Raw genomic sequence first — 576716 nt, 5'->3', positions numbered from 1 at the left:
CTCTGGTGTAGGCTGGTGGTTACAGCTCCGATTAGACCTGGGAACCTCCATATGCCGCTAGAGCGGCCCTAGAAAAGGCAAAAAGACAAAAAAAAAAAAAAAAGATCACAGAAGGACACAAATTCTCTTCCAATCCACAGAGCCATATGACTTTGGGGGGAAAAAAATGGTGCTTAGCCTTAAGGGGGATTAAGAAAATGTGTATGATTTCTGCTCTCAGAAAATTTACAAGTGAGATTAACTGTCCCTTAAGAGATCAGCTTTGAAGATCTGCCCTTTGGAGACTACACTTACTGTTGAACACTCAGTTACCCTAGCCCCTGTAACAAATAACCCCAACATTCCAGGGTTTGCGTAAGAGAATTTTATTCCCTGTTCACACGGCTGTCCTGTGCTGGGTTGCCAGATGATTGACAGCCCTCCATCATTGTCTGCATCCAGCGGAGGCAGGGGAAAGAGAATACAGAAAACACACATGGCCCCTGACTGCCGTGTGTCCTGAGCCAACATATATTACTTTTCTTTTTTTGTCTTTTTGCCTTTTTCTAGGGCCGCTTGCTGTGGCATATGGAGGTTCCCAGGCTGGGGGTCTAATCAGAGCTATAGCTGCCAGCCTGCGCCACAGCCACAGCAACATCAGATCCAAGCCACATCTGCGACCTACTCCACAGCTTACGGCAACGCCGGATCCTTAACCCACTGAGCGAGGCCAGGGATCGAACCCACAATCTCTTGGTTCCTAGTCGGATTCGTTTCCACTGCGCCACAATGGGAACTCCAACATACAGTACTTTTGCTCATTCTATTTGCAAGAATGAATCGAGTGGCTGTGTCCACACGCGAAAGGGGCTGGAGAATGTTCTGGCTGGGCAGCTTTTTTCCACTGACAATTGTATCTCAAGAGTAACTAGCTACTCTGCTACTGTAATAATAGCAAATATCTACTAGGATACAGAAATCCGTGGTCATATTTAAGCAATTTAAACCATATACCAAAATTTCTGTCTCAGTACCATTGACATGTGCGGCCAGATAATTCTCTGTAGTGGGGGCTGTGCATTGTAGGATGTTTAGTTGCATCTCTGGCCTCTACTCACCAGGTGCCAGTAGTACTTATCCTCTCTGCCAGTTGTGACAAGTGGCAATGTCTCCAGACATTGCCACATGTCCTCTGGGGCACAAAACATTTTCATCCCTCAGAAGGTTCCCTCCTGCCCCTCTCCAAACCCAGTGTCCCATTACTCCAACTTCGATCACCGTTAGTTTGGCCTGTTCTTGGACTTCATATGAACAGAATCAGGCAGAATGAACTCTTTTTTTTTTCTTGGAGGGGGGCAATATGGAAGTTCCCAGGCTAGGGGTTGAATCGGAGCTACAGCTGCCAACCTACGCCAGAGCCACAGCAACATGGGATCCGAGCCGGCTCTGTGACCTATACCACAGCTCGCAGCAGCACCGGATCCCTGACCCACTGAGCAAGGCCAGGGATCGAACCCACAACCTCATGGTCACTAGTCGGATTCCTTGCCACAGTGGGAACTCCTCATGCTCTGATCTTAATCACAACTCTACTTTAGCACCTGTTGGGCCAAAGTATGAGGTGGAAAAAAGCCTCCTTGCCCCCTTCCGTTCACCCTGCCTCCTGGCCCAGCCTCCACCCTCAGAGGCAACCACCGGGAGCTCTTTTTCTGCTATCTTTCTAGAACATTCTTTGTGTTCAGGCAGCTGGTTTATAGTGGTTAAGAGACTGAGGTTCAAAGGCAGCCCACGCTTAGCAGTGTGACCTTGGGCTCGTCTCTGAACTCTGCATTTTCCTCATCCCCCAGACGGTCTGCGTTCGCGTGCCCATCCCCCAGCATGGTTGCAAACACCAAAGCAGTTTTTAAGTATAAAGCCCTCAGCAGAGAGTCTAGCTCAGGGCAAAAACTCTAAAATGTTGTCTCTAAGCCCCTAGGAGGTAAAAAGAGATTTCTCTCTCCTAGTCACACCTCCTTCCCACCCCACCTCTGTCCAGAATGACAATGCAAGAAAATGGAGCCCAAGGAGGCACTCAACATTCGCAAGAGAAAGCAGTGTGTGTCTTTTAAAAACATCCCCCTCTGAGAACTTCAGAAAACTGTTGCCTCCTGCTAGGACAGTTCCAAATGCATCAAGAGTGTTCCAGTTCAAACCCCAAAATCGGGGAACCCCAAGACTGCAAGCCCCTACCAGACCTGAGCTGGAGTCTGGAGGGAGCAGAGTAATGGGGAACCCACCTACCCACCTCCCTCTGGGAGGTGTGTGTGAGAGAGAGAGAGAGAGAGAGTGCGAGCGAGCTTGCTTGGTACCCCTGCCTGCTCTTCCAAGCTCTGATGTTACCAATATGTGCTGGTAAAATACATTGCTTTTTAATACCAAAAATTTTTTTTTAAACTCCCTTTTCTTGGGCCTCTTTTCCATACCAGAACACCTTTCTCTTTTTAAAGTCTACGGTATGCCATTTTATAGACCGACCACCATATATTCGACTTGGTTAATTTCTCAAACCACCAGATTCTGGATACAGAGGTTGGTTATACTCTTCTCTCCTTTTGAATATGTTTGGAACTGTCCATAATAAGATAATAATATGAAAAAGGACCGCTCCGTGCTGTAATATAATTTGTCTGTTTTAAACTTGTAAAACTGACTTTCCTATCATAGGCATCCTTCATCTGGACAGAAAGCTACAGTTGAAAATCTGAGCACTATGTATGAAACAAGAAATTGGTGGATTAAAGCTACTCAACCATGAACTGGGCAAGATTGCTTTCATTCTTGTTCAGAGCTCATCTTGATGGCTTCCTGATTCTCTGAAGACGGTTGAATGAGGCAGAGAACAACAACTCTCAAAAGTCTATGTGGTATCTTAAGAAAGTGACTCACTGGAAACTTGAAGTCAGGCCCCGTAGGTTACTTAGAATAATAATTAACTCTTATGTAATGGTGACTGCCTGCCAGCCCCTCTTATAAATACTTTACACAACTATTAAGCCATGTGATTTTTTCATTGACCTCTAGACATATAGTCTAGTTTTATGCCTGTTTTATGGATGAGATAACAAAAGCACAGAGAGGAGTTCCCGTCGTGGCTCAGTGGTTAACGAATCCAGCGAGGAACCATGAGGTTGCGGGTTTGATCCCTGCCCTTACTCAGTGGGTTAAGGATCCGGCATTGCCGTGAGCTGTGGCGTGAGTCGCAGACGCGGCTCGGATCCCGTGTTGCTGTGGCTCTGGTGTAGGCTGGTGGCTAACGGCTCTGATTGGACCCCTAGCTTGGGAACCTCCATATGCCGCGGGAGCGGCCCAAGAAATAGCAAACAGACAAAAAAAAAAAAAAAAAAAAAAAAGAGTTTGAATGATTTGCCCAAGGACTCAGTGCTAGTAAAATGTGGGGCCGGGATTGGAACTCCATACTCTTTGTCCTTATTTTCCACTGCCTCTCTATTGATTTGGTGGTGCGTCTCTAACAATTTACTGAGTATCAGATAACAAGGAATTGGGGACAGGTTGGGGAGAACCATGAAGATCATTCTACGTCATTCGGTGGATATTGGAGGTGTCCCTATAGCAAGAGCAATCGTCTGCATTATTTATCTCCCCTGGGAAAGCTATAAAATAATAACAGCCACTTAGGGAACTTCTGCTATGTACAAGCCACAGTGCTAGGAGAAAAAGACACTGTGATAATCGTACTTACGTCAACAAACATTCTATACGCCAGCTCTGCTGTAGGCCCTGGGGAAAGAGCTGTGAAAAGACTGACATGGTTGAAGCCTATGTGCAGCTTACCAACTCAATGCAGAGAAGGGACACTGGACAAGTTCTAGAGCCTAGCCCTTCAAAGGACTTGCAGCTTCTGCTTTCACTTGGTTAGGATTCTGTCCTGAGTCTACCATGCCAGCAAAAGCCCTGAAAGAAGGACCAGAGGGTGAGGAAACCCAGCCATCTGGCTGTCCCAGCTGACTCTCCAGCTGAATGCAGCTGCACTTGCAAACCCGGCTGTAAAGAACAGAAGGACCACACACCAACCCAAAGACTCATAAGAAAAAAATGATTGATTTTTTGTGTGGGGGGGTTGTCCATGCCCGCACCATGTGGAAGTTCCCAGGCCAGGGATCGAACCCATGCCAGATCAGCGACACTATGCTCTACAGTGAAACACTGGATCCTTAACCCACTGGGCCAAAGGAAAACTCCCAAAAATGATTGTTTTAAGAAACTGTGGGGTTTTTAGTTTTTGTTTGTTTTTTGTCTTTTTAGGGCCACACCCGCAGCATATGGAGGTTCCCAGGCTAGGGGTCTTATCTGAGCTACAGTTGCTAGCCACAGCCACAGCCACAGCCACGTCAGATCTGAGCCGCGTCTGCGACCTACACCACAGCTCACAGTAATGCTGGATCCTTAACCCACTGAGTGAGGCCAGGGATCAAACCCGCAACCCCATGGTTCCTAGTTGGATTCGTTCGTTTCCACTGCGCCACGATTGGAACTCCTAAGCAACTGTGTTTTGGGGTAGTTTGTTACCCAGCAACCGGTAACAGTTACAATGTAATATAATTACAAAATTTAATAAGTACTAGGCAGCAAAGTTACTGGATGCTATCAAATCATGTAATAGAAGCATCTGACCTAATCAGGGAATGGAGGAGGGGCTCATAGTCAAAAGAACATGAGCGCCTAGGTGGACAGTCAAGCCCAATTTCATCATTTATGTGCTGTGTGATCTTAGGAACGTCACATAACCTCTCTGAGCCTCACCTGCAGTATGGGGATCCTCAAACTTACCCTGTTAAATGATTAGAAAATGAGATAATGTATACAGAAACGCTGGGACACAATGTATGCATTCAATAAATGGTGGTCATTTCTTTTATAAAACAAATCACAACACACCATTCAGTATCTACCAGGGGTGGGGGTGGGGGATCAGGAAAACCTGATTTATCTCAGATCTTAGAGATTCAAGCGAGGACCCAAAGAGCTGATGGGGAGGTGGGGGTTGGTTTATTTGTTTTGCTTTTGCTAATTCATAGCTAGAGCCTCAAAAGTTAATAGATGCATTAGGGTTTAAAAGCCAGCTTTGTTTTCCTTGGTGCATTAGGAAAGAAAACAAAGAAGGAAGAAATTGCATTTCATCACTTGTGTGGTTTAAGAAGAAAGAGAACAAACAAGTCAATTAACTTGAAAGCAAGTGCTCCAATCACTGGGCCGAGGGGCCCTCCCGCCAGGCACAATCACTTATCCTAGAACGGAGTCCAGACGGGGCGAAGGTTTCCCCGACCACTGTCAAAATGTTTAAATACACCATCCCAGGACTTTATCTCTTTGCCACTCATCAAGACCTCTGGTTTGATTCCAGCAGTTTAAGCTTCCAAAGGAATGTTGAGTGAAGTCAGGGAGGGCGGAGCTGGTATCTACACCTTCCCCCCAGGCAGGATAGGTCCTCAGCAAGCAATTTCCCTGGTGCAAAATCTAACACTCCCAGTGTCACAAACAGCAGACTCATTTTAGCGCCAGAGATGGATCCAGGGTGAGCGGGACCTTAAGTTTATACAACCTTGGGGAGCCTTCTTTTAGAACAAACGAATAAACAAAAAACAGAGTTCCCATGGTGGCTCAGCGGGTTATGAAACTGACTGGTATCCATGAGGATGAGGGTTTGATCCCTGGCCTCGATCAGTGGGTTAAGGGCCCGGTGTTGCCATGAGCTGCAGTGTAGGTGAGAGATGCGGCTCAGATCCTGTGTTGCCGTGGCTCTGGTGGAGGCCGGCAGCTGCAGCTCCGATTCTTCGACCCCTAGCCTGGGAACATCCATACGGGCAGGTGTGGCCCTAAAAAACAAAACAAACAAAATGATGCGTACAAAATTAAGTGTCCAAGTATTAAGAGAGTTCCCTGGTGGCACAGTGGGTTATGGGTCTAGTGTTGTCACTGCTGATGCTCAGGTCACTGCTGTGGCACTAGTTTGATTCCTAGCCTCATGGTTCCTAGTCAGATTCGTTTCCACTGTGCCACGATGGGAACTCCTCTCCCTCTTTCTTAGATCACTTGCTTGCTGGGGAAGCCAGCTGCCCTGTCAGGAACAATCTTACGAAGAAGGCTGTGTGGCAAGGGACCATACTTCCTGCCAACAATCACGTGAATTCCCATCCTGGCTCAGCGGGAACAAACTCAACTAGTAAATGCGAGGATGCGGGTTCCATCCCTGGCCTTGCTCAGTGGGTTAAAGTTCTGGCGTTGCCGTGAGCTGTGGTGTAGTTTGCAGATGGGGCTCGCGTCTGGCGTTGCTGTGGCTGTGGTGTAGGCTGGCAGCTGCAGCTCTGATTCGACCCCTAGCCTGGGAACTTCTGTATGTCTCTCGGGTGTGGCCCTAAAAAGACAAAAAAGACATATCAGGTGAGTAAGCTCAGACACCACCCTCCAGCCCTAGCTGAGCCTTCAGGTGACTGCACCCCGGATGGGAGACTCTGACACCCCCCCCAAGCCCTCTGGATTCCTGAGCCCCAGATATGGGGAGAGAAATGTTTATTGTTTTAAGGTGATAAATTTTGAGGCTGTTGGTTCCATGGCAACAGAAAACTAATAGAGTGGCCCTCAAGAGTCATATTATTTTCTTTTGAGGTCTCTGCAGGTAATTTACAGTAAATGTTCACATCTAAATGCTTCCTGTTTGTAGCCTGGCTTCCATCCCCACCAAAATTCCTTTACCACCCCCAGGGCTACTGGGTGTCCTTCCTTCTGGGAAGAGTCTGGGGGCATGGAACAGAAACTCAAACTCAAGAAACTGAGTAAACAAGAGTCTTGCAAGGAGAAATAGTCCATCCTTATTCTACTTTCAGGAAATGGAAGCTCAGAGATGTTAAGTAACCAGCTGAAGATCACACAGCTAAAGACTGAAGGAGTCTCAATTCCTTAATGGACAGACAGTAGGGTCCATTTCTTTGATATTTTCCACAGTACCAAGTCCGCACTAAAGTGCTTAATAAATGCAGATTGACTGAAAGAGTTAATGATGTGGCCCATCTTTCTCTCGTTTGGGTAAATGTCTCTTTAACAGAGAAAATGGACCGATTCTGGATGGGGGGGTGGGGGCAGAGGGGGCAGAAAAATCGACTCTAGTTTCTTTATCACAGAGAGTAATGGCACAGTGCAGGACTTAGTGAAGCAAAACCGAAAAAACTAGCAAAACCACTTCAAAAGTATCCAGAGACTAATATTCAGCATAAAAGGGGTTTGTGTTTCATTTCATGCATTATATTAAAAGTTGGACGGAAAGAAAAAAAGCTGGTTTTGTTGGCTTTTAAAAGCCTATGTAAACATGTTTTGAAGGCTATGTGAAAACAATTAATTCATTTATAGTTTGTGTTTCACTCTCTTGAATAATTGCAAAATCTCCAGATTGACGCACACAGTTAGGGGTCCAGCTCCTCAAGAGTAACCGTGGGCCACCCTTGGCCACACTTTCTTCCCTTTAAGTGGTCATTATCGTTGGTCAAGTTCAAAAGTTAGCCGTGTGTCCTGGGAGCCTGGCGGGGAGAGATTGTGGTGAGTCTTGGGACTGCTCTGGCCTCCGCTGAACCCTGGAATTCTCTGAAATTGCAATGATTTAAGAGGCTTATGGATATGCTAATTAGGCCATACGTAATTTAATTTTGGAGTGGTGAAACTGTCTCCTTCATGTTCACTGAATAATCACGAAGCCTTTGAAAATTAATGGACTTGTCCACTGAGTTATTATTCACAAAAGTCTCTGGCCCGTATTTGGTGCTCAATAAATTAATAAAGTTGTTGACGTGAATGGGAATTAATTAGACACCTCAGAAAGAATGCGTCACTCGGTCTGTCCACAGACCTCCCTCTCATTTATTACCTCCAGGCCACTGGACTCTCTGCTTTTCCTGATTATAGGATCAGATTCTCCTCTTTGCCAAAGATAGTCAAATGTCCACTGATTTAAGCTCCCGATATTCACTCCTCTTCTGGGGAATCCACTCCAGAGACAGGCATACACGGGGCCTCATCAACCAGCAGGTCAGTTTCCTACCACGCTTCGTTTTGTGTTTTTTGGTTTTTGGCATGTGGAAATTCCTGGCCCAGGGATCGAACCCACACCACAACAGTGATCCAGGCCACAGCAGTGACAATGCCAGATCTTTAACCCGATGTGCCATAGGAGAACCCCTGCCCAGGTTTTCATTGGGTTGCTAGTTGATGTTTGGTTCTCGTGGGGGGTTTTTTGGTCTTTTTTGGGGGGGGGGGGCTGCACCCGTGGCACATGGAAGTTCCCAGGCTAGGGGTCCAATTCTAAGCCACAGCCTATGCCACAGCCACAGCAATGCCGGATCCAAGCCGCGCCTGCAACCTGCACCGCAGCTCATGGCAACACCAGATCCTTGACCCACTGAGCGAGGCCAGGGATCGAACCCGCGTCGTCAGGGATACTAGCCGGATTCGTTAACCACTGAGCCACAACAGGTACTCCAGGGTTGCTAGTTTTTCTATTGTTGAGTTTGGAGAGTACTTTGTCTATTTTAGATAATGGTGTTTTATCAGATCGTGTCATTTGGGAATGGTTTCTCCCACTCCCTTGACAATCTCCCAGCTTTTCTCGGATCCCCCAGGAAAAACGGCATTCTCCCTGCTGAGGTTGCTGAGAAGATGGAACAGAAGCCAGGAGCCCCTGGCAGCCATTTAACCACCACAGGGAAGAGGCAACCTGAGATGAGAACTGAGAAAAAATGAAAGCAGACGGCTCACAGACAAAAAAAAGGACAAATGGCTCACAAACATATGAACATAGAAAAATAAGATCGCCTCTTCTGAGCAAAGTATTTACAGCTGAAAGGGGGCATTGTTTTTCACTTATCACACTGGTAGAATGAAAACATTTTTGATATTACAGTGTGTTGCTTTGAGTGTGTGGGGGGGAATATCACTGTAAATTGAACTTGGGTTTGGATACAGGTAACAGAGACAGGACAAACTGGTGCCTTAGGAGCAATACAAGTTGATTTCTTCTATCATGGAAGAGAAGTCTGCAGGTCAGCTGTCCAGGGCTGGTAGGGTGGGTCCGTTTTCCTAAGGGACCTGGTTTCTGTCTGTCTGCCTGCTTCATCTAGCACATCCTTCTTAAAGTCACAGGACTCGTGGGAGTGCCCATCGTCGTGACTCAGCAAGTTTAAAACCGGAAATAACGTCCATGAGGATTCAGGTTCAATCCCTGGCCTTGCTCAGCAGGTTAAGGATCTGTCATTGCCACAAGCTGTGGCACAAGTAGCAGATGCGGCTCAGATCTGGCATTGCCATGGCTTAGGCTGGCAGCGGCAGCTCTGATATGATCCCTAGCCTGCGAACTTCCATATACCACAGATGTGGCCCTAAAAAGAAAAAAAGGTCATAGGACTCATAATGGTGGCTGAAGCGCCATCTGTCACATCTGCATTCCTGGTGGAAGGAAGCAGGGAGAGAGAGACAAGTACGCCCTTTCGTTTCTGGAATCCCCACTCACTTCTACGTGCATCTCATTGGCTAGAACTTGGTCCTGTGACTATGAAATTGCAGGGTAAGCTGGAAAATTTAACCATTATCCTGGGTGGTAAAATGCTAGACTAAAAATTCGCATTCTGTTAATATGAAGAAACAGAAAAATGGATGTTGGGAAAGTAATTAGGCATTCTCATACATTAGTAGCAGTAGAAATTGATATAACCTTTATATTCTTCCCAATTGCTTTTCAACACATTGCTTCATTCGATTCTCTCCACATTATCAGTTTTTTTTTTTCCCAGATAAGGAAACTGAGGCAACAACAGATGAAATAACTCATCCAGGATTGTATTAATCAGGATTCTTGACAGCAAGTGGCAGAAACCCAAATCACATTGGCTTATGAAAAGAGAATTCAGAGGTTTACTGGATTGCAAAGATTACTGGCTTCAGGTATGGATGGATCCAGAGGGTCAAACAGTGAAATCAGGACTCTCTCATCTCTTTCTATTTCCTTTGTGTTGGCTTCATTTTCATCAGGCTTTCCTCATATGGCGGTCCTCCAAAGCCCACAGCTGATACAACCCTCTGTCCCATCATATCGTGGGAGAAAAAGAGCACTTTTTTTCCAGGATTTCTAGTAACCACCCAGAACTGACCTTCACTGGACTGCCTTGGGCCACATGCCCATCACTGAGCCAATCACCAGGGCAAGAGATGAGCTTTCAAGGGTCCAGGCAGACTTGAGGCACTTACTTATTCCTGGAGGTTGTCAGCCTCACCAGAAACTGAGACCATGTGGGGAGGGGACATTTCCCCTGAGGAACCCTGGAGTGAAGCTTCTAGAAGCAGGAGGAAGAGTTGTAGGTAGACTGAACTACAGACGCTTACAACAGTCATGTGGTGAACTGGGGGGAGGGCCAGGCCAGGAGCAGTTTCCCAGTTCCGAGTCCCCTGTGAACCGCAAGTGCCCCGGCTCTGTCTGTTGCCTAGGAACTCACTTTAAAAATCACAAAATGTAAACAGAGACTAAAGGAGAAGTAATCAGAAGAGAATCACACTCGGAGGGGAGAGACGCAGAAGGCCCCAGGAAAAACGCTCAACTATTGGACTCTATTACCGTATTCACCTTGTCAAAAAGTTTGGAAACCTGATGAATTACATTCCAAAGGACGGAAATAATTTGCAGATGCGATCGAGGAAACGCTGTCAGTTCTCTTGGAGAAAGCACGGAAAGTGGGACCGGCTGGAAGAGTGAACCTGGGCAAACGTACACAGGTTTTAAAGGCTGAATCCCAAACCCTACACACTGATTGGCTGGACTCTGATTCTTCCTCCTTGTCTCTCTCTCCTCCGGCTTCTTCTCTTGCTTTTTTTTTTTTCATTTTTTTGACAGTTTTATTTTGTTTGGTCTTGTTTTTGCTGCACGTGTCGTGTCAAAGTTCCTAGGCCAGGGATCGAACCCGCCCCACAGCAGCAACCCAAACCACTGAGGTGACCATCCCAGATCCTCAACCCACTGTGCCTTAGACAGGTTTTATTGTGGTTTAATTTACGTGTCATTGAAGTCACCCCTCTTATATGTTCCATTCAGTAATTTTTAGTGATGTCTCAATAGAATGCAGTTTTTTCAGCATCGTTCCTTCACCTACTTCCTTTTTTTCCCCCTTTTTCTGCTGCACACCCGGTATATGGACGTTCCCAGGCCAACGGTCAAATCCCACCTACGCCACAACTACAGTAATGCCAGATCCTTAGCCCACTGCACCAGGCCAGGGATCGAACCCGAGCCTCCACAGAGACAAGACTGAGCCACAGCGGGAACTCCTTTCACCTTCTTCAATTTAATCCCTATTCCCACCCCAGCCCCAGGCAATCACAAATCTTTCTGCCTTTATAGACTTGTCTTTTCTAGGCATTTCTCCTTCTTTTCTTTCTTTCTATTAGCTGTGCCCATGGCATAAGCAAGTTCCCAGGCCAGGAATCGAGCCCACACCACAGCAGTAATGAGAGCCACAGCAGTGACAATGCTAGATCCTGAACCCATTGAGTTACCAGGGAACCTCTTCTTTCTTTCTTTCTTTTTCTTTTTTTTTTTTTTTGTCTTTTTTCCTTTGAGGGCTGCATTCGCAGCATATGGATGACCCCAGGCTAGGGGCTGAATCAGAGCTATAGTTGCCAGCCACAGCCACAGCAACTCGGGATCCAAGCTTTATCTGAAACCTACACCACAACTCGCGGCAATGCCGGATCCTTAACCCACTGAGCGAGGCCAGGGATTGAACCTATGTCCTCATGGACACTAGTCAGATTCATTTCCACTGAGCCATGGTGGGAACCCCCACCTATATTATTTTAAACATCAGTTAGAGCGTGTGCATGTTCTGCATATTTATATTACACTTTGGGTAGCACTGGTTTCCCCTTTCTCTGGGTCGTAGCACCCATATTTTTCCTGTGTAAAGTGCTCTCTCCCCCACCTCTAATTCTTGTAGATTAACTCCAGGAGAAGGAGCTGTGAGTCAAGCAAGGCCAGTAATTGCCTTTTTGCCAAAGCCATAGAAAAGCGTGATATGAGTGTGTATATCTATTGCCACCTGCAACCAAAAGAGTTCTACCTGATACTTTGCTGTTTCAAACCATGCTTTAAATTTGCAAATATATTTGGGGGACAACTTTCTGCATTAGTACATAGACCTTAACCACATTGATTTTAATTGTTATGTAGTCACACTATACACTTGCATCATATCTCATTTAAACAATTTCCATACAGTGCCTGTGGCTAAAAAAAAAAAAATTTCCTCTCACTATTCTCCTTGACTGTGCTCCTCCAGAGCACAGACCAGTGCTCAATCCTCGCCTCAGAGTTTTTCAAACCTCCTGTCTCAATCCAAAGGTTTCACAGTCCATTAGTAGGTTGGGAAATTAATTTTCTGGGCTATGACTGATATTTCATTTATAAACAAACTAGACTAGACTGAAATGAAATCGACAATAATGGAATGAAGTATCAGAATCGGGAGTTCCCTAGCAGTTGGGACTCTGCACTTTCACTGCTGTGGCCCAGGTTCAATCCCTGGTCTGGGCACTGAGAACCCACATCAAGCTGCTGCTGCCGGCAAACAAACAAAACAAAACAAACAAACAGAAAAAACGAATACACTAAATGATGTATTGAAACCAATACTTTCATTTCAGTATATGGATACACTACATGTATACTAGGTCATAATAGAATATTTATATTTTACAATGGATTGGTGTTTAAAAGAGTGAAAAACATAGCCACTGACTGTCCTATTATTACCTAACTTTTTACACAGGTTCATTTTTTTCTCATAAGCCAAGCACTAAACTTTCAGAGTGCGTGTCCTTTTAGACTTGTTTTGTTGGTGGTAAAATGCTCTTCCTACCCTCAAACCAAAAAAAGCTTTGACTCAGTAAAAGGTAAAGGAAATTCTAGGTCGTCTCGGGGTTTTGTTAACAGGGAGCACTGAGGATTTTCGGTAACATAAGGGAAAGGGGGGGGGATAGTTTGAGATTCTGATAATCTCTTCGAGCTGAGCGAACAGGGAGCCCAGACAGGGGTGAAGGTCTTAAGAGGCCCTGGCTTTTCTAACAGTCTCTAAGAAGCAAAAAACCCCAATTTCCTTTTCGAGTGCCTCGTGAGCCATTTAATTTAAAAAAAAAAAAAGAAGGCCTCAAGTGGTGGTCATTCAATATTAAATTAAAACTGTCTATTCCTAAAAGTTTGTCAAAGATTGTTTTTTCCTTTCGTCTAGAACAGAGATCAACAAACTGTTTATGTCAAGGGCCAGATAGGGAGTTCTCTTGCAGCCCAGTGGGTTAAGGACCCTGCGCTGTCATTGCAGAGGCCAGGGTCACTGCTGTGGCGTGGGTTTTTTGCTCCCTGGCCCAGGCACTTCCACATGTTGTGGGCGTAGCCAAAAAAAAAAAAAAAAAGGGCCAGATAATAAATATTTTAAGCCTCTTCCTCAATGACTCAATTCTGCCATTGTAGGCCCAAAACAGCCATAGACGAAACATAAATCAATGAGTGTAGCTTTCTTTTTTTTTTTTTTGGTCTTTTTACAGCCACACCTGTGGTATATGGAAGTTCCCAGGCCAAGAGTTTAATGGGAGCTGCAGCTGAGGCTTACACCACAGCCACGGCAACACCAGATCCGAGCCGAATCTGGGAGCTTCACTGCAGCTTGTGGCGCTGCCAGATCCTCAACCCACTGAGCGAGGCCGGGGATCAAACCTGCATCTTCACAGAGACCATGTCAGGTCTTTAACCCACTGAGCCACAATGGGAACTCCAAACATAGCTGACTTTGAATTCACATTATTTGTACATATTGAAACTTGAATTTTATATCATTTTCATGTGTCAAAAAATTATTCTTCTTTTGATTTTTTTTTCAACCATTTAAAAATAAAAACCAGAGTTCCCATCATGGCACAGCAGAAATAAATCCGACTAGGAACCATGAGGTTGCGGGTTCAATTCCTGGCCTTGCTCAGTGGGTTAAGGATCTGGCATTGCCCTGAGCTGTGGTGTAGGTCACAGACGGGGCTCGGATCTCAAGTTGCTGTGGCTGTGGTGTAGGCTGGCAGCAACAGCTCCGATTAGACCCCTAGCCTGGGAACCTCCATATGCCACAGGTGAGGCCCTAAAAAGACAAAAGACAAAAAATAACTAAGTAAAAATAAAATAAAAAACTATTCTCATTTCAACCATTTAAAAACAAAAACCATTTTTAAAAGACATTCTCGGAGATCCCATCGTGGTGCAGAGGAAATGCATCTGACTAGGAACCATGAGGTTACAGGTTCAATCCCTGGCCTAGCTCAGTAGGTTAAGGATCCAGCATTGCCATGTAGGTTGCAGACGGGGCTCGGATCTGGCATTGCTATGGCTGTGGTTTAGGCCGGCCGCTGTAGCTCCGATTAGACTCCTAGTCTGGGAACCTCCATATGCAGCAGGTGTGGCCTTAAAAAAATAAGCAAAAATAATAGTAATAATAAATAATAAGAAAGACATTCTCCAAATATCTTTGTGGTAGTGAACAAAATTTGCTCATTTTTTAAATTTAAGATTTTTACTTTGTTTCCCAAATAGGTACTTTACCATGGTTCAGAATTCAAAAAGCTACAAAGAAAACTATCCTCCCCACCCCATCCTTGAGCCCCCCAAGTCCCTGTTCCAGAAACAAGCACTGGCGTCCACTTTCTTATGGATCCGTATACAGACTCTCCGTGAATATACCAAAAACTTGTTTTTATGCAGGTATATTTTTCCTTGAAAATCCACATTGTTCTGAACTTGGCTTTCTTCACTTACCCTTGGGAGTGATTGTATAGCAAGATATAGAACGCTGTCTCAATTTTCAGCTACTTTTTTTTTCCTTTTTCAGCTTTCTGCAGGTCAGAGGCTGGCAAACTAAGGCCCTTGGGCCAAATCTGGCCATCGCCTTTTTTTTTTCTAAATCAAGTTTTATTGGGAGTTCCTGTCATGGCTCAGTGGTTAATGAACCCAACTAGCATCCATGAGGACGCAGGTTCGATCCCTGGCCTTGCTCAGTGGGTAAGGATCCAGCATCGCCGTGAGCTATGGCGTAGGTTGCAGATGTGGCTCAGATCCTGCGTTGCTGTGGCTGTGGTGTAGGCCGGCGGCTGCAGCTCCAATTTGATCCCTAGCCTGGGAACCTCCATATGCTTCAGGTGCAGCCCTAAAAAGACAAATAAATAAAGTTTTATTGGAACACAGCCACATTCATTTTTTTATATATTACGTCAGACTGCTTTTGAGCTTCAGCAGCACCAGAGACCTCTTGGTGTGCAAAGCCTAGAATATTTACTACCTAGCCCTTTACAGAATTTGTGGACTCCGAGTGTAGATGTTCTATAGTTGTTCAAACATGACCTGACAACGAACACTTAGTGTATTTCCAACCTTGTGTGATTACGAATAACCCTGCAGTGCACAACCTGCCTTTGCGTGATTTTCCATGCACGCATTTCTCACATGTAGCATACATCCTAGAAGTGGAATTACTGGGTCAAAAGGCACGTGCATTTGTAATTTTGATAGAAATTGTCAAATTACCTCCAAAGAGATTGCATCCACTTACATATGCTCCCACAAGCAATAAATGAAAGCAATAAATTTCCCAATGCACTTGCCAACTTAGCATGTTATCAGACTTTTTGATCTTTATCAAACTGGCAGGTTAAAAATGGCAAGTCAGTGTAATTTTCATTTTCATTTCTCTCATTGTGAGCGTGAGTTTCCTAGGACCGCAAAGACAAATTACCACAAACTTAGTGGCTTTAAACAACAGGCATGTATTCTTGCACAGTTTTGAAGTCTAGAAGACCAAAATTAAGGTGTGGGCAGGGCTGTACTTCCTTCACAGACCCTAGGGAAGAATCCTTCCTTGCTGCTTCTAGCTTCTGGTTGGTGCTGCTGGCAATCCTTATTCCTTGGCTCATAGATCTTTTTTTTTTTTTTTTTTTTTGACTGCATCCACACCATGCGGAAATTCCCAGGCCAGGGAATGGACCCTTAACCCACTGAGCCATAAGGGAACTCCGCATCATTCCAATTTTTGCCACTGTCTTCGCATGTGTGTCTAGCCTTTATGTCCAAATTTCTCCCTTCCTATAAAACACACTGTCATATACAGTCACACTGGATTTAAGGCCCATCCTAATCTAGTGTGACCTCCTTTTAACTTGATGACACTTACAATAGACCCTATTTCCAAATAAGGTCACATTCACAGGTTCTGGGTGGATATGATTTCTTTTTCTTTTTTCTTTTTCTTTTTTGGCCACTTCGGCAACATATGGAAGTTCCCGGGCCAAGAATCGGATCCAAGCCATAGCTTCGAACAAAACCACAGCTCACGGCAACACCAGATCCCTAACCCACTGAGTGAGGCCAGGGATCAAACCCACATCTTCATAGGTACCAGTCAGGTTCTTAACCTGCTGAACCAAAGCGGGAACTCCCTGGATATGAATTTTTGAGGGACACTGTGCAACCCGGTCAGATTTGGAAGCTTCTCATGTTTTACACTGCAAATGAACCATATTTATCAGACTCGTCGCTATTTAGATACCATAGGCTCCTCTGACCATTAGAAGCTTTGAGTCCCCAAGTCTACTTTCTTTCCTAGCCCAACACACAACTCAAATAAAATTAAAATGGCAGCTCCAGCAGATTTGATTCCAAGCCTAAGTTTGGACACCCAGAAAGGACTGAACCAATTATTCCACAAACTGAATCGAACTGTGAGGGAAAGACGTTTCCTTCTAAAACAGTAAGAGCTAACATTATTATTTATTATAATCATACTATTATTGTGAAATATTTAGGAATGTTTACTAAGAGCCAGGCACTTTTCTAAGTCTTTTGCACGTACTAATTTCGCTAACCTGAGTTCCCATCGTGGCTCAGCAGAAACGAATCTGACTAGGATCCAGAGGATGCAGGTTGGATCCTTGGCTCGCTCAGTGGGTTAGGAATCCGGCGTTGCCATGAGCTGTGGTGTAGGTTGCAGATGTGGCTCGGATCCTGAGTTGCTCTGGCTGTGGTGGAGGCCAGCAGCGGTAGCTCTGATTCGACCCGTAGCCTGGGAACCTCCGTATGCCTCAGGTGCAGCCCTAAAAAGATGATAGATAGGTAGATAGATAGATAGATAGATAGATAGATAGATAGATAGATAGATAGATAGATAGTAGACAGACAGACAGACAGATAGAATAAAATAAAATAAAATTAGCTAAACCTTTAAAGATTAACTGAGGCACAAGGGTTTCCAACTAGGAAGAGGCAGAAGTAGGATCTGGACTCAAGTGATGTGGCTCCAAACCACTCTAAGTTTCTTTTTTTTCTTTTTTTGCCACATCTGTGGCATGTGGGGGGACAGGGATTGAGCCTCGGCCACAGCAGAGCAGAGACCTGAGCCGCAGTAATGACAACACTGGACCCTTAAGCCACTAGGCCACCAGGGAATTCTGGAAACTCCAGATTTTAACATATGAGACACAAATACATTATACCACTAGGCCCATGACTTCAGACAAGTTCTCCCTGTACAGGACATCTAGGCTGGTTATCATCCTGACCTTCTATTTCTTTCCTCTTCTTCCTTTTTTTTTTTTTTTTTTTTTTTTTTCTATGCTCCACTTCCTCAACACTCTTCCTTTACCCCAAGTTGCTATTTCAGATCAGGAAGATTACAAAGCCATAAATAACTGTTCTGTGAATTATTCCACAGGAAGTTCAATCTGATCAGAGCCTGCCTGCCAGGGGTAAAGCACAAACAAACCAATACAAAACCCGAGTCAGGGTTTCTGAGTAGGAAGATGTCCATTCCAATTCTCACTGCATTCCTTCCACAGAGCCTGGCCCGAAAGCAGCTGAACTGCTGAGCAACTCCCCTGCTTTTTGCATACCCTCCATGGGGTGGGGAGTGGAACACTTCAAGGATCAGAAGCTGAAGGAAGTACTTACTAGTTACAAGAGTTTCCAGTTTCAGTTTCCAGTTGTGATGCTTAAAAACATCACAAATCTATAATTATATTTTTCTTTAAAGATACAATGAATCACGACACATGGATATATTTGCAGCATTTATACATGTTCCTAGATTGAACCTGGTTGACCAGCTTTTAGACAAAGACCATCCAGTTTTTTGTTTGTTTGTTTTTTGTTTTTTAGGGCTGCACTCTGGGCATAGGGAGAGGTTCCCAGGCTAGGGGTAGAATCAGAGCCACAGCTGCTGGCCTACACCGCAGCCACAGCAACGCAGGATCCAAGCGGCCTCTGCAGCCTACACCACAGCTCATTAACCCACTTAACCCACTGAGTGAGGCCAGGGATCCAACCTGTAACCACGTGGTTCCTCGTCACATTTGTTTTCACTGCGCCACAATGGGAACTCCTGACTATCCAATGTTTTATGTTCAATTATTTTTTGAGCACCTACTATATCCTGGGAGGAAGGAAGGAGAATTGGCAGAGAAAAAGAGAGATCTTTCCTTCTTGTTGTAATAAATGTATTCAATTGAAGGAATGTGCTCCAAGTTGGATCTATAGCTCCTGGAAATCAAATGCAGTCATGGAGGCAACAAAAGCTCTGCCTGTAACCAGCTGTGTGACTTTGAGGAAGTTACTTAACTTCTCTGCGCCTGAGAGTCCTCATCAGTAAGTGGGCAAAATAATATCTCAAAATTCCCTGATGGTTCAGCGGGTTAAAGATTCAGTGTTGTCACTACTGTGGCTCGGGTCACCACTGTGGTTCAGATTCAGTCCCTGGCCTGGGAACTTCCACGTGCCTTGGACTCGGCCAAAATAATAATAATACCTCTTTAATAGATATATGAAATTGTAAATGAAAAATGTCACCTGCTATATCAGTAAACAAAGGATGTTGAGGCCATTAAGCCAGCAGCCACTGCGCCACTCCCAAGGGTGCACCCTGAGGGGATTCAAGATGGAAAAAAGCAGGAGAGTGGCCCTGGATAGGTCAGGTGCATATCAAAGGAATGATTTCCTGGGCCCAGACTCTTGCATCTTCCCATACAAAGAAAAGCGCTAAATTCATTAACTTGAGCCATCTGGCTTTCTTTAACAGTAATCTTTTGGGAGTTCCCATGGTGGCTCAGTAGTCAGCAAATCCGACTAGGAACCATGAGATGAGGTTGCAGGTTTGATCCCTGGCCTTGCTCAGTGGGTTAAGGATCCAGCATTGCTGTGAGTTGTAGTGTGGGTCGCAGACATGGCTCGGATCCCAAGTTGCTATGGCTGTGGTGCAGGCCGGCAGCTACAGCCCAATTAAACCCCTAGCCTGGGAAACACTGTGTGCCGTGGGTGTGGCCCTAGAAAAGGCAAAAAAAAAAAAAGAGTAATCTTTTGACGTTCTGGATTTTACAGCAAAATTCCTATATATCCTGGAGCAGTCCCTCAGCGCTGAGAGCTTCATCCCAGCTTAAGTCCTCAGTTTTGTCTACTCAGTAAAACACAATTCTTAGCCTTTAGGTTGTGCAATTTTTTTAGTGGGCAATTAGCAATATATCATATACTATATAAATATTATGGTATAGGTAAAATACATACTAATATAAGATAGTATATATTTAACAACATGTGATCTATAAATATATATTAAAAGTAAGGAGTTCCCTGGTGGCTGAGCAGGTTAAGGATCTGGTGTTCTCACCACTGTGGCTTGGTTACAGCTATGGTGTGTGTCTGATTCCTGGCCTGGGAACTTCCTTATGCTATGGGTGAGGCCAAAAAAAAAAAAAAAAAAAAAAGTATGTAGTGCTTGGCATATAGCAATGGTTCAATTAGTGCTTATTACTATTATTATTATTATTATTATTGGTATAGCAAGAGCTCTCATGCCAGACCACGGCACTCTAACCCTCTAACTGACCCATGTTATTGAAAACAACCATCACACAAAGCAATGACCTTGGTCCAATTATAATCTTTATATGAGCCTTTTACCTCACATTTATATTTTTACCCAAATTAAGAATATTTTCTGAACAGAAAGCCTTTATGCACTTGTCTCAAGTACTTGCAGTTGAAATGTCTACATGTTTGGACTTGCTGCCTGTCAACTAGTCAAAAGAGTTTGCAAACAGGCATGTCTATAAGGTGCATAGCTTAGGATAAAGAGGGGAATGGAATTCACGCCATTAGGTTTCACATTCTATGGATTTTTCTGCTCCTTCAATGAGAGAAACACATATAGGATAGGTGGGGGGTGGGCTCAAAGAAATGAAGTGGCAGCAGAGCCCAATAATATGGTCATGAAGCTTAATGCTTATAAGCACATTGGGGGAGCAAGGAGACACATTACAGTCTTAGCTCCGCATCTCACGTCTTAGCTCCTGCTGTGTGACCTCCTGCAAGTCACTTAATCCTTCTGAGCCATGATCTTGGTCTTGCGTTGGTTGCCCCACAGAACAGTCCCTGGGAGGGTGATTTGCAGGTACAGTGTTTGCTGGGGAGTGATCTTGAAAACAACAGCTCTGAAGAGGTGAGGAAGCAGTATAAGGCAGAGGGAGAGACTGAACTATGACTCAATTGCAAAGACCTCAGCCAACCCCTTGAGGAGCTCTAAAGCTAGGATGGCCCTCAGAGACGTTCTCAATTGAGGCTGGGGGCCAGGTCTTTGTATCCCTGCATCAACCAGCATTGGATGCAGCGGTGGCTCATTATGCAGGGAGGCAGACCAGTGACCTCTGGCACCCCTCCCCCCAGGGGACACTTGGCAATGTCTAGAGACATATTTGGTTGGTGCAGCTGGAGCAGGGGCATCTAGTGGGTAGAGACCGGGGATGCTGCTACACATCATACGATGCACAGAACAGTCCCTCGCACAAAGCAGTACCACTGAGGCTTCTCAAAGATGCAGGCTGGGAGTTCCCATCGTGGCACAGTGGAAACGAATCCGACTAGGAACTATGAGGTTGTGGGTTCGATCCCTGGCCTTGCTCAGTGGGTTAAAGATCCGGCGTTGCCGTGAGCTGTGGTGTAGGTCGCAGATGCAGCTCGGATCTGGTGTTGCTGTGGCTCTGGCGTAGGCTGGCAGCAACAGCTCCAATTGGACCCCTAGCCTGGGAACCTCCACATGATGCAGGAGTGGCCCTAGAAAAGGCAAAAAAAACAAAACAAAACAAAAAGATACAGGCTGCCCTCGGAGAGGACTCTCAGGCTTGGACAAGGCAGCTGCCTCCAGCTCAGGGCAAGTTCTAAAGAGGGACACAGCAGACCGGGAGTCATCCGCAGCCAACGATCCCGGCAGCTGGGAGAATAAGCACCTGGGTCCTGAACGGGGCTGTGGACAGGGTATCATAGCGTTGCCGTCAAAATTTTCTCGGTCCCTATCTCACCGTAACAAAGCACTGGAACAGCGGATGTTTTATGAATTTGTTTATTTTTAATCTTTTTATTTTTTGCTTTTTAGGGCCACACTTGTGGCATATGGAGATTCCCAGGCTAGGGGTCAAATCATAGGTGTAGCCGCCAGCCTACACCACAGCCACAGCAACACCAGATCCTTAACCCACTGAGCAAGGCCAGGGATCGATCCTGCAACCTCATGTTCCTAGTCAGATTCATTACCTCTGCGCCATGATGGGAGCTCCATGTTTTGTGAATTTATTAAAGTGAAAGTACATTTTCAGAGAAGGAGAGAGGACTCAAGCCTGCGCACAGGTTAAAAAAAGAAAGAAGGCCCGACTCATTCTGCAGTAGTCTTTATACCGCACAACGCGCGCTGAGTGGAGACCCAGTTTGATCTTCTGAGGATCCCTTACCTGCATGAGGAACAGGTTACATGGTGGCTGGTGAGGAATGGGCGACATTCCTTCTGCAGCAAGGAGTGAGCAGCCCAGGCTGGTCAAGGTGGGGAAGGGCATTACAGTGAGACATGGCCAGAGGATTTGGGGTTTAATCTTAAGCCTGTAACAATAGCATCCACTACAGCCTTTTCAAAAAATCAATTTTTAGCTATGCAAGTAGACTTGACTCTTATCTCCTTATAACGATTCAAGTGTTCTAAATGAGGGTTTCTCAACCTCAGCACTACTGGCGTTTTAGGCCAGATAACTCTCCTGTGCTGTGGGGCCTGTCCTATACACTGCAGTGACCCTGGCCGCCACCCGGTAGACGCCGGTAGCACCCCTCCCCGCATCATGACCCAACCAAAAATATCTGGAGACACTGTCTAATGTCGCCTGGAGGACAACATTGCTCCTGACTGAGGATCGGTCTTCTGAATAAATCCAAAGTAGACTTTGACTACAATCTGCAGTCTGAGGCCTCTCCCCAGAAGTAACTACAAGCACAGGTTTGCAGGGGACCCTTCCAGAATTCTTAGTATTGCCATAGGAATATATGCAACCATAGGAAATATATAGTATATTTTCACATAAATATAAAAATACAACCATAGAAGTGTAACTATAGAAAATAATCATATTTTCTTTGGAAAATGCTTGCATTTTTTTTTAATTCTTTTTTTTTTTTTTTTTTTTTTTGTCTTTTCTAGGGCTGCTCCTGCGGCATATAGAGGTTCCCAGGCTAGGGGTTGAATCGGAGCTGTAGCCGCCAGCCTACACCAGAGCCACAGCAACGCAGGATCCGAGCCGCATCTGCGACCCATACCACAGCTCACGGCAACACTGGATCCTTAACCCATTGAGCAAGGCCAGGGATCAAACCTGCAACCTCATGGTTCCTAGTCAGATCCGTTAACCACTGCGCCACAAAGGAACTCCTTGAATTTTCATTCTAATCACCAGGCTGCCCCTGTACAGCCCTTGTATCTTTTTTTTTTTTTTTTTTTGGTCTTTTGTCTTTTGTCTTTTCAGGGCTACATCCGTGGCATATGGAGTTTCCCAGGCTAGGGGTCTAATCGGAGCTGTAGCCACCAGCCTACACCACAGCCACAGCAACACCAGATCCAAGCCAAGTCTGTAACCTACACCACAGCTCACAACAATGCCAGATCCTTAACCCACTGAGCAAGGCCAGGGATCAAACCTGTAACCTCATGGTTCCTAGTCAGATTTGTTTCCACTGTGCCACAACAGGAACTCCTCTTGTTTATTTTTTCAGAGCCCTTGTATCTTAAGGAAAGCTGAGCATATATCCCCAGCTCTAGGAATAGGCATGTAGTGTAGACCCAAATTAATTCACAGAAGCCAAACTCCTATAATTGCTACAATTTTCAGATCAAAGGTGGGCAAATAGCTCAATTTAAGCCAATGAGAAGCTAGACTTCCCAGGGTATCTGGAAGAACAACTTTTATCTTTCCCTCCCTGAACATGACTGAAGAATCATGTAAATGCTGGAGCTGTGGCAGCCATCTTGTGATCATGGGGCTGGAAGTCAGCTTTTTTTGGGGGGGGGGGGGCTGTGCCCAAGGCATGTAGAAGTTCTGGGGCCAGGAACTGAATATGCACCACAGCATCGACCCAAGCTGCTGCAGTGACAACCCCAGATCTTTAACGCACTGTGCCACAAGAGAATTCTTGGAAGTCAGCTTTTGCTGACTGTTGTCACAAGAGAAGACCAGATAAATTGAAAAAAACCTTGTACTTGATAACGTCATCAAATCCGCTCGATTAACTGAACCAAACCCACCCCTTCCTATGGACTTTCAAGGTTTGTAAGCAACTGCCTCCAGTGATCCCCATATTCAGTCTGAATTAGATTTTCTGTTACATTCGACTGAATATATTCTAAATGACCCCATGGTCCACAACACGGATATGCTGTAACATATGTAACCATTCCCCTATGGTGGATATTTAAGTTGTCTGCAATTTTTCACTTTAACAATGTTCTTTTGAATTCAGACTTTTCTTTAAATTTCTTTGATTTGACAATAAACAGATCACTCACCTATTCATTCTAAAAACATATTATGAATACTGTACACTCAATAGATACCAAGCTACAGAGGTGAGTAATACTTAACCCCTGCCCTCAGGGATTTTAATTCCTTTTTTTTTCTTTTGTCTCTTTTTTTCTTCTTCTTTTCAGGGCTGCACCTGCGGCTTATGGAAGTTCCCAGGCTAGGGGTTGCATCAAAGCTGCAGCTGCCAGCCTATGACACAGGCACAGAAATGCCAGATCAGAGCTGCGTCTGCGATCTACACCACCACAGCTCACAGCAATGCCGGATCCCTAAGCCACTGAGTGAGGCCAGGGATCGAACCCACATCCTCATGGAGACTATGTTGGTTCTTAACCCGCTGAGCCACAATGGGAACTCCAGGGATTTTAATTCTTATGAGGTAGATAACACACTAATTTTTAAAATATATAGGAGCTCCTAGGAGTTCCCGTCATGGCACAGTGGTTAACGAATCCATGAGGTTGAGGTTGCGGGTTTGATCCCTGGCCTTGCTCAGTGGGTTAACGATCCGGCGTTGCTGTGAGCTGTGGTGTAGATGGCAGGTGTGGCTCGGATCCCGCATTGCTGTGGCTGTGGTGTAGGCTGGTGGCTACAGCTCCAATTAGATCCCTAGGCTGGGAGCCTCCATATGCCATGGATGCAGCCCTAGAAAAGGCAAAAAGACCAAAAAAAATAAAATAAATAAAAAATAAAAATATATAGGAGCCCCTGCTCTGGCACAATGGGAATGGTGGCATCTTGGGAACTCTGGAATGAGGGCTAGCTTCCCAGTCTGGTACAGCAGGTTAAGAATTCAGCATTGCCAAAGCTGCAGCTTAGGTCAAGACTGCAGTTTGGATCTGATCCCCATCCTGGGGAATTCCATATGCCAAGGGGCAGCCAAAAATGAAAAAAAAAATAAAATAAAAATAAAAAATAACACAGTGTAACATCACATAAGAACATAACAATACATATTACATGATAATGTAGCACCAAAGTCAATGGGGCAAACTGGTTGGATTTTGCCCAGTGTGGCTTAAACACTATTTTCTTCTTTTTTTTTTTTTTTTTACCTGTCTTTTTCTAGGGCCGCACCCAAGGCATATGGAGGTTCCCAGACTAGGGGTCAAATCAGAGCTGTAGCTGCCAGCCTCTGCCAGAGCCACAGTAATGCCAGATCCGAGCCACGTCTGTGACTTACACCACAGTTCACAGCAATGCCAGATCCATAACCCACTGAGTGAGGCCAGGGATCAAACCCACAACCTCACAGTTCCTGGTCGGATTTGTTAACCACTGTACCACGACAGGAACTCTTTATTTATTTATTTATTTATTAAACACTATTTTCTTGGAGAAATTCAGTAGAGAAATCAGAGTATGTATAGTCCACCTTACATGAGGAAGATCAAATACTCAGTTGCTTAGAGCAGTCTCTGGGGTGATGTTTCAGGATGTAACTGCGGGTCAAAAGCTGCCACGGAGGTGAACTCTCCGTGTTAAGCCATTAGCACTTGTTAGCACCTTCCTTTTTAGGAAAAGGGCTAGGGACTGGCTTACTAATTCCCTCTTTCATTAAGTCTGATCATCACCATTAATTAACACAGCTGCTCTAGAAATGGAACGGGAACATTTTTGTGAATTAAAGATCGAGACAAGTTTAAGGAAAGGCTTTCAATCAGAAGCCCCAGTGGCTAAGAATGAGCAGCAGCCTTGCTCTGTTTAAAACACCCAGCGAATGTTACCTCCAGGAGGCCACTGGTTGGAGGTGGGGCCTGTTAAGCCAGGACTCGTCACACGGTTAGGTTGAAAGACGTTGACATATGTCTAGGGCTGTTGCTTATTGCTTATAATATGTTACAGTTTTCTCCAGGCTACTTAGCTCTTGACATGAAAAAATAGTTCAATTTGCTCTTTTGTCTGGAAAACAATTGTGCCATCACATCAACATTCTTTGATGGATTTTGGAAACTGTTTCTCCCTTCTCTCCATCAAAACCACCAGCGGCATCATCTGGGCCTTAACTACTGTTGGGATTTTTCTGTGTCCTGAGAAGCAACACCTACGGCCCTCCCTCAAATTCAGAATAGATTGAACAGCAGATGCTAGTGCATCATACTGTAATTTACAGGGAAAATACAGACTTGCCATTCGCATGGCCATCACACATCCATAGTTCCTGGCTCACGGCCCCCCAAACTCTTGGAATTTTCGGAAAGCTAAAAACAATGGGATAATATTTGGTCTCCTGTCCTCAGTTCCCCACATAAGGGCAAGGGACGGGTTGCCAGAAGCACCAACCATGTGATGAGAGGGCTGGACTGTTCAGTCTCAGCCTCTGATTTCCAGGGAGCAGGGAAGGACCCATCGCCGTTGGCCAATGACTTAGTCAATCACGACTATGGAATAAAACCTTCATAAAAGCCCTTTTAGGTCCTTTTTCTGGGAGCTTCCATGTGGGGAACCAGGATGCTTCCACATGCCATCGTGCCAGACTCCACACTCCCTGAGGACAGAAGCTCCTTTGCAAGGGGCCTCGCCCATGTATCTCTTCATCTGGCTACTGACTATAACATTCAGAGCACCCCTAGAAAACAGAGATGGACTTGTACATGAGCCACCAAGTTTTGGGGGTGTCTAGTGCATGCACCTGGGATTCTCCACCTGAGACTGTCCCCTTCCATGTGTGGACCTCACTCGAGGCCGGCAGGCGTGCTGGGTCCCAGGAGCCTTTATCCCTCAAGCGGGATAAACATGAGACACGTTCAGAATTTTCCAGAAGCCCCCAGGGGTTCTGCATCCCACTGGCTCGTGGAGGTAACTCGCTCATTAACACACCTGCAGTGGCTTTCTCCCCTCCCCACACACAACTTCCCTCCTCATCCCTCCACTGGGGCCTCCTGGGACCACCTCCCAATCAGCTACTGCACCAGAATCTTTTTTTTTTTGCTTTTTTTGGGGGGCCACACCCATGGCATATGGAGGTTCCCAGGCTAGGGGGCAAACTGGAGCTGTAACTTTGGGCCTGTGCTGCAGCCACAGCAACATCGGGTCCAAGCCTCTTCTGCAACCGACACCATAGCTCATGGCAATGCCAGATCCTTAGACCACCGAGCAAGGCCAGGGATTGAACCTGCATCCTCATGGATACTAGATAGATTTGTAACCCGCTGAGCCACAACAGGAACTCCTTGCACCAGAATCTTCACCTCTGGCTGGATTTTCAAGGAATCCACCCAAGACACCACCCCTTCCAAAGGTCCCACCTGCGACCTCATCGGGGGTCTGAGAACAGGAGCTAGAAGGAGGTTGCGGATTGGGAGGAGGCCAGCCGTCCCCAGCTCAGAAACCAGGTGTTTGTGGCTCACGGGGCCTCTCAGAGGCTGAGAGGAGCCCAAGCCACTTCCATTTTCTGAGGCTCTCAATTTATGAAAAGAAAAGGAAAACAGAAGAAACACCAGCACAGGGTTACCAACGTGCTTGACTGTCACTTCTCTGCCCTATGCGGGGCCTCAGCGAGAGGCCTGGGCTGGAGCCCGAGCTAAGTGCTGAGAATTCCTATTTCTAGTGCCTGTGCAGAGGGTTTGGACTGGGTAGTGGGAGCTTCTGCAGTGGAGAGGGATGAGGGACAGGAAGGGTAAGCTGGGTGAGGCTGCCTGGACCCCGCTCCTTCTCCCCTCAGCATCCAGGCCCCTCCAGTTCAGCATTTTCACCAGATTTCTGCAGCCTAATGGCATTGGGGCGTCCCTCTCTTCCTGCCTCTGGCCTCCCACGTTCTTCTGTAGGAAGGAAGCAAAGCCTGGTCTGTGACACACAGCAGCCACACACAGTGCCGCTTCCATGCGTGAGCAAAACCAACTGTCTTGATTGGCCCCCTCCTGATATCTCATAATGGTGCAGGGACATTTAAGTCCCTTGAATGCACATTTGGGAGCCCAGCTTACCTCTGTGTCCAGCTGCCCCTGGAGGAGCTGGGTTTGGTGTTACGGCTCTGGTTGCGGAGCTGCCAAAGCAGGTGGTCTCATTCTCCCCCCACCCCTCCCCACCACCGCCACTACCTCCTTTCGAGCCCCTACTGCATGAGGACGATTCACACATTAAGAAAATGCTGCTAGGAGTTCCCTCGAGGCTCAGCGGATTAAGGATCCTGTGTTATCACTGCTGTGACTCAGGTCACTGCTGTGGCGCAGGTTCGATCCCTGGCCAGGAAATCTCTGCATGCCTCAAGCATGGACAAAGAAAAAAAAAGACAAGAAAATGCTGCTAGTATTGCCCAGTGCGGGCTGTTGGGGCCCTTGAAAAAGGAATATCCGAAGAAAGGAGAGAGGGATCCTTTGCCCTGTCTGGATGGCCTCAGGACTATAAGAGAAGGATGCAGGGAATCAGATGGAAAATCGCTGAGATCCCAGGAGAAAAGCACTTCTTAATTTAGAAATATTGTCTTCTAGATTTTCATGTCAAGTGCACATTACACAAAAATGTGGATGGGAGTTCCCTAGTGGCCTAACGGTGGTTAAGGATTTGGCGTTGTCACTGCTGTGGCGCAGGTTAGCTCCCTAGGCCAGAAATTTCTGCATGCTGCAGGCACAGCAAAAATAAATGCAGATAATCCCTGCTGTTAAAAGAACCAAGTTCAGGAGTTCCTGTTGTGGCTCAGTGCACTAAGAACCTGACGGTGTCTCTGTGAGCATGCAGGTTTGATCCCTGGCCTCGCTCCGTGGGTTAAGGACATGGCATTGCTACAAGCTGTGGCATAGGTCGCAGACACAGTTCCAATTCGAACCCTGGCCTGGGAACTTCCATATGCTGCAGGTGTGGGCATAAAAAGAAAAAAGAAAAGAAACAAGTTCAAAAATATAAAATAGACAAACAACAAGGTCCTACTGTATAGCACAGGGGGAAAATATTCAATATCCTGTGATTAAACCACAAGGGAAAAGAACATGAAAAAGAATGTGTGTGTGCGTGTATACCTGAATCACTTTGCTGAACAGAAGAAACTAATACAACATTGTAAACCAACTATACTTCAAAAATATATTCTTTTTTGGACTTCCCATCGTGGTGCCTCGGAAATGAATCCAACTAGGAACCATGAGGTTGCAGGTTCGATCTCTGGCCTTGCTCAGTGGGTTAAAGATCCCACGTTGCCGTGAGCTGCATTGCAGACACAGCTCAGATCCTGCGTTGCTGTGGCTGTGGTGTAGACTGGTGGCCACAGCTCCGATTAGACCCCTAGCCTGGGAACCTCCGTATATGCTGTCGGTGCAGCCCTGAAAAAAAAAAAAAAAAAAAAAGACAAAAAAATATACATATTCTTTTTTTATGGCTGTGCCCGTGGCATATGGAAGTTTCTGGGCCAGGGATTGAATCCAGGCTATAACTATGACCTACACCTCAGCTGCAGTGATGCCAGGTCCTTTTTATCTTGTTTTTCTTTTAGGGCCACCTGTAGCATATGGAATTTCCCAGGCTACGGGCTGAATCAGAGCTGCAGCTGACAGCCTCCGCCACAGCCAGAGCAATGCAGGATTCACAGGATCTGAGCCACATCTGCAACCTACAGCTGCAGCTTGTGGCAATGCCAGGTCCTTAACTCACTGAGCTAGGCCAACGATCCAACCCCTATCCTAATGGATACTAGTTGGGTTCTTAACCCACCGAGCCACAGTGGGAACTCCAAAGGTGGGATCCTTTAACCTACTGCAGACCAGGGATTGAACACTGAACCCACACCTCCAGAATGACCCAAGCACTACAGTAAGATTCTCAAGCTACTGCACCACAGCAGGAACTCCCAATAAATAAATAAATAAATATAATATATATATTTAGGGCCACATCCACAGCACATGGAAGTTCCCAGGCTAGGGTCTAATCGAGCTGTAGCTGCCAGCCTAAACCACAGCCACAGCAAGGCAGATCCAAGCCCCATCTGCAACCTACACCACAGCTCATGGCAACGCTGGATCCTTAACCCACTAAGCAAGGCCAGGGATCAAACCCACATCTTCATGGATACTAGTCAGATTCGTTTCCACTGCGCCTCCCTAAAATAATTAAAAAAAAAAAAAAAAAAAAAGCAGAGTTCACAATCAGGTGAGGCCAAACTCTGTCTAACCTCCACAAACACAACCATCAATAACTTTGGAACTTCTTGCTTTTTTTGCAATCCAATATCTTTCCGTGAAATGACGGTTGGGAAGGCAATGCAGGAATGAAGCACTGCACATCGCAAAGCTACTCTGCTACGACCATGAAGGATTCATTTTTTCCTTGGAAAGGTGGTAATTATTGTAGCAAAATCATCCTGTGGGGATTTTCTAACATTTACCAACATTTTGGGAGGCTGTTTTATGCTTTTCCAAATATTTGCATCCATTTTCCCATTTGAACCCCACCACAAACAGGGCATGATCTTTGACCTTGTGTAATAATCTTTTTTTTTTTTTTTTTTTTTTGCCATGCCCATGGCACATGGAATTTCCCCATGCCTTGGACTGAAACCTCGCCATAGCAGTGACAATGCCAGACCTTTAACCCACTAGGCCAGCAGGGAACTCCAATCATCTTTGACTTTTAACCACCATCCTAGTGACCAGGGCACTGGGTATGAAAGCAAAGTCAGTGAGCCCGTTCATGATGGAGGGTCACCATATTTTGAAATATACAAAAATACTGAATGACTGTGTTATACACGCAACTAACAGGCCTTCAGCACGGTCATTGTCTGTTCCCCCATCACAAGCTGTGGAGCCAGAAGCCTGGGCCTTCACCCTTCCTCTTCCCCTCTCTTAATTGTCTTCAGGCTTTCTGGTCACTTGTTCTCGCAAGGAATTTTCAAAAACTATGCAGATGCTTGGCATATTTTTTTTTTTAAATCAGTACATCTGAAACTAACATAATGTAAATCAATTATATTTCAATAGATGAATGGCTAAAATAGCTTTTAAAAGGATGCAATGGTGGCGTACCCTAAGTATTGACATCTTAAGTCTCATCACCCTGAAATTATCCTTAAAGCATATCAATACCATCATAATTTGATTTCCACCACCATCCATTAAAACGAAGCCACGGGAGTTCCAGCTACGATGCCACAGGATCAGCGGCAAATTGGGAGCCCTGGGACACGTGTTAGATCCCTGGCCCGGCACAATGGGTTAAGGATCTGTCGTTGCCACAGCTGCAGCTTAGGTCACAACTGCAGCTTGGATCTGAGCCCTGGCCCAGGAACTCTATATACCGGGGGAGTTCACAAAAGAAAAAAGACGATTAAAAAAGAAAAAGAAGAAGCAGCCACAACAACGTAATGGAAACTTTACTTCGCCTACTCTGGTTCTTTAATTTGCATTCCACTCCCCTCACAAAGAATTTTCCTAATGTATTTTATGTCTTTGTTTTAGCGTCTTTTATTGATCTCTCTATTGTCCTTCTTGGAAAGAAGGGGTTTTTTTTGTTGTTGTTTTTTTTTTGGCTGTACCTGTGGCATGCAAAAAAAAGTTCCTGGGCCAGGGATCACACTGGTGCCATAGCAGTGCACTGGGCTGCTGCAGTGACAAGGTCAGATACTTAACCCACTGCACCACAAGGGAAGGCCCAGGTATTTTTTTCTTTACATTTAAAAAAGTATTCTTGGAGTTCCCGTCATGGCTTAGTGGTTAACGAATCCGACTCAGAACCATGAGGTTGTGGGTTCAATCCCTGGCCTTGCTCAGTGGGTTGAGGATCCATTGTTGCCATCAGCTATGGCGTAGGTTGCAGATGCGGCTTGGATCCAGTGTTGCTGTGGCTGTGGTGTAGGCCAGGAGCTGTAGCTCTGATTAGACCCCTAGCCTGGGAACCTCCATATGCCATGGGTGCAGCCCTAGAAAAGGCAAAAAGACAAAAAAAAAAAAAGTATTTTTTTTATTTCCTTTCTCTCAACTTTGAGATATAACTCGTATACAGTAAAATTTTAAGTGTACAGTTATGTGAGTTTGGGCACCTGTACCCAACACATAACCACAATTATCCATTAAATATTTCATATATATACATATATATTATATATATACACATATATTATATATACATATATATTATATATATACACATATATATTATATATATAATATATATATACATATATATTATATATATATATGCGCCATGCCACAGCATGTGGAAGCTCCCAGACCAGGGATTGAAACTGAGCCACAGCAGCGACAACACTGGATCCTTAGCTGCTAGGCCACCAGGCAACTCTCATATGTATATATTCTTTTGTCCTTTTAGGGCCACACCCTCAGCATACGGAAGTTCCCAAGCGAGGGGTGGAATCAGAGCTGCAGCTGCCGCCTACACCACAGCCACAGCAACACCCAGTTCCTTAACCCACTAAAGGAGGCCAGGGATTATTGAACCCAAATCCTCATGGAGTCTAGTCAGATTCGTTACTACTGAGCCACAATGGGAACTCCCCATACGCATGCATATATTTTTAAAAATCAGATAGAGCTAAATATTGACTTTGATTCTTTTTTTTTTTTTTTTTTTTTTCTTTTTTGGCTGTGCCATCATTATATGGAAATTCCCGGGCTAGGGATTGAATCCAAGCCACAGCTGCAACCTACACCACAGCTGCAATAACGCTGGATCCTCAACCTCCTTTCCTGGGCTGGGGAGTCAAACCCATGCCTCAGAGACAATGCCAGATCCTTACCCAGCTGTGGCACAGAAGGAATGATTTTTTTTTTTTTTTGGCAATTAATTGGTGATTTTTTTTAAACTGTATCTTATTGCTTTTTATTAAAAGACAAATATCAAAATAAAAAGCCCATCCATTTTTTTCTTATATAAAATCAGGGGTCTACGTTGGAATAAGTATTGACTTCATTCTCTTGTAATTACTCACAAAATGGGAATGATGATTAAAAGGCTGTTTTAAATAAAAATATCTGCATCACAAATGTTACATGGCTTCAGAGAAGTACTCTGGCTCCAGAGAAGTACTAGTATAGTTTTGAAACATGTCTAAGCGTGGATACATTTTTAAATGTTTTCTTCTTATCACAATATTTTATCTTTTAAAAAAAACATTTTTTATACTTGATGTATGATGGTCAATTTTGCTATATAGTAAAATGACCTAGTTACATACATACTTTTTTTCTCACATTATCCTCCACCATGATCCATCACAAGTGATGAGATACAGTTCCCTGTGCTACCCAGCAGGATCTCCTTGCCTATCTACTCCAAATGCAATAATAGGAACAATTTTGATTCATTTTGACTACGAGTGACATGATTCAAACTAACAGAAGCCTGAGTTCCCTGGTGGCTCAGTGGGTTAAGGATCTGGCATTGTTACTGCTATGGTGAGGGTTTGATCCCTGGCCCAGGAACTTCCACATGCCAAGGGTGTGGCAAAAAAAAAAAAAAAATCTTTTAACAGTGGCCCAAACAACAGAGGAAGGAGTGTACAAATAGCTCAGGAAGTCGCACTGCCCACCCCAAAAGGTCAGTGTTTCAAAAAAAAGGTAATCGCTTAGTCTACTTGCTCCTCAAGTTCATTTTGGCACAGTTGTCTCATCTTAGGAGCTTGGATACTTAAATGATTAAAGTATATTCAATTTCGTAAAAGTCTAGAGAAGATGTCCTGTGATAATCCTGGATGTGACAATGAGCACGGCTATTTTAAGGACTCCTTACTTTGGGATGTTCCACCTCATGTCTTATAAGAGGTTTTCAAATGTACCCATATTTTGCACTAATTTGTTTTGCGGTAGAAAATGTTGACATTATTTTTGTAATTTAAATGACTAGCTTATTATTCATTGAAGTTGCTATGGGCTCTGGCTTCTTGGCAGTTACCACACATCACTTCGCATTCTTGCAAAGTGACATAATCTAACCAACACACTGCTTTCCGTATATAGGGGCAATTTTTTGAAGACTAGAGTTTCACAATTAATAATGCTGCTATAAAATGCTGTTTTATAGTCGTACTAATTCCTATTTTATGTTTTTCTTTTTTGGAGTTTGGAATCAATACATTTGCCTTCTTTTTTCTTTTTTTTTAAGATCTCAAACAGGATCAGACAAGACTAGCGGACATATATCAAGAATGCATTTGGTTGCAAGTAACGGGTAGCCAAATACACTGGCTTCAACAAAAGAGGGTTATTTTTCTCCCAAGACAAGAGAGGAGGAGACAGCAGTCCAAGGCAGGTGTGGTGACTCAAAGAGGGTCTCAGTGTCACATCTCGGGCTCCTGCTTTCCTGCTGCACCAGCTGTAGCGTGTTGGCTGTCACAGTCTGGCTGTAGGGCGGCCATGCTCCTCTCATCATCACATCCACAGATGACGGGGAAGGAAAAAGGCCTTGATCGTTGCATTTGTCCCTGTTTATGTTGGGCGAGGGGAGCAGCAATCTTCCCCAGGACCCCTCAGGAGGCTTCCTTTCATACAGACACCCCTAACTTCAAGGAGAGAAGGGGCTGGAAAACCTCATTCTCAGCCTTCTGGCTGAGGGACAAGAGGTTTTTGTTGTATTTTTTGTTTGTTTTTTGGGTTTGTTTTTTTTTTGCTTTTTAGGGCCACACGCACAGCACATGGAGGTTCCCAGGCTAGGGATCAAATCAGAGCTACAGCTGCCAGCCTACACTACAGCCACAGCAATGCAGGATCTGAGCCACAGGTGTGACCTACACCACCGTTCAGGGCAATGCCAGATCCTTAATCCACTGAGTGATCCTTAGCCCAGGGATCGAACCTGCAACCTCATGGTTTCTAGTTGGATTCGTTTCCACTGTGCCACAAGAGGAATTCCAAGAGGTTTTTGTTTTTTGTTTCTTTTTCTTTTTGGCTGTGCCCATGGCATACAAAAGTTGCCAGGCCAGGGACCAAACCTGTGCCACAGCAGTGACAACACGGGATCCTTAACCCACTGTGCTACCAGGGAACTCTGAGGGAGAAGAGTCATGAGCATGGGTGTTGAGAGAGAGCCCACCTAGAGTGGCTGCTACAGGAGCTATGGGAGAGATGACACAAAACGACCTGAATGGCTAATTTCAACGCCCAAAGAGTGACTGCAGCTTTTGTAATTAATGGGCAACTTGCTCTTATTCAAATTCTAAGCCTCAAAGAAAACGGATTCTAAAACTGAAATGCCCAACAGCTTTCTATTTTATGAGTCAAGATTAACATTTGAACTCCGCGGTTCTCAAACACCCCATCAGCATCACCTGGAGGCCTTGTCAAAACGCAGGCTGCTAGGCCCCCCCAGCAGACCGAGGGCGGGGGCGGCACCTGAGAATTTGCATTTCTCGTTTCCAGGTGCTGCTGCTGATCTTACACCCCCATTTTGAAAGCCACGATTTCTGCCAATGCCTTATTTTAGCAGATATGTGTGCCATTTTCAGTCTTTTGTCCCTTGTACCAAAGCTACAAAGAATCACCCTGTCATCATGATGGGAGGTGGGGGGAGGGCACTGCTGGAGAGAAGCGTCTGCGTAAAGAGCTGACCCTGGACGGCTGTTTCTGCCGGCCAACAGTCACTTTCCTTCTCTGGGTTATCAGCACCTCGGTTTCCACCTGGGGAACTCCCTGGCTGCTGCGCAGGAGTTTCAGGTGGAGCAGACTCCTCCTCCCGTGTTGGAGGGAGGGTGGGAGGTGCAGACCTAGGGTTGGCTGATCAATGTATCCTGATACATAGTCATCAGTGTATTGTCACAGTAATTGGTTCAGGGTCAGTCACTTGACTCCAACTGATCCCGGAAGTGTTATCCACAGGCTCTTTTTTAGAGAGCCTAGGAGGAAGTGAGAGTATGACTCTTTCCACTAGGGTAGCTACTTCGGATGCAAGCTGAGTCTTCACGCCCCTTTGGGAGAGACTGAGAATAGACCCAAACTACAGAGACTAGAGGCAAAGCCATGGGAATGACCTGTCCGCTCCCACTTCCAACCTCCTCTGGGGCTTTTCCGTCACATGAGTCAATATACAACTTTGGGCCTAAGCCAGTTTGAGTTAGGTTTCTGCCTCTTGTAACTGAAAGAATGACAACTAGCCCAGGACAAATCTGGAAAGGGTTTGGTGCAACTTGGAGGAAGTGAAAGACTAAAACCAAGGGGAGGGCAGCACCAGAGAGTAGCTAAGAACTGGGTCACCTCGGGGGCCTCGCAGGCTACAATAAGCGTTTTGCATTTTTTTCTTGGCCACCCCCGAGGCATGGGAAATTCCCCAGCCAGGGATCGAACCCGCACCGCAGCAGTGACCACTGCCAGATCCTTAACCCGCTGAGCCACCAGGGAGCTCCAAGCATTTTGCTTTTTTTTTTTTTTTTTTTTTGTCTTTTTGCCATTTCTAGAGCCGCTCCCGCGGCATATGGAGGTTCCCAGGCTAGGGGTCCAATCGGAGCTGTAGCCTCTGGCCTACGCCAGAGCCACAGCAACGAGGGATCCGAGCCGCGTCTGCAACCTACACCACAGCTCACAGCAACGCCGGATCGTCAACCCACTGAGCAAGGGCAGGGACCGAACCCGCAACTTCATGGTTCCTAGTCGGATTCGTTGACAACTGCGCCACGACGGGAACTCCGCATTTTGTATTTTTAATTCACTGAACTGGGAAGCCACCAGGTGATCTGAAGCACGAGAGTCATATAAACATGGCTTCTTCAGGGACAGAGAGCATTGAAAGCCATTGTTAGTATTTTCTCAGAGCCAACAAATACTCTAGGTTTCACCATGATGAACTGGAGTTCTACTTTTTTTTTTTTTTTTTTTGTCTTTTTTGTCTTTTGTTGTTGTTGTTGTTGCTATCTCTTGGGCCGCTTCCTCGGCATATGGAGGTTCCCAGGCCAGGGGTTGAATCGGAGCTGTAGCCACTGGCCTACACCAGAGCCACAGCAACGCGGGATCCGAGCCGCGTCTGCAACCTACACCACAGCTCACGGCAACGCCGGATCCTTAACCCACTGAGCAAGGGCAGGGACCGAACCCGCAACCTCATGGTTCCTAGTCGGATTCGTTAACCACTGCGCCACGACGGGAACTCCTGAAGTTCTACTTTTAAGGGCACTGGCTGCTGGGATTTTTGTGTCCAAACACCTGCAGTGATCTCTTTGGACAGGAGCCATTGGAAAGAAGGCGGAGCAATCCAGGAGTATTTCAGGGATAACAGCTACCAGAATAAACTGATCCCGTTCTTGTTGTTGTTGTTGTTGTTGTTTTAAAAAAGAAAGGGAGAAATAAATTGTAAAAGGAGGAAGGAAATGTGTGCATTGACTACATTGATCAGAACTATCACACTTAACCGATAACTCCTACAATGGAGAAGTGCGTTTTCTTCTGTATACACTTCCGTGTTTAATTTTATCTTTACAACAAGCAAGTATAACTTTAATTAAAGAAAGAATATTCTGGAGTTCCCCTTGTGGCTCAGCGGGTTAAAAACTTGGCACAGTGTCTGGGAGGACGCTGGTTCAATTCCTGGCCTTCCTCATTAGGTCAAGGATCCAGTGCTGCCACAAGCTTCAGCCAGGTTGTGGATGCAGCAGCTTGGATCTGGCATTGCTGTGGCTATAGCCAGCAGCTATAGTTCCAATTTGACCCCTAGCCTAAAAAGACCAAAAAAAAAAAAAAAAAAAAAAAGGCACTGGGCTGGATTTTGTCTGTGGAACTTGGTTTGCTGACCCCAGCTCCAGAAAAAGAACATACACAGATGCATGTACCAGAATGTTTAAAGCAAGAAGGGGAAAAAAGGCAAAATACCTGATATAACATAAACACGCACCAGTAGTTCCTTAGTGGAATGGTTGATAAATTGAGGTGTGTTTACAGCATGGAATTTTATGCAAATATTCGAAAGAACCGGTTAGATCTAGATCTCCTGACCTGGTCAATGTCCATAAGGCTTTAGTGACCAAAGAGATATGCAAAATAACACAAACGATATGTGCAGTAGCTTTTCACTCATGTGCTCACAGGTTAGTGAAAAGCTCACCGGTTAGTGAACTTGTAACTCTGTAGCGCCTCCCACTGTGGGTGGAGGGCCCTGCCCAGTCCCCTTGCTGAGGCTGGTCACGTGCTTCGGTCAGGGAATGTTAGCAAACGTCCTGTGAGCAGAGTTTTCCATGAGTTTGACTTGGCCTCGGGAGCTCCTATAGGTGCCTTAAAAAAAAAAGTCTCAAGCAGCCACTGGTCCAAAGAGGATGAGGACCATGTGGGGCCAGCTCCGATCAGCGCACCTGCAGCCTGAAGCAGACCTGGCCGGCGGAGCCCAGCCCATGAGCGTGAAGATAAAGGCTTCTTGGGAGGGAGAGGGATGGACTGGGAGTTTGGGGTTCGTAGATGCAAACTACTGCCTTTGGAGTGGATAAGCGATGAGATCCTTCTGTAGAGCACTGGGAACTCTATCCAATCACTTGTGATGGAACATGATGGAGGATAATGTGAGGAAAAAGTGTATATACACACACACACATATATATATATATAAACTGGGTCACTTTTCTGTACAGCATAAATTTACAGAACATTGTAAATCAACTATAATAATTAAAAAAAAAGAAAAAAGAAAAGTAAATAAAGGCTTCCTGATCTGAGATTTTGAGAACATTTCTTTTTTTTTTTTTTATGGCTGCACCAGTGGCATGCTGAAGTTACTGAGCCAGGGAGTCAATCTGAGCCATAGCTGAATCAATGCCTGATCTATTAAGCCACTGTGCAGGGCCGGGGATACAACACCACCTCCACAGCAACTCAGATTCTTAACCCACTGCACCACTGCGGGAACTCCCTGAGGGCGCTTCTTACTCAGCATTAACGCTGCAAATGTGAACTAATGCAGTATGAGGGATGGATGTCACTGGGCATTGGATAGACGTACGGGAGGAGGTTGGGGGTTTTTTTTTTTTTTTTTTTTTTTTTTGCCTTGCCCATGGCATATGGAAGCTCCCAGGCCAAGGATCAAACCCACACCAGAGCAGCAACCCAAGCCCCAACAAAGACAACACCAGATCCTTAACCTGCTGAGCCACACGGGAACTCCCTGGACATATGCTGTTTTTGCCTCCCCAGCATCTAGTCACTCTTACTCTTATAAACACACCCCGATTTTCCTCTCAGGAACCACCCCTCTCCCACACTCAGTCCACACAGAGGGATGGAATACCTCAATTGCCTGGGCTAAAGGGCAGACGTGAGCCAGCAGTGTGCTTGAGCTGAAGCCAACAGGCTCACAGAGCTGCTGATGAAATTACAAGAGTTTTGTAGGCTAGTTGATATGGCGTTGGTGGTAGCTTGAATTGACTATGGTAGGGATATTTACACCCTAAAACTTGGTAAGCACTACGAATCAAACCTTTTATTTCCCCCAAAGCCAGCTGTCAGACATTTGTCAGCTGGCCACTGCACGTGACTCCGGTCTGGATAATCAGAGGGCCGTGGCTTCCCGGCCAGGAGCACAGCTGGGTGTGGACCTCAAGTCAGGCCAGGAGGGTCAGCTCAGGGGTAGGAAAGAGGCATCTATCCTGGGGTTCCTGGGTGGTTAAGATTAAACCTGGAGCTGCCAGGAGCTCCCACAGAGAATAAAGCCCACATAGTGTGATAACAGCTAAAGAGAAGGAGAACCCAACTCTGCTGTCATTATTTGAGGGCCTCGATCCAGGGGTACCGGAAACTAGAATTCCCTGTGTATTCCCACTTCTGCAAGCCAACGTATGTATTCTCTTTACAGTCATTGCTTTAGTGCCCCCGGCCAAATCCCCTTAGCCCACCTTCAAGGTCACTTACACCTACGGCGGGTGGGCCGGCTTGCTCTCAGCCCCCCACTTCACACTCCTGGGTCTCTCAGCCTGAAGACTACCTCCAGCACAGGCTACAGGGCAGCCCAGAAAAAGAGCCAAGGATTTGATGCCACCAGGGGTCAGTAGATAAGCAGCTTCCCAGGCCCCTAGAAGGACAATTCCAAAGAGGCTCGCTCACTCTGGAGTTTCCGCTGGGGCTCAGCAGTTAATGAATCCGACTAGTACCCATGAGGGACTGGGGTTCAATCCCTGGCCTCACTCAGTGGGTTAAGGATCCGACTTTGCTGCGAGCTGTGGTGTAGGTCGCAGATGAAGCTTGGATCCTGGGTGGCTGAGGCTGTGGGGCAGGCTGGACACTACAGCTCTGATTTGACCCCTAGCCTGGCAACCACCATATGCTGCAGGTGCAGCACCAAAAAGACAAAAACAAGAAACGGAAAACAAAGAGGTTCAGTTTTTTTTTTCTCCTACTTGCATCAAAAAAAGGAATCTGGGAGTTCCCATTTCTGTATTTCCCCGCACAGTGGAAATGAATCCAACTAGTACCCATGAGAATTCAGGTTCAATCCTTGGCCTCACTCAGATGGGTCGGGAATCTGGCATTGCCGTGAGCTGTGGTGTAGGTCACAGATGCGGCTCAGATCCCACGTGGCTGTGGCTGTGGCGTAGGCCAGCAGCTGTAGCTCCAATTCAACCCTTAGCCTGGAAACTTCCATATGACGCGGGTGCAGCTCTAAAAAAGCAAAAAAAAAAAAAAAAAAAGGAATCTATGAAATACACCCAACCTGCCCTACCTTCCACCGTTCAGGCTTTTTTTAGACAGGATAAGATGCTCTAACCCAGATGAATACCAGGTTTTAAGACGCTGATCTTAGAGAAATGAAGCTTTCGAGTCCCACAAAAGCCTGGGGCATCGTGCAAGAAACGTCCAACCTGGGGAGGATACTCTGCCGGTGGTGGATTTGCCCAGGAACAAATTCAGGCTGAAAATAGCAAACTAAAGTTAGCCCGAGATGTTCTGCCTTGTGGCCTCCGTCAGGAACATCCTGTCCAGAGGAAAGGATATTTAAGGAGAAAGGAAGCAGCACAAGTGCAGCTCAGCCAAGTAACGGAGGAAGAACATCTCAGACGCAAAGTGTGGTTCTGGTCTCTGTTCCAAAGAGAGGGCGGATGGAACAAACAACTGCGAAGTACCTACTGGGTGCTTGTGTTTGGTAGCTCCCGCTCTTTAACCTTCTCCTTATGCTTTAAATTTTCCTTTTGCCTATTTTTCTCTCCTTTCATGGTCACTTTGAAGCTGCCCACAGCACTAAAACCAAGCCGCAGAGGCTTAAGCCATTGATTAAGGAGGGGCAGAGCTGGGATTTGAACCTGAGCCCTCTTTCCTCCAGGTTGACAAGCACGTAGTAGGTGATTAATAACACGGTACACAAATAAATGAAGAAAACGCCAACATGTAGAAGGGAAGTCTACATTCACAAGGATTCTGACCACATGGACTTCATTTTAACTCCCATTTACAGCAAAAAGATAGTAATATTTAATACAGAACATTGAGAATCATGCGCTATGTTTATATGCATTTCACAGGCGGGGAAACAGATTCGGAAAAGTCCATTCCTGGAGTTCCTGTTGTGGCCCAGCAAGTTACAAACCTGACTAGTATCCATGAGGATGTGGGCTCAATCCCTGGCCTCGCTCAGAGGGTTAAGGATCCAGCATTGCCATGAGCTGTGGTGTAGGTCGCAGATGCGGCTCAGAGCTCGGATCCCAAGTTGTGGCTGTGGTGTAGGCTGGCAGATGCAGCTCCACTTTGACCTGGGATCTTTCATATGCCACAGGTTCAGCCCTAAAAAAGCGAAACAAACAAAAAAAGTCCACAGGCATGGCAATATTTTACCTTGCTCACGACTCCATACCTTGAGCCTGGAAGCACTCAGTTAACAGTTTTGTATGCAGAATCAGATGTCCCAAGGTCATCCATCTTAATCTGAACCTAGTTCTTTCTGATTGCAAAGACTGACCCCAGGCTATGTGTTACTAAGCAATAACAAAATGATTACGGAATGAATCTAGGTAAACTGAGCAGATCTTAGAAACACAATTGGTCAGAGCACCTTGCTACAACGATTTGAGGGTTGCATGAGTCAGGAGTCTCACCTGGAAGAAATATAAACCCCGCCTAACCAAGCTTACACAAAAAGTTGGAGGGGATGGCAGGTGTAGTTGAATCCAGGGGCTCAGAGCTGTCAGCGTCCAGTTTCTCTGTTCTCTCCATGTTGGCTTCACTTTGCTGAAGCCTTCTCTACATGCTGGTTCCAGGATTACCACCCAACAGCAAAGCAGCCCCAGTGGAAGGAGAAAACCCTTTTGACAATAGTTCCAAGAAGAGTTCTGAGGAGGGGCTCTCATTGGCCCAGGCTGAATCATTCCAAGCCAATCACTGCGGCCAATAAGACGTGGTGCTTTCATCCAGCAGGCCTGGGTCACATGCTCACTCCTGAATCCTGCAGACAGGAGGAGTCTTTCCAAACCACGTAGACTAAGAGTGGAGAAGGGCTGGCTCCCCCACAGAAAACTGGTGTGCAGTTACCAGAGGCGGATGAAACAGATGCTGGGCAGGCAAAATGAACAAACAAGGATCTAACCCCTTGTCAGCTGGCTTGTGAACTGTTGTTACTGGTCATAAAAACGGCTGTAAGAAGGACCTGTCAATGAGATCAGTGTAGAGCTATTCTTTGTTTTTGTTTTGGGGCCGTGCCTGTGGCATGCAGAAGCTCCCAGGCCAGAGATCAAACCTGTACCACAGCAGTAACCCAAGCCACAGCTGTGACAACGCCAGATACTTAACCTGCTAGGCCATCCAGGAATTCCAAGCTAATCTCCCTTTGTTTTAATTGAGGTATAGCTGATCTACAATATTGTGGTTTTTTCTACTATATAGCAAAAGGATTCCGTTACATATGTATATAATTCCTTTTTTAATATCCTTTTCGTTATGGTTTATCACAGAACACTGAAGATACCCCGGGTGCTCTGCAGTAGGACCTTTTTATTTATGAGCTATGCTTTCAGTTGAAAGAATCAACACTGTAAATCCACTATACTTCAACACAACTTTTAAAAATGAATAAAAAGGAGTTCCCTTTCTGGCACAGGGGAAACAAATCCAACTAGTATCTGTGAGGGTATGGGTTTGATTCCTGGCCTCGATCCGTGGGTTAAAGATCCCGCGTTGCTGTGGCTGTGGTGTAGGCTGGCAGCTGTAGCTCCAATTTGACCCCTCGCCTGGGAATTTCCATATGCCATGGGTGTGGCTTGAAAAAGAAAGAAAAAAAAGAAAAAAAGGAGTTCCCTTGAAACACAGTGAGTTTAGGATCCAGTGTTGTCACTGCATCAGCTCGGGTCACTGCTTTGATACAAATTAGATCCCTGGCCCAAGAACTTCCACATGCCACAGATGTGGCCAAAAAAAGAAAGAAAAAAAGGGGATTCCAAAGAAAACCACAACTCGCAAAGACACATGTACTCCAATGTTCATTGCAGCACTATTTTAAATAGCCAAGACATGGAAACAACCTAAATGTCCATTGACAGAGGAGTGGATCAAGAAGAGATGGTACATATACACAAAGGAATATTACTCAGCCATTAAAAGGAATGAAATACCGACATTTTTAGCAACATGGATGGACCTAGAAACTATCATGCTAAGTGAAGTCAGTCATACGATGAGACACCAACATCAAATGCTTTCACTGACATGTGGAACCTGAAAAAAGGACAGACTGAACTTCTTTGCAGAACAGATGCTGACTCACAGACATTGAAAAACTTATGGTCACTGGAGGAGACAGATTGGGGGGTGGGGGCATGTGCTTGGGCTGTGGGATGGAAATCCTGTGAAATTGGATTGTGATGATCATTACACAACTACAGATGTGATAAATTCATTTGAGTAATAAAAAAAAGAAAAAAAGAAAAAAAGGGGAAAAAAAGAATCAAATAAACTCATTGAAGTTAAGTCCTGGAGAGGAGTTTCTGCTGTGGCTCAGTGATAATGAACCTGACTGGTATCCATGAGGATATGCGTTTGATCCCTGGCCTCACTCAGTGGGTTAAGGATCCAGTGGTGCCATGAGCTATGGTGTGGGTCGTGGACGCGGCTCGGATCCCGCCTTGCTGGGGCTGGGGCGTAGGCCAGCAGCTTCCATATGCAACACCTGTGCCACCCCCTCCCACCTCCGCAAGAAAAAGTCCTGGAGAGCCTAGGAGCATTTTACAGATGCTGACACCAGCCAACCAACATCCTTGTTTAAATGTCACCTTCTCAGAGAGGCGCTCTCCATCACCTTATCTAAAACAGCTCCCACACCCCAGTCCACACAGTCTGCCCCGCACCTGCTCTGTTCTTCCCCATTTCACTCTCCACTGTTGAAAAATAACTTTGAAAACGTAAAATCATGGCATTCATTCAAAAATACCATGCAATTACCTGTCAAAGACTCTACTGAACTCATGAGTTAATAAAAGAACCGGTAAGATGTTAAGACTGAATCAGAGGCGAACCCAAAGACATTATATTTAGGCAGTCAGGAATGCTGCAATGAAATTGCTAATAGATGCAAAACAGGCCAGTGTCCACAGGCAACATGTAATGTGTGGAGCCATCGCTTCTACAGAGTGGAAATCAATTGGATTTCATTGGGCAAAGTTCATTTGCATCTCCAGGGCAAGAATCATGTTCCTTACTGTCAGTTTCCCAAGCTAGAGCACTGCAAAGCAGCTGAAAGACAAAGAAAGGCACAGAACCATGTGGAAGCAGATAACCTGAAAGGGTCTCCTAAACAACATCCAGCATTCCAAGAGACATTCAGGGGTTTTTTTGTTTTGCTTTTGTTTTTTGCCTAGTTCAAAGTCTTTTACAATTTTTCCTGTTACTACTGTTATTTTATAGATTTATTTGTTTTCTATTCTTTTATTTTTACAATAAAAATATATTTATATTATATATATAATATGTACAATTATATATATCTAATATAACAACACAGGATCTGAGCTGAGTCTGCAACCTACACCACCGCTCATGGCAATGCTGGGTCCTTAACCCACTGAGCGAGGCCAGGGATTGAACTGGCATCCTCATGGATGCTAGTTGGGTTTGTTACCCTTTTTTTTTGTCTTTTTAGGGTCACACCCAAGGCATATGGAGGTTCCAGACTAGGGGTCGAATCAGAGCCATAGCTGCCAGCCTACATCACAGCCACAGCAATGCCAGATCTGAGCTGCATCTTTGACCTATGCCACAGCTCACGGCAACACCAGATCCTTAACCTACTGAGTGAGGCAAGAGATCGAACAGGTGTCCCTATGGATACTAGTTAGGTTTGTTACCACTGAACCACAACAGGAACTCCTGCTTGTTTTTCATCTAGAATGTGAGCTTCAGGAAGGTAAACACATTGTCTCACTGGTTCATCACTGATACCTAGAACAGTATTGGATAAATAAATAAAAAATAATAATAATAATAGTTCAAAGAACAAATGACTTGAAAACGAAGTATCTTTTGGCTTTTTAGGGCCACAACCGTGGCATATAGAGGTTCCCAGGCTAAGGGTTTGAATCAGAGATATAGCCACCAGCCTACACCACGGCCACAGAAATATCTGCGACCTATACCACAGGTCACGGCAACGCCGGATCCTTAACCCACTGAGCAAGGCCAGGGATCAAACCCGAAACCTCATGGTTCCTAGTCATATTTGTTTCCAATGTGCCACAACGGGAACCGAGAAAACTACGTCTCTTTAAAGTTCATGCAGGGGGGTGGGGGGATGTGCCTGGGCTGTGGATGGAAATCCTGTGAAATTGGATTCTTATGATCATTATACAACTACAGATGTGATAAATTCATTAGAGTAATAAAAAAAATAAAGTTCATGCAAACTTCCTTCCACTTCATTAATCTGTGTCTAGCTCTTTTTTAAGTAGAAGGAATTTCCTTCTTCAAATACCCTCTCTTCTCATCTACCTTCAAGACATAAACTGGAAATCCAAGGAAACTGAAGGAATGTTTAGTTGGCCAGGACTCTCAGTGGCAAATAATAGAAACTCAGTTCGAACTGGCTTAAGCATAAGAGTTCTTTGCTTATCCTTGGGTAGTCCAGACAAAGGGCTCAATTCAGGTGTATCTGGATCCGGGAGCTCAGATAATGTCATTAGGATTTTGTCTTCTCCATCTCTTATCCCTGATTTCCTTTGTTTGACTTCACACTCGGAGATACTCGCGGGCCCCTTGGAGCCCTGACTTTAAATTCGGTTTGGGGACTTCCCATTGTGGCACAGCAGAAACGAATCCAACTAGGAACCATGAGGTTGTAGGTTCGATCCCTGGCCTGGCTCAGTGGGTTAAGGATCCGGTGTAGCCTTGAGCTGTGGCGTAGGTCACAGACGTGGCTCGGATCCGGCATTGCTGTGGCTGTGGTGTAGGCCAGCAGCTATAGCTCTGATTAGACCCCTAGCCTGGGAACCTCCATATGCCGCAGGTGAGGCCCTAAAAAGACCAAAAAAAAAAAAAAAAAAAAAAATTTGGTTTGGTAACCCTTGCAAATGGAAGCTCAGTGCTAATGGCTCCAGCAAAAGTCCAAGACTGAACTTCAGTGCCTCTGATAGGCTCGGTTTGGTGATGGCTCATTTCCCGAGTCAATCACTGTGGTCAGAATGTCAGAATATCCTGACTGACCGGGTCTGGTCACATGTCCACTCCTAGAGCCAAAGCGTGGATTCAGCTCCTCCTACTTGCATGACTGACAGTGAAGAAGAGTTTCCCCAGAGGAAAATCAGGGTGCTGATTTGACATAAGTGCATTATGGATGCTGTTTGCTCAAATTTTAGAATGAAAAGCCATCACATAATCTTCTTGAGCACCCTGCTAGGTGCCACTATTTTTGGTGCCAGGAAAATGAACTGGATTTTCCAAATTCACCAGCATAACCCCTCAGCTCTGCCCCTCCATATACACACACATATGCATACACACATATCCCGTAGGGCAGAAGCTGAAATTTCAGGAAAATGAAATGCATATTAATGCTCTCACACCCTGCACAGGGTTGAATAGTATCCCCCCAACTTAATATCCACTTGGAACTTCAGAAAGTGACCATCTTTGGAAATAGGGTCTTTGCTGATGTAACCAACTTACCTTCTAAGTTTTCAGCTGGAGCCCCTACAGGGCAAAATACAGATTAACAGGAGAAAAGCATAGGCATTCCCGCTGTGGCTCAGTGGTTAATGAATCTGACTAGGAGCCATGAGGTTGATCCCCGGCCTCGCTCAGTGGGTTAAGGATCTGGCATTGCCTTGAGCTGTAGTGTAGGTCGCAGACACAGCTCGGATCTGGTGATGCTGTGGCTGTGGTGTAGGCCGGCGGCCACAGCTCTGATTAGGCCCCTAGCCTGGGAACCTCCATATGCCACTGGTGCAGCCCTCAAAAGACAAAAAGGCCAAAAAAAAGTTACTGAAGTTTTTTGGGACACCGAAGCCTTTGTAAGGAGACGAAGGCCAAAGAAACAGTTAAACAAGTGTTTTTTTGTTTGGGGCGGGGAATGGGGGTTTGGCCGTGCCCGTAGCATGCAGAAGTTCTGGGCCAGGGATCGAACCTGAACCACAGCAGTGACAACACCAAATCCTTAGCTGCTAGGCCACCAGGGAACTCCAGCTCGAGTGTGTTTTATGCTAGGTTTGATGATGAGTGGACAGTTGTCAGAAAATATGACAGGCCAAAAATGGATAGGAGCTAAGGGCAGAAAACTGAGGAAAACAGCTCAGACTGTTCAAATTCCTCCGTCTTTATTTTTCCCTTTCCTTATTTTTTTTTTTTTTTTTATGGTCGCATCCATGGCATACGGAGGTTCTCAGGTTAGGGGTCCGATCGGAGCTGTAGCTGCTGGCCTACATCACAACCACAGCCACACCAGATCTGAGCCCCGTCTGCAAACTATGCCACAGCTCACGGCAACGCAGGATCCTTAACCCACCAGGGCCAGGGATGGATACTAGTCAGATTCATTTCCACTGAGCCACGATGAGCACTCCAATTTTATTTTTTCTTTTTTGGCCACCCTGCGGCACATGGAGTTCCAGGGCCAGGGATCAGATCCCAGACACCTCATCTTCAGAGATAAAGATGCTCCTTTCCCCCAGGTAGAGGGAAGAAGCCTGTCCCATGAGGGTCTTATGACCTGTTTGGGGAAAGGTCAGAGAATCCTTCCTGCCTTCCTGCACCTGCTGTTTCTCAAACTCCTTCAGCTTAAAATGTTCAACACGCCTAAGTGCCATGTTTGGGGGGTATTGTATCATGAAGATGAAGTCATCCTGGACTCGACTGGGCCACATCCAATGACGACTGTCCTAACAAGAGGAGAGACACAGACCCACAGAGAAGAGGGCCCTGTAATGAGAGAGGCAGAGACTGGAGGGAAGCAGCTGCAAGCCAAGAAGCACCAAGGAGTGCTGAGCACCGCCAAAAAACCTGGAGAGAGGATAGGATAGCTTCTCCCTCAGAGCCTCCACAAGGAACCAAACCTGCAACACCTTAATTTTGGACTTCTGGCCTCCAAAGTGTGAGAGACCAAACTTGTCTGTCTGTATCTCTCCCTCTCTTTTTTTTTTTTTTTTTTTTTTTTTGGTCTTTTTAGGGCCACCCCTACCACATATGGAAATCCCTAGGCTAGGGCTCAAATTGGGGCTGCAGCTGCCAGCCTACACCACAGCCACAGCAACTCAAGGTCCCAGGAGCATCTGTGACCTACACCAGAGCTCATGGCAACACTGGATCCTTAACCCACTGAGCGAGGCCAGGGATCGAACCCGCAACCTCATGGATACTATTTGGGTTTGTTACTTTTGAACCATGATGGGAACTCCCAAAACTTCTGTAATTTTTTTTTTTTTCTTTTAGATCTTTTTTTTTTTTTTTTTTCATGTTTTTTTTTTTTTTTTTTTTTCCCACTGTACAGCAAGGGGGTCAGGTCATCCTTAGATGTATACATTGCAGTTACAGTTTTTTCCCCCAAACTTCTGTCATTTTAAGCAGCAAAGTTTATAGTGGATCTTTGTTACAGCAGCCACAGGAAACTGATATACACCTGTTACAGTTTGTAAAGAGGGAGCATCGAATTCAGTCATATTTTTTTTTTTTGTCTTTTTGTCTTTTTGTTGTTGTTGCTATTTCTTGGGCCGCTCCCGCAGCATATGGAGGTTCCCAAGCTAGGGGTTGAATCGGAGCCGTAGCCACCAGCCTACGCCAGAGCCACAGCAACGCGGGATCCGAGCCGCGTCTGCAACCTACACCACAGCTCACGGCAACGCCGGATCCTTAACCCACTGAGCAAGGGCAGGGACCGAACCCGCAACCTCATGGTTCCTAGTCGGATTCGTTAACCACTGCGCCACGACGGGAACTCCCAGTCATATTTTTGAGCTCATGAAAATATGTTTTCTTCCAAAAGCATAATTGAATTGGGAATTTGGGAGTTCGCATCGTGGCTCAGTGGTTAACAAACCTGACTAGTATCCATGAAGACTTGGGTTCGATCCCTGGCCGTGCTCAGTGGGTTAAGGATCTGGCGTTGCCGTGAGCTGTGGTGTAGGTTGCAGATGTGGCTCGGAACCCACGTTGCTATGGCTGTGGTATAGTCCAGTGGCTACAGCTCCGATTCGATTCAACCCCTAGCCTGGGAACCTCCATACGCCATGGGTGTGGCCCTAAAAATTCAAAAAAAAAAAAAAAAGAAAGAAAGAAAGAAAAATCAAATAAAGACGTCAAATTTCTAAAAGCAAAGAAATGCATGTCTTCTCTCGACAAGTTTAGTGCCTTGTTAGTGAAGGCAGAAATACAGGGGTGTGGGGAACTGCCACACAAGTGATGAAGATCTGAGAAACCAAAAGGAGACCGAGAGGCAGCCAGGGCTAAGGGACAGGAGCAAGCAGGGATGTGCTAGTAACCGGTCAACAACCGGCTTTTGGAAAGAAGCCCTGCCACATGTTGTTCAAGTCTGGGATGTAAACGCTCACACATGGCCGATTTCAAGCTGCCAACATGAGGTGACTAAGCACGGAGTTGGCATTGGGAAGAGGCGTGTACAAGCAGTTTCCATGCACTGGTACATGGCAGCCCTACCACACCATTGGCAGAAAGGTGCCGCCACACCTTGGGACAATGGGAGAAGATGATACTGGAGCCCTGGGACCAGGGCCACTTGGTAGGAGATGGTACAAAGAAGTTTCATTTTCCTTTATGTTTTTCCAATGACAGAATTGTTCTGCAGTGGAAAATATTTACATAATCATATTTATATAGATGCTGTTTATTCAAATTTTATTTTATTATTTTTTCCTTTTTCGGCCGCACCCTCAGCATCCTTCCTGGGCCAAGGATGGAATCCAAGCTGCATCTGTGACCTATGCCACAGCTTCGCCAATGCCAGATCCTTAACTCACTGCTCCAGGCTGGGGATTAGACTAACACCTCCACAGGGACAAGCCAGATCATTAACCCACCTGACCGCAGAAGGAACTCCTGCTTTCTCAAATCTTAGATTTTTTTTTTTTTTTTTTTGTCTTTTTGCCTTTTCTGGGGCTGCTCCCTCGGCATATGGAGGTTCCCAGGCTAGGGGCCTAATCAGAGCTGTAGCCGCCAGCCTATGCCGGAGCCACAGCAACGTGGGATCCCAGCCACCTCTGCGACCCACACCACAGCTCACGGCAACGCTGGATCCTTAACCCACTGAGCAAGGCCAGGGCGTTCCCGTCATGGCACAGTGGAAATGAACCCAACTAGGAACCATGAGGTTGCAGGTTCGATCCTTGGCCTCACTCAGCGGGGTTCAGGATCCTGCATTGCTGTGGCTGTGGTGAAGGCCAGCGGCTATCGCTCCAATTCGACCCCTAGCCTGGAAACTTCCATATGCCACAGGCGAGGCTCTAAAAAAGAAAAAAGGAAAAGGAAAAAAAAAATCACCAAAGTGTTTTAGAAAGTGGCTGTGTCATATCATGTATATCCCCATCACCATAAAGGAGAATTCTAGTCACTCTGCACTCTTACCATTTTTTGTTTTATTGATTATTTTCTGTTCATTCATTTGTTAGTTTGTTTTAAAGACATCAGGTTTTGGAAGTTCCTGTGTGGTATAATGGGTTAAGGATCCTGTGTTGCCGGAACTACAGCACAGCTTCAGTCCCTGGTCCAGGAACTTCCATACGCTGCGGGCATGGCCAAAAAAAATAATAATAAAATTAAGGCATACTGAGGTCTAATTTACATACAGTAAAACTATCCTGGTGTTCCCATCACAGCTCAGGGGAAACCAATCTGACTTGTATCCATGGGGATGCAGGTTCGATCCCTGGCCTCACTTGGTGGGTTAAGGATCTGGCACTGCCATGTGCTGTGGTGTAGGTCACAGATGCGGCTTAGATATGGCGTTGCTGTGGCCGTGGGGTAGGCTCCAGTTCAACCTCTAGCCTGGGAACCTCCATACACTGTGGGCGCGGCCCTGAGGGAAAAAAAAAAAAAAACTCATCCTAAATATTTACTGAGGTTTTTTTTTTGGGCCAAGCCCTCAGCATGTGAAAGTTCCCAGGCTAGAGATTAAACCTCATCCCACACCAGCAACCCAAGCACTGCAGTGACAACACTGGCCCCTTAACCCACTGCACTGCAAGAGAACTCCAGATTTTTCCTCTTGTTAGTAGTGCTTAAAGTGGCCTAAGAAATCTTTGTCCATCTCAAATAGATCCTACATTTTCTTCTGGGAGATTCTTTTTTTTTCCCCCTAATTTATTTTATTGCTGTATAGTTGATTTGCAATATTATGTTTACAGGAGCTTCTTTTTCTTTTTTTTTTTTTTTTTTTTTTTTGTTTCTTGGCCCTATGTGCAGCAGCTTGATCTCAGTTCCCAGACCAGAGATTAAACCCGTGCAGCAGCAGTAAAGCGCCAAATCCTAACCACTAGTCCGCCAGGGAGCTCCCAATAGGAGTTTCTTATTTTGGCTTTTTTTGGGTGGCCACGCCCACAGCATGCAGCATCTCCCAAGCCAGGGATCGAACCCAAGCCCCAGCAGTGACAACGCCAAATCCTTAATCACTAAGCCACTGGGAAACTCCTTATTTTATGTTTAGGCCTATGATCTACCTCAAATGTTTTTCATGTATGGTGTGAGGTAGGATCGAGTTTGGTTTTTTTTCCAGTATGAATGCCCTATTGTTCCAGGAACATTATTTTTCCTCTTTTGGCCACCCCACAGCATATGCAGCTTCTGGGGCCAGGGATCAGATCAGAGCCACAGTTGCGATCTACACCGCAGCTGCAACAATGCTGGATCCTTTAACCCACTGTGCCAGGCCGAGAATCAAACCTATACCCTGGCACTGTAGAGACACCACGGATCACACTGTGCCACAGTGGGAACTCCTCCAGCAACATTTATTGAAAAACAAAACACTTTTTCCCCCACTGAGCTACCTTGGTCTTTTGTTGAAAATAAGTTTGCCAGGTGTGTGTGTCTGACTGGCCTCTCCATCCTCTTCCAATGATCTCTTGGTCTATCCTGACTTCTGTTACCTTTTGAAACATGCAGAGTGGCTCAGCGCACTCTGTCACCCAAAGAAAACAGGTCTTGTTCTTACAACAAGTGACTTTCTGAGCCTAGTCTGCGCAGCCCCTGGGGATAAAATGGTGCTCAAGACACTACGCCTCCTCTTTCCTCCTGACACACAGTGAGCACCCTCTGCTTCTGCCTGCTCAGGGGCCTCTCCCCTCCTTCAAGCAACAGCTTCCCAGTTCTTCACTGGAGAGTCCTGCCCATCGACTCTCATCCCACGTGGTTCAGAGGCGTTGGACCCATCCTCTTCCTAAGGTGGACACACCACCCAGGCTTGGCCAATGGGCCTCAGCCCCGAGCCCCTTTTCTGGAACTCCTGGGCAGATAGAGCTGTCTTTCTGCTGTGGGTTTTGAAGTTGATCAGCTAAAGGGGGCCACTATGGCCGGAGGTTGATGCCCACGTGGAGGGCATCAGAGTTTAGAGCTTGAGACTGACGCATCTGAGCACCTGGTTCCAGCTGTGCCTGATGCTCATCAAACTCCTAGGCTTTCCCATTCTGTGAGTTTATAGATTTCTCTAATTTTTTTTTTTTTTTTTTTTTGTCTTTCGTCTTTTTGTTGTTGTTGCTGTTGTTGTTGTTGTTGCTATTTCTTGGGCCGCTCCCGCGGCATATGGAGGTTCCCGGGCTAGGGGTTGAATCGGAGCTGTAGCCACCGGCCTACACTAGAGCCACAGCAACGCGGGATCCGAGCCGCGTCTGCCACCTACACCACAGCTCACGGCAACGCCGGATCCTTAACCCACTGAGCAAGGGCAGGGACCGAACCCGCAACCTCATGGTTCCTAGTCGGATTCGTTAACCACTGCGCCACGACGGGAACCCCTCTAATTTTTTTTTTAACTTAAGATGGTTGATTGAGCCTCCTTCCCCCTAATAAACATAAAGGAATTCCTACAAGTAATAAAGTAAAAGGCCAGAGTCAACATGGGCATCTCGGGGACTTTCTCAGGTCAGTTTTGAGACAATTCATGTCTAATTCCCTCCTCTTAGATACCTCGGTCCAGCCCCTCTGTGCCATCAATCAACAAGGCCCTGGAGAGCCGGATTTTTCACACTGAGGATTATGACCCACGAGTGAGTCATGAAATGAATGCATGGGATATGGCCAGCACTTTTTTCACTGAAATAGAAGGAATTGCAAATATCAGAGTGTGTTTCATGTAGTAAGGCTAAAACTTATCTTACAAAACTGTCCTTTCTGTCGTCTGTGTGTAGCATACATAAAAGGTATTTCCTTCCATGGATCCAGTCGAAAGAGGTTGAAAACTGCCCTCAAGAGCAGTTTGTGACAAACACTGTGGGTTTCCTACCCAGTCGTCACTCACCTGCATCCGTGCTAAGAGAATTGTGATTTTGTTCAGGAATGGGAGAAACCACGTATTTACCGGGAGGTCAAGCTGTGTGGAGTGACCACTCAGCCCCTGGGCGTGAGTTTGATCTAAACCAGTGGTGTCCAAAGTGTGTTCCAGGAACCCCTGAGGGTCCCTGAGACCCTTCCAAGGAGTCCATGTGGCCAGACCCTCCTTTTTGCAACAAGATATCTGTGTGAGACCAGAATTTCTTCACATCCTTCAAGCAAAACAACACATCACAACAAATTGAATGCAGAAGCAGAAATTAGAATCCAGCTGCTTCTACTAAGCCAGAAATCAAAATATAAAATGATGCCACATTTTTAACTTTTTTTTTTTTTTGGTTTGAGAAAATATAGTATTTTTTAAATAAAAAACTTACTTATATTAACAGGTAAAAGGAAACTTTAAATGAGCTAATGAACATACATATTCAAATTTTTCAATTTTAACTTCTAATACAGCAAGTATCAATTGATATAACCATATAAAACTTTGGGGTCATTAACAGTTTTTTTTTCCTGCACTCATGGCACATGGAAGTTCCCAGGCCAAGGATTGAATCCCAGCCACAGCTGCAGCAATGCCAGATCCTTAACCCACTGAGTCAGGCAGGGGATCGAACCCAAGCCTCTGAAGCAACCCAAGCTGCTGCAGTCCGATCCTTAACCAACTGCACCATAGGAGGAATTCTGTTAACAATTTTTTTGTTTGTTTGTTTTTGCTTTTTAGGGCCACATTCACGGCATATGGAAGTTCCCAGGCTAGGGGTCAAATCAGAACCGCCAGTCTACACCACAGCCACAGAAACGTGAGACCCTGCGACCTACACCACAGCTCACGGCAACACTGGATCCTTAACCCACTGAGCAAGGCCAGGGATTGAACCCACGTCCTCAGGGATACCAGGTTACTGCTGAGCCACCACGGGAACTCCCTTAACACTTTTGAAGAGTTTGAGAACACTGACTTAAGAGCTCTTGGCTGTTTCCTTCGCTTTACCATTGCTTTTATCAGAAATGCGATGCCGTTCTAGAAAATAGGACTCGAAATCTGCTGAGAACATCTGAGAAAGTTTTCCTTCTAAATAATAAAAGAAGAGCTGCGAGGGAGGAAACAGTCCCTGTTCTACGCCACTGAGTTAATGTGCATATGATGTGATGCCTGAGGCAGCGGCAGCCATCTCACAGCCATGAGGTTACAGGACTGAGGACAAAGTCTACCTGCTGAGGATGTCAGCATGAAGAGAAAGAATATAGGTCCCTGAAGACAGGGTTGAACCTCCTCTCTATCCACCAGCCCAAGACCATCTATCTCTCTGTTTGTCTGTTCTGGGTTTTTTTGTTTTTTTGGCTGTGCCCATGGCATACACATGTTCCCAGGCCAGGGATCAAACCCAGAGCAGTGATCCAGGCAGCTGCAGTGACCACACTGGATCTTTAACTTCTGAATTTCCTGCTTTGCGAGATGATAAATCTCTTCCTACTAGATCATAAGATTCATGAGGGTAGAGGTTTTGTTTGGATTTGGGGGTTCCCACTGTTTGAATCACTGCCATATCATCAGCACCGGGAACATAGCAGGTGATAGGTAAATGTCTGTTGAATAAATGAATGACCTCTTAAAGCGAGTCCTTGTTGGATTTCATTGTTGTTGTTCCTTAAAGCCGAAGAATCCTAATTGAGTCAAGCGTCCACCCTCTACTCCAGTTTCCATCAGTGGGGACCCTCCTCAGCTAGACTTCCAGCAGCGGGCATCCCGGCCCACGCAGAGCACACCCTCAATCTATAGCCCAACAACACCATGGGGCTATCCCTATTTCAGCACTCATCACACCTTTTTTTGTAACTGCCTCCTTTTTTTTTTTTTTTTTTTTTTTTTTTGCAGACGTACCCATGGCATTCAAAAGTTCCCAGGCCAGGTTACAGTAGTGACATGAGCTGATGCAGTGACGATGCCAGATCCTTAACCTGCTGCACCACCAGGGAACTCCTATAACTACCTCTTTTGTCTCTTTCACTAGAGATGGAGATCAGAGATTTATTAGTTTGGGTACAACCTAGGTTGCCATCAGCTCAAACGAACCAAGTTTATTTCTCTCTCACTTAATCCAGACTGAAGTGGTCCTAGGGTAAAAACACTGACAACCTTGGAGTTCCCAGCGTGGCTCAGCGGAAACGAATCCAACTAGGAACCATGAGGTCGCGGGTTCGATCCCTGGCCTTGCTCAGTGGGTTAAGGATCCGGCGTTGCCATGAGCTGTGATGTAGGTGGCAGATGCGGCTCGGATCTGGTGTTGCTGTGGCTGCGGTGTGGGCCGGCAGCTCTAGCTCAGATTTGACCCCTAGCCTGGGAAACGCCGTATGCCGTGGGTGTGGCCCTAAAAAAGCAAAAAAGAAAGAAGGAAAGAAACATTGACAACCTCAGCACACAGCTTCAATTTCTGGGCCCAAGGTAGCTGCTCTAGCTCCTGCCACCCAATCTTCATCCCAGCCAGTGGTACAGGGCAGGAGAAAGGACAAAGAACATATCACATATCCATAGCCTAGAAGGAGCATGCATCATTTCTGCTCACATCTTAGATAAATTCGTATGAACATCTCAGAACTTAGTCACAGGAAGAGCTAGGTCCAAAAGCAGCTCAGAAATGTAGTCATCAACTGGACAACCAGGTGCCAGATAAAACTCATGAGTTCTATTATTAAAGAAAGAAGGGGGAGTTCCCATCATGGCTCAGCAGTTAAAGAATCCAACTAGGAATCATGAGGTTGCAGGTTCAATCCCTGGCCTCGCTCAGTGGATTGAGGATCCAGTGTTGCTGTGAGCTGTAGTGTAGGTCAAAGACATGGCTCAGATCGCATGTTGTGGCTGTGTCATAGGCCGGTGACTACAGCTCCAATTAGACCCCTAGCCTGGGAACATCCATAGGCTGTGGGTGCGGCCCTAGAAAAGACAAAAAGACAAAAAAAAAAGGGGGGGGAGAAAAGAAATTAAAAAGAAAGATGAGGAAAAGGGATATTAGTGGTCAACCAGCTGTCTCTGCAATAGTGCTTGGTTTGATTTGTATCTGCAGAGCCTCAAACAGGGCTTGGCACGCCCATGCTGATGAAATGTTTAATGAGCGCAACAACAACAACAACAAAAACCAAACAGAACTCAAGATTCCTGCCCATGATGGAGGTACCATCGATCTGGAGCCAAAAAGGGAACCCAGATGAGGCACTGATGTATCGCAAACCACACAAAACAATACCTCATGGGTGTTAAATCACTCAACGTCTCCACTGGGCTAAGTCTGGCTCTTTACTTACCTTCAAACTCATTTCCACAAGGGGCTCACTCTTTCAACTGTGATCCACGCCATCAGGAAAGATCTCCGCGGTCCACTCTTCACCTGTGTCCACTTTCTAATGGGCAAAAAAAAAAAAATTAGTGCCAACCATGGAGGGTCACTGGACAGTTGTAACCCTCATGAACTGAGAGCCATGCAGCTTTAGCCTTGGACAAGTGCTACGTGAGACACACAGTTCAACAGCTGAAAGTAATTCAAAAGAAATTCCCCACCCCCTGCTCCCCACACATCTCTCAAGAACAAAAAATGAAATTCACAGCCATGCTGATTAAAAATCCTGTCCCCGCCTATGCTCCTCAGCTGCTCTTGCCAGGGCCCTCACTCACTCCCCTAGTCTATTCTCTTCTCCTCCTGCTTCCCCTCAGCCCCTAGGTGAGAGGGTCTCAGATGTGGCCCGTGGAGCAGCAGGACTAGCATCATCTGAGAGCTTGCCTGAAATGTCGATTCTTGGGCTCACCCATACCTATTCAGTGCGAATCTCTGAAGTGGGGCACAAGTTTAAGTTTGAGAAGTTTAGAAGCGCCTTACCCGGGTCAGTGATTCTCAACCGTGGCTACACGGCTTGGGAGGTTAGAAAAATTAGGATGTCTGGTCCACATCGCAGGCGAAGTAAGTCAGAATCTGTGGTTAAGGCACCAAGCCGCCGCTATTACGAAGCCAGGTTTGAAAACTACAAGTCTAAGTCTTAGTCCTTCGTCCCCTGTCTTAGGACTCTTTCCCAGAACCATGGATAAATCAAACCCATATTGGTTAAGAAAAACAAACAGGAGTTCCTGCCTTGGCGCAGCGGAAATGAATCCGACTAGGAACCGTGAGGTTGCAGGTTCAATCCCTGGCCTCGCTCAGTGGGTTGAGGATCCAGTTTTGCTGTGAGCTGTGGTGTAGGTCGCAGACGCGGCTTGGATCTGGTGTGGCTGTGGCTGTGGCTGTGGCGTAGGCCAGTAGAAACAGCTCTGATTAGACCCCTAGCCTGGGAAACTCCAAGTACCGCAGGTGCAGTCTTCAAAAGACAAAAAAAAAACCAAGAGAAAGAAAGAAAGAAAGAAAAGGAGGTGAGGAGAAAAATTATGACTTGTAGAACGAAGTGTCCAAAGGAGTTCTATCTTCCATCACTGGCAGATCCAGTGCTCAAAGACGCTAACATGATATTTTAGGCCCTCCTGCTCTCAGCTTCTCTCTGCTTGAGCTTCACTCTCAAAAAGTGGTGGTAAAAACAGTTGTTTTCAGTTCCAAGAGGAGTTTCAGCATAGAGGGTAGAAAGTGAATCCCCTGATTGGTCCAGCTTGGGTCAGGTGTCCAGCCCTCAGCCAATCACAGTGGCCAGATGAATAGTCTCCTCTGATTGGCTAAGCCTGTGGCACTTGTTCACAGTTGAAGTTGAGCAACCCAGGTGTGGACTTAGAGCCTTCAGGTGGAACGACGATGAGGGTGGGATTGTCCTCGAACAGAATGATCAGCAGGTGAAAATATGGGCGTCTACTCCATAGCTCCCTCTCTATCTTCTGTTTTGTTCTCCACATCACAAAAGTCCCAGAAACTATTGGGCAAAGACAGGTCTCCTTTAAAGTCTTCAGTTGCTGGGCATCTAAAGACCGAATGCTATTTTCTTTGGGGGCAGGGGTGCTGTAATTATTATATTAATTATATGAATTGTTTACATAAATTACTGTGGAAGGTTCTGGATATATGTTGGAGATAATTCTGAATCATTCATATTTGAATCATAATGCATACATATTCTAATATCAAATAAGTGGAAAATTATACACCAGAAATACTATTCATGCAAATATGCGTCTTCACATTATACTGAAGCCAAAGTAACAGTAATGTTAATTCCATATTAATGGAGTTGCTGTTGTGGCTCAACGGTAACAAACCTGACTAGTATCCATGAGGATGAGGGTTTAGTTCCATCCCTGGCCCCGCTCAGGGGTTAAGGATCTCGCCTTGTGTGAGCTGTGGTGTAGGTTGCAGACGCGGCTCGGATCCCAAGTTGCACGTGGGCCAGCAGCTATAGCTCTGATTCAACCCCATATGCTGTTGGTGCGACCCAGAAAAGAAAAAAAAAGTTAATTCTGTATTAAGTTCTGCTTAATTGATTATAATGAATTAAAAGTAAGGATATGGGGAGTTCCCTGTTGGCCTAGCAGGTTAAGGATCCTGTGTTGTCACTGCTGTGGCACGGGTTCAGTCCCTGGCCCAGGAACTTCTGCATGCCAAGGGTACAGCCAAACAAACAAACAAACAAACAAACTTGTTTTCAATTATGTTGAGTGTACACTCCCCTCAGCCCCTCAGTATCCACAGAGGGTGGGTTCCAGGACCAACCCCCTCAGAAGCCAAAATCTGAAATGTTCAAGTCACAGTCCGCCCTCCATGTCCAGGGATGCAAACATCTCTGTACACCCAGGAGTGGAATTCCTTGCTCAGAGGTAATTTCATGTTTAACTTTTCGAGGAAGTGCCAAGCTGTTTTCCACCGTGGCTGCACCATTTCACATTCCCCCAAACAGGGCACAAGGTCTGTTTTCTCCTCTTATAAAGATTCCAGTCATGGGACCAGGACCCACCCTAACCCAGTATGACCTCGTCTTAATTTAATTACATCTGCAATGACCCCATTTCCAAATAAGGTCACCCTTACAAGGAGGAGGGTTAGGACTTCGACATACCTCTGTGGAAGACACAGTTCAACCACAATAGGGAATAATATCTTTTTGTATACAGGAAATAGAAGCAGCTATTGAGAACCTTAACGAATTCAAGATAACACCGATAACAAAGTGTCTTTTCCTTAAGTTGTAGGAATTTCAGCTATTTGTGCAAAGGCAAGGCCATCGAGCATTGAGTGGTAGCCAGATGGACTTGGCAGAACACTGGTGTGGATAAATTGGCTAATTTTAGTTCATGAATAGCACATTTTAATAACCCTTAATAACTCATGTAGTGAATTACTATTAAGTCTGCTACGGCTGTATACAGAAGTGAAAAATCATGTCAGTGTCCATCGCTTAGGAAAAGAACTGAAGGAAAGACAAGAGATTTCAATATTCTACAACACTATGGCTTCTTTCTGTTTCTTGTAGCAGAGGTAGCCAAATGGCTGAGCCAGCTACTGTTCCCAAGCTCTGACTTTCTTTTTCCTCCTATTTTAGAAGCTGGAAAGATCCTTTGTAGCTTTGTAGCTGTGGCTGCCAAATGCTCTTGGATTTCCAGGAATATGTTTGCTTTCCTGATAAAAGAGAGAGACGCAACTGGCTCCAGCCCTTCCCCTACCTCTTCCTGCCTTGACCACTGATGTGATGCCTGGCGCTGCAGCAGCCATCTTGTTGCATTCGGAGAGAAAGGCTGAGATGATCATAGAGTGGCTGGTTCTAGTATTATTCACCCAGGGGCAGCAGCTGCGTACTTCCAGATTCTTTGTTTTAGAAGAAAATATAGGCCACTCTTAACCAGACTTTCTGCTGTTTATAGTCCAAAACTTTCCTGATTCTTTTTCTTCTTTTTTTCCCCCCTTTTTGGCTGCAGTGTGCAGTGGCTTAATGTGGGATCTCAGGAGTTCCCATCATGGTGCAGCGGTAACAAACCTGACTAGTATCCATGAGGGCACAGGTTTGATCCCTGGCCTCACTCAGTGGGTTAAGGATCTGGCGTTGCTGTGAGCTGTGGTGTAGCTCGCAGACACAGCTCGGATCACACATTGCTGTGGCTGTGGCTGTGGCTGGCACCTACAGCTCTGATTAGACCCCAGCCGGGGAATTTCCACATGCCGCAGCTGCGGCCCTAAAAAACAAACAAAAAAAATGTGGGATCTTGGTTCCCAGACCAGGGATTAACCCCAGGCCACAGCAGTAAAAGTGCTGAATCCTAACCACTAGACCAACAGGGAACTCCCCAATTCATTTCTTTTTTTTTAACTCAATGAATTTTATTACATTTAGAGTTGGTTTTTGGAGTTCCCGTCGTGGAGCAGCAGAAATGAATCCAACTAGGAACCATGAGGTTGCAGGTTCAATCCCTGGCCTCACTCAGTGGGTTAAGGATCTGGCATTGCCCTGAGCTGTGGTGTAGGTCACAGACTCTGCTAGGATCTGGTGTTGCTGTGTTGTGGTGTAGGCCAGTGGCTACAGCTCCAATTCGACCCTTAGCCTGAGAACCTCCGTATGCCATGGGTGCGGCCCTCAAAAAAGACAAAAGACAAAAAACTAAAATAAAAATGCAGTTGCTTTTTTTATTGCTCAATGAATTTTATTATATTTATAATTGTACAACAATCATCACAACCCAATTTTATAGCATTTCCATTCCAAACCCCAAGGCCATCCCCCCAACCCCAGCCTCTCTCCTTTGGAAACCTTAAGTTGTTCATTTCTTATGCTACTTAGACACAGCAGTACAATGCCATAATTACATTGATGATTTCCTCTTCTTTGCCAGTTCAAAAACCCATTCTCTGAAGTCAAATTTTTTTTTTTTTGGCTGCGCCCACAGCATATGAAAGTTCCCGGGCCAGGGACCGAACCCAGGCCATAGTAGCAACCTGAACTGGTAGAGGGACAATGCCAGATCCTTAAACCACTGCACCCCAAGGGAACTCCCCCAAAGACAAATCTTAATGGGCTCCTTGAGAGTTGGTACCCCCAGGATTTCTTTTTTAATGAAGAAATTCAAGGCTTAAAAATAGAGTTAAAAACAAATGACATCCCACCCTCCATCACAGGGGCTGATGGTCAAAGGATCACCTAAGTGCCACACGGGGCCAATTACGCCTGTATTACCCAAGTGGCTTTTTTCTCTTCTTATTCGGGACTATACCGGGATCTCTGGAGTCTGTAGGGATTTGGACTAACAACTTTTAGTTGCATTTAATGCTTTTAATCTCTTTCATGATGCTGCAGAGTACGCAAAGTCATCCATGTTGGTTCCAAATCTTATTCCTTATGCTCTTTTGGCATCTTTGGGGCAAGATAAATTCTTCTGGACTGTTGTTAGAAGCATGGACTGAAACTATCTCTTGGAAGCTAATTTAGCAAGATTTCTCAAAATTACAAATAAAGAGCACTCTCCACCACCTGGCCTTGTAGGCATATAAGCTGGGCAATCAGACGTTCCTGCCCTGGAGTTTCAGTTCTTAAGACAAAGTAAGTGGACAGAGAGTTTAGGTTTACCTGCTAGTCAGGAACCAACAGCTGTGTGCCCAGGTAGGGTCCAGCTATAGATGTGTCCAGTGGTGGCAGCAGCACTGACCTGGGCAGATTTTTCCATGCTTAACTGCCTCATTTCCTGCCAGGTTTTGTTTGTTTGTTTGTGTTTCCTTTTTTGGCCCCTCCAAGGCATATGGAGTTCCCGGGTCTGGGACTAGATCCTAGCCTCAGTTGTGGCCTCTGCCACAGCTGCAGCAACGCTTGATCGTTAACCCACTGGGCCGGGCTGGGGATCGAACCTATGTCCCAGTGCTCCAGAGATGCCAGCGATCCTGCCCTACTTCAGTGGGAACGCCCCCTCCCAGTTTTTATCCCTCCTACTGAGCTAAACGCTCCCATAGCCCCCCAGTACATCCCTGTGCAGTTGAAGTCAGCCACTCCGTACCTCACAGTCCAAGCCTTGGCTGATAGAACATGCAGAGACGCTCTAGAAAGTGACAAGAGAAACAGGTGATGTAGCTGCCTCTGGAGAAGGCAGGTGGAGCCCGGGCCGGAGCTGGAAAGGGCACTGACCTTTCTGCTTGACCTTTGGTAATTCAAAAATCAAATACATGGGGAGTTCCCGCTGTGGCTCAGCAGGTTGGGAACTTGACAAATGTGCATGAGATGCGGGTTTGATCCCTGACCTCAGTCAGTGGGTTGGGGATCCCACATCGCCACAGCTGCATCATTGCAGATGTGGCTTGGATCTGGTGATCTGGTAGTGCTGTGGCTGTGGCCTAGGCCAACAGCTGCAGCTCTAATTCAGCTCCTAGCCTGGGAACTTCTATATGCTGCAGGTGCGAACCTGGGAGGAAGGAAAGAAGGAAGACTCTAGGTCAATCTTTAAAAAAAAATTAGGAGTTCCCGTCGTGGCACAGTGGAAACAAATCTGACCAGTATTCATGAGGATGTAGGTTTGATCCCTGGCCTGGCTCAGTGGGTTGGGGATCCGGATTCATGCTCCCCATTCAGGTTTGTTTGTTTTTTGTTTGTTTGTTTTGGTCTTTTTAGAACTGTCATTACTACAAAGATTTCTTGTTAAGCAAAATATAAAAATTAAAAAAAAAAAAAATCAGGGAGTTCCCGTTGTGGCTCAGTGGTTAGCAAATCCGACGAGGAACTATGGGGTTGCGGGTTCAATCCCTGGCCTTGCTCAGTGGGTTAAGGATCAGGCATTACCATGACCTGTGGTGTAGGTCGAAGATGTGGCTCGGATCCCACATTGCTGTGGCTGTGGTGTAGGCCAGTGGCAATAGCTCCAATTAGACCCCTAGCCTGGAGCCTTCATAGGCTGCGGGTGCGGCCCTAGAAAAGACAAAAAAAAAAGACAGGAGTTGCTGTTGTGGTGCAGCGGAGACGAATCCGGCTAGGAACCATGAGATTGCAGGTTTGATCCCTGGCCTCGTTCAGTGGATTAAGGATCGGGCGTTGCTGTGGCTGTGGGTAGGCTGGCAGCTGTAGCTCTGATTGGACCCCCTAGCCTGGGAACCTCCATATGCTATAGGTGTGGCCCTAAAGAGAAAAAACTTTAAAAGTAAGCACAAAAGAAACATCCCTGGAAAGCTACAGAGGAGAAAGTCTTGTGCCTGCTTGTCTGGTCTTTTTCTCTGGCCCTCCAGGAGGCATGTGGCTGGGTTTTAAGTTACCTTCCTAGTTTAATGGCGATTACTTGTCTAAGAGCAAAAAGAACAAAAATGAATGGTGGTAAATGTGCTTATGCCTTGTGTAGCTTTAGAATTTGAATTCAGCAAAAGGAATATTTTCTTTTTTTTTCTTTTAAAGGAATATTTTCAAAACCCCTTTTCTTATTTATGGGCCTTCCCAGGAGTGCTACTCCTCATCTGAATTCTTGGAGAGCTCATGGAGGCTGATTCTCATGTCTTATTTATTCCCGCGTGTGGATTCACTCATTCATTCAACAAACATTTGTTCTCCGAGTTCCCGTCGTGGCTCAGTGGTTAACGAATCTGACTAGGAACCATGAGGTTGCGGGTTCAATCCCTGGCCTTGCTCAATGGGTTAAGGATCCAGTGTTGCCGTGAGCTGTGGTGTGGGTCGCAGACGCGGCCCGGACCCCAAGTTGCTGCGGCTCTGGCGTAGGGCAGCAGCTGTAGCTCCGATTAGACCCCTAGCCTGGGAACCTCCATATGCTGCAGGATTGGCTCAAGAAAAGGCAAAAAGACAAAAAAGAAAATTTATTCTCTGACCCATTGTGTGTTTGGCAGCAAAATGGTGGCAAAGCAACTATAATGAGTAAGTAAAAATCATGAAATAAAAAAAAAAAAGGGTGGGACCAGAGCTTTGAATGAATTCCTTTGGCTGTGAGTAACCTAAGCCCAACTCATACTGGCTTCCACAGGGAAAGAACGTATTGGATTATGTAAGCCTCTGTGCAGTCAGCTTCAGGCATGGTTGGTTCCAGGATCCCACACAACAAGCTCAATATCTAGCCTTCATCTCTCAGCTATACTTTCTTCCATGAAGGCTTCACCCCTCAAATAGCTTCTCCCCTGAGATAGCAGCAAGGGCCTCCAGCAGCTCCAGACTTAGCTGTTTAGCCCACCCTGGGGAAAGCAAGAGCCTTTCCCTCAACCATTCCAATGAAAGTATTAAATTGGCTCTAATTTGGCCCAGATTGGGTCACTTGCCTTCACTTGATTGATTGAAAAATGCAGTATGCTGATTGGCCAGTGTGTTGTCACATGGTCAAACCAGGAAGTGAGAGAGCAAGGCCAGTCCCACCTCAATCTTATGGATTAAGATTGAAGGTAGTTCGGGAGGTCCCATCATGGCTCAGCGAAAACAAATCTGACTAGCGTCCATGAGGACACAGGTTCTACCCCTGGCCTGGTTCAGTGGGTTAAGGATCCGGCATTGCCATGAGCTGTGGTGTAGGTTGTAGACTCGGCTTGGATCTGCTGTTGCTGTGGCTGTGGCGTCAGCCAGCAGCTATGGGCTCCAAATCGACCCCTAACCTAGGAATTCTATGCCACGGGTGCAGTCCTAAAAAAAAAAAGACTAAATAAATAAATAAAATAAGATTGGAGGGAGGTAGTTCCCCAAAAGAAGACTGGGGTGCGGTGACCAGAAAAAGAATAGATATGGCCATGTAAAAACAACCCAAGCTGCTTCATTTGGCTTCTTAACCCACTGCTCTGTGGTGGGAACTCCCTCTACTGTTTAGTCTCTTCTGGTCTTTTTACAGCTACAGAAATTTTATATTAATCCAATCCTCAGTAAGTGTTATTAATTTCATAGTATTATTGCTCTCTCCTCAATTATCATTATTTTATTGACCTAAAGCATTTCTCAGGTATAGTTCAGTCAGTTCTCTTGGAACCCAAATAGGGGAGACTATAACCCTTTAGGAGTGGAATTCAGTCCGGAAACTGAATTCTTTTTTTTTTTTTTTTTTTGTCTTTTCTGGGGCTGCACCCGCGGCATATGGAAGTTCCCAGGCTAGGGCTCTAATCAGAGCTGTAGCCACCAGCCTACGCCAGAGCCACAGCAACGCTGGATCCGAGCCGCGTCTGTGACCTACACCACAGCTCATGGCAATGCTGGATCCTTAACCCACTGAGCGAGGCCAGGGATCGAACCCTCAACCTCATGGTTCCTAGTCGGATTCGCTAACCACTGAGCCACAACGGGAACTCCCTATAACCCTTAGGGATCTTTAGTTGCAAGGGACAGAAAGCACCTCTAACTAAATTAAGCAAAAAGAGAGAGAGACTCAAAACAAAGGCTAAAGAACGAGGCTTCCAGAAGATCAGGCCTGGGCCAGTCCTGGAAACCAGAGGAAGAAATTAAAAAGCACTAGGAGTGCCCGTCGTGGCTCAGTGGCTAACAAATCTGACCAGGAACCAGGAGGTTGTGGGTTCGGTCCCTGCCCTTGCTCAGTGGGTTAACGATCCGGCGTTGCCGTGAGCTGTGGTGTAGGTTGCAGGTGCAGCTCAGATCCCACATTGCTGTGGCTCTGGTGTAGGCCGGTGGCTACCGCTCCGATTAGACCCCTAGCCTGGGAACCTCCATATGCCGTGGGTGCAGCCCTAAAAAAGGCAAAAAAACAAAAACAAAAAAAAGAAATTAAAGAGCCCTAGACTAGTGGTGATTAACTGGTTTATGGGGCAGGGAGGGCATGTTTGCACAACAGCATCTGCTGGGGAGGCCACTTGGAATGGGCACCAGGGCCTCTCAAGGAGGGGACAGTCAAGCTGAGACTAGAGGACTTTGGTGGAAAGTCTCCCAAGGAAAATCCCCTTGGGAAGGGACTCTTTGAGACCACAAGGTGGGACGAGGCAGGCTGGAGTGTATGGGGAGGCAGAGAATGTGTGAGATGGTATCCGAGGCGGGCATGCGATCACATAGGCTCTGGAGGCCATGGAAGAGAGGTTTTATTCTGGTTGTGATGGAAAACCAATGGAGAATGTGAAGCAGGGTCCAGCATGGTTTGATGTACTTCCTGAGATCCACCTGTAGATGGACTGGCTACTGACTGTAGCGGAGCAAGAGTGGAGGCAGGGGGACAAGAAATGGGGAGGGTGGGGGGTTGAGGAAGAAGGGATGGGAGCTGGAGCCCACGGGGCGTGCCCCTCCCGGATGTGGAGGAGGAGGGAAGAGTGAACAAAGACTCGTGCTCACATTTGTGCAAATCAAAGCCAAATGCAAGGGGGCAGGTTCGGGTGGGGCAAGAGGCAGCCGAGCGTTCTGTTTTAGACAATTTGACAATGGCTGGAGATATTAGTCTCTAGATTCGGCTTAGGGGACACAAATTAGCGGACATAAACGGGGAATTATCAGCATTAAGATGCCACTTAAAATCTTGGGATTAGGGAATTTCTATTGTGGCGCAGCAGAAACAATCCAACTAGGAACCATGAGGATGCGGGTTCAATCCCTGGCCTCCCTCAGTGGGTTAAGCATCCATCGTTGCCCGGAGCTCTGGTGTCGGTCACAGATGAGGCTTGGATCTGGCGTGGCTGTGGCTGCGGCGTTGGCCGGCAGCTGCAGCTCCAATTCAACTCCTAGCCTGGAAATTTCCATATGTTACCGGTGCAGCCCTAAAGAAGCAAAAAATATATAAATTGGCACTAAACAAGATCCACAAGAAGGACTGGATCCAGGACCCAAATCCTGGGTCATCCAAGGTCAGCATCCACATGCGTCCTACTATCTCATCCATCTGGACCCCTTCCTGGATGTCAGTACCAGGGATGCCACAATTTCTCCAAGGCTTTTTTTTTTTTTTTTTTTTTTTTTGCTTTTTTTGTCTAATGCCTCACAGCATGTGGAGGTTTCCAGGCTAGGGGGTCTAATCAGAGCTGTAGCCGTCCGCCAGAGCCACAGCAATGCCAGATCTGAGCCTCGTCTTCGACCTACACCACAGCTCACGGCAATACTGTCTCCTTAACCCACTGAGCAGGGCCAGGGATCGAACCCGAAACCTCATGGTTCCTAGTCGGATTCATTAACCACTGAGCCATGAAGGGAACTCCCCTCCAAGGCTTTTCTTTAGCTCCTATCCCCCCTCCCACATTCTCACTTCATATTCTTAATTTGACCCACCCTGATCAGGTTGAATAAGTATTTACATTTTGGGAGTTCCCGTCATGGCTCAGTGGTTAATGAATCCAACTAGGAACCATGAGGTTGGGGGTTCGATCCCTGGCCTCAATCAGTAGGTTAAGGATCCGGCATTGCATGAGCTTCGATGTAAGGTTGCAAACGCGGCTCAGATCCCTCGTTGCTGTGGCTCTGGCATAAGCGGGTGGCTACAGCTCCAATTCAACCCCTAGCCTGGGACCCTTCATATGCCGCAGGAGCAGCCCAAGAAATGGCAAAAAGACAAAAAAAAAAAAATTTACATTTTGGAATTTAGTGAAAACTATTCCATTTATAACGGGGCAAGTGGTTCTTGGATAAGAAAAAATATACCTCAATCTACCATCAAGAACTTAGACCAAGTCCTCAAACACACATGCTGGCCCTGCCCCAGGGCCTTTGTTCTTACCATTCTTGCTTCCTGGAACATTCTTTCCCCTGATACCTGCCTCCCTCTTTCTCCTCCCTGATGTTCTTCCTCATATGCCATCTTCTCAGTGAGGTCTCCATTCCCCCTTTTTATTTCTCTGCACGTTTTAGTCATTCATTCATTCATCCACTCCTGATTATTCTCAGGCTTCCGTCTGTTTTGCACGTCTCTGTATCCCCAGCACCTAGAATAGTGCTGAAACATGGCAGGCATTCAAAAAATACCCATTGAGGAAGTTCCCTCCTGGCTCAGTGAGTTAAGGATCTGGCATTGTAACTGCTGTGGCTCTGGTTACAGCTGTGGTACGGGATTCAATCCCCAGCAGAGGTTGGATCCCAGCACAGAACCTCCTCAGGACATAGGCACGGGCCAAGAAAAAAAAAAAATCTACTGAATGAAGAGAGAAATGAACAAATGAACCAGATCAGGAAGCAGATCCTGGCCTTCAGGGAACACGCTGGACTTTGATAACGACCCTGTGAGATTTCAGTCCTGGAAATTCCTTAGCAGGAGTCTTGAGGAAGGTCAAAAGGTGAAAAATCCCAATTGTTCTCAGCTGTGCTTTCGCCCTCTTCACCATTTTACCCCCGGCCCCTGAGATCCCCAGGGCCCGGTCCACCGCCCTTCCTTCGCATTCCTCAGCTCTGAAGTCCCCACCCCCTTTCAGCACCCGGAGTTTTTCCTGAGGATGGAATGAACTGAATAATATTTTCCATGTTCCTAACGGGGGCCCAAGAATGCCAGTGACTCAGAAACCCAGAGCGCCCCGCCAGGGGAGCAGAACGCGGCTCTCCAGACAGACACCAGGGGGCGCCATTCCTCCACGGAGCTCAGCGCCCACCGCTCTGCTAACAGCTGAATCAAGTAAGAGGCTTTTACCTATTATAGCCTTGGGTGTGCTGGGCGGATTTCAGGGTGAGCTGCAGCAGCTGGAGGGAGAGCTTGTTTTGATGCCTCGAAAGAAATTGACCGCACAGGATTTCTCCTGCCTTTAATGACATGGGCCAGGGCTCAAACGCAGACCTTAGCAACTTTCTGGCTGTGTCACCCTGGCCAAGTCACTTCACATGTGGGAGCCTGGTTTATCTCCTCCATAAAATACTGATAATCATGGGACCCCATTGCTGTAAGGATGCAGTGCGATACAATTTGCAGGTGCTGATCTGCAGTGGGAGATGGTGACCTGATCAGGAGTTGTTCCTTATCCTGGTAATCGGCTCAGAGCAAGGATTCTCAAACTGCGTTCCCTGGATCAGCAGCAGCACCTGAGGGCTTGCTAGAAATGCAGATTCACAGTCCCAACCCAGATCTTTTGTTTCCTTTATGGGGTAGGTCTTTTGGTGTTTAATAAACCCTCTGGATGATTCTGATAGTACTCGAGTCAGCTCTGAAAGGTAAAGAGATTTCCCCTAAAATCACAGCTATTTGATTGCATTGGAAAAAAAAAAATTGTTTCATTGACTTTATTTTTTCTTTTTAGGGCCACACCTGCAGCATATGGCAATTCCCAGGCTAGGTATGGAATTGGAGCTGCAGCTGCCAGCTTAACATCACAGCCACAGCAACGCCAGATCAGAGCGACATCTGCGACCTACACCACAGCTCAGGGCGACACCGGATCCTTAACCTACGGACCAAGGCCAGGGATTGAACCCACATCCTCATGGATCCTAGTCAGGTTCATTAACCACTGAGCCACAAAGGGAACTCCATAACTTGCTATTTATAATAAAGCCTCCCTCTCTGGGTAGTGAAGAAAGTGCTGGGGTCAGAGGGAGACCTGGGTTCAGAGCCTGGTTTCCTCATCAGTAGAATCAGAATTGCGATACAGGCTTCCACGAATAAGGAAGAAACTAGAGAAACTCCAGGAAGCTCCTGGCCTGGCCTTGGCCCAGGGAAGAGTTGATTAAAGGGCGGCAAACAGTTAAGCACTTGCAGTTTGCAAAGCACCACCTCACCCAATCCTCACCATGCTCCCCACTTGACTGCTGAAGACGACTCTCGGGGACATTACATGTCATAGGGCCTGGCCACGTCCTGGTCAGTCTCAGAGCCAGGACTCAGTAGCCCTGGAAGAAAAGAGGGCCGGGCCTAGGGTGGAGCAAGGAGGCACCCAGCATGCAGCTTTTAAGGAGGCGCTGACACTCAGGGTTATGGGAGGGCTGAGCGGGCGCCTGAGAGCCGGTGCCTCCTTAAATCTGGGGCCTTGGGCCTCTCTGGCCTCCCCTGGGTCCCAGCCCTGCTCCAGAGGCTGCCTTCTCTGTCGCTAGGGTACCTCTCACTCAGAATGAAAGACTGAGGGGGGCAGGAGTGGGTGGCCAGGCCAGGGCGAAGGCAGCCTTGTTAAAACGCCTACATTTTGTTACAGCAACAGACTTTTCTTCCCCTTAAGCAGAGAACATATTAATATATGAAAATAGAAATGCATATCAGGAAGGTGAGTTAATGATTAATAAGCAATGTACGGTGGGCTCCCAGTGTAGTCACTGCTAGAAATTTCAATTTGGGGAGTTCCCATTGTGGCGCAGTGGTTAACGAATCCGACTAGGAGCCATGAGGTTGCAGGTTTGATCCCTGGCATCGCTCAGTGGGTTAAGGGTCCAGCGTTGCCGTGAGCTGTGGTGTAGGTTGCAGTCGCAGCTTGGATCCTACGTTGCTGTGGCTGTGGTGTAGGCAGGCAACTGTAGCTCCGATTAGACCCCTAGCCTGGGAACCTCCATATGCCATGGGTTCGGCCCTAGAAAAAAACAAAAGACAAAAAAAAAAAAAAAAAATGCAGATTAATTCGGAGAACTCACATGCAGGTTGAGTGGCCAAAAAAATAAAATAAAATAACAACAGAAACAAAACAAAATAAAACAACTGAACTGGTACAATCCCAGACAAACTGGGAGGAGCTGGTCACCCCAGGAGCTTTCTTATAGAAGGTGTGATTCTAGCAATTAAAGGTGCATATTTACATAGAATTTACCGATAAACAACTGCTTCTTCTAGAATACAAAGAAACAGTTTGTTTGTTCTAGTGGAGGAAGGGGAGCTGGCACGTTTGGACCAATGGACAGATAGCACAGACTGGCAATTTTACAGCATATGACCTATGGTGACTATGCTACATCAGCATCGCCTTGCCCATGGATGCTTTCTTCTCTATCAGGCAATGGATTCCTTAGTGTAAAAGGTAGATCTCTTTTATTTGTTTGTTTTCTTTCTCTTTTTTTTTTTTAGGGCCGCACCCACAGCGTATGGAAGTTCCCAGGCTAGGAGTCAAATTGGAGCTGCAGCTGCCAGCCTATACCACAGCCACAGCAATGTCAGACCCAAGCCGAGACTGCAATCTACGCTACAGCTCACAGCAATGCCAGATCCTTAACCCAGTGAGCGAGGCCAGGGATCAAACCTGTATCCTCATGGATACTAGTTGGGTTCATTACTGATGAGCCACGATGGGAACTCCTAAAATATAGATTTCTAATCAAAGGAATTCCAATGTTAGCTTTTGACTCCTCAAAATAATGACCAAAAGAGCCCTGTTGTTCGGAGTTCCCATTTTGTCTCTTTGGTTTAAGAACCTCACATAGTGTCTGTAAGGATGTGGGTTCCATCCCTGACATTGCTCAGTGGGTTAAGGATCTGGCATGGCCACAAGCTGTGGTGTAGGTCACAGATGCAGGCTCACATCCAGCATTGCTGGACCCCTAGCCCAAGGTCGTGTGGCCCTAAAAACAAACAAAAACATGTTGAGAGATCGGTTGTATCTCAGAAGGCAGAAGTCAGGGGAGGAGACACAGAGTTTTCATGCCTTGAACTAGGTGATTTCAAGACAGGTCTTGCCAGACAGGAAACTAGTTAGAACTGGCAGAGTTTGACACAAGAGCTTTGGACAGGTGGGCACAGCAAAGCAATGGTGAGTCTTGATGTTGATAAGTAAGCTAATATAGTGGGTTCTATCTTAGCGTTTCCTGGAGCCAGTAGCCCACCACCAGCTCCTAGATATGCTCAGCACAGACCAGGGAGGGATCCTGGATTCACGGTAGCTTGAGGAGCAGCTCGACTCCACATGGTCACTCAGGGCCCTCAGTTCTTCTGTCCTGTGGCTCCACCACCCACAGGGTTTGAGCTCAACTGTGTGATCAGTGCCAGGCCATCCCATCAGCATCATTCCAGATACACTCATACCAGAAAAGCATTTTTTTTTTTTTCCTTTTTAGGGCCGCACCCACAACATATGGAAGTTCCTGGGCTAGAAGTCAAATTGGAATTGGAACCACAGCTGGCAGCCTATGTCACAGCCACAGCCATAGCCGCTCAGGATCCAAGACTCATCTGCCACCTTCACTGAAGCTTGCGGCAATGCTGGATCTTTAACCCACTGAATGGCGCCAGTGATCAAACCCACCTCCTCATGGATACTATTTAGGTTCTTAACCCACTGAGCTACAACAGGAACTCCCAGGTGAGCATCTTAATGCTTTGCAAGGAGTCACACGAGTTCTGTCCAGCCTTGCTCAGCAAAGAACCACTAGCCCTGGATTCAAACCCAGCTCAGGCACATTCAGGTCCCTGTGACCTGATCACTCCCCTTCTGAGCCCACTGACTGACTCGAATTATCTTCTTTGCACTCCTAGGACAGCCACGTTTCCCACCCCTAGTCTTAATCAATGAAAACAACCCCTTACTAATTAACTCTATTAAACGTCTTTTAATCGGAAGCATTTTCCGATAGTCACATGGTCACACTTCGATGTGCGTGGACTATGTGAGGACTGCCCTGCAAGAAGATGTGAAAAGATGTGCAGAAAGATAAAGACATTTTAGGGAGTTCCCATCGTGGCTCAGCAGTAACACACCTGACTAGCATCCATGAGGATGTGTCTTCGATCCCTGGCCAAGCTCAGTGGGTTAAGGATCTGGCAATGCTGTGGCTGTGGTGTAGGCCTGCAGCTGCAGTTCCATTTCGACCCTGGCTTGGGAACTTCCCTATGCCACGGGTGCAGCCCTAAAAAGACAAAAAAAAAGGAGTTCCTGTCATGGCACATCGGAAACGAATCCGACTAGAAACCATAAGGTTGCGGGTTCAATTCCTGGCCCCACTCAGTGGATTAAGGATCTGGCGTTGCTTTGAGCTGTGGTGTAGGTCACAGATGAGGCTCGGATCTGGGGTTGCTGTGGCTGTGGTGTAGGCCGGTGGCCACAACTCCAATTTGACCCCTAGCCTGGGAACCTCCATATGCCGAGGGTGCAGCCCTAAAAAGAAAGAAAAAAAGATAGGGACGTTTCAGAAGTGAACCCACACGTGATCACCCCCAAACACTGCATTTTCTCCCCAGGACACAAGCACTAAGAGAGAAAAGAAAAGGAGTAAAGAGAGATTCAAACTGGGAAAAGGGGCTCGCTTCGCTGGGGGAAGCCAGAGAAGGGTACTCCTGGAAAGTTCTGTGGAAATTGAGGAGAAGATGAGTCAAAGGGAGGCAAAGCCGGGCCTTGCTCAGAGCAGGGGAAAGGGAAGTTCCCCAGAAGGAAGAAGCATGGACTTGGTTTTAGGAACTAAAACTAAGAGGAGCCCAAAAGAGAGGCCGAGAAAACTGAAACAGACCTGCAGGGCTCACAGCAGCAGCCCAGGTCCGAGAACCAAAGATTCGGGGCACAGAGACGCCCGTGGCGCCCTCACGTAAAATTTTGCCTGTTTCATGTTATTTAAAAGGGACTGAATTGCAGGTTGCTGTTTTTTAAGTAATTTTCCAAAAAAAAAAAAATATCTAGATCTCCAGATTTTCTTTAAAAATCTTACAAACTGGCCATATTGGACCCCACATTTCTTTTTCTTTTCTTTCTTTTCTTTTTTTTTTTTTTTTTTGTCTCTTTGCCATTTCTTGGGCCGCTCCCGCGGCATATGGAGGTTCCCAGGCTAGGGGTCTAATCGGAGCTGTAGCAGCCGGTCTACACCAGAGCCACAACAACGCGGGATCCGAGCCGCGTCTGTGACCTACACCACAGCTCACGGCAACGCCGGATCGTTAACCCACTGAGCGAGGCCAGGGACCGAACCGACAACCTCCTGGTTCCTAGTCGGATTCGTTAACCACTGCGCCATGACAGGAACTCCTCTTTTTCTTTTTTTCTTTTTTTATTTCTTCCTTTTTTCCTCTTTCTTCTTTCCTTCCTTCCTTCTTTCTTTCTTTCCTTCCTTTTGATTTTTAGAACCACTCTCATGGCATGTGGAGGTTCCCAGGCTAGGGGTTGAATTGGAGCTGCAGCCGCCAGCCTGCACCACAGCCACAGCAACTCGGGATCCAAGCCACGTCTGTGACCAACACCACAGTTCATGGCAACGCCGAATCCTTAACCCACTGAGCGAGGCCAGGGATTGAACCCTCGACCACCATGGTTCCTAGTCAGATTTGTTTCCACTGCACCACAACGGGAACTCCCTAGTCACGTCCTTAACTCGCTGAGCCACACAACAGGAACTCCAGGTTACTTTTGTTTTTCTTTGGCTGAAAACAACAAACTTCTCTCATGGTTCTGGAGTCAGAAGTTCAAAATTAGTGTCACTGGGTCACAATCAAAGTGACACCAGGGCTGAATCTGGTCCTTGTCTCTTCCTGCATTTTTTTTTTTTTCCTTTAAACCAGCAAACTGGGTTTATTCAGAAAGAGCAAAGAAGTGCCATTTGGGACATACCATCTATGGGCGAATCACAGAAAATCCAGAGAACCAAGGAGGGAAATATTCTTTTACAGAGAAGAAGGGCGAGTTGGGAGACGATGTTAGAGTCCCTTGGAGGAGAGCGGAGTCTGAAATGGGGTGGCTCTTCATTGGCTGGGCTGTTGCTGGGCCGGGAGAAGCTCTTCCTTCCTCCTGCTGGGAAAGCAGCGATGCATCCTCCTCCTGCCCGAGGCGCCAAGGTATGTCTCCTCCTGTCGGGTCTGCAGCTGATGCTGAACGGGGAGGCGGGAGCGCTCCCCCTCTGGCCTCCCGACTCCTCCACTTGACATGAGGTTTCTGTCGATTAATTTTCAAGGTAGCTACAACTGCCGGTCTTGGCAGTTGCCCTGGGAAAGCAGAGGGCGGCTGCGGCTTGCGGTGGGGGCACTGGAAGGAGCGGTGGGGCAAGTGGGTGGTGAATGACCATCAGTGCGAGCTCCCCTGGAGGCTGCCGCCCCCGAAAAGAATTTTTTTTAATGGCCACACTCCTGGCATATGGAAGTTTTCCAGGGCCAGGAATTAAATCTGAGCCACAGCTGCGACGCCCGCCAGATCTTTAACTCACTGCACGGGCCAGGATAGAAGCTGCACCTCGGCAGCCACCCGAGTCACTGCAGTCAGGTCCTGAACCCCTCCCCCACTGCGGGAACTCCTTGCCTCTTCCTGCTTGTGAGGGGCTGCTAGCTTTCCTTGGCTTGTAGCCGCATCACTCCAGTCTTTGGCTCCGTGCGCGGTCTCTCTGTCTTCACATCTTCCGCTGCCTTTTGCTCTTAGATGGATACAGGTGGTTGCATTCAGTGCCCACCTGGATAACCCCGGATAATCTCTCCCACTCAAAATCCTCCATGTAATCACATCTGCAGTCACCTCCTCTCTACCTAAAGTCACAGTTACAGGAGTTCCCCTCTCGGCTCAGCGGTGAATGAATCTGACTAGCATCCATGAGGGCTTAGGTTGGATCCCTGGCCTCACTCAGTGGCTTAAGGATCCGTCGTTGCTGTGGCTGTGATGTAGGCTGGCAGCTGGAGCTCTGATTCAACCCCTAGGCTGGGAACCTCCACATGCCGTGGATATGGCCCTAAAAAGCAAAAGCCGAAGAAAAGTAACATTTGCAAGTTCTGGTATTTTGGGGAGCCATTAATCAACCTAGTACACTTCTGCTCTCTGAACCTTGATTTTCTCATTTGTAAAACTTCATACAGACCTTTATGTGTTTGGAGAACAGCGACCAGATAAGACAAGACCACAAGGTTTTCTTATCCGCCTGCCCGCCCCTCAGCTCCCCACACAACCCTTCATCCCAATAGACTCACTCCCCTAGAAATGGAGTATGCACATGCATTCTTTTTAAAAAATTTTATTGCAGTATAGTTGATTTACACTGTTAATTTCTGCGGTACCACAGAATGATAGTTATATATGTTTATACATATTTCTTTTTCATATTCTTTTCCATTATGGTTTGTCACAGGATATTGAATATAGTTCCCTGTGCTATATAGAACCTTGTTGGGGTTTTTTGTTTGTTTGTTTGCTTTTTTTAGGGCTGTACCTGCGGCACGTGAGGTTCCCAGGCTAGGAGTCGAATTGGAGCTACAGCTGCCGGCCTACCCCACAGCGATGCCAGATCCAAGCTGCATCTGCAACCTACACCACAGTTCATGGCAACGCCAGATTCTTAACCCACTGAGTGAGGCCAGGGATCGAACCCACAACCTCATGGTTCCTAGTTGGTTTCATTTCCACTGCACCATGAGGGGAACTCCAGTAGAACCTTGTTTTTTATCCATCCTATATATAAAAGTTTGTATCTGCTAATCCTAAACTCCCAATCCTTCCCTCCCGCACCCACCTCCCCCTCAGCAACCACAAGTCTGTTCTCTCTATATGTGTGTTCCTTTTTCATAGATATGTTGATTTGTGTTGTATTTGGAGGGGGTGCTGTGCCTGCAGTATGTGGAAGTTCCCAGGGCAGGGACTGAACCCTCAGCACAGCAGCAACCCGAGGCACAGCAGTGACAATGCCAGATCTTTAACCTACTGAGCTACCAGGGAATTCCTTGTGTTGTAGTTTAGATTCCACATATAAGTGATATCATGTGGTACTTGTCTTTCTCTTTCTGACTTATTTTACTTAGTGTAATAAGGTCCATACATGTTTCTGCAAATGGCATTATTTCATTCTTCTTTATGGCTGAATAGTATTCCGTTGTATATATGTACCACTCCTTAATCCATTCATCCATGGCTGAACATTTAGGTTGTTTTCTTGTCTTGGCCATTGTGAATAGTGCTGCTATAAACATTGGGGTGTGTGTATCTTTTGAAATTAGAGTTTTTGTGTTTTCTGGATGTATGCCCTGAAGTGAGATTGGTGGATCACTTGGTAATTACTTTTCTTTCTTTCTTTTTTTTTTTTTTTGTAATTTTATTTTTAGTTTTCTGAGGAACATCCATGCTGTTCTCCACAGTGTCTGCAACAATTTATATTCCCACCAACAGTGTAAGAGGGCTCCTTTTCATTTATCTATTTATTTATTTATTATTTTTTGGCCATGCCCACAGACTGTGGAAGTTCCAGGGCCAGGGATCAAACCTGCACCACAGCAGCAACCTGAGCCACAGCAGTGACAAGGCCAGATCCTTAACCTGCTAAGCCACGGAGGAATTCAAAGAGTCCCCTTTTATCCACATCCTCTCTAGCATTTATTATTCTTAGACTTTTTTTGGGGGGAGGGTGCTCCACACCCATGGCATATGGAGGTTCCCAGGCTAGGGGTCGAATCGGAGCTACAGCTGCTGGCCTACACCACAGCCACAGCAACGTAGGATCCGAGTCATGTCTGCGACCTACACTGCAGCTCACGGCAACACCAGATCCTTAACCCACTGAGCAAGGCCAAGGATTGAACCCCCAACCTCTTGGTTACTAGTCGGATTTTTTCTGCTGCGCCACAACAGGAACTCCTATTTGTAGAGTTTTTAATGAAGACCATTTTGGCCAGTATGAAGTGGTACCTCATCATAGTTTTGATTTGTGTTTCTCTAATAATTATCAGTGATGAGCATCTTTTCACACACATGCCTTCTTCATGCCTGGCCGGAAGTGTAGCACCCTCTACAACTTGCCAATCCATCCTGGGCACTGGACATGCACAGGTGATCAAAAGAGAAATTCCTGATGCTCATGGAGCTGTCCTAGGAGTGGAGCAGGTGAAGACTTGGACAGGAAACAAACAGGTACAGACTCAGACAGGCCATGGGAAGTGGGTTCGATTTCTAGGGCTGCCAAAACGAAGTGCCACAGAATAGGTGGCTTAAACCCCAGAAATGCATTGTCTCGTGGCTCTACAGACGACAAGTCCAAAGTCAGTGTGAGGGCTGGGTGTTTCCTTCTGAGAGCTGTGAGGGAAGGATTTTTCCAGCCTCTCTCCTTGGCATGTAGATGCATCTTCTCCCTGCATCTTTTCTTTTTTTCTTTTTTTTAAAGGCTGCACTTGCAGCATAGGGAAGTTCCCAGGCCAGGGATCGAATGTGAGCCACACCTGCAGCAACACCAGATCCTTTAACCCACTGCACCAGGCTGGGAGAGAACCCACCCCTCCACAGCCAACTGAGCCACTGCTGTCGGGTTCTTAACCCACTGCACTGCAGCGCAAAATCCTCGCTACCTCTTCTTACGTGATTTTTCCTCTGTGCGAATCTGTCTCTGCGTCTAAATTTCCTCTTCTTACAAAACCAGTAGTCCAGGGCAGTTCCCATTGTGGCTCAGTGGGTTAAGAACCCAACATAGTGTTCATGAGGATTCGGGTTCAATCCCTGGCCTTGGTCAGTGGGTTAAGGATCCAGCATTGCCACAAGATGTGGCATAGGTCACAGATGTGGCTTGGATTCCACATGGCTGGGGCTGTGGTGTAGGCTGGCAGCTGCAGCTCCAATTTGACCACAGCCTGGGAACTTCCATATGCCGTGGGTGCGGCCCTAAAAAGCAGAAAAAGTAAAGAAGAAGAAAAAAAAGAGAGAGAAATTAAAACACCAGTTCTGTTGGATTAGGACCCATCCTAAAGACTTGATGTTAATTTGATCCTAGGTGAATCCAAGATCCTATCTCCAAGTAAGGCCAAGTTCACAGGGACTAGGGTTAGGACTCCAACATATGAATTGGGGGCAAGGGGACACAAACCAGTCAGTAACTGTAAGTATAGGAAGAGAAACAAATCGGGGTGAGAGAGTGGAATGACTTGGGTCGAGGGTGGGGGTACTATTTTAAACAGAGTGGCATGGGAGGTGATTCTTGACTTAAATAAAGTGAGAGAGGTGTTGCTAAGAAGTATGTGAGGGAAGCACCTTCCAAGGAGTTTGAATGGCAAGTGCAAAGGCCCTGAGGCCCGAGGGTTTCCATGTGGAAAAAGGCTAGAAGTGCATTGTGGGAGTGGGGAGAGCTAGGGCAGGATGGGAAGGAGGGAGAATAGAGAAAAGGGGCCTGGCGACCGATTGTGCGGGACCTGGGGCCCTTGTTTCTTGACTGGTACAAACTTCCTTCTCGAGCGGGTATGTTACTGTTTGGTTCTTTTTCGAATTACAGGCTCAGTGGCCCCACTTTTACACTCCTTCCCACACTGCCCTAACTCACCCCTGCTCCAGCATGACCCACTCCAGGAAGCTCTCCTTGGGTGTCTTTAAAAGCTCCTTGGGAGTTCCCTAGTGGCTCAGCGGGTTAAGGATCCAGCATTGTCAAGGCTGTTGCTTTGGTTACTACTGTGGTGTGGGTTTGATCCCTGGCCTTGGAATTTCCACAGGCCGTGGGTGCTGCCAAACAAACAAGAAAGGAGGCCTTCGTATCACAAAGAACAGTGTTCACTTGCTGATTCTGCTGTTTATTTCTGGGTGACACAGGATAAGCCTCTCTGAGCCTCAGTTTCCCCCACTCTAGCTGGAGATAAGAGTCACTCCAAGCTTAGGGGGTCGTTCTGACATGTACAGATGACACTGCTATTCTCAGGGCTAGAACAAATGTCACCTTTTACTCTAAGCTCGTACTTTCAAACTCATCCAATTTCTTGTCAAAAAAGCAGTATTCTGGGAGTTCCTTGCTGTGATGCAGTGGAAATAAATCCAACTGGTACACGTGAGGATTCGGGTTCAATTCCTGGCCTTGCTCAGTGGGTCAGGGATCCCACATTGCTGTGAGCTGTGGTGTAGGTCACAGACTAGGCTTGGATCCCATGTTGCTATGGCTGTGGGCTGTGGTGTAGGCCAGCTGCTACAGCTCCAATTTAACCCCTTGCCCGGGAAACTCCATGTGCTGAGGGTGCAGCCTTTAAAAAGCAAAAAAGAAAAAAGAAAAAAACAAAAAACAACCTGGGAGTTCCTGTCATGGCACAGCAGCAATGAATCCAACTAGGAACCATGAGGTTGCAGATTCAATCCCTGGCCTCGCTCAGTGGGTTAAGGATCTGGAGTTGCTGTGGCTGTGCCATAGGCCCGCAGCTGTATAGCTTCGATTCAACCCCTAGCCTGGGAACCTCCATATACCACACACAGGTGCGGCCCTAAAAAGCAAAAAGAAAAGAAAAGAAAAAAGTAGTATGGTGGGAGTTCCCTGGTGGTCTAATGATTAGGATTTGGCACTTTCACTGCTGGGGCGCAAGTTTGATCCCTGGTCTGGGAACTGAAATCTCATATCAAGCGACTGCACACTGCAGCCAATAAAAACTAAAATTAAAGCAGCGTTCTGTGTCTGCCGCTCACTGGGTGACAGATGTACATCTGATGTTCTTATTGTTCTCCAGCATTTCATTTCATTCCCATGTTAACTTTTGACTTCATCTCATCCTACCAGACTAGAGTTGTTTTTTTCCTTTTTTTTGAAGCATCTCTCTTTGCATGTCCTAAGGGCTGAACACTGAGCTAATACCCTGTGGATCTGAAAAATATCTCTTCTGCTAATGTCTCCTGCTGGGTCCCTGGCAGGCCCACTCCAGCCCTATCAGAAGTAGGAGCTTCTGTTTCTTGGAAAGTCCAGCCCCAGGCTGAAGAATTCCACCAGGAGTACCCGCTATCTCAGATCTCAGGCACCGTCACCCTAAATCTGCCTGCTCCCAACACACAACAAAAGGAAACACCTAAGACTTTGCCTTCATGTACCTTCTCTCATACAGTCCAGTAATGTGGCCGTAACATCCAATTTTAAAGACACACACACACACCCTTTATGTACACCAAAGCTGAACGACTGGGACCCTTTAACCCAGCACTTGCACTTCTGGGAATTTTTCCTAGGAATAACCCTCGCCCAAGACAAAGGAGTGAGAATCTTTATTGTTGCATCATTCCTAAGAGCCAGAGACTGGAAATAACCCAAATGCCCATTCATGGGAGACAGTTAAATAAATTATGATATAGCCACACAAGGGGTACTCTTCTTCAGCCATTTAAAAAGAATAAAACACGGAGTTCCTGTTATAGTGCAGTGGAAATGAATTCGACTAGGAGCCATGAGGTTGCAGGTTCGATCCCTGGCCTCACTCAGTAGGTTAAAGATCTGGCATTGCCGTGAGCTGTGGTGTAGTTCTCAGACTTGGCTCAGATTCCGTGTTGCTGTGGCTCTGGTGCAGGCTGGCAGCTGTAGCTCTGATTAGACTCCTGGCCTGGGAACCTCCATATGCCGAGGGTGTGGCCCTAAAAAGCAAAAATAAATAAATAGAATAAGACAGGCGTTCCTGGCATGGCGCAGGGGAAATGAAACCAACTAAGAACCATGAGGTTTCGGGTTTTGTTTTTTGTTTTTTTTTTTTTTTTTGTCTTTTTGCTATTTCATGGGCCGCTCTCGTGGCATATGGAGGTTCCCAGGCTAGGGGTCGAATCGGAGCTATAGCCACCAGCCTATGCCAGAGCCACAGCAACGCAGGATCCCAGCCGCGTCTGCAACCTACACCACAGCTCACGGCAACTCCGGATCGTTAACCCACTGAGCAAGGGCAGGGATCGAACCTGCAACCTCATGGTTCCTAGTCGGATTTGTTAACCACTGCGCCATGACGGGAACTCCAGGTTTCGGGTTTGATCCCTGGCCTCACTCAGTGGGTTAAGGATCTGGTATTGCCATGAGCTGTGGTGTAGGTCACAGACTTGGCTCAGATCCTATGTTGCTTCGGCTGTAGTGCAGGCCGGCAGCTGTAGCTCTAATTTGTCCCCTAGCCTGGGAACCACCATATGCTAAAGCTGAGGCCCTAAAAAGCAAAAAAAATAAATTAAACAGGTCTATGGCTATGGATAGGGAGCAATTCACCAAGATAGACTGATGAGTGCAAAAAGCAAGGCGTTCCCGTCATGGCTCAGCCATAATGAACCCAACTAATATCCATGAGGATGATGGTTCAATCCCTGGCCTTGCTCAGGAGGTTAAGGATCCGGTATTGCGTGAGCTGTGATGTAGCTCGCAGACATGGCTCAGATCTGGCGTTGCTGTGTCTGTGTCGTAGACCAGCTGCTGTAGCTCCGATTTGACCCTTAGTCTGGGAATCTCCATATGCCAAGGGTGTTTTCTCTCTCTTTTTTTTTTTTCCTGCTTTTTAGGGCCACACCCTCGGCATATGGAAGTTCCCTGGTTAGGGGTCAAATAAGTACAAGCACCAGACCTTCCCCCAACCTCTTTCTGTTGCTATAAATATAGGAATGTCACCAAAAAAAAAAAAAAAAAAAAAAAAAAAAAAAAGGAGCAGAGGGAGTTTCCCACTATGGTGCAACGGGATGGGCAGCATCTGTGCAGCACCAGGATGTAGGTTTGATCCCCAGTCCAACACAAGGGGTTAAAGAGGATCGGCATTGCTGAGGCTGCCACCTAGTTTGCTCTGATTCCTGGCTCAGGAACTCCATATGCCGAAGGGTGGCCAAAAATGAAGGGTGACATGCCTCTGTGCCAACAGAAAGAGGTTGGGGGGGAAGGTCTGGTGCTTGTAGATGCAGAAGCAAGAGGCATTGTCTCCGGGGAGGGCAACCAAGGATTAGGGATGGAAGGGAGATTAGTTTTCCCCTGGATAACGTTCTAGATTTTAATTCTTCCCCGTGTGCATTCATTCCTCTTCAAAATCATTTAGATTAATATAATATATGCATTACATCTCTGTCGGGCAACAAAAAGGTTTGGGACCTCATGCTAACAGCACGAGCCACGCTTGAAAGGTTGAGAATTCTCAATCTGTTTTCTGCTGAATGATGTCAGCAGAGGCTCAGCGACCTTGAGAGTCGATTTCAGCGCTGGTGTCTTCGCAGAAATGCTCAGTTGGCAACCCTCACTGGCCCATATAAGGCATTTCATAGTCTGCAAGCTCAGCCTCTTTGTTTGTCATGACCTCACCTACCCTGACGATGCTGGGGGTAGGGGGGGACTTCTCCAAGGTCACACAAGGTCAGGATATGCCTGAGCCAGGCTTGAGCTCCCATCTCTTCCTCTGCTGCTTTCGCATGGCTTGAAGGGGCCATCTTTTCTGAGACATTCATCAGCAAGGATTTATCAAGGGCATCTGTGCAATGGCCACCTGTGACCACCATGCTGCTAAGTCCAGTCAATGGTCAATTCTTGGCCAACTTGACTGGTCAGGGGCATTTGATGCGGTGGCTCAATCCTTCCTCCTTTGCATACTTTTTCTCTAAGGTTCTAGGAAGCCCCCTCTGTCCAGGTCACCTCACTGGAGAATTGTTGGCATCTTTGTGGGTTCGCTGTCAGGGCCAAGGGTTCTTTTTTTTTTTTTTTTTTTTTTGTCTTTTTGCTATTTCTTGGGCCGCTCCCATAGCATATGGAGGTTCCCAGGCTAGGGGTCTAATTGGAGCCGTAGCTGCCAGCCTGCACCAGAGCCACAGCAACGCAGGATCCGAGCTGGGTCTGCGACCTACACCACAGCTCACAGCAACGCCGGATCCTCAACCCACTGAGCAAGGGCAGGGATGGAACCCGCAACCCCATGGTTCCTGGTCGGATTCTTTAACCACTGAGCCACGACGGGAACTCCAGGGTCCAAGGGTTCTTTGTGGAGAGCCTCAGGGGTTGGCTCTTGGACCTGCGTCTTGTCCCTGGAACCCCCAGTTCTAGGAGATATCCCATATCATGGCTTTAAGTACCATCTATGCGCCGCTGCTTCCTCTCACATTTATGCTTCCAGCCCTCGCTGCCCCCCGCACCGGGCTATCCAGCTGCTTCCTTGATGTCACCTGGGTAACGGATAGTCCCTCATCTTCTCGCCCATCCTCCCCAAGCTGCCCCTCCCCCTGCGGTCCCCAGGTCTGCATCCCCATCTCAGCTGGCTCTGAATCCATCCTCCCAGCTGCTCAGGCCAAAAAAGCTTGAGGTCCTCCCTGGCTCGCCCACCCACGGGATGCACGCAGACCTAGGATCTTACGCCTCTCTACCTCCTCCGTCTCCACTCTGGTCAGAGCCACCTTCCCCTGGGGCCTGGAATATTCCCACAGCCGCTGCACTGGCCTCCCTCCTTTGGTCCTCGCCCTTGTCATCGGGTCTATTTTCAGCCCACAGCCAGAGGTAATCATCTAGAACAAGTCAGCCTGTGTCGCTGCCGAGACGCCGCCAGCGATGTCCCTTCTCATTTAGAGTCGAACCGGAGCTCCTTAAGCCGGCCCCAGAGGCCATCCTGTCCCTCTCTTTCTCGGTGCCCTCTGACCCATCCTCCCCCAGGTGTAAATCCGCCTCGGTGGTGAGCAGAGCTCCCTGCCCTTCCTTCGACACCCGACACCCCACACCCAGATCAGGGCTTCCCCGTCCCTGTGCCTCTGGGCCTCTCTGCCTCCTGCTATGGATGCCACGGGCTGGGCCAGCTACTTCTTTGTTGTGGGGGGCGGTCCTGGGCATCGTGGGAGGCTCAGCAGCGTTCCTGGCCTCTACCCACCAGCTGCCCACAGCATCGCCACATCTCCAGCAATTTCCAAGTGTCCTGGGATGGGGGGTGCAGAGTCACAGGGCTGGGAACTGTGCCCTACCTGTACGTACTCCCCAGACATCCCCAAGCTCCTCCCTCATCTCCTTTGTGTTTCCCACCTGCTGTCACCTCCTTATGGAGGCCCCGCCCCCCCCGCTCCGCATTTCCCTTCCTGCTGTATTTTCCTTCAGAGCACCTCTCAGCATTTCCTGCTTATTACCTGTCTCTTCTCACTAGACCAGGAGCTTCAAAAAGCCAAGGATTTTTGTCCGTTGCATGCAGGCTGTATACCCAGCACTTAACGGCAGAACCTGGCACACAGTAGGCACTCAATACATGCTTTCCGAAGGCACACACAAATGCTAGGCTTTGTCACAGAAGCATGAATGTTAGACTTTGGCCTCAAGAGACTTGCCTTCCGGGGGCGGATGCTGGGAGTACACGCAGGAATGAACACACCCAGTGGCAGGTGGGGATCAGTGCAGGAAGAGAAGGAAAGCCAGGTTCTTCGTTTCCTAAGCTTCGAAGCAAAGTGCCACAAACTGGGGTGCGTCAAACAACAGAGATTTATTGTCTGACTATTCTGGAGGCCAAAAGTCCGAAACCATGGTGTTGGTGGGGACGTGATCTGAATGCTTCCTTGCCTCCCCCGCTGCTGGTGGTCTGCAGGCTCTCTTGGGTGGTCCTGGGCCTGCAGATGCCTCACTCCCATCCTCCGTCTTCCCAAGGCCTTCTCCTTGCCTGTCTTCAGGTCGTCTTTCCCCTGTGCATGTCCTTCCAAATGTCCCTTTTTTTTCCTCTTCCTTTTGGCCATGCCTGCAGCATGCAGAAGATCCCAGGCCAGGGACTGAACTTGCACCACAGCAGCAACCCAAGCTTCAGAGTGACAATGCTGGGACCTTAACCCACTGAGTCAGCAAAGAATTCCATCAACAATTTAATATATGAAAAAGCTAATATGCTATCATTACTATAACTATTATTCATCCTTTTTTTTTTGTCTTTTTGGGGCCACACCCACTGCACATGGAAGTTCCCAGGCTAGGGGGGGAGCTGCAGCTGCCAGCCTATGCCACATCTGTAGCAACACTGGATCCAAGCTGTGTCTATGACCTACACCACAGCTTACAGCAATGCTGGATCCTTAACCCATCGAGTGAGGCTAGGGACTGAACCTGTGTCCTCATGGTTCGTTACTGCCGAAACAGATACTCCTATCTTTGTTTTGTTTTGTTTTTTGTTTTTTTGCTATTTCTTGGGCTGCTCCTGCAGCATATGGAGGTTCCCAGGCTAGGGGTCGAATTGGAGCTGTAGCCACCCGCCTATGCCAGAGCCACAGCAACACAGGTTCCGAGCCGCGTCTGCAACCTACACCACAGCTCACGGCAACGCTGGATCCTTAACCCAATGAGCAAGGCCAGGGATCGAACCCGAAACCTCGTGGTTCCTAGTCAGATTCGTTAATCACTGAGCCACAATGGGAACTCCTTTTTTTTTTTTTTTTTTTTTTTTAAGGGCCAAACCCATGCCATGTGGAAGTTCCCAGGCTAGGGGTCAAACAGAGCTACAGCTGGTGGCCTACACCACAGCCACAACGCCAGATCCAAGCCGCATCTGCGACCTACACCACAGCTCACGGACACGCTGGTTCCCTGACCCGCTGAGCAAGGCCAGGGATTGAAGCTTCATCCTCATGGATACTAGTCAGATTCGTTTCCTCTGAGCCCCAATAGGATCTCTCGGGAACTCCTATTATTTATCCTTTTAAGGAGGCTCTGACCCAGTGTTGACTCTGGGCCAAGTAGTCTTCTGAGCCGGGGATCCAGAATAACTAGCCAGGTAGTGCCCTGTCTTCATGGGGCTGACGGCCTAGCCAGAAGAGACCGAGAGAGCAAGTCAACAACGAACAGAACCTGGTGTGGCTGCTGGGAGCCACGGTCCTCAATGTAACACAGTGACGTCATAGAGGGTGACTGCTGGGCGGGGCTGGGGAAGCTCCAGGCAATCAAGGAAGCCGTCTTGGCAGAGGTGATCTTTTCTCCAGGGAAACTTTGCGGAGGAAAGTCCATTGGTGAGGCTGTGATCCATGATTAGGTTGCCATTGGCCATGGGGGCGATGACCCAAAGGTGAGAATTTAATGAACCTCGTCACACCTGGCAAGTCACTTCCGGTTCATTACAAACAGCCCGCGTCCTAATCAAATTGGTTTCAAACCCCAGACTTCCCTTATGATCCCCCACGGTTAGCCCATCCCTATGGCCAAATAAAGAAAACAGTGGTCAGAAATAGAGGATAATTCCCTAAGTCAGACCCCAGCGTTTAGGTCTGACTTCAGGTCCAAGCGGGAGCAATTAAGAGCGGGCGCCATGCATGTCCCTGTAACCTGTTGGGTCCAGTCTCAAAAGGATCAATCCACACGGCTATCAGGTGGTTCCATATTCTCAGTGGGTTCTCTGGGTTGGATTCAACACAGCTCTGCCAATATCCTCGAAAATCCTTTATCCCTCACTGTCTCAGGGCCAGCAGAGGAAAGCATGGGGTGTCTAATGAACGCAGAATGCAAGCGTGTTGAATCAAGTTCTCAGAAGCCCCTTCTTCCCGCTAGAAAGCAACCAAGGGGGCTGTTTTGACATTCCCATGTCACGTTTCTTTCCTTTCAAAGGTTCATTTTGTCATTTTGCTTTGTTTTAGGGGAAAAAAAAAAACCCACCAGAAATCTGCCTTAAGCATAATCTCCCCGCCCCCAACTCAGTGTAGTTGGGACTATGGAGAAAGGCAGAAAGGCAGACCTGGTTTCAAGCCCAGACCAAGGCGGGGGTGGGGGGGTCGGGGGAGGGGAAGGGGGCGCGTACCACACAAGTGTGTACTCTCTCTCATGTCACGGAGACTCTGGTGGCTGTGTATTCACTCATTCCGCAGATATTTATGGCACTGTGCTGGGCTCTGGGAGTCTCATTAAAACCCAAGCAGGTCCCTGCCCTCCTGTACCTCACAAGTTATTGCACATTCACATCTGATAAGAGAGTCAAGAAGAGCTTTAAGCATGAGAATCCTGAAGATCTATGACTTTGCTACTCAGCCCTCCCACTGAATTGCTGCCCTCAGTTTTCCTCCTCTATAAAATGGGTACAGCCATTCATGCCTCATCTCTCAGAAAGCTTTGTGGTAAGGCCCCAGGAGATGACATCAGGAGACGGGATTAGAAGGAGGGCACTACTGGTTGCTCTTTATGGCATTCTTACCAGGTGCCTAGGGTGGGTCGGTCATTTTTTCACTCCGCCCTGAGTGGCTGGTGCTGTTATCTCCTTTACCCAGAGACGGAAGCAGATAGAGGGGTTGAGTCACTCTTCCAAGGAGGCTCAGGACTCCAAAACCAAAAGGTAACTAACAGGAGAAACTGCTGGAGAGTTTGATGGGACCAGCGAGCTCGGGGTGCCCAGATGAAATATGGCATGTCCTTAGCTGAAAAGACTGTTTGCTGTTTATCTGAAGTTCAGCTTTCATGGGGTGTCTGGTATTTTTATTTGCCAAACAGGACCACTCTACAGGGTTCTGGTGTTAGGCTGGTGCAGGCCTGGGGTGCAGTGGAGACAAGACGCCTTGGGGCGAAGGTTCCAGGGGGGGTGAGCCCGGGAGGTGGGGGCTTGGGGGGTTAAGAACAGCGAGAAGGGGCCAGGGAGGGCAGACCCACAACTCAGGAGTCTCCCTGCCCCGGGGTTAGCAACACTTCTGCCTGGGGGCCTTCGGAGCCTCAGCGGCTCCTTTGTTTGAGCGGCTCTCGCGAGAGTTCTCAACAGTCGGCTTGGGCTGACCCGCCCCTGCACGCAGCTCCTCCCGCCCCCTCCCTCTTTTGCTTTACCTGCTCGTCACCGTAGCTTCTCTTGTAAACTGGTTAGCCCTGGCTGGCTTCAGTTTTCCTGCATCCTCTTTAAAACTGGGATTCTTTGACTTTCCTTAATTCTTTGACTTGAAAACTCATGGTCGATTCCTTCAGCTATTTCTTGTTCAAAATACGCCGAATTATTTTTGAGCACTGACTGTGTGTGAGGGAGGTACAGAATTGAACAAAGAGAGACACTAAATAAGAAATTGATCATGAGAATTTATACCTAGTTAATAAACTTGTATTAAGTATTAAATTATGATTGACATAGGCATCATGGGGGCAACAACTATAGCTTGGAGGTGGTCTGATTAATTGGGAAAGGAGTCCAGGAAGGGTACCCGGAAGAAATGAATTTTGTGTTGGGTTTTGAAGGATGAGTAGGAGTTACCTGGTAACAGTGAAAGCTAAGTGGTGCAGGATCCTATGCCAAATTAACACTAGTATTAAAGGAACTAATTTAATCCTGGCAACACTATGGGATGTCTTATTATCCACATTTTACAGGCCCGGAGAGGTTACTTGCACAAGGTCACACAGTGTGGGAAGGGAAGAGTCAGAATTTGAATCCAGCCAGAAGCCTGGCTGGCTTCAGAGCCTCTCAAGCTGTCTGGGGTTGGGCTAGAGAGACCCAAGCTGAAGTTGGGGAAGGGAGTGCTGCACCCCTACCCCCACCTCCCAAGGCTGGGTTAAGAATGAAAGACTTTGGCTTGAGAACAATGGGAGACCTTTGGAGGGTTTTCACTGGTAGGGGGCGGGAGATGGGGATGTATCCTGGTCCAAATTGAAATTTCAAAAGATTCCTTGGGCTGCTGAGGGTGGGGGATGGGAGGGGCCTGGGGCCTGGGGGCTGGTGGAAGGCTGTTCCCTTCCTGCCCAGATAGCGGCTAATGGTGGATCTGGAGCCGGCCACTAGCTCTGCAGAATGGAGTTACGCGGGCGGAATCGGCAGTGCAAGACACTCAGAAGGTAAATCCCGCAGGGCTCCAGGGTGGAAGGTGGAGAGGAGAGGTCAAGGGTAATGCCGGATTTGGGGCTCGCAGAACTGGATGGGAAACACTGGGAGGGGGCGAGGTTTGGTGGCCTGCGAGCATCTGAGTATTGACTAAGTCGCCCAAGCCTAGGATTTCTTTTTGGGCTTTGTTTCTTGAGGGTTGTGAAATTGATTCCGAATCGCCTTGGAGTGTTTTCTGTCTACGCTGGTTCCCTTTCTCTGTGGTATTTGTTTCTTGGAATTTTAGAGGCTCGGAGGGTTTCAACTCCATTTTTCTTTTGAAGGTCTCTTTCAGTGGAGTATGTGGCTTTAAACTCTCCGTGCCTCGGTTTTCTCATCTGTCAGATGAGGGTAATAATAGTGCCTGATTTCATGGAGTTACTGGGAGGATTCATTGATGGATACATAAATTGCGTTAGCACAGTGCCTGGACGTGGTAAACTCAGTAGGTGCGAGCCATTCTTAAGGGTGGAGATGATGCTTCTGACACCGCTGGTATCTGATGACAAGGAGGGAGGTGGAGGCCAGGGTGGCTGCAGAAGGAGGCTAAAGCCCATAGAAGTCACTAGCTACTAACCTAGCAAGTCACTAGCAAGTCACTTAGCAAGTACATATTAAGCATCTTTCTGTACCTATTGACAAGCAAGCTATTTAAAAAGTGTTCACAGAAGCTCAAGGAAATTATAGTCACTCAGATGAACATTGACAGAGTCCTGAATGTCAGACCTACTATAGACTCTGGGATGACAACTGTGTCTGTATGAAAACAGCAAGCTTCCTGCCTCGAAAAGCAGATGCAACGTTTAGTTTTAGGGAGTTCCCGTTGTGGCTCAGCAGTAATGAACAGAGTAGCATCCATGAGAACGAGGGTTCAATCCGTGGCCTCCCTCGGTGGATTAAGGATCCAGCGTTGCCGTGAGCTGTGGTGTAGGTTGCAGACATGGCTTGGATCCTGCATTGTGTTGCTGTGGCTGTTGCTCCAGGCCAGCAGCTGAAGCTCCGGTTCAACCCCTAGCCTGGGAACTTCCATATGTCTTTTAGGTGCAGCCCTAAAAAAAAAAAAAAAAATTTAGTTTTGGAATGTGCTCAATTTTGGGAAGACAAACCACTGTTTGATGTGATCCCAGAGAGCTTCCTGGAGGAGGTGACATTTGGTCCTAGATCTGAAGTTTAAGGAGCTGGGGCAAAGGTCCTGAAGGGGTAGGAACTAGTCGTGCAGGAGATAATCCAGCAGTTTCCAGGGCCCCAAAATAGGCTAGGTGGCTGGAGAGCAATCAACAATTGAAGGGGAGAACTATTTTATTTACATATCTATATATGCCTTAGATGAAATGACTGGTGGTCAACTTTTTAAATTTGTATGCAAATTATAACCCTATGGTGCAGGAAGTTACCGTATCCAAAATCAGGGCTATGGTCCATCTCCTGGAGATCTTGAAGAGAAACTCCTTCCTGTAAGAAGAAAATGCCAGTTACTGGACAAATATTTATGAGCAACTGCCAAGCCCCAGGCCTCTGGGAGCCTGGGGAACACAAGTGAACAGATTCACCCCGTTCCTGCCTTTGTACACAGACAAAAAGTAAGGAAACAAAGAAATGAGGTGCTTATAGGTTGTGCTGAGTCCTAGGAAGGAAATAACAGGTGATGTTCCAGACGGGTAGTTAGCAAAGGCCTCTCGAACCTCAGGCAGTGAGGACCAGCCCCGAGAGGGCTCTCAGGCCCGGCTCAGAGACAGGACTTTCTTCTGAAAGGGGATTTGCAGAGGTTTTCTAAAAAGGACCAGATAGTGAATATTTTAGGCTTTGAGGGTCGTGACCTCTATGGCAACTTCTTGACTTTATCATTATAGCATTAAAGCAGGCCTGGCTCATGTCAGTGCCCAAGGCTGTGTTCCAGTAAAACTTTAGTTACAGACATTGAGGAGTTCCATCTGGCACTGCAGTTAACGAATCTGGCCAGGAACCATGAGGTTGCGGGTTTGATCCCTAGCCTTGCTCCGTGGTTAAGGATCCAGTGTTGCCGTGAGCTGTGGTGGAGGTCGCAGATGTGGCTCGGATCCCGCGTTGCTGTGGCTCTGGCGAAGGCTGGTGGCTACGGGTCCAGTTGGGAATCTCCATATGCTGCAGGAGCAGCCCTAGAAAAGGCACAAAGACAAAAAAAAAAAACCAAAACCAAAAAACTTTACTTTCGGACATTGAAATTTAAATTTCATATAATTCCATGCATGCTACAAGTTACTTTCATTTTTTTTTCCCCCGACCATTTTAAAATGTAAAAAACCATTTTTAGCTCGAGGGCCAGACAAAACCAGGTGGTGGGCTGAATTTGGCCCGTGGGCTATACTTTGTAGACTCCTGTTCTACATTTTCTTTATTTTATTCAACAATACATGTTGAGGCAAGTCGCAATCCTTCTTCCTCTTCTTTATAACAATTTATAAAGATTGTTTTTATAAAATGAGCCTAGCACAATGTTCTCCTTGATGAACTTTTTGGTCATTTCCAATCTGTTTATTTAATTCTCTTTCCTTCTTTCTTTCTTTGTCTTTTTGTCTTTTCTAGGGCCGCACCCGCAGCATATGGAGGTTCCCAGGCTAGGGATTGAACCCTAGTTCCAGCCGCTGGTCTACACCGCAGCCACAGCAACGTGGGATCCAAGCTGCATCTGGGACCACAGGTCACGGCAACCTGCTGAGTGAGGCCAGGGATCGAACCTGAGTCCTCGTGGATGCCAGTCAGATTTGTTTCCCCTGAGCTACAGCGAGAACTCCGAGATCCTGTTCTAAGGTCTTAAGAATCCATTAGAAGGTTTTAAGCCTGGGAGTGAAAGGATAGGATTTAAGATGGGAAAGTATGAAGACATGGCATGATGCCAGAAACTGGGTGCAAGGAATCCATTCCAGTGGAGCAAGCAGTTAGTCATTCAACAAACACTGACTTCACATTAGGTCATGGTGTCACTAGAGGGGACCCATGATCTATAAGATACACTTCTATATTTGTGGACTTCATAACAGCAGGAAAGAGTCATAGAAATATGACAAACTTTAAGGTCAAGAGGAAGTCACAAAAAAAGCAAAGGTTGCATTGAAAAAGAGATAGGTAACTGCAGTGGAGTGAGCCACTGGGAAATTAGTAGGCGCTGAGGGGAGGGCATGTGGAAGGGGGGCGGGTTTTAATCCTAAATGAGATTAAAAAGGCTGTGGAAGGTTTTTTGTTTGTCCCTTTCTTTGGTTTTTAGGGCCACACCTGCAGCATATGGAGGTTCCCAGGCTAGGGTCTAATTGGAGCTACAGCTGCCGCCAACGCCACAGCCACGGCAACAAGGGATTGTCTCCTGCAAGACTAGTTCCCACCCCTCCAGGACCTTTGCCTTGGCTCCTTCAATTTCAGATCCAGGACCAAATGTCACCTCCTCCAGGAAGCTCTCTGGGATCACATCAAATAGCGGTTTGTCTTCCCAACACTGAGCACATTCTAAAACTAAATTTTTGTTAATTTTTAGGGCCGCACATAAAAGGCATATGGAAGTTCCTAGACTAGGGGTTGAACCAGAGCTTCAGCTGCCTACCTGAAGCAACAGCAACAGCCACAGCAACGCAGCACAGGATCCAAGCCATGCCTGCAACTTACACCACATTGGATCCTTAACCCACTGAGCAAGGCCAGGGATCGAACCCGCAACCTTACGGTTCCTAGTCGGATTCGTTTTTGCTGCACCACGGTGGGAACTCCCGAAGGTTTTTTTTAATTGTGATAAAACACACATAATGTAGAGTTTACAATTTACCCACTTTAGTGGCATTAAGTATATTCATAATGTACAATCACCACTATCTAGTTCCAGAGCGTCTTCAGCGCCCCCAAAGGCAAAACTCTGTACCCATTAACAGTCACTTCTCGTCCCCTCCTCCTCTCCCCTGGCAACTGTCAGTCTACTTCCTGTCTCTGGGGATTTGCCTCTTTGGGATATTTCATATAAATGAAATCATACCATCTGTGGCTTTTAAGATTCTCTCACATTGTATATATCAGTACTTCATTCCTTTTTGTGAATAGGAAGCTGAATATATTCCATTAGGAGGATTCATTGAATTTGTTTATCCATTCATCCATTAATGGACAGTTAGATTGCTTCCACCTTTTGGCTATTGTGTTTTTTTTGTTTTTGCTTTTTAGGGCCACACCCTTGGCATATGGAAGTTCCCACACTAGGGGTCAAATTGGAGCTACAGCTGCTGGCCTATGCCACCGCCACAGCAACGTGGGATCTGAGCCATGTCTTTGACCTATACTGCAGGTCATGGCAAGAACGCTGGATCCCTGACCCACTGAGCGAGGCCAGGGATTGAACCCTCATGGATACTAGTTAGATTTGTTTCTGGTGCACAGCAACAGAACTCCCAGTTTTGTTTTGTTTTGCTTTGTTTGACTGCACCTGCAGCATATGAAAGCCCCGGGGTCACGGCTTGAACTCTCGCCACAGCAGTGACCTGAACCACAGCAGGGACAAGGCCAGATCCTCAACCTGCTAAGCCACCAGGGAACGCCCATCTATTGTGGATAGTGCTGCCCACAAAAAAGTTTTGAGCAGGCAGGTGATATCCTTGATAACAGGGTCCCTCTGGCTGCTGTGTGGGGAGGAGCCCAGAGGGGGCAGAAGGGGAGGCCGGAGGCCTCTTGGCCTTGACTGCATGGGGTGAACCCCTGGGAGGTAACACGTGCGCTCTCCAAGAACTGGAGCAGAATCCCCAGGTGACTGGGAAGTGAAGGATGGAGGATTGGGAACCACTGGGGGGGAGGTTCTAGTGGTCCTATGGGTGAGCAGGACCGGGGTGCTGATTGAGGGGATCAGGTGACAAAGCAGAAGAGCCAGGTTCAGAACACGCTCAAGTTGCCCAGGCTTGCTGATGGTTTGGAGGAGGGCGTGTGTGGAAGCAGGGAGGCGAGGATAGACTTTTGGTCAAAGGCTGATTCTCTTAACTAGGATGGGGAGCCTTTTGGAGGAGCTGGTTGGGGTGAATCTTGAAGTTGGATTTGCCTTCCGCACTGGGTCCCAGGAGCCACCAGGCTGAGAGGTCACACAGGCAGGGGTGGTGTGCAGTGCTGCTGGAGGAGTCTGGGGAGCTGAGAAGCCTCCCAGGTGAGAAGGTCCTTCTGGACGTGAGGTGGCACCTCGGATTTGAAAGGTGGTTATGCCACCAAGGGAAACATGGAAAATGAACCCTGGTGAGACATACTTGGGACATGGTTCCCAGCGTCACTGAAAAATAGAGGGAGATGAGGCTGGAAAGTCAGATATAGAGTCAGATAGGGGGGTTTAATGGGGAGAGTCAGGGTTGCATTCAATTAGTGGAGAGTTGCTGGCAGTGTTTGAAAACAGCAGTGAAAGTGACTGTAGCCAAAGTTTATTCTGAATGTTTTGTTTAATAGCAGGTGTTTTCATGCCCTTTATTTTTATTTTTTTGATTAAAAAAAATTTTTAGTTTTGGCTGTGTGGCATTACAGAAATTCCTAGGCCAGGGATCAAACCCAAACCACAGCAGTGACAATACTGGATCCTTAACCCAACGAACCACCAGGGAATTCTTGGGTAGTTAGATTTGGAATCTGCTATGGCAGTGGATGAAATTATTGCATAAAAAGCTTTCAAGGAGGCGTTCCCATTGTGGCTTAGCAGAAATAAGCCCTACTAGGATCCGTGAGATTCAGGTTTGATCCCTGGCCTCACTTAGTGGGTTGGGGATCTGATCTGGCTTTGCCGTGAGCTGTGGCGTAGACTACAGAAGAGACTTGATCCCATGTTGCTGCGGCTGTGGCACAGCCAGCAGCTGCAGCTCTGTTCGACCCCTAGCCTGGGAACTTCCATATGCTATGGGTGTGGCCATAAAAACCAAAAAAAAAAAAAAAAAAAGATTTCAAGGAAAGAAAAAACATCTAACATATCTTTGTTTTTGTCTTTTCTAGGGCCGCACCCGGGGTGTATGGCAGTTCCCAGGCTAGGGGTCTAATCAGAGCTGTAGTCACTGGTCTACGCCAGAGCCACAGTACACAGTAATGTGGGATCCAAGCCGAATCTGTGACCTACACCACAGCTCATGGCAATGCCAGATCCTTAACCCACTGAGCGAGGCCAGGGATCAAACTTGCAACCTCATGGTTCCTAGTCGGATTCATTAACCACTGAGCCACGACGGGAACTCCCAAAACATCTAACATTTCTTGGGCCTGTACTCTGTGCCTGTGTTAAATAATCCTCACAATGTCTCCAAGGCGAGGACTATAATCCCCAATTCACAGGCTTGGAAACCCAGGCGCAGAAAGGTGAAATAACGCGCTCCAATTCTGTAGGAAGGAATGGAGGAAGCTCAGAATGGACCCCTTTCCCCAACAGGCTCATCTGGCCCCAGAGCCCAGATAAGGAGCCCCCTTGGCCAGAAAGACAGAGTCTGGAGAGAGGTGTCAGCGCAGCTGGAGAGAGAGCTGGACTTGCTGGGTGGGCAGTGGTCTGGAAACTCAGAATGTCCAGCATCAGATGTTAGAAGAGTTCAAGGACCAGTGGACCCAATGCTGATGAAACCTGTTTTGTGTTTTTTTTAATCCTTTTTTTAAAACATGTTTTAAAATTGAAGTATAGTCAATTTACAATATTGCGTTAGTTTCAGGTGTACAGCAAAGTGACTCGGTTATACATATCTATATAGAGATATATATCCTTTTTTTTTTGTCTTTTTGCCTTTTCTAGGGCTGCTCCCGAGGCATATGGAGGTTCCCAGGCTAGGGGTCAAAACGGACCTGTAGCCACTGGCCTACGCCACAGCCACAGCAACACGGGATCCGAGCTGCGTCTGCAACCAGCACCACAGCTCACGGCAATGCCAGATCCTTAACCCACTGAGCAAGGCCAGGGATCGAACCCACAACCTCATGGTTCCTAGTCGGATTCATTAACCACTGCGACACGACAGGAACTCCAAGATATATACCCTTTTTCAGATTCTTTTCCAATATAGGTTATTACAAGATATTGACGATAGTTCCCTGTGCTGTACAGTAAGTCCTTGTTTATCTCTTTTATATATACTACTGTGTATCTGTAAATCCCTAACTAAGCCTGTTCAAGTAGCTTCTTGAAGGTCAACGATGACATTTTAAAAAATTACTGTTCAGGAGTTTCCTTTGTGCCTCAGTGATAATGAATCCAACTGGGAACCATGAGGTTGCAGGTTCGATCCCTGGCCTTGCTCCGTGGGTTAAGGATCTGGTGTTGCTGTGAGCTGTAGTGTAGGTCGCAGACACAGCTCTGCTCGGATCCCACATTGCTAAGGCTCTGGTGTAGGCCCAAGGCAAGAGCTCCGATTAGACCCCTAGCCTGGGAACCTCCCTATGCCATGGGTGCAGACCTAGAAAAGCAGCAAAAAAAAAGAAAAAAAAATTACTGTTCAAAAATAATTTCAAACAGCTACATACACATAGATATATCATTTTTAGAGGACACCTGTAAGGTTAAGGTGTTAGGATTGATTCAGAGTTGGATTCAGAGCACTGCGCATATTAAGGAAGGAATGCTGACCCCAATTTACAAATAGATGCCAAAGCCGGTGAAAACTCAATGTCCACTAGGCCAGAATCAATTGCATTCCAGGGGATTACATTTGCATATCTATGGACAAGATTCATTTGCATTACTATCCGTCTTCTACACTTTACAGAGTTGTAAAGTAGCTCCCAAACAATGACAGGTGCAGGTCACCCAATGCAGAAGCTAGACAGGCTCCACGTTCATCTTTCCCAGTCTTTGACAATTTTCTTGATATTACATTTTTAAATTTTTTTCATTTTTTAAAGTTTTATTGAAGTATAATTGATGTACAATGTTGTGCCATTTTCTGCTCTACAGCGAAGTGACCTCGTCATAAATATATATACATTGCCTTTCGTACGTTATCTTCCACCATGGTCTGTTCCAAGTGACTGGGTAGAGTTCCCTGTGCTACACAGTAGGACCTCATTTATTAATTTATTTTCGAAGAAGGAATACATTCGCATGGTTGAAATTCAAAAGGTGTGATCGTGAGGTCTCCTCCCACTTCTGACCTCCTCCCCTCAGGAGCTCTTGGATGCAGCCATTTCGAGCAATTTCTTTTCTCTTTTTTTTTTTGTCTTTTTGCCTTTTCTGGGACTGCTCCCTCCCCCGGCACATGGAGGTTCCCAGGCTGGGGGTCTAATCGGAGCTGTAGTTGCCGGCCTACGCCAGAGCCACAGCAATGCGGGATCCTTAATCCACTGAGCAAGGTCAGGGATCGAACTCGCAACTTTATGGTTCCTAGTCGGATTCGTTAACCACTGAGCTACGATGGGAACTCCGTGAGCAATTTCTTTTACATTCTTTTTTTTTTTTTTTAATTTTTATGGGTGTAGCTGCAGCAGATGGAGGTTCCCAGGCCAGGGGTCGAATTGGAGCTGCAGCGGTTGGCCTACGCACAGCCACAGCAATGCCAGATGTCTGCAACCTACACTGCAGCTTGTGGCAACGTCAGATGCTTAACCCACTGAGCGAGTCCAGGGATGGAGTCCAAATCCTCATGGATACTAGTGGGGTTCACAGGCCTTTTCCACTGGGTCACAATGGGAACTCCTGCTAGCAATTTCTTTCTTTCTTTCATTTTTTTTTTTTTTTTTGTCTTTTTAGGGCCACACCTGCAGCATATGGTGGTCCCACGCTAGGGGTTTAATTGGAGCTGCAGCTCCCAGCCTACATCATAGCCACAGCAATGCCAGATCTGAGCTGCATCTGTGACGTATATCACAGCTCATGGCAATGCCAGATCCTTAACCCACTGAGTGAGGCCAGGTATCAAACCTGTGTCTACATGGATCCTAGTCAGATTTGTTTCAGCTGAGCCACGACGGGACCTTCCCTGCTAGGAATTACTTAAGTTGCTTCCAAGAGATGCTATACATAAGAAGCAAACATGTTAAGAAGAGGACATACACAGGTTTGCCTATTAAAAGGCATTATATTCCATGCACTATTCTTGTGTTTTTATTTTTTTTTATTTTTGGCTGCACCTGTGGCATACAGGAGTTCTTGGGCCAGGAACCTGAGTTCCACTGCCAGGGATCGAACCCAAGCCATGGCAGCAACCCAAGCAACAGCAATGACAATGCTAGACCCTCAACCTACTGAGCCAGAAGGGAACTCCTGTTCTTGTGTCCTTTAAATTCAACGATATGTCTTAGAGATTACTCTATAAACGCATCCCCAAAATTCCTTTAAGATTTCTTCAGATCCGAGCCGTGTCTGTGACCTACACCACAGCTCAAGGCAACGCTGGATCCTTAACAGGCCAGGGATCGAACCTGCATCCTCATGGATGCTAGTCAGATTCATTTCCGTTGAGCCATGATGAGAACTCCTTATTGATAGCAGGGTGCTTTCTGAGTAAATAGGTAATTAAAAGTTATTAAGGGGTGGATGAGTATGAAGGCAGAAGAGACTGTAAGAGAAAGATTTTTTTAGTAGAATGGTAGTGTTAGTAGTTCCTACCTCAGTTTCTTCATCTAGGAAATGGGACCGATGCTTCTAACGGTCCCTCCCTTACAGAGTTGTGAAGGTAAAATGGGTTAATTCCTGTAAATTGCTTACAGCAGGACTTGATCTAGTACTTGGAAGCGGGAGCTCTCAGTATTTACCATTATCTTCCTTTGGAAAGTTTGATGGTGAAAGAAGGAAGAAAACTGAGTGGGAAGCATCCAGAAAATCATTTTTTTAGAGTAAGCAGGGAGGGAAGTAGTAACAGCACCTAAATGAGCTGACTGTGTGCCACGTTGCTACAAAGTGTGCATTGTGGTTGTGCCCATTGGATGGATGAGGAAATCAAGGCACAGAGAATTTTGTTCCTTGGGGCAAAGCTGCCCAGCTGGCTAGTAAGGCAGCTGGATTCACATGCAGACAGTCTGATGTCAGCAGCCACACCCTCAGCCTCTGTACAGTTCTGCCTTGTGATCTGGGGAAGAAAGGAACAGGGGAAAGGGATAGAAGAAGAGAAAGGGCGTTGTGGAGCCAGAGCTCAGATGGGAAGGCTTCTGGGAGAGGGAGCAGCGGAGGAGATGCGGCGATGGGGGTGGGACATCCAGCCTCCTTTGGAAGCTGACGAGAAGGCAGGAGAGCAGCCGCAGACAGGTAGAGGCAGAGGAAGATGGCCCAGTTGGCTAGTTTGGGGAAGTGGGAGGTGGGCTGGCTCAGGAGCTTGAGAAGATCAAGTGCAAAGGCCCAGAGGAGGGAGGGGAGGAATTAGGCCCTGGAAGGAACAGATGGACAGTGGCTAGAGCAGCGTGAGCCAAGGGACGCGGAGGGAGATGAAGGGAGCAGGGATGGAGGGCACAGATCCTCCAGGGAAGCCCTCTGGCCATTTTACCTTTGCGTGAGTTATTGATGCATTTTGAACAGAGAGGGGATAAGGTCTGGCTTGCTTTTTAAAGGATCCCCGGTTGCCTGTGTGTGTGTGCGTGTATGTGTGTGTACTTGCACACGTTTCCAACGGCAGTAGCAGGGGGCTCAGGAGACAGGTGCAACGGCCCAGGTGGCAGATGATGTTTTACTGAGCTCTAAGCCTCGTGCAGCACAAAGGTAGCCTCTGAGGCCACAGTGCCGAAGGATCCAGGCCAGGTCTTTGCCTTGCTGAAGCTCTCAGTATAATGCAGTCTTTCTCAACCCTAGTGACTTGGGGGGCTGGCTCGTTCCCGGGTGTGGGGGCCTGTTCTGGGCATTTTAGGGTATTATAGCAGTATCCCTGCTCTCTCCCTCCTTGATGCCAGCAGCACCCTCGCCGCCCCCCTCCAGATGGGACAACCTGAAATGTCTTCAGACATCGCCACTGGTCTGGTGGGGGAGACAGACAAACAGCAAATAAATGCTTGCTCTTGTTTCTGGGATGGTGACTGCTAGGAAGTGAAGCGAGCAGGTCAGCGGGGATCCTGAATCCTCTGCCCTCCGATTGTCATTTCCCTGCGTCCCTTACGTCTCTCCCCATCGCCACCCACTCGGTGGCCATCTGCCTGACGGTCAAGGACCATCCCCCTCCCCTTCCCACTTGCCCTTCCCCCTCCCTCCATTAATCCTGCCAGTCCCTCTGAGAAAAAGGATGAAACAAAACAAGCCGTCTAGAGAACACCTCTTCTCCGAGGTGGGGGCAAGGCCTAATTGCCTCTTTGTGGCTTGTAACATGACTCGGTCAGTGCCGTGCTCCAAAGGTGAGCCCTGCTGTCACCGATCCCGAAGTTGGCCTCGGTTCCCTCGGGCCAAAAGGGAACAAAACAAAACGAGACATTTAAGACACAGCTCTACCTCTGTCCGTTTTTCACGTAAGGAACAGAGAGGCCTGCTGTGTGCACGCTGGAGGCAGAGAGCTCCAAGGGTGCTTGTTTTCACAGCCGAATAGACTATCTCGGGGTGCAGCTTGCCGAGGCTGCCGGCCTGGCTACAGGCCATTTGAGTGGGGCCCCGCCTGGGCCAGTAAGGTGCCTGGGGAAGGGGGCTGGGGTCAGCCCTTAGCTCTCCTTGGAGGCCAGCTCCATCACAAAGACACTCGGTCTGGCTTCTTTTAGCCTGATTCTATCCCCTGATTCTATTTCCTGAAATATTAAGAGAGACACGTTTTAATCTATTTTTATTAGCTCATGGCTTATTCATACCACCACAGAAGCTGCTTGTTTAGGCCTGTGCTGGCTTTGCGAACCAGAGCCACAATGGTCGAACTTCTTTCTTGCTCTTCATTTAAGCTAAGGTTTCCCCCCTCTCAGCACAGTGGATGTTTGGGTCACAGTATTCCTTGTGTGGCTTTCCTGTTCGCAGAAGGAAAGCATCCTGGGTCTCCACCCACTAGATGCCAATAGCATCTGCCACGCCACCCCCCGCCCCCAAGTTGTGACCACCCAGAAGTCTCCAGACATTGCCACATGCCCCTTGCGGGGGTGGAGGGAGGTTGGGGTGGGGACAAAGCACTCCTGGTGGAGAACCACTGAATCGAGGAATTGCTATATTCCTGATTGTCGAGATGGCGACGTGTCCCCCTTGACATCTAGCTGGTGGTTTGTGGGGAGAGAGGAGCTTTCTCTGGGCCTTTGAAAGAGCGTGATCTCAAGATTGCCCAGCTTCATCATGTACTACTTTTTTTTTTTTTTTTTTTTTTTTGGTCTTTTTGCCATTTCTTGGGCCGCTCCAGCGGCATATGGAGGTTCCCAGGCTAGGGGTCGAATCGGAGCTGTAGCCGCCGGCCTATGCCAGAGCCACAGCAACGCGGGATCCGAGCCGTGTCTGCAACCTACACCACAGCTCACGGCAATGCCGATCATTAACCCACTGAGCAAGGGCAGGGATTGAACCCGCAACCTCATGGTTCCTAGTCGGATTCGTTAACCACTGCGCCACGGTGGGAACTCCCCATCATGTACTACTTAAAGCTCATGTGCAAAGGAGTCAAACTCCCGAAAGAAAACACAGATCCTGCAGTTGCTGTTGGTAGATTTTAGCCTTGTATCTGCTCTGCTTGGTTCGGCTTCTCTTTTGTTTCTTTAGAGAAAGGCGAAGGCACAGGGTTCAGGAATGTGGAGTCATCCCTGGGGTGGAAGTCTGACCTCTGGCACCGGCCTGCTGTGTGACCTTGAGCAGCTGGCTTCACCTCTCTGGGCTCTGTTCCAGCTCCCTAACAATGCTCCCTACCTCCGGGAGTCAGGCTGCGTAAAGTGCTGACTGAGCCAGTGCCAGGCCCAGGGCGAGCCTGTAGACGCTGTTGAGACCACTCTGTGCACTGGGGGTTTGAGAGGCCTCACTGGATAATCTCTCGATTGAGGCCGGCAGCATTTGCTTTTCTTTATTCTCTGCTTATCAGCAACATTCCATCAGACCCAGTATTGGCCCTTAGTAGGCCTGGCCTGGGCTTCCTTTTTCAATCCCTGGCCCTCCCAGGATTCCATCTGCCACCATACCTTTGTCTCTGTCCCCAGCCGAATTGCTGTTTTCCAGATAACCTCAGACCTACCCGAATGCCAACAGCATTCCTCAAACAGAGCAGAGCTGCCAGAATAAGCCGGCAGCTTCCTGCTCTTTGCCCCAGAAAACATTTCAAGTGATCAAGTGATTGGGGTGGTGGGGGGAGGATGCTGCAGCTGCTTATGCAACAAGCTTTAATCCCAGGGTAAAATCCACCACGCGAAACGGCCATGTATTTTATTTCTTCAAGTGGGGTCGGGAAGTTAGATCGGCCAGAAACTCCTCATTCTATTTGTTTTCCCCAAAGCAGCACCCACACACAGACACATGGAGTATTCTTATGGGATGGCTGTGGATGGCCGCTGCCCACACAGCCAGGCGGGAGCACAGAGGCTGATGAGCTCTGGCCTCCTGTCCCCGGTCTGGTCTCCCTGGGCTCAGTTCCACCCCCAGGAAGAGGAGGCCCCTCCCTTCTGGTGAGGCCCAGGCCTGTTGTCCTTTGTCAGATCTGGTGGTGGTGGCGGCAGTGCCCCCCCCCTCCCCCGCATCTTGGCCTCTTTAGCCTAAAATATAGCAACGAAATCCCCTCCCTCTTCATAAAGCCGGGGCCCTGCCCCTGCGGTACCGTGTCCTTGGGTTCTTGGCTTGTTCCTATTTGACATAAGATTCCCAGCCAGGAAGAATTTATGTGTGCTCGGTGGGCATCTGTCGTCCGTGGGGGTGGGGGTGGGGGTGGGGGAACGGGGGCAGGGCGAGCAGGCCATCAGCGCCACCGTTTTCTTTGTGGCAGCGGACTGTGTGGGATGAGAAAGCCCACAAGCCCTAATTTTAGAAGGAGAAGGGGAGGCTTTATTGGTCCATACTTTTACCTCCTGGCATATGGCTGCGTCACCTCGGGATGCTTTCTCCAGCCTCTCAAGAATGGGGTTTATTTAGCCTTTGGGGTTCCAGCTTGCTGGGGTGTTTTGTTTTGTTTTGTGTTTTTAAACCTTGTTAATCAAGCACCTTGTCTTTTTTAAAGAAAGAAGCCAGTGCGTGTGGACTTTTAAAGATCCTTTTGGATTTGCCTTTTCTTTCTCGGGCTGCCCACCAGTTACAAAGGAGGAACCAGGCAAAGACCTCCGAATACTATTGAAATGGGTGGAATTATAAGCAGTTCTGAAACACGAGTTAATGTTTTACTGGGGAGCAGTGCCAGAGATATGGGGGTGGGGGGATTGCCAAGGGGTAGGGCTGTGTGTGAAATAGCTGTTCCATCTGCCTGTGGGGACCCAGAGAAGCCGTGGAAGTAAATTTCAGCAAAAATCCTTATAAAGCTCATGGGATTTGTCTGCCCGCTGAGGGCCCAGCTCCCCCAGAAGACCCATGCAGGGATGACTGTGGCAGGAAGGGCGAAGCAGTGGGTGTAGGCCTGACTAATAATGGGGGTTCTTGTTCCCTGGCTGGGTTTGACATCTTTCTTTCTCCCTCTGGATTTAAATGGCTTCTCAGCCCGAGAGGCACTGCCTGTGCCCTGGATTCAGAAGGTACACGCCTCCTTGGGAAGCCAAGGCGAGAGACAGCGGCTCACTCACTCTCTCTCTCTCTCTCTCTTTCTGCATCTGCCGGGAGAGCTGCCGCTGGTATTTTTCCACAGGCCTTTTCTGCGCTCTCAGGGCCTAGCTTTTCCCGGCCAGGCCCAGAGTCCGAGAGAGGGTTAATAGGCAGGAAGCTGAAGCCATCGCAGACTAATACGGAAGTCAGATTTTTGTTTAACTGACAGGTTTAGCAGGCCTCCGCCGTGGGGGAGGGGGCCGGGAGGGGAAGGGAAGTCTGTAGCTCTAGGCATGTGGCCTGCTAGGAGCGCATTTGGCCTTTCTTAGGGTAAGGACCGAAGCTGCTGGGGGTGCGGGGCTGGCATCCCGGCCAGGAGGCAGGAGCCGGATTTGGTTTTCGTTGGAGCTCTGGATGGGGGTGGGGGGCGGTGAGAGGTGAGATTCTGGGCCGAGGCGAAGGGCTCTCTGGCCTGCTTTGTCCAGGAGGCAGTCTGACAATGACTATGCAAACTTGACCACTGGGTGCCCCTCCTCCCTGCCAGCCCGAGTCCTCTGTCCTCTGAGAAGCCAGGGCTGCTCTGGAACCATCTGGGGGGCTCGCCTGCCCGGTCTCTTCGGCCTCAGAGGCCTGCCTCCAGCCTCTTTTTTTTCTTGTTCCCTGGGCTGTTTTCCTGGGGCTCCCCACGCTTCGGCCTCAGTCCGCCCCTCACCTCGCCGGGGGCGGGGGTGGGGGAAGAACGTTCTGCTGGATTGTTCTAGAAAAAGGACCAGCCTTCCTCCCAGCGAGAGAGCCGTTTCCGTGGGGGCAGATGAGGGTGAGCCCTTCCAGCTCACCCCCAAATCGCTCTTGCTTGGGGCCTCCGGGCCTCAGGCTTTGCTGGAGCAGGTCAGGCTGGCTGCACTGGCTTGCCCGTGCCGGGAACTCTAGCCAGGGTGTGGGAGAAGGGCGTCTGGGGGCCCCTTCCCTAAGTTTTTCTTGCTGCAAAAGGCCTAGCTTAGCCTGTCTTTTTCTATGCACAGGATGGCTCTTGCTCACCAGAGCCTCACAAAGATAATCGCTCAGGAAGTGTTTCCGCCAATCCGAGGCCGCCTTACACTCCGATTTGCCGGGGCAGCCAATCGGGGATGAGCTTTTATTAGGCGGCCAGATCATCAAGCCGAAGTGCCAAACCCTTTTTCTGTGAGAACTAGGAGCCTGTCCTCCATGTTTTATAAGTATTGACATTACACAGTGTTAACAATGCATCCACAGAGGTAAGCTCGACTTTTTAACCATCTTTTCTCCCCCTCCCTCTGAGACATCCGCATTGTGGGCGAGCAGTGTGATTTCTCTGTGGCTGGCCGTGCCACACTCACCCCCACAGCACTTAGGTTAACTTGGAACTGTTTAGAGAGAATTTTTTTGCTTTCTTGGGTCACATGGCTAAGTAGCCATTAGCCAGAGCTTGATTCTGCAAACTGGCAAGGGCCTGGCACACCTTTTCTTCCACCAGGACATGGTGTTTCTAGAAGAGTGTGAAGCTAGATCCTGGTATTGCCAAAAAAGAAAGCTTTTTTTTTTTTTTTTTCCCCTCCCCTTCCCTCCTCTCTCTTTTTCTCTCTCTCTCTCCCTCTCTCTGAGCAGTACCCCCCTCCCCCCCCTGCACTATTGTCTTCTCTTGTGTCACATGCCTGCTGGGGGAAGAAAATGGAAGGTAAGCAAGCAGGCTCCCCTCCAAGGAGAGCTCATGGCAGAGAGCAAAAGCAGGCAAGTTTACCTCTCCAAAGAGGTGCTGGGAAGGCTGGACTCAGTTCTGACCAGCGTGGACGTGTGTTTGAGAAAGAACCAAGCCCTGAGCAGAGCAGTGCTAAGGCGAGAGCCTGGCTCCTGGGGCCTAGGTGGGAGGTGGTGGCTCCCCAAGGTCTTTTCTCTTCCTGCAGGGTTGCTTCACTTGAAACTACATTGTTCAGCCTTTTTTCCTGACTTCTGTTGATACAGAGTGTTCTTCTGCAAGCCAGCCTACAGCCAGCAAATGTTTCTGAAAGTGTTTTCTAGGCTTTGGAGGAAGTTTTTGGAGCAGGGATGGGGAGTGGGGGGCGGGGGGAGTGTAGGAGGTGTGTGTGGGGGGGTGTTGGACATCCTCTTGCAATAAATCTGAGGACTCTTTTTTTGAATCCCTTAGCTTTTCTCTCCTCTTGCATGGTTTTCAATGAACTCATGTATTTCTCCTTGTTTGCATTTTCTTTTCCCTCTTTTACATTGTATCCTCCTCTGTCCTGTGTGAGGAAATAAAAAAAAAATCCTGTCTGTGGCTTATGATAGCATTCCATATTCAGTGGTTGGGTTGTGGTGGTGGTGGTGGTGGTGGTGTTGTGTGTGTGTGTGTTTTTAATAATCCCGTGTAACTGTTTGAAAAAATTTCCTTTTTGATCAAGTCCCAAATCTGCCAGCCTGTTCTCTCTTCTTAACTGTGGAAAAATGAGACGGTTGCTTGACCATTTGTTGGGTAAGTAAAGCAATCCATTGCCTCTGTGACCATGTATAGAGTGTGGCGAACCTTTGGGGTCTGTTTGTAACAGGGGGGTCTTGGCTGCAGCCGTTGGGGGCTTTTGATGACCAGGAACCCAGGCAGGGCTTTTGGAATAGGGTCTTGATTCTAGGGGACTGTTTGAATCCACTGTTTTTTTTCCTAATAACCTGCAGCTAGGATTGAAGATTAGACTTCCTGTTTACGCTCAGCCAGGGAACAAATGTTCAGTTCATTGTGACTTGACTGGAGACCTTGAATGGGGTTTGTTTGGATATTAGCTAGAAAACTCTGGGTAGGTGAACTGCTTGTGAAATGTAAGCAAGTGCTTGTTCTTAAGCGTCTCAGAGCCTTGAACATGGGGGGGGAGGGGAGGGAGGAGCTGGGGGGGGTGTGTGTGTGGGGGGTGTCAGTACTTATGTGTTAGGAGGCGTACATGTCTGTCAAATCCCACCCACCACCAGACTTGGTCCGCCTGGGGACTCAGTACACAACAGACCCGGCCTTTTTCCACGCCTGACCCCCACACACATCTGTATGCACGCTCCCCTTTACTTCTGATTTATTTCTCACTTTTTTTTTTTTTTTAACATTTCCCCTGATCTCTTAATGCTGGAGAGTGGGGAAAAAAAAAAAAAAAAAGAGACTCTTGTTGAGCGTTCGCCTCAGAATTTCCCTAGAAGTTCACTCCTTAAATTTCCAGCCTGGAGACCAATCCAGCAGGACTGTTCAGTGCTGGAAATATATTCCGTTGCTCTGTTTTGCCAACTTTATGGAATCCATCATCTTCCTTCTTTTAAAGTGCTGTCCAGCAACCCACCTTGTAGGACCAAGTGGAAAAAGGCTCATTTAATAAGGAGAGATGTACCCAGTTCTAAGGTGAGAGGAGTCGGTGTTAAGACACGCCAGCTCTTAGAGGAAAAGTCCAGGCCGTTCTTGATGTTACATACTTAACCCTGAACTGCTTGTGTGCTGCTTCCCCACACAGGAAAGTTCAGACACTTGGCTATTTTCTTTGTTCTTATCTCCTGGAGGTAAATGGAAATTGCACCTTGAGGTTCTTGAGGCCCCCTCAGGAGCAATGTCTCATCACAAGACTCTTGGATTTTGGTGGCTTCAGTGTTTGCATAATGGTGTATTTGTTGGGCTAAGGGCCAGGCGTCTGTCCTCCAGTAGCTCGTGTTAAAATGGCTCCCCCAGGTTTGCAAAGCCAAGGTCTGTTTTCAAGGATGCAGCCCCAGCCAGTTCCGAGCCCTGGACCAGGTCAGCCACTTGCCTCTGGTACTGTGGCCACCAGCAAACATGAGTCTGTAAAAAGTTAATTGCTTTCAAAGTAGCCTTATTTTCCAGTTTCACTGGGGGGGGGGGTGGAAGGGCCAACACCAAATGTCTGCATTGCAGCAGGACTAGGTAGGGACAGCAGTGCTGGCTCACAGTGCAGCCCAATGGGCTTCCTCTTTCCAGCTTTTGAACCAATAGACTTGAAGGAAAGGTTACAGATTGACAATGGCTGTGGCCAGACTAAGAGTGGGCCTTCTGGAATTTTCTACCGTCTTGGTTCCTTTTAGGAAAAGCAGATCTGTGGAGCTGAGTCCTCGCCTACATTTCATGCCTTAGGGCATTTCCCCTCCCCCCCTTCTTTTTAACTTCAAGGTAGATATCACGTTTGTAAATTGCAGAGGGAGGAACAGACTCTTGGGCTGTTTTTCTTTTTCCTTCTGCCTCCTCAGTCTCCAAAGAGGATGCAAGGAACAAACACAGACACACTGGAGCTTTTGATTCCTCCCCCCCACCCCCCCTTCACGACCCTCCAGGATGGATTCACTTTCTGCTTTGGGAAATTAAGTGGCATTCACGTGGGGGAGGGGGAGTAGCTGCTTTTATTAGCTCCAGAAAATGGTCAGTGTTCCGTCTGTAACTAGGAATTAATTATATATAATCACTCAGTAAACTTTTCTGCGGAGTTTTTCTAATTGCTGTGCATGAACGATGGTTAGCCTGTGGGAGCTGAGTCCAGGTACTTTTATAATTAACAGCTCAAAGATTGGAGTCCGAAAGAAAGAAACAATGGGGCCTCTTGGATTATAAAGGAGGGATGAAAACAATAGCTTTTTTTTCCTTCTTCTTTCTTTCTTGTTACCCCTTTTCTTTTCGACTAAACATGCCCCCTTTCCTTTCCCCTGGAGAACAGTGGGCAAATGGCTTCAGGTCTTAAATAGGAGAAGGGGGAAAATGAGTCCCCCTTTCAAAAGCAGGGTGACGGGAGCCCAGAAAACCCCGCAGGCAAAGGTAGGTTTTTAAAAAAGTCCAGCCACTTCAAACGTGTGGTCTCTGCTTCTTGTGTCTCTTTCCCCCTGTGCTCTCCTGTGGCAGAGGCCACAAGCATTTGTCAGCTGGGGAGCCCCAGATCTGGCTTTGCCTCTGGTTTGACCCTGGAAAGAAAGATACTTGCCAAAGGGCCTTCACCAGCCCACAGCAGAGAGTTAGGAGAGGGGGTGGGGGGCGGGGGAGAAGCCCTTCCCTGCTCTCAAAGGCAGAACCCAGCCAGGATTCACCCCTGGCTTCAGGTTGCTAAGGCTCTGGCGGCCCTTCCCCCTCCGCCCCACGCGGCTTGCTGATAAACAAGCAGGCAGGAGCCATGTCAGCCCTGCAGCCAGCTACGCTGCCAGGCTGGCCCTCCTCGTCCAGATCACCTACCTACCGGCCGGCCGGGAGCCAGCCGCCCGTCCTCGCCCTGGCACAGCCGTGGGCACTCTGCCCTCCTTTCTCTCCTGAAGCTCAGAAACAGTCACCTTGAAAACTCCCCGCACGCAGCTCCAGGAGGGCTCTGAGGCCATGCTCAGACCTGTAACAGTCAATTACATTATCCACCATGAGGCTATTGGTTCGGCCTGGGAAAGCAGGTTTTGCAAAACCCATTGTTAATTTCGAGGGCTCTGGTGGGGGTGGACACAAATCTAATTTGTGAGTATCCTGCGCCTGGGCTAAGGGAATGTTTTCCTGTTGTTTTCTCCTCTGCAGACTCGGATTGTCTTTCCTTGATGTTAGCTGTCTTCGGACTGGCTGGGTATTTGGTGGCGGTTCTCAGGCTTATTAAACAGCCTTTTTATTTTACTTTGGCCTCAGACTGGGGTGCAGCCCTGCAGCTTGGCTTTTCAGATGCCTGCTGCCCAGGAAGCACTTTTCATGTGACCTGGCTCCTCTGGGGGAGGGCTGCAAAGCTGGTTTCTAATCCCCCAAGAAGGGGAAATGGGCTTCTGCCCCCTCCCCAGCCTGCTCCCCTTTCACATTTTTGTTGTGTGCACAGACACCTGTCTGTCTGCCCTGTGTGCCACGGGGCTGCCTAGTTCCTAACCTCCCACCCACCTCATTCGAGGGCAAGGGGGCCTCATTTTAGAGCCTGGCGTGGAAGGCTCAGGATCTGAAAGGGAAGGGTTTTTTTTTCCTTAGGAACCTGTGACTTCACAAACTCCCCCTGTCATTGCAGGTTTTTTTTTTTTTTTCCCCCTTTTTTTTTTTTTTTTAAGCTTCTAAACGTTGGGTTGTTGGTGTCCTTTGGTTGAAGCTTTTCCTAGTTCTGATATTTAGGAAGGTGGCTTTGAAACTAGCAGGGCTGCTTAAGCAAGAGCTACAGCTATTGAACAAACTGCTACCATTTTAGCTTCAATACAGGAATGAGGCAGTGTTGCCAGACGCCATTTTAAGAATCCTGCATAAATAGCTTAGCCACCGGTGACTCTGCCTGTTTTAGGTGAGTGCTTATATAAAGCTGCTAACCATTCCCTCCCCTCCCCCCATTTTTAAAGAAATTAATTGCAGATTTAGGAAAGCATGGTCTTTGATGTCGGTGTTTTCACTCTTTCGTGATCTGGAAGAGGAAGATGTGTCTTGGGGAATTCAGTATTTCCTAACAGCCTGGACCAGTTTGGGATTTTGAATGAAAGTAGAAAGCTGGAGGAAAAGTCCTTCCGAATGATTGCATGATTCTTGAATCGCTGTGTGAGAATCCTCAGCTGTAGACCCAGAGTCTTGTGCATGCTGGTTATATATTCTAGATGGGTGAGATATTCCTGGTTAAGAGTCTAATGCTAGGGGCACTTGAGGAAGAGAAATATCCGGGCATTGTGTATCCAGGCTTTTTTTTTTTTTTTTCTTTTTTTTTTTCCCCTGTCCAAACTAGATCTTTTCTCTTTTTCTCTCTCTCTTCTGGAAGTGTTGAGGGGATGGGTTTCCTGGGGATTACGGACCAGCCTCGAGTCTTCGGAATTAATAATCAGAAGGCTTAAAACATCCTGGAGGTGCAGTTTATCTGCAACTTTTAATTGCTCTTTTCCAGTGCATGCAGGTTAAGAAGTAAGCAGAGGTTTTCTTGCTCAGGCATTGGGGGAGAAAGCTTTTATTCTTTCCTGGGGCTGGGTATGGCATGGTCTTGGCTGTCTGTGCAGGCGCTGGGTATTTCTTCTTTAATTGCCAGAAGTGTATCAGTTTGTGTAATCCAGAGGCAAGTGATTTAGGAGAAAGTGCAGGAGGTGATGGTGGTGGCAACATACAATGTAGGCAACTAGGGGATGGTGTCTTTTCCTATTGGGGCGAGAGGCTGTCGTTGGATTTTCATCTCTTTTTACCCTTTTCCTTCAGCGGGCCCCCAGCCTCCCCAGCAGACCTAAAAAAAAAGTAATGTCAGTTTGAAACAAGGGCCGCTTGTTCCATTGTTTTTGATTTAAATAATCGAGGTTGCTGGAAGCTAGCTGATAGGGAAGGAAAGAGGCTGTGTGTTTTTTCAGACTTTAATGCATTAATGACAAGAGTTCAGAGTCTTTTCTCCATGCGCAGCTGCTTTTTTTTAAAAAAAGAAAACAATTATTCTTTGACTCCCCCCCCCCAAATGATGAACAGTTCTTAACCTAAAATGACCAAGCTCTGTGGGGGCATTCAGACAGGTACAGATCTTTTCTTACCACCACTTTTGATGTCATATTCAGTTTTTTTTTTCTTCCCCTAATAACTTAACAGTAAACTAAAAATGAAAAAAAAAAATGAGATCAGTGGTGTAGAAAAAAGGAAGTCCCTTTAGATGTGGCTATTCAAAATGACTAATTTTGCATTCTGGTCTTTGCTTTTGTAAATGAGTTTTTTTTTTTTTTTTTTTCCCCTTTACATGCGTAGACACTGCAATTTCCTTTAGTCAAATACAAGTTATTGTGTGTGCTTATGTGTGTGTGGGTGGGTGGGTGTGCATGCATGTGCTTGCATGGGTTCCCTTTGAAAGGATGGCTTGCAGATCTGTGAAAAAGATGCTTTTCTGAAATTGTTGTCCTTCAGATCCTTGGCTGAAACTGGTGATGCTATTCCTAAAGTCAGGTGATGGTGCTCACTTTGTAATACTTGGAAAGATAAAGCAGCTTAACTTTCTTCTCCTTCCCTGCTCCAGAATTGATTATCTTAAACTCAGCAGCAAATAGCCACCACATCACTAGTTTGCATTTTCTTAGCCTCCCAGCAGCTTTCCTGCCTGAAGTATTCAGCTCCTCCAGGCTGTTACAAGCCAAATAATTGTTCTCTTGAATACAGCCTTCCTCGGTGATTAATACACCTTTGAATGTTTTCATCGCTGCAGAAATCCTTCAAGTGGGTTTTGGGGATTCTGTTATGCATAATTGTTTCTTTCACCAGCGAACATATTGGTAGGATCCCAGATTAGCGTTTTCTCCATCACTCAAAATATGGGATCGGTTTCAAGAAGTTTAGGATTTCACAGACTTCAGAGAGAGAGGGAGGCCAATCTAGTTGCTAGAAGGATCGAGGTGGCTGTTTAATCTTTTGAAGCTGACCATCTCGCGCTCTCTGAGGGGGCTGCATGGGACTTTCTGTTCAGATGGATTTCCAGTCACCTCAAGCCAGAAACCTTCAGCAGCAGCATCCATTTGGACAGCCTGTGTGTGTTGCAGGCGGAGGGTGTTTCTGAGTTGAGAAGGGTTGCTTCTTAAGTTGGAGGAAAAAGTCTTGGTGCTAAAATCACCTGCCCCAAATCACCGTTACATTATCACGTGTTAGCGACAAGTGCTTAGGTTTCAGAGGGGCTTTCTTCTGATGCAAACCGTTTGTGACAGCATGTCAGTTGTTTCTTTGGTGATTTGTGTCCCAGGCTTGCTTTATGGGTGCAGTGTGGACAAAATTGTCATCGGGGTTCAGTATCAGAGAGCTACGTGTGTGAATATTCTGATTGCAAAACAAACTGCCTCTCTCTCTCCACTGGCCCTCGGTGAGTTTCAGGCCTCCAAGCTCTTCTCACTGAATTCTGAGCGAGCCTCTCTTCCTATTTTGTTCCGGCATCAAACTTGGAACTCTCTCCTCAGCACACCTCCATCTGACCAGAAAGGTCCAGGCCTTTTCATTTTCAGACTTGTCTTTTGTCTCATCACAGCCCCAGACCCTGAAACGCAGAAGGGACATTCTGATTCTTCCTTTCTCCGCCCGCCTCCCCTCTGTCCTGGTGTTTTGAATCTTCCCGATGGACAATTGCAGCCATCTCCATTGGAGATGCCCCCATTTCTTCTGGTTCAACCACAGTCCGATGAAATTGCATCTAGAGGGATGGCTCAGATTCTTATCACTCCACTGTCAGGCGAATGCTTGGAAAGTTCCTGCACCTAAGCCATTGGCGCTTAGAAAAGCAGAACTTGGCTGGCTGGGCGCGAGAGGTGTGTGTGTGTGTGTCTGCTGGGTCTGTGGGGAAGATATGAAATGGCCCGCACTCAGTTCAGCGGGGAGTTCCAGGGGCTAGAGGGAGAGAAGATTCTGGTGCCTGTTTTCTCTGCTTCCCTCCCCACCCCCCAGCTCTCAGCCCGACTTTTAAATAATCCTTCCCCATTCCACCTTTGTGGTGGGGGGAATTTGTCACAGCTCAAAAGAGTGCTGAATGCTTTCTCTAAGCCCTGCCTGCTGCAGAGAAGCAGCGTCTGGGGGTTGGGGGTGTGGAGACCCCAGTTCGGATTCCTCAGCTAAGTGCGGCTGCCTTGAACGTTTGGTGACGAGGCCTTTTGCTTCTGGTCGGGACATACTTTTCTACTTTGTCACTGAACCTCTATATTGTGTCATGTTTCTGCCTCGTGGAGCAATGGGAAGATTTCGTTGGGAGGTCTCTTTGCCTTGTAGAATTCAGAGAGCAGGACTCTAGGCACCCCGAAAACTACCTCCAACCTGAACCCCGTGTGAACCAGAAACTCATTTTACTTGAATGCTGGGTTTTCATTGGTCTGCGGGGGTAGGTTGTAACAGTGTGTACCAAAAAAGAAAAAAAAAAAAGCTTTTTTGTATCCCCCAGTAGCATGACAACTGGAATAGTAATTTGATGTTAAAGAAAGAGCCTCCTAATGTTTAGAAAAACACCTACGGAATCTTGACACTTTGTTTGAAATCAGGTGTGGGTCGTGGCCCCCCCCTCCCCCCCGCATAAGGATGGGGGATTGTCTTTAAAAGGTGGGTTTGTTGTTAGAATGTCTGAAACACTGCCCCTCATGGGGCAAGGTCTCTGCCTCCCTAAACATGAACACAATCTGCTCTGTTTCAGCTTGGCTGAAGAGGAAATAAAAGCAGAACAGGAAGTGGGAGAGGGCATGGATATCTCTACTCGCTCCAAAGGTGAGTAAAAATCTTGTGTTACCTATTTCAGGGCAGAGGAGGCCATTGCAGTGTCTCTCTCTCGTTGTCCTAGTGCAGGGAAGTGTGGCTGAACCCGCCGAGGGTGCGACACTCCTCTGATGTTGAGAGGTGGCCTCTTTGATGGATGCTTCTCATTTATAGAGACCTCTCCTTTGGATTTGCTTGCCCTTGCGTAGGTGTCCTGACCTGTTGGGAATCTTGCCGACAGTAAATTTCACGCATGTGTCGTGATTGAGGGCAGCCTGCTCCCTCTCTGCCGGGTGACTTTCGGGAGTCCATTTACGTAAAGTAGGTTCTAGAAGCAGCTAGAATCTCTAGCCACTGCCAGGTGTCTGATGTTCATCAGAGGCTTCTCTGGAATGGCAGAGGCGAAGGAAGTGGACCTGCTTCTTTGGGAAATAGTGGTTCTGCTTAGAGCACCAAGGGAAATGGGAGGACACCCTGGAATGCGGGGACCAGTGTTTGCACGGAGCACAAAGTTTTTTGCAAATTAGAGTCCACTCGGTGTGTGTGTTTCCTTTCCGAATCCTGCTCAAAAGTCTGCTGATGGAGGGATTGGTACTTTTGGTTGGGTCTGTGTGAGATTGTATGAGGCATCTCAAAAGGAAGCAGTTCCTCCCGTTTGCCTTCAGGTGCTTTTAGAAGGGAGCTGCTGGAGCCTTTTTCACGTCTTTGGTTGATGAAACTGCTCATTCCTCAACTGATGGTTGTACGCTGTTGTTGTTATTCCTTTGGCAAGTCACTGAGTACCTGCTCTGCGCCTGAGGCCCTGTGCTGTGGGTGCTGGGGGAGGTGGGAAGGGCTGGGCAGAGGGCGAGGACAGACTCTCCCAGGTAGCTTAAAAGCTTCACAGAAAGCAGCTCTGGAAAAGCATCCGGCACAGCAGAGCTTTTTGAGGATTTTTTTAGGACAGCATGTCGTTCTGGGCAAAGATGAGGGTTACATGGTGGCAGCTGTGACCTGGAAGGGGGCGGGGGGTGTCTGTTGTTGGGGCTTGGCCTGCCAGATGGGGGATAGGCCTGGTTCAGGAAGGAGGGGAGGCCCCTCAGGTGGCAGGCTAGGCTGCCCGGGTGGGTGGTCCGTGCCTGAGGGGGCTAGCAGTACCTCTAATGGTGAGGCATGCTGGGGTGGGTGGGTGGGATCTGCACAAGGAAAGAACCTTCTAGAAGAGAGATTTGGAGATAGTTGCTGATGGGAAAGCACGTCCCAGGCCCCCCCCCCTGTTGTGGAGAGGAAGCCCAGAGAATGGGACCTGGGAGCCGGAGTGCCTTGTCCTGGCTCTGCCTCTCAGTGGACACTTTCTGTCTCTGTCCCTGTTTTCATTTCTTTTGTTTTTGTCTTTTTTTAGGGCTGCGCCAGTGGCATATGGAGGTTCCCAAGCTAGGGGTCGAATGGGAGCTGTAGCTGCCGACCTGCACCGGATCCTTAACCCACTGAGCAAGGCCAGGGATCAAACCCACAACCTCATGGTTCCTAGTCAGATCCATTTCCGCTGCGCCATGACGGGAACTCCTCTGCCCCTGTTTTCTTATCCAGCACCCCTGTGAAATGGGTGTCGAATTATATATATATATATATTTTTTTGTCTTTTTATTCTTAGCGCTCCACGCATATGGAGATTCCCAGCTAGGGTCAATCGAGCCGTAGCCACTGGCCTACGCCAGACCACAGCAAGCGGATCGAGCCGCGTCTGCAACCTACACCACAGCTCAGCAAGCCGATCGTTAACCACTGAGCACAGGACCGAACCCGCACCCATGGTTCTAGTCATATTCGTAACCACTGCGCACGACGGACTCCGAATTATATTCTAAGATTTCTTCTACCTGGGGCTTCTCTTGTGAAAATACTCCTAGCTGGTGGCCTTTGTGAAGGCTGTGCTTCTAGGGTCCAGGAGCCTTTTCTTACCTGGGGAGAGGAGGGAGGGGTTGCTCCCATTTTGCGGATGAGGAAACCGAGGCGCACGTGGTAAGTCTCCCAGCTGGTGCGAGCGGGGTGGGGTTGAGCAGAACCCAGGCTCTGCCTCCGAGGAGCTGCTTCCTTCCTGAGCACTAGGCCTTGTGGCCTTCAACCAAAGGGTCAAAATTGGGGACCATCAGCAGGAGGCCTGGTCGGCTCAGGCCCTGCCCGGTGTAAGGAGGCCCCCCTTCTCTTCCCCTTGAGTGCGAGCACTGCTTCTCACCTTCTCTCAGAGCCCTGGATGCTCCTCGCTCCTCATCCTGCGTCTGGGCCGCCTGAGCTGTGACCTCTGTGGGGTCATCCTTGACCTTCTGTCTCACCTGCCCCACCCCCATCCTCCCTGCGACGGGTGACTTGCAAAAACAGATCGGATCTATCTCATCTCGCTGAGTCCCTCCACTGGCCTTCCAGCAGCACCCCAGGCTCCAGGCTGAAGTCACTGTGACCTACCTGCTGGCCTGACCTGTTCAGCTTCCTTGACTTGTGTTTACCTTGTGATGTTCTGTGCACCCGGCCCCACTTGAGCTCCCCCGGCCTCCCTCCTGTCTGTTCTCTCCTGGGGTCCCTTTGCTGGGAACACGCTGCTCTGGGTCCTGCTGCCTGCTTCTCATCGCTGGCTTCATCTCGGACGTCAGCTCCCAGAGAGGCCTTCGGTGGCCACCCAGCCCGCCGGAGCCCTTCCGTCATTTTCTGTTCTGTGTTGAAAAATAAACTCCTGATTGGAGAGCAGTTTTAGATTCCCGGATAGGTTGTGCAGATGGAGTAGGGTTCCCTGTCACCCCACCCCTCCCGGCCCCTGTCAGGTACGTACACCACACACCCACACCCACCACCCCACCACAGCTTTTCCCATTATCAGCGCCATACGTTGGCGGGGTCCATCTCATGAATGAATGAACCGGTGTTGGCGTGTTATCACCAACTCGTTTGTTTTGTTCCAATCTCCTTGGTTTTCCACAAGGATCCCTTTTCTGTTCCCAGGACCCGCCGCATCCAGGATCCCACCTAACATTTAGCTGTCACGTCTCCTTACGGTCCTCTTGTCTGTGATAGTTCTAGGCTTTCCTTGTTTTTGATGTGACTTCGATAATTTGGAAGAGAACCGGCCAGGTCTTTGGTAGGATGCCCCTCAGCGGGGGTTAGTCTGGTGTGTTTCTCGTGACGGGACTGGCGGAGAGTGGAATCGGGGTCCTGGGGAGGAAGACCTCTGAGCAAAGTGCCGTTTTCATCCCCTGTCGAGGGTACACGAACAGCACTTGTCACTGGTGACGCTGGCCTCGATCCCTTGGCTGAGGGCGTGTTTGTCAGGTCTCGTCCCTTCCTCTTCGGAATGAAGTCCCGTTGTCCCGTGCGCCCTTCCGCAGTGACGGGCCGCGCTCCCCCTCCTGAGACCCTCCACCTCCCCGGGGTGTCTACGGGAATCATTCGTGTTCTTCTGTAGGGCTCTTTGTCTTGTTTCTCCCATTTATTTGTTCAGCCATTTATTTATTTATTTATTTTCTATTTTTTTATAGCTCAAATGAATTTATCACATCTGTAGTTGTATCATGATCCTAACAATCTGATTTCACAGGATTTCCATCCCACAGCCCTGTTCAGCCATTTATTTATGTTAGCAGGGACTCAATTTTTGTTTTTAATTTTTAAAAGTTTTTAAGTACTTTATTTTTATTACTCAATGAATTTATCACATTTGTAGTTGTATATTGATCATCACAATCCGATTTCATAGGATTTCCCTCCCACAACCCAAGCACATCCCCCCACCCCCACTGTTTTTGATATATATTTTGGCAGTGCCCTCAGCATACAAAAGTTCATGGACCAGGGATCAAACCCTCACCGTAAACGTTCCCATTATGGCTCAGCGCTAATGAACCTGAGTAGTATCCATGTGGATGTGGGTTCGATCCCTGGCCTTGTCAGTGGGTTAAGGATCTGGCATTGCCGTGAGCTGTGGTGTAGGTTGCAGATGCGGCTCAGATCCTGCATACTGTGGTGGTGGTGAGAGCTGGTGGCTGCAGCTCCAATGGACCCCTAGCCTGGGAACTTCCATATGCTGCATGTGTGACCCTAAAAAGAAAAACAACAACAAACCAAAAAACCCCTGACCATAGCTGTGAGAACCACAGCATTGACAACACTGGATCCTTAACCCACTGAGCCACCAGGGAACTCCTCAGCTCTTTTATACTTTGAGTTACAGTTCAGCACTGCTTTTTTATTTTGTCGTTCAAGTTGTTCTAACTGTGGCCACTGAGAGCACTTTCATTTGGTTCTGGTGTCCCTTTGACATCATTGTGGGATTGATTTATTGAACGCTTTTTTTTTTTTTTTTGTCTTTTGTCTTATTAGGGCCACACCTACAGCATTTGGAGGTTCCCAGGCTAGGGGTCCAATCGGAGCTGTAGCTGCTGACCTACGTCAGAGCCACAGCCACGCCAGATCCGAGCCGTGTCTCGACCTACACTACAGCTCACGGCAACGCTGGATCCTCAACTCACTGAGCGAGGCCAGGGATCGAACCCGCAACCTCTTGGTTCCTAGTCGGATTTGTTTCTGCTGCGCACGATGAGACCTCCTGATTGATTGAACGCTTTCTTACTTTTTGCCGCTGCAAGATGCTTTAGGCTTATTTTGTGTACTTTCTGCCACAGCCCTGGAATTAGCCATTTCCCCAAGGTCCCTGGTTGTTCTTGGAGACTGGCCTTAGAAACCAAGGTCTGGGTGCTGGGTGTGCTCATTGCTACTGGGGTGTCTTTGCTTCTTGGTCCTCTTAGCTGACAGAGCAGGACACATATGTATAGTAACCCACATATATACTCATATCTATAAATATTTCTGTTTGTATCTGTTACATTGAGTTCGTGCCCTTGTCTCCAGTTCTGATCCATTACCACGAGGATCACCCCAGCCTTCGCCCCTTGTTTATCTGTAATTTCCCCTCCCACAGCGAGAAAGTGGCTCCTGCCATCTGCCATTCGTTTATCATTTTCTGATACATTTCAAATTTATCCTCAGTGTTCAGGTTGGTGAACTTTCACACATGTATATACTTGTGGGACCATGGCCACAAGATAATCGAACGTTTGGGGCGTTTTAGAGGGCTCTTCAAAATCTCTCTCCGACCTTGTATTCTTATTTATTTGCTTGTCGATGGTCTTGTCTGCTAGAGCGTAGGCTGCTTCTCTTTCCAGGCCTTCAGCCACCACGGTCCACCTCTCCTCTCCACTTGAGATGCAGGGTGGCAGGGGGTTTAAAAAACACCTGCCTTGCAGAGTCAGACACGCTGGTTTGCCTTCTGGCTGCCCTCCAACTAGCTGGGTTATTCTTTGTCACTTAGTTCCCCCTTATATATGGGGGTGATAAAAATAGAGGGTTATGCTGGAGATTTAAATTTGTTCACATGTATGGAGCCTTCCGGACGGCGCCTGCGACATGGTGAGTGCCCGGTGATGCCAGCCATGATTAGGTCAAGTGAGAAGGCGTGAGTTTGCATTGATAAGCCTGTCGGGTGGCACCCTCCACGTTGTGCTCCTTTCTCTGCTTACCGTCTCTAGGAAGAGGGCATGGAGGTAGTTATGGAAGACCTGTATAATCCAAAATACATCAATAGCTTTTGCAACTCAATAAAAAAAAACAAAACAAAAAAAAACCCCAAAAAACCTCAATCAAAAAAATGGGCCGAAAACCCGAATAGACATTGTCCTGGAGAAGACGTATAGGTGGCTGACAGGCACGCGGAGAGGCGCTCCACACGGCTCGTCATCAGAGAAGTCGAGATCACAGCAACGGCGAGATAGCTCCTCACACCCGTCAGAAGTCTCCAGATGCGGAGCGTTGGCAGGGATGAGGAGAAAAGGAAGCCCTGTGCCCTGTTGGAGGAAGGATCAGTTGGTGCAGCCACTGTGGAAAACAGTATGCAGGTTCTTCTCCAAAGCTGCAGAGAGAACTCTCGGATGATCCAGCACTTCCACTCCTGGGAAAGAAAGAAAAGTAACTCGAAAAGACCCGAGCAGAGTGCCCATCGCGGTGCAGCGGAAACGAATCCGACTAGTATCCATGAGGTTTTGGGTGTGATCCCTGGCTTTGCTCAGTGGGTCAGGGATCTGGTGTTGCCATGAGCTGTGGTGTATGTAGATCACAGACATGGCTCCGATGCCATGTTGCCGTGGCTGTGGCCTAGGCCAGCAGCTGCAGCTCCAATTTGACCCCCAGCCTGGGAACTTTCATATGCCTCAGGTTCGGCCCTAAAAAGACAAAAAAAAGACACATGCACCCCAGTGTTCATAGCAGCACTGTTTATGGTAGCTCAGATATAGAAACAACTCAAGTGTCCATCAAGACAAAGGGATAAAGGGAGTTTTCTTATGGCTCAGTGGGTTAGGGATATGGTGTGGTCACTACTGTGCCCTGGGTACCTGCTGTGGTGTGGGTTTGTTCCCTGGCCCGGGAACTTCCACATGCCCCAGGCCTGTTCCCCCCACCCCAAAAAAGACGAAGAGATAAAGAAGATAGTATATATGATATTATAATATAGGAGTTCCTGTCGTGGCTCAGTGGTTAACGAACCCAGTTAGCATCCACGAGGACGCAGGTTCAATCCGTGGCCTCGCTCAGTGGGTTAAGGATCCGGCGTTGCTGTGAGGTGTGGTTCAGGTCGCAGATGCAGCTCAGGTTGCTGTGGCTCTGGCAGTAGGCTGGTGGCTACAGCTCCTATTGGACTCCTAGCCTGGGAACCTCCATTTGTCGCCAGTGTGGCCCTAAAAGACAACAAAAACAAGAAAGTATAATATAGTGCAGTAATAATATGTATGTATGTATATACACACACAGTGGGATGTTACTTAGCTATGAAAGACCATGAGGGAGTTCCCATTGTGGCTCAGTGGGTTAAGAACTCGACATAGTGTCTGTGAGGATGCAGGTTTGATCCCTGGCCTTGCTCAGTGGGTTAAGGATCGGTTCAGTGTTGCTGCAAACTGCAGTGTAGGTTGTAGATGTGGCTTGGATCTGGAGTTGCTGTGACTCTGCAGCTAGCTGCAGTTCTGTTTCAACCCCTAGCCTGGGAACTTCCATATGCCGCAGGTGTGGCCCTAAAAAGGACAGAAGAAAAAATGAATTTCTGTCATTTGCAGCGGCATGGATGAGCCTAGAGAATATTAGGCTTCGTGTGATAAGCTAAAGATAAATGCTGTATGCTATTACTTACGTGGATTCTGAAAAATAAAGGCGTATCAGAACAGAAACAGACTCACAGATGTAGAAAACAAACTAGTCATTATCAGAGGGAGGCGGAGAGGGCAAGGTAGGGGTATGGAGTTCAGAAATACAGAAGTACACGCTACTGTGGATAAAACAGATAAGCAACAGGATGTATTGTACAGCATAGGGAATTATCGTTATTTTGTAATAACTTAATGGAGTACAGTCTACAAAATACTGAATCACTATGCTGTACTCTTGAAACTAATATTATAAATCAATAAAAGGTTACATTTCAGGAGTTCCCATCCTGGCTCAGCAGAAACGAATCCGACTGGCATCCATGAGGACGCAGGTTTGATGCCTGGCGTCGTTCAGTGGGTTAAGGATCTGGCATTGCCGTGAGCTGTGGTGTAGGTCACAGATGTGGCTTGGATCCCGAATTGCTGTGGCTGTGGTGCGGGCTGGCAGCTGTATCTCTGATGCAACCCCTAGCCTGGGAACTTCCATATGCCACAGGTGCTGCCCTAAAAAGACTAAAAAAAAAAAAAAAAAAAAAATTTAAATTAAAAAAAAAAAGAGTTCTGTGGGGCAACCCAGCGGGTAGGCTTGGAATAGGCATTCTAACCTGAGTTATTTGAAGGAAGCCAGTCCGTAGCCCTTTGGCCTGCTTTTCTCAGGGCCCTTGGAGCCCCTGTTCTGGTGGGGAATCGTGAGCAGAAGGGGGCTCCTAGTTTTGAGGGAGCCCTTTCTCTTTCCCCGGGGTCTGCCTGGATGGCTTTCTTTGTGTGGAGCTGAGCTTCTGTCTTCCAGGGTCATGAGATGGCCATAATCTGGCTGCTTTTGTGTCTCGAGAATCTTTGTGATGGAGCCTCTCCCGTTAGGTGAGAAAATTGAGTTCGCAGAGGCCTGGAGTTAATGATACTGGGTTGCAGGGGTTCTGAGAGCTGAAGTCAGCCTGGTCCACAGGTGATGCTTGCAAAGGCTGGGTGCAGCCTTCTCTCTCTTTTAGTCTTGATTATCTGAAAGTGTACCTTGGGATGCTATGGGCTCCGTGAACACAATACTTATTATGCCTCTAGCCTGCTTTTCTTGCGGTTTGGGAAATTTAGTGCTTCGGTCCCCACCTGATAATGACTGATCAGGGTTAAGGATGCGGTGTTGCCGTGAGCTGTGGTGTAGGTCACAGACGTGGCTCAGATCTGGCCTTGCTATGGCTGTGGTGTAGGCCAGCAGCTGCAGTTCTGATTCGACCCCTAGCCTGGGAACCTCCATATGCTGCACATATGGCCCTAAAAAGCAAAAAAAAAAAAAAATTTCCCCCCCATTTTAATTTTCTTATTTAGGCCACACCTGCAGCGTGTGGAAGTTCCCAGGCCAGGGAGTGAACTTGAGCCACAGCGGTGACAATGTAGAGTCATTAACTGCTAGGCCACCAGGGAACTCTGACTCAGAATTATTTAATTCTGTTCCTGCGTCTAGGTTATACGACCTTCTCGGTACTCAAACTAAATTTTAGTTGGTACACCTTCTTCCCCCAGCGTGTACTCACTCAGTTAATAACTGAGTAATTCTCAAGCCGGTCTTTGCCGTGAAGCCAGCCTTGGCATTTACCAGAGCATTTTAGTTCTTGGGCGACAAAGCTTTCGAGCTTTCAAGATGTCAGGCTGACGTTTGTGTCTGAGGGTGACGAACTGCTGAAAGATGCTCAAGCAGAATCAGAAGCACTGTCTAGATGGCAGGGGTGTTTGCCTCGCAGCTGTTTTCTGAGTACTTAATAGGTTCAAGGTATTGTCTGCAAACTACTTCTCATAATAATACTGTGACAGGTTTGTTGTTACTCCCATTGTACGGTTCAGGAAGCTGAGGCTCAGAGGGATGAACGAAGTGGTGACCTGGGGTCCGGTTTTATCTTTGACTTTGAACGTTCGGACTTAGTTATGAGCTCTACCCCAAGGATCCCAGGTGAGCTGTCTGCCGGGCAGCAGGTGGACCAGTGAACGTACCTGAGGCTTTGGTGAGTGGGACAGTGTCCCTCCTGAAGGGGGAGGGATCAGCAGGAATTTGGCTCACTTGGTGTTGCCCCTGAGATTCTCCCATAAAAAGACCTGATTTAGAAACAGGATCCAGGCAGCCCAGTTTGTGAAAGATTGTGCCTGAACCCAGCGAAACGCATCTCTGGGTCGTGAGTGGTAGAGGGTTGTGGGTTTGCATTCTCTGTGTGAGGTGGGTCACGGCATAGTTCATGGTGGGATTTTGGCCACATGATTGCATGAGTCAGAACAAGCCCTTCCAAGGCCAGGGACCCAACGTCTGAAAAATGATGGACGCTGGTAGTTCACGTCTCCACACAAAGGCACCCCTGTTTGGGCTGCTTGCATCTTGATCCTGCTATGTGTGCATTTTGCGGCATTGACGGTGGTGTGCGGATGCCAGGCTGCCAAAGCTGAAACCATTTTTAAAAATGTCTGTGTAATGTCACCCATATAAGGGCGCGAGCCACTTGGAAACCAGGCACAGAGACAGCGGAAGCCCGACATATTCAAATCTTGAACAGTATCATTCTTGCTGAGATTTGCCTGGGTATGAATATGTTTTCCGGGATAGGATGCTGGAGAATATACAATTACAGCAATTTGCTAACCAGCCCCAGACCTTAATTAGTACAGGATCCTCGTTCTCACTGTTGTGTGTAAATTAGGACTGTTTCACAAAGGGATTGTTTATGAGGACATCTCCGAGATGGAGCCCTTCTGTCATTTTTTTTTTCCCCCCAAGGAAACTCTTTAAGAAAATATAACTGTAAACACTCTTAAATCACAGTGCGATGCTGAAGTGCTGAGAATTTTTCTTTTAAAAAATGAGCATCAGTATTTTTAACTGTATTTTGGCTCTTCTGCATTTCCTACAGCCCAAGAAGTGCCATCCACGTCCTGTGCAGTGGAAGGAATTTATTTGAGAGTTAGATAACTAGCAGATTGTTCCTCTCCCAACAAGGTCTAAAATATCCCGGAACTCTGAGGATGTCGGATAACAGCTTTCCAAATGAGAAGTCTTCTACCTTCTCTTGGCCAGCGTAGCATCCACTGAGCATCTGTTCATGGAATTGGGCGGCGTCCTTGCAGTTCCTCTGGGTGGGTCGCTTGTGGAAAACCTTGCCTTGGCCCCATTTTCGAAGCCTGACCCGTGTTCTGTGTTGATGTGACTCCTCTTATTCCCGAAGACTCTGATCGCAAATGGACCGTTTCCATTCAGCCTTAGTTTAAAAAGAACCATGTCTTCTTGTTGCTTCTCCAGGTGCCTGCAGAGTCAGTGTACTAGGCCTGAGGCCTTTTAGAGATCCTGATGCTGCTGCTTTTTTTTTTTTTTTTTGGCCTCAAAGTTTCAAAGAGTAGGTATTTCCTTTTGCTCCACTGATGGGGAGGATCCTTTGCTATTGACTTGAGGGGGAGCAGGTTCAGCAAGCTCACATCCCAGAGTGGGGGTGAGTGGAGTCTTCCCGTCCTCCCCCCTCGCCTCGCCTCCCCCCCCCCCCGCCCTTCCCCCGCCACGTTCCCTCCACCTGCCTCCAGCTTTCCTGGAACCCAGAGCGCCAGCGTTGCAAAGCGAACAGTTCGGTTTTTAATAAGAGTCGCAGTCTTGTGCACTTATCACCACAGTCACTTGGAGAACATTTTCAGGCCCCCCAGTAAGAAACCTGGACCCATTAGCAAACCCTCTTCTTGACCCCGGCCCCAGACAAGGGACAAGCCCTCATTTACGTTCCCCTCTCTGGATGGGCTTATTTTGAACAGTTCCTAGAAATGGAATCAGACAGTATGGGAGCTTTCGTGTCTGACTTCTAAGAAGTGTTCAAGGCTCATCCGTGTCGTTGCCCGTGTCTGTTCCGGATTCCTTTTTGGGGCTTGTTCTTTGGTCACACTTTGGTCTCTCCTTTTGTCCACTGCTGGACTTTGGAGGTGCTCCGCCTTCCCGGCTCTCCTGAAGAACGGTGCTGCGAACGTTCAGGAACGAGTTTCTGGTTGGATGTATGTTTTCAGCTGTCTTGGGAATAGACCTGGGAGTGGAATTGGGGGTCACACGGGAACGCCTTTAGGGGGACACACAGGCTTTGGAACGCACTCACGTCTTTTCTACATTTTCTCTCTTGACCCTGCTTCTTTCCTCTCAGTAATTCTCCTAGTTCTGGCCTCTTCAAAGCCAAACTTCTCGTGAGAAGTGTGTGTCCTTGAGTCTTGGTTTTCTCACCTGCTGCTTTGTTCTGCCAGCTCCGTGGTGGCGGCCACCCAGTCCCTCCATGTGAACAGGTATCCCTGGACCTGCTGTGGACGCCGTGTTGCTTTTTCCGCTGGTTGTTGCTGGTGCTCGTGTGTCTTGCTCTAGTAGAGGCATCAGGCATTGCTGATCATTCCTCTCCTGGAAACTGTCTCTTCCTGTGCTTTTCCTCCTATTTCCCTGGCTCTGGCTCTTCTCACCACTATTAAATGTTGGAGTTGCTGAAAGCGTGGCTCTGTCCTCATCTTTCCCGATAGGTTCCTGGGTGATCTTGCCCACATCAGTAGCTTTATGACTCACAATATTTCCAACTTAGGTTTCTCCTGAGTCATGATGCAGAGAGGGCCAGCTGCCTCCCTGAGCATCCTGTCTGTTGTTCACGGGTGTCTCAAATCCAACATGTCCAAAATCGACTTCACATGTTAACCTTCCCTACTGCTCCCCCCCCCCAACAAAACACCTGCTTCTCCACCTTTGTGACTAAGCCAGGACTCTGCCATTTGGCTAGGCTTGGGATATGGGACTCATCCTTGAGTCTTCTGTCCTTTTGCCCTTTCGGTGTCATTTCCTTACAGTAATATAGCCTAAAAATCTCTCTTCAGATTATTGCCCATGAACTCCAGTCGTCTTCTAGCTGGCCTCCCATTTCCATGTGCCCCACCCTCCCAGTCTTTCTCAAAGGAACGTCTCTTCCAGCTGTCACCTCTTACTTTCAACTCTTAAGGGCTTGGTTCTTGGTTTTAGGATGTAGATCAAAATCCTAAAGTCCTCACGTGCTGGCCTAGCCCACGTTTCCAGCCTCCTGCTGCATTTTCCCCTTTCTACTCTGGCCACTGGTTTTCCCAAGATCCTCAAAAGAGCTGTCTTTGGCCTGGAAGGTCCTCCCCTCTCTTTTCACTCCTAACCTCCCACCCCCTTGGATTCTAAGGCTCCAGGTGTGGGGGCGGGCCTCCTGCCTTTTGTTTTGGTGCATCTTACGCCCCGTGCCCATTTTCCTGCCACTGCACCTGTTCTGGTTGGTGCATAAGAAATACATCTTTTGAATGAAAGAGTGAATAATGACTTGACTTTGTCTATCGGATGGATAGCACTTTCCTCCTGGAGAAGGAAGTAAAAGCAGTCTTTCAGCTAGAGCGGATGGCTTTGTTTCCAGCATAATCCAGGCCTGGAAATAATTAGCCACGCTCAAATGTCCACTCCCTTTGAAACTATTGGTGGCCTGGCTGTCTTCTTTTCCCCCAGGGATGCAGGACTCTTTGCAGTGGCCCCCTTCCCTGTGATTTCTTTCTCTGCCGGAGTATCAAGACCACTTCTGATGGGCCCTTTCCCAGACACAAGTCTGATTGTCCTGCTCGCTGGCTTTAGGTTGCCCGTGATTCCAGAAGGGGACCACAGTCCTGAGCAGAGACTTGAGGCCCTGCTCCGTGCGTCCTCCCCAGGCTCTGGTCAATGTCTCTGTAGAACTTGCCCTTCCTGTTCAGGCTGCCAGGCTGGGATGCTGGTCCTACGATGCGCCGTGTTCCCTCCCGCTCCTCACTGAGTCACCCTTGTCTATCCTCCCAGACTGCTCTTCCCGAGGACCTGCCTTCTCCCTGCATCCTCCTCTGCCTTGGGGACCCAGGCCCCCCTCTTTCAGAGCCTTCATTTATGCGGGGGTCCTTTAGCTTTCAAAGTCAAAAAAGCCCTCTGGAAAGCCCCTTACATGGCCATGGACATACGGGAATCAGCTCTGATCACACATTCTTCCGCATCCTAAGGGTTCGAGCCTTTCCAAGCTAGGCCGAAGGAGGCAAGTCCACGCATATGTTTCTGGCATGAAATCATTAATGCCTTGAAGGCTGCTCCCAAATCCCTCCAGTAGGGTGGGTGGGGGATTCTGCTTGTCTGCTGGACTTCCTCCCTTGTCTGCTGTATATTGAGCATCTACGGCTATGCTTGTCTGGTAAGGGAGCCACTAGCTCTATGAGGCTGTTTAAATTTATGTAAATTAAAATAAAAGAAAATTCCTTCCTCAGTTGCACTGGCCCATTTCAAGTGCCTAGTAGCCACATATGGCCAGAGGCTGCGCAGATACTGGCACAGATAGAGAATGTTGCCATCACATAGAAAGTTCTGTTGGAGTTCCTGGGTGGCTCAGAGGGTTAAAGATCTGGCATTGTCACTGCTGCGGCTTGGGTCGCTGCTGTGGCTTGGATTTGGGGAAAAAAAAGAAAGTTCTGCTAGATGGTACTGCTCTACAGCTTTCATACATTAATAGATTGTTCTGGATACTGTGGGTAAAAACACCTAGCCATGGATTGGCACAGCATAGAACATGCATAAAGAGTAATTACTGTCGGGAGTTCCTGCCGCTCAGCAGAAACGAATCTGACTAGCATCTATGAGGACACAGGTTTGATTCCTGGCCTTGCTCAGTGAATTAAGGATCTGGTGTTGCCATGAGCTGTGGCGTAGATTGCACGTGTGGCTTGGATCTGGTATTGCTGTGGCTGTGGTGTAGGCCACAGACTATAGCTCAAATTCAACCCCTGGCCTGGGAATTTCCACATGCTGCCCTAAAAAAAAAAAAAAAGTAATTACTGTATTGGCATCTTAAGTTTTACCAAAGCAGATCCTTCTGAGCCTGAAAAGTTCTACAAAGAGAGAACACGGCCGTCTTCCCACCTACCCAAGTTACCTTTTTTTTTTTTTTTTTTTTTTTTTTTTTGGTCTTTTTAGGGCTGCACCTGCGGCATATGGAGATTCCCAGGCTAGGGGTTCAATCAGAGCTGTAGCTGCTGCCCTATGCCCCAGCCCCAGCAATGCTAGATCTGAGCCACATCTGCAGTCTACACTACAGCTCACTGCGACGCCAGATGCTTAACCCTCTGAGCAAGGCCAGGAATCGAACCCGCATCCTCATGGATGCTAGTCATATTACTGTATTTTTATGGCAATGTAAGGGGCTTTCCAGAGGGCTTTTTTGACTTTGGAAGCTAAAGGACCCCATTGTAGGAGGTATAAATGAAGGCTCTGAAAGAGGGGGGCCAAGTTACCATTTCTTTTCCTGGCCCCCCTGAACTGCCTTTATGCCAGGCCCTGTAGCGCCGTGGTGCACTCTCAGGGGAAACAACCCAGAACCTTCTGAGCCAGCTTGTCCCCAGCCTTCGAGATGCTCTCGTGTTGAATGCATCTCGCTGGGTGTTTCCTCACCTGAACTGAGAAGGAGGCCGGTCTCTCTTATTACCTCTTTAGCGCGGGGTTAGGGATTTTTATAGTAGCTGCTCAATGGATTCTTTTTGGGGAAAAAAAAAAAAAATCTCTTTCAAGAAATACAGGCTAATTAAGGGAAAATGGTTTATTGGATTTTTTCCCCCCAGATGATAACATCAGTGCATGTTCTTGCGACACACCAAAGTGTACAAAGAAAAAGCTAAAAATCCTCTGCCAGGTAATTTCTGTTAACAGTTTGATATTTTTCATCTATGCTTTTCCTCCCTCTTGGAAAAACAGAAACGAACAGATACCATGTTGGGCTTCAGTGATGTGGGACTTGACTGTTCAAACCATCCCTTCTCTGCTTGCCTCTGCCTTGAAGGGATTTTCAAGGTTACGTTTAATTATCTTGACAGTTAAGAAGGATGGAAACCTTGGCTAATGGGGAATTTCATGTTCCTTCCTAGGGTGGGGGCGGCAGCCTGGAGGACGTACCGTGTGGAAACGGGGGCCTTGTGTGGCTAGATCTTGATTTTTTTTTTTTTTTCTTTCCCCTAAGAGAAGCTAGCAACCTGGATTTCTAAATGCAGTCTCTCCCTGTTTTAAAGTATTGACAACTAAGTTAAATTTTACAAGAATCACTCCGCTGTGGGTGGACTGGGTTCCGTCTGGGGTCCTTCTGGGCTCCACCTCCCGCCCAGGCCACGGCTGTCAGGTTCCCCAGATGGTTTCCTGGCGTTTGCTTTCCTTCTAGATCACTGGTTCATCTCATCAGCTGTCACTCGGCCCCTCTTCCTAATAAGGCTGACCTGGTTTTGTCCTTCACCTCCTTCACCAGCCTCCGGGGACTCCCCATCCCCACACAGGAATGTGGGTACCGTGTTTGAAGCCAGGCTGCTCTTTCCTGGGTTGGGACCAGATACACTAGGCGTTGGTGAGAGTTTGACAGCTGTCTTTAAGTCCAGACTCCCCTCAAGCCTGGTGAGGGGTGTCCCTCCTAGAAGCCCGAGGGAGCAGAGATGGACACGGGAAAGGGCTGGTTTAATTTCTCTTGACTCTGGCCTGTTGAGTGGGATGGAAGGAAGATTAAACTCGATAGGTAATTTTTTACTTTCCCTTTTTGAGGCCGAGCCCTTGTTGCTGCTTTCACCTGCATCAAGTGCCTGCGTGATGCGCCCCTTGCCCACCTGCAGGGGCTACACTGGAGAATCTAGAGGAGGATTAAGGGAGGCGTTGAGATCCTCAGACTGAAAAGGGTCTGATAACAGAGAAAGACAGACATCGTATGATATCACTTATAGGTGGAATAAAAAAGGGTACAAATGAGCTTATTTGCAGAGTAGACACAGAGGCATAGATTTTGAAGACAAACTTTGCGCTTACCAAAGGGGACAGGTGGGGGAGGGATAGACTGGGGGTTTGGGAATGGCATTTGCACACTGAGGTATATGGAATACTGGCCGGGGGGGCCTGCTGTATAGGACAGGGAACCCCACCAACTCTGTCAGTATTTTGTGATAATCTATATGGAAAAAGAATATGAAAAAAACCCAATGTATGTACACGTACAGCTGAATCACTTTGTACGGCGGAAAGGACCACAGCCTTGTAAATCGCCTCTACTTCAGTCAGACTTAAAAAAAAAGGGGGGTCTGGAGTTCCCGTTGTGGCTCTGGTAGCAAACCCGACTAGTGTCCATCAGAGTGCAGGTTCAATCCCTGGCTTTGCTCAGTGGGTTAAGGATACGGTGTTGCCATGAGCTGCAGATGTGGCTAGGATCCTGCATGGCTGTGGCTGCAGCTCCAATTTGACCCCTAGCCTGGAACTTCCATATGCCTCAGGTGCAGCCCTGAAAAAGCAAAAAAAAAAAAAAAAAAGTTCTTGTCATGGCTCAGCGGAAACGAATCTGACTAGTATCCATCCATGAGGACGCAGGTTCAATCCCTGGCCTCGCTCAGTGGGTTAAGGATCCTGTCTTGCTGTGAGCTGTGTAGGTCGCAGATCTCGAGTTGGTATGGCTGTGGTGTAGACCAGGGGTTACAGCTCTGATGTGACCCCTAGCCTGGGAACCTCCATCTGCCCCTAAAAAAGACCCCCCCCCAAAAAAAGAGGGTCTGATAAAAAGGGCAAAGAATCTAGACTAAAAAATTTGGTGAAATTGTCATCCCAGTGGGAGTCTCCCAGCGGGGAGTGTGTTTTCCCTGGAGAAAGTCATTCCCCTTTTTTAACATAAATAATTCTGAAACAATAGTCTCCCCAGGAAGAGAGTTAGGAAATGAGTGAGTGGCCTGAGAAAACCTCCCAAGAGTTTCCCCGCTTTGGTTTCTCAGTAATTGCGTACAGGATAGAATCACTTAAGCCCCTGCTTTGGGGAAATGGGCTCTTTAGGCCAGAAATGAGGACGGCTGAGTACTGGTGAAAAGGGAACTTCCTCCTCTAGTTTCTCTCAGACCCTGAAATGGCCGGGCTCCCTTCGCTGTAATCTTCCCTGTCGACTTCACAACCTTCTGGCCGCCTTGGTTTGCCAGGAGGAATTCTTAGACCTGGGAAGAAAAACTGGAGTTTCCAGTGAGTCCAGTGGCTGGCGCACCCCACGGCTTTTTTGTTGTTGTTGTCTTTTTGCCATTTCTTTGGGCTGCACCCGCGGCATATGGAGGTTCCCAGGCTAGGGGTCTATTTGGAGCTGTAGCCACCGGCCTATATCAGAGCCACAGCAATGCAGGATCCGAGCTGCGTCTTCGACCCACACCACAGCCCATGGAAACGTCAGATCCTTAACCCACTGAGCGAGGCCAGGGATCAAACCTGCAACCTCATGGTTCCTAGTCAGATTCGTTAACCACTGAGCCACGCTGGGAACTCCCACCCCACGGCTTTGTAACCTTCTCTTGTTGCTCATTTAACTGGTCAGAGTTGTGTTTTGGGGGTGCCTTTGCTCATTTAACTGGTTAGAGGTGTGTTTTGGGGGTGCCTTTGAGCCCAAAACAGAGATCAAGCTCACATTCTGGAGGAGACACTGTAAGCAAACGAGTTAAAAAAAACAAAAGACAGTAAGTTTGGACATTGTTCAGCCAGAGATGACTGCAATGAAGGGAAAAAGAGAAACGTACTTCGGGATGATACAGTAAGGGGGCTGGAGTCTGAGGCCGGCAGGGGAGGCTTCTCTGGGAGGGTGACATTTAAGCCAGTAGTGAAGTTGCCAAGTGTGGGAAGATTGGGCTTAGAACATTCTAGATGGAAGAGTACAAATGGGCTTGGCTTGTTCGAGGCTGTTGTGGTTTAAGGGTTGAGTGAAAAGAGGAGAAAAGTTGGGCAGGGCCAGATCCCGGGGGCCTGGGAGCGCCTGATAAGATGCTGGCTGGCTGTAGTGAGCAAGGGCCTGCTTCTTCTATTTAGGTTTGAGGAAGACGGCTAACACGGGCAAGTCCACGGGCATAGTCCTCAGGCTGGATCAGGGTGGCAACTCTCAAGTGTGGACTGAGCAGGAACAGGCGGAAGTGAGGGTGGGCTGGGGAGGCACGGCTCGGTGCAGGGCGCTTGCTCTGTGCCAGCCACCGCAAGGCCCTACGTGCCTGCATCCTAAGCCCGAGAGCCTCAGCCTTCCTCACACATGTTGCCCATTCCTAGGACTCTGAGGTCAGCCCTCTCCCAGGCTTCCAGAGCCTCCTTTGGGTAGGGAGGGCATTAGAGGCTTCCTGGGCTAGAAGGTCCACCAGGAAGGGTGGGGCTGGGACCCTGGGCCACCACCTAGTGCTTGGGCTTTAATCTGGGAGGAAATCCTGAGCCCTGAGGGGATTTTGAGCCAGGCTTGGTTGAACTTGTGCCAACCCCGGAGAACTCATTGTGAAAGTTTGTAAGTTTTTTTTAAACGTTTAATTTCATTGAAAGGTATTTTTAAAAATTAAAGGTGATTTACAGTGTCCTATCAATTCCTGCTGTACAGCAGTGGCCTAGTCATACATCATATATACACATACACACATATATACACATTCATTTTCTCATATTATCTTCCATCGTGCTCTAGCACAAGTGATTGCATTTGGTTCCCTGGGCTCTACAGCAGGGCTTCATTGCCCATCCATTCTAAGTGTAGTAGTCTGCATCTGCTGACCCCAAACTCCCAGCCGTTCCAAATCTTTCCCCTCCCCCTTGAAAAGTTTCCAGCTCAGAAGAGCTAGTGTGTTGCTGATCCAGATGGGGACACAAAAGGATTTGGGGCAACGGGTTTGGGATTTCTGGGTTAATGTCTTTCCTCTGCCTTGGCGCCTCCTTCCGCTGCAGGGGAATTAACCTACCAGTACTAACTGGTGGTGCGTTGGCATGCTCTTCACTGTGGATGCCTTGCCTCTTTTGTTCCTAACAGCCCTTTAAGGAAGATTCTAACAGTTACAGCTGAATTGACTAAGGCACAGAGAGGCTAAGTCACTTGCCAAAGGACACGCAGCAGGCAGGTGACAGGGCTTGGATTCAGACCTAGTGCTGTGGCCCCAGAGCCCAGTGGCCGGGAGCCCACACACTGAACTACAGTGTTGTGTTGACACTGGCCAGCAGGAAACATGCCCTTAGTGATGGCGAATTACAAGGCGGCACTCGACAGCTCAGCGAAGGTGGCCTGGAGGACTTTGGAGTGGGACCCTGCTGTGATATGGTCCCCAGCGTGCCTTAAGCCCACCAGTGACTTGGCCTCTCTGAGCCTCACCTATGAGATGGGTACAGAAACAGCATCCTTATTACCTCACGGGATTCTTGGGAAGGTTCGTAAAGTAGCTTCTTAATAAATAGTAGCTGTGAATTTCATGAGGCCAATTTGAGAAGGAAATTGGAGAAATACTTTCCTGGCTGCACCCTCTCCCCAGTGTGTATTCACATATTCCTGGTGTTTCTCCGGTTCAGCTTTTTATCCATCTGTAATCAGATTCCTTCCTCCCTCTCTCCCTTCCTTTTGCTGCACCCACGGCGTGTAGAAGTTCCTGGGCTGGGGATCGAACCCGCACCACAGCAGTGACCTGGGCCGCTGCAGTGACAATGCCAGATCCTTAACCTGTTGCGCCACAAGAGAGCTGCTCTGTAATCAGTTTCTTACCTTATGCTTCTAGATCGATCATACTCTATTCATCTCATATTTACCAGCCACTTCTTCGTGGGCCTGTTTTGCTCTGGGCCTCAGTTTCCTCATCACAAAAATGAGGAGACTCTGGCCCTCCCTCCTGGAACTGTGGCGAGGAGCAAGTCAGTGGACATGGGTGTTTAGAACAGTGTCTCACAGGTGACAAGTGGTCAACAAAAGGTAACCGTTATTACTGTTACTTGTTTCTGGCTGTCCTCCCCTGGGGCAGGGCCCTTCCCTGGGTAGCTTCCCCGGGCAGCTCAGATGTCTAGTAGTTGCTCAGTGACTCTTTGTTGACTGACTGGTCCTATTGTTTTCTTTGAAATCCAAAGTCAGGGCCGCCAGGTGAAACATAAGGCATCATTTTCCTTCTTAATGGCTGCAGATGCCTCCGTGGGTGGTGTATTTACACAAGGTTGGACCTGCCTGGCAGCTCACTGGAAGTGTCTTTACACCAGGGTGTCTCAGCATCAGGTGCTATTGACGTTTTCTGGGCCCGATCATTCTCTGGTGGGGGCTGTCCCGTGCTCCCACCCCAGGGTGTTTAGCAGCGTCCCTAGATGCCAGTAGTCACCCTGCTCTTTGCCTCGTTGTGGCAACCAAAAATGTCTCCAGACATTGCCACGTGTGCTCTGAGGGGGAGGGGTTGAGAAACCCCTGTTTCTCACGGTTCTAGACACCCGAGACCCTTAAAAGTGGCACTCGATTAATGCCAGGGGGATATTTTGAATTCCTCCTCTGTGCTGGTGCTGAGGATGCAGACGTGGTCCATGGCTTGAGTAAGAGTTCACCATGGGTCTTGTTATCATCCACCCCCCCGCCCTTTATGGTCTTTTCTAGGGCCGCTTCCTGTGGCATATGGAGGTTCTCAGGCTAGGGGTCCAATCAGAGCTGTAGCCACTGGCCTACACCACAGCCACAGCCATGCCAGATCCGAGCCGAGTCTGCAGCCTACACCACAGCTCATGGCAACGCCGTATCCTTAACCCACTGAGCAAGGCCAGGGATGGAACCTGCAACCTCATGGCTCCTAGTTGGATTAGTTAACCACTGCACCATGATGGGAGCTCCCCCCCTCCCCCTTTTAATGGCAAATGGAATTCATTTTATTATGTCCTTGTTTTGTCTTATTTTATTTTTTGGCCACTGTATGCAGCAACTTGATGTGGGATCTCAGCTCCCAGACTAGAGATTGAACCAGGGTCACAGCAGTGAAAGAGCTGAGCGAGTCCTAACCACTAGACCACCAGGGGACACCCTAAAAATACTTTAAATTGTTAAATAGGTGAATGTGGTCAGAAGGAATTCAAAGAGAAGTTCGGTGTTTACGATTTCCTGGGTGTCCCTCTAGGCCTTTGCAAACCAGAGCCCACGCAGCTTCTATTTTTTTACCCAGGTTCTGTTTCTGGCCTTATGTTGCTTGGATTTTGCCCCATGCCCGTACTTGAAGACGTGATTCCTTCTTTATTTCATTTTTTGGCTGCGTCTCAGTCCCCTGTGGATGACGTTGAAGTTTCTTCCCATCTTTGCCTTCCGTAAGGGACATTGCATTGGCTCTGCTAATCAGTCTTCTATGCATTGTTAAGCCTGGGGGGCGGGCAATATCCAGGTGATGTTAAGCATCCTTTTATGTGTCTTTTTATGGCTGCACCTGCAGCATATGGAGGTTCCCAGGCTAGGGGTCCAATCAGAGCTGCAGCCAGCCTACACCACAGCCACAGCAACGCCAGATCTGAACCTTGTCTGTGACCCACACCACAGCTCACGGCAACACTGGATCCTTAGCCCACTGAGCAAGGCCAGGGATTGAACCTGTATCCTCATAGATATTAGTCGGATTTTTAACTTGCTGAGCCACAACGGGAACCCCTCAGCATCTTTTTGACCAGTGTAATTTGAATGACAGTCTGCTCTAAAATCTCTGCTTCCTCCAAACAGGCAGGGAGGTGACTGCAGAGGGCGGGCCTGTCTCTTCTTCCGTGGTGTCTTCCCCGAGAATTTTCTTGGTCTGCACTAAGGTGGCTTTTAGAGAGGCCAGGCCTGCACCCAGGGCGTGTCGGAAGTGTTGCCTGGTTACCAACGGGGGTGGGGGGGGACCTCTTCCTTCGCCACCCCCTTCCCTGCAGCCTCTCCTCTCCCTTTCTTCCCTCAGCCCCTTTGCTGCTTCAGCTGCTGCTGGCAGCCTTTCTACTTCGGAACTGGCCTTCTGATGCTGCGGTTCCCCATTGCAGTTCCAAAGCCACCCACCAGCACTTGAGCTTCGCAGAACCTGGGCTGAGTCCTTCCTTGCAGCCTAGACAAATAGTGTATACACGGGTTTCAGCCACCAGAACCAACTCCTTTTCTCCGGCATGCTCTCCCTTCCGCCGGCTAACTGTAAAGGCCAAAGGCAACTGGGCACTCCACGGTTTCTTTGTGGTGATTTGGCGGAGTTTGAGGGCCTCAAATGTGTCCACACGTCGGACTCAGCCTCCGGGCCTGGCCTGCTGAGCGGGTGGGCGGGGTGCGTGGGTTTTTCTTGTAGAGAGTTGGGCCCTGCCTCCCCGTCTTTGTAAAGACGAAGGAGCTTGGCGTTCTGGAACCAGGAAATTCTTGTTGGAATGTTGTTTCTTTTTCCAGAAGGCTTCATCTCAGCTGAGGGGGTGGGGAGAAGGGGCTGTGTGGTTGCCTTGGCCTCTGGACGTTGATGGCGAAACAGTGAATTCATTTGTAAATCAGCCCTAGATGGAAGCAATTTCTGTCTTGCCCTGAGAGTTTGGAAGTTCATCTTTTACATATGAATGTGCCCATTAATCACCACTTCTGCATTATTGAGAGAGTGAGAGAGCGGGAACTCGAGAGGAGGGATGGGGAGAGGGAGACTGAGTTTGTGTCCAGTGGGAAGATGGTTTTCTCATTTCTAGGAGAGGCGCATGAGAACTAAAGATAATTGGAAACAATTATTTAAAAACACCTTCAAGATGCAAGCCACCCATCTTCCCCCCACCACCCCCCAATTCCCTTCTGATCTTCTCACTCGGGCAAGCAGAACCCACTGCAATTTGTTGTGTTTATTCACATCAGCGAAATAAATGGCTCTTTGGTGCTTGCACTGAAGGTTTGCAGCTTAGCCAGGCTGCTGTCTGTCGAGGTGATAAATTAGAGCCGAAAGCCCGGGAACACGATGGCACTGCAGGGAGGTGAGGGTGTCCTTGCCCCGCTGGGCGACCCGGTGCGAGGAGCCCCGGGCCGGCCCGGTGAGTGGTGCCTCCAAGCCTGTCCTCTCTGCTGCTTCCCCCTCCCCCTGGGAGAGGCCGCCGAGGAGCCGGAAGCAGGAATGTGTGTCGTGTGTGAGCCTCTGTTCCCTTGAACCGAGAGGCTGGGCCCTCAGAACCGCAGAGCTTTCTCAATGGCAGGTAAGCGCCCCTTCCCAGGGTCACCTGCCCCCGCGCTCACTGGGTCTCCGAGGTCCCCGGCTCCCTGGTCCAGTGACATTTCCCCCAAGTGGGGAACGGCCCCCTTCCTTCCACGGCCCCTTCTCCGTTCCAGCCCTTTTCCTGATCTGGGAGGTCACAGCCACACGCGGGAGACCTCTTAGAAGCCCGGCGTAGGCGCGTGCAGCCTTTCCGGGAGGCCCCAGTGGCTCCAGCGGCCCAGGCTGTGGCCTTGGCATCCAGATTCTATGGCTCCAGGAGAGATCCGTGTGAGCAAACTGGCTGCCTGAGTGTTTTGGCCGCTCACATGTTCTTCCTGGCTCCTCCTGGCTCCTTGGACACGAAAAATCCTGCCCCTTCCCTACCCCATCCTTTGCTTCCTGATTTTTCTCCTTTCTCCTCTGGGCCTGGAGGAGATTGTGGGCTTTTGTTTCATGATGATGTAATTACTGGCTGGGGAGGGCTCTAAGATTCCTGGGGAGGGAGGCCTGTTTAGGTACCTGCTCTGTGTCTTTGGGAAACGCTTTGAAATGAGGGTGGCTGTGCTTTGCTCCTGCCCCGAGAGCAGCGTGTGGTCACACTGAGGCTTTGGAGAGGGCTGGCAAGTGCCTGCACTCACGGCTGAGCCAGCCTGGGCCTCCACGCCTGACCCTGCCTTCGCCGTTACAGGAGGAAAGCTGGACTTTGCACAGCGTGATGGACATGCAGGAACCGGCTCCTGGGCCGGTTCCCAGCTCCGTCTTATATAGGCTGGTGTTTCCATAACTGAGCATGGATTTAACCTGCTCCTGGGGGAAATCACCCCTGTTTTTGGAGAGCGATGGTGGAGGAGGAGGAGAAAAAAGACGAGGAGGAGGAATGTGTGTGGGTTTAAATAAAAAACAGCTACTGTTTATGGAGTGCTTACTCTCTGCCAGGCCTCACCCTCAGAGCAGCACATGAATTAACTCCTTTAATCTGTGGCTAACTCCAGGCAGTACCAGGATCTCCATCCGTCGGAAGGAAGAGCAGAGGCCCAGAAGGGTTAAGTAGCTTTCTTAAGGCCGCACTGCACCCCACCTGTATCATTGGCCCCCCAGCCTGACTTCTGTGTAGGGTGACCAGCTTGTCCGGGTTTGCCTGAGACTGGTCTGCCTTTGGCCAGCCACCGCTTGGTCACCCCGCTTCTGATGCTGGTGCCAGCCTGTTGCCCGTTACTCGCTTTTTATTCAGCCCCCAGCCATCCTGCCGTTGATAGCATTGAGGAAATTTACATCCATGGAAAGACACCACAGGGCCTGTCCTCCAGGGGGAGGGCCTGGCCTTTGGCTGGGGCCTGGTCCCTCTCCGGAGGAGACAATTCCCTGTATTTGGTGTGTCATTTCCTAGACTGAGGAGTGGCAAGTGTGGTGACTCAGGCGCCGGATGTGGGTGGGGGCTGGGGTGCCTGGCTGGGCCTGGCTGGACATTGGGAAGGGCTTTTCAGGGAGGGGGCATGGCTGCGGAGCCTTCCCTCCCCCAGTCTGTTTTGTGGTGTAGGCCAGGCCCTGCTGCCCCCCGGCGAAGGTGGGGAGGTGAGCGTGCTTCTGGGAACCGCCTTTGGGAGAACAGTGTGTGTCATCAGCATGTGACATCCACTGTCACGTTGGCACTCCCCAGCCCCCACACCGCACCATCTGCAGTGGAGAAAGGAAACCAGCAGCATGAGCGTGTGCCCTTCACACAGAGACCCCGAGCCAGGCAGTCTTCTGGCTGCAGAGCTGAGACCCGCCTCTCCCCGTGTGAGGCCCCAGGTGGCGGCCTGGCTCCCGAGCCCACCCGGGCCCTTGTGTGATCTTGGGCAGGTGATTTAGAGGGACGGACCCGAAAGGCATTTGCAACAGGGTCTGGTGCATTATATGCAGTAAAAGAGCATCTTAGCTGTTAACACCCAGGGCTCAGGAAAGCTAAGAGGCTCGGTTATCTTGGAGGCCGGCATCCCTTAAGTCAGGGGCCATCTAGGGAGGGCGCAGCGGGATTATTTCTGGTCTGTTCACAACAGGTTCAGGGCAGATGTCGTCACGTGCTCGGATCCTAATTCCCAGTAGACCTTGCCATATTGAGATTCAGTGAAAAGTCACGGGAGGGGAAGATTTGCTGCTTCCTGCTCCATGCCACGCTGTGCGCCTGAGTCACTGCTCTGTCCTTTTCTTCTAGGCTACTCTGTCCCCTCGCCCATGTTAACTCCTGCAGCACCAGACTTATCTTTGAAGGGCAGTAGGGCTGCTGGCGGCCAGCCCTGTAGAATCTCAAGTCCTGCTACCTCCCAGGAAAGTCTCTGGGATCAAGGGTGAACCATTTCCCTAGCGGCCCGGTCTTACATGGCTGTTTGTCCTTATTCCAAAGTGATACTTGAAATGCATTTAGAAACATGTCCCTGTCAGAATCAGATCATTAAAGAAGGGGGGAAAAAAGAAACCCTTTGACTCAGCTTTTTGGAGAAGGTCCTTAAGGCAGCTTTATTACCATGACGACAGCACGGTTCCCAGCCACCATTCTGTCACCAGCAGAGGCCTCGCCTCCACTGGCGTCAGTAGGTTGTGAAGCCAGAATCCCTGTCTCTGAAGGACACTGAATCCAGCCGGCATTTCTCAATTTTTCTCCCCAAGAGTCTTCAGTGAAAGCCTCTGCTGTTGACAATTGTGTCTGTTGTTTGGAATCTATTAAATTTCTACCCCTTGGATACAGTCACTGATCTCTCATTAACTCTGGAGGGAGTCGGTGTGTCTGTAACGGGGAATGGAATTGGGGTTTTTATGTTTGGCTCAGACTCGCAGGTGGGGATGCTCTTAGGTGTGGGCACCCTTGGGTTAGACCCCTCCTCTCACCGACTGAGGCCCTGCTTCCCTTTGTTTGCTGGTGGCCTTGGGCAAAGCTTTGTGTACCTCTCCAGGGCTAAGGAGTATATTTATTTCCAGTGATTCTGTTCTTCCCTCTTTCCCATGGAATTAAGGCATTTCAAAGTTAAAAGACTCGATCTTCCATAGTTTTTAATTTTTTTTCCGGTTTCAGTGTTTATTTAATTTATTTATTATTATTTTAATGATTCTTATGTTTTTCCATTATAGCTGTTTTGTAGTGTTTTGTCAGTTAACCCCAAATTCCCCGTCCATCCCACTTCCTCCCCATCCCCCTTGGCAACCACAAGTCTATTCTCCAAGTCTATGAGTATCTTTTCTGTGGAAAGGTTCATTTGTGCTGTATATTAGATTCCAGATATAAGTGATATCATATGGTATTTGTCTTTCTCTTTCTGACTGACTTCACTTAGTGTGAGAGTCTCTAGTTCCTTCCATGTTACCGAAAATGGCATTCTTTTGTTCTTTTTTTTTTATGGCTGAGTAGTATTCCATTGTGTATCTGTACCACATCTTCTTAATCCATTCATCCGTCGTGGACATTTAGGTTGTTTCCATGTCTGGCTGTTGTGTTTGGTGCTGCAATGAACATACGGGTACCTGTGTCTTTTTCAAGGCAAGTTTTGTCTGGATATAGGCGCAAGAGTGGGATTGCTGGGTCATGTGGTAGTTCTACATAGAGTTTTCTAAGGTACCTCCGTACTGTTTTCCATAGTGGTTGTACCAGTTTACATTCCCACTAACAGTGCGGGAGGGTTCCCTTTTCTCCACACCCTCTCCAGCTGTTTGTGGACTTAGTGATCTTCCGTAGTTTTTTTTTTTATTTTTTTTTATTTTCCCACTGTACAGCAAGGGGGTCAGGTTATCCTTAGATGTATACATTGCAGTTACAGTTTTTTTCCCCACCCTTTCTTCTGTTGCGACATGAGTATCTAGACGTAGTTCTCAATGCTATTCAGCAGGATCTCCTTGTAAATCTATTCTAAGTTGTGTCTGATAAGCCCAAGCTCCCGATCCCTCCCACTCCCTCCCCCTCCCTTCCATAGTTTTTTAATCTTTAGCAGTGATGTCACCTTTGAGGAGGTGAAATGGGCTCTGGCCCCTCTTCCTAGGAAGTTACATCACGTACAGAACCATGGCACGTGGGTCGGGGGTGGGGGCCCTGCAGTACTTTTATTGACTGCCAGTAAGAACTGGTCTGGTCCCTCTTTCCACCTCTCCTCCCATTTCACAGATGTGTCCCTGAGGCCTTGAGAAGTAGGGAGAGTCCCCGGGGTCATCTGTTTAGCTATTTTCCTTTCTCCTTGCTTCCTTACTTGGCTTCTGTTTCCATGGTCCTGAACCCGCCCTACAGGGAGTGGGGACGAAGGAGAGGCAATGGGCAGGATCTCGGCTGGGGAACCCAGACTCCATCCATCCCCCCAACACACACCCTGGAGCATCTCAAACTAGCGTGCACCCGAATCCTCCAGAGGCTGGTTAAACCCCAGACCCCTGGGCCCTGCTCCAGCTTCTGATTCTGGAGATGTGCCGTGGAGCCTGAGAACATGCTTTTCTAGCCCAGTGCGTAGAGGGTGCTGCTTCTGCTGGTGTGGAGATGACACTTTGGGAACCGCCGTCATCCTAGGAGATCTCAGACTGTCCAGGGAGGACCTGGGGCCCTTTCTGGCCCCCACGGGTTGACGCCGTGTGGGCTGGGCTCTGGAATTCACCCACCGGAACCAGGCCCCAGCTCTGCGATGCCTCTGGAGGCTCGTACCACTCCTGGGAGGGGTGGGAAGGATGTGGGTGCTTCTGGTTGTCACAGAGGGAGCACCCACGGCAGCGGGTGGTTGGGTGGGTACGGAGTGGAAGGGAAGAGTTGTCCCTTCCAAGATCTGACAGTACTCTGGAAAGATCGAAACACTGCAGTTGACCCTTGAAAAACATGAATTTGAACTGTCCCCTCTCCTTGAATGTGGATTTTTTCAGTGGAGATACCTCGTTGTATTTTCATTTACCCATCTTTGAGAGGGGGAAAAGTTTGTGTTCGATTATGGATCGCAACATGTGGAATCTCAAAAACTGGGGTTTGAATCCCGATTCTGTCCAGACAGTTTCAGCTTCCTCCCCATCGGTGAGTCATTTATGAGTTCCTTTGTTTTGGAGGCAGGGATAGGAGAATGAGGATTTTTGACCCTGGGGGTGCGGGGTGGTGTTGAAGCCCTCTCCCTTGTGGTGTTCAGGGGTCAGCTGTATTTGTTTCTTCCCAAGCATGTTCCTAACTTTCCACTGGCTTGATTTTGCTTATGTGCTCTCCTCTTTCAAAATCTACCCACAAATGAAGCAAAACATGGAAAATCAAAATCTTGGCCCAGGGGTTCTCTGGTGGCTCTGCGGTAACAAACCCAACTCGTATCCCTGTGGGTTCGATCCCTGGCCTTGATCAGTGGGTTAAGGGTCTGGTGTTGCTGTGAGCTGTGGAGAAGGTCACAGACATGGCTCGGATCCTGCATTGCTGTGGCTGTGGGATAGGCCAGTAGCCACACCTCCCATTTGACCCCTAGCTTGGAAACTTACCATATGCCATGGGCGTAGCCCTAAAAAGACCAAAAAAAAAAAAAAAATCTTGGCCCAATGTCTTTCAATTTTTGCCTGGCCAGGGTGCCATTGCTTCTGGGGTACATTTCCTTTGAGCCCCCCAGACACTTCATTTAACCCATCCTCTGATAGTTGAGCAAAGTTGTTGGGTTTATTAGATTCACGTAGAACAGATACCCAACTCCTTCCTGGGGCCTGCAAGCTCACAGCAATGGGCCTCAAGTTTGTCCATCTGGTGACAGTGTTTATCTTGAATTAGGCCTCTGTCATTTGCTCATTATTGGCTTTTGTTTGCGCCTGCTACTCTTTAATATGACACTGAACCTTCTAAATATTTCATTTTTAATTTTCCTTTTTTTGAGAAAGTAGTCTAGGCACATGGTGAAGTACTCAGAGGTACACGGTAAAAAATAATCCCTCCCCCGCTCCCTGCACGTTCTCCCTGGAGGCGCCCACTGATCCCCATCAAGAGCTTGTGCTGGAGTTCCCTGGTGGTGCAGTGAGTTAAGGATCAAGCATTGTCACTGCTGTGGCTTGAGTCGCTGCCACAGCACAGGGTTGATCCCTGGCCCCAGAACTTCCGCATGGCGCAGACGTGGCCAAAAAAAAGAAAGGAAAAAAAGAGCTTGTACTTTCTGTGTTTAACCAGGAATGTCTGTCTGTCTCTCTGTCTGTCTGTCTATCTCTCTATCTTCTATCTATCCATCTGTCTGTGTCTGTCTTTTGGTTGTGGTGTGCAGTGGCTTGATGTGGGATCTCAGTTTCTCAGACTAGATGAGGCTGCAGGAGTGAAAGCAGTGAATCCTAATCACTAGAGCACCAGAGAACTCCCATCAGCCTAGGATATTCAAGAATATTTTAGTCTTGGAGTTCCCATTGTGGCTCAGTGGTTAACGAATCCGACTAGGAACCATGCTGTTGCGGGTTCGATCCCTGGCCTCATCAGTGGGTTGGGGATCCGGCGTTGCCCTGAGCAGTGGTGTAGGTTGCAGGTGCAGCTCAGATCCCGCGTTGTTGTGGTTTTGGTGTAGGCCAGTGGCTACAGCTCTGATTGAACCCCTAGCCTGGGAACCTCCATATGCCGCAGGAGCGGCCCAAGAAATGGCAAAAAGACAAGAAAAAAGAAAAAAGAAAAAAAAGAATATTTTAGTCTTATGTAAATATGAATATATATAAAAGGTCTTTAAAACAAAACAAGAGAAATAAAACTTCCCCTACCCCACAAAAAGCCCACCCAGAAAAATAAAAACCATCTTTCTTGGGCTCTGTGTTGGCGCATTAATGGTATTAGACCTGTGTTGCTTTTTTGTATTTGAGAATGTTCTCATTTCATTCTTTTGCATGTAACTGTCCCACTTTTCCAGCACCACTTGTTGAAGAGAATGTCTTTTCTCCATTGTAGACTCTTGCCTCCTTCCTTGTAGACTAATCGACTATAAGTGCATGGGTTTGTTTCTGGACTCTTACCCTTGCCATTGATGTGTCTGTTTCTGTGCCTGTACCATATGGTTTTAGTGACGGTAGCTCTGTAGTATAGTGATTTCTATACTGCAAAGGATTCCTCCAGCTTCATTCTTCTTTCTCAAGATTGTTTTGGTAACTGAGGGGGGCGGTGTCTTTTGTGTTTCCATACAAATTTTAAAATTGTTTTAAAATTACCTTGGTTCTGTGAAGAATGCCGTTGGTGTTTTTGCCTGTTGCTTTTTTCACCTGATGCCAGAGCTTGGGGGCGGGCGTACCTCAGTTTTGTAGAGGTGTGCCTCGTTCTTCCTGGCTGCGTCCCGCTGTATGTTATCAGAGCAGCTCCGACTTGGTGGACACGGGAGTCCTTTACAGTCTCGGGCTTAACACACGGCGCTGCAGTTCAGTGTTCTGGCATGTGCTTTGCTGCCTGTGACCATGTCTATAGAATGTGTTTCTAGGAGGAAAAGTTTGGGTCAAAGACCCAATGGAAAAAGTGAGAGTTGGAGTTCCTGTCCGTGGCTCAGTGGTTAACGAATCCAGCTAGGTACCCTGAGGTTGCGGGTTTGATCCCTGGCCTCGCTCAAGTGGGTTCAGGATCTGGTGTTGCTGTGAGCTGTGGTGTAGGTCGCAGACGTGGCTCAGATCCTGCATTGCTGTGGCTGTGGTGTAGGCTGGCGGCTACAGCTCCGATTGGACCCCTAGCCCGGGAACCTCTATATGCCGCGGGTGTGGCCCTAAAAAGACAAAAAGACCAAAAAAAAAAAAAAAAATAGAGTTTTCACATATGGAGGCTAAGTGGGGTGAGTATCCTCACGGGAGTGAGAGGAGGGTGTCTCTGGGGAAAGGCGCCAGTCCCAGGCTGCATCTTTTTAGTGCATTTTCTCACTAACTAGCTGTTGCGCGCCTCTGGGCCAACCCTTGGGTTCTCTGGGGCGCCGTCTTGCTGTCTGTGCGATGGTCCCCACTCTGGGGTCCCCTCTCCCTCAAGGTGCCTGTGGTTAGCATTTAATTTCCTCTCAGGGCTGTGACTCAGCGCTGCGCCCTGAGCATTTGTTGAGGATTTTCCCACAGGCCGCCCACCCACCCACCCACCCACCCAGCCCCCCTCCCTCCCGGTGAGCCCGGAGAATTCCCTTGTGTGGATTGGATTTCTCAAGTGGAGTCCTTTGTCCTCCTTTGTGCGGCTGCGGGAGGCCGCTCCACCTCTGTGTGGAAGGTAAACTCCGAGGAGGCCTTGCGTGAGGCCGACTTGGACCCTGTTGATCTGCCCCGGCGGCTCCTGTCCAGACGCAGACCCGGTGACACCCAGCCCGGCCTGCCTGCCGGGGCTTGCCCGAGAGTTCCCCTGGGAGGAGGAATGTCAACCGCCTGTCTTGCCGGAGAGTCATCTTCGCGGCCTCTACGTCCCATCCCGTCCCCTTTGCTCCCGGGGTAGCTGTCTCCTCTCGAGGTGCAGGTGGCTGTCGTTCCTTGGATAGGAGGTGCTCCAGGCCTTTCCCTTAGACGGTCCCTGAGCTCACAGGACAGCCATCGGGCATGGACTGGATTCAGTTCTTCGCAGGTGAAGATTGAGCGGTGGTGGAAGGGGCCGTGTGTTTACACGAGATGCTGGGAGGGTGAAACGAGAAAGGAATGGCTGTCCAGGGTGGGTTAGGTGGTTCCCAGATGAGGACTGGTGAGAATTAGTTTGTGTTGGTCTCTTTGAAGGAGAGTTGCAGACAGGATGCCTGCTGGTAACTGGGCCATGAGAACTTTCTGGTGGGTGGAGTGTGTGCTTTTCACATGATTACACTTTGTTCGGTAGCCTGATACGTATGAATACATGTTGTCTTGTACAGCGAGGTTTGTTTGCCTTCATTTTCTTGAAGCCCGCGGCCTTCTCTCTTTTTTTTTTTTTTTCTTGGTCTGTCTTATAATTTCTTTCTTTTGCCATCAGGCCTGGGTGTGAAGAACAAGTATTTCTTTGGGTAAGGACAGTACTGGTGGCCATGTGACAACTCCTGGCAGCTGGCTCCTATTCTGGTCAAGCAGGAACCACTGTGAGGAAGGGTGGGGATTGTGGCAAAATGAAGGACACATTCCCATCGGAAAGTGGGATTCAACTCGATCTCGTCCCCATAGACCCTGTAGGTCCTGATACTTTTTTTTTTTTTTTTTTGGAGAAGCCCAAAATCTAGGGTTTTATGTGATGTTTTCCAATTTTTGTAGTTTGGCAGTGAATTAAAATTTTTACAGAAGTGTGATGTGGGCCAAAGAAAGACTGACCTCTGAGACAGGCAGTGAAGAGATGGGGTCAGTGGCGTTCTTGAGTTTGGGGACAAAACGGGTTGTGTTGTGTTTCTTCTACTCCCCTTCCTGCGGGGCCTCATCCTTGCTGACGGCTTTAAAACACGTGGTCCTGTGTGTCTCTTTCAGATCCTGGCTCCACAGAGAGAACAGCCCAGAAAAGAAAGTTTCCCAGCCCTCCGCATTCCTCCAATGGCCACTCGCCACAGGACACATCAACAAGCCCCATTAAAAAGAAAAAGAAACCCGGCTTACTGAACAGTAACAATAAGGAGCAGGTAAAAGGCCCCTGGGAACGGTGTCCACACCCGCCCGCGGGGCCGTGAGAAGCACTGCAGCTCTCCGGGTTTCTCCAATGGCTGGGGTGCTTGGCGTTTAGCGGGCTGCCTTGCTCGGGCTGTCGTTTGCATGGGACAGAAAGGGCAGCTCACAATGGGTGTGTGTAGACATTTCTAGCAGGTTTTCAGATCTCTCTTGGGGGCAGGGCAGTGACCCAGATAAGATAAAGATAGCGTGCTCGAGGATTCAGGGATTTTCCTTAGATTTCTTTTCTTCCCCCCGCCCCCCAGTTTAATTTAGGGCTGTGTCCCCCGGTACCTAGGAGTGTTGCGCTATTAAGCCTCACCCCTGGGACAGTTCTGAGCTCTGCCTAGAGGTGCTGTGTGGTCGAGGCATGCTCCCTTCTGGTCTCAGTTTTCTCATCTGTAAAATAATGGGTTTAGGTCTGTGGTGAGAGACAGCTGCTCTCCCTACCTGTTGCCCACCTTGACTTTGGTAATTGGTCACCATTCCTTCTCATGGTGCGTAGTCCCTCAGCAGCCAGGACTGGTCAAAAACGTTTTGCCATCTTGGATCTCGTTTGAGCTTCTAGCTCTGAAATTCTTTGATGCAGACTAGCTACTACTCTTCTTCTTCTTCTTTTTTTTTTTTTTGGTCTTTTTAGGGCTACACCTGCAGCATATAGAAGTTCTCAGACTAGGGTTTGAATCGGAGCTGTAGCTGCTGACCAGCCACAGCCACGCCAGATCCGAGCTACGTCTGCGACCTACACCACAGCTCATGGCAACGCCAGATCTTTTAACCCACTGACTGAGGGCAGGGATCGAACCCCTGTCCTCGTGGATACTAGTCGAGTTCATTACTGCTGAGCCACCTGGGAACTCCTAGCTACTCTTCCGACTTGAAAAATGAAAGGTCCTCTAGTGGCCTAGGAGGTCACGTCTCCTAATGTTAAAGGAAACAGGAGGCCCAGCCAGTTCTGATAGCCCTTCAGTGGGGATTCCTGGGAATGTATTCATCCATTTGTGCAGATTGTGGAAGCTGAAGTGGGCCCTGGGGATTCGAGGTTGAATAAAACAAGATTGCTGCCTTCACGGGGAGAAACCTAGCAACAGTCAAATGCCCAGCACTGTGAGAGGGGTATGTTTCTGAGCACGAATCTATTTTCACTCTCAAAATTACATAGTGAAATGCCAGCTCTGCTTCTGCCTTGTGGCTGTGGGCTCCTTAACCTCTGTGCCTCGTTTTCTCATTTACTGAAAGGCGAATGATGATACTACCACTACCAAACTCACAGGGCTGTTGTGAAGATGAATTGACCTTAATGACATAAACGCTAAGAATAAAAGTTAAGCCAGAATCTGTACTAAGTGGAATCATCGCAGACTATCTGTGAAGTAATGAACTAGCAGCTATGGAAAAGTTCCAGGCCTGTGCTGTTCAGTGTGATAGCCACAAGCCACGTGTGGCCCCTGGCATTTGCAAAAATGGCAGAGGTACCTGAGAAACTGACATTTTAATTAATTAATTAATTAATTAATTTTTAAGGGTCTTTCTGCCTTTTCTAGGGCCGCTCCCGTGGCATATGGAGGTTCTCAGGCTAGGGGTCTGATCGGAGCCGGTCTATGCCAGAGCCACACCAACGCGGGATCCGAGCCGCGTCTGCGACCTACACGGCAGCTCACAGCAACGCCTGATCCTTAACCCACTGAGCAAGGTCGGGGATCCAATCCGCAACCTCATGATTCCTATCGGATTCATTAACCCCTGTGCCATGATGGGAACTCCTGAATTTTTAATTTAAATGGCTGGTTCTGGTTTGTAGCCAGTTTGTTGGACAGGTTTCATGCATTGGGAATCTCATTATGGGAGAAGAAACTGGTGGGTTCTAAGTATGTTTCTGGGTGGGGGGGATTGCAGTTTGAAAAAGCATGTGTAATAAATAGTATTGGTGAGAAGGACAGTAAAAGCAGTGCTTGTAGTGTGCCCGTCCTGCTGTAAGCCTTTTCTGCATTGATGTTTATGGGAACTGGCGGGGAAGGGCTGCCCTTGTCTCCCTTTTACAGATGAAGACACGCACAGAGGTTCAGAGAGGTTACGTCACTGCCCCAAGGCCACAGAGTGAGTGAGAAGCTTAGGCCCACCTGTCTGGCTTGAATTCAGCCGGTGACCACCCATCCCTGTCACCAAGGAGCCATCCCACACCTGTTGGACTTGAAGGCTATGGATAATCCTCTAACCTTAATTTAGGGCAACCTCCCCCCGCCACCCCCCACCCCTTACCAGTTAGTTGTCAGGAAGTCATGAGGCAGCTTTTGTACCCTCTGGGCGGGAATGGTCTCCTGGTCCCTCCTCTGTGAGGGTGCACAAACATGGCATTTGTGCTTTGTGTGCTTTATGAAGTGGCTTGCATTAAAAAAAAAAAAAAAAGAAAAAGGAAGAAAAAGAGAAAAAATGAAAAAGAATTGGCTCGAGTCTCCCTTCCTGGAATCTGATCAGCTCGGGCAGTTCATGCATTTTCTTCTCTCCCTTCCTCATCCACGTGTTCATTCTGCTTCTGTCACACAAGCTTCAAGCCTCATGATCACATTGGGGTCTTTGTAAATGGGTGTCCTGCTCTGGACTAGATGCCTCAGAAAGTGGCCAGTGACTGGGGCATTGCTGTCGCCCCAGGAGTCTGACACAGGGAGGTGGCTCATGAGTACAGAACACCCTGTGGGTGTGAAGCAGGCAGGGGTGGGTGGCTGGAGCCAGGACTCGATTCTCTGCTTTGGCAGACTCAGACATCTGCAGTACTGAGAGAGGAGTTGGCAGAGCCCTGGTACCTTGCAGAGGGGTCCAGACCTGGAGACTTGGCTCCTTCTAGCCCCACTGCATCTGGGAAGCTCACAGTGACCTTGTCACTTGCTTTCCCATCTCTGAGCTTCAGTTGCCTTTTAACAAAGGGATTTGGACTAGGGACATTTGAAGATGGATTGTATTTTTTGTTTTGTTTTGTTTTTTAAAGCTGCATCTGTGGCATATGAAAGTTTCCAGGCTAGGGATTGAATTGGAGCTGTAGCTCAGCATATCTGAGCTGAGTCTGTGACCTACACCGCAGCTCACAGCAACACTGGAACCTTTAACCCACTGAGCAAGGCCAGGGATCGAACCTGCATCCTCATAGGTACTAGTGGGGTCATTACTGCTAAGCCACAGTGGGAACTCAGGGTTTTTGCTTTTTGCATCTGAAACTCCCTGGGGCCAGGAATTGGCAAAGAAGAAACAGCCTTAACTAAAGAAAAGAGATCTCTGACCTTTGACCCCCCAATTCATTCTGCTTATAATGTTTGCATAGAAGGGATACTCTCCCTGGCACAGTCTGTTTTCCTAAGGGGAACTTAAATCTTCTAAATCTTCTGGATGCTTTTTTTCTTCTCTTCCCTTTCCCTTTTCTTTCTTCTTTTAGAATTATAGACTTGAAAAAAATGAGGGCAGTAAAAGCAAATTGTAGGAGTTCCCGTCATGGCGCATTGGAAGTGAATCCGACTACCATCCATGAGGACGTAGGTTCAGTCCCTGGCCTTGCTCAGAGGGTTAAGGATCCTGCGTTGCTGTGGCTGTGGCCGTGGCTGGCAGCTGTAGCTCCAAGCCTGGGAATCTCCATATGCAGTGGGTGAGGCCCTAAAAAAAAAAAGCAAATTGTAGGGTTGCATATGCTAGGTTTTACCACCATGATTTCTATGAGTCATCAACATTTGAAGCTCATGACATTTTAAACCACTTGTATTTCTGAGTTCCTATAAAAACTCAAAAAAATCCAGCAGTAGGTAGAGCCTGCCCTGTAGACGCGTGGGGCTTGTGTGCTCTAGTTTTCCGCACTCCCCAGCTGTCCCTGTGGTGACATACCCTGCCAGCTGTGCTCGTTCCTTCTGCCTCTGGCTCTCTTTGGCATTCAGCTTCTTTTGCTTTTTGGCGTATATCAGGATTCTCCACCCCCTTCCTCTTCTGTATAAAATTTCTAGGTTTCAGTGTTCTCAAAGGAAAGCCATCCTAGGAGTTCCTTGGTGACTTAGTGTGGTAAGGGTCTAGTGTTGTTGCTGCTGTGGCACGGGCTTGATCCCTGGCCCTGGCATTTCTGTGTGCCATGGGCATGGCCAAAAATAAAAATAAATAAAAAGGCATTTTAGCATCATAACCCCCCCCCCATATTTTCACATTTTTTTGGTAGAGACCTTTTATTATGAAGTGAAGATGTAGGCTGAGTGTTATGGTTTCACCTATTTTCCATATATCAGGAATTCGTTACTTTTAGGGGCATTTTAAGAAGAGCTTTAGAACTCACGTTATTTTTAGGGGAAAATCTATTCTAAGGTTCATAATTAATTTCTGACTGCCTTTTGTCCAGTGGTTTCACGTTTAAGGAAAAGGTTGAAAACATGTAGGCACTTTTTCTTGGGCCCGGAGGTGGGGGGCATCCCGGAGCCTGGAAGGATGCGTCCGGCCTTCTGTGGAGGAGGGTCAGGTGCCTTCGCGTCCTGCAGTAGGTGGGGCAAGAAATGCCTCCTCCTGGATGACATGAGGGCCCTTCCTGAAAAATACCAAGTATGAGCTGTAGTTTCTTGGAAAGTTTTGAGTTTGAGGGCAGTGTTCTCTCCCCTTCCTCCCTCCTTTCTTTTTCTTTTTTTTTTTTTTTTTGTCTTTTTTGCTATTTCTTGGGCCGATCCCACGGCATATGGAGATTCCCAGGCTAGGGCTCGAATTGGAGCTGTAGCCACCGGCCTACGCCAGAGCCACAACAACGTGGGATCCGAGCCGCGTCAGTGACCCACATCACAGCTCACGGCAATGCCGGATCGTTAACCCACTGAGCAAGGGCAGGGATTGAACCCTCAACCTCATGGTTCCTAGTCGGATTCGTTAACCACTGCGCCACGACGGAATTCCCCCTCCCACCTTTCTTTGCTTTACTTTTTTTTTCCCCTTCTCATTAGAGAAGTGATGATCAGCTAACGGATTGGTGCAAAATGGCCTTAGGTATACCTTTGATTGAATAGGGCAAAAAACCGCTGGGGCTCCTCTCACCTCAGGGGTGCAGATGTCATCAAGAGGCGGGCTAGGACCTAATTTTGTTGGGTCCTTGCATCGTCTTAAAAAACTGGGACATTGCACCGAAGTCCCTTGTTGGGTGGGGGGCAGGGTATGAACAGCTGAGACAGGTCAGGGGACAGCATGCAGGATCGCCCACGTCTTCCTGAGACCAAGGGGCCCTGGGCATGTGTGTCCACCTGGCTGTCTTGGTCAGTGGAGCTGAGTGTCCCCTCCCACTCCAGGGCTGCGTGGTGCTTCTTTACTTTGTGTTTTTACCAAATGCAGGAGGAGCAAGCAAGCTGGAGCAAGGACTGTTTTCATTAATCTGTGCTCCCTTTGTGGCCCCAGAAGGGCTTTGAGTCTCTGGTCCTCTCCCCTTGCCCCCGGCCCCCCAGGCGTGGACCCTGTGCCCACACGCAGCCCCAGCTCCCATCCGCTGGTTTTCGCTGACCAGGTGCGGCCCGAAGCACCTTCTGATTGGCACAGAGCCCCGTCCCCTGATGGGCATATCGTCATATTACGTCTGCTCTCCTGTGAGGGGAGTCGGGTCCTTGCCCTAGAGACCACGTGACTTGCAAAGCTTCAGCTATTTACTTACTCTCTTTCTAGAGCCCTTTTATAGAGAAAGTGTGCTGGCTCCTGGTGTAGACTGAGGTGTGCCAGAAGTGAGTTAACAGGCCTGTCTCTTTCCTCGTTAAGCCAGCCTGCGGAAGAAGCAGGGAACGGCACTGCTCGCCGCTCGCAATGAGCTCACAGCAATGCAGGTTGCAACCTGCTTGCCTTCCTTGCAGGCTGGGAACACACCTTGTGCATGTGGGGAAGAAGAAAAACAAGCCATTTTCCCTGAAATGATTTGCTTTTCCTTTCTAAAAATGTTCCATATTCGTTATCAGATGATTTTTTTCGGAGCAGGAAACACTTACAAGCAGCAGATAAGGCTGGTATCTGATTGACAGGGAGATTACCAGGCAGGTAGTTCTCAGCAACAACGGATGAGACCTCCTGAGAAGAGAAGGGGCAGGCTGCCCATCAGTGCCTCCTGGTCTTCCCAGGAACACCCCCCGCTGGCCAGGTGTGGGCGGGGGTGGGGACACGGGGAGGAACCTCACTTCTGAAATGGCAGTACCCTGGCTTCTGTTAGATGGGAAGGACTTGGCCTGCTGGTGAGGGAGATGAGCTGTCGTATTCGATTCTTCTAGTTTCACTTGGGTCTTAATGACTCTTCCTGTCCTATTATTAACTCACTGAAAGGAAGTCAGGCCCTGAAATATGGTTTACTGCTATCTTGCCGAAGCCACAAAGCATCCTGGAAGACCCCACTCAGGGTAGAAATAGTTTTGCTTGCTTGATATGTGCACTTTATCTTTCAATGGAAGTTCCTCCCCGCCCCCACCTCTCCCGTAACCCCCTCTAACGCCCTCCCCCAGAGATATTCAAAAGACCATTTTCCCAGGCAGTTAGCAGATCCTCTACGTTGGCAGCTTTTGGCTGAGGTCAGTTTTGCCCCCACCAAGGGACATTGCGAACGTCTGGAGATATTCTTGATCATCAGTTTTGAGAAGGGGGAGGTTGGGGAGGGGAGTGCCACCACCCGGCTGTGTGATGCTGCACACCCTGCAGGGCACAGGACAGCTCCCTGCAACAAGGAGTTTTCTGGCCCAAGATACCAAGTTGAGGACCGCCCCCCCCACCCTAGATGCTGTTATCTTTTCATGTCTTTCCCCCCCCGCCCCGTTTTTCCCCTTCTGTTTGTAAACGTCTTCTTATTTTTCAGATCCCAGCCCCCGACCCCCCCAGCTTTTTGCATTAAGCAGTTAGTGTTTTGTGTTATTTTTTTTGTCTTTTGTCTTTTTAGGGCTACATCCACGGCATATGGAGGTTCCCAGGCTAGGGATCTAGTTGGAGCTGTAGCCGCCGGCCTATGCCAGAGCCATAGCAGCACGGGATCTGAGCCAAGTCTGTGACCTATACCACAGCTCACAGCAATGCCAGATCCTTGACCTGCTGAGCAAGGCTAGGGATCGAACCCGCAACCTTATGGTTCCTAGTCAGATTCGTTTCTACTGCGCCGCAACAGGAACTCCAAGCAGAAGTGTTTTTTGTTGGTTAGTTATTATTATTATTATTTTGGTCCTTTTAGGGCCGCACTTGGGGCATATGGAAATTTCCAGGGTAGTGGTTGAATAAGAGCTGCAGCTGCCAGCCTACACCACAGCCATTGTAAGTAACACAGGATCCAAGCCCCGTCTGTGACCTGCAACACAGCTCATGGCTATGGCGGATCCTTAACCCACTGAGGGAGGCCAGGGATCGAACCTGTGTCTCTGGATACTAGTCAGGTTCCTTTCCATTGAGCCACAATGGGAACTCCCAGAGGTTTTTTTTTTTTTTTTTTTTGTCTTTTGTTGTTGTTGTTATTGTTGTTGTTGTTGCTATTTCTTGGGCCACTCCTGCGGCATATGGAGGTTCCCAGGCTAGGGGTTGAATCGGAGCGGTAGCCACTGGCCTACGCCAGAGCCACAGCAACGCGGGATCCGAGCCGTGTCTGCAACCTACACCACAGCTCATGGCAACGCCGGATCGTTAACCCACTAAGCAAGGGCAGGGACCGAACCCGCAACCTCATGGTTCCTAGTCGGATTCGTTAACCACTGCGCCACGACGGGAACTCCCCAGAGGTTGTTTTGAATTGCAGAGAGTATTATCTGAGGGGTCCTTTAATCGTCAGCATCTTTTCTGCATCCAGCACCATCTTCCATGGGGCATAGGAACGAGAGAAAGTGCTGGGAGACCCACCTTGCTCTGGGCTTGGGTGTCCGTTGTCTTTTTAATAGAGTTTTCTAATCTGTCCATTAAGATGAGTGGCGTCTGCCTTTCGAGGTGATGGCGAAGACAAAGTGAAGATGGGGACAGTAGGCGGAAACGTGTAAATGGGAAGAATATCGTAGCGATGATGTTATTTTCTGAAACTGAGTAGAGCACTTATTTGAAATGTTGAACTGAAACAGGGAAATAACTGGGCTGAGAATTACGCAATTGCCCTGGTAACAGACGTAGCTGTTTTTTTTAGTAGAAATGAGAGTAGGGAGGCTTAGAAGGATTGGCTCACAAACATCTGCTAAGTAAGCATCTGTGAGGCTCTGTATCAAGGGGTGTAGAAGTAGCAGGCATTTCGAGACCATTAAAACTCAGAATAAAAATAAAACCTGGAGCGAGACAGGGGTGCCTGCTGTTTTGGCTACTCGTTCCCCTTAGCCTGCAGGTCCTAGCTGCTAAAATCAGGAGAGAAAGAAGTAATGTCAAAATATCAGACGTGGACGAACACAACTCATGGTACTTGGACATAAGATTTTTAATCAATAAATGATTCGACCTGATCATGTTTGGGGTATTAAACATCTAACAGCACTTCTATGTGCCAACAAAAACTATTTAAAAGCTGTAATAATAAAAGGTCCCATTCACAGCAGCAGCAAACGTCATGCCGTCCCTGACCAGTGTTGGGAGGTCTTTATGGAGGAAACTCATGTCTTCCTGAGGGACCGGAAGACAGCTCGCTCTGCGAGGAAGTTTATTCGGGGGTAGGTGCTGTGCTTGCACCTGAGAGCTTGTCCACGGAGACAAGGCTAAAGTGGGCTGAGGGGCGTCTCCAGCTCACACAGTCAGGTACTGGGTCCTCTTGACACTTAGCACCAGACTTCCTCAGGCTTCCTCCACGGGAGTTCTCACTGGTCTCCAGGAGGCATTTTCCGAATGAGTCTCTTCTGAGTGATTGTATGTGTTTGGAGGGTGGCTTTGCTGGATTCTGTAATAGACCATTAGGGAAGCATTTAATTCTGGTGATGTTTTGGGATAAGGAGGGGTCTGGCCCCAAGAATTGGCCACCCCTCTCTCTTATCTTTCTGCCCTTGTTGGTTCTCAGTAGCAGATGTGGTTTCTCTGCGAATACCAGGACCGACCATGTTCAAGAAGAACCATGGTTTTAGGAAAGCCTCTTGTTGGCTCTAAGTATCTGGTGCACTGGGGATAGACTTTAAAAAGTTGATGATTTTGGGTTTCTCAAATCCAGTGGCTCTGGTCTCCAGAAGCCTGTTGTTGAAAGACTCCCACAGCAAACGGCCATACATTTCTTGGCTTTGCACGGATAGACTTCTGGAGGTTGGGCTTGTAACCGTATTAGCAACGCTAGTAGTGGCGGCTCTGTGTTAAATGCATACCTCCTATGATTCCATGTAAATCCAGCCACAATACCCTGGCGTTAGGTATTGTCATCCCCATTTTACAGATGAGAAAATTGAAGCTGAGGGATTAAGAGACGTGCCCTGAGCCACGCAGCTCTAGAGCTAAAACGGAACTCGGGCAAGCCTGCTGGCAGCCCCGCTGCTTTCCTGTGAGGGTTGCCTGTTGACTCTGAGACACCAGCGTTTCAATCCATGGCCTTTTAAAGAAAGAAAAAGAAATCCTGACTCTCTAGCGACATGCCAGCCCTGTATCGAGTAGAGCAACCCAAGATGGCTTTTTAATGAATGTGTAAAATGCTGTGATTTTCTTTTGTTGTTATTGATGTGTTTGTTCAAATTCCTTTTGCGAATGCGCATTTGTTTTGAAACCAAACCTGTCTTTCTTGCCTACATTTCAGTCAGAACTAAGACATGGTCCGTTTTACTATATGAAGCAGCCACTCACCACAGACCCTGTTGATGTTGTACCGCAGGACGGACGAAATGATTTCTACTGCTGGGTTTGTCACCGGGAAGGCCAAGTGCTTTGCTGTGAGCTCTGTCCCCGGGTTTATCACGCTAAGTGTCTGAGACTGACATCGGAACCAGAGGGGGACTGGTTTTGTCCTGAGTGTGAGGTTAGTTCCTGACGAACGAATGCGCGTTGTCTGCCTCGTTTCTTCTCCTTTCTCTTTCTCCCTTTCGTTTCGAGTTGTTCACGTAATCCCGCCACAAGGAAAAGAGAAATTTCTTGCCTTCTGTCTCCTCTATCCCGGTCACCCCTTTTGGGGACCAACAGTGGCCGTGGCCTTGGCACTGCAGCTCTTGGAAAGACGGTTGCACTGAATCTTGTTTTTGATTCGTCCCGGGTCGTTGGATCACGCTGAGGCCTGCAGCCTTTTTCGACTCTCCTGTCATGAACATGTCAGAAGTTCACTTAGGAACGCCTCGCAGTTGCTTATTTTGCAAAGAGCTTGTGAAGTGTCCGCCTTCCTTGCACGTCCTCTCCTGCTGCATCATGGAGTCGTCGGCCGTGGCCATGCTGGGAAGACTGCTGGTTGTGTGTCCCACGTGGTTGTGGTTGCATCTGGTGCTTGCGTTCCCGCAACAGCTCTTTCTCCAGTGCCTATGAGGTACTCGGGGTTCGACAGCAGACACGAAGAAGCCTGGATCCCATTCTTTTTCAGAAGAAAAGAAGGCAAACCAAAATAAAGTTATATACAGTGTGTTAGGAGAAGAGTGTTCTAGACAAACAGAATCTACGTTGATGAGTAGGGAGTGGGGTGGGGGTGCAAGGTGTTCCCATTGTACTTTTATTTTATTTTTTTTTTTTTTTTTTTTTGTCTTTTCTAGGGCTGCACCAGGGCATATGGAGGTTCCCAGGCTAGGGGTCTAATTGGAGCTGTAGGCGCCGGCTCACGCCAGAGCCACAGCAACACCAGATCCGAGCTGCATGTACGATCTACACCACAGCTCACGGCAACGCTGGATCCTTAACCCCCTGAGCAAGGCCAGGGATCGAACCCGAAATCTCATGGTTCCTAGTCAGATTCGTTAACCACTTAGCCAAGACGGGACGCCAAGGTGTTTCCATTTTAAATGAGGAAGTGCAGGAAGCCTTCTTAGGATTTGAGAAAGACCTGAAGAAGAGAACGAGCGAGCCATGGAGCCACAGGGGGAAGACCTTCCAGGCAGACAGGCTGCAGGTATAGAGCCAGAGGCGGAAGCATGCTGGTGTAGTGAAGGGAACATGTATGTTTCTTTGTAGCAAAGCCTTAAGCACACTTCATTAAAACAGTTACTGTGGGAGTTTCCTTGTGACACAGCAGGTTGAGTATCTGGCATTGTGGTAGGCGGGGTGGTGCGGGTTCGTCCATGGCCTGGGAACTTCTGTAGGCTGCAGGTGCAGCCAAAAAAACCAAAAACATAAAACAAGAGTTCCTGTTCTGGTGCCGTGGGTTAAGGACCTGGCATTGCTGCAGCTGTGGCATAGGTCTCAGCTGCGGTTCAGGTTCGATTCCTAGCCCAGGAACTTCTCTGTGCCCTGGGTGTGGCCCGAAAACAAACCAAAGCAGTCGTGATGGCTTCCACTCTTCTGCGATGTCTTAGTCTTGGCAGCTTCCAACTGTGATGCTATTTCCAAATGCTGAAGATGAGAATGTCATCTGCAGCATCGTTTAGTATGGAATGTCCCTTGCGTTCAGAGGTATATTGGTCTTAGATCTCAAATGAGGATGTCGGAAGTGGAAAGCCCTCCCAGGTGTTGATCGTGGGGAAGAAAAGCAAGCTCTAGGATAGCGACTGTAGTACCTCTTGAAGATAAGAAATGTACGGAGAGAAGTTAGACATCCAGTCAGTATGGCGTGATGATGACACCGAAATTGTGTTCTGCCCCTAAAATTGCAGAAGCTGGCCACTAGATGGAGAGATGGGCAGGACACGGGTTGCCTGGCAAGGCCTTCCTCTTCAGAGCCCCACCTCGTTCTGCTGCCTTTGGTGTGGGAACTGGAACCTTCATCTCGAGTTCCTTTTGTCTCAACTCACCCTTCCCAGTTGTTCAATAATTTTGCAGGAAGTTCCCTGATGGCCTTGCGTTTGAGAATCTGGCATTGTCACTGCTGTGGCTTGGGTCACTTCTGTGGCACAGGTTCAATCCCTGGGCCGGGAATTTCCACAGGCCGAGGATGTGGCCAAAATAAAAATGTCTATTAAAATAATTTTGTAAGGAGGATAATGGCTCAGATAGGGTGCTTTTGCTGCAAATAATAGATCTTGATGAAAGGCAGCTGAAACGGTAAGGGTGTGTTACCATGTGTAGAAGCAACCCAGAGGCAGGGCCAGACCAGAGTTTGCGCAGAGCCAGACACTGCATTTCCCTGTGGAGGCGATCTGTTCCTCGTGGCTCTAAGGTGGCTGCTGGGGACCCCATCACATGTGGCTAGACAACCATCCCCCTCAGAGGAGTGTTTCTCCTCATGTGCCTTTTTATCAGCCTCTGGCTGACAGGCCCTTGGGCTCCGTGGCCAGCATTGGATCACCCGTCCCCCTGCAAGAAAGGTTTGAAAATACCTGTCTGGCACTCTCAGTCCGTCATGTGGGAACCATGCATTGACAGCCAGCACTGACAGCATTGACCCATTGAGGGGGGCTGGGGCGGGAAGAGGTGAATGACAGTTGAGTGGGCAACCCAAGCGTTGACCTTGAATGGTTACCTAGAAATGAGCTGGAATTCAAACCCACAGGTATTAAGCGTCTAAGACTTAGGGTCTGGAGTTTCTTGCAGGGGCGAACTGGGGAGGCAATCAGCTGGGGAGACAGCCGTTTCAGGCTCTGATAGCTGAGAAGCTGGTTCCCTGCATCACGGGCCGATTTCTGCTTCTGGGCCCCGCTCCTGTTGCCCTTGTTCTCGACAACGGACCGACACAGCTACAAGTTCCTTGTGGAGAATTCAGACATCGAAGAATGGAGACTAGAATTCCATGGCAATTCATTGGAGAAAACTCTTCTCAGCTCTCTGCGCAGATGGTTCAAGAGCATTTTCTGACGTCATCCGAATTTGCTATTTTTGTTGTCGCTACCTAAGGCTTCTGAAGCTCTGAGATACAGGACCAGATTTACAGAGCAGAATCTGGCTTCAGATGTGTCTTTGGTGGAATTTCTCTTATAAAGTGACGTTTATTGCCCATGGAGATAAGCAGTTAGGTTCTGCTCTGTGCATTGTTTGCCAGGATTTCCTGAGTGGGTTCCCAACAGTGGAGACGGAGAAGGAAGTCGTGTTCATTACGAGTTCCTGCCATTGCTTAGGTTGTTTCTACAGGGAAGACTGTCCCTTTCCATCCACGATGTCACTGAGTGAATGAATGCCCTGTCAGTTTCCAGGAAGATAGCCCAGGACCTTAAGAGGATCAAGGGACGTGGCCGATTCACTGTGTGAAGAAGTGACTCTGAAACCATCAGTGGCCTTTTTCATATCCTGTACCTGAAACCCAAGGTTATAATAGTGACAATTTTTCAGGACCTTGCCTACCTGCACCTTTTTCTGATTATATCATCTCTATGAGCTCAAAAACTTTTCTTAATAAGGTAATCAGTGGATTGGTGTGCTCCTTAATCTTTATCCACGGATCCTGCCCACAAGTCAAGACCGGAGTCCTGGTCAAGCAAACAGCTGGTCTTATTTGTTTATTTATTTATTTGGGTTAGGGCTGCACCCGCGGAGTATGGAAATTTCCAGGCCTGGGGTCGAATCAGAGTTGCAGCAGCCAGCCTACGCCACAGCCACGGCAACACCGGATCTGAGCCAATCTGCCATTTGTACCATAGCTGGAGGCAACGCTGGCTCTTTAACCTGCTTAGTGAGACCAGGGATAGAACCTGCATCCTCGCGGACACTGTGTCAGGTTCTTAACCTGCTGAGCCGTAACGGGAACTTCCGCAGCTGGTCTTGTTTGGACAGGAATTATTCGTTCTGCGTGAGAAACAGAATTATTTGTTCTGGAAAATTAAGAGGGTAGGTAACTGAGTGTGTGGGATAGGAACTGTATTTTCTAACTGGCTGTTTGTGTGATTTTGACTTGTAGAAGATAACGGTGGCTGAGTGCATCGAGACTCAGAGTAAAGCCATGACCATGCTCACCATCGAACAGTTATCCTACCTGCTCAAGTTTGCCATTCAGAAGATGAAACAGCCAGGGGTAAGAAGGCGGTCCCTCTCGCTGTCAGCGTAAAGGGCAGAGAGGCACTTTTGTTCCTTGTAGTTGCCTTAGCTTTTCAAACACTTACTCTTTGAGTCTGGGGCGCTTGATTTCAAGTATCTGTAAATTAACGATAAGGGACAGCGGTGTGCAGTTCGTTCTCAAAAGCGAGCGCTTTGTGTCCCCAGGAGTTTAATCAGGACCTGACATGCGGTAGAAAAGTTGGTGGGGATTTTAAGATTTTGAGTGGTTGTGAAGTGAAACCTGAGACCCATTTCAGCCCTGATTCTTTATGATCAGGGACTAATGATGGATCCTTCAAGGAAAGCTCAACCAGTGAGCTTCCCAGGAATAAGGATGTGGGTTGCCCCTGCAGGTGTCAGAAGGGACAGGACGGACAGCCTTTACCCTGTAAGGAAAATCTGCATGTCAGGGCCGGGCTGCCACATTCAGCTGAAACAAGCCACGTGCTCCTCAGTGATTGCTTCCCGAGACTCCGGTCATATCATGGCTGTGGTGGTTTTGTCGTTTCTGTGACCGTTTTCAGGAAGATGGCAGTAAAGTACTTTGTTTATAAAAATAGTATGCTACGGCCAGATGACATGTTGTGATGATCCACACCTTGCCACAGTTTTCCCTGCAGAGACTTGGGTTCTCGGTAGGGTTCCGTCTGATGTGTACAAAAGGGCCGTACAGTCTAGTGGTGACCTTTGCTGAAACCCTTCAGAGTTTGCTTTTTAAGTCAAACGGCTATACAGAAACGTAGAATCTTAGCGTTTTTAGTAGCCACTCTGGTTTAATTTCTTTAAAAAAAAAGTAGAAGCTTTAGTTTTAAGGTTCTGTCCTGAAATTTGATATCAGGAGGAAAAAAGTCCCGAGCATGCCAGTTGGGTGTTGCTAAATTGGGAACCTGTCTGTCTCTTTCACAAGATCTCCGTCAATGGAAGCAAACATACATAGCTTCCGTATTGTTAAAAAAAAAAAAAAAAAAAAAAGGAATGAACACCAAAAATACCCCAACTTTGGCAAGAGCAATAGATTCATCTAGATTTGTCCGCACTGTAGACTCATAAGCCAAAAAGAAGTCAGAGAAGGTGCTGACTTCTTACGTAAATTGTTTGTTGTAAAATGAGTCAGGGCAGAACGTTGCTGATTTTGTGGAAGCAGCTTTTGAACATATGGTGATTCTGCATACGAAAGAGCTCAGATACCTGCAAGTGGGAACCCATTCAGATGACTTGTTTGAGCATAATTTGGTGTTCAGTTACATCTTTTAGATTTTTTAATTGGTAAATAGCATCCATCCATAAACCAGGCCTTCCATTTTGAACCGAGTCAAGTAGGGCTTTAGAAAGTGGATCGAGAGAGAAAACCTTTACATAGTCCCAGTGTTGAAGGTCATATGGCTCCTTAAAGGAGGAGCAAGATCTCACTACAGTCCCTGCCCGTGTATGTAGGACACCTCTGGGCACTTAGGGGAGCTTTGCTTGGCGTTTCATCTGTAGGTGTAGCCTGATTTCACCCCCTGTCAGTTTTGATTGTGAGCATTTACAGTGTATTTGATAAGCCTCCTTCAGAGTTCAGGTCTAAAGTGACTGAGAGCCTGTTGTTCTTGTCTGTCTGAATTTAAGAGGCCTGGACCTGTTATTCGAGTGTATATCTGTATACTGAAAACAAAACACACGACAGAACAGAAACAACTGGCCCGTTGATTATAACCAGGCAGCATTAGAAGGTGAACCAGTGTGGAGCCTCCCCAGGTCTTGTTTTTGTAGCAAGCTTTAGATTTGTCTTATCTGGGGAGTGAGTTGCCCCCACCTGTAAAGTGCTTGGTTGGAATCAGTGCTTGGTCTTCCGTTGCAGTGATGGGTTCGTGTCTGTGTGTGTGCACCTTTTCTCTTATAGACAGACGCATTCCAGAAGCCCGTTCCCTTGGAACAGCATCCTGACTATGCAGAGTACATCTTCCATCCCATGGACCTTTGTACATTGGAAAAGGTTGGCTTCCATGGAAGAGCCCACACTTGTTGAGATGACTGAAGATCCTCCCTCACTTCCTGTGCCCCGTCTCGACTTTTTTTTCTTTCACCTGTGGCATGCGGAAGTTCCCGGGCCAAGAATCGAACCGGTGCCATCGCAATGACAACGCCTGATCCTTAGCCCATTAAGCTACCAGGGAACTCCACATGCCCCATCTCAAGTGAAATAGTTCCTTCGCATCTCCTCTCCATTTTTATGCGGATGGAAGCACTGACTCTCCATCCCCAACTTGTTCTGTGACATTTTCCCACGGATTGCAGTGGGGTCTGGAAACGCACTGCCTAGCTGCAAATACTATCTCTGCTGGTGATTCTGAGAAAGCCACAGCTGCTAAAAACTAGTCATTTGACGGATTTAGCCTTTCCCTTCTCTTTCTTTTGGAGGTGCTAATGACAGCAGCAGGAAGGAAGATGAAAAAAATAAATGTCTGGGAAACCTGCATGTTAGCAATAAATATGTGGCTTCATTTTTCCTTTTTTTGTCTTTTTAGGGTCGCATCTGCGGCACATAGAGGTTCCCAGGCTAGGGGTCTAATCGGAGCTGCAGCTGCCAGCCTTTGCCATAGCCATAGCAACGCCAAATCCGAGCCGCATCTGCGACCTACACCACAGCTCACGGCAACGCCGGAACCTTAACCCACTGAGCGAGGCCAGGGACCAAACCCACAACCTCATGGTTCCTAGTTGGATTCATTTCCGCTGCGCCGCGACGGGGACTCCCATATGTGGCTTCTTAGATCTACTAATTCTACTGATAATATTTCTTCAACACCTAAAGGTGTTCTTTAGCGTTCAAGCTAAAAATGCCCCTTGTAACATTTTGGATTGTGTATGTCATCCTAGTGCTGATTCTCAAATTGTTGGCACCAAACTGTGGACCAAGAAAGGCAAGGATGAGGAGCAGGCCTGACTTCATGTTGTCTGTATTGGTGACCCCCCCCCCAACCCCAGTAGTAAATCCAGGCTGCTTTTGAAAACTGTACACACCCTTATGGTATTAAAAAAAGAGGGCATTCCAAAAAGAGAAGGTTGGAATCCTAGCTTCATAAATTAATAGCTTTGGAAGCTTGGATTAGTTCCTTAACATTACCGTGCCTCTGTTTCCCTGTCTGTAAAATGGGGCTAGTACCAGCTTCATGGAGTTTTCAGTTAGGAGGCTGACGTGAGACTGTGCAGCTAACACATATGTAAATACATAGCGCACCCTGGCTCGTTGGACGAAACCACTGGATAAATGACAGTGCTGTAAGGAGAGAATTCAAGCTAGGAGGATGAACGCAGTGAATTCATTTTTATAGAGTCATAGATCTCAAGTATAATAGCATCTTGGGAAATGAGTAAAAGCATTAATTAATTTGGCAAATGACTGCTAAGAAAATTATGTGGAGACGCAGGTGTTACTGGCTTTGGTTTCTAGAGACTCACCGGTGATTATTTTCCATGACTTTTCTCCCCAGAATGCTAAAAAGAAAATGTATGGCTGCACAGAAGCCTTCCTGGCTGATGCAAAGTGGATTTTGCACAACTGCATCATATATAATGGGGGTGAGTGATGCCGATGACTCTAAGAAAGAGAGGATGCTGTGTGTGTTGGCTATTCTCCTGCCCTTCATTTAAAAAGAAAAAAAAAACCAGACTCTTTTTTCATGTGTCAGAGCCAATGGTTGAGAATACTTGTGAATAATACATGGCTAACGTGTGGATAATACCGTTTTTTTTTTTTGGGCCTCTGCTTGCAGTGGCTTCACGTGGATCTCAGTTCCCAAACCAGGGATTGAACCCAGGCCGCAGTGGCGAAAGCACCACATCCTAACCCGTAGACCCCCAGGGATCTCCCTGTCACCTGCCCTTTTAAAAAACCTTATTTATAATAATTACGTAAAATAAAAAGCACAGATTTTATAGGTAGATTCCGTGAATTTGACAGACGTGTAACCACCTTTGTAACTCCAACCCTAAATAAGCTCCTGGGACGTTTCTGTGACCCTATTTTATTCCCACTTGGCCCTCTCCAGTAAAGCCACCCTCCTCCAAAGGAACTACTGATCTCTTTTCTCTATAGGTTAGTTTTACACATTCTAGGATTTCCCAGCAGCCGAGTCAGAGTCAGGCTACACTGATACAGTGTAGTATTTTTAAGATTCATTCATGCTTTGTGTGTATCAGTGGTTTCTTAATTCTTTTTTGTCTTTTTGCTATTTCTTGGGCCGCTCCCGTGGCATATGGAGGTTCCCAGGCTAGGGGTCCAGTCGGAGCTGTAGCTGTCGGCCTACACCACAGCAACAGCAACTCGGGATCCGAGCTGGGTCTGCGACCTACACCACAGCTCATGGCAATGCTGGATCCTTAACCCACTGAGCAAGGCCAGGGATCGAACCCGCAACCTCATGGTTCCTAGTCGGATTCGTTAACCACTGAGCCAGGACGGGAACTCCAGTGGTTTCTTATTTCTGAGTGGTTTTTTTTTAATTGTACTAAGTGATTTATTTATCCATTCTCTTTTTTTGATGTTGATGGATATTTGGATTGGTTCCAGTTTTTTGCTACTGTGCTTCAAGCCACCGTGAACGTTCTTATGCAAGTCTCTGTGTGGACATATGTTTTCTTTTCTCTTGGGTAAATACCCCAGGGTACTATTGCTAGATCAGTGGGTAGGTTTATATTTACACTTATGAGAAACTTTACCAAACTCTTTTGCGAATTGATTATATTATTTTACACTCCTAATGGTGTGTATGATGCGTTGTTGCTCCACATCATTGGCAGCGTTATTCGGTATTGTCTTTTTAATTTTCGGCATGTTTTTAAAACGGCCACACCTGCGGCGTATGGAATTTTTGGGGCAAGGAATTGGATCTGAGCTACAGCTGCAACTTATGCCACAGGTGTGGCAACACTGCATCGTTTAACTGGGCATTGAACCCGCACCTTCACAGTGACCCGAGCTACTGCAGTTGGATTCTTTTTTTTTTTTTTTTTTTTTTCCGGTCTTTTTGCCATTTTTGGGCCGCTCCCGTGGCATATGGAGGTTCCCAGGCTAGGGGTCTAATCAGAGCTGTAGCTACACCGAGCCACAGCAGCTACAGCTGCGTCTGCAACCTACACCACAGCTCACGGCAACGCCAGATCGTTAACCCACTGAGCAAGGGCAGGGACCGAACCCACAACCTCATGGTTGCTAGTCGGATTCATTAACCACTGCGCCACGACGGGAACTCCTGCAGTTGGATTCTTAACCCATCGTGCTACAGGGGGAACTCCAGTCTTGAAGGCATGAAATATTATGCCATGGTGGTTTTGCCTGTCTGTTTCGAATGCCTAAGGGTACTGAGTATCTTTTCATGTGCTTATAAGTCATTTGTGTATCTTTTGTTGGGAAAGGATCTGTGCAGACGTTGCCTATTTCAGAAATGAGGTTTTTGAGTTCCCGTCATGGAGCAGCGGAAATGAATCCTACTAGGAACCATGAGGTTGTGGGTTCGATCCCTGGCCTTGCTCAGTGGGTTAAGGATACGCCATTGCCATGAGCTATGGTGTAGGTCGCAGACATGGCTCGGTTCCCGAGTTGTTGTGGCTGTGGTGTAGGCCCGACGGCTACAGCTCTGATTGATTGGACCCCTAGCCTGGGAAACTCCATATGCCACAGGTGTGGCCCTAAAAATACCCCCCCCCCAAAAAAGACAGAATGGGGTTGTTTGTGCTTTTATTGTGTTAATTACTTTATTAATTATTTTTGCTATTTAGGGCCACGTCCGTGGCGTATGGAAGTTCCAAGGCTGGGGGTAGAATTGGAGCTGCATCTGCTGGCTTAGCCACAGCCACAACAACGCTGGATCTCTAACCTACAGCACAGCTCACGGCAATGCAAGATTCCTGACCCACTGAGTGAGGCCAGGGGTCGAACCTACCTCCTCAGGATATTAGTTGGATTTGTTTCTGCTCTGTCACAGTGGGAACTCCTGTTTTTTTTTTTGTTTAAATGAGAGTTGCTTGTTTATTGCAGGTTCCATCTTTTTTTTTTTTTTTTTTAAACTCTTTTTCTTTTTTGTGTCATAGGCAGTATGTGGAAGTTCCTGGGCCAGGGATCCAACCTATGCCACACAGCAGCAACCAGAGCCACAGTGGTGAGAACACAGGAGCCTCAGCCCTCTAGGCCATCAGAGAACTCCCTGTTTATTTTTATTTATTTTTGTTTTTTAGGGCTGCACCCGCAGCATATGAAAGTTCCTAGGCTGGGGGTCGATGCCACAGCCACAACAACGCCAGATCCAACCCGAGTCTGCAACCAGTGTTGCAGTTTACGGCAGTGCCGGGTCGTTAACCCACTGATGGGGCCAGGGATCCAGTTTGCAGCCTCATGGATACTAGTTGGGTTTGTTACCACTGACCTGCAATGGGAACTCCTGTGCTTTATTTTTGAGTTTTAGGAATTCCTTATATTCTGGAGAAAGTTTTGTCTGTTGCGATTTTGTGGGTTAAGAATGGAGCATGATTCCCACTATAATCTTCTCGATGGCACATTCATTTCCCGTTGCCCTACCTTCTCCCACAATCCTCTCTGTCTACCTTTTAGATCAGGTAGATGTTTCAGTGTCCTGCTCCATCCTGTTCCTCTTGTCTCTTTGCTGGAATATTCTTCCACCTTTTTTTTTTTTTTTTTTTTTTTTTGGCTTTTAGGGCCGCACTCACAGCATACAGAAGTTTCCAGGATAAGGGCTGAATTGGAGCTGTAGCTGCTGGCCTACACCACAGCCGCAGCGATGCCAGATCCGAGCTGCGTGTGACATCTATCACAATTCACTGCAGCGCCGGATCCTTAACCCACTGATCGAAGCAAGGGATTGAACCTGTGTCCCCATGGATACGAGTCAGATTCTTTTCTGCTGAGCCGCAGTGGGAACTCCCCCCTTCCTCTTTCTGCTGGGTGATTTTCCTTGTCCTTGGATCCTTCTTTTGTGACTCAGACTGTACTTTGTGCTACCTGTTAAGGGCTTTCCATGGTACCTCTGCTTCCCCATGACAGCGTTGATCACACTTTCTGGATGATGCGTTTTTTTATTTGTTTGAGTTGTTCACCAGGATGTAAGCTCTTTAAGGGCACATGCCGTCTTGTTTCCTATATACCCTGGGGCATAGCGGAGTCTACTAGGTAGCGTTTGAGGAAAGATACACATGCTGCTTAAAGTACATGTTTGCGTTATTAACGCAGTAGCAGGTCTGTGGGGGGTTGGGGGGGGAGAAAGAGAGGTGTCTGGGCACTGAGAATTTGTGGAAAGGTCATAAATTCCACTTATGAGAGGTCAGTGAGATCATGAAAACGAATGAGGTCAGGTGGCAGACAAGTGCAGCTTACGCCGGGATGGCCACTGGCCCTGGGGAGAGCTACACTCTGCAGAGAACAGGGAACTCCCACCTGGGCTGGAGGGGCCGGTACAGAATATTCCAGCGGTTCATTAGATGCTGAGCTCTCAGATCTTCTGAGTTTTCAAGATAGGCCAGAAACCTAGATATTTGTGTGTATGTGTGTGAGATCTTTTTGATGCCAAATTTACGATTTCTGAACATAGCATGTTTGAAGGAAATGTGGCTTTTTGACCATCTTGTTGTTTGGTTTTAGTGCAAAGTTGAGGGATTTAGAATTAGGCCTGGGGCCGCATCCTCAACTTGTGGTGAAGTAGTCTTCTGTACGGGATGACTCCTGAGCCTTGGTTTACTCAGTGGTGAAGTGGAAACAGTCATGCCTGCTTCCTGATGTGGCTGCTTTTTGATACTTTTTTGGTCGCGCCCACATCGTATGGATGGTCCCAGGCCTGGAATTGAATCCGAGCCTCAGCTGTGGACCACGCCATGGCTGCCTCACTCTGGATCCTTAACCTACATGTTCGGCCGGGGATCATACCTGCGCCTCATTAGCCACCCAAGTCACTGCAGAGACAACGCCGGATACTTAATCTGGTGTGCCACAGTGGCAACTCTTCAACACAGCTTTTCTTTTTTTGCTTTTTAGGGCCCGACCCTCAGCATATGGAAGTTCTTGGCTTGGGGGTCAAATCAGGGCTACAGCTGCCAGCCTACACCACAGCAATACAGGATCCGACCTACGTTTGCAACCTGTACCACAGCTCATGGCACTGCCGATCCTTAACCCACTGAGTGAGGCCAGGGGTAGCACCTGCATCCTCATGGTACTAATCAGGCTCATTACTGCTGAGCCCCTAGGGGAGCATCCCCTAATACGCTTCTTGAGGCGTTAACAAGAAAATGAACTTCAGAGCACCATGTACGTCAGAGTTATCTAATTAAATGTCTTCTTTCCCCTGTACTTTTCTTGGGTCGGAGTCAGGGAGGTGGGTAGGAGAAGGTTCCTGTTTCCTAATTTGAGCCTAGAGAATATAAAAGCATCTTTCAGATACCAATTCATGAACTATAGAAACCAACACTAGTCACTGAGTTTCAGACACGATGACATCTAGGCCCCAAAGATTGGTTCATGGGAACACTCACATAAATTAAAATGTGTTCGAAGCCAGAAACATCTGGTTTTTAACCTTTAAAACGTAATCCTGGGGGAAGGCAAGTTAAAAGGCTGTTAGTGGAAGTATAACCCCCAGTGTCTGTGTTTCAGTATTTCCATTTGAATTAACCCTATTTTCTTATTCCCTCAGGAAATCACAAATTGACACAAATAGCGAAAGTAGTCATCAAAATCTGTGAGCACGAGGTATGTGTTTCCCGCTGTCCCCTTCTGTGTGTACCTAGAATGATGGGTTGGAGTGACTGGCATTTCCATTGGCAGAATCTCCCAGTGGGTGGCTGTGATGATTTTGGAATTTGTTGAGGCAGATAGCACTCCGTCTCTTCAAGGCAAGTAAGAGCAACAGAGGGGGCCCTAGTGTGAAAAACACCCTTACCTTAGCCATGAGCTAAGACAGATGGGATTTGGTCAGCGCTGAGTCGTGGTCACGCACTGCACATCCTAAATTTTCTTGGTCGCTGATAGTTCATGCTTTCTTTGCCCCACGCGCTGTGACGTCACCTCAGGTCCCTTTCAGTCTTCTGGCCCAAGGTGTTTGAGTTTTGACCTTATTCGAAGGAGAGGTCCCGACTTTCTTCCAGGGTGGCCAGGTGTCCTAGAGGAATAGCTGTAGTTTTGATGGAGTGGATGAAATGACCCTCCTGGGAGGCTCTAGTGGTTGCAGGACAGGCTCGGGCAGAAACGGTATAAGGGAGACCTTATTAGATCCCCATTGTGAGCATAAAAAATAAGATGTAATGGCCTTTGACCTGTCTGCAGACTCATCCATCCATCCATTCATTCGTAAAGAAAACATTTGGATGTCTTAGGGTATGTCTGGGTCTCTGTGTTTCTGTAGAGAGAGTATAATCTTCGTTTTTCTCTCTGAGTGTTTTCCTAGGTAATTAAACACTCAGGAAGATGATATATGATATATGTCCTTAGTAATTGTTAAAAATGCAACCACCAGCTCTGAAGCTATTGACATGGTTTTGGGTAGATATTTCTTGATTGTTTTCTTGAAATACTACAGCAGCTTATACAGTGACCCAGATAGTCTATGTCCTTTTCAATGCTGGAAGTTTGAATTTGAAAAATATTTATATAAATATAAAATATATTAAAAATTATATATATATTTATTTATTTGGCTCCAGAGTGATCAGATCCTTAACCCACTGAGCAAGGCCAGGGATTGAACCTTTGTCCTCATGGATGCTAGTCAGATTCGTTTCCACTGAGCCATGACAGGAACTCCAGACACACATTCTTTTTCTGCCATTCTCCTCCATCCCGCTCCGTCGCTAGTGACTAGCTATAGTTCCAGTGCTGTGCAGCAGGATCGCATTGCTTATCTACAGGCAGTAGTTTGCATCCGTTTGGATTTCTTTGATACCAGTGGTGATAGATGGATTTATATGGATGTTGTGATGTGCAGTTGCCTCTGGGCCGCTTGTTCAGTTGTTTCCCCCTTGAGGATTCATTGGTTTACCTGGATTTGGGTGCCGAAGCTTTGACTTTTACTTGGTGGGTGGTCACGAGGTAGAATTTATTGAACCCAGATGTTCGTGGTCTAGAATTCTCAACTACCTGCTGGCAACACGCTTGCTTTGTGGGCTTCAATGCCGGGGCTGTCCTGTACTTGAGGTTGCTGCGTTGTTCTACCCAGAACCTTTGGAATAGCCTAGGAGAGTGGCTAGAAGGAAGAAATATATCTCTCCATCATTTGTGGCCCATGAGTCAGTCATTACAATTAATGATAATTGTGAAATTAGTAACTAATCGTTAATTGAGGTACTTTGTGTAATGCGGGAGATAACAGCAAGGCTGATGATGATGGGAGGATGCTAGCCACCAACAGGGCAGTGGTGTGTTGTGTGTGGGCTTTGGAGCCCACGGCCTGGGTTCCAGCCCTGGCCCTGCCACTGTCGCAGGGAGGCCTTGGGCACTTGTCATGTGATTTCTGGGGGCCTCATTTTCTCCTTCTGTAAAATGAGGACGACGGCAGTCCTGCCTTGGGGGGGTTGTGATGGGGCATGAGTTGATAGCCGTAGAATCCAAGCAGAGCTGACGGCACACGCTGAGGCTCTGATCGAATTGACTAATGTTTCTCTGTCACTAGACCTACTTTATGTTTATCTCATTTAATCTCTGTTTGGTAGGTTCTTCCTCATTCCCGTCCTGTGAGGTGAGGAAATGCAGATTTTGAGATAAGCAACTTTTTTCTCTGAAGTTCTAGAGCTGGTAAATGGTGGAGCCTGAATTTAGAGCCAAGAAGGGGCTTCCGGGGCTAGTGGTCCTTTTTTTTTAAAAAAACCTTTTTAAGGGCTGCCCCCACGGCATGTGGAGGTTCCCAGGCTGGGGGTCGAATCAGAGCTGCAGCGAGCCTACACCACAGCCAGTGGTGCGATTAGATACATGTCGCCATTGAGCATGGCAGGCGGAGGCCCTTCCCTCGGAACCGACTGGGGAGTTCAGACAGGTAGGCTGAGGTCAGATCACACGTGGCCTTGAAAGAACTGACCAGGTGTTTAGATTTCATTGTGAGTTTCTCAGCCCTGGCACAACTGACGTTAGAAGCCAGAGGAGTCTTTGTTGTAGGAGTTGTCTTTGTACCATCAGAGATTCTAGTCGCAACTGCCCACCCTCAGTTGCGAAATCTGAAACCATCTGCAGACGTTGCCAAGTGTCTGAGCCACTGGTCCGCAGGGAGGACCTGATGGGATCTGCGTCTGTAAAGATTCTGGGTGCCCTTTCTGTTGTGGGGATGGCCCGAGGTTGGGAAGCGAGGAGCCGTGGTCCAGAGAGGGGTGATGGTGGCGTGGGCTCGGAGAGGAATGTCGGATTAAGGTTCAGCGTGGTCACCATGTGGGATTCAGTTTAACAAACCTTACCTGCCAGTATCATCACGCGTTCCTTGAAGACCTACAGGTATAAGGCCCCTGGGAATGACATGTTCTAACATACTTTGTCGTTACAGATGAATGAAATTGAAGTATGTCCAGAGTGTTACCTAGCTGCTTGCCAAAAACGAGATAACTGGTTTTGTGAGCCTTGTGTAAGTTGGATTTCCTTTCCTTTCTTTATTTTCTGAATTCTTTGCCTTGGGTGACCCAAGACAACTTTCTCCAGGTGGCTTATTGGATGAAACTTCGAATGAAGTTTTTATATTATTTTTATTTTTATTTTTTACAAGTCATCATCTTCCTTTTTTTCCCCTTCTTCTTCTCTGGCCGACCTGTGGCCTATGGAGTTCCTGGGCCAGGGATCAGATCGGATCTGTGGTTGCAACTTATGCTGCAGCTGTGGCACTGCTGGATCCGTTAACCCACCGTGCCAGCCCTGGGATTGAACCTGCGTCCTGGCACTCCCAAGATGCTGCCAGTCTCTTTGTGCCACAGTGGGAACTCCTGGGTTAAGTTTTTAAATAATTTCCTTTTTTTTTTTAGGGCCTCATCGAAGGTTTGCGGAAGTTCCCAGGCTGGGGGTCGAATTGGAGCTGTAGCTGCCAGCCCACAGCCACAGCAACACAAGATCTGAGCTGCGTCTGTGACCTACGGCATAGCTCACGGCAAAACTGGATCCTTAACCCACTAAGCAACGCTAAGGATCTCACCGGCATCCTCATGGATGCTAGTCAGGTTCATTACTGCTGAGCCGCAACAGGAACTCCTAAAATAATTTTCTTATTGATCAAGTCATGGCAGAGTAGAGGAATCCAGGTGCGGTAAACCTCTTTGACTTAAAATTCCTGTGCCAGAGGCAGCGGCATGATTTATTGGGTTTGTTAGCTTCCAGAACAACAGGATGCTGAGTAAAAAGGAGTTGACCAGAGAGGAGGAACTTAGAAAGTCATTCATATAATGAGCCTTGTAGTGTATGTTTTGTTTGTTTTTGTTTCTTCTGAGTAGTGTTAAAAGAGTATGTTACGAAAACACAAGAAGCAAAAGTATGTTACGGACAGCTCATGTTGGGTCTATTTTAAGAGGTTTTGGACGTTAACTCCATGGTCTCTCCAGACCATGGTTCTTTTTTTTCCTTCCCCTTTCTTTGGCCATCCTGTGGCATATGGAGCTCCTGGGCCAGGGATCAGATGCATGTCGCAGTTGGGACCTGTGCTGCACTTTGAGCAACACTAGATCCTTTAACCCACTCTGCTGGGCCGGGGATCGAACCTGCGTCCTGGCGCTCCAGATGCCATTGTGCCCCAACCGGAACTCCAAAATCTGTGCTTCTTGAGGGCGGGATGGGCTGGCGGAGAGAACCACCCCAGTTTTCCCCGCGGATCTGCCTTTTTGGAACGGGCGTTCTGCAGAGAGAAGTGTGTGGCTGGGGTGGGCTGGGAGGCTGGGGGTGGGGGCGGAGGGAATTGGGCAGGAAGTCTGGGCAAGTGGTGCTGAGAATCAAAACAGCTTCTATTTTCTCCTGCCTTCGGCGGTGAGCGTCGGAAGAACTGAGGCTCTGGGAAGTGTTCAAGAAAGCTTAAAGGTAGCCAGTGCTGCCCCCTAGTTTATGCTGGAGGCAGTGGGCATCCGCCGTCCAACCTAACGGAGGGGGCAAGTAGCACTGTCACCTGTTACCTGGAAAGATGTCATCTCTTGCTCACTCCCCCCAACCCCTGGCGCGGTGATGGCAGCCCAGCCAGGATCCCAGCCTCGTTTTGTCAGTGCTCACCCGCTTCTTCTCAAGTTTCCTCCTTGAATCCCGTGCCCAGCTGTGCCCAGGCTTAGTGGCCCCACGTCTAGGGAGTGGCACGTGGGGAGACCCTGCTCGATATTGGCCTGAGTCCCCCGCTACCATGTGGGAACCACACACACTGGCTCTGTGTGGCTGTTTTTCGGACGGATACAGACAAACTCTGCCTTTTGTTTTTCTTTTCCTAGAGCAATCCACATCCTTTGGTTTGGGCAAAACTGAAGGGGTTTCCATTCTGGCCTGCGAAAGCCCTGCGGGATAAAGATGGGCAGGTCGATGCCCGTTTCTTTGGACAACACGACAGGTGGGCCTTCAACACAGGCTTCAACCGTGTGGCTTTGACTGAACCCTTGATATGGTCTGTCGGTGAATTCAAGAAGCGGCGGGTGGGGGTGGCTATGATTTTGTTTGTGTGTGATACCAGCCAGTGACCTTCAGGTTCCACAATGCTGTCCCGGGCTGGGTTAAGCCGGCTTATGCACCAGCTTCAGTCTTTTCAGGTACGTTAGAAAATAATCTTGCTTTCGTGGTTTTGTTGATGAAACCAGCATCGGAATAGGTTCCTCGGCTGTTTGAAATGCCGCTGTTCTTTTTTTGGAGTTTTCCGCAGTAAATTAAATCACCGTGCAAATTGCTTTTCAAAATCATGCTTTCCAGGATCAGAAGTGTTTGCCCAGATTGCCGGTAAATGAATCTCCCATTGCTGTGCTGGGTCGTCCCCTCCTGTTCCCTTTTCTGTGGAGCTAAAATGGGAAATTACAAGGGGTTGCTGTTTTGACAGGTGTGAGCCTCCCTCGCAGCCTCTCTGCCCTCCCCCTTCCCCCTCTCACCGCGAAGCGCATTATTCCAGCTAATAGCAGCTCTGTGCAGAGCGCAGCCCCCTGTGTGCTTCCCAACAACAGGTAGACGATGAGCAGCAGTTAATGTCTTGGTTCTTGTTTAGCAAGTTGTGTTATGATTAAATGAGGCAAAACCCTCTTGAAGCCCCACCAAGCACTCTGAGAAAGTGACGGCGGGGCGTGGGGGGAAGGCGAGTGAATGTTTAAAAGATGTGTTTTGAAAATTATACCACCCACAGAATATATAGAAAATAGTTTGTTGTTTTAAACAACACCAGAATCTGAAATAGTGCTGTCTCTGGTAAATTCTGCCTGTCAGCTTGCACATAACAATACAGAGTGAATTTCAAAGTAATCTGCAAAATCATTTTTTGGGAATCCCCGTAGTCCATTGACAGGAGAGATTTGATAGGAAGTATTATAGGTTTGTTTGTTTTTTTTTAAAAGGGCTGCACTTGTGGCATATGGGAGTTACCAGGCTAGGGGTTGAATTGGAGCTGCAGCCGCTGGCCTACACCACAGCCGTGCCAGATCCTAGCCGTGTCTCTGACCTACACCACACCGTGCAGCAATGGTGGATCTGTAACCCACTGAGCAAGGCCAGGGATTGGAACCCTCATCCTCGTGGTACTAGTCGGGTTGGTAACCCACTGAGCCACAATGGGAACTCCTGTAGTTGTATTTTGTTTCTGTTTTTGTTTTTGGCTGTGGTGTGCAGTGGCTTGATGTGGGAGTCTCAGTTCCCAGACCAGCGATAAGACTTGGACCAAATTGATGAAAGCCTAGAATCCTAACCGCTAGACCACCAGGGAATTCCCATAAGTATTATAATTTGATTTTGACTGTTTTTATTGGAAATCTTTCTAAAATTTCTTTCTTTATTCATTCAAAGAAATATTTATTTGGTGCCTCTCTAGGCCAGGCCCAGTGCCAGATATTGGGGTGCAAGTGTGAGCAGGCAGTCACTGCCCATTGGAAGCCTGGCATCCTAGTGGGCAAGGCAATAATACCAAGGAAGCACTAGGCAGTATGATCTCAGGTCGGGAGGTAGTGGGGGGCCAGAGGGAGCAGGGACTCAGGCGGCAAGGGCCAAGGCCGCGTTGCACAGGAAAAGCCAGGCACTTGGTGTGGTTTGAATAAGATGAGAGAGAGGGTGGTTAAGCGGTGGGATCGGAGGGGTGGGCAGAGCCTGGGTCACCAGGGCTGTGTCAGCATCTGGTTTTTGTTCGAAGAGCAAGAGGAATTGCTGGCAGGTGGTATGTCTTCCTGCCTCTTTGTTAGAGCATGGCACTTATCAGTACACCATCTTGATGACTCAGGTTAGTCGTCTTCTGCAGCATAGCCACAGTGTGGATTTACTTAGGATAATAGCTGGGCCTGTGGGGGCTGGGGAGTGGGAGGAGACAGTGCATGGCCCTACCCACCAAGTCTTCTCAGGCCCTTAAAGTCAGGGATTCTGCTCTCAGCTGTGCCCCCCGCACGAACCTCCTACCTGACAATCTCTGAATGTGGCTTAGGGGTGTGAGCTTTGCCAGCTCTGTTTCCAGAGGCGTTTCCCCTGAACTTGTGAGTGGAGGTTGGTTCTGGATGGGAGCTGTCCTGGAAGCCAGGCCCCTACATTTGTTTTTCTGTTTCTGGTTTTTGCTTCTTAGGTCTGTGCCTGCAGCATATGGAAGCGCCCAGGCTAGGGGTTGAGTTAGAGCTGCAGCTGCCAGCCTGCACCACTGGCACAGCAATGCTGGATCGAAGCTGTGTCTGCAGCCCTGCACTGCAGCTTGTGGCAATGTGGATCTTGAACCAGATGAGTGAGGCCGGGGGATTGAACCCAAATCCTCATGGATACTAGGTTCTTAACCTGCTACACCACATGGGAACTCCTCAAGCCCCTCCATTTCTTTCTCTTGTTTTTGTCTTTTTGTCTTTTTAGGGCCTCTCCTGCGGCATATGGAGGTTCCCAGGCTAGGGGTCAAATCGGAGCAGTAGCTGCCGGCTACACCACAGCCACAGCAATGTCAGATCCAAGCCAGGTCTGGGACCTACACCACAGCGCATGGCAACTCCAGGTCCTTAACCACTGAGTGAGGCCTGGGATCAAACCCACAACCTCACGGTTCCTAGTTGGATTCATTTCCGCTGTGCCGTGAGGGGAACTCCCCAGCCCCTACATTCCTAAAAAAAAAAAAACCAAACCTACCATGAGATTTCTCTAATCCTCTGTGATGCCTCTGTCCCTTGGAGGCGATGTGTTAAGCTGTTTTGGGTGAGGGGTGCCTCCCAGTGGTGGAGGGGCACGGTAGGCAGCAGTGGTAGGGAGGGTTCAGTCCACTGTCTGTGACAGCTGTAGGGGAAGCTGCTTCCAAGTGGACGAAGGTCTTTTCCTCCCCAGAGATGTTCGTAAAGCGAATGAACGGGGCAGGCCTCTCAGCAGGCAGCTCTGGTCAGACCCAGAACACAGCACAGACTCAGGGGACGCTGCCAGGCCTGTCCCTCTCTCAGGGAGCTCACCTTGGGGTCGCAGAGCCAAAATGTGAGCCTGGAGGGGCTTTAGTGAAGTAGGACAGGACAGCAGAATTGCACAGATTACTACACGTTTGTTGTTAAGTTAGTACAGGCCAGAGAGGGCCCTGCGACGCTTTTGCACAGATCAAGGCATGTTCTGAAGAGCTTTTTATCCTTTGAAAGATTCTGCTATTCCCCCCCCCCCAGTTTTATTTCACACACGCATACTGTTACATAAACAGAGAGACAAGATTAGGTGCAGAGTTTAAAAAAAAAATGTCTATTGTGGCAGCAAGCACTGTTCTGAGTGCTTTTTCTAGAAGCCGCTTTTAACCCCAGTTTATTGATAGGAAAACTGAGGCCCACAGCTGGATGTGGCTCAGCTGTGTGACGTTGTGGCCCCTTGGGACATCGTCTCTCAGAGGCTGTCATTAAGCAAATCTGATTTTCCGGGCCATCTTTAAGGTCAGAATCTTTCTTGAAGTCACTTGGAAGCACTTCATTGAACTTAAGGCCCCAATTCTAGACCGTGTGTGTGTGTGTGTGGGGGTGTGGGGAGGGGTGGGTGTTTCTTGTGGAGCAGGGGGTTAAGAATCTGGTGTTATTGCAGAGGCTCAGCTTGCTGCTGTGGTACAGAGTCTACCCTGGCCTGGGAACTTCCATATGCTGTGGGTGCAGCCAAAAAAAAAAATTAGGGGAAGCACAGTCATAGGGACCATCTGGTTCATCTGCTCCTGGTGGTACCGAGACTGGCAGGTGCGTCTCATTGGCCTCCCCCAGCATCCCTCTAGGTAGGGACTTGTCCTCTAACTCACTGATGATGGAGTCGAGGCTGGCTGTTGGGGGCAGCCTGGGGATCCCCACTGCTGCTCAGCATCCTGTCTCGACCAGACTCCCACCTGCACCCCCACCCTGTGCTAAACCCTCGGAGCCCCCTCCCTCTCCTAGACTCTCGCCCTGAGAGCATCTGGCTCCTGGCCAGCCCTCGTTCCGGCTGGCTGCACCTGTAGTTCCTCAGGTCTCTGCAGGATGTCAGCAGTGAGTTGGAACAGATGAGAAGCTGGTGATTTCCAGCACTCTGAGAGAGCAGGTAGATATTTTTGGCCGTTTAGGTTTTTTTCCTTCTCCCCCCCCACCGCCCCCATTTTGGTCACCCCACAGCATATGGAGTGCCAGGGCCAGGAATCAGTTCTAAGCTTCAGTTCCGATCTACACCTTAGCTGCAGCAATGCCAGATCCTTTAACCAAGTGCATGGGCTGGGAATTGAACCTGTGTTCTGGTGCTGCAGAGACACCACCGATCCTCTTGTGCGGGAACTCCTGGCGGTTCAGTTTTCAGTTGTGGTTTGATCTAGCATCACTAAGAGTTGGAAGCAGCCAGGCTGTGTCCTCAATTCTGCCCCCTGGACAGGCTTTATTTCTCCCGGGTGATTATCTCTTAAAATGAGGAATGAGATGCCAACTGTATCATTTGGGTAAAAGAAAATAAAAAAGTCTGTATTTTCTACTTCTCTTTAAAATGTCGGAGACTTGGCAGGGTTCGGCCCAAATTCCCCCCAGCACGTTGGTAGCAGCCGCATCGATGGTGGGTGTGTTAGACGGGCTGTGAGTTTTCCACCCCACGCAGTCTCCTTTGCTCCCATGGCTTTGTCCCTGGTGTGAGTGTGTGGTCTGTGAAATCCCAGAGGTCTCCTTGGAAAAGCTCATCTCCACCAGGTTCCCAGGAATGACCTGTCATAAAGTTACACCCTAGGTGTTCTTGTGTCGGCCCTGCCTCCCCAAGAGCGTGGAGGTTGCGTTCTCATCTCCTGCCTGCAGTCACTTGGGACTCTCATTCCAGAAAAGCAACTGATTCAGGGCGCGCTGGGATGTGGGGGTTAAAGGCAGGAAGACTGAACGAGCCTTGACGGGAGGTGGAGGGAACATACCCCAAGGCTTGTGGGCTGTTTTTCCATTATTTTCCTTGTAAATCAGCTTACCCTGAAAACCTGTACCTCCTTTTAGGTGGTTTTCCAACACTTCCTTCTAGTTTCGTGTAGAATCACATTTTTTTCCTTCTTTTTTAAAATTTTATTTATTTATTTTTTGTTTTTATTGTCTTTTTGTCTTTTCTAGGGCCGCTCCTGCAGCATATGAAGATTCCCGGGCTAGGGGTCTAATTGGAGCTGTAGCCGCCAGCCTACACTAGAGCCACAGCAACGCCAGATTTGAGCCACGTCTGCAACCTATACCACAGCTCACGGCAATGCCAGATCCTTAACCCACTGAGCGAGGCCAGGGACTGAACCTGCAACCTCATGGTTCCTAGTCGGTTTGTTAACCACTGTGCCACAATGGGAACTCCTTTTTTCTTTCTTTTTTTTTTTTAATGGCATATGGAAGTTCCCAGGTGGGGGTCGAATCGGGGCTGCATCTGCTGGCCTCCTCCACAGCCACAGCAACACCGATCCTTAATCTCTGAGCGAGGCCAGGGATCAAACCTGTATTCTCATGGATACTCTGTTGGGTTTTTAACCGGCTAAGCCACAAGGGGAACTCCTAATATAGCAGTGTTATTTATTTATTAAAAAAATTTTTTTTTTGTCTTTTTGGGGGCACACCAAGGCACATGGAGGTTCCCAGGCTAGGGGTCGAATTGGAGCTATAGCTGCCGGCCTACACCACAGCCACAGCAACGCCTGATTCAAGCCGTGTCTGTAACCTTCACCACAGCTCATGGCAACCCCAGAAACTTAATGTATTGAGCGAGGCCAGGGATCGAACCTACATTTTTATTGAATCTGGTCGGTTTCATTTCCACTGAGCCGTGACAGGAACTCCTAGAATCACAATTTCAAAGGAGAAAAGAAACCTCTTTATGTCTGAGTGCAGGAGAATGACATTTGGGGGATAATTTTCGAGGTGTGGTCTGAGTTGCAGACTGTTTTCTTACTCTCTATCAACCCAATGCCAAAAGGGATTTATTCTTTTTTTAATAGATTAAAATGACTAAGTCTGTCGAGCCTTTTAATGTAGCTAAGTTTCTTGTTTAGTCCTTATGACATAATATGCCTGTTAAGTGGAGCATTTGTTAACCGTTCAAACCAAGTCATTAAAAGAAAGGGGGGGGGATGTATTTTTAAGAATCTTGGCAAATCTGGTAGGTTATAATTTGGTTTGCATTAGGGAAAAACAGTTCTGGAAGCAACCTAAATGACCTGTTGACAGATGGGGAGTGGATAAAGAAAATGTAATCTGTCCACACAGTGGAATACTATTCAGCCTTAAACATGTGGCAGCGTGGCCGAACTGGAGGATATCATGTTAAGTGGAAAAGCCACTCACAGACGACAAATACTGCATGATTCCATTTGCATGCGCTGTCTAAAATAGGCAAATTCAGGAGTTCCCTGGTGGCCTCACAGTTAAGGATCTGGTATTGGCACTGCTGTGACTCAGGGCACTGCTGTGGTGTGGGTTTGATCTGTGGCCAAAAAAGTCAAATGCATAGAATCAAGTGTGGAAGGGTGGTTGGCAGGGGCTGGGTCAGGGAGACAGGGAGAGTCCTGATCCAGAGGCATAAACAAGATGAATCTCAGCGGTGACGGTAGTGTTGTCCAACTCAGCCTTGGTTAGGAGGGCAGAGCTCTGTCAGGTGTTCTCCTGCGACAAAATAAAGAGCTTGGAAATGCCCAACGTTGACTTCAACTCCCTTTCTCTTTTGCACTCCCAGGGCCTGGGTTCCAATAAATAATTGCTACCTCATGTCTAAAGAAATTCCTTTTTCTGTGAAAAAGACGAAAAGCATCTTCAACAGTGCAATGCAAGAGATGGAGGTGTACGTGGAGAACATCCGCCGGAAGTTCGGGGTCTTTAATTACTCGCCGTTCAGGACACCCTACACGCCCAACAGCCAGTACCAAATGCTGCTCGACCCCTCCAACCCCAGTGCCGGCGCCGCCAAGATCGACAAGCAGGAGAAGGTCAAGCTCAACTTTGACATGACGGCCTCGCCCAAGATCCTGATGAGCAAGCCGATGCTGAGCGGGGGCACGGCCCACAGGATCTCCTTGTCGGACATGCCTCGCTCCCCCACCAGTACCAACTCCTCGTGCACACGGGCTCCGACGTGGAGCAGGACGCCGACAAGAAGGCCACGTCCAGCCACTTCAGCGCCAGTGAGGAGTCCATGGACTTCCTGGACAAGAGCACAGGTCAGCCCCGGGCAGGAGAGGGCGCAGGGGACACGGGGGTGGCCATCAGGCCCACACCTTACTGGCCCTACCTGCTGAGCGGCACGCAGCCCAAGGGGGCTCCGTGGGGTTTCGTCCTGGTGGGGCACGATTTCCATTTTAGGTGAGGAACCCAGCGGGAGTCTTGCTGGCAGGGACTCCCCACAATAAGAAAGGCGTTTCCCAAAGGACAGCTGGAGGTCATTTCTAGAAGTGGGCAGAGTTGGCCAGAAATCCTTCAGAGTTTCGTGCACATGCCTCTGGGATGAATCACAGCTTCCTGCAATAGGATTTTTCTTTTCTTGAGAATTTTATCTTAATTGAAACAGTTTTTTGATTCTTTTTTTTTTTTTTTTTTTTTTTTTAAATTTTAGGGCTGCACCCATGGCATATGGATGTTCCCAGGCTAGGGGTTGAACTGGAGCTGCAGTTGCTGGCCTATGCCACAGCCACAGCCATGCCAGATCCGAGCTGCATCTGCAACCTACACCACAGCTCAGATCCTTACCCCACTGAGCAAGGCCAGGGATCAAACCTGTGTCCTCATGGATGCTAGTCAGATTCGTTTCCGCTGAACCTCGACGGGAACTCCGCAGTTCTACTTCTTTTTTTTTTTTTTTGTCTTTTTTGTCTTTTTGCCATTTCTTGGGCCATCCCGCGGCATATAGAGTTTCTCAGGCTAGGGGTCTAATTGGAGCTGTAGCTGCCAGCCCACGCCAGAGCCACAGCAACGCAAGATCCGAGCTGCGTCTGCGACCTACACCACAGCTCACGCAATGCCAGATCCTTAACCCACTGAGCAAGGGCAGGGATCGAACCCACAACCTCATAGTTCCTAGTCGGATTCGCCAACCACTGCACCACGACGGGAACTCCCGAAGTTCCACTTCTTATAGGGCCCCCTGTTTAACAGATGTGTTGCGTCTTGGTGACTTGGGGCTAGAGCGGACTGCTGGAGGAGGAGGATCAAATCCTAGATCAAATCCTCAGGTCAGATACCTGCTCTGCCACTCACTAGCTGTGTGGCCTTAGGCAGGATAACTAAACCTTGGTTTTCTCAGCTGTAACATGACAGTAATGATAGGACCTGCCTCAGAGGTTCTTGTGACCATAAATGAACCGACATACATAAAGGTTTAGGACAGTGTTTGAAATAGTAAGTGCGACTGGAATCCCCTGCTGTCTCAGCGGATTAAGCGTCTGGAGCTGTCGCTGGTGTGGCTTGATTGCTGTTGCGGCGTGGGTTTGATCCCTGGTCCGGGAACTTCCGCATGCCGCAGGTGTGCCCCCCGTCCCAACATTAGTAAGTGCTTCAAAAATGTTGGCTGCTGTATTATTTCTTCTGGTAGCTGCTCATCACATGCCTTCATGGATTCAGAGAGAGTTTATGCAAATGAGGGATGCTGGCAGAGTGTAGCCCGAATAAGAGTGACTTAAATTGAATTCTTTCTATCGAAATGGAATTTGGTTGCATGCTAAAACCTTTTCACAAGGGAATGGGTTTACTGTCATTTTTCCTTAAATCCTCTTGCTGTGTCTTTGAGAGACCTGGGTAGAATGAAGCATCCACAGTCCACACTAAGCCTGATGATGAAGCCAAGGAGCCCTCAGGCGCTGGGTTGGGGACACTGTTGATGGGATGGGAACTGGTTAACCCCAGGCACACGCCTCATCTCAAGAGTTTCAGCCAACGGTTGTCGCACAGAAATGTGGGTTAATCGTTTTCGCATCTTAACATTCTTGCGGAGAAATGGGAAATCTGCATTTTTATGTAGTCTCTCCAGTTATGAAATGTCAGCTCACAATGTCGTGGAATATTTTCCAGAATGAGTAAGGCAGGTGGGACCACCAGTGCTATACTTCTGGTAGCGCATTACCCTCGAATAACCTTTAAGACTCCCTCCCTCCCTCTTTTCCTCTCTCCTTTTTTTTTACTTCACATGAGAATTCTTTTTTTTTTAAATTTAAAAATTTTTTTGCTTTTTGCTTTTTAGGGCCGGGCCCGAGGTATATGGAAGTTCCCAGGCTAGGGGCCTAATCGGAGCTACAGCTGCTGGCCTACACCACAGCCACAGAAAAACAGGATCTGAGCCTTGTCTGTGACCTACACCACAGCTCATGGCAATGCCAGATCCTTAACTCACTGAGCGAGACCAGGGATCGAACCCGCAATCTCGTGGTTCCTAGTTGGATTCGCTTCCTATGCACCACAACGGAACTCCCACACAAGAGCTCTTTAAAAGAGTTCCCGTTGTGGCTCAGCAGGTTAAGAACCCAACTAGTATCCATGAGAATGCGGGTTTGACCCTTGGTCTCGCTCAGTGGGTTAAGGATTTGGTGCTGCTGTGGCTGTGGTGTAGGCTGGTGGCTACAGCTCTGATTTGACCCCTAGCCTGGGAACTTCTATATGCTGTGGGTGTAACCCTAAAAAAAAAAAAAAAAAAAAAACACCTTTTTTTTTTGGTCTTTTTAGGGCCACACTCATGGCATATGAAGGTTCCCAGGCTAGGGGTCAAATCAGAACTGTAGCTGCTGGCCTACGTCAGAGCCACAGCAGTGCGGGATCCGAGCCGTGTATTTGACCTACCCCACAGCTCACGGCAATGCTGGATCCTTAACCCACTGAGTGAGTCCCACGTGGATCAGACCCACGTCCTTATGGATGGTAGTCGGGTTCGTTGACCTCTGAGCCAAGACAGGAACTCCAGAGTGCTCTTTAAAGAGCAGGCATCAGAGACCGTCACCGAAAGATGGGAACTTGAGTCAGTGGTGAACTCCAGGAATTCTACTCAGTTTCCACTCATGTTGTGGCTTCTTTCTGGTTGGTTGGCTGTTTTCAAGTTCTGTCTGGAGCTGTTCACCAAATGGCTCTCGGTGGAGTAGAGAGGCTTCTTTACCAAAGGCTTCTGATTCTTCAAAAGAAAGGTGCCGTCTCTCCAGTTCTCTCCAGCTGTGTGGTCGAGGGACTCACAGTTGAGTTTCAGAGCTTTCCTCTAGGAGTACCTAGCTTGTGTTGACATAACCTCAGAAAAAACTTCCCTTTTGCCCCCCTAGTTTCTGGCCAGAGTCCTGAAAAGCTTACCCTTATTCCATGACATGATTCCTTTAAAGCCACGTTAACAAAACAAAAGCACACGAACTCCTTAGCCTGCTGGTTCCCATAGAGAGCATGCTTTTGAGAAAGTTTTAAATGGGCAGCAATCCTGTGAATTACTGTGGCTTGAACTTTCATTAGCATTTTTTTGTTTTTTGGGCTATATTCTGGCACCACCTGTTTTATTACATTCTTTAAATATTAACCCTGCAATTTAGCGTCATCCTGAGCTAACTAAAAATATAAGTTTGGGGTGTTTAAATCGCTGCCTGTGTTTTTTCCTAATATCCGTGAAATTAATACATGCCTGTAAAATAAAACATGTTGGTTTGTGACCCACTGTTGGTATTCCACAGCTTTATGGGAAGACAAGAACGTGTGGCATGTGGTTTTTAACTAAGCGTCTTTCTTACCCCGAGAGGTGCTGAGGGTGAAATGACATCAGAATTTCTGACAAATATTCCTCATTATTTGGGTGACTTTTGTGGCGGTAAGTTAGCAGGTGCCCATTTCAGAGTTTAAAATACAGCTGACTTGCTTATATGTGCTTGGGTTCTTTTATTGAGCATGAGGTAGGCAGCCAGTGAATAGTGTAGGAAGTTTATTCAAAACTGTTGTAGTCTTAAAAATTGAACAGATTGTGCCCCTTTCCTGTAAGGAGCCAGAGAGTAAATAGTTTAGGCTCTGCGGGTCTCCTCACAACGATACAGCTGTTCAGCACCGTGGTTGTGTACTGAACACACATGAAAATGTGGAACATGAAAACGTGAAGCATGGCTTTTCCTAAAACAGCCATAGGCATGTGGCTGTGGCACGGAAACTTGAATTTCAAATGATTTGTATATCTCATGAACTATTATTAATCCTTTTTTTCCCTTCAATCATTTAAAAGTGATAGATACCCTTCTTAGCTGGCAGGCCACACAGGAACAGGTAGCATGCCAGATTCTGGCCCGCGGGTAGGTTTGCCAATTTCTATTATAGACTGAGAGAAACTCTGAGTCAGTCTCCCCATTTTACAGAAGGTAAGTTGAGGTCCCTGTTGAGAGTATATGGGGTGCTGGAGTTCCCAGAGCCAGACCCTGGCTTTCTTTGGGTTGCACGCCACTGCCCTCTGCTGTTGATGGTGATAATAGCCTTTGGGTTAAGGAGAAGTGGGACATTTCATGAAGTAACCCTCAACAATCAGAGAGTGAAACAAACCTATGGTTTATCCACAGTTGTTTAAAAAAAAAAAAAAAAGGGAAAGAAAGAAAGAAAAAAGATTGTCAGAGGACTGAAAAGCTTTATTAGTTTCACCAGCGAAAATTTTGTAGGCAGCCATATAAAATTACACATTGAAATAAGTTATTAGATAAAATTTTTATGAGATTTAAGAAACCCTCCTTTTGCTTGGGGGATTGAGGAGCTCAGAGCCATGTGTCTATAATCCTTAGGGCTGGATTTAGCTTTCTGAGAAACACTTTGCCCAGGCAGGAGCCTTTCTCTCCTAGTGTCCTGGACTCTTGTCGTCTTAAGGGTCAGAGTGGTTTATATTCTCAGTGATTTGTCTGCTTCCCTCTTTTTCTGGACCTCCTGGCCAGAATTGATGCCTTTGCCAATATTTGCTTGCGGGGTCCCGATTTAAGTCATTAATATGTATTAGGGTAAGAGTCCTGGGGCCTGACTTCCACCACTCTCTGAGCTAATAGTGGTCCTTTGGTCTTAGAGCTCCATGTGGGTTGCTTTCGTGAGAAGGGAAAACATTTTCATGTACTCTTTTTTTCCTCCTGTGAAATCAGTACATATTTGTTGTAAAACAGTTGTTATAAAAACTGAAGTCCCATATTTTCCCACCTCCCACAGTCCACCCTTAGATGTTGTTTCCTGGACTTTTTCTGGGTTGGCTTATACATCATGCTGCCAAGTTAAAAGGGGATCAGGCGGTTCCAGAACTGAGCGAGGTTTGGAAGGGATAGGATTGGGGTGAACTAAAGCAGAAATCCACTCCTCCTCGTGACCTTTTACCTATACACTAGGGGCCGTTTCTTCCTGCTGGTTCCAGCCGAGTGGAAGTGTGGGCTCAGGGTTGCCAGATTTCTTGTTGTTTTACACATTGGCTCAAATTAAAAAAAAATAACTATTGACTGCATCCCCTGCATCTGTCAACCACTTGGTTCATTGGTCACCTGTTTGGCGTAGACGGTTAAGGGTTTTCTTTTTACTTTTTAAAAAATTTTTTGGCTGCACCTGCTGTGATGGAAATTCTCAGGCTAGAAATTGAACCTGAGGCATAGCAGTGACTCTAAATGATGCAGTGACAATGCCAGCACAAGAGAACTCCAGGGTTTTCTTTTTTAACTTAACCTTATGTTCTGAATACATTTTTTGTTTTCCTTTTTGTCTCTGTCTTTTGCTTTTTTTGGGGGGGGGACACCTGTGGCATATGGAGGTTCCCAGGCTAGGGTCAAATCAGAGCTGTAAGCTGCCGGCCGAGGCCACAGCCATAGCAACTCAGGATCTGATCCTCGTCTGTGACCTACACCACAGCTCATGGCAATGAAGGATCCTTAATCCACTGAGCGAGGCTGGGGATGGAACCTGCGTCCTTAGGGACACTAGTCAGATTCATTTCTGCTGTGCCTTGACGGGAACTCCCTGAATACGTTTCTATGTTTGTACGTAACCATTGGGAGCAGCATTTCTGTCCTGTCCTGTCCCATCCAGCAACCCTGCACTCTTCTGTTTTATTTCTTTATGGCCACACCCAGGGCATGTGGAAGTTCCCGGCCAAGGACTGAATCCAAGCCATAGCTGTGACCTAAACCACAGATGCAGCACTGCCACACCCCCAACCCACTGCGCTGTGCTGGGGATTGAATCAGTGCTGCCACTGAGATAAGGCCGGATGTGCTATAGCAGGAACTGGTTTTTTTTTTTTTTTTTTTTTGTTTTGCTTTTGCTTTTTAGGGCCACACCTGCAGAATATGGAGGTTCCCAGGCTAGGGGTCAAATTGGAGCTACAACTGCCGGCCTACACCACAGCCACATCTGTGACCTTCCCACAGCTCACGGCAATACCAGATCCTTAACCCACTGAGCAAGGCCAAGGATTGAAGCTACACCCTCAGAGTTCCTAGTTGAATTCGTTTCTTTCTTTCTTTTTTTTTTGTCTTTTGCCATTTCTTGGGCCGCTCCTGCGGCATATGGAAGTTGCCAGGCTAGGGGTTGAATCAGAGCTGTAGCTGCCAGTCTACACCACAGCCACAGCAACACGGGATCTGAGCCGCGTCTGCAACCTACACCACAGCTCACGGCAACGCCGGATCCTTAACCCACTGAGCAAGGCCAGGGATTGAACCCGCAACCTCATGGTTCCTAGTCGATTCGTTAACCACTGAGCCACAATGGAACTCCTCAAATTCATTTCTGTTGTGCCATGATGGGAACTAGAGGAACTCTTTTTTTCTTTTAAGTTTTTATTTTATTTAACTTTTTTAATGAATCCCGTGCTATTCTGTGTAGCTCATCTGTGCATGCCACCAAGACTTGTGCAAGATGCTGCCAGCCCTTTGAACATATAAGTTGCTTCCACGGTTGTGTAAGTAGAGGAACTAGCATGAATCATTAACTCCACCACCGCTCCCCCGCTCAGAGTGCTGGGGTGTGTGGGAGGGAGGGGGCATTTTTTTCCAATTTGATTCTATGACTCATGTTTCATGTAGTCAGAAGGGCACTTAGCACAGGCTGGGATTCTGTACGTGTAGATAATAGATGACGTGTTTGAGCCCACACTCGTGAATTGTACATCAAAGTCTAAAATCTGATTAAATTATTTGTGACTTCAAAGGCAATTAGTTCTTCCTTTGGGCAAGATTTATGGCTTTATAATAGGATTGGCATCCCTTTCAAAGCGTAATTGGAACGAGCATTTCCCAATGTCTTTTTGCTTTTGAAAGTGTCTAGAGTGATTTAAAACAGGGTTTCCCAACCTCAGCACTAGTGATGTTTTGGGCCGGATGATGATTCTCTGTTGGGGAGATTGTCCTGTGCCCAGTAGGGTGTTCAGCAGCATCGGTGGCCTCCATTCACTCAGTGCAGGGAGCCACCCCCCTGCCCACAATTATCACAGCTGAAAACATCTCTGGTTATTGCCACGTGTCCTGGGTGGGGGACATGGTCACCCCTCTAGTCCTTATTGAGAACCACTGCTTTAATATACATGCTTTTGAATTTCAGCCGTGATAAAACTCATTGCTTAACTTTCTGCCTGGAGCTCCTCAATATGTACCTTTAATTTAGCATCACTTTCCCCTGAAAATAAAAAATTCCTTTCAAATTTTAATATAGAATAAATAAGCCATAATTCCAACTCAAAGAGATGATAACTGCTAAGAATTGAGTGTTCCTGGAGTTCCTGTTGTGGCTCAGTGGAAATGAAAGACTAGTATCCATGAGGACGCAGTTCGATCACTGGCCTCTATCAGTGGGTTAAGGATGTGGCGTTGGCCTTGAGCTGTAGTGTAGGTCACAGATGCGGCTCCGATCCCACGTTGCTGTGGCTGTGGTGTAGGGCTGTGGTGTAGGCCTGTGGCTGCAGCTCTGATTCGATCCTAGCCTGGGAATCTCCATGTGCCGTGAGTGTAGTCCCTCGCCCCCCCCAAACGAATTCTGTGTTCTTTTAGATTTTTTTTTTTAATTTTTAATTAATTTTTTTTTTTGGCCATGCCCACGGCATGTGGAAGTTCCTGAGCCAGGACTCAGATCCATGCCACAGCAGTGACCAGAACCACACACAGCAGTGACAACACCAGATCCTTAACCCACTAGGCCCCCAGGGAACGCCTGTTTAGATGTTTTCATGTATATAATCACAATGATGGTGCCAGTAATAAGAGTTTGTTTTTTGGTGGTGGTGGAATGGGATTATATGGAACTTTTTGCTGCACCACAGCCATGCCAGATCTGAGCTGCATCTGCAACCTGCACCACAGCTCATGGCAACACTGGATCCTTAACCCACTGAGCCAGGCCAGGGATCGAACTCTCAACCTCATGGATACTAGTGGGATTCATTACCACTGAGCCACAACCCGAGCTCCCTATACACTTTAATTTTGGGTAATATCATTATCACCTATTGCTCTCCTAAATAGTTTTCCGAGTGCCCATGAGTGTTCCTCTTTCCCTCTGAACCCTTGCTAGGTGTTATTATTGTTATTTTTTTTGTCTTTTTGCCATTTTTTTGGACCGCTCCCATGGCATATGGAGGTTCCCGGGCTGGGGGTTGAATTGGAGCTGTAGCTGCTGACCTACACCAGCGCCACAGCAACGCAGGATCCGAGCTGCATGTGCAACCTACACCACAGCTCACGGCAACGTCGGATCCTTAACCCACCGAGCAAGGCCAGGGATCGAACCCGCAACCTCATGGTTCCTAGTTGGATTCGTTAACCACTGTACCACGACCGGAACTCCTAGGTGTTATTTTGAAGCAGGTGTACCACGCAGGTGGAGAGGATGGAGCGCGGACAGCTGTCTGTGTCCATCTTCCTGACCTGCATTACTACTTATTTACGACGAGCCCAGGGTTCTCGTCAGGCATGCGTCTGACCCGCGGGTACTTTTCTGGGCAGCGCTGCTTCTCCTCTCTTCTGTGGATGCTCCGTCACCCCAGCCGCCTTGGTTTCCGTAGCTGCTGCATATCGAGCAGATGGTTTCAAGTGGCTTCTTTGGATGAAGAGGTTTTTCTTTGGTTGTCCTTAGTGTCGTCTTCATTGCTTTTCGCGACCACAGTAGCCAAAAGCGAAGTGGAGACCTCACTCCTCAGTCACCTCCGTGCCCGCTCGTGCTGTCAGCGTCTTGGGTGCCTGAGCACCGCACAGGCCGGCGGGGAGCCTGCTGTCCTGGAGCCCCCGTTCTCATGGCCAAAAAGAGGCAGTAAACGCAAGGGCCCCGGGGCCACCTTACATGGGGCCAGCAGGGGAGGGCTCCCGGGAGGTGGTGTTTGAGCTGCCCCGGAACAGCGAGGACTGCCAGCCGTGTGATCTGGGTGGGAGTGTGTCGGGGGGTCCTTGGAGATCCCAAGTGTAAAGCTTGAGGTGGGCCCAGGTTCGATCTTGGAGGGGCCAAGCCCAAGGGGCTCCTAGGCTGGCGATTCAGAACGAGGCCAGGAAGGTTGGAAGTGCCTTTGGGCTTTGTTCTGGGGGAGCGGGCACCCTGCATGGTCTTGGATGGAGGAGCGACGTGTTCCTTCCCTGTTGAAGGTGCCCTGCGGCTGCCGGGTGGCGGCGCCCCGGGAGAGGGTGGTATGGCGCCCCGTGGGAGCCCTCACAGGGTCTCCGTGAAAAGTGATGGCGAAGGGCAGTGGTTCCCAACCTTTTTCTCATTATCACCCCTGAGGAGCCCTTTTAGGCAGTTTCTTCCTGATTGTCCTGTGCATCTTTTTAGGGCCGCACCTGCGGCCTATGGAGGTTCCCAGGCTGGGGGTCCCATTGGAGCTGCAACTGCCAACCGACCCCACAGCCACCACAACGCCAGATCCTTAACCCACTGAACAAGGCCAGGATTATACCCGTGTCCTCATGGATACTAGTCCGTTTTTTTAAATGGAGGTGAGCGCCCCGTAACAGAAGATTAGTCATTTCAAAGTGAACAATGTTGTGCAGCCACCACTGTGATCTAGTTCCAAAATGTTTCCATCACCCCATAATAAAATTTGGTACCCATCAAGCCGCCACTCCCCATCCCTGCCACCCCCGCATCCCTTTATTCTACCCCTCTGCCCCTGGCAGCCATCAGTCTGCATTCTGTTTGTACGGATGTGCTCATCTGGACATTTAATTTCAGTGAAATTCTACAAAACATGACCTTTTTTCCTGGCTCCTTTCACTGAGTGTGACATTTTCAAAGTCACCCGCATGGCAGCAGGCCTCAGAATGGCGTTCCTTTGTGCCATGGTTTGTCTGTTTGGTGACGGACGTTTGGGCTCTTATGAATAGTGCTGTGGTGAGGATTTGTTTGAGTACAGGTTTTAAGTTCTTTGGGGTCGTACCTAAGAGTGGACCCTCATACAATTTCAAGTCTTGCATGTCGTGTTACGCACCGCGTATGTATCTGTGCTTTGTATATAAAACAGTAAGGTTTTATGGAGTCCCTGGTGGCCTAGTGGTTGGGGATTCAGCTTTGGCACTGCTATCAGGTGCGTTTGACTTCCGACCTGGGAACCTTAGCATGCCGCAGGTGCTGCCCCCCCCAAAAGAGTAAGATTTTTCACCTCATACGATCTACTTTTTGCCCCTTGGGGGCCCTGTTGGCACCCTTGAGAGCGCACAGACGAAGGCGAGATTTGAGTATGTTTTGGAAGCCGTGTGCAGAGGCGTTGCTGCGGGCTTAGGTGAGTTGAGGCAGGAGAGCGGAGGAGGAATTGAGGTGGTGGAGACGTGTTTGGCCTTGAGTAATTGGGTGAATGGTTACTGCATGTGCCTGATGCAGACGTCAAGGCAGGTATAGGTGTTTCACAAACTGGGGAGGTGGGACAGGTGGCACCTGGGGGTGGAAGGGGCCATTGTCCTCTCAGAGGCGAGTTCTGCAGTGTGGAATCTAGTGTTGCTGGGTGACCCCACAGTGCTGTCCTTCTCTTGATTACGTGAAGCACTGCAATGCCCCGAGCCTGTGAGGGCAGCCCCTGCCCTGAGGTGGCAGGTGGAAGGCGAATCAGACCTGTCTCTGTGGGAAACCAGCATTTACCTAACCCCCTTATTCTTGCCACAGCCCAGTGCCGTATTTAAAATCTATCCACGGGTGTGGCCCTAGAAAAGACAAAAAAAAAAAAAAAAAAAAGGACAAAAAAAAAAAACTTTGAAAAAAGATCATGTTTCTTAAACCTTCAGTACTTAAGTTTTAGTAACAAGGGAGACTTTATATGAAATTAAAGGCTTGTTTCAGTTATTTTTAAGTACATTAACACGTGTTATATATGTGCATATACATATGTATATTTATACACACACACAGAGTTATAAACTAATGACTCTCTGTGTTCTTGGTAAGTTGCATGTAGGCTCACAGCAGGTAGGAGCCAGCTAGACCATTTTCTGGCCTTTCTTTTTTCCTTTTTTTTTTTTTTTTGTCTTTTTGCCTTTTTCTAAGGCTGCTTCCTGTGGCATATGGAGGTTCCCAGGCTAGGGGTCCAATCGGAGCTGTAGCCGCCGGCCTACGCCAGAGCCGCAGCGGTGCAGGATCCGAGCCACATCTGTGACCTTCACCACAGCTCACGGCAACGCCGGATCCTTAACCCACTGAGCAAGGCCAGGGATCAGACCTGATCCCGCAACCTCATGGTTCCTAGTCGGATTCATTAACCATTGCGCCACAATGGGAACTCTTCTTCCTTTGTTTTTAAAAAAGTATTATTATTGGGAGTTTCCCCCAAAAAAAAAAAATTTATTATTATTGTTTTGGCTGAGCCTGTGGCATGTGGAAGTTCCGAGGCCAAGGATTGAACCTGTGCCACAGTGCTGACCTGAGCCATGTCAGTGACAATGCCAGGTCCTTAACCTGCTGCACCACCAGGAAACTCCTTCTTCTTACTTTTTTAACTTGAGCTGTTAAACAGGGGAACGGGGACTTAATGAGTTCTCTCTGCAACCCTGCCTTTGCATGGCTTTGGTTCCTGCTACCCTTCAGGGTTAGGCTTCCTTGTCAGAATTCCCCGCAGCTCCAAGCAGCGCCTCTGCTAGTGTGCTGAGACCCTCCCTGTGGAGCCTACTTACTGGTTTGCTTAAGAGAATGCAATTGGAAAGGCCCTGGTCTTTAATCCTGGTGGGGAACACACTGCATTGATCTTTTCAGCCACTGCAGACCTCTTTTAGAAACAGAATATAAATGAGTGAATAATAGTCATGGAAAAGTCATAATAGAAAGTTGTTATTGGTCGTACTTAAATCCTGTGAGATGCCTTTTCCTTTATTCTTGTTTCTTTGTGTCACAAGCACTTTATCCCTACTTATTTGAGGCCTGCGGTTGTAGAGCCAGTGGGTAATGTCATTACAGCCTTCAGTCAAGGGGATGTTGTTTGCCAGGTGCTGGGCCAGGGCATTTGTTAATCCTTACAGCAAAATTGATTTAATTTAGGATTAAAAAAAAAAAAAAACCCTTAATTTTCAAAATACTTCAAGTGTCTATTGCACACTTGCTGAGCACCGTTTGGCCGGTGTTCACAGATGTACTCCTCGCCTCCTCTCCTTGTTGGCAGATGCGGTAAAGATTCCCAGAGACAGTCTGCTTCACTTCTATTTGGATTTATCAACTTCAGCACTGTTGGCATTTGGGGCCAAAGAGAATTATTCGTTCTGGGGGGCTGTGCATTGTAGGATGTTTAGTCGTGTCTCTGTTCTCTACCTACCAGACGCCCATAGCAACCCCCTCTTCCCTAGTTGTGACAACCGGAAATATCTATAGACCTTGCCCACAGTGCCCTGGAGGGCAGAATCACTCCCGGCTGAGAACCCCTGCTTTGGATGATTGACATCAAAACCTAGAGCTGGAGTTCCCATCATGGTGCAGAGGAAATGAATCCAACTAGGAACCATGAGGTTGTGGGTTCGATCCCTGGCCTCGCTCCGTGGGTTAAGGATCTGGCGTTGCTGTGAGCTGAGGTGTAGGTCGCAGACGTGGGTCAGATCCTGCGTTGCTGTGGCTGTGGTGGAGGCCGGGGCTGCAGCTCCGATTCGACCCCTAGCCTGGGAACCTCCACATGCCGCTGGTGCGACCTTAAAAGGCAAAATCAATCAATCAATCGATGAAAAATATGAATAAAAATTAAAACTCATTGCAGTTCTCACTTAAAAAAAAAAAACCTAGAGGTTAACAGGGAAGTAAAAAACTACACGATAGCAGACAACAATGTAGTATTGAATACATGCCAGCACTGTTTAGATCGTTGGTTAGTTTATTTGCTCCTTAGAATTTGATGAGTTAAGTACTCTTATCAATCCTTTTTTTTTTTTTTTTCTTTTGAATCAGTGGCATTCCTTGTAACTACCAGGAAAGGAGAGACAGAGACCTCAGGTCACTTACCCAGAGTCACACAGCATGTCAGCCACAGACGGGGATTCGAACCTCCCTTCTGGCTCCTGATCCACGCTTGCATCCTCTCCTCTCTACATCTAGAGTCTTTCCCACTCGGTGGCACTAAAAATAGTGTTGGCAGGTCCCAGCAGGGGGGCTGACGCTAGCTCATGTGTGTGTATATTGACCCGCCCCCATTTAGCAGATGAGGAAACCCAGGCAAGAACCTGCCGGAGTGTCTGAGCAGTTGTGAAGACCCCAGGACGTCTCTAACCCCATTGTCGTCAACAGCTTTTTGATATTTCTTGCTCATCTGGCGGGAGCTGGCCATTTGGTTGCCTGTCACACGTTTATAGTAACAGCACGGAGCCAGTAATGTGGAGCTGTTTCGGCAAAAGCCAGGATGTAAAGGATCTCTTGGAGGCCCCAGTTCGGCCATCTGAACGCTTTGTTTTCTTTTTTTGCTTTTTGGGGCGCCCCATGGCAAATGGAAGTTTCCAGGCCAAGGATCAGATCTGAGCTACATCTTGACCTACATCACAGCTGTGGCTACACCGGATCCTTTAACTCAGTGTGCCGGGCTGTGGATGGAACCTGCCTCCCAGTGCTGCAGAGACTCCACCAATCCCGTTGTGCCCCAGCGGGAACTCTTGAATACTTTGTTTTTTTAAATGGTTGATTTTTGTCCCCCCCCCCCAACCCGGTGGACGTGGCTCAGGGGACCAGTAAGTAGGGAGTTTTAAGGTATTTTTAAAAGATTCCGGTGTAGGTACAGCTCTAGAAAAGTTTGAAACCTGATAAAGAAGGAGATGTGTACCACCGACGCCCGCGCTCCATCTGGTGCGGAGCGTGGCTTTGTTCAGCAGCAGGGCAGGACCTTTGAAATGGGAGGTCGGCCGTCTCCATCCGAGGAGTCGAGCTGGCTGCGGGCAGGTGCAGTGCTGTCTGAGCCGGGCCCTGTGTCTCCCACAAACGGATGCCATGCCATTTGTAAGCCCGGCTCTGGCCTCAGCCTCTGGACCGTGGTGGGGGCGGGTTTCATCACTCTTTATTTGGAGATTTACACCCGTGAATGGGCTAAACCAATTTCAGTGGCAGCTTAGCCGATTTGTCTTAGAGCTTTGTGTTTAATAGAGTGACTGGGGTGGCCTTCTTCCCTCGTGGCTTCAACGCTTTCCCATTGGCTTAAAGCCCTTTGCCTGAAATAAACGGCCCGCCCTTCCCGCTCCAACCCCTTCGTGTGGTTGCTCTGGGGGGGTCTTGTTGAAAGCAAATAACAGGTTTTCCGTGTTCAAGTCCCATCCCCGTATGCTGTGTGTGTTTATTTATTTGTAAATCTGTCTTTTAACGAGGAACATCCTCTTTCAGCTTCTCCAGCCTCCACCAAGACGGGACAAGCAGGGAGTTTATCCGGCAGCCCGAAACCCTTCTCTCCTCAAGCGTCCACACCCATCCCCACGAAAACGGACAAGACGTCCAGCACAGGAAGCATCCTGAACCTGAACCTGGGTCAGTTGGAATTGGGGGCAGCCTCTTTCCGTGTCAGCTGAGAATATTTCTGCAAGTTGTGTGTCCTCTTTGGTGGGGGTGTTCTTGAACCCTGGCCTCTATTCACTGTGCAAAATATTCAGCAGGTACGGGGGGGATGGAGATGGAGAGAGAGCAATGCAAGGACCTAGCAAGGGGTTTCCTGGGGCTGGGTGACAGTCAGAGCTTCTCCTGAGATGCTTAGGTCAGTGTCACAGCCTTTCTTGCCCTTGACCACAGTCACCCAGCTCTTTTACGGATAAAGGGAAATAGACACACATGATACTTTTTTTTTTTTTGCTTTTTTAGGGCTGCACCTGTGACATATGGAAGTTCCCAGGCTAGGGGTCGAATTGGAGCTATGGCTGCTGGCCTACACCACAGCCACAGCAGTGCGACCCACACCACAACTCAAGGCAACGCCAGATCCCTGATCCACTAATCGAGGCCAGGGATCGCATCTGCGTCCTCATGGATGCTAGTTGGATTGTTCCCGCTGAGCCACGCCGGAGCTCCTACCTTTCTTATGTATACCGTGTTCTGATACATTGTTTTTTTCTTCTGATTAAAAAAAAAAATGCTGGTCTTCATCCTTCATGCATTTTTTTTCTTAACCCATTGGGTTTCAGTTGGTTTTTTTAAAAAGCATTACCTTTGACCAAAGCCGCTGACAAAAATTGGCACCAGAAGTACTAAACACCTAACTATGAACTTGTTTATTTCTTCATTGCATCATGAGCGCTGATTTTTATTGAGCATCTGTTATATGCTATGTACTGTTTTAGGCCTGGGCAGAGAGTGGTGAGTCAGAGCCCCATTCTCTTACAGAGCTTAGGTCTAGAGAGGGGGAAACAATAATGAAGGTAAAAAAAAGCCAAAAAAAAAACAAACCACAAAAAACCTAAGTCATGCCATCTTGGAAGGTAAAAGTGTTACTATGATAAGGACAGAGATAGGTAGGCTGGGGTTGGGGGGCTGGAGGCAGTGCTTAGGGAGGAGGTGATACCTGGGCAGAGATTTGCATGACAAGAAAAACCATTCTTGTCAGTATTAGGAGGAAGAACATTCTAGAAGGAATCAGTAATCCACTGGCCCTAGTGTCAGGATGAACTTGGTGTGTTGTTGGAATGGTAAGGAAGCCTGGGTGGGTTAAGGGGGATAAGGTGAGGGGGTGAGGTCAAAGAACACAGTGACCTCGTGGACCCTGGCCTGGGGCCCTTTGAGCAGAAGGGGGATGAGAACTGGCATTTTGGGAGGACCTCTCTGGGTCCTGTGTTGAGAATAGCCTGTGTTAACTGTTTTAAACCTTGGGGACACTTTGCAATGTCTGGAGATATTTTAGTTGTCACAGCTGGGGGTGGTGGCAGCCCCCCAACTAAGATTTACTGGGCTGTGCCTGTACTGACAGATTTGCTTATGGCAGGAGAAGTGGGAGCCAAGAGTTGGGTTTTAGATTTTGTAACTTTGAGATGCCTGCTAGATCCGAGGCGGAGAGGTCTTGAGGGCAGTTGGAGGCATGCGTCAGACCAGGCCAGGGCAGGAGATAGAATTCTGGCAGTCTTGATTCATGCCTGGGATTGGGTGAGAGCAGTGGTTCTCATAATGGGGGTGGGGTGGGGGAGGAGGAGGGATGCTGCTGGCCTGCGTGTGGTACTTGCTCTTAATTGATGCGTGGGACAGCCCCCGACAGAGGATCACCTGGTCCCAACAGCAATAGGGCTCAGGTTGAGAGACCCTGGTCTAGAGCATAAGGGAAGAGTGAAGGGGAGTTCTCTTGCGGCTTATCGGGTTAAGGATGCAGGGTTGTCACTGCAGTGGCTCAGGTTGCCGCTGTGGCACGGGTTCTGTCTCTGGCCAAGCAACTAACACAGGCTCTGCACCCCTCACCAAAAAAAAAAAAAGGAAGAATGACGGGACTGGGACACTTGAGCATGTCGACTCCAGGCATAGGAGAGATGACGAGAGGAGGCTGGGACAAGGAGAAGGCAGCCCTGGGAGTGTGTTACCTGGAGCGCTCCGGGATACCGGGTTTTAGGGAGGTTGGGGAGGCCGCCTGTGTGGAGTGATGCTCTGCCTAAGTGCAGCCTCTGGTGGTCAGTGCCTGTTTATCGGTGCTGTTTTCAGATGGAGAAACTGAGGACTGGAGAGGAGGCTCGGAGGCCCCAGATTGCAGAGCCCGAGGTGGTTGAGCTGGAGCGAGCCTGTGTCTCCATGGAGACCAGTGCCTCTTTCACCCTGGCCACCTGGTGGTGCAGCCGGGGAGGGATGGGACGGTGACTTGAGGGGCCTTAGGCTGGCTGGTGGGAATTCCTCTCTTGAACACTCAGGGACCCGTCTGCTCCCCAGGGAAACACCTGTTGTTCTCTGCAGTGTGGTTTGCTTTCTCACGCCCTCCTCACACCTCCGCGCCCCAAAAAAGCAAGCTGTCAAGAGGGGTTCTCATGGCCACGCTTCCCCTCTGCCAGTCCTGTGTGGCAGGCATCGCTCCTTCCCGCAGCCGGGCTGGCTTTGGGCTTTCCCTTTGGGCTGACCCACCCTCTGGCCTTGAAAGGTTTTCTCCCTGGCGTGTGTTTCTGGGGTCCGAGGCTTCCTGCGCAGAAACTCCCCACCACCTCTTTCCATTCCTGGGACACACGCCTCGTTTTGTCAGTGGAAACAAAGGCCTTGGGAATGGGGGTGTTGGAATCGCAGTGACCCAGTGGGAAGAGGAGCAGATAGGCACTGGTCGTAGGTGCCATGGCTGGGAGAAGACCCCAGAAGATGGAGGGAAAGGCTGGATAATTCTCATGGGATATGATGTCTAGCATCTGTGTCACTCGTTTGAACAGGTAGAATGAGACAGAGTGCCAGGGATAATAACGGCTTTTTTTCTTTCTTTTTCTTTTTTTTTTGGTCTTTTTGTCTTTTTAGGGCCGCACTTGAGGCACATGGAAGTTCCCAGGCTAGGGGTCGAATCGGAGATGTAGCTGCCACAGCAACCCAGATCCAGCCTACACCAGAGCTCATGGCAACACCGGATCCTTAACCCACTGAGCGAGGCCAGGGATCGAACCCACAACCTCATGGTTCCTAGTTGGATTGTTTCCCCTGCACCACGACGGGAACTCCAGTATGGCATGATTATATCTAACTAACCAGTGTTTCATTTCGAAGAAAAAAAAGACTGGAAAAGTTAAAATTACAAGAAATTGAAAAAAGATCAGTGACAGCTGGGGGTTTGGGAGGAACTGACTCCGCATCCCAAAGGGATTTTTGGGGAGATGCACTTGTTCTACATTCTGTTTCTGCTGCTTACAAGCATCTCTGCAGGTATGAAGACCCGGAGAACTGTATTCTCTGAAAAGAGAATTTTTGCTTTCTGTAAATTAAAACTATCGAAAAAACAAACCACAGCCACCGTCAGGGTAAGGTGATAGCCCCGTTGGAAGGAAGTGGAAACTGAAGTAAAGCGAAGCAGTTGCTTCCCCAGGATCGTACGTGGCTTGTGGTCAAGTTTGACCTTTAGACTCTGGCCTTTCTGCTGTGTGGCTCAGGCTTTCAACCGAGATACACGAACTGAAAAGCTGCCGGACAGGGTGTGTTTTGATTTCATGGGTCCTGGCCACTGTGCCTCTGTGCAGTTGGGGCAGTTGGCCCAGCTCTAGGGGTTGGGGTTAACTGGAGGATTTGGATGGTTGCCTGAAGGACAACGTGGTTTTCTAAAGGAAGCAGCTCCTGCCTGTTGAACCTGTGTTGTCAGACTGTTTTCAAGACAAACAGAAATCTAGATTTTTTTTTTTTTGTCTTTTTGCTATTTCTTTGGGCCGCTCCCGCGGCATATGGAGGTTCCCAGGCTAGGGGTCGAATCGGAGCTGTAGCCACCGGCCTACGCCAGAGCCACAGCAACGTGGGATCCAAGCCGCGTCTGCAACCTACACCACAGCTCCCGGCAACGCCGGATCGTTAACCCACTGAGCAAGGGCAGGGACCGAACCCGCAACCTCATGGTTCCTAGTCGGATTCGTTAACCATTGCGCCACGTCGGGAACTCCCAGAAATCTAGATTTTTATGTGAATTTTTTTTAGTTTCTAAGAATTGACTATCAATTTCATTAAATAGAAAAGGTCTCTTTGTGTCAAACAAATACAACCCATGATATAAAACTCAGTCCATGGGTTACCCGTTGGATACTTCACTACTCTTCGGATACGTTTTGTTTCAAAAAGGAGCGAAGAAGGTCTGGCTTGCTAACTCATCAGGCCCTCATTTGCTGTCTTGGGCCTCTTGTCTCTGCTCTAAAATAGGAGCTGAGCCCCGTGGATGGTTCCAGCCCCCTTCTGTGCCTCTGCTTATTTTAAGTCCTAAATAAGGATGAGTTTGTGGCGAGAGTGGAAGGCCTGATTCTTTCCTCTTTTCCTAATTCCCCCAGACTCCTGTTTCTCTCTCCGGGAATCCTGTCTCCTCTTCTCTCACACACACTATTTGCTGTGGGCTCAGCAGACACAGATGTTCAGTCATCCAGCTAGTGACCAAGATGTGCATTGAGGCTTGTCAGAGATGCCCGCAGTGGAGAAAGTCTTTCTGCCTTTTTTTTGTCCTGCTGTCACCCCTACAGCATATGAAAGTTTCCAGGCTAGGGGTCGAATCAGAGCTATAGCTGCCAGCCTACACCACAGCCAGAGCAATGTGGGATCTAAGCTGCATCTTCGACCCACACCGCAGCTCATGGCATCACCAGATCCTGAACCCACTGAGCAAGGCCAGGGATCGAACCGCATCCTCATGGATACTAGTTGGGTTTGTTACTGCCAAGCCGTAAGGGAAACTCCCTGGACACTTTTTATTATCCCCACTGGGACGTGGTGTCACTGGCATCTAGTGGGTGGGGCCAGGGTCGATGGCTCCTGGCCCCCCACCTCCTACTCCACACAACAGAGCTTACCCAGCTCTCAATGTCAACGCTGAGAAAAAACCCCAAGAACATAGGGATTTGTATCTCTATTCCCTTTCCTTCTTTTCTCCGCCACCCCGAGGCTAATGTCCTTTACTGGATCTTTTCTTTTCAGTAAGAGGATGGGCTTTCCACATCACCGCATAGGGAGCCCTGCCGCCGTGTTATTTTAGCAGCTGTATTTTATGCCCTTTAAAGGTGGGGTGTAACTTACTTATCCAGGCGCCTTATTTATGGAGCCTCAGTGGTTTTCCATTTTCTGCTGTTGGAAACAGCTGCCGTGAAGACCCTTCTGCCCACGTCAGGGGGAATCCACAGGATACATTCCTGGAAGTGGAGCGAGGGGTCAGAGGCCACGAGCTGTTGACATTTCGAGAGATGGGCCAAGTGGCTCTCTAAAGGGTGGTTCTGATTTATGCTCCCTCCAGCAATGTGAGATCGTGCCTCTAGCGTGGGTTATTTTATTTTTTTTTAATCCCTGGTTTCCATTTATAGCCTAAGCTGTCTTCATATCAGCTGAAAAGTTCACAGTGTTGGCAGCCTGGGTGGATTCTGCAGATATTCCCGATATAGAAGGGCAGGGCTGGGAGGAGTCCTGATAAGCTAGCAGGCGCTGAAGGAGACTGCGGAGCAGAGCTAAAACTTGGAGAAAGATAATTACCTTTGGCTAAAGTCCTGAGGGTCCGCTTCTTGGGACCTGATCACAGCCCCCTCCCTGGCGTTTGGTGCTTTCTTGTTAGAATAAACATTACCTTAAGTAGCTCATTGATCTGAGAACCTCATTGATCTGAGAACCGTTACGCAATTATTCTAGGAGCGTAGATTTGTTTTTGTGAACCCCCGGTTTAGATACACAAGGGTTAAGGCAAATCGTAGAGTTTTCTTTACCCACAGACAAGATTGGTCCAGTGCAGGGGGGCTCTCCACTCTACCTGCCAGTTAGAATCACCCGGGAAACTTTTATTTATTTATTTATTTTTTGCCGTTTCTACATTTTCTTTTTTTCTTTTCTTCTTCTTCTTCTTTTTTTTTTTTTTTTTTTTAGGGCCGCTCCTGAGGCATATGGAGATTCCCAGGCTAGGGGTCTAATCGGAGCTGTAGCTGCCAGCCTACGCCAGAGCCACAGCAATGCGGGATCCGAGCGGCATCTGCGACCTATACCGCAGCTCACGGCAACGCCGGATCGTTAACCCACTGAGCAAGGGCAGGGATCGAACCCGCAACCTCATGGTTCCTAGTCGGATTCGTTAACCACTGCGCCCCCATCTGGGAAACTTTTAAGTGGCCAACGCCTAGGCCTTCCCCCAGGCCACCGAATTCAGTTACTAGGGGTGGGGCTGAGGCATCAGGATTTTTTAAAGCTCTCATCTCAGTCTGCAGCCAAGGTTAGCAGTCCCTGGACTAGTACAGGAGCTGGGGACGTTTACCACCTGTGGACCAAGGCTGGCCCCCTCACTTGTGTTTGGAAATAAAGTTTTATTGGAACACAGCCACATCCATTTATTTAACACATCCTCTTTTGGCTGTTTTTGCAGCAGAGCCTTTGTACCTGCAGAGCCTGATTTACTCTCTGGCCCTTTATGGAAAGAGGTTGCTGACCCCTGGTATGGTTGGTGACGTTTTCACTGTGAAATCTGCTAACTGCGTAAAAATGTTAGGAGGACCCAGCGTCTTCCGGTCACTCGGGCAGCGCCCTCCCTCCTGCTTAACCCCCTTCATGGAAAGTATTTTTGCGAGAGACTTCTTTTCCAACTTTATGCTTTTTCCTTCGGGAATGCAGTGTGTCTCTTCATTCCTGAGAGCAGAAATGACAAGCCGGGCCTCCTGTCTTTCCCTTTGCTGTCACATTCACAGCTCAGCTGTTGAAGCCCCACATCCTGCTCATCTTGCTGTTTAATAAATCATCCTTTTTTTCTTTCTCTGTTTCCTAGTCCTCCTTCTCCCTTTTCTGCTGTTTTATCCCCGTTTTCTCTCTTGTCTTTGTAAGATGCTTCTCCAGGAAAACGGAATCAATGTGCTTCCCTCTCCAAAGAAGTGCCTGCAGCCGTCCTCCATGCTGGCCTCAGAGGTTCTCTGGAGCCCCTCCTCAGTCAGCACAGCGCACACCCCCTGCAAACACGCATTCCCATGTACATGTGTATGTTTTTTTAGAGCCATTTCTTTAATGACAAGGTTGCTGTCCCTCTTTGCTTTGAAACTCACTTTTGGCATCTCCCTGGGGCCAACCCCATGTGTGTTTTGGGGGGGCAAAGCCCCTCTTAATCTTACCTCATTATGGTGATAAAGGAAGCTGGAGCGATTTGGGGGTCTGGTCACCTATGAGTGGGTTGGGTGAGACATTTGGAAGAACACCTCTGGTCCCCTTAAAGGAATGAATCTCTGCTGTGCATCCTTCTGGGGTGCGGGGGAAGGTGTGAGGGTTGTGGTGAGTGGGGAGAGGGGAGGCTTTAGCCCAGCCTTGCCTTCCAGCTCTCCGTGTCTCAGCCTCTTGAGCAGCCTGCTGGACGGAGGTGGCATTCGGGGTTGGAGCAGCAGGGAGATGGGAGGAAAGCCAGGGCGTAAGCTCACTGCTGGTGGAACCAGCTCGCAAGTGGCTCATCTTCATCCGTGATGGATATCACTTCGTTTCTGATCTGTTTTCTGGACTGGGCCGGGGAGGCAGACGCCCACATTCTCTGGTTGGGGGCAGTTGGAGGGGCTGCCAGGGTGAAAGACAGTGCTTCCAACCTACAAAATCTCGTTGCTTTGGGCCTTTGCAGCCACCACCGTTTTGTCCCCCTTTTTGTGTGTTGGGGGCACTTAGAGGAGGCAGCAGAGGAGGTGGGGAGGGATTTCAAGAAATGCAAGCTCTCGGACCCTTTGGAATCTGGGCCAGTTTACTTAAGGAGCCCATCCAGAAGGCGGGGGGTTGGGGTGGGGCAGGACCTCTGGGCCTGAGTCATCAGGCAGAGGCCTTTGCCTGGCATTAGGGTGAGCAGCTTGGCATCCAAGAAGACGCAGCTTTGCGTCCAGGGCTCATCTGGTCTCATTTCTCAGATAGGTGCCAAAGGGAGCTATAGCACACTGGCTGGAGGGTCCGCTGACCTTGTATTTTCCCTTTCGAATTGAGCTCTAGTCTAGAATAAAGACTGAAATCTCCATGGAAGACGAGTGCCTCCCCCCACCACCCTCGGGTCTCAGCACCTCCCTCGGATACACACTGTCTCTGATCTGGGCCTGGAGTTTAAAGTACACTCAGGCCAGACCCACTGTCACTTTACCTGCTGTTGTCGAGATTGAATATATTCCTGTAACCTTTGGCCTTGGAGGATCCATACTGACGCTCAGCCAGCCAGCCAGCCATCTGGCCAGGATTGTGCATTTGCAGTATTGAAAGCAACCCAGGCGGTTGTGCAGTAGACTGGCTGAACCTGCCAGATGTTTCCTCCAAGTCAGCCCGTGCCCTTGAGCCAACGGTATCGTTGGGACCGATGACAGAAGCTTTTTTTTTTTTTTCCCTTCCTGTGTTCAGAAGTGCGTTTTCGAGGAAGAAGCTGAGTCGATGATGAGCATTGTTCTTTATATCCCCCGGTACCTGGGCTTATATATAAAACGTGTAAAGTGGTGTCTTCCAGATCGAAGCAAGGCCGAGATGGATTTGAAGGAGCTGAGTGAGTCGGTCCAGCAGCAGTCGGCCCCTGTCCCGCTCATCTCTCCCAAGCGGCAGATTCGCAGCAGATTCCAGCTAAATCTTGACAAGACGATAGAGAGTTGCAAAGCACAATTAGGTATGTCTCTCGATTTGCTTCCGTCACCATCGCCACCATCATCCTCATCGCTGTTTTTAGGGATGCCACCCCGATGGAAGGAAAGTCCGATCCTGGCTGCCTTTTGCAGCTGGTTTAACCTTGAATTGTTTGTTCTCCAAAGACAGACTTCTATTCATGGCATAGTATTTCAGATTTGCCAGGTAATTGTTCAGAAAGGCTTTTTGAATTCCTCGGGCTGTATTCTGTGGTTGTGGCAGCCTGCAGATTCCACATGCAGGTTGTGAGGAAGTTTGGAAGCAGAAAGATCCTCCTGAGTTTGCCCTTGTGCTTCCTTTGGGCACATGTCAGTGTCTCCACATCAGGATCAAGTGTAACCCACAGGTGTCTACCACAAGCCCTTCCCCTCCAGGCCGGGCTGCTCCCCACTCAGCACACCTGTCCTGCTTCTGTACCTGTTGCCTCCCTCCCTCTTTCCCGTGCTGCCTGCCTTTTTATACTGCCTACCTGAATCTTGTCCTGAGGGCTGAGCTTGGGCATCACCTCCTCCAGGAAGTCTCCTCTGACGGCCCGCCCCATCTGTCTGCCTCCTTTGGTGCCTTATGGCTCCTCTTGTGTGGGGGGAATCCTTCCCAACCTAGACTGGAAGCTCTTGGAGAGCAGGAGGCTGCTTCTTGAAGATTTGCCTTCTCCAAAGGACTTGGTCTTGTAGATTTGGAATGCTGTGGAGTATTTGTTGAATAGGTAAATAAAGCCAGAAGGGCATTTATAAAGAAGTGGGTTGGGGTCAGCTGGGCTCAGGAAAGAAAGCCAGTCCAGGGTGAAGTTTTTTGGGATGAGAAAGGAGCTGTCGTCGGAAGTTATCCGAGCTGTTAAAGAAAACGTTGCTTGCTGGGTTGCCTGTTTGGTTAGGACATTGAGTGACATAGAGGAAACTTTGCAGGCCATTTATAGATCCCTCTTGGGTCCTCTCTGCAGCTGCTCTAACTCCTTGGTTTATTATTGTTAATAAGAATTTTAATATTCCCATTTACCAAGGGCTTCCTGTCCCCCCTGCACTGTACAAAGATTGTCTTAGGAGGTCAATAGATACTGTTGTCATTCCCATTTTGCAGATGAGGAAACTGAGGCTCAGAGAGGTAGTTCACTCGTTCAGGGTCACACAGCCAATAAAAGCAGAGGAGCAGGATTGGAATTCATATCCGTTGGGCTCCAGTACCCAAGCGCTTCCTGTCGCTTGTGTGGTCAGGCTTGTCCTCGGCTGTCTACCTATTAGTTACCGGTAGCACCAGTCCTGGGATCCCAAAATTAAACCACACAGATCGGGGTTATTGAATTTGGATGTCTTTCGTTTTTGATGGAGCCCTGGAGGAGGTGGATCTAACTCCCTCATGATCCTGCTGGACGGTTCCCGGCTCTTAACCTTTTACGCGTTTCCCTTCTGTGTGTCTAGCTCAGGACAGCGACCCCACTCAAGCAGGTCTAGAATGAAGACAGTACAGAGTTGATTGGGATTTTTCTCGTCAGAATTTTAGGGCGTGGTATTTCTTTACCTCCAGACGGATGACACTCACTATCAGCTGCAGAAAACATGAATGGGTCAAGTGGAGCTATTGTTGGAAATAAACTCTTGCCCATTTTTGTTTTTGTGTGTATGAAACTCCTCCTAGTTTGTCTTTTTTGATAGAGACGTGGCAACAGTGCTTTCCTCTTAACACCGATAGGAGTAGGAGGACGATGCAAACACAGGGCAGTTGTCGCGCTGCCTCAGCACGGGAGCAAGATGGGGGCCGGGCACCTGGTCCCCACCCAAAGGGGCCCCGGGCTTCTCAGCCCCATCCAGCTGTTGTCTTGCAAGCCCATGACCCAGAGCGGCCAGATTGTGCCCTTTCAGCACAAGCCTGCCATCTCCATTTCTGTGTGAAATTTCCTGATTTGTGAATTGAGCAGCTTCTTCGAAGTTTAAAAACAAACAAAAACAACAAATAACAAAATACCCAGAAGCATTGGCTCAGACCTTTGCTTCCTAAATAAAACGTGTCTTTAAGACTTTGACTTCTTTCTTTCAGCTCCAGACCCAAAGGGTTAAGGACTTGAATGCTTTGGGAATTTGTGGGAAGAGCGCTGGTGGCGAGTCGGGAGCCCAGGGTTCCAGCCTTGCCTCTCTGTCTTGGTTTTCTTGCTGTCCTGGGACAAATGACTTCTCTGGGCCTCTATTTTCTACTCTGTAAAATGGATCTATTTCCACAGTTCATTGTCTGGCATTCCCTTCCATCTCTCCCATTCTCTGTGTCCCACTGAGTTATCAATGCTGCCAAGAGTGAGCTCGGGATAAACTCGAAATTCTTGTTGTTTGGTCCCATGTCGTTGTTGAATGTTAGTAACTGGAACCCTCTCCAGACAAGTTCTGTTTGTCAGCTGTAGTCAGCTGCCACTTGAATCTACCACTAACCCCTCCAGGCCAGTGTGATTCGATTTGAAATGTTTTTTGTTTTTTTTAATTCCAGCAGTGGGCGTGGAAAATGTTTGCGTTTTTTTTTTGTTTTTTTTTTTTTTTTTTTTGGGTCCTGGTCTTTATTTTGCGACTCCGCCCCATGCTGGGTTTTCTTTTTGAATTTAGGCATCAATGAAATCTCCGAAGATGTTTATACGGCTGTCGAGCACAGCGATTCGGAGGATTCTGAGAAGTCAGATAGTAGCGATAGTGAGTCTATCAGTGACGAGGAGCAGAAGTCCAAGAATGAGCCAGAAGATGCCGAAGACAAGGAGGGGGCCCGGATGGACAAAGAGCCATCTGCTGTCAAAAAAAAGCCCAAATTGGCCAACCCCATGGAGACAAAAGAGGAGCTGAAGGTCAGCCCGTCACCGGCCAGCGAGAAAGCAGAGCAGAGCTCCGGAAAGGAGAAGACGAGCCCCCAGCCCGAGAAGGACTTTGCAGAGAAGGCGAAACCCTCGCCTCATCCCGCAAAGGATAAGCTGAAGGGGAAAGATGAGACGGATTCCCCCACAGTGCATTTGGGCCTGGACTCCGATTCCGAGAGCGAGCTTGTCATAGATTTAGGAGAAGACCATTCTGGGCGGGAGGGTCGAAAAATAAGAAGGAACCCAAAGAACCATCTCCCAAGCAGGATGGTAAGTGGTTGTCCCAGTTTCCGGTTGCTTGATTTGGCTCCAGAGTGCCACCCACCTTGCAGTTGGTATTCTCTGAAGCCCTGTGGCCTTGCATCACAGAGGGGTGGCTCCAGTCACCTGGGTAGTTACGGAACAGGACCAGGACTTAAGCTGGACCTGCCCACCTTTGACCTGCTCGACACCCAGAGCGGCTGGTTTTGAGCACAGAAAAACAAGTCTCTTAGAAAGTAGTGGTTGCTCTCAGCCGCCCTTTTTAGCCTCAGCAGCTTCTTTCCCAACATGCTCACTGGGTTCCTTGTCTATGTTTAGAGCTTTGACAAGGCGGAATTTGTTGCAAGTGTTCAGTGCGAAGGTTTTGATGAGTTTAGCCTCCCTTCCCTCCCTCGTGCTGCCCAGGCATCTCGAAAACCATTTTCTTACTAGAGTGCAAGCCCGTTTGGGTGGGTGACCCCCCTCCCCGCTTCACATGCCGAGATCTTCTTGGGGCCCTGGAAAATAATTCTTGGTCCTGCGCATCCGGGGTGTTTAGCAGCAACCCTGGCCTCTACCCACTGGATGCCAGTAGCACCTGCCCAGTGGTGGCAATCCCAAATATCTTGACATGGCTGGATGTCTCCTGGGGGACGGAATCTCCCTTGGTTGAGAAGCAGCATCTGTGTCCCAGCAGTTCTACTTTGCTGCCGTGATAGCCCCGAACCAGCCGTGGCTGCCTCACACCTGCCCCAGCCCAGGCATGTTGGCAGGCCCTCCAGAAGGAACATGGGAATGGCTCGAAGGGTGTCCCTCCCTCTGACAAGGCAGTTAGCAGATTTTTCAGCTCGTTGGGCAAGTGGGTGGTGAGGGGATCCAGCATGCCCGCAGGAGATAATGAAGAATTCGTTGAGGCCCCGGAGAAGCATTGCCTAAGGACAGATTAGAGGTTGTAGCCATAAAACTGGATGTACTTTATGGTTGTAGCCATAAAACCTCATGTATTGTGTGAGTTATTTGGGAATAGCCAGGTCCAGTTTTTGACTATGCCTAACTTATGAGAGGAGCTAGCTTCTCAATTCTGTGTCCCCGTGGGGTTTCAACGTCTGACGGCTTAAAGCAAGTGGGGGTGGGCTTTGAGAATCTTTGCTCTGTGTTTGTATCAACCTGAGCTGTTCTGGAATCTCAGTTCCTGCAGTTCTGCAGAAGAGGATGAAATGTCTCAGTGGTGCAGTGGAGGAAGAGAGAGAGGCAGTTGAATGGGACAGGAACGGTGAACCCCCACACCAGCCCTTAGAATTATAGATGGCATCTGAAAAATCCAATTCAGTTGTGGATCGGGTTTGAGGGACCATCTCTGATGCTGCAGAAAACAGTGGGAGTAGCATTTATTCCATGAAGTTTGTGGGAATATTTGGGTGCAGATGGCAGTATTCCTACAAAGGGTACATTTCCTATATTCCTTTCTTTCTGAAACAGATCTTTTGATTGACTGGTTTTTTTGGTCCCTTCCAGAAAGGACTTGTGACAAACCGATATGAAATGAAGTGACAGTCAAGAAATGAGTGTAAAAGAAGGTAGAAGAGTGAAAGGTCTGGGGAAAGTTTGACCTCTCTGGGAAAAGCTTTCAGAGTTAGCAACATTGGGCTTTTCTGTTTTGGCTCTGAGCTTCCTAGCAGTCAAAGCAAAAAGAGAAACACATGAGTCCCTTAACAGATCTTGTATTTTCCATAAAAATAAAAAGCATTCCAGTTAACTAAGTGAAACCGAGCTCTTCCTTGCTCTGATGATTGAAGGAAGTTCCTTCTGGAGTCCCAAAGTGTGTGTGGGTTCCACAATGCTGAAGATGATTCTGAGACTGAATTCAATTAAGGCAGCTTCCTAGGGGTTGGGGCAGGAGTGACTAGTCTGAAATCCAGAGCCCCTGGATGTGGGGGTGGGTCCTAAAGAATTGACTTCCTGTCAAGACTCTGCAGGGGAGCATCTTTTCAACCATGTGCTTTCACTTCTGAGTTGCTCAAGTGAAGGGCATTTTGGAGAGTCCTCTGGTGGCCTCCAGCTTCCCTTCGCCAGGAGGTCAGCTATTTCCCACTTGGCTAGGAATGCAGCTCAGATATTCCAGCAGCGTTTCTAGCTGGCCCTCTCAGAGGAGAGGCAAAGGATCTTGCTTAGAGACCTTGATCAAACTTACCCTGTGACATCAGTCATTTCCAGCCTTACTCTTAAAAAGTCCTACTTTTAGGTACAAGACAGTGACAAATTTTGGAATAAGTAGATTAGTTCACTGGGACTATTTTTGGAGTGTTGGCCTTTAATAAGAAATTCACCTGTTTTGAGGTGCCAGGTGATGATACACTCCCAATTTCTAGGACAACTGGAATTTTCCATGGCCTTTTTTTTTTTTTTTTTAAACCCCCTCCATAAACCATCAGAATCTTCTAGAAATTCACGTTTTCGTATCTGAATGAAAAAACCCCACAAAAGAGCTTCAAGCTTGGAATTTTTCAGATTGCACCCTCCTGGTTTTTTATTTGGAAAAGAGCACCAGCCATGACTCCTGCAGAGCAGTAGCCCATCTGCAAAGCCAGCTGTTTGCTTTTGCAAGATGAGAGAGTGAGCGCAAAGGACCTTTTTGTGGCTGCTTTTGCCTGAGGAGGGCCTAGGCTAGCTAATCCACAGAACAGTGTATTTTTTGGTCACGTGGCAAAAAAGGGAGGTGCTTCTGCAGGTTCAAAGCCCTGTCCTGGGGGACTGCTGGGGAGAGGCAGGGGCTGTGTGCAGTATCTGGCAGGTCACCCTGGGGAAGGATAGGGAATCCTCACTGCAGGTAGGGCTCTTCTTCCAGCCTCACCCTGTGTTCTTGCCCATGCACTTGGCTGGACCCTTGCCCAGAGGAGTGGGGGGGCCAGCCAGGTATGACAACCACCAAGAAACACACCCCCCACTCCCACGCCCTCCGGAAGGTCAGCCTGTCTTTCCCTTTGACTCACCTTAGTTTCCCCAAACCCAACAGTTTACCAAAAAGCCTCCTTAGGTTAATCAAGCTCTTGTCTTTTCCGGGTGATAGAAATCTTAAAAAGACAGACATCGTCCTATTAAAAAGAGTTGGGTGTCAAGACATATGGACTGAGATCAGGGCTGCTGACCTGAGCCCATGTGTGAACAGAGGGGATCCTCTCTGGGGGCAGGGTCACCTCTCCAGTGGCTGGGGCCTCTGCAGTGATAACCACCCCCCTTCTATTGCTGCTCAGTGCTTCTGGCTCTAACCTGCCTTCTGGCCACCCCTTCTGCCTGCCCTCACTTACCAAAGTGCTGCCTATTCCTGAACGTGTCTTGGCTAAAACTGTTCCCCTCAAATTCTCCCTCCTCCCGGTTGAAATCCTATTCCCCCACCCCATAGCCCAGCTCTTCTCAGAAGACGTACTCCCAAAGGCAGAGTTTTTCTTTTCTTCTTCTTTTTTTAATTTTGTCTTTTTGTGTCTCTTGAGGGCTGCACCCGTGGCATGTGGAGGTTCCCAGGCTAGGGGTCCAGTTGAAGCTGTAGCCCCTGGCTTAGGCCGGAGCCACAGCAGTGCAGGTCTGCAACCTACACCATAGCTCAGGGCAACGCTGGATCCTCAACCCACTGAGAAAAATCAGGGATTGAACCCACGTCCTCGTGGATGCTAGCCGGGTTCATTAACGGCTGAGCCACAGTGGGAACTCCAGGCAGCTTTTTTCAAACTTGAATCACATTCATTATTTTTGCCACTCCTGAGTCCTGCTTGTATAATTATTGATTTAATATTTTTCAAGTTTCAAGCAACAGCTCTTTAGAAAAAAGTATTAAAGGGGAGTTCCCATTGTGGTTCAGTGGGTTAAGAACCTGACATAGTCTCCCTGAGGATGCAGGTTCGATCCCTGGCCTCGCTCAATAGGTTAAAGCTCTGGCGTTGCCGCAAGCTGTGGTGTAGGTCGCAGATCCAGTGTTGCTGTGGCTGTGGCGTAGGCAGGCAGCTCTAGCTCCGATTTGATCCCTAGCCTTGGAACCTCCATATGTCCCAGGTACGACCTTAAAAAGAGAAAAAAAAAAAAAAGAAAAAATTAAGCTCATTCTAGACTTAAAGTTGACTACTGCACAGTAGGTAAAACGGAATTGTGTCCTCTACATAAAAGATGTAAGAGGAATGACTGTAATCAGAACAAGCGCAAGGCTTCTAAATTCTAGGTAAATACTGCTGTGCAGGGCATGGTCCTGACACGGGAGGAATTCCCTTTAGAGTTAGGTGTTGGGACTCTGGGGACCACACTGAGACTGTTCTGGGGGAATCCGAAGAGGTTAAAGGGATGCTTTTCTTTCCAGGTGGATTCACTGTGATTGGGCGCTTTGGCCACTGGGAAGCCCTCTGGTTCTTTGGGGCACATGCTTTCTGGGTGGCCCGGTCAAAGGGTTTCTCTTAATCTCTGGATTGGCTTTGGCTGGGTGTTGCTCACGGTGCTCACCCAGCTCTGACTTGGTGAAACAAGACACTTCCAGTGATTGTGTTCGTCCGCTGCGTCATCTACTCGTTTGTGGGCCGCTTGAGGGCAGGGCCTGGGTCAAGTTTGTCTTAGTCCCCCAGAGCCTTTGATGTGTGTCTCGGATGTGAGCAAGGGCTGGTTCCCTAAGGAGGCAGATATTTTATTTTATTTATTTATTATTTGTTTATTTTTGCTTTTTAGGGCCTCACCCGCGGCATTTGGAGGTTCCCAGGCTTGGGGTTGAATGGGAGCTATAGCTGTGGGCCTATGCCAGAGCCACAGCAACGCCAGATCCAAGCCACGTCTGTGACCTGCACCATAGCTCACGGCAGTGCCGGATCCTTAACCCACTGAATGAATGAGCCCAGAGATTGAACCCGTAATGTCACGGTTCCTAGTTGGATTCGTTTCCACTGCGCCACAATGGGAACTCCTGAGGCGGGTGTTTTAAGACAGAACGTGCTGTAGAAGTGGCCTAAGTGCGTAAGGTGACAATGTGCCATTCACTGGGGGGGGGGGGGTCCTTGGCACGCTGTCCTTGGATGGTCACTGAGAACTTGCTGGCACGGAGACCCTGCGTGCAAACCTGAGTCAAACCCACCTTCTGTTTGTTTTCTTCACATGTTGGCTTTAGTTGTAGGGAAAGCTCCACCATCCACAACGGCAGGCAGCCAGTCTCCCCCAGAAACGCCAGTCCTCACCCGCTCTTCCTCCCAAACTCCCACGGCTGGCGTCACGGCCACCACCAGCACCACGTCCACGGTCACGGCCCCGGCCGCCGCTGCCACGGGAAGCCCGGTGAAAAAGCAGAGGCCGCTTTTACCGAAGGAGACTGCCCCGGCCGTGCAGCGGGTCGTGTGGAACTCGTCAAGTAAGTTTCAAACGTCCTCCCAAAAGTGGCACATGCAGAAGATGCAGCGTCAGCAGCAGCAGCAGCAGCAAAACCAGCAGCAGCAGCCTCAGTCTTCCCAGGGGACGAGATATCAGACCAGACAGGCTGTGAAAGGTACCGAGCCTCCCCCTCTGCTCTCCGTGGCGCCCGGTCCCTTTTTGCCACATCAACAGGAGAAAAATAATCGTTGTTTTATTTTTTCAGTTCCCCTTGGTTTCCTGGCCACAGTATCCTGGAGGCCTTACACATTCCATTTGGCATTATTTTTAAAAATTGTTTTGCAACTTACTTTTTTTACTTTTCTTTTTCCTTTTTTTCTTTTTTTTTTTTTCATTTTATAAACAACACATGCATATGTTCTCCTTCGAAAGGGGTGAAATAGGCACAAAAGATGCACAAACATCGACTGTCCTGATGGACTTTTCATTTCATTCTCCACCCTTTCTCAGTGGCCACTGTTAACTGTAAGATCTTTTTTATGCATGTATGCATATATATTTATGTATATATATATGACTTCATAAAATATTACTTTTTTTCTTTTTTCTTTTTTAAAACGTAAAAATGGTACCATACTTGCTTTTTTTGCCCCCCACCCATCAGCATGTTTTGGAGGGCTGTTCATGTCGGTACATAGAGCTCCACCTTATTCTTTTGGACTGCTGCATAGTATTCCACAGTTTATTGAAAGTATCCCCTACTGATGGACACTTAGGTTGCTTCCAGGTTTTTCCTGTTGTAAGCAGTGCTGCAATGAATACTTTTGTATAAAAGTTTCCTTGTGCGCATCTGTGAACTTCTGCGCGTTATTTTGGAAAGAGTACAGTGTAAGAAGTTGGTAGCAAGGGTTGCCTTCAGATCTGGAGATGAGCCACACACACGGGAAGAGCTGGCGTCAGGGACTGGTTGCTGATGTTGCGGAGTTATGCCCCCCGCCCGGCAGGAGGCTCCATCTGGAGCTGATGTAGAGCCCACGAAGTGCCCGTCCGATAGGTGCTGGTTTGCCCAGCTCTCCTGAGCCCTGAGGTAGATCTTGTCCACGGGGAAATCCACGTCCAGATCCTTGAAGGTTGGGCCCCGTGATTGAAACTCACACGCCGAGTGCACCCTCGTGAGTCGGACTCTGTGAAAGGGTCGAAGCAGGAGGTGAGGTTGGAGAGCAGTCAGATCTTGAATTGCCCTCCCCGACCCATGAAACCCTACAGAGACAGGGGGCAGGGAGAGGGGCAGACGCGCAGATTGGCTGAGCGGGGTTGGCGTATGGCTGAATCAATCTTGCCATTTGAAGGGTCTGTGGGGCAGAACTGAGTCGAGGGTATTTCTGGTTGGGCTGACCGGTTCCCGTCTTCTGTCTTCATCTCCCTTGAGCCTAATGAGGCTTCCCCAGGGGATGTGGGTGCTGGCAGGAAGGGGCTCATGGATAGTGTGGTTCTTCATTTCCAGGTTGTCTCGTCAAAGGTAAACAAAGCTGGACATTAGCTAAAGTAGTAAGGGCAGGTTTTCACCTGCTGTATGCTATGGCAGTGCTATTGCAGTAGGGGGAAGAGTCCAGCATGAATTGAAGTCAATGCCAGCGTGTACACGGGAGACCACTGGGGATTTGGTGGGAGAATTGGGGGCTGGGGAGGGGGTGGGCGGCAGCTCCGTAGAGTCAGAAAGTGGACGTTTCCTCAAAGTGGGGAGGGCTTATTGGCCCACTGGCACATTGGGTTTGCTCACTGGTACCTACTGACGTTAGGTGCCATCCTCCCACGGAGGCTGGGCGATGGGCCCTGTCGCTAAGGGTTGGCTGGGATGGTCAGTCCGTTTGGCAGCCTTGAGTTTTCTCAGGCAGGGGACTTTTCAGGGGTGGAGTCATCCTAGAGATGCAGCCTTGAGCTGTTAGAAATGACATTAGTCTCTATAGACCAAGGTCGGGGCCTAGAAAGGGCTCAGAGGAGCCTGCCCTGTTTGGCCAGACACCTTATCACTTCAAAGTAGAGGAGCTGGCGGGGTATGTCAGGGGCTCTGCCCCCTCACCGCAGCTTCGTGCTGGGACAGCCTTCCTGCTGCGGTGGGGTGACCAGGCCCCTTTGCCTTCCCAGCCGTCCAGCAGAAGGAGATCACGCAGAGCCCGTCCACCTCCACCATCACCCTGGTGACCAGCACCCAGTCATCGCCCCTCGTCACCAGCTCGGGGTCCACGAGCACCCTCGCCTCCTCCGTCAGCGCAGACCTGCCCATCGCCACCGCCTCAGCCGACGTGGCCGCGGACATTGCCAAGTACACTAGCAAAGTGAGTGCCAGCAGGCGCCTGGTGGGACATGGGCACCATTCGATTAGGGTCATGACCTCTCATAGGTTTTAGGGAGTGCTTGGGAGGGAAGACCCAGTTTTTATGGAGGATCTCCAAGACCAGACTCTTCCACTGGGGGCTGAAGCGGGGTATAAGCTGAGAAATGCAGAATAGACGGACCCTTCCTATGAGGGGGTTTAGATTCTAAAGTCAGCACGTAAGAGGAAAAGGACATAGAATCGAAATTACCCTTCAGAATTCAAGTCGCTCATTAAGAACAAAATAATGCCATTTGCAGCAACATGGATGCAACTAGAGATTCTCATACTAGGTGAAGTAAGGCAGAAAAAGAAAGACAAATACCATATGATACCACTTATACCTGGAAGCTAATATATGGCACAAATGAACTTATCTACAGAAAAGAAGCTCATGGGAGATGGAGAACCATCTTGTGGTTGCCAAGGGGGAGGGAGAGGAAGTGGGATGGACAGAGAATTTGGGATTAGTAGATGCAAACTATTGCATTTGGAATGGATAAGCAGTGAGACCCTGCTGTAGAGCACAGGGAACTCTATCTAATCACTGGTGATGGAGCCTGATGGCGGATAATGTGAGATAAAGAATGTATGTGTGTGTGTAACTGGGTCACGTTACTGTACAGCAGAAATCGACAGAACATTGTGAGTCAACTGTAATAAACAATGTTTTAAAAACATCAAAAATAATCAAAGAACAGATTTTCCTTAAGCTGCTGGAACAGATGACTGGTCCTTCTCTTCACAGAGACCAAGGGGTTAGTTTGCGATTAGACGCAATGCGAGACCAAAGTGACAGAGGCTTCAGTGTGAGACTTGCCAGTTTTGATACCTGCATCCAGATCGTTCCAGGAACCAGGATGGACCGGGAGCAGTGGATTCCCTCCCTGGCTCGTCCAATAGCGCACTTCCTATTGAGGGGCAGGTGGGCAGGTCACCTGCTCTGGGTTCCCTCATGGGCACCCTCTCAGTTCAGGCTCTTTCTTTCTGTCTTTGCCACGTGCTTTTATGCTCATCGTTGAAATCGGGCGAGTAAAGCCTGTGGTCCTCCTTGCTGCCAGATCAGGGTCCGGAGTGATGTGAGGGTTCATGTCCGTGGACCCCTCGGTGTAAAGAATAACCACCAGAATCACAGCTCCCTGAGGGCAGGGTGTTGTCTGTCAGCCTCACTTCGGGGGCCTAGAACAGTGCCTGGCATACAGTGGGTGCTGTCGAAAGACTGTATGTTGCCGCCTAACTTCTCCTTGATGGGCTTCTTGTTATCATAATAGTAGCTAATGACAGTAATCTAAGAGTACTTAGTTACTTATGAGGCAATAATATGTGACCCTTTACTAGTGGATAAATTACTAATTAATTAGCTGTGAGTAAACTATTCATGTTAATGGACTTGGTGACAGTAGTTGAGGATAGTTGTTTTTAGAATTCAAGTCTTATGATAGGAGTTGCTTTAATTATGTTGGGTGGACGTTCCCATTGTGGTTTAGCAGTAACAAACCTGACTAGTATCCATGAGGAATCGGGTTCGACCCCTGGCCTTGCTCAGTGAGTTAAGAATCCCGTGCTGGTGAGCTGTGGTGTAGGTTGCAGAAGCGGCGCAGATCCTGTGTTGCTGTGGCTGGTGGTGTAGGCCAGCAGCAATAGCTCCAATTTGATGCCCAGCCTGGGAGTTTCCATGTGCCGCACAGGGGGCCCTAAAAAAAAAATAACAAACAGCAATTAGATCGTGTGAAAGTAGAGTCTTTTTTAGTTCTAAATTGTGAGAGTCTTCTATTATAATTTCTTATTCACGAATTTGTATTGGTCATTTGTTATCTGTTGCTGTGTAACAAATTACCGCAAAACGTACAAACGACGTTGCCTTTGCTGTCTCTCGTTTCTGTGGGTCAGGCGTGCAGTCTGCTGCGTTAGGGCTCTGGCAGGCTGACGTCACGGTGTGTGCTAGGGTTTGGGTTTCCCGAAAGATGGGACAGGGGAGGGATCCAGGTCCAAGCTCACTTAGATGGTTCTGGGCAGAATTCACTTCCTTGAGGGCTTGTGGGCTGCGGGCTTCAGCGCCCGGCTGGCGGTGGCTGGCGCCGCCCTCACTTCTCCTCCACGTGGGCTTGCCCAGCACGGCCGCTTGCTTCATCACAGCGAGGGATAGAAAGAGCCCACAAGCCGGGTGGAAGCCTCAGTCTGGTCAAACAAGTGACCGTCCATTCCGCTGGCCGTGTTCTGTGGGTCAGAAGCAGGCTTTGAGGCCAGGCCTTGCTAGGCAGGGATTACTCAAGGCACAAACACCAGAGGGCTGAGATCAAGAACCACCTGACGGAGTTCCCGTCGTGGCGCAGTGGTTAACGAATCCGACTAGGAACCATGAGGTTTCGAGTTCGGTCCCTGCCCTTGCTCAGTGAGTTAACGATCTGGCGTTGCCGTGAGCTATGGTGTAGGTTGCAGACGCGGCTCGGATCCCGAGTTGCTGTGGCTCTGGCGTAGGCCGGTGGCCACAGCTCCGATTCAACCCCTAGCCTGGGAACCTCCATATGCCGCGGGAGCGGCCCAAGAAATAGCAACAACAACAACAACAAAAGACAAAAGACAAAAAAAAAAAAAAAAGAACCACCTGAGTGTCATGCTGGGTAAGATGACACTAGACTAGCCCGTGCCTGTGCCCGCATGGCGTTTACTCTGCCCCAGACACTGTTCTAAGCACCTTTGGTATGTGATGTATTCAACCTTTATGACAGATTGACAAGGCAGGTGCTACTATCACCCCCATTTTATAGATGAGAAAATCGAGGCCTGGAAGGTTACCCAGCTTGTCCAGGGCCATGTAATCAGTGAATGTCTAAGCTGGCATTTGAATGGTAGCTGCCAGGATCTAGAGAGTGTGCTCTTAACTGGGCTTTTGGCTGATTTGTGACTTCACATCAAGCCTGCTGACCACAGCTGTCCAGTGTCCACAGTGTTTTTATGTGTGGGTTTTTTTTTTCTTTCCCCGTTTTATGGCAGCAACTGTGGCGTATGGGAGGTTGTAGGCCGGGGTCAAATTGGAGCTGTCGCCATAGTCTATGCCACAGCCACGGCAACACTGGATCCTTAACCCACTGAGTGAGGCCAGGGATCAAACGCATATCCTCACAGAGACAACATCGGGTCATTAACCTCCTGAACCACAATGGGAATTCTACATGTGGTTTTTTTTTTTTTTTTTTTTTTTTTTTTTTTTAGGGCCACACCTGACGCATAGGGAGGTTCCCAGGCTAGGGGTCCAATCGAAGCCACAGCTGCCGGCCACGGCCACAGCCACGCCAGATCTGAGTCACTTCTGTGACCTATGCCACAGCTCACGGCAGTGCTGGATCCCCAACCCACTGAACGAGGCCAGGGATTGAACCTGCAACCTCATGGTTCCTAGTCGGATTTGTTTCCGTTGCGCCATGGCAGGAACTCCCACATGTAGCTTTTTTAATCACCCCACTTAAGAGGCAGTATGGCTGAAGAGGTAGCCAGAATCTGGTTATGGGGATAACTTTGTCTCTTATTTAGTATGTCTCTCCCCCTTTGAATAAAATGCAAGAATTATTAGAGAGTCCCCGAGTTTCCGAACAGGGAGGATTCAAGTATTAGTTTTTTGTTGCCACTTGAACTAGTTTGACTTAATGTTCTTATTTAAGTCGACTTAAAGAACTAAAATAAAGTTTAACCTCACCAGACCTGTTTTTGTCAAGGCTTGAAGTCTAAGTCCATCTTTCTTTTGCTAAAAAGAGAGGTTATTGTGAAAGTGTTAGACATGATGGCGCCAAACCAGAACTTTCTTCCTAATGTGATCTTCACGTGATCTGTCGTAGGTTTACAGGAGAATTCAAAGGCAGGAGGTGGTTTAGATGACTGATTTAGAAAGATGTCTAGGACTTCCCGTCGTGGCGCAGTGGTTAACGAATCTGACTAGGAACCAAGAGGTTGCGGGTTCGGTCCCTGCCCTTGTTCAGTGGGTTGACGATCCGACGTTGCCGTGAGCTGTGGTGTAGGTTGCAGACGCGGCTCGGATCCTGCGTTGCTGTGGCTCTGGCGTAGGCCGGTGGCTACAGCTCCATTTGACCCCTAGCCTGGGAACCTCCATATGCGCGGGAGCGGCCCAAAGAAATAGCAAAAAGACAAAAAAAAAAAAAAAAAAAAAAAAGATGTCTAGTGTTGCCCAAATGGTTTCTTACTCTGCTTACAGTTGATCTGGCTTCTGCTTGCAGATCTTTGATCGCCTTTGATTGATTGGATCCAAATTGTCTGTTGGCAGATGAGGAAACCGAGGCCTGCCTAGCGGATCTGGCCCCCCCCAGTTCGAACCAAGCCATTCTCTGCTCTTACGATCGTTTTTATTCCATTCCCCACTGCACCCCTTCACTCGTAGAGCAGAACGAGGAATGAGGTTTTTTTTGGCCACACCCAAGGCATGTGGAAGTGGAAGTTCCTGGGCCAGGCATCGAACCTACACCACAGCAGCGACCCACGCCAGACCCTTAACCTGCTGCACCACAGGAGAAATCCCAGAAGAATGAGCCTTTTTTTTTCATCTTTTTAGGGCCACACCCACAGCATATGGAGGTTCCTAGGGTAGGGGTTGAATCAGAGCTGCAGCTGCCGGCCTACACCGCAGCCACAGCAACACGGGATCCAGCTGTGTCTGTGACTTACACAACGCTTACGGCAACACTGGATTCTTAACCCACTGAGCAAGGCCAGGGATCAAACCCGCGTCCTCAGGGGTACAAGTTGTGTTCGTTAACCACTGAGCCACGACGGGAACTCCAGGAATGAGCTTTGTGATAGACGTTTTCTTTGCTATTAAGAAAATGAACACAGTGACATATTTTTGCAGCTGATGAACTTTCTTGTCTCCGAGGTGACCCAGAGTTGAAGACCTAGATTTGCGTATTTTGGCAGAAGGGCGCTCTTTATTAATGTTGATTTCTTTGCTATATTTGGAAGTAAGAACGAAAGTCGGCCTGCAGATTCATGATTTCTTTAAAATGGAATGTAGCTATTGGATTAGTAACGTATTGAATTTCATCCACTTTCTAAAGTTTTCTCGTAAAGCAATTTCGTTCTAATATTTTAAATAGATGTGGGTAAGGAGGCCCACGCAGAGTGACTGACTGCAAGGCACAATGTGTTTTTGCTGGAGCACCCCCCTGTGACCCCTGCAGCAGGCTGGGAGCAGAAATCTCAACAGATAGTTTATTCATTTTCTGCCCATTTGGGGTGAATAGGGGGTTACTGTTTTGGGGGTTGGAAGCAGTTTTGCCGTGCCACGCTTACGCGAATTAACTTTTCTCTGCAAATAAGACCAACAGGTCTTTCTTTATGAACGCCTTTTCCTCCTTGACAGGTACTAACCCATGCACCTTTCTCGTGGTCTTCTCACTTAATCCTGTGCACACCCTACAAGAGGGCACTGTTATCACCCTTGTTTCATTCATGGGGAAACTGAGGCTCAGGGAGTGTGGGTGGGAAAACAGCTCAAGCATCAGGTGGGAGGGGGCTCTCTGTGCTGCCGTCTCACTGCTTTGGAGCAAACTGAAGCACAGGGGAGGCTTGGCAGATCTGAGACCTTGTTTGGTCCCCCACCCCTCCTCTTCCTCCTGTGATGCGGGAGGGGTCAGCCGCCAGGTGGCAGGTGGAAGAGAATCCATCGTGCAGACACGTTCCATCAGTGGACTGAGGGGACTGAGTGGTCGTCACAGACCCACTGAGGCCTTCAGGGGTCAGATTCAAAGAAAAGGAAGACGGGGAAACAAACTGGAAAGGCCCTGCCCCAAGCAGATGCATTAAAATAACAAACCAGCTGGATCCGCACTTGAGATCCGTAGCCTTCATCCGTAAATGGAAAGAATGCAACACAGTTCTCTCGTGGCTCAGCGGGTTAAGGATCTGGCATTGTCACTGCTGTGGCTCTGGGCACTACTGTGGTGCGGGTTTGATCCCTGGCCCAGGAACTTCCACATGCTGTGTGTGTGGCCAAGAAGAAAAAAGAACAACAGCAACAAAAAAGGAACGCAACAGGGACAAATCTTGAAAACTATGCCAAGTTGAAGAAGCCAGTCACAAAGGACCATGTGTTATACGATTCCCTTTATATGAAATATCTAGACTCAGCAAATCCATAGAGACAAGCGAGCAGATTCACGCATATCTGGGCGTGTTGAGGCAGGAAGCCTCAGGGGAAGCAGGGTTTCTTTTGTGCAGGGGTCATGAACGGGTTCTGAAATTAATTGTAGTCATGGATGTAGACTAAAAGCCACTGAGTTGTGCACTGTAAACGGGTGACTTGTGCGGTATGTGGATGCTAGCACAATAAAGCAAAGAAGAAGAGAGTCCAAAAAACAGCATCACAATAATCCCTCCCTGAATCCTCTGGGCTGGCCAAACTATCTTGGGGCCAAATTCATTCTCCCCGGTTGAGCCTGTGGCTATAAGTTGGCTTTATGGTTTTGAACTATTCCCACGGTGTGCCACAGGGGTTCGTGGGTGATTCCTACCCTACTGTACACCAGAGTTGCAACCTTGGCACTAGTGACATTTGGGGCTGGGGAATTTAGGGTTAGGAATGTTGGTTTTTTTTTGGTTTTTTGTTTTTTTTTAAATTTTTATGGCCACCCCTATGGCATATGGAAGTTCCCAGGCTGGGGATTGAATCAAGCCTCTGCAGTGACCTGAGCTGTTGCAGCCGGATTCTTAACCCGTTACACCACAGCGAGAACTCCTAAGGGTTGGGGAATTTTGTTGTGGGGGCTGTTCTGTGCGCAGTAGCGTGTTTAGAGCATCTCGAACTTCCTTCCCCAAACCCCCACCTCCCCCCCGCCGTTAGTACCCCTCTCCCCCGCCCCCCGCAGTCATGACAACCAAAAATGCCCCGTGTCCCAGAAGGGAGCAAAATCACCCTCAGCAGAGAAACCACTGCTTTCTCCAGCTAGATCCTAGCTGGACATCATCTAGAAGAAGCCTCAGGGAGGCGATCACCTGAATTGTTTCTGTTTTTCTCTTTCAGATGATGGATGCAATAAAAGGCACGATGACAGAAATATATAACGACCTTTCTAAAAACACTACTGGGAGCACGATAGCTGAGGTCAGAGATGGCACATGCCTTCCGCACTTGCTAAGAGGGTTTTACGGGCTGCTCTGGTGGCGCCCTGAGGAAGCGTCTCTGGAAATTACTCTCGGCTCACCAAGCTCGCTCTGCTGACGGGGGTTGGTGGTGACGGTGTTTCTTCATTTAGCCAGGAAGCTGGCACTGTGGAGACACAACCTGCTCTGTGCGATCAGTTCACTTCTAGTCAACCAGCCAAAACCAGAGCCCAAGGTGTTAGCTCTCCGATAAAACTGGAACCCGGTTCTCTTGGCTCCACGTAAAATCAACTCCTTCATGTTCTCCTCAAGTTTGGATTTTTTTTTTTTTTTTTTTGCTTTTTAGGTCCACACCTGCAGCATATGGAAGTTCCCAGGCTAGGGATTGAATCAGAGCTACCCCTGCCAGCCTACACTGCAGCCATAGCAACACGGGATCTGAGCTGAGTCTACACCCTACACCACGGCTCATGGCAACGCCGGCTCCATAGCCCACTGAGTGAAGCCAGGCATCGAACCTGTATCTTCGTGGATCCTAGTTGGGTTCGATACTGCTGAGCCATGACGGGAACTCCCTTTTTTGTTCATTTTTAAAATTGGCATGGGATTAAAAGTATGGATCCATTGTGTCTTACCTTAAACCTTGGGTCCAGATATGTGCCAGAATTTTCCAGATTTTAAAGAGCTAATAAGCATTCCTCCCCCCAATTAGACACAACATTTCTGCAGTGAAAAAGAGTATGACTGTTCCCAATGTGGTTTTTTGGGGTTTTTTTTTGGTCTTTTTAGGGCTGCACCTGCGACTAGGGTTCGAATTGGAGCTGTAGCCACCGGCCTGCACCACAGCCACAGCAACACAGGATCTGAGCTGCATCTGTAACCTACACCAGGCAGTTCACAGCAATGCTGGATCCTTAACCTCCTGAGCGAGGGCAGGGATTGAACCTGCGTCATGGATATTGGGTTCATTACTTCTGAGCCATGATGGGAACTCCCCCCACTGCGTTTAATAAATCAGGATTTCTCAACCTCGATGCTACTAACATTTGTGCCAGCTGATTCACCGTGGTGGGGTATTGTCTTGTCCATCGTGGAGTATTTGGCTGAACCTCTGGCCTCTACCCGCTGGATGCCAGAAATAACCCCAAATGCTTCCAGGCATTTCAGTGTCATGGAGGGAAGAGTGGGGGCAAAAATCATGCCGGTTGAGAAGCACTGTGTTTAGTAAGCACTGTGAACAGCCTTGTGGCAGTGTGGACTGGGTATGTATTTCCCTCCCCTCCGGATGAATTTGGCCCCACATTTGTTCCTATCCCCCAAAATTCCTTATCGTTTTCAGAAATGCTCAGCTTTGGAATTTCAGATGTGTGATGATGGCCGTCACTTAAAATCTTCGGGATGAGATGAAAACAAAACAAAACAAAACAAAAACTGAAACAGATAAGGACCAAAGTCCTAATCAAATCTTTTTTGGGGCTGTGCCCTTAGCACATGGAAGTTCCTGGGTCAGGGATTGAACATCCCACAGCAGCGACCAGAGCTGCTGCAGCAACAACAACGCTGGATCCTTCACCCACTACACCACAAGGGAACTCCCCAATCAAACCTTTTATTATGAAAATCTAGTCCTCATTTTTCACTGCAAGTGTTTTTTCCTGGAGCGTATCTTGGAAAAGACAGACGGCTTGTAATTGGTTTTTTGAAGCAGCATTTCTCTCAAATTTGGTTTAAGCCTCTCTGACAGCAGCTGTGGGAAGACCCACCTGCGTGCTCTGGTTCAGCACGTGACACGAGCCCGGCAGTGACGGCTACAGCTTCTGAGCTCGGTTGGTGAAAGGCACCTGGATACACTTTTTATGTCTTTCTCTCTTGCTCTCCTTCCAGATTCGCAGGCTAAGGATCGAGATTGAGAAGCTTCAGTGGCTGCACCAGCAAGAGCTCTCGGAAATGAAACACAACCTGGGTAAGTCTGGGTGACTCCGTCTCCACCGAGGAACGTTCCAGATGTGAATTTTTTGGCCCCTCTGGAGTCAGGCCCAGATGTGAATTGGGTTGGAAGTAAGCCAAGGGGTTTTATCACTTGTGGGGAGACCACAGCATCCTGGGGAGTCTAACCTGGAGAAACCAGGCCTGAAGGCAGGAGCTGGCAGGCACCCTCCTTTCTTCGCTTCACAGTACCAGCATCCGCAGTGTATTCACCGCAGACCTGGTAGCAGCTCCTGCTTATGACCTTTGACCTTGTTCCAGGAATCGTCTTAAGTACTTTTTCATGAATTATTTCGTTGTCGCAGAAATCCTTCTGATGAAAAGGTCTCTGTTATCCCAGTTTTCAGGTGAAGAAACGGAGGCACAGACACAGTCAGTTTGATCCACTGCTGCTAAACACACCAAGAAGGAAATGCGTCCAAGTTCTAGTCCCACCTCTGCCCTTTCTAGCCGTGCGCCTCAGTGTCCTGCCTCTGAAAGGGGTATTATGGGCGTACTTAGCTCAGAGCATTAGCATAGGATTAAAGGCCTGCATCTTTATAAAGTGCTTACCACAGTGCCTGCTGCAGAGAGTGGGTGCTCGCTAAGTCTTTGAAAGACAGAGAGCGTTAGGCTGGTGATAAAACCCAAAGTGAGTTCAGTGGGACTCTTTCCCAGGGCTTATTTGAGGGCTTCCCACAGCATCGCATCACCTGCCCCCGTCCACATTCCACGTTCATTGCCACGGGCAGCTCTGTCGAGTCAGCAGGATGACACGGGCTGGGGGAGGCTGGCTGCCTCTCCCAGGGGGTCCCACCGCCAGGGCTTCTCTGAGGCAGGTTGCACAGCCGTGTCCCTGGGGCTCTGATCTGGAGTGCACGCCCCCGACCCTGAGCTGGGGGACGGGTGTGCAGCACGCCTCCTCTCCCTGCCCCGGCAGAGCTGACCATGGCAGAGATGCGGCAGAGCCTGGAGCAGGAGCGGGACCGGCTCATCGCTGAGGTCAAGAAGCAGCTGGAGCTGGAGAAGCAGCAGGCGGTGGATGAGACCAAGAAGAAGCAGTGGTGCGCCAACTGCAAGAAGGAGGCCATCTTCTACTGCTGCTGGAACACCAGCTACTGCGACTACCCCTGCCAGCAGGCCCACTGGCCCGAGCACATGAAGTCCTGCACCCAGTCAGGTAGCGCCGCAGCCTGGTGTGGGACTTACTTGTCTTTGAAATCTTTCTTTTTCTTCCTGTTTAACGGCTATACCTGCAGCCCAGGGAAGTTCTCGGCCCGGGGACTGAATCTGAGCCGCAGCCGCAACCTGTGCCATAGGTTCTGCAACACTGGATCCTTTAATGCACTGCGTCAGGCCAGGGATCGAATCCGGGCCTCTGCAGGGACCCAAACTGCTGCAGTCAGTTCTTAACCCTCGGCACTATAGCAGGAACTCCAGAATCTCTTTCTAATACAGATCAGGCAGATCCCAGGCCAGGAGGCTCCAGCAGGAAATGCTGGGGTTCCCTTTTGGTGCCGTGGGTTAAGGAGCTGGTGTTGTCACTGCAGTGGCTTGGGTCACTGCTGTGGTGCGGGTTCGATCCCTGGCCCAGGCACTTCCACGTGCTGCAGACACAGGCAAAAAAATATTTTTTTTAAATTTAAAAATTAAAAAAAAATTACAGTATTTATTTATGATCCATACTAGCCTTCTCTGTTTAGAATTAAGTTTCCATTTCAGAGAATTTATTTAAATAAAAATCAGGTAAATAATTGACAAGGGAGGACTTCTACAGAAGGGCAAAATTTTCAAAGGTGATGTATGGACGGCCCAAGCTGGCCAAGTTCCGGGGCAGGGGTTGGGATGCTTTTTTAATGAAGCTCCGGAAGAGAAGAAGTTTTAGCCTTTGTGGCCCGAGTGGTCTCTCAGAACTGTCCAACTGAACTGTTACAGGGTCACAGGTCCAGGGGACAAAAATTGGTCTCAATGGTGAAAGTAGTGATTCTGGCACAGTGGGTACCCAGGCTGTTTGTTCCACGAACATGCTTTCTTCAGGATGATTGAATAAAACTTGAATCACAGACTCTTAAAAATGAACATACTTCTGCACGAAGTCTGGAATTCCCGCCTCTGGAACGCTTTGGTCCGGCTGCTCTGGGCCTGTGCTGGGCGCTGGGCGGGGCTGAGCGGCAGCTTGGTTTGTGTGGTTTAGGTTTCTCTGCAGGTCCGAGAGCCACCACGCTCGGCTTATGTGTGGCTTCTGTCCCCCTTTGCCCTCAGCTACCGCCCCTCAGCAGGAAGCAGACCCAGAGGTGAACACGGAAACACTAAATAAGCCGTCCCAGGGGGCCTCCTCCAGCACGCAGGCAGCCCCCCCGGAAGCCAGCGCCTCGAAGGAGAAGGAGGCCCCAGCTGAGAAAAGCAAGGACAGTGGCTCAGTGAGTATCCGTCCCCCACGCCCTTGGGCCAGGCAGAGCCTCAGACCCGTCCCCGTGCCTGCCGCCCAGCGAGTGCCCTGTTGGAGGAGGTCCGTCTGTCTTCAGGCTGCAGGTGTGGGTGACCGTCTTGGAGCTCCTTGTCACCAGGCGTGGTTTTAGGGCGGCGTGTCCACCCGAACCTTCTGTGATGATGGGGATGGTCTCTGCCCGCTCCGCCCCATGTGGGCGCCACTGGCCACACGTCGCTGTTGAGCATTTGAACTGTGGCTGGTGTGACGGATGACCTGGATCTTAAACTTTTTTGAGTTATAGTTAATTTAAATACAAAGTCAGGTGGCCGGCGGCTGCCGTATTGGACATGAAGGTAGCACCTCCTACCTTCTTTCCTGGGGTGTGGTATGCGCATCAGGGATTGTACGCAAATGTTATTTTAGGTGGTACGCTGATCCTTTTCAAATTTTTAGTCACTCTGTATTTATAGTGACTGTGTACTTATATCATGTAAATTAGGAAAAATACCAAATTATCCTAGCAGTCAGAATTCTTCGATTTTATTGGCATTATTGCCCTGTAAAGAAGTTAATGTGAAATAAAAGTGAATTGAGGCAGTTTTGTTGTGATGGACTGTCAGACTCCTCTATCCTTGGGTTTCTCATCCGTGGATTCAACCAGCCGAAATTCCACCTGTGTTTGGTTGAATCTGTGGACATGAAACCCTCAGATACAGGGGCCTCTGTCTTCATCATGTGAGGCCATTTTGTTTCGGGACTTGAGCATCCGCAGCTTTTGGTATTCCTCGGGGGCTCCTGGCACCCCTCCACCTTGGGTACCCAGGGACAGCTGTACTTACTTATTGGTTATGGTCAGAGAGGGGAGCTGAGGAAATAGTGTTTTGGAAGCTGAGGTATAGAGGTGAGTCAGGGGCCTCCCGGTGCTGTGTTCTCACTCATCCAGTCTGGGAGTCAGCACAAGAGAGTTCAGGCTTAGGACCAACCCAGCTGCCTTGGCCTCACCCACCTGAGTGTGCCAGGCAGAGGGCACCAAGGTGCTGTAGGGACAGTGACAGGCACCCCCATGGATCCTTGGGGGGGCTCTTTTGGCCCCAGTGCCTTGTCTCCATTTCTCTTTTTGTATTTCTAGACCCTCGACCTTTCTGGCTCCAGGGAGACACCCTCCTCCATTCTCTTAGGCTCCAACCAAGGCTCTGGTATGTTGCCCCCTGGTGGGTGAATGGTGTTCTCATGATCCGCTTGGGCGTGGGGGAATCCCTCCTCCCGGGGAACCTGAAGGGCTTAGGGCAGTGGCTTTCCAACTCCGGATCCTTGGGGGCCCTGGAGGGTGACCTGGGCCGGTCAGTGGGGGTGGGGGTGGGGGTGCTGGGCAAGACAGCTTTCAGGCACTTCTCCAAATGGATCAGTATTTACTTGTATTTGTTTTATTTCTTGGGGCATCACATCAAACCTCATTTGGGAGTTCTGTCGTGGCGCGGCAGAAACAAATCCGACTAGGAACCATGAGGTTGCAGGTTCGATTCCTGGCCTCGCTCAGTGAGTTAAGGATCCAGCGTTGCCGTGCACTGTGGTGTAGGTCACAGATGCAGGTTGGATCCCGCGTTGCTGTGCTCTGGCGTAGGCCGGCAGCTGCAGCTCCAATTGGACCCTTAGCCTGGGAACCTCCATATGCCACGGCTGCAGTCCTAAAAAGACCAAAAAAAAAAAAAAAAAAAAAAAAGACAGAACCCCCTCATTTGGACCAGGGATTCTCTTGCCATCCTGGGATGGGATAAGAGTTGCATGTGGTTTGGGCAGATCTGCCCTCCGAGAAATGACCACAGGAAATGAGACTCTGTGAGACTGTCCCCGAAAGTCCCAGTGCCCACGGGTAGTGGTGCTTCTTGAGTCTCCTGAGGAAAAAAGAGAATGTTTGGTAGGCTATCTTTCTGTAAAAATCCTTCCGCTTTCGAGGGATCCCCTGGGCGGCTGTCTTTGGGTTTTCCTCTTCTGCGGGACTTGAGCTGTCCTCTCTTCTAGCCTGACAGGTCTTCCCCCGGCATCTCCCCCCCCCCAAACCAGTTTTTGGTTATTCCAGAAGGGTTCAGAGACAGTGTCCATGTTGAGGACAGTTCTTCTAATTCAAGGCCCTTTAGCTCCAGGATCTTTCTCTCTGCTGGACAGTTACTCTCTTCAGCTGAAAACCAAGCACTTGCGTTCACTTCTGCATATCAAGTACATAGAGGGAGAAGTGCTGTCCCTGTTGGGGTGGCTGGAGAAGATTTCCTGAAGGGCCTGGAAAGCGGGAATCCAGTTTGGGGCACGAACTGACTTTAGGGAGAGTAGGAACTCGCTTTCCGTGCAGTTGAAGATGTGAGCTCCCTTGTCACTGCCCTTCGTGTGCTGATGACTCCCCCGAGAGCGAGTTCCGTTTGGGGCTCAGATGACTTTGACACCTTCCAGTTCCTCTTTAACAAAGACAGAGCAGACCTGAGACTTCAGCAGTGGAACCCGCGTAGAATTTTCCACCAGAATTTGGATTTCGTTATGTTGATGTGTAGATTTGCCTTCTGTGTGTGGCAGATATTATTGACCTCCTGCTTTGGTGCTGATAGAAGAGTTTCCGTTTGGCTCCAGTTGAAATGGAGTTTAAATTGAAGACAGGCCCTCAGCCCATCAGAGGACGGTTGTGGATGTGTCCAGACTGCAAAGGCCTGTGGCGCGGGAAGGGTTCGCGTTGGGGAAATGCTGCTGCAGATAGGGGGCGCCGCTGCGGTTTGGGAGCAGCAAAGGGGCGGAATCCAGGTGGGAGGATGAAGGGGCCTGGGGAAGAGGGATGATGCCAGGGGCAGGGGCATGGCCTCTGCTGGAACAGGGAGGCGTGTGTGCAGGAAGGCGGTAGACGCCTCGCATCCCAGATCTGAGGCGAAGGAGGTGTTACCCAGCCCAGGGGGTGGGAGGCTTTCTGCAAGGACCAGAGACTTAACTATTTTCAGCTTCGAGGACCACACAGTCTCTGTCAGGCAGGACCCCTCGACTCTGCCGTTGTCGGATGAAAGCAGACATGACGCACAAGCAGATGGGTGTGGCTGTGCCCTGCTGAACCTGTCTTTGGCAAAAGGGGCTCTGGGCTGGATCTGGCCCATTGATGTCTGACCCCTGACCTAAAGCACCCTGCCGTCTGAGGGGATAGAAAGGGAGGTTAGAGAGAGGAGGCAAGGAGCCTGGAAGATGCTGGTGACTGGTGCTGGGGGGTGTGGAGAGGGGCCGGGAGGGAGGGAGGGATCCCGAATTGTCAGCAGCTGGAGGAAAGTTTCAGGTGGTTTTGTGGGTTGCTCCAGAGTGTGAGCAGAGGGGACAGAGCGGGAGGTCTCTCGGGGTCAGGATGGTCTCAGCCCTTCTCACGTCCCCATTTACTCACCAAAGCGTTTGACCAGTGGCCGTGTCAAAGCAGACAGACAGACCCCCTCCTGACTGCTCCTCGTCTAACGGCTGCCGCTGTCACACTCTGCTGACAATAAGCTCTGGCGCCGGGGTGGTGAGATGCAGAGTCTAGTCAGGATGGAGAAGGGTCTGGTGGGGGCTGGGGGAGGATGAAGGGGCCTGGGGAAGATTGTGAGCTTCCTCGGGGTGGGCCTGGGTCTCTCCTGTTCACTTGTCTCTTCATTTTAAGATGTGAAAGCAGGGCACTCATATACATTTGGCCTTGAACAACATGGGTTCGAACTGCGGGAGTCCACTTACATGCAGATTTTTTTCCCCTTGCTACCTACTGTGTTATAAGATCTGCAGTTGGTTGAATCTGTGGACGTGGATATGGAGGGCCAACCATGGGGCTGGAGTATCCCTGGGTCTTGGTATCTATGGTGGATTCTGGAACCAATCCCCTGTATCATCCCTGATACCAAGGGATGCTTGTCGTTCAGAGAAAATAACATTGTGCAGGGAAAACAACTCCTGTCCCAGTTTCCACGGCTGCGTTTGGTGCATCTGGTATTTCGAAGCCTCCTTATTGGTGGATAAAGTAAATAATGCATTTCTCCATTCTTCCGTTTCTGGACTTTGTAGACATTGCTTGTTGACTTCTGGCTTTAAAAGATGAGAGTTGGGGTCTTTTATCGCCTCTCTTCTCGCCTCCTCCCAAACCCTTCCGTCTCTGTTTGATGTGCTCTAGGGGTTACCTTGGTCAAATAAAACACTTACTCCTTAGTGCTCGTTCCGTCAGCCTGAGACAGCATCTCGGACTCTTCCCTCGACAGCTCATCTCCTCACTCACCTCTCCTACCCCATCACATCTAGACTTGTCTTCTCCCCTGTGACTTTCCCCCATCGAGGCTGAGAACACGTGCATTCTGTCTGCTCCTGCCACTGGGGCTTCTCACTTGGGCTGTTGGCTGAGTCTGAAACCTGAAACCTGGTCATCTCTGTTTTCCATCATTATGATCGTGCCATTTGTCGCAGAGTCAGATAGGGTGCTATGATTCCATTTCCATTTTTATACCGCCTTGCTTTTCCCTAGAGTTTCTATGTATCTTTTTCCTTTATCACATCTTCAATGATTTCCCCACCAAATTCTTCACTGTAACAGTGATTTTATTAGATACTTTTCCCATCACACATTTCTGACTCTTCCATTTCAAATTGCATTTGTTGGTGTTCTACCGTCACAGTTGAGGAGTGGCCCCCTTGATGTCTTGTCTGTAGCCCCTTCCTCGGTTCTTCTCACCGCATGCATCTTGGTCACCCTCTCTTGCCTGTCCTGTCATCGTCCTTGGCAGTAGATTAGTGATTACCTGTCCTACATAATCTGGATTCCTTGGGTGGAACCTTCTAGCTAAGTGTGATGCTAGCTCTTCTCCTTCTCTGGCTGAATTTGGCTATTGGCAGAGCTAGTGATTCTGAGAATTTTGCTTTCAAAATTCTGAGAGTTGATGGCTTTAGGTAGTTGCTTTTGTGTCATTGTATTTCTCACTTGCAATGCCGTGCTCTGTCCAGTGATCCTATTCTGGTTTAACATGCCTTTTTAAAAGCCTTTGTCTCCCGCGAATGCGTTAAGTTGGGAAGTGGTGACATCAGCAAAGCAGCCAGCCAGTCCTAAGACCAGTAGCCTGTTGATGAGTGACTTAGCACTTGGGGTGTGTGGATTCACGCTCTCTGCCAGACTCTGAGGCTACCTGTGCTATCTCTTTAGTTAGCAACAGGTGTGACAAGCAACCCGCCTCTGCCCCAACCACCACAGACCACCAGCCGCACCCCAACTACCCCGCCCAGAAGTGTAAGTATGACCCTGCCTCACGAAGCTGCCGGGAACTTTTCCCAGCATGCAGAAGGCTCGTGTTGTGTGTGTCTCTGTGTGTTTTTCTTTGTGGGCGTGTCTCCCCTGTTCTTCTGAGTGGTGGGTCTTGTTCTGCCTTGTCTCTTCTTAGCTGTACCTCTGGCGGCCATCAAAAACTGCCGGAGGTAGGGGAGCCAGAGCGAATGGTCTGGCTTCTTGACGGGGCCTCATCCTTGCTCTGTTCATGAAAGTTCCTGGGTAAACACGGATGGTCCTCAGAGGTTGGCCGTACCGCCCAGTACCCGGTGACCCGTCCATGGGAGGAGTTCGGCTCTGCAGTTACACGCGGCTGGCCAGCCTGGCTCTGGGATGCACATTCACTCGTGCTTAGCTCAGCCCTGCTCCCATTTCTTTTAAGTGGCCCAGCTGGGGAGACTCAATGTGACTTGACTGCATTGGTGTAGGATTTTTCTCTGTAGGGTGACGGCCAGCCGTCCCACTCCCCAGAGACCTTCCAGAGAATTAACAGTGTAGGCATCACAAATTGGGAAGAACTCGTAAGGAGAGGTGGAGTCAGGATCTTCAAGATAACGCGATCCTTGACCACGGCTCTGCCCACCTCCATACCGCCCCCTTCTGGTCATGGAGGCAAGTGACTCCGAGGAGTTCTCTCCCGAGTTTCATGACTTGGGAGATCCTTATCGTTCTCTTCACTGCTTATCTTCCAGCAGCAGAACTCAGAGCTCACACACACACGCACACATGCACACACCACACATGCACACACGCACACACACGCCTGCCGGATAACCAGGCGGTACGAGACGTCCGCCCCATGCGATGATGTGGTCCCTTGCTCCCTCCCGTTCTGTCACTACGCTTGGCAGCTGCCTTCTTTCAGTCAAATATTAGGACCCCCACCTCAAGGAGTGAAAGTTTTTCCCCGTCTGTCTGAACTTGGTAAACGATCTAAGATACGATGGGATCTTGGTGGCGGGTAGCTCTTAGGGTCAGTCATCCCGCTGAGCCGCCAGGCCGGCTGTCGGACCCTGTGACAGACGTCTCATCCGGCTCTTCCTTCAGTTCCTCACGCCTTACTCAGCCGTGATGTGGCTCCTTGTGGGACACACGTTCTCGAAGCTCCCTTAGTTCTTCCTCTGGTTCGGCCTCCTTCAGGGATCCCTAAGCTGGGGAGCCGCCAAGTGGGTCTTAGCCATGAAGCCATTCTGCTCCTCACGCCTCTCATTTGAGTGGTTTGGTTATAAGTCTTCTTCGGGTTGCTATAAACTGACTACAGAAACTCCACTAGCATCAGTAAGTAGATTGAATGCCAATTTCAGTGCCTTTTTTAGTGGCCAGAGGGTTGGACACGAGGGCATGGGGTGTTTGGTGTCTGGTCATGCCCCAAAGGCGCCTGGTTCTAGGAACCACACCAGAATTGCCTTCCTGGATAATTAGCACTTTTTTCATTCATCTGTACTATTCTCTGTCCTCCTGTTTTTCCAGCCAGCTGTTGTTAACATCCTAAAAAAAAAACAGGTTCTGCCTTTGTACTGCCCAGACCCACACATCTGGGCTGGTAAACGGAGGCAGGATTTGGACCACCTGTGCTGTGGCGTCGGGAGGGGAAGGTGGCTTCCCGGGGAGCAGGTGCGGGTCTGGTGGAGGGGTGGTCCCAGGAATGCTGAGCCCCCTTCCCGTTGGTTTCCTCCCCAGACCACTCCCGGAGTAGCAAGTCCAGTTGCTGGAGCGGCAGCGATGAGAAACGAGGGTCGGCCCGTTCCGAGCACAACGCCGGTCCCAGTGCCAAGAGCCTCATCCCGAAGGAGTCTCGGCTGGATGCCTTCTGGGACTAGGGACACAAGCCATCCTCCCCTGGAAGGGGGGAAAAAACCAACAACAGACACCAGGAAAACAGGAAACAGCCAAGAAATGTGAGACAGGGGACTAGCCACCTTGGGACAGAGGGCGCCAACCATTCAGACTTGGCCCTCGTGGCTCACACTACGACACGTCCAGCATTAGCCTTGACTGAGGGCTGCTCCACCCACAGGAAACCTCTGCTTTCGATGTAAATAATGTACACTTTGTGGATGTCATCGAGCCTAGAGTACCTTCCCCTTTTTATATTTGTATTGACTTTAACTTATAAAAAAAAAGAGAGAGAGAAGAAAACAATTTAAAAAAAACTACCAACAACAAAAAGAATGTTTGATGTTGGAGAAGGGACGGCCAGCCAGCCCGCCTGTCGTGGTGGTGTGGAGCGGGCACAGGGACAGCTGTGGCACACAGGTCCTCGCCCCGGGTCGCCTGGGGGCAGGGGCGGGTGGGGGACTAAGCTGTTTCCATCGGATGTCTGTACACAGCACGTGGGGATCAGGCTTTTCCCGCCCTGATTTGCGGGGACATCCCCTCCGGCCATTGGCCCCTTTCAAATGCTACGTGATTATGTTATAAAACGCACGCTCTCTGGCCCAGAAAGACCCGTGGAAGAGCTCGTTTATTTTGTGTGATTTTCATGATGACGCGACTCCTACAAAAGGGAAAAAAAAACAACAACCCCATGTCCTTGTTTACAGAAGATCAACTCCAAACAGGCCCCCGCTCAGCTCAGTTGCAGAAGGAAGAACAGAGAAAAAGCCTTTGGGTCGGACGCTCGGAAGCAAAGAGAAACTCTTTGCTCTGCCTTGGGGGTCCTTTCGAGACCCTCCGCCCCGCTTGGGCAGAGACGGCCGTGCTTCTGGGGAGCAAGGCCTCAAAGGCAGGGCGCACGCAGAGGACGTTGGAGGCTGGGAGGAAGCATGTCTGTGTTATTTATACGATGGAATTTTACGTTTTTCCGTGAGCATGAAGCCGAGGCAGTGTGAGGGGAGCAGGCCGCCGCCGTGCTGTCTGTTACACTACGTGCTGTTAGTACCATTTTGTATGTTGTGTAAAACAAGAAGCATTGAACAAAGCAAAAAGGTGATATATGTATATGAGAAAAATTAATTGTACGATATCATTCCAGTACATTCCGTTGTACATTTTAGTCTCGTTTACTTTCTCTTCATTGTTGATAAGAGGATGCGAACTGTACAGTTTCCAGCTAGTTACCCATATTAGAGAAGAAATCAAGAGTCTTAGAAGACGACAGGAGAGGAGGAACGTGTGTGAATCGCAGTTGTCAAAAAAAAAAAAAATAGCCTAGCTGGCCTTATTTGTGAAGCATAATTGCTTTTAGCATATGGAAGTATTTTTTCACATTTTCTTTGTATAAAATTTGTATTAAACTTAAATATCTTTTTTGATGACGGTGTTTCTTTGTGACTGAGCCCGTGGACTCACACAGTCTATACACGCTTTTGGGTTTCCCCACCGCCCTCCCCCCTCAATTTTTTCAGGTTCTTCACCTTTTTTTAATTAAACTGTTTTGGAAAAATGACTTGGGCGTCCTCGAATTTGCAGTTTTCCCTTTGGTCGGGACGGACGTGCCAGCTTTGTGGGAGGCGGGGCTGGGAGAGGTCAGGACCCCTCCGTGGGTGGCGGCACATGATAAATAAGGAAACAGAAGGGAAATCCTGGGTCAGTCTGGGAAAAATAGTGGGAAGGGAGTGAACCGTGTGTTGGGGGCTGAGATGGATGGAAGCCTGAGCTACCAGGAACTCCAGGGACAATGCGTGACCTTGGCTCTGCCCGGGGCGCGCCCTGCTCTTTTCATCCTCGTGTGTCACAAAATTATTTGGAATTGTTTTCAACCATTTAAACACGTAAATACTCTGCTCAGCTCGAAGGTGGACACGAGCAGGGCCTGGGCCGGATTTGGCCCATAGGCGCTTGCTGTCCAGCGCGGTGAAAGGAACAAAATGGGGCTGGGTTTAGAGAGGCCCTTACCAGAGCTTCTGTATTCCTCTTTGTGGGTGTGGGATCCTGCCATGTGCAAGGTGACGGTGTGACATCTCCCAGTTGGTGGATTTGCAGGTGGTCTGCAGACACTGGCCACGGCACACAGACCTGCAGGTCCCTCGTGTGAGTCCTGAGCTGTGTGAGGGACCCATGGGGGTCGTCCCAGGTGGCTGCATCCAGGGCACAGTGAGCAGCCAGGTAAGGGGCAGGGACTTGGAGGTTCCAGACAGGGCAGCAGGGCTTTTTCCCTTTGACTTTAGTTTGGGTGGAGTGTATTCACGGCCCAGTGGCTTTGGATCTATGCATGAGGAGAGGAAGGACGGACACCATGTCGTCCATCTGCCTTGGTCCTTGCTCCTTCCTCTGAGTGACGGCCCCGCCCAGGCAGGATGGCAGCAGGCACAGCTGACTGGGTGGATCTGGGGTGGCCTTTAATGCAATCAGGCACTATTGCCCCCTGGTGGCGCCTATGCAGAACTGCAGCCTCCAGAGCTGGAGCTGGACCAACCGCGGGCTGGTGGAGGTTCATTCGGTAAAACAGTAGCTTACTGAGCATCTGTTTGAGCCAAGCGCAGGGGACACAACCTCTGTCCTCATCCATCTGACATTCTCACTGGGAAACAGATAAGCATATGATAGAACCTTAGGTGGAATAGACTCATTGAAGGTAAATAAGCAGGATATAGAAGAAAGGTAGGTGGTATGATTGGGGTTGGGCTCTTGGGGGAGCTGGCCTTTGAGCTGAAACCTGAAGGTGTGTCAGCTAGGGCAGTGATTTCTTTTTCTTTCCTTTTTTTTCCTTCCTACGGCTGCACCTTTGGCATATGGAAGTTTCCGGCTAGGGATTGAGTCAGAACTGCAGCTGCCGGCCTGTGCCTCAGCCACAGCAACACTGGTCTGAGCTGCAACTGTGACCTACACTGTAGCTTGCAGCAGTGCCAGCTTCTCAGCCCACTGCGCAAGGCCAGGGATTGAACCTGCATCCTCATGGAGAAGACGTTGGGTTCCTAACCTGAGCCACGATGGGAACTCCAGGGGGCAATAGTTTCTTAATGCTGGCTGAATGTTAGAAGCACCTGGGAAGATTGAAAACAAGCCAACAAATACTAGATGCCACCCTCCTTCCCCAGATAATGGCCTCTGACTCTCCAGGGTGGTGCCTGGGCTTCTGGGCTTATAACGCTCTCCTGGTGATCCTGACGGGCAGCCAGAGCTCAGAGCACAAACCTGGTTGAAAGGCATCTCAGGTGGATGGAAGGCAGGAATAAAAGGCCTAAGTGGGGCACCTGGCACCCTCTGGGAAGAGGAGGAAGGTGAATGAGGCCAGAATGGAGGGTTTCAGGGTGCGGGTGGGGCTGATGAGATCAGAGAGGGAAGAGAGCTTGGAGGTCAAATCATGTTCCAATGGGAAGCCAGGGTGGGTTTTGTTTTGTTTTTAACTGCTTTAAAGATAGAATTCATATACCATAGGTCTATCTGTTCAAAGTATATAATTCAGTGAGGTTCCCAATAGTGACTCTGATGATGTCCCCTCCATCTCCTTGCTCGATTGAATTCTACACATCAGGATCCACTTCCATCGCTGTCACCTGTGGGTGTATCTGGATTGCCCACACCTGGGTTCCCCACGCCTGGGTTCCACGTGGGTGTAGCAGATTGAGTCTAAGTACCATCTGAGTGTACTTGAGCTGCTGAACCTGGGTACCGTCTGGGTATATCTGATTGGTTGAACCCAGGTCACATGCTTACAGTCTTAATGCAAGGGAAGCTGGGAAAGTGGGTTTCAGGCTGCTTCTGGTGCAAATTCATAAGGTGGGAAATTAAAGGCCTTGAGTTGACGAGAAATAAGCACCCACTGCCGAGCCGTCCAAAGTCAGTCAGGTGAGTTTTCCAAAGCAGAATTCACCCAGCTAGTTAAAGCAGAAGGGTTTAGTAAGCCACTAGTCTGTACTTGGCTGTGTCAACTTGGTTAGGCTGGAACTACATTTCCCAGAATCCCTCTCTCTCTCAGTGGGTCTAAGTTAGCACTGACCCGCAAGAGCAACTCAGGTGAGTGAGACTTTTGAAGGCGGAAGGGAAGAGCAGCCTCTACTTGTGCAAGTTCGCTGCGTTTTGATGTGGTGACAAAGAGCAGCAGATGTGCCAGCAGTCTCCAGCGTGTCCCTGCTGTCCTCCAGGTCTTCCTCCTGACTCGGCATCAGCACCTGTCCCTGGACGCCTGGTTGCAGAGGTAATGGCTCCCCATCCATTTATCTACTGCGCCTCTCTGCAGCCTTATTTCGGTGGCTAGACGTACCCCATGGCCTCTCAGATTGCCTGGTAGGTGGCTCCAGAAGTTTCTTTTCAGACCTCACTTCCCTACGTCCTCCCATAGCTATCTGTGGTCTAATAAAAGCTCTAATTCTCATAATAAATTACCCCAAACACACAGGCCAGATCTAGCTGCTTCCCTGGTTGGGTGTGACTGACGCATTATTTACAGAGTCACAGGGAGGGCTGAGGAAGCCACACTGCAGACTGAGCCCCAGGGGAGCCCCTGCTGCCGCAGGATCAGGAAGCCTCGCTGCTGAGTGGAGGAGCACATGCATCAGCGTCTGGGGCCAGACCTGCGCCAGCTTTCTCCGGGTCTGTACATGTGGGCCAGCGCCCCAGGCCCAGGCCTTCCTTCTCTCTTAACGCAGCACGAGTGCAGGCATCTTGTGGATGCTGTTGATTGGTGGCCCCCTCCCCCTGCCTTTTTTTTTTTTTTTGGTCTTTTTAGGGTTGCATGTGTGGCATAAGGAGGTTCCCAGGCTAAGGGTCAAAACAGAGCTCCAGCTGCCAGCCTAGGCCACAGCCACAGCAAGGCGGGATCCGAGCCACATCTATTACACCACAGCTCACAGCCATGCTGGGTCCTTTAACCCACTGAGTGGGGCCAGGGATCAAACACGCATCCTCATGGATACTGGTTGGGTGCCTGTCCACTAAGCCACAACAGGAACTCCCAGACTTGGGGATTCTTAAATGGCCCAGACCTCTCCCTTTAAGGGAGTCTGGGACATAGAATTCGCAGCTTTCCAGCCTCTTCATTCAGGAGGCACACCAAGGAAGGGCTGTTTGGATGTTGAACAAACCAGTTCTCACCCAGAGCTGTGCCCAGGTTTGCCACCTGGCCCAGGGCTCTCCCTGCCCAGGGCTCTCTTTTCAGGGCGTGATGTTAATGGGAAACGGTGGCCTCCGTGGCCCAGCAGGTTCAAGGCCAGGAGACTTGCTAACACAACTGAGCACTGACCTTGGTTCACCTTGAACTGAAGGAGGAGAGGGGAACTTCATTTACGCCGCCTCTTTCACATCCCAGGTCGTTTCTGTACCCGGCACCCTGATAGCCTGACGTCACACGTCTAGTTAGTGGCAGAAGCTGGACTTGAGTCATCTGGTGATCAAAAAATACCTACTCTTAACTATTACTGTATATTTGTTTTACTGGAGAAGCTTTTGTATAAAAGCCACTTGTGGAGTTCCCGCTGTGGCACGGTGGGTTAAGAATCCGACTGCAGAGTTCCCACTGTGGCTCAGTGGGTTACAAACCTGACTAGTAGCCATGAGAATGTGCATTTGATCCCTGGCCTTGCTCAGTGGGTTAAGGATCTGGCATTGTCTGAGCTGTGGTGTAGGTCGCAGACGCAGCTCTGACTTGACTTCTAGCCTGGGAACTTCCATATGCTGCAGGTGCTGCCCTAAAAAGCAAAAGAAAGGAGAGGAAGAAAGAACAAAAGAAAGAAAAAAGAATCCAACTGCAGTGACTTGGGAGGAGCGTGTTTGAACCCTGGCCTGGTGCAGGGGTTAAAGGATCCAGTGCGTTGCAGTCGTGGCTCAGATTCAATCCCTGGCCTAGGAACTTCCATATGCTGTGGATGTGGTTATTAAAACAACAACAACAACAACAAAACCTGCTTATTCATTCTTTTTTTTTTTTTTTGTCTTTTTGTTGTTGTTGTTGTTGCTGTTGTTGCTATTTCTTGGGCCGCTCCCATGGCATATGGAGGTTCCCAGGCTAGGGGTTGAATCGGAGCTGTAGCCACCGGCCTACGCCAGAGCCACAGCAACGCGGGATCCGAGCCTCGCCTGCAACCTACACCACAGCTCATGGCAACGCCGGATCGTTAACCCACTGAGCAAGGGCAGGGACCGAACCCGCAACCTCATGGTTCCTAGTCGGATTCGTTAACCACTGCGCCACGACGGGAACTCCTGCTTATTCATTCTTTGATTCATTCTCTCTCTCTCTCTTTTTTTTTTTTCTTCGTCCGTGCCTGTGGCATATAAAACTTCCTGGGCCAGGGATCCAACCCATGCCAGAGCTGTGACCTGAACAGGATCCTCACCTCGCTGTGCCACAACAGAACTCCTTTCATTCATCTTTTTTTTTATATTTTTTGTCTTTTTGCCATTTCTTGGGCCGCTCCCGAGGCATATGGAGGTTCCCAGGCTAGGCGTCGAATCGGAGCTGTAGCCACTGGCCTACACCAGAGCCACAGCAACGTGGGATCTGAGCCGCGTCTGCAACCTACACCACAGCTCATGGCAATGCCAGATCCTTAACCTACTGAGCAAGGCCAGGGATCGAACCTATACCCTCATGGTTCCTAGTCGGATTCGTTAACCACTGAGCCACGACGGGAACTCCCATTCATTCATCCTTAATCAGGCATTTTTTTCTTGGCCGAGCAATGTCACGTGCTGGGACAAAGCTGTGGACAAAACGGATGGAGGTGGATAGAGGGTAGCGGATAAGACGGGGGTTGTAGTCTCTGCTCCTGCACAAGTCAGGGAGTAGAAACCAGTGAAACAGATTGGGGGTAAACGCGACCTAGACATGCATATTTTCTTTGTATTTAAATGTTAGAAGAGATTTGCGCATTTTTTTTTCTTGAAACTTGGAGCCTCCTTGGTTTAGTTTTTATTTTTCCTTTTTTTGATAGAAAATCTCTCACCACTATGGAAAAACCAGCCGGCATATGTGATGATAAAAGGCAGCTGATGTGTGGCCTCCGTGTCAGGGACGCAATAGGGCACAGTGGGGACTATGGCAAAGGGTGAACTTGGAGAGCAGTACCTGCAAGCAGCTAAAAGGGGCAGCTTGGGGTGACGTCAGCTGATCATGTGCTCACGCAGGCCCTGTGTCACAAAATCATCCCCCCACTTGTTTTGGTGAGAAGTTGAAAATTTAGATTTTTGAGTTACTTCTCCCAACTTTTATATAATTGGATCACATTTTGAAAATATATTGTGAAGAGCAATCAGACTTATCTGTGGGCTGGATGTGGCCTGTGAGTCACCAGTTTGCACCTTGTGCTGGAGAGCCTTCATTTAGGAGTCAGAGGTTCCTGGCTGGAGTTTGGGCCCTGCCGCCTCACGGCTGTGAGGTCACAGGCAAGCCACAACACTCTGGGGCCTCATCTTCCCCCCTCTGCAAAATGGGACTCTTGAAAACAACACCGTTCGCTGGGTCTTTTCTAAACTAGTATTTTCCAAACAGTGGGTCATGATGGCATTGATTTGGTGGATGGTAACCTGCATCCTTTAAAAAGAAAATAGAACAGGATGGAAAATAACAGCACATATAGTATCCAGGGTCAGCACTGCTTTGTGAATCATGTACATACAATACACATACACCTGTATTTATACATTTATATACACGCACGTCTGCTATTCTGGCTCTTTTTTTTTTTTTTTTGGCTTTTTAGGGCCGCACCCATGGCATATGGAGGTTCCCAAGCTAGGGGTCCAATCAGAGCTATAGCTGCTGGCCACAGCCACAGCCACAGCAATGCCAGGTCCTTAACCCACTAAGTGAGGCCAGGGATAGAACCCACATCCTCATGGATACTAGTTAGGTTGATTACTGCTGAACCACAACGGGAACTCCCTATGCTGTCTTGATGTAACATGCATTTCTTTCTTTCTTTTTTTTTTTTTGTTGTTTTGCCATTTCTTGGGCCGCTCCCCCGGCATATGGAGGTTCCCAGGCAAGGGGTCGAATCGGAGCTGTAGCCACTGGCCTACGCCAGAGCCACAGCAACGCGGAATCCAAGCCGCGTCTGCAACCTACACCACAGCTCACGGCAACACCGGATCCTGAACCCACTGAGCAAGGGCAGGGATCGAACCTACAACCTCATGATTCCTAGTCGGATTCATTAACCACTGTACCACGACGGGAACTCCAACATGCATTTCTTGAATGACCAAAAAAGTGGCTTTCAGACAAGTGCTGTCCGTATCTGAATGCATTCAGTGCCGGCAACAAATCTGTGAGGTGGATTCTCTTACTACCCCATTTGACAGCTGAGGAAGTTGAGGTTTAGGAGGCGAAGTTCCTACAGACAGTAAAAGGAAGAGCTGCGATCTGACCCAAGGTCTCACCGTCGCGCAGTGGCTCTTCTCCAGGTGTGGCTGTGAGGATGGAAGCACCTAATGCAGGTCAAGGGCTTAGCCTGGTGCCTGGGACACAGTTGGTGCTTAATAAATGTTAGAGGCTGGGCCTGTGTGTGCAGCGCCCCCGTCAACCATACTGGGTGGCCCGTGGGATCCAGGGGCCGAGAGGAGGGCAGGGCTTTTGTGTTTCTGATGCAGTGGATGGGGTGGGGGCAGCAAGTGCCAAGAGACACCCCATCACCTGCAGCCAGAGGTCACCAAATACCCATTTTTGGCTAAATACGTAATGGTTGAATTTTAAAATCAGTATTTGGCTGCAGCTGGCTTATCCACCATCCTCAAATGAACTTCTGGATATAAAAAGAAATTCCAACATTGATTTTAAACAATTTAAACTATTGTTACCATGGTGTTATTAAGCCTCAGAGCGGGTAGCTTAAGGTTGGCCTGAGTGCGGGAAGAAGCGCCTTCCAGCCCGGTGGCTGCCGATTGCTCTTGAGGCCACTGTGCTGCTCTCTGCTGGCATCCCCATCGTGGCCGCAGCAGGTCAATTAACTCGTGGGCCTGAGTACATGGCTGGGGCTGCCATTCCAGGGAGGCCGTCCTTGAGGCAAGGGCACAGCCTCAGGGAGATGCTTCTGGAATCCTTACAGCGTTGTTTCCAGGCCTGACTTCAGGGGGCACCCGCGGGTGGCTGGGGCCAGAGGTGGGGTCGCACTGCCCTCTGGTGGTCACTTGAGAGCACAGTTTCGCCAGCGCAGAGCTGGCATCTTCACTGGGGATGGACTAGGGCTCTCGACTCCAGTTCTCCTTTACCCAGAATGAACCTCAGATCCAGGCAACCTCCTAGAAGCATCTTAAAAGCACTGGATGAAAGAAGTCGGGCTGTACGCCGCATGGATCTGTGTTTAGGAACTTGTAGCTCAGGCCAAACTCTGGGTGACAGAAATGAGCGTGTGGAAGGTGGGAAGAGGCTGGGAAGGACTCGGAGGGTCCAGCCTGATCTGGGTGGCGTTTACCCAGGTGTCATTGTGTAAAATACATCATGATGTGGCTTGAGCTTTGGGCAGGAAAGCGCGTGGAGGTTATAAATAGGAAATGTCTTCAAGTTCATGAGAAATCCCACGACCAGCTGTTTTTGTCCAGAAGCCCTGCCTCCACTCTCCACCCTCTAAACCATTCTCCCCCTAGCAGCCCGGGGGGAGTTTTAAAAATATAAACCAGATCGTGCCCCTCCTGCTGAAAACCCTCTGCTGTCTTTGCACTGGATTTAGAATAAAATCCAAACTCCACTAAATCCCAAAGCCAAGGCCAAAAGGGTCCAACCAGACCTGCCCTGGCCTTGGCCTTTGTCCTCTAGCCATGCTGGCCTTTCTTTCCCTCCAGCTCGAGAGCTTGGCTTGCCCGGAGGCTCTCCCTGGAATGGTTTCCTCGATTTTTCTCATCATCCAGGTCTGAGCTCAGATGTCCCTCCTCAGAGGTCACCAGCCTGCGCACGGTGTCCCCACGCAGTTCTGATGACAGTACATGTGATCTTACCTTCTGGAGTCATAGTGTCTGGGGATGGCAGCCGTCCCCACCATTGACAGAAGGATGCCACGTTGCGTATTCTGAAAGTCAAAATCTCACCCAACAGGAGTTCCCTTCGTTGCTCAGTGGTTAATGAACCCGACTAGCATTCAAGAGGACGTGGATTCGATCCCTGGCCTCGCTCAGTGGGTTAAGGGTCCGGCATTGACGTGAGCCGTGCTGTAGTTCTCAGACACGTCTTGGATCCAGCAGCTGTGGCTCTGATTCGACCCCTAGCCCGGAACTCCCATATGCTGTGGGGTAGCCCTGAAAAACAAAAAACAAAAACTTTACCCAACACAAAGGCCCTCAGGGTTCAGTCCTCACAAGCGCAGGGGCTGGCTTTGGGCCCTGAACGGACAGATCCTTGGTCCAAAGGAGGTTCTTGGGACCCCCTTGGAACCTGGCTGATTCAGGGCCTCCAGGCCCACCTCCCTTCCTGGTTGAGGGTCCCACGGCTCCTTCTTCTCCCTGACCTTGGGAGGCTCTTGGGAGGGGACTGGGGTTGTGGCTCAGGCAGGAAAGCAAGCCTGTGACCCGGGTGTGGAGAGGAACCAGGGCGTGTGGGTGGACCCTGCTTCTGGTTGTGAGTTTGCCTGCTTGGTTCACAAGCAGACAATGGGATGCACCTCTCTTTCCACCTCTGCTTCCAGAAGCCGGGAAAAGTGCCTGGTAAGTGAGACCTTTGCTTCACCTGGAATAGCAGATGAGTGGGTGTAGCACAGCTGCCTCCAAAGTTGATAGGGTCCCTGACTCGGACCATGAGACCCTGCTTTTGACCATGGTGGCCCAGGAGGGCCAGTGCTTCCTGGGGTGGAGCAAGAATGAGGTTGCCTGATTTTCAGAGCAATCTGCCTTGGAGTTCCTGCTGTGGCTCAGCGGGTTAAAAACCTGACACCATGTTTGTGAGGATGTGGGTTTGATCCCTGGCCTCGCTCAGGGGTTAAGGATCCAGCATTGCCCAAGCATTGCAGATGTGGCTCAGATCTGGTGTGGCTGTGCTGTGGCGTAGGCCAGCAGCTGCAGCTCTGATTTGATTCCTAGCCTGGGAACTTCCATATGCTGCAGGCACAGCCCTAAAAAGAAAAAACAAACAAAAAAATCTTCCTTAGCCTTTGTGCCAGCACCATGAGGCCCAGGGGAAGGGTGACTATTGCCATTTGGGGGAAACTGCTAAAAACAAGTCCTCAAGAGCAATGGGCTATTGGCAGAGAAGTCTCCAGAACTGACATATGACATATAAGGTGTTCTTAGTTATCCACTGGCAAATTTCAATTATGAAGAAGGTACTCTCCCACTTGTCATCTATGTGTCTGAGGCCTCCTGTGGGTCATTGTTTTCTTATCCCATATATCCTTCCAAGGTTTCTTTTCATAAATATTTCTCATTTTTTCCCTCCATTTTTACACAACAGGTGTCATGTGCCACATTCTCTTCTGTAGCTGTTCTTTTTCACTTAGTATGTTTAGATCTTTCCAAATCGATCCATAGGGACTAGTCTTATTCTTTTTTATGGCTGCATAGTATTCCATCATGTGGCTTATCATCATATAAACAGTCTACTACTGATGGGTATTTGGGTTGTTTTCATTCTTTGCTATTATAAACAGGGTTGTAGAAAATAACTCTGTACAGAATTTTCATACCTACATAAATATATCTGTTGATAAATTCTCAGAAGTGGAATTGCTGGGTCAAACTTACAAATCAGATTAATGTTGCCAACTTCCCCTTCTCAGGAGTTGCACCAATTTCAACTTCCACCAGCAAAGCACGAGGGGGCCCACAGCTCCACCAGTACTGTGAGTCATAAAACTTTCAAATTTTTTGTCAGTCTGATGTGAAAAGTGATATCTCAATGTATTTGCATTTCTCTTATTATGAGTGAGACTGAGTGTTTTTTGATAGCTTTAAGAACCAGTTGTATTTTTTTAAAAAAATATAAAATGTCCTGTTTTTCATTTCTAAGAGCTCTTTATATATTGGGGGGGGATAAACTCTTGTCTGTGATTTGAGTTTCAGTTTTGACTTTTGCCTCCAGTTATGCTTTTTAATAAGCTTTTTAAAAAGATGGTCAAATTTATCTATTTTTGCAAGGGCAATATCTTTTTCAAATTTGTGTCTGTTGTGCCAGTGCACTGTAGAAGCTCAGTTAACATCTGGTGAAAAAAATGCCTGTTCTAGTTGCTGGTAACATGAATGACTGATTTCCTGAGTAGAAATCTCAAAAATCTCAGCCCGTGTGGTAGAATATTATTGCTAATAACACTATTTACTATGTGTTGAATGAGTTGAATAATTAGTTTACTATTTATTGGCTGCGAATAACTAAGGAAGCACCAACTCAAAATACTTAAACCATAAGGATATTTTATTTTTATTTATCATTTTTTTTGGTCTTTTCTAGGGCTGCCCCTGAGGCATACGGAGGTTCCCAGGCTAAGGGTCTAATTGGAGCTGTAGCTGCTGGCCTACGCCAGAGCCACAGCAACGTGGGATCTGAGCCATGTCTGCAACCTACACCACAGCTCACAGCAATGCCAGATCCTTAACCCACTGAGCGAGGCCAGGGCTTGAACCCGCAACCTCATGGTTCCTAGTCGGATTTGTTAACCACGGAGCTATGACGGGAACTCCCTATTTTAATTTTTTAATTAAAATTTTTTTTGGTCTTTTGTCTTTTAGGGCTGCACCTACGGCATATGGAGGTTCCCAGGCTAGGGGTTGAATCAGGGGCTATAGCTGCCGGCCTGTACCACAGCCACAGCAATTCAGGATCTGAGCCATATCTTCGAGCTACACCACAGCTGATGGCAACGCTGCATGCTTTCCCCACCGAGCAAGGTCAGGAATCAAACCTGCGTCCTCATGGACACTAGTTGGGTTTGTTAACCACTGAGCCACGACAGGAACTCCTTACTTATTTGTTAACTTATTTGTTTACTTATTTATTTTTGCTTCCTAGGGCTGCATCCATGGCATATGGAAGTTCCCAGGCTAGGGGTTGAATCGGAGCTGCAGCTGCTGGCCTACACCACAGCCACAGCTTTGCACAGCATTGCAGGATCCGAGCCGCATCTGCGATCTACACCGTAGCTCACAACAGCGCCAGATCCTTAATCCACTGAGTAAGGCCAGGGATTGAATCCACATCCTCATGGATATTAGTCAGATTCATTTCTACTGCGCCACAACGGGAACTTCCAACCATAAGGATATTTTAAACTCTCATAATAATTTAATCTATCTTTCCTAAGCAATAGCCTTTTAAGAATTAAGCAGTACTTATCAATGGAAATCTATGTTGAATAGTCCCACCATAGCTTCTATTCCAAGCATGTGCATTATTGCCTACAAATGAAGCCAAATTAGAGGAAAACAGAGTCCAAGGATAGAATGAGACAGAATTTAAAAAGACCCGTCTTGAGTTCTGCATTTGGGGTGGTGATGGGGTCTGAGATCACACATTCCTGAATCTTTCAGTCAAGTAAGCCAAAGACGTCTGTTTTTTAAGCCACTTTGATTGAATTTATGTTATTTGCAAATGGAAAAAAAAATCCCAATGGAAAAATCTCTGACTTCTAAATCCCTTGAGAGACAAATACTTTCAGCCCCAGAGGTTGACCTGAAGACTTATTTGGTTCTCTGTCTTCTGCAGAGCTGGCCGGGAAGTTCTGCGGTTGTGCTCAGACTTCCAGGAGGCTAAGGGCTTTTGTTTGGGAGTGCTGCATAGTCCAGTTCCTCTACTTCTAAAAGTATTCTATGGGGAGTTCCCATTGTGGCACAGCAGAAAAGAATCTGACTAGGAACCATGAGGTTGTGGGCTTGATCCCTGGCCTTGCTCTGTGGGTTAAGGATCCAGTGTTACCATGAGCTATGGTGTAGGTTGCAGACAGGGCTCAGATCTGGTGTTGCTGTGGCTGTGGTGTAGGCCAGAAGCTGTAGCTCAGATTCGACCCCTAGCCTGGGAACCTCCATATGCCACTCATGTGGCCCTAAAAAGCAGAAAAAAAAAGTGTTCTAGAGAGCTACAAGATACTTCTGGGGAAACAGTGAAGGCAAGCAACCTAGGACCACTGAATCTTGGCTATCCATCCATCCATCCACTCATCCACTCATCCACCCACCCACCCATCCATCCACCCACCCACCCATCCACCCACCCATCCACCCCCCCCCCCCCCCCCCCCCCCCCCCCCCCCCCCCCCCCCCCCCCCCACCCATCCATCCATCCATCCACCCACCCATCCATCATCCATCCATCCATCCACCATCCATCCATCCATCCATCACCCAACATTCATTCATTGCTCTCCCTGCTACAGAATGAGAAACACACTGTTCCTGCCCCTGGCAGCTCCGAGTCATCTAGACTTCAGAATAAAACACTTACCTCACAGACTGTGGACTGTCAGCACCAGCTTTCCATATTTAGTCATCACAGCAGAAGGATAGTTGACCACCTGGGCAGTTAGTTTCAGGATTAAGGGGCAGGTCTCTCTGTTTCACTTCAAACCTCTTTCTGTGTGAGTGGCTGAGGGTCTACTATTAGAGCTTCTAATGGAAGCCTATTAAGATTGAAAAAATGTTTTAGAAGTAATTTACTCATTGTTATCTCTAAAGAGAATTTTCTCCTACGGCAGGTTTTAATGGTGGCAGGAAGGGAGGGATGGATAACACATGATTATAAGTGGGTGCCTGAGTGGCAGGGTTGCAAAACAATGGGGAGACAGGGAGGATCCAGGAGAGCTCACATCACTGACTCCCCGGGAGGCTCTGCTCTAGTCTCTTTCTCCACTTCAGCCAGAAGTCAATGCATCTAGTAAAGCTTCTTCACTCATTCTAGAAGACATCTAAGTTGGCAAGCGGTAGGGAAGCTGACCTAGATGTTTTAGGAAACTCTGGGGATTCTTTACCTCCATTTAACCATCCACTCATCTAACCATCGCATCATTCTCGTATCCTCATATCCAACCGTCATAGTATTACTATCAAACACCCATCAGCCATCAATCATACCATCCACCTACCCATTCAAACATCCATCCATTCATTTAGCCACTCATTCACCCAGTTAACCATCTATTTTTCCATAAAACCATGCAACCATTCATTCATCCAAACAACCATCTATCTGTTCATCTCACTGTACAACCATTGGGTCCTCAATTCAGTCATCCATCTAATCATCCATTCACTTATAATCTATATAATCATCCATCGAGTCATCCATTTGTCCATCTATTCTCAATCACCCAGCTGGCCACCCACCTTAAATCACTCAACTATCAATCGTCTAACTAACCATCCATCCACTCGCCCAACTATTTAACCATCCATTCATCCATATGTCCAGATGTCCATTCACCCAGCCAATTACCCATCTGACCGTGATTCCAATTTTACTTTCATCCTTCCTTCCACCTCATCTATAATGAGATTCCAATTTATGTCAGCATCCACTCTGTGGACTGATTCCAAGTACTCTATGCTTGATTTTAGGGATACAGAGATGAAACCAATGGCACCTGTCCCCAGGGAGCTCAGAGCCTAGTGGAAGAGACTATCTCACCCTTGGTGATGACTTTATCAGCTACTAGCTCTGAGACTCCAATCATCAAATCATCTCCCATCTCCACTGACAGGGATGCCAGCCAATTGGTGATCCTGGGTTTCACCAACATGAATAGAGGAAGGAGCCTACACTTATGCTTAGGATCCAATCAAATGGATCCAGGCTCTACTTGGAACTCTTCTGTGGGCAGTGACAGGGCTCAAAATATCCTTGGAACTTCTCCAGATGTCTCTTCCTGTCCCCTATACTGGATCCTTGGCTTATCCACTGAAAAATAATTTCATGCCATTGGCATAGAAGTCAGTTCTCTTTTCCATGCCAGCCCTCATCTCCCCCACTTCTCTTAATAGTAGCTCGCTGATTCTTCCTTTGGGGGACCAATTCTCCCCCACTTTCTGTTCATGAGAAATCAAACCCTAAATCCAGCTCCATGGGTGGCTCAAGTTTGGCCAGTAAGACACAATCCTATGTAGAAAGTGTTCTCTTTCTGCTGATATAGTTTTGCTGAAAGATTCTTAGAGCCATCTTTGTCACACAGGGAAGAGTCTGCCTGAGAAGTAAAACCACATAGGAGAAAGTCACTTGATCACCTGGATCCAGCTATGCCTGAAGGCAGATATCACCTAAAGTTCTCGGAGGCACTTTCCTTTTCTCTTTGGCTTAGGCCAGTTTGAACTGGACTTTATATTTTCATAACAGAAGAGGTTTTGGAAAATACCAACACATTCAGAAACCTCGAAAGGGGCAATAAAGTAGGGATACTCTACCCCCCTTCAAAATGTAAACGTGGTTTTATTTAATGCCTTTTTCCGTCACAAAGTACTGCCTCCTCCCCAGGGTCCCCTCTTCCTAGAAAACAAGATGGCAGCATAAGGCACGTGCACTGTCCACATGACGTCAGGTTAGGTCCTTAAAAACAGACAAAAAAAGCAATAGTCCTCCCCACAGCCCCGAATTGCCTCCCTCACTATGTTCAAAGAATGACTGTCCCCCCCACAGCACAACTTGGAGCAGAGAGGCTTAAATTAGAACTGTGCACTGCCCACATGCCGGCTTAGAAAACAAAAAACCAACGACTACGAGAACCAACAACACAGGTACAAGAGCATAATACCAGAGTAATGATTAGTCCATAAATTAAAGAGGAAAAGAAAAAAGCCTGTCTCCCTCCTCCTCATCCCCAGCCTCCCCCAAATCAGCAATTCCTTGCTTGTGTTCCGTGAGTCTTTTAGGAAGGTCTCCAAGCGAGCCAGCCCTTTGCCCCAAAGGGAAAATGTTCCAAAGCCACTGCAGGCTACTCTGTTTCTCAGGCCCCGTGTTTGCACTGAAAGGACAGCTTCTGAGATGGTCACCGGACACGTCCTCTTGGCTGGAGGGACTCTTCCAGCATCTGGCGGGGAGGCAGGGAAAACCAGGGGCCCGGGCGGGTGGGATGCAGCTGCGATGGCAGGTGGCGATGCCGCGAGTTCTGCTATAAATACTCCAGCTCCAGGGCGTGCCTCAGCGCCTCCAGGTCTGCGTGGCAGGATATCCGCCAGAAAGGCATGTTGTGCTGGAACACAGAACACCAGCCATGTGGTTAAGGCCCTGCCCCCGCCTCCGCAGCCCCCTGGACCCCACACCCATGGGCAGAGCCTCAGGAGATGCCCCCCAAGGCGGTGGAGCAGGTGGCCGTTTCCTAACTGGCGGCACAGAGCATCATCGTTGGCAAACCCCTATGTGGCTGGTCCCCATCGGTCTGGCAATTGTTTCTCTTCCTCCTGAGCCTGTTCTGATTGGCTTTCCTGCACCGTTGGACTGTGTGACCCTCTCCCCTCTGCTGGGACCAGCGTGGTCATAGGCAGTGTGCTGACAAGGAAGTAAATCATGCGGTGAGAAAGCTATTCCTTCTTAAAGATGTGTTCTGAATCCTGCTGCTTCAGGAAGAAAATCTTACTTAGATGCTCCTGTGTCTTCAACCCTCCCCAACACTCACGCATCTCCATCTTATCAGGTAGGGCTGGTCCCAGGGTGTTTTTTATCTTTCCCCTTGCTCAGTATTACTGTCATGTTATCAGGTGTGTGTGTGCACATGTGTATGCATGTTTTTGTCTTTTTAGGGCTGCACCTGCGGCATATGGAAGTTCCCTGGCGAGAGGTCAAATTGGAGCTGCAGCTCTGGCCCACACCACAGCCACAGCCACCTGAGATCCAAGCCACATTTGCAACTTACGCCTCACCTGGCAACAAATACTGGATTCTTAACCCACTGAGCCAGGCCAGGGATCAAACCCACGTCCTCATGGATACTAGTCGGGTTCTTAACCTGCTGAGCCACAATGGGAACTCCGGGTTTTCAATTTTAAATGTAATTGAGTTGATTGAAAGGGAAACATTAAGTAGGTAATAGTGAGGGGGCATGCAGATAGAGCAAAAGTTGTGACTGGGGTGAAAGGCGTGCTATGTTGATTGCGGAAGGAAATCCTTCATGCAGAGGGTTAAATGTTTAAGAACGCCCTTTGCAAAGCTCTGTCCCACCATGTTAGCTGGCTGGCTGTAGGTGACTTACCTGCCTGCTTGTCTATCAGATGGGGATAATACTTGCTGTATATGCTATGTCTATCTTACTTTACAGGGGAAGGGACTGAGGCACAGAGGGGTCCTGCCTGACTCCAGAGAAAAAACCTGACTGCATGTTTATCATCGGAAAATTTGACCACTGGCTAAAACTGTTGCCTGTCCAACAGCCATCTTCCACTTCCCACTTGCAGAACACAGAATTTGGCAGCACCATACCCCAGAGGTAGGGATGAGTTATCATCGCCTAAGCAAACTAGGACAACCCCAGCCCTGTTTGCCAGGGATTTGTATCCTTCCTGACTCGTGACCTGTGGAAGCCAATGAGGAAGTTGGCTGGGGGTTTCTGGGAAAGGTTTTCCTCCATGATTAGAGGGAGGCACCTGAGGAGAACTCCTTCTTCCTTTCTTTCCCTTTTTATTTGGATGCTATAATGTTAATATGTGATGCTGGAGCTGTGGCAGCTGTTTTGAGATCATGAGACAACGAATCAGAAAATAACATCTTGTGATAAGTGCCATGAAAGAAACAGAACAGGAGAGTAGGGTGGGGTAGGGTAGGGTAAGGTGGGGTAGAAAGCAGCTGTGGGGAAGGTGCCTACTGGGGAGGCCTTTCTGGGGGTGTGTGACATTTAAGCAAGTCCCAGAGAATAAGAAGTGGGGAGCCGTGCAAATGTGGGGGGAGGTAGTTGAGGTTGAAGACATAGTGAGTGTAAAGGCCTTGAGGAGAGTTCAGGCTTGGAAAGTCATGTTCGCTGCCGCCTGGCACAGCTCCTGGCACATAGTGGGTGCTCAGGAAATATCTGTGGTAGGAATGAAAAGGGGAAGGAGGAAAAGAGGGAAGGTGAGTTTCTCAAAACCCTCAGTGAACGGATGTTCTTTTGCCCAAAGGAAGCAGAAAACTATCCATCATGAGCAACAGATGCCATCTCTTTAATGCCTTTCAGCTCCCTCACCCTCTCCTCACCCTGGCCAAGCCTTTGGTTCTCTGCAAAGATGGATTCCGGTTGCCTCCTGGCCAATCCAGGCCCTCCTTAAAGACTAATTCATTTTCTGGAAGGAACTGAGGAGAGGGGGAGAGACTGTCTCAGCCGCCTCCCCCCAGGCCTGGTGGCTCCAGAGCGCAGTGCATTTGTCATTTATGCAGAGGTGGAGACAAATGACCCACTCAGATGGAGATATTAACAACACTGCCATCTGAAGCAGCTGCGGCCGGTTGTCCTGTCGCTATATTTCACGCTGCTCAGGTGTCGGGTGGCCTGGGCTAATGAGTCCCATCCATCAGGCCGGGAGAGCTGCTGGCGCACAGCTTTTCTCACCAATGCGCTGGGGCCGCTGCTTCAGACCCTGGCAGGGGTTTTTAGGGGAGTTTGGTGTGTGTGGGTGCACCCCAGTCTTCTTTGGTGGACTCCACCTCCCTCCTGCCAGGTCTTTGGAGCAAAACACACAGCCCTTTGCTTGTTCCAGCTGTGTGACCTTAAGTAAATAAATCGACCTCTCTGAATCTCAAATGTGTCCTTTACACAGTGGAGCAGAATGATACCCACTTTGCAGGGGGGGGCGGTTTGAGACGTAGCAAAGTGATGACATCAGGAATAACGAGTCGTGGCTGTGACGGCCTGAGGCTGCCAGCTCCCTCCTCCATGCGCTCTTCCCTTCTCTCTCGGAAAACACGACTCCCCGCCTCCCTTTTTAAGCTAGGTACGTGGTGGCTAACAAAGGCTACATCTCCCAGCTACCTCTGTGGCCCTGGGAGATCATGCGACTTGGATCTGGCCAATGGGGTCTGAGCAGCCGTGATGCCGCCCTATGCCAGCTGTGCTCTGAAAGGGAGCGGGCGTCCTCCCCCTTTTCCTTCCTGGTGGCTGGAGGGTGGACATGGGGTGGTGATTTTGTGGGAAGAGCAGTACTGGGGCTGGCGGAGCAGCAAGACGGAAGGAATCTGGGGCCCTGGGAGAGATGAAGGAAAAAGCTCTCTATTGTCTCAGCTGGTATCTCTAGCAACCCAGACTCTACTCCCTAGAACCTGGACAGTGCTGGCCCCTCTGAGACTGGCTGACCCTGTCCCTGGTGGAGACCCCCCCCCCCCCGCCCCCATCCACACCCTCGGCAGGTCTCAGCATGTGCTTCTCCTGCGGGCTTTGAGCAAACAAGAGATTTGGGTGAGTTTTCGTATGTGCATTGTTTTTTTCTTGTTAAGCTATTAGGTACTCACAGGCTTACATTCAATACATCTCTTCAGGGGATTAAGATGTATACTTCTGATTTTTACTAATGATTTTCACCTTAAAATCCATTTGTTTGATATTAATACCCCCTACACCAGTTTTCATTGTTGAGTGTATGTATATATATGAACATTTTTCCCATATTTTTTGAACTGTATGTAAAAGAGTTAGGAATCTTACATACAGCTGGCCTTCAAAAAATCAAGTCAGGGAGTTCCTGTCGTGGCTCAGCCGAAAGGAATCTGACTAGGACCCATGAGGTTGCGGGTTCGATCCTTGGCCTCGCTCAGCGGGTTAAGGATCCAGCATTGCTGTGAGCTGTGGTGTGGGTCGCAGATGCAGTTTGGATCTGGCGTGGCTGTGGCGTAGGCCAGCGGCTACAGCTCTGATAGACCCCTCGCCTGGGAACCTCCATATACTGCGAGTGCGGCCCTGAAAGGACAAAAGACACACAAAAAGTCAAGTCTGAAAATCATTGCCTGTGAACAGGAAGTTTTGTTTCATTCCCATTTATGGTGATGAATACTAGGTTTTACTTATTTTTTTTAAATTTTATTATTATTATTATTATTATTTTTTGTCTTTTTGCCATTTCTTGGGCCGCTCCCGCGGCATATGGAAGTTCCCAGGCTGGGGGTCTAATCGGAGCTGAAGCTGCTGGCCTATACCAGGGCCACAGCAACGCTGGATCCGAGCCGTGTCTGCAACCTACACCACAGCTCACGGCAACGCTGGATCGTTAACCCACTGAGCAAGGGCAGGGATCGAACCCGCAACCTCATGGTTCCTAGTTGGATTCGTTAACCACTGCGCCACGATGGGAACTCCAGTTTTACTTATTTCAATTTACTGTGCCTTCTCTTTGTCAGTCTTGTTTCCTTTTATATCTGCTTTGTCTTATTTTTAATTAGGTACTTTGCTCAGTGCAGTTTCCCTCTTTGCTATGTGCAAATTTGTTTTGGTTTTTGTGGAAGTTCCTGGGCCAGGGATTGAATCTGCACCACCATATGTGGCAACGCCAGGTCCTTAACCTGCTGTGCCACTGGAGAACTCTGAAAATTTGGATTCATGTTTTTCTTTCTCTGCTGGCTCCTCAGGAGAAAACCTGCTCTGAATTTCTGAAGGTGGGTGAGCCTTCTTCCCCTCCCACCCCTGTCCTGGGGGCAGTAATCACACAGCTTTGGGCTATTGAGGCTAACTCCGAAGGGTCCCTCTGCTGGACCCTGGACCCATACTCCCAGCAGCTGGGGACAGATAAGGGAAAGATGAGCTCAGAGAGGGTGCCATCTGCCGAAGGCCACACAGCTGACAGTGACAGAGCTAGGATTCGGGGCACCTATTTCTGTGAGAGCCAGGCAGCTGTAGGGTGAGGTGGGGAAGGCACCTGGGACATAGAATTTAAGGTGGCACCTCCATCAGTTTCTCTCCTGATCCCAAACAGGAGGGCCACCCCAAACCAGCAGTTCGCAAAGGAGGAGGAGCCTGCCTCCTAGGGGCAACTGGCGGAATATCTGGGAGTGTGCTTTCTTTTCCCGCTATCAGCTGCAACCACTGCATAAGGAAGTTCCTGGGCCAGGGATCCAATCTGAGCTGCTTCTGTGACTTAGGCCACAGCTGCGGCAACCCACTAACCCACTGTGCCAGGCTGGACCCTTAAACCCACTGTGCCGGGCTGGGGATCAACCTGGCAACCCCACAGAAACAAGACAGATCACCCACTGTGCCACAGCGGCAACTCCACAGGAGTGTGATTTTTGACTGTCAGGATCTGGGGACATGGCAGGTGGGGGCAGGTGTCCTGCCTCATCCCATCCACCTTCAACCTTTTCAAACGTCCTGCCAGATTGTCAAGTAAGTACGAACCGGCTCGTAATAACCTGAGCGCAGACACTTAATGCCACTTTACATGTCACTTACAAAGGGAGCCTCTTTTGCGTGCTATTAATAAACCTGAAGTTTCCAGGGCTGCCATTACTGTGTAAATTGGGGAAGCCTGTATTTTGTTTGGTTCAGAACCTTTCCATGGGTTGCTTTGCAGTTTGGAGCGATCACGTTATAGCTGCAGCACCTCCCTGGCTTCGTGAGCAGTGGAAACCACGCAGCAGTGTCCCCTGTGTGTGCCTGGTCACATCCTCAGTGCCAGATTTTCTGCCCAAATGTGGACATGCTGAAGCACACGTCACTGTGAGTACACACGACCTTCGCCTTATTTCTCTTGGCTGGATCGTTGGATGTTGATCTCCCGGACAGTATGGTTATAAGAAGGCTTTATTGTCCGTTAGAATTTCACTTCAGGAGAACAAATGGGTCATGTCCAAACACCTGCTTACTCCGCTCTAACCAACCCCCTCTGACTGGCGAGAAGGTGGGCGAACAGCAGCCACTGCTCCATGGATGTCCCGTCAGTCTCCAAGTGGCAACTGGAGGCAGGTACAGGGGTGCCCACGGCCTAAGCTGGTTCTCAACCCAACTTTGACAGAAGCAGGGCTTTACTTTTATCGCTGTCACATGCTTAGGGCAGAGTTTTTTTCCACTGAGATCTGAACGTGGAACTAGGGAGGGGGGTTCTAGAATCCCCCTTTGATCCTGGCTCTGGGCGTCCACCGTCTCACCACAGAGACAGTGCTCGTGACCTGGCACACGGTTTCTGGAGTCTTGTGATAATGCATGTGACTCATGCCACTGTTTTGGCCGTATCCTGGTGTATCACCCCATAGCTACTACTAATATTTTTTCCTCTAAATCAATTCTTTTGGCCACGCCTGAGGCACGTGGAAGTTCCCATTGCAGGTGTGGCCTGTGCTACAGCCGTGGCCACGCCGGATCCTTAACTTGCTGCCCCACAAGGGAACTTCCGACTCATTTTTAAAGTTAAGGGAACTATAAAAAGTGCTCAGAGTGAAAGATGAGGTCCTTCTGAAGGCTCCAGGTACCTCCCCGACCGCAGCTCCTGTCACTCCCCGCAGGGCATCGCTGCCTCCGGCTTCCTGCAGGAAGCTCCAGCCTTCCCACCTTAGAGCTTCTGGGTTCCTCTCTGGGCCGCCCCTCCCTCTCCCCATCCCCTCCTTACCACTCCCTACACCTGCCCTGCCCCACCCCCAAAGTCTCCTCTGCTTTATTTTTCACCACAGCCATGTCATTGTCTGACAAGCATGTCATGCGTAACTTTTTTTGTATTTTGTCCTTTTAGGGCCGCACCTGTGACATATGGAGGTTCCCAGGCTAGGGGTCTCGTCAGAGCTGTAGCCGCCGGCCTACACCACAGCCACAGCAACGCGGGATCCGAGCTGCGTCTGTGACCTACACCACAGCTCACGGCAACGCCGGATCTGTAACCCACTGAGGGAGACCAGGGATTGAACCCGCAACCTCATGGTTCCTAGTCGGATTTGTTTCTGCTGTGCCATGAGGGGAACTCCTGTGTATGTGTGGATTGCTTGTCCCCAGGCTGTGCTCTGACTGAGGGCTGAGAGCCCTGTCTGTCCTCACTGTGGGATGCCCGGTGCCTGCAACAGGGTGCACACAGTAGGTGTTCAGCTGGCGGAGCTACACCACAGCTGGGTAGTCTGTGATCAAGCACCAATCACACAGGTAATTCTTTCGTGGCTGCCTTCATCTGCCCTGAAGGAGTAGGAACAGTTGGGGGAGGGAGTCTCAGGCAGGCTGGATTTAGCCGGAAGATGGGAGTGGGAGCGGGTTTGGAAATTCTTCCCTCTGGAAGTGATGCTGAAGCCAGAGGCTTAAAGGATGAATTCAGAGGAGCTGGGAAAGGGGAGGAGCCTTCCAGGTGGCTGGAACAGTATGTGCGAAGCCTGAGCACCCTTCTCCTGAGCCCCTCTCTCAGGACCCTCAGGGCTTTCTGTCTTTTTGTGGGTTTCATCTGCAGAGACCCTAAACATTTTTGCATTTCCTTGGAATCTGTTTCTGGGGTGGGAAGGGGGAAACCAGGTCCCCCAAATTAAGCTCTGTGACATTAACAAGCCACTTCCCAGGCCTCTGGGTTGGGGGGGCTGGCAGGCTCTCTGGGATGCTGTTGACAGATGCAGACCCAGGGCTTTGGCAGCTGTTTCTTTTCCAAGAACAGAGCTGCAGCCACCAGAACCCCCTGCCCCACTCCTCATGGGCCTGAGATCACAAATGCAGGATTTTCTTTTTCATTAGCTTAATGCTGTCTTTATTAACTGGGACGCGTTCCTGGAACATCTGATCAGTACGTATCAAATAAAACACACGCACGTGCACTAGCCCCCCACCAGCCTGCCCCAACCAGCGGAGGGGCTCTGGGCTCCGGAGCGCTTGTCCCAGAAACAACGCAGGGCTACCAGGGGTGGCAGCCAAAGGCACCGAGGGGGATTTGCAGAAGGAAATTACTCAGGATGCTTCTGCGATTTCCAAGTGGGAGCGGAAGAGCAAAGAGCCTGGGAAGGAGGTGGGCTCCAGAGAGGAGGGAAAGCAGCCCGACAGCTGGGACGAGTGAGTACCTTTTTTGCTCCCTGCTCCTCTTCCACGCCATCGCCAATCACGATGTAGACAGCTTTTCTGCCGAATCTCTGCATGATCCTCTCAAAGCAGCTCTCCTTCCCTGCACACGTGAAAGAAGGAAAGAAAAGGCACTTGGTGAGGACCCAGGATCGAGGTGAATGATAACTGCCCACTGAGAGCTTGCTGTGCGCGGTTGTCTTTCTAAGGGCCAGGTAGTCAGCATTTCATCCTCAGGCCAGAGGCGTCCCTGTCATCATTCCCATGTGTGGATGACACTGAAGAGGCACACAGGGGTTAAGGGGCTCGTCCACGGCGACTCAGAAGAAGAGGCAGCGCAGGGGTCTGAAGCAGGTGACCAGGCAGCTGTGCGGGGCAGGGGTGACAGACCCATTGTAGAGAAGGACACGAGGCTCCGACAGGTGAAGTGCGCTGCCCGGGATCCCAGAGTTAGGAAGCAGAGTTGTGGGCAGGCAGCCTGGCGACAGAGTGGCCTCGTGCGACTCCCCTGTACGTTTTTTTCTTCCTATAGACAAGCACCGTTTTTGTCGTTTCCTTCTTCCCAGGTGTCTGGGCAGCAGGATAAATCCGGGGGCACTGAATTCAGATCTCAGCTCATCCCGACTGCGTCAGCAAGGTCGGGACCCATCAGCAGAACGGGAAGAGCACTAATAATGGCAGCTGTCACTCAGCACGGCTTCCTCCGTGCTGGCACCTGCAGAGCGCTTCCCCACGGCAGGATTTCTTGGCCTCGGGGTTCCTGAGATTTGGGGCTAAGCCTTTGCTCTGGGGCCTCCCGCCAGCATGCAGGGGTGTTCAGCAGCATCTCTGGTCCCTACCGGCTCCGTGCCGGCACCACCTCCTCCAGTTAGAGAGCGAAACACACCCGTGGACGTTGCCAGCGCTCCTTTGGGGGCAAACTGCCCCCACCCCTGCCCCCTGGGAACCACTGACGTACAGAAATTCATTCCACTGTCACCATAATCCTTATGAAAGTGGAATTAATGTAATTCCCATTTTAAAGACAGAGCCACTGAGGCCCAGGGCGCTGTTGGTAAGAATGGTAAATGGTGCAGCTGCTGGGGAAAAGAGGACGGCAGTTCCTCAGGAAAACTGCAAACTGAACTACCCTGTGATGTAGAAATTCCATGTCTGGTATACGCCCCTAAAACACTGCGGGCAGTCTTCAAGAGACATTTGTCCACCTGTGAATGGGCACAGCAGCATTATCCACAACAGCCGAAGGGTGGAAGCAGCCCTCATGTGCCCTGGATAAGCAAAATGCGGCCTATACATACAAGGAAATATTGCTCAGCCTTACAAAGGGAATTCTGGTACCTGCTACAACATGAATAAATCCTGAAGCCATCCTAAGCAAAATAAGTTGGTTACAAAAAGGTAATTATTGCATGATTCTGCCTTTTTTTTTTTTGCTTTTTAGGGCCACACCCGTGGCATATGGAGGTTCCTGGACTAGGGGTCAAATTAGAGCTACAGCTGCTGGCCTACATCACAGCTCATGATGGCAACGCTGGGTCCTTAACCCACCGAGTGAGGCCAGGGATCGAACCTGCAACCTCACGGATACCAGTCAGATTCGTTTCCACTGTGCCACAACAGGAACTCCCTACTCAACTCTTAAAATAGTGAAGACAGTACATTTAATGTTAATATGTATTTTACCACAATTAAAAACATTATTTTAGAAAAGGTTCTAAATAAGCCTGAAAAAGCACATAACTAGAGGTTGGCAGGAAGAAAACAAAGCCTAATGAGGTACTGCTTCCGAATCTACAATGGCCACTGGGGCCTGAATTTCTTTGATTTTTACTTTTTTTTTTTTTTCTTTTTTGGCTGTACCCACAGCATGTGGAAGTTCTTAGGCCAGGGACTGAACCCATGCCTCTGCAGTAACAGAGCCACAGCATGGACAATGCTGGATCCTTAACATGCTGAGCCACACGGGAACTCCAGAGTTTCTACAGTTTAAAAATCTAAAGGCATTTTTATATTAATTATTATGTTCAGACCTAGAACTTTAGTAAAGGCAGAAACTGCTGTGAGAAAATGCTTTCAAGAGTTCCCGTCTTGGCTCAGTGGAAAGGAAACTGACTAGTATCCATGAGGATGCAGGTTTGATCCCTGGCTTCACTCAGTGGGTTAAGGATCTGGGGTTGCCATGAGCTGTGGTGTAGGTCGCAGACTCTGCTAGGATCTGGTGTTGCTGTGGCATAGGCCAACAGCTACAACTCCGATGGACCCTTAGCCTGGGAACTTCCATATGCCTCAGGTGCAGCCCTAAAAAGACAAAAATAAATAAATAAAACCTATTTAAAAAAACAAGAAAATGCTTCCAAAGTACATCCTAGAAATTGCTTTTTTTTTTTTTTGCTCCAGAATAAAGGTAAAACTTTCTAATTAAAAACATCTTAACTACCTAGATTTATTTATATTATTATACATATTTAGGTGATACAAGAATAAATAAATCAGCCCTCTGCAAAGAAAACCAATAATACTTGCCCCAATGATAAATAATGCTGTTAATTTCTAATTATTGAATTCTCTTTTCTGATGAAAGCTTTGAGCCTAAGGCTTGTTTTCTTTGTTAGTAAGGGAGATTAGCAAGTATTAGATCTTAAAGTAGGATAACACTAAATCGAGACTTTCTCCTAGAAAGAGCATTAAAAAAAAAATAGTTTTCTCTCTATGGTTTGAGGTTAGATTCAGGATTACTTAATGACCGTACCATCTAAATTAAAACAACCTATGTTCCATGTTGGGCAGGGGCGGAGGGGGGGACTATCTTCCTCCCCTTCTCCTTTCTTTCTTTCCCTTTTTTTTGCTTTTTAGGGCTGCACTCGGGGCATATGGAGGTTCCAAGGCTAGGGGTCGAATAGAAGCTACAGCTGCCAGCCTACACCACAGCCACAGCAACGCAGGATCCGAGCTGCATCTGTGACCTACACCACAGCTCATGGCAACACTGGATCCTTAACTCACTGAGTGAGGCCAGGGCTTGAACCCCCAACCTCATGGTTCCTAGTTGGATTCATTTCTGCTGCGCCACAAAGGGAACTCCTGCAGTTGGATTTCTAACCCACTCTGCCACCATGGGAACTCCTTCCTCTTCTTAGTAATGGAATTTCATTACTAAAGTTTTACCTGGGCTCAGAGTCACTTAGCTATGGACTACATTTCCCAGCTTCCCTTGCAACTAGTTAAGGCCATGTGACTAAGCTAGGGCCAGTAGGAAGTGAGGAGAAGTAACATGACCTCCTCCTGAGTCTTGGCTTTAAAATATTAGATGTGCATTCCTCTTTTCCCCTTTTTCATAAGCTGGAACGATATCGCAGACTCTGACTTGACCACATACAAGAGTATAAAATTATAGGGAAGAGTGGAACAATAACATGAGAAGGACAGGGTTCCTGGGTGGGTGTGAAAACAGTCTCCCATCAGCCTGGGTCACTCACCTCTGGTCTCCTGACACCTGAGGGAGAAATAAGCTCTGATCCTGATGTAATTAAGCCTTTGTATTTGGGGTGTGTTTGTTACAGCAGCTTTGTAGGTATCCTGACTACTACACACAGTTTTTTTCTTTTTTTTTCTCTTTCTTTTTTTTTTTAGGGCCACACCTGCGGCACGTGGAAGTTCCCAGGCTAGGGGGCTGAATTGGAGCTGCAGCTGCAGGCCTATAACACAGCCACAGCAACATGGGATCTGAGCTGTGTCTGTGACCTACACCACAGCTCACAGTAACACCGGATCCTTAACCCACTGAGTGAAGCCAGGGATCGAACCTACATCCTAATGGATCTTAGGTTCATTACTGCTGAGCCACGAAGGGAACTCCAATACACACACTTCAGAAAACTGCAATCATAATCAGTTTCTCTAGAAGCAGAAATTAAAGCAAGTGGTTATGGGGGTGGTTTTGGAGCTCTGAATCGTGCCTGTGGACAAGTCCTTCAGCTTCCCTCGTGCCATTCTCCTTAAACTTCCCAAACCCGGCATGCAAATCGGGCTTCACCCTCCCTCCCCGCACCACCCTGAGGTCTGGCTTCCCCCCTACCTGTCTTGGTTGCACTGTAGATGTTCTCAATAGGGAACACGGAGCCCAGTCCGTACAGCAGGACTTTGGCCAGGGCAGGAATGAGTTGAGTGGTGGTGACCAGTACGTTGACACAATTGGGCCTGAGGACAAAGGAGACTCTGGGTCAGAACTCCCAGGTACCACAGGTCCAGGCCCCCTCACGCTGCAGCTGAGCCTGGAGTCGGTGGAAATGCTGGTGGGGTTTGGAGGCTCTTCATCTTCAGGTGAAGGCAGAGCTCAAGGACCTCCAGCTATTCCTCTTTTAAGCCTGAAGCTGCCTGACATAATGACATCTAATACGAGTAGAGTACTGTACCTATTTTCATTTTTTTTTGCTTTTTAGGGCCGCACCCATGGCGTATAGAGGTTCCCGGGCTAGGGGTCAAATCAGAGCTGCAGCTGCCAGCCTGCACCACAGCCACAGCAACACAGGATCCAAGCCATGTCTGCGACCCACACCACAGCTCACGGCAACGCCGGATCCTTAACCCACTGAGCGAGGCCAGGGAGGAAACCTGCATCCTCATGGTTCCTAGTCGGATTCGTTAACCACTGAGCCATGACGGGAACTCCGCTTTACCTATTTAAAAAGCAAATGTTTACTGCAAGGGCCACAGACTGCAATAGCTGTGGGGAACCTATTGGAAATGTACATTAGTGACACAGAACAAGTGCAGGACAACAGAGAGAGGTGAGGACTGGGGTAAACTGGAAAGCACATGCCCATTCTGACCTTTTCCAAGATCCTTGAAACCTACAGCTATGGATTAACTTTCCCAGTTTTGGAGTTCCCGTTGTGGTGCAGTGGAAACAAACTGGACTAGTATCCATGAGGATGCAGGTTTGATCCCTGGCCTTGCTCAGTGGGTCGGGGATCTGGCATTGCCATGAGCTACGGTATAGGCTGCAGATGCGGTTCAGATCCCGTATTGCTCTGGCTGTGGTGTAGACCGGCAGCTGTAGCTCCGATTCGAACTCTGGCCTGGGAACTTCCATATGCTATGGGTGCAGCCCTAAAAAACAAACAAAATCTTTCCCAGTCTTTGGACAAAGTGTGTGTCAAACAAAACATCACCAGGATGGATTCAGATCACGGCCTGCTATTTTGTAACTGTTCATACTTTGGCTCACAAGAATCTGGATGCTAGTGCAGAGGAGTAATTAGTTCTCAGGCCCAGGTTTTCTTATTTAAGAGCAAGAAGCAAGGGAGTTCCCGCTGTGGCTAAGCAGGTTAAGAACCTGACTAGTATCCATGAGGATACGGGTTTGATCCCTGGCCTTGCTCAGTGGGTTAAGGGTCTGGTGTTACCACAAACTGAGGTATAGGATGAAAATCCAGCTTGGATCCACTGTTGCTGTGGCTGTGGTGTAGGCTGGCAGCTGCAGTTCCGATTTGACTCTTAGCCTAGGAACTTCCATATATCACAAATGTGGCCCTAAAAAAACAAAAAGAAAAAAGAAAAAGAAAAAAGAGCAAGTGGCAATTTATGAGGAGCCTGAATGAACCTGGACCCCCCTCTTTTTTTCCCCTTCTTTTCTGGCTGTGTCTGTGGCATGCAGAATTTCCTGGGCCAGGGACTGAACCCGCACCCAGCTGTAACCAGAGCCACGGCAGTGACAATGCTGGATCCCCAACCTGCTGAGCCGTGAGAGAACTCCAGAAACTGGACCCTCTTGATTTCATCTAGAGCCACCAGATGACCTGTGAGATCCTAAGGGATGGTTTTCAGAGGGTGATGTCAGAGCTGGGGGTGGTATGGGACAAGACGGACCCCTGTTCAGAGGTCTTTAGCACCACTGGACCCTGACGTGTCTCTGCGGCTCTTCGCTCAGCTCCGGACAAGGTGTCCATCGTGCCTTGCACACCTCCCTCCACTTTATCAAACGTCTGGAAAGTGTGCCAGTGAGAATTTGGAGAGTCCAGTTCTCCCAAGTGTGGACTGGAGGGGCCACCACCCCTGAATGGGAGAAAGTCCACTGGTGCAAAGAAAAATGGCAGCTCCCACCTACCGGGAATTGATGAGGTTTAGTGCCTTGAGGGAGTGGGTCAGCCAGAGGTCGGTCAGAGCTTCCAGCTCGGCTCTGAGCTGTAGCCAGGTCTCCCTTTTGGGAGCTCCTATCAAGCCTACAGTCAAAGGAAAGAAAGAGTCGCCATCATTTTAGAGGTCTGGGGGGAGCAGGGTTAGGGAAGGGGGGTGGGGTCTAGCTACTATACCCTGAGGTTTCAAATCCGGTGGCACCCAAAGTCAGCTTCAATCCAGTGACTTTAATTTTATTCTGAGATTAATTGATCAATCCACCCATTGGTTGGTCCATTCATCCACCAATTCATCCATCCATCCATCCATTATTCAGGAGTGCCTTCTATGTGCTTAATATTGTAATAGGCACTGAACACACACAGATGAACAAAACATGAAGATTATAGCGCTTATACTGTTGCAGTGGAGACAATAATAAAATAAAAAATAACAATGACTAACACTGAGTGCTTACTGTGTCCAGGGCTCTGTCTCTTAGCATGATTTATTTCATTCATTCTCTCAGTGACCCTAGAGGTGGGCCACTTTATTTCTTATTTAAAAAAAACTGAGCTATAATTGACATATACCATCCTGTAAGTCAGGGGAAGAAACAGGCTTTGTGAGGTCCACTGCCTGGCTCACCACAGGGAAGAAATAACGGGGACAGGTTTGGCACCCTGGCAGCTGACCCCCAGAGCCTACCCCTTGGTGTTTTTAAACCTGTCATTCTCTCAGCCATCAGGGCCCTTAAAACAAAGTTCAGACTCCACAGCCCGTGACTCTGCCGGGACTTAGTTGCCAATCCCATCTTTTGTCACTGCCCTGAGGCCCTTCTGTTCCAGCCCTAGCAGCCTCGTCTCTGTTCCTTGAAACATCAAGTGTGTTCCTGCCTCAGGACCTTTGCACACCTCATTCCAGAACCTGGACCACTCTCATCTTCCCTTCCCTTCCTGCCTGGCTGAGCCCTTCACGCTCATCCTAAAGGCCATGTATTCTGGAAGGTCTATCCCGGGCCAGTCTGTCACATACTCTCTCAGCACACTGCACCTCTTCTGCATGGCACTGCTCCCAACCATAAAGCATATCTGTGTGATTATGTGTTTGCTGTGTGCTCTGTGAGGGCAGGGACCAAGCGGATCTTTTTTTTTTTTGGTCTTTTTGCCATTTGTCTTGGGCTGCTCCCATGGCATATGGAGGTTCCCGGGCTGGGGGTCGAATTGGAGCTGTAGCCGCCAGCCTACGTCAGAGCCACAGCAATGCAGGATCCGAGCCGCATCTGAGACCCACACCACAGCTCACGGCAACGCCAGATCCTTAACCCACTGAGCAAGGCCAGGAATCGAACCCGCAACCTCATGGTTCCTAGTCGGAGTCGTCAACCACTGAGCCACAACGGGGACTCCAACCAAGCGGATCTTGTTCACCGCCACAGAACCAGCCCCTGCTGTTAGGTGTCTGTTTAACAAACACATGCGGTATTTGTTCAAGGGAGAGCAAATTCACTGGGACACAACGCTGCAGGTGGCCGCGAGTCTTCCTTTCTCTCTGCACCTTCCCCCTTAACAACAATACAAAACCTTGGAGGCACAACACTTCACAGTTTGCAAAAGGCTTTCCCCTACATGCTGCCGCCCATTCCTCTTTTATATCTGTCAGGGAGTTTGCTTCAAGTTACTGTCTGCCTGCCCCCTACCCAGAGCTTTCCCTCCAGGCTTGGTGCCCTTCCCCGGATGACAAGAGTAACAACATTTAAGAAATGCTTGCCGTGTGGCAGCACCGTTCTAAGCACCTTGCACTGGTAATTCACACTATCCCGACATTCACCCTGTGAACCAGGCAGCATCACCACCCGCATCTGACACAGGAGGAAACGGAGGCACGGGAGGTCAGGGAAGCTGCTCAGCACTTACCAGGCTGGTTCTGAGGTGCAGGAACAGCTGGGAGAGGGGGGAAGGGGGAATCGCCCACTGGTGTCTTTCAGCCGCAAGCTCCTCGCCTCCTAACGCACCAGGCACCTTCCCCTTAGCTTATGGGAAAGCCAAACAGCCTGACGGAAGCCCTGGGCATTTCCTGGGGTTTAACCCGCGTGGGGAGCAGATGGCCTCTGCTGGCTCCATCCCTGTCTCCCCATCCCAAGCACACCTGATCCCTTCCCCTCTGGGTGCAGGGATGGGTGAGCAGGCTGGGTTGATCCTGAAGCTCTCTGCTCCCCTCCTACAGTTGACAGACTTGGATATGAGAGGCCATAAAGTATGAACAGAGGTGGAGGAGAAGCTGGCCTGGGGCTCCACTGGGGCTCTTCTGCCTAGGCTGTGTGATGCCGGATAGGTTACTCAACCTCTCTGATCTTAGTTTCCACCTTCATACAACATGGATGATAAAAGCAGTTACCTCACAGGGATTTTGCGAAGAGCAAAAAAGCTATTAGATAAAAAGTCTTCACAACAGCCTGGCATGGCGTAAGCACTCAATAAATAGCAGCAGTATTGCCAGGACCGCAGCCATGGACGAGACAGAAAAATCTTTGCCCAGGAACTGACAGTCTATCCAGGGAAATTAAAAGACACAGGGGAACCTAGAAGACTCTCAAGCAAAACTGAAAGGAACTAGTGATAAACACTACTATTTATTGAGGGTTTGCTGTGTACTGGACACAGAGTCCTGCCTTCTGTATGCATTAACAACAAACCTCTCAATAACCCAGGGAAGCAGAACTATTTTTAATCCCCATTTCATAGACTTAGAAACTGAGGCTCAGGGAGATAGAAAGTGGCAGCATTGGGATGGGAAGTTGGTTCTGTCCAGTTGGAGACCCTAAAATCTTCCAAAGACTCTCCTCTTTCTAGGGATGGGGCCAGGGGGTATACAGCAGAAACTATTAGCTGCCTACTCAAACCTCTTCCCTTTATGGGCCAGTAGCTGCTTAGAGACATTGTGATAATCAAAAACATCCCCAAATGCCTCCAGGGGGAGAAGCAGCCATCACCTATTAAGAGTCACTGGCCTAGAGAATTCCAGAAATAGTGACTGAGGGTCTGGTCACTGCCAAGGCAACCCTGCCTCCAGCCACTTCCAGATTTCTCACTTGGTGTGATAACCAATGCTCTCATGCTACTGAAGCCTGTGGCTTTCACCTTGGCTACACATCAGAGTCACCCAGGTAACTCTATGAGTGCTGATGCCCAGGCAGTAGCCAAGTCAAGAAAATCAGAATTAGAAATTCCTCAGGGAGTTCCAATATGAGCCAAGTTTGAGAACCAGTGACTCCCAATGTGTCTTCAACTTTAATATTTCTACAAATCACCTGGGAATCTTGCTAAAGATGCAGATGCTATAGGATGCAGTAATAGCAGTTCTAAGAGGGAAATTTATAGCAATACAATCTCATCTCAGGAAACAAGAAAAATCCCAAATAAACAAACTTGACCTTACAACCTAAAGCAAGAGAAAGAAGAGCAAACAAAACCCAAAGTTAGTAGAAGGAAAGAAATCATAAAGATCAGTGCAGAAACAAATGAGACAAAACAAGGGAAAAGATTAATGAGACTAAAATCTGATTCTTTGAAAAAAAAAAACAACAAAATTGATAAACCTTTAGCCAAAATCATCAAGAAAAAAGGAATCAATAAAATTAGAAATAAAAATGAGAAATTACAACTGACACCACATAAATCAAATGATCACAAGAGACCACTACAAGCAACTATATGCCAATAAAATGGACAACCTTGAAGGAATGGACAGATTTTTACAAAGGTACAACCTTCCAAGACTGAACCAGAAAGAAACAGAAAATATGAATAGATAAATCACAAGCACTGAAACTGAAACTGTGATTTAAAAACTTCCAAAAACCAGAAGTTTAGAGAAGTGCTAACACCTATCTTTCTGAAATGCTTCCAAAAAATTGCAGAGAAAGGAATGCTCCCAAGCTCATTCTATGAGGCCATCACCCTGGATACCAAAACCAGACAAAGACACCACAAAAAAAAGAAAATGACCAATTCTATCATTGTTGAATATAGATAACCTATGAACATAGATATAAACCTCCACAAAACATTAGCAAAATAAATCCAACAATACATTAAAAGGACCACACACCAGGATCAAGTGGGATTTATCCCAGGGATGCAAAGATTTTTCAGTATACACAAATCAATGTGATATACCCATATTAACTAACTGAAGAATAAAAACCATATGGTCATCTCAACAGATGCAGAAAAAGCTTCTGACAAAATTCAACACCCATTTTTGATAAAAACTCTACAGAAAGTGGGCGAAGAGGGAACCTACCTCAACACAATAAAGGCCATATATGCCAAATCCACAGCTAACATCATTCTCAATGGTGAAAAGCTAAAAACATTCTGCAAGATAAGGAACAAGACAAGAATGTCCACTCTCACCACTTTTATTCAGCACAGTTTTGGAAATCCTAGCCATGACAATTAGAGAAGAAAAAGAAGTCAAAGGAATCTAAATTGGAAAAGAAGAAGTAAAACCATCATTGTTTGCAGATGATTTAATACTATACAGAGAAAATCCTCAAGATGCTACCAGAAAACTAGTAGAGCTCATCAATGAATTTGGTAAAGTTGCAGGACATAAAATTAATATACAGAAATCTCTTGCATTCCTATACACTAACAATGAAAGATGAGAAAGAGAACTTAAGCAAACAATCCCATTTACCAGAGCATCAAAGAGAATAAAATACCTTGGAATAAACTTACCTAAAGAGGCAAAAGACCTATACTCTGAAAACTGTAAGATGCTGATAAAGGAATTTGAGGATGACACAAACAGATGGAAAGAAATGCTATGCTTTTGGATTGGAAGAATCAACTATGTCAAAATGATGACTCTAATACACTAGGCCATCTACAGATTCAGGGCAATCCCTATCAAAAAGACCCCAAATAGCCAAAGCGATATTGAGAAAGAAAAATGGAGCTGGAGGAATCGGGCTCCCTGACTTTAGACTACATGACAAAGCTACAGCCATCAAAACATTATGGTATTAGCACAAAAACAGAAATACGGATCAGTAGAAAATGATAGAAAGCCCAGAAATAAACCCAAGCACCTATGGTCAATTAATCTAAGACAAAGGAGGCAAGAATATACAATGGATACAATGGAGAGAAGACAGCTTCTTCAGTAAGTGGTGCTGGGAAAACTGGACAGCTACATGTACAAGAATGAAATTAGAACACTGTGCACAAAAATAAGCTCAAAATGGATTAAGGACTTAAACGTGAGGCCAGATACTATAAGAATCTTAGGGGAAAATATAGGTAGAATGTTCTTTGACATAAATTGCAGCAATATCTTTTTGGATCCACCTCCTAGAATAATGAAAATAAAAATAAAGAAATGGGACCTAATTAAACTTAAAAGCTTTTTCAAAGCAAAGAAAACCATGAACAAAAAGACAACACACATAATGGGAGAAAATCTTTGCAAACGAAGGGATTGCAAGGAGGGATTAGTCTCCAAAATATACAAAAATCTCATACAGATTTATATTAAAAAAAACCCATCAACAAATGGTCAGAATATCTAAATAGACATTTATCCAAAGAAGACATACAGATGGTCAATAAGCACATAAAAAGATGCTCAACAGCACTAATTATTAGAGAAATGCAAATCAAAACTATGAGGTATCACCTTACACCAGTCAGAATGGCCATCATCAAAAAACAATAAATGCTAGAGATGGTGTGCAGAAAAGGGGCCCCTCCTACAATGTGGATGGGAACGTAAACTGATGCAGCCACTATGGAGAACAGTATGGAGGTTCCTTAAAAAACTAACTATAGAACTATCGCATGATCCAGCAATCCAACCCCTGGGTATATGTCTTGGGAAAACCGTAAGTGGGAAAGATACATGCACCCCGATATTCACTGCAGCACCATTTACAATAGCCAGGACATGGAAGCAACCTAAATGCCCATCAGCAGAGGACTGGATAAAGAAGATGTGGTACATATATACAATGGAATATTACTCAGCCATAAAAAAGAATGAAATAATGCCATTTGCAGCAACATGGATGGATCTAGAGATTATCACACTAAGTGAAGTGAGGCAGAGAGAGACAAATACCATATGAGATCACCAATACATGGACTCTAATAAAAAATGATACAGGGGTTCCTGCCACTGTGCAGTGAGTTAAGAATCCAACTGCAGAGGCTTGGGTCACTGTGGAGGTGTCAGTTTGATCCTTGGCCCAGAGCAGTGGGTTAAAGGATCCAGCATTGCTGCAGCTGAGACCCGAGCTACAGCTTGGATTCAGTCCCTGGTATGGAAACTTCTATATGCCACAGGTGCAGCCATAAAAAAAAAAATGATACAGATGAACAGGAAAATCTACTCAATACTCTGTGACAGCCTATATGTGAAAAAAATCTGAAAAAGAATGGATCTATGGATCTACCTATCTCTGATTCATTTTGCTATACATTTGAAACTAATACAACATTGTAGTCACCTTATTCCAATAAAATAAAAAAAATGCAGATGCTGACTCAGTTGCTGGTGGAGGGGCTTGAAAGTCTGCAGTTTTTTTTTTTTTTTTTTTTTTACTTTTTAGGGCCACATCTGTGGCTTATAGGAAGTTCCCAGGCTAGGGGTCAAATCAGAGCTGCACCTGCCTGCCTACACCACAGCCACAGCAGTGCTGGATTCGAGCTGCATCTGTGAACTAAACCACAGCTCACAGCAATGCCAGATTCCTGACCCACTGAGAAAGGCCAGGGATCGAACCTGCATCTTCCTGGATACGAGTCATAACTGTCGAGCCACAGTGGGAACTCCCAAAACCTGCAATTCTAACAAGCTCCCAGGTGATGCTCGTGTGGTTGGTCCAGAGGCCACAAGCTGAGTATCGAGGAATGAAGCCAGCAGTGCTCAAACTCCACTTAGCATCGGCATCGCCTGGGGGGCGAGTTAAGCCACAGAGGGCTGGGCCCACCCCAGATCTGAGGTCTGAAGCTGGGGCCGGAGAATCTGCCTTCCCAGCACGTCTCCAGGTGATGCTGCTGCTGGTCAGGGGACCACATGTACAGAACCACTGGTTGTGATTAAGACATGGGGGGGGGCATAATCATGGGCAGGATGCTTCGCCCGTTCCTTAGCCTCCACCCCCCAAAGTGAGGAGGGTGAAATCCCAGCACCCTCTTCCCGAGGGCATCACGAGGGTTACACGGAGGGAACTAGGATGTGTAAGCCTCTCAGAGCAGCGCCTGGCGCCGAGCACGTGGGATGTGAGGGACAGCCCCCATCCGGGACGTAGTTCCCTTGTCCAGGGGCGCAGCCGGAGCTCAGGCCGGCCCTCCGGCCCCTCTCGCCCGCCGCTCACCGCCAACGTTGTTCTTGTAGGTGTTGTACATCTCCTTGACCCGCCGGTAGCGGAAGGCCAGCTTCCTCATCCAGTCCACGCCGCCGTGGACGCCGGAGCCCAGGCACAGGTTGGCCCCTGGGGCCGAACTGTGGAAGCCATCGGCGGAGAAGTTGTAGGTGCTGGGGAGAGGGAAGGGGCGGGGGGAGAAGAGACAGTTAATGTGGGGCGGTGGGAGGTGGGGGCTCTTCCCCAGGACCCATGGGTGCGGCTTAGGGTGCCACGATGTCTCCGGAGGTGTGAGGGAGAAGCAGGACCGTGGCTTTAACCAGCTTCTCAAACATCAGGGAGTCCTCTGCTCCTGCCTAGTCAGTACCCGTTTTCTGTTCTCTTCTTTTTGGAAGTTCCCAGGCCAAGGATTGAATCTGCACCACAGCAGTAACCAGAGCCACGGCAGGGACAATGTCAGATCTTTAACCCACTGAGCCACCAGGTAACTCCTATTTTCCTTTCTTTGGGTATCAAAGGACATCTCTATTTTGGGGGTGGGGAGCCATGCTGTCCCCTGCATGCAGGGGCCCAGCTAGGAAATGCCCCCTTGCTCCCCCTTTAGAATTTGAAGGTGGTAGGCAACTCCGAAAAATGACCAGCCTTGGTTCATCCTGAAGGAAGGGTCTAGAAGAAAACATGTTAGTTCTTGCTACTCTGATCCCCAATCTGCCCTCTCTTGCGTCCCCCGTAAAAGGCCCGGCTGCTGATCCTTTCCATTCTATGAGCATCTCCAGATCTTTCCGCAGAAATTCCCTACGTTAATTTTTCAAATTTGTTAAACAGGCAGAGTCGATGGCTGGTGCTTTGCAGACAAAACCCTCCACCGGCATGAAATGCGGCCTGGGAATGGGTCAGAGTGTCACATGAAGCTAATGACAGAAGCCACAGCTGGCAACCGGAAGGGCAACGAGGGGGCGATTCGCCCCCAGGGCAGCTAGAGTGGGCGCCTGAACACCTCTGCTCCCCATGAGCACCACTGCCTTTTCCGCCACCAGAGGCTTGGTATAGGACTGCAAAGTCACGGGAGTAACACAGGCCATGACGTCACGAGGCAAAACCAGGGGGTGACAAGGGATGTCAAACCTTCAAAAATGCGAGTCTCTTTGGAGAGAAAAAGACGGGGGAAGGCAGGTCCGCGTGGACCCCAGGGGACCCTGACTTTTGCCCCTTCTTTGAATTATTTTGTTGTTTCTGAATTTTCTGTGATGATTTTTAAGGGTGAAAAAAGGCATCGTATTTTTTTTGTCTTTTTGCCTTTTCTAGGGCCACTCTTGCTGCACATGGAGATTCCCAGGCTAGGGGTCGAATTAGAGCTGTAGCCGCTGGCCTACACCAGAGCCACAGCAATGTGGGATCCGAGCCACGTCTGCAACCTACACCACAGCTCACGGCAACGCCAGATCCTTAACCCACTGAGCAAGGCCAGGGATCGAACCTGAAACCTCATGGTTCCTAGTCAGATTCGTTAACCACTGAGCCACTACAGGAACTCCAGGGCATTGTATTTTTTAAAAAGATGTGATGCACTAGGAATGAACAACATTTGGAGATTGTATTTGAGGTCTCCCAGGTTTAAGGCCACTGCCGCAGCAGGTAAAAGGGACGTGAAACGTGTGAAGTGCTGGGTCATTCTCCCTGTGGGAGATGTGCTGACGCCAGAACACGGCATGATGTGACCTGCAGCTGTCACCCACCATCCTATGCCTGGGGCTCAGCCTTACAGCCTGAATATAAAACCGATGACAACGGAAACCCTGCAGGATCCCCAGAGACATCTTTAGCGATGCCTCAACATTTCACCTTGCAGGTTCCCTGGGGCAGGTGGGCCAGGAGGACACTGACCCAGGTGACTCAAACGTAGACAGTGGCCTGCCCTCCAGAGCAGGGCGCATGGACAGTCACAGAGAGACCCCACAGGCAGACGGAAGTTGTTCTTCAGATGTCTTCAAATCCTTGCCCATTATGTCCATATAAACACACCCACACCCATTCATGTGGGTCATTTCTCACAGACATTTGTGTGGGTGTGAGTGTGAATAAAACTGAAAGCCAGTCAGGATGCCAGAGAGTGGTTAGTTGGAGATGGTGGGGATATGGGGCAAGCCGGCCCACACCACAGTCACAGCAACTCGGGATCTGAGCCACATCTGTGACCTATACCATGGCTCATGGCAACACCAGATCCCTAACCCACTGAGCAAGGCCAGGGATTGAACCTGCGTCCTCATGGATGCCCGTCAGATTCGTTTCTGCTGAGCCACGAGGGGCACTCCTCTTCTCTACTCTTTACTCCACCACTCATATTTAAAAGCAAGCACAGAGGAGTTCCCGTTGTGGCTCAGTGGTTAAGAACCCAACTAGTATCCATGAGGATGTGGGTTTGATCCCTGGCCTCACTCAGTGGAAGGATCTAGCATTGCCACAATGTGTGGCATGAGCCGCGGATGTGGCGCGGATCTGGTTGTGGCTGTGCCTGGCGGCTATGGCTCTGATTTGACCCCTACCCTGGGAACCTCCATTTGCCCAAAAAGACCAAAAAAACAAAAAAACAAAAACAAAACAAAAAAAAAACAAAAAAAAAAAGAAAGAAAAAGCGTGGAGAAAAAGTTTTGACTCTTCTAATAACTGTCTATGAAAACGTCCTCTCCCGCTCGAAAGATGCCAGTGGGTTTATTGCACAGATATGTTATTGCCGGTGCTTCCTTCTCAGCTCCTCCCTTGGGTGGCAGTGAGCAGGGGCTCAAGAGAGATGACCTGTCCCCAACCAGCAAAGGGAGCAGGTAAGATCTAATCAAAGGGGCGGAGAACTATTTAGCAAGGACTCACTGTGCCAGGCACTTTTCTAGCATATTCTTAACCGGGCAGGAAAGGGGCCAGGTGACTTTATCCCATCACGGTCCCTCATTTCCAGAACCTGCACCTTCAACTGCCCTGTGCTCCTTCCTCTCTACTGCCAAGGTTCCCATCTTGCTAGGTAAGTTCTTCTTCTTCTGTTTTTAAAAGAGAAATTCTGTTTTCCGTCCACCTCATTTCCACTTGCCGTTTGAGAGTCTGTGGAAGAATGGCTGAAGACCATCCGCCGGCCTGAGTGGCAGGTGGACACCACTGTCTTCAACAGCAAGCCTCTGGGTAGGCGCAGAGGGCACCTTTGCAGCTTCAGACGGGTCTGTGACCTTGGGCGGAGTGGCAGTGTCCTTGGGAGCTGAAGCATCCATTCCCTCGGACCTTCTCTCTGGTCACAGCCTTTTCAGCAGCAGCCTACTCTTCCTTTTCCAGCTCTGCTGGATCCCTGCAGGAACAGAGCAGGCATGACCTTCCCGGGTGCCGATGGGAGACGGAGCTGCACACGCACAGACCTCCTGAGACCCACAGGGCATGTTCCCTTGTTGTGGGGACAGCGCAGAAGGCAGTCTGCGTGACACAGAGCGGAAGGTAGGTTAACACGGGAGCCTCTGGCAGAGGCTGGTGGTCAGTCCTGGGACCAGCAGCCCCAGGAAGTTGCCTGGATCTGGTTAGCGAAGGTTCTAGGAGCGAAGCAGCCAGAAATAGGAGTGGCTCCAGCAGCCAGAGCAAACTTCGGCATAGCTCACCGGCCAATCTTCCTGGTGGGCGTGACACTGATATCAGCAGCCGGAAGAAGCTTTGCCCCCGTTCTCTTCTGATTTATGGTGTAGGTGTGTCTCTTTTCCTTGTGTAGATGTTCTGATCTGTTTGGGAGTCAAGGGGGGTGTCTCCTAACTGGGTTCCGGGTGTGAGGAATCTGAGGTCATCTTCCTTCTTCATCTGCAGGATATCCAGGGCTCTGGGCATGCTGGAAGTTTCCCTTTAAGTAAGATGGGAATCTAGAATAATGCTTATGGACCCCTCCCTGGTTAGTGGAGAAAGGCTAGAAAATTTATTCCTGAAAAAGAACACTGACTCTATAAACTCAGAGGATGCCCTGGGGAGACGCCTGGATGTTCTGCCAAGGGGTGGAGGGCAGGGAAGGGCTTCCATGAATCCTGCCTTCCCCCACTTACCAGCTGTGTGAGGCTGGGCAGGTTACTTAACCTCTCTGTACCTCCCATTCCCCAAGGGTAAAACGGGATGATGATGAGAGCAACTGTCTCCCAGGGTTACTGTGAAGATGCAAGTGAGTTAACCCAGGTAAAGCATCTGGAACAGAGCAGGGGGCAAGATAAGGGCCTTGCCACTGTTGATTTTAATGTTCACTGAATGAAAAAAAAGCCAAATGAGGGGCATTTGATGCTGCGTACCCAGCACACAGTAGGTCTTCCACAGATATTTTTTGAATGAATAAATGGGGAATTTGGCTTCTAGGGGGGAGAAACATCCTTGGATTGTGGATTCTCCCTCTCTCTCTCTCTCTTTTTTTTTCTTTCTGCTTTTTAGGGCTACACCCGTGGCATATGGAGGTTCCCAGGCTAGGGGTCAAATTGGAACTGCAGCCACCGGCCTACAGCACAGCCACAGCAATGCCAGATCCAAGCCATGTCTACAACCTACACCATAGCTCACGGCAATGCTGGATCCTCAACCCACTGAGCGAGGCCAGGGATCGAACCTGCAACCTCATGGTTCCTGGTTGGATTCGTTTCCACTGCACCACGATGGGAACTACTGGATTGTGGATTCTTGAAGTGAGATACCGAACAGCTCAGCATGGGGCAGGGTTCAGAGGGACATTGCTGTAAATTCCAAGCCAGCCAGCTACAGGGAAAGCTATCAAAACAGAACCCAGGGAGTTTCCATTGTGGCTCAGTGGGTTAAGAACCCGACATAGCATCCATAAGGAATGAAGGTTTACTTCCTGGCCTTGTTCAGTGCATTAAGGATCCAGAGTTGCTGCAAGCTGCTGGCAGCTGAAGCTCTGGTTTGACTTCTAGCCTGGGAACTTACATATGCCACACATATGGCCCTAAAAAGACAACACACACCAAACCCCCCCCCCCAAAGTCCCCCCAAAACAAATAGGGAACACAGGTGCTCATTGCCTTGAAAGGGAGAGTGGCTCCTAGGGATGACTTCACGGAGAGGACACAGTTGACCGTGACCCAAATGGCCCTGGCGGTCGAGGGAGCCGTGCTCCTTGCCAGGCCTGGCCGCAGAAGGGATTTTCTGAACGGCTAATTAAAAGGACGCAGGCGCTGCCCGCTGAGCGCTTCTAATTGGGCTGGGTTTGCAAAGACTCACAGGGCTCATGAACAGAAACTCTAGTTTCTTTTTTGAAGTTGGAAGACACACCCAGGAAGCAAACACTAAGTGCGCGACTGGCCCACAAGCAAAACATTATTTGGTCTCGTGATATTTTTGATGGGCCTGGAGGTGATGAATTGTGATAATTTTGGATAAGCCCAGATTAACTAGGGTTCCGTTTTTATAAAGTCTCTCCAGGGGCAGGTTTGGAATATTCCAGCTGCATTCTTCTGAAAGCTAGCTCATTTCCAGCAGTTGGGCACCTTATTTCAGGAATTCACCTCCTAGGAGTGTTTTCTCCTAGAAACCAGACATACCACTTATTCATTTAAGAAATATTTTTTTGGAGTATTGACTGTATTGATTTTTACATTAAATAGTGTATGTATGTTAATGAATGCAATCTAACCTTGGGAGAAGGTATACCAGACTCTGGGGCAGCAGACTCCTTATGCTGCCCCGCGGCATATGGAGCTCCCAGGCCAGGGATGGGCCAGGGATCAGATCCAAGCTGCAGTTGGGACCTAGGCTGCAGCTGTAGCAATGCCGGATCTTTTAACCCACAGTACTGGGCTGGGGACTGAACCTGTGTCCTGGCCTTGCAGAGACACAGTCGATCCTACTGTGCTGCAGTGGGAACTCCATTTTACCATATTCTTAATAGTGGTGATTCTGGGAAGCAAGATCAGTGGTGCCTGGCATTTTTTACAATATCATGTATTACTTTAAAAGCAGGGGAAAAAAAACCCATAGAGAGATGAACATAAGCAGAGTCACAGAGAATTTGTGGAAAGCTCAGCCTCGGTGATTTGAGGTGATGCAGAAGAGGCACGGTGGGGTGGGGGCGGGGTTGTGATTTTTGAGTTCGGAGAAACCCAAGTCCCAGTTCTGGCTGAAGGCAGGCACATCTTGCCCTGAAAACCGGCCCACCCTTCCTCTTTGCTTCCTCTTGAAAGGTGAGTTTGATAGCCAATCAATAGGGGGCTTTTTTTTTTTTTTTTTTCCTGGGGCCGGGGGACTGAACCTGAACCACAGCAGTGACAATGCTGATCTTTAAATTGCTGCGTCACCAGGGAACTCCCCAGAGGGGCATTTTTGACTCTCCACGTTCCTACCTTAAATCTTGCCCATTGTCATCAGACGAGACATCGTCCACGTGGATCTGGTCGCAATCCTACAGAGAATTTGGCAAGAAAAGAGAAAGGGAGGAATGTGAGTGGTTAAGCTGATGCAGCCTTTAAGGGTTGGGGGAGAAGGAGCAATGGATGGGGAGTCAAGAGTCCTCTAGCGTGAATTTTGCTGGAAATGGTTAGGTGACCTTGGGCTAAGTCTCATCCTCTCTTTTGCCTTTGGTTTCCCTATAAATGACCACAAGGAGGTGGTGACCATAGAGTTTATCATGCAAACCAAGACAGTTTTGCAGTGTAAAGGGGGATGCTAGCAACATCACATTGGGAGAAAGGGGACCCTCCCACATTGTTGGTGGGAATGTAAATTGGTGCAACCGCTATGGAGTACCGTATAGAGCTTCCTCAAGAAACGAAAAACAGAACTACCATATGATCCAGGAATCCCACTCCTGGGCATATATCTGGAGAAAATAATAATTCAAAAAGATACATGCACCCCAGTGTTCACTGCAGCACTATTTACAACAGCCAAGACATGGAAGCAACTTAAATGTCCATTGGCAGAGGAGGAGATAAAGAAGACGTGGTACATAAATACAATGGAATATTACTCAGCCATAAAAAAGAACAAAATAATGCCATTTGTAGCAACATGGAGGGACCTAGAGATTATCATACTAAGCAAAGTCAAAGACAAATACCATATGACATCACTTACATGTGGCATCTAAAACAATGATACAAACGAACTTATTTATAAAACAGACCCATCGACTTTGAAAACAAACTTATGGTTACTAAAGGGGAAGGGGGACGTCTGGGACTGGGGACTGAACACATATATGGAAGGGGACCTGCTGTATGGCACAAGGAAATCTACTCAATGTTCTGTGATAACCAGTATGGGATTGGATACGTGTATACGTACGGCTGAATCACTTTGCTGTACAGCAGAAATTAATACAACATTGTGAACTGACTATACTTTAAAACAATCAAAATAAAACTACAATACACCACCACAAATTACATTGGGAGGACAGGCACAAAACAGGACCAATCTCCCTCTGCCCCCAGGTACACCAGGCCCTATGGTCACCATGGCCATGCAGTGGAAGTCTTTGTCTTGTTCAAGGTGTTTCCTCGGCTTGGAATGTTCTTCCGCCTTCATCTGCTTAGTAGGACCTTGTATTCTCCAACCATTAGCTTCTGGACCTATCCCCTGCCCAAGTTCCCCTCTGTGTCTCACAGTCTGTGACCGTCATTTACGGAGCACTTACGCTACAGGGCCAAGCACCATTCCAAGGGCTTGCTGTCCCACAGACTCCAGTAACATGCTGCTTTCCACCACCCATACATCTCTCAATTCTTTTAGGGAAATACCTTAACACGTGGGCATGAAGACTGAGGGGAGGGGATGACAGGGATGGGCATGTGACCCACGTTCCACCAATCAGAGAAACCCAGGCTTCCTCTGGCCAGAGCAATTGCTTCAGAGATGAGGGTGTGGCCTCAGCTGGACCAATGAGAACCAGCCGTGGGACTTTTGGGGAGAAGCTCTTCTTTTCCTGGGGCTGTTGGGGAAAACAGGTCTGGGAGGTGGAGAGAGGGGTGAGGCCCCATCGTAACATTTGATCCTGGGAATCCAGCCCACAGCTGAGACAAGGCTGCCCTGATTCGGGTCGGCTGCATGACGACCGTCCACAGATGTCCACGTTCTAATCCAAAATGTACACGGCAGAAGGAACTGTGCTGATGTGATGAAGGTAAAGATTCTGAGGTGGGGAGAGCATCCTGGATTACCCCGGTGGGCCGTAAACGTAATCACGAGGGTCCTTACGTAGGAGGCAGAGGGGTCCTTGACAACAGAGAGGTGAGGGGAATGGGAGTAGGGTGCCCTGAAAATGGAGGAAGAGGCCACAAGCCAAGAAACACTGGTAGCCGCTAGAAGCTGAAAAAGGCACAGAACCAGATTCTCCCCTTCAAGCTTCCAGAAGAAACCAGTTCTGCCCACATCTTCAGCCCTCTGAAACTGATTCTGGACATTCGACCTCCAGAACTGTGTTGTTTTAAGCCACTTAGGTCTATTTCAAGTGCTCAATAGCCAAATGGAGCCAAGGGCTACCATATTGGATGGTGCACCTTTCCCATCATTGCAGAAAATTCTACCAGACAGTGCAGCTCTGGAGGGATAAAGGAACGAGGCTGACAATTTCTCTTCGACGTTGACAGTGTCAATTAGGGAAGAGCTTGCAGGCTGGCCTGGAGACCTATATTATTTAGGCCACACTGTGCTTAAAACATTTTTTGAAATAATAGGCACCCCCCTACTTCTTGCTCCCTCTTTTCCCTCCCTCCCTCCCTCCTCTCTCTTCTTCTTCTGTCTTTCTCTCCCTCTCATTCCAGATTTTCAGCTACTTTGAGAACTGACATGCCCTGGCAATGCAGGGCTTGCATGCTCCTATCCCGACCATCCTTGGCTGTGACATCCACCTGTACTCCTCCACACTCTGCTGGGTTTTCTTTTCTTCACTCATCTGGTTACTTGGCCCCTGTGGGCACCCTGGTTTGAGCCCTCTGATCCTGGGCAATCTCATAGAGATAGAAGGGTCCTAGGACCAGCAGTCCTAGTATGTTAATGAAAACTGTATTTAAAAGCCAGTGGTGACTTCAGAGACACAGGCACCAAGAAAAAATTAATAGCAGATTTCCCCCCAGCCCATTGCTTTGCCTGAAATTGGAAAAACAGCCCCCACCCCGGTGGCCTCCAGTCCTTCCCCCCAGCTTGAAAGCTGCTCCGGGGGGTCACCCGGGCTCAGGCCCCCGGGCAGGGTTCCCTGTGCTTTCCCTGATGTCAGGGGAAAGGTATGTGCGGAGGCTCTGGTTTTCTCATTTGCAGGGGGGTTGCTGGGGGCGCTAAAGTGTGACAACAGTAGCGATCACATTTCGGACTTAATAAAGTACCGTGACGCTCAGCTAGACGCTACCTCATACGCCACCAGCTGACCTGGATCGAGTTACCCTCTGAGCCAGCACGGAGGGGAGTGGGACAATGCAAAGGACACGAGGACCAGGCTGGGCCCTGGGGGAAGAGGAGCCTGTGCCCCTCGACTGTGCTGCATGGGGGCAGGCCTCTGACAAAGGACGCCAGCTTCTCACAGCCCAGGGTGCTTCTAGCCTCTCTCGAGCCAAAGGGTGACTATCCTGGGGGGTTTGGATGGGACCACATGACAGAGACAGAAGAAGGGTTCCCGTGGCCTTGACATTGGGGGGGGGGTACAGTGGGGCTGAGGAATTTATACTTGTGGACCCAAAGAAACACCTGCAAATGGTCTTGTGCAAGGATGAGCATCATCCCGGTGAGAAACTGAAAAACACCTGCAGTTCCCCCGATTGTGGCGGAATGAACTGTGGTATATCCATTCAGGGGGCCCCTGCCCGCCAGCTCAGAAGCGTGAAGTGATTACTATGTGAGCATGTGGCGATGTCTCCAAGACCTCTTCCAGGGTGAGAAAAAAGCAGACCAGAGAATGATACTTCCAGCATCACACATGTATATATTCATACAAACCAATTAAAAACAAATCAAGATATCATATATGAATGTATCCATATACATAAATGGAAATAGAAAGATCTAGAAGCTCATGCATCTGGCTGGAAACAGTAATTCCATCAGGCAAGGCAATGGAGTTGGGTTAGTGGTCAAAGGAGGCTTTCAACTTGCTGAAATGCTTCCTTCCTTCCTCCTTCCCTTCCTTTCTCTGTCTTCTTAGGACCACACCCGCAGCATATGGAAGTTCCCAGGCTAGGGGTTGAATAGGAGCTCCAGGTGCCAGCCTACGCCACAGCGATGCTGGATTTGAGCTGTGTCTGCGACCTACACCACAGCTCATGGCAATGCCGGATCCTTAACCCACTGAGTGAGGCCAGAGATCGAACCCATGTCCTCATGGATACAAGTCAGGTTCATTATGGCTGCACCACAGTGGGAACTCCTCTTTCTCTTTCTTTTAAACAAGAACACTGTGGATATGTATTGCTTTTGAAAGAGACAATATCTCCGTGGGGAGGAGATGAAGAGATAGGATCTAACACTGGAGGACAGAGCTAGCACTGACCAGCTCCCGATGGGCCAGGGCCTGTGCTCAGCCCTTCACCTGTGTTAAGAGGGATATCACTGTATCCATCGTACGGAGGAGAGAACGAGGCAGAAGAAGTACGAGAACAGGCCTGTTACGGGCTGACCTGCAGTCCTAACCCCAGTACCTGTGAATGTGATCTCATTTGGAAACAGGGTCTTTACAGATGATCAAGGGAATGAGCTCATGAGGGTGGCCCTAATCCAGAACAGATGGTGTCCTGATAAAAAGGGGACATTTGGGCACAGAGACAGACAGGCCCAGGGGGAGAACGTCGCCTGACCTTGAGGTGAGGTGATGCATCCACAAGCCAAGGAATGTCTTGGAGAAGCTAGGAGAGAAAGGCAACAACAAACAGATGTCTCCCTCACAGCCTTCAGAACAAACCAGCCCAGCTGACATCTTGATCTTGAACTTCTGGTCTCGAGAACTGCAGAACAGTAAGTTTCCCTTGTTGAAGCCACCTGTCTGGGTATTTCATTTCCCCAGGACGTTAATACAGGGCCTGAGGCTGCACAATAAGGTCGAGGAAGAGCCCAGGAGGCCATCTGCCTCCAGAGCCTGTGATTGCAAAGATCCATTATCCCAAGGCCATTTATAAAAATGCCTCCTGTGGGCCCAAGAACTGCAGCAGATTCTGCTTGGGTTGAGAGAGGGAGGTTTCAAGGCTCTTGTCCTCCAGGTACTTACTATGTCACTGGAAAAGAGAGGCTTTCTGCTGCTTCCACTGTGGTCCAAGCCATCATTACCCTCCACTGACACCAGGGGGCGGCAGACTAAGACTCAGGGATCAAATCTGGCCTGCCATTGTTGTGTAAATAAAGTTTTATTGGAACACAGCCATGTTCATTCACTTATGTACTGTCTCTGACTGCTTTTGTCCTACTATGGGAGAACTGACTAGCTGAGACAGAGACAGTCTGACCTGCAGAGCTTAAAATATTTACTCTCTGTAAGAAGAAATTTGCGGACCCCTGACTATTGCAGTCACCTCCTGACTCTTCCTGCTTCTACTCTTGTCTACTTCTCATCTTTGCAGCTTCGTTTCCATCCAGTAGCCAGAGAGATGCTGTTAAAGCTTAAGTTAGATCCTGCCTTTCCCCTGTTCAAACCACCACAAGGGCCTCCATCTCCCTGCAAGTAAAAGCACAGTCCTCCCTTGTCTGCACACCCCTCCACGTCCCACGCCTCTCACTGCAGACACAGCAGCCTCTGCTGGTCCTTCAACAACCCTCATGCTCTTGCCCCATGAACGGCCTTTGCATTGGCTGTTCCTTCCGTTTTGAATGCTTTCCTCCCTTTTCTTTCCATCTGTCAAAAGCCTGCCAAGGTTTGCTGATGTCACCGCTGTGTAAAAACTGCCCCAATTCCACCCCCTGTCAGAATGAATGACCTCTGTCTGTTTCCCCACTTTGCGGGGCCTCCAGGATTAACCTAGCTTGATAGAAGGGCCGATTTCTTCTTCCTCCATCCACTAAATTGGGAAACCTAAAGGTAATGCCCATTTTTTTTTTTAACTGGTATTTGCAAGGTCAGAATGTATAGCAGTTAAGAGCACAGACTCCAGGATCTGGGACAAATTCTTTTTTTTTTTTTCTTTTTAGGATGGCACCTATAGCATATGGAAGGTCCCAGGGGAGGGGTTTAATGGGAGCCGCAGCTGCTGGCCTAAGCCACAGCAACTCAGGATCTGAGCCGAGTCTGCGAGCTACACCACAGCTCACAGCAATGCCAGATCCTTAACCCACTGAGTGAGGTCAGGGATCAAACCTGCGTCCTCATGGATCCAAGTCAGATGTTCTACCACTGAGCCCCAGTGGGAACTCTTGGGCCAAATTCTGACTCTGCTAAATTACTAAAAAATGAACTTGGACAAGTTATTGAATTTTTTCTCCTTTTGGCCATGCCTGTGGCATGTAGATGTCCCCAGGCGAGAGATCAAACTCGAGCCACAGCAGTAACCCAAACCATGGCAGTGATAACACTGAGTCCCCAGCTGCTAGGCCACCAGGGAACTCCAGGTATCATATTTTTTTGACTCTCAACTTCCTGGTCTATAATTGAGCTAGAGAACAGTACTTCCCACTTAGGGTTTTGTAAGGATTGAATGAATCGATATGAGTAAAGCACTTTGAAGAATTCCTTGCTCATAGAAAATGCCACATACATGTTTGCCTTAATTATTGCTGGTATTAACCATTTTGAATTCACTTGGCCCAAACTGAATTGAGTTCACCACTGAAAGAGGTTCATGGGTGGTCAGGCCTGCTGATGAAGCAATTTAGAAGCAAAGCAGAACACAGCAATCGTCAGAGCAAATTCCATGAACTCATCACATTAATGCATCTCAGGGAACCAGGGCAGGGGGTGGGTGGGGAGGCAGGCAGAAGAGAACTGGGGTGGAGTCATTGCTTCACACATCCTTGGCATTGTAGGTGGCCTTCAAATGCCCATCCTTGGGGTCCCAGTGACAGCCCTGCCGTTTCCTAGGTGTGTGATCTTGGGCAAGTTGCTAGGTACCTGTAAGCCTTCATTTTTTTTTAAAGCTTTAAATTTTAGAATAGTTATTGTTATTGTTATTATTATTATTATTTGCTTTTTAGGGCCACACCCGTGGCATATGGAAGTTCCCAGGGTAGGGGTCGAATTGGAGCTACAGCTGCCAGCCTACACCACAGCCACAGCAATGCAGGATCTGAGCCAAGTCTGTGACACCACAGCTCATGGCAACGCTGGATCCTTAACCCACTGAGCGAGACCAGGGATTGAACCCGCAACCTCATGGTTCCTAGTCGGATGCATTTCCACTGCGCCACGACAGAAATTCCTACGATAGTTTTGGATTTGCCAAAAAACTTTGAATATTAGTAGAATGTTTTCATATAACCCCACACCCAGTTCCCCTTATTAACCTCATGTTCAAATAGCATAGTTGTCCCAACTCATAAACAAATATCACTATATTATTGTTAACTAATGTCAGTTCTTTACTAAGTTCTCCCACTACCATCCTTTTTCTCTTCCAGGATCCCACCCTGGGTACCAAAAAACACTTTGTTGTCTTGTCTCTTTCGGTTCCTCAGGGCTGTGATAGTTTCTCAGAGTTTCCTTGGTTTGGGTGACAGTTTAAAGGAGTACTGGTCAGATATTTTGCAGAATGTCTCTCCACTGGGATTTGCCTGGTATCTTTCTCATGGTTAGACTGGGGTTACGGGTTTTGGGGAGGAGGATCACAGAGGTAAAAGGGCCCCCCTCATCACATACTGTCAACATGACTTATCACTGTGGACGCTGACCTTGCTCACCTGGCTCAGGTAGTGTTCCTCTGAGTTCTCCACTGGGAAGCTACCCTCCCCCCCACGTTTCCATATTATACTCTTTGGAAGGAAGAAACTACGCCAAGCTCACAGTTGAGGGTGGAGTACCTACATAAATTATTTGGAAGTTTTCTGTATGGGGGATTCTCCTCCACTTATTTATTTATTCAATCATTCATCTGTGTCCGCATGGGCTCACAGGTACTTATTTTATATTTGGGGGTAGACACCACGTTATTTTAGTACTTGAATTATTCTACTTTTGGCCTCTGGGAACTCTTCAAGTCAGCTCTTATGGCCCTTGACAATCCCCATCATCCTGGGGTTTTTCTGAGCACTTCCTTACTTTTTGGTACTGGAAGGTGCTCCCCGTTTAATCATGTATCTTCTTTCCCAGCCCTAGAATTAGCCACTTCTCCAGGGAGTGGTGTTTAGAAACCAAGATCTGGGTGCTGGGTGTGCTAGTTGCTACAGGAGTGCTGCTGTTTCTGGGCTCTCTTGGGCAGCAGACCAAGGTCTCCAGGATTTTTTAAAAATCATGAAATATGGTTAATGCATGCATTTGTGCATGTGTAATGAGGCAAGTGGCTGGCCTAATCAATGATACCAATTTCAATGCAGATCCCTCCTTTCACCAGTGTGGAAACTGAAGCTCAGACACACCAAGTGGGACTTAGATAAAGAATCACAGGGCTTGGGCGAAGGTGTCTGTGGGATTGCAGAGGGACTCATCTTTCATCAACAATGGCAGTGATTTATCCTTTTGTCATGCACTTAAAGTCCAGATTGAGTTTCAAGGTGACATGAGTATCCTAAAATGCATGAGAGAGCATCTCATCTTTTTCTTTGCTCAGCGGTTTGTGCAGGATGGGATTTATTTACCCTTGCCTCGAATGTCTGGTGGAACTCTTGTTTAAAACGAGTTAGACCTGGTTCCTTTTTCAGGGGAGTACATCTTTAACTACCATTTCAATTTCTCATGGTCACTGGTTTATTTAAAAAATTTCCCCCCTTGGGTTAATTTTTTCTTTTTATGGCTGCACCTATGGCATATGGAAGTTCCTGGGCCAGAGGTTGAATTAGAGCTGCAGCTGGGGTCTATGCCACAGCCATGGCAACGTGGGATGTCCGAGTCACATCTGTGACCTATGTCGAAGCTTATGGCAATGCTGGATCCTTAACCCACTGAGCAAGGCCAGGGATCAAACCTGCATCCTCATAGAGACAACACTGGGTCCTTAGCCTGCTGAGCCACAATGGGAACTCCCCCCATGGGTTAATTGTGGTAATTCATACCTTCCTGAAAAGGGTCCAAGTCATCCAGGTTTTCAAGTTCACTGGTATATAATATTGCTCATGGTATTCTCCTAATTAAAAAAAATGCACTTCTGCTGAGGCTATAATAATATCCACCCCTTTCATTCTGGATATTGGTTACTTTTATCCTTGTTCACGCTTGCCAAAGGCTTTTATCTACCTTAATGGTCTTTTCCATGATGAGTTCTTATTAATTTTTCTGTTTTTCTAATAAATGTAATTTAAGGCTGTGCATGTCTGTGTGGATCAGCCTTTGCCGGCATCCCACAGGTGTTGATACTCCGTATTCTCATCCTTGCTAATTTCTGAATGAGCCTGGTGACAAATACCCATCAAAATCCATTCTCATGAAGCTGGTGACAGCTGGGGTTTTCCCAACCTGCCCTGCTCTCATCCAGTCCTATCACTTTCTGTCCTTGGCTGCCTGGAGACACGAACACAGAAAGGAAATTGTTGACAAATTTGCTTTAGAAAAATGACTCATCAGAGCCCAGATGGACTCACTGCCACCCCTTCTCCTTTGAGGCAGGTATATTTTAGAAGTGAGACTGCTTAACGCTGCCTCTAGACTCGCCGGAGAGGGGCCCGCTGGCTGGGAGGGAACCCTGAGCCCTCTTTCTCATGTTGTCTGAATGTTTAACTTTTCTGAGGAGTACTAAAGAGTCTGTGGCCCGCGTTGCATTCATGGCCAGTTGGGCTGGATGTCTTGGAGAGCCGCTCAGCGCTGACACGGTGAAATATTATTCTCCCTGATAGCTCCTGCAGAGCCGTAAATCAGAAGTTTAGCAATCAGGCCTGTGTGTCGGGCAAGCAGCCACGGCCTGCCCAGATTCCAGCCACTTCTGAGTCCCTCCAGCCAGAGCCTTTCCAGAGCCCTGGCAGCATCTTGAAACGCTCCCTCTCCAGCCCACTCGCCTGCCTGGACACACCCGAGTCAGGCCAGAGGCACCTTCTGCCAAAACCTCTAGGTTGACCTCGGTTCTTATCAAGGACCCTTTTCTTCCATTCCCTCTGTGGATCTGTAGTCCTTCTCCAATTCACTGTTCATCTCAAAATTGCTATCTTCTGGAGAACCTGCTGTGGCACGGTGGGTTAAGAATCTGTCTGCAGTGGCTTGGGTTGCTGTGGAGGCGTGGGTTTGATCCCTGGCCTGGCGCAGGGGGCTAAAGGACCTGGCGTTGCTGCAGCGACGACTTGGATTCAGTCCCTGGCCTGGGAACGTCCATATGCCGAGGGTGCAGCCATAAAAATAAAGAAGTAAATAAAATGATGTCTTCCATGAAAAATAAATGTGTCAGCCTAGAAGTCAGCTTGGCCTGGGATCTGATCTACACGCGACTCTTACAGCTCTGGGACCCTCGGACAGTGACCTCTCTGGACCTCATGTTCACCTGTACAATGGAGATTGAAAAAGCAAAACCTCCCTTGCAGGATCATTGCAAGACTTCAGTGAGAAAATGCCACGTGTGACGCCTGGCACAGGGTAAAAAGCTTGCCAGTGCTGGGCAAGTTAACCTCCCTGTGCCTCAGTTTTCCCTTCTTTAAAATGGGGCTGTATAACAGTAGCTACCCCCTGCGGCTGTTGTTAGGGTTAAATGGTGAGTAGGTGAGCCCTCAGGACATGTCAGCTATTGCTGTCACTGGGTTGTTATTCCTGTCTGTGCCCCTCAGCTCCAACCATCCACATCCTTCTTCTTTTTTTTTAAATATGGAACACTTCTTGAATCTGCATGTCATCCTGCGCAGGGGCCATGCTAATCTTTGTATCTTTCCAATTTTTTTTTTAATATATGCTGCTGCATCCTTTCTAGAAATGCATCCAGAGCCTTTGTCTATTGCTTTGTTACCCGTTGGAATTGCTGGGAGGGTGCTGTAGGGGTTCAGTGGGTTTTGGTTGCTGTTACGGTGTTATTTTGTTCTGCATATATCACGGGAAGATGATGAGCTAACTGACGGAGGAGTTTTCATCTTTGTCATTGACATTTATACCAGGAATGCCTCCTCCTCTTGCTGTCAGAATTTGCTCGTCCTCCTCCAGGCTTCCCGGCTCTACCAGTCCTCCTCGCTCTTGGTTCCCCTGCTCTGGGCAAGTCTAGGTTTCCCGTTGGGCATCGTCTTTCTCAGCCAGATGGCAGCTGTTCTCCAGGGAGAGGTAGCACAGTGGTTAAGGGCAAGCGCTTTGGAGCCAGGCCGCCTGGGTCTGAATACTGCGACTGCCAACTGTGTGACTTCGGGCTGCTCGCTTAACCTCTCGGTGCCTCTGTTTCTTTATTTTATTTTCTTTATTTTAATTTTATTTTTTTTTGTCTTTTTGCTATTTCTTGGGCCGCTCCCGCGGCATATGGAGGTTCCCAGGCTAGGGGTCGAATCGGAGCTGTAGCCACTGGCCTACGCCAGAGCCACAGCAACGCGGGATCCGAGCTGCATCTGTGACCCACACCACAGCTCACAGCAATGCCAGATCCTTAACCCACTGAGCAAGGGCAGGGACTGAATCCGCAACCTCATGGTTCCTAGTCAGATTCGTTAACCACTGCGCCATGACGGGGAACTCCCGTTTCTTTATTTGTAAAATGGGTGTTATGGACTGAATGTTTGTGTCCTCCCCCGATTCAGAGGGTGAAGTCATGACCCTTAGCGTGGCTGTATTTGGAGAAGGAAGTAATTAAGGTTCAATGAAGTCACAAGGGTGGGGCCCTGATCTGAGAGGATTAGTGCCCTTGGAGCAGAGACAGCAGAGCTGCCTGGCACATACTCTTTCTCTTGCTTTCTCTCCCTCTCCTTGTACACACACCTAGGAGAGGCCCTGAGGAGACATGGGGACAAGGCGCCCTCTACAGGCCAACGAGAGTGTTCTCACCAGAAACCACGTTTGCCAGCACCCTGATGTGGGACTTCGAGCTTCCAGAACAGTAAGAAATTTAATTTCTGTTGTGGACGCTGAAGAGTCTGTGGTATTTCATTGCGGGAGCCCAAGCCGACTGAGAGAATGGAGATAACCATGGTGAGACTCAAGCAAGTTAATGCATGTAAACCGCACAGGATAGCGCCTGGCACCCAGGAAGTACTCAGCGAATGCCCCTGTGATTCCTGCTGTTATTATTATTATTAGCACCATCCTAACTGAAAATGTAGGTCATGTCTGACAAATGCAGGGCTTCAGAACTCTCTCACAGAACTTTCTACAGTGAGTACAATGAGGTAAATGTTATGTTCTGTCCAATACGAGAGCCACCAGCCACATGTGGCTAATTCCATGAAAACGACTTAAAATGAAATACAACTAAAAATTCAGTGCCTCAGGCACACTAGCCATATTTCGAGTGCTCAGTAAGCCCACGTGGCCCGCGGTGGCCGTGTGGGACAGTGCAGAGCAGGACGCTGCCATCGCTGTGGGAAGTCCTACTGGACGGCCCTGCTCTAGAACATTGGCTTTCAAGTGGTTTTGACAGTGACCTTCTGTAAGAGATACATTTTCTCTCACGCTGAGATTTAAAGTCCTGAGACATAACTGATACGAGGGACACAACTTCTCAAACAAGACTCACCACTACTATTTGAGAGGCACCCTACCATGCCCCTTTCAATCAACTCTCTGTTTTAAACATTTCAAGCCTGAGCTTCTGATTATTAGAGAAACGCAAATCAAAAGTACAATGAAGTCTCACGGGTCAGAATGGCCATCACTGAAAAGGCTACAGATAACAAATGCTGGAAACGGTATGGAGACAAGGGACCCCTCCTACACTGTTGGTGGGAATGTAAATTGGTGCAGCCACTCTAGAAAACAGTACTGAGATTCCTTAAAAACTAGAGTTGCCATGTGATCCAGCAATCCTACTTGGACACATATCTGGAGGAAACTCTAATTCGAAAACACACATGCACCTCAATATTCAAAGCAGCATTATTTACAATAGCCAAGACATGGAAGAAACCTAAATGTCCATTAACAGATGAATAGATAAAGAAATTGTAGTATATATACACAATGCAATATTACTCAGCCATAAAAAAGAATGAAATAATGCCATTTGCAGCAACATGGGTGAACCTAGAGATTATCATACTAAGTCAGTCAGAAAGAGAAAGACAAATACCACATAGTATCACTTGTATGTGGAATCTAAACAAAGGATACAAATGAACTTATTTACAAAAACGAAACAGACTGACAGGCACAGAAAACAGATTTATGGTAACCAAAAGGGGAAGGGGAGGGGTCATGGAAGAATAGTTGTTTGGGATTAACAGATATAAAATAACAACAAGGTCCTACTGTATAGCACAGGGAACTATATTCAATATCCTAAACCATAACGGAGAAGAATATGAAAAAGTATCACTTTGCCGGACACCAGAAACTAATCCAACATGGTAAATCGACTATATTCCCCCCCAAAAAAACCCCAAACAAACAAACAAACAAACAACTAAGATAAAACCTTAGTTTCATCCTAAGCAGTTTCACCTATGGAATCACTGGCATCATGCACCAATCATTTTTCTTCCTAAAACGCTAATAAGAAAAACCTGTAAGTTAAACAGCAAAAATTTTGTTTTTCAAGTAAAAGCAAGCCACATGAAGCCCGGCTTGCACTGACCCAGGGAGATCCATAAATCCGGTGCAGCTGACTGACTGCTCGCAAGGGCTGGGCGCGTGTTTCTCACGGGGGTGCCCGCGCATTTTGGGTGGAATGAGTCCTTCCCGTACAAGGCTGTACCAAGTACTGGGTTATGGGGCATTCCTGGCCCCGCCTTTAGAAGCCCACACTTCCCTCCCGGTGCCCAACTTACCCTCCCCGACTTGATGAGAAGGCTGCCGGACTCGGAGGGAGCCGGCTCTCTGAGTCAAACGAGGGAAGATGGCAAAGCCAAGACGGCGAGGATGGTTGCATCTCTCACCTGAATCTGGCCGGCTTTCCCCGCTCACCTTCACGCAGGGGCCATGGGGATGAAGGGCATCGCCTCCCCGTCCCCCCCTCCCCCGCTGGACACTGAGCCCCCACATCAAACCCCCGAGGGCGGTGCTTGCTCCTAAGCGCCTCTGTCGAGCTGGGAGGAGAGCTCCGTCCGGAGGCTTCGGCGGCCGCACATGCGCAGTTCAGGGAGCTCAGGATGCTTTCGACGCTCCCGAGCCACAGGTGTGCGAGTTTCACTCCAACCTCCACCCTCGCCCCGCTCCCCAGCTGATGTTTCAGATGAGGGGCCTCTTCCCTGGATTTTAAGGCAAAAGCAGCCGCCCTGTCACAAGGGCAAGTGGGCCCGGTAATTGTCAGATATTTATGCCCCAACTCCAGGTGGCTGATTTAGGGCCAGGTCGCTCACGACTGTCATAATCCTTATGGTATCTCTGTATTACATGTATCGTTATTGAATGATGGTAAAATCAGGGACTGGGCAAGCTAGTTATATCTTCCAGCTCATTGTACAGTACATCAAATGATTTGTATTAAACAGTTTGCCCCCCACCCTGGTGCAGTGTGCCAGGTTCTGTGCTGATGGCTTCCGTATGATCTCCTTTTATCATTACAACCCTGGAAAGCAGGCTTTTTTTTTTTTTTTTAAAGGGCCACAAGTGCGGCATATGGAAGTTCCCAGGCTAGGGGTCAAGTTGGAACTATAGCTTCCAGCCTACGCCACAGCCTACGCCACAAGAATGCCAGATCTGAGCCTCCTCTGCAGCCTACACTGCAGCTCGCAGCAACACTGGATCCATAACCCACTGAGCGGGGCCAGGGATCAACACCACATCCTCATGGATGTTCATTGGGTTCATTTCTGCTGAGCCATAATGGGAACTCTGGTAGCTTTTCTTCTACCCATTTAACAGAGGAGGAAACTGAGGGTCCAGGAAATGGAGTGACTTGCCCAGGTCACACAGCCCGGAGATGGTGGAACCAGGACTCAAAGGCAGATTGAGCTGATTAGCAGGTGCCTGCTCTAAACTCAGGACACACATCCCCAATGTCCTGAGACACAGCTGAACTTGGCACCTACCTTGTCTCTGACCAGTCCTCCCACCTCATGGATTCTTCTCCATGAGCGCTTGCACCTTTGAATCCTGGAACCACTGAACTAACAAGTACCTGGTCTGTTCTCCAGCCAGCAGCCAGAGGGAGCCTCTGCACCGTGAGCTGCTCCCCTGCTCAAAAACCCCCAGTGGCTTCTTGTCACCCTTGGAATATGATTTGAAGCCTTCATGATGGCCCCAAGGCCCCACCTGATCTGTCTCCCCCTTCCCAACAAGGCCCTCCACAACCCTTCCAGCTCCTTCAGTTCAGCCGCACTGGTTTCCTCCCGGTTCCTGGAACTTGCTGACCTTGACCATGCCCCAGGGCCTTTGCACTGCTGCTTCCTCTGCCTGGTGCAGTCTTCGCCCAGGTACCCATATGGTCCTCTCTCTCATCTCCTTCAGGTCTCTGCCCAAATGTCAGACAAGCCTTACTTGGTTATACCAAGTAAAAGAGCCCCTGAGACCATCTCCTTCGACTCTGCTAGTTTCTCTGCCAAGCACTTCATCTGGCATTTTCTATCCAGTTGTTTATGGTTTGCTTCGCCAACAGGAAGGTCAATGCCTCCATGGTGGGGATCTTGCTGGTTTTTTTTTTTTTTTTTGGCTACTGAATCCATAGTACTTAGAGTAGGGCCTGGCTAACACTCAATTCTCTATAAGTTGCTGCTGCTTATGGGAACTGACCCCCTTATTTGCAGAGGGCTCTGCAGGCCTGCAGCAGAAAGGGATCTGACTTTGTTCCCTAAACCCCATCATCCGACCACTCCATACAGGAGCCAGGCCTCGGGCGGGCCTCCTGCAGGCCCCAGCCCCAAACGGCCCCCCTGGGGAGCTCCACGAGGCTGCCCCTCGGAGTTTGATGGGGGCGCCGAGCAGGCAATGTGTTTTCACTTGTGTGAGTCTTAACTTCTCCATCGCGTAACATGGTTTCAATTCTGCTGAGGTGCCCTCAGGGCTTCTGGCACCGGGGACATTTGGGGAAAAAAATGTAGCGAAGAAAAACAAACTGGCTTCCCTGAGTAGCTCCAGCTGGTAATTAAGATCCTTTTCCAAGACTCTGACTTTGGGGCCAGCGAGGACCGGCAGAGGGGCTTCTGAAGACATGGGCTTGAACACACACCAGTCCCAGAAAATACCTGGTTCTGAGCCTCAGGTTCAACCAAGATGGACAAAGCCCCTACTACGTGTCTGCCATTTTTTACTGCCCAAGAGCTTCACGCTCGTGTATCAGCTTGTTGGCTTGGTATCTTCCCTGGGGTGTCCCAGACATTTCAGACCCCGTGTGCCCGCGACAGAGATGGATTCTCCATCATTCCCGGGTTGCCCCCTGCAGAGGATGGCACCGCCACCCCTGGTCAGGTCAGGTCAGGTCAGGCCCGGAGTCCCTCTGGACTCCTCTCTCTCCCTCACCCTCCTCTCCAGCTCATCAGCAAGGCCTCTCAGCTCGACCGCCTTCCCGAAGCCCACATCTTACCACCTCAATCCAACCCATTTTTCTCCTTTTGCGCGGACGACAGCAGTCATCTCTTTCCTGGTTTTCCTGTCTCTACATTTCCCCTCCTGCTGCCCATTCTCCATGCGGCGGCCAGAGTGGTCCCTTTAAAACAAAACCCAGGTCACGTGGCCCTTCCTGTTTCCGGCTCCCTCGCCCCATGCTTGTCCACAGCACTCAGAAGAAACTCTGCATGAGCTCGTGTCTGGCCCACGCCTCCCCCTCCAGACTCATCTATCCCAACAGCTGCTCCCTTGCTTTCACGCACGCACCCTCATCGCGTGGCCTTCTCGTCAATCCTAGAGTCCAGCACAGTGGTTCTCACCTCAGGGCCTTTGCACCTGCCGATCCCACCTCCTTTGATTTCCACCTGGCTGGCTCCTGTCATCATTCAGGCTTGGGTCCAGTGCCACCTCCTCAAGACATCGTCCCTGGCTCCCTTGAGGATGCCGCTCCCCACCCTCCTTCCTCGCCCGCGTCACTCACTGTCACATCTGACTGTTTCATTTCCTTCAGGTCCTTTCCACTGTCACAAACATTCTCAGTTATGGTCTTTATGGTTGTTTATTGCCTGGTCCTTGGGGATTTGGATTGAATCAGGCAGACACGGTCCCTGCTCTCTTAAAAGTGACGTTCTAAGGAAGACACAGGGAAAAACAAAATCTTTCCTGGGCTTTTCAACTACAAGGGCCAATGATTTCCATTTATTTTTTACTTATTTAGCTAAGGCAAGTTGAGTTTTGCTTGCTACAATCAGATGAGTCTTTACTACATTAGACTCCATAAATGCTTACTGAATTTAATTGCCATGAGTTTTCTTTTTCCATCAAAAAATTTAAATTTGCTCTTTCTTTTTCCCCCTAAGACATGAGGGGGTCTTTGTAAAGGGAGTTTGCACATTGCTTTTGGCTAAGGAGGTAGCTGTGGGCCTTGATGCTAGTGGCATTCTCCACGACTCCAAAATTCTCTGTCAAAGAGTTCTCTCTTTAAAAAAGATGTTGGAGAGAGCATCAATCCCATTTCACAGATAGGAGGACCGAGGCCCTAGTGGCTTGCCCAGACTGGGTAGAACGCAAGATTGATCGTTTAAGCCAGGGTTTCTTCTTCTGGAACTCCAGGACTGCAGACCAGAAAGGAGAACCTATCTACTTTCCTGACGATAAGCATCAGTAACACTCTGGCCTGGCCAGGACAAATCTGGAATTTACAGCCTTCATATTTTTATGTCGCAGTTGAGTCCCCAGGGATTTTCCAGATTCTAGGAAAAAATATTCCTAGTATAAATAGAATTGTTCTTTCTACAGTTTTACTTTAGGTTGCCTTTATTTTCCAATCTGTTAAACCAATAATTAGAAAGTAATCACAAAGCCAGAAGATTCCCATATTAGTCCTCTTAGCAACTGAAGACCTTTCCTCACCTTGGAGAAAGCTGCTTGCTCTTTCATTAGGAGTAAATAGTGTGTTGTATTTCCCTCCTTGTTTTGGCTACCAGGAAGCTCAGGGACAGACTCTGAACTTAATTGCTTAGTTAGCCTGAGCCAGATTTTTTTTTTTTTGGTACAATGCCTTACCTTTGTTCATTGCATGGCTTTCTATTCCTTTGCTTTTGCTTTAGTAGCTTTTTATTTTTTTATTTTCGTCCATGGCATGTGGAAGTTCCCGGGGCAGGGACTGAACCTGCACCACAGCAATGACCTGAGCTGTTGCAGTGACAATATCAGGTACTTAACCTGCTGAGCCACATGGGAACTCCTAAATAGGTTTTCTAATTGAAATTCTTCCCCAATCTTTCAGACCTAGGCTGGGTATAAAGAAAGGAACGAAATTTATTTCTGAAGCTGCTCTCCCCTTTCTCCCATCTCCTTGCTACTTGCTTGGGGCACAGGAGCAGATACTTTAAATCAGCGTGGTCCCACTGCTCACTCTCTCTCTCTTTGTAAAACATGTTTTCAGGGGAATGTAAATTGTTTTTAAAAGCTTCCATCCTGGCCCATTGCTAATTATAACTGACCCAGGGGGATCTGTACTAATTTGCTTTAATAAACTTATTAAATAGCAAATTTCAAGAGGAAGAAACTACACAGCCTTTATTGGATTAGTAAGACTGCCAGTGGACATCACCCACAAAAGCAGAGAGAAGAGCCCATTCCCTGCATGGAGCAGCCAGGGAGCGAATCCGGTCAAGTGTGTTTCCAATAAGCCGTGGCTGGCCACAGTTTCGTGCCTTCTTGCGGGTTTCAAATAAAAGTTTCTAGCCTCCAAACGCTAAAAAAAAAAAAAAAAAAAAAAAAGAAAAAAAAAAAAGGTAGAAAAGGAAAAAGAAAGGCAGTGTCTTGTCCCCCAAACCAGATGCAGGTGATGAAATACAGTGGCTATGGAATAAAATAAGCAATCAAGCAACTCCAAACCTCCAGGTCGTTGAAGAACAGATGCGTGTCTGCGAGGCTGAAGATCATTTCTTCCATCATCAGGCCGATGCGCACGGACGTTGTGGTGTCCTGTGAGGAAGACAAGGATGAACGTGGGGCTGCCGTCATCTCCGCCTCCCCCGGCCCACCTGTGATGGGGGGTTTTGGTCCTTCCTCATCGGCACGACTCACACACCGTCCCAGTGTGTCTCTCTCCGTGGGGTCAGGGTGATAACGTTACACAGCTTCCGAGATGTCGCTGCTACTTCACTGTTTCTATTTAACCCTCTTCCGTGTTATAATCTCTCCCCAAATACACCCCTGGAAGGGCCACTGCGTTCCGTGTTGCAAGAGCCAGCAAAGGCTGTAGTAAAGGAAAAAGCCTCTTGAAAGATGTGTATTTCCAGGGAGGCTGAGAGAGGAAAAAGCAGTATAACTATGTCCAAACTACTGAGATGTTGCTGAGAGCTGGGATGTTGCTTTTCTCTTTACAGTATTGCTCTATGGGGCTGCTTTCCTCCTCTGGTTATTGAGAAAACCACTGTTATCTAACCCGAGAGGATTCACTATAAAAACAAACACACAAATAAAACCCACTATAATACATTCATATCAGGGAAAACTAGACAGCCATTAAAAAAAATGGAGTCAGGACTTCCTGTTGTGGCTCAGCGGTAAGGATCCTGATTCGTATCCATGAGGATGCGGGTTCAGTTCCCGGCCTCGCTCAGTGGGTTAAGGGTCTGGTGTTGCTGTGAGCTGTGGTAAATGTCACAGACGTGGCTCGGACCCTGCATTGCTGTGGCTGTGGGGTAGGCCAGCAATTGTAGCTCTGATTGGACCCCTAGGCTTGGCAATTACCATATGCCACAATGCCTCCAATGTCAGCCCTAAAAAGCCAAAAAAAAAAAAAAAAAAAAAAGACTCATGCTAGAACTCCTGACATGAAAGAAACATCCAGAAACACAGTATTAAGGAACAAAAGCAAGTTGTATCACAGTATCACAGTATAGTGTGTAAAATATAATGTACTGTAATAGGGTCCATTCTCTCTCCCTCTGCTCTGTCTTGGTCTCTCCCTGTCTTGTCTGTCTGTTTCTTTCTTTCTTTCTTTTTTCTTTCTTTTTTTTTCTTTTTTTTTTTTTTTTTTTCTTTCTTTCTTTCTTCCTTCCTTCTTCCTTCCTTCCTTCTCTCTCTCTTCTCTTTCTTTCTTTCTTCCTTCTTTTTCTTCCTTCCTTCCTTTCTTTCTGTTGTCTTTTTAGGGCTGCAACCTCGGCATATGGAGATTCAGTGCTAGGGGTTGAACTGCCAGCCTATGCTACTGCCACAGCAGCATGGGATCACAGCTGCCTCTGAGACCTACATCGCAGCTCATGGCAACGCTGGATCCTTAACCCACTGAGTAAGGCCAGGGATTGAACCTGCATCCTCATGGATGCGAGTCAGATCCATTTCCCTTCAGCCATGACAGGAACTCCAGTCCCTTTCTTTTCTATACACACAGTGTGGTAGACTGCATTACTCTCCACCCATATTTGGAGTCCCTTCCTGAAGAGCTTCTTCCTACACCAGGGCTTAGAAAACTATGGTTCATGGGCTAGACCTGACCTGCTGCCTGTTTTTGAATAGCTTATGATCCAAGAGTGATTTTCATACGTTTGGACAGGGTGCTGCCTATGGTTGCTTTTGTGCCTTAAAGACATAGGTGAATAGTTGCAACAGATCCTTATGGATCCTGAAATATTTTCTATCTGGCCCTCTGCAAAAAAAGGCTGCTGGACTTGAGACAGATGCTCCCTGTTGAACTCAAGTATGAACATGTGACTTGTTTTGGCCAATGAAATGGGAACAGAATTTATGTTTCACTTCCGGTTGGAAGCTTTAAGCACTACTGCATGGCTCACCATGCTCTCTCTCCCACTGCACAGGACTCAATGTTCAGGTAGAAGCTACTCGTCAGCTTGGGTTCCAAGCTGCAACAGACCACACACCACAATGGACACGTACCATAAACGAGAAGTAGATGAGATCTGGGGGATGTTTGTTATCACAGCATAACCTTACCTATCCCAACTGATACATGTGAAATAATGAAGCATAATGGTCCTCAACCCAAGCTGTACACTGTGGCGGTCTGAGGAATTTAAAAATCCTGATGTGCAAAGGAAACCATAAGCAAACAAAAAGACAGTCTATGGACTGGGAGAAAATATTTGGAAATGATATAGTGGACAGGGCTTAATTTCCAAAATATACAAACAGCTCAGATAAATAGGAATAAAAAAACGAACAACCCAATCGAAAAATGGTCTGAAGACCCAACAGACATTTCTCCAAACAAGACATACAGGCAGCCAATAGGCACATGAAAAGATGGTCATCATTGCTAATTATTAGAGAAATGCAAGTCAAAACTATAATGAGGTACCTTACCACCTCCCAGTGGTCAGAATGGCCATCATGAAAAAGTCTACAAATAATAAATGTTGGGGAGGGTGTGGAGAAAAGTGAACCCTCTACACTGTTGGTGGGAATATAAATTGGTGCAGCCACTATGGAAACAGTACAGAGGTTCCTCAAAAAATAGAAATAGAAATAGAGTTGCCATATGCTCTAGCAATTCTACCCTGGGCATATACCCAGATAAAGCTAAATCTGAAAAGATACATGCACCCTATGTTCATAGTAGCACTATTCACAATAGCTAAGACATGGAAACCACCTAAACCTTCATGGAAAGATGAATGGATAAAAAAGATGTGGTATATATACACAATAGAATATTACTTAGTCATAAAAAGAGTGAAATAATGCCATTTGCAGCAACATGGATGGACCTAGAGATTATCATACCAAGCAAAGTAAGTCAGAAAGGGAAAGACAAATTCCATACGATATCACTTATATGTGGAATCTAAAACATGACACAAATAAATGTTTTTTTTCTTTCCTTTTATGGCTGCACCTGTAGCACATGGACGTGCCTGGGCTAGAGTTGAATCGAGCTGCAGCTGCCAGCCTATGCCACAGCCACAGCAACTAGGGATCTGAGTCACATCGGTGACCTACACTGCAGCTTGTGGCAAGGTAGGATCTTAACCACTGAGCGAGGCCAGGGATTGAACCCACATCCCAGGAAACGGTGTCAGATTGTTCACCAGCTGAGCCACAATGGGAATTCCCAAATAAATTTATTTACAAGACAGAAGCAGATTCAGAGACATAGAGAACAGATTTGTGATTGCCATGGGGGAGGAGGTTGGAAGAAAGAAGGATTAGGAGTTTGAGCTGAGCAGATGCAAACTAGTATATACAGGATGGATAAACGGCAAGGTCCTGCTGTCTAGCACAGGGGACTACATTCGATATCCTGGGATAAACCATGACGGAAAAGAATATGAAAGAGAATATACATGCATAATTTTTAATTTTTTTTGCTTTTTAGGGCTGCAGGTGCAGCACATGGAAGTTCCCAGGTTAGAGGTCCAATCAGAGCTGCAGTTGCCGCCTACACCACAGCCACAGCAAGGCCAGATCCAAGCCGTGTCTGCGACCAACACCACAGCTCAAGGCAATGGTCAGATACTTAACCCACTGAGCGGGGCCAGGGATCGAACCTCATCCTCATGGATACTAGTCGGGTTCATTACTGCTGAGCCATGATGGGAACTTCTGTATATGTATAAATGAGTCATTTTGTTGTACAGCAGAAATTATACAACATGGTAAATCAACTACACTTCAGTAAAATTAAAAAAAAAATCCTGATACTCAGGCCATGCCCCAGATCAATCAAATCCGAATGACTGAGGGTGGGGGGTCCAGGCATCAGAAAAACTGAAAGCTCCCCACCTGATTTCAATGTGCAGTCAAGGTTAAGCAGCACTGGTCTAAGAGGAGAGGTATCACTTAGTCATATTCCTGGGTAATACTGATCAAGCATTAACTCATGTAACGTCCACAGCACTCTTGGAGGTGAGCCCTCGTGGTTTCCCCATTTCATAGATGAGAACACTGAGGCTCCCTTGAAGGTCTGGCGCAAGGCCATACAGTCAGCGAGTGCTGGGATTGGAAGCCAGGTAGCCCTGCCTCAGAGAGGAGGCCTTGGAGGGGTCCTTGTACTGTCACTCCATGTACCTCTTTTCCGGGTTGAATTTTTCACCAGGAGGCTGTATTACTTCTATTATAAAGATAAATAATTGGAGTTCCCGCTGTGGCACTATGGTTGAAGAATCCAATCACTGCAGAGAAGCAGGTTTGATCCTTGCCGGACGCTGTGGGTTAAAGGATCTGGTGCTGCCACTGCTGTGGCTTGGATTCGATCCCTGCCCCAGGAATGTCTATATGCCACGGGGCGGCCATTAAAAAAGAAACAAATTAAGGGCATAAACCGTTCATGACCCTTACAAAAAAAAAAAAAAAAAAAAGACAGAAAGAAAAAAAGAACCAGTGATCTCAGCTTCACACACATAACTGTGAAGAATCAAGGCCAGGAATGCAGCCATTAGGTGAAACACCTCATTAGGGCCCCAAGAGCCAGAGCTTAGCACTTTGGGTCCTGGCTGGAAGTCGTGGGGTAGAGTGATCCATGAAAAATGAAGAGAAAATGGGGAAAACAATTTTTTTCAGGGCAGGCAGGGAATTGTTGTGTGACCTGGGAAAAGGTTTTAGGGTGTTTCCACACATTACTCATACTCAGACCATTTCACTTCTGCAGAACGGCACTTTTTTTCTTGGCGAGGTTGTTTGTACACCTATAACCACCTATGACCAGCCTTCCATGTACCAGACAGGAGGCAAGAGGGTGCCATCAAGACTCATATGTTAATAGGATTTTTTTTTTAAAAAATGTCAAGTTTCAGGGCACTACACAAAGTAGGAGAAGTAATTACGGTAGACAAGATGGCTTACCTGTGAAAAGTGTGCAGTTGTACGAAGGCAAATATTCCATGTTGATCAAATTGAAGCGATAATTCATTGACACTGGGAGGATGTGAAGGGAAAGTCTGCACGTGTGTGTGATGGAGTCAAGGGCGAGAAAAGAGAGCTAAAGTCTTGGAGTTCCCGTCGTGGCTCAGGGGTTAATGAATCCGACTAGGAACCATGAGGTTGGGGTTGATCCCTGGCCTCGCTCGGTGGGTTAAGGATCCGGCGTTGCCGTGAACTGTGGTGTAGGTTGCAGATGTGGCTCAGATCCTGCGTTGCTGTGGCTGTGGTGTAGGCCGGTGGCTACAGCTCCAAGTAGACCCCTAGCCTGGGAACCTCCATATGCCGCAGGTGTGGCCCTAGAAAAGGCAAAAAGACAAAAAAAAAAAAAAAAAAAAAGAGAGAGAGAGAGCTAAAGTCTTATCTTCTAGATGAGGAAGCCAGGTATCATGATTAAGACAGAAAAAACCCTCAAGAATGGGTCACAGAAGTAGGTTCCTCAGAAACTGGGAGGTCAGTACCAAAAGAATCAGCAAGACTTGAAACTTGTTGCCTCTGCGCCAGAAAGAGAGGATGGGGGTGGGGAGATCATTGGGGCTGCTGTTTTTTGTAATATTTTCCTTTGGAGAACTGTATGAGTTTTAAACTATACGCATATATTTCTTGGATTAAAAAAAACGAAATTAGGAGTTCCCATCATGGCGCAGCAGAAACGAATCTGACTAGTATCCATGAGGATGCAGGTTTGATCCCTGGCCGTGCTCAGTGGGTTAAGGATCTGGTGTTGCCATGAGCTGTGGTGTAGGCAGCAGATGCAGCTCGGATCCCACATTGCTGTGGCTGTGGTATAGGCCGGCAGCTATAGCTCCAGTTTGACCCCTAAGCCTGGGAACCTCCTCCTATGCTGTGGGTACGGCCCTAAAAAGCAAAAAAAAAAAACCAAAAAACACTAAAATATGAGTTCCCTGGTGGCATAGTGGGTTAAGGACCCAGGGTTGTCACTGCTGTGACTCAGTCGCTGCTATGGCATGGGTTTGACCCCTGGCTCTGGTACTTCCCTGTGCCATAAGCACGCCAAAAAGAAACTAAAAATAAAAGGAAACATACTTAAGTAATATTACCCTAAAGTAAATCTTACCCTAGAGAAAAACCCACATATACGAACAAGGGGCGTGTAAAAAGATGTTCATTACAGAACTGTTTGTAAACAGCAAAAGACTGGAAACAATTCAGTTGTCCAGCCAAAGGAGATTAGAGAAATAAAATGTAGAATACTCAGACAGTGGAAAACTAAATTCAGTGGAAAGAAATGAACCAGATCTCCACATATTAACACAGACACATCAAAAAAAAAAAATACTATTGAGTGAAAGCAACAGTTTTCTGAAAGGTATGTCCTGCATGTTATTACCTTTTCCTGGGAACATATAAAATGTTCCTACATGTTTTTCATGGGCACTTATATATTTGTAAACATCTGCGAGATCTATCCAGAGTCAGAATAGTAACTCTTTCTGGAAGCAGAGAGGAGGGGACAGAGAGGGGATGATCAAAGTGAACTTTAGCATGATCTAGAATATTCTAAAAATTTGTATTTATTTATTAAAAAAATTTTTTTTGTCCTTTTGTCTTTTGAGGGCTGCACCTGCAGCACATGGAGGTTCCCAGGCTAAGGGTCAAATCAGAGCTGTAGCCGCTGGCCTACATCACAGCCACAGCAACAGGGGATCCAAGCCTGGTCTGCGGCCCACAGCTGATGGCAATCCCGGATCCTTAAGCCACTGAGCGAGGCCAGGGATCGAACCTGCATCTTCATAGATAACTAGTCAGGTTTGTTAACCACTGAACCATGATGGGAACTCCTAAAAAAATATATATATATATATATATATTTTTTTTTTAAAGAGAAAGGATTTAAACATTTCTTGTACAATTAAAAACTGAAAAATGTAAAGACACTCAAAAGTTTCTAGGAGAGCTTTACAATACCTATCTCCTTCCTGAACGTTCTCTTATTTCAGCTTTTCCTAAAATCTGCTTGTGTGCTGCCTCTTAGTTTGTTTTAAACTGCTTGGGGAGGGACCTCTTTCCAAGGAACTTGATAAAAACTAGTTGTGGGGGTGGGGTGCGGGTGGGGGTTGAACGGTCAGGAATAGCTCAAGAGCACTGTCCCATGAGTTAAGTAACAAAAAGTGCTACTGAGGCCAGACCACTCTATCCAGGTAGACAAGGTTTCTTCAGGGTTGCAAAGACTGAGAAACCAAGAGGAAAAAAATTGGTGGAGATTCAGCATTAATTAATGTGAAAGACAGTGTGAGCAGGGAGGGCGGGATGACAGCCAAGGGTTTTGTCTCATGCTGCCCGCTGAATGCGTCCCTAATATGCTCCATAAACCACCATCCCCACCCCCACGGCCGGGTCTGTTGGCTTAAGTCACCCTGTGACTTTTTACATCCTTTTTTTCCACTGCATTTTCAAATCTGGTGTATGTGACACTTGCCACATTTCACGTCCACTAGGCGCTTGTGGCTCGTGGCTACCATATTGGATAGAGCAGTTCTACACCCTTCACCCCCTGAGCCCCAGACCACTGCCCCCACCCCTGGTAAAATAGGCGATTACTCCAATCTCATGAGGACTAGATAACATAACCTCATGGAGCCAAAAGAAGTGGCTCCTATCACCATTCTTTTATTTTTCCAAAATGTAGGTACTGTTTTTTTCTTTTTTTTTTTTCCAAATGAAAACTGGTGTTGTAAACATTCCAACAATGCAAAGAAAGTGAAAATCACCTAGAACCTCAGTCTCCAGATCTGATCTCCATCTTTTCTGACTTAAAAAATGCCTCTCTGGGAACTCTTCTACTTACAGAAGCATACGCATTACTCAGAACTCATTGAACTATATCCTTAAAATGGGTGCATTTTATTGCATGGTAATTATACCTCAATAAAACTAATTTTAAAATATATGGACTTGGAGTTCCCGTCGTGGTGCAGTGGTTAACGAATCTGACTAGGAACAATGAGGTTGCGGGTCCGGTCCCTGCCTTGCACAGTGGGTTAACGATCCGGCATTGCTGTGATCTGTGGTGTAGGTTGCAGACATGGCTCGGATCCCGATTGCTGTGGCTCTGGTGTAGGGTGGCAGCTACAGCTCCGATTTGACCCCTAGCCTGGGAACCTCCATATGCCACGGGAGTGGCCCTAGAAAAGGCAAAAAGACAAATATATATGTATATGGACACTAGCTAAAAAGTAAAACCTCTCTAAACACAAGAATTTTTTCAACAGGAATATGATTACAGTAAACCTAGTGTTTGTGATTTGCTTTTTTCTTTGTCGTTTAGTTACAAAGGTTATGCATCCTCACTATAAAAATCTCAAACAACCTCATGGCTTGGAGGGGGAGGACCCTCCATCTGACCCAGCACATCTCCCAAGGAAAACCTAAAACATGGGGGTCTTCACACCACGTTCTGGGAATAAAAGGCTCCAGACTGATGTTGCAATGAGGACTACATGAGACTGCGCATGCGTAAACTAGCCCACGGGGCCGGTATGCGACAGGCGCTCCCTAAGTATCCGTCATTGTCAGAAATCCCCTAGGTCGCTTCTTTGCACCCTTAAGCCAGAACCTGTGGCTGTAAACCCAGCAGGAACACCCCAAATCAGAGGGTACTTCATGACAGATGTACTTTGTGAAAGTACTAGATTTCACATACAATCCATTTTCTTCAGCATCCCATATTCTTCGGATTAAAAAAAAGAAATCAGTGGTTAATTTCTTAAACAAGCAACAGCCGAAACTGATTGTGCTTAAAAAACAATCAATTTAAACCAGAATGGAGCACTGAGAAAAGGGAGTGTTTCCAAAACAGGCTTCACTTTGTAACTAGTCTGTTGACAGGACCCTGCTGGGGGCTGGTGGGGTTGGGGGTGGACGGAATGGCATGTGTCTGACTCAAGAGTTTGTGGGTGGTTCTCGGTGAAGGTACAAATCAGACTAAGGCATGGCTGATTTTTTCCACGGGCCCTAATGTTCTACAGATTTGTCAGGGTTCAGTGTTGATGACGCGGTGGGCTCTGCACGCTTTCATTTAGGAGGCTGCTGAGGAGGCTCTGAGCATTGGCAACCCCCTTGGAGGCAGATGCTGTGGATCTGGATGCGGCTCTGTAACCTGATTATTACGCATTCTTGGTGAGGGTCTCTTAATTACAGCAGGAGGATGGGGAAGTTCACCATCTGGGCTGCTCGGGGATCTGCCTCATGGATCAGTAAGTTATCTTGTGATGCGTGGCTGTGTTTCTTGGATGGAGGGGAGAGGGTAAGAGCCTAGAAAGAACGTTTTCCCTACAGCGAAATTAATCTGACGTCACACAAACTTGAAGAAAACGGAGTGTGGTGTCTTGGCAGTTTCAAAATCTGAAGCAAAGGTTCTTCAGGGTCAATTTAATGGATGGCAATTGTTTTCTATGAACGACCGCCACCGCCCCCAAATTTACAAGCCCACTAGTTTAAGCCGAATTCTTAGAGGTCTGTTTTCCAAATCCCATGGATTAGGAGATAACCATTTTTACTTCAAGAGAGTCCAAGTTTTATCAAAAAGAGGTTTTAATGAATCACTACTCTATTTGTCCATTAAAGAATCTCCTTTTCTGAATTTTCCCCGTTTTCTATTTCAAGCCTCTCACGCTTTTGTAGTAGATGGTTCTAAAGCATGTTTAATTCAAAGAAATGAGATCCACACACTGTATACTAAGAATCACAACCCTCTGAACAAAAGAAAAACACACCCGAATTATTTTGAAATTAACTTTTGTGACTGTGGTCTTTTTTTTTAACAGTTGGCTGGATAATAATAATAGCCAATCTTTACTGACTACTTTGCAGTAAGTTGAGAGTGTGGGCTCTGAGCCAGATGGCTTACCATCAAGGCCAGTTCCACCTCTTACCAGCTGGATGACTTTGTACAAGTTACTGAACCACCATGTGCCTCAGTTTCTCATCTATAAAACGGGGTTACTTAACTCACAGGGTTACAAAGATTACATGAGTTTTTCAATGTGCAGTGTTTCAGTCCTTTTAGTGAAAGGTCAATGATCAGCACTAGAAAAGAAAAAAAGAATGGAAGAAATACAAGCGATTCCAGGAGTCAGTAAACTGTGGCCCACTGCCTATTTTTGTAAATAAAATTTTACTGGGACACAACCATGCCTATTTTTTCACTTAATATTTATGGCTGCTTTTGTGCAACCACTGTGGAGTTGATAGGTGCTGCAGAGCCTAGCCTAAGGCCTAAAATATTTATTAGCATTTCAGAGAAAAAGTTTGCCCATCTCTAGAATAGGCAAAATATCAGAGTACATCATATACAGTGGTGGTGAACTTCTATTTTACTTGGAGTGTGTGTGGGGGTGTGTGTGTGTTTGTGTGTGTGTTTATGGGTTGTTAGGGGGTGGGGACTGCAGTTCAGGTCTGATCTGACTCACGATCCCATAATCCTCATGGTTATGCCATGATGCTTTTTTTTTTTTTCTTTTTAGGGTCACACCCGTGGCATATGCAAGTTCCCAGGCTAGGGATCAAATCGGAACTGTGGTGGTGGTGTCCACCGCCACAGCAACACCAGATCTAAGCCACGTCTATGACCTACACTGTAGCTCATGGCAAGGCCAGATTCTTAACCCACTGAGCAAGGCCAGGGATGGAACCAGAGTCCTCATGGATACTGGTTGGGTTCATTACTGCTGAGCCATGATGGGAACTCTTGCCATGATGCTTTGCCGCTCAAGTGCCTGAGTTCCGTGGCCTCAGCCACGTGACTGGCAAGAAGCGGTCTGCTGCTGCAGGACACCCCCTGCCCCAGCCCTGGCCAATGAATGTCCAGACGCATAAGCCCCTATGACATCAGGTGGTCTCCACTTGAGCCGAGCTGTTTAGCTGTTTTCCTTTAGGAATCCCTGCTGTGAAGATCTGGATGGAGGCTGTTTGTGCAGAAAAGGGTTAACTCAGCAGGCTTGGGTTGCTCAAACCCTGCATGTGCCTAAGAAAGGTCAGACTTTGAGACCAGTCCTTGCCTGGCTCCTGGTAGATGAGCTCTGAGCCCTTGGGTCAAGCAATACTGGTTGGTCAGATAGTTTATGCTAATTGTGATCTAAGGGGAAAGCTTGCTTTTGTTCTGAGGAGCGGGAGGCAGCCTTGCAGGTGCTGCATGCCGGTCTCACTGACCCTGGACACCAAGGCTCAGGTGAGTGTCCCTGGTTGGCAACACGTGGCATGAGGTGCCACACGTCATTGCTGGGAAATTAACAGGACTGTCTGTGCTTTCCTGGGAGAGGAAACCTGGAAGGTTGTGTCGGGATTTTTTTTTTTTTTTTTGCTCCTGGTGCTTAGATGTTATTAGCAAAAAGCAGCAGCGTCCAGAATCTCCCATCAGAAAACTTTGCCCACTTACAAATTCCAATGTATTAGTTTAATCTGTTATTTCCTAAACGGTGGCCATTCTTGTAACACCTCTGCAAGTTTCACATGTGCAGAGCAGCCGTGTTATGTCAACTTAGTATTTTCCTTTAATTCAGGGACCCCTCCCCCCACTTTAAAAAAAACAACGTCACTGCATTTAGTTTAGCAAATTTGTTTGTGACCGTTGATGGCAAACCTAGTCCACTCGCCCTAACTGGACGTTAACCATGGACGTAAGCAGGTATGGTAGTTTCTTATGGGCTCCTGGAACAACCTACCACAAACTCAGTGGCTGGAAACAACACAAACTTATTCTCTTAGAGTTGGAGCGATCAGGAGTCTAAAATCAAAGTGTTCCTTTGGGAGGTTTCAAAGGAGACCGGTTCCTTGCCTTTTTTAGCTTCTTTAGGGGCCACCTGCCTTCCTCGGCATTGGCCCCGCTTCCTTCCAACCTCGCACATCCTACCACCCACCCTCCTCTCCTGCCTCGCTTTTAATAAGGACCCTTGTGATCACGCTGGGACGATGGAAGCACACCTACCAAGGGTCTTTCGCTATGAAAGGAACCATTCACAGGACCTGGACATCTCTTGGGGACCATCTGCCTGCCTGTCATGACGGGCAATGAGGAAGTTACAAAATGCTGCTCTGTGGGGTACATGAGCTCACCCACCATGCTTTAAGGCAGTGGTTTTCAGCAAAGGTAGCACCTCCTTCTAGAGAGTAGTCTGGAAAGTTTGGGGGACATTTTTGGTTGTCATAATAATTGGGGGGAGTGACATTTGGGAATGTGTGATATTGTGAATAATAAGAGATACACATTTGATCTTTGTCCCCCTGTTTCTGGCACAGAGCTCCTAAAGCCCTTGGAATTTCTAAGGAAGCAACACAAGTGCCCACTGGCAATTGAGTGGATGGAGAAGATGTGGTATACATACACACACACACTGGAATATTACTCAGCCATAAAAAGAATGAAATCTTGCCATTTTCAACAGCACAGATGGGACTAGAGTGTATTATGCTTAGTCAAACAAACTAGACTGGGAAAGAGAATGCTGTGTGTATTTACTTATATGTGTAACCAAAAAAAACAAAACAAATGAACCAACATAACAAAAAAGAGACTCAGATACAGAGAACAAACCAGTGGTTGTCAGAGGGAGTGGGGTGGGGGTGTGGGTGAAAGAGGTGAAGGGGATTAAGAGGTACAAACTGCCAGTTATAAAATAAATAAATCACAAGTAGTGTAATGGGCAGCACAGGGAATATAGTCAATAATATTATACAACTTTGGTGTGTAATCTATAAAAATATTGGACTGCTATGTTGTACACCTGAAACTAATATAACGTTCTAAGTCAACCATCGTTCAACTTAAAAATCATGATGAAAGTAAAAGAAATGTCTTTTGTTACTCATAAGCCCCTTTCAACCGCATCGGAGTTCATATTAATAAGGTAACTTTTGAAAAGCCCTAAAGTTGGGGACTGGTTGTCAGGGAAACCACCTAAGTGATTAGATGGTTGGAACTTTCAGCCCTGCCCCCTGGTCTCCCTCCAGGGAGGTGAAAGGGGTTGGCGATTGAGCTCAAGCTCCAATGGCCAATGATTTAATCAATCGTGCTCATGTAATGAAGCCTCCACAAACCCCCAAAGGAGGTGTTTGGAGAGTTTCTGGGGGTGGTGAACATCTCCCCATGCTGGGAGGGTGGTGCACCCCAGTTTCATGTGGGTGCTCCTGTGTTCGGAACCCTTCTGGACCTTACCTTATGTTCTTCATCTGGCTGTTCATCTATATCCTTCATAATAATATCCTTTGTCATAAACTAGTCCACGTAAGTAAAGGTTTCTCTGAGTGTTTTGAGCTCTAGCAAATTAACTGAACCCAAGGCAGGGGTCATGGGAACTGCCACTTTACAACCAGTTCAGAAGCACAGGTGACAATCTGGACTTGCAATTGGCATCGAAATGGGGGCAGTCTTGTGGGACTGAGCCCTTAATGAGTGGGAGGAATCTGTGTTGCTATCTTCAGGAAGACAGCATCAGAATTGAGTTAATTGCTTGATGGTGACATCACACATTAGATGGTGTCAGGGATGTAGGACAGTCATAGATAATGAAAAATTGTCCCATATCTCATGTAACTTTCACATCCCTTGCTGGACACTCTAGTTACAAAACCCTGTTTCTAATTACTGGAGCCTAGACTGTAATTCATGTCTTTACCTTACTCCCAAGGGATCTTTAGATCATCACTGAGAGAGGGAGGTGGTGCAGGAGGATGGAAACAAGCATATCTGTGTACTGGGCTATGTAGAAAGACAGCTAACTTCCCTGCCCCTCCAACGTTATCGTCCACACGGCAGGCAGATTGGGTGGCTCTTTTTAAAACAAAGATCAGAGCTGTCCCTCTCATTTGGAACCTACCAGCATCCCCTGGCCCTCTGAAGAAAGCCAACATCCTTTACTTCTCCATTGCAAGCCACCTGTCTGCTCCTTGAGCTCACCAAACTCAGGGCCTTTGTGCTTGCTGTTCCCTCTGCCTGGAATTCTCATTCCCCAGACACTTTCATGGCTGGCTCCTCTGTAACATTCAGTTCCCACTCCACCTAAAGAAACCGGGAGGCTCACCCTCCACTCATGCTACATCTCATTACACTGTAACTTTTTTTTTCTTGCTTTTTAGGGCTGCACCTGCGGCATATGGAAGTTCCCAGGCTAGGGGTCAAATTGGAGCTGCAGCTGACAGCTTATGCCATAGCCACAGCAACACTGGATCCTTAACCCACTGAGCGAGGCCAGGGATGGAACCCGAGTCCTCATGGATACTAGTCGAGTTCCTTACTGCTGAGTGACAGTGGGAATGCCTGTCGCAGTTTTTAATGGCATTTATTATCTGGAGTGATCTTACTTATAATTTTTGGTGCTTCTCTCTCAACCAGAAAGCAAGCTCTATGACAGCTACTATGTCCTTTGGACCTGGAACACAGCCTTGTACACAGCAGATGCTTAGTTAAGTGGTTTTTTTTTTTTTAAATAATTATGCCAAATGAAAGAAGCTAGATCTTATTTTTTTCAGTGAGATATTTTAAAAAATGAATACACTTCCTCCTAAAATATCTTTTCCCTATTTTACAGAAAAATCAAGATTCAGAGCAATAAAGTAACTTGTCCAGGGTCACACTGCTAATAAGCAGCTGAGCTGGGATTCAGGACTACTTAAGAGACCAAAATTTTAACCATTTTACTCAGGAAATATGTCTTCACAGGAACTAATAACACAGAATAAAGCACTTCATTAGAGAGAAGAAGCTTAAGGCAGACTGCCATCAGAATTTCTTTTGAGGAGTTCCCATCAAGGTGCAGTGGAAACGAATCCAACTAGGAACCATGAAGTTTCGGGTTCGATCCCTGGCCTCGCCCAGTGGGTTAAGGATCTGGCATTGCTGTGAGCTGTGGTGTAGGTCGCAGATGCTGCTTGGATCTGGTGTTGCTATGACTGTGGTGTAGGCTGGCAGCTGTAGCTCCGATTGGACCCCTAGCCTGGGAACCTCCATATGCTGGAGTGTGGCCTAAAAAGCAAAAAAAAAAAAAAAAAAAAAAAAAAAAAAAGAATTTCTTTTGGTAAATGCCTGATTTAAAACTTTCAAGATCTCCTTTTAATGAAATGATGGGTCTATTTAATTACACTTCCCAAGCTGAGAAAAATACAGGCAGCTGCCACGTAACAATATGAGCTGGGACTCTTTTCTCAGGTCTCAGGATGGCTGTCCCTTCTAATAACTATTGGGCCTCAGAGTGGATAAAGAAGAGGCCACGGGCTGGGGAAGGCTCTCCCCTTATTGCCTCTGAGCATTTGTGCCTCTCATTTCCTGGACTTGGCATGGAAGAGCAAAGTTACCCAGTAAATCCCTCACTGCTCAGCTGCTTCCCTCCCGGCCCCCCAAGCCAGGAATGGCTCTGCGGGAGCCAGACACTTGGGCTGAGATTGGAAATCTCTTCAGCTGGCCCCAAAGGGCTCTGAATCCTTTCCTGCCGCACCCCCCCCAACTTATTAGCAGTCATAACTTTTTAGGATGTCATCGTGTGTGTCAGAAAGAGGTGCGTTGTGGGAAGAGCCACCCTGGTAACCAACCTTAGGGCCTCTCTGGATCCATGAGTGTTATTACCGGCAAGGCTCCCCAAAGTAATTTTCAGAAAAAAACCAACCGAACAACCCAAACCACCACTTTTCCTCAATACTATCTTGTTCTCATGGAGGTTGAAGGTCAGCTGCTTACGGGGCGGGCGGGGGGAAATCTCTTTCACCTTATGGGGGAGGGGTCTCAGGTGGAATGCCACGGTGGGTCCTTTGGGACGAGGAGGGGGCAGCCCAGTCTTTCCTCCAAGATGCCTCTATCCTGACATCCTACCTGGTAAACCCAGGTTCAATGTCTCAAGTGGTCTAGTGTCTAACCCAGTTGTAAGCCCTCCTGGACTGTTTGCTTATCTTTTTAAATTTTTTTTTCTTTTTTTTTGGCCCCCCTGTGGCATATGGAGACCCCAGGGCAGGCATCGGATCCAAGCTGCAGTTGCGACATATGCTGCTACGGTGGCAATGCCAAATCCTTAACCCAGTGTGCTGGGCTGGGGATTGAACCTGTGTCTCTGTGCTGCAGAGAGGCTGCCAATCCCACTGCATCACAGCAGGAACTCCTGTTTGCTTATCTTTCCTGCTCCAAACACACCTCTGAGTGCTCCCAGGGGGAGGCAAGTCTTGGTGCCTCCACACAGGCACTGGAGATTTCCAAACACTTCCCTCAGTGGGAAGCGACTTGGATGATGAAATCAGGTAACTCTGTGCCGTGTTCCTGGTAAGGCATTCTCTTAAGGAATGGTGTCTCTCAAGTAGGGGTGGGGGATGGGAATTTGGGACATAGCCTTCAAATAGTCATGCAAGTTCATCCGTAGCTAATATTCAAGTGAGAACTCAGGTCCTTAGATGGTTTTCTGAGAATTTAGTAGCTTGGTTAATAGTCCACTTCACTAAGAGAATTAATTATTTTAAAAGAAGAAGTTTGGGAGTTCCCGCTGTGGCGCAGTGGGTTAAGAATCTGATAGCAGGGGCTTGGGTGGCTGTGGAGGCTCAGTGCAATCCTTGGTCTGCCACAGTGGGTTAAAGGATCTGGCCTTGCTGCAGCTGCGGCTCAGATTCAATCCCTGGCCCGGGAACTTCCATATGCTATGGGTACAACATAAATAAATAAAAGAAGTTTGGCCAAATTCTTTTTTTTTTTTTTTTTTTTTTTTTTTTTGTCTTTTTGCCATTTCTTGGGCCGCTCCCGCAGTATATGGAGGTTCCCAGGCTAGGGGTCCAATCGGAGTTATAGCAGCCAGCCTATGCCAGAGCCACAGCAATGAGGGATCCAGCTGCGTCTTCAACCTACACCACTGCTCACGGCAGCGCCGGATCGTTAACCCACTGAGCAAGGGCAGGGATCGAACCGGCAACCTCATGGTTCCTAGTCAGATTTGCCAGCCACTGCGCCACGATGGGAACTCCATGGCCCAATTCTTTAGAAGACTGATGGGCACATGGACATTGCTTTTGTGTGTTTATAGAACATCTCTCTCGAATGAAAACCTGGAGCTTTCTATCAATCGGGATTGTTCAGCCTCAGCAGTGGGACATTTGGAGCCAGACTGTTGTTTGTTGGGGGTGTACTGTCCGCTGCAGAACGTTGAGCAATATCCCCGGTCTCTACCCATGAGATGCCAGCAGCATCTTTTACTGGGTCAGGACAACCAAAAATGTCTCCACGCATGTGCCGGGAAAGCAAAATTACCCCGAGTGGAGAACCCCTGCTCTATATCCTTTAAAAATAATAAAAGCTTGTTTCTTAGCATTAATCCATCAACTTTGTAATTCTAGAGCAGGTAACCTTAGTTCTAAAATTAGTTTTCGAAGTAAGTGCTCAGCTAAATTAAAAACAAACAAACAAACAAAACTGCACTCTCCCAACCAGCTGAGTGGAAGCACCATTCTCCTGTCTCAAAGGGCAGTGTGACCTGGTAGTTCAGAATCACCACTGCGGTCACACACCTGTCTGCAAACTTGGGCTCTGTCCTTCTTACTAAAAGGTGTGTGACTACTAGAAGTCAGTCCCTGTGCCCATTTCCTTGTCTGACCACGTGGGTAACCCCCGCAACTACCTCCTAAAGTGATGGGGAGAGTAAGTGAACTGACGCATGGAAAGCACTTGAGCATAGATGCCAGGCTGGGAGCAAGCACACCTGGTGGGTCTGCCATCTTCATTCACAGAATCACTTCTCTGGGACCTCATTGGCCACACCCAGCACTTGCACTGGGCTATCCCTTTCTCAAGTGCCACCTGAAGGGGAGGCTTAGGGAGATTTGGGGAAGAAACTTGGGTTGGCATTTTGTGATCCTTATCTCAGCGCCCAGACCGCCACCAGCCAGGCTTGTGTCTTGGCGGGACCCTGTCTGGGCTTGCAGACTTTTGCTGCAAAGGGCAGCCTTGCTCAATCTGGAGACGTTCACAAATATAGGCAGCTTGCCACCTGCATCTGCCTGGCTTTTCTCCTGAGTAGATCACTTATGCCTCGAACTGGAGGACAATGCCCTTCTGCACCTATTCTGGAACTGAGACCTCTCCCCTTCTCTTTTAAAGAAAAAACACACAAATCCACAAAACCAATCAAAGCCATCCGCACTGCACAAACCAACTGGGCCTTTAAAAAAAAAAACCACTGCCAAGTAGCTGTTTACAAGCTGAACAAATAATTACTCTGCCACGAGGAAGAAAAGTATTAATTAAGGCTATTCATTAAATCGGCCTCACTATTCTGTGGGGTTTATCTCTTGAAAGTGTCAGCCAGAGGTTAGGGACGGATTAACACACAATGGAGGGCTTTGCCGTTAAATCTCCTCCTTGTGGTTAGCTTTTAATAATAAAGTTGTCATTAAAAGAAAGAATTTAATGGTTTTAATTGGGTTTAATTACTTGGAAACTCTTGGAAAACACATCAGCTTGTTTGAAAGAGAAAGACAAGAAAATGAGGGTTGTAAAGGAAAAAATAGGTTGATTCGCATGTTTAAACAGTAAAGTAAAAAAAAAAAAAACTTGGCTTCTTTGGCAGTTTCATACAAGAACACAGAAAATAGAAAAGACCTTCGTAGCTCAGCAAATCGGTCTATTTGTACTAACAAGAAGTTTACTGGAAAAAAAAAAAAACAAAAAACCAACCCACCAAAGGATAAATCACGTCATCACTGAATCACAAAAGTTAAATGGACTACAGGTGATAAAATCACAGTCAAATTTAAGAGAACAAAGAGGTCTAAACTGGTTCCTCTTTTGGAGTTTTATGCAACTACGCTTAGCTTTTTTCTTTTCATCCTTTGAAACATGTTCTTTCAGCTGGAGGTGTCTGGCGGCTTTAACAGCATTTTCCCAAGATGTAGATTTAAAGGCGAAACGAAAAAAAAAAACCAAAAAACAAAAACCACCTAAAACCATAAATGGAGCAGTGAACGTGGACCAGGGGGACCAACTGTTCCGCTGTGCCCAACGGAGGGCCTTCCTGGGACTTGGGACTTTGAGTGTAAACACTGGGAATGTTCCAGACAGACCGAACGTTAACCACGGAGCCACGACAGGAACTCCTATTATCATTATTATTTGCAGTGGTAATAATACTTCACCATACCTTCCAAGAGAAACATTCTCACACAACTAGCAACATGCTTCTAAAGATGCAATTCTTTAAAAGACATCCATTCACTCATTATTATTTATGATTATATTTATTATTCATTTATTCTACTGTTTACCACATAGCAGGCACAGTTCTCTCTCTCTCTTTTTTTCCAGGGCCTCATCTGTGGGCACGTGGAAGTTCCCAGGCTAGCGGTCAAATTGGAGTGGTAGCCGTCAGCCTACACCACAACCACAGCAATGTGGGATCTGAGCCACGTTTGCAACCTACATCACAGTTCAAGGCAGCACCAGATCCTTAATCTACAGAGCGAGGCCAGGGACCGAACTCGCATCCTCATGGATACTAGTCAGATTCATTAACCGCTGAGCCACAATGGATCTCCCCAGGCACAATTTTCTAAGCGTTTTACATGTACTAACTCTTTCAATAGAGACCCTATGCAGTATTATTGCTATTGCACCCATGCTACAGAGGTGGAAACTAAGGCACAGGAAGGCAAAGTGACTGGCCTGAGGTCACCTGGCTAGGGAGTAGAGCTGGCTTTTTTTTTTTTTTTTTTTTAAGGGCTGCACTTGCGGCATATGGAGAGTCCCAGGCTAGGGGTCGAATTGGAGCTGTATCCACGGGCCTACACCACGGCCACAACAACGAGGGTTCTGAGCTGCGCCTGCAACCTACACCACAGCTTATGGCAACGCCAGATCCTTAACCCAGTGAGCAAAGAGCTGGCTTTGAATTTGAGCTGTTTGGCTCCAGTGCCCATCTCTAGACCAGAGGTGGGTAAACTCTCCTATAAAGAGCCAGAGAGCAAATACGTTGGCTCTGTGGCCTATCTGGTCTCTATCACACTCAACTCTGCTGCTGTAGAGTGAAAGCAGCCATAGAAAATACGTAAATGGATGAGCATGGCTGGTGTGCCAATAAAACTTTATTTAAAAAATACGTAGTGGGCCAGGCCCATGGTTAGGACAGTTCGCTGACTCCTGCTCTAGACCACTGTGTCATACATACGGTCTCCTCCTATGCCGGGTCTCAGATGCTGAAAGTCTCCTGCTACATGGGGCTACATTCTAACGGAGGGGGAAGGCCATGAGTAAGACTTAAGACCCAAACAGTGACAAGTGTTTCGAAGACAAGGAAACTTGAAGATGTGCTGGAGGTGGAGAGAGAGGCTGGGTGTGTCTGAGTATATGCGTTTTGGGGAGAATGGCTGGAGATGCAGTGGTCGGGGAAGGTCGGAGGATGTGACAGCTGAGCTAGGGCCCAAACGAAACAGGGGAGCCAGTCATGGGATGATTAGATAGCAGAGCGAGCCAGCTCAAAGGCCCTGAGGCAGGAACAAGCGTTGTGTGTCTGAGAAGCAGCAAGAAGGCCAGTGTGGAGTGGGTACAAAAAGTGAGAGAGGGAGGAGAGAGCCAGGCAGAAGAATCTGCCAGGCAGTTCATTTTGGGGATTGAAGGCCACGAGGAGGAGTCTGAACTTTGTTCGGAGATAACAGGGGAATGTCCTTGAAGCAAGGACAGGGAAGAAATCCGATGTATATCTCAAATGGGTCACTTGGGCTGCCTTTGTGCCACTGTGTTGTCAAGGCCAACAAAGACCCAGTGAGGATACTGTTATCATACCCATTTTACAGATATGTCAGACGCAGTGACTCCTCAATCTATTAAGGAACAGGACTGGGATTCGGCTCCAGGGTGGTTTACTCCAATTTCAACTTTCCTCCCTATGCCCCTCAGCCCCCCAGGATGCAACTTTTGCTGCCTGGACCGTCATCATCTCCCAGCCCAAAGGTGTGTGCTGAGAATCAGGAAAGTGAGGGCATGTGGCATGAGCCAAGCTGGCATGATTTCCATCTGCAGAGAAGCTACACGACTGACCAACACTGATGGCGTATGGTGGTGTGATGAGCAGTGACAAATGTCCTATCAAATGACACCCCCAACCCCCCTCCCCAACAGAAAACCTAATGAACGGGAGGAGGGTTGGAGAGAACAAATCCATCTTTTTTTTTTTTTTTGGTGAAAAAAATATTTTACTTTTTTAGAGCAGTTTAAGGTTCACAGCAAAACTGAGGAGAAGATCAAGAGATTTCTTATATATTGCCTGCCCCACCCATGCATAGCTTCTCAAATCCATCTTTTGAGGAGCAAGATCCATCTCCTTTGACATGGCGACAGAGCACTCAACACACACTCTGCTGGGCTCCCCAGCACCTATGGAGGGGCCTCAAAAGGAGCAGGAGGTCACTACATGGGGCGTCAGTTCTGACGGTGACATTTCCACAGGCGTCCATCAGGACGCAGGACTCCTCATCCCTCATGCCCCAGCTTAGCTGTCAAGGTGCAGCATAACTGAGGAGGGCAGAAATCCATCCATCCATCCATCCATCCATCCATCCATCCAACAAATATTTACTATGTCATCTATGTGCCAGGCACTGTTCCAGGGACTGGAATGCAGCAGCAAACAAAACAGTCATATGAATGAATAAGGCAGGCTGAACAGGGTGGTGTGTTTGATGGCAGGGCGGCTATATGGCAGGGGCACCATTCCAGAGACCACCATGAAAGTGCCGCTTCCTACAGTTGGGCAAAGTGCATGCTGCACAGCCAAGCCCTTCCAGGAGATGAGAAATATCGTGCAAAGAAATACAGCAAAGCCTTTGTGTTGAGTGGGTTGGGCCAGAGGTGCTACAATTCCATAGGGCAGTCAGGGAGGTCCTTGCTGAGAAGGTGGCATCTGAGCAGATTTTTAGGAGAAGGAGGAAGCCTTGTGGGAGGAGGAATATTTCAGGCAGAGGGAACTGAGTGTGCAAAGGCCCTGAGGCTGGAGTGTGTCTAGCTGGGCTGAGTACCGCTGAAGAGGCAGAGTGAGAAGGGAGGGGTCCTAGGAGATGAGGGCATGGAGCTAATGGGCCAGACCTTCGAGAACCATATCTAAGGGCATGGACCCTGGTCACTGGGCCAGTTTTTGTTTCAAGTGTTTATAGAGCACCTACTATGTGCTGGATAAGACCAGACAAGTTCTTGACCTTCACACGGCGTACAACATACACGTGGAAGTGAGTGTCAGCTCTTCTTGTCTGCCCAGCATCCATCTACCTTCTGGTAAGTTAGGAACAGAGTTTTATCACCCCCCATCTGTGTCATCCCCAGGGGCCTGGCCCCATCGACACCCCACCCCCAGCCCCCCATCCCTCCACCCCCATGAGTGACTGGCTCCCACCAGGCCAAGGAGAGCTTCATCTGACACTTAGTTGCAACTGTTGGGTGGGAAAGAGTCACTCTCTTTTCACTGGGGTATCCAGCTGGCGGGATGTTGGTCCTGTGCTGCTTGGGGGCATTTCTTCCATCACAAGTGAAAAGAATGAAGCATAGAGGCAGCGAGACTACCACCTATTGATGCTGCTTGAACCTCTGGATTCAGCGGTGCTCCTGAACTTTTTGGTTATAAATGCCAATGAATTCACTTTTCTCCTTAAGCCAGCTTGAGTTAGGTTACAGGTGAAAGACAATTAATTTGACAGCTAATGGTGGGCACGGAGAATGTGCTCTACTAGAAAGCAGGGACGCAGCGAGAACTAAGACATAGTCACGAGCCCTGGGCTTGAGGCACTGGGCTGGATGGGAAGAGATGCCGCCAGTAGGTGATAATCAGTGCCAAACAGAAGAGGGTGCTAAGGGAACACACAGGAGGGACATCCAACCCAGTGTAGTCAAGGAGAGCTTCCTGGAGGCAGGGGCGACTAAGATAAGACCTGAATGCTGGGTAAGCAGTAGCTGGGCAAATGAGTGGTGAGTGAGGAAAAGTGTTCCCAGCAGAGGGAACAGCATGGATAAAGGCCTGGAGGTGTGGGAGTCTGTGGGTGCCACTGTAAGGCTGTGTAGCCTAAAATAGAAAGTGGAGAGGCGAGGCAGAGAGAGGATGGAAGGAGGGTCCCGAAGGGTCTGGAAGCCAGCCCAGAGGGTTTGGGCATTACTCTGTGGATGAGGCACAAAAGATAGCAAGACTTACGGAAACTAAGCAGCTTCCTTAAATGAATGAAAAGCTGTGGTGAAACCTATGCCTGGCTGATCTTTCATTTTCCAACTCTTGGTATAAGAAATAGTTAACTTTCCCCAACTCTTCTTAGAGAAAGACAAGGGAGATAGTCATGACAGCTGATATCTAGCCTTGGTGTTAGGGAGGCAATAGGGAGTGGTGGGGATTGTGGCAAACTGGAGACCACCCCCCCCCCATGTAAAGGAAGCAGCTGCTATGGAACTCCAGCCAAGCGATGACATTCAGAATTGTAGGTGCAGTGTGGCCAGATCTTCTGATTTTTTTCAAGAGAACCCAGAAGCCTGAATTTCTGTGTAAAATCTCCCAATTGACGATGTTTTTAAAATTAATTAATTTCTTTACTCCGAATTGGCTTGTATTGTTACATTAGTTTCAGGTGTGCAGCACAGTGATTAGTATTTTTACTGATTATTCTCCATCAAAGTAGCTTTACATGATACTGGCTAAAATCCCTCTAATCTTCAATGCTGGCAGCTACTTAGACAAACATGACCAAAAAAACATGCTTGAGAGTCAGGTGTAGCCTGCAAGACCTCCCTCCCCCACAGTGGGAAACTGGGCACAGGAGGAAATGGGGTTGGACTGAAGGTTTGAAAGCTGTGCATGGAACTCGGGGCCTTGGGGTTGACTGTGGTCGGCTCAGGTGGCAGGGAGGCTTCCAATGGTCTTTTAAAAATTTATTTATTTATTTATTTATTTATTTATGTTTTGGGAGATTTTGTCTTTTCTAGGGGTGCACCCCCATGGCATATGGAGGTTCCCAGGCTAGGGGTCCAATTGGAGCTACAGCCACAGGCCTATACCACAACCACAGCCACAGCAACACCAGATCTGAGCCACATCTGTGACCTACACCACAGCTCACGGCTACGCTGGATCCTTAACCCATGGAGTGAGGCCAGGGATTGAACTCGCGACCTCATAGTTCCTAGTTGGTTTCATTAACCACTGAGCCACGACGGGAACCCTCCAAAGGCCTTTTAGATTTAGGTTGGCCCCTTCTCTGCCACTTGCCAGGCCGGTAGTCTTGGGAAGGGCCTCAGTGTCCCATGCAGAAGAGGCTCACCACCTTGACCTTGTAGGCTTGTCTCACGGACCAGGGAGGTGGCTCCTGTGACCCAGGGCCATGCACGCAGGGAGAGACTTTTTTTATCCATATAATTGAAGGCTTATGGGCACAGGTTATATGGTAGAACCTGAAGGAAACCATAAAAGTACAGGGCTTTTTTTTTTTTTTAAACTCTACACACAAATTCGACGATGAATGAAATGGGCAAAACCACATACTACCAAAACTCACGTGGGAGAAATAGCTGCAGCTATTAAAGAAATTGAGGTCCTAGTTAAAACCCTCCGGAAAAACCAAATCTCTAGGCCCAGATGGCTTCACTGGAGACTTCTATCAAACATTTCAAGAATAGCACCCATTTGCCACAATCTCTTCCAGAAAACAGAGGAGGAGGCAACATTTTCCAACTCATTCTATGAGGCCATTCATACTCGCACACCACAGCAGAAAAAGAGACTATTAAAAAAAAAAAAAACCACACCCATTTTTCAAGTAAAAAAGGTTCATCTTTTACTGGCTCCAGGCAGTTTACGTTCCTTCAAGTGGATCCCGAGCGCTCTTAGACAAACACTGCATGATTTCTGGGCTGGCCTTTTGAGGTCAGTGGGGCAGGAACTGTTATTCCAGTTTTACAGATGAGCAAACCTCTATTTAGTTCCAAACTATTTCACCGCCCCCAAAGGAAACCCCACACCCATGCAGCAGTGGCTCCCCGTTCGCCCTCCCCTCTGGTCCCTGGTAACGACCCATCTGTAGTCTGTCTCTATGGATTTACCTATTCTGGATATTTCATATAAATGGAATCATACAGCACAGGACCTCTCGGGTCTGGCTTCTCTCCCCTTAGCATAATGTTTTCGGGCTTTGTCCACACTGCAGCGTGGATTAGGTACACCATTCTTTTTATGGCTGAAACTATTCCATGGTATGAACTCTTATGACTGATGTGTTTATCCATTCATCTGTTGATGGACATTGCCAAAGAGATTCTTTTCTCCCCCCTTTTCTGGCCGTGCCTGTGGCATGCGGAAATTCCCGGGCCAGGGATTGAACTTGGGCCACAGCAGTGACAATGCTGGATTCTTTACCTGCTGAGCCACCAGGGAACCAGGGAACTCCTCCAAAGGGATTCTTTTTTTTTTTTTTTGGTCTTTTTAGGGCTGCACCTGTGGCATATGGAGGTTCCCAGACTAGGGGGACCAAAGGGGAGCTTTAGCCGCTGGCTTATACCACGGCCACGGCATCGTGGGATCTGAGCCGCATCTGCGACCTACACCACAGCTCACGGCAACGCCGGACTCCTAACCCACTGAGCAAGGCCAGGGATTGAACCCGAGTGCTCATGTTTACTAGTCGGGTTCGTTAAGCACTGAGCCACGAGGGGAACTCCCAAAGAGATTCTTAAACTTCAGATTTCTCCTTTGAATGAGGCCCCACTGGTGAACCTGCATGAGATCAGAAGGGCCCACAAGTTCACTAACTCACAGAGGAAGTGTGGGAAGGGGGCATGGTGTGTGTGGGGGGAACGTCCTATTTCCCTGTCAAGTCAGCCCCCCATCCCACTGCGCTGACACCTTCCTGCCACTCACTGAGGGGCACCCGCACCACCAGTCTCACGGGAAGTCCAGGGATCTTTGGAGCAAGAGCCCTATTGTTGGGAAATAAGTACCATTAAAAAGTGCTGGGGCGGGGGTGCTGGGGGGGAGACAGGCTTCTCAACCTGCTAGTTAAGTGCAAAGGAAAATTGTTCCCATTATTTAGGTTCACAGGGTGCCTGGGATTTTTTTCCACCACTTAGCATTGTCGGCAGCACTCCCTATATTTACAGCAGACAAAAGAGCCTCTCATTCTAACTCGACCCACCATTTGTTGGAGGAGATTTAAATCCCTCTTATTATTATTACTATTATTATTATTTCAGATGCCCTTCACCATTCATTGAAAGGTGGGGCTAGAGAGGAAAAAAAAAAAAAAAATTGGCCCAAGTAGTCTGGGGAAGCAGCCGCATTTGTTAAATTGGGGGGCGGAAAATTCGGAGTACTCAGGAGTCTTAAGGGGCTCAAACCCCTCAACCTAAGCAGAAACGGCCTGTCTCCAAAGCAGCGGAGAGCACAGGGCTTCAAAGAAAGTCTCTGCTAATGAGTACTTTTCTGACAACCCAGACCATCTCTGAAATATATTTTATGTCGGAAATAATCCTTTAATGCTGTAAACTACATAAGCAGAGGCGCTTGGCATGGAGGCCCCGTGGCTCAGAGAAGCACTATTACAGGGGATTAAGTCTACGAAGGGTACCACCCCCTTGCCCACGGCCCCTCCAGCTGTCATTCACCTCCAGGACCCCTTTGAAGGCGTTTCCACCCTCTTCCTCATCCTCCCCCCCCAACCAGAATGACAACGACAGATGTTGGCGTGCTGACCTTACCGGATGGAATAAAGCAACTAGTTGAGTCACCACCCCTAGTCCGACACAGAAAATCATCACTGCTAGGAAAGGCCACCCAAAGCCATCATTTCTTTATCAGCCACAAAGACTAAAAGACCTCTGACTTCACTGAAAAGAGAGGTGGGGGGTGGGGGTCAGGGGTGGGGGGCGGCCAAGGGTGGGCGCAGGGACTGAAAGGCAAGGTTTAACCCCCAGTGGGGGAAAGAAATCTCCGACTTCCTCAGAAAATCCTTTCCAAATTGTATTCATCTTGACTTAATCCACATCTACCGAGTGAATTAGGCAGTATTTATTTTGAAAATCTATTTTATAGAGTTCCAGGGACTCTGTTTTCCTTGGGCAGGGCTGACTCCATTTCAGAGCTGGAGTTCGTGGCCAGGGCCCCGGCCAGGCCTTTTAAACATCCAAGGTGCTGGTCTCAGATGGTTAACACAATGTAAATAAACACAGCTGAGCCCGGAGACATTGGAAGGTTTTCTCATTAAAGAAATAAAATAAACAGATGGTCTTAAGCACTCTGGCTTGTGTTTGTCAAAGTGTGGAGAGCTCTCGAGGTCGGAATGGCAGACGTGAATTAGAGCCACAGCTCAAGGTAGAGCGGGGTGGGGAGGGGAGGAAGAAAAAGAAAAGAATCTGGTCCTCGGAATTAACTAATCGTCCTCCAGGGAGGGCACTTTTGATGTGAACCTTAGCAACTTCTACAAATAGTCTTTAACTGCTGGGTCATAAAACCAGGGGTTTTGATTTCTTCTCAGTTTGTAAAGCAGGACCGGACAGGCCAAGCCGTGTATGGCCAACTGGATCTGATTGAATCCGGATGGCACTGTGCTGGGTATTGGATTCCGGAATCTGAGCCGGAATCACGTAATTACACCCGCCGAGGGATGGGGGAGGACCGGGGCTGGTCGGAGAGGGCAGGGGAGCCGTGGCAGGGTGGGTGGGGAGGGGAGGGGTGTGCCCAGCGGGATCTGGCCAGGCCCTCGACCCGGCCTCTTCCACGTACGCAAAGAGGCTGGCAGGCTGGCGGGATCCAGGAGAAAAATGGATGAATTCATGGCTTACATCTCGCTTGACAGACTAACGTGTGAAGGTGCCAAGTTTAAATGTCCATTCTGGTTCAGTACCTCCGGGCAAGGACCTGAGACTCTGCATGTCTAACAGCCCCCTGCTGATGCTGTTCTCTGGACCACATTTCAAGGGGCCGGGGGGCTTATGTTACAACAGGGGTCTGGCAGTGAGGAGCTTCGGTTCTGCTAAGAACCCATCGTGCAGATGTGCCACCCTTCAAGCCTCCTCAATGTCTCAGTTGACGTCTCCCCTGAAGCAGACCCTGAGCCCAAGATTCAGGTACAAGCAGTTTATCTGGGAGGGGACCCCAGGAGGCACTGGTGACAGAGTATGGAAGTGGGGGGGGGAGGGGAAGGAAATCTACAGGGCAGGTGGATGAGCAGGACACGGCTGTGAGCTCCCCGCCTCTGACCCCAGAGTGTCGCAGGTACTTGAAAGAGAAGCCATCCTGCCTGCAGAAACGGGGAAGGCTCCAGGCGTAAAGGTGCGGTGTTAACAGCATCTGCTCCCGTGAAAGTTCAACCCTAGCCATTGAATGATGATGACGATGTTATTTTACCATCAAATAATCACGCCGGGAGATGAATAATTGCAACTGTGTTATGGCAAGTCCCCTGGTGCCATGAGTCATCTCCACAGGGTGTTTTGATCTAGTTGGGACGACTGGGGAGACGTTTTCCTAAGGACAATAGCACAGCTTCTGTTTTATTTGTTGGGGGAGGGGAGGTGGTAGGATTTCAAGCACATTGGGTCGACAGCATTCCCAGCCATGAACAAGACAGGGGATCTTTAGGAAGTAAAGAGCCTGCGTTTTGGAACCACCTGGCAAAGCTTAGAATCTGGCAGGAGGGAACCAGGGACTCTTATGTCCCAGAGTCCACTCGGAGGACCAGGAGGGCTTGGGACCCTTAATTGCTGCCCCCTATAGCCCACCCACTCTGGGTACAGCCTGGCACTGGCAGGTCACAAATGTAAATGCCTCTGGGGGGAGGGGTGAAGGAGGCACCATAGCCCCACCGCCCACAGCCTGGGTAGGATGTATAACCCTAAGGAGTGAAGGGGGCTGAGGTGAACCCCAGGGCATGTGTCTTGGTCAAGGGTCCCTACTCTTGGAAAGCTCACGCTTGGTGTTGTCAGACCCCCCTCTTTTCAGAGAGAAATGAGACATACAGATTTTCATGTAAAACACCCAGATTAAAAAATATTAGCAATGACGGAGTTCCAGCTGTGTGGGTTAAGGATCTGGCATTGCTGCAGCTGTGGCATAGGTCACAAATGTGGCTTGGATTTGATGATTCAGTTCCTGGCCCGCACACTCCATATGCTGTGGGTGTGGCCAAAAAATTATTAGCAATGAATTTAGAACTTAAGGAAACGCCAGGGGGCCAACTTGTCTTCAGGCCAGAGTCGGCACCCCCCACATTGCCAGTCTGAAACCTGTAATCTCTTCAGAGTGAGCAGAGCCTGGCGCTTTCAAAGGGGTGATGGGGAGGGAAACCTTGGATTGGATTCTGCTCAGGTGGGCATTTGGGGTCCCAGGTCCTCCAGGCAGGCTTGGGGCCACTTGCTCAACATTCTACAGCCTCTGCTGAGCCCCTGCTGGGAGCCCAGCTCCGGGTGAGGTCAGGCCAGGCTGGTACCCAGCATCCTGGCCTCAGAGGGATGCTGAGAGGCCCCCCTCTTGTCATGTGTGTGGTTATTTGTTCCCTGCAGAGCAGGGGCCCTGGAATCTCATTTCTGCAGCACTTGCAACCACACACGCTGAAAGCTCCCTACCCGCAAGCTATTTGTTTATTTGTTTATTCAACAAATATTTATCAAGTGGATGTGCCAGGCTCTGCTGGCCGCCAGGGGGTGAAGTTATGAAGCATTAAGTCCTGTCTGTGTGCTCTTGGACCTCAGTCAAGCAGAAGAGTTCACTCCAATGGCTTTCTTTCTTTTTTTTTTTTTTTTTTGGCCATGCCAGAGGCATGTGGAAGTTCCTGGGCTGGAATTCGAACCTGAGCCACAGCTGTGACAGTGCAGAATCCTTAACTTCTAGGCCACCAGGGAACTCCTCCAATGGCTTTTAATTTTTACCCTGAGGACAGTCACATGGATCATGGGGGATGACATTTAGATACTTAATTAAGAGCAGTGGGCCACCTGCTGGCTTTCCTCTCTTCCATGTTGGCGACCTTGGCTGAATCATGCCACCTCTATGAGCCTCAGTTTTTCCAACGGGTATATAAGGAGCAATCATGCCTTACAGGCTTGTGGTGTAAAGCTCAGCTCAGTTCATAAAGGATGCTCGTCACAGCTCTGTCTGTGCTGGTGGGGAGCCGGGAGGGCATGGTGTCCTTTCTGCAGGGAGCTGGGATAAGGAAGACGTTGGACCGTGGGATTCGGAGCAGGAGATGGATGTAGGGTTTCTCAGTCATGGCACTATGGACATTGGGGCCAGATAATTCTCTGTTGTGGGGGCTGTCCTGTGCATTGCAGGATGTTTAGCAGCATCCCTGGCCTCTACCCACTAGATGCAAACTCCAAGGCATGACAACCAGAAATGACTGACATCACCGAATGTCACTTGAGGGGCAGAGCCACCTCCAACTGAGAACCAGTGAGTTAGAGAAATGGAGTTGGACATATAGTAACATGGAGGGACCTAGGATCACAGTCCAGAGGAAGAAAAGTGAGAAATAAAGGGTATTTAAATAACGTCATTTGCAGACAGAAGAAATAAATGCACACAAGAAGACAATACGTGTTTTACCTGGAAGTAAACAAAAGACTATACAACAAACTAGTGCGCGTGTGTGTGTGGGGGGGGGGAAGAAGAGTCCAAATGGGTCTATAAAGAAACATATATTTGCACCCACGTGAAACAAGAAAGAGGCCTGTGTGGGCAAAGAGTGTAACTCCCTGTCAGCACTTCAAGTCCAACTCAAAAAAAAAAAAAACCTATGTTCACAGCAGAGTACTTAGCATATACTGAATGTGCAAAGGTGGGAGAATTTTTTCAAGAGGAATCTGCTAATTGGCAGTAGAGGAAGAAGAGGTCAGGTCCCTTCAGAGGGAGACCATGACAGAAAGTAAGACATCTCTGTAGCCCAGGGGGGTGAGAGTCAGGAATCCTTTGCATTCTACAGCTGTGGTTAGTTCTGCCTCCCAAAACTGTGCTTCTCATCTTCCTCATCTACCTGGTTCAAAATGACTGTTACAATAGCGTGCCCCCCCCCTCCCCGGTCTCCTGCTTCCCATCTTTCTCCCTCCATCCCTGTAGTTTACTTTCCTGGGGAGCAGCCAGAGGAATTTGTTAGAAATATAACTTAGAGCCTATCCATCCTCTATTTCAAACCTCATGGCTCCCACTTCTGAGTAAAAGCTAGCTGACTCACCACTTTCTCCCTCACTTGCTCTGCTCCAACTATGCTAGCTTCCCTCATATCCACCAGGCAAACATCTGTCTCAGGGCCTTTGCACTTGCTGTTCCCTCTTGCTCTTCCACCAGATATCGGTTCCTCCACTTCTTTTTAAGCCTTTTTTTAAATTCAGCTTCCCCATGAGGGCTCCTTCCCTGGCCACGTTTCATCAAGTTTATTTTTTTTTATTTTTTATTTTTTTGTCTTTTTGCTATTTCTTGGGCCGCTCCTGCGGCATATGGAGGTTCCCAGGCTAGGGGTCGAATCGGAGCTGTAGCTGCCGGCCTACGCCAGAGCCACAGCAATGCAGGATCCGAGCCGCATCTGCAACCTACACCACAGCTCACGGCAACGCCGGATCGTTAACCCACTGAGCAAGGGCAGGCACCGAACCCAAACCTCATGGTTCCTAGTCGGATTCGTTCACCACTGCGCCACGACGGGAACTCCTCATCAAGTTTAATTTCAACCCCCTCCCTCTTCGACCCTTCCGAAGGACATCATCAATAAGGTGAAAAGACAATACACAGAATGGGAGAAAATATCTGCAAATCACCTATCTAGTAACGGACTGCTATCCAGAATACATAAAGAACTCTTACAATTCAACAATAAAAAGACAAATAAATTAAATAAAAAACAGGCAAAGGGAGGAGTTCTCTTGTGGCACAGCAGGTTAAGGATCCGGCCACTGTCACTGTAGTGGCTCAGATTGCTGCTGTGGTATGGGCTCATCCCTGGCCCAGGAACTTCCAAATGCCAAGGTGTAGCTGAAAAAAAAAAAAAAAAAAAAAAAAAAAACCAGACAAAAGACCATCAACAGATGAATGGATAAAGAAGATGTGGTACACACACACACACACACACACACACAGTGGAATATTACTCAGCCATAAAAAGAATGAAATAAAGCCATTTGCAGCAATGCGGATAGACCTAGAGATTGTTGTGCTAAGTGGAGTAAATCAGAAAGGGAAAGGCAATGGAGTTCCCGTTGTGGCGCAGTGGTTAACAAATCCAACTAGGAACCATGAGGTTGCGGGTTTGGTGCCTGCCCTTGCTCAGTGGTTAAGGATCTGGCGTTGCTGTGAGCTGTGGTGTAGGTCGCAGACGCGGCTTGGATCCAGTGTTGCTGTGGCTCTGGTGTAGGTTGGCGGCTACAGCTCCAATTCAACCCCTAGCCTGGGAACCTCCATATGCCATGGGAGTGGCCCAAGAAATAGCAAAAAAAGACAAAAAAAAAAAAAAAAAAAAAAAAAAAAAAAAAAAAAAAGAAAGGGAAAGGCAAATACCATATGATATCACTTATATGTGGAATCTAAAATATGGCACAAATGAATGGGTTTATAAAACAGAAATGACTCACAGACATAGAAAACAAATTTATGCTCACCAAAGGGAAAGGCAGGAGGAGGGATAAATTAGGAGTTTGAGATTAAAAGATACAAACTTCTATCTATAAAATAGATCAACAACAAAGTCCTACTGTATTGTGTAGGAAACTATATTCAATATCTTGTAATAAACTATAATGGAAAAGAATATGAAAAAGAATATATATGTGTGTGTAACTGAATCACTTTGCTCTGTATCAGAAACTAACACAACATTGTAAATCAACTATACTTTGGTGACAAAATGGACAAAGGATTTAATAATTATTTCTCCAAAGAGGGTTCTACAAATGGCCAATAAGCACATGAAAATATCATTAGTCATTAGTCATTACGGGGAATGCAAACCCAAACCATGAGATGCCACTTCACTTTCGCTGAGAGGGTGGAAGCAAAAAGACAGTAACAAGGGTTGGTAAGGATGTGGAGAAATTGGAGCCTTATACCCCGCTTATGGGAATGTAAAATGGTACAACTACTCTGGAAAAGAGTCTGGCAATTTCTTTTTTTTTCCCTTTCCTTTCTTTTTTGCTTTACGGGCTGTACGTGCAGCATGTGGAAGTTCCCAGGCTAGGGGCTGAATCAGAGCTGCAGCTGCCGGCCCACACCACAGCCACAGCAACCTGGAATCTGAGCCGCATCTTCGATGTACACCATAGCTCCCAGCAATACAGGATCCTTAACCCACTGAGCTGAGGCGAGGGATGAACCCATATCCTCATGGATACTAGTTGGGTTCATTTCTGCTGAACCACAATGGGAACTCCCGAGTCTGGCGAATTTTTAAAGGGTTAAACAGAGTTTCCATATAGCCTGGCAGTTCCACTCCTATGTGTATGTACCTAAGAGAACTGAAAACACGTCCATGCAAAAACTTACACACATATGTTCACAGCAGCATTATTTATAATAGCCAAAAACCCATCTGCCATCAACTGGTGAATGGACAGACAAAAATGTGGTATATCCATACACTGGAAAATTACACAAAACCAAAAATAAATGAAACACTGATACATGCTAATACATGGATGAATGTTGAAAACATGATGCTAAGTGAAAGAAGCCAGTTACAAAAGACCACACACGGTGTGACTCCATTTAAAAGCAATGTCCAGAAGAGGCAAATCTAGAGAGACAGAAAGTAGATTAGTGGTTGCAGGGGCTGGGGGAGGAGGAAATGGAGAGAGATTAGTAATGGTTTGGGGTTTCTTTTTTTTTTTTTTTGTCTTTTGTCTTTCTAGGGCCACACCCGTGGCACATGGAGGTTCCCAAGCTAGGTGTTGAATAGGAGCTGTTGCTGCCACCCTACACCACAGCACCACCAGATCCAAGCCATGTCTGTGACCTACACCACAGCTCATGGCAATGCTGGATCCTTAACCCACTGAGCAAGGCCAGGGATTGAACCTGTATCCTCATGGAGGCTAGTCAGAATCATTTCTGCTGAGCCACAATGGGTACTCTGGGTTTGGGGTTTCTTTTTGGGGTGAGGAAAACATTCTGAAACTTGTACAATTCAACACCAAAAAAACCAACCACCCAATGGAAAAATGGGCAAAAGACCTAAATAGTCCATTCTCCAAGGAAGATATACAGATGGCCAACAAGCACATGAAAAAATCCTCAACATCCCTGATTATTAGAGAAATGTAACTCAAAACTACCATGAGATACCACCTCACACCAGTAAGAATGGCCATCATTAATAAGTCCACAAATAACAAGTGCTGGAGGGGGTGTGGAGAAAAGGGAACCCTCCTGCACTGTTGGTGGGAATGTCAGCTGGTACAACCACTATGGAGAACAGTATGGAGGTACCTTAGAAATCTATACATAGAACTACCATATGACCCGCAGTCCACTCTTGGGCATATATCCAGACAAAACTTTCCTTAAAAAAGACACATGTACCCACATGTTCATTGCAGCACTATTCACAATAGCCAAGACATGGAAACAACCCAAATATCCATCGACAGATGATTGGATTAGGAAGAGTTGGGATATATACACGATGGAATACTACTCAGCCATAAAAAAGAACGACATAATGCCATTTGCATCAACATGGATAGAACTAGAGACTCTCATACTGAGTGAAGTAAGTCAGAAAGAGAAAGACAAATACCATATGATATCACTTATAACTGGAATCTAATATACAGCACAAATGAATGTTTCCACAGAAAAGAAAATCATAGACTTGGAGAATAATAGACTTGTGGCTGTCTGGGGGGAGAGGGAGGGAGTGGAGGGATCAGGAGCTTGGGGTTAACGGATGCAAACTATTGCTCTTGGAGTGGATTTACAATGAGATCCTGCTGTGTAACATTGAGAACTATGTCTAGATTAAGTATTGCAACACAACAATGGGAGGAAAAAGTACGTATACATGTGTGTGTAACTTGGCCCCCATGCTGTACAGTGGAACAAAAGTACATAAAAATAAATAAAAAAAATTAGATGCAGTGATGGTTGCACAACGCTGTGAATATACTAAAAACCAATGACTTACACACAGTGTAATGGTAGTATGTGGATTATATCTCCATAAAGCTGCTATTAAAAAACACACACATACAGATGGGCCTAGAGCTGAGTTTCCGATTGGTACTGAGCTGCCTAGAAGGCAGAGCACAAAAGGAGGAGTCCGGGCTGACCTGCTGTGAACCCAGAAAGACTGCTGTTCAATGCTATTAGGAGCCCTTCCAGGCCACAGGCAAAGGCTCCTGACCACCTTGCATTTGTCTAATCCTGGCTGGAAAAAAGAGAGTTCAGGGACTGTGGGGAGATGGGGCAGGAGGAGAGGTTAGGAAAGAGGCGGTAATCGTTGGCGGCTCCCGCTCTCCAGGGAACTCTAATGGATCCACAAGACGCGGGGAAGTACAGCTACCAAAGGGATGCTCTGGCTTTGAGCACTGGGTAGGAAGAGATGGAAAGGAAGTGGAGAGATGACAGCCTTGAGCAGCACATGCCCTGATTGGGAACAGGAAGAGAGCCCAGTTTCTGTTTTAAAATTTATACACTCTGTTTTGAATCATTCCTTAATCATTTTAGCTCTGTTGGTCTTATTTCCCCAAGTAAACAGTGAGTCGCTCCTTTCGCTGGGACCACAGCTGATATGATTTCTGCTTCCTGGACAGTGCTCAACACAATGGCCACAGGCGAAGAGCTGCTAGTACCTTGGTGAAGATGTACAGAGGGCCATGACCTTCAGAGTCCACTCTGGACACACCTCGCACTCCACAATCCTCACCATCTTCTGGAAAGAGCACTTTAGTTTCTTCTAGGGGACCATTCTACCCTAACTCCATCCATTTGATTAGGATGGAGCTGATCCACTCCTCTCCTCCCTCCAAGCAAGGGATGGGCTCTTGATCTAGGCTGGCTACTAAGAGCCACAGAGTTGAATGTATGGATGGGCATTTGACCCATTTGGGGCCAATGGGATTCAAGCCTAGGAGTCGTGCTGGCATTTGGGAAGTTCTTTTTCAGCTGGGATTGCTGAGAGGGAGTTGCCACATGGAAAAAGTCAGCAAAGGGATGCAGAAAGACAAAGTCCTGAGAATACTGCTTGAACTTCTGGATCCAGACCAACCTGAATCCCATTACCCCCTGGGTTTTTTGATTATGGTCATCTAATAAATTCCCTTTTTAGCTTAAACGCTCCGTGTTTCAAATTGTTTGGTACTAGCTATTAATAATAAGCTCCACAGGTCGGCAACTATTGGAAGAGCACAAAGAGAAAGTTCTGTGGACAAAAATCAAGGTCACATATTTTAGTTCTATTATGAATACCATGACTGCATAACCTCCCTGTGTCTCAGTCACTCTGTCTGCAGAATGGGACTCACTCTCCTTCTCCTCCTCCTCCAGATACTCTCTACTTCTCCCACTTCCAAGTTTATAGCTGTATCCCAGACCTCTCTTTGAAGCTTAGACCGGCAAATACAGTTTCCCTCTAGGTCTCTTGAACAGAACTAACTTTATTCTTCCTCAACAATTATTTTCTCTCCTTGTTCTTCCTCTTCTTATACGGTGCTTTGTGCTAGAAAAAGCCAGCTGTCCTCTAATAGCCCCTTTTCTTTCTCCCTCTCAGAAAAATAGAATCCTCGAATTTTAATGGTGCACATGACTGGACTACATTTTCCAGACTCCCTTGCAGCTAGAGGTGGTCATGTGATCAAATTCTAGCCAATGGCATGTGACCAGAAATGCTTTGTGCAACTTCCGGGTCTGGCCCTTCGAAGAGAAAAAAAAGTCAAAATGAAAAAGAGAGGGGTCAAGTCCCCTTTTCCTGCCCCCTTCTCACTGGCTGGAAAGCAGACATGGGGGTGAGCTATGTTTCATCTTGCTAATGAGGGCAACGCTCCAGAGACAGCAGAGAATAAGCTTGAACTACTTATGTCTGGCCAGTAAGGTGAGAGAAATAAACTTCTATCTTGTTTAAGCCACAGGTAGTGTAGGTCTCTCGTAGGGTGGCTGGACTTAGCAACACCAACCAGCCAACCTTATTCTTCACCTAAGAGCGAGCCAGAGGAAGGAGTAGAAAATTCTAGAAGAGGAATGATGATGGCACAGGAGACCTGGGGGCTCCAAGAGCATTCCACCTTAGTTTTCCTTGGATATTCTAAGAGGCAAGGGAGCCTGAGATCTGCCTTTTTTTAATCTCTGAATGACCTCACTCTCTCTGGGCCTCAGTTTCTCCTACTGTACCATGGAGACTAATTGGACACGATGGTCTCCTCGGCCCTTCCAGATCTGACCTTCTGTGGTTCTGTAATTCTAAGACGGATGTTGAAACTCAGATGCCAATGGAGCCAGGAGGGTGCCCCAAATGGGTTAAACAGGGCAGGTGGGGCTGTGCATGGGCTGGAGAGCATACACCCCCGCTAACTGGGCTGTTGCTACTCAGCTCCTGCTGATTGCTGCCACATGGGAATGTAGGATCGCCAGATTTTCTAATTTTTCAAGAAGAGTTGGAAATCTCAATTGTTTTGGTCTGTGCAATCTCCTGATTTTTTTAAATGTTGGCGACAAATTCACATTTTTTCGAACACTCTAGGGGCCAAACACAAATGTCTGCAGGCGGAATTTGGCGGGTAGCCCCTAGTTAGGAATTTTTTGTATTGATACTATTTTCTTTCCTTCTTTCCTTCATTCAGCAAATATTTATTTGATGCCTACTAAGCAGGGGGCACCATTCTATGCTCTGGGGACAAAGCAGGGAGCACAACAGGAAAAAAAAAGTGCCTGTCATCAGGCAGCTTTCATTCTAGATAACTGTCCTGATTCATTCATGCAACAAATATTTATGAGCAATCTGATCCAGGTACTATCTTTAGTTGGGTTGATAAAAAATGTTCATGGGAGTTCCCATCATGGCTCAGTGGTTAACGAACCCAACTAGTATCTGTGAGGATGTGGGTTTGATCCCTGGCCTCGCTCAGTGGGTTAAGGATCCCGCATTGCTGTGGCTGTGGTGTAGGCTGGCAGCAATAGCTCTGATTTCACCCCTAGCTTGGGAACCTCCATATGCTGTGGGTGCGGCCCTAAAGATTAAAAAAAAAAAAAAAAGTTCATGGTCTTTGCCCTTAGGGCACATACAGCTTAGAATGGAGGCAGAGAAGAAGTATATAGTTATAATATAAATGAAAAATAGGGTTTTGGTGGGAGATGCAAATTTTTTTTTTTTTGGTCTTTTTTTTTTTTTGCCATTTCTTGGGCTGCTCTCGTGGCATATGGAGGATCCCAGGCTAGGGGTCGAATCGGAGCTGTAGCCACCGGCCTACACCAGAGCCACAGCAATGCCAGATCCGAGTCGCATCTGCAACCTACACCACAGCTCATGGCAACGCCGGATCTTTAACCCACTGAGTGAGGCCAGGGACTGAACCTGCAACCTCATGGTTCCTAGTTGGATTCATTAACCACTGAGCCACGACGGGAACTCTGGGAGATGCAATTTAGATGGAGGTGAATACGTAGCAAAGTCCTCTTGGAGGAAGCTACATTGAAAATGGGAACCGAAAGGTAAGTTTAATTTAACCTAGTACATGAACTTTCTAGAACATTCTAGATTATAGCACACGTTTCCAGTGTGTCCCTTCTGCCTGTCCTCTCAGCCTGTGGAGGCTTTCTCCTGTTAGGGTTTCCTAACAGAATGTGATTGCTTGCCCTATGGTTTTCATGGGACAAGGAGGACAGGGAGATAATACCCCTAGAAGAAGTTCTCAACCCACAATGGAAGGGAATTTGTAGATAAGTATCCCAGAACCCTCTCTCCTTGGGGGGATAACTGAGTTGTGTTCCAGAATCTTCCAGAGGGTCCCCAGTGGTTCTGAGCCCCAGTTACCTACAGTTATAACTATTCACATACGCTGTACTGGCTGCTTTCCCTTCCCTGTCGCAAGTTCCCACTCTGCCCCCGGTGCCCCCTGGGGTCACCCCCCAACTAAACTACCAGCACTCACTCCTGGTCTCAGGCTCTGTTTCTGGGAGAAACTCAGCATAGACCAGAGAGATCACGGCAGGTTCCGAGGACAGGAAACAAGTCAGGACAGGTCGTGGGAAAGGGGCTGGGGAGTGGGGCAGGGGCCAGCTTGGGAGGGGTCTTGGAGGCCGGGTTAGGGTCTGTCGATGGGGAAGCCACTGATGATTTTTCAGTAGAGGAGTGACCAGACTTATGTGTTAGGATGACCCCTCAGTAGGGGGCTGGGTGACCAGACTGCTGGAGGGGAAGATGGCTGGGATTAGGTGGTACAGTTGGACAGGGGTGGTTGGCAATGAGGAACGACACGGACCAAGTGACACGGGGCCCAGAACAGACAAAGCCCATAATTTGGTTTAAAGAGGGGTGGTAAGACACAGACACAAGAGTCCTATCCACGATGATGAAGCCCTGTACAGTTCACGGGAACTGAATTGCTGCATGAAGCTATGGAACATCCTGAAGAGCAAGAAGAGTGAAGGAATGACTTTATCATGTTGCTTAAAAACCAAAGAACACCAGCTTGGGTGGGCAACTCACTACGGAGTGCCTTTGAGAGAGCCCAACTTTTTGCAATGGCTGCTAGGTCCTCTCTGGTGCTTTTGGCAGCTCTCGACTCTGCCATCCTTTACCTAAGCTGTGTACGTTCCAAAACTCATGCCGGATTTCCCACAGGCACTGCTAGACATATTAACGGCATTCCTCCTCGGCAAGAGATTTCTGCACCAGCAACACCATTTTTATATTCTTTACAACCTAACAGCAGACGATAAATCTATCTTGCTAATTACACATCCAGCTTGTTATAACCCTCATAAAAAACATGAGCAGCTGGAAAAGCCATGAGGTGATGTCAAATCATATTCCTGGTCTCTAAACAGAAACAGAAATATTTTCCAGGCGCTGCTGAGCTGCACGGTTCCCACTCATGCGTGGAGGCAGCTGCCAATGAATCGCTTACCTCGGATGAGCCGATCGAGCGTCTGGCCCTGCCCCCTCCGCCTCTACCTGTCTCCCCGAAGAAAAGAGGGTGAACGTTTGGAGCATCCAGATTTGGTTTGATAAGAAGCCCACAGGATGAATGCAAAGCATCAGCAGGGTTTGGGTTTGAGCAGTTGGGTTCATGTTTGCGTTATTAAGGTGGTTTGACCTTTCTTGTGAATATCACCAGTCAACTGGCAACATGTGCCCCAAATTCTCACTGGATGGTTCCCTGACACAATTTGTCGATGGTACATTTGCAAAGCTGTTGCTGAGATCCATGCCGGAGCTGACAAAATGCCTCCCCTCATCTCAGCAAAAAGGAAGGAAAATTAAATTCATCTGCCGGAGACACTAAGATAAACAAGAGGGAAGAAGAAAAGTACTTTACCTCGTTTCCCAGCTAGGATTACTGGTTTTGGCTGCAGCGTCTCCTAGCCCTCTTAGGAGGAGGGAGACAGCCCAAGATTACAAGCTTATATCCTATCGAGTGGATGTTGAACGTGTCATGTGTTGGAAGAAAAGGCATGGGAGACAATAGGGGAAGCTAATTAAAATTTCACATGTCAAGGGAAAACTCCATAGGACTTCTCAAACCCGGGCTGACCCAAAGGGGGCAGCTTTCGTTGGAGGAGCCATCTCATCAGCTGCCCCCACAATTCCCAGGACAAACCAGCTGGATGGACTGTCATGTCGAAAAAAAAAAAGAGACAAAAATGGATTCTTACCTTCCCGTATCTGGAGGCAAAAGTCCCCGTGAGTAAGGAGTGAAAAATAATTATTGTCTCATCCAAGTCCCACACGAACACACGCTGTGATGAGAAAGGGAAAGAAGGGAGACAAAGGCACTTGCTTGCATCTGAATTAAATGTCTGCAGAAATTAATTCCCTGGGCGGAAGAAGAGGTCTTAAAAAACATTGTCTTTAAGTAATAAAACATGTGACTCACTCACTGCTGTGTCCTTGAGTCCCCATCCAACCCCAGCCGTGTACAGTGTATTCTGAAGGCCAATTCTGGGGTTCCTATCAACACTTAGATGCCAGAACCAGGAAGCCTGTTCTTGCCTTTCACGTAAAAGCTCAAAATAGGAGGCGCTCAGTCCAAAAACAACAAGAAAAATCGTATAACTCATTTGACAAAATGAAATACTACCATGTTACCTCCACGGCTCACCGCACGCCCAGCTCCTTCTAAACGTTTCTGTTTCTAGCAATTCTCGTGATCACCTCCGTTATCTCTAAATAACGTACTTTTACTACTGGCTTGCCAACTTTAGACCGTATCTTTCGACTGGGCGATATGAAAGATGAGGGTTTAGCTCACAGTAATCTCCCTCCTTTCTCCAGAATTTTATGTTTTTCACATATGTGCACCCCTCTATTTCCAATTCTGACCTGCTCTGGATATTTTCTCTTGGCTAAAACAGTAAACCCGATATGGAAGTTATGGATATTGGTGTCCCTGCCCTTTTCACCGCCTCCTCCTCTCCCCAGAATCTCAGCTTTAGCTTTACTCTTGCATTGTCAACGTGGATAAACCGGTCTGTACACTGGGTTTTATAACGGTACTTAAATCTTCTGCATTCCGTCTATATGCTGATTTTAAGAGCTGGTAACCAGCAAAGAGCATTTATTTACGTCTTGTGATGACCAGTCCCTGTAGAGCCAAGCAATATACAAGGATTTTACCTCCCTCTCTACGCATTCAATGCCACAGTTCCAGAGCCACTTTAAGGAGACTGTTCCTACCATCAAGGTCGTGTGTCTTCTCCTTTCTTACGCTCCATCTCGATGAAAATCATGCCATGTCTCAGTTTGTTTCTGTATGAATCCTGCTTGCCTGGAATAACTTTTCATGTTCGTTAGAATTGCTTGAACTCTTCTTGTTTCCAATAGCACGCCTTCATTAGGATCTCAAGTTCAGCCACACCCTCCGTGTGTATCAAAGAGGTTCGTTCCCTGTGACAGAATGTTCCAGGGTGGACTGGATCATTTTTAGGCTTGCGATGTAGTTAGCATCCAAGACTTCCCTTTCTTGCATTTCTGGGTCAGAGCCACTGTTTTCTGGATCCCAAGTCTTTCTTGGTTTTCTTCCTTGTTTCACTTGAGTACATCCTTAAGTTGATTTCTTGTGAAAGGGCGAATGGAAAGTAATCTTCTTGTGTTTTTTGCAAATCAGATCATATCTTTATGTTGCTCTAAGCTTCCTCTGGGCGAGTGGGAAATAATGCCCTCTAGATCTTTTAAAGAATCTCTCTTACCTTGTGCAGTGTCCAGCATGGTTCATGAGAAGTCTGATGTTTCACTGATCCTCAGACCTTTGTAGACTTTACTTTTTTTTCTCTTTGGATTTTTTTTTTTTTTACATTTTCTCTTTATGCTTGGCACCCTCACATCCCATCGGGGTATACTTAGGTGTAATCTTTTTTTCACCAATACTGTTCCGCACTCAAATGTTTTCAATCCTATTTCTTTAAATAATGGTCTCCCATCTTTCCCACTCTTTGTTGTTTCTGGAATTTCTAAATAGTCAAATTAGACCTTTTGGATTAATATTGCTTTATCCTTCAAAAATATTTTTTCTATAATTTTGTCTTTTTGATCTGTGTACTCAGAGACTTAACCTTCGCTTCCAGTCCTTCCATGAGACTTTTGATTTTTACCATCACTTAAAAATGTACAGGAACTTTTTCTTTGTCTCTGAGTGTTCCTTTATGACAGCCTGCACCTCCTATTTTATAGATACGAGCGCTCCTTGAATCTTTATAGGAAAACCAATCAGAATCTTTCCAAGATTTTTTCCCTGTGTTTTAAATCACCTCTTGTCGGTTACCCTATTCTTTTATCTGGGCCACAGGTTTTCATGGGGGGGGGGTTCACAATCTTTCTGGTGATCATTATGTTTCAGAACAAAAGGCCTGACTGATGATTTGCACAGCTGGGGGTGGGGGTGGCAAAGGCACCTACTCAGTCTACCGTCTTGAATGGGTCCCCTTGGAAAACTCTCTGAAGGTCAGTGGCTGTATTTACACATTGGCCATGCCTTTAACAGTAAAGAGAAAGGTGGCATCTAGAAGGAAAAAGGCCAATCAGTACAGGAGTTTTCAAAAAAAAAAATTAGTAGATTTGAGTATTATTCTGTGAATTTTTTGGTCTAGTTACATTTACGTGTTATGTGTGTGCTGGGTCATGATAATAAATACCGTCCTTACCGTGCATTACGGTAAAAAAACATTTGAAAACCACGGTTTTTGAAGAGGGCTTCTGGGGCTTAAATGTGCTAAGTCCTACTTTATCTGAACTAACTGGCTTGGATCAGTCAAATGTTAATGTTTTGGTAAGAGAATTAAAAAAATCCCAATAAATATTTTCAATAAATATTTAGGGCAGACTCCATTAATTAATTATTTTTGGCTTTTTAGGGCCACACCTATGGCATATGGAAGTTCCCAGGCTAGGGGTCGAATCGGAGCTTCAGCTGCTGGCCTACGGCACAACCACGGCAATGTGAGATCTGAGCCGCATCTTCGGCCTATGCCACAGCTCACAGCAACTCCAGATCCTTGACCCACTGAGCGAGGCCAGGGAGCGAACCCTCATCCTCACGTATACTAGTAAGGTTTGCAACTACTGAGCCACCATGGGAATTCCTCCATTAATTAATTACTTAATTTTCTTTCTATGGCTGCACCTGTGGCATATGGAAGTCCCCAGACCAGGGGTCAAATCGGAGCTGCAGCTGGGGCCTACACCACGGCCATGGCAACACTGGATCCGAGCTCCATCTGCAGCTTAAGCTGAAGCTTGCGGCAATGCTACATCCTTAACCCACTGGGCAAGGCCAGGGATCAAACCTGCATCCTCACAGAGAGGACACCGAGTCCTTAACCTGCTGAGCCACAGTGGGAACTCCTGGACTCCATTAATTTATTGATGGCCTCCTCTCTGAATTGGGTCTGTTCCTCTTCCCCACTAGTCTGCCACTCTATCTCCTTGCCCTAGAGTCTCAGGGGTATGTTCCTGGTGGCTATTCTGCAGGCGACCCTAACTCTTTAGCCCACCGGGGTTTGGGCCAGGATGGGCCCCTATCCCCAGCTGGGTCGGAGGCCTTTCCTTGAGAACTCAAAATTCAGGCCTGTTGGCGGCAACATGATTTGAAGGCCAGGGAAGGCCAGGAGCAGAGGGTGAAAGATGGAAACAACACTTCGTAGGACTTAGTTTTAGCTAGAAGTAGAGTGAGGAGCCTGGAGAAGACCTACACTCAGGAACCTATGCCTGGGGGCACTGAAAAGACACTACTGCTTTTGGGGATTCTAGCATCTGCACTGAGGAATGTGGGGAGAGGACGTGTCACTGCCTTTTCCTGCCTCTCCTACCTTCTGTTTCCAGATTCTTGCTGACACTTGCTATACCCTTGACTCTTGGGTTCTAAGAGATTCCCTGTATCCTTAAAATAAATTCTGCTTTTTCACTTAAGCTGGCTCATGTTGGTTTCTGGCACCCGCAGTCGAGGGATTTGAACTAATACACACTCAGAATTTCCCTCCTTTCCACTTCTCTACATAATTTCTCTCTTGCGGGCTGCCGTCATTAGCAACAGTGCCAAAGACTTAAGAGGTGCGACCCATGCAAACCCTCCATGCTAACGTGAAGCATGGAGCTGACACAGCTCACACCTTTTCAACTGTTCTTGCCCAGTGGTACTTACTCAGGAATCAAGAAGCAGATGTTTCCAGAATAATATCACCCCGCAAGCCCCAACTTCCATGCCACGCCCTCCCCCTTCTCAGTTTAATGGAAAAAATCTCTCTCTGCCCTCACTGTCCCCTACCAAGAGCAAAAACCATGTTAGGTGACTGAATGAAATATTTTTTAATATTAAAGCATAGGTTGCTCCCCAGGATTTCTAGAGCTCTACAAATTCAAGCTGGTAGAAAACCCTCAGGAATCTGGCAGTGAAGAAAGCCAAGGGGAGCCTGGAGTCAGGAAATCTTCTAGCCTTTTGCAAAGGCTTAATCCCCCTGAAGGGATTGTGCAAAGTCCTCTTGGTTTTGGAAGGGGGTGGCTTTAAGAATTAGAGGAAAAGCAAGAACAGAATCTTCCAGACTGAGAACAGTCCCATGAACCACAGGAACACTTGCTCTGTGGCAGGTCCCCAGGGAAGCCACGGTCTCACAGGAGATGGCTGTGTACACCTCAGGAGGCTGACCAAGTGTAGGGGACACTTCTAGGATGACAGGAGCAGAACCAGCCACAAATAACTGCTACTGCTGTACGAGTGAATACCAGCTAACTAGCACAGCCCTACTAGGGAACACGAATTAACTAGCACAGCCCAACCCTACCAGTGAATAGTGGCTAAATAGCAAATGTCCTGGTATTGGTCATTTGTTGCTTGGGTCTCCAGCATCCACCCACTTCTTGGAAGAGCACCCAGTTTTCTTTTCCTGTTGTGTGCTGGGTGGCACTGTCAATCAGGGGCAAGAGTGAGGATCCAAGCCAGGCCAATGGGATGACGCTGTCTCCTTGGAGCTGGACATCGAGTGAAATGGTGCTAGAATCCCAAATGCTTCACTCTTCTGCAGGGGCTGGCACCCTGAAGGTTCCCCAGACTCCCCAGCATGGGCTTTGTGAGTATTCTTTCCAATCCTGGTTGAATTGTTTTCTCTCCATGTGGTTGACTCCCAATAAATTTCTTTTTGCTTATTGGTTTCTGTTGCTTGCAACCTAAGGATTGTAGCTAATACGCCAAAGTTCTTATCCTCAACAAGGATTTCTAGGCCCAAAATATGGCATGGTGACTGCACAGAATGGCTACTTTCAGGGACCACTGCAGCTACTGACAAGGAAGGCAGCAGGCACCAAGCCATACTGGACAATCGAGGCTCTTATTCCGTTTTCTGAGACCACCTAACCCGGAGATTCTCATACAATTCTGGGAGGGCAAGGACCCCCCATAATGAAATGGGATTTCCTACCGTCCTATGGATGGGGACTCGGGGTCAAAATGACATTGATTTTAAGGAAGTGATGAGAATGGGCTATCTTAGCATATCTGAGTCGGCCAGCTGAGCTTTGTAGCTGCTACATAATTTGCACAGGGTTATGAACAGGATGTGATGCTGCTGCACCTGATACCTTGACAGTGACCCAGGCTTTGCCAGTACTACCCATGTATACCCATGGCGCACTCAAGCCAACATATAGTGCCTTTTGTGAATGAGTGCTAATTAATGCATGTACCCCTTTTTTCCTCCTTGATAGACAGTGGCTGCTTCTGTCTGTTTGGGGGGCATCCATCTTGCCTCTGTCCCCTCTGGCTGTCTCCCCCATTTCTCAGGCATGCTGATCCTTTTTTGTCTGTTCGTCCATAAAAACGTCAGCGCCTGACCAATAACCCACGTTGCTTTCTTATAATAAAGATTGGCACATCCTTTAGACCAGTAGCTCTCAGCTGGGGAACTTAAAAGTACTGACACCTGGGACCCACCCCCAGGGAATCTGATTTAATTGCTCTGAGATGCAGCTTGAGAAAGAAGAGAGTCTCACATGCAGCCCAGATGGAGAACCACTGTCTGAGAAACTCCGGCTCACAGAAACAATGCAAACTCCTTTGAGCCAGCCTCCTGTCTCCGGGTAGATAAATATCTAAGGCGTATTAGAATCACTAGAGGAACTCTTAGAACTCCCTGCAATGTGGAGTTAATTAGTCTGGAATGGGGCCTGGGCATCTGAATTCGACCATGTAGCCAGCATCACTCTAACCAGTGGGCAAGGTTCGCGCCACCCAATGCTGTCTTTACCTGGGCCTCTCAAAGTGTGGTCCCCAACCCACACCAGCATGGTCTAGGAATCTCTTGCAAATGTGAATTATCAGTCGCTGCTCCAGATCTACTCAGCTGGAAACTCTGAGGGTCAGGGGAGGCGGCCTAGCAGTCTGGGTTTTCACAGGCCCCCCAGGTGATGCTGCTGCTGTTTGCATTTGAGAATCACTCATTTTACCATCTCTAAGGTCACTCTGCCTACCCCGGTCAGTCAACAGTGCTTCCGTGTGGTCAACCTAATTCTGCCCTCCTTTCCATCAAGGGCCCTTTCCTCCACAACCGCCCTTTGGGAACACAAAGGGCCATTCTCCCCAGGGACTTGGCAGAACTCTGTCCCCCACCTCCTCTCCGGCCACACATGGGGATGCCAAGATAGAAGCAGTCTGGAGTTACCTCAATCTCATTGTCCGCTGCTGGGGAGGGGTCACTGCTCCGCTTAGACCGGCCTCGGAGCTTCCCGTCGGAGGCCCGGGGCGGCCTGTCTGGGTCTCCCTCCTTTGCCGGCGTGGAAGGTCCATTGTGCGTGTTATATTCACCTGGCATGGGAGAGGGAAGGGCAGGCGTATCAGAGGTTTGGCTGAGTGTCTCCTCCCACAAACCACTACACCAGAAGCCTCTAACTCCGAAGTGGGAGGGCCCAAAGGCGGCACCAAAGGCCAAGACGGCGTAGCATCAACAGTACTCCAGGGAGTGCCTTAAACTGCCCATTCATAAACATTCATTCACCTGGCAAAGATTTACTGAGTAGGTATGGTTCCAGGTGCTGGTTCCCAGAGCACCTAAATTCTAGACAAAGAGGAGACATTAAACAGACAAGTGAATATATAATTTGCCAGGTGGGGACTGTGTTATAGAGAATTGACAAATTTGCAGGGGGAGTGCCGGGGGGTGATTCATTTATGTGGGGCTGGCGAGGGGAGGCCTCATGGATAAGGGGTCAACTGAGCAGGGATCTGAGAGATGTGGGGGTGGGGCAGCGGGGAGCTGCAATTACAGTGAACAGAGTTTTGTGTTTACAACTATCTCTATGTCCTAGAGCCTGAGACTCCATGGACCAACAGAAGGGAGAACATAACAGAAATATATAGGAGTTCCTGTTGTGGCGCAGTGGTTAACGAATCCGACTAGGAACCATGAGGTTGCGGGTTCGGTCCCTGCCCTTGCTCAGTGGGTTAACGATCCGGCGTTGCTGTGAGCTGTGGTGTGGGTTGCAGATGAGGCTCGGATCCCGTGTTGCTGTGGCTGTGGCGTAGGCCGGTGGCTACAGCTCCGATTGGACCCCTAGCCTGGGAACCTCCATATGCCGCGGGAGCGGCCCAAGAAATAGCAACAACAACAAGACAAAAAGACCAAAAAAAAAAAGAAATATATAGCTGGGCATCAAACTCTTCCACTTTTTTTTTTTTTTTTTTTTTTGGCCCCACTGGAGGCATGTGGAAATTCCCAGGCCAGGGATTAACCCTTGCCACAGCAGCAGCAATGCTGGACCCTTAACCTGATAAGCCACCAGGGAACTCCAAAGCAAGTCCTTGAAGCTTGATTTGTTAATCCATTTGTCCATTCGAGACTACAGATACAAAAGCATCCGCACCCGGCTGGCAATTAGGAGATGGCAATATATGATTTAAATTGAGCTCTGGCTTGGTTAGACCAACGCAGAGTGAGGATCGGTGAGAAGGTGCAGGACTGAAGATAAGCACCTGCTGCTTTTCATCAAGGGAGAGTTTCTGGACACGCTGAGAAGCTGCCAGGTTCCTGCCCTCAGCTAATTGTCTAATGACCCTGAACAAACAAGTGGGCAGACCCTTGTAGGACTTGGGACCCAAAGCCAGCATCCAAGTTGTGTTGTTTTTTGAAGCACAGACGTTTTAAATATATTTTATTAGACTTTATTATCTATATTTAACCAATGCGGGAACCGGGGCTTCATGAGATGACGTAAGCTTGTTGATAACCTGCAAATTAGTGGTAGAGCTAGAACTAACATTTGGAGCTGCCCTTGTCACTAGAGGGACAGGACTGTAAGCTAGCATGGAATCTTAGAGGAATCCCATCTCACTTTCTCATTTTACAGCTGCTCGTTTTAGCTCCCAAATGTGCCCTGTGGACTCCATCTCTCCTTCCATAATTGCAGTTCTTGGATCATCAGGGGCAAAAATGCTTTTGTCTAAAAGTACTTGGCGATGGACTAATTTTTCTTCCTACCCCGGAAGGACTATTTCCCTCCAAAAACCTAAGGGACTGAATTTTGTTTATTTAATATTTATAAAACTTCTTAGCAGACTAAGGATATAATTAGAAAAGTTGTGATTTTGAGCTGTCAAGATTGCTGGGCTGTTTCCAGCATCCCAACATTTTTAGGCTATAGCATTAGAAATTCCCAAACATCAAACCAGCAGAGATTTTCTTCTGGAAGTCAAGGAACAGGCAGTAAATAAATTCACAGATACTTAAGAGTCATAAATAAAGTTTATCCTGATTCATTTGGTAGTTCTAAGGTTATGGAGACTTAGAAAACATTTGTTGGCTCCATTAAAATCCAGGCAAATATTATTAAAAGAGGAGGAAACGCCAGCTACCTAAGAAATGTCCCAATAAGGTGTTCTGTGAAGTCAATTTATTAGGGGTGCCAAAAAAGCCTAGCTTTTTCCGATCTTATACATTCTTGAGAACGAACGGTCAAGGTTCAAGGTCAAAGTCAGAAGTACACATGCTAGAGCAATTTATATAAATCTTTCTTGGAGTCACTGCAATCTTTTTCTTTCTCCTTTGTTATGTTTTTACTTATTGATTTTAACAACTATATTGAGATATAATTGATATTCAGTAATCCACACATACTTAGAGCACTCAATTGATTTTAACAACTATATTGAGATATAGTTGATATGCAGTAATCCACACATAATTAGAGCACTCAATTTGTAAGTTTTGACATGTGGTCACATCTATGAAACTATCACCACAGTCAAGATAGTGAACAACTCTAGCATTCAAGAGTGTCCTTGTAATTCCTTTGTAACCGCTTCCTCCTGCTACTTCCCCAGGCAATCACAGATCTGCTTTCTTTCACTATAAAACAGTATGTTTTAGAGTTTTAAATAAATGACATCATTAGTATGCATGTACACACACACACACACACACTTTTCTGGATTCTTTCAGCCAGAGTAACTATTCTGAGATTCTTCCATGTGCTATGTATATCAACAGTTCATTCCTTTGTGTACTGAGTAGTATTCTGTTGTGTAGATATACCATGATTTGTTCACCTGGGGATGGACAATTGAGTTGATTCTAGGTTTTGGTTGAACAAAAGCTTTTGGGAACATTCACTCGTCAGCTTTCTTTTTATGTGGGAGGATGTGACCACTAGGTTATATGGTAAGTCTGTGTTTGACTTAAGCAACTGCTAAATTGTTTTCCCAAGTGGTTGTACCATTTCACATTCCCACTGGCAGGGTTGAGAGAGTTCTAGCAGCTCTGTATCCTTGCCATCCTTTGGTTGGGTCAGTCGCGGTAATTATAGCCATTCTAGGGGGCATGTAGAGGTATCTCTTTAAGGATTGAATTTGCATTTCTCTAATGACTAATAATCAGCATCTTAATCATGTGATTTTTTGCAATGTCTATATCTTCTTCAGTGAAGTGTCTGTTCAAGTACTTTGCCTATTTCTTTATTGGGTTATTTGTTTTCTTATTATTGGGTTTCAAGAGTTTTAAAAAATATATTCTGGCTGGTTGACTTTATTTGTCAACTTGATTGGGCCAAGGGAGGCTCAGATAGCTAGTAAAACATTATTTCTGCATGTGGTTGTGAAGGAATCTCCAGAAGCGATTAGCATTTGAATCAGCAGACCAAGTAGAGAAGACTACTAACCAGTGCTAACCAGGGTGGGTGGGCATCATCCAGTCCACTGAGGGACCAGCCAGAACAAAATGGCAGAGCAAGGGTGATTTCTCTCTCTACTTGAGCTGGGACATTCGTCTTCTCCTGCCCCCAGACATTGCAACGCCTGGTTTTTGGGCCTTCTGACTCAGAATTATAGCATTGGTTTTTCTGGTTCTCCAACTTGCAGAGGGCAAGTGGTGGGACTTCTTGGCCTTGATGATAGCATGAGCCAATTCTTATCAATCTCTTATACTGATATCATCTGTATCTAGTTCTATATCTATTTGTCTATATCTATAGCCATATCCTACTGGTTATATTTCCCTGGAGAACTCCAACTAATACAATTTTATCATATATATATGCTTTGCAATTATTTTCTCCCGAACTGTGACTTGGCTTTTCATTCTCCTAACAGTGTCTTTTGGAGAGTAAAAGTTTAAAATTTTCATGAAGTCCAATTAATAACAATTTTTTTTTTCTTTTTGGATCGTGCTTTAGTGTTATACATGAGAAATCTTTGCCTAACCCAAAATCGCAAAGATTTTCTCCTGTTTTCTTATATGTTTTAATAGTGTTTTTTAAAGCTTGTTTATTTATTGGCTGTGCCCACTGTCTGTGGATGTTCTCAGGCCGGGGATTGAACATGCACCACAGCAGCGACCCAAGCTGCTGCAGTGACAATTCTTGATCCTTAACTTGCTGTGCCACAAGAGAATGCCCATAAGTTTTACAGTTCTATATTGAGGTCTATGATTGATTTTTGTGTTAATTTTTTTTTTTTAGGGCCATACCCATGGCATATGGAAGTTCCCTGGCTAGGGGTCCAATCAGAGCTGTAGCTGCTGGCATACACCACAGTCACAGCAACGCGGGATTTGAGCCACATTTCCAATCTACATTATAAGCTCATGGCAATGCCAGATCCTTAACTCACTGAGCAAGGTCAGGGATCGAACCTGTGTCCTCATGGATACTAGTTGGGTTCGTTACTGCTGAGCCACAATGGGAATTCCGATTTTGTGTTAATTTTTGTATGTCATGTGAGGTATGTATTGAAGTACAGTTTTTTTTTCTCCTGAATATAGATGTCTAGTTGTTCTGGCATCTTTTGTTGAGAGGACTATCCTTTACTGCTTTTGCATCTTGGTCAAAAAAGTTGTGCATATACATGTGGTTTATTTTTGGACTATCTATGCTGGTCCACTGATCTACTTATCTACTGGTCTATCTTTATGCCAATACCATACTCTCCTGATTACTGTGGCTTTGTAATGTCTTAAATCGGGTAGTATTAGCATTCTAATTTTGTTCTTCTATATCAGAGTTGTTGAGGCTATTCTAGGTCCTTTGTATTTCCATAGGAAAACTGGTGGTATAATTCAGTCTGAGTCTGAAGACCTAAGGGCCAGGGGAGCCAACGGTGTAACTCCCAGCCTGGGCCCAAAGATCTGAGATCCAAGAGTAGGCATAAGAAGGGAGGCCCCCACTGATAGAAGCCCTGGAGTCCAAAGGCCCAAGAACTAAAAGCTCCAATGTCTGAGGTCAGGAAAATATGAATGTTCTAGCTTAAGGGGAGAGCGAGAGAGATCACGCTTCCTCTGCCTTTTTGTTCTGTAAGATGAACTCTCATTGGATGTATTATCTGTCTTTTTTTAGGGCTGCACCTGTGGCATATTGAAGTTCCCAGGTTAGGGGTCAAATCAGAGCTGTAGCTGCCAGCGTATGCCACAGCCAAAGCAACCCCAGATCCGAGCCATGTCTGCAACCTACACCACAGTTCACAGCAATGCCATATCCTTAACCCACTGAGCGAGGCCAGGGATAGAACCCAAGTCCTCAAGGATACTAGTCGGGTTTGTTACCACTGAGCCACAACCGGAACTCCAACCCTCATTGATTTAAATGATACCTGCTCACATTGGTGGGGGGCGATCTTCTTTACTCAGTCTATTGATTCAAATGCTAGTGTCTGCTGGAGACCCTCTCATAGACACACTAAGAAATAATGCTTAACCAGCTGTCTGGGCATCCTTCAGCCTGGACAGTTGGCACACAAAATTAACCATCACACACAGATTAATTAGAAGTGTGTAATTTAGCTTCTAAATGTTTGAGATTTTCCCAAAAATCGTGTTATTTATTTCTAATTAAATTCCATCGTTTTCAGAGAACATACTTTGTATGCCTTGACTCCTTTTACTTGTAATGAGACTTATGATTTATGGCCCAGCATATGTCTATTTTGGTCAATGTTTCATGAGCACTTGAAAAAAATGTGTATTTTGCTGTTGTTAAGTGGAGTGGCCTGTAGATTGTTTGTTACACCTAGTCTTTTCTCTCTTGTTCCTTGCCTGGAGAAAGTGTCTATTAACAGTTGTTTTTGCAACCTTCCAGAAATTTGGATATTAAACTATACTTAAAAAAAAAAAAACCTTTAGGATCATGTTATGCATATAGTTCTGCCCCTTGCTTTTTTTCACCTATCACAATAGCTCAAAGTGTATACACAGCTAGCTTACTCTTTTTAATAGATGTAGAGCGTGCCAGTGGTGGAGGCACAGCTATTTCTTTAACCTGACTCCTGTTAATGTATATTTAGGTTGTTCCAGTCTTTTGCAATGGCAATGCCGCAAAAAAAATTCTTTTAATCTAAGTCCTTGTACCTATGTGAGAGTTTAAGATAAATTTCTAGAGGGAGAATAATTGGGTTAAAGAGTGCATGCATTTTCAATTTTGTTAAATGTTGCCAAATTGCATGAAAGAACCCTGCAAGTTTCTCCAAACTGTGTGAATGAGCCTTGCAAATGAGATTAAAAAGAAAAAAATTCCTCCTTCTATTGACTGAGGGAGATGATCTAAAAAATTAAAAAAACCCTACAACTTATTTTTTGATAATTTGTAGAATACTTAAAAGCTTAGCAAGAAAACAAGTTCTGAAGCCACCACTACTGGTTTGTCTCTTCTCTTGAGTAATGTCAGATGTTCAGATTTTGCCCTCTCCATCATCAAATTGCCCTGAAGTCATCTGCTAATTGTTGGAGCTTCGTGTAACTGTTAATGCAGGTCAATGCAGACTGTGCTGTGACAGGGCGGGGGGCCGGGGAGGAGAGCATTAGGATCCATAACCGGCCGAAGCAAAGAGTGAGCATGATCTGTTGGTAATACCTAAACCTCCCGAGCCCCTGAAATTTGGCACCCACCACTCAGGAAGATCCTGGATAATTTCAAAAGTGCACTTTTTATGGGAAATTTTAGGAGTGCATGAGCATGTGCATGTGTGGACACAAGTATGCCTACATGCTGCTCCTTTGCAACAGACACTGGGGAGAAGAGGCAAGAGACCTCAGTTTTAGCGCTGACAATTATTTATGTCATTAGAGTTTATGTGAGCTTGTTAGACACACAGTAAAAACCATCTCAACCATTTATTGTTGAACCTTAGACTGGGGGTAAATGAAGAACAGGGGGAAACAATAAAGAGACACAATGAGCCTTTATGTTTGCTCCTGATGGGGAACAAAAATGACCTTCCCACATAACCCAGATTCTTGGGAAGTCAGTCTTTGGAAATCAATCACCATTAAATTAGAGATAGCTCTACCTGAAGATTTCCTGCTTATTTCTGAAATCAGTTTGGAGAGGCCACATTCTAAAAAGCAGGATGGTCAAAGATAATTCAGGATAATGACAAAGAATTTTTTTTTTTTGTCTGTGCCAGGGGCGTGCAGAAATTCTGGGGCCAGGATCAAATCCATGCCACAGCAATGACAAAGCCAGATCTTTAGCCCACTGAGCCACCAGGGAACTCCAAGAAAAGCTTGTTAAGTTTCACATCCTTCAAAGGAAGCAATTTGGAAATTGGAACATTGGTATTACGCATTTATTCTATTCTCTGTGATGAGGTCACAAGGGCCAAAATCAATGCTTAAACCCTAAACTTTCTGCAAAGTAGACTTAGCAATGCTTGGCCACATTGTCTCCATTTGTCACCAAGCCAGTGCTACCTAACTCACTCCAACTGATGGAAGATACAAGGGCTCTAAAAGCAACAGCTGCACCAAGAACTTCAGAGACAAAAGAACAGAGTCTTCACTATTGTTCTTTTTCTAATCATCAACCAATGAATATTTATTGAATGAATGTCTACACTCATCCTGCTAGCTTGAGCTTCTACAAAGCCCCAGAACATTAGTAGGTTTCAGAAAAGAAGAGAAAAGAATAAAATGCAATGATATCTACTATCACCGGATGTTCTAATTTATGGCTATCATGTTATTTAATGGCGATGAACCTAAATCATCTCCTAAAAGACAAGACATGTGCATAGCAGGTTTATGGATTGAATGAATTGGTCCATAGGTTGGTGAGTTAGTTGCACAGGGACGTACGTGACCAAGGGGCCAGGCCGTGGACTCTGCCACATGTGGCTCGTAATCTAGGTGGGTCCTATCGGTAGTGGGGCATCTGTAGTGATTGCCCAAGCAGACTTTTCTGTTTTCTTTTGGGTAGAACTTCCTCAGGGTTTCTTTGGGAAACCATCCCTCCCTCACTCTCAGTCCATGCGGTCTGGGTGGGGCTGATCCCAACTCCAGTTCCAGGTGTGGGCACGAGACCCATCCCAGCAGTTCATCCCACTGGCCACAGAGATTGGCTTGAAGATGGGCAGGTGACCTAAGCTGGGCCAATGGGTGAATGACCTGGGATGTCTGCAGGAATGGTTAGGGAGGAGCAACTCTCTCTCTGAGGAGGTAGACAGCAGGCAGGATTGAATCTTGGAACAGGTGGAGTCTATGAGCGTGAAATGAACCCAGGAGGATGTAGAGCCGGAAGGAAGAGAGAGACTGAGTCCCATCATCATCATCCGAACCCCTGGACCCAACCCTTAACCCCTGCACATCTGGGTTCCATAGTCTAATAGCCTTTTTTTTTTTTTTTTGCTTAAACTAGTTTGAATTGGATTCTCTACTTTTTGAAGCCAAAAAGTCCTGACTAATAAAAGGGTGCCCCCCAACAGTTGTGCCATTGGAAAGGCACACCTGTAAGGATTTTTGGAAAGATTCTAGAATTCCTGATGACCTCAATTAGAGAGAGAACCAAAGTTTGAAGGCCTTTGCCCTTCTCAAACAGTTTTTTTTTTTTGTTTTTGTTTTTGTTTTTTTGTCTTTTGTCCTTTTAGGGCCACATCTGCAGCATATCCAGGCTAGGGGTCCAGTCGAAGCTGTTGCCACAGCCACAGCAACGTCAGATCTGAGCCCCGTCTATGACCTACACCACAGCTCACAGCAGTGCCGGATCCTTAACCCACTGAGCAAGGCCAGGGGTCGAACCCACAACCTCATGGTTCCTAGTTGGATTTGTTTCTGCTATGCCACAATGGGAACTCCATCAAATGGATTTTAGATGACAGTCTCAGGTGTGTGTGGCTAGTGAGTGGCGGAAGCACGCATTATGGCGTTTAACAAACATGGGTTCAAATCCTAGCTCCACCAATTACTTATCACTGACCATTCTTGTTCTTCTATGGGAAAAAAGGGGGGACGGAAAACCTGCTTTTGTGAGGATTACAGCTTTCCTTATCACAGCTCGTGAGTACGTATTTGCATGATCACCTGAGTTCCATCTGCAAAGATCACACCTATGCTGCACATTATTTTATTTCCAAGCCAAGGAGGACATGGAAAACAGCAGGTGCCTAACAAATATTTGTTGCATCAGAACATAACCAAGCAAGTAGAGAAAACAGCACAGGTGTGTGCTTGGCGCATCATGAACGGGCGTAAGTACTAGTTTCCTTTTCTTGAGGACCACGGCACACAAACTCTAAAGCCTATATGGGCCAGGCAGGTAGTCAACTTGAGGGCAGCTGGCTAAATGTGAAATCGTGTGCTCGCCCTAAACGGGGCGCACGGTACTCAGCGCCAGCCAAGCATCGCCACTTAATAAATGTGCACTATGGTGACCAAGTCTTCTCTCAAGAGAAGGCAGACGTTAGAATTTTAAGTAAAAATTAGGTTGTGATGATGGTTGCACAATTAGAAATAGAATAAAATTCACCGCATTTAAAAAAAGAATTTTTAGGTAAAAATTTACGACTTTTAAACATGAATGCAGTTAAATAACAGACACACACACACACAAAGAAAAGCCCATGAAATATACCTGAGGGCTGAAGTCAGCTCTTGGGTGACCAGCTCATTATGACTGGCACTCAGGTCCAGCCCACCTTTCATATAAGAGCTGAGACCACAGCCGCGAATGACCACACGACAGTGACTATACTTACCGCCGAGTGACTCAGAACTCTGGTTGGGGACGCTGTGAGAGGCCTCCTGCAGGACGTAGGTGGACGTGGAGAGGGGAGAGGAGCAGATGCTGCTGGCCGGGACATAAGGGGGGTTGTAGGACGAGCTGTAATACTGGGAGTACTGGCTCTGGGGGAAGCCAGGGTAGGAAGGATAGTCCTGGAAAGGGAAACACACACAGGGCTGTGAGCGAGGAAGGTGGGCGGCTGCCATGGACGGGGGCCACCGGGGCTGGGTCTCCTGTTGTTCCCCCTCCCCCCGGCACCCGCCCTGGGTCCCCCTACCATTAGAATAAAAGCTCTATGAGGGCGGGGCTTTCCCTAGAAGCAGCCCTCCAAGATAAGGATTCAAGTGCAAGCAGTGGGTTTGGGGCATGAAGGAGAGACCAGATGGGGAGTGGGGAAGGGAGACAGCGAAGAGAAGAAGGGAAGGCAGCCGGGCTTCTCTGGAGGGAACGGGAGCTGGATTCTACCAGGGAGGGGCTGGGATGGAGTAGGACACATGTCTCAGAAAGATCTCTTCCAACAGGCAAGGGAGCTGGGGTATTTATATACCACTCCAGCCAGTCTTTGCTTGAGCGTTGTGCCCAGGGGGTTTTAATTCCCTGGCACTTCCTGCTTGCCGGATACACTGGTTCCAGAAAACACCCTTGGGCCCAGGATTGCAGAGACTGGCAGCTGGAGGGCAGCAGGTGCACCCAGAGAGACAGGGTGTGGCCTTGTCAGTGTCCATCTTGGTCACTGTTGTGACCCGGTGCCTGGAAGAATGCTGGGCACATATGGGCACTCAATAAATACTGGGAAGATGAATGGACAAATGAATAATAAAGACCACATACATATATCCAGAAGACTAGGTGACATTTTAGGCTCGTGTGTGTGTGTGGGGGTGTCCTGTGCAAATGCACCTACACAGCATTAGGGATCCAGAATCTTCTATGAGGGAATCTTGGAGGTGAAATCAAAGAATGCCAATCCTCTTTATGAAGCACTGTGTAAACCAACCGGATATTCCAACTCTTCCACAATATTCTTTGTTTCAAATATTCTGCTCAACCTTGCAAAGAACTCATGGAAGGTTCTTATAGGAAAGGTGCACAAATAGTACAAGAGTTCCTGTCCACCTTTAGCAGGTTAATTCTTTTTTTTTTTTTTTGGTCTTTTAGGGCAGCACCCTCGGCATATGGAAGTTCCCAGGCTAGGGGTTGAATCAGAGCTACAGCTGTGCCACAGCAACATGGCATCCGAGCTGTGTCTGTGATCTACACCACGGCTCACGGCTACGCTGGATCCTTAACCCACTGAGCAAAGTCAGGGGTCGAACCTGCATCCTCATGGATCCTAGTCAGGTTTGTTACCACTGAGCCATGATGGGAATTCCAGCAGGTTCTCTACTAAGTAAACAAGAGACTCAAAACTATAGCCAACTTTCATCTTTATGGTGCTTAGTTCAATTTAACAAGCATTTATAAAGCCCCCGCTCTGTGCTGGACACTGGGCTGCAGAGGTGAAGAAGATGTACTTTTACCCATAAGAAGCATTCATACATCTCAGATTCAACAGTCAGCGGGTGTCTTAGACTCAGGTCAAGATGGAACATATAATACAGCCCATGTCACCTTGGAAATCTTCCAGCAATTCCAATTCCTCTACACTATATCTTTCCAAAGTCTCTTTGTCCAGTCTGGCATCTGTGGTCTCCAAACACAGGGAGTAAGAGATCCAACTTCTAGTGGGACTCATGGGTGCCAGTGGGCTCCCTAGGTGCCCGGATTTAAGGAGCATAGTTAGAGGAAGAACTGAGAAAACAACTGATGGGGAGCTCCGTCTACCTGGTGTACACTTCCAAAGCCGGCTGCATTGGTCAGTCCGTTTGCTCCTTGATAGATCCCAGCCGTGCCTGCAGGAAGGAGGAACAGATGAAGTTTCTTATAGTCAGAGAGGGAGGGACACGGAAAAGAAAGATGCAACAGAAAGGTGGGGTCTTTGAGTTCTGACAGGTTGAAATGGGACCTGAGGCCCTGGCGATCTCTCTGAACGTCAGTTCAGAATAATATATTAATAAATACTAATAGTAATACATTAATAATATTAATGAATAAAATATAAATAACACCTTCTTCAAAGGATTCTGATGAGAAATAAAAGAGATAGTGCATACAAAACAGTTTCTGGTGGTACTTAATTTTATATATATATATATATATATATATATTTTTTTTTTTTTTTGTCTTTTAGGGCTGCACCCGTGGCATATGGAGGTTTCCAGGCTAGGGGTCTAATCAGAGCTGTAGCCTCTGGCCCACACCACAGCCATAGCCACACGCAATCTGAGCCGCATCTGTGACCTACACTACAGGTCACGGTAACACCAGATCCTTAACCCACGGAGTGATGTCAGGGATCAAACCTGCATCCTCATGGATGCTAGTCGGGTTTGTTAACTGCTGAGCCATGACGGGAACTCCATGTCTTTTTTCTTTTGATAATTATATTTAAAAAAAATTTTTTTAAAAAAAGTAAATGTACATAACATGAAATTTACCATTTTAATTATTTTCAAAATTTTTATCCAAGTGTAGTTAATTTCCAGTGTTGTGTTAATTTCAGATGTACAGCAAAGTGATTCAGTTATCCGTATATATATAAACTTGGCATTTACGTATCAATTTTGGAATAAGCTTGTCAATTTCTATTGTCCAAAAGAAAGTGGCACAACATTTTTGCAGAGTATCAACCCGGAATTCTACATTCAGAGAAAATATCCTTCAGAAATGAAAGGAAAATCAACACATTCTCAAATGAGGGAAAACAAAGAGAAATTGTCACAATAGATCTACCCTAAAATAATGGGTACAGAAAGTTCTTGAAAAAGACAGGAAATCCAAAAAAAATTTTTTAAAGAAAGAAAAAAAAACCCACACCAAAAAAAGTAAAGAAAAGAAAAAAAGGAATCTCGAAACAACAGAAAGAAGAAAGAAAAAGAGTAAAAATATGGGTAAAGTCTCCTCTCTGAAAGGTGACACCACTGCTCAATATATAATTAGGTTCATAATAGCTTGTTATTGAATTTTAGGATTACTTTTTCAAATGTGTTTTATAATTATATAAAACACCGAAATGGTTCCAAAGTCGAATCTGCAAAATGAACTATATTCTTCTCCAGGAGGGCGGGGGATACGTTTCACTGGGAGCCTGGGGGGCACAGGGAAAGGTTCCGCAATCTCACCTGGGGAGGGGTGGAGCCAGGGAGGGCTTCCTGGAGGAAATGACACCTAAACCAGTCTCTGAAGGGTGAGTAGGAGTTAGCCGGGTAAAGAGAGCAGGAACCAGGAACACCGCCACCCCTGGCATCCTCTATCTTCATTACATGGAGGCCCACCTAAGGCCCAGCAACCAGAGAACTTGCTCACACGAGTGTGGCACGCTGGAATCCCATTCTTTCCTCAGGGGCCTGTCCAGAAACATCTGGCAGAAGGTCTATGCCAGCCTATTCCATTCAAGGTCGTTTTTGGGTTCCTGGTTACCATGGCAACCCTACCTGTTCTATCATAGGAACATGCTTGCTTTAGGAAGTCACTCCTGGATGCTGTTTTCACTTAAAATTGTTCTTTTCTGTTGTGTCAACCTTCTGAATGACAACTTAGGGCAGGTTTGGAAATAAACAGGCCACAGTCTCGTCGCTTGATATTCATTCTCCTAAACGTTTGTCTTCATTTTATGACCCAGCGGCATAAGAAGAATGGACAGCTGAACAAACTGTGGTGTGCCGAGGGCAGTTCCAGAGCCTCTGCAGTGAGAGAGCCCTCCCATGCCAGACAGGATGCAGGAGGAAGAGGGTACATGGTTCCGGAAATCTTGTGCCACATCTGTGCTTTGCAAATGGACCCTCCTGGACCTGGAAGGTTTCCACACTGACCTCTTGCCTCCAACTGGCTGGTGGAAGGTCCAGCGAGGGCTGGGGAAGGCAAGGAGGAGATGAGGAAGACATCCTCTCTTAAGGTGATGATGGTGGGGAGTCCTGCTAGGGGCCCCTCCACTATCCATTCATTCCTTCTCTCTCACATTCATAGAATCTGTGCTTTTAAGCTGGGCACATGGCTGATTGAATAAGCACTACATTTCCCGGCTTGCCTTGTGGCTGGTGCGGCCATGTGATGAGTTTCTAGAGAAGGGAAGTTAACGCAGGCAACTTCCTGGTCCTGCCGTCAAAGGGCAGAGGCAGGTTGGTCCTTCTCCTGGAATGGGGCCATGCTGGACCACAGGGCTGAGCAACCAGACACAGGAGGTTGGATCCCTGCTACATTTGCAGACCAGAACCGCCACATCCGTTTGAACATTTAGTGAGAAAGAAATGCCCTTCGTTCTTATTGAAGACATTGCCATTTTGCAGGTCAGAGCAGAAAACTGCTATCTTTTTAGTTGATTGGTTTTCTTGGGTTTTAAGTAAAAGTCCATGCTCGTTGCCTGGCTCAATAAAGTAATTTTTAAGTGGATAGCCATTCACTCAGTCATTCAACAATCATTGCCCAGTGATGCATCAAATAGTACTGCCTTAGATACTTTTCTAGACAGGAGAGAAGCAAGGGCTGATGCTTACATTCAGAGAGGACAGATGGAACACAGTTGAGGGCATAGACACACAGGGAGTAGAGATCATTCCAGACAGATCAAAACACAGGGATGTGTTGGCACAGACCTACTGAAATGTGGACTGCGGACCAGAACCTCCCCACAGACTGTTTAATACCAGTCTGTGATGAGATAAATATAGATATTGAGAGCCAGAGTGTAGAACTGTCTGCTGAATCAGATAATAAAAAAAATCAGGGCTTGTAATTTGCATCTTTTACAAAAATTCCATTGTTTCTCAATCTTTTTTTCATGATTGCCACCCCTCCCCCATCCTTTGTAGATACTTTCCCCCAATCTCCCTTCCCCCTATGAAATGTTCACATTACAGATCCAGCTGCTGGCCTATGCCACAGCCACAGCCACAGCAATGCAGGATCCACGTCTGCAACCTACACCACAACTCACGGCAATTAACCACTGAGATGCATAATCCACTGAGCGAGGCCAGGGATCAAACCCACGTCCTCATGGATACTAGTCAGATTCGCTAACCTCTGAGCCATGATGGGAACTCCCAGAATTTTTTTTTTTTTAATTAGGATTTGATGCACACAGAGATGTCAGAATAAGAGGCAGGAGTGTGAATCCCCAAACACTGCAGGTTTATGGCTGGAAAGAGGGAACTCCAGTGCTCTCCTATGCTTGACACCAAAGGCCACATATTCTGTGATCCCATTTATATGAAATGTCCAGAACAGGCAAATCCACCAATACCGACAATAGATGAGAGGCTGCCAGCTGCTGGCAGAAGGGGGATGGGGAGTGCCAGCTTAAAGGGTGTGGGTTTCCCTTGAGGGTGAGGGAAGGGTCTTGGCATTCGAGACAGGCGGTGATTGCCTGACCTTGTGAACACGCCAACCACCACGGAACTGGGCCCTTTAAGATGGTTAATGGCTTAATTCTAAGTTATGTGAATTTTATTCCACTTTGGAACAGAACAAAACTGCTGTTACTTCTCCATACTCTCCCCACAGCCCATCTCCCAGGCAGCAGCAAAGGAAGGAAGGGGACAGAGGGACCGGAAAAGATGAGGTCGCCTTCCTCAGACACACCCTGGACACTCCACACTTGAGCCCGGAGAGAAGAGGGGAGAGCTGAGTCTCCAGGACTCCCTCCACCCACCCTGGAGTTCAGGGAGCAACTCCTGTCCTACCCTCTGGGACGAACCTCGGGCTCCCTTTCCACGCTTCCTTTCCTGTTGTTGGTAGTATCACGGCTCCATCTAGCCAGGCTGCTGAGTCTCCCTAGAAGGCTCTTCTGAATGAAGGTAGGACAAGCTGAGCCCGCCCCCTCCGGGCACCACGCGCCACCTTCTGAGATCATTAAACAGCACAGGGAGGAGTTCCCGTTGTGGCGCAGCGGTTAACGAATCCGACTAGGAACCATGAGGTTGCGGGTTTGATCCCTGGCCTTGCTCAGTGGGTTAAGGATCCACAGGTGCAGCTTGGATCTGGCATTGCTGTGGCTGTGACGTAGGCTGGTGGCTACAGCTCCAATTAGACCCCTAGCCTGGGAACCTCCATAGGCCAAGGGAGTGGCCCTAGAAAAGGCAAAAAGACAAAATAAATAAATAAATAAATAAAATAAAATAAACAGCGCAGGGATCGCTTACAATCTGGCTGAGATTTGGGATCTTTCAAACGCTGTCAGTTTAGAAAGATCCTTCCTGCTTTATTAGAGCTGTCAGGAAGAGGACCGGGGTCCCTGTTCACGGGGACTCGAACACCTTTAGGGCACTGTTCTTGCACGTGATCCTGGGCCGTCTCTTTGCCCAGATTAACTGTATAGAAGAGATGACGTCTGCCTGTGATACAGGGAAGCCCCGCCCACCCCACGCCAGGTGCGCGGTCAGGAGGGCGCCTGGAAGTGGCTGCGACGCGCCAGAGCAGATGTTCCACAGTCGGCAGTCACATCTACCAGGATATGTTAGATGGGGAAGGCCATGAGGAGGGGTGTGTGAGCTTCCCTGTTGAGTAAGCGCTCCCACAGTGCTCTGAGCTGGAGGCTTTAGTTCCACTCTTTTTTTCTGTCATAGGACCATGGACCGAACCTCTGCCCTGGGGCCCCTCCCCCATAAAGTCTTTTGCTTTGTCCGCACGTGTGTCACCTTGGGCAATTCATTTCTGAGCGTTAGACAAGAGCCTATTCTCGGGCCCTGGAAGGGGTCCCCCTTCCTGCAACACTTCCTTCACCAGGTGCCCCCCCACCACATAATCGCCAGTGAGAGGCAGAAAGTGAACACCTGGATTGGAGGAGGAAGGCAAGCATGTCAGGGCCACATTCTAATACACATCAGGGCTTCTCCTCCTAGGGTGGTGGGCCCTGGGCTGGGATGCACAGTGTGGGCAGAAGAAGAAAAAGTAGCAGAAATGAGTGAGCTCTGATGATCCAACATATAGCTTCCAGAGTCTGGGAGGATTTGACATGTAGGATGATGTGTCTTGAATGCTCTGTAGAGGACTGGTTTTTCTTTCTTTTGTCCTCCTGCTGGATCCTCCCCTGGATTATGTGAGGATATCATGTTTGGTATTACTGCAGCCATCTTGGGCCATGAGGTCACAAGCATAAAAGCAAAAGGCCCACATGCTGAGGCCGGAGGGGCAAAAGGAGGAAAAGAATCTGGTCCTTAGAGATAAAATTGAGCTGCCCAATCAAACTTGGGATCCAGACTTCTTGCTAAATACACGATGAGTACCATTACAGTTTAAGCTAATGTTAGCTGGGCTTTTTTGTTACTTGCAGCCCAAAACATTTCTAACTAAAACAATACTACTCAGCTCCAGCTGAACCCTGCCACCTAGAAATGTGAACCTAATGTAGACAGGGCTTCTGATTTTTCCAAAGTGGTCAGAAATCTGGATTTGTGTATGAAATCTCCCAATTGTCAAATGTAGGCAACAAATACAAATTGGTTGGACGAAACAAACAAGAACATGATTGCGGGTGGATGTGGCTTATGACTTTCCTGTTTGTGACCTCTAGTCTAGGAAGACAGAACCATAAAAGATTCCTGCGCCCACAATGCAGCAAAGACACAGTGATGAAGAGCCCCAGACCGGAAAGGGCCACCTGGACCAAGACAGTAGATGACAGGGCAGCAGACTGGCTCCAGGGATAAAAGATGGGATAGATCCCAGGCCCCACAATGCGCCTGCACTGGGTAAGATGCCAGAACTCTGGAGAGTTTGGTGAAAGCTCCGAAACACTATGATGAAACTTTCCCACCAGCCCAGGGGAATGGTGGTTCAAAGTAGAAATTGTGGCGAAATGCTGAAAATAGAGTCAGTTCTATTTTTACCCCCTTGAGCTCGAAGATTGAAAGTTATACAAGGGACCAAGGAATTCCATCCCCTCCCCCTGGAGGACTTCTTTATGTCCCTGGAACCATGTCTCCACCAATGGCAGGGAACCTGTGTGGAGAGTCGCCCCTTTTGTCATCCTGCAAGACGTTAGGTACTGATGAGTTAATTCAAGTTCACGGCCCACTTTCCTCATGAGTGCACTCAAGACCTCTCTTGCAAAAAAATCCACTTCCGGAGTTCCTGTCATGGCTCAGGGGTTAACGAATCCAACTAGGAACCATGAGGTTGCAAGTTCGACCCCTGGCCTCGCTCAGTGGGTTAAGGATCCAGCGTTGCTGTGGCTGTGGTGTAGGCTGGCGGCTACAGCTCTGATTCGACCCATAGCCTGGGAACCTCCACATGCTGCGAGTGTGGCCCTAAAAGCAAAAAAAAAAAAAAAAAAAAAAATCCACTTCCTTTCATTTTCTGTTACTCCCTAGGCAACAATGCTAGTATGTCTTTGCATATCCTTTTGTTTCTGTGTTCTTGCAAAAAGTGCACTAGTGTTTTGTGGGCAGGTGTATAATTTCTGTAAATTCTCTGTTACATTTCTTACGGTTGCAGTTTTTTTTCACCCAGTGTTTGGTTCTTAAGACCCATCTACATTTCTGTGGGTACGTCTCACCTGTTGCCCGGGCAGCTGCCCAGCCCTCCCTTGTGAATTTTCTCCCTATCTCTGCTGCTCCCTCCTCCATCCCGGAGAGGAGCTGGGGTACCTCCTCTCTGCCCACCACAAACAAGGCTGCTGTGAACATCCTTGTACCTCTGCTTCCATGTGTGAGTTTCCTTGGGCTGTACCCCAGAAATGGGACTGCTGGGCCCCTCGGTCAAACAGACCGAGTTTTCCTAAGGGCTGGGTGAGCCTCTTGGCAGGGGCTGCCAGGTGCACATTCCCAACAGCACTGCCGGGTCCTGTAGCCCAATGTCCCTGCGTCTCTACCAGCTGTTGGCACAATCACACTTGCTAATCTTTGCTCTCCTACTAAGACCAATGAGGTATCTCATTTGTTGTCTTTATTCACATTTCTCTGATGACTGGTGACTGCCCATCCGTTCTTGGGTAGCCGGGATCATTATTCTCTGTGTTCATAATCACCGCTGGGGTTGGCAGCAATGCTAGCATTTCACTGATTCACCATTAAAAAAAGTTCATAAAAAAAAAAATCCAGGAAAGATTGGAAAAAAAAAAAAAAACCCACCAGAATAATTTAGAGAGGGCCAAACAGCACATCTCAAAGGAAAACAAAGGATGGTGGTGGTGGGGGCACCCAGGTTGAGCTCTCAGCTCTGAGACCAACACGTGGTCCATATGCCAGGAAGGGAGGCAGCCCTGTCCTTCTTGCTGACACTGAGTCATGTCAGCACTTTACCATCTTAAAAGATCCAGACATGCCCTCCCCAGCCTGTCCTCCTGCATCTTTGCTCCACGTGGAGTCCAGCCCACATCTGTGTTTAATCAAATCAGTTGCTAAATGTCACAATGGCCTCATTCACAGGTAGCATAAAGCATATTTAACTGGTAATAAAACAATCTGCATTCCTGAGCATGCCATTTCAGATAGGCTGCCCTGTCACCGCGTCTCTGCCACACAGAGTCAGAGCGATGCCAGGGCTGCCGAGGCGGGGGTGGGGGTGCGGGGGGGGCAAGACAAACAGTGATGTCTCGGAGGAGAAAAGCGCTCGCAGGCAGATCCACATGTGCTGGTGTGGGAAGATGCCCCACAGGCAGCGCTAGGGGCCAAAACGCAAGATGCAGCATCACGAGGCTATGCTGAGCACACGCTGGATGAAACGTTGGTATTTGTTAATGTCAGTCACCAAGAAGATTGAGAAAGCTGGAGAGTCTCTCAGAAGAGGTGGCCGCTGAGCAGAAGCTAAATGGATGGGAAAGAGCCAGCCACGTGAAGGGCTGGGGAAAGAACATTCCGGGGTGGGGGGAAGGGGGCAACAGCAACTTGCAAAGGCCAGAGGTGGGAGGAACAAAAAGGAAGCCCTTGTGAGTGAAATGCAGAGGAGTGGGGGCCGCACACGCGATGAGGCCAGAGAGGTCTTCAGGGGCAGAATCAGGCCAGGCTGGGCAGGGGGCAGTCCCAACAAGGCACTGGCACTCATTTCTGATTGCAATGGGAAGTCCCAGATGGAGGCTTTCCAGCAGGGGTGGGGTACAGTCTGATACAACATGGGAAAGGACGGACTGTCGGGCTCACAATGGATCCCAAGGTCAAGTGCGCTATTTTTTTTTTTTTTTTTGTCTTTTTAGGACTGCACGCGTGGCATGTGGAAGTTCCCAGGCTAGGGGTCCAATTGGAGCTGCAGCCACCAGCCTACACCACGGCCATAGCAACGTTGGGTCCTTAACCCACTGAGCGAGGCCAGGGATTGAACCTACATCCTCATGGATACTAGTTGGGTTCATGACCCCTGAGCCACAACAGAAACTCCCAAATGCACTATTCTTGTTGCCAAGTATCTTCTCTGGAGGGATTCTTGGGAATGACAACCCCTAAAGATCAGAGATTCTGAAACATGTTGTATGTATTGGGAGAGAAATTTTCACTGATATAATGCCTAGGGAAGGCACTGAGGTCAGACAGGCCTTACCTTGCCCTGATGGAAATTCGATAGGAATGGCGTATGTGACGCAGCTTGGACCCATTAGTGCATCGCATTCCCTTGACCACAAAGATTTGCTTTCGGGGTGTGCATCTGAACTAATAAGCAGATCTAAATGAGAGGGAATCTCAGGAGGTAGTAGGGTAATGAGGCTGGAGCTACTGCAGCCACTTGGTCACCATGAGGGCACTTGGCATGTCCATGACTGTCTTCTTCCCCAAAGAGGTCACATACCCATTTTTCACTGACCAGATATGTAAAAAAATGTCTGCTGAAAGAACAGATGACTGAATCGTCTTAGATGTACCTCCCCATCGAGTCGATCTCAATTCCGTCACCAGCTTATGTGAACAGGGCCTCTTAATACCCCGCAAGTCTATCCATTTTTCTCCATCTCTACCATCACCTCCACTGCCACCTCCATGCCGCTATCATCGCTTTGCCCAGGGAATGCATAGCTTCCTCCCTGATTTTCCTGTGTCCGCTCTGACCCTGGTTCAATTCATTATCCTCAGAGCCACTCTTTTCAAGATCAGCCCAGCCTCTCTGGCTTCCACTTGTATTTCTACAAGGCTTCCCCTTCACTGTGTCCATAGGCCTGCTGTGACCAGCCTCTTCTCTGACCTCACGGAGCTCCACCTTTCTGCCCTATGGTGGGTCAAACTGTGTCCCCCCCAAGATCTATTCAAGCCCAAGTTCCAGGACCTCTGAATGTGGCCGTGTTTGAAAACAGGGTCTTTGCAGATGTCATCAAGCTGAGGTCATACTGGATGCGAGGGGGCCCTGATCGAGTGAGTGACTGCTGTCCTCAGGAGAAGAAATTTGGACTCAGACACACAGAGGGGAAAAGGCCATGTGATGATACCGGCAGAGACTCGAGTAATGTCTCCAAGCCAACGAAGGTCAAGGATTTGCTGGCAATCACTTAGGAGAGAGGCAAGGACCAGGTTTTCCTCAGAGGCTCCCAAAGGAACCTGCAAACACCTGGATGTTAGATTTCTGGCTTCTAGAGTTGAGAGAGAATAAATTTCTGTTGTTTTGTTTTTTATTTATTTTTTTCTTTTTATGGCTGCACCTGTGGCAAATGGAAGTTCCCAGGCGAGGGGTCGAATCAGAGCTGCAGGTGCCAGCCTACACCACAGCCACGGCAACACCAGCTCCAAGCTGCATCTATGACCTATGCTGCAGCTTGCGGCAATGCTGGATCCTCAGTCCACTGAGTGAGGCCAGGGATTGAACCTGCAACCTCACGGACACTAAGTCAGGTTCTTAACTTGCTGAGCCACAATGGGAACTCTAATTTCTGTGGTTTTTAAACCACTGAGTTTGGGGTCCTTGCTTACCACAACCCTAGCAAACCCATACACCCCGCTCTGCCTCTGTCCCGCTGCCTGGTCATCTAAAATATCATTTGAGGACAGCAGCTTTTGCTCCTCCTCCCTGCCTGGAGTAGCTTCTCATAGACCAGCATTCCGCCAATGTTACTGCAGGCAGGAATCATCCAGAAAGCCTGTTAAAAAGTAGATTCTGCAGGTTCCAGGTGAGACCTGAGGGTTCTAACCCTCTCCCAGGTGATGCCAAACTGGGGACCACAGCTGGAGGCCCTGAGCCCGCCCATCGCCGGCTGCCTCCTCAGTCAGGTCCCAGCTCTGATGCGACCTTCCTCACCATCCCTGCCACTCCAGCCACATCTTACACATCACCCTAGTTTTGATTTTTTTTTTTTTTGGTAGCACTTACAACTTCTGAAATCATCTTATGTCTTCATTTTTAAATTTTTCTTTATAGCCGCACCTACAGCATATGGAAGTTCCAGGTCAGGGAATACATAGTTTCCTCACTGATTTTCCTGTGTCTGCCCTGAACCTGGTTCAATTCATTATCCTCAGAGCTGCTCTTTTCAAGCTCCAATTGGAGCTGCAGTTGCTGGCCTACACCACAGCCATGGCAATACCAGATCTGAGCCACATTTACGACCTACGCTGTGGCTTGCAGCAACACCAGATCCTTAACCCATTGTGCAAGGCCAGGGATCGAACCTGCATCCTCACAGAGATAATGCTGGGACCTTAACCTGCTGGGCCCTTAACCTGCTGAGCCACAAAGGGAACTCGCATCTTATATCTCGAGATTCACATTTATTGTTTTATCTCATTCCCACTTGGATGGAAGCTCCATAGTGCAAGGACTTTGTTTTTTATTCACTGTTTTAAGCTTGGTTTCTAGAAGAGTAGGTAGCACAGGACAGGCTCTCTGGAAATAATTTTGGAAAAAAGAAAAAAAAGAAGGTCTGTCTTGTTTTGGGCACAATTTCCAGCCCCTAGGGCCCTGCCTGGCACATTACAAACATTCGAGTGTTATTTATTGAATGAATTTAAAAAGTGAATGAATCGACTGTCAAAACTGGTTCTACTTATTGAGCACATACTAGGTGCCAGGACCTATGCTAAGTCCCTTACCTTAATTATCCTAGTTTATCTCCCCTCCGACAAGGAGAACAGAACAAAGGAGGCTCTTTGTGATCTCTTTCCAATCATTTCCCCAATGTTCACAAAGCTCCTACTCCATGCCAGTCTGTCCTAAGCACCAAGGACACGGCATTGGACAAGACGATGGCAACCACTGCCACCAAGGAGCTGGGCTCCCTGCGGGGAGGGGCTGAAAGTGAATAAATAAGTCGAATGATGTATTAGATGGTGACAGGAGCAAAGATGGGAGCTGGGGAACGCTGGGGTACAGGATAGCCAAGCCCAGAGAGGGTCAGCTGTTTGCAATTTATAACCCAGAGACCCAGAGATTCGAACCCAGCCCTGTGTGACGTGGAGGCCAATATTCTCCCCCCTCCAATCTGCTGGAATGTCCATCTCTCCCCTACCCCAGAAGGTTCACCAATAGTTTCAGTGGGTGATTAATTTCATCCAGCGAAAACGTTCTCCCCCCACTTTCCTTCCAAGGCACCCCTGCCTGCTGCATCCACGGCACAGGTTTCTGATTCCCTGTCAGCAGATGGCTGCCTGCTGGGCTGTTTTGATCAGGTTTCTTGGTGCCAGCCACACACACTGTGGCCAGGCTGCCGAGGAGGAGCCCCCAGGAACACACTTTAATAACTCCCGGGCAGCCAGCGCTCCAGCGACCAGGGGAACGTCTGCTGGAGGCCAGAGGCTCGCCCTGGGGCAAACAGAGGCCAACATCTGGTTTGTGACAGGATGGCCAGCCAAAAAGCCACGGTCCGGCCTTGGGTCTAAAGTTTCCTGGCAGTAAAGACAGCCATCTCCAAATTGATACTTTTTCAAATAGAGAGGTCAAGGGCTCACTGAAATGACCTCCCACGGCAGTCCTCGAACGCCTCGTAAGCTCACAAATCCTGCATCTGTCTGACTTGACGGGGCAAAGAGCCTCATAAAACGGTGCGTCCCGCTCATGTCCCCTTTGCGGCAGCGCCGGGCTCCCTCTCCCTGCACACTCCGCTCCTCTGCTTAGCAAGCTGCCTCTTTCAAGTGTTTACCATTAGGACTGAGGGTCCTTCCGCAGACCCGTAAATTCCAAGTGGGTTCATCTAATGAACCCCAGGAGGATGTAGGAATAACGCACGCAAAAGGCCACGGCTTAAGATGCCTCCCACTTTAAGATCAAAGCCGACTTGTCCTGGGTCCTAAGAGCCATAATTCACTCCTTGCCCTAAAACCTCACGTGGCTTTTTAAAGGTTTGATGGTCCCAGCAGCTGCGGACCTTAGCTTTCATCTCTGCTGGATTTATTTCCCCTTCTCTGGTCAGCTCTTCCCATCTTTCTAGCTTCAATTATTTGCAAAGTCCCAGAACTTGCCTGTCCTTTGCCACTCCCGCCACCACCAGTGGGCGTTTTAAAGTCTGTCTTAAGACTCAGAGGGGTGTTCGCACACCCAAGGGATGGCCGAGGCTTGCCGACGAGTCCTGCCGTATATTTTGTGTATATTTTGTATTTTCCCTTCCCTCTCTACACGAAAGCATTTAAACCAAGGGGTTACAGGGCACGGGCTCTGCTGATCAAGGTTAATGTCATGGGCAATAAGAAAGACTGATGCCATGTAGCCCCAGGTGGTACTTTCAGGAAGATGCACTGAAGGTACCACGTCACGTGTGTGGTCTTCTTGCCCCAAACGCACAACCTCCATCTAATCTTGAGAAACCATCAGACAAACCCAGGCCGAGGGGCATTTGACAAAACGCCTGATGGGTATTCATCAAAGTGTCAAGGCCATGAAAGCCTGAAGGTCTGTGACAGATCAGAGCCCAAGAGAGATTACATGTGACTAAACGTGACATGGGATCCTGGAGCAGAAAACACGTTTGTGGAAAAACTGGTGAATTTCAAATAAGGTCTGCAGTGCGGTCGAAAGCACTGTGCCCCTGCTGATGTCCTGGTTTTTGACCACTGTGTGGTGGCCACGCAAGATTCACATAGGGGAGGCTGGGTGAAGCGTTCCGAGGGGCTCTTTGTCCCGTCTTTGCAATTTTTCTGTAAGTCTGAACTTATTTGAAGATAAAAAGTTAAAGAAAAAGAACAGATTCTGACAGAGTTTGAATCTGCTACTTACTGGCGAGGTGACCCCGTGCTAATTAACCCCTCTGTGCCTTGAACTCAGCATCCATAAAATGGGTATTGAAGACAGTACCCACCATACAGGGTCACTGAGAATCAAATGAATGAAGATGCGTAATGTGCTGAGAACCGGATCTGGCACAGAAGTGCTGGAATAAATGTCATCCGCTGTCACTCTCACTAATCTTATTGCTCTCACTTGTGCTCGTTTTCTTTTTTGGGGGAGAGAAGGAGGTGAAACGTACAGCAATTTAGTGTCCTCTGTCAGCTTATCCATCTGGGCATTTTATAATATTGGCAGAGAACTGCTGCATAATACTTAAAAAGCAAACACACGGTAATACTATCATATAAAAATCCCGATTTTGCACTTCTATTTGAGCCAACGAGTGAGAGAAGCTCGGGAAAACTGGGCCTACTTTCTGCCATGCAGCCATACACTGCAAATGAGTAGCGTCTGCCCCTTTTGTTTTTTGTTTTTCTTTTTAGGGCCACACCTGTGGCACATGGAAGTTCCCAGGCTAGGGATCGAATCAGAGCAGCAGCTGCTGGTACCACAGTCATAGCAGTGCTAGATCAGAGTTGCATCTGCAACCTGTAACATAGCTCATGGCAACGCTGGATCCTTAACCCACTGAGAGAGACCAGGGATTGAACCCATGTCCTCGTGGATACTAGTCAGATTCATTCCTGTTGACTCACAATAGGAACTCCACAGCCTGCTCCTTTTATTATTATTATTATTATTATTTTGTCTCTTTAGGGCCGCACCTGCGACATATGGAGGTTCTCAGGCTAGGGGTCTAATTGGAACTGTAGCTGCTGGTCTATGCTATAGCCAAAGCAATGCGGAATCCGAGCCACATCTGTGACCTACACCATAGCTCATGGCAATGCTGGATCCTTAACCCACAGAGTGAAGCCAGGGATAGAACCTGTGTCCTCACGGATGCTAGTTAGGTTCGTTTCCACTGAGCCACGATGGGAATTCCGTCTCCCCATTTTAAATGGAGTATGTACTCTCCATGGAACCACACTCCCTCCCCTCCCTACTGCCTTCCCACCGATAGGATAAATCCTATCATCCTTGGCTTGATATGTTTCCTATGGTTAAAAAAAAAAAACTTTCTGTGTCTCTGTGCTTGGCTGAACATAGCCCCTAGAACCTGAGAATATGCTACTTTTCATGGCAAAAGGGACTTTTCAGACGTGATAAAGGATCTTGAGATGGAGGGATTATCCTGGCTTATCTAAGTGAGCCCAGTATAATCAAAAGGGTCTTAATAAGAGGGAGGCAGAAAAGTCTGCGTGGGAGGGGAGATAAAACAGTGGAAGCAGAGGTTGGAGTGATGTAATTTGGAGATGGAGGAAGGAGCCGCAAGCCAAGGGATGTAGGCAGAGCCTCTAGTAGTTGGAAAAGGCAACAAAATGGATTTTCCTTTGGAGCTTCCAGAAGGAAAGCAGCCCTGCTGATATTTTATTAATTATTTTTTTCTTTTTTGGCTGCCCCACACCATATGGACTTCCGGGACCAGGGATCAGATCTGAGCTGCAGTTGGAACCTACGTGGCAGTTGCGGCATCACCAGATCCTATAACCTGCTGTGCCGGTTATAGGAATTGAACCTGTATCCTGGTATTGTAGAGATGCCGTGGATCCCACTGCGCCACAGTGGGAACTCCTATTTTATTAATTTAATTTATTTTATTACTTTTTTTTTGGCTTTGGGCTGTGTCCACGGAATGCAGACATTCTCAGGCCTGGGAATCCAACCTTTGCTACAGCAGTGACCCGAGCCGCCTGGCCTATCATTCCAGCTAGGCCACCAGGGAACTGACACCTTCATTTTAGAATTCTGACCCTCAGAGACAAAGAGATAACAAATCTGTGTTGTTTTAAGCCAGGAAATCTGTGGTAATTCGTTGTAGCAATAATAGGACACTTAACATAGTACTCGTGTCTCCTGCAAAAATAAGAGAGAAAAATGCAGCAGAGGCAATCAACCGCTTTTAGGGTCAGTCCACCTTACTCACTCGTGTGTCCTGCCTTGTTCCCGTGGCCATTTGCATTCGCTGCCCCTTGACCAGGAGCCTCCTATCCTTCATTCATTCATTCGCTCATTGATGCATGCATGCTATGCAATTACTCACTGAGGAGACAGTGGGGATTACGGCACAGCTCTTGCCCTGAAGGGTCTTATCATCTAAGGCGATAATTGAGGGGATGAAACACAACATTTAAGCCGCGAAAAAAGAGACACCATATGAGAAATACATGAAATACACAAAATTTTAGAAAAATAGACAAGTTGCCCCAATGTTATCTAAGTTTTGTCTTCACAAAAACCTGGAGGAAGCAGATGTCATGCTTCACTGCAGCTCACTTTGCTTCTCTGGGACCCCATTTGCTCATTTATAAAATGGGGGGAATATCTGTGCTTATATTTGTGAGATGAGATTTGTGAGATGACATGAGACAGTGTTAATTAAGTTCCCAGCATGGTGTCTGGTACCCAGCACGCCCTCAATGAATATTTATTGAGTGGAGGAAGGAAAGGGTTGATTGTTGGCTGAATGAACCAATTATTCAATGTCACCTTCTTGGCAAGACCCAGCCTGATGGAAAGGTGCAGCTTGTCCCCACCAGCCCACTCCCATCCCCCTGTTGCTACCCGATTCTGTCCTTCATTTATAGTATTAATCACCCTCTAACAAAATCTATTTATTTATTCCATTTCTTATTTTGGGTTTTGTCCCTCTTTCCCACCACAAAAATAGATTTTTGTCAAATGTTTTTTTTCTTTTTTTAGGGTTGCACCTGTGGCCTATGGAAGTTTCCAGGCTAGGAGTCGAATCAGAGTTGTAGCTGCAGCCCTACACCACAGCTGCAGCAATGCCAGATCTGAGCTGCATCTGTGACCTATGCTACAGCTTGTGGCAATGCTGAATTCTTAACCCACTGAAAGAGGCCAAGGTTCGAACCCACATCCTCACAGACACTGTGTTGGGGAATTCAGCACTGAGCCACAATAGGAATTCAGATTTTTGTCAGTTTTGCTCCCTGAAGCATCTCAGGTGCTTGGTACCAAGCCCAGCACACAGAGGCTGTCAACAAACATTTGTTGAATGAGTGAATAAACATAAGCCCTATTCATGGGGTTCCATGACTTTTGGGAAGAAGGATACAAGCATAAGTGGAAACAGCCCCATTAGAAAAACGCCCTTCATTTTCTCAAGATATGTTAGCACTGCATGTTTTGTTTTATTTTGTTTTTGTCTTTTTAGGGCCACACTTGCAGCATATGGGAGTTCCCAGGCTAGGGGTCAAATCAGCGCTGTGGCTACCGGTCTACACCAAAGCCACAGCAAGGAGGGATCCAAGTTGCATCTGCGACCTACACCACAGCTCATGGCAATGCTGGATCCTTAGCCCATTAAATGAGGCCAGGGATTGAACCCATGTCCTCATAGATACAAGTCAGGTTTGTTACCTCGCTGAGCCACGACTGGAACCCCAGCACCGCGTGTTTAAAATGGTCCTGATGACTGCAGTCTGATACGACTCTGATGTGAAGGGTACCACCTGGGGCGATGAAGAACCATAAGCAGAGCCCTGGTGGGAAGGAGGATGCTGATACATAGCGCCCAGCTCTGTTTGACACAACCAAGTTCATGAATACCTTCCCAAAGCCGTCTCTCCAAAACCCAGATTTAGGTTTGTGGTTAAAAAAATTTTCTGTCTCTGGACAATTTCACGGGGATCCAAAGTCTCATAATATTGACCTCCTCTTCCTAACCTTTGCAAAGAATGAGATAATTACTCAAAAGCTGCCACAAATTGTTTGGGAAGGTGTCAACTTCTGTTGACCCTCGCATATGGGACAAGGATGATGCTGATACAATAACCTTAATTCAGAGCATATCATGTCCCAGGAAAGTCTCTGTGAGCTTTAGATGTATGAACTCCTTCAACTCGAACAAGAATTCTATGAAGGGGATATTATTATCAGCCTGCTTCACAGATGAGACTCTTGTGGAACAGAGAAGTTAAGAAACTTGTGCAAGGCCACCCAGCTAGAAAGTCATGGAAAAAATACCAAATGGGGCCAGGTCATAAATGAAAGGAGAAGCTGCCTTATGAGTGCAGCTTTGCAGGAAGGGGGCTGGCAGGCCATGAATAATGTGGTCCCTGCTCATGGCCATGGGCATCTGGGGAGAAGTCAGACTGGCTCCAAGGCCACTTCCTATCCTTGGCTGTAGCTGGAAGGCACCTGACACATTCTTCCTGAGACTTCTACGTGACCTTTCTAGGCTGAACCTTTGCCTCCCCCTTTTAAAACATTCCCTTTCTATGGGTTCCCTGCCTATGCCTCCTGTCGTCCTTAAATATACATCTGCACTGTGGTGAACTTTCATTCCCCTGGAATAAGTTTGCCAGTAAAAACAAAAGTGGCCTCAACATGTAGAGGTTCACAGAGAAGCCCATTTATAGAAAAATATAGCATTCATGCTGTTGGGCACTGAGCTCGTTAAGACAGAGAAGGATGAACACTTCTTTATCACAGTTCTATAGAGCTGGAGGGGATCTGAGGGATTAACCCTCTCCTCCTTTCTTCCCTTCTTGGAGCATTTGCAGTCACCTTCTGGTTGCCTCCCCAGCATCCATTTCCTCCCCACTCCTGTTGGGAGACTCCAGAGTAGCAATGCACCCAGGAAAAAATAATCACCTCTCTAGTTTCTCCTGGAGCCACGAGTGGCCGTAGGACACAAATCCAGCCAATGCCACACCTAAAAACTTTCCTAATCATGGCTTTGCTCCTTCTTGATTCTTCGTTTTCTGCTTGCCTGGAATGTGGAGGTGAGGGCTGGAGGTAAAGCAGCCATCTAGTGACTATTAGGTGACAAGAATGACAATGAAAGCTAGACGCTAAGGAGAATAGGGCAGACACACAGAGGGAAGCTGGGACACTGGGTTTTCTATTGCTTCTGGTTGAATGAACTCCAACTAAAAATGTGTGCCAGATGCCACGGATCCGGTGAAATTAAGGGATGGTTCTCGCCATCTGGAAGCTCAAATACAGCTCAGCTCCTACACTTTGCAGATGTGGAAACAGATGATCAGAGACTGAATGACCATCCATGAATTAGTAACAGAAATAGATTAGAACCCAGACTTATGGCCCAAGTCTAGTTTTGCTCCTTCTACTAGTCCAAGGGTTTCAGAGTGTGACAGAAATTCCCAGTGGGTATACAAAAGGTAATTTTGGATGACTCCCTTTCAAATTCTCTTTTAATCTCTCTCATAGGCCGCCTAGCTCAGAGGTTAAGAGCTTGGGCTCTGGAACTAGACTGCTTGGGTCCAAATCCTGGCTTTGTTACTCTTTAGCTGAGTGACCTTAAAAAGGCTATTGGTCCTCTCTGTGCCTTCATTTCCCTTGGCTACAAAACAGACATGATAATAATTTCTACATTATTCTGTAGTTGTGAGCAGTTAGTGAGGTAACACTTGGAACACAGTAAGTATTAAATAAATATTAATTATCCTAAGGGTCAAGGAGGAAAAATCTCTAATACTCACTAATCTCTTTTTTTGGCTAAGCGGTTCAGAGCCTTGGCTTAAATTTAATAATACTGCTTTATTTCCAGAGAATTTATTTTTACCAGTTTCTTTCCATTTATGGCAGATAATACTGGCTTGCCACTTAAGGTAATGCGATAAATTTGCCTTTAAAATGAATTTATCTGGGGAGTTCCCACTGTGGCACACTGGCTTAATGATTCAGCTTATCTCTGCAGCCTTGTCAGTTTGATCCCCACTCTGGCACAGGGGGTTAAAGATCCGGCATTGCTGCAGCTGTGGCATAGGTCACAGATGAGGCTTGGATTTGATCCCTGGCCCAGGAACTTCCATGTGTTGTGGCGACGGCTAAAAAAGGAAAAAAAAAAAAGAATTTATTTTAAGCCAAAAGAAGTCTATAAGTAAAAAAAAAAAATCAAATAACAATATAGGTGGTACTTAGATAAGACAAAACGGTGATGTTTGCTTAACACTTTCTGGACCAAGGGAGAAAAATCTGCAGCATCCACTCTGTAGTTCTCTCGCCACGATCCCAGCAGACATCACTCATTGACTCCCACACTTGCCCACTTAGGCTGACAAGGCCTCAGGTGTTTAGCGAAGGAAGTTCACCGATGGCTTCTTTGATTTGTCAAGTTTTCTCTGACAGAATCCAGAGCCTGACACTGCAAGCTGGTGATGAGAAGAATGTATCAGAGTGGGCTGCAGGCATCAGCTGAAAGGCTATGAGCCCCCGTAGGTTTGGGGTGGGGTTTTAACCATTGGTATCAAAAGTGTCGGATGTGACATGCACAGACTATCTCTGCAAGGACACCCAAGAACTGGTGACAGGGGCTGTTTCTGGGGAAGAGTCACAGGTGGCTGTGGGACAAGGCGGGAGGCTTTAACTGCTACCTCTGTACCATGTGCATGCATTAATTATTCAAAAAATTAATATATGATGAAAGATATGGGCATCAGGAATTTTTTTTATCTTCTTTTTTTTAAGGGCCGCACCCACAGCCTATGGAGGTTCCTAGGCTGGGGGTCGAATCAGAGCTACAACTGCCAGCCTACACCACAGCCACAGCACAAGGGATCTGAGCCACGTCTGCGACCTACACCACAGCTCCTTAACCCACTGAGTGAGGCCAGGGATTGAACCCGAGTCCTTGTGGATACCAGTCAGGTTTGTTACCATTGAGCCACAACGGGAACTCCTTTTTTTTTTAAAAAAAATTTCCCCTGGTGGGTTAATTGCCAAAGTTTCTGGGTGTCTTGAGGATCAGAGGGTCCTTTAAATGCTGAAGAAGCAAAATCAGGTTTGTCTGCAGAGTTTAACTCCTGGGGAGGGCGGGTAGTGGTGATAACTGAGCTCCTGGTCAGGCTCCTGCAGGACAGGGGCTATAATGCTCACCTGCTGGTTATCAAACTTCCCTGGGTGGGGGCGGGCCAAAACTGCTTACCTGCAGGAGCCCCAGGGGTGCTTCTGGTCCCCCTGCAGCTCTAAGCACACAGTTTGGCATGCCAAGGGTTAACTGCACATGGGCTGTCAAGCGATAAGCCTCTGGATCTCCCTTCCTTCTTTCCGCCCCTGCCCCACCTCCATCTTCAGGGAGTAACCGTGTTGAATCTTGACCAGAAAGGCTGAGCTCAGACCCAAGTCCCACTACTTCCTAGCTGTGTGACTTTAGGCACATTGCTTAACATTTCTGTGCCTTAGTCACCTGCTCTGTTTCACCACTGGTCCTGGTGCTGGGAACCGTGTAGTGCACAGAAAACAGTTACTGCTCTGGGGGGTAACTTTCACTGTGTGAAGACAGAGTTTGCAACAGAAAGAGGAATGACAAAAACAGGGGTGGCTGCAGGTACTTAGGGTCTCTGAGTGCCCGGCCCTGTGCCGGGCCCCTGATGTCCGTCAGGTCAGCTCTCGAGGGTAGATACCGCTATCCCCAGGTTACACAAGAGAAAGAAAACAGCGGCTCAGATTATGGAAAAAAGTTGCTCAAAGTCCTCCATTCGGGAAGACTGTAACCCAAGTACATCGTATCATTCTTCAAAGACCACACTACTCCCACTGCTCCTGTAAGAGGGAAGAACAAACCTGACTCCACGCTGGATCGGTTTCTCTTGCTATAAGCTCTGGATTCTATTGCTTTTGCTACAAATACGAATGTTGCTCAGAGCCAGAACGACACAGGATAGCCCATTCTCAAGACTCTGGCCTTGAAAGGCGTAGCCCTCTTCCATGCCTATAGAGAGAAAAGCTGTGGAACAAAGATAGCATTTGTCTCGATGGAGGTTTACAGGGGCATCGTGACCTGACCTATGGGGACAGCTGCGAGAACAAAGGATTCCGGCACCAAGAGGTTGGAAACCACCAACTACACCCTCCCCTTTTCGTATAATAGAAGCCCGAATTCCAACTTGGGTTAGACCGTTCTTTGGGACCCTAGTCCACCATCTTCTTGGTCTGCTGGCTTTCCAAATAAAGTCACTCTTCCTTGCCCCAACAACTGTCTCTTCATTTATTTGCCTGCTGTGCAGAGAGCAGTATGAGCTTGGACTCAGTCATGCTCTATGGAGCAGTTATTTACAAGTTGGGCAGACCCACTGGGGGCCAGGAGACAAATTTAGAGATGGAACCACCACTGTAAAAAAGATGCACTTTGGTGCTTTAAATGGCCAACACTTGTCTGGTATACCATTTGTGCCAAGCACGGTTAAATGTTATACATCTATTCAGGAATTTAATCTTCACAACAACCCCAAGAAACAGTCTCCCCATTTCAGAGAGGAAGAAGCTGAAGCACAGAGAAGTTAAACAATTTCTGGTGATCACACAGCTAACAGAAAAACCAGGATTTGAACCCCAGCAGGCTGGCTCCACAATCTGTGTGCTTTATGACTATAGGACCCTGCTTCAATAGAAGAGAAGAGAATCAGAAATGCTGGGTCTATTTCAAATGTGTGTGTGTGTGTGTGTGTGTATTATTTTGTTGATACTTCCTTTCGATTTATGTCTATCCATGTCATCATGCACAAGTGTGAGTGCTTGCATCGTGTTAAAATATAAACTGTCTTTCTTTCTGTGGGTCTAGATGGGGGACAGGCAAATCATTTCCGTAAAAGGCCAGAGAGTAAATGTTTTCTGCCTTGGCCATATGGTCTCTGCTGCAGCTACTCAACCCTGTCCCTGGAGAGCGAAAGCAGCCACAGACACCATGTGAATGAATTAAAGGGGCAGCATGCCAGTAAAACTTTATTCGTGACCACTGAAATTTGACTTTCATATCATTCTTATGTGTCACGAAATATTCGTCTTTTATATTTTCCCTCAAATGTCTAAATGTGGGAAAGCCATTCTGAGCTCCTGGGCTGTACAAAGACAGGAGGTGAGTAGGCTGGGCGTGTGGTCACAGTCAGCCCACACCTGGTCCAGATCAGAGACCTTTGGAACTAACTGCTACCGAGCTTCTGTCCATACCTGCCCTCCTGTTTCCAGAAGTCCTCTATTCTGTTCTTTGAAAAGGCCCCTCAGGAGACAGGCCTGCATGATTCTACTTCCACAAGGTATCTAAAGTAATCAGACTCTTAGAAACAGAAAGCAGAATGGTGGCCAGCAGGGATGGAGAGGAGGGGAAACCGGGCTTTGTTGTTTGGTGTGTATAGTTTCAGTTTTGCAAGATGACAAAGTTTGGCAGATTTGTTGCATAAAACTGTGCATAGAGCTAACACTGCTATCTGTACTCTTGAAAATAATTAAGATGGTAAATTTTATGTTATGTGTTTTTCTCCCAATAAATACACACATGCCCTTTAGCAGGTTTGTCCCAGGAGCATGCATGTGGGCAGAAGCAACAGCAGCTGCTCTGGCCCACTATAAGTGTGAGGCCCTCTCCTGCATGGCAGGGGATGGAGGAGGCTCTTCCCTGACCTTTGACCCTCCCACCCAGGGCCGCAGGAGCCACAGGTCTCCCAGCCCGGGTCAGGACCTCCTCCCTTTCACCTGGGCCATGCCTTTCCTCCCTCCTGGTCTCCCTGAATGCGGCCCTTGCCTGCCTACAGAGTACACTCTAAACAGCAGATGCTGGGAGAACCTAGAGTGGGATGAATTTTGTACCTCTCCTCCCCCACCAAATTCACATCCACTGGGAACTTTAGAAAATGACCATATTTGGAAATAGGGTCTTTGCAGATATAGCCAAGGTAAGGGCAGAGATCAGATCCTCCTGGATTAGGGTGGACCCCAAATCCAATGAGGGCATCCTTGTTAGAGCCAGGAAAGGGCACAGAGACACCGAGAAGATGATGGGAAGATGGAGGCAGGGGTTACCGGGATGCCTCTACAAGCCTAGGAACTCCTGGAGCCCCTAGAAGCTGGAAGAGGCAAGAAGGATCCTCCTCGACAACTTTCCGAGGGAACGGGGCCCTGCTGCATCTGAATTTCAGACTTCAGGCCTCCAGAAGTGTGAGAGGATAAGTTTCTGCAACCACGCAGTTTGTGGTCATCTGTTATCAGTGGCGCTGGGAAGGTGATATGGAACCCACGTCCCAGCCTGTCCCTCTTCTCGCTCCTCCCGTTTCACTCGAGGAGAAGCTGCAGCCCTCGCAGTGTCCACCTGAGCTGCCCATCACAGCTCATGGCCTCATCTCTCCCCTCACCCCCTCATCACCTCCACTCCATCGCATTGGTCCCTCAGCTGTCTCGAAGCCTGCAGGGGTAACTTCTGCCCGTGCAGTGCTGTTCCTTCCACCCGGAATGTCCTCCCCAGTCCTCCCTGCAGGGCCCCTTCCTCTCCTTGGTCTTGGCTCCAGTCGCCTTCTCAGCGAGCCTTTCCCTAACTCCTCTCCCTGGGCAGCGTCTCACTACTGCTCTGTACCAGCTTCTCAATCCCTTTCTTTGCTCTGTTTTTCTGCATGAATCCATCAATGTCTGAAACACGGTGAATTTTATTAAAAGAAAGAGAAAGGAATCCTGTTGACTTCTGTCTCCCCCTGTTAGGATGCAAGCTCTGCAAGGGCAGTGTTTTGTTTTTTGGTTTTCAACTTTGTACATCTATTTTTTTGCTCATCAACAGACATTTCCAGTTCTGTGCCAAGCCTCACTTCGGATGTTGGGAATACACAGAAAAAACAGGTCAAACGTTACCCTCAAGAGGCACTGGTCACAAAGCCACATCTTCATCAAGGTACCTCATTTTTCCCAGGCATGGGGCGCGGGACGGTGGGGGGCGGGAATCCCAGACCAGGAAGTCCTAATCTCAGCGAACAGGGAAGAATACACTTTGGCTCGACCCACGCATCCCCACACATCTCCTGTGGCACTTGAGATGTGCAGGCAGTGGCTGTCATTGAGGTAGCTGCTTGTGGGGTTGGGCCATTTACACGGACCAGCGACCCCCGGACAACTTCCCAGAATTGACCTTAACTGGCTCTAATGGTACTACAGGATCCAAGCATTTGACGCCACAACAGCCAAAACAGCATTTCTGCTTCTTTAGACACCGCCGGCCACTCTGGCATTGAGGGGGTTCTTCCTACAGAAGGCACATCACAGGGGGTCCCAAGGGGCAGGCTCCCTGTTTAGCATTTCTTTGCTGGCACCTTCCAGAGCCCAAGACGTCCAGATTCGGGGGGCAAAGAATGTCACAAAGGCAATGAGGTGCTGGGCGTCATGGTGAAGAGAGGTGGGGCTGGAGGAGTGGATTTTTTACCCTGTTTTGTCACTTCTGTGGCTTTGAACCTGGCACATAGCACATACTAGAAACAAATATTTGTTACTGATGAGTGAATGAGTGAGTGAAGTGAGCAGAACAATGCCTCTCTCCCCCCAAGATATCCGTCCTAATTCCTGGAATCTGTGAATATATTAGTTATAAGGCCAAAGGGGATTAAAATCAGATGGAATTAAGGTTGCTAATCAGCTGAACTAAAACTAGGGGGAGGATCCAGGCTTCTCTAGGTGGGTGCAGTGTTATCACAGGGCCCTTAAAGTGGAAGAGGGAGGTTGGAGAGCGATGTAAGCACAGAAGACCAGAGCGATGCTACGTGAGCAGGACCGGACCCAGGGCTGCTGGCTTGAAGACGGAGGAGGGGCCACCAGCCAAGGAATGTGGGCAGCCTCTAGAAGTTGGAAGAGGCACGGAAATTGGTCTCCCCTGGAGACTTTGGAAGGAATGCAGACCTGCTGACACCCTTTTTTCTTTTTGAATTTGTTCTTTTTACTGATGCTGACACCTTGATTTTATTTTTTTTATTTTATTTTATTGTCTTTTTGCCTGTTCTAGGGCCACTCCCAAGGCATATGGAGGTTCCCAGGCTAGGGGTCTAATCACAGCTATAGCTGCTGGCCTACGCCAGAGCCACAGCAATGTGGGATCCGAGCCACATCTGCAACCTACACCACAGCTCACGGCAACGCGGATCCTTAACCCACCAAGCAAGACCAGGGACCGAACCTACAACCTCATGGTTCCTAGTCGATTCATTAACCACTGCGTCACAATGGGAACGCCCCTGACACCTTGATTTTAGCTCAGTGAGACCATCTGACTTCAGACTTTGAACTCCAGAACTGTCAGATACCAAATTTGTGCTGTTTTAAGCCGCCAATTTTGTGGCAATTTGTTACAGCAGCAATAGAAAACTAATACAACAATACTCATTAATAATAATAATAATAATAATAATAATAATACTCACGAACACATGATGCCATGTTCTGTTCACTGGGTTCTGCACCTACTGACTCAACTCATCCTTATAACAATCAGCAACACCACTGATGAGGTGGGGACTCCCGTGATCCGCATCTTACAAATGCAGACACTGAAGCCCCATTCTGCACCCCCACCCTTGGCTATGAGGATTTCGTGAGCTCCCTCGCGCGCACACCGCTGTAGAGCCCACCTCTAGGGAATCACGAAAGACAAGGGCTTCTGCTCCAGGCCCCCTGGTCAGTGCCAAGCCTGCGGCAAGAGAACAATGCATGCTCCCACGTGCCTGTCCCCAAATCTCCTCTCGTATTCCGAACCAAGTGGAAAAAGTTATTAAACACTCTGAATTCAAAAAGCTTGACTATCTATAAAGCTCCCACTAGATAAAGTTGCCAAATCTGTGTGCACGCCCTCAGAGACCCACCAGGCAGGACCCCACGACGCAGGGCACCCGAACCACGAGACGATTGGAAACAACTGTTCCCCCTGCACAGTAATGTGGGGCTGTAAAACAGACACATGTCAACAGCCTGTCTTCATTTAAAAATTGGATACTTTCTTCACTGGGGTTTTTTGGCTCTGACTTTGACTCTTCAATATTGTCTTAAAATGTTGAAAAACAGGGAGTTCCCGTCGTGGCGCAGTGGTTAATGAATCCGACTAGGAACCATGAGGTTGCGGGTTCGGTCCCTGCCCTTGCTCAGTGGGTTAACGATCCGGCGTTGCCGTGAGCTGTGGTGTAGGTTGCAGATGCGGCTCGGATCTTGCATTGCTGTGGCTCTGGCGTAGGCTGGTGGCTACAGCTCTGATCGACCCCTAGCCTGGGAACCTCCATATGCCGCGGGAGCGGCCCAAGAAATAGCAACAACAACAACAACAAAAGACAAAAAAAGACAAAAAAAAAAAAATGTTGAAAAACATCTATCTGCACCTGGGAGAAGGCCTTGCTGGCTTTACTTCAGTCCCAGCCCTAAGCCCGGCTGTGGCACCTCCCAGCTTTGTAAATTTCTTCCCCGGAGCCTCAGTTTTCTCTTCCGTCAGATGTAACGAACTTGCCATAAGCGCTCACGTGCAGACCCAGGGAGTGAACGCCGGCCACGTGCGCAGCCTGGTGCCTGGTCCCCAGAAGCCCTCCCCCGTGTTAGCTATTGTCATGATTTTTCAGCACCTGCCACTAAATGGGCCATTGATTCATGGTGGCCAGGCTGAGGTTGGTGGCCACTGCATATTTGTCAAACAAATGCTGGATATTAGGACATACTCTGAAAGTCATCACCCCAGGGTTTCGAGGGCCATTAGAGAGCAGAGAACAGAGGCACACGCTGGAGAGACATCTATGATGAATTTTTTTCCCCTGGGGGAGGCGATGGTGGGTGGTGGTGAACAGAAGGGGCCAGTTTTAAAATAATAAAGTCAATTTGGTACGGTCTGCTTTGGTGTTTTGAGATCTTTGAAAGAGATATTGTGTGGCTGCGGGAGGGGGGTGGCCGGGAGGGAGTTTCTATTTATACTGTAAAGAGGGAGCCCTGACCTTTGCTGGCGGCGGCCGCTCCTTGTCGAACTTGCCGGGGTCTGGACGGCCTTTGCCGCCACGAACTTAGACTGAGACTAATGCAAGCCAGCTGAGCAGCAGGGCCCTTGACCGACCTCTCTCGCTTGGGTGGTTTCAATTTTTTTGCACCGATCCGACATCTCAGGGACAGAACACAGCCCTCGGACCCTGGCCTCTTGCTGGTTAGGCAAGGACCCTGGCGGGGGGTGGCGGGTGATGCTGTGGGTTGAACTGTGTCCCCCCCCCAAAGATGTGTTCAACTCCTAACCCCCGTCCCCGTGCATGTGACCTTAATTAGAGGTAGGGTCTCTGCAGATGTAATCGAGGTAAGATGAGGTCATCCCGGATTAGGGTGGCACCTAATTCAGTGACTGGTGTCCTTGTAAGAAGAGGGAAACATCCTGGGAAGAGTAAGGCAGTGTGGATGCCAAGGATTGCCAGCAGCTACCAGAAGGTGGGAGAGAAGCAGGGAACAGATGCTCCCTCGGAGCCTCCAGAGGGAACCGACCTTGCCAGCACTTGACTTCAAACTTCTAGCCTCCAAAATTGTGACACAATACATTTTTATTCTTGAAAGGCACCCAATTTGTGGTGCCTTGTTATGGTGGCCTTAGGAAACGAACCCAGATGATCCTGGTGACGTTCTGGCACGCATCACTTTTTGTTTCAGTTTCAGTGGAGACAGGGCCATGGGCACACGGACAGCCTGGCCTCTGAATTGCAGAAGTCAGGCACGCCTCCTGGCCCTGTCACTGGGAAGCTGGGTCACCCCAGGCAGAGCATGTCCCCAGTTCGCACCTTCATTTCCATGTTCGTGCAAGAAAGCTACCACACCAGATCTGCGTATCCAGACTCACTTCGCTCTCTCCCTCTTTCTGCTTTTCACCATATTCCTAAACCACCGGCAGGTACTTTTACTTTACAGGTCCCTTAAATTAACTTTCGGTTGAGTCACGTGTTTATAAAACTTTGCTTTGTCCCAAGTCACAAGATCTACAAAAGCACTCGCTGTTTTCACTTACATAAATCTGTCTGAGAAAAGAACTTTATATCACTACTGTACAGAGAAAATCAGTACCACTTGCCATCAGTAATGAAAATGTAAAAATAGAAAATGCTTAGAAAACAAATGGTTTTAGTTCTAGCTAAACATGGCTGCCTGCCAATGGCCTTAAACTTGGGTTTGCCTCTATTGCTGTGTCCTTGAGTGACCAAAAATATTCCACAGACTTCAGTCCTCAACTAACATTATAGATAATTCCTCAAAAAAAAAAAAAAAAAAAACTCAGAATTCGTCATGCACAATAGCTTACGTTTACCAAGAATATACCGTGTTCGACACTATTCTATGTAGTTCATAATGGTATCAACTCCTTTCATCTTTACCATAATCCTATAAGTACGGACAGATGGTTGTTGTCCTCTTGGTTGAAGAAGCTGAGGCACAGAAAGGCTAAGTAACTTGACTAAGGTCACACAGCTTCCAACGGGCAGAGCTGGACTCTAGACCTTCACAGTTGGGCACCAGAGGCCACATGTTCATGTGACCAATGCTTGGCTACGCTTCTTGAAACTAAAGTTAGTAGGACTCCCAGGTGAAGGTGATAAAACACCTGCCATGGATATGAAACTCTTGGAACCTACACAAATGATGAGAAATTTTCCCCAAAGAAAGTTCCAGTGTGTACCCCCTTGCCTCTGTTCAATTTCTCCATAGCAACTCTATGTATTGAGAAAGTGTTGTAGAGATTCAGTTAACAAGACTTAAACATGAAAGGCTCTGCTTATCTTGAAAGGCCATCTCCATTCACGGGCTCACTGGCAGATAGAAGGGACTGAATATGGGCCGTCTACTGCTCTGGTCTGCCGACCACGCCTCCCCCCTACCCCCTCCCTGTCTGCTGCAGGATGGGTATAAGACCCAGGCTGGGCCCATTATAATCCCTGACCATAGGGACTGGCTTAAGAACCAATGAGTATGTGAATCAGCTGTATTTTCATAATAATAATAATACTTATAATAATTTAAAGATCCCATTCTCACCAGCACACACACATACCCATACACAAAAGAACCCATTAGAGATCTTCTTTGGCATTTTCGAAGCTGGAGCTGGGAGACAGAAGCCTCTTTCCTCTCTTGTTATGAAACGGAGACACTTTAAGCCCCAAGGTACAGGAGCCCCAAGATTCAGCATCATGGAACCATTTGAGAGAAAGATACAGATGAGAGAGAACCAGGTGTAGAGGCTTGCACCTCTGGTTCCGGGTCAGCCCTGAGGCCAGCGGCACTTTCCCTGCAGGTAGTTTGTTGCTATGAACCAACACATGCCTTTTAAAATCCTAAACCACCTTGAGCTGGATTTTGGTAACTCGCAGAAGAGCCTTGGGGTAGCTGGCGTGACAGTGGAGAACGTGAAGGACCAGAGAAGCATACTAATCTGCCTAAAAGTCACACAGTAGTTAGTGGAAGACCAGAATCCACACTCTCTCCAGAATCATAATTTAAACATGATTTCTACAAGAGTCCATGCCTTCTCCATGGCTAGGGTACTGCATCCTGTGGGCCCACAGCCAGCCTGCATTATGCTGCTGCCCTGACATAATTATTAATGGTGTTCATTTTTCACTAAAAAATGTCCAAGTTCAGGCAATAAATAAATTATATGGTCACTCCAAGTGCAGCCTTATTAAATAAAGAGGAATGTCTTTTTTCCCTTTATTTTAACCTAGTCATTTACCTTTCGTTCTGGGAACCAAAGCAAGCCAGGAACTTCAGTGTTTTAACAAATTACGTTTTAATACATTTAATATATGTTTTAAGGAAGAAACAGCGAAACATGGCAAATGATGTGAATACAAAATGCATTTTTTTATGGCATCATCTATTAGACCAGGGGCAGCAAAGTTTCTGCGAAGGGCTGGAAGTTAACTATTTTAGCCTCTTCAGGTCCTGAGGTCTCTGTTGCAACCACACAGCAGTGCAATTATAGTTAGAGAGCAGCTGTAGACAATACGAACATCTGTGGGGGATGTTCCAAAGGAATTTTATTTATAACTATAGCTGTCAGCTCTTCAGCTGTAATTTGCTGCCCCCTGTATTAGATGGAAAAAACGGGTTATTCTTTAAATGCCCACCACCATATGACTCATTAAATATATTATGGCACACCAATTCAATAGAATACTATAAAGTCCTTCAAAAGCATGTTTGCAAAGTTCAATGAGATGAAAACTGCATACCATCTTTAAAAACCCACAAAATCTAAATCTATGGATTCAACATAATCTGAATTTGTTCAAGACTATACGGATGCTAAGTTAAAACTTAAAAGAGGAGTTCCCATCGTGGCTCAGTGGAAATGAATCTGACTAGCATCCATGAGACTGCAGGTTTGATCCCTGGCCTTGCTCAGTGGGTTAAGGATCTGGCATGGTTGTGAGCTGTGGTGCAGGTCGCAGACACGGCTCAGATCCCACGTTGCTGTGGCTGTGGCGTAGGCCAGCAGCTACAGCTCCAATTTGACCCCTAGCCTGGGAACCTCCATATGAAAAACAACGTTGACAACAACAACAACTTAAAAGGAACAGATGGAACCAAAGAAAAAACAGAGAAGCTTAATCAAATGGTGGGAATACAGATTACTAAGAAAAATGTCTTCTTCGGGCGTTATGGTATTTTCCCTTGAGTCCACAATGAATATGTAATACTTTTAAAGTCAAGCAAAAAGGAACTATCATTTTAAAAAAAATTCAGCCATCTCATCACCAAACCATCATCAGAAAGGATCTTGGAGATCAACCTGTCTGTAGACCACAACCCATTAGTGGGAGCAAAATCAATTCGTGTCCTTACCAGCAATGTTTTAAATAAAATAGAAGAGGATTGTGCTTTGTTTCTGTTTTTCCTTCAGTGAAATTGAAAATATGAGAAGGCATAACATGTAGTAAGAGTGAGTGTTTTTTTTTTTTCTTTTGCAGAGCCTTTGTCATATATGCAAATATCTGAACACTAATCATGCACTGGGCTGTGATGCTGACCATCTTTCTTCGTGTGGGTTGTGATCACAAAAGGTCGAAAGCCACTGATTTTTGGTCCAACACTTGCATTTTACAGGTGGGAAAGGTGGTCCCAGAGAGAAGGGTATGTGACTCCTGGCATGGTCCCACACGAGGCAAACACCACAAGAGGACTTCGCCTGTCTCTTTGAATGACTCGCCCCAACCTTCCAGGCCAGGGCAATCAGCCAGCCATTCCAATATGCGACATCAAGATGTCCACATGAAGGACCTGGAGGCAGGTCACAGGGCATGAGAGGAGTTAAGGCCTCAGCAATAGCAAATCCTAAGAATCTGGGCCTCTGAGGTCACAGGTCCACCCCACCCAAGGCAGAGTCCCTCCCGGCATCCTTTTAGCCACATTGCTATTTTAGTCCCAGGGGTCTGTAATGGGACCATTCAGAGAAGCCTGGAGAATTTAAGGGTCAGGCAGCTGATGGGGGCCCAAATGCGGCAGCAGCTGGGATGGCCCCAGGCTGCTGTTTGGGATTTGCACAATCTTTTGAGTAGCCGCTTCTTGGAGACCACAAGTTAGGGCTGGAGTGGCAGAGATGCTAGGTTTGGTGAGGCCTGGAAAGGTTTGCCAAAGAGGTTAGAAGCGGGCCCTGGTTGCCCCAAAGGAGACAAATACACACACAGAGATGGGACCCCAGTACAGAGTAGCAGGGGTGGCTAATGACCCATCGACCGAAGTTGCAGGCTAGCAACTAATACTCCAGGGTGACAAGCCACACTCTGGGGGCAGAAAAGGTCTGGAGACTACAAGCTTCAGAGGAGGTAACAGGGAGAGGTTGGGAACAATCTAATTGCTCGTCCAAAGAGGAAATGGCTAAATACCAAGATTTATCCCTAAGAATGATAACAGCCAATGCTAACGAAGTGCCCTGACTCTTCCAGGCACTGACCGAAGCTCCCTGCAGGTGCATGTACTACCTGGCATCCAGATCCACAATAGATCAGCTACTCCTAGAGACCCCATTTCACAGATGAGAAAACCAAGTCTTAGAGACATTACTTGCCTAAAGTCACACAGCCAGTAAGTGGCAATGCTGGGATTCAAACCCATGTGTTTGGTTTCCTCCACAAAGCAGTAGATGCCCAAAAACAGAATAATCTGAGTGGTTTTTTTTTTTTTTTTTTTTTTTTTTTTTTTTTGTCTTTTTGCCATTTCTTGGGCTGCTCCCTCCACATATGGAGGTTCCTAGGCTAGGGGTCTAATCAGAGCTGTAGCTGCCAGCCTACGCCAGAGCTACAGCAACGTGGGATCCCAGCCGTGTCTGCAACATACACCACAGCTCACGGCAACCCTGGATCCTTAACCCACTGAGCAAGGGCAGGGATCGAACCCGCAACCTCATGGTTCCTAGTCGGATTCGTTAACCACTGAGCCACGACGGGAACTCCAATCTGAGGGTCTTTTTTATTTTTATTTTTTAATGTCACACTTGCGGCACAGGGAAGTTCCTGGGCCAGGGATTGAATCCGAGCCGCAGCTGTGACCCACGCTGGATTCTTTAACCCACTGCACTGGGTTGGGGATCGAACCCACGCTTTGGCAGTGACTCGAGCCACTGCAGTTGGATTCTTAACCCACTGTGCCACAGCGGGAACGCCCATCTGGGTGTCTCTGAACCGACTTTGAAAGATATTCAAAATAGGTTATTTAGTGAAAAATATAAAAGGCAGTTTAGAAAATAAGATGAACAGCAAGATATATTCGATTTCAAAAAAGGGCTTTTCTAGTCGTTGGAGGAGAAACACATACACACACAAACACACACGAGTTCCAGAAAGATACACTCCTATGACTTCTGTGATTTCAAATAAATACATGAAAGATTAAAGAGCACTATGAAAAGGCGGGGATGAGGGTCTGGAGGCGTAACTGTAATGCGAAGTGGTGCTGAAAGAGAGGAATTTAGGCTGAGAAAATCCGAGAAATTCTCTGCAAGTTCCCTGGGATCAGGCTGAGAAGCACAGGTCTCCGGGGTGGCATCTGGGCTCTGGTCCAGCTTTACCAACTGAACTTTCAGGAGCAGGAAAAAATAGATATGATTTGCTCTGAGGGTACAGATTATGTACCCTGAGCTTGGTTGCACCCTGACTTTGGCTTCTCCCTGAATGAAGATGGATCTGCAGTGTCTGTGTCTCTCCCCTAATCAATAGCTCCCTGCCTGAGGCTGTGTTTCTTCCCCGCCTTCACTGCCACCCCTTAACCTTAATTACCCATTTCAATCCCCAGCAGAAGGCCCACTGCCCCCAAACCCACCCCCACCCCCACCCCACCAGGCTGGGAGCAGACGGCTCGCTCTTTGATCTCTAAGGAGGTGCATGGCTGGGACCTGTATCTTCAATAGGAGTCTCCATTTTTGTAGTTTTTTGGTAGTTCACTTTCTATTTTCCTTGTCTCATTTCCCATCACCTCTCACCCTCTGACCACAATTATCAGATTTATTCTGCCACATATTCGACAGATTTTGTGGACACAAACCTTGGTGTGGGTGCAGTTTCTGTTTCACTGACAGGTTCGAACTAAAAATGAAAACAAATGACACCAGACGGACGACATCAAAGCCCTTGTCTGGTCTTTGTTTCTTCAGAAGTGAAAGGATAAGTTGGGATGATTCTAGAATGTTCTGAACAGAGTCTCTGGGACCCAGTAGGTGTTGTTACAAGCAAGTTCTATGAATATGGGCTCCGTCGTGTCTGCCCCTAAAGGCCTGGAGGGAAGAGAGGACCAGGGATGGGATGGTGCAGGAGAGCATCTTCCATGGTCCCCCTATGGCCCACTCACCCCACAGCAGCCCACTGGTCTTTCTAAGATGCAAATAGATACCAGCCCGGTTTTACCCCCTCCCCCACCCCACGGCTGCCTGGTCCTCTTAAGACGAAATCCAAACCCCTCCTCGTGGCCACAAGCCCCCGCAAGGTCTGGCCTCATCCATCCTCCCCCCTTCCCTCTGTGCTTCAGTCACTTGGCCTCTTGTCTGCTGGGAACACTCATGACCCATGGCCACTTTTCTTTGCATGTACCAGCTCTGCTGTCACCTCCTCAGAGACCCTGCCCTCTCTGCCTCACCCCCAAAGTAGCCCTTCTTCCCCAATTTCCCCAGTTATTTTCCCCAGAGCATCCATCACTGCTGATATCGCCTTGTCATTCGTGTATGACCTTGCTCACTGTCACAGACGGCACTGTGACACCCCCACGTTCATATGTTGAAGTCCCAAGCCCTTATGTGACTTGGACATGGGGCCTTCTGCAGGTAGTTGAGGACATAAGGATGAGGCTATAATGCAACAGGACTGGGGTCCTTATAAGAGTAGAGACTCTGGCGATCCGGCCCCTCATGCAGCGAAAAGGTCACGAAAGGGCACCAGGAGAAAGTCACAGTCTCCAAGCCGGGAAGAGAGCTCTCACCCGAAACTGAATCTGCTGGCATCTCATTCAGGGACTCCCTCGTCTTCAGAACTGTGAGCAAATATATTTCGGTTGTTCAAGCCACCCAGTCCACGGTATTTTGTCAAGGCAGTTAGGAGAGACTAAGACGGTGTGTCTTCTCATTGGGATATAAATTACATGAAGGCAGCGCTTGACTGTCAGCTCAGGGCTGTGTGGCCGCACCTAGATGCTGCCTGGAACAGAGCTGGTGCTCATGCATGTTTGTTGAGGGAATGACTTTGCCGCACACATAGCCATCCCTCCCCACTGCCTGTGCCTGCTGCTGTGTAAACCAGCGGCTCTCGAGGGCATTGGGGTACCACTAGGAGGGCTTGGAAATGTGTGGGGACACTTTTATTGGAGACACTCGTAGCGTTTAGTGCACAGGTGACAGGAGTGCTAGACATTCTGCAATTCAGGGACTAGCGCAGCAAAATGAAGATTTTGCCAGGTCCTACCTGGCTTCTGAACACCCGACCAGACACTTATCAGGTAAAGACCTGGCTTTAGTGATCTGATCCTACAACACCTGTTTCTGAATATACATTTTATTGGAAAGCAGCCTTCCCCACTCATCGGCAGATCATCTATGCCTGCTTCCCAGCTACAACGGCAGAGTTGCAAGGAACTGGGACAGAGACCCAGGGCCTGAGAAATCTAAAATATTTACTACCTGGCCCTTGTACAAAAGAAGTTTGCTAACTCTTGTCTTAGCACACATTAGTCCATTTTCCCTGTAAATACAAAGAACCTTTTCCCCTGGGTGTTAACATACATTAAACTTTGCAGTAATGCTACTGTACTGTGGTTATTGCAACTGCACCATGGTACCACAGTGTCTTTGACTATTCTTTTTCTTTTTGGCACATGGAGTTCCCAGACCAGATCAGATCCCAGCCACAGTGGTGACCTACTCCGTAGCTATGGCAACACCAGCTCCTTTAACCTACCATGCAGGGCTGGGAATCAAACCTGCATCCTGGCCCTGTAGAGATGCTGCTGATCCTGTTGTGCCACAGTGGGAACTCCTTTTTGATTATTCTTAATCAACTATTTGACAATATTCAATGACACTATGTAGAAAATAGAAAAAAAAAGAGATGGAATGGATGAAACTGCATAGGAAGTCTTATATAAACTTAGTAATTGAGGAGCTTGTGAGAAACTGGCAAAATTCTAAAGATGTGTTAAGAACAGGGAATAAGAAAGTTAGGAACCTTGCATGAGATAATAAAAAGAGAATGAATGGAACATATGATAAAAAGGACAGAAGGAACACAGGTGTTACTTCTATAGAATGCAGGAGGTAAACCTTAAATGGGAAGAGGAATCTCTACACCAACAGATGTCAACCCCAAGTTGGCCACCCACTGGCGACAACCATTCTGGTGCCATTCTGGCCCCAAACACCCTCTGCCCTAGAAATAGGGCCCCAAATCATGGCTGCCCATTAGAGTGGTGGGAGTGTACAGTGTGGCCAGACAGGGTTGCCTGTGCGTGACTCCCGTAGAGCAGGAGTGAGCTGCCTCTCGGCACCTGTCATGGGTTGAGCCCCTTGTTTGGCTTGAACTCTAGTCCTACTGACCCTGCACGCCATCATCGGGAAGGTTGATGGGGCCGAGAGAGAGAGAGGGAGGACACACACAGAACCCAGGATCCAGGCTGTGTGGCTCTTCCATCTCCTTGTACCCGATCCTACACATGTCAACTCCGTCTCTTTCCCTTTATTACCCTGTTTTAAGTCAACTCAATAAATCATGTCATCTGAGCATCTTAATTTGTTCAGTGAGCCTTATCCCTAGGACCTCTGGGATAACATGTCTCTGCAGGCTGTCACTGCTTCAGGGTAATTGCCCAATGACACCACTACTGTCAATAGAAGGGTGGCCATCCTTTGTTTCATTCAGGGTCCACCAAGATTTGTCTACCATAATGCAAGTTCCTGTCACCAGGCAGCCACACTGCTGGTGATATCTGGACTGGCCGGGTAGCCCAGTTTGTCAGCCACAAACTCGTGAGTTTTCCCATGGGTGTATCTGACTATGTCATTATGTTATCTAGTGGGGTCATGCCTGAGCAATTACAAGCAACTACAAGTCCAAAAACAGAGTGTATAGATTATTTTAAAGCAAGGGCATTCTGCTTGACTTTAAAAGATACATATAAGCAGGTCAAGTATGAATTAAATTGTAAGATAATGAAGGGGATTTCTAGGACATTTGTGGTCAAAGGGGGCACTGAGACTGGGAAGCTGGATGGGAACAGCCCTGGTCTCTGGGCTGCTCTCCACTTGTAGGTCCCAAGCGCCTCCCAAGGGAAACTGGGCTGAAAATGAGGCTCTTTCCCTGGGCCTCAGAGAGACCCAGACCAGGAGCCTTCCCTCCCTGATAGTCTGGATGCTGGACAGGGAGCACTCCCAGGGCCCCAGTGCTCCACTAGCCTGCCTCCATCTCCCCATCCTCCAAACACCTCCCATCACACCCCACGTTCAACCTGCCAGCAATTCCACGCTCCAAATACACCCAGAGTCTGACCACTTTGCCCCACCTCCACCTTGACCTGTGAGTCAAGCCTCCACCATCTCTCACCTGAGCTACTGCAGTCCCTTCCTCATTGGTCTCCTGCTTCATTCTTGCCCCTGCAGTGTATTCACTAGATGGTGGCCAGACGGGGTGTGTTAAAGCTAAAACGTAGCATGTCACTCCCCTGCTCAACCGCCACCCCCTGCTCATGTCTGAGACCCACGGCAGATGCCAAAGTTCTCAAACGGCCCACAGGGCCTGCTGGGGCAGCCTCACCCATCCCCGCCCCCTCCTTCGAAGGCCTTTGCTCAGCTGCTTTTCTCCTCCGTGAAGCCTTCCCACTCTATCAGAAAAAACCCTACTCCCCCAGCACGTCCTTCTTTCATTTTTGCCATCATTCTTATTATCACCATCTTGCCTACTGTACATTTTACTTGTTTTTCTTATTACATCTCCTCCCGCAGAATGTCAGCTTGAGAAGAGCAGGCTTTTCATCTGTTTTGCTCTACATGCATTTGTGGCATGAACGGGTGAACTCATTCCACTAGCATCTTGGAGCCCCAGAGATAAAGGACCCCTGAGGGATGTTTGTTGGGCTGGATGCCACCGCTTTCTATGGGCTGGACTATGGGCTCCTGAGGGCAAGAGTTAAGTGCGGAGTCCCCTGTCCTGACATCCCTTCTCCCCAGGGTCTCGGGAGAACAGGGTTAGCACAATGGTGGCCTGGGCGCAGAATCCTGTCTGTAGATGTGCTTTGATTTTGTTTCTGTTTTTTTTTTTTTTTTTCTTTTTGGCATGTGGCATCCTAGGACAAGGATCAGATCCTAGCTGTAGTTATGACCTATGTTGCAGCTGTGGCAACTCTGGATCCTTAACTCACTGTGCTGGGCCAGGGATTGAACCCATATCCTAGTGCTTCAGAGATGCTACCGATCCTCCTGCACCAGAGTGGGGAACTCCTAGATGTGCTTTGTTTTGACCTGCACAGTAGTTCTTTTTAATTTGTTGCCAATAATTTGGTTTTTTTTAATTGGGAAATATAAACTTCTGGATTTTTTTTTTTTTTTTTTGGGATAACTGATCCACTGCATGCAACGAAAAGCTTTAGAGGTGTGGAGCTGCCCCCTTATGTATGGTTCATCATGGTGCCACCCAGGCAGTCCCACACATTGACCCAGTGGGCCAGACACCCGAAGTGTCTTGGACAAAATGACAGGAACAAGCTTGGGTCCGACAGCTGCAGAATCCATCTTGGTCCCACTTCCTAGCACTTTACAGGTGTGATTTTACCTGTATTGAGCCATCATTTGATTATGCTCTATCTCCCCACTCTGGGCTGTGAATTCCATGTGGGCAGATACTTTATCTGTCTTGTTCACAAGGTGTTCTTAGCACCTGGCACAGTGCCTGGTGCAGAGAAGATGCTCCATTAATATCCCCTCAATAATGGCTTTATGAAGGCAACAGCCTTTCCCCTACAAGCTCTCAATTCCACATGCAGACCCTTAGCACAGCTTTTCGTATTTATTATGCCCTCAGTTCTGCAGCTTTGCCTTGAAAATATCTTGCTCCGTGAGGGCAAGAAGAGAAGGAAATGAAGCATCTCCAAAGGAGAAATATAAAAAAAAAATACTCTTCTGCTTTTACATGTCTCAAAAAAATCTACTGTCTTAGTTAGCTGGGACTATCATAACAAAATACCATAGACCTGGAAGCTGGAAGTCTGAGGTCATAGTAACTGGCTGATTTGGTTCCTTTTAAGTTTAATTAGATCCCATCTGCTTATTTTTGTTTTTATTTTCATTACTCTAGGAGGTGGATCACAAAAGATATTGCTGTAATTTATGTCAAAGAGTGTTCTGCCTATGGTTTCCTTGAGGAGTTTTATAGTATCTGGTCTAACATTTAAGTCTTTAATCCATTTTGAGTTTATTTTTTGTGCATGGTGTTAGAGAGTGTTGTAATTTCATTCTTTTACATGTAGCTGTACAGTTTTCCCAGCACCACTTACTGAAGGGACTGTCTTTTCTCCATTGAATATTCTTGCCTCCTTTGTCACAGATTAGTTGACCACATGTGCATAGGCTTATTTCTGAGCTTTCCATCCTGTTCCATTGATCTACAGGTCTGTCTGTATGCCAATCCCATACTGTTTTGATGATTGTAGCTTTGTAGTATAGCTTGAAGTCAGGGAACTTGGTTCCTCCAGTTCCGTTTTTCTTTTGCAAGATAGCTTTAGCTATTTGGGGTCTTTTGCGTTGCTATACAAAATTTAAAATTTAAAAAGTTAAATTTTCTTTTTTTTTTTTTGCTTTTTAGGGCCACACCCACAGCATATGGAAGTTCCTAGGCTAGGGGTCCAATCAGAGCTTTAGCTGCCAGCCTATACCATAGCCACAGCAATGCTATAACTGAACCACATCTGCAACCTACACCACAGATCATGGCAATGCCAGATCCTTAACCCACTGAGCAAGGACAGGGATCGAACCCACATCCTCACAGATACTAGTTGGAATTGTTCCTGCTGAACCACAATGGGAACTCCTAAAATTTTTTTTGAATTGGTTCCTGATGACAGTTCTCTTCCTGGCTTCAGAGGGCCACCTTCTTGATGTCCTCACATGGCCTCTTATCAAAGTGTACAAGAGAAGACAGAAAGTGCTCTCTCTTCTTCATATTGTAAGGACACCAATCCCATCAAAAGGGCCCCACCCTCATGACTTAACCTAACTCTAACTACCTCTGAAAGGCCCCATATCCAAACGCCATCACATCAAGGGTTAGGACTTCAACATATGTACTTTAAGGGGACATGAACATTCAGTCCCTGAAGCCTACTAACTACCCTTACTCAACTCCAGTAGCAACCAGGTTAAAAGCTGGCTTTTAATCATCCCTTAGAGTTGCACTGCCCAGTATGGCAGCCACTAGCCACATGTGTGTGTATGTTATAATTAATTAATATCCAACAAAATTAAAACTTCAGTTCCTCAGTTGCATTAGCCACATTTCAATGCTCAACAGTCCCAGGCAGCTAGTCGCTACCACACTGGACAACACAGACAAGAACGTTTCTATCATCACAGAGAGGTACACAGGCCAGTAGTGCCTCAGCGAACTGTTATTTACCAAGCTCCCTTCTGATCCCAAGGTAACACTCAATCTCTCCAGCTGTTTTCATCTCTCATCTCCAGCAGCTCTTGGAGACGGGGGTGACAAAATCCAATGCGTTATAACAACCAGAGGAAAAGGCAATCCATTCAACCTCGACATGTCCCAAACCCAGAAGACTTCAGCTCAGGCAGGAGCAAACCTGCCAAGGCTCGTGAAGGTGACGAGAAGGTAACCACCAGGGTGGAGGCGCTGCATGGCACAAGAGTGCTGACAGGTATCGGCAAACATCGCCCACTTCATCGTGTGCAGAAGAGTTGCTGATTCACACCAGGAAACCTGACCTCACTCCAGCCACCTGCGGGAATGCCAAGCCTGGCTCCTGTCTTGACCGACACAGCGAGACCAGGCAGACGAAGCCTGCTCCAAACTGGCTGGGCCGGGACAGCCTGAAAATTGCTGCTGCCAAGAAGAAATAGGGAAATATTCTACCTCACCAGGAAGCCACTGGGTTCCAGCTCAGCTATAACCACACCCACCACTCAAGTCCTCTGGGATGCGTCTCACTGATTAAATCAATCAGAGGTGGGGACAAAAAGGGGTGCTCTTTCTGGCCCTCCAAGTCACCACTTGGCTTGTAATTTTCTCCTTCCATTCCTGCTCTCATAACCTGTGGTTAAGAAATAAAGGAACCAGATTGCAAGACAGAGGCATAAAGACCCGCCTTATATATGTCCATCTGCTTCACAAGGTCTTTTAAAGAGAATGTTGAAATCTGTTGCCAATATTGAAAAAACTGAGATTTTACATTAAAATATAGTTTTGAGGATTATCTTGAAAAATGGAAAGCTCTGGTGTCTCTGGGACTCCATTCTAGTGTAGCAGCAATGAGCTGAAGCTGTATAACACCCACCTCCTAGCTTTGAGGGATGGGTGCCCTCCAATCTGCCTCAGCCCCCACCCCTCCCTGTGACACTACACCTGGCTCCTGGTCTCTTTCATTTAGAAGAATCACATCCCAGGCAGTTTAATTCACAGAACTGTAGAATTATTTCAAAAAGAGTAACAATTTGTTTCTGATTGGAGATGGAAACATTCCACCCCAGCGAGCCATTTGTTTTTTGTTTTGTTTGTTGTTTGTTCTCATTGTTCTGACTTTGCTTCTGGGGTTCTTTGCCACACCAAAATGAAAACACCCCCTAAAAAACAACTGTAGTCAAAACTTGTCAATCTTTTCATTGATGGCTTCTGGATTTCTGAGTCACGGTTAGAAAAGCCTTTTCCACTCCAAGGTAATAAAAATTTTGTTCATTCTTGTTCCAGTACTTTTATGGTTTTACTTTTGACATTTAAAATGTTGATCCATTTGGATTTTCTTCTAGTATATAGTAATAGGAGTGGATCTTTTTTCTTTTTCCCAGATGGGTAACCAATTGTTCCAATTCCATTCATTGAATACTCCATTTTTTCCCACTGACTTAAGATGCCTTCTGCCCTATGTTTTGTCTCTTTCTGGACCATACATTCTCCTCTATTAGTCAATTAGTCTATTCAAATACCAGAATCATGCTCTTTAGATGACTGAGGCTTTATAACATGTTTCGATATTGGTATGCCTAGTATCTCACTATTCTTCTTTGGCACAGTTTTTCAAGTCTCATCTCCTAGGTCACAGAAAAGGAAACCTAAATTGATCAAAGATCTGAAAAGACAGCCAACCTTGCAAAAGGCACTTACAAATTAGTACCACACTGAGATACTGTTTTTTTTTTTTCTTTTCATTTGTCAGAGTGGCAAAAACTCCAATAATTAGGCGATACTGGGTTGATGAAACAGGAATGCTCAGGCACTGCTGGTAGGAATTTATTTTTTATTTATTTATGCCTTTTTTTTTTTTTTTGCCATTTCTTGGGCCGCTCCCGCGGCATATGGAGGTTCCCAGGCTAGGGGTCGAATCGGAGCTGTAGCCACTGGCCTACGCCAGAGCCACAGCAAAGCAGGATCTGAGCTGCGTCTGCAACCTACACCACAGCTCACGGCAATGCCCACTGAGCAAGGGCAGGGATTGAACCCGCAACCTCATGGTTCCTAGTCAGATTCATTAACCACTGCGCCATGACAGGAACTCCTGGTAGGAATTTAAATTGATGAGATCCCTATGGAGGATAACTTGGAGATACCTACCAAATTTAAATAGGGACTTTCCCCTTGACCCTTCTGGGAACTTGCCCATCAGATATACTTGCAGAAAAATAAAAAGATACGCATACAGGGTTATTCAGAGCCATGTTGGTGGTAATTGCAAAAGACTGGAAACATGCCATATGGAACTGGCTAACATTTACAGCACATCATTCAATGGAAGAATAGGCATCTGTTCAAAGAATGAGGAAGATTTTCTATATACTGACTTAGAAAGTTCACCAAGACATACAGCTAAATGAAGAAAGCAAAGTGAAAAGAGTCTGTATAGGATGTTACCTATGTTACTATCAAAACAAGAATTACAGCAAGAGTTCTTGCTATAATCTGAGAGGCCATGTGTTGTGCAAAATTGTGCACTAAAATGATGAGGCTTATGGGAAAAAGTAAGGTTGAGGCAGATTGCTCAAAAGCAATGCAACTTACTAACCACAGCATTAACCAAAGCAATAATAATCCCAATAAAAATAATAGCACAGTGAAAAAAATAAGTAAATAAGTACTATATAGAGAAGTGCTACATTAAATATAGGACTTTCCCTTAAAAAGGAGGCGAAGGTGTTTTGATGGAAGGGGGTGTAAGGACGACAGAGGTCTGAAACTATGGAAACAAGGGCAAAAGACACAAAGATTGGAGGAAGCTGCAACATAAGTTCTTCTAAAACAGAGCATGTGGCCACATTGAGGTCAGGGGAAGAATATGGGTCACCAGGGATGGAACCGTATTCCTACAAAGCTTGTTGTCTTTACCCGTGTTATGTATTTTGCACTTATCTTCTGTTACCATATATGCTAGGAAAAAATGCCAATGAACTAAAGTAGCAGTACCTCCAGTTCTGGCCCAGACTGGGTCCCAGGGACTGGATTTACCCTTCCACAGGGAATAGTTTAAAAACTAAATTGCCAAGAAATTAGGTATCAGCTATTGAAAGATAATTATCCGTGAAAGAGAGGAAACAGGTGGTGATCCTTATGATTGTCCTGGTTGGAAAACTTCCAGGGAGGGGGGCACAATTGACACCCAGCAGTCTCTCTGGATTGAGGAGATGGAGCTGCAAGTCCAGGGTGGGCAATGTGGTTAGAATTCGCAGAGCAGGAGATCTGAAAAGAGAGAACTGCCCTGAGGGAGTGCCCTGGAGATTTGCAGAGCTCCCAGTGAGAGTCCACTTGCATACTGACCAGCACATGCCTGTGAAGACATTATTCAAGGTTGGGAGAAAACCATTCAAAAAGAATAGAAGGAACAACCTTTAGAGCTCATAACACAGTTGGGAATAGTTCCTGTTCCCACCAGCCTATAATCTATGGGGCACTGGGTGGGATACTCCAAAAGGCTCGCCTCAGTACTGGAAAAGTTTGTTAGGTAGAGGCAGCTCTAGACCAGATGCTACTCTGCTCCCCCAACAAAGCTTAAAGCAAGACTTCAAAGTCTGAAACTAACTACTTCCATGTAACAACTGCATGCCAGAGTAGAGCTCAAGATTATTTACAGAAATGGAAAAATATCCAGCACCCAACAAGGCAAAATTCACAATGTCTAACATCCAATCGAAACCTATCAAACCGGAGTACCTGTGGTGGCTCAGTGGAAACGATTCTGACTAGTATCCGTGAGGATGGAGGTTCGATCCCTGGCCTCACTCAGTGGGTTAAGGATCCGGCATTGCTATGAGCTGTGGTGTAGGTCACAGATGCAGTGTGGATCTGGCATTGCTGTGGCTGTGGTGTAGGCAGGCAGCTGTAGCTCTGATTTGACCTCTAGCCCAGGAACCATATGCCACGGGTATGGCCCTGAAAAAACGACAACAAAAAACAAACAAAAAACTTATCAAGCATGCAAAGGGAAAATGTTAGCCTACAATGAAGAGAAAAATCAATGAAAACCTCCAAATGACACAGATGATAGAACTAATAGACAAGGACATTAAAACAGTATGGTAACTATATTCTGTCTATTCAAGAAGCCAGAGGAAATGCTGGATGCTAGATGTGTTAAGTAGAGAAAAGAAAGATAAAAAAGACCCAAATCAAACTTCTAGAGATGAAAACTATACGTAAGATTAAAAAAAAAAATGACTGGAGTGTAATTAAAGAAGAAGAAATAAGATAGTGCAGAAAAAAGATTAGTGAACTTGAAGACATGGGTTGGGGAATATTTGAATAATGGCCAAAAATTCCCCAGATTTGATAAAAATGATAAGCTCACTAAGCTAAGGAGCTCAATGAACACAAAGCACCAGAATCATAAAGACTACACCAAGGCCCATCAAAATCAAATTGCTTAAAACCAGTGATAAGGAGAAAATCTTAAAACAAACGAACCAACACACCTTTGGAGTTATACTGACATCATTTCCTTGTTTATGAATCACATATGAGTTAATTTCTTGTCATAGAAATATGCAATATAGGAGTTCCTGTCGTGGCTCAGTGGTTAATGAATCTGACTAGGAACCATGAGGTTGCAGGTTTCCTCCCTGCCCTTGCTCAGTGGGTTGAGGATCTGGCAGTGCCCTGAGCTGTGGTGTAGGTTGCAGACACTGCTCGGATCCTGCGTTGTTGTGGCTCTGGCGTAGGCTCATGGCTACAGCTCTGATTGGACCCCTAGCCTGGGAACCTCCATATGCTGCAGGTGTGGCCCTAGAAATGGCAAAAAGACAAAAAAAAAAAAAAAAAAAAAAAAAAGAGAGAGAGAGAGAGAGAAATATGCAATATAATAGACTATTCATGTTTGTTAGCATTTTCAAAAGGAAATTCTGGATGGGTTCACAAGAACCTAGTACAATCCTCTAGGTGGGGATTTGGAAACTGAGTGGACGTTAGATGAAGGTGGGATAGAGATTTCTGGAGATATTTAAAGTAGATAAATGCATAACTTGCTCAAAAATGAATGTAAAGGAATAACTTTTTTTCTTATTACAAAAGGAAATGTATTAGCAGATAGGGAATTAGGAAATGATGGCTAACGGGCATGGAATTTCCTTTTTTTTTTTGTTTTTTTGTTTTTTTGCCATTTCTAGGGCCACACCTGCGGCATATGGAGGTTCCCAGGCTAGGGGTCTAATCGGAGCTGTAGCTGCCAGCCTACGCCAGAGCCACAGCAACGTGGGATCTGAGCCGCGTCTGCAACCTACACCACAGCTCATGGCAACGCTGGATCCTTAACCCACTGAGCAAGGGCAGGGATCAAACCCGCAACCTCATGGTTCCTAGTTGGATTTGTCAACCACTGCGCCACGATGGGAACTCCGGAATTTCTTTTCAAGTGATGAAAAGGTTGTGGGGTTAGAGAGTAGCAATGGTTGCACACTTTGTGAATACAGTGAAATCACTGAATTATACTCTTTATTTTTTATTTTTGGCTTTGCCCTTGGCATGTCCAAGTTCCCGGGCCACGGATCAAACCTGTGCCACAGCAGCAAACTGAGCCACAGCAGTGTTGTATCCTTAACCCACTGGGCCACTGGGTGACTCCCTGAATTGTACACTTTCAAAGGATGAATTTCGTGATATGTTAATTAATTTCATAAAAAAATACAGAAAAAAGGAATGCCTGCATGTCCATCATTTAAAAAAATTAGATTAAACCCATGCACCTACAGCCAGCTAATCTATGACAAAGGAGGCAAGAATATACAATGGAGAAAGGACAGCTTGTTCAGTAAGTGGTGCTGGGAAAACTGGACAGCCACATGGAAAAGAATGAAATTAGAACACTCCCTAACACCAAACACAAAAAGAAACTCAAAATGGATTAAAGACCTAGATATAAGACCAGACACTATAAAACTCTTAGAGGAAAACATAGGCCAAACCCTCTCTGACATAAAGGACAGCAACATCTTCTCAGATCCACCTCTTAAGAGTATTGACAATAAAAACAAAAATAAACAAATGGGACCTAATGAAACCTAAATGTTTCTGCACAGCAAAGGAAACCCAAAATAAAACGAAAAGACAACCCACAGAATGGGAGAAAATCTTTGCAAGTGAATCAACTGACAAGGGATTAATCTCCAACATTTATAAACACCTTCTGCAGCTCCATACCAAAAAAACAAACAACCCCATCAAAAAATGGGCAGAAGATCTAAACAGACAGTTCTCCAAAGGACATACAGATGGCCAAAAAACACATGAAAAGATGTTCAACATCACTCATTAGTAGAGAAATGCAAATCAAAACCACCATGAGGTACCACCTTACACCAGCCAGAATGGCCATCATCAAAAAGTCTACAAACAATAAGTGCTGGAGAGGGTGTGGAGAAAAAGGAACCCTAGTACACTGTTGGTGGGATTGTAAATTGGTGCAACCACTGTGGAAAGCAGTATGGAGATGCCTCAGAAAACTAAAAATAGAACTACCATTAGATGCAGTAATTCCACTCCTGGGCATCTATCCAGAGAAAACCACGACTCGCAAAGACACATGTACTCTGATGTTCAGTGCAGCACTATTTGCAATAGCCAAGACAGGGAAACAACCTAAATGTCCATCGACAGAGGAGTGGATCCAGAAGATGTGGTACATATACACAATGGAATATTACTCAGCCATTAAAAAGAACAAAATACTGGCATTTTTAGCAACATGGATGGACCTAGATAGAAACTATCATGCTAAGTGAAGTCAGCCAAACAATGAGACACCAAAACCAAATGCTTTCACTGACATGTGGAATCTGAAAAAAGGACAGACTGAACTTCTTTGTGGAACAGATGCTGACTCACAGACATTGAAAAACTCATGGTCTCTGGAGGAGACAGTTTGGGGGGTGGGGGGATGTGCTTGGGTTATGGGATGGAAATCCTGTGAAATTGGATTGTTACAATCATTATACAACTACCGATGTGATAAATTCGAGTAATAAAAAAATAAAACAATTAGAGACTCAAAGAATTTTAACATAGGAAGGAGCCTAATGGTCATGACATCCAGGGCTTCCCAGTGAGCCAGAACATTAGTTTGGGGAGAGGTTTCCCTGTTCAGATCTACCTGGGCAAACTGCCTACTGAATTCCACTCTTGGAGAGTCACGAAGGTGCATCAGTCAGCAAAGGCTTTGAAGAGTCCTGCAGTGAAAATAATCTATTAAACTTTGTGCTGCACACCATGTACCAAATGCATTTGATATACTTGACAACGACTTTCCCTGACCTCTTTATTTTTTTCAGCAAGTCTTTGTGAAACAAGGAGCATGAAAGTTTGTCCAAAGTCACACACCTCTCTGGTGTTACAGAGATGCTGCATTTCATGAATCCAGCACAAATGGACCTTGGAGGTCTTGGGCTGAGATCCTTGGCTTAGACCCTTCTGCTGGACTTTTAATTTTCCTATACATCCTTGAGCCACACATTTCCACGTTGCTCCTAAACTGCTCATGTTGGGTTCTGAGCTCCATATGAACGCTCCCTGGCCTTTGGTAAGTACAAAAGGGCTTCCCATAGAAGAAGGAGTTCCCACTGTTTTTAAGACCCCCCCTTTAATGCAGATTTCATCAGAAGACCTGCTGATGCAGACATGATGGGCTCAGTCGTCTCAAATGGGTTTTCCTCTTTTCTCTCACCACAACTACCTCCTGACACAGAGAGTCTAGGAAAGAGAAGAGGGTTTGAGAAGAGCCTAAAACCGTCAGATCTGTAATTAGGATAAGAGTAACATTTGATGTTCATAGAGCACTTAGGTTATGCAAGGTGCTGTTCTAAAGACTTCACACACATTAACTCATTTAAGTATCGCAGCATTCCATGCGTAGGTCGTTTTCCCATCCCCATTTGATGGGAGAAGAAACTGAGGTGATAGAAGTAACAGTTTAAGGTCATGGGGGTACAGGGATTACATCACTGGGAAGTTAACTCAGCCTGACTTAAGAGTTATTGCTTTCAGCTATCCTATCACAAAAGCAACGAGAAAAATAGTAATGGACCTCATTGAATGTGCCCATGAAACTCCCTCTAGTCTCCCAGAAGCCCTACGGGGTCATCAATTGCTATGATGCCAGTTCCATGGGTGAGGAAACCGAATCTGAGCACCTCACCTGGGTCATGCCATCAGGCAGAGCAGTAACTACAGCCTGGGTCCAGGGCGCTTCACCTCTGGCACCAGCAAGTTCATTTTTTTTTTCTATTTTTAAATGGCTACACCCACGCGGCATGTGGAATTTTCCCAGCCAGGGACTGAATCTGAGCAGCAGCTGCGGCAAGGCCAGATCTTTTAACCCACAGGGCTGGGCCAGGGATGGAAGCTGAGCATCTGCAGTGACCTGAGCCTCTGCAGTCAAAAAGTCAAATTCTTTTCTCTCTCCCACTAGGGCCGCACCTGTGGCATATGGAGGTTCCCAGGCTAGGCGTTGAATCGGAGTGATAGCTACTGGCCTATGTATACCACAGCCACAACAATGCCAGATCTGAGTCACATCTGTGACCTATACCACAGCTCACGTCAACACTGGATCCTTAACCCACTGAGAGAGGCCAGGGATCAAACCGGCATCCTCATGGATCCTAGTTGGGTTTGTTACCACCGAGCCACAACAGGAACTCCCAGCAGTCGAATTCTTAACCCACTGTGCCACAGCGGGAACTCCCCAGCAAGCTCTTACAGTGTATACTCTTGAGATGTTTTTTACTCTTCTCTTTTTAATCTACGTGGTCATTTCTGTCACTTCTCCTGCAGTGTTTTAGCAGGAGAAGGCAACAATGGAACAACAACAACAAAATCAAACCCATGAGAAATACATCTCAGCTACAAAAACCCATGTGAACATAAAAAGAAAACAAGCAACGATGCAAAGATTGAAGGAGTGCTGTGAACTTTTTTGTGTTTATTGTACATGTGGTGAAAGGGCAGCACTATCCAAGCAGATACAGATCTCTAACCAGGGCTGGGGGGGGGGCAAAGTTTCTAGAAGCTTCTGAGATCAGGTTGTTGAAGAACTAGGGGGAGGTCCTGGCTTCCCTACTGCTTCCTTTGTGACCCTACACAAACCCCTCTGCTGCAATGCCCCAGTTTACGTGTCCGTAAATGATAGGGTGCTCCCTGCTTAGGCTCTTTTTGCTTTTACTAAGTTATGATTTTAATTCTTATAAAGAAAAGAGATTCAGCCCATATTCTGAATATGGACCAGTTTTATCCCACCTTGGTGCTTTCAAGGCCTAAAACCTTGTCTCAAGCTCCCTTTTCATCCCCTTCTTCATCCAAAAAAATTAAGCTCAACCAACGTCTTCCATGTTCTGAAACACAGAGTCACTGGAGAGTTTACTTCTCCTCTGGAACAACTTGAAAAAAAAAGTTAATAGGAAGCACATGGGCATAGTGTGTGAGCCTCCTGTGTGTTTTCGTTTGAAAAAAAAAAAAAAAAACTTAAGGGGGAATATGACAGGCTTGCAAAATGCCTGGGCTGCGTCAAGGGCAGTTTATGGCCATTAGCATTAGACTGGAGGCAGTTAATTGGGACAAAGTCCAGCTGGCATCTGGGCCATGAAGACGATAAGAAAGTAAGCTGGATTATTCCCATGGTCGGGTGGGAACAGAGCGGGAGATGTTTTTCCATTTGTGGGGGGCTGAGGGGATGTAGGTGGGGTGGGGGTAGGGTCTAAGGCTAGGGCTTGTCCATGGAGGATCATCTTCTAGATGGATCTACGGGCGTATGGAGGGCAGGGTGGTGGTGGGATTACGTGCCTGGGCTCAGCAGTGCAAATGCCTGGGTTCAAATCTCACTGCCATGGCCATGTGACCTTGGGCAAGCTACTTTATCACCTTGTACCTCAGTTTTTCCACCTGTAAGATGGGGAGAATGACAAAACCTCCATCATAGGGAGGGTTAAGGGGAAAGGTGGATAGGCAGGGCTAGGATGGTATCTGGAGTCCTGAAGGAGCCAGGAAACAGCACTTGGAGGAAAGAGCACAAGTCACTCCCCTCTCTGAACCTCACCTTCATCCCTGTAAAGAAGAGCTGGCGGGGCCCACCTCACGTGGTTGCTATAAGGACCAGAGAAGTAAAATATATTCTCTCTGTCTCAGTCCAGGAAGGGGTCCTGCTTCACTTCCAGCCTCATCTCCCCTACTCACCACACCCAGATTTGAGTCTCCTTTAGAGTCTTTCAATGCCACAAGCCTCTTCCTGCCTCCCAGCCCTTGCTGGTCCCTCTGCCTGGGCTGTGTCATCTCCGGCTACGCACAGGGCTGGCTCCCGTCCGTCACTCAGTCTCCCTAACCTCCAGGGTCATGTCTCTTACCACTCCCTTCATCACTGTCCATCACACCAGCCTGTTTTTGTCCTTCACATGATTAAGCCCAATCTATACAGATCTATTTATTTAATTGATTGTTTTGTCTGTCCCTCTCCATGAGGGAATTGCCTTTGTTGCCTGCTGTGTCCTTGGTGCCTGAAAGTGCCTCCAAAATACACAATGAATGCATGAAAGGATGGGGCCCCAAGCCTATACAACCCAACTCGCTAATCACATGGGGCAGAGGGATATCTCAGAATATATGGGGAGGGTGGACCTATGGTATTAGCTGTTCAATCTCTGTAGCCTTAGAAGCCCCAAGGCAGTACATTTTGTTTTTACTAGAAGAGCTGGAAAAAACTGGTTGAGACTGATCCAAATGCAAGGTCAAGTACAGTGTCTTCACTGTATTACTGTACTTGAAGGATTGCTGTATCCTGATAATCTTATCAGGATTGGTGCCACAATGCACTCCCCACTTGAAGATGGGTCCCAGCAGCTTATACCCTTCAGTGGGACTCAGAAAGGCTACCACTGGGAGACAGAGGTGACAGCAGAATCAGAGGAGGCAGGAGGTACCATGGCTAAGAGCAGTCTTCGAGTGAGGTGGGATGTTGGGAATCTACCAGACCCCTAAGAGATTTGATGCCGCCTGTTTTCCACCGCACTTGCAATCAAAATTAAACTCCTTGCCCTGAGGCTGGGCAGATCAGGCCGTAATCCCTCATGGGAATAATACCAGCATCAACACTCAGAGCATCATGAAGTTGTACGGTCAATGTTAGCAGATGGTGTCGTCAACAAACTCTGTTGCAGATTTTCACACGGAAGCTCTTCCAAGGGCTGGGCATTAACGCTCATCAACCCTTTCTCTTATATTCCCCTAAGATCATTTGCTGTCTCTTCCTAAATGGCTGCCCTTGACATCCACTTAAATTGTTTCCTTAATTAAAAAGATAAAGTGACAATACGCACGATTTTTTTATTTAAAGAAAAGGGGCATCATTCATTAGGCGCCTACTATCTTGTCATTACCCTTTCAGTTTTGCATATTACTTTTCAGATTTTGGTGGTCATTTTTTTTTTTTATTTTCCCACTGTACAGCAAGGGGGTCAGGTTATCCTTACATGTATACATTGCAATTACAGTTTTTCCCCCACCCTTTCTTCTGTTGCAACATGAGTATCTAGACATAGTTCTCTTGGTGGTCACTTTTAACAGTTTTCATGAAAAAAAAAAAAAAGAGCCACCAGGGTGGGGATCCCCAAAATTACTGCCACCAGCCCTCTGCTCCATGCATCAGTTCCAACATACTACCCATGGGGCACCAGAAAAGAGAAGGGAGCCTTTGGATGGTGGTAGAGTGGAGGTGGGCACAGGAGAAGCCAGGAGGCCAGTTTCTTAGGGCGTGTGGGGTGGGAGTTAGACACTGAAGTTTCTTCCCTTTCTAAGGCTCCCCGGTGAAGATGCAGAGCCCAGAACCTCCTGCCAAGAATAACAACTCCATTATTGCACGTCCAGTATCCCCAACACCCGGCATTCCTCTGAGTCTACCATGGACTTGCTTGGCCTGTTACACTTAAAATCGAAGCCAGTGCCCTCCCACAGCCCTCAAACCCCTGTATGACTCGGTCCCAATCTCTCCCCAAGTTGCTCTCTTCCAACATCCCCGTGACCCTGCTCCCGCCTCACTGACCTCTATTCCAGGCCTCAAACACAATAAGATACCTCCCTCCATACAGCTTTTACACCAGCGTTTCCCTCTACCCTCTTCTCCCAGGTCTGCACATGACTGGTTCTGCCTCACAATGGGTCTCTGTTAAATGTCACCTCCTCAAAGAGCCCTTTGACTCCATCTCCAAAGTCACCTCTCTCACCTCTCCTGACCCCTCAACCACTCATCATGCTCTTTGCAAACTTCTTGTTCATTTACTTTCCTGCACTCAACCCCTTCCGGACTGAGCCATCCATCTGCTGCCTGGTTTACTGTTAGTCTCCCCCTCGTGCCCTGTAATTGCCAAGAGGGCAGAAGTCCTATCTCCTCCGTCCACCACTGCAACCCTACCACGGAGGTAGATCCTGGCACATAGTAGGTACTCAATAAAACTGCTAAATAAAACAATGAGCGATTGGATACCCAAAACAAGCAGTGCCTTAGAGACAGCAGGGAGTGGCCACAGCGCCACACTCACCATGCATCTGGTAGGTGTACGGGCTCTGTCCAGTGGGTGGGGTGCTGAAGCTGGTGCTGTAGCTGAGGAATCCACTCTGGCTGGGGGAATGGTTCAAGCTGTCTTCTGTCTTGATGCCTTGAAAGGAAGAAAAAGAAGCACCAGGCACACACAATTAGGAAGCTTCCTTGTCACCCACAGTGGGCCAACTGAGTCAAGACAGCACGTGTTTTGTTATCTTCCAAACGGGCTACAAACCGGTAGTTTGGGAGCTGAAGTTAGCTTACACACATGTCTGTCCTGGCTGCATATTTTAAAGGAAAATCTGAAATTGGTTGCTTTTGTTTAAAAATCAGGAGGTTTCAAAAAAAATTTAAACTTATGGCTTCTTTTGAGCAATGGGACAATCTAGAAACCTCATGCCTGGGTTTCCCACATGATGAGAGGTTACCCTCCTTGGCTCCCCAATTTGTCTGTTTCCCAGGTCACCCTGGATCCCATACTGTCACCAAGACTTGGAGGCTGGCTTTAAGGTGCTATTTTTTCATTGCAGTGGTTTTTTAGCATTTGGGTTTTTTTTATTCGTTTGTTTTTTTGTCTGTCTGTTTTTATATCCTAGGACACATTCAAAAGTGAGAAAGGAAAGGCAGGAAAAGAAGGTCTCATATTTTGCACATGTGGTCAGCTTCATGCTTCCTGACTGGCTCTGAGCATAGTGAGTTTACAACCCCCTACTCCAAGGACTAGCTCTATGAATGGCTTAAATGTCCATCAAGATTTGGGCTGAAGATATTAAATAAACCATCCTTCCCTCTGTAAAAATGACGCAGCTTAACCCTAAGACACACTCTCCACTCTTATGCCTTCTTCCTTTTTTTTTTTCTTTTTAGGGCTGCACCCGAGGCATATGGAGGTTCCTAGGCTAGGGGTCCAATTAGAGCTGTAGCCGTCAGCCTATGCCACAGCCACAGCAATGCAGGATCCAAGCCAAGTCTGTGACTTACACCACAACTCATGGCAATGCCAGATCCTTAACCCACTGAACAAGGCCAGGGATCGAACCCGCATCCTCATGGATCCTAGTTGGGTTCGTTAACCCCTGGGCCATGACGGGAACTCCCAATCTGCCTTCTGTTTCAGCCAAATGCTCCCCGGAAGCACAAGTACCAATTCCATGAGCAACTGAATGGAGAAGGAATTGTATTGAGGGAGGAGGCTGATCTGTCATAAATAGCTCATACCTTGTATTTTTATCGAAAATGTAATAAACTTTGCTTAGCTTTATCTATCGTATAGGTATAAAATACTATTCAAATATTTAAATTTGCATTTTTAAAAGAGCACTCCTAGTTCTGGGGATGGTTTTGTCGCTATGGTTTTCTTCCTTTTCACCCATTCACCCCCATAAATAAGGAGAGTGCTGAGTGAGGTAACACGGATGGATTTTGAGTCAGTCTGGGCCGGAGTCTGGGATGGGTTGCTTCCTTACTTGGTGACCTTGAGAGTTTCTCCTCCAACCCCAGCCTGGAAGTGTCCTCCCCTATAAAAGAAGATGCTGATGCCCAGCATCAGAGTTGTCGGGCGATGAAAAGAAAGGGAAAGAACGAACATCTAAGGCTCTGAGTGAGGTGTCCAGAAACACACACCTTTTCATTCTCACAACAATCCCATGAAACAGGCAATCTGCCTTTCCTCATTTTAACGATGTGGAAACTGAGGTTCAGCAAGCAAGACCACTTGATCCGTCTTGCAACTAGCAGGTAATTCTGAAGCTAGGTTTTATTTTCCTTCTCTTGATGCCTCAATAATGGGTGTGAAAGGCTTTTATGCACTAGATGGTACAAGGCTTCAGGGACAACGATGGCAGCAGCAGCAAGCAATATTTATATAGTGTCTTCTTTTGCTCAGTCTGCCGGGGATGGTTAACAGTTTATTCAGTCCAGTCTGTCTCCTTGTGCTTTTTTTTTTTGGTCTTTTTTGCCATTTCTTGGGCTGCTCCCGTGGCATATGGAGGTTCCCAGGCTAGGGGTCGAATTGGAGCTGTAGCCACTGGCCTATGCCAGAGCGACAGCAATGTGGGATCCAAGCTGCGTCTGTGACCTGCACCACAGCTCATGGCAACGCCAGATCCTTAACCCACTGAGCAAGGGCAGGGATCGAACCTGCAACCTCATGGTTCCTAGTCGGATTCGTTAACTGCTGAGCCACGACGGGAACGCCTCCTTGTGCACTCAGATTCAAAGCTAAACTCCTTGGGTGACCCGGTCCTACCTGGGCTCTGCTCTCCTTTGTGCCCTCTGCCTTTTCCAGGCTCCCTCCTCACTCTGCTCGAGCCATGTTCTCAGTCACTTCATTCATTTTAGTGGCCAAAGGGAAATTCAAAGTAAGGACTACCACTGCTCATTCAGCCAGGCTTCTGGTGATGGATTCCAATTTTTTTGCTGTCACAATCCAAGACAGAATGGACATGCCTCTTCGTGCAATATTAGAATGTTCGTCTAAGTTGGCTACAAGGGGAGGAACTGCTAAGTTAGAGGGTTCACGCATTTGTCATTATAAATGATAGAGATGAAACTGCAAGAATAAGTCTTCAGACTCAAGGCCTTTGCATGTGCCATTTGTTCTCCCTGGCCCGGAATGCACTTCCTTCCCTTCCCTTCTCTTAGGCTAATGCCTTCTCTTCCTTGATTTCTCAGCTTAAGTGTTGCTGCCCCAGAAAAACCTTCCATGACCTAAGTCAGCCCCCATCACTCCCTCCATAGCACCCAGTATTTTTCATGTATCGCATCACAGTTCGTGGGCTTAACATCTGTTCCCTCCTTCAGCTGAGAGCCCCAGGAGGGTGAGGGCTGGGTCTGGCTTGTTCACTGTGGCATCCCCGCACAGGTCACTGCCCGGTGTGAATAGCGGAGGCTTAATAAATACCCACTGGACGAATGAATACTGAAGAAAACAAAATCGAGTTTTTTCACCTCTCCTTCTGTTTGCTGAAGCGGTTGGATCATAACATTCAAACTCATGAGAAAGGGAAGAGAATATGGCAGAGGCACAGCAAAGCCTTCCTTGCGTAAATCAGGGTTGCCCAGATTGTGGTCCATGAAACAGTCACCAGCTCATGATGAGAAAAGGACAGAAATTGAGAAGGAAGTATTTAGAAACGTTCAAAGCAACTTGACATTGCCACGACATCTAAGGTCATAACTCTAGGCTTCTATATTGTATGAGTTTGTTTTTAGTTTCATTTTTCTAGTCATTATTTTTTAAAGTTAATTACTTTTTTTTTTTAACTGAAAGGATTCAGAGATTGAAGGAGTACAGATGGATATTCAGGGAAAAATAAATCTCAAAAGAAGGACACTGAAAATTAATGATCTAAGCCTCTGGCTTAAGTTAGAAAAATAATAAACACCAAAGATGGCAGGAAAGAGACTACACGAACAGAAATCAAGAGAGTAGACAACAAAGTGACAGGAACACCCAAAAAAGTTGGTTCTTTGACAAAAATTAATGAAAATAAAGTTTAACAATTAATAAAAAATCTCTAGCAAGATCGATCATTAAAGAAGACCACTCAGGCAAAAAATATTTGGAAGAAAAAGGGCAATATAACCGTAGATAGAGCAGCAGAGATCACAAGGGTGAGGAAAGCATTAAGAACAAATTTATGACACTAAATTTGGAAACGCAGACAAGATGGATCTCATTTTTCTAGCCATGATTTTGACTGCATTTTACCAAAGCGTCAGTCCATGATGAATTAGAATTGAAAAGCAAAAAACCAAAAACTGGTCTTTTACCCCAGGTGCGAAGCACTGCTCTAAGAGATTGAGTTCAAAGGAAATCTGGTGCTTGTCTGATCTGAGGATAGGCTGGCAGGCTCAGCTCTCCTGCCCTCTAAGCGTTTCCCATTGAATATCTTCATGGCAAAGAGAACGAGGCCCCCATACAATGCTCAGGACCTACCTAGAGGTTCAGCTCTCTTCAGCTCATGGGAGGATGGAGGGAGCAAGTGCACTTCGGAGAGGCTGCCAGCAACAGAGATGAGCTGGGCATTCATTCATTCATTTATTCCACAAACATGCAAAATAACATTCGACACCAGGGGTCAGCTAACTATGGCCTGTGGTCCAAATGTGATCTTCTGCCTCTTTTAAAACAAAGCTTTGTTGAAACACAGTTACTATGGGTACAGTTCCAGACCACCACGATAAATCAAATATCAAAATAAAGCAAGTCACATGAATTTTCTGGTGTCCCAGTGCATGTAACAGTTATGTTGACATGATACTGTATGTTGTCAACTAAGTTTGTGTAATACTGATGTCATTTCAACAGTCTTCACAGCATCTTCACCAAGAATAGATCTTATTTCAAGAAGCTACTTTCTTCTTTTTTAAATTGCTCCTTTTGTTACTCTTTTCAGGAACTCCCCTAAACCTCTTTTAGTTCCTTTTTTTTAAACACACACACACACACACACACACACACACACAAGTGGCTTGATGTGGGATCTCAGTTCCCAGGCCAGGAAGTAAACCACAGCTGCAAAAGCACCGAGTCCTAGCCACCAGGGAACTCCTTCAAGAAACCACTTTCTTTGTTTATCCATAAGAAGCAACTCCTCATCCGTTTATCAAGGTTTGCAGAAATTCAGACCCATCTTCGGGTCCCAGTTCCAATGCTAATTCTTTTGCTGTTTCCACCACATCTGAAGCTACCTCTTCTACTAAAGTCTTGAGCCTCTCAAAGTCATCCATTAGCCTTGGAACCAAATTCTTCCAAACTCTTATTAATGTTGATATTTTGACTTCTTTCTAGGAACCACCATCTAGAATGGTGAATCTTTTCCAGAAGGGTTTCAATTCACTTTGCCCAGATCAGAGGAATCACTACCCAAAACAACTGTAGTTTTATAAAATGTATTTCTTTTTTTCTTTTCTTATGGCCATGCCCACAGCATATGGAAGTTCCCTGGGCCAGGGATTGAATTTAAGCTGCAGCTGCAACCTAGGCAAACTGCAGCAATGCCCAGATCCTTTAACCCACTGTGTTGGGCCAGGGAACAAATCCGTAACTCTGCAGCAATCTAAGCTGCTGCAGTTGGGTTCTTAACCCACTGCACCACAAAAGGAATCCCAAAAATGTATTTCTTTTTTTTTTTTTGTCTTTTTAGGGCCACACCCACGGCATATGGAGGTTCCCAGGCTAGGGGTTGAAGCGGAGCTATAGTTGCCAGCCTACACCACAGCCACAGCATGAGGGATCTGAGCCTCGTCTGTGACCTACACCACAGCTCATGGCAATGCCAGATCCTTAACCCACTGAGCAAGGCCAGGGATCGAACCTGCATCCTCTTGGATGCTAATCAGATTCATTTCCGCTGAGCCACGACAGGAACTCCAAAAAATGTTCTTCTTGAATAATAAGATTTGCGAGCTGAAATTACTCCTTGATCCATGGGCTGCAGAATGGATGTTGTGTCACAGGCATGAAAACAACATTCATCCCTTTGTCCATCTCCATCTGAGCTCTTGGGTGACCAGCTGCATTACCAATGAGAAGTCGTATTTTTGGAGTTCCCCTTGTGGCTTGGATTAACAACGTAACTAGTATCCATGAGCATGTGGGCTCGATGCCTGGCCTCACTCAGTGGGTTAAGGATCTGGTGTTGCTGTGAGCTGTGGTGTAGGTCACAGATGAGGCTGGGATATCTCACCGCTGAGGCTGTGGTATAGGCTGGCAGCTGCAGCTCCAATTCGACCCCTAACCTGGGAACCTCCATATGCTGCAGGAGCGGCCCTAAAAGCAGAAAAAAAAAAAAAGAAGAAGAGGAATCTTTTTTTTCTGGGCAGTAAGTCTCAACAGTGGGTTTAAAATATTCAGTAGATGATGTTATAAATGGGTGTGCTGTCTTCCAGGCTTTGTTCCAGTTATAGAGCACAGGCAAAGTAGATTTAGCATAATTCTTAGGGACCCTAGGATTTTCAGAATGGCGAATGAACACTGGTTTCAACTTAAAGTCACCAGCTGCATTAGCCTCTAACACGTGAGTCAGCCTGTCTGTTGATGCTCTGAAGCCAGGCATTGACTTCTCTCTAGCTTTGAAAGTCCTAGATGGCATTTTCTCACAGAAGGCTGTTCCATCTACATCAATAACCTGCCGTCCAGTGTAGCCACCGTCGTGAATGATCTGAGCTAGACCTTCGGGAAAACTTGCTGCAGCTTCTCCACCAGCACTTGCTGCTTCATGTTATGAAGGCGGCTTCTTTCCTTAACCTCATGAACCAACCTCACTGAGCTCCAAACTTTTCTTCTGCAGCTTCCTCACCTCTCCCAGCCTTCAAAGAATTGAAAGAGAGTTAGGATCTCGCTGTGGATTAGGCTTTGGCTCAGGGGAATGTTGAGGCTGCTTTGATCTTCTATCCAGACCACCCAAACTTCCTCCTTATCAGCAAGAAGGCTGTGTCACTTTCCTATCATTTATGTCTTCACTGTGTAGCACTTTTAAATTGCCTTCAAAACGTTTCCCTGGAGTTCCTCTTGCAGCTCAGTGCTAACAAACCCAACTAGGATCCATGAGGATGCGGGTTGACTCCGGGCTTTGCTCAGTGAGTTAAGGGTCCGGTGTTGCCATGAGCTGTGGTGTAGGTCAAAGATGCAGCTTGGATCCCATGTTGCTGTGGCTGTGGTGTAGACCAGCAGTTGTAGCTCCAATTGGACCCCTAGCTTGGGAACTTCCATATGCCTTGGGTATGGCCCTAAAAAGCAACAAACAAACAAACATGTTCTCCATTGCTTTCCCAACTTGTGTTTGGTGCAAGAGGCCTAGCTTTCAGCCTGTCTTGGCGTTCCCCATTTCTAGCTTTTTAGGAAAATATGAAGTGGGATTCACACGACTCTTTTTTTTTTTTTTTTTCATTTAAACACTTAGAGGCCATTGCAGGGTGATTACCTGGCCTACTTTCATAGTGTCGTGTCTCAGGGAACAGGGAGGCCCAAGGACAGGGAGAAAGATGGGGAAACAGCCAGTTGGTGGGGCCGTCAGAACACATCACATTTGTGGATTAAGTTTGCTGTCTTCCTGGTGCCCCAAAATAATTACAATAGTAACACCAAAGACCACAGATCACAGGTCACCATAACAAATATACTAATAACAAAAAAGTTCAAAATATTGTGAGCATTTTGCCAAAATGTGACGCGAGGTGAGCAAATGCTGTTGTAAAAATGGCGCCGACAGACTTGCCGGAAGCAGGGTTGCCATGAACCTTCGATTGGAAAAAAAATGCAGTATCTGCGAAGCATGATAAAGTGCAATAAAATGTGGCCTGTCTGTACACCCGTTTGCTGATGTATTATCTGTGGCTGCTTTCAAGATAGAGGGTAGAGCTGAGTAGTTTTGACAGACCCCGTATGGCCTGCAAAGCCCAAAATATTTATTATCAGGCTCTTTACAGAAAAAGTTTGCCAATTTCTATTCTACATGAAGAAATGCAGGGTAATGATAATCAGCAAATCCAGGCGTGTGGGGATCTGACAAGGAAGGGAGGTAACCCTCCTTGATTTTTATGTTGAGTGGTCAATTCTTGGGTATTTGTATTGCTACTCTTTATGCTTTTGCTTAAGTCTTAAATATTGCATAATAAATTGAGAAAAAATACTCCCTACTCCCCGACCTCCTTGCCTCTAAGTTTGCTCAACTGTGTTATTTCCCTGCAGCTATTTAAACAAAGATAGTAATGCTACTTGCCAAGGAGCAAGGAGAAAAGTTTCCTAACAAGATTCAACAAGGTTTGTCCAGACAGTGAGCAAACACTGCTTGCTCGGGCACAGGCATGATGCGAAGGGAAAGGGCTTCTCACCACACCTGTCATTCCTCAGTGACACGGACATTCTGGGTGTGGATGGCAGCCTGGCTCCTACTGTATTGATTGAACATTTCCCTTGGGCCAGCCCTGTGTGTGCTCAGCGTTTTATACAGATCAGGAGTTGACACATTATGCGCCATTCGCCAAGTCTAGCCCACGGCCTGTTTGTGTAAATAAAGTTTTATTAGAACACAGACACACCTATTGGTTTACTTATTGTCTGGCTGCTCTCATGCCCAATGGCAGTGCTGAGTGGTTGTGACAGAGGCTGTATGGCCCAGAAAGCTGAAAATATGTATGATCTGCCCTTTTATAGAAAAAGGTAGCTGATCCCTGATGTAAGTGATTTCAGCGTAGATGATTCAATGTAGATGGATGCAACAACGGCTGGGAAGCCAGACTTGGTATTGCTCCATTGTGTGAAGGAGGGAATGTGCCCACGGTCTTGAGACCAGCAAGGGGCAGAGGTGGGGTGTGAACCTGGGACATGTGATCTCACTGCTCGGGCTGTACTGTCCGGGAACAGACCCTCTGAAAGTAACCGAGACTTGAAAATGACTTTGAACCAAATTAATTTCCACCTGATGCCATGTTTTGTCTGGGAGCAGGGCTCGTTTTCTCTTTTATGCTGAAAAATAATCTGGCTTCATTTTTCTTGGCTGTCAGCCAGGCGGGGTAACTTACGGGTGATTTTATCACAAATCTTCTGGCACAGGAGCTACAGAAGTTAGAAGAGATGCCCACACCACTTGGCTGAGGTCTGTCAGAGGTAATCCCCCAAGATTTATGGACTGCACGTCAGGCAGGGGAGCTCAGTGGTGAGCAGCTTGGACTCCAGACCCAGCCTGACTGGGTAGAATTCCACCTCTGCCACCGGCCAGCCGGGGGAACTTGGGCGAGTTATTTCTCCTCTTTTTAGCTTATCTATCCCTTGGATAGATTGACTTCCTCGGAGAGTTCAGTTGGGGTTGAAAAGAATGAGTGGACGCAGAGCACCGAGAAATGTGGGTGGCAGCATCTCAAAGATGCAGCATCTCCATGACGGTGACTGCGGCCAACGTGTGATCTGGTGTCCCATGACCTGTCCCTCCTAACTCCACAAATGCCCCTGAATATGTCTACTTCTGTCTGTCCACTGCCCCCCAGCCCCCCACTATCACTCCACCCACACCAGGCTTTATCAGTCTTCCAGCTTGCCTTCCTCTTTCTCCTCTTGCTTCCCTCTCATCCAGCCTCCCGACAAAGTGATCTTTTTAAAAACCCAGACTGTATCAGATCGCCCTCTGTTTATAAGCCTGCCAGTAAGACCCTGCCTCCCTTGGAATAAAACCCTTCCAGGCACTAGGGCTCTGCTCACCTCATCTGGATACTGTGTTCCAGCCACTGTGCTGCTTGGATCTACCAAATCTGTGTCAGCTCCAGGCCTTCCCAGGGGTGGTCCCTCTACCTGGCCATCTCTCAGTTCTCAGCTGAATCAGCTCATCTAAAGGGCCTTCCCTAATGCTGGAACCTAAATGAAATCTTGCTTGCTCTGTTCCCTCTCATAACCATCTTGTCTTCGTTTGTATCATGCATCCTAACTTGAAATGACACCTACAATTTTTTCTTTTTCTTTTTACGGCCACACCTACAGCATATGGAAGTTCCCAGGCTAGGGGTTGAATTGAGCTGCTGCTGCTGGCCTACACCACAGCCACAGCCACACCAGATCCAAGCCACATCTGTGACCTACACCGCAGCTCGTGGCAATGCCAGGGCTTAACCCACTGAGCGAGGCCAGGGATCGAACCCCACATCCTCGTGGACACTATGTTGGGTTCCTAACCCACTGAGCCACAATGGGAACTCCCAGACACCTACAATTTTTAAAAGTGTGTTTAATTTTTTTCTCCCTCTAGGCCAGGGGTCGCAACTTCAAATGTCCTGAGGGGACAGGCAGCTAGTTCAAATGAGTAACGTGGGCTCAGGGAGGACCGTGGTGGACACAGGCTAACAGGGTCCACCCTTCTCAGAGCCACCTACTCCTGACACAAAAAATGTGGGCCCAGTGCTGCTCAACAATCTGTTATTATTTTTTAAAAAAGACATTAAAAATATGAATCTCTATGTAAACATTTCCCATTTAAAAATTGGCAATTAATTTTTAAAAGGTCAAGTATATTTTACAGGATTAAAAAAAAACATCCAAGGGCCACATTATCTGTTGGCCTTCACTTCTCAGCCTGTTTTAGACTGTAAGCTCCACAAACACAGGGCCGATTCTGCTTGTTGACCACTGTATGCCCAGCACGTGGCCAGTGCTGAACGAATGAATGAACAAAAGAACAGGGCAGAGGGAGGGAGGAGGAGAGGGAGGAAACCAAGTCAAGGTTCAGTCTCTGCCCTCAGACTGTACCACTGAGTTGGGAAGAGGAGATGATTGGATTAATTAAACAGTTGAAGAAGCTGAGGTGTGGAGAAGCCAGAGGCAGCCAGGTCTGGAAGGAAGGTCTCTTGCCTGCCGTTCTTGCTCCTTCATCTCCTCCTTTTTTTTTTTTTTTTTGCTAAAAAGGCCAAAAAATTAGTGCTGCACCCATGGCATATAGGACTTCCCAGGCTAGGGATCACACTGGAGCTGCAGCTGCTGGCTTATGCCACCGACACAGCAACGCCAGATCCGAGCCACATCTTCGACCTACCCACAGCTCACCACAACGCCAGATCCTCAACCCACTGAACAAGGCCAGGGATCAAACCCGCATCCTCGTGGATGCTAGTTGGGTTCTTTCCCCTGCGCCACAACGGGAACTCTCTAACCTTGTTCCTTCTGCTGGATATTGTGGGTCTACGCGGATGTCTGTCTTCCTGCCTGACCTCTCCTCCTTTGGGGACCACCCCTTCCTCTTGGGTGAGCCTGACTTGACGTCTGGTTCCATGGGTGGACATGTGGCCAAATGTGGCCATTCAGAGAATTCCATCTTTCTGCCCCAGTGTTGGGGTCAGGGATGGCCATGGGAGTCCCGTTAGAGAAATCTCGGGGACTGTGCGGGACATCCTGGACAGGAGAGCTTCTCTTTTTGGGAAGCCCGGGATGGCTTGAGCTGCCTCTGGCACCACAATGGAGAGTGTGCCTCAGATAGAAGCCCACACAAAGGGAAGCAGAGAAGGCAATTCCTCATAGTATCCCTTGATTACCTGGATGCAACCCTGCCTGGAGCTATTACTCTAAGATTTCTCAGTTATGTTTGCAATAAACATCTTTATTTCCTCAAGCTAATTTTGCATGGGATTTTTGTCATGTGCTACCAAGAGGGCTTTGGTGGATACATCAATTAAGGTGGGAAGAAACAACATGGATAAAAGCCACAGAGAGGGTGATGGTTAGTTCTATGTGTCCATATGGGCTACAAGGTGCTCATATATTTCATTACACATTATACTGGGCATGTCGGTGAGGGTGTTTCCGGAGGAGATTAATGTGAATCAGTGGACGGAGTAAGGCAGATGGCCTCCCCGGTGTGGCTGGGCTCCATCCCCTCAGCTGAAAACTTGAATAGAACAACAGGCTGAGTAAGCACGAACTCCTGCCTGAGTGCTAAGCTAGGACACTGGTCTTTTCCGGTCTTCAGACTTGAACAAAAGATCAGCTCTCCTTGGGTCTGGGCTGCCGGCTTTTGGACTAGAACCGACACGATCAGCCTCCCAGTGCTCAGGCCTTCAGACTCAACTGGAATGACAGCAGGGACTCTCTGGGCCTTCGGCTGGCCAGCTGCAGATCTTGGGTCTCGGCTTCCATAATCGAGTGAGCCTGTTTTTATGACAAATTTCTCTCTCTGTCTCTCTGTCTCTATCTATCGATCTCAGCTCCATCCCATTGGTTCTGTTTCTCTGGAGAACCCCAACAACTGCAGACAGGGACAGGTGAAGAGTGGATGGGAAGCCTGGCTCACAGAGTCTCCAGGTCGTAGCAGTAAAGTCTTGACAGTCAAGGTCTGTATGTCTCTTGTTTTTGCCTTTCCAGCATCCGTTTCTCCTTCTTCTGATACTGCCCCTGTGTTTTCCTTTAAGAGAACCATCCCTCCCTCATATACAATCAAAATGCTTTGTCCTCCTTATCTCCCTCGCCCCCACCTCCTTGCTTGCACCAAGCATTCTCACATGACCCAATTTGGGCCAATGAGGGTCAATTTTGGATTCTGGTGGAATCATTGGGAAAGATGAACTCTTCTTCCACTAAGTGCTGAGCTAAAAGGATGCAAACCCAGAGTTGACATGTACCGCCTTTGCTGCCACATGGGAAGAAGCCATGTGGAAGTAAAGACAACTCACAAGAAAACATCTGGAGATGGAGTGAGACATCTTCCTCCTGACATCATTTGAGCACCTGGATCCAGCCATACCTGATATCAACAGTAGCCCCAAATTTACCAGTATGTGAATCATTAAATTTCCACTTTCCCTAAGCCAGCTTGGGTTAAGTTTCTTACTCTTGCAAACAAAAGAGGCCTTGATATAGACTCTAGGATGTGAACTATATTTTATGTGTCTATCCTTTTCCTTTATCTCCCATTCAAAATTAGGCTGGCTGCATTTAATATTCTACATTTCACTGAAACCATAGCTCAGAACAAAGACCACGGTGTTGGGGATCCTGGGGAAAGGCAAGGGCTTGGTCAGGTACTCACTGTAAGAAGGGATTCCATAGGCTTGTCCTGGAGGTGGGTAAGTTGTATAGGGGGTGGCCTGCTGGATGCCCGCACTGTACTGTGTCTGGCCGTAGGCTGCCATGGCCGTGGGAGGCTGGCTGGGCAGGACGCGTGGGCACGGTCTGCGTGGAAGGAGAGAAGATGAAATCTCCAAGCCCAACCCAGCACCCCTCCCTTCTTCTGGTATCATCACTATTTTCCTTTGGGTATTTACTCTTTCCAGGGGACAGACAACCTACATGTTCCTCAACTCCTATCTCATTTTCCTTTCCCAGGCGCCAGGAAGATTGCACCTCCCATCTTCCTTGCAGTCAGATTCAACCATGTGATTGGGTTCCGCCCAGTAGAAGCCACTTGCAGGTTTGGCCAATAAAACCGTCCCCCGAGACCCTCCTACCCTCTCTTCTCTTTTGGCAGCAGCGTGCAGGGTACAAGTTGAGAGGGCAGAGTCAGTATGGTTATATCCTGGATCCCTGAGACAGCCTGTGGAGGGGAGGGCCCTGGAGTTTCATGTGATCCACACCGGACTCGATATAAGAAACAAACCTTTGTTGTGTTAGGCCACGAGGACCAGGGCTTACTGACTACTGCACCATAGCCTATCCCACTGTGACTATCTATCCTAATTTAGACCTTTTCCCAAGTGATTATAGCTTTGACAGGCTTGTCAGTCAAGATGCCCTGCTCCTGGCAAGGGGTGGGCCCATCATCTTCTAATCAGACTCTGATTGGGGAATTTAAATCCTGAGCTGAACAAATCATTCCAACAGCCACATTCTGAGGAGACTGTTGTTCAATTTCTTGCTCTTGCTTGGATCCCAGAAGCTGTCCTAGTCTTGGTCTTTCTTGAGGCCTAATTGTTCCATTTCTGCTTATACTGTGAGCTACTCCAGATCTTCCAAAAAAAAAAAAAACCAAAAAAAAAAAAAATCCTTTGGAGCTTGGTCTATTTCTGTTAATTGCAACCAAAGAACGCCAATGGATTCCTTGCTCCATGATGAATAATGGGCTCCAGGAAGGGCTAGGATTTAAAGGGCCACTCACCTAAGATATCTGCAACGTAATGATAACTAGTAATTAGTATGCTCTGACCATGGGCTAGGAACTGTGTCACACAGACCTGATGTGTGCATTAAATCTGGGGGTAAAGCTCTTATAAGTCCCATTTTATTTTATTTTATTTGGGCTATGCCTGAGGCATGTGGAAATTTCCAGGCCAGAGACTGAACCTGAGCCACAGTAGTGACAATGCCGAATACTTACGAGGCCGCCAGGGAACTCCATAACTCCCATTTTAGAGAAGAGAAAGCTGAAGCTCAGAGACCAGAAATCAGAGCTAGAAAGTAGGAAGTCTGATCCCAGAGCCCACACTTGGAACCACGAAGCTTTGCTGCTTCCCACTGACATGCTAGGACTGGCTCAGTCCTACAGGCAGCAACAGACTAAGTCAAGGTGGGTCGTCCTAACAGGAAGCGGGCAAGATGGTGAACCCACAGATATAATGTCTTTGGCTGGTGCAGGATTTTCTTTTTTCTTTTTCTGTTTTTTAGGGCCGCCCTGTGGCATATGGCGGTTCCCAGGCTACGGGTCGATTTGGAGCTGCAGCTGCCTGCCTATGCCACAGCCACTGCCACACCAGATCCAAGCTGTGTCTGGTGCCTACACCACAGCTCATAGCAACGCCGGATCCTTAATCTCCTGAGTCAGGCCAGGGACGGAACTGGCATCCTCATGGATCCTAGTCTGGTTTGTTACCACTGAGCCACAACGGGAGCTCCACGGTTTTTTGCTTAATTTGAAATTGCCAATGTTTTAAAACCAGGATACACACACACACACACACACACACACACACACACCCTTCTTTCCCCTTCTCTTGCAAAGCAGACGCTCTGACAATCTGGGTCTGTACTCCTATGTGCTGCCATCAGCTGGATTCGAGCACTGGCCACCTCTTTAGATGCTCACGTTGCGTCTCTAGCAGTGCCTCCTGGGCCTACTCACTGTGTGATGAGAACAGCTAACAATGATTGCGCCTATGATGTGCCAGGCACTGTCCCATTGCTGAGTGTGGACTGGCTCATTGAAACCTCGTGGCAAGTGTGACAACCCTCGGAGGGAGTTTCCCTTAGCACCCCATTTTACAGAGAAGCAAACTGAGGCAGAGAGAGACCAAAGCACACAGCTGATACATGGTCGAAACCCCGGCTCCGGAGGCCACACCCTTACGCACTGCAACAGGCCACCCTGGTCCTTTAGGTCACTAAAGGTCTGTGCAACTTGACAAACTATTGCTAATTCTTCTGATGACCTGTTTATCAGACAATGGTAATGAGCTTCCTATACCTGCGTCGGATTCCATTTTGATTACATCACTTTAGTAAAAGCTTGTCTCCAGAATTCCTCCTACTTAGGAAACCTGGTGGCAGGTGAGAGACAGAGGAAAAAGGTCACCGAATTATAAAAAGATGCTCTTAGGTCCTCTTTCTTTTTGATGACTGCTGTGCGGAAGGGCCGGAAACTTGTTCCAAGATGCCTAAGAAACTCCTTTGCGCTGAAGACGCCAGAACCAAGACTAGAAGATGCCTGCCCTGTGAGGTGCCTGGAAATGCATCCAGCGTGTTGGGACTTAGTGCTTTGCACAGAACCTTAGCTGAAAACATTGCCAGTTTACACCTGTCCTTGGAAGGAGAGGGTGGAAATCCGAGACGATCAACTCCTGCTTCCCATCAAAACCCCACGTGAACTGCTCAGCTTAAACCGGGGCTCAAATGAAAAGCCAGAAAGAGAGGGTAGCGGGGCTCCCTAACCCCGAGGCCATAAAACACGGCGGGGAAATTTAACAGGCCTCAGTTGCTACTGACAACCCCAAAACATCTTCTGCAGGGAAAGGAAGGCTGAGAAAGAAGGTTCCTTATAAACAACTTCTCTGGTGTTGTCCAGGGAGAAGCATGTCTAGAGACGGAGGAGCTGAGCAACCACACCAAAGGCCATGCTGCCCGTCCAGCCAGGCCAAACCCGGGGCTTCTCATACTGTGGGGTGCAGACACGCAGCTGCCTGAGGACCCAGGGTAAGCCTGGTCCCTCACCCGGCTCCCTCTACCCGTGTGCACACCTATGGGGCAGCATTTATACCCCTGGTCTGGCTCCCCATGAGACTGGAAGCTCTCCGAGGGCAGGGACCGTGTCTCATGCTTCTTGAGAGTCTCTGGTGCTCCTGTAGGATTTGGTACCGAGGAGCATTGGGTGAAAGTTGGCGCAGGAAGAAGGAAGGAAAGAGGAAGAGGAGAAGGATAGAGGGAGGTAGAGAAAGATGGGGCGGGAGGAAGGAAGAGAGAGAGAGGAAGGAAAGGAAGGAGGGCAAAAAAGAGAGGGAGAGAGAGAAGCAGGAAGGGGGAGAGGCGTTGAACACGTCTTTGCAGAAGAAAGGACCGGAAGGAAGGCAAGAGATGGCTGAAAACAGAAGAAAGCGACAGCCCTCACTCCCAGAACAGTGGTCCGGACCCCATTCCCAGAGCTCTGTCTGTGGGACAGGCCCCCTGATGGTTCCCCTTTTCCAGATGGAGAGACTAAGGCCCGAGGAGGTGGGGTCTTTTGCCCAAGGTCACTCCACCAGGAAGAGCAGCGCTGGGATTCCTCTCCAGAGCCTCTGCCCACCAAGAAAGAGAAAGGGAGAGAGGGGGAGACGGAGATACACAAGGGCACTCACCTTGCAAAGAGAGGGGACACACTCGGAGCGGCCGATGTGCTGATGCCTAGAGGGGAAAAAGAAACAGCTGTCAGAGTGACATTCCACAGACACCGTGACTTCAGATGCCAGGATGAGTGGGAAGAAACGCAGAAAGAGCAGCTGCCAGGGACTTTCTCCACGACGGAAGCTTATCCGAGGCACCCCTGCAGCACTCGCCTCCGTGAAAACCTTTCCTGGGTGTGCTCTGTCTCCAGATACTAATTGCAGGACTATGTATAAAGAATCTATAGTATCACGAAACATCGGAGTGGAATCCACCCCCCACCCCCATTGTATAGATGAGAAACTGAGGCCCGGGAGACAGCGAGAGCTTGAGCCAGGTCACACTGGGACCTGAACCTGGTTTCTTGACTCCTAAGCTGGAGCCATGTCTACTCCTGGACAGAGAACCGCTTCCTTTCCTGGCTCCAAGGTAACCCAGGAACCGCAGAAGGCAGACACTGGTTTGGGTTTGATTATCCAACATCCACGTTCCTTGCTGTTCCTCGCCTCCCACCCCTGTGTCAGTCCATGGGGTCCGGGTGGCGCTGGCCACACCACTTAGCGGGAGGCACATCTTGGATTATCTCTGGGGCTCCAGCTAGAGTGTGGGGCAGGGAGGGGGCGGAGGCCTGGGGTCCTGACACAGGTGCGTTTCACTGCATCCCTGGCACTCGGCCTCCAACCATGGTTGGAGACAATTATCAGGAGGTGACAAAAAGGTGACAGAATTTTGCTGGAGAGACATTTCCAAGAGGATGATTTTACAAATGGACAGTTCACTGGGGAGTGTTTTATGCTAGATCATTTTTTTTTTTTTTTTTTTTTTGGCTGCGCTCACAGCATGTGAAAGTTCCCCGGGCCAGGGATTGAACACATGCCACAGCAGTGACCCGAGATCACAGTGACCATGCCGGATTCTTAACCTGCTGTGCCACAAGAGAACTTCTGCTCTATATCATTTTATTTTTTAATATATGCATTTTATCATGAATTTTTATTTATTTTTCGGCCACTCCCACAGCATATGGAAGTCCCCTAGCCAGGGATCAAACCCGAGCTGGAGCTGCAACCTGTGTCACAGCTGCAGCAATGCCAGATCCTTAACCCACTCCATTGGGCCAGGGATCGAAGTGGCACCTCTACAGAGACAAGCCAGATCATTAATCCACTTTGCCACAGTGGGAACTCCTGGCTACACCTTTTTTTTTTTTTTTTTTTTTTCTTTTTAGGGCCACACCTGCAGCACATGGACGTTCCAAGGCAGGGGTCAAATCGGAGCTGCAGTTGCTGGCCTATGCCACAACCACTCGGGATCCGAGCTGCCTCTGCAACCTACACCACAGCTCATGGCAATGAGCGAGGCCAGGGATCGAACCTGCATCCTCATGGATACTAGTCGGGTTTGTAACCCGCTGAGCCACAGCTGGAACTCCCTGGTATTCACTATTCACAGTGGCCGGAGTGTCCCTGTGCCTCCTCAGAAATGCCCCAAGCCCTCCAGAGCTCTGAGCCTCTCTGTAAACCAACCTGCAGTTCCAACTCCACCACTCAGTAACCACTCAGCCTTTGGGCAGATTTGCCTGTAGTCTCAGGGCCTCTGGGTACCCTCCTGTGACATGGGGACAAACACGTCTCTCACAAGGATGCAGGAGGATTAAATGAGATGACGACGACAAAGAGTCCATCCATCATCTACCCAGGAAGTGTTGGGTGCCGAGCTCTCTCCTAAATCCTTTACCTGGATTAGCTATTTTAATCCTCAAACTCACCCCACGAGGAGGGTTCTGTTCGCGTCCCTGGGTTACAGATGAAGCGCAGGAGGCTCAGAGATTTTACATAACTCACTCCAGGCCACAGAGGTCCTAGGGGGTGGAGCTGTGATCTGTATTCAGGGGGTCTGGCTCCAGAGTTTGGTGGCCCAACCAGGACACAGCAGCCCGCACGGACAATCATCAGCATAGCAGCCACCAGCACCCACTTAGAAGTTCACCTCGTGCCCGGCCCTGTGTTTATATGCATGGTGGCATTTCCGGCTCACTGCAATGTTAGGAAGCCAGAAATGTACATTATCCTCCATACACTGATGAGGAGACAGAGGGCCCCAAGGCCAGGTGCCTCGCTCAAGCCACACAACCTGCGGGCATGGGGACAGGGACTTGAACCCAGGGGCTATGTGAGTCCAAGTCCATTCTCTTAATCACCTCCCCAGCTGAGTCCAATTCTGGTCGAGTCCCAAGCCACGGGGGTGAGGGTGCGGAGTCCTAAGGTTCATTTAGAGAGCTCCAGCTAGAATTTGAAAATCGAATAGACAGCATTAGCACATATGACCCATACTAAGAAGGAAGTGGGGGAAGTCTTTTTTTTTTTTTTAAATGGCCGTACCTGCGGCACACGGGAGTTCCCAAGCCAGCCACTGAATCTGAGCCACAGCTGCAACTGGCACGGCAATCTATGCCACAGCTGCGTCAATGCCAGATCCTTTAACCCGCTGTCCCGGGCCCAGGGATTGAACCAGTGCCTCCACAGCAACCCGCGCCACTGCACAGGGATTCTTAACTCACTGTGCCACAGTGGGAACCCCAGAATTGTGGGAAACTTTTGTTCCAGTTATAAATGTGAGAATGTGGGGGGCGGGTGCGGAATGGCTGTGTAAAATTTTATGTCTTGCTATGTGTCATATTTTTTCCTGTGCTTTAGTTATGCATATTTATTTTACCTATGTGTCATATTTTTAAGAAGTTGGGACAGCAGGGGTCTAAGACCCAGGAAAGGCCCCAGTACACAGTAGGTGCTCACTCAATGCTAATTTCCCTGCTGGGGGCACGGCCTCCCACAACCTCCTTCTGCATCCTCCCGCAGGGCTAGAGAAGGACCTGTCTCATTCTGAAACAGCCACAGTCTCATTATTGGTAAAAGCCTGGTGATCTGAGTTATGTTTAGTAATACATAAGTTACTGAATTAAACATTTGGAATATGTTTTAATAAATATGTAAATATTCATAAAAATCTAACTCTACGCAAACAGTCCTATGGGCTCGGATTAAGTCGGCATTCTGTAGATTCGAAGCGAGCTCCCCCCGCCCCACCTGCCCTGCTCCCCTCAACCTCTGCGCCCTGATTTGCATGTTCTCCTCACTCCCACATCCTCTGTTTCTCTGAACTGTTGAGCAATCTGCCTTCCCCACGCCTGGAAGGTCTCCCTCTCCTGCTGTGCGAACCTGTCGTCCTCACCCTTTTCCACCCCAGCAACCCCCAGGAAGACTGCAAGCCAGAAACAGGCATTCAGTCAGTGCTAAGAGATTTTCTTTCTGCAGATTGTGTGATTTTTGAAAAGCGTGGGCTTTATCTTTTATTTTATTGTTGTGCCTTTTAGGGCTGCATCCACAGCACATGGAAGTTCTCAGGCTAGGGGTTGAAGTGAAGCTGCGGCTGCCGGCCTTCGCCACCGCCGCAGCCACGCTAGATCCGAGCCGGATCTGCAACCTGCACCACAGCAATGCCAAATCCTTAACCCACTGAGCAAAGCCAGGGATCAAACCCATGTCCTTATGGATACTAGTCGGATTCACTTCCACTGTGCCAAAACGGGAACTTTTTTTTTTTTTTTTCCCCAAACTGACCTCACATTTAACTCTTTATCCTGGACACTTGGGGGAAGTGAGAACCTGGAAAACGAGCATATTTTGTATATACAGAACAGTCGCCTTCCCTTTCTCCATCCCTTTCTTCCATTTTTTCCCTGGTAATGATGGTGTAGACACCTCATGGAGAATCCTCATGGTGGTGACAAGGCAGGGCCCTCAAGTGCCTTTCCTTCCTCCTGTTTTATGCACGGCCATGCTCAGGTGCAGAGTGGGGGCAGGGGCTCCCCAAGAGCAGGGAGCCTCTCTCTCCCTCTGGTGCCCTTGCTATGGTCCAGGGCTATTGGTCCTCAGAGATCCTGGGGACCAGGAGGCCCAGCTATAGCTGGAGCCATCTATCATCTGCATACGAGGCAATGTCGTGTGGGCAACGCCAGCACCAACGTGAAAGGTGGAGGAGTAGGCTGATCTGGTCAAGTGGCAGGCAACAACCTGGTCCTCATTGTAGCCCAGGACGGCCTTGGGTGATGCCCCAGATGCCCGCATCACCACTTTCTGGACGCTGTTGTCTTTGACCCCTTTCTCCAAATGGAAAGTCAGAGCCAGACAGATACGTTGAGGTGGAGACATGAGAGGCCACGCCAGACAGCTTCCCATGCAGCTCGGGAATGATCTGCTCACAGGCTTGGCAGTGCCACGGGATGGAGGCACGATGCTTTGGACCATTGTAGCACGACCACTGCACCACAGCTTTTTCCAGAGGGGTAGAGAGGGCATGGACTGGGGTCAGGAGTCCCTCCATGAGGCCAGCATCCCGGACCCAGATGGCATGCTGGCAATCTAGGGGGAGTGGTCATACTTCTCAAGGTCACCACATCACAAACGTGGGGCCATCAGCACAAGGGGCAGATGGCCCTTTGACTCCAGTCCTCAAGGGAGCCCCAAGCATCTTCAAGGTGCTGAAGACCATACGCAGTAGCAGCATCAGTCCTTTGATCCTGGTGGGATGTGGTACCCGGTAAATGGAGATGCCCTTCCCATTGGCCACAGCTTCCTGTTCTCAGCTGCGGCAGGACCACTGAACTTGCCACAATGGGCAAGTTTGGGGCCAATGGCACAATCATCGATGGCAACGTATATCCACATTGCCAATGGAGAAAGCAGCCCTGGTGACCTGACTCAACGCAGCCAAATCTATTTACTCCAAGCTTCACCACATGGCCCCGAGGGATGTGGCTGGTCCATAATCTGAGGCAGCTAGTTCTCAAGTGAGGGGCAGAAAGCCTCCTCCATTTACTTCTGAATTTAAAACGCTAAGCCTCCTCAGCTTCCTACGGGTGAAGGGAGAAGGATTAGCGAAACAGACGGCCAGAGCCTAGGAGATGAGCTCATTCATGCATTCATTCATCACCTGCCGTGTGCCCGGCAGGTGCTAGGAAATGGGTTACAACAGCGAGGAAAAGCAGTCAGGGTCCCTGTTCTCGTGGGCCCTCCAGTTTAGGGGGAGATGGGAGGTACACAAATACTTACACAGGCAAAGCGCTTACAATTGCGACAAAGTGCAAAGGAAGGAAGGGGATGATACGGAGTGGAGCACCTGGAACATTAACTCAAACAGGATTTGCCTGGGGATCTTATTAAAACACAGACTCTGAGTCTGTAGGTCAGGGAAGCTCCCAGGTGAGGCTGACACGGCAGGCCCAGAAACCACACTTTGAGTTGCAAGGGTTTAGACCGCAGGCTCATAAAGAACTATAAATTACTAAAAAGTCCCCATTCTGGGTTCATAAAAATAAATCTCCCTCCCAGAAGTCACAAACTCGCATGCATACTGGGACCAGGAAGGCAACATAAATGATCCAATGCAATAGATCATTTAGGGAACTAAAGCTGGGGTCTTCGTGTGTGAGCGCATACGTATGTGTGATTACGTGTGTGTGACTGTATGACGTAACTTACCCAAGGATGCACAGAGTTCGTTTATTCATTCGTGCATCAAAAAATGCTTACCGTGCACCTACCATGGGCCAGATCTATAACCTAACCCTCATAATTTGTTATCTCAGTGTCCCTTCCAAAGGAGGAACAGGAGCAGAAGGAATCAGACCCCAATTCAAATCCCAACTCTACTGCCCTATAACTGTGGGGCCCTGAGCTCATCACTTCCTCTCTCTAAACCTCAGTTTCCCCATCCACAAAATGGGGGACTAGCTCATATCTGCAGGGCTGTTGCAAGGATTACGTGAGGCAGGTACCTGCCAAATGGTAACTGCTCAACACGCAGGAGCTCTGGTTATTAGGTTTCGATTCTCCTGGGGCCCTTGCTTAAGCCACTGAGATTGTGAGCCCAATCTGAATGTTCACACTTTTTTTTTTTTAAACCTCTCACTGGGAGGATTAAGAAGCTAATGATTCTGAAAGCAGCGACTGCTATTATGTTGCCTCGCTGAACCCCAGGGGCACTTCTAACTGATTCTGCCATGAGATGAGACAACTTCTTCCTTTTTTTTTTTTTTTTTTTTTTGTCTTTTTGCCTTTTCTAGGGCCGCACCCACGGCATATGGAGGTTCCCAGGCTAGGGGTCCAATTGGAGCTGTAGCCGCCGGCCTATGCTAGAGCCACAGCAGCACGGGATCCGAGCCATGTCTGCAACCTACACCACAGCTCATGGCAACGCCAGATCCTTAACCCACTGATCGAGACCAGGGATCCAACTGGCAACCTCAGGATTCCTAGTCAGATTCGTTAATCACTGAGCCATGACGGGAACTCCGAGATGAGACAACTAATGCGAGATATCTCGAGGCAGGTCTTTGCTATGAAAGCTGCGGGTCTGTATCAGCTCACCTCCCTTGTGTGAGTGCTTTAAACTGCACCCGACCAAGGTCAGTGATAGCAGGAGGGAGCCCTGTATTAGGAGTCCAGCATGTGCACGAACAGGTAGAGGTCCTCCTGGGTACTGAGGCCCCGAGGAAGCCGTCTGAGAAAGGCTGAAAGCTGGAAAGGTGAGGCTGATCTGTGGGTCCCCAGGGAAGACCTGGGCAAAGCTCTGGGCAGCTCAGTCTGGTTTGGATGAAATGAACGAAAATCGACCAGCCCCTGGCTACAGCTGGTAAGACTGAAACTGGAAATGAGACCACATCATGCCCAGGGCAGAGGAGGGGCAGGCAGTCTGAGGGATGATGACAGCCCAGCTTGTCCTGCAGGGTGGTGATCTCACCTCTCCGAGGAAACACTTAATGAGATTACAGCCTTAGCTTTTGCAAAATATGTCTGAATTTTATTAATTTTTTTTCTTTTTTGGCTGCACCTGCAGCACATGAAAGTTCTCTGTGGCCTGTGTCACAGCTTTGGCAATGCCGCATCCTTAACCCACCGTGCCACAGCGGGAACTCCTCTATCTGCCTTGTAAAAGACAGCAATTTTCTCTATTCAGCTGTGCTTTCTTAGTTCCATAACTCTCTCGCTCCTTCTTCCAGAAGATGGGCTACAATTCAAATCCAATTTTCCCTTAGATAGGAATGAATAAGAGCTAATCTTTTTCAAGTGGTTCCTATAAGCCAGGCACTGCGCTAAGGATGGAATGGGCTGAGGAAGTTATTACCTCTACTTTATAGATATGAAAAAAATGAAGCGAGGGGAACTTAAAGAAATTTTACCAAGGATTCAGAGCCAATATCCATCTGAAGTTATCTGTGGTTCCTCAAGACCTCGCTGTTCATCCACCACCCACCTGTCCACCCAACCATTCACCTACCCAAGCATCCGAGGCGGAATATGAACTCAGGTAGTAGTGCAGGAGCATGGGCTTTGATGCTTTCTTTAATGTGGCCATTGATTAACATTTGCAGCTTAAGGGCTCCAGGGAGTAATTCCCCACAGGCCTTGTTTTATTATAGGAATTGGGTCTTTCCCACAGGCTTTGTTTACTATAGGAAATGTGCCTCCCCCCACCTGGACCTCTATCTCTAACCCACTCCCTAACTGATTAAAAAAGGAGTGAGAGGAATGGTGACTTAGTCTAAGGAAAGAGAAGGACAAAGAAACCATAAAACTTGCAGGACATTTCCACCCCTAAAACCCTATTGGATAAGGACTGATATGGGGGGGGGGAGTTCCCATCGTGGCGCAGTGGTTAACGAATCTGACTAGGAACCATGAGGTTGCGGGTTCGGTCCCTGGCCTTGCTCAGTGGGTTAAGGATCCAGCATTGCCGTGAGCTGTGGTGTAGGTTGCAGACTCGGCTCGGATCCTGCGTTGCTGTGGCTCTGGCGTAGGCCGGCGGCTACAGCTCCAATTGGACCCCTAGCTTGGGAACCTCAATATGCCGTGGGAGCGGCCCAAGAAATGGCAAAAAGACAAAAAAAAAAAAAAAAAAAAAAAAAAAAAAAAAAAAAAGGACTGATATAGGTAACTGGGCAAGGCCAATGGGAGAAACCTACATCTTTCTGGACCCTATGTGGGTACCATCCCTACTTTTAAGGGATAAACCCCTCTATAGGACAGTGGGGGGGGGTTCTTCTCCCCCACTCCCAGCAGCCCTGGAAGCTATTTGCTTTCCTGAAATAAAGACTTTGCTTGCTTGCTGCCTGTGCGTTCGCAGAGTTCACTCTTCGACTGCATGAACGAGAACCCGGATTCTGGTAACATCTTTTTGGCATCACATCCACCTATACATAATTTTTAAGGATCAACCATGGGTCAGACACTAAGCTGTGTGCTAATTAGGAACAGAAATTTCAATACAGATACAGGAATTAAAAATTGTCTTTGTCTTAGAGGAATTCACCACCTAGAGCAAAGGTGCAAAGCGTTGGGTGCACAAGATTAGGTGAATTTGGAGCGCTTTAAAAAAAATCTCATTGCCTGAGTCACACTGTTGACCAATTAAATCTGACTCTTTGGGGATAAGTCTGGACATTAGCATTAAATTAAAGAAAAAAAAACAACTTTCCAGGCAATGCCAATGTGCAGCCAGGTTTAAAACCAGTCCTGGTGCCTGATTCTCTAGGTGTGCTCACTGGTTGCAGGGCCCTATCCCCAGCGTTTCTGATTTTGTAATGGTTTGCATTTCTTGCAAGTCCCAGGTGATGCCGAGGCTCCTGGTCCAGGTTCTTGAAGGTGAGGTTGATGCACAAGAGACTCTGAGGACCACTGAGCTGGCGCCTTGCTACTCAGAGTGGCTGGTGGACCAGAAGCATCAGCATCACCTGGGAGCTTGTTAGACATGTAGATTCTCAGGCTGGCTCAGAATCTGCAATTTTCTTTTTTTTCTGTTTTTGCTTTTTAGGGCTGCCACCTGCAGCATATGGAAGTTCCCAGGCTAGGGGTCAAATCAGAGCTATAGCTGCCGGCCAAAGCCACAGCCACAAGGAATCTGAGCTGCGTCTGTGACCCACACCACAGCTCACGGCAATGCTGGGTTCTTAACCCGCTGAGCGAGGTCAAGGATTGAACCTGCATCCTCATGGATCCTCGTTGGCTTTGTTAACCACTGAGCCATGAAGGAAACTCCAGAAACTGCAATTTAATGAGGTCCCCAGAGGATTCCATGCACCTTCAAGAGGGAGAGACACACAGTTGACCTCTGGGGAAGGTTTTCTAGGCATCAAGCACTCTGCTGGGCCTCTTACAGGATGGTGCTCAAGCCTTTCTTAACCAGTGGCCCACAGGCAGGTCAATCTGTACCACATTCCTGCTTTATGCCCTCAGAGAAATTGCCGTTATCTCAAATCCCTATTTGTTTAAAAGGTGAGTACCTGCCTCTTCCACTAGAACCTAGGGTCTGGAGAGGGAACTTGCCTGCCTCATTCCCCATTATAGTCCCAGCACCTACACCAGGGCCTGGGCCACGGCCAGCATGTGGGAACTATTTACTGAACAAACACAGGCAGCAAAGATGATGGTTCGTTGTCTAGATGAAGAGGTTGAATGCTCAGAGAGGGGCAGCATGTTCACACAGTGAGCAGGTGACAGGGCTGGGATCTGCCCGAGGGGCCTGGATGAGGCCACACCCAGCAGGGGGTGACATGCGGTGACCCTGGGGAGCTGCCAAAAGTGTCCCTAGGAGCAACGTGACCATCACCACGCAAAGTCGCTGAAGGTGGGTAGTGGACAGAGTCTGTGGTCCACTAGATGCCCAGTGCCTGGTACATAGTAGGCTCAGCAAAACAATTTGTTGGAGTTCCTGTTATGGTTCAGTGGGTTAAGAACCCACCTAGTATCCAGGAGGATGTGGGTTCAATTCCTGGCCTCGCTCAGTGGGTTAAGGATCCAGTGCGGCTGCAAGCTGTGGCATAGGTTGCAGATGCAGCTCGAATCCCATGTTGCTGTGGCTGTGCCTCCAGTTGCAGCTCCGATTCGACCCCTAGCCTGGGAACCTCCAAATGCCACAGGTGAGGCCATAAAAGGAAAAAACAATTTGTTGAGTGTATCATTGGAAAAATGAAACTACCAAATCTGTCTGTGGAGAGATTTGGGAGGCTTCCTAAGGAGGCAGAGGCAAAGCTGGATGAGGGGGAGCTTGTGAGGCAGAAAGGAAGGGGAAGAGAGCCTTCCTATGCCACAGCTTGCAGCCACACAAGATCCTTTGTCATGTCTTGCTCTCAAGGGGATGAGAGCCCATGATGCTGCAGTTCCACCCTCAGCATCCTCCCGGATGAAACAAGACTGGAACTGTTTTCTATTGACAAGCATTTCTTAGCACTTACTCTTTGTCCTGTCTTACTCTCAGCACTTGGGCGTGTAGGCGATCAAAGTGGGCCACCTTACATTACTACAACTTGCGTTCCGGGGAGGGAGGAGACAGACAACTAGCAAGCGGGCAAACATGTAACTTCGAGTAGAAAATAGGAATATGAAGGGAATAATTAAAAACAAACAGCGTGGCTGGGCGTTCTGTTGGCTCGCCTCTCAAAAGGGATGCAGAATCGGACCTGTTCGCGCCAGTCCGTCGCCACCACCCCACCCAAGCCACAGTTGCCTCTTGCTTGGGTTATTATAACACCTTCCTCTTGGGGTTTCTGGGTTCCCATTTGTCTCCGCCTCGAATCCGTTCTCATGGGCAGCCTGAGAGATCCTGCCAACCTGTAGCCAGACCATCCCTCACTTGCTCCAAACCCTCCCACGGCTGCCGTCTTGCTCAGGGTAGAAGCCAAGTCCTTCCAGTGGCTCACAACCTACAGCACGGTCTGACCTGGTTATCTCTCTGACCTCATCTCCCCGCCCCTGGCCCCTCTGCTCACCGGGCTCCAGCCACACCAGCCTCCTCATCACTCCTCACGTGCTCTGGAACCACGGCTGATTCAGGACCTTTGCTTTCACGAGTTCCTCTGCTCCTAAGGGCTCCTTCCGTGTCACCATGAAACACATCTCCTCAAGGTCTTTCTTCAAGCGTTTTCTTCCCAGCAACATCTTTTCTAGCACCCTAACAAAAACGGCATCCCACACCCCTGCATTTCTTCTCCCTGCTTTTTTATCTCCTGGTATGTAGCACCAGCCAACATGCTGTGTATTCTACTTACCTATTGTTACCATCAGACTCTGTCCTGCCAGCACCCTAGTCTAGGCTCCAGGAGCCAGGTGATCTTCGTATTGACTTCCTAGGACTTAAAACAAAGCTTGGCATGTGTTTGAGTAAACATCCGTTGAATGAATGAATGTACAGTTGCTTTCGATAGGAAAGACCTCTCTGACAAGAAGTGAAGGATGCGGGGAGGGTCCTGCAGTGATAGCGGGAAGCCTGGTCCAGGCAGAAGAACAGCAGGTGCAGAGGCCCTGAAGGCAGAATTACGCTTGAGAGTTAGAGCCAAAGAAACAAGGCCAAGCGTGGGGCTTGGTGAGAAGGGGACCCCGTAGAGATGAGTTTGAAAGGCTGGCAGGGACAGGCAGGTAGAGCCTGCTGGCCAAAGGTAAGGAATTCAGATTTCATTCTATACTATTTTTTTTTTCTTTTTGCTTTTTAGGGCTGCACTTGCAGCATACGGAGGTTCCCAGGCTAGGGGTCCAATCAGAGCTACAGCTGCCAGCCTATGCCACAGCCACAGCAACTTGGGATCCAAGCCACATCTGTGACCTACCCCACAGCTCACTGCAGCCCCCACTGAGTGAGGCCAGGGATCGAACCTGCATCCTCACGGATACTAGTTAGATTCATTTCTGCTGCACCACAATGGGAACTCCTCATTCTATACTCTTTAAAACACTAAGTCCTCTCCATGTTTTAAGCCATTTCATCTTCATATCAACTCTATGGGGTTGGTGGAATAATGATCCCATTTAACAGAAGGGGTCAATAAACCCCAAAGAGGTTAGGACACTAGACCAGGGACTTATAACCGGTAAGAGGCAGAGCTGGAAATACGATGGGCGCCACTGGGGGCCTTCTTTGAGCTGCGCTTCCCCAGGATCCTCCTGAGCATAGGCTCCATGGCTCATGCTTTCTGGGGTCCTCCTCGGAGCTGGACCTTTGCAGTCACCTGGTGACAGTCACTCTGTAACAGAAGGAAGGGCCCAGGAGGAGGGAGACCAGAGGCCAGGCAGGGAGGGCAGCTGCGACACTTGGGGCCATGACTAGGGTGGAATGTCCCCTGCAGAGTCCTGGAGCTCCCTCCCACATCAAGAGAAAGAAAAATGTGTGTGTGTGTGTGTGTAACCTGATCCTGCTAACTCTGCCTGCTCTGAATTTGGGAGCAAGCCCTCTCCACCCCATTGCTCCACCCCCAAAGCCTTCACCTTGGCCTCAGCTTGCTCCAGGGCAGCAGAAGGGGTGCGGACAGCTCCAAGTCACACACAAAAAGGAGAGAGATGATGTGTTTGTGGGTGCTACCACTGTGGGGGATGGACTCCTGGGGTCTGGAGACCCTTAAGAGCTTGGCAGAAAGTGATTATTGAGTTTAGAAGTGGGGACTCAGGAGCCAAAGGGCCTGGGTTTGATTCCTGGCCCTGCCATGAGTTACTTGCTTAGTTACTTAACTCCCCATGTACCTCAACTTCCACATCTTTAAAATGGGCTTGTAGCCTAGTAGGGATATAATAATTATAGGAGAAAGAGTACAGTGTATTCATTAGGAAAACGGATTTTGGAGTCAGACTGCACAAGTTCAAATTCTGGCTGTCTTTGAAGTGTCATCTCAAGCAAGTTACTCGACCTCTCTGTGCCTCAGTTTCTCACCTGTAAAACAAGTACCCACTTCCTAGAGTTGCAGGGATTAGAGTTAATACACTTTTATGTCTGACACACAGTGGGTGCTGAGAGTTTGCTTTGAAAGCGATGGAGGAGGAGAAGGAGGAGGAGAATTAGGCTAGATTTCTGTGGCTCTGACAGTGCCTGGGACAAAGTAGGTGCTTACAAAAACCAAGGATTAAAAGGGAGGGGCAGGGACTCCTTGAGACAGCTGCCCCTTGGCTCCCACTAGTGGCAGCCAGGGGGGACTGCAGGCCCAGCGTTTCTACCCATCCAGATTTTTGTGGACTCTCCCAATTTTTCCAAGTTCGTTTTTATTTAAAATACAGCGTAAACCAAACAGAGATATACACGAGGGCCCAACTTGGCTGTGAGCTGCCAGTCTGCAGCCATGGTATTGAGTTCACTGTGGTTATTTGATTCATGGAAAAGTAAGTTTATTTACCACGTCCCCAAGCTGTGCCAGGCACATTCCATAACATCACCTCATTTAATCCTTGCGGTAAGTACCCTACGAAGGGATCATGGTTCTGCCCCATTTGACAGTGAGAAAGTTGAGGTTCAGGAAGGTTAAACGATTTGCCCAAGATTACTTGGCTGAAGCCGTGGGGCTGGGAGTCAGACTGGGATCTTCCTCCCTCAGCAGCCTATGCCTTTTCCTGTCTCTACTGGCTCTGAAATGAAGAGTCTTTAGTGGACTGGTGCCTTCAGTTGGAAGGAAAAGGATGACTGTCTTTGAACAGGACTCAATAAATTGTCTCGAACTCTCAAAGAGCCCAGGCTGGCTTACATGGATGCTCCAAAGGGTCAGGAGGAATGAGGGTGTGCTGTCTGTACCACGTCGGCATGGGAGCCCAGACCCTCTTGGTGGTGCTTTTAGCAGGGCTCTTCCAGCGTCATGACCAGCATGCAGGGGAAATGTCACCGTCTTGGTGACAGCAGGAATTACTCCCAGAAGCCTGGAGCTGCATAAAAGCAAATTCTTTCTGATGTTATAGTCAACTAGACACACTCTTTGGTTTTCCATGTCAATTGCAAAGCACCATGTCCCATGGCGTCAAACACAGACAGTGAAGGAGAGACAGCCGGGGTCTCGGAACACCAGCAGCAAATCCCAAAGCGGCTCCAACAAAGGGTTAAGCCCCATGGTTAAACATAATAGCTTAATGCCTTTTGCTAAGTAACTCTGAGCTCTACCAGGAAGGCTGACAGATCCCAAACAGCGCAAACAATAGCTGGAATTGTTCTCGAGAAAACTAGTCTGACTGCATCATTTGCCAATAATTTTTGAAACAGCTTAACTCTCCTCTGCTTCCTTGACTCCAACCCGACCTGAAAGCAAAAGGCAGACGAGTTCTTGTCCCAGCGTCAAAGCCCCATAAACAAGACGCCTGCTTGGATGCAGAGATGGCAGGAGAGGACTCAGAGCTCCAGCCCCCAGAGCCTGCAGGACACCCCCTCGCTGGGCCTGAAACACACCCGAAACTGACTCGTGGAAGTGTCAGCATTTCTCAGAACTGGAGACCAGGAAAGGAAGTTCACAACCCGAACGAGCACACTTTTCCCTCTAATGACTAGACGAAACTGTTAGCAACCTACGCCAAAGTTTTGGTGCAACAATTTAATTGGCAGGAGGAGAAACGGTCACAATGACAGTACTTTCCAGAAGATGCACGTCTAAGGCTGTCTGTCCCTTACCATATTCCTTGGGGTGCTCGGGGACCAGCACCAGGCCCCCCAAAACGCACACCAGGAGGCCTACCTTCGATGTCACTCAGAGTCCAGACATCAGCCTCAGCACAGTTAAGCTTCACTTTACCGGGACGGTCGCTGTTTACAGTAAGGCTGGGTGAGATCACTAGTTCTAGCATTTCCTTGTACCTGAAAGAAAACAAAGGGGAAATAAAATTTATTCATTAATTATGCATGCTTACTAATGATTCCGACTTCTTTCCCTAAGAGTATAAATATTAAAGCTGATTACCTAAACCCAGCCATCTTATAAATTCTACATAATAAGAATTCACTAAACTTTTCATCAAAGGGAAATGAGGAATTGAAGTATTTGCTCCCCTCCGGAGAATACACCCACTTGATTAAAACTTCCCCCTCCTTCCCACCGTATTTTGCCATTAGAAAAATTATATTTGGGTCTCTTTGAAATGGCATCTGAATGAGCTGGAGGGAGCCAGGGAGACTTTCCAGTAGGAGGAAGGGAGAAACAGGTAGAGAGGGAGTTTTGTATCTGGGTTCCTAAAAGCCAGAGGCGTGCCGAGAAGGTGAAGTGGACTGCAGTTAAGAGAGAAGGATGGATAGGGTGTTACACAGTGCCCCTTGTACAGATGGAGAAGGGCTCAAAAGGTGTCATTGATATTTAAAAAGCCCCACGAGGGAGCTCCCACTGCGCCGCAGTGGGATCAGCGAAGTCTTGAGTGCGCTGGGATATGGGTACGATCCCCTGCCCGGCACAGTGGGTTAGGGATCTGGCATTGCTGCAGCTGTGGCTTTCGTCGTGACCACAGCTGTGATCTGATCCCTGGCCTGGGAACTCCAAATGCCGTGGGATGGCCAAAGGGGAAAAAAAAAAAAAAAGTCCCTCTAGGCATCAGAATGCCACAGCCCAGCACGGGGGTCCCTACCAAGAAGGAATACATGAGCTCCTGAATTACCCATGATTTTGATAAATGCTATTGGGGGGAGGGGGAGAAGAATAGGGACAAGTGTCCTGGGTCATTCTCACTTTTAATTGAAAACTTTTCCAACTCTTATGTTATATATGTACTTATTCCCCTTAAATTTCTACCCACTGTGGTCAAGGAATGAAGTTTCTGGTCAACGCACGCAATATCGGACATGGCGATTTTCCAAGGACCAAACTCCAACCAACAATCAGTGTGACACTGATTCAAGTTGTCCTCAGAGAACGGCGAAGTTTAGCCGCTGCAAATCAGGATTCAAGGTCATCCTTGGCAGGATCCGTTATCATTTGTCAACAGAGCACAGTGTATGGATTGGTGGTGACATGGATCTAAACTCAGATTCCATCGTGAAAAGTTAGGGATTCAAATTCCAGTTTCACTACTCACTACCTTGAGCAAGTTCCCCAAAACTGCTGTTAAGTCAAAAGTTTTCTCATCTAGACAATGGGGATTAGCAAAGTATCTCCCTTGCTGGGTCATGGTGAAGATGAAAAGATATGATACATGCAAAGAAATGACTTAGCAGGCAGCAACTTAAATGCCCAGGTGTGACCATAGGACTGAATAATATAGGCAGAACTGGCACATGATGGAATACGATACAGCAGTGAAAAAGGTTTCATGGGAGCTCCACTTAGCATGATGGACAGATTGACAAACAAAGTACCTGGCATTGTGGTAGAAGGGTACCAATGGTATCCATGCCATTTCTATGAAGTTCAAAATATACAGATCAATATTATATACCATTTAGGGATTCAGACATAAGCAATAAAAAGATAATAGTCTGTGCAGGAACGATAAACACCCATTTCAAGGAGAATAGTTAACTGGGGGTCTTCAGGGGATACAATTTAGAAAGTGAGACTCTGGGGCTTCAACTGTATTTGCAACATTGTAGTTCAGAAGTTGACACAAATTATGGCCCATCCAAATCCAACCTGTCATCTGTTTTTGTGCCACCTGTGAACTAAGAATAGGTTTCACATTTTTTAAATGATTGAAAAAATCCCCAGAAGAATGACATCTCAGGACCTTTGAAAATTATGTTAAATTCCAATTTCAGTGTTCATTAGTAGTTTTATCAGAACACAGCCTTGCTCATTGCTTTACTGTATCGTCCATGGCTACTTTCATGCTGCAACTTCTGAGTGGAGTAGTTGCCATAGAGACATGCAATGCTGCAAATATTTTGTATTTGGCGGAAAAAGTTTGTCATCCTCTGTTTTAGTCTCTAAGCAGGCATACCCCTTTCATAAGGTTACTCTACATCTCTGAATGCCTGAAATATTTAATATTTTTTTAACAAAGAAAGAAATCAATTAACCTAGGACTTGTACATAGAGAGTACTTTATATATACTTAAAAACATTTTTTTTTATGGCCACATTGGCAGCACATGGAAGTTCCAGGCCAGGGATTGACTTCTGCTGCAGCTATGACAACTCCAGATCCTTTAACCCACTGTGCCAGGCTGGGGATCAAACCTGCACCTCCACAGCAACCTAAGCACCTGCAGGCGGATATGTAATCTGTGCCACAGTGGGAACTCCTATATGTACTTTTTTAAAAAATGATTTTTATTTTTTCCATCATAGTTGGTTTACAGTGTTTTGTCAAGTTCCTACTGAACAGCAAATTGACCCAGTCACACATTCTTTTTCTCATATCCTCCATCACGCTCCATCACAAGTGACCAGATATTGTTTCCAGTGCTATACAGCACAATCTCATTGCTTATCCACTCCAAATGCAATAGCCTGCATCTATTAACCCCAGATTCTCAGTCTATCCCACCCCTCCCCTCCCCTTGGCAAACACAAGTCTGTTCTCTAAGTCCATGAGTTTCTTTTCTGTGGAAAGGTTTATTTGTGCCATATATTAGATTCCAGATATGTGATATTTGCCTTTCTCTTTCTGATTTACTTCACTTAGTATGAGAGTCTCTAATTCCATCTGCGTTGCTGCAAATGGTATTATTTTGTCCTTTTTTATGGCTGAGTAGTATTCCATTGTGCATATACACCACATCTTAATCCATTCATCTGTCGATGGACATTTAGGTTGCTTCCATGTCTTGGCCATTGTGAATAGTGGAACTTCTATATATATTATTTATTTATTTAGTCTTTTTTTTGTCATTTCTTGGGCCACTCCCATGGCATATGGAAGTTCCCAGGCTAGGGGTCCAATCAGAGCTGTAGCTGCCAGCCTACACCAGAGCCACAGCAACGCGGGATCCGAGCCGCGTCTGCAACCTACACCACAGCTCACGGCAATGCCAGATTGTCAACCCACTGAGCAAGGGCAGAGATCAAACCTGCAACCTCATGGTTCCTAGTCAGATTCATCAACCACTGCGCCACGACGGGAACGCCTATGTATATTTTTTAGTCAGACGGGAACATTCCACACAAATCAGCCACCAGCGTTTGTCTTTACATTAACAATAAACATTTGGGTCCTGAATGCTCCCATGTATACCTGTGTCCTGAGGTCCAGTTTTCTTGTTCCCCAAAATAGCACAAGGCACTCCAGAAAGAGGCCTAGGTATCTCTTTCCTTTAATATATCAAAACATATTGTATGGAGCTTGGCAAACAGAAGATATTGAACCTATTGTCTGACTGTGTTGTTGGAAATTTGCATTTTATCGAAACTCATTCCCTTCATTCTTTGGGGGTATATGCAAATAACTTAAAGTTTAAAAATAAACAATTTTGTAAAAAATTATATTTGTCTCTAAACATCCAGATGCCAGGAGTATGAGTATTAGAGGCAGCCAACTCTTAGCTAAATGACCAAATCCAGTTAAAAACAAAATAAATTTCTTCTCCTCCTCAGGGTTTAAAAATATTTGAAGTAGTTGTCAATATTTAAAAATGAGGTGATTTCACATAAAAATCTAGAATTGTAGCTTCTCTTGAAGGATAGAGGAATATTGCCACCTTCTTTCATGGCACCCAACAGCTGGAGCTGAGTAGTGGCTGCCCTAAACTGGGCACATGAGCTTCAGTTTACCACAGTCCCCACCATTCCCTAGTGTCTTACATTTGGCCCTCCTTTTTCATTTCCTTTCATTTCCTCCTGCTCTGTACAGGGCCTTTGTATTTGAGCCCCGTGGATTATATGTCATTAGACAAGCCTGATGAAGAAAGAAAGAGCAGTGGGACACATCTGGTCTCAATCTCTTAGCTTATGATTTTACCAAGTTTTGCTGTCACCCTCATGAGCAATCAGCACATCCAAACAGCATTTGTTCATGTTACAACAGAGCAAGAAGGTGTTTGTGAGTTTTAACTCTGGGACAGAATAGTGCCTCTTACGCTTTTTGCATCTTCACCTCAGACTCTTGCCTAAGGCCCTTGAAGGCCATGCCAATGTGGAAATCATGCTTATTTCCCCCACAGCACTGGACACAGAATCTTGTTTATTCTGTCATCCGATCAACATCTGTTGGAGGATGAGGACAGAGGGAGAGAGGAAACTGGAAGGAGAGAGGAAATCTGTAATTGAGCAATTAGCTTCTTCAAAAATATTTTTAAAAATTTCTGTTTATTTTCATTTTCCATCCAGCCCTAGAAATGACTTTAATGTATTAAATACGTAAATATGTCCCCTTATAAATGATGTATTGTTTTACACGTGATATGTGTTTTAATTTACATGAGTAGTGTTGTGCATGACACCTCATTCTATATATTAGACTTTTTCCCACTTTCCACTATGATTTTTATATATATACTAATTTACTTATTTCTATAATTGGATGGCTTGTAGCTAGAATTCCATACTGTACATACTGTATGACCACACTATTGGATTTATGCATTGCTCTAGTGATGCCTTTCATCTCTCAGCCACTGTAAACAATGCTGTAATGAACATCTTTGTTAAAAGATCACATACACACACATTCTCAAAATATATAAACATCTGAGTCACTGGGTATATGGGAACTGAACTTGACCAAGTACTAGCAAACTGTTCTTCACAATTCTGTGCTAATCTAGTTTCACACCAGAAGTGCATAAGCATTCTAGTTTCATAAATTTTTGCTAACAGTTGGCATTGTCCAGCTTTCTGATTTTTGCCAAACAGATAGCTGGAAAGTAATGATCTCATAATTGTTTTAATTTGCATTTCAATAATTATTAGAGAGTTTGAGCATATATTCACGTAATTGTGGGCCACAAGAGTTTCTAGGAACTGTCTATCCTTATCTTCTTGGCTTGCCCATTTTCCTACGGGGTTTTATTTTTTCCTTTTTTGGGGGAGGACTGATTTGCTAGAGTGCCTTGCAGAGTTTAATTACTAGTCCATCGTTGGTTTTAGATGCCTTGCAGAACAAAAAAATTCTTATATATTTACTAAATAATAACCTGTTTTCCTAGATGTAAAAATGATTTCCCTAATCCTGGGATATTAGAATTATCTACAATTTAAACTATTGACTTGGAATTCTTTTCCTCTCTTTCTTCCTTTCTTTCTTTTTGTTTGATTTTTATCTTTTTAGGGCTGCACCCATGGCATATGGAGGTTCCCAGGCTAGGGGTTGAATTGGAACTGTAGCCGCTGGCCTATACCACAGCCACAGCAATACAGGATCCAAGCCATAGCTGCAAACCACATCACAGTTCATAGCAATGCCGGATCCTCAGGCACGGCCAGGGATGGAACCTGTGTCCTCATGGATGCTAATCGGGTTCGTTAACCACTGAGCCACGACGGGAACTCCGGAATTTTATCTCTCATAGTTAGGTCTTTAATTTATCTGAAGTCTTCACCTTTTAGGGCTTTTTTTTTTTTTTTTTTTTTTTTTTGCCATTTTTCTTGGGCCGCTCCCATGGCATATGGAGGTTCCCAGGCTGGGGGTCAAATCGGAACCGTAGCCACCGGCCTACACCAGATCACAGCAACGTGGGATCCGAGCCACGTCTGCGACCTACACCACAGCTCATGGCAACCCGGATCCTTAACCTACTGAGCAAGGCCAGGGATCGAACCCACAACCTCATGGTTCCTAGTCAGATTCGTTAACCACTGTGCCACGACGGGAACTCCCTCTAGGGCTTAAATTTGCATTTTCCTCCAGAATTAGCTAAAATGAAAAGAAACCATTTTTCCTAATATGTATTAAACCCTCCAACTGAATTTACTGCCCAGTTATAATGGAAGTTTCTATTTTTGGTTCAATGTCACTATTCACAATAAAAAAAAAATAAAACCTACAAAACATTGTTTTAAGGCATTGTAGGGCAACTAAGGCAGGACTTGAGGGCTCAAGACCCCAGAGAGATGGGACATGGACTGAGTTAAGTCTGACCTCTACTACTATTCCCCACAAGACATCTGCCAATATATAAGTTCAGAAGCAAAAAGGAGCAGCTTAGAGTTTTCCAGTCTCACTGGGCTGGGAAGACAAAAATTAGAGTTCAGGCTACTAAGGCAGCTAGGACCCAAGGAGCTAAGATCCTAGAGAGGTGAGAACCACAGAAAAGTGAGCTTGACATGGTTGGCAGTTGTTACCTTTGAGGCGTTTGCTGAAACCTAAGCTGGGTGGGGTAAGAGTTAGAGAAGCCAAGCAGAAAGGGGTGGCTAAGAAGGCAAGAACTGAAGCAGAGCTTCTGGCAGTCTCCCAGTACCATGGAGGCAAAGTTGGAGTTCATGGCCCATCAAGGATACAATCCTTGGTAAACATACCAGAGTTTTAATGAGACCCCTGAAAGGTCACTCCCTTGGATTATGGACCAACCAAATAGATCCTGCAGTGAGTCATTTTAATCCCTTATTGGATCAAAGTGATTTGCCTTTGCTATCACCACAGGCCAGAATAAAAGCAACTTTTTGTGGGTAAAGATGTCATCGTCCAGAGTTTCCACAATTTTTCATACACCATGTCTAGTACTAAAAATTACCAGGCATGCAAGGAAACAAAACCAAACAATCAAAAAACCAAGACAAAAGCCCCATTTCATAAATAAGATTCAGATATTAGAGCTACTAAACATAGACTTCCCAAACTTTGAAAATATGATCAAGAAAAAAGATGGACAATGGAGGATGTTACACGAGAACTAGAATCTTTAAATAAAATCAAATGGAACTTTTAAACTTGAAAAATATAATAACCGAAATTCAGAACTCCATAGAGCAGTTGAACTATAGGCTGGATAGAGCAGAAGAAAAGAATGAACTGGAAGATCAGATTAGCAGAAATATCTCAGAAAGAGGGTTGGAAAACAGGTTTTTTAAAAAAGCATAAAGGAAACATGGAGAAAAGATTTAATATACACATAACAGGGGCCACATAGGAGAGGAGGGAGAGAACTTAGAAACAATATTTAATGAGGAAACTGACAGAAAACCCTTCCAGACAGATGAAAGACTCAAGCCAACAGAATCAAGAAGTTCTGTGAATCAGAGGCAGGATAAATACAGAGAAAAATACTCTTGGGCACATCATAATCAAACTATACACATGTGAGAACATAGTCATCTTAAAAGGAGCCGGAAGGTGAATAAGACAAATGATCTTTAAAGAAGGACTAATGAGCCTTCTCAACAGAAATGATGGAAGCCAGAAAACAATGGAATTTCATCTAACATAGACTCCTATACCAGCCAAAACAAAACAAAAGCCTTCCAAAATAAAGACAAAAATGAAACAAACTAAAATTAAGATTATTTGCCACTTAGTAGCAAGTACATATGTATCACAAAAGAATACTCTGGAAGCATGAAAAATTCAGAAAGAGATGGAGAGCAACATAAAAAGGTAAACTCGAGAGTAGGAGGAGAATAAATGAACTTAACATGTTCTAAGGACCTTGCATTTTCCTTGATGTATTAATTTATAGTAAACTTTTAAAGATTTATCAAGGATGCATTCTATAATCTTTGGGGGAAGTGCTTAGAGGATAAAAATAATAAATGTACACCAACAAGCTAATAGAGAATAAAAGAGAATAATAAAAATACTTGATTAATCCAAACAAGGCAAGAAAGTAGAGAAAAAGAAACAAAGGAGAGATGGAACAAATAATTAAAAAATGATGGATTTAAACTTAAATTTATCAATAATTACTTTTAAGGGGAGGACGAATAAGTTAGGAGTTTGGGATTAACATATACACACTAGTATATATAAAACAGATAATCAAGGAGTTCTCTTATGGCGCAGCGAGTCAAGGATCTGGTGTTGTCACCGCAGTGGTTGGGTCACTCTTGTGGTGGGGGTTCCATCCCTGGCTCTAGAACCTTGACATGCCACAGGCACAGCCAAAAAAAAAAAAAAAAAAAAAAAAATCACCAGGGACCTACTGTATAAGCACAGGGAGCTCTACTCAACATTCTGAAATAACCTGTATGGGAAAAGAATCTGAGAAAGAATATATATGTGTATATGCAGAACTGAATCACTTTGCTGTACATCTGAAACTAATACAACATTGTCAATCAACTATACTCCAATATAAAGTAAAAATGGAATTCAAAAATTACACTTAATGTGTACATTTAATGCACCAGATCCTCGTTAAGTTAACTCAAGATCTAAAATTCAAACACATCTAGAGCAGTTCAAACACACCATCCTTCGGAGGTGAATAAATAAATACCACCAACAAAGCCAAAGCAGCAGCAATGTTAGGCTTCACAGAGTAGACAGGACCCTGACTTCAGGCACCACCACGGTTCTTTCCTGCTGGCAGCTCCAGCTTATGGGCACAGCTCTCTTGCAGACGCAAACCATTAACTACAAAGTATAACAACATGAATAGTTCAAGGCAACTCAGAATGAGAAAAATCCTTCCAAAAATTCTAACCATAGCTCCCACTTCCCAAGCACCTACTACATGCCAGGCAACTTCCCCAAGGATCCAGCTCGCGGCTATGCTGGATCCTTAACCCACTGAGCGAGGCCAGGGATTGAACCCACATCCTCATGGATGCTAGTCGGGTTCTTACTAGTTCGCTGATTACTTGTACATTATCTCCTTTAACACAACCACCCGGGGAGGTGAGCTTCTATTTCCCAGCAGGCTGACTAAACACAGATTTAGGTCTGAGCAAAGCAGAGGCACCAAGGAAATGCAAATCATGCCTGTTGGGTGAACTTTTCCTGTTCTGCTTTGAGGATCTAAAAGAGAGCTTTCTAAATTTCAGTGCACGGTGAATTTGGTCTTTGTGTTTGATGGGTTATGTCGTTTTATTATTGAATTACCTGGGGCAGCAGAGGAGGCAGCTGCCCTTTGGTGTTTTGAGGGCTCTGAAGGTCTTAACCTGGACCTGATTATAGTGCTCACTGTACAGATAAAAGAGATAAAAAGAGCGAACACGTAAAGAGCACGGACTTTGGGGCCAAGAGCTCTGTGCATGTATTGGCTCATCTCATCCTTGGAAGTGAGTAGAGATGAGGAGACTGAGATTCACAGAGTAACCTGCTAGCTAATAGTGGAGGGGTCAAATCGGAGCTACAGCCACCTGCCTACGCCACCGCCACAGCAAAACGCCACATCTGAGCCGCATCTGTGACCTACACCGAAGCTCGCGGCTGTGCTGGATCCTTAACCCGCTGAGCGAGGCCAAGGACCGAACCCACATCTTCATGGATATTAGTCCAGTTCTTACCCTGCTGAGCCACAACGGGGAACTCTGCTCCAGGGTCTCTTAACCACAGCTTGTGGGTGGATCAGAGTTTGACTTCAGGACCCATTCAGTTCCAATACCCATTAAGCCACCTGGTCAGAGCACTAGCTCTGTCATCTGCTACAAGGGCTCAAATCCTAGCTATGCCTCTTTTATGAGCTTTGTGACCTTGGGCAAGTTATTTAATTTCTCTGAGCCTCATCCCAAAGAATGGAGAAAGTAATAGTACCCTCCCTGGCAGGTTATCCCACAGATTAAGTCAGAGAAGGCATGAGTGAGTGGGTGTTCAATAAAGGCGAATTACTGCTTACTTGCATTCACACGGACAAAAGCTTGAAACCCGGTTCATTTTATTCCAGGGAACTGCCATGAGGATCATCTGAAAACCACTGGTTCTGCGGTCTGATGGGCAGAGTTCAGTTCTCTTGCTATTTGGGGGGAGACTTCCTTTGCCTTCGTCCCCTCCTCCCCTCCTCCCAGTCACCTGAAATAGGAGACGGGCTTATTCTCTTTGCAGGGGAGGCAAGAGAGAAACCAGCCTTAGATTCTGAAAGGAGGATGAAGTCTTGGCGTCTCTTTCGTGAAGTCAGGGAAGGAAGCAAAGGTGTGGAATTCATGTCCCCCCAAAATCCGCCCCCACCTTGTGTTGTTGCAAACTTCCCCTCTTACCCTTCCTGCTTCGGAATCAGGTCAGAAGGAGCAGGAAGAGAGATGCATTTGCAAGCACCCCCAACCCCCGCCCTCTGCCTTCTCCTCCGCCTGCTGCTGCCAGCGGCTTGCCATCATTTGTTACCCTTGTCACCACCACTGTCCTCAGGGACAGAGAAACTCTGGGGAAGCGTGGGGCTGCAGGAGGAGCCCAAGAGATGACAGCTGGAGGGTGGGGGGTGGGGGCGACTTCAAAGGCTGGGAAGGATCAAAAGCAGATGGAGGGTCCCTGACGGCTGGGGGCTCACCTTTCCCCACCCGCCGCCGTGAGCGCGCCGCTACCTTGGTTGAGAACAGTGGCCCTGCCTGCTGGGTGGAGAGGACAGATGGCCAGTCGGCCAAGGGGACTTTAGAGAGGGCCAACTCCCAGCATCTTCCGAGGGCTTAGCGATCCCAACCTGCCGACAGCAATCCCAGGCTTCTGGAGAGACAACAGCTGTGGCCCAAACCTGGACCTTTCCGGCTGCCTCCAACACCCCCATTTGATGTCATTCAAAATACATCTGCTAATGGTGAACTGGCTCTGTCCGTCTCCTCTATCTTGGGCGGCGGGGGCTGTTGCTTGAACCGAAAGCCCAGGATCATCCTCCCTCCTCCCTCTCCTTCAGCTCTCACATCCAGTCCATCACTAGGTGTTGTCAAGTTCATCTCCTGCACATCCATGGAACTCATGAACTACTCTCCACCCCATGGCCACCGCTCAGGGCCAAGCCATCACCCTCTCTGCCCTGGACAACTACCATGGCCTCTGTACCCCCCCCCACCCCGGGGCTACTCTGGCCTCCCTCCAGCTTGTTCCCTGTGTACCAGCCAGAGGGGCTTCTGAAAACATAAATTGAACCTCCCCCCTTCACCTCATCCCTATCAGCTCCCCTTATTCTCAGAACGAAGCAAAGACTTCTGAACACAGCCTTGACCTGGCTTCCCTTTGCTCACTGTCTCGTTCCAGGGTGCTGGCCTTCTCCTCCCTCCACAGTCTCTGTCACGAGGCCTTTGCACATGCTGTTCCCTCTGCCTGGAACACCATTCCCTCCTGCCTGCCTATCAGAGGTCTCAGCTCTGGCATGGCTTCCCAGGCCCTCCCCGAGTAGGGTCCATTCCCCTATGGCACCTTCTGCAGGCCCATGCCTCTTACACACACCCGTCCCCATCACCACTTTTAGGGGTGTTTGTATGTTATTTCCTTTCCATCTGTCTTCCCGTCCAGACTGTAGCTTCCCTGGTGGTGGGGATTTTAGTTGGTCCCCCATTACGTTCCCTAATGCTCCTGTAGGGCCTGGTTCTTGATAACCATGTAATGAATTATTGGTTGTATGATGGATGACGGTGTCGTGCTTATTCACCCAGTATTTACCGAGTGACTGATATATATTCCAAACACTGCCAGTCACTGCCATTGCCACCACCCTGGATGGGACACTCATTTACATTACCTGCTGGGCCCTCTAGGAAAGGAGTTGGAGACTCCTGGTTTACTTTTCTTTCTGGCATTAGCTCTGTATGTAGGACATGATCAGAAGGACATGGATGTTAGATGCTACTGTCCCCCGGGCCATCTCATAAGGGAGAAGTGGTCCGAAAGCTCCTGTCCAAATGATATAGGTGTTTGCTAATTATGCTTATTACACTATTTTTTTTTCTTTCTCTTTTTCTTTCTTCTTTTTTTTTTTTGCTTTTTAGGGCCACACACCTGGGCATATGGATGTTCCCAGGCTAGGGGTCTCGTTGGAGCTGCAGCTGCCGGCCTAGACCACAGCCACAGCACTGCAGGATCCAAGCCACATCTGCAACCTACTCCGCAACTTGCGGCAACACTGGATCCTTAACCCACTGAGCGAGGCCAAGGATTGAACCTGTGTCCTCATGGATACTAGTCGGGTTCTTAATCTGCTGAGCCACAACGGGAACTCCAGTTATTACACTATTGAGTTCTGCCTGGCTACCATGCTATTGGTGTTCCTGCTCCCCACTCCCCTCTTAGGTTTTTTTTTTTTTTCCTCAGCTTTATTGAGATATAATTGACATATCATGTACGCTTAAGGCATACAGTGAGATGGTTTGATATATGCATATTTTGCAAAATGATTCTGGTGGTCCCACTTTGAGCGGGAAGAGAAAGCAGAAATGTCCAGAGTCACCACATGGAGAAGAAAGTCACTGCTTAAGAAAGGGCACGGCCGGAGCAGGGCACAGGGGGAGAAGTGGGCTCCTGGCATTTTGGCCTGGTAGGTCAATAGCCTCTTTCCTTTCTTTGGGGAAAGAGCCTCCCTCCCCATCCCTATTTCTCTCCCCCTGCCCCCGCTCTCTGTCCACCTGGCTTGGGTAGGGCTGACCTACTAACAGGCCCTGAGCATGGCAATTAACATTTCCCATTCCTCTGTCTACAGTGATTGGCTCAAGGATGGTGGTCACATGAGTCAACAGGGACCAATGAGAAGCCTGGGATTAACTGCTGGAGAAGAGATGCTCTTTCCCACCAGACATGAACGTTGGAAGGTGTCTTTTTCACTCACAGTGCAAGTCCACAGGCTACCTTCGAATAGGACAGTCAGAGAAGACCGTGACACCGGCCCCCGCACTTATGATCCATGTAAACCACATCTTTGGTGTTCAGTATGAAAGTAATGGCAGGAAAAAACTGTAGGTACGACGAAATTCAAGGGCCACGGCCACTACCGATGACTGGGGGAAGGATGCCACATGTTGACTGGCACTGTCACAAGCCCCTCCTCCTGTCCTCATCTCCATCCCTCCACCCTGTCTCCCTTATAATGGGGAAGATGTCACTCAAAAGAAATTGTGGGGCAAGGCTGGGATACACAGGGAACCATCGCCCCAGATGAACGAGGTACTTTCAGTCTCCTCTCCAAAGGCTCTGAAGAGGCAGGTAAAGGAGGAACTCAGTTGAGACTAAATTCATTCACTGATTCACTGAGCCGGCTGTCAATCATTAGAATCACTGACTATTCACAGTGCATGCCGCAAAGCAAAGCTGCTACTCATTCGCTAATTTATTTCACTTCTTTTTTTGAAGGCCAGGGACTATTCCAGGCACTGAGGATACCTTGAGAATCAGCCAGACAAGTTCTCTGGTTCATGAAATGGGCACTGCGGAGTGGGATTTGCGACCCAGTCTTGGGTGGCATTCATCAGTGCGTGACCCCTGAAGTCTGGGGGCAGATCACCCAGTCACACAGAAGTTCTTCCTCCTGTTGGAAAAACACCTGTATTACCCCTTCTTTCTCATGATATAATTTGAACCACCCAGGTGGTATCTCAAAACGTTTAAATACATTTTAGAATTTTAGAGAAAATTAAAGTTGCCCTTGGCCACTATCTCTCACTCTCTCCACCAGCTGTATCCATAATTACTAACACAATGAATAGCTTCACAGACATTTTTCTAGCCATAAACACACAAAACACCCACATTTACATCCTTAAAAGTACACGGTATTGTTTTATAAATGTGTTTTATGGGGTGTTCCCTTGTGGCACAATGGGTTAAGGACCCAGCATTGTCACTGCAATGGCTTGGGTCGCTGCTGGGGCTTGGGTCTGATCCCTGGCCCAGGAATTTTCACTTGCCATGAGTGAAGCCAAAACAAACAAACAAATGGGCTTGATGAATGGGTTTTTATCAGTATCATTGACCTGCACATAATGAGCATATTTCTTGCTCCAGTAATAAGATGTCTAGATGTTCACTCCACGTCACAGCACAAAGATCTAGTAGCTTACTCTTTTTAACTGATGCACAGGATCCCCAGGGCTCTGGGCCAGTCCTCACGGCCCCCAAGTTTGGTTATAACTAATGCCACACTGCCTGGGATAGGTCTTCTGGGGTGCACACGTATGTAGTTCTTAGGGGTGATGCCCCTAAAAAAACCCTGCTGGATCTACCTTTAAAATTGTAAGGGACAGGAGCTCCCGCTGTGGCTCAGCAGGATTGGCCGGAACTTGGGAGCGCTGGGACAGGGGTTTGATCCCTGCCCCGGTACAGTGGGTTAAGGATCCAGCGTTGCTGCAGCTGCGGCTTAGTTTGCAGCTCAGCTCAGATCTGATCCCTGGCCTGGGAACACCATGGGGCGGCAAAATAAAAAATAAAAAAATAAAAAAAAAAGAAAGAAGGAAAGAAAAAAAAATTGTACGGGACGTTGGCAAACTGCCTCAGAGTGGCTGATCCAATTTATATTCCCAATGGTCATGCCCCATCTCACATCTTGCACTGTTTCCATTCCCTGATCTGAAAGCTTTTATCTAAAACTCTCCTAGGAAGACATGACAATTATTTGAATACGCCCCACAGCAGTCTACTCCTAAGCAGACTAAGTTCTTAGGTCCGAAAGGAAAGTCTTATGTCAAGAAGGAAACTCAGGAGTTCCCACTATGGCACAGTGTGTTAAGAATCTGATGCAGCAGCTGGGTCGCTATGGAGGTGTGCGTTCCATCCCTGGCCTGGTGCAGTGGGTTAAAAGGATCCAGCGTTGCCCCAGCTGCAGTGTAGGTCATTTTAAAAAAGAAAAAAAGAAAGAAAAACCAGCTTGGGTCTTGAATCTTAGCCCCAGACTAAGCTCTCTCATTCAGGTCTGATAAATTCTCTTGCATGTGAACTTGGGGCAGAATAAAAAGAGTCAAAGGGAGAGTTTTACTACGCTTCCTTCAGCCCTGAGAGCATGTAAAACAAGGGCCCATTGTTTTGGAGAATCCAGTTTTGCTTTTTATTTTGAGATCGCTGGAGATTCACAAGACCTTGTGAAAGTTCAGAGAGGTCTCTGGTACCTTCATTCACCGCCCCCCCCCCCGCCCCCGCGATTGCATGTTCCCCAACCGCAGTACCATCTCAAAACCAGGATGTTGACATTGGTGCAGTGTGTTTGTTTCTCTGCGTCATCTCATCTGTAGATTCACGTAATCACCACTGCAATCAAGCTCTCTCTTGATGCCATCACCACAAAGATCACCCTCGTGCTACCCCTTCAGGGGTGCACCCACCCTCACCCCCGCCACCCCCCTAACCCCTGGCAATCCCTAATCCTTTCTCCATCTTTAAAGCGTCACTTTAAAAATACTACATAAAAGGAATCATACCATATATGGCCACTTGAGATTGGCTTTAAAAAAAATGACTGCCTGTGACGATGTATTTTTCAATATTCACTAGACCCACAAGGGGCAACCTTCACAAAAGCACACAATGTGCAGTGACAACCAAGACGGGACCACACACATTCGGCTGATTTCAGGTTGGGTTCAGCATGGCCCTGGAGCAAAATGCAGAACTTTATAGAATATTTCTCATGCAGAGCCATTAAAAACAACAACAACAATGAAAAAAACCAACCCACAACCAACAAAACAAGGCACAAAGTAAAACACCACGGATTCTTACTGTAAGGGAAGGCCTGGCTTTGCCAGTGGTGGCTGGGGAGCGCCAAGGGCTCAGAGGCCAAGGGAGCCCAGGACCTCCCTTAAGAGGCAGGCAAGTAGCACCAGGCAGGAGGCAGCGTTTCTCGGATTGCCAAGGCATTCTGCTTTGAGTCCAGCCCCTACCCTCAGCAGAAACAACACAAGCACTGCTACCCATCACTGCTCCTGTCCCTCTTACTCACCCAACCACAGTCCACTGCAACGACCCAGACCCACTTAAAACCATGGAGAAACTAGACCTGAGTCTACAGAGCAAGCACATTTAATTTGAATGAAGAGGGATGGTGAGAGAAAGATACTAGAGAAATGAGAAAAGAAACTGAATACTAAAAACTAGATATTAGGAGTTCCCTGGTGGTCTCCTGATTAAGGATCTGGCATTGTCACTGCTGTGGGTCAGGTCACCGCTGTGGCACAGGTTTGATCTCTGGCCCCAGAACTTTTGCATGCTTGGAGCGGGGAGGGGGGGGGAGAAACAACAACAAAATCCTAAAATATGAGAATGTCTTCATTCTACCCAAATTGTTTTTGTGCCTCCACGATGCACTGACCATTACAAAACAATGGTAATCATTTGCATGCAGCGAAGGCTAATAACCAGGCACTGTTTAAGTGATTTTTCAGGTGTGAGCTGACATTATCAACTGCCCCTAAGAGACTGGCAGAGCTTGGATTCCCATCTTATAGACAAGGAACGCAAGGGCGAGAAGTTCTGCCCACTTATCTAGAATCAACTATAAGCGGCAGAGATGGGTTCACAGCCAGGATGTCTGATACCAAACGTTCCACTCTCCTGCCACCTGCCCCGAGAACAGCAGATGTCTTAAGATTCATCTTCGCTAATGATGGATCTCCTCTAATGACACCGAATGGGCCACGCAGTGATTCATGAGTTTTTACATGTCTTTCTTCTTGCTTTGAGGTGAGCTCAATTTTATGCAACTTAATAAAGTGAGGGGTTTTTTTTTCCCTCCCTTTTTTGTAAGGTGGTTTCATGGTGAGGGCTAGAAATTTTTTTTTTAATGACTAACCTCAATCAGACACAAAAACAAACAGAATGGTAAACTGAATCACTTAGCTCCTATCACTCAGATTCAACAGTTTTCAAGATTTTTGCCAAACATGTCTCTTCTAAGCTCACTGGTGTGGAGATCTTTTTTTCTTCTCTTTGGTGAAGTTTTTAAATAATTTTTAAAAATTTTTCCTTTTTTCTTAAAATTTTAAACTTTTTTCTTTTCAGCACTGCACCTGTGACATATAGAAGTTCCCAGGCTAGGGGTTGAAGTGGAGCAGTAGCTGCCAGCTTACACCACAGCCATAGAACACAGGATCTGAGCCGCAGCTCATGGCAACGCCAGATCCTTAACTCATTGAGCAAGACCAGGGATTGAACCTGCAGCCTCATGGGTACTAGTTGGGTTCTTAACCTGCTGAGCCACAATGGGAACTCCGGAACAAATTCTTAAAGTCTCCTCTCTCCACTATGCTTCATTTGACAACAGGACACTGTCTGCTGTCACACCTAACAGAGTCACGGTGCTTCCTTGTGCTGTCCAGCCACAGGTCCTCCCCAGTCTTCCCAGTTCATCTCCAGCCTTCCCAGTTCTTATAAACCTTACCTGGTTTATAAGATTCAGGATGTAAACAAAGGCCACACGTCACATTTGCTTATTGTGTCTCTTACATTTGTTTCATCTAGAATAGCCTCCCCCTTCCTTTTTTTAAAAAAACTATTCACAAATTGAAAAAAGTGGGTTAGTTGTTTTGTAGGCTACCTCATGTTCTGGATTTTTCCATTTGCTTCCGCATGGTGGTGGTAACTCATTTCTCTTTCCATCGCATTTCTCACTATTTAGCTTTAAAATGGCATGAGGGGGAGTTCTCATTGTGGCACAGTGGAAATGAACCCGACTAGGAACCATGAGGTTGTGGGTTCGATTCCTGGCCTCGTTCAGGGGGTTAAGGATCTGGTGTTGCCATGAGCTGTGGTGTAGGTCATAGATGCAGCTCAGATCCTGTGTTGCTGTGGCTGTGGGGTAGGCCGACAGCTGTTGCTCCGATTCAATCCCTAGCCTGGGAGCCTCCATATGCCTCTAATGCGGCCTTTAAAAAAAAAAAAAAAAAAAAAAGCAAAATAAATAAGTAAATAAAATGGCAGTAGGTTTGGAGTAATAGGGTGGTGGGACTAATGCTTCAGAGCAGTGCTGAGTCCTCCCTGTCACATCACATCCAGGGGCATGACACCCACGTGTGCCCCTTCCAGAGATACTAACAGGGGCTGCGGGCCCTGGGGCGGGGGGAGTGGCAACATCCTGCTTCCTCAGTTTACCAAGTTCCCTTTCCAGCTATTGTTTTCATCCACTGATGCTCACGGCCCAAATCAATCATTTCATTAGAGGGTTTGGAAATTTTTAAAAATATATTTGGAATGAAGAGATCCAAGAGTATTATAATCCCATGAATATATTTGTGTAGCATGTACATTCTTGCAAATCGCTGCAACACATCTTTCTTCATCGCCCTCTCCCAACCAGCCTGTGAGCTGGCCAAAGCCAGCAGGAACCCGGAATAGCTGGGTGACAAACCAGGCCACCTTAGGTGCCTGGGGAGGAGGGTACCGGGGTTCAAATCCAGCTCTACCACTAGCAGTGGTATGGCATCTTGCTTGGCTTGTCTGCCTCAATTCTCCCACCTGTCGAATGGGGATAAGTGGCACCATCGCCTGGGGCTATTGTGACAATGATGCACAGCTTGTAGAGAAGAGGACACAGAGCAAACCCTTTTCTCCACCCTTCCGAGGAAAGAAACTGAGAGGCCAACAAGCTACATAAATGTCCATCCTCAGGTTCCAGAGCTAATGACAGACAGAGCTGGGCAGGGTGCAAATCTTGTTCCACTGCATTACACGGTGTCAATGGAATGTTTTTCCACATGTTGAAAATGACTGCAAATATTGAGGAAAAGCACCTTTTGGCCATGATGACGTCTCGTCCTACCTAAAGGGCTTAATGTAATACCAGATCCAAGGCCCCACACGAGGAGGTGGGGTGTCCCGCACACCCCTCCAATCGAACCTCCTGGAAGGTCTGCCCTTCCTGCCCTCCTGCAGGAACACGGCTGCACTGCTCATCTTTACACGTCTGATCGTGATCTCAACACATGCTGCGTGTTTTCTGCTTCACTTTCCAAGGGACTTTGTCTTCCTCACTGCGGAGTCCGTACGGTCTAGCACAGTCAGGGGAATTGGCACTCAACAGTCAGCAGAGAAGTGGTGAATACTGAATAAAGACCCTACGGCCTCAAAGCGGTCTACACAAGAGTCGGGCATGTACCGCTTTGCAATTGCTTTTGTATATTTCTTTTTTACAAAAGAAAAGTCAATCATAACAGAAAAAGTTGAACAGAGCAACATGCAATGGAAAAAGACAAGGTACCCATGGTTCTGCTGGTCCGTACCCACCACCCTGCACAGTTCGCGATACACCATGGCAGAGCTTGTTAGGTGATCCCATATTCCTCCTCGTCGCCTCCTCATTTACAATCAAGGAACCCATGCTTTCTTAGCATGGCATGGAGCCCACTCCACCCCCTCGAATGAATATCCCAGCTTTCCCTGCAGTTAGGTTGTGGTCATGTGACTAAATTACAGTCAGGATGGCAACAGAAGTGATGCAATCAACATGCAGGTCATGTGCTTAAACAAGCGGGGTGGACTTCCCTTTTTCCAGCACTCTTACTTGCTGGACTGCCATCCTCATCCTGGGTCACGAGGAAAAGGGCAGCAATTGAAGAGTGGCGTAACAACAGGGAAGGTGGCTGGGATGTTGGTGACGTCACAGAGCAGCGTGGATGAGTCAGCCCAGACTTTTATACAGGAAGACAGATGACCTTTTAGGTTATCTCTGCCACTATGATTTCAGTTCTCTGTTCACAGAGCGAAATCTCTGTCTGCCTGTATCTATTCATCATCTATCTCCTACCAGACTTTCTTCAATGTATTTGTGTGTGTGTGTGTCAACTTTCTATTATGAGGAATTCCAAACATATACAAAAATGCCCAGACTCATCTAATGAATCTCCCTTTGCCCATCACTCAGGTCCAACAACCAAGTCATGGCCAATCCTGTTCCACTTCCAGCCACCTCCTTGATATTTAAAGGCAAATTCCAGCCAGAACATACTTTCATCTATAAATGAACCTCTTCAGCAGCAACAGCTCCGATTCAACCCCTAGCCTGGGAACCTCCATATGCCACGGGTGCGGCCCCAAAAAAGGACAAAAGACAAAAAATTAAAAAAAAATTAAAAAAATAAATGAACCTTTAAAAAACCCCAAATACTACTTTTGAAAACATAGCCACAATACTATTATCCTGCCTAGAAAGTTTCTTAACATTACCAAAAGCAGATGTTAATTTATTTTAACAAAAAAACATGTAAAATAGACACACTACTCTGTATAGGATGGATGGGTGAGAAGGACCTACTGTATAGCTCAGGGTAATCTACTTACTACTGTGTAATAACCTATTCCTATGTAATAACCTATGGTGGAAAAGAATCTGAAAAGGAATGGGTGGATGTATAACTGATTTACTTCGCTGTACACCTGAAACTAACCCAACTTTGCAAGTCAACTATACTCCAAAAAAAGTATTTAAATAAATAAATAATTACCCCTCCTATAATAAAAACAGGTTAACAATTTTCAACACCAGTATACACAGAGCCACCTAATTCTTTATAATAGCTGCATAGTATTCCACAGAAATGATGTACCGAAGGTTATTTAGTCATTCCCCAACTTATGGACATTCAGGTTATTTTCAGGTTTCTGACCATTTTAAAAGGGAAAAGATTTACTGGATCTGAAAAGCAATCAGAGTATTTTGGGCCTTTTTTTTTTTTGTCTTTTGTCTTTTTAGGGCTGCACTCACAGTGTATGGAGGTTCTCAGGCTAGGGGTCCAATTGGAGCTGCAGCTGCCGGCCTACATCACAGCCACAGCAACGCGGGATCCGAGCCGTGTCTGCGACCTACACTGTAGCTCACAGCAACGCCAGATCCTTAAGCCACTGAGCAAGGCCAGGGATCAAACCTGCAACCTCATGGTTCCCAGGTGGATTCGTTTCTGCTGTGCCACGATGGGAACTCCTTTTGTGGCCATTTTAATCAGTGATGCAATGAACCTCTATCTCAGGACTGATTCCTCAGCCATGGCATTCTTAAGGTTTTGGGCTAGATGATCCTTTGCTGGAGCCGGCCTGCGGATTGTGGGCTATTTTGCAGCATCCCTGGCCCTTGTACCCACTAGATAATAGCAGCACTTCCCTCTTCCAGTTGTAATAACCAAAAATGTATCCAGGCATTGCCAAGTGTCCCTTGGGATCAGAATCCCCCTGGTCAAGGACGACGCCTCTAAATATCTATACACACACTTAAGCAAGGAGAAAGCCCTCATTGCTACCGTGTAGGCCAGTGGAGAAATAGAAACAGAGTTTGCAAAATAGTGGCTACGGGAGTTTCCATTGCGGCTCCGTGGGTTAAGAACCTGACATAAGTGTCCGTAAGGATATGGGTCCAATCCCTGGCCTCGCTCAGTGGGTTAAGGATCCAGTGTTGCGACAAGCTGCGGCATAGGCTGCAGATGCAGCCTGGATCTGGTGTTGCGGTAGCTGTGGGGTAGGCCGGCAGCTGCAACTCTGATTTGACCCCTAGCCTGGGCATCTGCATATGTCACAGGTGCGGCCCTAAAAAGAAAAAACAACGTGGCCACTTGAGAAAAATATCAGTTCACACCCACGCTGGACTGGAGTAAACACGTTCTCCACGGTGCTTTATTATGACTTATTGTGGAAACTTGAGAACTGATTCTTCACCAAGAACTGTCCTTAGTTGTCTGCAAATTTATCATTTTGGCCAAAGACCCCTTGCGCTGATCTGTTTTTGAACATCGTGCCTCAGATCAGGATCCGATGGAAGAACAAGAGCGTACTTTGTAAAACGGGCTTAGGGTTGGGAACGGCATCTTGATTTATGGTCCGGTTTTCTCACAGTTGTAGGGTCAGGTTTCAGGGACATGTGTGACCTTCGGCATGCCCCTCCCCTCCATGTAATATGAAGTCACGATGCCGTTTGTATGCAGAAGGGGAAAGGACTTCCACATTCTACACGGAGCCCGTGTCTGAAGCACAGCCCCTGCCTCTGCTGCGATCTGTCCCTGGCGAGGTTTAATATCCAGCCAGAACCTGCTGGGTGGGCAAAACTAAACAACCCCCCAAAGGGTGCCCCTTGGAGCTGAAATAGGCCAAGGGGGCGACTAAAGCAGGTTTGAGGCTCCTGAGTTGGGATGCCCAAGCTGGTGATGCTTCCCCTGGCAGCCCCACCGAGGAATCCTCAGGATCTGTAATTCCACCGATGGTCAAAGCACAGCTACGGCAAAAACAAAATTAAAAAAAAAAAAAAAAACGCAGTAAAAAATGAAAAAAAAAAAAAAAAAGAGGAAAAAACAAACACCAAGGATGGCAAGGAAGAATAGGAGAAATCATAAGGGAGACCTTAAAAAAAAAGTTTTTATAGGTGTTCCCTGGTGGTGCAGCGAATTAAGGATCTGGTGTGGTCGCTGCTGTGGTACAGGATCCCCAGCCCAGCCAAGGATGTGGCCAAAAAAATAGTTGTATAGATATTCACAAGAGTTTAAGCCACTTATTTATTCAATAAATGCTACAGAGCACCTACTACGTGCCAGGTACTGATTAACTGGGTAGGGGTGGGCGGACAGATGGCACCCTTGACTGTGGATCATAGGATTCATTCTTACTGGTAAAATCCAGCCAGCAGTTCCTATTAGCTGAAGACAGACAGGACCGAGGGACATTTAAGCCAAATCTCCACACTGAGAAAGGGCTCATTGTGTACCACGCATCATGTTCGCTGCTTTCCATGTATTGGTTCGTTTAATCCTCGGAATAAATGAGGTTGATAATACTGTCCCTCCTCCCCCTTTACAGAAGAGGAAACTGAGGACCAGACAGATTAAACAGCGTGACAAAGATACAGAGGTACTCGGGGGGCTGGCAGTGAAAGAGCTTTTACAGCAGAGGTTCTTAGTCGGGGGTGACTTCTGTCCCGAAGGGGCCACTTGGCACTGTCTGGAGACATTTTTGGTTGTCACAATGGCAGGAGGCTACTTCTGGGATCTCGTGGGTGGAGGTCAGGGATGCAGTTAAATATCCTTATGAGGCACAGGACGATAATCAACTGAGGCACAACTGATAATCAAATGTCCAAATATCCAAAGTGCCAAAGCTGTGACACCCTATTTTAGAAGAATGCTGTTGCCGGCGGGCGGGGCAGGGAGGGGAAATAATCTTTCCAAACTAACTTTTTTTTTTTTTTAGAAAAAAGAGAAAGGGTAGAGAATAAAGGTTAAGAACAGCCCAAACACCTGGGTGTGAATCCTGGCTTACCTGTACAACTGGGATCAGAGAGATACTGAGAGGATGAAGCAAGAGAAAGTGCTTTGAGGAATGCCTGGCACATAGCAAGTGGTAGGTAAATGTTTGCTCACTTCACACGATGCTCAGCACAGTAAACTATCCAGACACGGATTATCACAATTCACATTGGGCCACGGTAGCCCAGGCAATGGGGAGTTAAAAAATGTCAAGGTGAGTACCTGGGCACCTCTCTTGGCCTCTCCTATGGGCAGACATCACAAGACACAGGTGCAAGCAACACAACTTGAGATCACAGTATCCAGAGCAGGAAGGAAGGAAATGGAACGGGGACTCCCTGCACACGCCTCTTTCATTTTATCTCAGCGGATCATCTCTTATCATCGCTTATATCTCATTGGTCAGAACTGCATCATGGTAAAGGGGCTTAGTCTAAGCATCCTTCATCCCTTTGGCCTGAGTACAGGGCCAACCAAGCAAGGCTGGGCGTCTGGTGGCCCAGATGAGGAGCAGCGGCTGCTGGCTGAGCCACTGGCACGGGCTGTCCTGGAGGAATCCAATGCATCGGCCAAGCCAACCTTCCAGATGTGTGAAATAACCAAAAGCTGCAGCTGCCCCTCCAAGGGCCGGCTGCCACTTATTAGGGGAGCCTCATCGCCCACCAGATACATGCTGGCCACTGGGGGTGCCCCTGCCACTCTCCCATCACATCCCTCACTGCGCTACCCTCCATCAGCCCACCTGCTGTCCCTCAAAAGCAGCAAGCTCCTTGTCACCTTGGGGGTCTATGCACAGCTGTTACCTCTGCCCTGCATGTTTACCCCAACCCCCGCCCTTTAGGTTTCTGAATACATGTCACCATGTCACTGCCGCCAGGAAGCCCTCCCTGACTACCACCAGCCACCCTTATTGCATTGTTTCCACTGCATCCTGCACTTTTCAGTCATGATATTTATTACCGTTACAATGAGTAATTATCTGAATATTTAGTTGTATGATGTTTAGCTTTTTTTTTAGGTTCTATGTAGTAGCCATGAGCCACATGTGGCCTCTGAGCCCTTGAAATATGGCCAGTCCAAATACAACCTATATCTCAAAGACATAGTACCCCCAAAACATAAAAAAATGCATTAGTAATTGCAAAAATATGGACTATATATTGAAGTGATACTAGTTTTTGATACATCAGGTCAGATAAAATATAACATTACCATTATTTTCACTTTTCTTTTTTTTTCTTTCAGGGCTGTACCTGTGGCATATGGAAGTTTCTGGGCCAGGGGGTGGAATCAGAGCTGCAGCTGCCGGCCTACACCACAGCCACAGCCACAGCCACAGCCACAGCCACAGCCACGTGGGATCTGGATCTGAGCTGGGTCTGTGACCTACATCACGGCTTGAGTAACGCTGGATCCTTAACCCACTGAGGGAAGCCAGGGATTGAACCTGTGTCCCCACAGAGACAACATCAGATTCTTAAGCCACTGAACCTCAATGGGAACTCCTGTTTCTGGTTTTTTAATGTGCTTATTAGGAAATTTCAAACTACATATATGGCTCGTGTTTCTAACTCGCCTTACATTTCTACTGGATGGTACCGCTTGAGATCTAATTCGTTCTACATGGACAGGGACCAGATCTAGATTGCTTCTAGTCTATCCTGCGTGCTTAGAACAGTGTCTGGCACAGCATATGTGCTGAATAAATATTGGTTGAATGAATGGATGGATGGATGAATGAGTGAATAAGCAACTGAATACAATTTAAGAAACCGTAAGGGCCTGCCTAGTTCTTATCCTGGTTGTCAAGGGCAGTTTGTACACGGCATTTATTTATTTTATTAATTTAATTTAATTTAATTTAATTTTTTTGTCTTTTGTCTTCTTAGGGCTGCATCTGCAGCATATGGACATTCCCAGGCGAGGGGTCTTATTAGAGCTGTAGCCGCCAGCCTACATCAGGGCCTCAGCAATGTCAGTTCCAAGCCACGTCTGTGACCTAGACCACAGCTTCCAAGCCACGTCTGTGACCTAGACCACAGCTCATGGCAACACCAGATCCTTAACCCACTGAGCAAGGCCAGGGTTTGAACCCGCAACCTCATGGTTCCTAGTCGGATTCCTTTCCACTGTGCCACGACGGGAACTCCTACACCGCATTTTAAAGTTCTCCAAACATGCACCAGATGCTATATTCATGGAATTACAATTCTTTCACTTACCTCATCCTGGCCAACACAGGCACTGCTTTCGGCCAGTTCCCCTGCTTCCTTAGCTGACTCCACACCCCAAGCAAAGGCCCGAGAGCAATGTCCATAGCAGCCAGAGTCTCCCACAAAAGCCACCAGACTCTGGTGTGGGGAGTCTGTCAGTCTTGGCAGGACAGACACATTCTAGAAAGGGCCATTGGCACTTGTAGGGAACCCTGTGGCGGACAGGAACCAAGGCAGGAGAGGCGGTACCAACCTGGCAAAGTCAAGAGGCCACGACCAAGCGTCTGGGAGGCTGAACGAGCCTGGGCCTGAACCAGCCAGGTGGGATCACCTGTCTCTGTGCTAGGCCAAGGAAAACAGCTCTCCAGGATGAGACAGGAAGAAGGAGGCAGACCAGGTCAGACTCAGGAGCTCTCAGGCCGTGTGGCCCGGTGGGGGCTGTGAGTCTAGCGCTTTCGGAGGCTGCTCCTTCCTGAGGCCTTGATGGGCCTGAAGCTCTAATTTGGGTCCACTGTTGGATGGGGAGAAGGGATTAAGGGTTTGAGGGACCAGAAGAAAAGTCAATCTTGGTGTCTCGACCCTTTTTAAACTGGGCTTTAGTGCTTGGGAGAGAACTAGCCTCTTAGCCTGACCCCCAGCTGTGGCCTTGGCACTTGCATTCCTGTTTGACCTTGAATGGTAAGACTGACAGGTCATATTCAGAAAGCGGCCATCTCTGCAGGCCAGACTCGGCTCTAAATCCTTGACAATGTGGGCCTGCTAATAAGAGCTAACACGGGTCTCCCAAGTCAGCAACCCAGAGGGCAAGCGGCAAGGGTGGGATTCGAACCTTGGCTATTGGAGCCACTGTTCTGTTCATCACTTATGTGGGTTTGAACCCCAGCTCTTCTATGTCCTTTCTGTAGTGCTTTGGGGAACTGTAATAGCACCCATAACTCCGGTAAGCTCCAGCTGGTCACTGTTCAATGAATGTACTGAGTCCTATTTTTTTTTTTTTTTTTTCCCCAGGGCCTCAGCCACAGCATATGGAAGTTCCCAGGCTAGGGACTGAATCGGAGCTGTGGCTGCCGGCCTCCACCACAGCCAGGGCAACACTGGATCCAAGCTGCATCTGCAGCTTATGCCGCAGCTTGTGGCAACGCTGGCTCCTTAACCCACTGAGTGAGGCCAGGGATCAAACCCGCATCCACAGAGAGAGAGAGACAACATCAGGTCCTTAACCCTCAGAGCCACAATGGGAACTCTGTACTGAGTCCGCTTGACAACCCTCAGCTATCATTCAAACTCAGGCCCTCTGGCTCCCATGGAACCTCTCCTGATGCTGGAGAACATAGACCCTGAAGTTGCACTGCCTGGCTGGAGTCGCAGCTAGGCAACTTGATCATAGCTGTGACTGGCACCTCTCTGGGCCTCAGTCTCTTCATCTGTAAAATGGGAATAATAACAGTACTCACCAATGGGGTTGTTGGGAGGGTATTAAATGAGCTAATGCTTGAGCACATTTAGCAAAGCATCTGGCAGAGAGGTAGTGTTCAAAGAAGAGCCCAAGGTCCATCACGCCTGGAACAGCTGGGCCATAGGACAGGTGACAAGTCGGGGTCAGGGCTCCTGAGGGAGGGTCGTGAGGCAGAACCTGAAATCCAACCTTTCGGCCCTGCAGTCCCTCCACTCCCCTGGCAGTGCTCATGGCTACGTGCTACCTGCAGGCCTGCCTTGACTGGACACCACTTCGGGGTGCTTCACGATGATTTCATCCTGCAGCGCACCCCACCCCTGGGCCGTCTCCCAGCCCCCACCGCCCACCTCCCCCCAAAGTCCGTTCTCTCTGCTCCTGGACTAAGATTTTTTTAAACATAAATCTGACCTTGTCATGCCCCCATTAAAACCTCTTTAATGGCTCCCCACTGCCCTTGGGCGAAATTCCAAACTTTCACAGGCGCTAAAAACAGTGGCTTTCAAAATCTTTGAGACGCACAGTAAGAAGCACAGTTTACAATGCTGGGCAGTGTACACCTTTATAAAACTGGAAATAAAAGTTTCAAGAAACCACACTGACCTCATGTGCAACACACATGAATCTTTTCTATTCTATTCTCCGCACCCCCTACCCCCACCCCAGGGCCGGCTGTGGCCCACTCAACGGACTTCATGAGCCACTGAGCCATTCAGACCTGCAGTCTGAACCACACTGGCTTCAGAACTCTCACACTCAGGCCCTGGTGGCCCTTCAGACTCATCTCTTCTCCACCCCCACCCCCCTGCCCCCCCGGCAGCCCATGTTCTGGCCATGCTGAACGCCCTGACTCACAGTCCCTCTTGCCACGGGGCCTTTGCACATGCTGTTTCCTCTGCTTGAAGCACTCTTCCTGAGTGTTCATCTGGTTGAGCCAAAGGCCACCTCCTTTGCCTGCTCATCCAATGAATATTGCCTCACCTTTACCTGTGACTTACCTTCAGACTCTCCTGAATTTTAGAACCACCTGGGTATTTCTTTTTTTTAAACCAATGCCTGGTCCTGACTTCAAATCAATTGAATCGGTCATTCTTGAAGGTGAAGACTGAACATCAGTATTTAAAAAAAGTTCCCTAGTGAGTGTGAAGAGCCCCTGGATCTAGCAAGTCACCCTTTTTTATTTCCCCCAGAGCGACCTGAAGTAGCAGTAGCGTATGTATTTGCTTATGTGTTTACTTGTCTGGGATTAAATAAACCGAGAGCAAAGGGTCTTAGATGTCTTTACATTCTTCTCTCTTCCCCAGGGGCTGAGGACACGTGTTACTGGCCCAATATTAAACCCAGTCTCCAGGAAACAGGATGGAGATAAGAAGTCAGCTTTTTTTTTTTTTTTTTTTTTTTTTCGCTTTTTAAGGCCGCATCTGTGGCCTATGGACGTTCCCAGGCTAGGGGTCGGAATCAGAGCTGCAGCTGCTCTGCCACAGCAACACTGGATCTTTAACCCACTGAGCGAGGCCAGGGATCAAACCTGCATCCTTATGGATACTAGTCGGGTTCATAACCCAGTGAGCCACAAAAGGAACTCTAGGACGTCAGCTTTCTCTGGGCACCTGCACAGCACCTTTCCAGTAGCTCCCCCAGTGCTCATTTGTTTGAACCCACAAAATACACTCTGAAAGCAGCAGGCTGTGGGGGTCCTACGGCTCTGGTGGTAGGATGATGATTAGAGAAGGCTCCAGAGCAGGGGTTTTCTCTAAAGGGCCAGAGAGTAAATATTTCAAGCTGTGTGAGTCACACCTGCACCTCTGCTGCAACTGGTCAACTCTGCCATGGTAGTTGGAAGCAGCTCCATGTCACTGAATGGGCATAGCTCTGTCTCAATTAAACTTTATTTACACAAACAGGCAGTGGGCTGGATTTGGTTTCTGGACACAGTTTGCCCATGCCTACACTCGAGCACAGGGCTTGAGAGCTGGACCCCTGGAGCCCAGTCCTGGGACCTTGGGCAAGTCACTTAACTTCTCTGTGCCTCGGTTCCCTCATGGATGAATGGGAATCATAAAGGGATCTAGTTCATAGGGTGGTTGTGAGGATTAAAAAAATTAACACACATAAAGTGCCCCAGATGGTACCTGACATTCAGTAAACACATCCATAAGTCTTAGCTGTCCCTATTATGGCTATCTGGAAGCAGACAGCCCTGAGATCAAATCCCGGCTACTCTTCTTAGTAGGTGCGCCCCTTGCGCAAAGGGGTCCCTCCCAGCCTCCAATGCCTCAGCTGTAAGTGGGATAATAAGAGTGCCCGCAAGTGGTTTACACAAGTACTCTGCCGAGCGCAACAGTATGCGCTCCGGAGCCAAAGTCAATAGTAGTACTTCCCAGAACGATACCAGTAGAAACACTAAACAAATCAGAGCATAACTTGGGTGCAACGCAGCTCTGGCTGTGAGCTCAGGCTGCTGACCTGCTGGAATCTGGTAGGTGTGGCCGAAGGGGCCCTTTCAGAAGTTGCTCTCTTGTAGCCCTTGCCACACAACCCCAGCTTCAGGTTTCAGAGGCAAAGACACACATAGGGCAGGCAGTTTCCACATTCCCTCTGCCATCCCCCTGCATCTGGAGCTCCTGCTGACTTCAATGAGACGGGATGCCTGGAGACTTTCATAGGAGACCCCCTCGAGGGTGGCAGGGTTCAGGGTTCAGTAAGTGGACAGTGGGGGAGGGAGAGGATAAGAGAGAACTTTCATTCTCCTGTACATTTATATGCCAAAGTGGGGCAGCTGAACGGAGTTGTGCCTACATGTGTCTGCGTGTGTGTGTTGGGGACACAAGTAGCAGAGTGATGCAGGAAGAGAGAGGGGACATTGTTGGGGGGATGCAGTGAAGTTCTGCAGAGGGACAGCACCCCCACTCTGACCAACGAACCCACTCTGATCACCACCCAATAGGGGTGGGTGATCTTGGCACCAGGGACCCTGGGCAATGTCTGAACATTCCTGGTCGTCAGAACTGGGGGAGGAGTGCTCCCGGCATTGAAGGGGTAGCGGCCAGGGAAGCTGCTCAACATCCTGCAATGCACAGGACACTTCCCCATAGCAAAGAATCCCCTGGCTCAAAATCGCAATAATGCCAAAGTCAAGAAGCTCTGAATCAAGGGGAAAACTGTACAGTGATGCACACAATGCAATGAGAAAGGTCTCTGTGACTGTAACACAGATCCATTTTCCACGAATTTATTCATTTGACACTTCTTTCCTGAGCAGATACTATGTGTCGGTTGTCAAGGAATAAACGAGTCCCTCATGGAGAATGTGACCTTTTATGTCTATCATGCTACCACCTTCACATCAGCCACCAGCGGAAAACTGTGTATGTTCATGGTTTTCTCCTAATTATAGAAAACACGGGCTCGGATTCATCAAATATCATGAAGTTTTATTGCAACCAGGCAGGTTTTGTCTCTCTGCCTAACTTCCATCTTCTAACTCATGATTGGAGGTTGGCTAGAAACAAAGCTGGCTTGGTTGGGTGCTTGGATTTTTCACTTCTGGGAGCAGGAAATCCCTGGGGAGAAGGTTGGGCAGAGGGACAATTTCAGAAAACCTACCTAGGCAGCATCGTGGCAAGCGGCGTGGAGGGAGATGCAGATGTGGGCAGGGGAATCCTTCTGAAGGCTAAAGTCCAGTCCAGGCAAAACATGCCAATGCGTCAGCTAAAGGTGTGATGGTGAGAATACTCTGCAAAGTCATTTTTTTTTTTTTTTTTTGCATTTCTTGGCCGCTCCACGCATATGGAGGTTCCAGGCTAGGGTCGAATTGGAGCTGTAGCCACCGCCTACACCAGAGCCACAGCAACGCAGGATCCGAGCCACGTCTGCGACCTACACCACAGCTCACCAACGCCGGATCGTAACCACTGACAAGGCAGGACCGAACCGCACCTCATGGTTCCTAGTCGGATTCGTTAACCACTGCGCCATGACGGGAACTCCTGCAAAGTCATTTTTGAGCTCTTCTTAGTGAAGGATGCAACTGGATAAAAGAGGGAAGAGGTTGGGAGGCGGCCAGCAAGGATTAGCATGAGCCATGGGTGGATGGCAGAGTTCAAGGCCAACAGGAGGCAACTTTGTAGGAGAGAGCAGGACATTTGGTTTGGGACATGCTGCAAGCTAAGATGCTTTTGTATTTTATTTTATTCCCAAGAGATCCTCAGGAAACTTCTCAGTGTGTTAGTTCGTCTTCATTTAGGTCCTGAGAGCATTACAATATCAGAACAGTACAAAAACACAGGTACCCAGTCACCACGGAAGCATCTGTTGAGTGCTTCCTCCATACTGGGCTGGGTTGTAACTGCTTTACCTTCATTAAGCCATTTAATTCTTAAGGCAGAGATGCTTATGTGGTCACCAAAATCCAGATTTTCTTCCTTCTCAGTACAGACCTAGACTACTTCCCAGCCTCCCTCGTGGTTAAACGCAGCCAGTGACTGAGTTCTGCCAATGGACCATAAGCAGAAGTTGTGTGCAAGGTATAGGCTTGGCCTGTAGACTTTTAACATATGACCATTCCCTCTCTTTTCTCATCCACCTGCTGAGTGGACTAGCCTCTGAGGCACTAGAGGAGGCAGAGCTACACAGTGGAAGGCGCCTGGGTCCCTGGTGGACCACACGAAGGACCTCGGTCTACCAGGAACACTGTTATTGGTCTTTACACAAGTGAGAAATCAGCTGTGATTGTGTTAAACCCTTAGACTATAGGATTTATTTGTTATAGCAGCCAGCATGACCTTAACCAATAGTCTATGTACATAATGGAATTTTACACAGCCACTGAAAGTAATAAGGAGCTCCCACTATGGCTCTGTGATAATGAACCTGACTAGTAACCATGAGGATGCGGGTTCCATCCCTGGCCTCGCTCAGTGGGTTAAGGATATGGCGTTGCTGTGAGCTGTGGTATAGGATGCAGATGCAGTCTGGATCTGGTGTTGCTGTGGCTGTGGTGTAGGCCACGAGTTGTAACTCTGATTCAACCCCTAGCCTGGGAACTTCCACATGACTCAGGTGTGGCCCTAAGAGGAAAAAAAGAAAGAAAGACAGCAAAAAAAGAAAGAGTGACACCAGTTGTCTTGGAGGCAATTCTGTGACTATCACTGAGCAAAAAACAAAAACAAAAAAGGTTGCTAAGCATGTATTATATACTATTATAACAAACAATCAGTGACTCCTCCTGCCTCTTCTCAGCTGTCAAAAAATAAATAAAATAAATAAATAAGTGGGTATAGAGGGAACACTCCTGAATATAATCAAAGCCATTTATGATAAACCCGCAGCAAATATAATACTCAATGGGGAAAAACTGAAAGCCTTCTCACTCAAATCTGGAACAAGACAGGGATGCCCACTCTCACCACTGCTCTTCAACATAGTTTTGGAAGTCCTAGCCACAGCAATTAGACAAACAAAAGAAATAAAAGGCATCCATATAGGAAGAGAAGAGATAAAACTGTCACTGTATGCAGATGACATGATACTATACATAGAAAACCCTAAGGACTCAACCCAAAAACTACTTGAACTGATTAATAAATTCAGCAAAGTAGCAGGATATAAGATTAACATTCAGAAGTCAGTTGCATTTCTGTATACCAGCAATGAAACATTAGAAAAGGAATACAAAAATACGATACCTTTTAAAATTGTACCTCACAAAATCAAATACCTCGGAATACACCTGACCAAGGAGGTAAAGGACCTATATGCCGAGAACTATAAAACTTTAATAAAGAAATCAAAGAAGATGTAAAGAAATGGAAAGATATTCCATGTTCCTGGATTGGGAAAATCAATATTGTAAAAATGGCCATACTACCCAAAGCAATCTACAGATTCAATGCAATCCCTATCAAATTACCCATGACATTTTTCACAGAACTAGAACAAACAATCCAAACATTTATATGGAACAACAAAAGACCCAGAATCGCCAAAGCAATCCTGAGAAACAAAAACCAAGCAGGAGGCATAACTCTCCCAGACTTCAAGAAATACTACAAAGCCACAGTCATCAAAACAGTGTGGTACTGGTACCAAAACAGACAGACAGACCAATGGAACAGAATAGAGAATCCGGAAATAAACCCTGACACCTATGGTCAATTAATCTTTGACAAGGGAGGCAAGAACATAAATGGGAAAAGAAAGTCTATTCAGCAAGCATTGCTGGGAAACCTGGACAGCTGCATGCAAAGCAATGAAACTAGAACACACCCTCACACCATGCACAAAAATAAACTCCAAATGGCTGAAAGACTTAAATATACGACAGGACACCATCAAACTCCGAGAAGAAAACATAGGCAAAACACTCTCTGACATCAACATCATGAATATTTTCTCAGGTCAGTCTCCCAAAGCAATAGAAATTAGAGCAAAAATAAACCCATGGGACCTCATCAAACTGAAAAGCTTTTGCACAGCAAAGGAAACCAAAAAGAAAACAAAAAGACAACTTACAGAATGGGAGAAAATAGTTTCAAATGATGCAACCGACAAGGGCTTAATCTCTAGAATATATAAACAATTTATACAACCCAACAGCAAAAAAACCAATCAATCAATGGAAAAATGGGCAAAAGACCTGAACAGACATTTCTCCAAAGAAGATATACAGATGGCCAACAAACACATGAAAAAATGCTCAACATCCCTGATTATAAGAGAAATGCAAATCAAAACTACCATGAGATACCACCTCACACCAGTCAGAATGGCCATCATTAATAAATCCACAAATAACAAGTGCTGGAGGGGATGTGGAGAAAAGGGAACCCTCCTGCACTGCTGGTGGGAATGTAAACTGGTACAGCCACTATGGAGAACAGTTTGGAGATACCTTAGAAATCTATACATAGAACTTCCATATTACCCTGCAATCCCACTCTTGGGCATCTATCCGGACAAAACTCTACTTAAAAGAGACACATGCACCGCACGTTCATTGCAGCACTATTCACAAAGCCAGGACGTGGAAACAACCAAATGTCCATCGACAGATGATTGGATTGAAGATGTGGTATATATACACAATGGAATACTACTCAGCCATAAAAAAGAATGACATAATGCCATTTGCAGCAACATGGATGGAACTAGAGAATCTCATACTGAGTGAAATGAGCCAGAAAGACAAAGACAAATACCATATGATATCACTCATAACTGGAATCTAATATCCAGCACAAATGAACATCTCCTCAGAAAAGAAAATCATGGACTTAGAGAAGAGACTTGTGGCTGCCTGATGGGAGGGGGAGGGAGTGGAAGGGATCGGGAGCTTGGGCTTATCAGACACAACTTAGAATAGATTTACAAGGAGATCCTGCTGAATAGCATTGAGAACTATGTCTAGATACTCATGTTGCAACAGAAGAAAGGGTGGGGGAAAAATGTAATTGTAATGTATACATGTAAGGATAACCTGACCCCCTTGCTGTACAGTGGGAAAATTAAAAAAAAATATTAAAATAAATAAATAAATAAATAAACCAAGTAAACCCCAAACTAAATGTGTTTAGGAACACAAAATTATGGAGAAAAATGTGGAAGACTACAAGGTCAGGGACTGACAGGTCTGAAGGCCAAATCTGGTCCACTACCTGATGTGTAAATAAAGTTTTATTGAAACAGAGCCATGCTTCTTGGTTTACATATTTCTATGGCTGCTTTCATGCTATGACAACAGGGTTGAGTCGCTACAGTGGAGACTCTGTGGCCTGAGAAGCCATAAATATTTACCATATGGCCCTTTGCAGAGAATGTTTGCTGATCCTTGTACCAGGGAGCCAACACGGGAAAAATAAAGATGATGCTACACGTTCTGATGAACCTACTGATGGTGTCTGATATGGAAACGTGTCTGCCATGTAAAAGTGGAGGGTAGGACGTTGCAGGGAGCAATGTCTGATGCCATTTTTGTAAAAAGAAAACGATTTTTTGACTTTGTAGGATGGTTGGAGTATATATTACAGCACATCTGCACGAGTACACACTCAACAATTACCAGTGGTCCCATTGACGAGGAAACTGGAGGACTGCTGACCTTCTGCTTTACATATTTCAGCATCACTTCAATGTTTTATAATAAGCCTATTAATGCCTTTTAATTAAAGCAATATGGGGCGGCGGCGGTGGGGGGAAGTCACAAGAGACTTGAACCCAAAAGAGGGGAGAGGTTGCTGGTGAAGCGGAATTTGTGGAGGGCAGTCCTTACCCTCTGCAGACACTTTGCTCTGGGATCTGGCTGACACACAGTAGGTGCTCAGTAAATGTATGCGCCTGCATGGGCAAGTGCGGGAGAAAATAAGACGGCAAAAGAACAAAGAGAAAGAAAAGCCCGCTCCCCCTGCTCACCCAGCAGCACCTGGAAAGCAACCCAGGCTGAGAAAACGCCCCAGGACGAGCCGACATTCTGCTCTGACCTTTAGAATAACCAAAGGTACTGCTATTGCCTCTTCCCCACCCCCAAGTCAGAGCAAACAAACAACCAAAAAGCCTAGAATAAATCCTCTCCCAAAAATGTTCGGCGGGCAGTCTGGCTCCCTCTCGGCATCACGCACACCTCGTGGTCCCGAGTGTCCTCAGGGCCCATCTCAGGGGTGACAGGAACACAGAGCTCGGCTCAAGGCTGAGCAGGAGACCTTGAGGAGGACGAGGTGGCTCTGGGCGTTTCCTGGTGTTTGAAGGACAACACACAGAGTTCTTTGGTCACTCACCCGCTGGAGGAAGGAGCATCTGCTTATGTTATTGCTGTTTTAACACGGGTCACTCGTCAGCATGGGATTTCTGGAAAGAGGCAGCATAAAAATCACATCAATGTGCTGCCTCAAAGGGGGGCTGGCTGCCTGGAGCCTGTTTGCTACGCAAATCTTTTGTCCATAAACCACAAGTCAGAATGAGTTGAAATTTAGAGAGAAACACAGCTGTGTGGGCTGTGAGATTGCTCCTTTACCGTAAGCTCCTGAATTGACTGATTTTGTTTTTCTTGATTGTTCGCCTTCCTTCCTCTCTCCCTCCATATCGCCCTCCCTCCCCCCTCTCTCCTTCCTTCCACAAATATTTATTGAACTCTGACTATATGTCAAGCGTTGTTCTAGGTCCTGGGGGGTGGAACAGTAAACAAACCAGAGTCCGAGCCCTCCTGGAGTTGACATTCTAGTGGGGGACACAGACAGTGAACCGGGGTAGGAGGGACACACAACTATTCTAGACAGGGTAACCAGGGAAGGCCTCTTAGAGGAGGTGACATTCAAACAGACAGAGGAGGCGGGGAAGAGCAACCAGGCAGTGCAGCATATGCAAAGGCCCTGAGGTAGAAATGAGCCAGGTGTGTCTGAAAACAGAAAGAATAATGGAGCAGGTGGAATGTGGGGAGTGCGTGTAAGAGGGAGAGGAGAACACATCGAACACATCCAGGAAGCAGCCAGGGGCCAGATCGTGCAGGGCCTTGCAGGCCTTGGTAAAGCTGAGTCTCCTGAGACTTCTCCGGCAGGATGTGAATAAGAGAGGCGTGATCATTCCTAATGGGCACTTCTTTGTTCCAACTTATTTACAAAATCACTGCTTATTTATGAAAGGAAAGGTGGAAGGCATTGAAAAGAAGAAGGAAGGAAAAATGCCGCCTGTGATCTGAGCATCTACACCCACGGGGTTCTCAACCAGGGTGATTTCACCCCCCATGGGAGACTGGGCAATGACTGGAGACAGTTATGGTTACAATGGGGACGTCAAGGTGGTGGCTGCTACTAGCACCTAGTGGATAGAGGCTGGGGATGCTGCTAACATCCTACAGTGCTTGGGACAGTCCCCTCTACAAAGGATCAAGTGCCAATATGGCCAAGGTTGAAAAGTCCAGTTCCAGGCAAAGGTTTTGCAACATTTCCCCTGCCCTCAACTTCGCTACCTCTTACACACTTTTTTTTTTTTTTTTTTGGCCATGCCATCTGGAAATTCCTGGGCCAGAGATCAAACTGCAGCAGAGACCCAAGTCATTGCGGTGACAACACCAAGTCCTTTAACCACTAGGCCACCAAGGATCTCCATGTATACATTTATTTATTTATTTATTTTTTATTGTTATTTTCCCAACACATTTTTTCCCCCCACTGTATAGCATGGGGACTCAGTTACACATACATGTATATGTACTTTTTTTCTCCTGTTACCATGCTCTGTCTTAAGCATCTAGACATAGTTCTCAGTGCTACACAGCAGGATCTCATTGTTAATCCATTCCAAAAGCAATAGTTTGCATCCGCAAGTTCCCAATCCCTCCCCTCCCTCCCCCTCCCTGCCCCTCCCCCTGGGCAACCGCAAGTCTGTTCTCCAAGTCCATGATTTTCTTTTCTGTGGAAAGGTTCATATGTGCTGTATATTAGATACCAGATATGAGTTATATCATATGGTATTTATCTTTCTCTTTCTGACTTACTTCACTCAGTATGAGAGTTTCTAGTTCTATCCATGTTGGTGCAGATGGCATTATTTCATTCTTTTTTATGGCTGAGTAGTATTCCATTGTGTATATATACTTTTTTAATGTAGTTAAGCATCTACAGAATCTTCTGTGTTGATGCTGCCCTTTCTACCAAACATGAAAGCATAACCAACTGTTCCCCAAGGTGTTTTACAAACACAACCTATGCCCGTACCATATTCCTTAGGGCTGGGTGTCATAACTGGATTGACACAGTGTGGAGGTTATGGACACAGCTTCTAGAGCCCCCCTACCAGCTGAGTTACTGAGTAGGGTGACCTCAGTTTCTCCACCCATAACATTGGCTTAACATTAAACCTGCCCCAGAGGACCATCATGAGAATTAAATGAACTGGTATACGTAAGGCATCAAACAGTGGCACATTACTAGGTAGTGGAGAAACATCAAGCTATTACGGTTACACGACTATCCCTCTTTTGCTTCTTCTAAGCTTTAATATTAATATAATGTTAAGCCTTTAATGTTAAGATATTTCAGAAAAATAGAGCTCGAGGACTTCCAAACACTGGGTACCTTAGAGTTTGATGTTTGAAAACTGAATCACATGAGTTGTGCTAAACTGAAAGAGAGTGAATGGAAATACTGATGAAGCCCCATTCTCTGTTCCTTTAGACATAGCGTGACTCCTTTACACTCATTTCCCTGGGAAAATGCCTTGTAAACTAACGGGGATGCAACCTCTTCTACAAGTGTCTTAGGATGACCTGCTTTGATGCCAGTGGAGCTGACCTGGAGTGAGGCTCTCATAGAGTGAGTGTGGGCACTGCCGGCCCCAGGGGATCAGTGGGGCTGGACTGTCAGGACTCAACTCCACACTCAGTGGCAGGAGAGCTCCAGGTGGCAGCTCAGGATCGGGGCAGCCTGTGGTAAAGGCTGGGCTTCACTTTTTCTTGGTGCACAGCCTCTCTATGACCCATTATTACCTTTGAACAAGCATAGCATGTACTGTTATTTCAATGATGGAGTGCTTGCTCTGTGCCAGGCACTGTGTTAAGTGCTTTACATTCACAGTGGAGAAAAACACGGGTTCTGGGATGAGACTTCTGGGCGCAAATCACAATCCAGCACTCACTGTGCACAAGCTACTCAGCCTCTCTGTGCTACGCTTTCTGCCTGTGTCATATGCACGTTAAGATAGTACCTATTTCATAGGGAGGTTGTAAGGATTCACTCATACATGCAAATCCCCAGGGACAGTGCTTGACTCTTAGTGAGCTGTCAGTAAGTGGTAAATACTACTATGACCTCATTTGAACTTCCTGGCAGCTCTACGAGGTTGGAGCTGTCTTAGCTTTCATTATGCAGATGCAGAACTGAGGGAAACAGAGGTGGGAACCCTTGCCCAAAGACACAGTGAGTAAGTGGTCCAGCCAAGGTTGCAATCAATGCAATTTGCTTCACCCTTAACCTCTGTGCCATACACAGACAAATGCACAAAAGTCTTAAAGTGTTTATTGACTCAAGGCTTAAGCAAAAGTACCAACTACTCGAGCCAGTCTTGAGCAGTCCATTCATTCAATATTTACTGAGCACCTACTATGTTCCTGAGAGTGTATGGGGATGGAGTTCCCTTACCATCTAGCTCCACATGCAGTCTCAAGATGAAGCCCAAAAAGTGGAGGAGAACAAAATCAAGAGTCAGACAGCAACTGGAATCCTGATTGCCTAATCTGAGCCCTGAACCAGCCATATCTGAATGCAGATCTAACTCTAGGCTCTCAGTTCCTTGAACCCATAAATTCTCTTAACTCACTAGACCAGTCTGAATTGGGTTTGTGTTACCTGAAACTGAATCTTGACTATGAAAGTAGATATGGTTGGACTTATACTTAGCAGGACAGTTTCTAGAGCATTAAACCCATCATACTCCCCAATTTCACATTTTTCCATAAAAGAAACTGGATCCTCTGTGGTTTTGGTATCACATTATGGAGCACATTATAGTACATTTTCAAGCTAAATCCTTAACTTCTCACAAACAGGATCTCAAATGCCAAGAGCAATTTAAACCCTTGTCTCTGAGATAACTAACAAGGTGGTTGTGGATGCTGTTGATCAAATACTTCAAGTTTGCCTTTTGGGTAAGATTATACCCCCTTATCTTATGTAAAGTTATGATCATGTGAATTGCTTTGGCCAAAGAAGTATCACAGGAAATTATGAGTGACACTTCTGGGCAGGGACTTGAAGAGCCAGTGTGTGATGTTCTGTAGCTTCAGAGTCCCCAGAAGATCCAGGAGGGACACTGAGCAGGAGGAATAAATAATAAATGTCCGTTGATTTAAAGTCACTCAGATCTGGGGCTATTTGTTACTATGGCAGAGTTAAGCCTATCCTGACTGATACTAATAGAACATATGAGAGTGCATCACATACACTAAGAGTCACTTGTTGAAACTTTTATTTATGTATATATATTTTGTGTGGTGGTGGTGCTAGTAAGAGTATGTCTTCTGGGTGCACATGCGGTTTTTCTTTTTTTATATCATTACATGGTTGTAATAAGTATGTTTCTTACTGAGGATCATGGTCCAAAATTGTTTAAAAGCAGTAGTCTGGAACTTTGGAGAAAACCTGGGGTCCAGAAACGAATCTCTAAAATATGTGGAGCACTAGACAAGAGAATCTGGGAGAAAAGTTCTAAGAACTCTAATTTTGGAGGAGTTGGTTAACGCTCTTCAGGAACATGAAAAGAAACGGTGTTTTCCAGCCCTTCTCCAACTCTCGAGGGCAGAGGTCAGCAATCATTTTCTGCGAAGGGACAGACATTCAATATTTTAGGCTTTGGAGGCCCAGAGGTCTCTGTCACAACTCAACTCTGCCAATGTAAGGGGAAGGCTGCCACAGACCATACAGAAGCTAGCGGGCATGGCTGTATTCTAATAAAACTTTATTGACAAAATAGGCAGCTGGCCAGATTTGACCTGTGGGCTGAGGTTTCTGGCCCCTGCTCTAGAGGATCAAACAAAGAAGTGGAAACAGGTTGAAACGTAAGGACTTAGATTTTTTTGGCTATGCCCACACAGCATGTGGAAGTTTCCAGACCAGCGATAAAACCCAAGCCACAGCAGTGACCGGAGCCATAGCAGTGACCATGCTGGGTCCTTAACCTGCTGAGCCCCCAGGGACCTCCCAGGATTTACATTTTAAATCCACGGAAGAACTAAAGATGAGTTCCTAGTAGAAGAACAAGGGCCCCATCATCTACATTAGGGGTCAGTACACTATTCTCCACAGGCTCAATTTTAGCTAGTTTCTTTTCATAATAAAGTTTTGTTCATTTAGATGTTGTCTATGGCTGCTCTCATGCAATGGTAGTAAAGTTGAGTAGTTGCAAGAGAGACTATTGGACTGCAAAGCCTAAAATATTTACTATCTGGCTCTTTACGGAAAATGTTTGCTGATTCCTGGCCTACACAGCCTCACATATGCTCAGGCTCATGTTCAAACAATGTTTGGGGGCTTAGGGTGGACCCAGCGCCATATCCAGAAGAATCCTTAGAACAAAGGGAGCCCCAAGCAGATCAATATTTTTAATAAAATAAAAAGGGTAAAAGCCAAAAACGAATCAAAGTAACCCCTGGCCCTGAACCCTGGAGAGATTTTGACCGCAGTGACGCTCAAGAAATGAGTTCACAGCTAAGACGTGCTCCATAAATGTTAAAATAACAAGAACAATAAATAGTAATAAAACACAAAGCCATGCACCCCGTCTCTACAGGCAAGACCTCCCAGGGTTTTGAGCTCGGAAGTAAGGAGGGAATGGCCGTCACCACTGACGGCCCATTTGGCAGAAGGCTTGATGGTCCTGCGGGGACCTCAGGGGCGAGGGCTGGAGGAGGAAGAAGTTCAAATATAAGCAGGCCCTGAAGAAAGACAACCTCAACCATGAGACTCTAACTTCCACTGGGAAATGGTACCCAGGTCCCAAGGTCAACAGGTAACGCTTGAGGCCCTTAGTGTTTAGACTGTTTTGTGCAGGGCCCACCTGGGTTCCAGTCAGCCTGCATCCCCAGCTCACAAGACACCAAAGTAGGACTCACATAAACCACAGTAGGACAGACAGCCCCGACGCCATGAGACCCGTCAGCTGATGGCTTGATCTGACTGTCCCAGCACCCCCACCTCCGGCAGTGGAGCCTGCACGAGGTCAGAAAGGCGAAACCAAACACCCAACCCTCACATCCAGAGCTTGCTACACAAGCGGACTAGGCAGACAGGAGCAATGACGCATCACTTCCCTCGACATGCCCAGCAGGACCCAGCAGGTCGCAAAAGTGAAAGGCAGATCTCGTCCAAAGTCATCAAATGCCCGAAGGATGACCCGAGTCGAGTCCTGGGAAGTCTACACAAACCCAGAGCATGGGAGAGCTTGGATGATGCTGACGGCACCCGTGGCCGCCTGCACACGGCACATCCATGGGAACTCAGTGGACGGTGGGCAGAATTGTTCCCCTTTGGCAGAACCAAAACTTTGAGGTATAAGAGAGGTTGCTGAACTCCCTGGGAGGGGTGGGAGTTGGTTAAAAGCAGGGTGCTTGCGCCTTGTAAAAAAAGTCCAACAGATCGGCACTCAGAGTCCAACTGGCCTGGCTCACTCTGGCCACCTCTCATATAGCACTTAGGAAATGGCTGGTAGGCACTGCTGTAGGCACATTACACAGAGGATCTCAGTTAACCCACAAAACCTTTTTTTTTTTTTTGGTTTTTAGGGCCATATTTGGGCATATGGAAGTTCCCAGGCTAGGGGTTGAATCAGAGCTACGGCTGCCAGCCTATGCCACAGCCGCAGCAACGTGGGATGCGAGCCGTGTCTGTGACCTATACCACAGTTCACCGCAATGCCGGATCCTTCACCCACTGAACGAGGCCAGGGATTGAACCCACATCCTTGTGGATCCGAGTCAGGTTCATTACCACTGAGCCACAATGGGAACTCCAACCCACAAAACCTTTGGATGCAGATTCTACAATTACCCCCATTTTACAGAGGAGGAAACTGAGGCCCAGCGAGGCTAAGGCCACCCAGACAATGGAGGGACCTTCCCTCTGCGAACTGCAAGGGCATATTTTTTTTCAAAGAACCACAGGAATTGCCAGGAGATGGGCCATGTGGCATCATTACCTTTTATGCTCCTCTCCCGTCCTACCTGATACTTCTCAATACAGTAGCATCAGTTTGGTGAGATTTGAAATGTGCTATGGTCTGAGTGTTTGTGTCTCCCCCAATTCATATGTTGAAACCTAACCCCCGGTCTGGTGGTATTTGGAGGTGGAGCCTTTGGGAGGTGATTAGGTCATGAGGGTGGAGCCCTCGGAAGTGGGATTAGCACCCCTTAAAAAGAACTCCAGGAGAGCTCCCTAGCCCCTCTGACAGGAGAGGATGCAACAAGAAGACGGCTGTGCATGAACCAGGAAGGGAGCTCTTAGCAGACACCAAATCTGCCTTGATCTTAGGCTTCCAGCCTCCAGAACTGTGAGAAGTATATGTTTATGGCTCAGCCTGTGGGAATTTGTTACAAGACTAAGACAAATGGACTAAGACAATAAGACAAGGCATAAACATAAAACATTTTCTAAGCACTAATGACATGACAGGTCCTACTGGGAGCTTTAGAGCAAAGAGCTGGTTGGCTCTTCCCAACAATGCTACAGCGTGGATGCGAACCTGCCCGCATCGCAGAGATGAAGATGCGAGGTTCCAAAAATGCCCTCAAGATGCAGGGACACCAGTGGCTGGCAAGCTCTGAGCCTTCACCAAGCACTGCCAGGTGCCTGACACACACTCCACATCCCTCTCCTCACAGGGCCCGGATCCCAGTGCTCTGAACCACCCCTCATCTCCCAGTGGCCAGATGAGGAGACAGAGGCTGCAGGTGGCCCCCAGCTCTGCAGCCCTGACCCGTCCCCCACAGAATCAGAGATGTCCACTACTGGAAAGGGCCCTTGGGCATCTTGTCCCCAACACAAACCCCTGTCCTCAGGGCAGAGGCAAGCATCTCGGGGACACACTGCCGCCCCCCGGTCTCAGCCATTCCTAAGGCTCCCCAGGGCTGGCCAGGGAAGACAGACCAGGGAGGAGGCTTCTGGTCAGAAACCTGCTCAGGGAGCCTTTGGAGGCTCCGAGCTAAGCCTGGGGGCTTTCAGCATCCACCTTGTTTGCTTCTGGCCCAAGCTGACTTCCTGTCCTTGAGAGAAAAGACAGCTTTTTAAAGAGAAAGCAAAGAGGAGAGAGGGAGAGAGAGAAAAGAAAAAGATAAAAACAAAGGGCTTCCAGTCACGAAGAGGTTCTATGAACAGAAGGGCATCTTGAGGAATCACTCACAAAGAGGCAACCACGGAGGGATTGAGTTTCCCTGAAAATTCTCACAGCCCTGGCAGTGAGCAAGGAGGGGGCCACTGGGGCCACAGTGACTCCAGCCTCCTCTGCACACTCTGCTGCCGTTCTTTTTGTTTGGTAAACATCCCCCTTAAAGTCCTTCAGGGAGAAAACAGATTGAACTGGAGGAAATTCATGCTGAGCACAGGCAAGTCGGCCTCCTGGCTGAGTCTCCCTACCCAAACCCGGGGTCTGGGACTCCGGGCCTCCCGGTGACAACACTGATTCACCAGCGGGCATCAGTGATGGGGTCCAGAGGGGGCCATGCTTTTTCTCCATGAATCTCCTGACCAAGCTGTGAGGTATATCTATCCTCTCCATGCTAGGAGAAAGTTGAGACTTGAAGAGACCAAGTTCTTTTAGTCATTCGATGAACACAAGCACTTACCATTCCCCTGCACTGGCCTAAGGCCTGTACACTCGGTCAGGATTTCAGCTGACATTTGGGGCTGGATAATTCTGTTGGGGGGCTGTCCTGGGTGCAGCAGGATGTTAAGCAGCATCCCCGGCCTCTCCCCACAGATGTCTGCCTGCAGCCTCCTTGCCCAGTTATGACAAACAAAGATGTCTGCAGACACTGTTAAATGTCCCTTGAGAGCAAAAGGCAGCCCTTGTTGGGAATCACTGCGCTACGAGCATTAACCCCCAGAATCCTCCTGAGAGGCAGGTCTGTTGGGATCCTCATCTCAGAGATGAGAGAACCCGGCTTGAGGAGGTTAAGTGTCTTGCTTTTGCCCAAAGTCACCCAGCTAATGTCAGAGAGGGGACCTGAGCCCAGCGGGTCTCTGGCTGGAGCCCTGCTCATACCTAATCACGTGCTAACTTCATCTTCAGGCGGTGTGGCTGGTTGTTGGAGGCCTTTGAGAGGTTCTGTTTGGAGCTGGAAGAACTCAACTCTTAAGTTCTTTCAACAACACAAAAAAATGTCCCCAAATGTCGGGGCCCTCTGTCCCACTCTCCACCTTTTCTCTTAGAAAGTCTTTCTGTTCTAAGATGGTGCCTTTCCTCAGCTTGTCCACTGTACCTGCCCTGGTGAGGAATGTTCTAGAAAGAACGTCAATAAGAAGAACTTGCGTGACAATCACTTCATGATTGATAAGCCTTTTCACAGCATTAGAATGAATGTGTATTGTGTACTCACCACCACGCTCCAAGGGTTTTATATTTCCTCTAATCCTTAGGACAAGGCATGGCCTCCTCTGGGCCAGGGAACTGTGGCCAGCTGTCAAATGAGTGTTGCAACCCGAAGGCCCAGATCCTTAGGAGAAGCTTTTCAGGTAGGGGCTCTGAGGATCCCCATGTTACAAATGAGGAAATTGAGGCACAGCGAGGGGAAGTAACTTGCTCCAAGTCACACAGCTGGTAGGCAACAGAACCTACATTCTTTTTTTTTTTTTTTTTGGCTTTTTAGAGCCACACCCACCACATATGGAAGTTCCCAGGCTAGGGGTCAAATTGGAGCTGCAGCTACCAGACTATACCACAGCCACAGCAACGTTAGATCTGAGCCATGTCTGCAACCTACACCACAGCTCATGGCAACACCTGATCCTTAACCCATTAAGTGAGACCAGGATTTGAACCTGCATCCTCATGGATATTAGTTGGGTTCATAACCCTCTGAGCCACAGTGGGAACTCCAGAGCCTATATTCTTAAGCACCAAGGTAGGTAAACTTGACAGTGCTTAGTAAGGTCTATTTGCACCGTGCATTTATTTCCTCACCCTAGCCCTGGAAGACAGATATGATGGATACTAAAACTAAGCCCTAGGAAGACTGAAGAGCCAGGATTTGAACCTGGGCCGGTGTGATTCCCAGGCACAGCCCTTTCCATCATGCCGTCCAGCATGCAGCCTCCTTGCTGGTGCTCGCGAGCGGCCTTCACCGCCAAATACACCTTGGCAGCCAGCAGGCTCCGGGGCTTTGCAAGACAGCATCTTACACAGCTCCCGCTGCTTCTTCTGCAGTTATTTCCCCGTCTACACTGAAGGGAACGATCAGAAATGGCACTTCCAGATGGTGAGACAGATGGTGAGTCAGGAGGCTGAGGAGCCTGCAGGCGAATCTTTCACCCCAGGGTCACCACTAGCTTTGAAGGTCACCCGAGGCGGCAGGCACCACTCCCCTGCCACAGCTGTTGGGGCCTCGCCTCAGAGAGGCCCGGGGCACCCGGCCTGGTCAGTGGGCGACAGCTGGCCACAGTTCCCGATGCCACCAGCTGCCTGGAGCTGTCCACCCCTCCCTCAGCTGGCCTGTCATCTTCCCTTCCCAGAGTCCTTTGCTTGGGCCTGTCCTCAATCACAGAACAAAGTGTTTAACCCCTTGAGGGCCAGAGGTCCACAAAACTGGCCCAAGTCCTGGCCAGGTGGGTGATCTTTGTGCCCTTTCTTTTACACCCTTATCACCATTTGAGTTTTGTAGCTGTGCCTACAAGCTGTGTGACCTCAGTAATTGTTGTTGTAATTTCCATTTAAAAAAAAGTAAAAAAAAAGTAGCGACAGTATGTGTTCGCAGAGTGGTGAAGGATGTAGGCTCTGGACCCAGACAGCAGCGCAGAGGGATGCAATCGGGGATCCCCGCTCAGGGCCGAAGTGGTCTTGGGCAAAGGACTACCCTCTCTGCACTCCTGTGGGTCCTCATGTGTGACACAGTTCATTGTGACACTCACCTTAAGGGCTGTTAGGCGTATTATACAAGTCGACATGCAGAAAGCACTTACAACCACTCCTGGTACACGGCAAGTGTGCCAAACATTAGCTATTACCTGCATTGATCTGTGTTTCTGCCCACTCTATCTAGGAAGCCCTCTATTTACTTACGTTTTAAAATGTGAGTGAATCCTTGAAAAGCTAGTCAAGCCCTTTCTCCTCCATGAAGATTCCTGAGCTATTGGGGCAGGGATATCATACTTCTTGTGTATCTTTTCACAGATCTTTGAACAACGCTGGGCCCGGTAGAACTCTTGTTTAATAATAACTATGAATGGCCAACTTTTACTGGGTACTTACTGTATACCCAGTACTGTCCTCGTGCTTAACCTGTATTATTTACTCTCCCCTCAAACTTTATGTCTTGTTAATATATCCATTTTACAGATAAGGAAACTGAGGCTTAGAGAGGTTACGTGACTTAGCCAAGATCCCAGACGATGCAACAACTGGGCCTTGATGAACTTCCCATTCATCAAGGGGTGATGCAAACCCATTACTCAAGGAAGCCTAGGGTTTTTGCTGCACCATCTCTTACAAAGAGAGGGCAGAAAGCAAAGAACTCAGATTTCTAAGAATATCAGCCCTGTTTTCTTATAGCAAAGTTCTGCTGCAAGCAAATTAGTTTCTCTATGGTAAGGACTGACAGTAAATCACTCTCTTTCCCTGGGATATATCTATATTAGGACCGTTTCTAGTGTAAATGACAGGAAATTCAGCTCAAACTGGTTTAAGTAAAAAGAGGATTTATTGACTCACATAACTGGAAACCATAGTAGTAGCTGGCTTCAGACATGGCTTGCTCAAAGGATTTTAAAAAACAGTAAAGTCATTACCTCTCAGCCTCTCTCTTTTTTCTCTCTCTCTCTGTTTTACTTTCCTCTGCCTTGGCTTCATTCTCAGGCATTCTCTCTCCTAAACTGTTGGCAAAGATAGTCCTTGGTGTGTCCAGCTGACCCCTCTGCCAGCTCTTCAATCCCAGTAGTAAGATTATCCTTTTTTTCCCCCTAAGAGTACCAGCTAAAATCCAAGAAGTATTCTGATTGGCCAAGCTTGGACCGTGTGCCCATCCCTGAACCAAGCACCATCACCAGGGTGATGCTATGCACGTCACTGGTCAGATCCGTGTTATATGCACCTGATGGCTGGGGAGGGGAATCAGACCCTTCTGAACGGAGAGGAGTGGAGGAGCGTTTCCCAAAAAGACCTTCAGAGTGATTTTTACATCAAGAAGGTGGAATGAATCTGGACTGGCAGCTTATAGTTCAGTAGCTGAGAGAGAGAGAGAGAGAGAGAGAGAGAGAGAGAGAGAGAGAGAGAGAGAGAGCGCGAGAGAGAGAGCGAGCGAGCGAGAGAGAGAGAGAGGTGTAAGCTCATGATAAAACTTTGGGATAATAGATAAAATAATGCAACAGCACAACCCAGAACTAGAACGGAGGAACAGCCTGCAGCCTGAGAGTGGGTGAGGAACCTCTACATTGACTGCCCCTCTGAACCACGTGATTTAGCTTGTCCATGAAGGAGCCGTTCCCATCCTCATGTCACCTGGAGCATCCCAAGCTGCTGCACAGAATCCCAGGCCACCTCCCCTCTTAAAAAGGACTTCCCAGCACTCTTTCATCCCTGAGCCCGACCATTTCCCTTCTGCTAACTCCCTCTCACCTCTAGAGTCAGAAGGAGACTGTACCTTTGAGATTTCTCTTCCGTCCACCCCTTACTTGCCATCCCAAGACTCATATGTAGTTGAGGATACATGCTCACGTCTTTCGGGGATGACTCGTAGCCTCTGACTGCTCCTCTGTCCCTTCTCAATCCCCCTCCTAAGTCTGACCACTGCACTCTCTGCTTTGATTCCTTTAGAGATGCCTCAGGGCTCACAGATGATGTTCCAACCACTATGCAGTAATGAGCAACCTCCCTTGCTGGCTGGCACCATCTTTAAACACTTCTCCCATTTGGGGAAATTCCTACATGATGGGTCCCAGCACTCCATGGAAGATGCCAGAAATGTTCACTCTCAGCCTCCCTTGCAACTAGAACACAGACATGGGAGGTGGGCTCCACCAATCAGACTTCTCCTCCCGAATCTTAGATTAGGAGCCAATGGCTCAAAGGAGGGAGATGTGCCAGGCAGAATCCATCCTAGTGGGGGCAAAGACAGTGGCTTCCAGAAGCAGCAAGAGCAGATGGCCCAGATAACCCCAGATCCCTGGGAAAGATCTGTAGGGTCTGGGACCTCCATCCACTGGAGCAGCCCCCGGGGGTGGTCCAGGCACAGTGTGAGCTCTGTGCCTTTTTCTCGGCCTTTCCCTCCCTTCTGCTTAGACTAGCTGAAGTGGATTCATTATTTGCAACTAAGATCACGGCTGATCCACACCCCTTCCCTGGCCCTACCTGAGCTGGCTGCCACCCCTTCCTGACTCCCAATAACACCTCCCTCCTCTCTGCCCTTTGCACTCTCCGATTCAGCTACCATGAATCTCCTTCAGTACTGCCAGTTGGCTGGACTTCATCTCTGAGCTGTTGAACATGCTGCTCCTGCTCCCTGGAACACTTTTTCCCATATTTTGCTGGGTCACACCCACGCATCGTGCAAGTCAAAACATTATTGCTATTACCTTCCCCTGGAAGTCTTCCCTGAACCCTGCCCCCAACCAAACTTGGTTAGATGCCCTGTGGTCCATATGGTCTGTGTGGTAGGATGTCCGAGGGATCCCTGGAGTCTCCTGCACGTCCTCTAGCCATGAGCAACACTTACTACACTGAGCAGTTATTCCTTATGCGAGGGTCTTTCTCCCAGAGAGTGGTCCTAGGCAGTGATTAAAAGGGGAGATTCTATGACATCACCTATGCAGTATTCTTTTTTTTTTTTTTTTTTGTCTTTTTAGGGCCGCACCCACGGCATATGGAGGTTCCCAGGCCAGGGGTCGAATCAGAGCTGTAGCTGCTGGCCTACACCACAGCCACAGCAATGGCAGATCCGAGCCACGTCTGTGACCTACACCACAGCTCATGGCAACGCTGGATCCTTAACCCACTGAGCGAGGCCAGGGATGCAGCCTGCATCCTCATGGATGCCAGTCAGATTCATTTCCACTGAGCCATGATGGGAATTCCACCTATGCAGTATTCTTGATAAAAATGTTTGACCTGAATAATCATGAAGAAATGTCAAATAAATCCAAATTGAGAACATTCTGCAAAATAACTGGCCTGGATTCTTAAAAAAAAAAAAAAAAAGCCAGTGTTTTGAATGACAAAACAAACACACACACACACAAACAAATAACTGAGGAACTTCCCCAGATTAAAAGAGACCAAAGAGATACAGTTAATAAGTACAATGCAGGAGTTCCCGTAGTGGCTCAGTGGTTAACGAATCCGACTAGGAACCATGAGGTTTCGGGTTCGATCCCTGGCCTTGCTCAGTGGGTTAAGTTGCCATAAGCTGTGGTGTAGATTGCAGACGCGGCTCAGATCCTGCGTTGCTGTGGCTCTGGCGTAGGCCGGCAGCTACAGCTCCAATTAGACTCCTAGCCTGGGAACCTCCATATGCCTTGGGAAGTGGCCCTAGAAAAGGCAAAAAGACAAAAAAAAAAAAAAAAAGACGCATGTACAGCAGAAATTGCCACAATATTATAAATCAACTATTTATTATTATTATTATTGTTGTTGTTGTTGTTGTTGTTTTTTAGGGCCGTACCATTGGCATATGGAAGTTCCCAGTCTAGGGGTCAAATCAGAGCTACAGCTGCCGGTCTACACCACAGTCACAGCAACGCAGGATCCAAGCCGTATCTGGGACCTACGCCACAGCTCACAGCAACGCCAGATCCTTTAACCCACCAAGCAGGGCCAGGGATCGAACCTGCATCCTCATGGATCCTAGTCGGGTTTGTTAACCACTGAGCCACAAAGGGAACTCCAAATCAACTATATTTTAATTAAAAAAGACATTTGAAGATCTTTGGATATGGGATGAATATTAGATGGTAGCATAGCATTAATAATACATGTCCTGAGTACGTTAATAATGGAGTTGTGTAGACTCTCCTTGTTACCAGCATCCGATGTGCCCAGTGATCTCTGCTTCCCTGTCCTCACAGCCCTGTGAGGCCTCCTCCCACCCTGTACCAGGGCTGGTCTGTGTGACCAATAGCATGTGGCAGAAGTGATATATCACTCCTGAGAGATGGTGATAAAAGCCTCTGGCTTCCATATTGGAAGCTCACTCCCCTCTTTTCCTCCTTCTCTCTCCTGTTTCTCTCCATCTCTGTCTCCCTCTCTCTCATCGCTCATTTTGTGAGAAGCCAGCCAACATGTCATGAACAGCCTTAGAAAGAGGCCCATGTGGAGAGCTGCTGAGGCCTCCCGCCCACAGCCATGTGCGTGAATGCAACGATGCCTCCCATGAAGGCAGCCCCAGCCGACACCTTGATTCCAGACAAGGTGTAGCTTGGAAGTAGAAGAAGACTTAGCCAGGCTACTTCCAGATTCCTGCCCTGCAGTACTATGACATAATAAATATTTGTTTTTGCAAGCCATTGCATCTGGGGAGTAAATTTTTACGTGTAAATAGATAACTACTATATACATTTTAATATTTAAGAATGAAGAATTAGGACGTCTGCAAGTAACTCTCAAATGCTCAAGCAAAAATTTATAGAGAGGATAAGAAAGCAAAGACGGCAAACTTGTAACAATCAGTGACCCGCTATAGGTATGCGATGTTCCATTGTACCATACTGGTAAAATTTCTGTCGGTTTAATAGTTTCCAAATTAAAAAAACTGGGGAGAAAAAGAGAAGAGTATAGACTTTGGAGCCAGTCTTCCTGGGTTTGAATCTGGACTCTTAAGTAGCCCTTTGGGTCACTTAACCTTCCTGTACCTCAGTTTTCTCATCTGTAGACTGGGAATGCAAACAGCATCTATCATAGGATTGTGGTATTGATCAAGTGGATTGATGCGTGTACAGCTCTAAAAAGCAAGGTCTGGTTCCCCCAAGAGTCAGCTGTACTACGTCATGCTTGCTTTGTACCCTGAGCCTGGCACAGAAACCTGGCAAATAGGAAGCCCGCAAGAAATATTTGCAGAGTGAATGAATGAGTCAATTTTCTAACTAGTGGTTTGCAGGCTTCTCTTGGTTTTGAAGAGTTCCTCTGTTAGCTTATGTGGCCAGAAAAATCTCTCTGGAATTCAAGAATTCAAAAATGTCTTGCTGGAAGCATGTCCTGAAAGGTTAAATTAAAAGAAGAAAAAAAAAAAAAATCAAGGCATGATGAAATGCATGCATTGGACTCCCAAGCTAGAAAACCCAGGAGAGACAGACAATTATAGGTTTTTCCTGCAAACAACAAGGCCATTCTGTAGGTCGGCTTTTCTGTGCGCCAGGCAGAAAATTACCACCAATCCTCAAACAAAAGTCAGTATAAGGTAATAGTAACCAGTCTTTACCAAGTGTGTTCATTGTCCCAGGCACTGTTCTTCCTTATGCCTAGTAGTTCACTTAATCCTTACAACAACCCTAGAAACTACTACTATTATTCTTTCCGTTGTATAGATGAGGCACAGAGAGGTGAAGGACCTGGTTAAGGTCACACAGCCTTGGCTGTTGTGGTCTCAGGCGGTCTCAGATCAAATCCATATAAATTAAAAATGAACAACACTCATAAAATCCTTATTCTCCATGAAGTTCCTCATATAGGTTCGTGTACATGAGCCCCAACCTCAGTGCCCCAACCAGCAGGGAATTTTTCCCTTCTGAAACGTGAGCTAGATTTGTCTGTATTTTTTACATTCACAAAGGGATTTATTACTTTGCAGTCAAACTGCTCCGGAGCCGTGTTGTCCTTTTCTTCCCAGGGCAAGACTGTCATAAATTAAAAGGGCTCCCCATTCAGCCTGGCACTTAGCTGGGCCACTTAAAATCACTTTGGACCTTGCCCTCGACTGACCTTTCCAAACCACTTTCCAGGCATTACTCCTTCCGGGACCTGAGTGGGGTTGATCACGAAAACTTTACTCTTGTAAATGGAGCCACAAATTATTCCAGGCATGAGGGAGAAAAAAAATCCCCAAGTCACGACGCTGAAACGCCAGCTACAGCTGAATCCTGGCAGCAACAGGACAGTTAGGAGGAGTGGGGGACACCCCTCTTGTCCTGGGAGAAGTGAGGTGGGGAGAGGAACCAGCCTCATTTTCCCATCCTGCTTGAAGGGTGTTGGGGGCAAGTTTTCCTCAGTGGATGTCTTTTCATCCCTGCCCGCCCTCCCCCCCTGGAGGAGCAATATTTAATATTTGTCTGATCTGGAGAGAAAGGCATCTGCCTTTGTGGGAGGAAATGGTGTCCTTTTTGTCCGCAAAACCAAATGCTGTCATTTCCCCTCAAAGTGTTTGATGGGAAGAAGATGAGAGTGATAATAACCACTATTTAATAAGCCCTTTTCATGTCATAACCTCACTTAATTATCACTATCACTTCTACTCATTAAAAATATACTGCCACGACTGATATTTATTTATTTGACATTTAGTGAGAGCATAGTATGTGCCAGGAACTGTTCTTAGCACTTAACGTAAGCATTTAATTCATACAGCAGCCCTGGAAGCAGGTACTAATATTAGCCGTGTTGTTTTCAGATGAGGAATCAGAGGCACAGAGAGGTGACATCATTTGCCCAAGGTCACAGAGCTGCCCTGTGGTTCACCTCTCCACTAAGGTACCTGATATCAAGGTCCTCACTTTCCAAGAGAGCAAGATGAGCATTGGAGGTGCCACATCTTGAAGACAGTCACAGCAATAACCGTAATTAATAACATCCCTATTTAGTGAGCATTTCTTATGTACCAAGCATTTGGCCCAGCACAGTTCCATTTAATCCCCTCGAGAGCCCCATGAGGAGGATGCTATTAATAAACCATTTAGTGGAGGAGACTGAGGCCTGGAGAGGTCAGGCAGGTCACTCGGCCAGGAGAGCATGGCAGCAAGGATTCAAATCTAGGCTGAGTGATTCAGTTTGCGGCAGCCTAGGCAAGCAGATGCTACAAAATTGTTCCCAATCGGCTGCCCTGAAGGGGCATCACACGAGAGCCTGGAAATCTGCCTCAAGCACACCCTCTATATAGTTCCAGGTTTGGCTGTGAACAGAGCTGTGATCTGGGGGAAATGTGCTCCACACCCCAACTAAGTCTTAACTCCTCCTACCTGGACTGCTGAACTGGCCTCCCGCCAGCCTTCCTGCCTCAAGACTCAGCACCTCCAGTCTGGTTTCCTATCACTGCCCTTGAGTATCATGAAGACATAGCCAATGAGTTTTTTTATTCACATAGTAGGTGCTCAGCAAATTTGTGTTGGATAAATGAATGTCATCACTAATTGGACTACAGCCCTTTCCCCTTTGAATCACTTGATATTCAAGACCTCTGGGCACCTGGGCCCTGCTCAATGTCCCAACTTTGCCCACCTACCACCCATCTCCCAGTCCAACTCCCTGTGCTCCACTCATGTGAGCTCCTTTTTGTTTCCTAAACATGTCATTTTACACCTTTGAGTCTCTTTGTCCATGTTGTTCGCTCTTCCTGAGATTCCTCCCCCCTCTTCTAGGTTCCCGTCCCACCTTGGAACTCATTTAGTCCATAAGCCGTCTTTTTCGAGGGTCTGGTTGACACCTGCTGTCCATACCTGCCCAGCATTCCTCTCCTCTTCTCTAACAGCATCCCGACTTTCCTCTAGGGAGTCACTCCTCCCTCACTCCCGATGGTCCACAGTTTGGATGAAACTGACAGTTCCATGGTGCAGTTTAAGGCATAAGTCCTAAGCCTAGCCAATCAGAGCCTTACCCCGTCCCTGACCAATATGATTGGTTCACTGATGGACACATGTTTCAAGCCTGGCCAATCAGAGCCTCAAGTTATTCCTAGCCACCGTGATTGGTTCAGGGGTGGGCACATGACCCAGTTTGGACCAGTGAGAGCCAACCCTGTGGCTCTGGAGGAGCTTTTAAAAAAGAGGAACTCGGAGTTCCCGTCGTGGCGCAGTGGTTAACGAATCCGACTAGGAACCATGAGGTTGCGGTTCGATCCCTGCCCTTGCTCAGTGGGTTAAGGATCCGGCGTTGCCGTGAGCTGTGGTGTAGGTTGCAGACGCGGCTCGGATCCCGCGTTGCTGTGGCTCTGGCGTAGGCCGGTGGCTACAGCTCCGATTCAACCCCTAGCCTGGGAACCTCCATATGCCGCGGGAGCGGCCCAAGAAATAGCAACAACAACAACAACAAAAATAAATAAATAAATAAATAAAAAGAGGAACTCTGTGGGAGCTGACACCAAGCTCTTCTTACGGATGTTGCTGCCTAAATCCACATGGATGCGCTATCTCATCTGCCATGTTCGTAGAGGTGTGGCCAGCCAACCGGCAGCTGCCTCAGCCTCTCTTTCTGCCTCCTCCGATATTCTCCTGTCACCCCCTGCAATCTCAAGGGGTCTCATTCTGCCTCACCTGCCCCAAGCTAACAGCTATTCAGTCCTTACCATATGTTCAGCAGTGCCAAGCACCTAGCACCCTTCTTTCCTTTAAATCTCGAATGATCCTATGAGGAAAGTACAGATCAGCCTTCTCATTCTACAGGAACAGAAATTGAGGTTCACGGAAAGTAAACCTGCCTATACTTAGCAAAGCTGGGATTTAAAACTCATTCCAGATCCCACAACCTCTAAATCCACCGATGATCTGAGAGGGAGATGCAGAGATTGTGGCACCAGGCTGGAAGGATGTTTAGCCATGTGGAGACTGGAAAGGTGGTCCTGAGGCTAAAAAGTGGGTATTCCAGGTGGGGGAACTAGGCAGACAAAGGCCTGGAGTTGGGGGTTCAGGGAGCCCATACAACAATCCCATTTGGCTGGTGTGTGGGAGGGCACAAGTAGGCTGTGGTGGGGGTGGTAGTGGGAGGGTGAAATTAAAAAGCAATCAAACTGCTTAATCTCATCCTGCCCCCTGCAATTCCTGAAAGATCCTCCAGCTAAACAGGCTGGGTAGTTAAGCCTGTGGCTTTTCTGGCTGCCAAGCTGGCACCCTGAGTAAATTTCAGGGGTTAGGAGATCACAGTGCTGAGGACACTGTGTTCAAGCTATTTGTGGCCGCATGAATTAATCTCTTCCATGTGCAAAGATATTTCCATAATTCTCCTGAGACGCCTATTGGTGGGGAGGACGAATGCTTGATCAGCTTGGATGGGCTTCTTCTTGGGACATTCAAGCCAAATCTGGCCACTCCTGCAGCCCGAGATGATTGCTCAGTGGTTAGTGAAAAATCGACCCAAATTGCAAGTCCAGGGCTCGACTGCAAAGAAGCAGAGTCAGCCACTCCAGCCATGGTGCCCTGATAGACCGGGGTCTGAGTTTCAGGGCTGAGTATGGAAATGGATTTAAAAGCTTACAAATCAGAATATGGCAGCTCATATTCATTGACGCTGAATAGCCGTCTGCCAGACACTGTTTTACTCAGATGGTCCCTTAATCTTCAGAACAACCCTATGAGGAGGCATTATCACTACCCCCATTTTATAGAGAAGAAAACTGAAGCCCAGTGGCATTAGGCAACAGCCCAGGGTTTCCGAGCTGGTAAGTGGATTGAATAAAGGCTGTGGCTCCAGAGCCCCTGCTCTGTCACCATGCTGCCAGCCCATCTTTTTTTTTTTCTTTCTTTCTTTCTTTAAAATATATTTTTTTTAAGAGCATTTTTAGGTTCACAGCAAAATTGCATGGAAGGTGCAGGGATTTCCTAAAATATTCTCTGCCTCTACACATGCCTTGTCGCTTCCACCATCAACATCCCTACCAGAGTGAACCTGCACTGACACATCATTATCACCTAAAGTCCAGCGTTTACATCAGGGTTCACTCTATGCGTCGGGACAGATGTATGATGACATGTCCCCACTGTCAGAGTATCACATGGAACAGTTCGCCACCCTAAAGATCCCCCGTGCTCCCCGTATCCATCCCTCCTTCCTCCTTCCTCCTGGCAACCAGAGATCTTTGATGGCCTCCAGAGTTTTGCCCTTTACCCAATGTTGGAATCACACAGCATGTAATTGGCTTCTTTCACTTAGCAATATGCATTTACGGTTCCTCCATATCTTTTCGTGGCTTGACAGCTCATTTCTTTTTAGTGCTAAATAATCTTCCACAGCCTATTTATCCATTCACCTCCTCAAGGACATGTTGGTTGCTTTCAAGTTTTGGCACTTAGGAAAAAAGCTGCTATAAATATCCACATGCACATTTTTTTGTGTGGACATAAGTTTTCAAATCCTTTGGGTAAATACCAAAGAACATGGCTGCTGGATCATACGGTAAGAGTATGTTTAGTTTTGTAAAAAACCACCAAACTCTCTTCCAAGTGGCCGTACATTTTGCATTCTCACCAGCAATGAGCAAGAGCTCCTGTTGCTCCATGTCCTTGCCAGCGTTTGGTGCTGTCCAGCCTACATTTAAAAAGTTAATGAAATACCAGTACCTCCTCTAAGACATCCACTGCCGTTAAAAAAGAAAATATTCAATCTTCATCTTAGCGCTGGCCTGGGATAAAACTGGGGTCCAGTGTGGGCCCAGGTCTTCATCAACTGGTTTTCTAAGTTCCATATTGAAATATTTTGTGCGATGCTCAGCTCCACTACTAATGATCATGTGTCCCTGGGCAAATCTCTCCCCGTCTCTCAGCCTCAGTTTTCTCATCCATAAAGGGGACATCATGAGTCCTAGTTGGAAGGGTGATTAAAGACAATGCATATGACATTCCAGTCACAGGAGGCCAGTGGATCTCCACTGGAAGTGGTCTTGCCTGCCTGGAGACATCCGGCAATGTCTGGAAATGTTCTCGATTGTCACAACTTGAGAAGGTCGGGGATGCTACTGGCATCTAGTGGACAGAGGCCAGGGAGCCTCCTAAACATTCCACAGGGCTCAGCACCTCCACCACAGAAGTATCCAGCCCCAAATTGAAGCTGACAAACCCTGCAGAAGGCATTCCAAAGTGACCTCTCTAGCGAACATTTTTATTTCTCAGGGTCACGGTGAGGACCAGATGGTTGATATTTACACAAGGTTCCTAGCACACTTCCTGGCACAAGGCAGACTCTTCAAAAACACTTTGCTTTCTCCCTCTCTGCCTTCCTCCCATCAAGGCCAAAATGAGAGGAGAAACTGTTTCTCCTTTAGTGTGCCTCTGTGCCTTCTCTGCTGAATTTCTCAAAATGCATGCTCTAGAAACCAAGTTACAAGCTCCTTTTTTTGTCAGCATCTCTCTTCTAGGAATCTTCTGGTCCTTTCTGCAGCATCGGTCACCTCCCCATCCTGTCCCACTTTTCAAACCTCAGAAAAGCCTCATCCTGGGCAGAAGACCATAGAGAATTGTGTGTATGAGTCTGATTTGGGTTCTCAAGTCAAAACAAACCTGGGAGTTGCCCTTTCTGTAGATCAAAGCAAATCACTTCACCTCTCTGAACCTGTTTCCTGATCACTAAGATGGAATTAATAAAATACAAGAGTATATGAAAAGCTTTTAGACTCTGATAAATGGTGGCTATTACTGACTTACATTTTTTAAAGTTTTTTCTTTTTAATCAAAGATCATATAATTACATACCTGAAAATTTTAAATTCATGCAATAACACAGAATGCATACTTAAGAGGAAACTCACCTCCAGCCCAGTTCTCAAGGGGCAACCACTGTCAACGTTTAAAGCTGTTCCTTCTGGTAATTAAGTCCATATTTCTAAATAATATGCTGACACGGCCATTCTTGATGTGTCAGTTTTAGGCTTGATTTTACATGCATTCCGCCTATCCTGTTTCATCCAAATCAGAAGCATATTTTCCTAGAATCACAGAATCTTAGCAATGGAACAGACTTGGACATTATCTAATCCTGATATTTCCAGACTTTCACATTCCACAAACTGGTAATTTTATAAAGGACCCAGGAACACCCAAATATAGGAAGGGCAGAGTCTCAAAGGACAGTCCATTAAATAGACATCAATTTCACTTTTCGGATTGAAACCTCATTACTAAAAAATAATAATAATAATTAAAAAAAACTCATTTCTCAGTCCTCTTTGCCCTGCCTCATGGACCCATGTTTGTGAACCTCTGCTCAAGCCCCACGTCCTGGCTCAAAGCTGAAATCCCTGTATCATCACGCAGGCTCTGCTTACATGCTGCGGGGGACGGTCCAATCACTACTGCACAAGGCAGCCTCCTGGAAGGTCTACCTTGTGAGGAGTTGGAGCAGCCCTTACAACCTTTGATCCCACGATCCTGGTTTGTCCCTGGGAATTCGAATGTCCCGAAAACGAGCCTTTTCTCCACTGCCCTTTCCACCCACGAGCTTACACTCCTGCCCCGCTCCTTCACCAACAGTCACTCCATCAATCTCCCTGGGTTCCTTCCAGTGTCCAGATAGGAGTTTCCTCCTCCAAACATGCCCCTGCTCCTAGTCCTGACCCTTCTAGAGTTCGTTTCTCCAGCCCTCTCTTCCTTTCTGTTTTCAGCAAAAGCTTTGTGCCTTTCTTATTATTGTTATTATTTTTGTACAACTTATTTGTGATGGCAAAGCACGACTGCGGGCCTCTCCCACCCCACAGTTCCCGGAGCCTGCTCCAAACCCTCAGGAACAATGCTTCCATTTTGCTATTTTTCTCGCAAGTTTTTCTCCTTAGGATAGTCTGCCCTTGCTAAAAGTAGCTGTTGGCAGCAGGATCCGCATTTAAAGTAGCCTGGGTGGGAGAACAGGGCCAGAACACAATGTGCTCTTGTTGGAGGGAAGAATTTGCTTGTAGTTCAGAGGTAGAGTGCCCCCCCCACCCCCCACCGCCCCCCGACATCAGCGCAGTGCTGCTTCCGGGCCACACAACCTTCTAGAACCCTTTTCCATAAAGCAGTTCCCGAAAGCCAGCCCCTGCCCCCGCCTCCCCGCGCCACCATCCGCATCCAGACCCAGCAGCGGAGGAAAGGGAGACCCCACCACAGCTGAGGTCAGTCCGTGAGCATATGTAACTTCACAGCCCCAAACACTGGTGACTTTACATGCCCAGTGCTGTGTGCCAGGCACCACCTAAAACCCCTCTCGTCCTCAAGACAGCTCCCCAGTGGCAAAGGCCAGGGCGGGGGGGTCAGGGAGGGGGGAGCGAGACAGATCCAGGCTGTGGAATCAGAGGAACTCGGCTTCGAATTCCATCTCTGCCACTTAGGGGCTGCCTACAATTTTGAAACACTCTGAACCTCAGTCTTATCAGCAATAAATGGGGACAACAGGACTTACCAGAGAGAGTTCAAGTGAGACTAAAACAAGACACGTAAGGTACTTGTCACTGCACCTGGTACCTAGTAGGTGCTCAACAGACAGTAGAAGTTATTATAATTCTCATCCTCTTTCTGTGTGACACAAAGGAACTTCATGAAACTAAGAGTGGTCTCGGCAGCATTTGAAAGATCAGAGACTCATGCCCAGAGTGGACTTTTGCTGAGGGTTTGGGGGTTTTACTTTCCCTTTCACTCACATTCCTGCCCTTGAACTCACTGAACAGCATGGTGAAGCCAAACAAGAGCAGTCTCCGAACTAGACTGCCTGGGTTCAAATCTCGCCTCCCCCATCCAGAGCTGTGTGACCTGGGACAGGATGCTTAACCTCTATCCCTCAGTTTCCCTATCTGTAAAGCAAGAATAATTAAACCACCCCCTTCACAGGGTGGCAGGGGAGAGTGAATATACACGGAGGGTCCAGAACTACCTGTGACTCGCTCTTAGCCAACGAGAAGCAGCAGTGGTTTGGTGTTAACAACCACCTGGTGCCAACCAGAGACCTTCTTCTGAATTTAAAAGAATTGAAAGTGAGTGGAAAAGAGATTTTTAAACAATCACTAAGTGACTTAATGTTATCCAATGCTCCACTGGCATAACACTGAAAAGCCATCGCTGGAAGCAGGGGTCCTGTGCTTTAGCACAAGGCGGGTTTAACAGCTAAGAGTGCCCATCCTGGAGAGAGGTGTGAGGATACTGCTTTGGCACTGACTTGCTCTGGGTTTTGAGCCCACTTCACCGAACTAGAGCTACAGCTGCTGGCCTACGCCACAGCCACAGCAATGCCAGATCTGAGCTGCATCTGCAACCTGTATCACAGCTCACAGCAACACTGGATCCTTAACCGACTGAGCAAGGCCAGGGATTGAACCCACATCCTCATGGATACTAGTCGACTTCATTTCCATTGAGCCGCAGCGGAAACTCCCAACACTGGCATTTTTGCAGGATAAGGTGGAATTTGGGGAAATAGAATGTTCCACCTTCTGGGTTCCTCTGCTGTTTTTTGGCGATTAGATGCACGTTACACATGCTAAGCCAGACTACCACATGGCTGAGGCTCTGTCCTTTTCAGCGTATCCCATATCCACCCTCTGTGAGTATCCTATCCGGCCTCATGTATCTGTTAATGATGATTGCGACCGATCACCCAGGCAATGTGTTGTCTGACTCCTCCTCTGGACAGTGACAATTTCCCCTTGAAATTAATAGCCATCTGCGGGGAGACCCTTTCAGAGCAGGCAAACCTCCCGGTCAATCCTCATCAATACTGCCCAGCCCAGATTCAGCATCCATAGATGATTCCTGACTGAACCAACCTTGACCATAATGGTGGCAGCATGATGTCTCAGCCCCCGACTCCACATTTCCGGTTGGCCCTGTTATTCTACTGTAAACCGAAACCTCCCTCTGCCCTGTTTATTTACTTATCTGTTTATTATTGGCATAGGCTCATGGATTTGCATTTTTTCAATGGTTTGTAACTCACTGTTTGATACTCTAATTGGCCTGGATGAAAGCCAGCCACTGTTCCATTTCAAAATTCACTATTTGAATATAAAACAATCCGTGCCCCTAGTAAAAGCTTTCAGAATATACAGAGAGTATATACAGTGAAAAACAAAAGTCTCCTCTCTCCCCATGCCATGTCCTATCGGTCACTGCAGTTAACTATTTCCTCTCCCATCTGCCAGAAGTTTCCTAGGCAACTAAAATTGCTATTGGTACTACCTTACTGTGACTCTGTGATGCAGTTAGGGTCTTCCTTGACCTTGCTCGGGCTCTTCATCAAATCACTCTGCGTTCCCCTCCCCTGAGTAGAGGTGCCCTGGGTATTAAAACATGCTCTTCTTCCCCAAACTGAAAGTTGGTGAGGATGATCCAAGGGGGTGGGGGAAGCTAACTTGCTTCCCTTCCCTTCTGTGTCTCAGATCCCTCCTCAAAAAATTAGGTCAATGTTTTCTTGTAGAAGTAAGTCCAATTGCTTGAAAAGGCTTTTAAGAGGGCTTTATAAATGAAAGGGGGTGTTATTATGATTAGAGGAAGCAGGGCAACTCAACAAATGGAACCAACTGTAATAAGTGGGAGAAAAGTCCATTCAAGTGCTTTTAAGTAAATGAAAAATAACTGAATAGCCCATGGTGTCTAGCTTCAGGAATAGCTGGATCCAGGTGCTCAAGTGATATCATCAGGAGTCTCTGGCCTCCATAGCTTGCCCCTGTTTCCTCTAGGTTGCCTTCATTTTCGGGCAAACCTCCTCTAAGGAAGATGGCCACATGCTACTAGGTTAGCCAGTCAAAGCGAAGAATGCATCTTTCCCAATTCCAGCAAAGTTCCCAGGACTAGGTCCCACTCAACTTGAGTCACTTACCTGTCCCCAAACCAATCCTGAGGGCTGGGGATGGAATGCTGTGATTGTCTAGGTCTACGGTTATAACTAAAAAGTCTACACCTGGTCACAAGTCTACCTGTGGAACTAAGGAGTACGGTAATGGCCTGAAAGTGTGGTGGGAACCAGAATGGAAAGAAAGGAAAACCAGAAGACAGAATGGCTACTAGGCATTATCCACCCCAGAGGATTAAAAATGGAAATAACAGAAAATAAACTCTGACTGTCCTCTGTAAACTGTGCAGTGCTGTCCACACATAAGAGGTTATTCTCCAGCCTCAGCACAGGTCCTAGAACCCAGTCCCAAAGGGAGATCTGCACCTGTCTTGTCTCACCTATTTGTCTCTAAACTCTTTGTGGGGAGGGCCAGGACATTTCTGACCCCAAGTCTCCACAGCTGTTGTCACAATGTCCCCCACCCTGGAGTCTCTCTAGTTAAAAGTCAGCCAAATTATTTACAACAGCCAAGACGTGGAAACAACTTGTGTCCATCAATGGACAAGTGGATTAAGAAGTTGTGGTTTATATACACAATGAATATCATTCAGCCATAAAAAACCCGAAGAAATCCTACCACTGCAACATCATGGATGGACTTTGAAGGCATTATGCTAAGTGAAATAAGTCAGACAGAGAAAGACAACTACCATATGATCTCACTTATATGTGGAATCTAAAAACAAAACACAACAAAACAAACAAAAAACCCAAACCAAACTCATAGAAAAAAAATGATTAGACTTGTGGTCCCAGAGGCAGAGGGCAGAAGGAGGGGGAATTGGAGGAAAGTGGTCAAAAGCTACAAACTCTGGGAGTTCCTATTGTGGCTCAGCAGGTTAAGAAAATGACGAGTATCCTAGAGGAGGTAGGTTCAATCCCTGGCCTTGCTCAGTGGGTTAAGGATCCGGCATTGCCGTGAGCTGCGGTGTAGGTCGCAGACGCGACTTGGATCCTGCGTTGCTATGGTTCTGGTGTAGGCCAGCAGCTGTAGCTCCAATTTGACCCCTGGCCTGGGAACCTCCATATGCCACAGGTGTGGCTCTAAAAAGCCAAAAAAAAAAAAAAAAAAAAAAAAAAAAAAAAGAAAAGAGAAGAGAAAAGAAAAAAGAAGCTACAAATTCCCAGTTATAAAATAAATAAGTACTAGGGATGTAATGGATCACATGATGACTATAGCTAATGCTGCTGTAATACACATAAGAAAGTTGTTAAGAAAATAGTTTGCATCTACTAACCCTAAACTCCCAGTCCATTCCACTCCCCCCACCCCTTAGCAGCCACAAGTCTGTTCTTCATGTCCATGAGTTTGTTTCTTTTCTGTAGATAGGCTCATTTGTGCCATGTATTGGATTCCAGATATAAGTGGTATCACATGGTATTTGCTTTCTCTTTCTGACCTACTTCACTTAGTATGAGAGTCTCTAGTTCCACCATATTGCTGCAAATGGCATTATTTTTTCTTCTTTATGACTGAGTAGTATTCCATTGTGTATATGTACTACATCTTCTTAACCCATTCATCTCTCGGTGGTTTAGGTTGTTTCCATGTCTTGGCTATTGTGAATAGTGCTGCAATGGGGAGGAGGAGGGAGTGGGATGGACTGGGAGTTTGGGGTTAGTAGATGCAAACTATTATATCTGGAGTGGACAAGCAATGAAGTCCTGCTGTATAGCACAGGGAACTATACCCAATCACTTGTGCTGGAACGTGATTGAGGATAATGTGAGAAAAAGAATGTGTATATATACATATACATGTGTATAACTGGGTCACTTAGCTGTACAGCAAAAATGGACAGAACACTGTAAACAACTATAATTAAAAATTTAAAAAATACCTAGAGATGAATAAAAATAAACAAACAAAAAAACAAACAAAAAAGAAAGTTGTTAAGAAAATAAATCCTAAGAGTTCTCATCACAAGGGGGAAGTTTTTTCTTTTCTGCCTTCTTTTCTTTTGATTGTATCTATATGAGAAGAGGGTGTTACCCAAACCTATCGTGGCAATCATTTCACAATATATGTAAATCAAACACCATGCCATACACCTTACATATACAGTGATGTATGCCAATTATTTCTCAATAAACCTGGAAGAAAAAAAGGCCAGACAAGATCTGGCCACAGCTGGGGTGTGGAAAGGTGGCACCTGGCTAGTCTCCAAGCTGGGAAGAAGTGACTGGGGGTCCACAGGGGGCAGAATTTCAGAGATGAAACCCTGCTGAGCAAGTAGTTATGATGAACCTTTATGAGCCAGGTCGGATTGGTCTAGAAAAGGAAAAGAAAGTCTGCATCACGCCAAAACCAAAGCAGGTGAGCAGAGCTCATGACGAGACGCCATATCAGCCAAAGGTGTCCCAGGGGCTCCTGTTTCCCCCAAGGGTCCTTGGATGACCTGCTCAGGACAGGCTCAGGTCCTCTCAAAAGGACTGAGCTGAGCACAAGTCCTGGAGACCCTGTTCTGGTTTCCATCTTTTGTGTCACTGATGCCTGGGGTGAGGAAAACACACCTGCCCTCACCCCAGGGAAGGGAAAATGGTGAAGAGAATCTGAGGGCAGGCAGAATGGGGGGCCAGGGATTCACTGACAGCCCTAGGAACACCTCGAGAGGAAACTGGAGTTGTCTGAGACTCTCAGACTCCAAGTTTCCACCAACTAGGAAATCTCAAAGATAAGACAAAACTGGGCAAACCAACATAAGGGGGCTGCTATGTTGATCTGTCCAGTCAAGAGTTTAGAAACAGCAGATGAGAAATTTTATAGCCATAAACATTGCCTTTAAAATGGAAAGGAGATGGGGTTAATGGATGCAAACTATTGCCTTTGGAATGGATTAGCAATGAGATCCTGCTGTGCAGCACTGGGAACTAGGTCTAGTCACTTATGATGGAGCATGATAATGGGAGAAAATAGAATGTGCGTATGTATGTGTACTTGGGTCATCATGCTGTACAGTAGAAGAAAATTGTACTGGGGAAATAACAATTTAAGAAAATAAAATTTAAAAAATGGAAAGGAGGAGTTCCCATGTGGCTCGATGGGTTAAGGACCTGGCATTGTCATTGCAACAGCTCATATTGCTGCTGTGGCATGGGTTTGATCCCTGGCCCAGAAACTTCCACATACTGTTTGTTGGTGTGGCCAAAAATAAATAAATTTTAAAAAATAATGGAAAGAAAATAAAACAATCGGCATTCTTTTTTTTGTGATTTCTATTCTGAACGGTGCTTTCGTTTTTATTATTATTGAAGTATATTTAATTTACAATGTCATGTTCGTTTCTGGTGTATAGCAAAGTCCGTTTTTATACACACACACACACACGTATATATATTCTTTTCCAGATTCTTCTCCATTATCGGTTGTCACGAGATATTGAATATAGTTTCCTGTGCTTTACAGTAGCACCTTGCAGTCGTCTATTTTACATACAGAAGTATGTATCTGTAGTCCCGAGCTCCTAATTTATCCCTGTCCCCTTTCCCCTTTGGTAACGATAAGTTTGTTTCCTATGTCTAACAGACTATTCTTAATTTAATTTTTTAAATTATTTCCCCAGTACAAATTTTTTTCTACTGTACAGCATGGTGACCCAGTTACACATTCATGTACACATTCTATTTTCTCCCATTATCATGCTCCATCATAAGTGACTAGACATAGTTCCCAGTGCTACACAGCAGGATCTCATTGCTAATCTATTCCAAAGGCAATAGTTTGCATCCATTAACCCCAAGTTCTCAGTCCACCCCACTCCCTCCCCCTCCCTCTTGGCAACCACAAGTAACAGACTATTCTTGACGTGGACCCAGTCTAGTTTTAAGAAACTCAGCATCCACTTCATTTCCCCTTTGTGCTCTGGGCCAGCTGTCGTGGTCCAAGCTGCATCCCACGTAGTAGTGTTTCCCCAAAATGTCACAGCTTGAGAGTCCTGAGTTTGCCTCTCATTTTGGCTCTGCCACATCCTAGCTCTGATACCTTAGGCAAGTCACGTAGCCCCTCTGAACCTCGATCCCCTCATCTATAAAATGGGGCCAGCATGCCTGCCTCACAGAGTGTCCATGCATTTATGCGTTGCTATTTCCTGAGCACCTACTGTGTGCCAGGCATTCATTGTCTTGGATGCTGGGAACACAACAATGAAATGACCACACACAGCTCTGGTTCAAAGTAGTCAGAGAGACTCACACAGAAGACTATTACACAACGAAGTATTTAATGACAAGTTCAAGTGCTTTGCGGAAGTACAACGTGTTAGAAGGGTTTACACAAGCTTCGGGGTGGGCTGACCGCCTGACCGCTCCCGAGTATTGTGAGGACTAAATCCAATCCATTATTCACGATTGTGTCACATCCACAAAACCACCTGTACTACTTACGTATTTTTCTCTAAATGAACTTTCTTCCCCCTTCAACAAATTGAGCCTCATTCTAAGACGTACTGCTTGTCCTCGATATGTGCTTTATAGGTTATCTTTCTCTATTTTTTTCCTAACACACACACACACACATACACACACACATGCAAAAGAATAGATCAGGGGAGTTCCCACTGTGGTTCAGTGGTAATGAACCCGACTAGTGTCCATAAGGTCGTGGGTTCAATCCTTCGCCTTGCTCAGTGGGTTAAGGACCCAGCATTGCCGTGAGCTGCCGTGTAGGTCACAGACGCAGCGCAGACCCCATGTTGCTGTGGCTGTGGTGAAGGTGGGCAGCTGAAGCTCCAACTCCACCCTTAGCCTGGGGACCTCCATATGCCACGGGTGCAGCCAATAAAAAAAAAAAAAAAGGACTAGGTCAATATTCAAAGTTCCCCAGGTCACTTTGGAAAGCAGAGACTCTTCACATGAAGTTCTGACACACGGCAGGCATTCTGAAAATGAAAGTCTCTTTTCTTTGGTCAGCTCTCGGGAAGGTCATTTGAAAAACTTAGTATCCCCAACTCTTCATCCCACGAGCACCCAAAATATGCCCATCTTAACCCAACCTTAACCCAGTTCCCTGATATACCATGAAAAGAGAGTTAAAAACCACTTGGCTTTGTACCCCGGCTTAAATTTACAGCAACGTCCAGAAATGCCAGTCCCAAAGCCAGGGGAAAAAACACTTTCATCCAGTTCTATTCAGGGGAAACCTCATAAATCAGGAACACATCACGTAAGCACACAACACACACACACACACACACACACACACACACAGACTCACTCAGACACACACATGGTCTTTCTTGAGCAATTATAGATTGTTTAAACTTTTTTCAACTTCTTAATTTGGTTTAACAGCATTTCAAGTTTCAGAGAAGTGGGGCAGATTTAGGTCAAAGAAGTTTAATTCTCTCTTAAAAAAAAAATAAGCAGAAACTGTGGCCCTGGCATGGAGGGGTCGCATATGTGATGCTGGCAGAAAAAGGGAGGGTAGAAGCAGTGAGTGAACAGGGCTGGCTATTGAGACACTGATTATTCTGTTTGCATATGAAATTCACAGCAATTTTCTCCCTCATCACAAAGAAATAATGCTTTGTTCCATTCATTTTTAAATCGGCAGCCGTCTTGCTTCAGTTTTTGTTTCTTTGTTTTTGGTAGAGACACAAGTTCAAGAAATATTTTGCTTTCCTCTTAACTCCATCCTAAGAGAAGCAGGAAGGGGGAAGCTCTGCGATGGCCACTGACAATCAGCCCCAAGTGTCCGGGGAGACTAGAGGGAGGGGTGGGGACTGTGGCAAATGAAGACATCCTCTGGCTAAAGGGAGTGGACATCCCTGAGATCCTCGACTGTCACCATGCAGGAATGCAGACCTCATTTGGCAGATCTCCCGATGGTCTAAGAGAAGCCAGAAATCTGGTTTTTTATGTGGAATCTCTTGATTTTTAAATGCTGGCAACTCATTCAAATTAAAACACTGTCGGGCCAAAGAAAGCACATCTGTGGGGTAGAGGTGGCCACGGGCTGCCCGTTCGTGACCTCTGATGAAGGAGGAAGAAAACGGGCCTGGAGTCCAGCGATCTGGGTCTGGCCAAGGCCCTGAGACCAGCTTAGCGTGTGCCTCTCCCCTTGGCCTCTCCGAGCCTCAGTTTTCCCATCTGCATAATGCAAGGGCGGGCAGAGATAACATCCCTGCGCTGCCATCCAGGACTCTCCGCAAAGGCAGAGAGTGGAAAGAGTGGCGTATGTAGGCCATGAAAGTGGGGCATAACTTGACACCATTTCAAAACCCAGTAATTCAACGAGAAATGTTTCTCTTCCCCGGCTGAGGTTTTTGGAGGCAGTGGGCGTGTTTTTAAAAAAACACAACACACCAAGTCAGGAATTTCATCAGGAAAAACGTGGCAGCCCTGAATGGGCTCCCATCTGGGGATTTGCTTGTGGAGAGAACAGGCTGTTCCGTCTTCGACAAATGACAACTCAAGGCAGCGGACTCTGCGGGGCTGAGGTCGGCTCCTCTGGGAGCCCTGACAGCAGCGAGTGGCTGAGCACCGGCCGCCTGGTGAGCACAACAGAAACATAGAGGCCTCTGACCCCCAATACCAGAAAGAAAAAAAAAAAGAAAGAAAGAAAATAGGCCAGGAGTTCCCGTTGTGGCTCAATGGTTAACGAACCCGACTAGTATCCATGAGGACGCAGGTTCAATTCCTGGCCTCGCTCAGTGGGTTAAGGATCCAGCGTTGCCATGAGCTGTGGTGTAGGTCACAGATGTGGGTCGGGTCTTGCGTTGCCGTGGCTCTGGTGTAGGCTGGCAGCTGTAGCTCCGATTCCACTCCTAGCCTGGGAACCTCCATATGCCAAGGGCGTGGCCCTAAAAAGACGGAAAAAAAAAAAAAAAAAAAAGACAGACAGACAGAAAGAAAAAAGGCCAAGCCGCAAAGCTCTCAGGCAGGACGTGCTTCACAACCCCTCACCCCCACCTTCTGAAAAGGAAAGTCAGCCTTTGTCTACAAGCAAACCCACCTGTCTAACTCCCTCTCTCAAACCGTAATGGTCCTGAGACCCTTCATTTGCCCAGTAGGGACTCTGGGCCAGGCAGGATACCATGCACCTTACGTGCGTTATCTCATCTAATCCAAGAGGAACTCTCAGTGCACCCACGGCACAGATGAAGAAACTGAGCCTAAGGCAGGTAGAGCCACTGAGTGGTGGAATCTGGATATAAAGCTATGTCCACTCCAAACCAAAGCCTTCTAAGCCACTGACTACTAATTTTTGTTAAAGTGTGAGGTCTACTGTGGAATATTCATCTTCATGGATTAATCCACCAAATCTGCCAATGCATCCACCGGGCAGAACCAACCTATGCCTGGAGTTGACCCCCTGGAGGGCTCTTTCTGAATAAGGAAGGAGCCTTTGGTTCTTCAGTTGGCTCCTTCGCAGAAATATTCTGCCTCCCTTTTCTCAAAACAAAGAGGAGGAATGGGGCCAGGAGAGCCAAGAAAACACAGCAGGACAGCTGAGTGATGGAGCAGAGGGAGTTCTGGCCTGGCCATGTTCCAGTGGGGACATTTGGGGCATGCTGTCCAACCTCTTTGAGTCGCTGTCACATCCTCTCTAAAATGGGATCATAACAGCATCTACCTGTGAGCATGGAAGGAGAGCATGGTGCATTTAAGCACTTGCTCAAGGCAGATGTTTCTAACCTTCCTTCCTAACCTGCCCCTCCCCTTGCCTCCCCATCCCAGGAGACTTCAGCTCCATCCTCCCAGAGGCTCAGGCTGACAACCTTGGAGTCACCTTGGACCCTTTGAATCACTTCTCAGATCCATTCCACCAGAGCAAACCCATCGGCTTTGCCTTCAAAATATATCCACAATCCAACTACTTTTCTGCATTCCTGCTGGTGCCTGCCTGGTCCAAGTAACCATCATCTCTTGCCTTAACCGCCTCCCATAAGGTTTCCCTGCTTTGCCTTTGAGGTCTGTTCTCACATCAGCCAGAGGGATTCTTCTAAATGTCAATCAGATTCTGTCCTTCTTCTGTTTGGAGCCCTCCGGTGGCTCCCACCTCACTCAGAGTAGAAGCCAAAAATCCAACCATGGCTTAAAATCATCTGCCTCTGAATGCCTCTCTGACCACATCCCCTCTCTCTGTTCCAGCTACTGTGGGCTCCAGGCTTTCCCTGACCAGACCAGGCACAATCCCACTCGGGGCTTTTGCACATGCTCTTCTGCCAGATAGTTTACAGTGAGGCCTTCCCCGCCACTGGTGTGCTGGAGCCAGGCAGCACCAGTCTGCAAGAAATGATTGTTAAATTCGTGTAAATATTATGAGCTGGTGTTAAACCATCAATAGCCTGAAATCAGCCATGGTGAGAGTATTTACACCACAGGAAGTGGCAAACGCTACAACTCAGGACTTTTATTTCCAGAGAGCCAACTTACCAGCACACTACAGCACTGAGCACTCTATTTTAAATTAAAATTAAATGAAAAACACCACACATCCCTGCTTTACTCCAACACTCTCTATTCCTGCTGTTCCCACTTAATTTTTCTCCCTAGGACTTAACACTCTCTGTCACACTATATATATTTTTGCTTGTGCTCCTGTTGTTGTCCATCTCTCTTCCACCCAAAACACAGTGGAAACTTAGTTATGGACACTATTTCAGACACTTGACAGGATTTGGAGCACTAGCGAAAGGTTAAAAAATAAATAAATAAATAAACCCAAACACTCCACCATGTTGAACACAGTACTGGCCTAGGGAAGGCTGATTTCCCCCCTGGGACAACCATGCTCCCCAACCATGCAATGGTTTCCACTGCAGATGACCGTTCTGATCTGCAGAGATGCAGTAGGCAACACACTGAACGAGCCTTGGGAAAATCGACTCTTTGAGGTGCAGCTCACAGAACTAGAGCTGGAAGGAACATCCAGAGATCACTTGGTCCCTTCCTCTGCTCTCCTACAAGCCTTGATGCCTGCCCACACTCCCTGGCATAATTTCCTGTTTGCAAACTTTTTGAAAGGGGCAGCTACAATGGCCTCTCTCAACTAAAAGTTAAGAAATTCTCCAAAGACTCTTTAAGATGGTTCAATCTTTCATCCAGTGATGAATTTCTTCTATAACATCCTAGGCCATCATAAGTGGCCTCAATGATTGGCAAGTTCACCTATGATTAAACCCAAATCAGCCAACTCAGAAACTCTACCACCAATGCTGGGTCCACCAGGGTGGAATCCAGAGCAAGAACAGATTTTTTTCCACTTATGGTGACTCTTATCAAACTGGTGGTAGGTACCAGGAGCCCAGGGAACTCTTTACTTCTGAAAGGGGTATGCTCCATATGTGAACACATTAAATACCATCCTGTAATGCAAGGGCAGCTCTCCACAAAAAGAACTGTCCAAAGCCAAATGTTAATAGTGCCAAGGATGAGAAGACTTGACTGACCCCCAAACACATACTTTTTCTCATTTATCTTAATACTAATGACCAATTTTGTTTATGCTCCATTTTAACACTTTTGATGGAGATCTGGATATGGGAAAAATTTCCCCTCCCTCTGAAATCCACTGTAGGACAGCTAATAGCACCATCCCAATGGTCAATGGCAACTAATGCTGAACCCCAGTGTTAGGGAGACAATAGGGAGAGGTGGCGGCTGCGGTGAACTGAGAACTCTTCCATCTAAAAGAGGCAGCTATTTCCCAGTTCCACTCAATTGAAGTCATGTGGAAATGTGGGCATAGCATTGACAGAGCTTCTGATTTTTTAAAGGGAAGCCAGAAATCTGCATTTTTTTTTTTTGCGTGAAATGTCCAGATTTTCAAATGTTGGCTCCATTTCCTATTTTAAATGTTCTGTAGACCAAACAAAACGCCTTTTGGCTGCTGGCTTGCAACCTCTGCGCTGTTATATCAGATGTGACTGCAGGGCCACCAGAGGGAACGGGAAAAAGGCAATAATGGAGTGGAGGCAATAATGAAGGGCAAAGCTCTGAGAATGAAATGAAACACAGTTTGATCATCAGAGGTCCAGAAACGTAAGCAGAGCATAGCCAGGGTCACTCCGGCCATGATGATACCACGGCATTTCCATCTTTCCCTGGGAAGTCCAGTGCATCTCCCATGCTTGGCCAAAATGTCCCAAATACTGAGTGCTCATTTTGTACAGGCCCCATGAAAAAGATGACCCTCTCTGAACACCTTTACTTGAAATAAAAAATCAACTTGTCAGCCTGCGGAAAAGAGCACATGGAAGGCGGAACAACGGCACGTCTTGAAAGTACCAACCTTACAGGAGTGTCTGAGTAGAAAAGGAAATCATGCAAAGAGCGTAGCACAGCTCCTGGAAAACTAGACATTTCACCAATGGCACTGAATGCCAGAAGAGGAAGAGTGGCCAGGGCATATTTAGAGGTATATTAATCCGCAGTTTTGAGGTCCACAGGGAACCAGTCCACCCCCCCCCCTTCCAGCAAATGTTGCTGACTTCAGTTTAGGAATCTACCTCCCTCCCATTCCATCCAAAGCACCAGAGGTGGCACGTGACAAAGTGCCAAATCCTCCTGAATAAGGGTTAATTAAGAGATGGGGGGTTGGGGTGCATGACCTACATTTGAGCTCTTGAACCAGCCACACCTGAAACCCACTCCTCCCCGGAACGTTACATTTCCCTGAGTCAATACATTTCCTTTTTAACTAAACCAACTTGGAAGTAAGTTTTCTGTTACTTACACCTAGAAGAATCTTGACAGCTATGTGGACCCTTGACCAGGTTTTTGCTTAACTTCAGCTTTGGGGTTGAGGAGACAAATGATAATTTCAGTGTGGTCAGCCTGGATATCCTGGGTCTTTCGAGCTCTGAGCCCTCTCCTCGTCCTTGCAGCCCTGCTGCCCCTGATTAATCACTCAACTTTCCAATCACTTTCAGTAGAATCCTTCAAGGTACCCCCCCCCTTTTCCCCTTCCACATCTGTAGCCACTGGAAACTATCACCCCAGACCTTACAATGTGAACAACACAAGAAGTTCTTTGCCATTCTAAACAGTGGCTGACAACCATTTACGAAACCTGCAAACATTTCACCACTCCTAAATCAACCCCAGATGACAAAATAATAATCATCATGAAACTAATGGAAACCCGAAGGAGGATGGATTTGGACCGCGCTTGCCATTACCCATGATGAGGGGTGATCAGGAAAAAGTCCTGAGAAAGACATAAACTTGAAGCAAGCTGATTGCCCCTTGGAAGACGTCTCAGGCCCCATCCCCATGAGATTCGAGTCCTACTTTTTCCTGGAAACAATTGTTAGCATCTCTTGGCGTCCTTCTGGTAAGGGATTGGTAAAGAGAAAGGAGTGTGAGAGAAAAGCTTCATGCCTTTTCACTGAAATTGGACTCCGAGGGTCTGCAGGGATGTGCGGAAGAGTGGTCTTGAACTGTCAGCACGCACCTGCACACTGGTGCTTCCTCCTGGTGCTTTTAAAATCAGGATGTTTCTCATACAAGTCCAGATGGCAGTGTCTTTTGAAAAATCAGAACACGTGGCAATACAGAGCCCACATTCCTCCTGGTTAATTACCCTGCTTACTTCATTAACTTCTCACCTGTCCGGCCACTTTAACCATCTTAATTTGCCATGATTGATTTCAGATTTAGGTCCCATGTACTCTTCTTTTCTTTTCTGGCTGTCCCTGGCAAGAGCTGCGACCTGTGCAACAGCTGCAGCAATGCCAGATCCTTAACCCACTGGACAGGGCTGGGGATCAAACCGATGTTCCTGCTGCTGCACAGACACTGTAGGGCCCCTTGTGCCACAGTGGGAACTCCTCAATACTTACTTTTGAATGAACGAATGAAGTTCCATTTTCTATATTTAAGAGGAAATGGAGGTGGGCTGAAGTGGAGGAGGAAAGTGAACGGAGGCAAGCCCAGTCTGTACACCTAGTCTCTGAAAATCCGGCAGAGGCTTTGGGAGAAAAAGACATTTTCCACCGCAGAAGAAAGACAGCAAGAAGAAAATTGAAAAATCCTGAAATCAGAGCCTACAGCGGCATTGGAGTCTGCACACATCAGCGGGCTAAGATTTTTGAAACCGTTTTTCCCTGCCTCAGCCCTGTGCTTCCTCAACTCCAATGGCTCCCCGGACAGGGTGAGGGTCTCGGCTCAGCCAGGGACCGGCCACGTGACTGGCAAGCCCCGCCCCCTGGGGGGCCTCAGTGTCTTCATCCGCGCATATTCTAATCCCTGAGGGCTCTGAGTTCCAGGCTGCCCACTAAGGACTAGTCCTGGCAACGTCTCCCGTGGAGAAGAGGAAAGCCAGTGTCTCTGACATATGGAAAAACCTGAGCTGTTTTCCAGCTTGAGCCCCGCATCCCAGGCACTTTCCCTCCTCTTCCACTCCAAAGTGTACCCAACTGCAACTGTGCCCCACGGGAGATATGATTTCTATAGTATTTCCTCTCTACCCCCACAAGCAATAAACAGCAGTGGACAACCACTCGCTGGGTATCAGACACTCTTCCACACAGGCCATGGCTGTTACCTCTGATGATGGAGATTTATGATCCTCACTTCCTAAGAGGGGAAACTGATGTGGAAGAAGTAAACTCTCCGAACATGAGAATAATAAGTAGATTCTGGATTTGAACCTGGACAGGTAGCTTTTAACCCTTGTGTTATGCTGCACCTGAGGCTGATAGAATACACCAATACATCCTTGTAAAATACTGAAAACTTACAGTTAACACTAATGGCCCCTTTGCTTCCCTCCAGTTAATTAATTGTCCAGTTAAGTGAAAGTCAAAAAGGAGGAAAATGTAATGCTTTCTATGGTGTAGAGGCAGGGAGTCCAGGGATTATGAAGACAACGTCTAGAATCACCTGCATACAAAGCCTGGCTCTACTCCTTACTCGCTGTGTGATCTTGAACAAGTCACTTCACTTCTCTGGGCCTGACTTTCCTCATCTAAGATGTGAATAGCAATAGACATCCTCCATAGAACTGCTGTGAGGAATAAGTGAGTTGATCCTTAATACTCGTTCAGTATTAAGATCCTGCATTTAGTAAGCACTCAGAGGTCATGTTAATTAGCATGATATTCATCCAGAAGCCAGCCATTCTGCTTCTGAAGATGACTTGACTAACATTCTTGAGAATTTGTTGCATTTTATCCCCCTGAAAACTGAGTGCAGAACTGCATTGCTGGTTACTAGACAATGCTGTTATTCGAGGCATTTGCTGTACACCACTTGCAGGGACAAGCTTTGGAAATAAAGGATTTTTTTTTAAATGAACAGATCTCAGGGAAAATTCCGCATGTTCAGATCTGTTTTTCTCTGCTCATGAATCCTGCCATACCTGGATGCCACTTTTGCTATACTTACCTGGTGGACTTGATCTTTAAACTGTTTTTGTCTTACAGTTAAAATCATGTGAAGCCAGTTGTTTGGAAGGTTTGGTATATGTTTTCCAAATGCACAAAAAGATAGACAGAGAACCCCAAAGAAAAACAAATTCATGCATGATTTAGGTTAATATGGAAAGGGTACACACGCCATTAAAAAGAAGATTGCCCTTCGGAGACTAATAGATTCTTGCAGAATGTGTGAAACCCCAAGACGGCAGCTCCCTGAAGAACAGTAAGGAATATTCCCTGAGCAAGTAACTTTCCCTTTCTCCCTTTCTGGGAGTATTTCTGGGGCTGTGTGCAAGGCCATTACACCCTAAGAACTGCCACTCTCGGAATGCGCAGGCCGTTTCCATCCATCACGGTACTGAGGCTTCCCTAACGAGCCCAATATGGACAGCAGCTGCCCCATGGACTGGGAAAGGGGCAGGGCCTCAGAGGACCCAAGTTTTCTGCCCAATGTCACACAGTGGGGAGTCCATCCCACCCCTCCCCAGTAGCTGCCCCACCTCCCTCATCTCCATCTCCTGGTCCCATATCACAGCCAAGGTCAGAGGAGGAGGTCATGCTCCCCTGGTTGGCAAGAAACTCCACAAGTCTTAAGGAATGTCACCGAGAGAAGGGTGTCACAATCCCCTGCTGATACTTCTCCTGCTTGTTGTTGAGAAAAAGTCCATTCCTTCTCAATGGGAAGGCAGGTGAAAGGCCACAAAGACAGGCTCACTGAGGATGAAGGAAGCTACTGAAAGGTAAGAAGAGACAATCTATAACCAGAGGTCAGCAGTAGGTCTCTGGGACTGGCCGCACACCTGTCCTGTGAGGGCTGCGGGTCATGTGGGAGAATGGACCTGTGCTTTGGCTCGGAGAGAGCCGGAAGGGCATGTCACTGGGCAGCCTCTTGACCTGCCGTCCAAGCCTCAGTTTCCCTGTTTGTTAATCAGACACACAAATGTCATGGGATTATTATTTTTTTTTTTGGAGAGGATTAAATGAGCTTGGTAGAAATGTCAGAGATTTTAAAAATCCACTTCTTCTCTCTCCTCTTCCCCTCCCTGAATATTGAGATGATTTTGATTCAGAACTCTTAGATAAAGGCAAAGCTGTATACTTTAATTCTTCAAGGTCCCAGAACACTGGGGAAGTTTCATTCATTACATAATAGCACAAGGTAACAGGGGAACTATATTTAATATCTGATAATAACCCATTATGGAAAAGAATCTGAAAAAGAATATATACATAGATATATAGATATCTGAATCACTTTGCTATATACCTGAACCTGAAACAATACTGTAAATTAACTATACTTCAACAAAAAAATTATTTAAAATTATCCATCAATAGGAATTACTAACTCTTATGTCCTCTCACGACAGCCCTATGCAGTAGGTGTCTCTGGTCTATGAATAGGGAAACTGAGGCAGAGCTAGGTGAGACAGAGTTAGGATTGAGCCCAGCATTTGGGCTCCCAGGTCCCAGTTCTTAATGATGCACCACCATCTATAAAACCTGGTGAAGGCCAGAACTTAGAACAACTTAGCTTGTAGAGCATATCAGATCTGGAACGTTCTCAGCGGGTACCATTCAAAGCTGGGGTTAGGAGGGGCTACGCGTCTTTGGCAGGATAAGGCAGCAGGAGAAAAATGAGAAATCTTTTGTTTTTCTTTTTCAATTCATTAGGGTTTGTTGGGGTGAGCAAGAACCTCATTTTTTTCTTCCCATGACTTCCCTTTCATTTTAACGGGGAAACACGCGTGCATTTCAAAGACGGCTCAATAGCAGCGTTGAAGTCTCAAGTTCAATCACAATGTCCCCATTGTGGCTGGGGGACTCCTTGGCCTTTAAGCTTGGGTTATAAAAATTTGGTCTGAGCCCAAAGTCTGGCTTTAATAGAATATTTTAATTTTGTTTAATGAATATTATTTTAAATCTGTTTGGCAGTTTTAAAATGTGTTCTTTTATTTTCAAATTAAAATTTACTAATGTTCAGTGCTTTTGGGGGGGTGCAGCAAAGAGTGGGGGTGATAATAATACAAGCTACCATTTATTGAGTGCTTACTATGTGCCAAACACCCTGTTACCTCTTTTAACCCTCGTGACCTCCTAATGCACAAGATCACTGCCTCCACTGTTGGGAAGTTGAGGGGGTCAGCCCCCAACCCGAGGTGGCATGGTCAGTGAGTGGGGGACTTAAGGTTCAGACCAGATCTGCCTGTGTTCAGGGTCTGTGTTATTAACCACTGCCCACATTCTCTTGATGCTGAAAAAGGACTCCATTGACCAATAGCTTAAAGGCACATCATTGGCCCAGTATATAATTCCCTATAACCTCAAGGGTAATGACAGCTGGCTTGAGCATAATAGCTGGCTTATTGGACATTCAGTGTGGGCAGGCACTGTGGCCAAGCTAGGCATTTTACATGTATTGCCTCATTTAAATTCTCACAATGGCCTTTTGAAGCAGTTATTATTGTCATTTTATCACCATCCCCATTTTACAGAGGGGTAACTGAGACCCAGAGAGCCTAGGGTCTTGTAAGTTTGTAAATAATACATGTAAGGTTAACTACTAACATGACAAGAGTAATACAGTAGCCAACTCTGATACAGTTCATACTATTCGCCATAGACTACTGCAAACACTCTATATTTATTACCTAGATTGCCACGATAACTACCCTGTATTATAGGTGAAGAAGCTAAGGCACAAAAAAGTTAGGTAACTTGCCCAAAATTAGATAGTTAATACTGAGCAAGGTTTTGAACCCAAGCAGCCTGGCTCCTGGTTCCTGTATCTTAGAGATTCATGCTCTTAATCGCTAGGCTGTAAGTCAGAGTCAAGGCTTAAATTTGGAAAGTCTGATTCTCCCCATTCCTACTTGTTCTCTCCACCACCTATTTTTTTTACATAAAAAAGCATACACACACACACACACACACACACACACACACATATATTCTTTTTCAGGTTCTTTTCCATTATAGGTTATTACAAGATATTGAATATAGTTCCCTGTGATATACAATAAGTCCTTATGGTTTATCTATTTTATGTATAGTAGTGTGTCCCCACCACCCTTTAAGGGAAGCAGAAGGTTGTTGTCTGTTCGAGGCAGGAAGCAAGCCATGGGTATTATCAGACACAGTTCTAGGCACAGAAGCCAGTAGACTGCTCTTATCAAACCGAGAATGGCTTCTTTGTATAAGAGCCTGCAAAGCTGGGCCTTTCTCTCCATCCTGCTGCCTGGATATTGGAAAGCTCAAGAAGTCGTATCATTGCCCACTGAAGCCTCAAGAGGAAAGAAGAGGCTGTGTGTTATTGGTGAAAAAAATCAGAGCTGCCAGATTGGGTGCTTCTTGCCTTTGGCTCCCCAGTAATTAGCCCAAGGCCTAGAACACAACTCAATAAATAATGCTGAATAAATAGTGAAAGAATGAATGCGTCTGTAGCTCTCCCCCATCATCATACAATGTATCAGGCACATAGGAGGCATTCAATAAATAATAAATCAGAGAAATGGTGCATGCAATGTTCCAAGTGCATGTTCTTCCTTGTCAACAAAATTTGTCTTGTCATATTACAATAGCTCGGAGGTTAGAAAACATTCTGTAAAAGGTCACACAGTCTCTAGAGTAACTACTCAACGCTGTTAGCACAGAAGTGGCCACAGGCAATAGCTTAGACCATAGATTCCAGTGCTAAACTTTCATTATTCCCCAAGGACAGGCTCAAGATGCTCTGAGATCCAGGGGATGCCTCTTATTTCTGAACTCTACTTTTGTTCCTGACCATCCATTAATATCACCCAGGCAACACAACTGGAGACTGACTTTAAAATCTAGCTTTCCAGGGCGGACACGTGAAGGAAATGTAGCTCTCGTTACGGGGGGGGGGGGGGGGCAGGGAGGCTGGATATCCTAGTGGTTAGGAATCAAAACTGGGTTTGATCCCAGTCAATCCTGGGTCTGACTTGAGCCATGTAACCCTGGATGAGTTACTTCGCCTCTAATAAGAGATCCCATTTTTGCATCTATGAAATAGGGATGGTCATTACCATAATAATAGCACATTCCATCTAAGGCTCTTTGGAGTCAGAAATATGAGTGTTTGCTTAGCACAGTGCCGGGTGCGTAGTAAATGTTCAATGACTATGGGCCCCTTGTATTGGGTCTCTTTGAGAAACAAAACAAAAAATGCATTCACTAAAAGTAAGCACAAAGACAAGGCAGTAAAGCTGCAGGGCAAGACATTTCCCAAATCAGGTTCCTAAAGGCACACAGCAAGGCATTCCAGGGGCCCCAAGGTGTCAGAAAATTCTCCACTCTGGATCAAATCACAAGCAAGCCCCCCAATCTCTCTGCTCACCACCCATCCCCCCCAAAAGCCTGCTTCTATGTCTTTTTTTTTTTTATCGCTTTTTCTTGTGGGAAGACATTTGGAGCATTTCAGACATTTGCTGACTTTCAGACATTCTCCCCTCCCACTGCCCTTCCCTCCACCCTCCAACGTTCAAGTCTTCAGGGAGTAGGGCCTCTTTAGCAAGAGGAGAACACCAGAGAGCCCCCAGCCCATCGCAGCCCAGAGGTGAATAATCTTCTCAGCTCCATTCTTCTCCTCAGCTGGATGGGGCCAAAACTCTGTTTACAACACAAGTGGCAAGTCACAACTTGTTTTGCCATAGGACACCATCCAAGCGGCGAGTCACCGCTTCCCTCTACTGTACCAGGGGCACAAAAGGCCAGAGGTGCAGGAATCTGCCCTCCGTGTTCCTTCCGCTCCGCCCCCTTCCCAACTCGGAAGGGCATTCAGACCTTTGCTGGGGAGACCAGTGTTTCTAGAACACTCTGAAACAAAAGGCCCCATATGGGCAAATAGTACACACCCATAAAAGAAAACAACCGTTTTTGCAGCGATACTCTTTCTGTCTCTCCAAGGAGGAGGGTTTCTCCCTCCGTGGAATTTCCATCAGTGTGGGGGTTGGTACCAAACTCGGGGACTCTCCTCCTTTCTCTGTATTTCAGGGAGCTGCCTATCAAAGAAGACCTAAAGGTTTGTACTTACACGTTGCACCCCACATGCTAAAAAAAAAAAAAACAACAAAAAACAAACAAAAAACCCCACATGCTTGTTCCCAGGAACAAAAAACTGTTTTGGAAACGACCAATACCTTAATCACAAAGTTATTCCAGGAAGGCGATGGGGTGAAGAAATGGACCAGAAGGAACCCAAGCCATTTTGACCTCTGGCTTCTGCATATCCAGACACCAGGAATGAAACATTTGCTTTGGAGAAAAGGGTGGCCCCAGAACCTTTTTTTTTTTTTTTTGGTGGAGCAGTGAGAGGGAGGGATCCAAAGAAGATGGGAATCCCAGCCTTTCCATCTCGCTTTACCCAGGAACGTCGAGATCTTTCAACCGTGGGCTCAGAAACCCCCTTTCTGTGTCCACTTCAACCATACACATCTAACAGGCAGGAATTCAGACTTGGCCGAGGTGAGGAGAACTGGTGGTTTCTGCCCTGTTTTGGTGACCTTCATGGGCTTATTTATGCACTTCAAGCTCATGACCTAATAGATGTTGGTTTGGCTTCTCTTCTCATAATAGCAGCCTGTAAAAAGCTTTTGAGAATTCCCCGTGTTTTCTTATTTTGGGTCAAGAAAATAAAATCGATATCTAAGTAATCTTAAAAAAAAAAAAAAAAAAAAAAGCCTGCACAATCTAAAACTTTGGAATGTTTCCACTCGGGCTACGGATATCTCTGAAAGCCTTGGAGATCAGCAAAGTTAAGACCAACATTTGCCATTTTTAAGGTGACATATTTGGTAACAGCGTATGTGAGAATTAGCTAAGAGGGACTTTTCTGACATAAGTCAAACAATGACATTTAAAACTCACGTTAAAACAATTACCGTGCGGAATTTTTCCGTGTTTTTCCCATTTCTCAAACAGAAGTGTATATACTTTCAGCATAGTTTCTTGCTGTAATTTTCTTTCTTGGCAAACCCACATCTTACCATGAAACCCAAAGTATGCACGCTACAGAAACAATAATGGTTGAAACAGACTCGGCTGTCTCTGGCATGATTTTTCTTTACAAAATTAAAACGTCTTTTGGCTAATACACTGTCCATTTCAGTTATGAAAGACCATTCTTGGGAGAAGAACAGAAAAGAAAGGCGAGCTGACACATTCCACTGATTCGAGACAAAAAGTTGCTGTATTCATATGGTAGGTAGTCAAACCTCCAGTTCCTGAGTCTTTGGGGGGAAAAAATATCGATTTTATCATTCTTCCTTCAGTTAAATTCACAGAGAGCTGACGATTTTCCTCAGAATGACTGTGGGAATAGCTATGTAAAATCTGAGAATGCAGATTTTAAAAACCTAACTTTACTACAGCCTCAAAAGGAAACTAGAGGGGGAAAAAATCCAGTGTCACTGAAATCACACCCGTTTTCTTGTTATTGACACAATACTATGGATCCTAAATGACGAAATAATTTCTAACCTCTTTTAAATCCTTGGTTCATTTTTAAATGTGTCTAAATGGACTTTATTGGGCAAAGACAGTCGGTTAGGCGCACATGCTCAAAACTGGTAAAAAGTAAACCTGTCTCCTTGGCTGGCTGTTCCTCTCCATTCCTGTTTTAAATTCCTGCGCGTTATCTGAAAGCAGAGGCAGCCTTTGCAAAAGAGCCTAAGAAGCCACATCTGCGCCCTAGTATCGTCAGACGGGTTATGATAGGGATGACGAAGCCCTGCTTTCTAGAGATCTGGGTCTGAGGGCAGAGACCCCCTCAGCCACCCCTCCAGGCTCGTCCCAAAGTGGGGCCCTCTAGCCCTGGCTGACCCTCAGCCCGCCTGTCCCAGAGTCAGGCACCCGCCGGCCTCCCTTTACCGTCAAAGGGGCAAAGATGAATCGTTCCGGGTACCTGACTCTTGGGACCACCTGTTCCCAATTATTCTTCGCTCTCCAACTGTTTATAATCTAACCCCCAAACAACAACCCACCCAGAGCGATCCAGCACCTTCCAGTAAACTTGATCGGGACAGCCTCCCATACTGTGTCAGGGCCTTGCCACTGCCGGTCACGTTGCTGACCCTTTAGAGGAACTGAAATGCGTGGCGTTACAGGATCAGAAGGACCAACCCAAACTAGCCCTTGTAAATAAACAGGCCTTTTTTTCTTTTAGAGGATCATGGACAACCTGCTAAATATCATGACTCGCCAAAGCCCAGATGGGTGTTTTCTAAATATTTAAAACAATTTTTCTGCCATTTACGGCAACAGCAAAAAAAAAAAAAAAAAAAAGGGGGGGGGGAGTCAGAAAAAAAAAAATTGTGTTCGGTACATTTAAAACCATCCACATTCAGCATCTCTCTCCAAGGAAACAAGAGCAGAAATTTCTCTAAGGCAAAGTTTTCATGGCACAGTCGGCAGCGGGTCACTACCTAGACTCTGGGTCACTCACTCTGGGGCTGCTCGTGAGAAGTTTGACTTGTGACTCAGTTTCTTTGTTAACAAAGTTGATAAAATAATGATGATGATAAAAATGATGATGGTACATAACTCAGGATGTTGTTGTGAGATCCATCCTGAGAATCGCACGTCCAGTGTTGACTTTAGGTCTAGCTTACAAATAAATAAATGCTCAGCTATGTCCATCATGCTCATTAAATATATGATTTAATCAGAGCGAAATGGCAAAAGCACCAGTAGAGCGAAAGTGGGAAAAAAAAATGGGGGTTGGGGGAGCAGCAAAAATAAACTTTAAAGCCTGTGGCTTTCTTTGTCCTCTTCTCCTCCATACACCTGGCAGGTACTCGCATCTCTTGAAACGGCTTTTAAATCACATGCCCCAGAGAACCAGCCCTGGCCCCTCTGATTGACTTTCAGCAGGACAGTGAGTCTGAGGCAGTCATTTCAAGTATTTGCCACCTGATTGAGGGGGTTTATCCCTGGATTAGAAGAGGTGTTAGTTAAACACCATTAGGCCTTAAGATCTTCAAATACGGAAAATGAAGCATTGTCTCCAGCAGATTCTTTGCTAATTATTTCCCTACCAGAGCCTTCTTTTTGTTTCCTATGTTGGGGGACTGTTTGAACAGCCACAAAACCAGAAGGGGACAAAAAAGCGGGCCCATCGAAGGCTGTTATAATGTTGGGGGACGGGGATGGGGGGGCCCGTGTGCGCGTGTGTGTGTGTTTTCTGTCAACAGGCTGTATTTTCTCAACTCTGGGGTTAATTCTCTGTAAAGAGATTCCTTTTGAGTGAAGTCCACCAACTCCTTTTTCAGAGCAGCTAGCTAGGGAAAAAAAAAAAAAAGTTTCCTTCCACCAACAAAACCCAGTCTTGGCAAAGTGTCAGAAGGTTCAGCCTTTGGAGGTAACTGAATAACCAGCCGCTTCATCTCCACAAACCCCCTCAGATAAGGAGAAGGACATCAGGAGAACGAAGTAAAAAATTTTGAGGGGAGACAGTTTACCTCTCCCAGAAGGAATTCATGTCAGGCCGGAGAGCCTTGCATTTCATCTGTGCCGGGGGGAGAGGAAGCCTTGTCACCCAGGGCGCACGGGTGCATGCTCATGTGCACACACACACACACACACACACACCCCACTCCAACACACAATGCTACACCTCAGACCTGTGGCCACTGCCTAATGCTTATTATGGTTTTACTTCTTTCCCGAGCATTTTTAGGCTAAGGAGGCCTGTCCAGCAAAGACAAAACCCAACGCCTGTTGCAACTTCCACCCATCTCCTTCTAGAAGATAATGTGCTGTGCGTGGCGTGCTTGGACATCGAGGGCCGGGCAAAAATCTCAAGATAGCTCCACTCCCTTCATTTTTCTCCCGCAGCCCTGGGCTCGCTGTGCCGAGAGCAGCATCTGTCACGAGCTTCTGGGAACCTCACATTATGCACCATAACCGCCTGCGATTTTATTATACAAGGAGTTTATTGCTGGCCTAATTAGTTTCAAACTGGGCATTCCAGCTGAGGACACCTAAAAAACATCTGGTGGAAGGAGGAAGAATGAGTTCGGAGCTGGTTACGGTTTGGATTTCAGCATAACTCAGGTCTCTTGCGCCTGACACAAGTTATCTTTGGAAAAGTAACTGAAAAAATAAGGAAACGGTTTCTTCTTTGTGGGAAAGGAGTCATCTTTGTCCTGGGGGAACCCAAAACGTCTTAAAGTGGACGTGCCTGGACTGTGGATAATTTTTCCCCCAAACTGCTGGGGTCTCAGTAGCTAGCTCAACCCAGTTCCAAATGTACTTTGCTACACACCACAGAGTGTTTTCTGCTAAGGACTGTTTTGCTCTCCCAACAGCAGCTAGCATTTTATCAATTTATCCGTCTGGAACCAGGCTTGCGATCTCTTACATTGCAATTTAAAGCAGAAGTAATTCGGCATATTTGAAACAGCACGTCTCGGATGTTTTTGCCAAATGGTAATCCTCTAACAAGTCAACAAATCATATCTCTTTATCATGTGTTTGATACAATACAAAAGGCATGAAAAGAAGATTCTAAAATTTAAGTGATTAAAACATCTGTGGTTTTTTTTTTCCCCAAATCTCAAAATACTGGGATAATGACTTTCTGCCTTATTTCCCTTAGTTATTTCATATGAGGAAAGCTTTATGTGTTTATAGAATATTCTCTTACACACTAGGTGAGCTATTTCGAGAGGAAAAATGCCAAGTCCTTTAAGATAAAATAGTTCATCACACTGTGAAGCTAAAGTTACAAGACAAGGATGGAGGAACTACTACCTGCGTGTGGAGCCCATGAACCACTTTTTAAAAAGTTCCAGTCCTTTCGGATCTGGCTGCCTTGGTCGAAATCACAAAATTTAGAATCTCCTCAAAAGGCGAGGAGATTTGGAATACAAACACGATCTTATGCCTAGTCTAAAGCAAGATCCAAACTGTCACCATTTGTTATATAAATTACTTACTAACTTTTCCTAGTCTGAGGATGTCTAAATGCAAGGAAGTAGAAAGTTGAAAGGGTTTGAAGGTGATGAGCAGAGAAAAGTTGAAAAAAAAAAAAAAAAGAGGAACCCTTCTTGGGTAAAGATTTTTTTTCTCACACACACTATTTTTAAAAGGAGGTCCGCCTTCTCTCCCTCCCTCACCCCCCCCCACCCCAAAAGAGGTCCATGGGCTGGTAAAGCGGCTACTAGCCCAGTACTCATACTCTCGGAGTAGAAATTGTCCTCAAGCAAGAAAGGGCTCCCGAAATTCAGAGATTCGGTTTGAAATACAATTGTCCACTGGTTATAATTTCCTTTGGAAGGGAGCTCCCTAACTCAAACCTAATTCAGCACTCAGATTCTTACTTGGTGTTTGTAAATCATTCCACCTCCCCTCTGCCTGGCTCACAACTCGGATCTTCACTCATTTCACTGCACCTCGTAATTAAAAGGTACCTTCACCAAGGGGTGATTTATACCTAGACTTATTTTTTTAAAGGTAATTCTAAAGATTACATTGCATTTCGGGGAAAGGGGGAAGAAAAGAAAATGGTAGCCATAAAAAGGCAGCATCAGTCTAGCTTTTGAAAGAGGCTTCGGGACGTAGCAGCGTGCATGCTGTCAACTCTCAGCCCAGGCGAGGCTTTGCTTAGGGGAAAAAAAGGAACCGTCAAAGCGCTTCACTTTTCAGCAGCGGAGGCTTTTGCGCATTGAGGATTTTTGGGATGCGAGTATTTTCCCCAGTCAAGCTTCCCTAATACTCCTTGAGTTTGTAACCTATTTATTTGGGGCAGGAAATACATTTACGGAGCTCAGGCCAGCACGGGCCGTTCAACCTCCAGGCTGCACGGCTAAAAAACAATTCCCTTCTTTGCTTTTGTCCCGTGACAACAAAACTCTCGTTTCCTTCTCAACATCCTTTTGATGTAAAGTTTTCTAAGTTTCAACTCCAACTTCAGCCTGCGCCAGGACGCCGGTTCCGGTACAAAGCTCGAAAAGCTGGACCAGCCTGGGCCAAGCATAAGTGGACTTTAAAAAAGAAATGTACCTAGGAAAAAAAGGCTCAGTGGGCCGTTCCAGCCCCATCCCGGGAATTCCAGCCGTTTGCTCCACGGTTACCCCATAACCAGCGCCCGAGGGCGTGAGTTGGTCTCCTGGCTCCCAGCGCCTTTTGGTCCGATTAGGGGAGCGCCCCTCACCGAGAACGAACCAAACGCGGGGGGCTCAGGCCAGTCTACACCGCCCGCGCCCCATGCACTTGTCCCTCGCGCGGGAGTGCACATTTAAGGGTCTTCGACTCTCCGGCGCACGGGGAAACTGAGGCCTGGACCCCGGGACCGACTCTCGCCAAACAGGATCTGCCCGCTGTTCCCGCTGCCCTTGTCCCTGAGGCGCCCTGGGAGCCCCCGGCGCCCGGATCCTGCCGGTGCGCCCCCGAGCGCCCCGACAGCTGCGGAAGCCCCCGGCTGATCGAGTGCCTGAGAGATGCTCCAGGCCAGGGGGGCCAGGTCTACCGCGGCCCCGCCAATCCCGGCGGGCGGCCCGGGCTGGGCGCCGCGGGCGGTACTCACCGCGCGCAGTGGAGAGGGCGCCCCGGCGCGGTGCTGGCGGCCGAGCGGGCGCGGGTCGGACTCGGCCGGGCTGACTGCGGCGGGCACGTTGCTGCCGCCGCTGCCGCCGCTGCCTCCGCCTCCTGGGCTGCCGCGGCCGCTGCCTGCGCGGGGAGGACCGGCCCCTTCCCCTCCCTCGGCCGGGCCCTCCCTCTGCCCCCGCCCGGGTCCCCGCGCCGCGGCGTGGGCGCGTGGGGGCGCCGAGGCGCGGCGCTGGGCTCGGCGGGCTCACACCCCCGGCGGCTGGACGCGGGGCGCGGGGCTCCTGCCCTTCCGCTGCCGCCGCGCTGCTCTCTGCGCCTGCAGCCCAGCCGGGCGCGCTCGCTCCAGCCGGTCCTGGAGGAGGCGAGGGCCCAGCCTCCTCCCCACCCACCGACACCCACACCTCCTCCCTCTATGCGCCAGGCATGGCCCCAGAAGAGAAAGACTGCCTGGAAGGGACCTCAACGGCGACACTGACTTCATTCATTCAGCTACCTGTTCATTCATTCATTCGACATCTATAGAACATCTGCAGCACCAGGTACAGCTCCTGGGAGATTGAGCTAGAACAAGACAGACTAGTTTTTGTGCCTTCCCGGAACTTCCACTCACACGGGGAGACGGACTGTAAACAAACAAGGAAAGAAGCAAGGCAATTTCAGAAAGTTATAATTATTACGGAGGGGGCCGAATCATGTGCTGGGGCAAGAGAACAGCAATCTTGGCGGCAGTAGTCAGGGAAGACCTCGCTGAGGAGGTGATACCTGTACGAAGAGGAAATGCCCTTTCTAGTGCTGCCTGCCAGAGGAGCGGTCAGGAATCGCCTTTGACCCATTTTGCAGGAAGGGGAGACTGAGGTCCCAAGAATTTAACTTGCTTATCCCAAAGCAGTGGTACACGCCCCTCCACATGTACCCTCAAATTAAAGCACCCCGCTTACTTCATCCTCTCCTGACCACCTCTTTCCGTCTCCCCCCAAATAAACCGTGGTGAACAGAGTCTATGCAGCATTTTTCTCCCTCTCACTCACTTTCTCATGTTTATGAAGCTCCATTAAGGAATACCCAGGATGCCTCCGTCCGAAAAATGTCAACCACTGCCCTTCGTAAGCTCAATAAATACAGAGTGCCCAGATAAATGTGAATTTCAGAGAAACAAGGCATAGGTTTTAGTCTGAGTAGTTTTTGCACAGCAGGTGGTGCACAGACTAAAAATGTTTTCACTTTTCTCTGAAATTTAAATTTAAATATCCTTTATTTTTCTGGTTGTCCTGAGCCCATCCAGCTTGCCAGATTTTTCCTTATCTCCTCTGCTCCCCTAAAGAGACTGAAAAGTAGACACTGTCAGGAGCCTGTTTTACAAATGACCAAGTCTTAGCTCAAAGAAGGAAGAAAGTGTCTGAGCCAGGGCCGAAGTTCAGGGCCTGCTGACTCCAAAGCCCTTGCTCTCCAGATATAATATAGAGCCTTCAACTCTGGTCGCAACGTTATTGGAAAGCCAGGGAAATTTAAGCTCCTGGGCCCCTCACTGGCTACGCCTCTTTCTAAGGCCCTGACAGGGATCTAGAAATGCATTCACGTGGTCAGTGTTCATGGAAAATTTATAAAAGTCCTTTGCTTTTGACAGTTAGCAGCAACCAGCAGAGACCAGGGTCTCTTTCCATTCTGCTTCCCTGCTGGAGCACTTGACCTTGAGTAGGTGATGTGAGAGTGGTCACTGCTATTTGGGGGACCCAGCAAGGGGAAAGTTGAGTTGGGAGTCTGTGCTGTTTGTGGTGTTTTTCAGCTTCTTAAAATATGGCTTTCTTTCTTTTTTGGTCTTTTTAGGGCCACACCCAAGGCACATGGAGGTTCCCAGGCTAGGGGTCGATCAGAGCTGCAGCCGCTGGCCTACAGCACAGCCATAGCAATGCCAGATCCAAGCCACATCTGCAAACTACACCACAGCTGATGGCAACCTGGGATCCTTAACCCACTTAGCAAGGCTAGGGATTAAACCTGTGTCCTCATGGATACTAACTAGGCATATTTGTTTCCACTGAGCCATGACGGGAACTTTGTGATTTCTTAATTCAAAGAACTATTCACTTTTGTACTGAATTTCAAACTCACAATTTTGTATTTTTCTTAAATAAGACCCCAAGTTGTATAAGCAGCAGGTCCCACTCTGCCAGGAACCACCTCTGGTCACAGCTGATTCCATCCCCTTTTTTCTCCCCAAACTTCAGTAAAGCAATCATGTTCAGTGAGCACAAGTATCCCCTTTGTAGGAGGCAGGTGAGGTTAGATCTGCCACTCCTGGATGAAGACGACTCTTCTGCTTTCTGGCTACAGAATGTGTATGAGTCCTTGGCCTTATCTCTAAAGTGGAGATAACAGTACCAACGTATAATTATCATCATGACAGTTTGCTGAGATCATGCTTGTGGAAATACTTTCTACTGTGACCATAGCTGGCACGAGCAATTGCTCAACAAATATTATTACTGTACACACAACCTCACTTCCCATAGCATCTTTGCCGAAAGCTCTCAGTCATCATCAATTGAGCATCTGAATGCTCTCCAGAGGTGTTTAATTTATCTTGGCCCACAAGCCTTCATATAATGTTGTTCAAACAGTGGCAGTAAGCACACTCTTTTTTCCTAAAGGAAAAGAATGGAACAGACTGGAATAGAAAATATCAAGTGAATTGCATGCAATCTGTGTGTGTGTGTGGGTGGGTGTGGGTGTGTGTGTGTGTGTGTGTGTGTGTACTGCTCAGGATGTGAAATGTGTTTCTTCTTGCAGATTCTGGGCAAAATGTTGAAGAACACTTACTAATCAAGGCTACTCTATGGGATGCAAAGGGTTAATCTGTTTCCTTCCAGTCATCTCACTCCTTCCCCAGAATCTGGTCCACTATCTCATACATCGCAGCCACACCCCACGGCCCCCAGAGAGAGAAACAGGAGGCAGGTGCTTATTAATTTTATTTTTTCCTTCTCTTAGGGCAGTGGTTCTCAACCCTGGTGTGCACATTAGAATCTCCAGGGGAGCTTTTAAAAATCCCCATGCAGAGGCCCCACCCCAGACCAATTAAGCCAGACTCTCTCGGGAAGGGGCGGAGGCGTCAGTACTTTTTAAAGCTCCCTGGGTGATGGTGATTCCAGGGTGCAGCAGAGTCCCCAGGAGAGTCCCCATGTTTGGGAGAAAAAGGATTTGACCACAGATTTACAGCAGATGAAACAGGAACTCACATAAGACTCAGGGCTCCCACTTCTTACCCAAGACCACGGAAAATCCAGTCCCCTTCCTATGGGGGGACACGTCCTTCCTGCCCATCTTTCCCTGGATTTCTTCCCCCCCTCCCCAGTTTGGAGGATTTTACTTGAAACCATGCAAAATGAAATTATATTGTGTGTGTGTGTGTGTGTGTGTGTGTGTGTGTGAGAAGTGGTATCTTTTATTTTTAAAAATATTTTTAACGTTTTTTGTTTTTTCCATTAGAATTGGTTTACAGTGTTCTGAAAATTTCTACTGTACAGCAAAGTGACCCAGTCACGCACATCTATTTACATATATTCTTTTTCTCACATTATCCTCCATCGTGTTCCATCAGAAGTGACTAGATATAGTTCCCTGGGCTATAGAGCAGGATCTTGTTGCTTATCCCTGGATAACTTCTTGATAAGTATTTGTCCTCATTTTATAATGACCAGAAAAATAATCTCGGGCAAAATCTGAAAATGCTAAACCGTTAAGCAGATTCTTTGGAGTGTAGACCGCAGGCATGCCTACCCTGGAGTAAAACACTTTTTCCCCCCTAGAACCTTCCAAGTATAAATGTCCTCTGAAGCCAGAAGACCAGCTTAACTGTGAAAACTACAAACTTCACAATGTTTCCAACTTGTATATACATATCCTACAAACACACATGTGTACTCTCCATGCCAAATCATGCCTTATTTCTATACACATTCCTTTCCCATCTGCAAAAATCTCCTCTACAGAAAAGTACTTCTTTTTGTTTTAATGCATTCATTTAAACCTTGGCTCTTTCCAAAAAGGATTTGAGGTTGCAGCAGAATAAGAAAACAAGAAAAGCAGGTGAAGGGGAAACACAGAGAAGGAAAGAAAAGAAAGTCAAGGGTGATATTTGCAAAATATGTGCTAAAAGTCCTGAGCCCTTGTTAGTGGTGGACTGAGAATTAGATGCTGAGCTTCCTGGCAGCCAATGCAAAGAGGAAAGTGTGACAAATTATACCAATGGCTTTCAAACTTTCTTTTATTCAAAAGTAAGCATAGTGTGCCTGCTTTGGCAGCACATATACAAAAACTGGAACAATACAGAGATTAGCACCACCCCTGAGCAAGGATGACACACAAACTTGCAAAGCATTTCATATTTTTTACAGATGAATTAAAAGGAAAAAAAAAGTTAGCATGCATAGAATCTCAGTATGAAAAAAGGAGGTGAAGACTCCCAGCCTCAGCCTCATCCCTTATACCTCGGTCTTGAAGACACCCCAAGATTGTCAAGTTTGAAAGCCATGGATTTCAAAGTGCTTCTGTTTCATGATTCTCAAAGCCTATCAGAAACTAACAGACTACTGGAACAAATCAGAACACTTCGTGATACTGGCACAGGAGAGGAGTTTTCCCATGAGTCCTTGGGAAAAAAGGCAACACGTGACACACATTGTGGAGGTGGGGCAGGGGGCTTTTTGCAAATATAAAATATAAAATACATACATGAAATATAAAATATCCCATCACACACACATCTCACATCTTCCCTCACCCAAGAACAAGAAAGAGGGGCACAGCTATCCTCCTGGTAAATAGCTTCCCAACAGACTGCCTCTTTTGTTTTTTGTTTGTTTTTTCCTTGCTTTCTGTTATTTACTTTTATTTTTTAATTTTTAATGACTTTTTTTAATATTATAGTTGGTTTACAACCTCTTTGTTTTTCATATCCAACTTCAGGGCAGGCATGTTTCTTAAAATAATCAGAACAGTGTTGATAAAAGAAAAATGACATTTGTATCCTCAACATTTCAGGTAGCATTTCTACCAAAATAACAGCTAAAGAAAGTAACATTTTAGCTACTACTGAGAGGCTATCACACTTAGAAAAGTGCACCAAGATGCCGAGAAGGGGAAAAGCCATGGGGGGTGACCGTGTCACCATGTCACCACATACAAATCAACTGTTTGTTGAAAACCTTAGTAATTGGTGACCAGGAAGCCATGCTTTCAGCATTTTACATCCTAAATGAGCTAGTTTGACACTTGATGGGCGTTTTAAGTATTTTGTTCCATCTTAGGACACTGTTTGGGGGCTTGCATGGACAAGTCATGCATTATAACTTCTCCTATTTAAAATAATAGGAAATCAACTCTTGGGTGTATTTTCAGGCAGAGCATCAGAATTTCAGGATCACGGATGTCCAGCGGGAGATGCTTATGCCCACGCGGAAAGCCATTGTCAAGACACCAACACGCACGGTTCCCTCTGCCTACGCTGCCCCTCCCTGACACAGTCCCAGGGTTTTCCCTTCATTCAGGTCTCTGCTGAAGAGTCTCCATCCCCGAGGGTCCCTCCCTGACCACCTTGTTTGTCCAAAACAGCAAACTCACCAAAACTGTCCCCCATTTTTCTCGCCCAGATCACTGATCACTCCATGACGCTCCCTCATGCATTTACCCGGTTCTCTGTCCATGCTGTGTCCCTCTCACTGGAGTATCAGCTCCATATCAGCAGAGACTTGGCTCTTTGGCTCGTGGCCGTATCGCTAGTGCCTAGAACAGTGCTGGGTGCATGGGGACCACTCAACAAAGAGCCGATGAATGAAGAAATGGTGTGGCCTTTGATGCTGCACGCACAGGATGACCATAGTTGGGCTGCCCTTTCTGATTTTCTTTACCTCCACACCCCCCCCCCAATAAATAAGCAAGAATAGAGATATTTCAGAAGTCCTGTTTTCTAGAAACCAGAAAAGAACCCAAGTTATGGGTCAAGGTTTTTTCTTCTCTTTTGCTTTCACGTGCTCTCTCTTTCTATTTGTTCTGCAGCTTGACATTTCCTTAAAGACCTGCCACTTTTGCTTTCTTTGTTCCCTAGAGAGAGAAAGCAAATAGGATGAAAAGATTTACGGCTTTTAAATACATGTGGTTTCTCTTTTTGAGCCTTGCGTTTAGCTGAATGTCATCTTTTTTTTTCTTTTCTTTTCACGGCCACACCCGAGGCATATGGAAGTTCCCAGGCTAGGGGCTGAATCAGAGCCGCAACTGCCGGCCTACGCCACAGCCACAGGAACTCAGGAACCAAGCTGCCGTCTGTGACCTACACCACAGCTCAAGGCAACCCTGGATCCTTAATGGATGGAGCGAGGCCAAGGATTGAATCCATATCCTCATGGACACCATTGTTCTTAACCCGAGTGAGGCCAGAGATAGAACCTGCATCCTCACGGATACTGCTTGGGTTCTTAACCTGCTGAGCCACAAAAGGAACTCCCTGAATATCATCTTTGACGGTGCATAGAGCCAACTGGTCTCCAGGTCGTACCAGGGGCATGATCTTGGAAACGCTGAGTGAGAGACTTCAGAAAGCTCCACGACCCAGCCAGAAATCACTGTACATCAAAAAAGAACGTAGGGTCCTGAAGACATAGGGACCGTCCTGAAGAGATGATGGGAGTCCCTCAAGTTCAAAGGTCTCGAGCGCTCCGGGAGTGGAACCTGTCAGAGTGACGTGGGCACTATTAATACTAAAGCATAAACCGGGATGTTTGCAGGCAAACTGGGACAGACGGCCACCCTGCCTAGACAGGGTGACTTAGATATGTCCTGTGGACCAAAGACGTGAAATTCAATCGAGTTATCATACGGGAAGCGATGACAACAGGTAGACCAGGGGCTGTGAGCAACCCCTCTCGAAGTTATAAAATCATCAACATAATTGTCGGCGTGGTTCAGGACATCCCACCCCTGTCTCTGAGAAGACTCTAGTCAGTGCTCTGGCCCAGATCTCTGGTTGTCACGCAATGTCACTGTGCTGAGAAGCGGTCTCCCTAAACTGGGTGGGCTGACATGCTGGACTCCTACATGCGTCTCGGGAACACTTTTCCCGAATGTCTGCGGTTCCCTATCTCTTACTCTGCTGGAATCTCTAGAACATGTGCCAGGGACCTCTTTAGCAGTCTGGGGATGGCTAAGGACATCTTCTCAGAAAAATACTTCTAAATACACAAAAATGCATATAATGCACACATGGTGCTGGAAAACGAAATACTGATAAGAAACAATTTAGTTTCTTACTTCTTGTTGAGAAGAAAAAACTTTCCCTCACATGATTCACAAAAATGAACCCAGCATGGATCACAGACCTAAAAGTGAAGCCTAGAACCATAAATCTTCCAGAAGACAACATAGGAGAAAAATCATTGCAACTTGGTGGTAGGCAAACATTTCTGAGATCAGGGAAAGTGCAAACCATGAAAGAAAACACTGGCAAACTGAACTTCCTCAAAATGGAAAACGTTTTGGTCTTCCAAAGACAAAAAGAAGAAAATAAAAAGCAAGCTACAGACTAGAATATAATACTTCTATCAAATATAAAAAAGTATAAGGGATATATATAACAAATATATGAAGAATTTTAACAACTCAATGACTTTTATAAAACAAATAACTCAATTTAAAAAATGGGTAAAACTTTTGAACCAACACTTCAAAGAAGAAGATACACAAATGGCCAAGAAGCACGTAAACAGGTGCTAAACAGCATCAATCATCACGGGAATGCAAATCACACTATAATGAAATGCCTCTTCATAAATTAGATTGGCTAAAACTGAAAAGACCGACTGTACCAAGTGCTGTCAAGGATACGGAGCAGCTAGACCCTTACACACTGCTGGTGAGACTGTAAAAGGGTACAAACACTTGGGAAAATTAGCTTGGCAGTTTTTCAGAACCTTAAGCATCTCCCTACCGTATGACCCAGGCATCTGACACCCAAGAGAAAAGAAAACGCAAATCCACACAAAGATTTGCATATGAGTGTTAATGGCAAGTTTATCCGTAACTGCTAAGAACTGGAAAGAGTGAAACGATCCATGAGCAGGTAAGTGAATGAACAGATTGTGGCACATCCAACAATGGATTACTCCTCAGAAGGGAAAGAATGTACGGTGCACACACACAGCATAGATGGATATCAAAATCATTATGTTGAGTGAGAATGCCAGAGCCTTCACTCCTCAAAACAAAAACAAAAACAAACAAACAAAAAAGACTATTATGCATGATTCCATTTATATAAAAGTCTAAAAAATGCAAACTAATTAATGACAGAAAGCAGAACCATGGTCACCTGTAGATGGATGAAAGGGAAGGAAGGATTACAGACGGGCTCAAAGAAACGCCTGGGGATATCATGGAAAAGTCCAATGAGGGCATCGTGTTGAGGCTTTATGGTCTATATGCACACATGTGCAGGGAGCTCCTGTTGTGGCTCATTGGTAACGAACCTGACTAGTATCCATGAGGATGTGAGTTCGATCCCTGGCCCTGCCAGTGAGCTAAGGGTACAGCATTGCTGTGAGCTGCAGTGTGGGTCACAGTGGAGGCTCGGATCCCATGTTGCTGTGGCTGTGGCACAGGCCAGCAGCTGTAGCCCCAATTTGACCCCTAGCCTGGGAGCTTCCATATGCTGCAGGTGTGGCCCTAAAAAATAAATAAATAAAATACATATACACATATACATATGATATATATGGTATATGTGTATATACATACATCAAAAATGATAACATTTAACCCTTAACATATTTATATTTATTGTACTTCAATGATCTCACATTAAAAATATCAAAATATTGTGATATAGTCATATGAGGTCCTTTATTAATACATTACATAATAAGATCTAGCAGCAGGCCTATAACTTCTGTAATTTTGAATTTATGATGAATATAAAAGATATTTCAAGATGCGTGCAACAGCCATAATGTGATCTGAAAACACCTGTGATTTCTATTGGTTACAGAGTTGCAGGTCCTGCTCATCTGCTATGGCTTGTTGCCACGTTCACATTTGAAAGGAATGCTAAATTTCAGTTAGAGGTTGGTGAAAAAATAAAGATACTTTTTTCGATCCAAGGTTACCGATCCCCTGAATTCTATCCGCTGACCCCAGGTTAAGAAATCTAGTTGGAAGGAGTTCCTGGCATGGCTCAGCAGAAATGAATCTGACTAGTATCCATGAGGATGCAGGTTTGATCCCTGGCCTCGCTCAGTGGTGAGCTGTGGTGCAGGTGGCAGACACGGCTCAGATCTGGTATTGGTGTGGCTGTGGTGTAGCCTGGCAGCTACAGCTCCAATTGGACCCTTAGCCTGGGAACCTCCATATGCTGTGGGTGTGGCCCTACAAAGACAAAAAAAAAAAAGAAATCTAGTTGGAGACAATCTCAGCTATTCGAAGGTATAATAATCTCCCCAGAAGGTAAGCATCTTTAAACCCCAGGAATATTTAGAGTTAATTATAGAAATATCCTAACTGGGAAAGCAATTTTATCAGTAAGCATATTTTAACTGAGATAAGATTCAGAAATAAATGTGGAAATATTTGACAGGGTCAAAATCATCATATTAATATTTTTTGTTAAGAAGGAAACTGTCCACATTTAGCGATTTATATACTTCAAGACACTTATGTTAGACTTAGGCCCATTAGAGTAACATGTTGGTCAGACTTGCTGATTATAATTTTAAGTGTAATTGAATCGTTGCTTAAATGTGCAAATTTTTTTGCTTTTTTATTTTTTATTTTATTTTAAGGCTGCCACCTGCAGCATATGGACGTTCTCAGGCTCGGGGTCGAATCCAAGCTGCAGCTGTTGGCCTATACCACAGCCACAGCTACACCAGATCCAAGCCGCATCTGTGACCTACATCACAGCTCACAGCAATGCCGGATCCTTAACCCGCTGAATGAGGCCAGGGATCGAACCCACATCCCCATGGGATTCTAATCGGTTCATAACCCGCTGAGCCACAACGGTAACTCCCTAAATATGCAATTTTTAAACTGAAGTCTTACTAAGTTTATATGTAGTCATTTAGAACATAGTCATTTAGAACACTTAAGAGAATTTAGTATTTATTATATAAGTATGATTTATTAGATTTATAAGAATTGACAAAGTAGAAACGTTGAATGAGTGAAGTACTTTCAAAGGAAATCCAGAATATCGAATTTAGAAATGCAGTTTAAATGCTGGAAGGCATTTAATTCACTAAGTTTACAAACAAGACCAAACATTAATCTATGACTTCCTTAAAAACAATAGCTGAATTTTGTTATTCTGTTCTTAGAAATTGAACGATAGGTTTGAAAAAGGAAACTTAAAAACCTGAGGGGAGAAATGAGTTTTGGTAAATGGTTAACTTTGGTAATTCAAAATTATTTCCTAGAATTTGTGTACAGTTTATTCCGTACACAAAAACCACTCAAACTCATGTACGAGCAGTATGGATGATTGAAAATGGAATAAGCCACAGGAAATCCAGGATCCTTCTCTCAACCCATGTTTACTTTTGACCTCAGGGTTCCTCTCCCCCACCCCCGTCCCTTTACTTGGGCCTCTGCCATTAAGGAATTAGCCACAAACACAAGAAAATTCTTTTTAGTGACCTAAGGAGAAGGAAGGTCATTCGTTACACCAGGATTAGGAAAAAATTTAAAATACTGAACCACTTAATTTTTCAAAACAGTGGAATCTAAACAAAAGCTACACTGGTGAACAAATGTGGATTCATTGCCAAAACCCCAGTTGGTTTGGACAGCGTTTCTTCCGGGTTCCTTCAGCCGAGCTGGATCCCTTTGGCCTTCCCACTCCAACAGTGTAAAAAAATCCCAAGGGGAACAGAATAGTTGTACTATAAGCATTTTATAACAATCTACAACATTAATGGTAGTTAAACAACCAATATACAAACTTTCCTCCTGATAGAATTACTGGGGATATCAAACAAAATAATCTTCCTATAATCCCCCCAGGGAGAATGACGACTTCCTATACAAGATCATTCTCTTGCAGCATTTAGTGATTCCATTACTCAGGACATCAGTTTGACTGCTGTGACAGAAAGACATTCCCCAAAGCGGCATTTACTAGATACACTTTTCTTTTTCTCAGTTAAAAGTCTGGGTAAGCAGTTGATGGCTGGTTTGGTGGCTCCCCGACTCTCTGGACCCGGGGTCCTTCTGCTTTGTGGTTCTGCCATCCACAAGTGGCTTCTGTTTTATAGTCCAAGATGGCTGCCCTGGCTCCAATAATCACATCTGCATTCCAGCCAGCAGGAAGGGGGAAAAAAGCTGTAGGGCTCACTGTTTTCTCCTAAAAGATCTGCCCAGAAGTTGAACACATCACCTCATTCACATTCTACCGACCATTATTTAATGATATGACCATGTCTAGCTGTATGGGAGTCTGGGAAATGCGGATTTTATTTTTACTGGGGCAGGCAGAGAGTGCCAAATTAAATACAGTTGACCCTCGAACAATGCAGGGGTTAGTGGTGCTGACCCTCCCATGGTCAAAAATCCAAGAATAACTTTACAGTGGGCCCTCCACATCTGTGGTCCTGCGTCTGCAGATTCAGCCAACCACAGCTCATGTAACACTGCAGTATGTATTTATCAAAAAAAATCCATGTATAAGTGGACCCACTGCAATTCAAAGTCCTGTTGTTCAAGGGTCAACTGTACCTAGTCCTAATGTGGGAAAGGAGAACAGATGCTGAGTGACAGCTATCAGTCTCTGCCATATTCAACATTAAACTCTACGGGTTATTAAGTTTTGCATAAGGATTTCTCCTGTGAAATATTCCTTGTAAGTTCAAACTGGTGTGACCACTCAAGAGGGAAATTTGGGAATATCTATTAAAGTGTAAAGTGTGACCTAAGAATTCTATAATCCATCTCCTCCCTAGAGAAACATTTAAAGTAGCCTATAGTGAGCATGTACAAGACGATGTTCATCAAGCCTTGTTGTGAGCAGATAAAAACAAACTAAAAGGCAACTAAAGAGAAATGGCTAAATGCCCCAGTGACTCCATATCTGTGCGTACTTAAGGAGTTGAACCTATTTATGTGGGAAATGTAATTTGCAGAACATCCTAAACAGTATGAGAGTGAGTGTTGATGTATTTTAAAAGAATAAATGAAAGATAAACAAAACTGACAAACTTTTAGGTAGACTCACCAAGAAAAGAGAGAGGGCTCAAATAAATAAAACCAGAAATGATAAAGGAGATATTGCAATTGATAGCACAGAAACACAAAAGATCATAGGAGACTACTACTAACAGTTATATGCCGACAAACTGGACAATCTAGAAGAAGTGGATAAATTCCTAAAAGCATGCAACCTAACAAGACTGAATCATGGTGAAATAGAAAATTTGAACTAGACTGATTACTAGCAAGGAGAGTGAATCAGAAATCAAAAACAAAGGTCCGGGACCAGATGGTGAATTCTACTAAGCAGTCAAAGAATTAATATCCATCCTTTTCAAACTCATCCAAAAAAACAGAAGGGGAGAGAACTCTTCCAAGCTCATTTTAACAGTCCAGCTTTATCCTGATACCAAAACCAGACAAAGATGCTACAAAAAAAGAAAATTACAGGCCAAGATTCTTGATAAACACTGATGCAAAAATCTTCAACAAAATATTATCCAACTGAATTCAACAATATATTAAAAGCATCATACACCATGATCAATTGGGATTTATTACAGGGATGCAAGGATGGTTTAACACCCACAAATCAGCCACTGTGATACACCATGTTAACAAAATGAAGGACAAAAACCAAATGATCACTCAGGAGATGCCGAAAAAGCACCTGACAAAACTCAAAATCCACTTATGATTTTTAAAAAACTCTCAATAATGTGAGCATAGAGGAAATCTAATTTAATATAATAAACGCCTTATATGACAAGCCTGCAGCTAACATCATGCTCGGTAGTGAAAAGGTGAAAGCTCTCTCTCTAAAATTACAAACAAGGCACAGATGCCCCCTCTCACCACTTTTATTCAACATAGTATTAGAGGGTGTAGCCAGAGCAATTAGGCATAGATAAACAGAACACAATAGAAAGCCTGGAAAAAAACCCATGCATATATGATCAATTAATTTATGACAAAGAAGCCAAGAATAAATAAGAGGGAAAGGATAATCTCTTCAGTAAATGGTGTCGGGAAAACTGGACAGCCACATGCAAGAGAATGAAACTGGACCCTTACTGAAAAGGCAATCTACTGAATAGGAGAAAAATAACTGCAAATCATATACTTGATAATGTGCTAATAACCAAAATACATAAAGAACACATATGGCTCAATAGCAAAAAAGCAAACAATATAATTAAAATATAGGCAGAAGACCTGAATGGACCCTTGTCTATAGAAGACATCAGATGGTCAAAAGGCAGGTGAAGATACATTCAACACCGCTAATCATCACGGAAATGCAAACAAAACCAAATGAGATATTACCGCATGCCAGTAAGAATGGCTATTATCAAAAAGACAAGAGATAGCAAGTGTTAGTGAGGATGTAGAGAAAAGGGGAACCCTGTGCACTGCTGATGGGATGTAAACTGGCACAGCCACTATGGAGAACAGTATGCTGGTTCCTCAAAAAATTAAAAATACCATAGGATCTAGCAATTCCATTTCTGGGGATTTATCTGGAGAAGATGAAGACATTCATTTGAAAAGATATAGGTACCTCATGTTTGTTGCAGCATTACAATAGCCAAGATGAGGAAACAGCCAAAGTGTTCATTGATGGATGAATGAATAAAGAAATGGTGCACATATATATACATGCACACATACATACAGTGGAATACTATTCAGTCATAAAAAGGAAATCCTGCCATTTGCAACAACACGATGGACCTCTAAGGCATAACGCTAAATGAAATGTCAGAGAAAGACAAATACTGTATCATCTCTCTTACATGTGGAATCTCAAAACAAAACAAAGAAACAAACAAGGAAAACCCAAGCTGATAGAAACCGAGAACCGATTGGGGGTTGCAAGAGGCAGGGGATGGGGGTAGATGGGAGAAATGGGTGAACTGTATTTTTTTTAATTTAAATAAATTACATTTTTAAAAATCACAGCATATTAACCATGTGATATGTATAGGCGTGGAGTGGTGGGTGGGGGTTGTGGGAAAAAGGTACACAGTTAAATCCTAAGGCTCCAACAAGTGATGATTGAAGGAAGCCTTCGACCAATTACTAACTCTATCCCTTCTCTGTAACCAAGAATTGCAACGTGAAAATACTGACACCCTTTCTAACTAAGATGGGGTAACAGGGACCAGATTTATTCTCCCCCTCTAAACAGTCAAAAACCTAGGAAAAATAGAATGACAAAAGTTGTTTGTTTTTTAGGGCCACACCCACAGCTTATGGAAGCTCCCCGGCTATGGGTCAAATCGGAGCTATAACTGCTGGCCTATGCCACAGCTACAGCCATGCCAGATCTGAGCCATGTCTGCAACCTACACCATAGCTCAAGGCAACACCAGATCCTTAACCCACTGAGCAAGGCCAGGGATTGAACCTGCATCCTCAGGGATACTAGTCAGATTCATTACCGCTGAACTACCATGGGAACTCTGACAAGGGTTTAAAAGACACTGGAAATCAGACAATGAAGGATGGGGTTCCCTAATAGACGGAAACAAACAAGGTAAGCTCTCAGATCCTCCCAGATCACTGCCTGGAGAGAGTTTCCAGCCCAGGGAGGGAAAACAGAGGCAGAGCCTCGCAGACTCTTTGAGTTGAAAAGGCAGAAATGAGAGTCCAAGAAGACAAATGCAAAAAAGTAAAAGAAGCAAACAAACAAAAAATATAGGTGTTCCCACTGTGGTACAATGGGATTTGCGGCGTCTCTGCAGCACCAGGAATCAGGTTCAATCCCCAGGCCAGCACCTTGGGTTAAAGGATCCAGCATATGATCCTGTGCAGCTGCAGCATAGGTCAAAACTGTGGCGCAAATCTGATCCCTGGCCCAGGCGCTATGTATACGAATACACATGTACTTATAAATATCCAGAGAACTATCTGGAAGAAACTGCATATTTAAAAGATCTGGAAGTAGATGCAGACTATTACATTTCGAATGGGTAAGAACAAGGTCCTGCTGTATAGCACAGGGAACTATGTCCAGTCTCTTGTGATAGACCATGATGGAAGGTAATGTAAGAAAAGGAATGTATATATATACATATGACTGGGCCACGTTCCTGTACAGCAGGAATTGGCACAACATTGTAAATCAACTATATTTTAATAAAAAAAAATTTTAGGAGTTCCCGTTATGGCTCAGCGGAAACAAATCTGACTAGGAACCGTGAGGACGCAGGTCCGATCCCTGGTCTTGCTCAGTAGGTTAGGGATCTGGCACTGCTGTGAGCTGTGGTGTAGGTGGTAGAAGCGGCTTAGATCTGGTGTTGCTGTGGTTGTGGTGTAGGCCAGCAGCTACAGCTCCAATTCAACCCCTAGCCTGGGAACCTCCATGCGCCGCGGGTGCGACCCTAAAAAGACACAAAAAAAATTTTTTTAAAGATCTGGAAATATTTACATCTTAAAGAGAAAACACATATTTTAAATTATGATATAGATTTAAAAATAATGATATAGCATTTCAATATAATACTATATACTATAACATACACAAAATATATAATTTATAATAGCACACCTTATAACATGGTATTATATATTACGTAATATACTATTTAAATCCAAATATTTGCAGATCATCCCTCATTTAGACTAATCTGATGATTTCTCATGATTAGATTCACATTATGCACCTTTGGCAAGAATATCAAAGAAGCGATGTGTGTGGTTCATAGCACATACTTTTAATTTGCCTCTCAAGGGTGATATTAACGCTGATACTTAGTTAAGGTGGTATCTTCCAGGCTTTTCCACCATCAAGGTCTTCTTTTTTTTCCCTCTGTAGTTAGTAAGTATTCTGTGGGGATAAACTTTGAAACTATGTACATATGCTGTTCCTCATCAAACGTTCAATGTACTAACCTATTAATTCACTCTTTTATTTGATGGGTATCATCTGCTACTATCTGTTTTCATGTCCAGACTGTCCCAAACATGGCCAGTACAAGCCTCTCATGCTCATCTGACATGTCTCCACCAGTCTCTCTTTTTTTTTTTTTTTTTCCTTTTTAGGGCTGCACCTGCGGCATATGGAAGCTTCTTAGGTTAGGGGTCAAATTAGGACTGCAGCTGCCAGCCTACACCACAGCCACAGCAGCGGCAGATCTGAGCCATGTCTGTGACCTACAGTGTAACACACAGCAATGTTGGCTCCTTTAACCCACTGAGTAAGGCCAGGAATTGAACCCTCATCCTCATGGATACTAGCTGGGTTCTTAACCTGCTGAGCCACAACTGGAACTCCAATGTCCCCCATCATTCTCTGAGGCGTTCCTTCCTTTCTGGCTCAAAATATTCAGGTTCATCTTCTTCTCTTTATCCAGTCCTGGAATTAGCCATTTCTCCAAAAATCTTTCCTTCCTTTTAGCGGAAAATAATTTTTAGAAACCAATATCTGGGTGCTAAGTGTGTCCATTGCTACTGTCATGTCTCTGCTTCCAGGTCCCCTCAGTGGACAGAACTATATGCACATATACATACAGACTCATATACACACACAGATACATGTGCACACGTATGTATACATACAGATGCATATATACACACAGACACATCCATATTTATGACAGTATGGAGGTTCCTCAAAAAACTAAAAAGTAGAGTTGCCATATGATCCTGCAGTCCCACTCCTGGGCAGACATCCAGACACAACTTTCATTCAAAAAGATACATGCACCCCTATGTTCACTGCATCAATTTTCACAACAGTCAAGACATGGAAACAACCTAAATGTCTACCAACAGATGAATGGATAAAGAAGATATGATTGATACACACAGACACTCACACGCACACAAAATGGAATACTACTCAGCCATAAAAAGAATGAAATAATGCCATTCGCAGCAACATGGATGGACGTGGAGATTCTCATACTAAGTGAAGTCAGAAAGAGGAAGAAAAATACCATAATGTATCACTTATATGTGGAATCTAAAATATGGCACAAATGAACCTGCCTACAGAACAGAAACAGGCTCGCAGACATAGAAAAGAGACTCGTGGTTGCCAAGGGGAAGGGGGTGTGGGGAAGGGACGGATTGCAAGTTTGTCATGAGCACATGCAAATTATTATATATAGAATGGATAAACAACAAAGACCTACTGTATAGCACAGGGAGCTATAGTCAAGATCCCGTGATAAACCATAATGAAAAAAATATGAAAAAGAATATATATGTATACAAAACGATCACTTTGCTATGCAGCAGAAATTAACACAACATTGTAAATCAACGACACTTCAACAAAATAAACTTTAAAAATATTTATGTGATAAGCTGATTCTATAATTCATCTCAAAGAGGAAATGTGTGACAAGAACATCTTGAAAATGAATAACAAATTGCCCTACCAGATATCAGAACAGATAAGGGAGCTGTAGGGATTCAAACTGAAAAGTGCTGGCATAAAGAGACAAACAGATCATTGTAATCGAATATGGAGTCTAGGGACAAACACATATTAAGGCAAATGCGTTTTGCTCAGTGGGGAGAGTATGGATCCCTCAATGCTGTTGGAACAATTGGTTCTCCACTGGGAAAGGTTAATTCTTAACCCTCTTCAGTCATTAAAACACATTCCATGTGTCTTACAATACACATTAAAAAGTAAGAAAGCACAAAGATATTAGAAAAATAACATGGGACTATTTCTATAACATTAGGGTAGGGAGGCTTTCTTTGAGCAAAACCAAAGAACAACTACTACAACAAAACATAATAAACAAGCAAGAAAAAAGACAAAAGCTATGAGGGAGAAGACTGATGAATTTGACTGCAGAAAGTTCCAAACTTGATGTGGCAAAAGAGATCAAACTGAAAGACAAGGGACAGGTTGGGAAAAAACATTTAATAGTTCAGAATATATTTAGCAAGAGTTCCTACAAATCAGCAAGAAAAAAATAAACAACCTGTTGTGGCTCAGCGGTGACGAATCAGACTAGTATCTATGAGGATGGCCGTGGGTTTGATCCCTGGACCTGCTCAGTGGGTTAAGGATCTGGCATTGCCGTGAGCTGTGGTGTAGGTCGGAGACAGGGCTCAGATCTGGTGTTGCTGTGGCCGCAGGGTAGGCCGGCAGCTCTAGCTCCCGTTTGACCTCTAGCCTGGGAATTTCTATATGCCACAGGAGTGGCCCTAAAAAAGTAAAAAAAAAAAAAGGGAATATCCAAAACAAAACACACAAATATCCCTTTGTACCTGCGGATTGGTAAACATGAAAAATATTAATAACCAGTTGGGTGAAGTTATGAGGAAATGGCTATGCTCATAAAATATTGGGAATTACATAAATTCATATTTTTAGAGGAAAATTCAATAATAACACATGTACATATATATTTGTATTTTTAATTTATATTATTTTGTTTTAGTATCTAATATTTTATTCATTATTTAAATTGTATATATTCATATAAATTTAAGGTGTGTATAACTTTTAGCTCAGAAACTCAACTCTGATTTATTTATCTTAGGAAAAGAATCACGTTGGGGCAAAAGAAAACATATATATGGATCTTCATCAAATTACGCGTATAGCAAAAAACTGGAAGCCAGTTAAACCAATATGGAATGGGTTAAATAAATTGGGGTACAGAAATTCTATGCAGCAATTAAAAAGAATTAATTAGAGCTGTGTGTTCACAAACATGTCAGAGGATATATCATTAAGGGAAAAAGAATTACATAACAAATATGTAAGATATGGTCCCATTTATGTAAAAAAGAAAATCCCATAAAACTCACCTCTCTCTCCTCTCTCTCCCTCCCTCCCTCTCTCCCATCTTCCCTCTGTCTCCCCTGCCATTTATTCTGAAAATGTACATTAAAGCTAATTCCAGAAATTACTTAAAGGGAAGGGGATTGGTTACAGAGGAAGAGTAGAATACAGCCAAGGGAAACTTGATTTGTATTCTTGATTTTTTTAAAATGATGAGAATGTATTAACATTATTGGGGTAATTAAAATGAATTATAAAAAAACAAAATAAAAGGAATTATACAAGTGACCATTTTGAAAAGAGAAATTACTTTAGGTTAAAATAATAATCTATGCAAATCACATAGCACAGACCTGGTACATAATAAACTGATAGCTAGCATTATTCTATTTTTAGGTATGTGACTTGGGCACAAAATCAATTTCCCAGGAGGCAGGATTCCTGATTCCTGGCTCTATCACTACAAGCTGTGTAATTGCTCTCATTTCAGATTCCAGGTGCTCCTGGAATCAAAAATTAAGGGGGTGAACTACAGTCTTCCTCAGCATTCAAGTTACATGGTTAGACACTTTTGCAAAAGTCCTCACAGACAAATTCTGTATTAGTTTTCTATTGTTTGTAGCAAATTATCACAAACTAAGTGGCTTAAAACAACAGACATTTACTAGCTCACAGTTTCTGTGGGCCAGGAGTCCAGGCGCAGCTTGCCCAGGTCCTCTGCACAATGTCAGGGTAGAGCCAGGCTGCGTTCTCACCTGGAGGCCTAACGACTTGGGAAGGACGGGCTCGCAAGCTCACTGGCCATGAGCTGGAGGCCACCCTCAGATCCCAGAGGCTGACTGCAGTTTCCTGCCATGGGGTCCTCGCCATAGGGAACCTGGGCCCCTTTGCTGCAGTGATTGCACCTGGACAGACGTCTCTTTGAGCAGCAGAATACAAAGAATTCGTAAGGGGTTGAAAATAACTATACGCATGCGGGCTTGGGGCAAATGATGAACGAGATACAAAAAGGCCAAAAACCAACGGCCACTTCTGAAGTGGGAGCAAAAGCAGGTTTCGTGCACATGATACCTGCACATGGCACCACCAACGGGGTGGGCAGACCACCTAAACCATGCCTCGGGCCTGACCCGCCAACCTGCTCCACCCCCCAACCCCTTAAGGGACCAGCCCGCCGTCCCTGGGCAGGAGCAAGGGCACCTGCTGCTTGTTGTTACTCCCTCCCGCTACAGCACGAGTCCCAGTAAAGCCCTGCTTGAACCCCTTATCTGGCCTCTGATCAACTTCTGTAGATTAAAGAATTCAAGGACCCGGGTCAGTAATACATCAGCGTCACCCTGGGAAGCTCACACTCATCCTAGGCAGTTCACACTCACCAAAGGGAGCTCACACCTAGCTGTCTGCCTCAAGGCCAAAGTCTCTCTTACTTTAGAGCATCCTAGCAACCAGGTTCTCTCCTCTCTCTCTCTCTCTCTCACACACACACACATCTAAAATCTTTATTTACTTTATATATAAAATCCCTGTGAAGTTTGGTTTTTTTTTTTTTTTTTTTTTTTTTTTGTCTTTTTGCTATTTCTTTGGCTGCTCCCGCGGCATATGGAGGTTCCCAGGCTAGGGGTCTAATCAGAGCTGTGGCCACCAGCCTACGCCAGAGCCACAGCAACGCAGGATCCGAGCCGCGTCTGCAATCTACACCACAGCTCACGGCAAGGCCGGATCGTTAACCCACTGAGCAAGGGCAGGGATCGAACCCTCAACCTCATGGTTCCTAGTCGGAGTCGTTAACCACTGCGCCATGTCGGGAACTCCCCCTGTGAAGTTTTATGTATATAAAATATATTGTTTATGTTTATATAAATTACAATATATAATAAGTATAAAATCACAGAAGTGACTCTCCACCTTTGCCATAGAATCTAAGGCAAATTCCCATCTCCTTTGCCAAATTCTGCTGGCTAGGAGTAAGTCACGAAGGCCCCCACACCAGGGGACAGAATTCTCCAGGGCATTAACCCCAGGGAGGGGTCTGTGGGGACCATCTAAGAATTCCTCCTGCCGCAACAACTCTTAAGTTGGTTTTTTTTAAATTTTCTTTTTAGGGCCGTACCCACAGCATATGGAGGTTCCCAGGCAAGGGGTCAAGTCGAAGCTGTAGCCACCGGCCTACATCACAGCCACAGCAACGTGAGATCCGAGCCACATCTGGGACCTACACTGCAGCTCACAGCAACACCGGATCCTTAGCCCACTGAGCGAGGCCAGGGATCGAACCCACGTCCTCATGGATACTAGTCGGGTTTGCTAACCACTGAGCCACAACGGGAACTTTTCTAAGTTGGAATTATTAAAACAACAATCCTCTGTCTTTCCAATGATAAAATTATTTAGTCAGTGGAGTAGAGGGGAGCAAAACAGATTTATCAGGAAGGCAGAATTCCATTTAGACAAAGCAGAGTTTTGCAGCAAACATGACAAAGCTCAACTGCTAGTGTTTTTATTTTATGATTCAGAGGCTCCTCTATACACTAATTTAAAATCATCCCTTCCAGCCATAGAACACGGAAAAATACATATTTAAAGAGCACGTGAAATTGAATCACCTCTAGACAATTATTTTGAAAAATTAATTCTTACCTGATTATTAAAAAAATTAGTCTATCACTTGGATTGCATTTTCCATAATTTTTTTGTAGAGTTATATTAAAAACCGAGGCTCTGGGTATTTCTGGCATGCTTGGAGGGCAAAGTTAAGACGGAAGGCTCAACTCAAACAAGTCCCCTTTGAAATGTGGATTCAGGCTGCGATCATTTGCATGAAATAGTGTGAAGCAAGGAGAAAAGGAATTAACCCGATATCCTTTCAGAACTGTGGCAGTATCCGCTGAGAAGCAGGCTGAGATCGTGAAGATGGATGGGAGAAAGAGGAGCTTCCGAGGGACAGCTGTGTGTTAGGACTGAGAGGAGAGAACCCTGGTGCATTACCTCCTCATCAGGTGCTGACTTTGCAGTGCTGGACTGCAAACTTGCATCCTCATTGTAAAGAGGCCATCATTTCATGCCAAGACAACTTTGGCCTCTCCTATAGAGAGAAGTACACAGATCTGCAAATGCTTCCATAAGCAGGCTTCTCTTACGGGGGTGGCAGGGCTGGGTGGTGTGGGGAGAAAGGTTTGGCTGTTCTTAGTTCCCCAGCAAATGGATGATTGGCCACAAGAGTTAAAACAAATGTTTCTGTTAGCGAGCCACTTCCCAGGTAAATAAACATCGTCAGCAGAAGTCAACAATAAGGGCATGAGGACAGGGCAACAGAAAGTACTTTCCAACCAACCCTGCCAGTGAGGTTGAGATATAGCTGCGTGTGAAAGTGTCCTAAAGCAAGTGCTTCTGGGGTGGCTTTTGTTTGTCCAGCACAGTGTTTCAAAACATCATGTAAAAGAATTAGATAGCATTATTAACAATAAGAAAAATGTATATAACACCTGGATTCCTAGCTTCTCCTGAAAAAATCAGAACATCTGTCAATAGTCAGCATATATTCCTGCCTAAATGGTATCAGCTGAACTGAGTGGTGGTTAGTCTCTCACGTTTACCACAGTCTCCACCACTCCCTACTGTGTCACTCCTGGACTTCTTCATTCATGCATCTTCACTCCTTGGCCCCTATGGTAATTTGAACTGCAGCCCTTAATTTGATGCGCATCCAAGGTTTTGAACGGGGCGAACATCAAGGCTGACCCTCTGATCTTATGAATGGGGAAACCGAGGCCCTCACACAATTAGGTAGAGGCTGAACTGAGCTAGGTCCCGGTTTCCTGATGTCTAAGTGACTTCTCTTTCTGCTGTGGCTCTCTTCTCTTTCTCCACATTCATCCTTAGGAGTTGAATTCTCAAAATTTCTCTCCAACTAGGTAACTAAAATGTATTATTGAATTTTCTCCCCCCCTTTTTTTTTTTGGAGAAGATTTGATTGCTTGGCATCTGTTTTAGCAAAAAAATCTGCTGTGAGGCTTTTTAACTCCTCCAATTGGAATTCATAATTTAGGACAGGGTCTCCAAGGTGGAGCAGGTCAGATTATCCACTGGGATCTGGGAAGACAACATAAGAAGTTCTATTTCTAAGTATCATTTACTCTAAAATAACAAGAAGGGCATTTAGCTCAACTAATACTTAATATTCCAGTTGGCAGCAATGCGTGTGTTAGATAGCCTTGGGTTCCTTAGGGTGTTAGAGATGGCCAGAGGGAACCATCTGGCCATCAGTGCCGAAGGGCAACACACTTTCATTCATTCACTTACCTCTGTCAGGTGTTGAAGGTTTAGTCAATTAACTTATACTATGTAGAAATTAACAAATGCTACTTAGAAGTTATTTACGTGCCCTCTCCATTCTCAGACCACTTTTCATTTCCCCCTTCTAGTTGGGGGATATCTTTCACATTGACAGTGGAAGTGATTATAACAGCCCTCCAAGTAAGTCTTTAGGTTTGGGGAAGAGCCGAGAATTCCTCTCTTTCCCAGTCTCCCAAAGCCAATCATCTCATATTGGTCGGTCCAGACTTTCAGATCCATGCCAGTGCACCATCCCACTGATTTGGTGGGCACCACGGTCTCTAACCGGGAGAACATACATCCTGGTACACTGTCCTGTTGCAGGCTAGCAGCCTCCTAGGCACCTCTGGCAACTAGAACTCAATTAGAGTGCTCAATACATGTATAGAAAAAGAGGAGCCTCCCTGATGGCCTTCTGAAGTGTCTGTCCATGCAGAGGAAGCCCCTGAGGGATGCCGCTATGCCCAATCAACTGCCTGTATCAATCTGCAAGACCCAGGGCAATTGTACAAATGGAGGCCCACTTACCATCTGTCTAAATTTCAAAATGTTAAATAGCCTCCCTCCTCCTTTTACAAATATACCTTCACATGACCCAGAGAGCCAGATTTAGATTTAGAATTCATTATCTTTTTCTTTTTAGGGCTGCGCCTGTGGCATATGGAAGTTCCCGGGCTAGGGGTTGAATCGGAGCTGCAGTTGCTGGTCTATGCCACAGCAAAGCCAGATCTCAGCCACGTCTGCAACCTACACCACAGCTTGCAGCAATGCCGGATCCTTAACCCACTGAGTGAGGCCAGGGATCAAACCTGTATCCTCATGGAAACTAGTCAGGTTCTTAACCTGCTGAACCACGATGAGAACTCCAGATTTTGAATTCTTGAATTTCTCCATGTTGTGGCTGGAATGTCACCTGACCCATAGTCCACCTCCCTTTCCCTCTGACCTCTGGCTCCATCCTACCACAAGGAGCTCTGTGCACACCCTGGCATGCTCCAGTCCTAGCTCTGCCCCACAACCCTTGGCCTCCTCTGGGGCTGCAGGGGGTGAACCTCACCAATGCAATCCACTCTTGGGAGGACAGTCCTGGGGAAGAGGCTCAATCAGCCCTGGAGAGAAATTCTAGGGTCCCGGGTGGGTGGTCCGGGACATGGAGGCATGTGGGCGCTGGGTGTTCGCATCCCCTTTGCCTGGCTGACTCCTCCCCACAGAGGGGGCACAGCTGGAGGAGGACCGGGTGGGGACTCTGTGGCCACTCTAGTTGTAACTGAACCAACCCTTCCCAAATGGCAACAGACAAGTGGCCAAAGAGATTCCCTGGGGAGAAGACAACAGGAATCATGCAAAAGCTCACGAAGAGGGCAGAGCTCATGTTCCTCCTCCTCCTCCAGGCATTCGGTCCGCTTATTCAAGGCCTTCTGGGTAAAGGTGGACTTAAAAATGAGAGAGAAAAGGATGGCTTTTTGAAGGAAAATTGGACTATGGAGAGAACATTTTAAAAATAAATGTTTAGAAATAACACCGTAAGGGATTACTGTTGATATATTTACATTATGAAAAACTATGTAAATTCCTATATAAGTGCTCAAAACTGTATCCAATTTAAAGATCTGGAAACAGCAGTTTTAAAATATAATTTAAAATCATCCCCTTCGTGGCTCAGTGGTAACGAACCCGACTAGACTCCATGAGGACGCGGGTTCGATCCCTGGCCTCGCTCAGTGGGTTAAGGATCCAGCGTTGCCATGAGCTGTGGTGTAGGTCACAGATTCAGCTTGGATCCCACATTGCTGTGGCTGTGATGTAAGCCAGCAGCTACAGGTCCAATTTGACCCCTAGCCTGGGAACTTCCATGTGCCACAGGTGCAGCCCTGAAAACACACACACACACACAAAATCAACCCACTGTATATAATACAACAAAAAATAAAATTATCCCAACCTAACATTTCAGTGGATTTTCAACTCATGTGTTAAAAGTGTAAAAATTCAATACTTTTTCATTCGTTTTCAAGAACAATAGCTTAGGAGTTCCCCTTGTGGCTCAGTGGGTTAGGGACCCGATGTTGTCTCTGTGAGGATACAGACTCAATCCCTGGCCTCCCTCAGTGGGTTAAGGATCCGGTGTTGCTACAAGGTGCCACATATGTCACAGATGCAGCCCAGACTGGTGTTGCTATTGCTGTGGCATAGACTGCAACTGCAGCAACAATTAGAGTCCTATTCCAGGAACTTCCATAGGCCATGGTGCAGCCATTTAAAAAAAAAAAAATCAATAGCTTAACCTCAGGGAAGATAGAAGTAACCAGGCAAATTTCAACCAAAACCTTTGCAAAATTGTGTATGGAATGGAAATGATGGAAAGGACTTAAAACAAAAAACAAAAAACTACAGCAGGTGAAACGCTTCTTCCAGGTGGAAGCCATGTCTTTATGAGGTTACTGTTCATTTACGACAGCCATTAAAATCAAGCATTGATTTTAAAAATTTACCATATAATTATAAACCAAGAAATTAAAAATAATGTCACATTGTTTTCAATATTCAAGCAGTACTAATGGTTTAATGAGAGTAAAAAGATTTTTTAATGTCATTGAGTCATTTTTTTCAAAGTACTATTTCTTTATCATTTCCTCACACTTTTTCTTACATCTTCTTCACCATTCACAGAATATGGTTAATAGAGTAATATGTATATAATTTGTAAGTAAATAAATATGGGGAAATTGTTTCAAAATGTTTTGCCTGATCCGAAGTTTGAAGGAGTTCCCATTGTGGCTCAACAGAAATGAATCTGAATAGCATCCATGAGGACGAACGTTCAATCCCTGGTCTTGCTCAGTGGGTTAAGGATCTCACGTTGCCGTGAGCTGTGGTGTGGGTTGCAGATGCGGCTTGGATCTGGCATTGCTGTGGCTGTGGCATAAGGCTGGCAGCTATATCTCTGATTCGATCCCTAGCCTGAGAACCTCCTTATGCAGTAGGTGTGGCCTTAAAAAGAAAATAAAAGAAGCAGCTAAACAAAGCTCTGGGCTCAGGTGTGGGTGGAACTAGGCTTCCCAACCTCACTGTGGTTTGCAGCACAGGATTTCTGTCCAGCTCCAATCCCTCCAAAATGAAAAAAAAAAAAAGTAGAAGAAAAAGAAGTTTGGAGACCACTGACTTAGGGTGGAATGAAACCACCATCAACACTTCGGCAGGTCTCTCCACGAGTGGATGCTTTCTCCTTATCCCTCCTAGACCCTTGCAAATAAATTACACCATCTGCTTCCAGGGGAGGTAGGGCCGATGTTGTTTGTCTATCGCATTCAGCATTCAGGAGCCTCTGGTTTCTATTTCATAATTGGAGTGATGCAGATAGCCAGAGCCACAGTCTGCTTTCGTTTAAACTCTTGGTTTTTAGGACTGATCTGAGCAAGCCTGTTTACTCAATCTCAAACAGAAAAGTCACTGCTGAGGGCAAGAGACAGTGAAAGCCAACGAGCAGTGGTGAACACGCTGTCGCTATGTGAGCAAGTGTTTGATAACAGATGTGAAGGAGCTGGCAGTAATAATCAACGGCATTTACAGAATGCTCATTCAGTGCTGCGCGGCGGGGCTTTATGTGTGCTTAACACCCCTATATGGTGAGAACTATTATTCACTTTAATTTTTATTTTATTTTATTTATTTATTTATTTATTTTGTCTTCTTGCTTTTTCTAGGGTCACTTCCCATGGCATATGGAGGTTCCCAGGCTAGGGGTCTAATCAGAGCTATAGCCGCCGGTCTACACCACAGCCACAGCAACGCGGGATCCAAACTGCATCTGCAACCTACACCACAGCTCACAGCAACACCAGATCCTTAACCCACTGAGCAAGGCCAGGGACCGAACCCGCAACCTTGTGGTTCCTAGTCAGATTCGTTAACCACTGCGCCACGACGGGAACTCCTGGTTAATTTTTTTTTTTAATATATTTACTGATCTTGTGTGTTATTTTTTTTATAATTTTTTTTTATTTTCCCACTGTACAGCAAGGGGGTCAGGTTATCCTTACATGTATACATTACAATTACATTTTTTCCCCCACCCTTTCTTCTGGTTAATACTTTTTAAAAGGGAGAAGAGGAAGAATAGAGGAACAACAACAACAACAAAAAAAAAACCAGGGGGATTAATTGCAAATAAACAATAAAATGACAGATTGAAACCCATTCACATAAAAATTATATTAAATAGTAGTGGAGTAAACATTCTAATTAAAAGGCAGAGATTTTCAGACAAAAATCAAGGCCCAATATTGTTCTGTCTTCAAAAGACACTCTTTACATAGAAAGACATAGATAAGTCAAATATAAATGGATGGAAAATATATACAAAATCTGCAAACAGCCTAAGAAGGCAGGAATGACTGTACTAACAGGAAATAAAATAGGTTTCGAGTGAAAAAAGAAAAAGGAAAATTTCAAAATGATAAAAGGGTCATTTCAACAGTCAGACACAATAACTATAAATATATGTGCGACTAATAGCAGAGCTTCCAAATAAATAAAGCAAAAATTCACAGAATCAAAGAGAGATATAGACAATTCTACAATTATATTGTAGACTCTAATATTCTTCTCTCAACAATTGAGAAAACAATTACAAAACCATAAATTTGCACAGTACTATCAAACACATTGACTAAATCTGTATTTCATAGAAACAATTGCAGAATATAAAATTCTTCTCAAGTGCACCATAATGAACCCTACTTTAGTCTGTTTACAAAGACTGAAGTCATATAGGTTATGTTCTCTGATCACATGGAATTAAATATCAATAACACTAAGATATCTAGGAAAGTTCCCAAACATTTGGGGACTAGACAGAACACATATCAAGGAAGAAGCCATGAAATAAATTAGAAAATGTCTTAAACTGAATAATAACGATAATAAAACACATCAAAACTTATGGGATGCAGTTATATCAGTACTTAGAGGAAAATTAGTATCTTTCAATGTTTACATTAGATAAGAAAGATTTATACTTAATTATCTAAGAGTCTACCTTAAGAAATTAAGAAAACCAAATTAAAAGGAAAGAAGTAATAAACAAAATGAAATAAGTCATTGTCACACAATAGAGAAATCAATGAAACTAAAAGCTGGTTCTGAGCAAAGAGCAATAAAATTGATAAGCATTTAGCTAGATGCTCAAGGAAAAAATGTGAGTAATGGAAGAGGGAACATCACCTCAATTCCTAAAAATAATAAAAGGGTAAGAAGGAAATACTATGAACAGCTTTATGCCATAAATTTGACAACTAGATAAAATGAACAAATTACTTAAAAGACAAAACTAAAAGAATGTTTACTTGTTATACAGTAGAAAGCAGCTGAACTGTCTTCTTCCCGAGCCCACACATCTAAGTACACTATCCACATTATAATCTTTGCTGATAAGTATTCTCAATCTTACCTTTATAATTTTACTATTTACATATACATCTATACAGAATCCATAGCATTATATTGCATGCTCTTAAAATATTTTATAAATGGTATTATTTTATATGTGTATTTCTGAAACTTACATTTTATACTTAGCACTGATTTGTGATGTGTCTCTCTTGATACATCGTCCTTCCTCTCTACCATATAACACCCACTTGCAAATGACGACAGATTTTTTTTCCATTTTCCTGGAGCCCTCCCCACCCACTGCTAATTTTTCACCACTATCAACAATGCTATAATGAACATCCTCATACAAGTGTCCTAGGGTACACGTAATACACACAACTAGGAACTGTTGGACTAAGGATACTAGATTATGATAGATTGGTCTCCTACCAGGAGCTTGTGACAACTGCTTTTGCTCCACATTTGTGAATACTTAGTATTGTCAAATAAATTATTTTATTTGATCAGATAAGTTTAGAGTTAAAAATGTAACCTTGAAGTTAAAAAAAAAATTTAGCCTTTAAAAATATTCAGAATTTGGTATAGCCCCTATGGAGAACAGCATAGAGAGTCCTTTAAAAAAAACTAAAAATACAATTACCATATGATTCTGTAATTCCACTGCTGGGCATATATCCTGAGGAAACTATAATTCAAAAAGATACATGCACCCCAATATTTCTAGCAAAATTATTTACAATAGCCAAAACATGGAAACAACCTAAATGTCCATTGACAGATGAATGGATAAAGAAGATGTGGTGCTATATACAATGGAATACTATTCAGCCATTAAAAAGAATGAAATAATGTTCATATGCAGCAACATGGATGGATTTAGAAATTATACTAAGTAAGCCAGACAAAGACAAATATATGACATCACTTAAATGTGGAATCCAAAAAAAAAGATAAAAGTAAACATTTAAAAACAGAAATAGACTCACAGGCATAGAAAACAAACTTAGAGTCACCAAAGGGGAAGAGGGGAGAGGGAGCTTGGGATTAACATATACATACTACTATATATAAAGCAGATAACTGAGAAGGACCTACTGTATAGCACGGGGTACTCTACTCAATATTTTGTAATAACCCATAAGGGAAAAGAATCTGAAAAAGAATAGCTATATATGTATACATTACTGAATCACTGTGCTGTACAACTGAAAGTAACATGACTTTGCAAATCAACCATACTTCATAAAATAACAATGCAGAACATATTGGATCATTGAATTACGCCCAGATAACAGTCTAATCAGATGGATAGCTTAAGGCAGGTGGATATTTTTTAATCAACTTTGAATAGATATAATTTACATACAATAAAATGCAAGTTACAGTTGGATGAGCTTTGACAAATCTATACCTATGTAGCCATCACCACAATCAAGATATGGGACACATCGCCATCAAATTTACATTTACATCGCTCTCCAAATTTCCTGTGTCCCCTGCCAGCCAATACTCACCCCCATCCCTGGCCCCAGGAAACCACAGACTTCTTTCTGTCACTACAGATTGGATTGGTCTTCCCTAGGATGTCACATAAACAGAATCATACACTATCCACTGTTTGGTGTCTAGCTTTTCGAGTTCAGCCAGTTTTTGAGATTCTTGTTATTGCATGGAAGAGAAGTTTCTTCTTTTTTATTACTATTACTATTGTATGGATATGTCACATTTTGTTCACCCATTCACCAGTTGATGGACACCTGAGTTGTTCCACTCATTGTCCATCATGAATGATGCTACTTTGAATATTTTACCTGCAAGTCTGTGTGGATACATGCTTTTGTTTCTTTGGGGTATGTAACCACAGACTTGCTGTTCACAGGGCAGGTGTGTGTTGAAGGCAAGGAGTTAGGAATATCTCCCTTAGTAATTGTATTGCCTTATTCAGGACTTACCTGTATTCTGGTGGGCAGCCAAGTGAATTTTCCCTAAGAAAGGAAAAAAACAAAAAACAAAAAATGTTAGAATAAAGGTAGATGGAAGAAATGAAGGTTTATTCAACTTATCATCCTGGCATGTCCCACTCTGAAATAGAATCCACAAAAGGAAAGGCAAGATAAGCATTTGATTCTTCTATTTATTAATTGGCAAAATAATGTAAGAACAAGAAGTAGGAATACAGGTTTTAGTCTAATATGAAGAAATATTCTAAAGTAATTATTCAAAGGTGAAATGAATTCCCTCTAAGGGTTTAACAAGAAGTCAGGGGGCCATTTGGTGGCAGGGATGCTGTGGGAGAGCCTCAAGCCTTATTTGTATCTTGCACCCCTCAAATTTCAGAATCATTACTTTTACAGGCGTGTGGCCAGGGCGAGGGGGTCAAGTGTTGGGACAAGTTATCCATCACTTGATTGCAGCTCTTGACTGTGAATCCTGGAACCCTGCTCTCGGCAATCTTGAGTTAAAGCGACTTTGTGGTGAGGCTCTCAGGAGCTCATGGAATTGTTGGGAAGGCTGCAGAATGGGGGACAGAAACACGCAGGAGCAAGGATGCTCTAGAAGGAGGCCGGAATGAATGTACTCCTGTCTTTTAATCACTCTGAGCTTAAATTCCAGAGAGGGCGCCCCCTGCTGTCCTAGCTTGGGTCACTCCCAGGCCTTCTCCTAGGCCAGGGGTGGGTCTCACCTGATGAACAGCACTGCTCTGGTCCCTAAGACACACGTAGTCAGGGAAGAGGAGTCACATTGTCATAGCCCTTGGACTAGATATGGAAAGAGAGATTAGAAATACCACTCATTCATTCATTCATCTAGAAAATGCTGAATTTGTGCCTGTGGGGGGGCCAACTCCTAGGACAGCCATCTGGGCTGGAGCCAGGTAGGAAGGGTAAGAGGCCTGAAGATTTATAACTCTGGGGGGGCCTCTTTGAGAATAAGCATAGAAGCAGGTCTGAATTTTGCCTCTGTTACTATACACACCCTCCTGAGCTTTCCCCAGGAGCCTCGCAGGACTTTGGAAAAAGCCACATAAGTGAAGACCTGACACTTCAACTGAGGCAGCCTCAGGGTAAACCCATCTTTGCTTACATGCAGCATTTTCATCATTTTTTTTTTTTTCTTTTTAGGGCCATACCAAGGCATATGGAGGTTCCCAGGCTAGGAGTCAAATCAGAACCACAGCCACATTAACGTCAGCTCCAAGCCACGTCTGTGACCTACACCACAGCTCACGGCCACGCCCAATCCTTAACCCACTAAGTGAGGCCAGGGATCGAACCTGCATCCTCACGCATGCCAGTCAGATTTGTTTCTGCTGAGCCACGATGGGAACTCCCATCTTTATTACTTTTTTTAATGATCAAATGAAACAAGAAACGCAAAGAACTCAGCGCCATGTCCTAGCACAGAAGTGCTCCTTCAGAACAGCTAACAATTAAGCCCTTTCCGTGAGCCAGGCAATGCTCTAGGCACTTGACATGGATTAACTTGTTAAACCATCACAGTGGATTTATAAAGTAGGTGAAATTAACTACTCCATTTTACAGATGAGAAAATCAAGGCCCCAAGGGTTTCATGCTCCATGCCACGTCTCCTAACCTATGAATGATCCGGCAGTTCTGGCTCCAGGGTCCCAGCTCTTAACCACTGGACTTTATGGCTCTTGTTGAAAGGCAGAGTTGTTTTTTTCCTTTTTTTCTTTTTTTTTTTTATTACCTTTTTTTGAATATCAACATGCCCCATTGCAAGAAAGTCTCTCTGAGCAAAATGAGACCTTTATCCTGTAATGCAGGTGAAAGCCCCTCTGGAACCCCAGAAGCCTGTTTTCTGAAGGTTGCACTCCTGGTGAAAGAAAACTTCTCCTCCCCCAGGGGGAGCGTGTGAAAATGCTTCGTCCCAAGAACACGTGTTACACATGACCTGCTTGCCAGACTCCCAATTCTCCGACCTTACACAATGAAACTCAGAACTCAATTAACTTCCGCCTCTACTTTATATCACCCCTAATGGGAAAACCGGAGACAAATGCAGTTCTATTTCTGTGCAATTTAACTACGCGTAGAAGAGACAGGCTTGCAGACACTGACTTGTGAGCAGAACGGAGGCTCACCCCATTTGGGTCTTTCTTTCCAAGATGGGGATCTGTCCTCTGCTGAAGGATGGCTGTGGCCTGTCGGCCGGGGGACGGCTGAGGTTATTGAAGGGTTAACTCTGCCCATTTGCAAGAAGCACTTGGTCTATCTGCTGCAAGAAGCACTTTTTTATCTTTTTTTTTTTTTTTTTTTTTTGCCTTTTCTAGGGCCGCTCTTGCAATATGTGGAGGTTCCCAGGCTAGGGGTACAATGGGAGCTGTTGCTGCCGGCCTATACCAGAGCCACAGCAACAAGGGATCCGAGCTGCGTCGGCGACCTACACCACAGCTCACGGCAACGCCAGATCCTTAACCCACTGAGCGAGGCCAGGGATCGAACCCGAAACCTCATGGTTCCTAGTCGGATTCGTTAACCACTGCGCCACAACAGGAACTCCAAGAAGAAGCACTTTTTTAAAACTCGCGGGGCACGGTGTGGCCCTTAGTAGCAGCAACTTCTTTCAGCTGAGGAGTGAAATCACTTGAGGAATCATAGCAAAGAGCATGATGACCAGAGGGCCACTTCATCCTGGAAAAGCCTCTCTAGCTTGTTCTATCAATTGGAGGTGCACACATCGCCTGAAGGGGTTTCACGGGAAAACCTGAGTACCAAATGGCTTCAAGAGGGTTGTTTCCAAGGTCTAATCTTGAGAAGCGATGCTTCTGGCCTCTCTCCTTACCCTCTGCAAAGCTGTTAATGCAACAAGTGTGAAGGCAATGCCGAATCTCCTTCCTCAAATCCTGCAGTGGCTTCTCACCGCCCTTAGAATCAAGGCAAACTCTAAGGTGGTTCACACACCCTAGGGACCTGGCCTCCCAGAGTCGTCTCTCACACTGCAAGCTCTGATGCAGCACCAACTGTCCTGGACGTTCCCCAGTTCCTCCAAAGCATCATAGGTTCTCTTTGGTTTTCATAGCCTCTGCCTGGAATTCTCGCCCAGAATCAGTTATTTTTTGCTGACCCAGCATAATGCCCTCTTCTGGTAATGGCATCTCAATCTCCTTGGGAACCCACCCTCCCTCAGATCTGTCTGCATAATTTGGATAGATGTGATCATACTAGGGAGGTGGAATAGGACCCATGCCTGGCCAGACTGGAGTCAACCTTAAGACTTTTGCTGGCAATGTCATGAGGTACCGTTCTACTGGGGTTTTGGAGACAGAACGACAGCCTGGAGTGCCTCGGGGACATCTTTGCCACCATTCGAGAAACCTGCTTGAACATGAAGCCACACAGAGGAATACAGATCTAAGAGACAGAGACAGTTTCCTAATGCTATCATTTAAGCACCTGGAACCAGCCATACCTGAAGTCAGCTACTCTGGGAATTTGCACTTACATGAGCCAATGTGTTCCCCTGTTGCTTAAGGCAACTTGGGCTAAGTTTCTGTCAACTGCGACTAGAGAGTTTCTCAAGAACACACTTTCCCTTTTCTTTGGTTAACTCTTGTCCATCCTTCAGGTATCAACTTAGAGGTTTCCCTGTTCCTCCAGTCTAGATTTTGTTTCTCCTCTGTCCATCCATAGAACCCTGTATTTTCCACATATTAACATTCACATCACTGCACTGTAGTTTCTTATTGGCTCATTTGATTCCCTCCCTAGACTCTGGGCCACAAGCATGAGTCTTCCTGTGGTATTCACCAGTGTGTCCAGCTCTGTGCCTAGTATACATTAGGCTGTTAGTCATTTTTGTTGATCAGATAAATTATTTATCTAATAGAAATCACTGAACTTGTACCTAGGAGTCTCTATCAATTTGGAGAGATTGAGTCAATGCCTGAACCCCTGTACTGAGAATTCTGAGACTGAATTCAGATTCATCAAAGAAAAAAAAATGCTGTGATCAGTCAGTACTGCCTGTCATGGGTCTGGGAATGTAGAGTTGCAATATCCATGCCACATGCTCACCATCTTTGGCTTATATTATCACTGAATTATTGCTCTTTGTTCTCAATCTGTTCTTTGAGTGAACATCTTGTCTCTTCAATTAGATTGTAACCTCTACGTCTTTTGTTTGGGGTTTTTTTCCAGGTATACAGAAGGTATGCAGAAGTTCCCAAGCCTGGGATCAAACCTGTGCCATGAGCCACAGCAGTGACAACGCCAGATCATTAACCTGCTGAGCCACCAAGGAAGTCCAGATTGTAACCTCTTGGAAGGCGTGGATCAAATCTTTGGCCTTTCAAGTGTTACTGATCTCTCTGGATCATACTTAGAATTGCTCAGTAAATATGAGGCAGATCTACATCCTTTCAAAGTGACAATTTGGAGACTCCACAACTGTAACTGTCCAACCACCTCACCATCTCTCCATGGTCTAGTGAGGGCCCTGGTCCTCAGGTCTCCGGATCAGACTAAGATTTATAGATAGCACTGGCTTTCCTGGGTCTCCTGTAGATCGTGGGACTTCTCAGCTTCCATTAACTGCATGAGCCAGCTGCACATAATAGAGCTCCTCCCTTCCCCCCTCACGGCATATCTCCTACTGGTTCTGCTTCTCTAGAGAATTCTGATTAAGACAATACTGGTGCTATTTCACGGCATTTAGGAACACAAGCTATCCTACCAATCAAAGGCTGCAGTAATTCCTAAGAATGAAATAAACACGAGCTTCAAGCATTCCTCAGAATGAAATCAGTGAGTAAATTGGACGAATGAGATGGACTGTCAACTCCACGTGCCCACTCTCTTCGCCACTGCAGGGGCAGAAAGTGGCACATTTCTCAGCCCCCCCACCCCCATCCCTCCTTGTTAGCAGGCTTCCTATAGGTTCTACCGACAGGAGGCCATTGTTGAGTTCATGGAAGGTGGGAGAAGGAAGAGGCCATTTTCCCAGCTCCTCTCGCAGGTGACACTGGCAGCACCACCAGCAGTGGTGGTGGCAGAGTGACATGTGGCTTCTGACCCTGCCCAGGCAGCTCGTTCCCATCAGCAGCAGACTCGGAGGCACCAAGCCTGTAGATTCTGATAACCTCACACCTCCGTCTTGTTCCTCCAGCCCTTCCAACACCTTACTAATCAATTCCTTGTATTAAATTCCCTCCGTGAAATATGAGTTTGGATACTCAGTGATAAAATGAACCGGAGTAATACACACTTGGGCGGTTATCTAACCCAGCCCAGGATCCTGTTCTCAGGGAACAGCCTCCAAAGACCCGTGGAAGGCGTCCCCCAAGGCCAAGTGTTTGGTTACCATGTGACCCCACCCCCCACCCCCATGCTGCTCATTGACCATTGTTAACTCACCTGATAAAAGTGGGGTGGTCAGATTGTTCTCCAGGGAATAGAACATGTGACATTCAATCACTGAGTGGTCTCCGCTCTTGCTCAAATTTAAAACAGTCCACGTGTACAGTTCAGCAAGTCTCACCTGGAGTGGTATGGTCCTCCAGGGCAATGCCTGGAGACCTTTTTGGTTGTCACGACTTGGGGATACTACTGCCATCTAGTGGGTGGAGGCCAGGGATGCTGCTAAACATTCTGCAATGCACAAGACAGCCTCCACCTGGGAGAATGATCTGGCCCCCAGTGTCGTAGTAAGGATACAGAGACTGGAGGTTTGGAGATGGCTATGCTTGCCCACATGCTTGCTAGGGAAGGAAAAAATAGCTGCAAGCAAAAGAGGAAACAAGGCAGATGCATCCAGGTGATGGATATATGGGGAAATGTATTTTCTAAATAACTAGTTCCTCACGAGTCCTCTTCCATGGAAAGAAATGTACTCATCTATTTTTTGGTTAAAACGTTGTCCAGTGGGAATGAATGAACCACAGCTGCATGAAAAAAATGGATAATTCTGAGCCATAAAATGTCACTTTTGAAAAGCCAGTCCCTGTAAATTACAGACAATACAAGATTATTTTTATAAAGCTCTCACACAAGCAGAATTTTTGCAAATGTTGCTTAGGGAAACTTACATATTTGATAAAACTGGAAGAAAAAGCTGAAAGGTAAACACAAAATTGAGAACGAGGTCCCCTTGGGACAGGGTGGAGGGAGGCAGGGTGATGGGAGAAAGAAAGTACAGAGTCAATGGTTCTAGTCATATTTTGAGGGTTAAGTTGGGTGCTGGCTTCATAGGTTTTGAGTTTATTATTATGCTTTATAATGTATATTTTTTTTTCACAGGTCAAATAATATAGGGACCATCGAACTCTGGCCCACTGGCCAAATCTGCCTGTGGCCTATTTTTGTAAGATCTTCTTGTGTTTGGAAATGGTTTCAAATATTTCATGACACTTGAAAATTACATGAAATTCAAATTTAAGTGTCCATAAAGTCCATTTGTTTACAAATGCCTAAGGCTGTCTTCTTAATAACGGAATTCATGATGGACACTGTAAAGCTTGGAAAACTTAAAATATTTATTCTCTGGCCCTTTATAGAAAAAGTTTGCTGACCCCTTAAATAGTACCTTAAAGAAGAAAAAATGTTTAAAAACTCTCATAAAAAGAATCTAGGAGTTCCCATCATGGCTCAGCAGAAATGAATCTGACTAGTAACCATGAGGACACAGGTTCAATCCCTGGCCTCACTCAGTGGGTTAAAGATCCAGCATTGCCCTGAGTTGTCACAGCTCAGATCTGGCGTTGCTATGGGTGTGGCATAGGCCGGCAGCTACAGCTCCAATTCAACCACTAGCCTGGGAACCTCCCTATGCGGCAGGTATGGCCCTAAAAAGACAAAAGAAAAAAAAAAAAGAATCTATCTAATCTAGTGATTTAAATACCTCCTCTAGGCAACACTCAGCCATTGGGTTAATCAGGTCCCCTGTTTCTGTGTCTGCTCTGCCAAGATGATTTTCAGGTACTTGGGGGCAGGGTGAGCACAGGTGGTCTGAGTGGCCTGCCAGGCCTCATCCTTACTACATAGGATCCAGGAATAGCAGGGGAAAGAAAGCAAAAAGCCAAGGCTGCCCTTGGCCTCATCCAAGTTCACTTTCAATGTAACATTCCTGGGTGTAGACAGATCAGCCAGAGAGCCAGAGGACATTCAGAGTCACATGGATGAGCAGGAGTCCCTCAGGCCCCCACCCCGGGACAGACTGGCCACAGTGGGAAATTAAGACCCAGATACCTGCTTTTCTCTTCTTGGTGAAGTCATGCCTTGCCTGCACCTTGTATTAATAAGTCTCCAGGCTTGGATCCAAGGAAAGAAGCTGCACATAGAACAAGAGTTCAAGAGCAATACCCAGGTGTACCTGTTTCTGCAAGGAATTAGCAAGAGCAGACACCATCTTGCCCGGGAGGAGAGGAGCCATTGTCTTGGCCTCAATATCTTTTCATGCTTGTCTTGAACTTGCCGAGGTGGCCTGCGTGTGCAGATTTTGGAATCCATAGACATACCTGGTTCCCTATAGCAAATTCCTTTGTATGGCTTAGAAGGACCCTGTTACAACTTTAAGTTTCTCTTACTTTCAATAAGGAGCCTACCCAAGCCAACCTATGTCTTGAAGAATTCGGTAATGCATTCACGTATTTTAGTAGATGCGTCCTTGATGGGGAGGGGGGGAGAAACATTCTTCCTAAGCACTAATATTTCACTGCTGATTGATTCTGTCTTTAAAACCACCCCTCGCCTATACACACACAGTTACGCAGATCTGTCGTCCCAAATTAAAATCCGTTTCTCCCCTTCATCCTTAACTCTTCAAGGGTATTGAATGATTTTTAAATAGACAGTCTGGGAGAAATAATGAAAAAGATTAAAATATATTTACCCAGTGGACTAACATGCAGATGGATGGAAGGCAAACAAAATGCCTGTCTCAAGGTAGCAAGTCATCACAGCAAACTCTGTATCTGCAGATGCTGCTGTGGGCTGGGGACTAGGGTGCGTTTCTTACACACTTTAGCCCATTGAAAACCATCAACCCAGGCTATAGCTGTTACATTCCCATTATACAGACAAGGAAACTGAGGCAGAGAGAGGTTATAAGATGTGTACAACTAGATTCTTGAACTTGTACTGAAACAGCCCAGATTGGAACAAGTTTGGTACCAAACCCTTAGCCCCTTATCACATGGCTCATTGCATACTTAAAAGTATATAGCAGGAGTTCCTGTTGTGGCTCAGTGGTTAGCAAACCTGACTAGCATCCATGAGGATGTGGGTTCGATCCCTGGCTTCGTTCAGTGGGTTAAAGATTCAGTGTTGCTGTGAGCTGTGGTGTAGGTCACAGACAGGGCTCGGATCCTGTGTTGCTGTGGCTCTGGCATAGGCCGGCGGCTAGGATTCTGATTGGATCCCTAGCCTGGGAACCTCCATATGCCATGGGTGCGGCCCTAAAGCTCACACACACACACACACACACACAAGTATATACCAGAGGTCTGCAAACTGTGACTCACAGGCTGTGTGTAAAGTTTTCATTGAACCACAACCAGGCCCATTCCCTTCTGTATTGCCTGTGGCTGCTTTTGTGATAATAATGGCAGTCTTGAGTAATTGCCACAGAGACCCATCTGGCCTTGCAAAGCCCAAAATGTTTACTCTTAGGCCCTTTACAGAGAAAGCTTGCCGACTCTGGTGTATACAATATTTTATCAAGTGTTAAAAAAAGGAAACCACAAATCTGTAACTATACTGCTCCCCCCACAAATGCAATACATGGGTAATGGTTAAGCAAGGCCGGAAAGAAATATGTATATATGTTTAAGCAAATGGATTAAAGATGTGAGGGGGGTTTTTCCCCTTGAGGAATGGGGAGGCTTCCAGCTGTTCTAATAATAAATAAAACTTCAAATTAAGAGGTTAATTGATCGGATTTTTTTTTTTAAAATATGAAACCAAAATTGGAACACCTCTGCCAGAGTTGGAGGGTATTTTCAAAGCACAAGGGTTTTCTCTTTGAGCTAAAACGCAGCCCTCCTGAGAGATGATCTGGCTCTTGCTAACTTGTCAGGAGAGAGAATTCAGGCCGCCTCAGAAGGCAAGTCATTGCAAAATGTGGGAAACGCTGAGATCAAGGTCTCCTGTCTCCTGGGGAAATTTGGAAACTTTTATTGCTTCGGAATTGGACATTTTGTTTTCCAAGGATAACCTGAAGGCAGGGCTGGGGGTGGGTGGTCAGGAGGAGAGACGGATGGTGAAACCGCCCCAAAAGTCCAGTTCGAATGCTTTCTTCTTAGTCTGTTTCGCTGTAGCTTGCAGGGAGTGTGTGCATGCAGAAAAAGAGAGGCCAAGCCACTGGGAACACAGGTTCTGCTGCCCCTCAGCTGGGTGACACTGGATGCGACATCTCTATTTTTGCCTCTGAAAAGTGGGGAAAATAAAAGGCCTTTGCTGCTGAATTAGTGGAGAGGAGTAAATGGGATCATGCATATAAACGGTCCACAGCAGGGTCTGGTGCATCTATTTCTTTTGATGAACTTTGAACTTCAGCATTCATAAGTCAAGGATACCAACCTCAGGCCACCGACATGGGTCAGCGACAAATGCCACCTTCCTTCGTGTCCTGGATAGCGGTATTTCACAAAGCATATGAAACTCAAATGGCTACAGGTGGGAGCAGACTTTGATATATGGACCTGGCTTTATAGAACGTAGACTCCCACGGAGAGAAATGCATTCTGTGGTTTACTCGCTTTCAACCCTTCAAGGCAGGTTTCCCTGGGGTGCTAGTCTGTCCTTATCACCTGACTAACACTGATCCAACTTTTTGGTAATAGAGGAAAGGCCTCAGGGAGGCAAAAATACTTCTGTAGAATTTCTTATTAACATTGCTTGCGTCTCATTGGTTATCATCTGTCAGTTACCCCCGCTTAAGACAAATGATATCTTAAAGTGAGACTTCTGTTTGGATTAATGACATGAAGTTCCTTTCAAGAATAACTTTGTGGAGTTCCTGTTGTGGCTCAGGGGGGTTAAGAACCCAACTAGTATCCATAAAGATGCGTGTTCTATCCCTGGCCTCACTCAGTGGGTTAAGGATCCAGTGTTGCCCTGAGCTATGGTATAGGCTGGCAACTGCAGCTCTAATTCCACCCCTAGCCTAGGAACTTCCATATGCCATGGGTGCTGCCCTAAAAAGAAAAAAAATAATAACAATAACTTGGTCTAAAGGAAAGTGTGATATGGATTTAAAGAAAAATATTAACTAAATGTTACAGCAGTTGGTATGTTCTCATAACATAATGAGGTGATATGCGGTCATGGTAAAAATCTTGAAGGTAGACTTGCCAGATTTAGCAAACAGAAATACAAGAGGCTCAGTTAAATGTGAATTTTATGTCTTTTATTGTTGTTGTTAAGGCTGCACCTGAGGCTTACGGAGATTCCCAGTCTAGGGGTTGAATCAGAGCTGCAGCTGCTGGCCTACACCACAGCCACAGCGACATTGGATCTGAGCCATGTCTGTGACCTACACTGCAGCTCATGGCAACACTAGATCCTTAACCCACTGGGCCAGGCCAGGGATCAAACCCGCGTCCTCATGGATGCTAGTCAGGTTCCCTACTGCTGAGCCACGATTGGGAACACCTCAGCTAACTTCTTCTAAGCAATATTTGGGACATACTTATACCAGGAAGTTCTTTGCTATTTATTGAAATTCATTTTTAACTGGGCAGGCTGTGTTTATCTGGCCACCCTACGTGCCAGTGGTTTGCAAATGACAGAAATTGTAGAAATGCAGCTCTAAATCCTTCTGGGTCATGGTCTGGGTTAACTGGGCCCACATCTCTGGGTTGTAGGGAGATGTGGGGTCCCAGGGTTTTAGGTAGCACCAGTCACTGGTGCACTCTGGTTACACAGGAGGAGTTTGCTGTCCCAGCCCATAGGGCCCCTTTAGATATTGTGGCTCTGATGTCCCCTTCCGGACCTACAGCAGGAGCCCTTGGCTGAAACAGGAGCTAAAGTGACAGGTGTGGAGGGTGGCGGTAGCTTCCTTTGAAACCTACCATGTCCCCAGGGCACCGCCAGGGAGCAGGAGCAGCCCCTGGGGCTCTGGGACCCACAGAATTCTCTCTCTTCTTTTACCCAGCGTGGGGGAAGCTCCACTTAGTCTAGAAAAATCCCAAGTCTCTACAAATGGGCCATGGCTTTTGGAAATAAAATCCAGGAAGATTTGCCACCAAAAAATCTCCTGAAATAAGGTCTCACAGAGCCTGACCCCCACTGAAGGGCAGAGAAGAAATGCATGGGTCCAATCCCTGGCCCAGGAACTTCCTCATACTATGGGTATGGAAAAAAAAAAATAGAATATAGGAAGAGAAAGAAATCAAATATCTGAAACAGTCACATACTTTCAGAGGAAGTTAGAAGCACCACCAAACACTCAAACACAGATGGAAACTCGCTGTCACATCAAAGCAGTACACAGCTTTTTGTGCCCGTGTCCAGCATGGAGTGCCTCTCAGGGCACCTGTCTTAGAGCTGCTCCCTCCCTTTAGCTCAAGAGATGGCGAGCCAGGTCACCTGGGTGAGATCATGTGTTAGCTGAGTGACACTGGGAAAGGTCTTCAACTCCCCGGAACTCAGTTTCCTTACCTGTAAAATATGTTTACAAACTGGCTTATTATGAGCACTGAATGAATTAATGCATGTGAAGGGCTTAGAACAGTGCCTGGAAATGCCCAAACACTCCATTCCTGTCCCCAACTGTTTTCACCTTCTGTGCCAAAATACGTTCAGGTCACCTTTCCAGGGGATCCTAGATATAATTTTACCAACGTGTTTAGGTCTAGGAGTGCCTGTGTTGGCTGAGCAGGTTACGAATCCAACTAGCATCCAGGAGGATGTGGTTTTGACCCCTGGTCTCACTCAGTGGATTAAGGATCCAGCATTGCCGTGAGCTGCAGTGTAGATCACAGATGTGGCTTGAATCTGGCGTTACTATGGCTGTGGCTGTGGCCAGCAGCTGAAGCTCTGATTAGACCCCTAGCCTGGGAACTTACACATGCCTCAGGTGTGCCCCCCCCCTGAAAAAATTAGGTCTATTAGCAATAAACATGCACTTTATTTTTTAAGTAAATTATAAGCATTTTCGCATCCAGTAAATTGGCTAATACACAAGATATCTATACTAGATGGGACCTGCTGTCCCCCCTCCACAGATGAAAATGAGGCTAAGAGAGATGAATCAGTTATCTATCGCGGTGTAACAAATCACTCTAAAGCTCACTGACCTACAGTGCTTTCTTCTTTCTGGTTGGATGGGCAGTTTCTCTGCTGGTTTGCCGGGGCTCACCCTGGTGGCTGCACAGTGAGAAGATGGGTTGAGGCTGAAAGGACCCAAATAGTCTCCCTCCGTCCTATGTCTGGCTGGCTCTTGACTGAGGCTGCGTCCTCCTCCATAGAGGGTCTCACCCCCCAGGAGGCTAGACCACTGCCTTACGTGGTGGTCTCAAGTTCCAAGAAGGTGAAGACAGAGACGTTAAGGTCTCTTCCGACCTGAGCTCTGGAACCCCACCACATTTTATGGGTTAAAGCAAGTCACAAAGTCAAGCTCAAATTCAAAAGGGTAGAGAATTCGACCGCACCACTGGATGGGAGAAGCAGCAGTCACATTGCAAAGGGCCGTGCATACCGGATGGGAGGAATTTGTGGCCATTAAACAACCACCGAGAGGGATGGGAAAGCCAGAAACAGGCAGAGTCTCAGGGAAAAATACTTGAAAGAAGAGGCAGTGGCCTGTGATTCAGTTATAATTCCGAGACGTGTCTGGTATAATTTTGTAGCCAGGGCTCGTGGTTTGCTCTGGCGTGGATGCCTGTGTCAGTCTGTTCCAGCTGCTATAACAAAATACCAGAAACGAGAAGGCTTGTAAACAACTAAAATGTATTTCTTTCAGTTCTGGAGGCTGCAAGTCCGAGATTACGGTGCCAGCAGATACTGTGTCTGGTTCATAGCCATTTGTTTTTGGGTTTTTTGTTTTTGTTTTTGTTTTGCTGGGCCCACTGCATGCAGAAGTTCTTGGACCAGGGACCAGGCTCGTACCACAGCTGTAACCAGAGCTACAGCAGTGACAACACCGGATCCTTAAACTGCTAAGCCGCAGGGGAACGCCAGTCGATGGTGCTTTTTGATGGAACCTCCCAGGGTAGAAAGGGCGACGGACACTCTGCGGGGTCTCTAATCCCAATCCACCTCCCAAAGGCCACGTCCTAATACCACAGCCTTCGGGATTAGGATTTCAACATATGAGTTTTGGCAGGTGCAGAAACATTCTGTCTGTAACCATGCCTGTGCTCCATCTTTGTCCTCAGCCTGGGGTCCCAGTTGGGTGGATTCTACTCTCTCTTCCTGGGCCGAGAACATTCCCCTCTATTTCTTGCGACGCTCTAACATTTTAGTGTTCAAATTTCCTTTTCCATGAAAAGTTCTTCCCTTGACAACCCTTAGTCATTCGGTAAACACTTTGGGGGCTTTGAATACAATCTTCAAGGTGACAGCTCCCTCTGTCTACCTCCAGCCCAGACACCACCCCCGCCTCCGCCGCCCCGTGTTCCAGACTCAGTCCCCTACTGTCTACTCCACATCCGTCATTGGGTGTCTAATGGGCCTTTCGAACTGCATGGTCCAAACTAACTCCTGGCCTAACCCAAGGCAACATCATCTCTCCCGTGGCTCATTGTGCAGAGGCCTCAGCTAGCTTCCCTCCATGATCTATTTGCAGAGCAGTTTCCTGAGTAGTCCTATTAAACCCCAAGACAGAGCATCGTGTTCCTTTGTACAGAAGCCTCCAGCTGCTTCCCATCCCGGAGTAAAAGCCAAAGCCTCGATAATAGAGAACAAACCCTCCATGAGCTTTCCTTCCCAACTCCCATCCCTTCTCTGCCCGAATGCTACCCCCCTTGCCCCCCCCCGTGAGATGGCCTGACTGACATAAAAGCTGTGCCTGGCCATTGTCCTCCACGGAGGGAATTTGAATTTGAAACTAAGATCATTGGCTTATGGAGCCATTAAAATGGTGATTCCAAAATTCTTTTATTTAGTCTTTTTTTCTTTCTTTTCAGGGCCAGACCTGCAGCATAAGTCCTTTGTCCAAGGGATGAATTGGAGATACAGCTGCCGGCCTACGCCACAGCCACAGCAACACAGGATCCGAGCTACATCTGTGACCTACACCACAACTCATGGCAACTAACCCACGGAGCAAGGCTAGAGATTGAACTCCCATCCTCGTGGATACTATGTTGGGTTCTTAGTCCACTGAGCCACCGTGGGAATTCTTATTTAGTATTGAATAAAATTAAATTTCCAATCAAAAGCCACCCTTTTTTTTCTTTTTTATGGCCACACCCATGGCATATGGAAGTTCTTGGGCCAGGGATTGAATCCGAGGAGCAAGGCCTGGATTTAATCCCTTAAACCCACTGTGCTGAGCAGGAACTCAAACCCGTGTCTCTGCAGCAACCTGAGCCACTGCAGTTGGATTTTTAACCCACTGTGCCACAGTGGGAACTCCAGAAGCCACCCATTTTTAATAACGACTTAAGAAAAAGAGAAATTTTGAACTATGAATGTAAGTACTTCAAAGTACAAAGCTTTAAGCCAGCCATTACATTCTGTTAGCTTAATAAAAACTGTTGTGTGCTTGTAAGTCAGACCTTGAGGACTTCAAAAATGTAAATATAAGCAAAGTGGATGGGAAGGTTCTTTGCTATCAGATTTATGCATATTCTGCAACTTGTCTCATTAAATTCAATTCAACGGTTTTTTTTTTTTTTTAATGTCACCTTCAGTTTGAATGTACACATCAGCCTCTAAATGTTTAACTCAGTGACTTCATTGATCTTCTTAGTCTCTTGGACTTGGGGGAAAATGAAAGACCTAGTTTTTTGGTATGTAAATTACAAGGCAAGTGAAAATACATTATGGTTATAGCAGAAATAATTAAAATGATCTCGCCTTTTCCACCGTGTTCAGTAGCGTCAGTAGAGAAAGAGGCAGAAAGAGGTGGCTGATGGAGGGAGTCCCGGCCAGATGGCCTCTCCTGCTTCTGTAACTGCACCCAAGATGATGGGCAGGATTTCCAGAAACAAAATGGGTTTTGCTCCAGATGAACTTGGGTTCAAATCCCTGCTCCTGCACTTGCCAGTCACGTGCTCTTAGGCAGATTGGTGCACAGGATCTCTGCTTTTCTTTCCTCAACTGCAGAAATAATGTCCTTGCATCAAGGTGGCTGTGAGTCAAGAAAATGAGATAATGCCCGCGAATTGCTTATTTAGCTCAGAGTGTGGCCACAGAATTACTGTGAGGCTCTTTCTCCCACCTGAAGTTCACCTCCACTCAGCACATCTTTGATCCTTGAAAACTTTCGAAGCCCAAAGGAGCAATGAGTTCCAATCCAGGTGGGTCACTTGCCCAAGGTCACAAAGCCAGGGAACAGTGGAACCAGGGGTTGAACCCACGTATGTCTGTCTCCATTTTTGCTCTTTCCAGGTACACGAGAATTTCTGGAACTTCACCTGCTCAGTAACCACCTTCCTCTCACACTTTTCACCAGCCAGCACACCACCTGCAGTATTATTTTCTTAAGGGATTTCTTTAAATCAATTCATCTTATTACTGCGATAAATTAAACATGAAATGTTATAGCTCTACTCAAAATGGAAAAGCAGCATCACTGTAACACATAGATAGTAAATGTAATATTTTATATATGTGTACTTATATGTACCCATATTTTTTGGCCAAGCCCACGGCATGCGGAAGTTCCTGGGCCAGGGATTGAAGCTGAGCCACAGCAGTGACCCAAGCTGCCAGATCCTCAACCCACTGTGCCACGGAACTCCGATATACGTATGTTTTTTTTTCATAAAAACAACGTTGTTCAATTCCATCTAGATGCGGTGACCTGCTGAGAGCTCTGAGTTTGAAGCTGTGTCTGCGTCAATTACGAAGGGCGATTAGCAAATAGTGTTAAAAACATCCTCGGCCCCAAGTGAGACTTTCTCCTGGATGTAATCAGAATGATGGAAAGGTAATTGAACAAGGATTATTAACGCTATCATTGTGTGATAAAGTGTTATCGAATATCACAGCAGCATGCAACCAAAACACCAATTCCCACACCACCACGGGAAAATGCCCCACACTTCACTCAACACTGCCTTGCACTGAGGATAAAAGGTTTTATAGTAGACTATTTTTCAGAACGTTACAACCACAACTGATGGTAACAAATACCTACCCACATTCATCACCATATCTCTGTTCTTATTTATATCTCTATTTGTATAGATACTTATATCTGTGTATGGCCTTAGCTGTATCTGGAACAATGCATTACAAAGTACCTATGATATATGCACGTGTTCTACCCTAGATTAATTTCACGGTTCTCATTCCAGATACACAGCCTCGTGGAAAGTAACAAAAACTGACACTTTTATCCATTTTTACCCACTGATAGTTCCTTCCTTTCCCTTTCTCTTTCTTTCCTATTCTTATCTATTTAATTGTAAAAATGCTAAGCAGAAGCAGTAGTATAAATACTGGAGTTGCACCAAAAAGGCTATGATAGATAAAAGGACTCTTAGAAGAGTTCCCATCGTGGCTCAGCAGTAACAAGTATCCATGAGGACTCAGGTTTGATACCTGGCCTCGCTCAGTCAGTTTGTAGCTCCAATTTGACCCCTAGCCTGGGAACTTCCATAAGCCTTGGGTGCGGCCCTATAAAGACAGAAAAGAAAAGAAAAGTTTCTGGAGACAGAGAGATAAGTCAGAGCCTCTTAGAACTCTGATGCTTAACCTTCAGGGAGCCCACAAGATCAAAACTTCTTTCTGTTTTGCTGTAACAATAAGATGCTATTTGCCTTCTCCACTCACATTTTCTCACAGTGCCCAGTGGAGTTTTCCAGAAGTCACATGACATGCAGTGACGTCATCCCCCTGATATTAACATGTCCTGGGGTTTTTTTTGTTGTTCTTTTTGCATAAATTAATACATATTTTAAACCTTTCTCCATTAAATTTTTTTTTTTTTCCTTTTTGGCTGCACCCGCAGCATATGGAAGTTCCTGGGCCAGGGATCAAATCCGAGCCATGGCTGCAGCAACACCAGATCCTTAACCCACTGTGCCACAGCGGAAACTCCTTGGTTTTAATTTCTAATATGGTTGAAAAAAAAAAAAACCAATAGGATAGAAACTATGTAAACAAACGTCCTTTGGGGTCCTCTCTCCTGTTCAAGAGTGTAAAGCATTCATGAAGCCAAAAGCCTCGAGAACTGTTGGGTTAATGAATGAAGAATGGAGTTGGGTAGCAGGCTGAGGGAGAGAAATCCAAGTTTGTGTTGAACTGTGGTGTGCAGGGCAGGCTCCTCGTGGTGGACGTCGAGCCCCACCTGGGTACCAAAGTTGAGATGGGTTGGTTTGGTCATGAGAGGGAGGGCACCCCGGGAAGCTGGCTCCGTCTGTGTGAAGGCAAGACAGTGAGAGAGCGAATGGGGTGGATGCGGGTGCTAAGGAGACCAGACTTGCTTGGTGGGAAGGTGCATTAGAGCAGAGACGCCGGGATTGGTGTTGAAGACCCTTCCACCCCTCAGTGGTCTCTGAAGCCGACTCAGAGGCCCCCTCAGCCAGAGAAGACCAAACAGTCTGGTTGACACACCGTGAATATTCCCTCCCACTGCTCCTGGGAGCCGAGACCTCACCCACAGGTTCCCGCATGCCTCACGGGATGGGAGTCTCCAGTCAGCCACAGAGCAGAGCAAAACCTAAACTGTTTCTTTTCTTTGGAAGGCCTCTAGAAACAGGAAGAGAGGCTGTTTTCTAGGATTTGCCAAGAGTTAAGTCATTCCTCGCTGATACAAACAATTTCTCGGGTTACTCTTTGGGGTCCAGGAACATTCATGAGCTGCTCTGGGTTTGAACTCTTCAACTCTGGACTTGAGTTCCCTGGGTTGTCTGCCTGGGGCTGGGGCATGGCCCTCTGGCCCTGTCTGGGTTTTCAGCCCCCTGCGGGGTGGGATGTATGGGAAGTTCTCATCCAGGGCTATTGTGAGGAA

General features: G+C 47.2%; 2 protein-coding genes and 2 long non-coding RNA genes across 12 annotated transcripts; 2 read left to right on the top strand and 2 right to left on the bottom strand.

The window, feature by feature from the left end:
* On the top strand, nucleotides 104438-236313 carry ZMYND8 (zinc finger MYND-type containing 8). The gene is given in 26 exon segments (XM_021078039.1): nucleotides 104438-104713; nucleotides 105406-105639; nucleotides 114463-114533; nucleotides 147047-147195; nucleotides 156906-157124; nucleotides 161067-161180; nucleotides 163086-163178; nucleotides 164677-164764; nucleotides 169885-169940; nucleotides 172714-172791; nucleotides 174617-174732; nucleotides 181479-181852; nucleotides 181855-181959; nucleotides 196490-196630; nucleotides 205194-205346; nucleotides 207946-208410; nucleotides 208413-208457; nucleotides 213562-213933; nucleotides 215904-216094; nucleotides 223160-223240; nucleotides 225124-225202; nucleotides 226145-226384; nucleotides 227467-227624; nucleotides 228765-228831; nucleotides 232806-232889; nucleotides 234606-236313. Coding segments are annotated over 25 exon segments (3693 nt in total). The 5' UTR covers nucleotides 104438-104713; nucleotides 105406-105625; the 3' UTR covers nucleotides 234746-236313.
* On the bottom strand, nucleotides 151402-155169 carry LOC106506709. Its single transcript, XR_001302178.2, has 3 exons — nucleotides 155063-155169; nucleotides 153190-153268; nucleotides 151402-151766 (listed from the first exon to the last, which is right to left on the bottom strand). It is a non-coding gene; the product is annotated as an uncharacterized LOC106506709 (long non-coding RNA).
* Nucleotides 238662-261128, top strand: LOC106506707. 3 transcript variants are annotated; one of them, XR_002339857.1, is made up of 8 exons: nucleotides 238662-239004; nucleotides 246506-246568; nucleotides 252264-252334; nucleotides 252956-253123; nucleotides 257163-257308; nucleotides 257407-257554; nucleotides 258572-258715; nucleotides 260170-261128. It is a non-coding gene; the product is annotated as an uncharacterized LOC106506707 (long non-coding RNA). The 3 variants fall into 3 exon arrangements; XR_002339856.1 differs by lacking the exon at nucleotides 260170-261128 and adding an exon at nucleotides 259286-259633; XR_002339855.1 differs by lacking the exon at nucleotides 260170-261128 and having other exon boundaries at nucleotides 258572-259633.
* On the bottom strand, nucleotides 251067-564174 carry EYA2 (EYA transcriptional coactivator and phosphatase 2). 7 transcript variants are annotated; one of them, XM_021077399.1, is made up of 19 exons: nucleotides 564008-564056; nucleotides 558584-558616; nucleotides 476372-476441; nucleotides 454114-454258; nucleotides 440757-440875; nucleotides 426205-426250; nucleotides 422475-422617; nucleotides 409964-410080; nucleotides 357037-357104; nucleotides 355187-355364; nucleotides 345402-345544; nucleotides 338913-338996; nucleotides 298150-298239; nucleotides 279443-279501; nucleotides 273102-273262; nucleotides 265710-265824; nucleotides 263679-263800; nucleotides 259606-259706; nucleotides 251067-251893 (listed from the first exon to the last, which is right to left on the bottom strand). In XM_021077399.1, exons 5-19 carry the CDS (start codon nucleotides 440863-440865, stop codon nucleotides 251813-251815), a joined length of 1617 nt encoding a protein of 538 aa, XP_020933058.1. In that variant the 5' UTR covers nucleotides 440866-440875; nucleotides 454114-454258; nucleotides 476372-476441; nucleotides 558584-558616; nucleotides 564008-564056; the 3' UTR covers nucleotides 251067-251812. The 7 variants fall into 7 exon arrangements, with proteins under 7 accessions (XP_020933058.1, XP_020933054.1, XP_020933052.1 ...); XM_021077395.1 differs by lacking the exon at nucleotides 454114-454258; XM_021077393.1 differs by lacking the exons at nucleotides 454114-454258; nucleotides 476372-476441 and having other exon boundaries at nucleotides 564008-564174.

This window comes from Sus scrofa, chromosome 17 (genome assembly GCF_000003025.6).
Source record: "Sus scrofa isolate TJ Tabasco breed Duroc chromosome 17, Sscrofa11.1, whole genome shotgun sequence".
In the NCBI taxonomy this organism is placed as follows: Eukaryota; Metazoa; Chordata; class Mammalia; order Artiodactyla; family Suidae; genus Sus; species Sus scrofa.
The sequence above is the reverse complement of the archived record's forward strand: the minus strand, read 5'-3'. Positions and strand labels throughout refer to the sequence as shown.

Bases quoted from the DNA above. Each gene is read 5' to 3' on its own strand.
- EYA2 (XM_021077393.1), bottom strand. From the start codon at position 564,060: ATGTCACATGTTCTATTCCCTGGAGAACAATCTGACCACCCCACTTTT. The intron at 410,081-422,474 runs GTGAGTACCTGA...CTTCCTTTCAAG, and splicing joins CTATGGAATCCCTTCTTACA to GCATCAAGACAGAAGACAGC. The intron at 298,240-338,912 runs GTAAGAATCCAT...TCTTCCTCACAG, and splicing joins TTGCCTCCAGATACGGGAAG to GACACCACAACGTCCGTGCG.